The sequence below is a fragment of the Chiloscyllium punctatum genome, chromosome 42 (genome assembly GCF_047496795.1).
Source record: "Chiloscyllium punctatum isolate Juve2018m chromosome 42, sChiPun1.3, whole genome shotgun sequence".
Taxonomy (NCBI): domain Eukaryota; kingdom Metazoa; phylum Chordata; class Chondrichthyes; order Orectolobiformes; family Hemiscylliidae; genus Chiloscyllium; species Chiloscyllium punctatum.
The window spans coordinates 10,748,620-11,325,335 of NC_092780.1; the positions used below are offsets into that span (position 1 = coordinate 10,748,620).

Sequence of the window (576,716 nt, forward strand, 5' to 3'; positions counted from 1 at the left end):
CAGTATTAGGCAAGAGCTTTCAAAAGTTGATTGGGGATGGATATTGTTGGAAAAGGCTGGAATGTCGGAAGCCTTCAGAGATGAGATATAGAGAGTCCAAAGACAGTATGTTCTTGTTTGGGTGAAAGGCAAGGCTGGTAGGTGTAGGGAACCCTGGATGAGTGGAGAAATTGAGGTTTTGGTCAAGAAAAAGAAGGTAGCATATACCAGCTATAGAGAGCAGGGTTCGAGTGAATCCCTAGAAGAGTATAAAGGCAGTAGAAGTGTGGCTTAAGTGGGAAATCGGGAGGGCAAAAAGGGGACATGAGCTAGGTTTGGCAAATAGGGTTAGGGAGAATCCAAAAGGATTCTACAAATACATTAAGGACAAAAGAGTAAATGGGGAGAGAATAGGGCCCCTTAAAGATCAGCAAGGTGGCCTACATGTGGAACCGCAGAATTTGGGGGAGATACTAAATGAGTTATATTGCCTCGGTGTTTACTGTGAAGAAGGACATGGAAGATAGAGAACTTGAGGAAATAAGTAGTGATATCTTGAAAAATGTCCACATTACAGAGGAGGAGGTGCTGGAATCGGTAAAACACACAAGTGGATACATCAGGTGTACCTAAGAACTCTGTGGGAAGCTAGGGAAGTGATTGCTAGGCCCCTTTCTGAGACATTTGCATCATCAGGTGAGGTGTTGGAAGACTGGAGATTGGTTAATGTGGTGCCATTATTTAAAAAAGATGGTAAGGAAAATCCAGGGAACTATAGACCAGTGAGCCTGACAGTAGTGGACAGGTTGTTGGAGCTAGTCAGGATTTAAATGTATTTGGAAAGGCAAGGACTGATTAGGGATAGTCAACATGGCTTTGTGCTTGGGAAATCATTTCTCACTAATTTGATTGAGTTTTTTGAAGAAGTAATGAAGAGGATTGATGAGGGCAGAGCGGTGGACATGATCTACATGGACTTCAATAAGGCGTTCAACAAGGTTCCTCATGGGAGACTGGTTAGCAAGGTTAGATCTCATGGAATAAAGGGAGAACCAGCCATTTGGATACAGAACTCGCTCCAAAGTAGAAGACAGAGGGTGGTGGTGGAGGGTTGCTTTTTAGATTGGAGGCCTATGACCAGTGGAGAGCCACAAGGATCGGTGCTCGGTCCAATGCTTTTTGTCATTTATGTAAATGATTTGGATGTGAACATATGAAGTATATTTAGTAAGTTTTCAGCCGACACCAAAATTAGAGGTGTAGTGGACAGCAAAGAAGGTTACCTCAGAGTACAAAGGGAACTCAATCAGATGGGCCAATAGGCCAAGGAGTGGGAGATGGAGTTTAATTTAGATAAATCTAAGGTGCTGCATTTTGAAAAGGCAAATCAGAGCAGGACTTATACACTTGAGTGGTAAGGTTCTGGGGAGTGTTGCTGAACAAAGAGACCTTGCAGTGCAGGTTCATCGTTCCTTGAAAGTGGAGTCTCAGATAGACAGGATAGTGAAGAAGGTGTTTGGTACGCTTGTCTTTATTGGTCAGTGCGTTGAGCATAGGAGTTGTAGCAGTACAGGATATTGGTTAGGTCACATTTGGAATACTGCATTCAGTCTGGTCTATGGGATGGAGGTTGTGAAACTTGAAAGGGTTCAGAACAGTTTTACTAGGATGGTGCCAGGGTTGGAGGGTTTGAGATACAGGAAGAAGTTGAATAGACTTGGGGTATTTTCCCTGGAGCGTTGGAGGCTGAGGGGCGACCTTATAGAAGATTAGACAACCATGAGGGGCATGGACAGGGTGAATAGCCAAGGTCTTGTTCCCAGGGTAGTCAAGTCCAAAACTGGAGGGCATCAGTTTAAGGAGGGAAGGGAAAGATTTAATGGGGACCCAAAGGGCAACCTTTTCATGCAGAGTTTGGTGCGTATGTGGAATGAGCAGCCAGAGGAAGTGGTGGAGGCTGGTACAATTGCAACATTTAAAAGACTTCTGTGTGGGTTGATGAATAAGAAGGGTTTAGAGGGATATGGGCCAAATACTGACATATGGGACTAGACTAATTTAGGATATCTGGTCAGCATGCATGAGTTGGACCGAAGGGTCTGTTTCCATGCTGTATATCTCTATGACTTTACTCGGAAATGCCTCCAATGCCAGGATATCTCTCCTTAGATAAGGGGAGCAATGTATTCACAGCATTCCAGCTATGGTCTAAGCAGTCCTTGTATAGTTTTAATAAATCCCCCCATTTTTATAGCCAGCCCCTTTGAAATAAACATTAACATTCCATTTGTCTTCTCTACTATGTTCTGAACTTGATGATTTTTGTTTTATTCACTCGTGGAATGTGGACATTGCTGAGTTAGCCAGAATTTATTGCCCATTTCTAGTTATCTTTGAGAAGATGGTGAACCACTGCAGTCTAATTACACAAGGACCCTCAAATCCCTCTATGCTGCAGCTTTCTGCAGTCTTTCCTCATTCAAATAATATTCAGCTCCTCTATTCTTCCTACCAAAATGCAGATCATCATGTTGTATTCCATCTGTCAGGTTTTTGCCCTCTCAATTAATCTTTTTATTTCCGTCTTTAGACTCATTGTGTCATCCTCAGCACTTGCCTTCCCACCTGTCTTTACGTTATCCATAAACGTGGCAATTGTGAATTTGCTTCCATCCCCAAGTCAATAATTGTGGTTCTGGCATTCCATTAGTTACATGTTGTCATCCACAAATGTCCCATTTATCTCAACTCCTTAACTTCTATTAGTAAGTCAATTCTCTATCCATGCTAATAAACTATTCCTGACACCATGGACTTCTAAGTAGCCTTAAATAAGAATACATTTTGGAAATCCAAATATGTTACATTTTCTAGTTCCCCTATATCTATTCTGCTTGTTACCTCCTCAAAGGACTCTAATAAAAGCTTCTCTCTCTAATCTATCCTACACTGAAATCTTGCAATGTTAAGTGTTTTAGATTGAGTCAGTGATGGAGGCAATACCTTAACGTTACCTTTGTATTTAAATAATTATTCCTGTTTGCATTTAGAAAAATGGTTTACAATGCTGTGTGAGCTTGAATCTTCTGTAAATATCAGCACATTTGCAAGAATCATTTACAAGTTATGAAAAATCCTGGAAATTACTGATATAATCTAAGGACTCAATCTAAATTGTACATACCTCAGGGACACAATACAACAATTGATACATCCCAGAGAGCCTCAGGGATCCATTACAGCAATTCTCACTACAGTCCCAATATGCATCCATCAGGGCCAATACAATTATTGATTTATCCTGGGGAGTCATTTCAAATATTGCTGCACTCCCAGTGGGCATCTTCAAATGCATTGCTCCACTAGTTTTGTTGCTGGACAAATAATCCAGAGACCGTGAGTTAGGTAGCAAAAACAAGAAGGCAGGTTATTATCAGAATGGCTATAAATTGAGAGAGGTAAATTTGCAATCAGACCTGGCTATTACTGTACACCAGTCACAGAAGGTAAGCAGCAGGTACAGCAGGTAGTGAAGGAGGCAAATGATATGTTAGTCTCCATAACAAGAGGATTCAAGTACAGAACCAGAGATGTCTTGCTGCAATTGTGCAGGGCCTTTGTAAGATTGTGCCAAGAGCATTGCATGCAGCTTTGGTGTCCTTATCTGAGAAAGGATGCCCTTGCTATAGAGGGAGTACAGTGAAAGTTTACCAGACTGATTCCTGGAATAGCACCACTCACATGCGAGTAGAAGTTGTTTCAGTTAGGATTATATTCTTTGGAGTTCAGAAGAATGAGGGGGATCTCATAAAAACAGATCTCAGAGTAGGCATGGTGGCTCAGTGGTTAGCACTGCTGTCTCAGCGCCAGGGACCCAGGTCCGATTCCACCTTCGGGTGACTATCTGTGTGGAATTTGCACATTCTCTACTTGTCTGTGCGATTTTCCTCTGAGTGGTCCGGTTTCCTCCCACCATCCAAAGATGTGCAGGTCAGGTGAATTTGCCATGCCAAATTGCCCATTGCATCCAGAGACATGCAAGCTAAGGGGTTAGCCACAGGAGACGTGCAAGCTAAGGGGTTAGCCACAGACTAGAAGGATGGGGGTTGGGGGTAAGTCTGGATGGGAGACTCTTTGGAGTGTCGGTGTGGACTTGATGGGCTCCCACAATGTAGGGATTCTATGAAATGTATGAAATGCTACAGGACTACATAGGGCAAATACAGGAGGGATGTTCCCAATGACTGAAGAGTCTAGAGCCAAGGGTCACAGTCTCAGGATATGGGGTAAACCATTTAGGACTGAGATTAGGCAAAATTTCTTCAACGAGAGAGTGGTGAGCCTGAGAAATTCTTTACCACAGAAAGCAGTCCAGGCAAAATCATTATATGATTTCAAAAAGGAGTTGGGTTTAGCACTTGGGGCCAAAAGGATCAAAGGATAAGGGAGTTAAAGTAGGAACAGGCTCTTGAGTTGGATGATCAGCCATGATCTTACTGAATGGCAGAGCAGGACTAAAAGGGCCAAATGGCCTATCTCTGATCCTATTTTAGAACAGAATACAATCCATATATTTCTATCTCTGCAGGGATTCCTCAGGGAAAGGTTAGGGCTAGGATCAGCAGTTTCCTCTCTGTTGACAAGACCAAATGCAGACTGGGTAACCATTTCCCACAATACCTCCATTCTGTAGGCTAGAAACACATTGAGCTTCCAATCGCTTGCCATTTCAATGCACTATGTTATTCTCCTGCTAATACTTCCAGCCTCATGCAGCAAAGGCCAACTTCAAGCTGAGGAACAGCATGTCATTTTCCACTTGGGCATTTTACAGCCTTTAGCGCTCAACATTGAGCTCTGTCTTCCTTTTCAACTATTGCCCTCCTGCCAGTGTCCTGTTTGCATGAGTTCTCTCTCAGGAGAGCTGACCTACTTTCTGCCAATAACATTTCTCATGAATGCCTACATCGAGAGTCGTAGAGTCAGAGAGACATACAGCATGGAAAGAGACCCTTGAGTTCAACTTGTCAATGCTGACCAGATATCACAACCTAATCTAGTCCCATTTGCCAGCTCTTGACCCATATGCCTCTAAAACCCTTCCTGTTCATATACCCATCCAGATGCCTTTTAAATGTTGTAATTGTATCAGCCTCTGCCACTTCCTCCCACAGCTCATTCTGTACACACACCATACTCTGTATGGAAAAAGTTGACCCTTAGGTTTCTTTTATATCTTTTCCCTCTATGCCCTTGAGTTCTGGACTCCCCCACCCCAGGCAAAAGATCTTGTTTATTTATTATATCCATGTGCCTCTTGATTTTATGAACCTCTATAAAGTACCCCTCAGCCTCCGACACTCCAGGGAAAACAGCCCCAGCCTACTCAACCTCTACCTATAGCTCAAATCCTCCAACCCTGGCAACATCCTTGTAAATCTTTTCTGAACTCTTTCAAGTTTCACAACATCCTTCTGATAGGAAGGAGACCAGAATTGCATGCAATATTCCAAAAGTATCCTAACCAATGTCCTATACAGTCGCAACAGGACATTTCTTTACTTCATCTGTATCAGTCCAGTGCTCTCATGAACACTCCCTTTGCCTTTTGATCTGGGCACCTTTTCCATCTGCTCCACTTGCTCCTACTTCCCACTTTCAACCATCATTTTCCAGCCCCTTTCAGTTCTGAACAGGAGTCATAGTCAACTCGAAATATTAACACTGTTTCTGTCTCCACAAACATTGCCAGACCTGCTGAGTTTCTCCAACATTTTGTTTCATTTTAAATTGAGGCTCTCAGATGGACCCAAAAATTTCCATGGCACTTTCCTGAAGAAAGCAGGTTGGGTTCTTCCTGGTCAATATTTACCCCTCAACAAACAGATCTTCGGATCACTATTGCCTTGACTATGAAAACTTACTATATGGTTCTCATTTTTCCTAAGGTTTAAAAGGATATGGGCTAAATATTGGCAAGTCGGGCTAATTAATTTAGGATATCTGTTCGGCATGGACCAGTTAGACCGAAGGGTCTGTTTCCATGTTGTACACCTCTATGACACTGTGACTACCTTGCCAAAAGTGAGGACTGCAGATGCTGGAAACCAGAGTTTAGATCAGAGTGGTGCTGGAAAAGCACAGCAGGTCAGGCAGCATCTGAGGAGCAGGAAAATTGACGTTTCAGGCAAAAGCCCTTCACCAGGAATAGGCTCAGGGTGGACACATAAATGGGTGGGGGGGAGGGGAGAGCTGGGGAGAAGAGTTGGTAGCGAGTCTGTTTCAGTACATGGTTGAAGAGCTTCAGGGCAGAGGAGATGACCTAGGGATTGCAGTGAGACAGAGACTCACTGAGATCCTTGTGGAGAGAGGAGGAGAACTTCAAGGTAGGCATCCTTGCAAGAGGCTTCACAGTAAGGTGAAAATCAACTAGGCAAAAGTGAGGACTGCAGACATTGGAAACCAGAGTTTAGATTAAAGTGGTGCAAGAAAAGCACAGCAGATTAGGCAGCATTCAAGGAGCAGGAAAATCGACGTTTTGGGCAAAAGCCCTTCATCAGGAATGGAGGCAGGAAGCCTCCAGGGTGGAGAAATAAATGGGCGGGGTGGGGGCAAGAGCTCCCCCCACCCCCACCCCCATTTATCTCTCCACCCTGGAGGCTTCCTGCCTCTCTTCCTGATGAAGACTTTTACCTGAAACGTCGATTTTCCTGCTCCTCGGATGCTGTCCGGCCTGCTGTGCTTTTCCAGCACCACTGTGACTACCTTCACCAACGACTTAATTGGGAAGTTCTGGGCGTGTGAAGTGTGCTGTTTGCAAGTCTGCTCTGAGAGAAAGTCACTAACCTGAAATATGAGCTCAGTTTCTCTGAATGCTGCTAAGGATTCCTAGCATTTAATGTTTTCATTTCTGGCCTTGCTTTCACTATTTTGGCTGCCGTCTGGAAGTATCCAATATCTTTATAGTATTCACAGTGCTATTGGTTGCTACAGGAGAAGAAGCAAGGCCTTTAAGTGCTACAGTAATGGCAAAAAGAAGTGTGTAACTGAAAATGAGAATTTCAGTTGTAACTGGTTGAGATATTCTCTACAGTATTGGGACGGCATTCACCTTTGCTCATCACTCTACAGTGCCGTACTTATGCTGGTGTTTTTACTGTAAACATAGTCTCGAGCCACCATGTTTCCAAAACAGTGTGTGTGACGTGGAAACAAGGCACTGTATAGGCATAGGGACTATAAGCAATGTTTCTTATTATAGCCAACAGGAAATCACAACAGATAGCATTACTGAAAGGGCCAGCAAGCTACCAACAGGGCAACTGAGTCAGCTGTGCAAAGATCAACAATCCCTTGGGTAGAAACTTTGAGCTCCAGCTGAATTTTGCTCAGTACACCAATAACTCATTATTTAACACAAGGTGGTAGATTTTAAAAGCAGAAAATGCTGAAAATACTCAATGGGACAGGCAGCGGTTGTCGAGAGCAACAAACAAGAATGAACATTTCTGGTCAGCAACATTGCATCAGAAATCTCAAAGAGTTGAAGATCCTTAGTATTGTCTTTAGTGCATGTCCTCTGTTTACTTTCAAGAGTGGCACCTTTCTTGCAAAGTGTATTAAAGGACTTGTAGCAACCCAGTCTGTAGCTTCCACATTGCTCCACCATTATACCTATGTGCAGTCTGGTGGAGTTTCCTTGGAGGGAGGGGCGATATTTGGAGCAAATTGAAAACCAGGGTGAGAATTTCCAAATCAAGGCATTGCTGCACCAAGAGGAAATGTAGATCAGCAAGCACCGAGCTAATCTACTTGGGACAAGGTGAAAGTTAGGATATGTGGAGCAATGCAAATTGGATAAGCTCAAATTTATAGAATCACACAATGCAAAAGAAGCCCTTCAGCCCATCAAGTCTGCACCAACACATGAGATAAATTTAACCTCAACCTAATCCCATTTACCAGCATTTGGTCCATAACCTTGAATGTTAGGACTTTTAAAGGTACTTTATAAAGGATACGCCTTGGTCGAAATGTGGGAGGCTGACAAGGAAAACACTGGATTCTCAACGTCAGAAGAGTAAAGCGATTCGGAAGAAGTGTCATTGGACTCGAAATGTTAACTCTGTTTTTCTCTCTCTCCACAGATGCTGCCAGACCTGCTGAGTTTCTCCAGCAATTTCTGTTTTCGTTTCAGATAAAGAAATGGGACTGAGTTATCAAGATCGCAAGAGCTGGATTACACATTCACTACAGTTTGGGCAATTTGTTCTAGCCTCAAAATTGAAGTAAATCTGCTTTCACCAGGTACTCAGTGTATGAGATGTCTATAGCTGCCACCTGGTTCTGCCAGGACCACCTTTGGGTAGACATGCTGTACCAACCCATCTTCTAATATTAGTTCATAGGCCTTGCTCATATTTAATGGTGCAGAATTAACCACTAATCACTTTTGGCAGAAGCGACATGTACTTGAGTAACAACAGGTGGATTAGTAAGGTAGCATGTAACATCACCTTAAGAATGAATAACTATATGAACACTAGGAAAGAGCAAATTTTATCTCCTAAGAGGTCTATGCTACATGGCTATTCACTGCAGCATACAGACCAACAACTGACTATCGCCTTGTAGAGACAGTCATTTAAATATCAGTTACCAAAGCTTCCAAGTTGATCGTTTCAGGCCAACTATCTCAGAATAAAATCCCTACAGTGTGGAAACAGGCCAGTTGGCCCAGCAAGTCCACACCAACCCTTCAAAGAGTAACCCACCCCACTACGCTGCACTTGCCCCGACCAATGCATCTAACCTACACATCTCTGAACACTACGGGCAATTTAGCATGGCCAATTCACCTAACCTGCACATCGTTGGACTGTGGGAGGAAATCAGAGCACCTGGAGAAAACCCAGGTAGACACAGGGAGAATGTGCAAACTCCACACAGACTATCACTCGAGGCTAGAATTATACCCAGGTCCTGGTACAGTGAGGCAGCAGTGCTAATGGCTGAACCACTGTGCCTTATACAACAGCAATAACAGGAAGACAGGGGGTCACTTAGCTCAATTGACTGGGTGGTTGGTTTGCAATGTAATGTAATGTTTGCAATGTACCAGTGTGAGTTCAATTCTTGTACTGGTTGAGGTTACAATGGAGGTCCCTCCTTATAATTCTCTCCCCTCACCTCAGGTATGGTGACCCTCAGGTAAAGCACACCATGAGTCATCTCTCTAATGAGACAGTGGTCCTCTGGGACTATGGTGACTTAACTATAATGGAAGGTTATAATACAATGAAGAATTCTGCCCCAGCAACAACGAGAGTCACAACTTTCAAATGGATGGATCCTGATGGAAGAGGGAATTAAACTGATAAAGTGGGATAGAATAAAAATGAAAAAAAGAATAATTTCACTACAAGTGTTTAAAATAGAACAAAGGGAATATAAAAGTTTGGAATCCCGGTGGGAGTTAATTAAAGCAGTGCTGTACAGTTGATTTCTTTCCTCAAAGGTTTAAAGTCAATAACCTGCAGCTATTTCTACTTGTCAGAGAAAGCAACATAAAAATATAATTATTTTGTGTGTGTTTCACAGGTTGGGAATGAATATGAATCCCAGAGGAATCCTCAAGGAAAATGAGAATTATTATTCCTCATTAGGAAGAGATTTCTCAAACCCATTGGTGGTGATTGGCTTGAGCATTTGAAAAGTATATGTACCCAGAATGAGTTTAATCTTTTAAGTCTGTTTAATTAAATCCAGTTGTTAAGGTGAACACTGGGACTACATTTGTCTTTCCATCTTCATGTGAAGGCACACAGGGGCATCCACTGTAACTGTGGCAACAGCAAAGGATGATGATTTTACCCTGAAGTTCTTTCCTCGAACATCTTGACGTTAATCTGTTCAAAAGGGAGAGAAGATGGAGAAGAAGGGGACAAATGGCAATTAGAGACAAAGTGATATAGAGGCAGAGACAGAGTGTGTGTCTGTATGAGAGACAGAGAGAGAGAGAGAGAGAGAAAGCTATGTTAAAACTCGTGTGGTCCCACATTCAATCCCTTTCCTGTTGAATTCGGGTTGGGAAGCTACAACGGGCCCTGGTTAGAGAGCGGCGGATAATCAGCCAGGTTTTCAGCATCAGATTTCTGTAAGATTTCTGTTTCAGATCCTCATCCAGGGATTTGTGCGGGAAAGCCCCCCTCCCGGCAAGAATGGAACAAGTGTGGTGTCTCCTGTGGTTGAATGCCAACCGAGATCATTCCTGCGAAATGATCACTTGAAGGAAGATTTCTAGTCTCGATGTCGCAGGCAGCAGTACAGGCTTTTTAAAATTATTCATTCGCAGGGTGAGGGTGTCACAGGCTGGACGAGCAGTAATAGAGTCATAGAGATGTACAGCACGAAACAGACCCTTTGGTCCAACTCATCCATGCTGACCAGATATCCCAACCTTCTCTAGTCCCACCTTCCAGCACCCGGTCCATATCCCTCCAAGCCCTTCCTATTCATATACCCACCCAGATGCCTTTTAAATGTTGCAATTGTACCAGCCTCTATCACTTCTTCAGGCAGCTCATTCATACACGCACCACCCTCTGCACGAAAAAGTTGCCCCTTAGGTCTCTTTCATTTCTTTCCCCTCTTAACCTAAACCTATGCCCTCTAGTTCTGGACTGCCCCACTCCGGGGAAAAGACCTTGTCTATTTATCCTATCCATGCACCTCCTGATATTATAAACCTCTATAACGTCACCCCTCAGCATCTGAAGCTCCAAGGAAAACAGCCCCAGCCTATTCAGCCTCTCCCTATCGCTCAAATCCTCCAACTCTGGCAACATCCTTGTAAATCTTTTCTGAACCCTTTCAAGTTTCACAACATCCTTCTGATAAGAAGGAGACCAGAATTGCACACAATATTCCAAAAGTGGCCTAACCAATGTCCTGTACAGCCACAACCTGACCTCCCAAATTCTATACTCAAAACCTGCCCAATAAAGGAAAGCATATCAAATGCCTTCTTCACTATCCTATCTACCTGCGACTCCAATTTCCAGGAACTATGAACCTGCACTCCAAGGTCTCTTTGTTCAGCAACACTCCCTAGGACCTTACCATTAAGTGTATAAGTCCTGCTCTGATTTGCTTTCCCAAAATGCAGCACCTCACATTTATCTAAATTAAACTCCATCTGCCATTTCTCAGCCCATTGGCCCATCTGATCAAGATCCTATTGTGATCTAATGCAACCTTCTTCACTGTCCACTACACCTCTAGTTTTGGTCAATGCCCATGCTTAATTCCCCTTGAGACAGTGGGGGTGGTGAGCTGCTTTCTTTAACAAGTCAGTGTCTTTAGATGTGTTGGGGGGTGGTGACGGAAAGCAGGAAGGTAGGGTGGAAGTGAGGGACCAAAGCAATTGAAAAGATAAAAAGTTAGTAGCAAGTTAAAAGATTCAACAAAAAAATCGCCCTTGCTACTCCAAGGAGCAGCTGTTATAAGTGGCACCAATAAATGTAAGGGGGAGCCCGATGCACAAATGAATGAGAAACAAGTGGGAACATATAATGAGGGTTAGATGGAGAGAGGTTCAAGATTGGATCAGAGCTCCCAGTACTGAATGATTAAAGCAAATGGCCTTGATGTTCTGAATGCAATACCTCCCTGGTCGTCCACCTCAAAACTCAACGTTCTGAGATCCATGAAAGTTAGGAATTGAAAATGAAAAATACCTCAGCCATGATACTGCAGAGATGTACCACTTTACACAACATCAGGGCAGCCTGAGGTCCTGCAACAGCGAAGAGACTTGCACAGCAAGATCCCACAAACTGGATGCGATGCGTGACCAGGATCATCTATTTTCAATAGCATTGATTGAGTGCTAGTTACTGGCCAGGACACCAGGAGGTCACTCTGTTGTTCTGTAAATGTTTGCTGAGGGATCCTTGTCATCTACCCGGTTTCATGTCTCATCCAAAAGACGTTAGCTCTGACATAGAAGCACTTTCTCAGGAAATTTGGGATCCCTTGCCCGGGAGGTGGTGCTCAGTGATAAAAAAAAATTGGATCTTGGAGTGAGACAGGGGAAATAAGGGTCATTTGATCTACTGAGGGAGCTACCCACACCCTGCTCAATCCCCACAGCCATATAATGTTTTCTCACCCTTTCAACGATTTATGCAAATCCCTTTGAAAGTTAATCTTTTTTAGTCACTCATGAGATGTCAGCGTCACTGGCTAGGCCAGCATTTATTTCCCATTCCTGGTTGTCCCCGAGAAGGTGGTGGTGGAGAGCTGCCTCTTTGAACCGCTGAGTCCGTGTGCTGTGGGTTGACCGACAATGTTTTAAGGGAGAGAATTCCAGGTTGTGACCCAGCACCACTGAAGAAACGGAGATATATTTCCAAGTCAGGATGGTGAGTGTCTTGGAGAGGAAATTGCAAATGGTAGCACTCCTATGTATCGGTTGCCCTTGGCTTTCTAGTTGGAAGTGGTTGTAAGTTTGGAAGGTACTGAGTAAGGATCTTTGGTGATTTATTATTGGATTTGCCTCTACCAGCCTTTCAGAGAGGGCATCACGGGTTTCACAATTCGCAGGATAAAGATGGTTTTCAGTATCTCATCTTCCGCACTTTTGCACATGATCTTAAACCTGAGTCCTCCAGTTAGAGACATTCCTGCCACTGGAAATATTTCCTCCTTATTTATTATGTCAAAACCCTTCATGGTCTTGAACACCAAATCTTCCCTGCTGCTCCAGGGAGAACAAACCCAGCTTCCCCAGTGTCCTTATAAAAGTGAAGTCCTTCATCTCAGAATTATGGAATCGCCGAAGTGTTATAGCACGGAAGGGAACCATTCGGCCCTGATGCTTGCACTGGCTCAGTAAATGAGGATCATTACCTAGTACCTATTTCCTGACATTTCCACAAACCCTTGCACCTTATTCCTATCCAGATAATCATCCAATTCCCTTCTGGAATGCTTCAACTGAACCTGCCTCCACAGCACTTCCAGGCAGTACATTCCATACTGAACTCATTCTGAGGCTAAATGTTTATTTCTCATGCTTTGTTTGCAAATCACGATAAACCTATGCCCCCCTGTTCTTTATCCTTTCATAAGTCAGAGCAGTTTCATCCTGCCTACTCTATCCAGCCCACTCATGCTTTTGAAAAACTCTATCAGATCTCCTCTGAGCATTCATCTCTCCAAGGAGAACAGGCCTAATTTCTTCAATGTATCCTCAGATCTGAAGTTTCTCAATCCTAAAACCATTGCTCCTGCGCTCTCAACAATGCATTTGTAACTTTCCTACAATATGCAACCTAGAACTGCACACAATACTCCAGCTGCTGCCGAATAAACGTATTAGACAAATTCAAAATCCTCTCCTTACTCCATACCTGGATTAATAAAGCAGATACTGTATGCTTTACTTTCTGCTCTCACTGCTTATCCTGACACTTTGAATGATCAGTGTCCATATGCACCCAGTTCCCTCTGCTCGTACACCCCCTTCAGAACTCATGCTCTATTTTTTATTGTCTTTCAATGTCCTTTCAAACAAAACATATCACATTACACTTCTCCCACCTACCACCCATCCATCCATTCCACCAACTTGTCAATGTCCTTTTGGAGCTGCACATTGTCCTACTCACAGCTCACAATTCTACCAGGTTTTGTGCCTTCTGCAAACCTGCCTCTTGCATTTTATTATTAAAGTATCAGGAAAAGCAAGGGTTCCAATATTGACCTCTGGGGAAGTCCTCTACAAACTTTCCTCCAGCCCAAAAAATATCCATTGCCCATTATTCTCTGTTCCCTATCACTCAGCCAATTTTACATCCTCTTGTACATTTCTGGTAAATCTCTTTTGTCCCCTCTCCAAGTCCTTGACATCCTTTCTAAAGTGCGGTGCCTGGAATTGGACACAATATTCCAGGATGTTGGAGCTGTTGCCCAGTGTCTGAGGTTAAGAGTTCCAGCTGTAACTGGATGAGATTGTATCCACTGTATTCGGGAGGAACTTACCGTTGAATCTCACTCTGTTACACTTACTGGTATTTGTAATGTAAACACAGTCTCAAGCCACCATGTTTCCAAAACAGTGTGTGTAACGTGGAGACAGAGGAAAAGAGTGTAAGCAATGGCTCTTATCACAATGAAAGGAAACTCATAACAGACAGCACTATTGAAAAGTCTCAGCCAATGGGATAGCATGTGTCACCGGCACTGAAATCAGAAAACCTGCAGATGCAAATATTGATTTTATGATACAGAATGGATTGCATCCTGAATGCATATGGTACTAGATAAGTCTTGGCTCCATCTAGTTTGCCCTGCAGACTGGACAAGTTAACAGAGAAACTGCAAATGTACCTGCAACCCTTTGATAATTTGGATTTGTAACGCTGATGCCAGTGACTGCATCTTGTCCAGTGTGATCAAAACATAGGGTGTTATTATGTAGAAGGAGGTCATTTGGCACATTGGTTCTCTATAGAGCAATTCAGCCAGTGTCCCATACCCGTGCTGTAACTCCATAGCCCTGCTGTAACCCAATTGCCCTGCTGTAACCTCATAGCCCTGCTGTAACTCCATAGATTAGAGTGGTGCTGGAAAAGCACAGCAGTTCAGGCAGCTTCCAAGGAGCAGGAGAATCGACGTTTCGGGCAAAAGCCCTTCATCAGTAATAGCCCCATTGCCCTGCTGTATCCCCATTGCCCTGTTGTACCCCATAGCCTTGCTGTATCTCAATTGCCCTACTGTAACCCCATTGCCCTGCTGTAACCCCATTGCCCTGTTGTAACCCCATAGCCCTGCTGTATCCCCATTGCCCTGTTGTACCCCATAGCCTTGCTGTATCTCAATTGCCCTACTGTAACCCCATTGCCCTGCTGTAACCCCATTGCCCTGTTGTAACCCCATAGCTCTGCTGTATCCCCATTGCCCTGCTGTATCCCCATTGCCCTGCTGTACCCCCATAGCCCTGCTGTATCCCCATTGCCCTGCTGTATCCCCATTGCCCTGCTGTAACCCCATAGCTCTGCTGTATCCCCATTGCCCTGCTGTATCCCCATTGCCCTGCTGTAACCCCATAGCTCTGCTGTATCCCCATTGCCCTGCTGTACCCCCATAGCTCTGCTGTATCCCCATTGCCCTGCTGTATCCCCATTGCCCTGCTGTAACCCCATAGCTCTGCTGTATCCCCATTGCCCTGCTGTATCCCCATTGCCCTGCTGTAATCCCATAGCTCTGCTGTATCCCCATTGCCCTGCTGTATCCCCATTGCCCTGCTGTATCCCCATAGCTCTGCTGTATCCCCATTGCCCTGCTGTAACCCCATAGCCCTGCTGTATCCCCATTGCCCTGCTGTATCCCCATTGTCCTGCTGTAACCCCATAGCCCTGCTGTACCCCCATTGCCCTGCTGTAACCCCATAGCCCTGCTGTACCCCCATTGCCCTGTTGTAACCCCATTGCCCTGTTATAACCCACAGCCCTGCTGTAATCCCATAGCCCTGCTATAACCCTATAGCCCTGCTGTAATCCCATTGCCCTGTAATTTAGTTCACTCAAGTTACCATCAAATTTCCTATTGGAATCACTAATTGCCTGCACTGCCACCACTCTCATGTACTCCGAGTTCCAGGTCCTTGCCACATACTCTGTAAAAACATTACTTCTCTCATCCCTCCTGTATCTCGTGTACAAGATCTAAAGAAGATTTAGAGAAGACGTTTAACTGCTAGAGAAGTAGAATTAGACAAACTAATGGGGCCAAAGGTGGATAAGTCCCCTGGCCCTGTTGGCTTGCATTTGATGATCCTAAAAGAGGTCGCTGCAGAGATAGTTATAATTTCCAAAAATCCTTGGATTCTGGAGAAGCACAGGAGGATTGTAGATTTGTTAGCAAAGTCAAAGAGAAGTTTAGACAGGCACATGAACAGACAGGGAATAGAAGGATACATATCACGTTGAAGCAGATGGGATTAGTTGAAATGGCAGCATGATTGGCACAGCCATGCTGGGATGAAGGACCTGCTCATGTGCTGTACTGCTCTATGTTCTTTGATCCCTCTGAGATCAGCATAAAAAGATCTCATGACACTATTTTGAAGACTCGCAGCAAAGTTCTGCTTGGAGTCCAGGTCAATATTTATCACTCACCAAAACAAACCAACTCATGAATGTCACTTTGATGCTTGTAATAACTTGCTCTAAGTGAATTGGCTATTATATTTCCCACATTGCAAACAAAACCCCATAATATTTTAAAACTACTTTTTTTGGCTGGATCTCCTAAGGTCAAGAAAGGTGTTATAGGAATGCCACATCTTCCTTTACCTTCACAAAGTCGCATTTTACAAATTAATACTGAATGACCAGATGTATATTCCCTCAATGGTTTGGTGATTAAACTTTGCAAAGTTCATTTGTTGGAATAGCATCCTGGGGCTTTGTTCTCAAGAAGTGTAGTCATCCCCGATGAACCTCCCTACTCTTATCATCACTTGAAGCCTTGTGAGGCACTTTCTCCCAGCCTCGGACGAGATCCTTCCTGAAAGCTAGTGAGAATTTCAAACGTGGAATTATGGGCATGATTTTCACAGCTCAGCAACTCCAATAAAAAATGCCAGGAACAATACCAATGACCCTATTGGCCTTCATTGATCTGATCAAGGCTTTTGACTCAAGCATTCGGGAAGACCTTGTTCAAGGTTGGCTGTCCAGTGAAATTCATCAACATTCTCTGTCCCTTCCATGATAAGATTAGATTAGATTAGATTAGATTAGATTACTTACAGTGTGGAAACAGGCCCTTCGGCCCAACAAGTCCACACCGCCCCGCCGAAGCGTAACCCACCCATACCCCTACATCTACATTTACCCCTTACCTAACACTATGGGCAATTTAGCATGGCCAATTCACCTGGCCTGCACATCTTTGGACTGTGGGAGGAAACCGGAGCACCCGGAGGAAACCCATGCAGACACGGGGAGAACGTGCAAACTCCACACAGTCAGTCGCCTGAGGCGGGAATTGAACCCGGGTCTCAGGCGCTGTGAGGCAGCAGTGCTAACCACTGTGCCACCGTGATGTAGATGACAGTCCTCACTAATGGTAATATGACAGACCTTTGTGGTCAAGACTAGGGGCAAGTCATCATATCCACCGTTTTCTCCATCTTCATCTTGTCAAGACCAAGCTTCCCATTGGTGTGGACGTTCTCAGCAGAATGGACAGGACCTCACGCTCAACCCATTGAAAGCCAAGGCGAATATGACTCTGACCTTGCTTGTGGATCTTCAGTACACAATTGACCATGTCAGCTCTGCTCTCAAATAATCAACATGCCTTACGTAAAGGTCTACATGGAAGCATACCAAAGAATTGGTCTCAGCCTCAGCCTCAAGAAGACCCAAATCCTTCATCAAACTGTCCCAGGTCAGGTTCCGGTCTATCCTTCCAGTAAGGTTAATGGAGAAACCCTCCTAAATGTGGAACATCTTCACTACCTGGGTAGCTATCTTACATCTAGGGCTGACATTGTTCTGGAGATTCAACATCGCATCCAATCTGCAAGCACCAAGGTCCTTGTGTTATCCTCTGAACCCATTTTTATGACTCCAAAACTTGGACTACATGTAGATGCTGCCTCAGAACCACCAATAACATTGTTTGAGGTGAATTCTCTGCATCATCTGGGCGTACTTACATCAGTGCCCTTGAAGCAGCTAACAGCACCAGCACTGAGACCACCTTCATCCGAAACCAACTTCAATGAGACAGTTCCATGCTTAGCATGCCTGAGTCCTGACCACCAAAGCAAATTTTTGCACAACTCAAGAATGGAGGACAAAGGAAGCATTTCAAAGACTACATGAAGGTGTCCTTCAAGAAATGTAACAAAGACGTGAATGTGTGGAAGATCCTCATTCAAAAAAAAACTGACTTGGAGCAACCTTTTGTATGAAGTGTCACAATTCTTTGAGAGCACCTGTCAGCAGGAGGAAGTACATAAAAGGAAGTGGAGAAAGCAATGCCAACAATCTCAAGGCCAAGAACCAATCCTACACCTGGAAATACCCGCCACATGTGTGGTCAGGGATGAGGCTCCAGGATCAGACTCATCAGCCACACAAGCATCCACAGAATCTGTCACCGAGGGACAATCACATTCGTTAGTTAGTGATTAGTAGACAACAGAGTTATTGGTGATTATGCTGTTGTGATGAAGCATGCAGTTCAAAGTCTCTGATACATATTCTCATCCATATTATAAACTACCCTTTGATAAATGTGCTGGATTCCTACTCCTGGTCTGTGCTCAATGGCCCCCAACACAAAATGTCCATATTGGATGAAAATTGGGTTCACCTTCAATGGTGTCAGTAGCCAACTGGCCTGAGAAGAGTCAGTGCCCAGACACATACTGGCTAAATGGACAATTAGGTTACCACTGGACAACAAGAGTCAATACCTTCAGGTAAAGGATATCTCTTATAGCCTACACACTTAAACATCCAGCTGAAGGAGCTTTCTTGTCTCTTGTGATACTTTCTACATGAAGCTGTATCACATGGTAATTCCCAGTTTAGAGAAAAAGCTCTTTGATATTTAGAACCTGATACCTATTATTTGGATGTAAATACCTGTTATGTTTACCCTTGAGCACAATCATGCAGAACATACTGATTCCACTGGATAGATCCTTTGTACAATAGATCATTGTAGCAGACGCCAGAGTAAGTCATTTTTAAAGGGATGACCATTCACAGAATTAACCCTTCCATGTATGTCAGCATATGGCAAAAGCATTTCTTCAAATCAGAAGACTGATGTTCTGTGTACTTTATTCAACAAGAATGAGATGTAGTAGCAGCGTCAATTCACAAATAATAATAAATGGTCACTATTCTGCATGCACTACTCGTTATAACTTCTCTCTCCAATATTTCTACCCCTCTTGAAGATTCAGAGTCATCCTGCGATCAGAGGTTGTCTGACTTTCCAAGTGACCATTCCCTGCTCATGAACATTCTAGACCACTAGACCAATGGTCTGATGTTGTGTTCACCTCACTCCCACCCTCCTGTGCTCACCCATCTTCCTTATCAAGCATCAATCTATTAGTGCATTCCAGCACAGTTGGGTGGTTATTGGTGGGGACCAATGACAGTACTACATTCAAGAAGTGTCATGAAAGTTTGATTCTGGGAAAACAGCTACCCCATCGGGTATCTGTGGGTATCAACTCCAAACTCTACTTTGACCTGCACATTTGTCAAACCAACCTGTCAGAAGAAGCAGATTCCTGAGCAAGGAAAACTACCAAGCAGGCAAACCCAAGTCATATGCCAGAGGTTGTACAATGTACATATCAGCAGGGATAAAAAAGCAGCCAGTTTCATTAGTTATGTCACCACTGAGTGACAGTAATGGACTCTGGAACAGTGGTATCATGTAAGATTTCCATTCTGGTGAACTGGGTTCATTTACCAGATAGTGCAGGCTATTGAGTATATTTAAGATTTGGAGATGCTGGTGTTGGGCTGGGGTGTACAAAGTTAAAAATCACACAGCACCAGATTATAGTCCAACAGGTTTATTTGGAAACACTAGCTTTCAGAGCGCTGCTCCTCCAACAGGTCGTTGTGGAGTATAAGATCATAAGACGTAGAAACAGCTGGCTCCTTGAACCACTGCAGTCTACATGCTGGAGGTAGACCCACAGTGGGGAAATGGCAAGGAATTTGCAACAAATATCTTTTTCAAAACTAAATCCTGAAGTGTATGTGGTATTCACTGGCCATTTTCTGGAAACAAAGTAGTCCAGCTGGAGTCAGAGACATGACAGCCGGGTGTAAGAGTCTTGGAGTGGGTGCAAAGGAGATTTCCTCAAATCCCAAGGACAAGGGACTTATGTGGATGGATGAGAGAAGTTGGAAGTATTTTTCTTGCAGCAGAGAGGGCATAAAGAATTTGCATTGACGTTCTGAGGGAGAGGAGCAACAACAGGAGCAAGCAGGGCAGAAGATTAAAAGTTTGATCGCGGAGAGGAGGAAGGGCAGGTGGAAATCTTTACAAAGGGAATCTCAGAGATTAGGTCTTGGCTGCCATTGGTGGAACAATTGAAACCAGGGACGAATGAGAACCCAGAATTTGAGAAGCACATTCCTGGGAGAACTGTGGGCTTGAAGGAGGGACAAAGCCACAGGGATCTGAAAACAAGGATGACAATTTCCAAACTGACGTGTTGCTCAGCCAGGAGACAGAAGAGATAGCCAAAACAGAACAACCTTGAGTATCCGAATGAGACAGGCAGGGAGTATTTTATTTAGTTAATTGATTGTTCGGATCATAAACAAGCAGTAATTAATGAGTGCTGGTTATCCGAACATGCCTCAGTTATCTGGCAATGCATACCACAATGCAGTTTAACTGATAACAGGATACTGAGTTGCCTAATGCCATTTTTACGGGACCTTGAGATCTTGTTCAGATAACCTGAAATTCAGATAATTGATGTTTGGATAATCAAGGTTTCTCTGCACTAGTTTTTGTCAAGTTGGAGCACTTGGCTAAGACCAGGTTCCACAGGACCCTGGACCTTGCTGATACCTCACTCAAACGAATCACCAAATATGTCCAGCAGAGTTCCAGCATTTTATTCCATCGAGTAAAGCATCAAGACAAAGACCACTCGCATGACAGCATAGATTGAATTTTTCAGTGGGATAATGATCAGGAACTTGATTGTTTGCTAACTTTCCAGATAATTGCTATCCTGAAACCAGACAATTTCTAACACAGGCTGGGAATCAAATTTGGATCTTCAGCACTGTGTGGCTCATTGCATATTGTGCTCTTTACCTACTGTGGGAACAAAGTGAGCACTAGGGCCCATTACAACTTGCAACTGTACAGATCATTAACACGGCCAAACACCCCAGGCATCTTCACAGTAGCATTATCAAACAAACTGCAATCACAAGCCACAAAACAAGATGTAAAGTCAGATTTCCCAAATGAGAATATAGAAGGCATGGCTAGTAAGTTTGTGGATGACACCGAAACTAGTGCCATAGCAGACAGTGAAGAAGGTTTTCTAACATTACAAAGGGATCTTGATCAAATTGGTCAATGGCTGCAAAACACCAGACGAAGTTCAATCTGTATAAATGCAAGGTATTGCATTTTGGTACAACAAACAAGGGCAGGGCTTATCCAGTTAATGTCAGGGCCTTGGGTCGTGTTCTAGAATGGAGGGACCTAGGGGTGCAGGTACATAATTCCTTTTCTTTGAAGTTTGAGTCACATATAGACAGGGTGGTTAAGAAGGTGTTCAGCATGCTTGCCTTCATTGCTCAGACCTTTGGCTATAGGAGCTGGGATGTCATGTTGAGGTTGTACAGGACTTCTGGAGTACTGTGTCCAGTTCTGGTCACCCAGTTATAGGAAGGATATTATCAAGCTGGAGATGATTCAGAAGTGATTCACCAGGATGTTGCCAGGTATGGAAAGTTTGAGTTGTAAAGAGAGGCTGGATGGGGTGGGACTTTTTTCACTGGAGCATAGGAAGTTGAAAGGTGGCCTGATAAAGGTTTATAAAATAATGAGAGATATAGATAGGATTAATGGAAGTTGTCTTTTTCCTAGGCTGGAGGATTTCAAGTCTAGGGCGCACATTTTTAAGGTGAAAGGAGAGAGATTTTAAAAAGAAATGGAAGGGAAATTATTTATACAGGGTTGGTTCACATGTGGGAATGAACTTTCTGGGGAAGTGGTGGGTGTGGATACAGTTAAAATGTTTAAACGATAATTTGGATAAGTACATGAATAGGAAAGGTTTGGAGGCATATGGGCAGGCAGGTGGGGCTAGTTCAGTTTGGGATTATGGTCAGCATGGACAGATTAGACTAAAGGATCAGTTTCCATGCTGTATGACACTATGACTCTATAAAAGCATGGTTTAATCACCTGGGTCATAGTCTAAGAATATGGGCTATTTAGGACTGAGATATTGAGAAATTTCTTCATCCAGAGAATGGTGAGCTTGTGGAATTCTCCGCTACAGAAAGCGATTGAGGTTAAAGTACTGAATGTGTTCAAGAAGGGGTCAATGGGTATGAGGGAGAAAGCAGGAACAGGGAACTGAGTTGGATGATCAGGCATGATTATGTTGAAGGCTGGAGTGGGCTTGAAGGGCTGAATGGCCTACTTCTGCTTGTATTTTCTGGGTTTAACATCCCAGTCCAAAGAAGACTCTTCTGACAATGTAGCACTCCCTCGGTGCTGCACAGGAGTATTGGTTTACATACTCTGGACCTAGGCAGGATCCTAAAGATTTTCTGATGCAGTTTCTGAAGTGTAATTACCAGCAGACAATGGTAAGAGGACAGCGTCCGGGAATATTTATACAAGTAAAGGATCCATTAAAAATGATGAGCTGGAAGAAATACAGATCCAAAAGAGTAGAAGATCTATTGACTCAAAATGAGTGATTAAATATTTTAAGAACTCGACATTCTTTCTGCTCCAATTATTTTACCAACTTAGTTTAAACTGTTCAGCTTCCCTGTGGAAACAGCAGGCAGTGCATCAACTAAAATGTTTCTCTGCAAATATTGCCAACAATAACCTGCAAACCGAAGAAATAAAGTGGGACAAAATGAAGAGAAAATCAAAAATTAGGTTCAATCCAAAACCAAAAGTACTCTTCTTTGCAAAATGCAGCACTGAAACTTTCTTGTTTCTGGGGATTTGAGTCAAGCTGTTGCAGCAACATTTTGGGCTGAGGCCAGGCTTTCCCTGGGCGTGGACTGATCATTTACCTGAAATACTGTTTTATTGCAGTGCCCCAGGGGACTGCTTCTCTTCTATTTGCATGTAAATTGTTGTGTAGAACTTTCCACCCACTCTCCTCCCACTGCACCTGTTGAAAGGCACAGCTTGCAGAATATAAGGACAAGGGTGCGGGTGCTCAGGTTCCAGCTCCTTCAGACGCCCAGCAAGCCTCTGTTTGCCCTTGAAACTTTTCCACCCTGGAAATACATAGAAACACCATGTTGTATTGGCACAACCAGACTGAGCATTACTGGCCAGCTCAAACAGAGCATTACCACCAGTATGTCACCACCAATGGAGGACGGTGAGTAAAAACATCATTTATCCACAGACGGCTATGTTGAGTATCTTTGCTTTTTAAATTAAACTGTGTGCTTTGATTGTTCCTTCAAATAATGCAGCTTTATTTCAAGAAAAAGTTTATAACAATGCACTTTATTGCTTCGTAGTTGCATGGTCAGCATGGACAGATTAGACTAAAGGATCAGTTTCCATGCTGTATGACACTATGACTCTATAAAAGCATGGTTTAATCACCTGGGTCATAGTCTAAGAATATGGGCTATTTAGGACTGAGATATTGAGAAATTTCTTCATCCAGAGAATGGTGAGCTTGTGGAATTCTCCGCTACAGAAAGCGATTGAGGTTAAAGTACTGAATGCGTTCAAGAAGGGGTCAATGGGTATGAGGGAGAAAGCAGGAACAGGGAACTGAGTTGGATGATCAGGCATGATTATGTTGAAGGCTGGAGTGGGCTTGAGTCGGATGTCTGTGGGTTCAGGTCTCACTAAGAGCCAATATCTGGAGTGTGAGTGCTGAGGGAGAGTTGCAGTGTCAAAAGGTGCAATCTTTTGGATGAGGCATCACACTAAGTCTCCATCTGTCCTAAAACAGAAAGTGCTGGAGAAGCTCAGCAGGTCTGGCAGCACCTGTGGAGAGGGAAAGAGAGTTAAACATTTCATGACTTGTATGACTCTTCTTCAGAATTCATCTGTCCCCTCAGACAAATGTAACAGGTCACATGGCATCATTTTGAAGAAGAGCAGGGACATTATCCTCAGCATTCTGGTCAATGTTTATCTTTAAATCAGTACCACAGAAACAGGTTCTCTAGTCTGGTCATTATCACATTGCTGTTTGTGGGACTTGAGAGTGTGCAATACAGATAAGTTACTGGATTAGTGGTGCTGGAAGAGCACAGCAGTTCAGGCAGCATCCAACGAGCAGCGAAATCGACGTTTCGGGCAAAAGCCCTTCATCGGGCTTTTGCCCGAAACATCGATTTCGCTGCTCGTTGGATGCTGCCTGAACTGCTGTGCTCTTCCAGCACCACTAATCCAGTATTTGGTTTCCAGCATCTGCAGTTATTGTTTTTACCTCCAATACAGATAGATTGTCATTATTTCATTACATTTTGATACCTGTGCTTCAAAAATACTTCACTGGAAGTAATGCACGTGGAACATCCAGTAATCATGAAAAGAGCTATATAAATTCAAGCTTTCATAATGATTACCACAATAGATTTGTTTAAGTGCTATTTACATGCAAATTAAAGTCAAGGTTGATATTTTGGTCTTGGGTCAGGAAGATTGCTGGTTTAATTCCCTCTATGGAAGTTGAGCACATCACTTGAACTGATACTGCAGTGCAGCAGTGAGTGAGTGAGTGATTGCTGCAGGTGGGGAGTCATGGTTAAATAATTTATTAAACCTAGACTCTATCATTTGTCGTCATAGCTCACATGAAACCTAAAGATCTAGTTTGGCCCTAAGCACTGTGAGCAGCTCTGAATCCTGATTTTAGGAAGGATACATTGGTCTTTGAGGGATTTATGAATGATCACTGTGCCCCAAAGTTATGAGAAGAATTTAAACAAGCCAAGATCACACTCTCTGGAATTTAGAAGTTTAAGGAGTAAGACACTTTTAGAAATTCCAGATTTTAAATGCATTGCTACAAGTGACTACATTCAATGTGTAGTTGAAATTGCAATGTAAAAGACAATCTATAAGCTCATACAAACAACAATAAAATAAATCGTGAGATACCCGGTGCCTCATCTGAAAGAAGTCACCACCAAAAGTGTAGGGTCCCTCAATGCCACGCTGGAATATTGGCCCAAACGATTGGTTCAGCCCCAAAACTTAAGAACTCAATGATTTCAATGCATTATGGACAGATACATTTATTTTAATCTATTTTAGTTCTGGATCGTCTTAATCACAAACTTTAAAAGCTTTAGTAATTCTACAAAAGATAACATTAAAATATGTTGACTGAAAGAAAGTTCTCTTGGCAATTTCTCTAAAGAGCATTAAGATTTGAGATGCCTGGGTGCTTGAGCAATCGTTTGGAAACTGATTGAATTATTTTCCTTTGAAATTCTCCCTCTACATTTTGGTTTGAGCGAATGTCTCTCATCGTCTCCTGAAAGTATTATTACTTACCAGTGTAAGGTTCTGCATGAGTTCCCTGTTACCTCATCTCAAGTCACATGCTTCTCATGTGATCCTAGACAATGACCACTAGGTGGGCTATTCTGCTGTGGCTGCAGCACAGCAAATTCTCAATTTGGTGTGTTCCCACGCAACTGGGTGTCAGCATTCCACTGTGGCAGACATTTTCTCTTGTCCTGTGGACACTGAGCTGAAGTGTGATACTTCCAGGATCACCCTGGGAGAAACAAGAGATTGAACATTAAAACTACCCACTCCGTGACTCAGCAACATGGAATCGGCTACACAGGAGGCCATTCAGCCTGTCATACCAGTACTGGCTCTTTGAAAGAGCTCTCCAATCAGATTTGCTCCCGCATCCCTTCCCCGGAAATGCCTGAATTTGTTTTGTGTTTAAACATTACCTTACTCACTTTTGGTAGTTCTAAGTGAATCTGCTTCCATTGCCTTTTCAGACATGGTTCACCAGTCTGTCAATGAAGCTAAAAACCTTGCAGCGTTGTTCTGCTAATTTAAGGAAATATATGCTGCTTCAATCTAGGCTGAGACTCCACCATATCACTGAGAAATCCCTCACTGCCATTTTTCACATAGGACAATAGAGTCGTAGAGTTGTACAGCATGGAAACAGACCCTTTGCTCCAACTCGTCCATGCCGACTAGATATCCTAACCTAATCCAGTCCCATTTGCCAGAATTTGGTCCATATCCCACTAAAGCATTCCTATTCATGTATCCATCCAAATAACTTTTAGACCTTGTAATTTTACCAGCCTCCACCACTTCCTCTGGCAGTTCATTCCATACATGCACCAGCCTCTGCATGAAAACATTGCTCCTCTGATCCCTTTTAAATCCTTCCCCTTTCAGCTTAAACCTATGCCCTCAAGTTTTTGACTCCCTCACCTTGGCTATTCACTCTAACCAGGTCCCTTACAATTTTATAAATTTCTATAAGGTCACCCCTTAGCCACTGATGCTCCAGGGAAAATAGCCTCACCTATTCAGCCTCTCCCTCCAGTCCTGGTAACATCCTTGTAAATCTTTTCTGAACCCTCTCAAGTTTCACAACATTTTTCCCATTGAAGGGCAACCAGAATTGTATGCAACATTCCAAAAGTGGCCTCACTAATGACCTGTACGGCCGCAACGTGAATTTCCAACTCCTTTACTCATTGTTCTGACCAATGAAGGCAAGCGTGCCAAATGCCTTCTTCACCATCCTGTCTACCTGAGATACCACTTTCAAGGAACTATGTACCTACACCCCGAGATCTCTTTGTTCAGCAACACTCCCCAGGGTCCGACCATTAAGTGTATTAGTCCTGCCGTGGTTTGCCTTATCAAAATGCAGCACCTCACATTTATCTAAATTAAACTCCATCTTCCACTCCTCGGCCCATTGGCCCATCTGATCAAGATCCCGTTGTATTCTGAGGTAACATTCTTCGCTGTTCACTGCACCACCTATTTCAGTATCATCTGCAAACTTATTAACCATATCTCTTATATTCACATCCAAATCTTCATACAAAGGATGAAAAGCTGTGGACCCAGTACCGATCCTTGTGGCACACCTCTGGCCACAGGCTTCTAGTCCGAAAAGCAACCCACCACCACCACCCTCTGTCTGTTTACCTTCAAGCCAATTTTATATCTACTTGGCTAGCTCCCCCAGATCCCATGTGATCTATTTTTGAAAACCAGTCTACCATGCAGAACCTTACCAAATGCTTTGCTGAAGTCCATATAGCCAACATCCACTACTCTGCCTTCATCGATCTTCTTTGTCACCTCTTCAAAAAACTCAATGAAGTTAGTGAGACATGATTTCTCATACACAAAGTCATGTTGACCATCCCAAATCCATCCTTGCCTTTCCAAACGCATGTAAGTCCTGTCCCTCAGAAACACCTCCAACAACGTACCCACCAATGACATAAGGCTCACTGGTCTATACTTCCTTGGCTTTTCCTTCCACAGCCTTTCATAAATAATGGCATTTCATTAACCAACCATCTATAAAGTGAAGAACTTTTCCCTCACACACTAAATGGAAGATGTCATGGCATTAATTTGAAGAAGAACAGGATATTTCTTCCCAATATTAGTTATTCTTTCACCAACACCGCTAAGATCAGATCATTCTTGTATTATCGTGTATGAGACTTTACAACTGCATATGGCTTTCAAACTCCCTCCTTGTTCTTGGCTGGGATTAAGAATAACTCTGGTTTGATAGATTTGGAGATTGCTGTTAAGTCCAATGCGCAATCTACAAATTCTGCGACATATGGACCAGGTGACATAAGAACATAAAAACATAAGGACTAGGAGCAGGCATAGGCCATTCAGCCCCTTGAATCTGGTCTGCCATTTTGTATCATCATGGCTGATCTCACCTCAGACTCAACTTCACTTTCCTGCCCACTCCCTATAATCCATCAAACCTATCTATCTCTTCCTTAAATCAATTTACTGTCCTGGCCTTCGACACAATCTGGGGTCATTAATTTCCCAGATTCCTGACTCTTTGAGAGTTGTAATTGCTCAACACCTTTGTTTTAGATCTGCTATCCCTTACCCTAAAACTCAGGCGACTGACTGTGTGGAGTTTGCACATTCTCCCCGTGTCTGCGTGGGTTTCCTCCGGGTGCTCTGGTTTCCTCCCACAGTCCAAAGATGTGCAGGTTAGGTGAATTGGCCATGCTAAATTGCCCGTAGTATTAGGTGAAGGGGTAAATGTAGGGGTATGGGTGGGTTGCACTTCGGCGGGTCGGTGTGGACTTGTTGGGCCGAAGGGCCTGTTTCCACACTGTAGATAATCTAATCTATGACCTTGATGGGTTGGGCAGGTGAGCTGTTTGGGGGTGCTGTGTGCTCCTTCAGGCACATCATCTTCACGTCTTGAGTCTCGCTGATGAAGTTCCAAAGGGTGTTCAGTGCTCCATTGAATGAGCCAGTCTGCTGTGTCTCCCAGGAGCCAGCAAGGATTTCTTCAGGAGATCTCTGAAGCATTTCCCTCTGCTCTCCCCTGCTGGGAGCGAGTTCTGATCAGAGCAACTCCTTTGGGAAACTGGCATCGAGTGCAGGTTTCTGGTTTCCCTGCTATAGGAAAGATGTTGAGAAACATGAAAGAGTTCCGAAAAGCTTTACAAAGATGTTGCCAGGGTTGGAGGGTTTGAGCTATACAGAGAGGTTGAATAGGCTGAGGCTGTTTTCCCTGGAGCATTGGAAGCTGAGGAGTGACATTATAAAGGTTTATAAAATCATGAGGGTCTTGGATAGAGTGAATAGCCAATGTCTTTTCCCCAGGATAGGAAAGTCCAAACCTAGAGGGCATAGGGTTTAGGTGAGAGGAGAAAGATTTAAAAGGGACCTAAGGGGCAACTTTTTCACGCAGAGGGTGGTACATATGGAATGAGCTGCCAGAGGATGTGGTGGAGCTCTGGTACAATCACAGAATTTAAAAGGCATCTGGACAGGTATATGAATAGGAAGGGTTTAGAGGGATATGGGTTAAATGCCGGAAAATCAGACTAGATCAGTTTACGAAATCTGGTCAGCCTGGACAAGTTGGACCAAAGGGTTTGCTGTATGATTCTGCAACTTTATGCCTCAACAGCTCTAAAACTCCTTGGGACATCCTAAGAGTGTGAAAGGTGTTATAGAGGTGGAAATTCTTTATTTCTTCCAACCTCAAGAGAAAATTTGCACCACAGAGATAGAGTCGATAAGGAACAGGTCTCAATGTTACGCTGGATGTTAACAAAATAGCAAAGGTTTGACTCCATTCAGTGAAGTGACAGGAGGTTCTTCTTTCAGTGACATGCTGCCGTTACCTCTCTTCAAGCATGAAGACTCTGCTCTTTCTTCAGACCATGACGCTAGTGCCATCACCTTCCAGTACGTCCTGGGTGCAGCCACATCACCTGCTGTGAAACTGCACGAGGAGACACTCACTTACCTTAACCAAGGTATGGGGAGCAAAACAGGTGAATCAGACAGGAAGGGGAAATAGATCTGAGCTCAAGCTTCTAAATAATCATTCCTTACCTCCCCTTCACTAAAGGAATCCTCTCCCAACTAACCTATCTAAAAGTCTGCTATAATGTTCATGTAATATGAACTTTCACTAATTTGAATCCATGTCACTTTGACTCACCATTTAGCCTGAAGTCATACTCTGGATTAGATTTGTTAATCAATTATTATCTTGCATTTCACATCTCTGAGGTCCTCCCTCAATCACCTCCTTTCTAAAGCAAAAAGCTCCTAGTTTTTCAACCCTTCCTCTTCAGTCAGACTTTGTTTCGATGAAAGGCCTGCAACGTGATGTTACTGCTGTGTGCAAACTGGAGTTGCCATTTTTTTCCAGTTGCTGAGTAGAGTCTAAAAGGCACAGAAAGTGGTCATACAACCCACAAATCCATGCCATCAAGAGAGAGGGAGAGAGAGAGAGAGAGAGAGAGAGAGAGAGAGAACTACTTAATCCCCTGCTCTAATCCCAACACCCTGTAGGTTTATTTCTCTCAAATACTCTCCCAATTTCCTTTGGAAATCATTGATTTTTGTCGATCCCGTCACCCTCATGGAAGTGAGTTAGAGGTCATTACCACTCAGTGAATTAATACATCCTTTCTCATGATTCACACATGCATTCTTCCATTAATCATAACATAATCCTTTTTTCTTCCTGTTTAACTTTATCTCCTCACCCTCTGAGATTACAGTAGTTGCCTTGTTAGCAACATCATACAACTGTGTACAGGTGACAACTCTGAGTGTTGCCAAGTTATTTGCTTTTGGGAAAGTGTTATATATAATCTCAACCCTGGTGTCCTTTCTCACCCACTTTAATTGGTGTCTTTGGATTAATCAACAGCAATTTACAAATCTATATAGCACTTAGAATTTATTAAAACATCCCAAGGGGCTATAGGGAAGCATAAGTAAATAAAACCTGGCACCAAGTGTCATACAAGGGGATTAGGATAGACCAGTGAGCAAAAACCTGGTCAAAGAGGAGGGTTTTGAAAAGTGTTTGAAAGGAGGAGAGAGAAGCAGAGAGGTGTAGAGTTTTAGGAAGAGAATTTCAGAGCTTAGGACTTGAGCACGCAAGGAGCAGAGAGGTCTCAGAGGGTTGACTATCTGGATGGGAGGCACCAAGGCCATGGAGTGGGAACTCTGGTTAACTTCCTTCTTTGGATGTTGCATACTTTGCCAATTTCCACTAGCACTGTCCCATTTGAGAACAAGCCAGGCCATGCCAAGCAGAAATAATTCTTTTACACCTTAGATATCTGAAGATGTCAGGAGAGCAATAGACCAACCTGAAGATGTGTGAATGGTTTCCATGGTTATATGTGTGTTGTTTCTTGTTCAGGTCAATCATATGAGATCCGTATGATATGCAATCAAAATATGAGGGGACTCTTGGAACTGAATGGGAAGATGCTGAAGGTAAGTCCTCTAGAGTGAGAAGGGGTAACTATGGGAGAGGAGTGAAAAGAACAGGCAGCTCAAACATGGGTCAGAAAGTCTCACACCAACATTGAGAAACGGCTTCAATCAATGTTAAAACAGGTTCTGCATCTGCTTACACATCTGACCTCTACAGTATATAAACAGAAAGTGCTAGAGAAACGCAGCAGGTCTGGCAGCATCTGTGGAGAAAGAAACAAAGTTAATGTTTCAAGTCGAGTGTGACCCTTCTTCAGAGCCTGAAGACAGTTCTGACAGTCGGATCCAACTTGAAATATTAACTTTCCTTCTCTCTCCAAGGATGCTGCAAGACCTGTAGATTAGATTAGATTAGATTAGATTAGATTAGATTACTTACAGTGTGGAAACAGGCCCTTCGGCCCAACAAGTCCACACAGCCCCGCCGAAGCGCAACCCACCCATACCCCTACATCTACCCCTTACCTAACACTACGGGCAATTTAGCATGGCCAATTCACCTGACCTGCACATCTTAGAGTTTTGTTAGCATCTTGTTTTCGATTTAAGATCTGCAGCATCCACACTGTCATATTCCTAAACAAAAATAGAAATTGCTGGAAAAGCTCAGCAGGTCTGGCAGCATCTGTGAAGAAACACCAGAGTTAATGTTTTGGGTCTGGTGACCTTTCCTCAGAGGAGAGACCTGAGACATTAACTCTGATTTCTCTCCACAGATGCCGCCAGACCTGTTGAGCATTTCCAGCGATTTCTGTTTTGGTTTCTGATTTACTGCATCTGCAGTTCTTTTGGTTTCTGTTGTCCTTCTACTTCTACGTGGTATGCAACATCATAGAACCTACTCAACACAAAAGCAAAATACTGCGGATGTTGAAAATCTGAAATAAAATTGGAAACTGTTGGCAGCATCTGTGGAGAAAGAGGGAAAGAAACAGCAGGGGATGAGCTTGGAAACTGTAGGGATAATATCACCTGTGGCTGTCAATGCACCAACAATGATGGTGTTACAACTTGTGGTGTCTGATTTGCCCAGATAGCAAGATGCAACACCAAGACCGATAGGGGAACAAATTATCAGGACACTGCATAGGAGCATAGGTAGGGAATTCTGGAGTTTAAGGCCTAGGCAATCAAAGGCATGGAAACAAAAGGGGGAGTGGAGGAAACTGAATTAGACAAGAATCAAGGGTGGCACGGTGGCACAGTGGTTAGCACTGCTGCCTCACAGCGCCAGAGACCCGGGTTCAATTCCTGCCTCAGGCGACTCTCTGTGTGGAGTTTGCACGTTCTCCCCGTGTCTGCGTGGGTTTCCTCCGGCTGCTCCGGTTTCCTCCCACAGTCCAAAGATGTGCCGGTCAGGTGAATTGGCCATGCTAAGTTGCCCCTAGTGTTAGGTAAGGGGTAGATGTAGGGGTATGGGTGGGTTGTGCTTTGGCGGGGCGGTGTGGACTTGTTGGGCCGAAGGGCCTGTTTCCACACTGTAAGTAATCTAAATCCAAACTCAGAATGGTTCTTATAGAGTTGGTGGGTGTGGATATGGTGGTACATCAAGTCGTTTGAATGGGAAAAAATGTATTCCCTAAATTGTTTTTAATTCTGACTCCCTCTCTACAGCTAACTTTGCCTTTTATGTTTTACTGTAATTCCTGAAGGGTTTATGCCTGAAGCATCAATTCTCCTGAAAGATTGATTCTCCTGCTCCTCGGATGTTGCCTGACCTGCTGTGCTTTTCCAGCACCAAATTCTCGACTCTGCTCTCCAGCATCTGCAGTTCCTCACTTTCTCCCTTTTATGTTTTTGCAGAGTATAGTAAGGGTGGTCTTTCACGACAGGCGCTTACAGTACAGTGAACACCAACAGTTCCAGGGCTGGAAGTGGAGCAGACCCGGAGACCGACTACTCGATATCGGTACGTCACACACACACTGTCAGCATTGTGGACTGTGAGCAGAGACTTCACTCAGACATATTGCCATGAAAGAGCTTCGGGTGCTGGGTGACCCTGGTGGACCCTGGTGGATAGCAAAGAAAACTGCAGAGCACTAATACACAGTTAATTACACACTCCCAGGAGGGCTGCAAATTTTAAGAAGGGACAAAGGACTTCCACATTTCATCTTTCAGAAGACCTAAATGGATGCTCCATAGTTGCCTTAGTTACAAAATACTTGGTGTGCCCAAACTGCTAATACCCAGGTTGGGTTCCTGGTCTATGCTGGACTAATCTGAATCAGATGGTCGGATTTTACAGCAGTGGTTTACTGGGGATTGCTCATAGTTTTAAAAGGGCTTTCAGCAACTCCTTACAACAACAAATTACATTTCTCTAGCGCTTTTATCACAGCCAAATGACTCACATTTCTTCATAGGAGTGAAATCAGACAATAAACAGTTGACATTGGTCTAAAGGATATATCAGGGCAAGTGACCAGGAAGTTTGGTGACAAGTTTAGATTTAAATAAGATTTTTAATGATAGAGAGAGAGAGAGATTTAGAAATGGAATAAAACAAAGAACTGTGGGTGTGGGAAATCTGAAACAAACAAAACCAGGAAATGCTGGAGAAACTTGCAGATTTGGCAGCATCTGAGGAGAGAAAGCAGAATTGATGTTTCAAGTCCAGTGACCAGTCCTGAAGAAGGGTCACTGGAGCCAAAACATTAAATCTGCTTTCTCTCCACAGATGCGGCCAGACCCACTGAGTTTCTCCAGTAATTTCTGTTTTAGTAATGAAGTTTCCTTATTCAGGGACAACATGAACAGTGGCAAATGCGTGAAAACATAGTGATTGATAATAAAGACAAAACAAATAACGAATAGAAGGTTCCCCCTCAGAGAGACACAAGAATCCCCCAGGCTGCAGACAGAGACTATAAAGATGGTTAATGAACAATTCTGATAATTGGTACATTATTAAATTCTTTGTGAGAACATAAGGAGAACTTTCTGGATTTGCAGCTAATGTGGAACACTGCCTGTTTGAGAGCACATACTGAGAATTTGGAATGACGATCACTTGGCTTCATTACAATTTCCCAACATGGAAATCGGGACAAATCTGCAGAGTGTATATTTGTAAGGTTTGATGCTCTAACTTGTCAACTGTTGATTAATGAGTTGGCTGCACAGGAGCAAGGCAGACCTGTGCTCACCTTATGTCTTGTTTTTATGGCATACATTGAGACTGGTTCCCTTGACATCTGATAACATCAGAGTGTTACGTTGTTCATCATACAAGAAGGCACTAACGAAACTGAGAAAATAGAAAGCAGCTTTTGTTACCTCAGTCATTCTAGACAGGATGAAACAACTGAATAGCTCATGTTTATCTTCATTTTCCAGGTTTATGGAGTCATAGAGTCACACAGCATGGAATAGATCCTTCAGTCCAACTCATCCACGCTGACCAGATATCCCAATCTGACCTGATCCCATTTGCCAGCATTTGGCCCATATGCCTCTTAATACTTCCATTCATATACCCACCAGGATACCTTTTAAACATTATAATTGTACCAACCTCCATCACTTCCTCTGGCAACTCGTTCAATACACGCAGCACCCTCCATATGACAAACTTACCTCTCAGATCCCTTTTATATCTTGCACCTTCAACCTATGCCCCCTAGTTTTGGACTCCACCACCCCAGGGAAAAACACTTTTTCTATTTACCCTATCCATGCCCCTCATGATTTTGTAAACCTCTATAAGGTCACCCCTCAGCCTCCGACACTTCAGGGAAAACAGCCCCAGCCTGTTCAGCCTCTCCCTGTAGCTCAAATCCTCCAACCCTGACAACATCCTTGTAAATCTTTTCTGAACCCTCTCAAGTTTACCAACATCTTTCCTGTGGAAGGGGAACAAGAATTGAACGCAGTATCCTAAAAGTGGCCTCACCAATGCCCCGTACAGCTGCGACATGCCAGCTATATTGGCATAAAATGGATTCTGTGGTCGTGCCATTGCTGTCATTCTTAAAAAAAAATCTTGTATTTCCCTAGCACCCTACATGATTGCTGAATGAACCAAACCACTATACAGCCAATCAAAACAATTCTAAAGTGTAGTCACTGTTGTCTCTCATCACACAGCGGTAAGTCCTTGTTGCTGTTTGTGGGATCTTGCAACATAAAAAAAAGTGAATTCACTGTTGGAATGTGGAAACTACAGCAGTTAATATGTATGTAACAAAGAGATAAAGGTAAAGTCATCACCACCCTATGATCTGCTCTCTCATTAGAGAGATGACCGGTGGTGGTTTAACCTGAGGGTCAGCATGCCTCAGGTGAGGGGGGGACGTTGAGAAGGATATGAACCTTAGACAGTGTGGGAATTGAACCCACACTGCTGGCATTACTTTGTATCACAAACCAGTTGCCCAGCCACTCAATCTCCACACTGGCTAAGGTTACAATAAAGAGCTATCCTTCTCAATCTCTCTCCTCACCTGAGAGGTGGTGACCTTCAGATTAAAGGCGTTTGTCTCTAATGACAGAGAAGCCCTTTGGTCTGCTAAGTCTATGCTGACTTTGGATTATTTTACAAAACAAGATCCCACAAATAGCATTAAGGACAACCAGCTGTGCAATAAGAGACAGATACATTTATTTTACTGATATTGAAGGAGTACTCCAACTGGTTATGTAAAAAAACCTGTAACTCCCATCAGCCAGTTTTATACAACTTTTTAGATTATGCCAGGATGCATTACAATTGAAAACATAATTTTCCTGCAGAGTGACTTGTATACTTAAAATCAACAGAATTTAAAGTAAAGGTTGTTCTTTTGATGCAAACCCAACTCTCCATCTTTGCTTGAATTGGCAAATATCTCATTGACAGAGGCAGTATGATTAAAATATTAATATGTACATAATGCTGCAAGCAACTGTGTAATTCCCAACTGCCACTTGCTATGATGGCATACTGCAAATAATGAAAAGTGCTAGGAAAAGGTACAGAAACACAGAACGGTTCAGCACGGAGGGAGGTTGTTCAGCTCATTAAGTCTATACCCGCTCTTTCAGATAACTATCCATTAAGATCCATTCCCCACCTCCTGCCCTATTTCCCCTCGAGGTATTCTCCTTCATTATTTATCCTATTCTCTGTGAAAGCTACTGATGAATCTATGTTGATCACTCTATCAGGCAGTAAAGCCCAACTCCAAAACACCCATAATAGACTTTTTTTATTGTTCTACAGAAGACATTGCTCATCCTTCACATTAAAATTGCTTGCACATCTTTGAAGAAAAGCAGAAATATCTCTCACACTTGAGAATATTCTAGTTCTCACCAAATTTCTCTCACCATTGCCTGTACAGCAGAATACAATAAAAGACAGATATATATATCCATCAACATGAAGACTGTCCTTTTCGAAGAGTTTGGCAGAAGGAACTGGCCAAGCTGTCATGAACAGTCATTCCAATAAAAAACTAATTATGCTATTGTGCCTTTTCTGTCTCCCTGCTCAAAACATGAATAACCCTGGATAGGTGTTCAGATGGTACAAAGCAGCCTAGCATTGTGCTCGCTTGCTGTCTCCCAAATTGGCAGCAGTTATAGCTGGCCCTCTCTATGCTTTACAAGAAAAGCAATTTCCTTTGATTTAGAGCGGACTGTTGGAGCTGGGATACAGTAGCTCAGTGTCGCAGAGAAATAAAAGGTTTTTGCTCAGTCAGAGAAACAGCCTGCTTCTATTAACAATCAGCAAGGCATTGCAAGAAGCATTCGAGATTCAGAATAATGCCCTACATTGGTACGTTAGCAAGTTTCCTGATGCCATTGATTGGCAAATGCTTTGCAACTGCTCACATTTGACAATTTCCTTGGTGCTGTCAGGGTGGGAGGGGGGGGGGGGGGGGGGTGCTTCTATTTCCTTTGCCACAGTTGAATCAAAACGTAGAGACAGAGGCCTGTAGCACATTGCCTATTGTCCTTCAGCCAGCAGTGAGTCTTTGGCCTGAAGCATTCAGACTTAGTCGAACTAATCCATTATTTGCCATGGTTTTCTTTCACACTGTGACATTTTCTCTCTCTCTCTTTTCTAAATGATTTTGTCACTTCAGATATTCCTCTGTCAGTTGGAATTGTCGACCCGCGAGTAAACCCCACGCTGCTGAATGCTGCGGAGTTTTTCTGGGACCCAAAGAAACAAACCTCTGTCTCCATTCAGGTTTGTGTCTTCCTCACTCTTGTTCAATCCTCCTTCCTTTCCCTTTCTCTCATGCCTACTCTCTTTGCTTCTCCTCTAATTTTCTCGTCTACTCAATTTTCTGTCACCTTCCCCCACAGTTATCCTTCTAAAATACTTGTACCCAAGTCTCTCACTGTCCTTTGCCCCATATTCCCTCCCCATGTGTCCTTGAGCCATATGAAGAGGGTAGGGTCCCACTCCTAGATTTTATACTACCTGATCCACCTTCATGATGAGATAGTCCTCGTTATGTCTCATGGTTAGGTTTTCCTTTCCTCTCTGGTATAATGTCTCTGCTCTAATGACTCGGCAAAATCTGATGGCCCACCATAGTACAACACTGGATTTCAACCTGTTATAGTACTGAGTTGTAGCGCTAGCCTCAAGAAAAACAACATTCATCGCTTTTTCCTCTTTACAGTCTTCTTGTCAATTTGACAGAATAAAATATTCCACAAACTTTATCACTGACTGAGCCAGCAAGGCTGAACACCACATTGTTCACAATGAAGGGGCACATAGTGGGCAGGATGGTGGAATGATGTGATAGTGTCACTGGACCAGCTATCTTGAGGTGTGTACCAATGCTTTGGGGGTGAGGGTTCAAGTCCCACACTCATGGAATGTATATCAATTAATAAAGTCTGAAACTGACAATGACAATTGTTGTTTCAAAATCCCATCTAGCTTACTTATGCTGTTTGCAGAAGTAAGTTGGTCATCTTTACCTGGTCTAATGGGTGACAAGAAAAGAAGGGGTAATCTTTAATGCAATTTATCTTGATAACTCATACTTATTTTAAAAATAAGGTTAAAAAACTTTTTTTGCTGCAGTCAGTGCCTTAATAACTTCAATTTCAGGAGTGGAATATTCCTCACTTTTAGTCAGGAGTGAACTGCAGAATCTTGACCAAGAGTGGCATAGACACAGGTTGTGATGCCTTCTGTGTTGCACCAACTCCAATATTTACCTATTCTCTCAATTGGCCCACATCACATGCCAATGTCCTCGTCAGTTAAGGTTGAGTGGAGTTCCATTTAAATCCCTTCGAGACTCATAGATGTTTAGTCACACTCCAGCACCAAGAAATAAAAAAACTTAATTCCATAGACTAAGGAATATCAGTCAGATCTGGAATCACATTACTAACTCTCCCCTTCGTTTTCAGGTTCACTGCATCAGCACAGAATTCACCCCCAGGAAAAATGGCGGCGAGAAAGGGGTCCCCTTCAGAATTCAGATTGACACCTTCAAGCTAAGTGAGAACAGAGACTACACCGAGCACCTGCACTCAGCGAGTTGTCAGGTTAAAGTGTTTAAGGTACAAACCTTTCCACTGCAGTTTGAAACAGAAAGTTGGTTATAACTCATTCATCATTGTCAAAAACCAACCCAGAGCTGCAGCAGAGCTCTGTATTTCACAATGTGGCACGTGATTTTGCTACATTGTGTGAGCAACCTGACCATGTAGTTAGACAAAGAATTTAAAGAACAATTATTATGAATTTATATTTCTTACATCGTCTCCTTTTGGATTAATCAGATCCACTGAATTCCATCACAAATATCTTTTGCTTTTGCCTAGTTTTCTTTCTATCCATTGTTCAAAGTATTGAGCTGATTTGGACTCTATGGCCCTTAGAATGATTGTGGTTTAGTGGTAATGTCCCTACTCTAGAGAGCTAGGGCTGTGGGAGGTCACAGGTTCATAATCTCACTATGTAGAGCTTGAATTTATTAAATAAAGTGGTATCAGTGATGGTGACCATGACAACTATCACTGATTATACTTTGAATATCCATCAGGTTCATTGTTGCTTTTTAAGGAAGGAAATCTGCCATCCTCACCCAGGCTGTCTCTTGGGGGCTACAGCAATGCAGGGCCTTGGACAGGGATGGACAGTAGGACCCAATAACATAGAGCAGGGGCTGCTATTCTCAGGTCAGGGCCAGAATGGCCCAGGGAATGGCATCTGTCACTGACCCAGCAGCAACCCAGTGACTCCTAGCTGCCCTATGAATGGACAGCAAGCTACTCAGTTCAAGGGTAACAAGGCAACAATTCCCAACATCTCAGGAACGAATAAAAGAAAAAAACTTAAGACAATCTGAGAAGCAAAATACTACAAGTCGTTTTGCTATAGCGCACAAATAGCTATACCGCTGTAATGCGATTGTCGAATTGGGGACATTTTGTGCAGTGCAAACTGTTAAAGCGTGTATTGGATTTGGCGTGATTCTGGCCCCATTAATTTAAACGATGCTGCTATTAGATGATTTCCTTATAACCCAGAACTGTGCGAGAACAGTGGCTCGGTGGCTAGCACTGCTGCCTCACAGCACCAGCGTCCCAAGTTCGACTCCAGCCTCAGGTGTGGCTTTGTACATTCTCCCCGTGTCTGCCTGGGTTTCCTCCCAGAGTTCAAAGATGTGCAGGTCAGGTGAATTGGCCATATTAAATTTCCTGTAGTGTTAGTTGCATTAGTCAGAGGGAAATGGGTCTAGGTGGGTTACTCTTCGGAAGGTCGATGTGGACTTGCTGGGCCGAAAGGCCTGTTTGCACACTGTAGGGAATCTAATCTAAACCGAGCTACAGTGGAATCGACTGTATTTGACTGCAGGACAAAGATGCAGATTAGCCAGAATGCCTACGCCTCACTGCTGACCCCTCGTGTATGATTCTGTTATTTCCTAATCAATCTGAATCAGATTAAAAATCACACCTCACCAGGACAACCACCTCTTGGGCTATAACCTGGTGTTGTGTGATTTTTAATGTTTAACTCCAACACCAGCATCTCCAAATCATGACTAACCTGAATCAGAAATGTTATTACACACCTCTGGAGCAGGTGGTTCTTGAACCCAGTCTTCAGGCCCTAAGGTAGGGACATTACCAGTGCACCTCAGGAGCCCTTTAGTGTATGGTTATTGGGTATGGCTGTGATGTGCCTATAGGCCTTCACCACTCCCAGCCTTACACATGAAGGGCTGAAGAATAAAGAGCTACTGATACTGAAAACATTCAGGAGAGGAAAATCAAGACTTTTTTTTGAGAAGCACTTGCACTGACAGTGAAACGTGCTCCAAGTCAAGGACTCCTTTAGCTTGAACATTGAATACTTGGGTGCGAGACCAAATGGGCCACATTTTCCTGTTGTTGAGCAGAAGCAGTCAGTTCCAGATTCCTCATTTATTGAAAGACCTGTATTTCAATAAAGTTGAAGAAGTACATGTTCTGAAGTGGGTTTACCGTTGTAAAGCTGGAAATACGGCAGCCAATTTGCACATAGCAAGCTTCAATAACCAGCAATGCAAGAATAACGAGATAATCTGTTGAACTCCAGCCCAAAGGTGCTGACAGGAAACTAAAAACTGATAAGGAGAAGATAGAGAAACGGTCTCCACAGGAGAGGTCCAAGTACCAGCCAGCGTACGAAACCACGGTGCTGACTGAGGTGAGGCATTAGCCCTTATTAGCTGTATGGGTTGTAAAGATTTAATCCTGACATATTCTTCATAGATTATTCCTTCATTGTTTCAATTAGTGTTCTCCCTGGCCTGACACCCCACCCTGTACAAATGTTAGCCCAGATGGAAGCCCAGGGTATAGCCCAGCATCTCCAATTCCATTCAACATCCCAGAAGGGTAAGTTGCTGCTTATTCTGAATTTGTTGTTGACACAAACTGTGATTCAACTTGTGCAAATATACGGGGTGAAGTTAGAAGGCCATCATGTAGGCCATCAAAACCCATTGCTGGAGGTGCACAAAACAATGATGGGTTTTGATCGAAACTGGGGAGGTGGGGGGGAGGTGAAAGTTAACAGAGGATTCAGAATTGAGTTGACTAGCAAAACAATTAGAGAGCAGAGTAGATCTTCCCATCATGAGCTACTCAAGTCACTGCCAAGAAAGATGATAGAACCAAATGCAATAGTAACATTCACAAAGAAGTTGGATAGCTATTTAAAGGGATAATAATCACAGGGATAAGGGAAAAGAGAAGGGGAGTAGGATTAATTGGATAGTTTCAACAAAGGACTGACACAGGTATGATGGGCAGAATGGCCTTCCCAGTGCTAGGCCATTGTATGTTTCTTAAAAAAGCAAAGTATTCCATTGTAGACTCCATGAATAATCACTGAATCCACTGAGGAAAGTTTGTCACATGTCTCCAGTGATTACTCAGTACGGTGGCTCAGTGGTTAACACTGCTGCCTTGGGATCGGGTTCGAGTCCATTCTCAGATGACTGTCTATGTGGAGTTTGCATGTTCTCCCCGTGTGTGTTCTAGTTTCCTCCCACAGTCCAAAGCTGTGCAGGTTAGGTGGATTAACCATGCTAAATTGCCCATAGTGTCCAGGGATGTGCAGGCTAGGTGGGTTAGCCATGGGAAAGAGCTGAGGGAAGGATGGGGGTGGATCTGGGAGGGATGCTCTTTGGAGGGTCAGTATGGGCTGCATGGCCTGCCCCCACACTACAGGGGATTCTATGATTCGAAATTCTTATTGCCAAAATCTAACAAAGGAAGAATAAACCCACTGAATTATGAGGAATGCAGAAAGTTTTGACAAAAAAATTCCTGATTTCAAAGTGAATTTGACACTTGGAGATTGAACATGTCATTCAAGTCTTGAGGCTGTTTGGGTGAACTTGGATGGCCCATAGAGACAAAAAGACCAGATATAGATTTGATGTTCATGGTTCCACTAAATGGCATGAATCCTAACTGGCTGAGCAGAGGTTCTTTGCACTTAATCATCAAAGAGGGAATGGCAATTTTTAAGACCATAGGACCATAAGACATAGGAGCGGAAGTAAGGCCATTCGGCCCATCAAGTCCACTCCACCATTCAATCATGGCTGATGGGCATTTCAACTCCACTTACCCACATTCTCCCCATAAGCCCTTAATTCCTTGTGACATCAAGAATTTATCAATTTCTGCCTTGAAGACATTTAGCGTCCCAGCCTCCACTGCACTCTGCGGCAATGAATTCCACAGGCCCACCACTCTCTGGCTGAAGAAATGTCTCCGCATTTCAGTTCTGAATTTACACACTCTAATTCTAAGGCTGTGTCCACAAGTCCTAGACTCCTCGCCTAACGGAAACACTTTCCTAGCGTCCACCCTCTCCAAGCCATGTATTATCTTCTAAGTTTCTATTACATCTCCCCTTAATCCTCTAAACTCCAATGAATACAATCCCAGGATCCTCAGCCGTTCCTCATATGTTAGACCTACCATTCCAGGGATTATCCGTGTGAATCTCCGCTGGACACGCTCCAGTGCCAGTATGTCCTTCCTGAGGTGTGGGGGACCAAAACACACATTCTGTTCCCGTTCCAAACAGGACAAACTAAGACATAAGAAATGCAAATGTAAATCTTGCTAACTTGTTTGGGCTTTATAGATTGCATTGCCCAAGGTTGAGGATTTTTTGTGGATTATTGGCTAGCACATTTGATTATCCTGTGTTGAATGGATAGGGTGAAATTTGAAATATGTGATGATTTTTGCTTAGCTTCCTTTTGCTGAAATAAATAGGTTCGAATACAAGAACAACCAGGACATTTAAAAAAAAATTGCTCTTGTGTTGTGGTCATTCTTGGCAAGGGGGTAACATTTATTGCCAGACTTCATCTGCTCTGGAGATGAAGAGGGTGGTCTGCCCATCTTGAACTGGGATGATGTAGGTGCAGCCACAGTGCTCTTGGGGAGGGAAGTTTCAGGAACTTGGTGTTGAGATACTGAAGGAACTGTGATATTTTTCCAAGTCTGGATATTGACAGACTTGGAGGGGATTTGGAATTTTGGGAGATGTGGGGAGGATGGTTCCTATTTTGGGGCAATCTAGAATTTGTGCTTGCTGTTTAAAAAATCAGGGGTTGTCCATTTTAAACAGAGATTAGAAACATAGAACTATAGAAGATAGGAGCAGGAGGACTCCATTCAGCTCTTCGAGGCTGCTGTGCCATTCATCATGAGATTGGCTGATCGTCCAACTCAATAGCTCAATCCTACCTTCTCCCAATAATCTTTGATCGCCTTTGCCCCAAGTTCTTTATCTAGCTGCCTCTTAAATACATTCAATGTTTTGGCATCAACTACTTTCTGTGGTAATGAATTCCACAGGCTCACCACTCTTTGGATGAAGAAATGTCTCCTCATCTCCATCCTACATGGTCCACCCAGAATCCTCAAACTTTGACCCCTGGTTCGGCGGTTCAAAAAGGCAGCTCAGCATCACATTCTCAAGGGCAACTGGGGACGGGCATTAAATGCCAGCCAGCAATACCCACATTCCACAAGAGAATAAATATAATGCCAGCTGCCTATGTTTTTCTAGTTGGGTAGAGGTCAAGGGATTGGGGGAAGAATGATGACCGTAGACATGTGTGTCTGACTTTGCACATGGAGTAGAGTGATGTCTGATAGAAACATTGCTTATTGCAGGAGCTGTTCATCTCCAAACCATCAGGTGGATGGATCAGTACAGAGCACGATGGAGGTCAGTATTCTCTCTTTCTCCTACATTGAGCATTTCTTAAAGAAACCAGAGCTGCAGAATCTGATAGAACATTAGTTAGTGTATGACTGACATCTGAATAAATCCATCTGTGTAATGTCTGAATGGAAGGAAAATCTAAATGACTCATCATCATGTGGCATTAGGGAAAAACAATGTCCAAGGCGGTATATTTTGTCTCATAGGTATCAATTTTTATGATGATGATGATGTTGACAGGTTTGCCCATGCCCAGTGGCCTGCAATAATCTTTGATTTGACACCTGATCAAATGCTTTCTAGAAATCTAAGCACAATGCATGTACTAGATCTCCCTTACCGACAGCACCCGCTACATCCTACAAGAACTCCGGTGAATAGACAAATTGTGATCTTTCGCAAAACCACACTGACATTGACCAATTACTTTGAACTTCTCGAAATATCATGCTACAATTTATTTAATAAAAAGCCTCTAATATTTTCTCTGTGACAAGATATGAAGCCTGTAGTTTTCTGCTTTCTGCCCTCCTTTTTGAATAAAGGAGTCCCGTTCACCATCTTCCAACCTACTGGGACTGTCTCCAAGTCAAGGGAGTGTTTGAAACTTCAGACCAATGCATCAACTATCTCACTTGGCACTTCTTTTAAGATCCAAGGATGAAATCCTCAGGACCTGGACACTTGTCAGCGCACAGCTCCTACACAGTACCAATTCTCCAGTGATTGTGATTTTCCTGAGTTCCTCCCTCGTTTACATTTGCTCATTTATTGCTGCCTCTGGGATGTTACCTGTATCCTTCATATTGCAGACTAATGCGAAATACTTATTTGATTCATCTGCAATTTCCTTATTTTCCATTATTAATTCTTCATTCTGGCTTTCTACAGCACTAGCTCTCACTTTATTAAGTGTTTTGTTCTTTAATTATTTACAGAAACTCTTACTATCTGTTTTTATATTTCTGGCTAGCTTTCTCTCATACTCTAATTTGTCCCACCTTATTTTTTGGTCATTTTTTGTTGTTTCTTGTATTCTGTCCAATTTTCTGACCTGACACTTGTCTTAGTACAATAATAGCCCTTTTCTTTAATTTGACACTATTTTTAACACGTGGAATTACCAATGGATGATAGGTGCAATATTGGAATTTTGTTCACTTGTTCAGATGTGCACACTCCCTCAAATGACTTTACTATATCTACACATTCTAAAAGATGAAACAAATTTAGCTTGAGTTTTTCATCTTTTAGAATGATAATTTTAATTTCGGTTTCTTCATATGTAAATCCCAGAACTTTTTAAAAGTTACATTCTCAAGATAGCTTTTAACAATAGGTGCCATCTCAGCTCAGATAATGCATTGATGGTATGAAGTCCCAATGTTAGGTCAGACTGATTCTATTTCTAAAGTGTGATTTACAGAATCTTACATGGATTTATACAGTTTTTGAGCAAAATAAAATGTAATTCTGCAAGTACAAATTCACCCCATAAACTTGTGTGTGTGTGTAGGAGAGACCAGGTGAGTGTGTGCATGTAGGTGTGAGTGTCTGTGAGAGAGAGTGTGTCTGTGTGTGAGTGTAATAGGGCATTAGTCTGTGAGAGGGAGCACGTGTATGTGTGAGTATATAAGAGAGAGCTTTTGTATTTTCTTAAGCTCACCTACCCTCTGAAGAGTAACCCACCCATAGCCAATACCCTCTGACTAATGCACCTAAAACTATATGAGAGAGGGTCTGTGTTTGTGTGTGTTTTTATACACGTGCGTGTGCTTGTGTGCGTCAGACCTTCAGGTGACTATCCTCCAAGGCAGACTTTGGGATAGGCAACAACGCAGAGTGGCTGAGCAGAGGCTGATAGCCAAGTTCAATAGTCATGGGGATGGCCTCAACTGGGACCTTGGGTTCATGTCACCATACAGGTGACCACACACACACACACACACACTCACACACACAGACACATAGACACACACACACACACGCACACACACTCATGCAGACCCTCTCTCATACACAAACTCTCTCTCATATGCTCACACATACACCCCCACACACACACACACCTACATGCACACACTCACTCAGTCTCTCTGGCACACATATGTATATAAGCTTGTGGGGTGAATTTGTACTTGCAAAGTTACATTTTATTTTGCTCAAAAACTGCATAAATCCATGTAAAATTCTGTAAATCACACTTTAGAAATAGAATCAGTCTGACCTAACATTGGGACTTCACACCTTCATTGCATTATCTGAGCTGAGATGGCACCTATTGTTAAAAGTTATCTTGAGAATGTAACTTAAAAAAAATTATGAGATTTACATATGAAGCAACCAAAACTAACATGATCATTCTAAAAGATGAAAAACTCAAGCTAAATTTCTTAAATAATAAAATTCCATGACACTGCAATCCTGTTCCTATAGATTCTATGTTGTATGATTCTGCTCCACAACCACCTGATGAAGAAGCAGAGCTCCGAAAGCTAGTGCTTCCAAATAAACCTGTTGGACGATAACCTGGCATTGTGTGATTTTTAACATGGATCATGTAGGCAACTATATGTTCCCATATTTAAAAATTAATAATGAAGCAACTCCACTTTAACCATCCATCTGGCAGCTTACTTGCTCATTTGTCTATCTTCAGATTACCAAAATATTGAGTTCACAAACATGGTTACATTGTGACCCCTAATCTTCAATGCACAGAAGTGAATTCAGATACTGAACTGTGGTGGGACCAGAAAGGAATGGTTGAATTGTGTGTAATTCAGGGGATGCCTTCAGGGAGTAAACCCCTGAAATAGTTCCAAGAGTGAAATAACTCCATGAAGTGGTATCCCGTCACCATGTCACCTCTGTATTTACAGATAGTGCACAGTTCATGACACTGACCCAGCTAGCGCAGAGTGAGCGGTATCCCTGACACTCCTGTTTATTTTTTTTCTCTTCTTTTTTTTCTGATATCCCTTTACCAAGTCACCCTGTATTTAAACATGGACAGTCCTGGACACTGATGCAGCACCCTCAGAGCCAGCTCTCAGAGGGAACGGAACCCCTAACACTCCTGTTTCTTTTATTTCCCCCCACACTACCATCTAACTGAGGTAGTGCTTATTTTTTCCCCAGCACCCATGGTGTGTGTGTGTGCATGTGTGAGACACAGTGAAAGACACAAAGTGTACGAATCTTTATTCAATTTCCACCACCAGGAAGATAGGAAAAACACCCGAGTGGCCAGTGACAAGCACTGCCCTTCACATCAAAGGGCAATGCTGTGTGATCAAAACAGTGAAGGGAGGGGTAAGGACTAAATCAAAATAGAGTTGGAGGGGGAAATAATGCACTCCACTCCCTGCGGCGCCCACCTCTCCCTGAACAACTCCAGGGTGTCGGTGGATACTGCGTGCTCCTTCTCCAAGGACACCCGGGCTCTAACGTAACCCCGGAAGAGGGGCAGGCAGTCGGCCCTCACAACCCCCTCCACAGCCCGCTGCCTGGACCTGTTTATGGCCAGTTTGGCCAGGCCCAGGAGCAGACCCACGAGGAGGTCTTCAGACCTGCCCTCCCTCCTCTGTACCGAGTGGACACTCCTGTTTGTTTTTTTTTTTTTTTTTTTTTTTTATTTAACCCCCACACTACCGCCTAAGTGCGGTAGTGCTTATTTTTATTCCCCAGCACCCATGGTGTGTGTGTGCAGGTGTGAGACACAGTGAAAAGACACAAAGTGCACGAATCTTTATTCAATTCCACCACCAGGAAGATAGGAAAGACACCCGAGTGGCCAGTGACAAGCACTGCCCTTCAAACCACAGGGCAATGCTGTGTGATCAAAACAGTGAAGGGGAGGGTAGGGATCAAATCAAAATAGAGTTGGAGGGAGAAATGATGCACTCCACTCCCTGCGGCGCCCACCTCTCCCTGAACGACTCCAGGGTGTCGGTGGACACCGCGTGCTCCTTCTCCAAGGACACCCGGGCTCTAACGTAACCCCGGAAGAGGGGCAGGCAGTCGGCCCTAACGACCCCCTCCACGGCCCGCTGCCTGGACCTGTTGATGGCCAGTTTGGCCAGGCCCAGGAGCAGACCCACGAGGAGGTCTTCAGACCTGCCCTCCCTCCTCTGTACCGAGTGGACACTCCTGTTTGTATCTGTCAGCCAGAGCTCTCTGATTGGACCAGGTTAACAGCTGCAACCAGGGATCCACCTGGCTAATGTCATTCCTAGTCATTACAAAGACTATCGCTGGATAACTTTAGCATCAACATCATTAACAAAGTGGAGAGTGTGTGTATGATCAAAATTCCCGTTAACTGAAGCAAGCTGTGGTAATTTTACAGCAGCTGCAAATATGAAGTAATCTTGATTTGTCAGTGAATTTCTCTCTGTCTTGCAGCATCTGTCACCAACATTAACAATTCAGGAAACGCAACAGTGGCTTCATTTACATCGATTCACACCCTTTTGTAAACTCTTTGCAAATTTCTCAGGTAAGAGTCCTGTTCACTGATGGCCCAAAGAGAATGGATATAGTGACAAAGAAAGATGGACAGTCTATGGCAATGATTGAGATCAGGCAAGAAAATGCGGAATACCCTGGAGAGGATCATTAGTTTGAGAGCTTTATTGCCATCAATGGTGGCTGCAATGCATCAATAAATTAAGAAGTGTCTGCAATAACTTTATTGTGTTGGGGAATCACTTCCTAGCAGTTGTTAAAATGCAATGATTACAACAAAGAGTTCAAATTACTATTCAAAAAATGAATGTTTTGCAGTTGGCCCTCTGTATCAGATTGCAGTATTGTCTCTGAGTTACACAATTTCAACTTCACCAGATTCTTTTAGCAGTCAGTTTTTGCCTTGTCTGCTGTCTATTGGAAATTTTTTCCAATCAGCTGATTTGCAATAGTTTTTCCACAAGACTTTAGGTCATCTATATCTTAGCTCATGAGGAAATAGTTACCTTTATCAGGGAGGAATTCTCTTCTATATGTACCAGAAGTATGTCTATATATAATATCTAATATATAATGTCTATATATAATATCTAAGTGTCGTGGACTTATACTTACTTCAGGGCTTTGACTAGACAGTCCTCTTTGTCCAGAAATTTCATGAAATGCTAAAAACAGTGAGTAGTTTACTTCCCTACTCCCCACCATCTGTCTGATATTGTCTGTCTGTCCACCATCTACAAGGCATAAGTCAGGAGGAAGATAGAATATTCCCCACTTGCCTGGATAATGCAGCTCCAACAACACTCAAGAAGCTTGACACCATCCAGGATACAGAGGCCTGTTTGGTTGGTACCACATCCATGAACATTCTGTCCCTCCGTACCGACACAGAGTGTGTACCGCGACCATCTCGAAGGTAAAAGGGCAGCAGATACATGGGAACACCACCACCTCCAAACCACTCTCCATCCTGACTTGGAAATATATCCTCGTTCCTTCAGGGTCCGTGGATGAAAATCCCAGAACTCCTTCCCTAACAGCATTGTGGGTTTACCTGCAGCATGTGGACTGCAGTGATTTAAAGAGGATGTTCACCACCTCCTTCATAAGGGGCCCTGCCAGTGACACCCATGTGCTGTGTGAACATAAAAGAAAGCCCCACTCCTCAGATCTTCCTATAATGTGCCAAAACAGCCCAGGTTGAGCATCACTTATCACTTATCTTCAGGAATGACCTCCACTTCTTCATCATTGAGTTTAACCATGGGTTGTATCACACATGATGGAGCCTTCACTTAGTTCTAAAGGTTGGGGTAAAAGTCCTTTATTTTAAAATTAGAAGCCCATTCTATTCCTTCTGTATGCTGACTGCCAGGCAGATGACACAATTTGATTGATTTATTGTTGTCACGTGTAACGAGATACATTGCAAAATGTTGTTTTCCATGCCATACAGGCAGATTGTACCTTACAAACTGCACCAGGGTAGCAGTGTTACAGAATACAGTGTTACAGCCACAGACAAGGTGCAGAGAGACAGACCAACAGTAACATTTGAGAGGTCTGTTCATGAGTATGATAACAGCAGTGAAAAAGCTGTTCTTGAAACTGCTGGTATGTGCTTTCAAATGTTTGTATCTTCTGCCCAATGGAAGAGGGTGGAAGAGAGTATAACTGCGGTGGGAGGGGTCTTTGATGATGTTGGATGCTTTCCTGAGGCAGTGGGAAGTACAAATGGAGTTAATAGACAGAAGGCTGGTTGTGTGCAATGGACTGGGTTGTGTTCACAGCTCTCTGTAATTTATTGTGGTCTTGAGCAGAGCAGTTGCCACACCAAGCTGTGGTGCATTCAGATAGGATGCTTTCTATGTACATCTCTAAAAAAATGGTCAGGGTTCAAATGGAAAATGCTGAATTTCCTGAGGAAGTAGAGGCATTTTTGTGCTTTCTTGATGATAACATTGACATGGGTGGACCAGGACAGATTATTGGTGATCGTTACTTCCACCAACTTGACGCTTTCGACCGTTTGTACCTCAGCATCATTGATATGGACAAGGGTGTACCCTGCACTTCCTGAAGTCAATGACCAGCTCCTTCGTATTGCTGATGTTGAGGGGGAGATTGTAACCTTTACAACATGGCTGTCATGCTCAAACTCTTTCCTGTATTAGAGTCATAGAGTCACAGTGATGTACAGCATGGAAACAGACCCTTCGATCCAACCCGTCCATGCCGACCAGATATCCCAACCCAATCTAGTCCCACCTGTTAGCACTTGGCCCATATCTCTCCAAACCCTTCCTATTCATATACCCATCCAAATGCCTCTTAAATGTTGCAATTGTACCAGCCTCCAGCACTTCCTCTGGCAGCTCATTCCATACATGTACCACCCTCTGTGTGAAAAAGTTGCCCATTAGGTCTCTTTTATATCTTTCCCCACTCACCCTAAACCTATGCGCTCTAGTTCTGGACTCCCCGACCCCAGGGAAAAGACTTTGTCTTTTTATCCTATCCTTGCCCCTCATAATTTTGTAAACCTCTATAAGGTCACCCCTCAGCCTCCGACGCTCCAGGGAAAACAGCCCCAGCCTCTTCAGCCTCTCCCTGTAGCTCAGATCCTCCTATCCTGGCAACATCCTTGTAAATCTTTTCTGAACCCTTTCAAGTTTCACAACATCTTTCCGATAGGAAGGAGACCAGAATTGCACACAATATTCCAACAGCGGCCTAATCAATGTCCTGTACAGCCGCAACATGACACGTCTTGACGTTGTTTGAGATCCAACCTACACAGTCATGACTGTAACAATGTATAGATTTAAAAACCAACAGAGAGAGAGAGAGAGAGAGAGAGAGAGAGAGAGAGAGAGAGAGAGAGAGAGAGAGAGAGAGAGAGAGAGAGAGAGTGTGTGTGTGTGTGTAGGTATGTATATATATAAAAGAGAAACCTCTGAGCTGCTTTTGAACACGTGTGAGGTTTACTTTCCAGAGCCTGACTTGCCTTTTAGGTTTATTTTGATGCTTTTTACCTGCTGCAGTAGATTATAATCCGCAGCAGGTGAGTATGAGGAGGCCTGGGGTCACAGGCTTTGGGGCATGGTGCTGGGGGCGGGAAAGGAGTGCTTAAGTAATGATGGGCTGCCCATCAAAATGTGCGACACACTCAGATGACCAGCTTCATCAGTTTTACAAATTTGTAGTCTGAATGAATCGTTCAGGATTTTAACATTTCCACAAGGTGGATAATGAAGCTTAAGAGTACACTCCTGTCCTTAGCAATGTACATTACAACATTAAAGACATCTGGATGGGTACATGAATAGGAAGGGTCTCAACCAATATGGGCCAAATCCTGGCAAATGGGACTAGGTTGGTTTAGGATATTTGGTCAGTATGCATGAGTTGGAGCCTCGTGTTTGTTCCTGCGCTGAACAACTCTGTGACTTGATGTGTCCATACTCTGCTTCCTTCCAGTGTTGAATTTTGTTATTGCACAGGCAGCATAGAAAGTTGGAGCACTTAGCTGAGATATGTTAATAAAGTGACAGAGTCAGAGTCCTGCAAACATTTCAGTGAGTTACTGTTCATTTTATTCTTGCTTCCAGCTAAGATTTAATTGACAGGAGGGGTAACTATAAGATACACTTTAGTGAAGGCCAATGGCTCTGTGCAAATCTTACGGTACATTGCTGAAGGCAGCAAAGGCAAGGCATGTCAAATTGTCACTCTCTGTCGGTGGAGCAACCCACTACAAATCAGCCAACGTATCCACTAACCTGCATTGCAGTCACAACATCCGCCTGACAAAAGGGAATGAGAGAGGAGGAGAGAATGGGAACTGGGAGGTGAAAACAGCAAGAGGATGACAGGTGTGGAAATTTGAAATGAGAGGCAGGAAACAGGAAGGCAAAAACGAGAAAGAGGGAAAATACCGAAGTTCTTGAGAGGTTCTGACAAAGACGGCGGGTCAACTGAACAGAGACTGGAAGGGTGTGATGGTGAGGGGATTGAGACGAGACATCAAAGGGTATGTGTCAATCTGATTGATTAATGGAAATCGCAACACAAGGAGCTTGCAAGACACCAGTCGGTTAAAGAAAGTTATTCAACTAAATGACAGGATATTATTGACTGTATCGGAACATGAGCAAGTGTTCTTATAAATCTCTATAAGGTTACCCCTCAACCTCTGATGTTCCAGGGAAAAAAAAGTGTTAACAGCCTCTCCCTGTAGCTCAAACCCTCTAATCCTGGCAACATCCTTGTAAATCTTTTCTGCACTCTTTAAAGTTTAAACAGCATCTTTTCTATAGCAGGGTGACCAGAATTGAAGGCAGTATTCCAAAAGTGGCCTCACCAATGTCCTGTACAGCCACAACATGACCTCCCAACTCCGATACTCAGTTTTCTGACCAATGAAGACAAGTATGCTAATAGACGTTTATAAAATCAGGAGAACCATAGATAGGGTGAATATCAAGGTCTTTTCCCCTGGGTAGTGGAGTTAAAAACTAGAGGGCATAGGTTTAGGATGAGAGGAGAAAGGGCGACTTTTCCCACAGAGGGTGGTGCGTGTTTGGAATGAGCTGCCAGAGGAAATGGTGGAGGCTGATATAATTACAGCATTTAAAAAGCATGAATAGGAAAGGTTTCGTGGGATATGGGCCGAATGCTGGCAAATAGGACTAGATTAGATTAGGATATCTGGTCCGTGAGGCTGAGTTGGACTGAGGGGTCTATCTCCATGCTGTATAACTCTATGACTTGTCCAGGGTGTCTGATTAGCTATTTGTCAATAATCTCTTTCTTCTCTCGGCTTCCCAGATAGAAATAGTTTAAGAGACCTGCATTGTGTTAATAATTAGGATGAAAATAACTCTCTGGTACAATAATGGAAAGCAATTGTCTTAAAAGCAGCCATAGAAATGGAGTAAGTGTGGAATTCTACCTGGAATCAGGTAAGGTAGTGATGGTGAAGGAGCTGTAAGAGTGGACTTATTGAACGGAGGGAAGGACAGATTGTTGTTGGTCTTGCAATGCAGGAAAAACTCTGAAGGGTTGAAATCTAAGTGGCATCCAGGAGACCATATTACTGGAATGCAAGATGACTGGACTTTGTGTCTACTGAATATGCGAGGATGTTAGAATTAGAATTAAATTTTATTGTGATGTGTATAAAGGTGACTAGGTACAAAATCTTAATTATAAAGTAGAATAATAAAGAAATAAGTTAAACATTCAACATGATAGTTCTTCTTTAGCTATATACCTGCACACTGTGTTTTCGAGAAGATTTATCAGTAACATGGACAATCCTGGGCACTGAGTGGAGGTATTTCTAACATAAGAGTCCTCTTGATCGTTCAAAAGGAGGGGACAAGAAAAGTGCAGGACACCAAAACTCCTAAAGAAACATACTCAACAGAACGACATGAGCAGAATGCTCATCAAAGGCAAGGATCAGGGAGGGGCACTGTCCAGGTTAGTTCACTCCTGGTTTGAAATACCACTGAAGAGTGATTGAACACGTTCGAGTTGTGAGACAGGTTGATCCATTTCAACAACTTGAAATACTGGTTCGGAAGGAAAAGACAGCTTGGAATTTTGGGAATTGTTCACACCCACAAAATACCTGCACCATCCTCTGACCCCAGAACCGACCAACAGGTGAGGGCAAAAGAAAACACAGATCATGTCAGAAAATTGCGGTGACAGCAATATAGCCCAGAACAATTACAACAACCACGGGCAGAAGACTCCAGCTTGCCAGCAGTGTGGTATTAATAACAGTCTGCCAGAAAAGAATGAGAGAAAGGGAGATAATGAGGACAAGCTGAAAAATAAGAGCAAATGCAAGTGAAATAGGGATAGAATTGCCAGCACTCCAGGAGCTCTGGAGTATTCACAAATTAATGTTAATCTTCTGGACATGGCAGCGAGCAACTCAAGAGTGAAATGTGGGACTTCATTTCATTTTCTTTGAAAAAAAAATAGTTATAAGAATTTTGGAGACAACACAAAGGTCTATTTGGGCTGAGGGAAGTGTTGAAGCCTCCAGTAATACATCGGATGAGAATTGACATCAATAACTAGAGTACACTAAATTATCAGAACACAGGGAACAAGAACTGTACAGATGGAATAAAATATAAGGAAGAACAAATAATTATTTGGTAATGTGGAACTTGAGTATCGCTGAAAAAATGACACATTTTGTCAAAGATTTTCATCTTGCGCTCATGAGGACACCTTGCAAGAATACCACTCTTTCACCTTGACAACATAAGAGTCAGCCATATGCAGGTTCATATCCCAGGTTGATAATCTGGAGGCTGGAAGAACACAGCAAGCCAGGCAGCATCAGGAGGTGGAGAAATCAACATTACGGGTGTAACCCTTCTTCAGGGAGAGTTGCAGATAAAGGGGGTGGCGGGGTCAGGATGGTGAAGTAGGGACAGGTGAAGACAGGCAGAGGGTACGACCTGGTTGGTCAATGGGAGGAATGAATCCAGTTGGTGGCAGGGAGGAGGTCGTGCTGGGAGGGGAGTTGGGGGAAGGGATGTTATTTGAAATTGGAGAACTCTGTTCTCCAGGCTGAAGGCGGCACAGGCGGAAGACGAGGTGTTGTTCCTCCAATTTGCAGTTTGGTTCATTCTGGCAATGGCAGAGGCCAAGGATAGTCATGTAGGAAAGGGAGTGGGAAGGGGAAAATAAAATGGGCGGTGACTAGGAGGTCTGGTCAGCTCCTGTGGGCCCAGCTGAGATGCTCGGCAAACCATTCCCTAAATATATGTTTCTTCTCCCTGATGTGGAGAAGACCACATTGGGAGCACTTGATGCAGGAAACAGTTTGGAAGAGAGGTGGGTTAACCTGTGTCTCACCTGGAAGGACTGTCTGTTGACCTTGGATTCTAGCATCTGCAGTTTGTTTGTCTCTAACCAAGTTCATATCCCAGAGCAATGCCTTGGTCAATCAGATTTAACCTGCCTGGTTTAATATTTTAATGAAGCCTGGCTGTTAACTGTCAATCATTAACTCGTTACATCTCCATGGTAATGCCTTTACCAATCAATCCAAGTTCACTTGGACACCATTCTCCTCTCTTCCAGTATAAACACTGTTTTCCCTTTACGTTGGCATTCTTGTGAAGTGTTCTGATGTGGGAAAGATGAAAAGCTTCGAAAAAATGTCTTTCTTTTTCAGCAACAAGGAGGAAGAACTTGGGAGAGAGGGAAAAGTCTGTGAAACAAGATAAAAATAGCAATAAAGAAAGAATACATTATGGCGAGAGCTTGGGGGCCAGAGAGATAAGGGCATCGCATTCAATTTGGAGTTTGATCCGAAATGGACAAAGTGTGATATCTCTGAACTACATTGTCCTGTTTGGGTACATACAGAGTAAAGCTGCTAAACAAGTTTCTTACCATCTACCAATGTCCACAAAAAGGATGACTACACCTGGTCCATCTTCCTTCCCACCTATCAGCTCCACCCTCCCCTCCGACCTATCACCATCATCCCCCCAACTTGCATCTACCTATCATCTTTCCAGCTATCTTGCCCTCAGCCCCTCCCCCAACCTTCTATTTATCTCTCAGCCCCCTTTGCTCCCCTCCACATTCCTGATGAAGGGCTTATGCCCGAAAGGTCGACTCTCATGCTGCTAGGATGCTGCCTGACAGGCTGTGCTTTTCCAGCAACACACTCTTCGACTCTGATCTCCAGAATCTGAAGCCCTCATTTTCTCCTCATCTTAAGGAGCATCTACCTGGCTAATATTGACCAATTACAATAGATTAGTCAATGAAGAATGCACAAGAAAGACTGAGGATTCAAATATCATCTTGATTTAAAAAGGACAAGAACATTTGAGATTTGATATACTGGAAACATTTTTTTGTATCTGAGACAAGTTAAACTTGATTTCTGTTCAGGAGATTACTTTAAAATAACCTATCTCAGTGGACTGGGAAAGGTTGGTGAGTTGATTTATTTGATAAATTGACCTCTCCCTGCTTTTGATCCATTATTCAATGCTCAATTACCTGGCCACCACTCAGCCCACCCCAAGTTGGTATCATTTTATATGGCTCCCTTTAACTGTTACCAGATTGTTTTGTAATTGTTCCATGTTCAACCCTTAGGGGCCGATCTACTTAAACTCTCACGCGACGACATCATTCAAATTTGCGGGCCAGCAGATGGAATCAGACTCTTTAACACACTGCGATTGAGGTAAAGCTGTCAGCGTCTGCCACAATGTCTGAACAAATTAATGATTCCTCCGCTCTGTTTTGACAGCTGGCCACACAGCACCTAAGGCACTCAGTGAAGTCTTCAGGTTTCTAAAAGGGGGAGATGCAGAGAAGATATGTCCATTTGTGGAGGAGATCGAGAACTGGTTTATAAATCAGAGATATTAACCAGAAAAGGCAATAGGGTATTTGTGAGAGACTCCTCCACCCAGAGAAGGGAAATGTTTTAATTTGTGGATTAAACATAGATATCTAACATAAGAGCAGGAGTAGGCCAATCAGTCCGCTCCACCTGTCATTATGATCATTGCTGATCGTCCAACTCACTAAAGAGATATAGTTAGTAAGTTTGCAGATGACACCAAAATTGGAAGCGTAGTGGACAGTGAAGAAGGTTACCTCACATTACAACAGGATCTTGATCAGCTGGGCCAACGGGCTGAGGAATGGCAGATGGAGTTTAATTCAGATGAATGCGAGGTGCTGCATTTTTGGAAAGCAAATCTTAGCAGGACTTATATACTTAATGGTCAGGTCCTTGGGAGTGTTGCTGAACAAAGACACCTTGGAGTGCAGGTTCATTGCTCCTTGAAAGTGGAGTCGCAGGTTGTAGGATAGTAAAGGCAGCGTTTGGTATGCTTTCCTTTATTGGTCAGAGTATTGAGTACAGGAGTTGGGAGGTCATGTTGCGGCTGTACATGATATTGGTTAGGCCACTGTTGGAATATTGCATGCAATTCTGGTTTCCTTCCTATCAGAAGTATGTTGTGAAATTTGAAAGGGTTCAGAAAGATTTACAAGGATGTCGCCAGGGTTGGAGGATTTGAGCTAGAGGGAAAGGCTGAATAGACTGGAGCTGTTCTCCCTGGAGTGTCAGAGGCTGAGGGGTGATCTTATAGAGGTTTACAAAATTATGAGGGGCATAGATAGTGTAAATAGACAATGCCTTTCCCCTGGGGTGGGGTAGTTCAGAATTAGAGGGCATAGATTTAAGATGAGGGGGAAAATTTAAAAGAGACCTAAGGGGCAACTTTTTCCATGCAGAGGGTGGGGCGTGTGTGGAATGAGCTGCCAGAGGAAGTGGTGGAGACTGGTACAATTACAGCATTTAAAAGACATCTGGATGGGTATATGAATAAGAAGGTTTTCGAGGGATATGGGCCAAGTGCTGGAAAATGGGACTAGATTAGGTCAGGATATCTGGTCAGCATGGACGAGTTGGACCGAAGGGTCTGTTTCCGTGCTGTTCTCTATCACTGGACAGGCTAGATGCAGGAAGAATATTCCTGTTGTTGGGGAAGTTCAGAACTAGAGGTCACCATCTAATAATAAGGGGTAAGCCATTCTGGACTGACATGAGGAAGAATTTCTTCACTGAGTTGTGAACCTGTGGAAATTTCTCCCACAGAAAGCTGTTGGGGCCAGTTCATTTACATTTATTCAAGAGGGAACTAGACATGGCTAAAGGGATCAAGGGGTACGGAGAGAAAGCCAGAATGGAAAACTGAAATGGCATGATCAGCTGTGATCATATTGAATGGTGGTGCAGTATCGAAGGGTCAAATAGCCTACCTCTGCAGCTATTTCCTATATTTCTATGTTTACAAGGATATGGGCCAGACATAGGCAGATGGGATTAGGTTGATTTGGGAAATCCAAGTGGAATGGACAAGTTGGACTAAAAGGACTAGTTTCTATGCTGTATAGTTCATTGTGCCCTAGTTCTGGACTCCCCTGACAATGGGAACATCCAGGCAGCATCAGGAGGTGGAGAAGTCAATGTTTCAGGTGTTCAGTCCCGAAGGAAGGTTATACCTGAAACGTCAACTTCTCCACTTCCTGATATTGCCTGGCTGGCTGTGTTCTTCCACCCTCCTGCTTGTCCACCTTGGATTCCAGCATCTGCAGTTTTTTTTAAATCTGTAATCAGGAATACCCTTCCTGCATCAAACCTGTCCAAGTGGATTTTACAGGTTTCTATGAGAATCCTCCCCTCATTCTTCTGACTTCAGGGAATATAATCCTAATCAATTCAACCTCTTTGAGGTGGAGAGCATGGATACGTTTGAACAGCCGAGGAGATGTTAGAGAGTGAAAAGATTTGGAAAGTTATGTTAATTAGGTTAGATGAAGAAAGCTGGCAAGGAGTATAAACACTTATTTAGACCATTTGGACTGAACAACTTGTTTTCGCTTTGTAACTTCAATATAATTAAAAGATAGCGAGAATCAAAAGGGTCATTACTCCCAGTGATCAGTGACATCAAGCTCCATTGTTTAAATCTTTGTGGTCTGCAGATGTAATCTCTTGGTCAATGGATCCATAATCCATGCATAAAACCTACCTATAATGTATTCCCCTGTCTTAAAAATGACATTAGCCAGTACAAAATTATGAAGTTAATATCAGTGTTAAAATAGAAGAGGAGAGAAATGTGATGTTAACTTTTTGTCAATAACATCACCAGCTGTTATTGCTTGGTTTCACTGAATTAAGATTTCCAGTAAAAGTTTAAGGTCTGTGACTTTTTATTAATATACTGGAGAAAAATTGTCAAGGCAGGCTTTGGTCATGGTCACCTGGATATTCGCGAGAAAAATGTCCCGCATCAAACATTGTGACTAAAGATCTTTGCATTTGTCCAGTCTGTGGTCCAGTGTCATGACAAACCTGTTCAGTATTTAGGTAAAGAGTGTCCTCTAGAGGCAATGGAACTTCATTACTGCTATCTTTCCACGATATGAAATAGAGGTCTCTATTGTTCAGACCGGACTACAGAAACCAGTTTCCCTTTCTAGCGTGCGAGTGACTTTGTTTTAAATGGTTCAAAGATAAAGCTGCAAATGCAGCACTGCATCTCTGTCTTTTAAAAATCACTTAAAATTTGCTGGTAGAAGCAAATACAAAAGCAACGTTTAAAGAGCCATTTACATGAACAGACATGGAACAGAGGGATATGGACCATGTCCAGGCAGATGGGATTAGTTTAGAATGGCAGCATGGTCAGGACAGACAGGGTGGGCTGAAGGGGCTGTTCTTGAGCTGCACTATGTTTGTTGTCCAAATCTAATTTGAAGAAAGGTGTAATGGAAGTTGAGAGACTGAGGAGAGTTTTGGGATTACCAAGGGATAGTGCAGGAAAGTGGAATTAAGGAAGGTGCCAGTCATGATCCCATTGAATGATGAAGATGGCTCTTGGGGCATAGGAAATAGGAGCAGGACTATGCCATTCTCCCCATTGAGCCTATTCCAACGTTCAGACTGATCATGGCTGAGCATCTTGCCTTTCAACAACAAAACAAAGTGGTAGGGGAGCTCAGTGGTTAGCACTGCCACCTCACAGCGCCAGGGATCCAGGTTCAATCCTAGCCTCAGGCAACAGTATGTGTAGTTTGCACATTCTCCCAGTGTCTGCACGGATTGCCTCTGGGTGCTCAAGCTTCTTCCAAAGATATGCAGGTTAAGTGGATTGCCCACGCAGAATTACCCATAGCATCCTCCAATGTGCAGGTTGGGTAATTCTGCATGACCAATCCACCCATAGTACCCAGCAACTTACAGTTTAGGTGGATAGCCACTCAGATTTGCCCATAGTATTCAGCGATGTGCAGGTTAGGTGGATTGACCATGCAGAATTACCCATAGTATCCAGCAACTTACAGGTTAGGTGGATTAATCATGGGAAATGCAGGGAGTGGCGGGAGGGGGGGCGGGGGAAAGAGTTGTGGCTCTGGGTTAAATGGCCTTCAGAGTGTCAGTGTGGATTTAGAGTCATACAGATGTACAGCATGGAAACGCTTCGGTCCAACCCGAGCATGCTGACAAGATAGTCAATCTAGTCCCACCTGCCAGCACCCGGCCCATATCCCTCCAAACCTTTCCTATTCATATACCCATCCAAATGCCTCTTAAATGTTGCAATTGTACAGCCGCATCATGACCTCCCAACTCCTGTACTCCATACTCTTGACCAATAAAGGAAAGCATACCAAACGTCTTCTTCACTATCCTATCTACCTGCGACTCCACTTTCAAGGAGCTATGAACCTACACTCCAAGGTCTCTTCATTCAGCAGCACTCCCTAGGACCTTACCATTAAGTATATAAATCCTGCTAAGATTTGCTTTCCGAAAATGCAGCACCTCGCATTCATCTGAATTCAACTCCATCTGCCACTTCTCAGCCCATTGGCCCATCTGGTTCAGATTCTGTTGTAATCTGAGGTAACCCTCTTCGCTGTCCACTACACCTCCAATTTTGGTGTCATCTGCAAACTTACTAACTGTGCCTCTTATGCTTTTATCCAAATCATTTATGTAAATGACAAAAGGTAGAGGGCCCAGCACCGATCCTTGTGGCACTCCACTGGTCACAGGCCTCCAGTCTGAAAAACAACCCTCCACCACCACCCTCTGTCTTCTACCTTTGAACCAGTTCTGTATCCAAATGGCTAGTTCTCCCTGTATTCTATGAGATCTAACCTTGCTAATCAGCCTCCCATGGGGAATCTTGTCAAACACCTTACTGAAGTCCATATAGATTCCATCTACTGCTCTGCCCTCATCAATCTTTTGTTACTTCTTCAAAAAACTCAATCAAGTTTGTGAGACATGATTTCCCATGTACAAAGCCATGTTGACTATCCCGAATCAGTCCTTGCCTTTCCAAATACATGTACATCCTGTCTCTCAGGATTCCCTCCAACAAGTTGCCCACCACCGAGGTCAGGCTCACTGGTCTATAGTTCCCTGGCTTGTCTTTACCACCCTTCTTAAACAGTGGCACCACATTTGCCAACCTCCAGTCTCGTGGCACCTCACCTGTGACTATCGATGATACAAATATCTCAGCAAGAGGCCCAGCAATCACTTCTCTAGCTTCCCACAGAGTTCTCAGGTACACCGGATCAGGTCCTGGGGATTTATCCACTTTTAACCATTTCAAGACATCCAGCACTTCCTCCTCTGTAATCTGGACATTTTGCAAGATGTCACCATCTATTTCCCTACAGTCTATATCTTCCATATCCTTTTCCACAGTAAATACTGATGCAAAATATTCATTTAGTATCTCCCCCATTTTCTGTGGCTCCACACAAAGGCCGCCTTGTTGATCTTTGAAGGGTCCGATTCTCTCCCTAGTTACCCTTTTGTCCTTAATATATTTGTAAAAACCCTTTTGATTCTCATTAATTCTGTTTGCTAAAGCTATCTCATGTCCCCGTTTTGCCTTCCTGATTTCCTGTTAAGTATACTCCTACTTCCTTTATAATCTAAGGATTCACTCGATCTATCCTGTCTATACCTGACATATGCTTCCTTCTTTTTCTTAACCAAACCCTCAATTTCTTTAGTCACCCAGTATTCCCTGTACCTATCTGGCTTCCCTTTCACCCTGACAGGAATATACTTTCTCTGGATTCTTGTTTTCTCATTTCTGAAGGCTTCCCATTTTCCAGCCATCCCTTTACCTGCGAACATCTGCCTCCAATCAGCTTTTGAAAGTTCTTGCCTAATACCATCAAAATTGGCCTTTCTCCAATTTAGAACTACAACTTTTAGATCTGCTGTATCCTTTTCCATGATGATTTTAAAACGAATAGAATTATGGTCTCTGGCCCCAAAATGCTCCCCCACTGACACCTCAGTCACCTGCCCTGCCTTATTTCCCAAGAGTAGGTCAAGTCTTGCACGTTCTCTAGTAGGTACATCCACATACTGAATCAGAAAATGGTCTTGTACACACTTAAGGGGTTTAGATGGAGAGGTGTTTCTTCACACTATGGCAGTCCCAGTCAATGTTTGGAAAGTTAAAATCCCCCACCATAACTACCCTATTATTCTTACAGATAGCTGAGATCTCCTTACAAGTTTGTTTCTCAATTTCCCTCTGACTATTGGGGGGGGGGGGGGTCTACAGTACAATCCCAATAAGGTGATCATCCCTTTTTTATTTCACAGTTCCACCCAAATAACCTCCCTGGATGTATTTCTGGGAATACCCTCCCTCAGCACAGCTGTAATGCTATCCCTTATCAAAATGCCACTCTCCCTCCTCTCTTGCCTCCCTTTCTATCCTTCCTGTAGCACGTGTGTCTTGGAACATTAAGCTGCCAGTCTTGCCCATCCCTGAGCCATGTTTCTGTAATTGCTATGATATCCCAGTCCCATGTTCCTAACTATGCCCTGAGTTCATCTGCCTTCCCGGTTAGGCCCCTTGCATTGAAATAAATGCAATTTAATTTATTAGTCCTACCTTGTCCCTGCCTGTCCTGACTGTTTGACTCACTTCTGTTCTCAGCTGTATCCATCTCAGATCGATCTCTTTCAGGGCGGCACAGTGGTTAGCACTGCTGCCTCACAGCACCAGAGACCCAGGTTCAATTCCCGCCTCAGGCGACTGACTGTGTGGAGTTTGCACATTCTCCCAGTGTCTGCGTGGGTTTCCCCTGGGTGCTCTGGTTTCCTCCCACCATCCAGGTGAATTGGCCATGCTAAATTGCTCATAGTGTTAGGTGCAGGGGTAAATGTAGGGCAATGGGTCTGGGTGGGTTGTGCTTTGGCGGGTCGGTGTGGACTTGTTGGGGCGAAGGGCCTGTTTCCACACTAAGTAATCTAATCTTTCCTATCTCCCTAGGTCCCACCCTGCCCTCACTAGCTCGTAGCACTGGGAGTAATCCAGATGTTACTACCCTTGAGGATCTCCTTTTTAAGTTTCTGCCTAACTCTCTGTAATCTCACCTTAAGAGTCTCAACCTTTTCCCTTCCAATGTCATTGGAACCAATGTGGACAATGACCTCCTGCTGGCCCCTCTGCCCTGTGAGAACATTCTGCACCCTCAGACATCCTTGATCCTGGCACCAGGGAAACAACACACCATTCTGCTTTTTCTCTGCTGGCCACAGAAATGTCTGTCTGTACTTCCGACTACAGAATCCCCTAACACAATTGATCTCTTGGAAGCCGGCGTACCCCTCGTTGCATTAGAGCCAGTCTCAATACCAGAAACTTGGCTGTTTGTGCTACATTCCCCCGAGAATCCATCACCCCCTACATTTTCCAAAACAGCATACCTGTTTGAAATGGGTATATCCACAAAAGACCCCTGCCCTCGGTGCCAATCTCTCTCACCTTTCCTGGAGTTAACTCATTTATGTGACTGTATCTGAGCCTTTTCCCCCCTTCCTAGAACTGCCATCCATCACATACTGTTGGTTTTGCAAATTCCTCATCGCTTCTATCTGTCTCTCCAACTGATCCACCTCGATCTGATAAGATTCGCATCCAACAGCATTTATGGCAGATATAATCCGCAGTAACCCTTAAACTCTCTCTAAACTATCACATCTGACAAGAAGCACGTATCACTGTACTAAAGGCCATTTTTGCTCCTTCACAATCTACAGAAAATAACACCATCTTATTCCTCTACAAAACACTGCCCCAAGTTAAAATATAAGCCATATCTATTAAGTTTAATCAAGAGACTTATCTCCAAAAACATATAATCAAGAAAGAATCCACTCTACTCACTACTGCAGCCTTTCTATTGGGCAGACTTAAAACAATTAACTTATCTGATTCTGTGCTGTGAACTTAGCCCAACAGTTCCTCCAAGATTAGTTGTGAATTTCATTGTTTAATTTTCCCAGATGCACTCCGATGTCCAGCGATATACGAATACAAACAGCAAAGATGGTAACTGTGCAGGTTCTCTCTCTCTCTCTCTCCTGCACTGACCTCACCATGTGCTTCCTTTGTCTGCCCTTCTCCCTTTTAAACTGCTGTTGTTTTGACTTTTTTTCCCCCAAAGTTCCAAAACAATGCAACAGCATATAAAACAGTAATTGCTGCTCCTGGAATTCAAGGAAATCACCTCTAACACCTTGATGGGTAAAATGAACTGCTTCCAAATTCTAGGGATTCTATGATCTACAGCTATTCCATTTTTCCACATTATTCTCAGATCTGGTCCGCTCTTGATCCTGGTCATTACATTGGGAAGCAAACAGTATTTTTCTTACCCCACACTATTTAAGATCGAAAAGAGAGAATTGAAGTGAATAGCAACAAATTATGGTGAATTGAGACCTGTTGCAGATGAAATGACCTTGGATAATGGTACGTGTGGTGAATGAACACTGCCCTCCCCACCACAAGGGACAGCAACAACTTTTTTCATATTATTTCTAATTTAGTAAAACACCCCTGAGCAATTTACAGGAACCTGAGTTGACAAGTTTTAACACTGAGATCTTGATGTATAAAAGGAGATATTTGGACATTTTGAGAAGGATCTTTTAAGAGGTTAAAGAGTTCGAAAGACAAGTAAAAGAAAAGATTGATTTGCCTTTATTTCAACATTTTCATGACCTTGGGTATGCCAAAGCATTTTAAAGACACTGAAAAACAATTGCAATTTGGTCACCATTGCAAAACAAAAAACACAGCTAATTTCTACAACAGCAACATCATAACAACCAGATAATCTGTTCATATAGGGATCAGCATTGACCAGGCACCTGGGAGAGAAATGCTGTTCTCTTCTCTGAACAGTGCCATTGAAATCTTTGCTTGTACCTGAGAAGACAAATGGTTCTCAGGTTAATGTCTCCAATAACACAGCACGGCGCTCTCTCGGCCCTGACCCTCCGACACTGGAACAGTCCCTTCACACCGACTCTGACAGCGTGGCGCTCCCTCACTGCTGCTCTGCAGCTTAGATTCTGTATTCCTATCTCTGGAATGGAATTTAAGCACAACATTGACAGCATGGAGACAAGAGGAGGAAGGTATGATGAGGCTTTTTTTGTATTAAAATGCCAAAAGCAGCAGAAGCTTGGATTAGAAAGCATCCCCCTGACGGTACCGTCTCTGTCCACAGGTCCATTCGGCCGCGCCTCACCATTTACATGTGTCAGGAGCCCACACAGGGAAAGGAGAAGGAAGATTGCCAGGACTCCCCCAATGCTGCCATGTGTGGTAAGTAGCCACATCAGGGTCAGGAGCACAGCCAGGGTGACCGAGAGGGTCAGTGAGAAACTGGTCAGCTGTCAGAGAGGAGGGATGATCATGGGCCTTCATCCCCTTCTCCAAGGGATGCTCCCTCTCCAGGGTTGCCCAGGAAGCTTCAGGAATTAACATGTCATATCCTGGGTATTTGAGTAACCTAGGAGAAGGCATCCCCCTTACCTTGTAGTTTTTCAAGTGACGTTCAATATGGTTTAGGGTTCAAACGAGGCAACGGCTTTCATCTATGTTCAGGGATACAGCTCAAAGAATGACTATTCAACAAAAGGTGGTTTCTTTATGTACTTATACAATTTACAGTTGTATTTTTACTAAGATATACAATTGGTCACTTGACTATAAAACAGCACAGGACAATCGATTCTCAGTTGGCAGCTGAATTGTTCCCAAATTGGGATAAAGGAATTCCAATGCAAAGCTTATCAGCTCCTGCTGTCCAGTGACCATGAAAGTCCATTGAAGATGTAAACAGTTTCCCATTTGCAGCAATGATCTCTCTGAAGCATTAATGGGTTTCTACTTTACACACATTACCCTGACTGTCTCATTTGTGTAGATAAATGGCTCAGGTCTCTTCATAAGAAGCCTCATCCTCAGTATTTTCCTCCCTAGTTTACAAGGAAATCTACTTGGAAGATCTAACCAAAGCTGAACTAACCAACAAGTTGGCAGCTCTCTTCAGCATCTCACCGAGCCAGATCCTTCAGATCTACAGACAGGGAGCAGCTGGGATCCATATCCTGGTTGGGGATCAGGTGAGTTATTGAGCCCATAATCAAGGGGGGCCAGAGGCTTCTGCACAGCTGGAGTTTCAGGACACACACTGTGAGACTTTTTGGCTTAACCAGAATGCAGAGGAAAAGTGCTGTTCTAATATTTTATAAATCTGTCTTCCAGATGATTCGGAATCTTCCAGATGAATCCAGTTTTATAATTAACTCACTGAAAGGTAAATGAATTGTATCTGCACTTTGGATCATGAGCTCTCATTAATAAAGGATACACAGGCAGGGTAGGGCTCTTGTGGTCCAATGGTAGTACCCTATCTCTGAGCTAGGAGGCCCAGGGTCAACTTCTACCTGTTCCAGAGGTGTGTCAAAATTTGTCTAAAACAGGTTGATATTAAACTACATAAAAAGGATTGAGGGTCTCATGATGCAGTGACAGTGTCCTTACCTCTCGGCAAAAAGATCGGGCCAAGTTGGTTAAAAGTATCCTGGAAGAGCCAAGCTGGGTCTCACACATTTTTGCAAGACAAGGAATCACTTCACACACAAAGTGTCACCATTAACCTCTCTATTCCCAGTGCAGTGAGGAAGAAACTGGAGGTAGTGGTGGCGGTGGTGGTGTTGGTGGGGTGGGGATAGGAGAGGAGGGGTGTTGTCCCTTAGCCCTAAGAACTAGATCTAACTCCTTCTTGAAGACATTAATATCTTGGCCTCAACCACTTTGTGGCAGAGAATTCAACAAGCTCCCCAACTCAGTAAAGACACTTCTCCTCATCTCAGCACTAAGTGGCCTATCCCATATCCATAGACTGTGGCCCCTGGTTCTGGAATCCCCAGTCAGCAGGAACTTTCTTCCTGTGTTTATGCTGTCCATTCCTGTTCCAAATTTATCGGTTTCTATGACATCCACAGCCACCTATTCTTCTAAACTCCATGATCTTACTCTTCGTTTAAGAGATTAGACCACTAATAATTTTGGGAATTGGTATTTTCAAATATTTTGATTAAACTCTCCAAAGTTTGTTATTAGATTATATTGATTTGTAATTGATTGTAAGTGGAGCATACAACATAATCCAATGGGCAGTTGGACATTTGTCCTTCTGTGATTTTGCTGTGGTGTTACAGATCTGTGTTCTTCCCTTGCAGTGGATAGCTTAGGTGGCTACTACATGATTTTAAAATAGGAAACAGGGAGCTGTTGCATCTGAAAAAGAATGAAAATCGGTGAAGTTGTGAACTTTCATCTTTCACTCCGAGAGCAGCAGGAGCACAGATCAACCTAAATTATTGCACAAACAGCAACTGATACCACAGAGCGGTACTTCCACCACTGTCACATCATTGAGCTGGACAGCAAGATTCATCTGATGCTTGCTTTGGGAGCATAAGATGATGCATAAGATATCAAATTCTTCCAACATCTGCTTGGGTGAATCATTGACTATAAGACAGACGAAACAAAACAAACACGGAAAACAGTCAGTGAAACGATATTCCTACGACAGGTTTTGGCTCTGAGCTGCACTGTGTTTCATTTCTAAACAATCCTGTGGAGGTGTGGGGGGGTGGGGGTAGGGGAGGAAAGAAAGGGGCGTGTTATGATACCTCTTCTCGTTTCCAACAACTTGACTCGAGATGCGTCGGTCTCTGACATCCTTTGGGCTCACCATGAACTTGCAACAAGATTTCCAGCTGAACACTGCAACCCAACTCAAACAATCCGCCAACTGTTCCCCAAGAGGGACGTGAATCAGGCAAGTTCATTAACAATAGTAGACTATTGGAAAAAAAAGCTGTTGGAATTTTACATAAAAACAGCAACTAAGGAGGACACATTTTAAAGTCAATCTACAGTGACTGCCACCAGCATCCTCCAGTAGATGTTATTAACATTCAAAAACCATGTAATAACCCATTCACTCTCCATTGGTAACGTCAACATAATGCCTTATAGTAATACATTTAATCATTGTAAAAATGTAAACATTTCAAAAGATATGAAACCCTTTTTATACACAAAAAGTTGTGACAAAGATAAATAAGAAATTAACACCATTTCAGCTCAGTCTATTCTTGCTAACATCAATTTCTTGGGTTTTCAGCAGATTGTTGTAACTTTCAGTGTTGAAACACAATCGAATGCTCCTCCATAGCTCAGTCAGTTTTTTTTGCTTTCCCAAACTGTCTCCCTCATTCCTCCCTACTTCTTATTAAATCATACTCATGATTGCCATAACCCTATCTGGAATCACATCCAAGTGGACTTCTAGCTCATAGTAAATACCAGGAGATAACTGAACATGGATGGCATCCAGCTGTTCTCACTCATCTGTCCATATCTGATCTTTCTAGATTGTTCGTTTAGCAGGCAGATATATTTAAGTGCCATCACTATGAATAGATAATCCTGCACATACTCCAAGTCAAAGCTGGGATCATCTGGACAATGGGGCTTAGTCCTACAACTTACTACGTACTCTGGTCTCTCCAGCCACCTCAATTACTACTCCCAAAATTGATTGTTTCTCTTTGCTTCTGTCTTGGACACTCAGTACTGAACACAGCAACCCCTCCTTCACACAGGGTAGCAGCACGGAGAAGATTGTCCATAAACTTTTATAAATCAGAGCAGACTGATAAACTTAAGTCACGATTCCACACAAAATCTCCAAGTTATGCAACAATCTTTTAGTTTTATTAAAATGTAGACTAAAGTTGAAATGCAGAGACTAAGAAAATAAAGAATTAAGATTCAACAATTTAAAACAAATAACGAAATTGACTTTTTTAATGCTAGAACAGTAACATATTTGACAACTTCAGTCTGGCATCCAGAATTACTATGTAGAAAATGTAGGTAATCAACTGCATCCCCACACCCCACAATGTACATCAAATAACAGTCCAATGGATTTCTCTAACTCGACATCTCACAAAACTTCACAAGGGATTACAGTTCTTTAAGCTTGTTGATCTGGCCTTGAAACTCTTTCAAGAGATGCTCTGACAGACCAACTCAACAACCGCTCTCATTCTGGTTGTTCATACTCTTTCAGCCCAAGCTCCCCCAGACTCCAAAACTGCATTCCAGCCCACATTCACAATCATAACTCCAACTTTTCATCCACAGCTATCTTCCAGAGCCTTCACACAGGAGCTGTGTAACTTCCAGGTCTCCCTGGCATAATGGCCTGCAAATCAAGCCCCACCATTTCTAGAGTGGCACAGAAGTCGAAGGTTGTATAAAAGGCTGGGCAAAAGTCTCCAATTTACTTTTCTTTTTAAAGAGAGGTTGACAGAAAGCAAGAACCGAGTTTCTGTACTTTGACAATCATTACTATTAAATATACATTTGATGATGTGGAGGTGCCAGTGTCAAACTGGGGTAGACAAGGTCAGAAGTCATCATAAACAGGATTATTTCAAATCACAAGCTTTTAGAACGTTGTTACGTAACCTGACAAAGGGGCAACACTCCAAAAACTTGCGATTTCAAAAAACAACCCGTTGGACTATAACCTGGTGTCGTCTGACTTCTTACTATTTACCTTTTCAAAGTATCTATGTATGAACCACCAACACTATTAATTAAAACTATAACTGCCTTCTAAAATTCCCCCGACACACACATACTTATATATATAAATATGCGCAGACAAAAAAAAAGTGTTACGGTGTGGAGGGAAAAACTGGGGAAGCAGTTTAACAGTTCGAGTCCACCGAGGGGATCCTATGGCCAGTCAGAGCTTGCGATTCATCAACTTCATCCACAGATACTTTAACTTGCTTGTAGAAAGCACAGAGCAACTGTTTTACAACTTAAAGTCTTTAATTAAGTGGTTAAAAATTGCAGCTGACAGCAACTGGTGAGGAAAAACCAACAGCCATCCTTCGGGCTTTGGAATTTTTTCTTTAAAAACTGGAAGAGGCAGACACCACTTTCATTTCCAGAGATTCCAAGGCTCCTGCTATCTTGTTCACACAGAAAGGCTGGCTTCCCGGTTGCTGAACAATCACATCGTTGTTGGCAGGCAGAAGGCCTTTGTCATCAAGACCTGGTCATCACTCTGCAGACCAATCATTACTTGTTGCCGGCCAAACTTCATTTTATGGACACCCCTGGTGCCAGTTCACCTGCAATTAAATCTCCTCCACTGGTTGGCAAACAACAGGGTAAACAGTACTTACAATAAGTGCTGATAGCTTGCCTTTAAAACGTGCAGAAATCCCTTCCACAATCCTTGGTTCTTTTCCAATTTTCAGTCCATAGTCAAATTACAGAACAACAACAAGATACACGCTTTATAAGCTCAGTTGACTTTTCAGTAGTGCAGCTTATTTCAGCCTTGTGCTTGCTTCTTTCTCTCCCAGGACTTCCCTGAGCCCCAGCTAGACAGAGCTATTGAGCTGCTCTCAACTTGTACACAAACTCAGTTAGCTCAGATCCCTTTCTTGTACAAAGTTAAAAATCACAACACCAAGTTATAGTCTAAACAGGCTTATTTGGAAGCACTTGCGTTTGGAGCACTGCTCCTTCATCAGCTGGTCATGGAGTCTACTCCACAACCACCTGATGAAGGAGCAGTGCTCGGAAAGCTAGTGCTTCCATATAAGCTTGTAGGACTATAACCTGGTGTGTGATTTTTAAACCTTGTACACCCCAGTCTAACACCAGCATCTCCAAACCCTTTCTTATAGTATAGCTAAATATCAGCACTTATAATATGGAAATTCTCTTTCTGGCTCAATTCATTCAGTCCCTGTCTCTCGCATGTCGAATTACTCTTCCCCAGCCCTGAACTGCGCTGAATACCTGGTGAAAAACCCCATCCCTATCAAAGGGCAGAATTGAATGTTATCACTTAGCAATTCCAGAACAGTGTGTGTTCTGAATGTTACATTTTACAGAAAGTGCTGACTTGCTCAGTGCAAAAGAAATAGATATAACCAGAAGATTTCTTTTCACAAAATGCGTGCACTGCTTCTGAAGCTTAAAATATTTTTGAATGAACAGTAAAAGATGCTCAATTTCAATTGCCATCTTGCACTCAACACAAAAAACTGAACTAATAACAAAAGGTTTCAGGAAAACTTCAGTAGGTCAGGCAGCATCATAGGGGAGAAACAAAGTTAAAAAAGGTGTTTAACCCAAAATGTTATCAGACCTGAACAGAAACAAAACATTCAAGTTTTTAAACCTGTGGAAGTTGGAGATGGGAAGCAGCAGCTTTGTGGGATAGGATAGAGGCCAGGGCAGTTAAATAACAAAATTTTGTGAATAGCTATAGTACAAAACAAAGGGAAGAGCCCAACAGCACATGAATGGACTGCATAAAAACTTAATGACTATAACAAGGAATAAAGAATGATTCAAGACAAGGCCAGCACAGAGAAAATTAAGATGAAAGCTTCTTGCATGGAAGACTGTGTACTAGGGACGACTGAGGAGCGTACTAGAATGTCACAGCCAGTAACAGTCCCTCTCCAAGAGGAAGAGTGTTTAATGTTGGCAATGGGGATAAGCTGCTGGAGGTGCAACACCTGTCTTTTCACTTCTCCCACCTGTCTCACTGGCCAATGCCCTAAAACTCTCCTCCTGAGTGAAACAGCTATTTCTTTGTACATTTTTCAAATTAGTTCACCGTAGTCTCCTTGGAATGACAGACTGAGCAATAGCTTTGCAGAATTTCTCAACTCTGTCTGCTCTCTCTTGACCCCGACCTTCCAATTGTTTGCTATTTTCATTGCACGCCTTGTGCTGAGCTTTCTGATCATGACTTCCCAGTGTGCTCCAGTGAAGCTCAAGATTAACATGAGGAACAGCAGTGCATCTTTCAAATCACCCCTTCACAGTTTTCTGGACTCCATATTGAGCTCAACAATTTTACATCATTACCTCAGATTACATGTTATGCTGTGTCCTTGGTTTTGTTGGGTTGGTCTTTTTCTTGTTTTTTTTAATCCCCTCATGTTTGATATTTAGCCATTCTCCCTTCAGTTTTGTTTGAACTAGTACAATGAATCTTTGCCTGTTGCATCCTGAAATTGTTTATTATTTAATCTTCCCTATCCTCTGCTCCATGCATTTGTCTCTCCTGCCCTTCACACTGTTGATAATCTTTCATCTGAACTATAGACCATCTCAACCTGAAAACAAAAAGATGCTGGGAATCAGAGTAGGTCAGGCAGAATCCTTCTCTCCATGGATGCTGTCTGACTCGCTGTGACCTCCAGCATTTTTGTTTTCAGTAGACTCCAGCATCTGCAGTAATTTGCTCTGACAAAAGGTTATTTACTGTTTCTCTCCATTGATGCTTCCAGAGCTGCTGAGCTCTTCCAGCTTTGATTTTATTTCCATTTCAGAGATTTCCAGGGTCCATTATATTTTGAAGCTGTTTTACCCACGGTCTCCGAATCAATTGCCTATTCAGGTCATTCTGCTTTAATGAGTGTCATTAATGCAAATTCACTATAACACAAATCAGGGCCACCGTTTCTATACCGCGAACTTTTAAAGTCTGTATCGGTTATAATAAATTCTGGCATCTTAGTTTAAATGGCGCTGCTATTACTGATTTTCTGCTAACATGGGATTGCACAAGAACAGAACTACCGCGTTATAGCATAACCGACTGTACATGAAAGAAGATCTACCTTTCACAATTATTTTGTTTAAACACATTTTAATTTTTAACTTGAGATGTTATCTCTCCACATTCCTTCCTCCCCACCCCCGGTTTTAAACATCTTGTTATGCTACCATTCTTTATTTCAATGTTTTGCTGCTCCTAGGCACGCTCCTAGCTTTCAACAAATGCAGCCTGTTGTTTTATCAGTTGCCAGATCAAATAGGAACACTTCAGGAAACTGAAATTGCCAAATCGCAATTTCATACCCCAGCTCAAACTTTATTGTTCCCATAAATCAAACAATACAAACAAAGTGAAGTAAGTGTCACAAAATGTACAGCACAAGATTCAAGCAATGGTCTATCGTGTAAACGCATTAACTTTCACTCCTAGCAACGCCCCAGTGACTATTTAGAAATATGACTACAGCTCATTGATGGAAATATGGTTATGCTTTTGGAGGTAATTCCAGAGTTAAGCTGAAGGCGCAGCTGACAATGGTGGGTGCACAATAGGCCAGAATTTGAAAGGCAGTGAAATCTTTAAAAAAAACTGCAGGGTGATAGACATTAGGGGAGGAGGGGGCAAGGCCATGGAAAGATGAGATTTTGAAATTGAATAAGTTGCTGGTCCATGTAGATCAGCGAGCATGCGAGTGATGGATGATTGGGACTTGGTGCAAGCTAGGAGGTTGACAGCAGAGTTTGGATGATGCTAGCAGAGATTTGCAGGGCATCAACTATAAACTAATCAAGACATCAGGAGGCATTTATTATTTCCAGACTCATTGCCATCTGATAAATGATTGTAGAGTCATAGAGATGCACAGCATGGAAACAGACCCTTCGGTCCAACACATCCATGCCGACCAGATATCCCAACCCAATCTAGTCCCACCTGTCAGCACCCGGCCCATATCCCTCCAAAACCTTCCTATTCATATAACCATCCAAATGCCTCTTAAATGTTGCAACTGTACCAGTTTCCACCACATCCTCTGGCAGCTCATTCCATACACGTACCACCCTCTGCGTGATGAAACATGTTACACGAATTCTTCAATGTAATTCTAAAGAATGTAAAAGGAATTCCTTGCAAAGTACTTCTCTTTAAGAAGAGAAAGGCTACAGGTCAACATAATAATGGAAACCATTAATCTTCAAAATATCCTGAGCTTTATTTGCCTTAGGAGTGGGACAGCAAACTCCCTGGTGCCTTCACTTTCCAAAATAGAAGGCTTGCTTTATTCTATTTCTGTTGCGTCTCAGGTAAGTTTGCAACAAGCCTATAGGTGCATTTTGTGCAACAGCACTATCCCTGAGGAACTCCAGCTAATGGGCCAGTGACTGTTGGAGGTAAAAGGTTAATCCTTGAGAAATCAAAAATCAATTGTCAGTTTGGGTTCAGATGTAACGTTAATCCCAGGATCCATCTGCTACCGCAGGAGATGATAAAGATCCCATGGTGTTATACAAAAAAGATAGGAGATACTTGTTTCACTAATCATTTTTCAACCAACATTAATCACTGAAGCAGACCATTTATTTATCGCACCTCTGTTTGTATGGAATTTTCTGTTTGCAAATTGCCTGCTGTACTTCCTACAAGAGTAAATACACTTCAAACAAAAGCATTTAATTGTTGATGAAGTGCTTTGGGACATTTCCAAGTGTAAGAGGCACTACATAATTGCAAGTTTTTTTCCTTTGCTATAATCGGGCTTTGAATGTGGTTTAACAGTATGTTGCTTTATTAACAAAACTCCCCCAGTCCCAACAAACACTATATGTTAGAATTTGATATATGTGAGCAGCATGGTAGCTCAGTGGTTAGCACAGCTGCCTCACAGGGCTAGGGACTCTGATTCAATTCCAGCTTCGGGCAACTGCCTGTGGAGCTTGCATATTCTCCTTATGGCTGTGTGAACCTACTCCGGGTGCTCCATGTTCTCTCCCTCCTCTTCCCCCGCCCCATCCTCCAAACAGACCAAAGTTGGTGTGGTTGGGAGGATTGGCCATGGAAAATGCAGAGATGAGGGTCTGGGCGGGATGCTCTCCAGAGGTTTGATGTGGACTCTATGGGCTGAATGGTCTGCTTCCACACTAAAAGGGATTCAAATCATTCAATATAAACAGAGTCATAAGTATGGAAACAGAGCCTTCGGTCGAACCCACAAATGCCAACCAGGTTTCTTTGGACTAATCCCATTTGGCCCATGTTTCTCTAAATCTTTCTTATTCACTTACCTGTCCAAAATGTATATTAAATATTGTAATTGTACCTACCTCTACCATTTCCTCTGGCAGTTCTTTGCCTATGTGCAGCACTCTGAAGTTGCCTCTTCATCCCCTTTTAAATCTTTCCCTTCTTGCCTTAAACCTATGCCCTCTAGTTTTGGACTCAATGCATGTTGCCTTTTCTTGACTAACCAGCATTTGTCCAAATGACAAATTTACATATGGAACTACAAACAGAATTTAACATTAAAGGGACAGTTAGAAAGTAGTTTTATTCCTTTCAATAAAACAATTAAAGGCAACACAAAGTTGACAAAAAAGTAGACATGGAGGTGTCTAGGAAGGGACATTAGGTTACTGGGACTGGAGAATTTGTAAATCAAAAATTAGTGAGGTTTAAGTTAATAAAATGGAGGGTCCCAATGATTAGCTTCTTTGTAGTGAAAAAAAGAAATCAAGATGGTGAATACCTGGATATTCATCTTTCAGAATTCTATATAATCTGCAGAATGAAAGATTGCATTTAACCTATCTATTTAAAAAGGGGGAAAACTGGGGAACTACAGACCTGTTAGCCATAACAGAATCTATCACAAAGGATGCGATAACAGGCTACTCAGAAAATAAAGTAAATAAATTTGAATCAGTGGAATAAATGAAAATTTATGATGGAAATATGTTCAATAAATTTTTAGAAAGTTTTTGTGATGGGCACTGGAAGCGTAAATAAGGGGAAGTCAGTGAATGTAATGTATTTGAATTTTCAGAAATCTTTCAATAAGGTTTATATAGGTTAGTAAACAAAACAAAACTACATGAGAGGTAATGCTCTGGTCTGATTGAGAATTGGTTAATGGTGGTGTGGTAACCCACAGACTAAACCACCACCAATCTTCTTTCACTAATGAGAACAGCCCTGTGGTGGGTAGGATTATAGCAACTTTACCTTATTGCATCGAACATTGGTGAGAGGACACCTTGAGTTGTGTGCACCATTTTGATCCCTAACATTAACAAAGGATGCACTTGGCACACAGAGGGTGCAGTGGAGATTCACCAGACTAATTCCTGGGCTAGTAGGACTGACCTATGAGGAGAGATGGAGGCTGGGGCTGTACTCTACGAGAACAAGAGGTGATCTTAATCATGTATACAAAAGTCTTAACAGCTGGACTGGACAAAGCAGAAGGGACACTTTCCCTGGCTGGGAGTCTGGAACTAGGAGACAGAATCTTAATAAAGAGAAAGCCATTTAAAATGAAATGAGGAGTAATGTCTTCACCTAGAAGTTAGTGAAAGTTTAGATTCTGTGGAAACTCAGTCATTGAGTAGGTTCAAGACAGACATCGAGAGATTTCTAGATATAACTGAAATAAAGCTATATGGAGATAGGTTGGGAAAGAGGAGTTAAGATAATGATCAAATCATGGTCTCAAATGATGGGAGCTGGCTTTGGCTAAATGGCCTACACATGTTCTTCTGCACATTGATGAACTTTAGCTGAACAGGCTTATGATATTTAAAATAGAATCACTCAAAAGTCCCTTCCTATACATAAATGTCAGGTCATTGAGCTCCTGCAAGACATCAGTGGATCATATTTTCCAGTTTTACCACCAGTTGCTTTGTTGTGCTCCATCACATCAAATAATATACAGTCTTCCATCATTCTTTCCCAATTTCAGAACAGCACCATTGCTTTATTTCCACAGCAACTACCGTTATATATCTATTGAGACACCAGCTGATTATAAGGTATTTGATCTGTGAGCACATGTCCTTTGGGACTAGGTGAAACAATCCAAATAAATTTCATCCTGTAAGACAGACAGTGATTTATATCCTATTAATCTGGACTGGGTTTGAATACAAGGTCCAGCAGCTAAAGGGCAATGTGCTAAACCAGTGGGGTACAGTAGCATAGTGGTTATAGAGTCAGAGTCCTACAGTTGGGAGACAGGCCCTTCAGCCCAAACTAGTCCATGCTGACCAAAACGGTCCATCCATACTAACCCCATTTCCCTGCACCCAGCCCATATCCTTCTAAAGCTTTCTTATACACCATTTGTCCAAATGCCTTTTAAAATATTGTTAACATATCCACCTCAACCACCCACTGATGAATTAGTGGAATGAATTATCACCCTCTGTGCAAAAAGATTGCCCTGAAGATTCCCTTTTATTCTTTCATCTCTTACCCTTAAGCTGATGCCCTCTGGATATCAATTCCTCACCCTTGGGGGGGGGGGGGGGGGGGGGGGGGGGGGGTGGAAGGAGGGAAAAAAAAAGAGAAATAGACTGCATTCACCCTTTCCATGCCGCTCATTATCTTACACCTAATATTTCTCTCACCTTCCCACCCACCCCCACCACCGAAGTCCTAGTTTGCCCCCAAGCTCTCCCAATAACTCAATAGACAACAAACAGAGAAACCTGGACTGATGTAATGGTGACATTCATTTAATTCCTACGCCAATAGCTGGTGAATTAAAATTCAATTTAAAAATCTGCAAATCCAAACAAAAATAAAAATGGCATTAGTAATGGAGACCATAAAACAACAGATTGATGTAAAAACCCATCTTGTCCATTGTTTGCATTAGGCTTTGCCTGGTCAAGATGGGACTGCAGACCCAAAACAAGTTGACTATCAACTTCCCTCTGAAATGGCTTAGTTAGGCATGCAGCTCTTTTCAAAAAGCAGCTTACCACCATCAGTTTCTTGAGGGGAATTACAAATGGTCAATAAAAATGTTAAGCTCACTAGCGATGTCTCCATTCACAAACAAGTTAAGAAAATAGCCTCCAAACCTTTGAAATGGAGAGAAGCATTTTCTATTTTAACACTTCACATCAAGGGCTCATTTGGTTGTAATGCCTCATAAACCTCTCAAATTTGTTAACCAACAAATTTTGAAAAGATTTATAGCTCAGGTTGTTGATATGGATGCAAGTTAGCTCGCTGAGCTGGAAGGCTTGTTTTCAGATGTTTTGTCACCATGACGAGGTGATATCATCAGTGAGAACCTTTGGTGAAGCCCTGGTAGAATGTCCCGCCTTTCTATTTATAGGTCTTGGTTTCTGAAGGTGGGTGATGTCATTTTGGGTTTTTTTTAAAAAGGAAAGGTGGATGGGGTCTAATTTGATGTGTTTCTTGATGGTTTTTGGGTTAGAATTACAGGCCTCTAGGAATTCTCGTGCATGCCTTTGTTTCACTTGACCTAGGATTTAGGTGTTGTCCTTCTTTTGTCTGTACTATGGAAGCTAGTGATAGTGGGTTGTGTCTTTTGGTGACTAGTTGGTATTCATGTATCCTGTTAGCAAGTTTTCTGCTAGTTTGTCCAATGTAGTGTTTATGATTCTTACATGGTATCTTGCAAATGATATTTTTGGGTTCATTAGCTGCTGTTTAAGTGTGTTGGTAGATTTATGGGCTACCATGATGCCACAAACCTACCAACACGCTTAAACAGCAACTAAGTGAACCTAAAGCATCCATTAGATACTACCAGCAAAACTAATGTCATTTATAAGATATCATGTAAGAACAGTTTAAAAAAAAACTACATTGGACAAAAACAGGAAACTTGCTACCAGGATACAAACACCAACTAGTCACCAAAAGACACGACCCACTGTCACTAGTTTCCATACGTACAGACAGAAGGACACCACTTTGACTGGGACAACACAAATCCTAGGTCAAGTGAAACAAAGGCACGCACAAGAATTCCTAGAGGCCTGCCATTTTAACCCAAAAACCATCAAGAAACATATCAAATTAGACCCTATCCACCTTTCCTTAGAAACAAACAGAAATGACATCACCCACCTTAAGAAACCAAGACCTATAAACAGAGACGGGACATACCACCAGCGTTTCACCAGAGACTCTCACTGATGTTACCTAGTCACGGTGACGAAACATCTGGAAACAAACCTTCCAGCTCAGCAAGCTAACTTACATCCACATTACTGTTAGTTATTCTTCAACAGCTTCGTGAAGAAATTGGAATATCAAACATTGGTTTATGCGTTAAACCCTGGAATAGAATTACTAAATTGTCAGCAATCACTTTCAACTTAAAATTGTTATACATTTTCAGAAACAAAAAAAGAGACAGAGTAAAGGAAATACTTCACTATTTAATACATTGGCATTATATTATGAACACTCAGTGTTTGAGAATATTAGCACAGATTACAATATAATTGGAATACAATATGTACAACACAGGTTTATATATAAGGGATTGAACAAGATTTCAACCTATTTACCAAACGTAACATTTAAATGTAACATGTTCTTTCAAAGCTGAAACACAAATCATCAGGTTATTTCTCAATAGTAAGGCCTGTATGGTCACTCGGCAGCAATGCAATGTCTAACCCACCTCAGTATTGAGAAATGAGACACAGCTGACAACCTTTATTCACACTCAGTGGTTAAAATTTGAAGAAAAAAAAAAGTGTTAAGACATTAAAAAGATTGACAAAAATGATTCAACTCAGATTTTCAGAAAATTACAGAGGGGAATGGTCAGATAGAAAGAAAAACAAACTTTTAAATCACAGGTATTTATGCATCCAATCAATGGATAGTCCCACCAGATGTGATGTACATAGGAACCACACAGAAGGAAAAAAAAATCATCATACATTAGTTTAGGAACAGGTAACAATTCCTGACATTATGCCAGGCAACCATACAGGCCTCACTGTAAACTGGCTCTAGACCAGGTTTGTTTTGAAACTCATTTAATTCTCATTTCAAGATGGAAAAAAAATGTAAAAAAACCCACAAAAATAGTTCTACATATTTGCACTCCAACCACTCCCTGTTATTAAAGTGTATCATCCCTTCCACAGGCAGTGGCACATTGACTAGAGTGTCTGTCAAATGTCACATTCTCAATAACTAAAAAGTCTTCAATCTCTCACATAATTTATAAAGAGAATAACCTTGATGATTAAGGCCGCACATCACGCTAATGAATTTTTAAATGTTTTTTTTTCTTTTTACAAAATATGGACATACTTAAAATGATTTTTCTTCAAGTAGCCTTTACCTTGCATAAATGAACTGCATTGTTTCATCAGACAATGGTAAAACAACATTTCAACTCCTTAGATTATGTTGTAGCTTTAAAAAGCTTTTTCTCCTGATCACGTTAACCCTTTCACCCACTCTCTACATCACATTAAAATGTTCTCATTGCAGCAAGGTCCTCTATTTATCTCTGAAGTTGAGCTTGTATCAGCAGTGAACCCTAGCATGCTTACATGAACACAAAAGGTTTACATATTATCGTCTTACGTTTGACTTCAGTTCTGTCCTCTTCCTTTCCTCACTTGAAGACAACTCACGTTTGGGTTGCAGCTTCTTTGAACAAGCGACTGTTTAAACACACAACTCTCTACAGGTTGTTATGATGAGCCTTCGTCTATTCTTTTTAACACTGGCCCTAAAGTTCAGTTATTGCAAGGCATTCAAATTCCCTGACTGGGCTCTTCACTCACCTGGCCCATAACATGGATTCCAAATGTAGCTCCAGTTGACCATCCAGTTGACACTGGACTTAATAGTTTCATTTATGCTGCTAAGTTTTCTTTCCCCATGGAGAGAATGGAAGGATTGGGGGAACAATCTAGACTTTATTCCAGAGAAACTAATGGAACTTGGAAGCTTCAAGCATCAGAACATAGGTGGGAATCATACTTTCCAATTACAGGCTGAAGTGCTGTTTCACGGGAGAAAGTTCAAAGCTTTAGCTGATGGTTCCAAACAACATTTCATGGCATTTTTTCCCATTTGATTCCAATTTTAATCCCCAACTCAAAATAGTCAATGTTTTGTCATCACTTTGTTCACTTCATTTCCCTCAACAAGTACACTAAAGCTTGAAGAATGCAGAACATCAAAACATTTTCCATTTAAGATTGAAAAATATCCTCATGAGTTGCACGTGCATGGCTGCAGCGAACACGCTGGGATTTCAAACACCACCACCACAGCTCTGGTGTCAAGCTAGCATAGAAAGTGGGTACGGTCACTTTTAAAATGGAAATAAATTATTCACTTTTCTGTAAGGTCACACTGCAAGGAAGGTCATCTCCCTATAGTACTTACTGGCACCTTTCCAGTAAGAAAAGTCCAACCTTAATGTTTACACAATGCTCCATTGTCAAATTAGTCTCAATTTCCAATATCTCTGGTAATTCTATTGCTCAGTTTAAAAAGGAAGCACCAAGTGGCACAGTAAAGCTTTGCAGCTATAACAGCAAAAGCCAAGGGCCACTGATCCATCCCTTTACTAGATTCAACTTTGGCTGGACAACTGAAGATAAAACATAAGGTCAACTGAGTTAATGACCAGGATTACCAAGTGAACTCAGCATCCATGGCTCGGCTTTGTGCAAATTCAGAGCTTAAGAAAATATTTACTCTCCAGAATGCAACAGCTCAGGCAAATCACAGATCAATTTGCTGAATATTTAACTTAATACCATGCCTTTACGAGATTAGGCAAACACTCAGCAAAAAAAAGAGTCAGCAACATTTCCATATTTTGTGCTCCAATAACAATCTTCAGAGAATTGTGAAATTAACACTGAACTGGACTGATTTTTGTTTTGAAGCTATAATCTCATGTTTTACATGGAATGCATCTCAGTGTTCACAGCAATTTTGCAAAGCAGTTTCATCTGATGAGATCATCCACTTATTTGATCTAAGAGGTGTAGAAAAGCCATTTAATAATACTACATCCTCCATTTGACTGCTGTGTTACTTCACCCCAAATCTTCTTTCTGGAATGACTTTTAAAAAAAATCAATTAGGTGAAATGAAGCAGCCTGAGTGCTTGGGTTTTTATTAGTCAACACTTCCACATTAGAGTGAGTTAACAAAGAAAGTTGAAGAATAGTCAGCTATTTCTAATAAAAGAGCTTCCAGTACCTTCAAGTTTAAAATTCTAAATATATCATACTCTCACCAGGCCACAGGAGACTCTGACATTGTTCTATTAAAATAGATGAATTATCACTAAATAAACCCCAATGAAGGTACATTATTCATTTGTATTCAAAATTGCACACCCTGGGGCTGGTGGACTGTACTGATGCGACACATCTTCCATTCACATGCTTTTGAAAATCTTGCACGTGTTCAGAATAGCACCACAGGTTCCACATCAACACTAAGCTGATACAGTGGAACTAACGAGGAGTGAGAACTCAGTCCCACTCGCAGTGACAGCACTGTTTCAAATTCCTGGCATTCAAAGATTTTGTTGCTGTTTATTTCATTTTTGAATTCATCCATATTATGTTACATTAGGGACCCCACCCATCGCCTGATACTCAGCAATATCCATTCCTGTATTCGTCAGCAATATTTCATCATAAGTAAGTTTACAATTTCTAGCCAAGCTCTGAGACTAAATATTCATGAGGTGGGGCTTTTACTGCAGCAGGTGATGGCCAAGGTCAATCTTTGCAGCACCTATCTTTCAAAGAAGTGACTGCTGCTTGCTAGATCTACATAGAGGTCTTGGCCTATTGCTCAAAAAGTTGACTCAGAGTGCTTCTGTGGAAGTTCTCTATCTTACCCAATGTCCCAACAGAGCAATAACCTGCTTGAGTACTAGCCAGTGCTCTTGAATTCTTGGGCCACAATACTTTTAATGATGAGCCAACTAGGAGTCAGCAAATGCCACATGTACCCACCTGACACAAGCCAAAATTGCAAGTGGAATAGCTGACCCTCCAATCATCCAAGCAGCTTTACCATTATGTTGCCATTTCAGTAAAATAGAGGGAAAAGCCACCAATTAGCTCAAATGCATCCATCCAGAAAAACAAATTAAATACTCTTCCCTGTTCCTGCTTGGGCATGTTTTGAAGACCAACTTTATTTTTAATGGAAGTTAAAATGGACTAGATTGAGATTCTGCAAGAATCTTAGAAGCACACTTTATAAAAGCATAAATATAAGTCACGTCAGTCTCTTGAACCAGTTTCACCATACCATCCCTCTACTTTAACCTCTGGGAGATCTGTATAGGTGGTAGGGCATCCAGAATAGTGAACAGTAAAACCATACGTGCAATGCTAAATATCATGTCAAAAAAAAGTAGGAAGTACCTAACAAAACTGATCTTGTTTGTGACAAAGGCTGTTGACCAAATTATATCAATTTGCCAAGTATTTGTTCCAGATGTTACCAAAGCAGAATACATTGGTAGCCTTGTCAACAGCTTTAGATGCCACTGGCAGCAGGTAGGAGTGCCACCAAGATGACTAGACAGCAAGAATAATCTACATAGAGGATTCAATAGCGTGAAATATCAATGCACTGATATAGACAGACAACCCACAGAGACACTGATCACAAGCTCAGGTTTTAAACTAAAAATACTGAACTGAAGGGTCAAGCATAAATTTGTATGTCTGAGAATTAAACCTTGCATTGTGCCCACATATCCTGATTCCAACAAGCAACAAAGTCAGAAGTACTGGAGTCTTACACTGGAAGGAGATGCAGCCACATTTCTCTTAATTAGCTACATGTCATCAACAAAAACCTCTTGAGGTTACCCTTATAGTAGGGGTGGTGAATTAACTGGATGGTGCAGCACTGATACCTAAGTTAGTGCAGGACATCCTGCACTGATATTTCAAATATATCCTTGTGGCATATTACGAATATGGCATGCAAGTCAGCTGTAAATATAAGCAGCTGTTGCTTAAGAAGGACTCTCAGTACAAAGACATTCCCATTAGGCAATATCTAGAACAACAAAAATACAAAAACTGACGGTTTCAGCAGTCTCAAAAGAAATACAGTTGCGCAGTGAAACTGCGAGTGAATTCAAACCAAGTCAAAACCACCAGAAACCGAGGTCATGCAGGGAAGCAAGCCACAGCCAGTACAAACTCAGCAAAATGTGCTCTATTACGAATTTGGCTCGCTCTTGGATGTGGTCGTAACTCTAGTGGAAAAACCAAGTGTGAACCCTAATCATAGGTTTAAGTGTAAACGTGTAAAAATTGACTTCTCACCAAAAGTTACAGCCACCAATCGTGAGCCCCCAAAAATAAATCTATGTTAAAAATAGGTGTGACCCAGAAGAAAAAAAAACATGATTAGTTATTTAGTAAAATGCATGGTGTTCAAAAAATATAAATAGCAAAGAGGGAAATAAATAAACTTAATGCACAAATCTTTAACTATCATCTTACCATTGTTTTTAACTTCCATACTGCTGTAGGGGTCATAATATACTGAGAAACTGGGGTCTAAAGTGAAGGAACACTAATTTTAGTTTTCAGTTCTGTGAAGATCTAATCTGACCTTTTTTTGAAAAGGTCAAAATGTACTTTGAACACTGAGTTCATGTCAGCCGTTTGAATTCATCATGATTTCGGCTGAATGACTAGCAAGTCACCTGGGGAAAAAAAGTATAATAGGAGGTGGTGAGGGGACAATTGAGGTGATGGAGAACAGAAGAGAAGCAGATTGAGGGGGAAGTGTGCCCTAACAGCAGAGATGCTGTTATTAACAGTCAGGGCTCAGGAGGAGAAGACAGTGAGAAGAAAGCGAGAAGAAAGCTCCAGAAGGAGAAAGTTTTGGGGGTGTGGGGGGGGCGGGGTGCAATCGATCAGTAGGAAGACATCCTAAACGCTACTGAAGACATGAGGTTTAGGAAAAGCACTTCTAGCGATGCATAGAATATTTGAAAGGAAAGCGACTATAGCCACACCAGCTGAGCAAAAATCTTTATGCAGGTGAACCTTTGCTGATATTCAAGAATCTGTTAAGTGTATTGCTTGGATGAATGAGATGAAATGTTTCTTTTCATTGAGATTGTTACTGTAGTTGTTTCTCATGTCATAGGGTTCTCTTTTGAGTAATAGACTGTTCTGTTCTTTTGTTGAACATACACTGGCAGCATCTTGCTAATATATTTAATGACTAATTACCATAGCAATCAAAAAGTAATAAATAAATCTTAGTCTACCAAGCCAGGATTGACTTAGGTTTTAAATTGTTCAGTACTACCATCAGTTAGGGTAGTAATAGTATAAATGCCAGGATGTATACCTCCTGCAATGATTGTTATTTACGCTGTTAATCGGTGTTCCCTGTATAATTGATTTGTAAAGGCCATATTTTGAGGGACTGGGCTGGTTGTCCAGCTAATGCTCTGAAAAAAAAAATGGCCACTGGGCTCAAAACATTAACTCTGACTTGTCTCCATAGACCTGCTAAGCTTCTCCAGCAATTTGTTTTTAATCACGTTCCACAGCCTTCTGTTCATCACTGTACAAACTTAAAACAGTGCTGAGACAAGCCACAATACAGCAACAGCTCCAGTCTTTATTTCTCCAAAATCTCGCCATGTGTACGTCCTACTTCCTCCATTGTAAAGGCAGCCCGAAAGTATCAATTACAAGTGATACAACTTACTCAAGGATGTGGGACGTGCTAAGGGCTGGGCTTTGAAATAAAGATGGAGCTATTTTCATATTTCTCGTTTATCTTAGTACTGCTTCATCAGCAAGTTTCTCCAGTGAACAGAAAAGGCCATGAAAATGTGAGATGGAAAAATCAATCCCAGTCCCTTCAAAACTACCTTTTAAAAATGAATTGCACAGGGAGCACCTGTAGAAAGTGTAAATCAAATAATCATTCCAGGATGTATGTATCTACTGAAATTTGGATCATTATAATCCCAACCAATGGCTCAGGAATGTGTAACTGATCTTGTTTCAAACATGCTCCAATATGCTCACTAAAAATGCAAAATACGATGCATGCCTTCACTTCCCTCAAATAAATGTGAAAAACTTTAAAATTACACTGTCCAATGAAGATGTTAAGAAGTTGCAGTTTATTTAATTGCAGCCCCAACATCATGAGATATGCTTTAATGCAAGTTTTGAATCCCATGAATATGGAAAAACAACTTACACGTGTTGGTGTGACACATCAAGGGCCGAAGGGCATGTACCATGCTGTACTGTTCTATGAGACAGCAACCATAAGCTTGGGAGTGTCAATGTGGAGTAATACAGTACAAGACAAATAGAATTTACCAGATAAATGCTACAATATTTGTTCCACATTCTTCAAATTACAGAACAGGTTGTCCTTTTTTTAATACTCAGAAATAAAGAGAACCATTTAGCTAGCAGCTGAGTCATATAAGTTTTTAACCTCTATTCTGTGTTGAATTTGCTGGTTTCAGTCAGGGGATGAATAAAATATAATCGTTTTCATGGCCGTGGTCACTGAAACAATTTCAACTCCGGTTCCTGATTTGCATTTCTACCCAAAGGCCCAGGCCACACTTCAAATTGAAAACAGACTTGTGCCCGAACTGAATCCATCTGCTACCAGCAAAAGTATATTCAAATAGCCCACCAAACCTACCAGTCAAGGTTCTCATTTTTTATGATAGCTGCTTGCTTGTGGTACATAAAACTGCCACGCACCAAGGAAGTTTTCAACATGGTCAGGTGGGGAGAGTCGAGGAAATAACCTTTTTTTTTAAAATATAAAGTTCAGAATATTAAAGGAACTATCTTGTACAGGGCGGAGGTGCAGAAAGAACTGTGCACGACTAAAGAAATCTGTAAGAGTTGCACTTCTGTAAGTGGCATCCAATAACCTTCCTTCCTCAGATGCAATAGCAGGACCGGCAATAAACTCAGTACAGACTTTCAGAGCCAAGGATTCAATTGTGCAATTCTCCCCATTTACAATGCAAAGTGACATGAGTGAGCAAAAGGGTTAGTACACAGTTTAAAACTTGGTTATGCCACACAGCATTCTCGTGCTGCCAACTTGAGTTTATATCATTCAGAAACAGGTTAAAAGATTTTTCCCCACCGCAATACATGAAAACCAATTTCTTTTTTAATCAGACATTGATTTAAAAAAAAATAAATTATCCATATTCTTGGGAAATCTGAATAGAATCATACAGTGACAGAACTAGTATATGGCTGCACTCACTAATATGGGAATCACCCACACTGCCTGGTAATCATGTGATCAGCCGTAGCCACAGTGATTGGACAGCCCTTTCTGTACAGTACCACAGTCCACCAGGATCACCACTGATGATGCATTCAATCGTCTCCATTCTAATGCTATTTAAATAGATTTGTAAAAAGTAAAGTCGATGTCATAGAACGATGCAGCACTTGCAGAAACGCTGGCGACCACCACTCACTGATGCAGGAGGGGTCACTGGGGCGAAGTAAGCATGGACTTTGATGTTTGGTAGGTGCGTCTGCAATTAATTAAAAAAAAGACAAGATGCAAGTTTGTGAACTGAACATATTCAAACTAAACAAATAGAACCACCTTATGATTAGCCATAAGTCTAAATATACATGTTGACTGGCTATAACGTGCATTTCATCAATGCAAATTTGCTTTACCGTGATTGATGAATTGAGGCAATGTTTCTTTAGCACAAACGTTTAAAGCATGGATTGGTTATAAAGCATTTCCAGCCCCATTGGTTTAAATGGTGCTGCTATTATGTAATTTTCTTATAGCAGGAGGTTGCATGAGAATGGAACTAAGGCGTTATAGCAGGACTGACTGTACTATCCATCGAAGGCCCAATGTCATCAGTTCATGTCTATATGCCAATGCATTGTTTGAGGACATTTATCAATTTCTGCTGTCAAAATCACTTGTCATGTTTTCACAGGAGAAGCCAGTGTGGAGGTGGAAAGGTTTTGATGGCACATTTTCACCCCAGGGGATATGACACAACCAAGTCAGAAGCTTGTCATTTCAAAGCCTATTCCAGAGTCTTGATGCCAAACTCCAGGTTCTGCTTCAGTGCAGTATGGAGGGAGTATTGCACAAACAGAATTGTTGTTATGATGCTTCATTTGAAAGACCAAACTCATTTCACTCTGTCAGGCAGATGCAAGAGATCTATTTCAAATTGAGAGGTCTACCCTAGTCTTGGGGTCAAATACTTCAATCAGATGATTAGAACAAATTATCTGGTCTTTAATTATATTATGATTTGTGGGACCTGTGCGCGCATATTGGCTGCATGTTGTGACTACATGTCAAAAATATTTAAATTAGCTATAAAACATCCTGGAGTCATGCAAGTTGTTGGAAAGCTCTAATCAGGAGGACTGCTGAAGCTCAATCATTCAGCATGGTCAACACAGTGATAGTTAAATTTATAGCTGCTAATGACATCGAAGGGAAAAATGACAGGTGGATGATCCACCACGATCTAGATATGGCAGAGCACTCTAATGGCTCTTCCTGCTTGTATGTTCCTATGAACTCTAGATCTTCCATTCAAGGAAGAACAAGTCAGCATCTTAAAATGGAAGTAGAAAAAGATATTTAAGCAAATCATCCATTCGTCATTCTGTAATTGCAGACCAGTACCACTAGATGATGCTATCCATCAGTGAGAACCATTTTGCTGGAGTATATTTTTGATCTACCAGCAAGGTAGATGAAGTGGCACAATATCTGTGGAGCGTAAAACAGAGTTAACGTAACACTGGACTCTAAACATAAACTCAGCTTTTCACTGCATGGATGCTATCAGGTCTGAGTTTCTCCAACATTCTATTTGTTTCAGATTTCCAGCATCCACAGCATTTTGCTTTTCTAATGATACTTGAATTGTTCAGATGCTATATTCCTTCTGAACTACTGCCCTTGAATTTAGGCCGATCCTATTCATGGCATAGGAGTTCACAAATATGAACAGAACTACACTGAGAAAAATGTTTGAGCGTGCAACTAGTACCACAATATCTGCAGGCTCTCAAAAGACCCCCATCAGCCAATGAAATCATAAGACAACAGACAGAAATTCCTGGAAAATCTCAACAGGTTGTCAACTCTGATTTCTGTTCACAATGCTAACACCTTGAGTTCAATGACCCTTCCTCAGAACAGATTAAAATCATTGATCTGATCTCTGGCCCGAAAGGAACTTCTGAAGTCAGTCATCCAAAGCTTACACATCAACTAGACTTCAGAGGTCACATATTCACAAACTGTTTGTGTGTTTATCAGAAAAACATGGCCTTCCTTCTAAAATTGAAATCTTTGGGCGGCACGGTGGCACAGTGGTTAGCACTGCTGCCTCACAGTGCCAGAGACCCGGGTTCAATTCCCACCTCAGGCGACTCTCTGTGTGGAGTTTACATGTTCTCCCCGTGTCTGCGTGGGTTTCCTCCGGGTGCTCCGGTTTCCTCCCACACTCCAAAGATGTGCAGGTCAGGTGAATTGGCCATGCTAAATTGCCCGTAGTGTTAGGTAAGGGGTAGATGTAGGGGTATGGGTGGGTTGCGCTTCGGCGGGGCGGTGTGGACTTGTTGGGCCGAAGGGCCTGTTTCCACACTGTAAGTAATCTAAAAATCTAAAATCTAAAAAAAAATCATAATAAACACCAAGCAAGGTGTACTCTTATAATGAAATGGGATATAATGGAAGATTGTGGACCATGTATTATACGCTAATAATGAAAACAAGTATATTTCAATCAGACAGGAGAAAATGACACTAACCCGAAGTCTCTTGATCCCAGCACGGGTAATTTGTTGGCAGTCATAGAGCTCTATTCTCTCCAGACTATGACAGTTCTTTAGATGTTCGAGTGATGCATCAGTGATCAGTGGGCAGTTATCTAATTCAATCACTTCTAATCGATCGTGAGCACAGGCCCCATTCCCAAGATGGCGAATTCCGTCGTCCGTGATCAATTCACAGTGCGATAAACTCTGCACAGGGGAAAGTGTGTCAGATATATTAGTTCAAAATTTGTGCAGTGCCTGCAACAGCAAAAAAAAACGTCTCAAATATTTAAAAAGAAGAATGAGATGTCATGCCAGGAAGGGACAGATTGGTTGAGGGGCTTGAATGCTTGGTTGAAAGAAGCTATGAAAATATTTAGGGTGAGGTGGTCAATCGGGATTAGCAAGGGCATTTTGGCACCCACTGTTGAGATGGCAGAAGGGAAGGATACAAATAAGGTTAGAGTCAGAGATTTGCAGCATTCAAGTGAAATAAGTGGGAGAGCGAGCGAGCCCCTGGCCACATGGCACTGGGAGGGGTGGAAAAGGGATTTAAATCCAGGAGTTGAAATAATTTAAAACAGAAGTTCTTAAAAGCATAGAAATGACAGTGGGGTAAAAATCTGTTACATTCAGGTGCAACTAGCCCACATTCCTATTTAAAAATGTTCCAGTCACTACGGTGAGGAGTTTATTTGTTTTTCTATCAAATGGAAGTTTCTTGCAAAGGATGCTTAGTCACACTCCAAGTATGTCGGAAACCTTTGCCTTCCGGCATTTGTTGGAAGAGAAGGAAGGGGAAAGCAGCACATCAAGCAGAGATGAAATCCTAAAAGTCAGTAGCATAGAAAATGTAAAGCCATTATCGCAGAAACAGCAGTAAAGTCATCTCATATAATTAGGAGGAAACATTTCACAATAACAGCAGCAAGCCATAAATCTCATTAGCAGAAATACGAGAACAGAACCGTTTAATGAAACACAAACAGTCAAGCAGACAGACAAAAAGAAGAGGCATATAAATCTACTGCTGAATTTTTATTATCTAACTTGGGTGTCTGCCACTGTCAACGTTTTACTTTAATATGGCCTAAGTAGGACCTCTTTAGGGCAAAATTGGACATGTCATGATACAAAGTCTCTCCCAGTGTCTGTGTGGGTTTCCTCTGGGTACTCCGGTTTCCTCCCACGGTCCAAAAAATGTGCAGGTTAGGTGAATTGGCCAGGCTAAATTGCCAGTTTATAGTGTTAGGTGAAGGGGTCTGAGTGGGTTGCTCTTCGGAGGGTCAGTGCGGACTGGTTAGTGTAGAAACAGGCCCTTCAGCCTAACTAAGTAATCTAAGTAATCTAATCTAAGTGGTAGATTGGAACAATCAATCACAAGAGGTGAATTTCATAAACCCAACAACTGAACCACATTAGGTTCCCATCAGTCTAGATCACTTAGTCTGAAACACCACTGCATACTGAAGACCATAAAACGTAGGAACAGGAGTAGGCCATTCAACTAGAGCTTACTCTGCCATTCAAATCAGATATTCCTCACATCCACTTTCCTGCATTTTCTGCTGTAACTCTCGATTCCACTACTCATCAAAAACACATCTCAGCCTTAAATATACACATGACTCTGACCCCACAGCTCTCTGTGGCAAGGAGTTCCAAAGACTCTCAATCGTCAAAGAAGAAATTCCTGATCATCTGTCTGAAATTGGCACCGTTTTATTTTGAGACAATGCCCTCTGGTCAGAGATTCTCCATGAGGGGCAAAATCCTCTCAGCATTTACCCCAACAAGCAACACAAGGCCAGTCTTGCTATTCGACTTAAATTATCAGTGCAAGTCATTGCCCAGTGACTGGAGTGGTCATTGCTGAAGGATCATCAGGAAATGTGCCATTCTTACCTTCTGAATTTTTAACAGCACTGACACATACTCGGTATGGGAGGAAGTTAGGGAGGAGAGCAGGGAGAGGAAAAGTCAAAGGAATGAAGAAGAACACAAAACAAAAGTGATGTAGAAATTAGCAATTTGCAAATTGAGAAGATTTTGCATTTTAATGCTGTGCAGGCTAAAATTTTGAGCACACAAATATTATAATCTCACATGAATCTTGAAGAAAGCACCTCATTATAATGAACATTAGGTACAGTTACTATGGTGGAACAGCAAAAAGTATCTTTACTGATCAACATAATCAAGCCTTTTCAAGATGATAAAAGAGTCTATTGATCAAGAGGAACTATTGAACCCTAATTTCTGTAACGGAAATTCAGAAGATGGTACATAAAAATTAGAGCTAGACTGTGCAGCAGTGATATCAAGAAGTACTTCTCCCCACAAAGGGCAATGGAAATCTCTGACTGTCTGAAAAAACATTTCAAGACTGGAGATCAATTGAAAATATTAAAATGAAGATTGATAATGCCCTTGCCTAACAAGAACCTAGGTGATTACGAAACCATGGCTTGTAGGTGCAGTTTACTCCAGATCAGCACAACCCAATTGCAATGATGAAAAAACACAAACTCAATAAACTTCAGTTTTTAGCTTTCTGTTTCTACTCACCAATACTTGAAGCCGTGGACAGTAGATGGAAAGCTGAATTAAAGTATTGTCTGTAATCTGTCAGAGAAACAGAAGTAAATTGAATTAGTGAACATTGGAAACTGAAATATACTATTTATGCTTTCCTAACACCATGGAGAAGGTAGTTTACCAGTACCTTTTCAAAGGCAAATACTGGGTTAGCCAGCAACACTACATCCATGAATGAAGTTTAAAAAAACAGTTGGAGTCCAATAGCTGCATTACCCTCTTTTTCTGATAGGGGTGTAACATTGCCTCTTTTGATAACAGATCGAAGAGATGGTGCCATTCTTAGATACTTTACAAAGATACCTGTTTAAGTAATAACAATATATGACTTTAAAACTGGAATTCTTCACTTCAGTTGTAAGAGAATCATTCAAAAGAACAAGAAATGAACAGCTAGCTTGTGCCAAGTTAGCAAGGTTTATGCAGGGAGGAAAGTAACAATTTTTTTTGGAGAGAATACACTTTAATCATTTGCTGGATGCAAGCTTTGGTAGAGGCCTAATAGTTACTATCCAATATTTGATGTAATGAATGGCTTTAGAGGGTAATTCAGAGGGGAACAAAGCAGTCAGGAATACGAGTTACATATAGGGAAGAGACAGATAGAACATAGCAGGCTTTCTTCCCCAAAGTGCACTATTAAATCAGTGGGTTTTCAAAGCAGTGACAATTTCATGGTGATTTCTACAAATACCAGATTTGTATTTGCAGACTTTTAAAAAAAAAACCCAACATTTTTGAATTGTCATGACTGAATTCATGCTTTCAGCATTAAGTGGAGATGCTGATGTTGGACTGGGGTGGATAAAGTCAGAAGTCACATGACACCAGGTTATAGTTCAACAGGTCTTGGAGCACTGCTTCTTTGTCAGGTGATGTGGAGGGAAGTACACAGGCCTGTGGACAACCACCTGATGTTTTGTGGTTTCTGACTGGAGTAGCATAACGACTACAATATTACCCCCTTGCATGGGTTCCTGCTTCCAGTTACTACTCAGTGAAGGCCCAATTTTGAGCTGCCAAATCCACCCTGACTCTATCCAACTTAGCATGGCAGGAGGGATTCTCTGCAGTATGGTCCAGCCATGATCCCCTGCACAGGTGCTGAACATTCCACCAGGACCTTATGCAATGACTGGTCATTAGATGCACATGACGTTTGAAACCCTGACTTTGGAAGAAGAATTGCTCTCTTTTGTAGCAAGAACAGTAAAAAGGTAATGCTGCTGGGAAAAAAAATCCTATTTGGTGCAAGTTACACATGACAAGCTTTGTTACCAGACAAATATGTTATGAGGAAAACATTAAATTATGATTGGTGCAAACAGAATTCCATATCGTTCAGAGTTTCCAGTTCAGTTACTTTACTTTTTTCAGGGATTGTTTAATCAGTCACGACTGAATTCTTACAAGAACAGATATATCGTGGATTATTTAATATTTGATGGGGAAAAGGTGACCTTACGTATTTCAAAAAATGTTGTAACAACTTAATTCTTGTTCCTATGACTAAGTACATCTGAAAATTACCATTTTCAATGCTAAAGTAAGGCTAGATTGAGGTCAATGTACATACTATGGTCCTAGAATTGTATGGCACCTAAGGCAAGTAAATACATTTTAAAAATATTCTTTCATGAGATAAGAGTGCAATTTGTTGCTCATTGCGAACTGCTCTAGAGGTTCTATAGCTTGTTCTATCTACTGTTGAACAGCAAGATGTTCAGTCATTAGAAATAAAAAGTTTAAGTTGTAGAATTTCTGATGTGAATCATAATGGGAACATAGGAGCAGTATTAGATCATTCAACCTATTGTTCTCAAAGGAAACTTTTGAAAGATTAAATAAAAATGCGATCTATTTCAATAAAAACCCCTTCAATCACAAACTACGAAAGATTATCCAAAACTAAAAAATAGCAAACTATGAAAAAGGTACTGAGCTTAACTCTTTGAGCAAAACTTGCATCTACTTAAATTTAATAACCTGCAGTGGGAGACATGTTGAACATCTGCACAGAAAACAGATAAATCTTTTTTGGGCGTCATTGGCCATTTGTCTTAATGTTTAGCCCTATCAATTGATTCTTAACTGTAAAGATCATACAGGTTTTATATTTCATTGCAATTACATTGCGATTTTAGATTAATGCACCAACTGAATTAACTTTCCTCTGCATTAGGATGTTCGGAGCTCCAGCCAGGGGTTTAAACAACTTATCTTTAGCTTAAAACACCAGCACAACACAGTGTTGTACTGTCAGTAATGGCATTCTTTAGAAGATCACCCAAAATTCTATGCATTTCAGTGATTCAAGTCAACGTTGATCATCTCATAGTCCTGGTCGACATGCCCCACCCAATCCTGCCCAGTCCAAACAAACAGATAAATTGGTCATTCATCTCTCCAGAATGTCACAAGCACAGAATGGCACCCTGGTTCCCAAATGAAGTTAATCAGAGTCATAGAGATGTACAGCATGGAAACAGACCCTTCGGTCCAACCCATCCATGCCAACCAGATATCCCAACGCAATCTAGTCCCACCTGCCAGCACCCGGCCCATATCCCTCCAAACCCTTCCTATTCATATACCCATCCAAATGCCTCTTAAATGTTGCAATTGTACCAGCATCCACCACGTCCTCTGGCAGCTCATTCCATACACGTACCACCCTCTGTGTGAAAACGTTGCTCCTTAGGTCTCTTTTATATCCTTCCCCTCTCACCCTAAACCTATGCCCTCTAGTTCTGGACTCCCCGATCCCAAGAAAAAGACTTTGTCTATTTACCCTATCCATGCCCCTCAAAATTGTGTAAACCTCCATTTGAACTATAGAGAGAGCCTATTCAGCCTCTCTCTATAGTTCAAATCCTCCAACCCTGGCAACATCCTTGTAAATCTTTTCTGAACCCTTTCAGAGGTGTTTTTGAATAGGATAATAAAATGCCAGAAAAATATAAGAATGCTTTTATTATAGATGCACAATGTGAAGTACTTTATTACTCATTTACTGTACTGACTAGCTAAGGACTATCTGCGAATGAAAGATACCAATTCTGAACTAAAGATGGTCATGTGCATTCTCATCAGCTGCTGCTCGAGAGTTTTAAAAGCATTGAAGCTCAAAGCTTCTTTTGTTTAGTCAGATGTAATCTTGATTGTAATACTTGTGATACAACTTGGAGAATACTTGATGCAACTGATAATAACTGGGTTTAGTTTCCACTTATGATTCTGTCGCTGAAGATAGATCAAGTGTCAGCTACAGCACCATGATTCCAATCAATTAAGCATTGTAGTAAGACTATTTGCTTGCAAGTATAGTGAATGGAAGCTGAACACCACACAATTATCAATTATAGAAACTGGAATGGAGGCAAAAGATAGGGAGAATACAATAACACAGTATGGTACAGCAGCAGGGTCCTGAATACAAAAACAACAACTGGGAACAAGAGATTGATGCTTGATTCCTCTTAGGAACCAAAAGAATGGAGATACAGACTTTCCCCTCCGGCAATAAACAGAGTTATCATTGGGCTTGCTGCAGTTAAAAATCAGCTTTGACTAAAAATAAAATCCGAGGACAGTGTCATTCAATGGCCTCTCCTAATCCCAAGAATTAAAATGAAGTGCATCAGATTCGTTGGTTTTCTTCTCATGCAATTAGGTGTGGTCAACATCCAGTACAGACTGGGACATTACACTAAACCATAATTTGTGCAGCTCTGAGATTGAGCTCAGATGTCAGAGAGTATTACTGTTGAACTGAAGATGATCTGCAGCAAAACTGCTGTCATGAGAAAAATCAATCACCATTCATTTCACAAAAGCAAGAGTTTGTAAAAACACTGGAAATTGAATCACCTGAACACACTCTTCCAGATCCATCTTCTCAAGTTCATGGCAATTCTGAAAATGGAAGCAGGTTGTGTTAAGGAAAATGCAATGACTCCCCTGCTCCCCAGTAAACAATCTTTATATGGTCATTTTCTGGGTCCGGATAGATTTTCTGTTTAAATGCCAAAGCAGCGTCAAAAGATTAAAAATTCAAATGAGGGCAAGAGAAATCTGATCTGCTAGGACAATTCAGATTACATATGAGTCAAGAAGTTTGACTTGTTTTGTGTTTATACTCTTCTTTGAGCAGGGTGATGTTTTGTCACAAATATTAGTCAGACCAACAAGCACAGTCACAGACTCATTCTGAGCAGCAGCTACTTTCTTGAAGCAAACACTTCAGCAAAACAAACAAACAAAAAAAAAAGCCTCTATGATGCTGAGGACTTAATCATTATTGTAGTGTATATTTTTAAGACACTAACCATTTACCGTCCAGGCACACAAGGCATTGCTTCAATGTGCAAGGCTACACTTGGGACATGTGCACTTACCCGAGCTAATGTCGTAAAGCCCACATCTGTTAACTGTGAACATCTAGCAATTTCTAATATCCTGAGAAACAAATAGAAAAATCAGTCAAAAAAAAAGGGGAAAAAAAATCACTAATTTGTCCTTTTTGATTAATGTCAAGCTTTAAATCATTAGATGTACAACTGGTGAAAGAAGGGAATTATTTATTTCAGAAAGTACTCTATTAGTGATAACTTCATAGATGTACCCTGAGCTTTTAGAAAAGAAAATTACATATATAGTTCTTTCCATAGCATGTCTTCAATCCAAGTCAATTTGGTTCAAAGTTCAGGTTAATGCTTTAACAAAATGACAACCTATCCCTTCCTTTTAGACTGCGAACAAAGAATGAAAGTATTAACTGCCAGAAATACACAAATTTACAAGTTTCCTTTTCTTTTGAAATTTAATAGGATTTGAAAGTAATATTTTAATGCACTGTAAATTGAAAAAACATAGGTCTAAAAAGGCAAATCTTTCAAGATCCAGTTTATTCTCATGAGTTCTGCTGACAAACTCAGTTGCTCCATTGAATGTTATCAATAGAAGACTAAAACAGTCACTCAAAAAGCAAAGCACAATGTTATGAGAATGTACATAAAGAGGAGCTTCTCTTATGACTGATGTAACAGTGAAATGACAATTATAATCTTACATTCAGGTGGTTATGCTACATGAATGCATCTGGATTGGCACTAAAACAGGTCATTACTCAGCTGCTTCTGCTCGTGTTGTTGTACCTACCTAAGTCGAATGCAATTCTGTCCCAGTGCATTCAAAATAGCATCAGTGATGTTACTGCAACCAGAGACACACAGTGATTGTAGTTTATGACATCCTCTGCAAATTGTAATCAGTCCCTCATCTGTGATTTGCTGCAAGATGACAGAAAAACAGAAATGATTTACAGGTTGTGGATGAGATGGTGAAGAGACACATTCTTTGAATCCCTTTGAATTCTCTGCCAAACAACTTGCCAAATCAGGTCAACATATACCAATTTGGGCTTGGCTTCTAATGACAGGTTCAATAACGACACCAGCAGATTATGGACAGCAAACCGACTGCTTGTCCTGTCTTTCAGGAAAGAGGGCATATTGTTGGAACAGGAAAAGCAACAAAAAGTGACCAGCTAAAAACAAAACAAAAGAGAAAGTCAGGCCAATAAGGGAGTGTTAAACCGTGGCTTCAGAGTTCAAAGGGTTCAAGTACTGGTGATTGAGAGAGAAGGGAAGGGGGTGGATGTCAAGATGAAACACAGGCAGACTTGTTGGGTCAAATAACATTTCTCCATGTCTATTAGTTCTGATCTGCCTCCCAGTATCAATGACCACAACATTAAGCAGTTTCTACAAATGACACCCAGCTGGAGGATTTCCTGCAAATAAACATTTGTATGAACTTTTATAAAAACATTAAGATGGGCCTCAGAAACATTGAGCAGTTTAAGAGCTTTAAGATTCCATTTTAAAAGGGGAAATGGCTCTCAAATGACTCAACTTACATGCTTCCTCTATGAGGAAATGCTATAAGGAGCAATTTCCCTAAAATTTACAGAGTAAGTAAAAGCAGCTCCGTGACTTATAATGTAACCAGAGTGGAAGAGGAGACATCAAAGATATTTTTTAAAACAACCTGTTCAGTGATATTACACACCTTTTGAGCCAATAGGACTTGAACTGGGCCTCCTGGCTCAGAAATAGGGACTTAACCACTGTACCACAACAGCCCTAAACAGATCCACTGCTAGAAATGATTGGAACAGGACTCAATCCGTCAATCTTCAGATAGCATCCAATCAACTCATGATATAACTGAATAGTGGCTAGTAACTCAGTATCAGGGCAGGGCAGTGTTTTTAAAACATAAGGCAAGGAGTAAATTAAAGAATCACAGCTCAGAAAGGTGGCCTAATTAAATAACATTTATTACAATGCAGAGGGAGAGAAGATACTTTCACCAACATGTTATTTCATTGAAGGTCTGCAAAGTTCACTGGCTTAACTATTTTGCCATTCATAGCAATATTACAAAAAGGTATTGACATCTCCAGGCACTCCATTTTTGTTTAAAAATACTTACCAGGTAATGACACATCAAGATGACTGGATTTAAATTTATAATGGTCTAGGTTCCCTCCCTGGACTGTGCCAAGAAGCACAATTAGTAGAGAACAACATCAGCTGCAAAGTAACATCAGATACTACTGTTTGCAATAATGAGATTAGGGAATAATGGAGTGTCATTAAGAGTTCTCACTCTTGTCCAGCATGCAGTGGAAAGCAGTGTGTTAATGCTAGCCAAATGATGCCTTTCACAGTTGAAAAGCCAACAGACCGTTAAAAAATCTCTACGGCAAAGAGCCATCACTGAACTCCGCTTTCTTAGTTAGGCAGCAACACACAAAAAAAAAGGGGAGGAAAATTTTTAAAATAGTCAAAAATGCCAAGGTACTGAGACTTAGTTACAGCTTAATTGTTCTTAACAGATTAAAATACAATATTTTTGTGTGATCAGGGTGTCAGTTTGAATATTCCTTTTGAAATGCTAATATCCAAGGTTGGAATTTTGATGCAAGCTGTGCAGAAATCAGAATAATTGACACAATACAATATTTTTGAGAAGTAGTGAAACACTACTTCTCAGTAATAGTCTTTGGAGATACTTTTTTGCGAAATATATTTTGTTCTCATTGAAAACACTGAACGTTAACAATGTTTAGTATTTTATCTTTAAATGCTTTAGAGAGTTGCTTTATTACATGTACTTACTGAGCAAGTCTGGAGGTTCAGCGTGACCAACTCAGGACAGTGAGCACCAATGTATTTCAGAGCTTCATCTTCTAGCTGTGTGTGTAGCAAGCAAGTATAACAAAAAATAGTAATTTAGCAGTTTAACCATTCTTGGTTAAAGAAAGTCTGTGCATTAACTACAATTCAATCAATCACAGAAACAAAACATTTAGCTACAGCTGCTAATTAAGTCATCGTTATATCCAACCTTCAGGAGGTGAAGAGAGGCAGTAAATAAATCCCATTATGACAGCTGTGACAATTTTTGAAAACTGGGATAACATTAAATCACTGAATTATGCTATTTGAGTTTAAGGTACCAGAGTGCCCAGTAGAGCTTGGACAATAACATTTCACATCGTCTCAATTAGTCTTTTAATAAAAAGTAATCCTATGCACAAGTCCAAATCTTGAAATTTCCCCACAAGAATGACTTCCACAAGTGACAGCACTGCAAATGACAACTTTATTCTTAAGTTGTAGCTTTACTATACAACTAGCAACAGCACTTTGTAACTGGACATTGTTGAGTATGTACATTTGCAATACAATTTAATGTTGGTGCAGATTCATGACTGATGCACTTTTAAATTAAATTTTAAATAAACTTTTGAAATTCAGGGCGAGAGACAGTAACAAAAAGGAATTTGTGATTGGCTGGTTTTGCTAGGGCAGACTTTCAGACTCTCAGGCAGGCAATTAAAAAAGACAAAAAGAGACAGTGACAGACAGAGAATAACACCAAGAAGAGTTATAGCTGCTGCAGTCAGATGAGACAGGGACTATTCTCTGCACATTTTGCCTGTTAACTGACATTCTAGGTATATGTTCTAGGAAGATAGAAAATTAGACAAGGAGTTGGTCATTTGGTTCATTGAACATGCTCAACTAGATCATACTGATTTACATAAATACCATTTTCTTGATTTGGAGATGCCGGTGTTGGACTGGGGTGTACAAAAGTTAAAAATCACAACACCAGGTTATAGTCCAACAGGTTTAATTGGAAGCACACTAGCTTTCGGAGCGACGCTCCTTCATCAGGTGATAGTGGAGGGCTCGATTGTAACACAGAATTTATAGCAAAAATTTGCAGTGTGATGTAACTGAAATTATACATTGAAAAATTGATTGTCTGTTAAGCCTTTCATCTGTTAGAATACAGTGATAGTTTCACTTCTTTCATGTGTAAATCACAAAACCCTTTTTTTTAAAGTTGCATTCAAGTGAAACTATCACTGTATTCTAACAGATGAAAGGCTTAACAGACAATCAATTTTTCAATGTATAATTTCAATTACATCACACTGCAAATTTTGCTATAAATTCTGTTACGATCGAGCCCTCCACTATCACCTGATGAAGGAGCGTCGCTCCGAAAGAGAGTGTGCTTCCAATTAAACCTGTTGGACTATAACCTGGTGTTGTGATTTTTAACCATTTTCCTGCACACTCAGCTCCCTCGACATTCTCTAATTGAGAAAATGGATCCCATGGAAATTTAAGGTCACAGGCAGATTCACCTTGTCGAGGCCAGGAGAAGTGAGGTCTTTTGACTACAAGTTGGTTTGGGAATTCAGAAGGGGCAGAGGGAAATTACCTTTAGTATACAACTCCAGTAAGTTGAGAGAAATGAGCCTTTGGAAGCTGGAAATAACTTTGGACTGTTCGCTGAAATGACTATAACTCTGCAGAGACTGCAGCATAATGTGTAAACATTGTTTTGAATTACTGGTTGCCATGAAACTATAAGAAATTACTTAATACACAACTAATACTCTATTATTTAGTCAATATTAATTTTAGTTTATTTGTAACAGTAAAGTCTTAAAACATCAAATGTCACATGATTGTTAAGTCAGAGTTTCCATTGATTGACTATTTTCATAACAAGGTGTTTTCAGTTATTCAAGAACACAATGTGTAAAGCATAAACCTGATCAGCTTCTGAACCGAAGCAGAGATATTTGGCTCAAGGGAGCACACTTCACCACAACACTATCCCCAGGCCAATGCTGAGTCTAGGTTAAGATTTTATTTACATTTAACTGCAACTGCACTGAAATGCAATATTGCTCCACAATATTTTTTTCTTACTGGAAATTACAATATATTAACAGCACAGAATCTGGCTATCCAGCTCCACAAATCCAAATAGCATTCGTCCTCCACAAAGACAAAAATTTCCTCCTATTTATCTTCATCTAATCCAATCAACACTTCTACTTTACTTCCTGTAATCTGTTTATCCAATAGATGGGGAGGTGGTGGCATAGTATTAATGCCATTGGAATGGCAATACAGAACCACAGATTAACGTCTTGGCAGATATGGTTCGATTCCCAGCAGTAAAAAAAAAGTGTGAAATCAATTTTAAGTAGTCTAGAATCAAAATCTGGCCCAATTCAACCACTGTCAATCATTATACAAGCCCGCCTGGTTCACTAATGTCCTTCAGGGAAGAAAAATACCATCTTTACCTGGGCTGGCCTACACGTGACTCCAGGCCCAGTGATGAGGGGGACTCTAATGCCCATCCCTAATTGTCCAGGGGGCAGTGAAGTTCCCAGATTTAGATTTATTAGTGATAAACACCACTAATCGTTCTGGTCCTCAACACGAGAGGAAACAAATCTTTTCTACCCTTGCAAATCCTTTCATAACCTTCAAATAAAAGCAAACTCTGGAAATATTCTAAAGAAAACATGCTTTCACTTCTGGGATCTAATGGAGAGAAGCAGATCTCAAATGTATTATCCCATTTGTCATAAAATACAATACAGGATTGAAACAGAAAGAATAGGCTATTAATGAAGGAGGGCAAGCCAAAAGAAGCACCAGGCAAATCCAAAAATCAGATGTCAGCCTGCTGAAGCTACAAAATAGGACTACTTGTATGTTAAACAGAAAAAGTAGCAAGAAAAGACACATGGCTAAGTGATCACACAACCTTGGGGCTCTAAGCTCAGAGTCTTGCCACATCTTTTCATGACTAGTAGTGGACAATTAAATACCTCGCTGGAGGAGAACCACTCGATAAAAGTTCCTCAAAGTAGTGGCTTAACTCAACTATCTTAAGCTGCTTCAAAGACCTTCCTACCATCCTAAAAAGGTAAGCGAGGAATGTTCGCCAATGACTGCACAATGTTGAACACCACTCACGACCTCTCAGAAAGTGAGGCTTTGCTTATCAAAATGCAGCAAGGACTGAGTAACATCCAGGTTTGGGCAGATGACTGGCAAATAATCAGGCAACAACCATTTCCAACAGAGAATCTAACTACAAGTTCCTGAAATCCAATTGCATCATCATCATCACTGATGTAATACCCCACTTCATTATTCTCACAATTACCATTTAATAAAAGTTGAACTCGACGAGCCATATAAATACTTTGGCTATAACACCACGTCAGGTGCTAGCAGTGCACTGAATAACTAATCTCCCGATTCCAGAATGCCTGTGCACCATCCACAAGGCCCAAACCAGCAGCGTGACGGAACAAACTCCAAATTGTCTGGATGAATGCAGCTTCAACATTCAAGAAGCTTGACACCTTTCATCACAAAGCAATCTGCTTGATTAGCACCACATCCATAAACATCAATTCCCTCCACCAAATAGCAGTAGCAGTGTGTACTAAGAGATGCACTGTAGACATTTAACAATGCACCTCCTAAACTTACAATCGCTATCATTTAGAAGGACAAGGGCACCAGCTATGTCGAAGACCACCTGCAAATTCCCTTCAAAGTACTCACCAACCTGACTTGGAAGTGTAGTGTCATTCCTTCAGTGTTACTGGGGTGAAAGACCTGAAACTCTCACACTAATAATATTGTGGCCTAACCACACAAACTGAACTCCAGCAGTTCAATGCAGTAGCTCACTACCACCGTCTCAGGAATAGACAATAAACACTGGCCTACAATTCCTACCCCCCATTAATGCATTAAAAAAAGCCCAAACTTTCAGGTCGGATCATTCAATTAGGCCCCAGTTGATCTGTATGTGCATTTACCCACTAATTCCATACATTTAATACTCAACTAAAAAATCTAATCGATTTCAGGTTTGAAACTTTCAATGAATCCAGCATCAACAGGTCTTTTGTTTTGGAGGGGGTGGGGTGGGGGTTGTGGAGTGAAATGTTCTAGAATTTTACTATCCTTGTGCAAAGAATTACTTCTCACTTCATGCGTTAGAGCAACCTTGCTTTCTTTGTAAAATTGTATCTGAAAAGATGAGAATTGCGCAAAGATTGCAAGGTGATTACTGAAACACTTTCAGGCAGTTTTGCAATTCTAAGACAATAATTACTGCTGAAATACTTCTGCAATACTCCAGTTCAATCTTTGTATCAATCATGTTGCTTTAGTTCAAAACAAACATGTGACCATAGGAGAGAAGCTAAAAAGCCTTTAGCATTTTAGTCCAGTGTAGTCAGCTGGACTATTTGTTTTTTTAAAAAAAACTTCACTGTTGTTCCAGCAACCGCACAATATAATCCATTTAAATGATGGATCATTACACAGACCTGTGTACATCCTTTAAGAAACAGAGCCTTCAATCCTCCGCAGCCTCTCACTAGTGCCTGTATCCCATCCTTCGTCACCTGGTCACACCAGGATATATTCAGCTGTTCTAGAAGTGGACATCCCTCACTGAAAACAAACAAACAAACCTCTTTAAGAATAACTGTAGACATGTGACAATGGTTAAAAAATTGCACTTTTAACTTTAAGCAATATGTAAAAGGATTGGTCCACTGATCCGGAGTTTGCAGCAAGAATGCTTAACTCATTGGCACAACGTAGTTCTCCCACCAATCCAATATTACATTGTCAATTATCTAACCGAAACTCGAGTGAAGCTCCTTCTAAAAGTGCAGGATCACTGAATAAATACTCAATGAGAAAATATCAGTAGAATTACTTTGCTTAAGCTAAAAATAAGAGCAAGTGAAACATTTTTATTTAAAATCAGATGAACATATGATATGAGTTTGCAATGTATTAACAGGTTGAACCACATCAAGATGATCAGTCACAAATGACAAGGTTCAAATTTAAATAGTTTATTAGTCAACCCCAAAGTGCACTTTTACACAATGCAGTGTATTCTTATTTAAAACTTTCCAACTTTGTTTGTTCTTTCTTCCACTATCCGAATGGAGCAATAATGCTGTATTAAGTGACTATTTAACAGTGGGGTGATAATTAACAAGATGCAAGCATGTTTTATCTTCTCTACTTATTTGAGAGTTATCCATTTATAAACAATCTTAGTTTTCATATGAATACTGATGATGCATACTCAGGACTTCCAGACTGTTGCTAAATTATCAGACCACTTATTCAGTACATCCAGTACTGGAGAACAGAAATGTCCTCCAATTAAGTGCTAGAATAACTGTAGACGTAGAATTTTGAATGTGGACTGAAATCAGTCTCTACCTACTGACTCCATCCCCTTCCCTGCCAATATAGAGACTAAATCATTCTGTTCAAAGTTGGTAGCACATTTAAGCCAGAGATAAGTTGCAAATTCATACTGGTGTGGCATTACTAAGACAGTCTACTTTCATTACCCCAACATGCCCCCAGTCTCTGCTCGATTGCTGAAATGCCCATTCATACCTTTGTTATCTATAGGCCTGACACTTCTAACACACAGCTGGCATTTAACATACTTAATTGATCTAGAGTAATATATAGATACAGCAGAAACAGAGCCTTTGGTCCAACTCATCCACCTGAGCAGATACCCAAGATAAACCTAGTCCCATCTGCCAGCCTTTGGCCCATATCCCTCTAAATGCTTCCTATTCATATACCCATCTAGATGCCTTTTACATGTTGTAATTGTACCAGCCTCCACCACTTCCTCTGGTAGCTCATTCCATACATGCACCACAATGTGTGAGAAAATGCTGCCCCTTAGGTCCCTTTTAAATCTTTCCCCTCTCATCTTAAAACTTTGTTCTCTAATTTTGGACCCCCCTCCCCCCCCCCACCCCACCCCAGGGAAAATACCTAGTCTATTTATCCTATTCATGTCCCTCATGATTTTAAAGGTCACCCTCTCTACCTCAGATGCTCCAGGGAAAATAGCCCCAGTCTACTCAGTCTCCCCCTGTAGTTCAAACCCTCCAACCCTGGCAACATTCATGTTTTTTTTTCTGAATTCTTTCAAGTTTCACAATATCCTTCCTATAGCATCTACTATTGGTGCCAATGATTTCAGTTGCCTGGTCTCCACACTTCGAATTCCCTCTCTACACTTTTGGTCTCACTTCTTTCCTTTAATAGATTTGTTCAAAAGCTAACTCTGATTATGACTTTGGTTCATCCAATCCAAAATATCATGTAGCTCAAAGTCCTATTTTGCTTCATAATACTCCCTTGAGGTACCTTGGGACAGTTCATTATGTGCTATATGAATATAAATGGTTAATGCTGTAGATTGAACCGGAGAAATTTCAGCTACTTGCCTGAGTAATCACTTTCAAAACTTCTTTTCTGCAATTTACACACCCCTCCCTCTCACACAATGCCACCATTAATTCACTGAGGAATTTCATCAGAGATCTCAATACATTAGAAAATAGAGTAGTACAACTTTAATTTCCCTTGTGGCCTAGACATGTAAATATTTCATTCCTATTATGGTCACAGTGCTTCAAAATCAACTTTCCTTTTAGAGCCACACAGACAGAACAATGCACTTTTGTCGTTAATCTACTGCAAATGATTCCCCAATGATATAAAAGATATTAAAGAGAATAAAGAACCTCCAGAGAGCATCATATTCAGAAATTGGAACCTTCCAATTATGGAAGGAATCAGAAGCTGCTATTTAATTGTAAATAAATTAAACCAGTGCACAAGATTAAAAGAGATCAAGGCTGTGGTTAATATCAGTTTAGTTGCCACTCCTATGGACTTTCAAGGTTGGTTTAAAATTTATGTTACAAATTCTAAAACCTCTTCTGATTACATTACATATTTGCAACATATTTCCTAGGTTCTGATATATTCCTAGAATTTGGGCATCACTAGCCAGGCCAGCAATTATTACATGCCCCTCACTGCCATGAAGCTGGTGATGAGCTATCTTATCAGGAACTGCTTATTCTATGACTTGACTCAACCGAGTAGCTGACTGGACCACTTACATAGGTCAAACCAGGTAAAAATGGTGGGTGGCCTTCCCCAATAGACATTGGTGAAACATTTGTTTCTTTTGATCAAATGGCAAGCCAATAGCTTGGTGGTCCCCTCAAACTGAATTCTCCACCTGGACTGGTGGAACTGGAGCTCAAATCCTTTGGTTATTAATTTAGTAACATAATTACTGCCTAGGATGCTGACAAGGATGCAGTTTTAGAACTGTGGCTTAGTAATCCTCCAAAATTATTGCTTCAGGCTCCTGGATGCAAATCTCAAGGTTATAATGCATGAAAACTACTACAGCTATATTCAGTTGCCCATCCTTCTTCAGATAGGTATTACCTTTAGAATTGCAGATGGAGCTTGTGCTGTACTGTAGCAGAAGTCACACACTTGCATACTTCCCTTCACATTTTCCATACTCTACTGCATTTCCCCAATTAGTGCTCTATTTCATGTCACCTTTGCAGATGATTAGTTACCAATCTGCACTGACAGTTATAGAGCGTTCAGTTGGTCATACTTACTATTCTCAACAATGAAATAAAAAAAAGACCCAAAAACAAGCGATAGACTATCCAATCACATCACCTGACATAAAATGGCACTGTATATCACTAATGTCAGTTGGAGAATTATTATGGAGTTCTGGAATTATAAAAGGATTGTGGGTATGTTCACCGAGTTGGGAAGTTGATTTACAGAAGTTTCGTCCCCCATCTTGGTGACACCTTCAGTGCTTTGGAGCTGGCTCTTCTTGGATTTATTTGGTTCAGTTTTTGTTGCTTCCAGTTGTTTATTGTAGTGACCGGTACATTGAGCCTAGGTCAGTGTGCTTGTTGATAGGACTGGCATGGCACTCAGCCATGGACTCTATGTTTAGCTTATCCTATGATTAAGTGATGACTGCAGATGCTGGAGATCAGAGCTTAAAAATGTGTTGCCCTTCTTCAGGAAGGCCTTATGCCCAAAACATCGATTCTCCTTCTCCTTGGATGCTGCCTAACCTGCTGCGCTTTTCCAGCAACACATTTTTAAGCTCTTTCCTAGGATTGTTGTGTTGTCCCAATCAAATTTGTTGTCCTTGCCATCTGTGTGTATGGCTACTAGGGACAGCTGGTTGTGGAGTGAAGTAGCTAGTTAGTGTTTGTGGATGCAGATTGCTAGCTGTCTGTCTGTTTGCCCTATCTAGGGTTTCCTGCAAACACGTTAGTTTTGCTCATGATGGGTATAGGGTCCTTTGTCCTGTAGAGTTGTTGGCTGAGCATACCTATAAGTTTATGGGCTGTCATGAATCCCAGTGGTTGGAGAAGTCTGGCTTTAAGTTCAGAGACTTTTTTTTAAAATGTAAAGGTAAACATCTCTGAACAGACATCTCCAACCACAGGGATTCAAGACAGTCCATAAACTGACAGGCATACTCAGACAACAACTCTCCAGGACAAAAGACCCTATACCCATCTGCAAGACTAATGTAATTTCCATGCAAAGACTGCATGAAACACTAGATAGGGCAACCAGGCAGGCAACTAGCAATCCACATCCATAAACACCAACTAGCCACTAAATGCCATGACCAACTGCCCCTTGTAGCCATACACACAGATGACAAGGACCACAAATTCGACTGGGACAACACAACGACCAAAGGACAAGCTAAAAACTTAGCACTGCCAAAGAATTTCTAGAAGCATGCACTCAGCCACAGACTCTAACAACAAGAACACTGATCTAGGCCCAAAGTACCGGTGACTACAACGAACAAACGGAAGCAGCAGAAACGGAATCAAACAAATTCCAGAAGAGAGACAGTACAGCAGCGCTTCACAGGAGGCTCCAAAGCACTGAAGATGTCACCTAGACAGGGGGTGCCACATCTGCAAATCAACCTTCCAGCCCTGCAAACATATCTACATCCTGCACCAGAATCACAAATCTTTACATAAACCTTGAATTACAAATAATTATATTGATCCAAACATGATTTACTTGGGATAACAGCTTTGCCTTTCTGCATTGAAGTCTTACTTTAGTATGCTTGCCTGAAGAGGCTATCAGAGTTTCCTTTTGTGCCTCTAACCTTCCTGTCCTCCCGAAAGAACAGCACATCCTTACAGTGGTATTGCCAAAACTTTAGACCTCAGTAGTGAGAAGGTTGACCTTCACAATCCCAATCGTCTGTCACTGTGCTCAGGTATTTCAAATTTCATGCAACATTGGGCTCTCTCAGAGCAGCTGTTGACCAAGTTCAAATCCAAAAGAAGAAATTTGGCTTTTATTTTATTTAAAGACAATTATGCAACCTCTCCTCTTGTTACTCATTTGACTTGTGCCAAATGATGGTTCAGCGCTTTGCAGAGGGAAGGACAATAAAATGCAAGAAAAAAAAGGGACCGTTAGCCAAGTGTTCAGATCTTAAAAATGTTGGCTCTGAATTGGGAGCCACTAAAATAATGAAATGTTGCTGCCTCCTCCTTTTCCATCCTCGGTTTGATGGCACATCATGACAAAGGCCACATTTTAAGGGGCAACGTTCCACCTCCGCAGAAAAGTCAGTGGGCGCAGCAGCTGTGATCCAAACAGCTATCCTGCTGCCATTTAAAATTAAGAACAATGCCAATAGGTTTAAGGCAAAACATCCATCCTACTTCAGGAGAAAATCCCACCATGTAGAGCGGACAACCTTTTAAACCAGCCGCTCCATATACTAACCGATGCCAGTGAAAATACTGGGACTATAGGTTGTCCCAACATGCCGAGAAGCCTGAGTAACTTCAAAAGTTAGGAGTCTTAGGAAGCCAGGCAAAGGAGCATGATGGGATTACCTTTTGGACTGAGAGTGTACAGGGAATAACCCCCCCCCCAAAAAAAAATCACTCTCCTTTCCCAGTATTAGCCCTCATGGCTAAAACAGAAATTGCTGGAGAAACTCAGCAGATCTGGCAGCATCTGTGGGAAGAAAGCAGAGTTAACATTGAGTCCAGTGACTTGAAGAGTCCACTGAGAGTAAAATACTGGTAGCGACAGGACAAGACCCATATGTGGCATTAATTGGCCACTTACATGCCTCAATAAGCCTAAGGGTGGGTGAGTGGACTGCACAGCATCTCTCCTACTCCTGCCCCAGAAAAGTTTCAGACAGATTGGGAAGGCCAGGTGGACTTTACATGCCCCACCAGCTTTAAGCATGCTGTACTGGAATGAACTTTCTGAAAGTAGCTCCCTCTTAGAAGGCATTTCAGCCACTGCAACCGAACACAATCCAATTATTATTGAAAGAGTCAATTGGTATTACACATTCAAATCTTGAAAATGTCTACCTTTTAAATTTACAATTTACCAAAATTCATTGCATATCACAGATGTAAAAATAGGTTCACAGATCAAACATTAAACACAAAGTACTTACAAACTGTACTAAAAGTTACTAAACACAAATTAGTAATTAATTGAAGTTCTGAATCACTCACTCACCTCAGCGCTTTCAAAGAAAGGTTTGTTATAGATGTGCATGAAGCTAGGTCGAGACTTCTTAGCTTGGAGCAGAATTTACTTAGACTAGTACAGGTTCTGTAAAGAAGCACAACCCATAAAATTTATCAAGAATCCAATCCCCATTCCACCACAATCTCATTATTTGAGAGCTTTCCTCCAATTATTTTGGCAAGGATTCACCCTCCTTTGTTCTCTCCACAGTTCCTGCCTAACACACTGACTATTTGCAGCATTGTCTCAGTTGTGGTAATGGCAAGAGCAGGCAGACAAAATCCTAACAATCATGGTTTTGCTTAACAGCAAGATTTACTTACATGAAAACCCAACTTGCTGAGATAAGTTAATTGCACTCACTTAAAACAAAGTTAAGTCATGGGAAAAAGAAACTAACCATTCAGCATTTTAATTTCCTGCACTATGGATCGAAGAATGCAGTTAGAGTAGAGAACCTGGGTGAGATGGGATATCGAAAATGGCAGAGAGAACAAAATCAATTTCAGCAACTATAATTAAAATTAATCTAAGCCTTGTACTATATCATGCGATTGCTGGTGTGCACACCGATTTATCTTTACAAGAGCAATGGACTCTATAATGGGATTGGAAAATTACAATGTGTCGCCTTTTTTTTGAGAGGGAGAGAGGGCGTGAGAGCGATCAAGAGAGAACATGAAAGGAGAGAAAGAAAAAAAGTGTTGCCATTATTGGGGGGGGGGGGGGGGAAGAGGAAAGAAGGAAAGAAAAGGGAGTGAGGGAAAAAAGAGAGGGGGGGGTGAAGAGAGAAAAAAAGGGGGGTGAGAAAAAGAGGGGGGAGGGAAAAAAAGAAGGGGGGGGAAAAGGAAGACAGAAGGGTGGGGGGGGGGGGTGGGAAAGGAAGAAAGAGTGGAAGAGAAAAGCCAAAGACATTGGATCGCTACAGACCTGAGTCTTGGAAAAGCAATGGGAGTTGGTCACTCAGAACAAAGCTGACTAGAGAGTTTTCTTCAACTTCTGAAGTCATGCCTGACCAATCCAGCAGATTTTCTTTTAAGAGAAGTCAGGAAGATAAACAGACTGTAGACCGTTGCACTGTAGAAAATTTACAGGACAGGCGACAGAGGTGGCTACTCAAGTCCTTAGTGACTGCATGAGCAGAATAACCCAGCTCTATTATTCTAACTCCACTTACTAGCACCTTTGCATAGCGATGCAGGATTACGCTGTTTCAGGGGCAGATCCAGATTCCTTTTAAAAGTGTGAAGGTTCCTGCCTCAACACCTCGTGACTGTCTGTAGACATTGTCTGGATGGAGTTTCAGTTGGCAAGATTTCTCATGACAGGGGAGATTAAAAATTAACAAATGTCATAAGGGTACCACAAACCTTGCTGTCACGCTCGATAATTGCTTCAGCGGTAGGAGTCAGGCTGATGATAAAGAGTACATAATGATTGATGTCTTCTAGTGTCTCTTATGGTTCCCCCAGAGATCCCTGCTCACACTTCAGCTTTTCATTTTAATTATGAAGGATATAAATGAAGGAATAGAGAATTGTATGTCCAAGTTCACTGACAACAGTAGGTAACTCAGTAGAGAGGGTAAATGGGAGCAGAAACTTGTTAAAGGGACATTGATAAATTAAGTATAGTACACGTGGAGTCTCACACTTTATAGGAGGAAAAACAGGTGTGAATATTTTCTAAGTGGCATAAAGCTAAGAATTCTAGAGAAGCAAAGAGGCTTTGTACCCATATGCATGGGTCACTTAAAAAGCTACTAGGTCAGGGACAAGCAAACAGGGGAAAAATAAGTTAATAAGAATACCAGCCTCTACCGCAAGGACTAAAATACAATGGAGGGGAACCTTTTGCAGCTGTACAGAACTGTAGTTCTACATTCATTCAAACCAACTTCCCAGCATCAAAATTCCTGTTCAACGAAAATATGTTAAAAGCAGTCGATTAATGCTGTGTAAACTATTCGCTACTAGAGAAACACTATCAATAGCAGAAGCACACATTCAGAACTTCCTTTTTCCCCCACTTCACAATACTGACTAAGATATAGTCCCACAAATGCACAGTTTGTGGGACATGTACCTCTGCATGTGTGAAATGGTTATTCAATCAAAGTAAAAAATTGCACAAGTTTTTTTTTCTTGAATGAACATAGCCCATCATTACACCCACTGAGAGCTATTACTGCCCAATTAATCCCTTTTCCTTGCCTTAGCAGGCATGGCAGCCTCTTGCACTCCAATACTTGTTTTCCTTTCAATACAAACCTGGATAAGGGGCAAAGGCTACAGCTAGCTCTCAGATGACTGCACTTAGCTTACTTACGCATCTGTGATTTTTGTGCATCCATTCAGGTTTAACTGTTCAATATTCCTGCAATTCTGAGCAAATGTCCTAGAGCAATAACAAGATACAAGACAGACAGCAATTATTACAAGAAAAAAAACTTTATGTGCACTGCAGCACTAGTCAAAATAAGAAGAAATAGAATATTCCACCAAGTGGTGCTGAATCAATATTCTTCATTCAAAACCACAAGACAATTTAAATTTGTAAAGCATCCTTAATTAGAAAAACCTTCTTGATTGCTTCACAGGAGTATCATCAAATTTAAAGTACATCAAATATATAGCACATTAATTGGCTCAAAGAGAGTAAATATTTCATGACAACACATGATTGAACTTCTATTCTCCCCCTGTTTACCTCAACAGGTAGTTTGTACCCATGAGGAAAACATCCCCAGGTAAAGATATCACTTCGATATTCCTAATTGATTGAAGTATTATGCTAAACAGACAGCAAGATTAAAAATAACTCACAGGGTAACGCTCAGCCCACAAACCAAAATCAAGTTACAAAAATTGTTCACATTAAAAAACCCGGGTTCAATTCCCACCTCAGGCGACTGACTGTGTGGAGTTTGCACGTTCTCCCCGTGTCTGCGTGGGTTTCCTCCGGGTGCTCCGGTTTCCTCCCACAGTCCAAAGATGTGCAGGTCAGGTGAATTGGCCATGCTAAATTGCCCGTAGTGTTAGGTAAGGGGTAGATGTAGGGGTATGGGTGGGTACGCTTCGGCGGGGCAGTGTGGACTTGTTGGGCCGAAGGGCCTGTTTCCACACTGTAAGTAATCTAATCTAATTTAATCTAATCCAAAGAATAGATCAAGTTATACACCACCAGCAGGCTGATTATTCAAGGTTTTACTTTTAAACATGGTCAGAGCAGAATGGGGACTGCAGTCTGACAAAGTCATAATTAGTTGTGGCTGGTTAGTTTTTATTTTCCCTAAAGTTAATCATTATTTTCCTAGATTAGCCATGAGCTATTAATATATCCATGTTCAAAGTTACTATTGCTGATATATAATCATAACAGCAACAAAGATAAAAAATTACATTATTGAGCCCGGACTTGCTTTTTATTTGTGGCAATATTTATATCATCTTTTGCCTGAATATTTGCTCTTTTTTTTTAAAAAAAAAGCAATGAAGGAGAATGATGACAGTTGTGGGGGGGGGGGGGGGGGAAATAAAAAGGTGTTTTCCTCAGCCAAAAATAACACCCCCCCCACAAGGAAGAACATTCTTATTCCAGCTACAGATATCCAAGTTCAACAATCACATCAAATCACAAAGATAATGTGCCATCAATCTAAAAAGAATCACACTGCACAAGATGGTTAATATTAATTACTTTCCTCCTCCAAGTCCCATGAACTTTTTATTATTCATTTGCCGAGTGTGGGTGTCATTGGCCAGGTCAGTATTATTGCCCATCCGTAACTGCCCAACAATAGTAGTTACAAAGCAACCAGATTGCTGTTGAGTTGGGAGCCATGATGAGGCCATATTGGGCAAGGATAGCAGGGGCCTTTGGCTAAAAATAAGTCATTAGAGAACCAGATCGAGTTTTCTGATAAGGGTCTGACAATTGCTGCTATAATCTGATGCAGGATTTGTATTGGATTTAAATTCGGCCATTCTCACATCATTGTTATGGCAGTTACTTCCAGATACAAAACAGCATGACAATCTCCCCCGCCCCTAACTCATGGACATTTTTTAGTGAATCATATCCCCCACCCACACCAATGAAGAGGTTTGTCCACAAACCGCTTTCGACGATGACCAAGAGCACAAGAAACCTGACAAGATATTTGAGGATTAGATTGTGTCACTAGGAGGATTAAGGATCAACCCCAAGCAAAGTTTGCCAGTCAATTCTAGGGGAGCATTCGACAGAAAATTCCAGAAGCAGTCAGATTACATAATTTTGAGTTGCATTTCTTGAGTAAAACAAAATTGAGAAGTGATCTGACTGGAGCATTTCAAATTTTAAAAAAAGTACTTGATAGGGTGATGTGGAGAAACTGTTTCCTCTGAAAGGGGAAATCAAGAGTAGAGAGTCAAGGTCTTAAAGTCAGAGCTGTGCCATTCAGGAGCTAAATTAGGGAATATGCCTTCATAAAAAAGGCTGGAAGAGTTCTGGGAAATGTATCCAGAAATTACTGTGGAATAGCGAGACAGTTTGAGGTTTCAGGATAGTGACAGAGATTGTTGCTTAACATTGATGTTAACAAATGGGAAGCAAAGCCATTATATCCAATTAAAAACTCTTGTGGCACAGTGGCAGTGATCCTATCCCTGGACTGGAACATTCATGTTCAAGTTCCACCTGCTCCAGAGGTGAATAACAACATCACTAAATAAGCTGATTAAAAAAAAGGTTTAAAAGTAGAAAAGGTTCTAGGAGTTGAAAGGCTTATTCCTGTTTCTAAACTTCCTGGCAGTTGATGGGCTCAGTTCAAACATGTCTTTCTACCTACATTTAGTCTGAACAGGTTTCAAAATTGTGGATGCTTTTCTAGGAAACATCAAGAACCATGATGTGCCTTGGAATTCTAGAAATGCCCAGTGTTATGCTTGGGTTCAAGCTGCAGTAAATAGCAAGGCTTCAACCCACAACAATCAAGCTAGCACTGAAGGCATATTACAATCCTCAAGAGTGCAGCATCACATTCCTCACAATAAACATGTAGCTAGAACACATGGGACATATGCCAATTAGGAGTGGTGCTTAACCCCATTCTACTTTTTTCCAGCATCTTAGCCTCACTTAAAGCCTTCCCCTACATCACCATTTGGGGAAACAGTCACATGCCAGTACTACTAATTCACCCATCACTAATAAATAGATATAATTCACAGTTTTACCTTAAAGAGTTGTCACCCACTCCAAGACATCCTCGCAGACTAAGCTTCCGCAAAAACCCACCACATCTTTTGGAAATATTCTCTACCACTCGGCCCTGTGTTATCAAAAAAAAATTTCAAAACCTGGAATGTTTCCTTACAATATGGAACTTTGACATTTATACAAAGTTGAGCTGAGAAGTTTAAAAGTGCAATTTCCAGTATTGCTTTCAAAATGCAATAGAAACCTGATTAAATATTTTAATTGAAAGGAATTTGACCTAATGTAAATGAGGGCTCAGAACAATAGAAAACAAAATACCACAAATGACAGGGGATGAACCAACATTCAAAAAGGTAAAAAGGACAGGTTAATATTTAAAAGAGGTCCTTGGAACTAGGTTTCCTGATATTCTCAAAAATTCTTGTCTCTCCACCAGAGATTTACAGACATGAAACCATAGCCACAAAACTGAAAAACAAAGCTTAAAGATGAATAAAGAATCAAACCACATTACCAACCTCTCATTTAGTAGGCTTTTTAAAAAAGGCATTGTTCATGTTCCTACACAAATTAGAGTTAGGAACAAAAACCTCCCATCAGACTTGTCTGATGATCTGACACACCCACCAATGTCTCTGTTGCAATCCTTTGCAAGGCTCACATAAGGAAAAGTCAAGCCAATTTAGGAATTTAATCTCCCAACATACTAATTTCCGAAAAATCCGTGATCAAGTAGGAAAATGTCCTAAAATACATCATTTCAATTAAATAGACTCTACAAACAGGATGTTCCAAGTCAGCACAATTATTGAAAAAAGTATTTCATACAATAAAAAGATTTGCTCAACAAAGGATGCTCACAGATTAAAATGATTAGACAGCCAATGGAATGACAGATATGCACACTGCTGCCAATTTAGGCACTGGAATTGCCTCAACAGTCAGAAATGCGGACCAACTGTAAATGTCTGGCAGTCTGGACTTTGGACTCCGTATTAAAAACGGAAAATGTTGGAATCGCACAACAGGTCTGTCAGCATCCGAAAACGAGAAAGATAAACAGAAAAGCCAGTCCCTTCAGGGTTGGGTGGGGCAGTTTGACTATTTCTTCTTCCTTTATCACCACTACTCAAACCTGTTCAGTCCCATAGAACAACTCACTTTCCATCCAATACTGAAGGTAAAGCAACATCAACTTCCATCCTAATGGGTTTGCATAAGTTCCAGAAAATTTTCCACTTTTCATCTTCAAATCAAATTAAAATGATCTCTGTGACTGAGTTAACAAAGACAGCCGTCAATTAAAATCTGCCATAGAGTTAACAAGAACAGGAACAGTCCTTTGGCCCACCCAGATTGCGCTAGCACATCTTTTTAAATTAAAAACCTTTCCTCTACACAACCCTTATCCCTCTACTCCCTGCCTATTCATGGATTTATCAAAATGCCTCTTAAACATCAGAATTGCACCCACCTCCATCACCTCCCCAGCACTTACCACTCTTAAAAACAAACTGCTTCTCACATCTCCTTTAAAAACTCACCTTGTTTTACGTTCAACTAAGTCCCCTAATAATTGACATCTCTCCTGAAAAAGACTTCAGCTATACATGCCTCACAATTTTGTAAACTTCTATCTGGTCACCCCTAATCCTCTGACAGTTGAGTGAAAATAAACCAAATTTGCCGATTCTGTCCTCAGCTTCTATCCTCCAAACAAGGCAACATCCTAGTAAGCTATTTCTGTACTCTCTCCAAAGCCTCCACATCCTTCTGGTAGTGTGGCAACCAGAATTGGACGCAGTATTCCAAAAGCAGCTGAACTAAAGTTTATGCAACTGCAACATAACTTGGCAATTTTTATACTTCATGCCCTAACTGATGAAGGCAAGCATGCCAAATCCGTTCTTGCCACCAATTCCATTTGCATTGCCAAATTCAGGGATCGGTGGGCCTGTATGCATAGACCCCTCGGTGTGATAATGCTCTGAAAGGTTTCTGCCATTTACACAATACTTCCTCCTGCATTAGATCTTCCAAAATGCATTAGTTCACATTTGTCCAGATTAAATGCTGTCTGCCATTTTTCCACTCAAGGCTCCAGCTTATTCTCTTTTATCCTGATGTATCTTCTGGCAATCTTCCTCATCACCCACACTTTGCATCGTCTGCAAACTTACTACATTCACTTCCAAACAACAAAGTTCCCAGCACTAATCACAGATCTCCAGTCAGAAAAAAAAACTCTTCCATTACTATTCTCTCCAGTCATAACTCAGTCTGCAAACCTGGTTCCTGAGCAGCCAAACTCATGTCCCTTTTGAATAGTGACATGACCTCAGGAGCTCTGTACCGACATTCAGCTCCAAGCTGCTACTTTTCACTCAAAGGGTTCACTCTTCTTCGCTCTGTTGTGGCTGCAGTCACTGCTCAGACGGACTCGAGCAGTAGTTGAATGGTAAACCACCGACTGACAGATTCAACTGGCTGGAATGGCGCCTGCAAGTGCTCTCTGCAGATGCTGCTGAGCAGGTAAATTTAATTACAGATACGAAAACAAAATCAAGGGCGGTGCATTATTACAGATAGATGTACTTTTCCAAATTTAAATACTTCATTTTTGCATCACCACTTAATCTGAACCACTGGTGACTTTCCCAGAGCATATCATTTCACACATTTTAGAAATCTGGGACAGAGGCTCATCTTTAGCAGTCATCACAGGAAATGCCCATGAAACACACTGCATAATATGCAGAACTTTGGAAATAACCATTAGGTACAGCTGCCCTTTGGCTTTTCTATATTATGTAATTGCACAATGGCACAGTTACACCAAGCCCTTCTTTTAAAAGAGCGCGCAATACTCAATTGCTAACTTTATTCCTTCATTTGTGGGATGTGGAATTCAGTAGCTAGGTCAGTATTTGTTGCCCATCTCAATTTAACTTGGTGAGTTGCCTGCTTGAAATACTGCAGTCCATTTATACACAGTCATAGAATTGTACAGCATGGAAACAGACTCTTCAGTCCAACGTGTCCATGCCGAGCAGATACTTTAAATTAATCCAGTCCCATTTGCCAGCATTTGGCCCATATCCCTCTAAACGCTTTCTACTCATACACCGGTCCAGATGCCCTTTATATTTTGTAATTGTACCAGACTCCACCACTTCCTCTGGCAGCTCATTCCATACACACACTACCATCTGTGTGAAAATGTTGCCCCTTTGGTCCCTTTTAAATCTTTCTCCTCTCACCTTAAATCTATGCCCCCCCACCCCCCCCCAACACCTAGTTTTGGACTCCTCCCCCCTCCCCCCTCCCCCCACCCCCCACCCCCACCGAGAGAGTTTGGCTATTCACCATTTCCATGCCTCCATAATTTTATAAACTTCTATAAAAGGTCACCCTTGATGTAGATTGTTCTTAACCACTTTGTGAATCTGAATTCCAGGACTTTGACTAAGTGATACAGAAGTAATGGTATTTTCCTTCCCCGCCCCAAATCAGTCTGCTGAATGGCTTTATGGGGAACTTTGAGGTAGTGGTGCTGCTGTCATGTCTTTCTAAAAGATAACAGTCAGGAGTTTGGAACTGTTCTGTCAAAGGAGCTTCAGTGAATTCTTGTCGTACATTTTGTAGATGATACATACCGTTGACATTGTGCAGAGGTAGAGTCATAGAAATGTACAGCATGGGAACAGACCCTTCGGTCCAACCCGTCCATGCCGACCAGATATCCCAACCCAATCTAGTCCCACCTGCCAGCACCCGGCTCATATCCCTCCAAACCCTTCCTATTCATATACCCATCCAAATGCCTCTTAAATGTTGCAATTGTACCAGCCTCCACCACTTCCTCTGGCAGCTCATTCCATACAGAATGTGATGCTAATCATGCTTTGTGCTGTACAGCAAACTGGACTGTTTTTGGAGCTGCATTTATCCAGATGAGTAGGGTGTATTTAAAAACCACACTTGACTTACACCATATAGATTGTGGACAAGCTTTGCGGAGTCACGTGTGAGCTACAGTGATGTGTCTCCCCGCTGCATTACATTTCTATTACTTAGTGGATGTGTTTTGATTATGTGGACTCTTTCATCAATAGGGACACTCCTGATCCCGTAGGTGCCAGTTAATACAAAGCTTGCTGCAAGGTTGCTAGTCTCTGACCTACTTTTGTAGCCACAGTATTCCTGATGAAGAGCTTATGCCTGAAACATCAACTCTCCTGCTCCTCGGATGCTGCCTGACCTATGCTTTTCCAGCACCACACCTTTTGACCGTTTTTGTAGGGCTAGGCCTGTCAGTTTCTGATTAATGTTAATTTCCAGAATGTTGATAGTGGGGCATTCAACTACAGTAAGCCCATTGATGACAAGAGGTGAGATTCTCTCTTGTTGGACATGGTTAGTCCCTTGCACTCAGATAGCCTAACGTTAATTGCTGTTCACCAGTCCAAACCTAGATACTGTCTGTAGGAAAGGTCATTGATAAGAGGAGTTGTGAATGGTTGGGCCTTGGACTCTATCCTGGAGAAGCAGGGCTTCTGCAATGCATAAATGTTCCTACCTCTAAACCAGGAGGTCTGGGTTCCAGTCTCATCTGCCCCCACTCTCCAACAATGACAGACATAAGTGCTAAAATGAAAATGAAACTTCACTCCCCCACCCCCCAACCTCCTCCATTTTTATCTTGCTTTCCATTTCACCATGTCAAGATTTCTATTGCAAAGTGTACAACCTGGATTGGCCTTTTTCTTTTCTCCTACATTTTATATCATCTAAGCATTTGCTGAGGTCAGGTACTGGGTGTTGTATCACACTGATCCTTCAATTCCTATTACCAATGTAATGTTGTCTTTCTGCAGAAGCAAATCTTGGACAATACGGTAGAACACCCAGAATCTAGAAGGTTCTCAGAATAATGTGCACACTTGGCTTGTGAAGGGATGGAAAATGTCGAGAGAGACATTTCAGTTTGATATTTACGTCATAACATTATTGCTGAGAGGCGGTGCAGACTACCAGCATTTTCTCACAGCCCAGAAGCAGGGCAAAAAAATGTAACTGGAAGAGGGTGTGTGAAACTGATCAACTGAAGTGCATGGTCTCAACAACAGGAAGGCAACATTTATTGACATTACACCCACTGCACCTCCCTAAAATGTTTTTTTACATGGAACAATTAATTGGCCAATAAGGAAGCCCCACATTAAGTTGCTGCCATTTAATTTGTAAAGTTGCTAGTGACAGCATTTCTCTTTTTAATAAGGCTGCCCGTAATTAAAACACATGCTGTATACAGATGGACTTCCAAGGTAAAATTCTGTCATCCGCTCATATCTTTATTTTTCTAATAGCTCCCCCCACCACTAAGATTTTGTACTGAAGAATCTATATCTAGGTACCCAAGATGGTGCTGTACATGGTCATTTGTACTCAACGGAATACAATGAAAAGTTTACTTGTGACAACAAGCTAATTCTGAATCCATCATCATTAAAAAGATTTCAGGAACAAAAACAAACTGGCTCCCTGACAGGAAAGGGGTAAAGTTTCTGTTCAGGCTCTCTCCATTTTAAAAAAAATGGGCATAGACATCCTCTGTTCTACTTGGTTTTCTGATAATTGAGCAGTGCCCGCAACCAATTACATTTAAAGCTTCCCACACTGCCTAGTCTGGAGCTCACTGACCTACTGTGACTACAATATTTTAACAGTCACATCCTTCTCTTATTTTAATTCTTATGCACCTCTCGTTTTCCCAGTACTCCTGAACTCTGGGACTGCAGTAGGTGATGTTGAACAGAAATCAGGCAGCCACACATTCTTGGAAAGCTGCCAGTAATTCACGACCACACACCTTCGAGGTGCAAAGGCCATCAAGCCTTTTTCCGCAAAAAGCAGTTGGAATTACTCATTTTATAAAAATGTTGAAACATACCGTGGGAAACATTTTATTGAAAGCTTGATGCTTCTGTTATTCCTGGATGCATGACAGAAAGGAATATACCACTACCTAATTAAATGGACGATGGAGAACACATTTATGGATCAGTGCTATCACTCCGTCCCTTACTATATTTTTTCTATTCTATTTGCTAAGTCTATTTAAAATGGTGCAAGGGGAAGAAGTGGAAAGAAATTATCAAAAATCTGAAAAAAAATGTTAAATTTTAAATGATTATTTAGTATGAGTCCAGAACAGCAACTTTTTTTGGGGAAGGCCCCAACTTGTTTGTGACAGTAGACCTTTGGAACTGCCATAGCAGGATGATAATTCTATCACTGGAGGGTAAAACCTTTTCTCTTTCCTCACTAAATTAATTTATATAAAGCAATTTCTTGAGTTTAAAGCAATTTACACCAATGAAGTAGCACAGAAAAATATTGCAACTACCATTAACCTTAGATATTAATCATTTACTACTATGCAAAGATCACAAACCATACAAGTCCTTGGTTGTAAATTACACAGAAATAACATGATTAGAACTTCTGATAGGGACACAAGAGTGTGACAGAGGCAGCTGCAGTGTTAACATATCTTTCACCAAGTCAGCTAATACCCATCTAAAAAAGGTAAAAGATGAGCTTGCCCTCATTGTGCTAGCTCCCATCTTTTAGAAATTTCTGAAGCATTACAAAACCAACAAATGATGTTTGTTCTGCAATCAACAGTTGGCTATCTAGTAAAAAAATGTTGCCACTTTACACACAGTAAACGTTCCATAAATGATTTGCTGAATTCACAATCTTTTTTGGCACTATTAATTCAAGAAGAAGAAAAAAAGAGTGAGAAACATTAGCCCGTTTCTGAATGATGCTACAGCACCTTTTGTACGAGACATTGGGAAAGGCCAACTAGCACTCAGTGTGTTGTACCACCACACCTGAAGGAAAGCAACTATTGCAAAGCCACACTGCTTCAAATCTTGAGAATGGGGCTTGAAACCACAATCCACCTCAAACAAGAGCACTACCAATTGAGCCGAGCTGACATTAAGGAAACTTTTCTCCTCCATGCATGTGAAACTGGGTCTTGTGGTATACCAAAATAAAACACCACGATTGTCTTCATCTAATCATTTGTGGAACATCATGGTGCGTAAAAGGCTACATTTTATGACTGTGCCAGTTGTGATTATAGCACAAACATAATTCATAGATTTTATAATGCTTCAGAGTTCCAAAACGATGAGTGCAAGCTCCTTTTATTGCATCCAAACAATTACGACCAAAGCACATCTCATTACTTCCCCATGAAATCGTACTGACAAAATATAAAATACACTGCCAGTTATTTATTTTTCTCTTGCAGTGTTTAGCATTTCCATCAGCAATTCATCGTAAAGGTCTTGAGCACAGTACCTCTATATCTCTTTGGAAGTCAAACAGATCGATTCTCTGCCAGTTACTACCATCCAGTGCCAGGACGTTCCAGTACTGTAAACACAGAAGAATGCAGAGAAATTGAGAAAATATAAATAAATTGACAAATGAAGAAAATAACAGATGGAAGGATGTGATTAACTGGAGGCCAAAAACTATTTTCATTTTGCAATTGAATGCAATTGGTTTTGTCCCCAAGTTAACAATCCTGTTAATAAGGGGTCTGCTATGACGTATGGTCCATTAGGGATGTTGAAACTTGCGGTGCTGGAAAAGCACAGCAGGTCGACCAGTATTTGAGGAGTGGGAGAGTTGATGTTTCAAACATAAGCCCTTCATCAGGAAGGGCTTATGACTGAAATGTCGCCTTTCCTGCTCCTTGGATGTTGCGTTTTTCCACAACCACTCTTTTTGATTGACTCTCCAGCATCTGCAGTTCTCACTTTCTCCATTAGCAATGTACCAATTTTCTAAAAAGAGGTGCACCAATAAAACTTGAATGACCTAGGACATTATCACAAATCAAGGACACTATCCTTTCTGTTTAACACTGAGGTCTCAGTCCAGCCAACCTGTTCAGTCAGGATACCTTGGAAGTACTGAACCCTATGCAATTGAACCAGATCTGTTCGATATATTTTATATAAGAGTTCCATTTTTCTTACCACTCTCCGGATGGCTTTATGCTCTGAACAATATAAAACAGCATCTCTTTCAGTTGGCAAGTGAGCTCAAAGTTCCAGATACCATGGGTATCATCCCAGAAAGTCTGACGTAAATCTCTAAATACAGAAAATTCCATGTTGTGCTCTCTCCACATTGTGCTCACGAGTAGTTATACAACACAAAATCCTGTGTTACAAGGGGAAAGAAGGTATGTGACAAGCACTAGCAACAGTTGGAGCCAGCTTTTCTTGATGCTAGCTCTTGGCTGAAGCATCCTTTATTCTATTATACATTTTTATAGAGAATATTATAGATGGACGGTGAAACAATCAGGTCAAAATTACTTCCACTATTTTTCAGTCTAGGGACTGGGGATTGTATTCATCATTTACAGCATAACATTAACTGTTCATCAGGCATTAAATTACTTGCTACGTGCTGAGTTTTATTAAAGCCTACGTTTATTCTATACAAATTTTCTACCAGTTGGTACTTCATTAAAGCTGGGATTGATTACCAGATTTTAGAAACAAATATGTCAACTCACATTTGATTCATAAAATTATATATCATTCTTATGTGGCTAAATGTCGAACTTTAAACAGAATAACCCACTTCTTGTCTCATTCGCAATGTCTCAAGTTTCCGCAGAGACCACGCCCTATGTGAACACAATAGCAGGAAGTTTCGACAGCAATTGCTGAAAGGCAAAAGTGGAGCATTGGTAGAAAGATGAAAGTATTCTTTCAAACAGTATCTATGCCCTGCTATAATTAAATTGTGTTTGCATTCTTGGCCACTCTCTTTCAAATCTGGTTCAATTCAGTTTGCACAGCTTTCATCATGGCACTTATATTCCACTTCTAAAGTGGAACAAGCAAAACTAATCAAGAACAAGGCAATACGGCAAGACCACTGTACCAGTGTCTTTTGAGGGGGTGGTTATGCACTCTTTGTAAAGATGGTCACTGTCTGATACTTGTGAAACTAATGCTTTTCGTCACTTCATGCTTGAATGGTTTCATGTTAATACTATATATGGGTACCGACTGCCAAATTATCCGAGGAATTGAGAGTTTAACTGAATACTATCCAACCACTCAAAATATTCCCACTTCAAACATTGCAGTGGAGGAAGATCATGAAAGAAACAGCTAAAGACAGATGGGTCTTGCAACAGTAGACTAGGATCAAGGAGTTTAATCTTGAACAACCATAACTATCTTTCATACAGCAGCTTTGAATCGAGCTAGAGGACAGCTGGTTTTCTGACCCACATTAGTGTCAGTTAGGATTTCTTAGTTCCACAAGTGGTGGAAAGCTGCCTTGATGGTCAAAGCACTCCTTCTCCTCTAACCAAAAGAATTCAATGGCTGTCCATATTTGGATCAAAGTTATGTCGAGATCTGGACTAAAGCATGCCTGACATCCCTCAAACAGGGAAGGTTAGTGGTGACCAACTGCTACCTGATAACCCTCAATTCCAACCACCACTTTGCTAATGAACAAGAATAAATAGATAGTACATTTGGTTGAGTTTGATATTTTGCATTTTTGTAGATTCTTTTCTCTTTCACGCCTTCATGGGATGTGGGTATGCTGACAAGGACAGCATTTCAAATCCAACTTTAAATAGATCTTGAATGGAGTGGTTGGCAAGGCCAGGACAGAGGGCACTTAAGGGTCAGCCACGTCGATGCAGATCTAGATTCCCATACAGGCCAGACCAGGCAAGGTCGACAGATTTACTTCCTTAAAACAAGCATCTGTAACCAGATGGATTTTTACAACAATGTCAGCTAACACGTTCACCATTAGTGGATTTTTTTAAAAAAAAACAATTCAATTCAACCAACTTCAAATTCTGCTGGCTGCCATGGTGAAGTTTGAACCCATGCCTGTGCAGCATTACCCATCCTCTGGGTTACTAGTCCAACAAAACTTTGTCATGCCACCAAAGAAATATTTTCACAAATTGACAAAATTATTTAAAATACCTTTGCCAACTGATGCAGCCCTGTTCTATTTATAACTACAGGTACTGGGAGCTTACAACACAACCAAACATGTCCTTGGATGTCACAATCAGACAAACCATGGAAAGGACAAGCTCGAGTAGATTTTCCAGATCGGATTTCTTTTAGAGAAAAAAGAAACCAAAAGTACAAACATCAGATTGCCATAACACGTTCTAAATTCTAATCCAAATGAACAATACTTCAGTATTGTTACATCCACAATTAGATGTAATGTCATGCAAGGTAAGGTAAGTATGTTATTGCTCAAAATGTGTAGCATGATTGGTGTGGATTTGATCAAACATAAACAGATTAGGAAAAGCCATTGTTCAGAATCCAGCACAAAAAGGTCTTTCAAATACTTTTTGGCTGCCAAATTGTGTCTCACTTCGCAGTTTGACAATCAAACATACAGGAAAGTTGGACAGCACATTTTTAAGGAAAAAACTCACTGACGTGAAAAGGCTCCTAGAATTTCTTCCCTAATCAATTAGTATCACATACACAAACTGGCTTCTCTCTTCGCTCTGCCACCTTTATCCACCTTTCCATCTCTTTCCGCCTTCCTCAGCCATATTTAACCTCCATCCTACTGGTTAACTTTTCACTTCCAGATGTACCACAGTCTGATCCACCATTCAAAGTCAACACACAAAGCAGCCCTCCTTCCAACCTAATTGTTTTCTCCCCCCCCCCCCTCCCCCAAGACTATTGGAATCACTGGGGTTTATGTACGCACAGACATAGACTGTTTCTGTATGCTCACTTCAATATCACGGACCAGATGAACAAAGTTAGGAAGGTAAAAGGTCTAATCAAAGCAGGTTATAGTCAACTCCCAGACTCTGGCCACATTTTCAAATGTTCCTTGGACTATTATAAGATTCATTCGCTGCAAAGTGTGAAATACTAAACTGCCCTCACACCTAAAGAACCTACAATATGGGGCGGCACGGTGGTACAGTGGTTAGCACCCGGGTTCAATTGCCGTCTCGGGCAACTGTCTGTGTGGAGTTTGCACATTCTCAGTGTCTGCGTGGGCTTCCTCCGGGTGCTCCGGTTTCCTCCCACAGTCCAAAGATGTGCAGGTTAGGTGAATTGGCCATGCTAATTGCCCATAGTGTCAGGTGAAGGGCTAAATGTAGGGGAATGGGTCCGGGTGGGTTGCTCTTTGGAGGGTCAGTGTGGACATCTTGGGCCGAAGGACCCATTTCCACACTAAATAATCCAAAACAAAAAAAGTTACCATAATTTCTACCAAGTCACTTAGACTACTCAGGTCCACTCCCAAAGCACAACCTTCCTCTTACTTGTGTGCCACAGCTCCTAGACACCCTGTAATTCCATCTAATGTCATGACCCAGATCCTGCCATTTTGTTACAATGTTCAGTAGTTTCTCAAAAGGCAAAAATCAAAACTTAATAAATTCGCAGAGAGCTGTCAAAAAGGTGAACATCAGAAGACAAAGGATTAAGGACAAAAGACCTTTTAGAGACAAGGATTAAGACAAACAGAATCATAGAAATCACTGAGAAATGTTTACAAGTTACATATAGAGAGAGCAAAAGAAAAAGGAGTGGAAAATAAACAAAAAGACAAGAGGACATTGAAGCATTCGAAATGGTATAGGGAGAGTTGTGCAAAGTAGTTACTGAAGAGATAATTGGTGTCCCAATGAACAATGCAATAGATCTGCCCCCACTTAGCTCAAAGATGAGAGGATCCACGATATTAAAAATTTTACATTCATCCATCCAGTTGCAAAATTCCCAAAAGATAGCATCTTTGAAGTCCAGCTGAGAATTAAACAGCAACAGCACTTTGACCACAATAGTAAATTTGGAAGAGGAAGGTGATGGAAAAGAAACGATCTGAAATGCTCAGGGATGTGGGTTGTACAGGCTATAACATTAACCTTTTACACCACAAGACATCTCATATGGGCCAAACCAAGAAACTTCATGATCTCATCACTTTGCAGCAATAAACATCCAGTAATTCCATTTTATCAATCACAGCCCATTTCACAATACAGTAGCAACTCAACAAATAGCCTTACTAGGAACATAATGATGTGAAATTTTCAGAGTAATAAGAATTTCTCAGACTATTTATTCTGTTAGTAATAAAAAGAGGGTTCCCTATTTGGTATCTTGTTCTCTGGTCATTAACCTGTGCAAGAAATGCCAAAAGTATTTGTCACAATGATTTCAGATTCACTCTCACTGGTGTTCAGATGAAAACATACCATAGATCTTTCTTTAAAATTTAATATCTCCTCTCAATTTTGATTTAAAAGATCCCTTTGATAATCATTATGTAGTTAAAGATCAGGCCAAGATAGTTCTTTCTGAATTAATTCCAATGATCTATGGTCTATGGAGTCTGTTCTGATTACACTGGATATGAGCTACTTATTCTGTATATAAATTTTGAGAACTAGGAAATATTATAGAAGGTTAAATGCCTATTCAGCAAGAAATAAATATTTTTACAATTTTACTCTTCAAAAGTTCATAATTAAAGGCACATTTTCCATACATGTGCCAGTTTTCCACATTATAAAAATTCCAACTTTTAATTTTTTGAAAAAAAAAAGAGGGTAGAAATTAAACAAAAAAACCTGCAATACTGAATGCAGTTGGATAAACAGAATCTCTTGGTACAAAATTGTAGAATAAGCTAGGGGAACACAAAGGAAGTGGAAAACCTAGCTAGAATCATTAAGCATACATTTAAAATTAGAAACAATGGAACAAGCAAAATGTTAAACTTCTGAATCATTTTCAATAGTTTTTACTTCACACAATCCCAAAAACCAAATCTACTGAATCCCAACACCAGAGAGACCCCAAGAGCTAACTGCTGATAGTAGCCTTGGACCATGAAACACAGGTTACTCTCACTGAGCTCAGAGGAGATGAAAACCAAGTAGCCTTTGGATGAAGTGGGCAATTACTGGTCACGTGGTTATCACTCCAGCCCCATTTTAAAAAGACCTTCCATGGCCTATTTTTGAAAATTTTTAATAGTGAAATAGTAAAATGAAATAGTAAAAATACAAAACGAAACAAGATAGAAGAGACATTTAACATCAACAACACCCTCACAGGTATAAAGTTCAATAAGAAGGAAGAAACAGACAACAAACTCACATTCCTAGACATCACAGTTGAAAGGATAACAGAGAACTACAAACCTGCGTATACAGAAAACCGACAAACACTGACCAAATACTTAACTACACCAGCAACCATCCCAACACACGCAAACGAAGCTGCATCAGAACACTATTCCAACGAGCCACCACACACTGCACCACAGACAAACTTCACAAAACAGAGGAGAACCACCTATACAACATAGTCAAGAAGAACGGATACTCAAAAACAAAATACAGTCCGCAGATTCCTCAAGAACAAACCATGACAAGCAGACCAAACAGCCAGAAACCCTAACCACCTTACCATACATCAAAGTAGTTTCAGAAATGACAGCCAGACTAAGACCCCCTCAGAATCCTAGTAGCACACAAACCCACCAACACACAAACAAAAACTAACAAACTTAAACAACCCAGTACAACCCATGGACAAAACCAACGTCGCCTATAAAATTCAACGACTGCCAGAAACACTACATAGGACAAACAGGGAGAAAAAGTTAGCCACCAGGATACACGAACACCAGCTAGCCACAAAAAGACATGACCCTCTCTCCTCGTAGCCCTACACACGGAGGGGAAAAAAAACACCATTTCGATTGGGACAACACATCTATCCTGGGACAGGCTAAGCAAAGACACGCCAGAGAATTCCTAGAGGCCTGGCACTCCAACCACAATGCCATAAACAAACACATGGATCTAGATACCATCTATCAACCCCTCAAAATGAACAGGAAATGACATCACCACAAATCCCAGGAACCCCATCCAGGACAAACATAAATAGAAAGCAGGAGACAACAGCTTCGCTTCACTTGGAGGTCACCACTGATGATGTTACCTAGCCAGGTAATGAAACGTCTGGATATCAAACCTACAGCTCAGCGAGCAAACCTACACCAGAAACCTCAACCTGAGCTACAAACCTTGCAGTTAAATGTGTAATTTTGTTATAGCATTATCATTCGATTTCAGTATAAGCTGAAAGGTAGGGGTTTCAAACAAAGACTTTACAATGTTATTATTGGGAGATAGTTATGATTACTGAGACAAGTTTACATAGGTTGTTCCATTTTAAGTACAGACATTGAATTCATGACAGAAAGGCTGATGCAAGAATGCCAAAAACAAATTTATGCACAGCAAGCTCATTCAGATGCATGACGTTAATACCATAGATCTACCCAATTCAAACTGAGGCAGAGGTACTATGCAGGTAAAATGTTATTCAAAATAATTAATAACTTTGCTATATTAAAGAATTTTCTGCTCAGAAATAGAAAGTTTTACAAATGGTCTCATCCTTCAAGAAACTTGCATAAAAAGACATTTTATTCTCCAAATCCCAAAGTGTTGATGATGATAATAACAGCCCATCTTAGCTTATTACTGCACAAGAGCTCAAATCGCTCAAACAAAACTGCCTTAAATAGATCTAGGAAATCTTTACTTATTTTTATATCTATATGCTTACCTTTCATCTTGGCTTTATTTGAAATAGATGGTATGGAAAGGTACTTCAAGAACACTATTGCTCTACATTCTTCTCCGTCACTCCTCTTCAAAACTAAAAATCCCTATGTTTCTCCAGTCTTGTTTCATAACTTAGACCACTGATAGGAGAACATAAGAACTAGGAGAAGGAGGAGGCCGGTCAGCCCTTCGAGCCTACTCTGCCACTCAATACGATCATGGCTAATCTTTTTATGGGCTCAACCCCACCTACCAACGTTTTCACCTTATCCCTTAATTAGTTTATTTATCAAAAAAGTATCGACCTTTAAAAGTAATTACTGAAGTAGCATCAAATACTTCCCTGGGCAAGCAATTCCACAGATTAACAACCCTCTAGGTGAAGAGATTCCTCCTCAGTTCAGTTCTAAACCTGCTTCCTCTAATCCGGAGGCCATGCCCTCTTGCCCTAGTCTCACCTACCAATGGAAACATCCTATCTATTTCTATTTTATCTGTCATTCTGTTTCCCTAATCCCATATCAGTCAAAGCAAACACTTACAGACACAGTGTGGCTTTACCTCCATCTTTATTCTGGGCTTTGTAGGGAGAGAAAATGATCGCCCATGTGCACAGAGATACAGGTTCTGTGTCTTTTCATGAACAGTAGATTCTTAAGGAGTTATATTGTCACTTACAGGAAGCAGCTTCCACATAAGGCAATATCGATATTGATTGGGTGACCATTACAATCAGCAAGCATCAACAGTAAAGATTAAGCCATCTGGCATTATACAATAGGTGTTCTTAAACTTGTTAACTGGCTTTACATAATGAATGCTTTTCACCTCATTAACGCACTACCCTTGCCTCCAGCACCTCATTATTTATTGCAAGTTCTTATCTAGTCAGAGTTATGCTAGCTGAGCCTTCGTTACACAACCTAAAACTTAACTTTTACCCTCCCAGCTCATACTTTATACACACTCTCATTTCCTCCTTTTATCATTTCATGATAACCACCTAAATGGTACTACTAGCTTTCACAAGACTCTTACAACTATATATGTTATTGACGCACAGCATACAATCTTTATTACAACAAAAGATATGAGTCTGTGTAGTAAATAGAATTTCTAGGATCTTCCCACTTGGGAAGAAGTTCACCAGTAAAATTCTTAAATTCAAAGTCCTTAGTGACCACTCCATCCCCTCCAAGTTGAGCGAAAATGAGCCAGTTATCCAAGATAGTCTTCAGTAAAGTCCAATCTGAAAACAAAATCCACTTCTGCATCACTCCACAGAGAAATCTGAAATCTTGGGTAAGTGCAGTTAAATACTTAAAGCTGATGAGACTTCAGTCCTTGCAGAGATGCTTCAGATGGACGATTCCTGCAGCAGCAGGCTAGGTGAACATAGCATTCTTTGCTCCTTCTGCTCCCACTGTGCTGTTAAATGTAACAAAGCTAAGGGGCTGTTGCGATGTTAGCTTGATCAATGAACCTATATATCCTTTAAATGGTCGAAAGAGAACATGGTTTAAATGCCCATAGGAAGGCCACTGACAAAAAGCACACAGACCTCCTTTTCACTGTTGTTAGCTTCTTCACTTTTCATGCTCATGACTGGGGACCTGATTGAATCCATTGGATCAGGTTGTGGAGAGGTGGGTGGTGGTCTGAAGGTGTGCTTCACTTGTGAATGGAGAAACTCTAGGGAGATGATGTTAGCTGCTGGAAGTATCTTTGCATTTCTTCTCCCATTCCTTCCTTGCCAAGGTGGTTATCAGTATGAAGACAGTCACACATTTAACAACACTAAATTGTGTCTGCCTATTTCAACATTCTTAGTCGTCATGAAGTCTGTTACTCTGTTCACTATTTATGACATTATCAAATTTTATACAATCCATTAACTTTAAATCGTACAGCCTAAACAATTCAGTCAATTATAAACAACAATCAATGGTCCTAAAAATCAAACTCTTGGGGGACCCCATTCAGGGTATTCAAAAATTTTCCTTTAACAAATTAATACTTGGCTAATGTGAAAGCTGTCAGGAAAAGTATTTCCAAAATCTAGAACAGCAGGAAAACAAAATATTTCCTGTGCTTTAGCAATTAAAGAGTCAGTTTCAGTTCAGATTTAAAATTTAAAATATTTGTGGGAAACAAATGCTGAATACATGTTCTCCAACTGAAACTTCCTAAATAAAACAGTCAGAATTGCAGTGGCAACTTAGGTAGAGATCAACATTCTTTGAATTTGCAATACGAAGGGGACCAATGAAGTCTGAACAATAATTGAACGAATTTAAACAGCCCAGCCTCAAGTTTTAATATTCTCTAGAAAATCTTAACAAAACATCAAACTAAAAATGCACTCTTTTGTGAACATCCTACATTAAAACTCAGTAGCAAAGATGTTTTAATACAATACACTTCTGGCTAAAGCATGACCACTAACCCAACTTTTTCTTAAAAAAAAATAGGCATTGTAGATTTTCAAACAAATCAGGTGCTCAAGGCAATCAATTTGCTTAAAGTTTACAAGGTTGATAATTTTAAAAAGGACATAATGTTGTACAATTTCAATGTAAATACAAAATCTGCCCTATTACATAGCACAAACACATTGAATTGAGTTCCTAATTCAAACAAGGCAAAACAGTTACTTAAAAGGATTTTCTGAACCAAAATATTTAAACATCAAACACTCTCAGCATGGTACAATTTAAATTGAAACTTCCTTTTTTGACCCAAGCTACAACCTTAATTTCAACATTTCATTTTTTTTTTGAGACACTCTGGTCCAAAATCTTCTCATTTTAATACAGGGAAAAACACGCACACTTGTGACCCCCCCATTCATTTCACCCGGTGATGATCTATAAAATAAAAAATATGAGTAGTCAAAAAAAAAAAGTGAGGTGGTGGCCCCAAAAGATCCACACCAGAGTCTGACAAAAATAAATCATGTCCGCAGACTCCAAATCAACCACTGCGGGACAGAAAAAAAAAACAAGCATTGGTCCAGATTCCCAAACTTTCACAAAACCCACAGCACCTGGCGCATACACACAAAAAGATCACTGAAACATCCGCGCCTCAGTCGAAACTGGACTAAGGAACACCACTCCACAACCAAATGAGGCTTCGAAGGAAAGACCAGCCGTACCCTCACGACGGAATCACACCCACACAAAAAAAAACTCGCAGCAGAGCACATGGAACTGCAGTCCAAGCCACTCTCTTTCCCAAGAGCAAAGACTCGTACAGCCTCAAATATCACAAGAGGACCTTAACCCCTTTCTCACAGGAGCTCAAACACTTTCTTTTAAGAACTTTATGTCCGGGACTCTATATACAGTTTCTCAAAATTATGAAGGGAATTGATATGTTTCTATAAATATCCTCCTTTCTAAATTCCAATGAATATAATCCCAATCTACTCAGCCTCACCTCACAAGCCAACCCCCTCAACTCCGGAATCAACTTAACGAACCTCCTCTGCACCCCCTCCAGTGCCAGTATATCCTTTCCAAAGTAAGGAGACCAAATCTGTACACAGTGCTTAAAGTGTGGCCTCACCAGCACCTTGTACAGCTGCAAGATTACCCCTCTGCTTTTAAACTCAACCCCTTTAGCAATGAAGGACAAAATTCCATTTGCCTTCCTAATTACTTATTGTACCTGCAAACCAACTTTCTGCAATTCATGCACAAGGAAACCCATGTCCTTCTCCAAATTAGCATGCTGCAAATTTTTACCATTCAATTAATAATCTATTTTGCTGTTCCTCCTACCAAAATGTATGACTCCACATTTACTTACCTTGCATTCCATCTGCCAGATCTTTACCCACTCATTCCATGTATCTATGTTCCTCTGCAAAGTTTTACACTCCTCTGCACACTTTGTTCTGCCACTCATTAGTGTAATCCGTAAATTTTGCCACCATACATGTGGTCCCCAACTCCAAATCATTGATATAAATTGTAAGTAATTGTGGTCCCAACACAGATCCAAGGCACACCACTAGTCACTGATTACCAACCAGAATAGCACACGTTTATCCCCATTCTTTGCTTTCTGTCAGTCAACCAATCCTTTAACCACACTGATACTCTACCCCTAGCGCCATGCATCTTATATAGCAGCCTCATGTGCAGCACCTTGTCAATCACATTTTGGAAATCTAGGTACACCACATCCACTGGATCCCCGTTGTCAGTCTTGTTTGAAATGTCTTCACAGAATTCCACAAGAGTTGTGAAGCATGACCTGCTCCTCATGAACCCATGCTGCGTCTGTATAATAGGACAATTTCTTTCGAGATCCCTGCTTTTTCTTCCTTGATAATAAACTCAAGCATTTTCTCCACTAGAGGTTAAGCTCACTGGTCTATAATTCCTCATCTTTTGTCTACTTCCCTTTTTAAACAGTTGCGTCACTTTTACTATTTTCCAATCTGCTAGGACTGCCCCAGAATCCAGCGAATTTTGGAAAATTACCGCCAGTCCACCTGCTATTTCTCCCGCCATCTCTTTTAATACACTGGGATGCATACCATCAGACCAGGAGACTTGTCTATCCTTAGCTCCATTAGCTTACCCAAGACTACCTCTTCCGTAATAACTTCCAGCTCCTCACCTACCTTTGTCTTTGCGTCACTTACTGGCACGTTACTACTTTCCTCCACTGTGAAGACCGATGCAAAGTACCTGTTCAATGCCTCAGCCATTTCATCATATCTATAACTGCCCCTTCTCATTCTCTAAAGGACCAACATTCACTTTAGCAACTTTTCTTTGAGCTATACAAAATGCTTAAAATGTCTTCTTAGTGCGTTGACAGTCAATATCGGAAAGTATTTACACACGTGTCTGCGTGGGTTTCCTCCGGGTGCTCCGGTTTCCTCCCACAGTCCAAAGATGTGCAGGTCAGGTGAATTGGCCATGCTAAATTGCCCGTAGTGTTAGGTAAGGGGTAGATGTAGGGGTATGGGTGGGTTGCGCTTCGGCGGGGCGGTGTGGACTTGTTGGGCCGAAGGGCCTGTTTCCACACTGTAAGTGATCTAATCTAATCTACAATGAAAAACTGCAGAAGCTAGAGATCTCAAGCAAAAGCTGAAATTGCTGGAGAAACTCAACAGGTTTGTTACTACCTGTGGGGGAGAAAGCAGAGTTAATGTTTCGAGTCCGGTCATTCTTGATCAGAACGAAATGCTCCATGGCTCTGAAGGGTCACCAGACTCTAAACTTTAACTCTGCTTCCCTCCCACCTTCAAAAAGACAACAGACCTGCTGGGTTTTACCAGCAATTTTGGTTTGTTTCAGGAAGTATTCAGCCAGCTTGATCAGTAGACTATGGATTACACAGATTTCATTGCTAGGACTCCAGTTTGTATTTTGCTTGCTTTGCTGCCCTCAGCAACAATTAGTCATAGGGAGCAACAAATTAATTAAAATCCTCTTTTCAACTTCCTCAACTTCATCTGACCCGATTCCCAAGTCACTCATTTTCCTCTTCTTGCATTCATAAACACTTGTCAGTATTAAAATTTCATACTCCATCCTGTCAGCCATATTATTTTGTAGTTTGAGCTGCTTGGTCAAACTCAAATGCCTTTTCTAGGTTGGCAGCATCTATTAATTTGACCAGCTTGTATGGAGCTTTTGAATCAAACTCAGGAACACAAATTAGAAACAGAGATCTCAACACGAAAAGTTCCACTGACTCAACATTTCATCATCCCTTATTAACCCCACTAAGTGAGATACTTGGCACCCTACAGATTACATGGAAATATGCAAGCTTTAGTATTTTCAAATGTTTCTTTCGGCTGATAGACTAGGAGAAGAAAGGTAGAGTACAAACATCACTTTGAGATAATACAACATAGAATCAGGATAAACATGAAGTGCCATCCAAAATAAAATAAAAAAAATACCAGAAATGATACAGGGAAAAGCAAAATTATTAATGAAATACAAAGAAATTGGTTGAAATGAAAGGTTTATAATGCAAAGAAAAATCAAAGGTTGTGTGGTGGGCACAGGGATACGACAGAGCACGGAAAGCTCATAGCATACAAACCATTGAAAGGTTTAGATGAGGAGAGTCTAAAACATTACCTAGAATCTGATAGTATTGGAAGTCATTCAGCCCACGTTTGCCCTCTGGAATAACTTTTCAATGTATTGCAATCCCCAGCTATTTTCCTACTGCAGCGCTAACATTTCCTGTTCTACTCAATCTGCTTCCATCCCTCTGAAGGAGGGTTACCCCCGAAACATCAAGTTCTGCACCTCCTGATACTTTCTTACTTGATGTGTTCTTTCAGTCTCCTGTCTGTCTACTCTCCATCACTCTTCCAGGCAGTGCATTTAAGATCAGAACAAATCACTCCATCAAAAGAAATGTTGTTAATCTCTTTTGTTCTTTGCCAGTTAGCTTGAATATGTATCCTTATCTTCTAATTTCTTCTCGTTTCTTCTAGTTCTTCTGTGTCCTTATCTTCCAGTTTTTTTCTAATTACTCGATCAAAAACCTTCTTTATTTTATTCAAATGTTCTTAAATATGCTCCAAAAGAATAACCACCTCAGCCTCTCATGCCTTTCAACTCAACTGAAGACCCCATCTATGGCACCACCCTAGTAATCTCCCATTCATCATTTCAAAGACCTTCATATTCTCCACAATTGGGTATCTGTGCATAAGCTCCTGAAGCATATGCACATCAAATGTTTGCTATGTTCAAGTTTTATGTCATTCGCAACTACTGAAATAATGGCCCCCTAAAACTGAAATCCAGGACATTGATATATCAAAGACAGACCCAAAAATCCTGAAAGATACAACTACCCCCAATACACACGATCAATTCAATTGTTTCCACATTGATAGTCTCCTTTTAATCACATGGACTTCAAAGTCGGCACAAAGTAAAATAGCAGAGGATACAAAGTTTTAAATCAGCAACTACAAACTAGCCTACCCAAAGAGAGGGACAAAAGTTAGAAATTCATCTGCAAAACAGGATAGAAAGAGCAACAATAGCAGTACAAGAGATATTTGAATGTCAATTTAAGAAATTTAAGCTGAGAGAAAGGGGTCAAATGATCTTCCATTCAAAACATAGCGGAGAAGAAGGTAACTTGAATTTATTTCCGATTTTATATCCAACACAAAAAAGACGTAAAGAAATTCAATGACATTGCAAAAACGTTCAGAGGAAAATGCCATGTTTCTCATTAAACCCACATCTGGCAAATTGCATCAATATACAAAATGTGTATAATTTTGCCATCAGACCTACTTCCAATTTAGTCAGTCAATCTCCTCCAACATGCAAACCACCAGTTGTTGATCTCTTAAATTACAAATTGAAATCTGTTACCAAGAACAATCAATCTACAAATTCCAAGTTATCAACTGAAGATCACAGTTTACATTATTTTTTACCCTGACAAGCCACATATTCTTGTTCTAACAGGATCAGAAGCAGAACGTATGCAAAATGCTTTTTTTAAAATATATTTTTTCTGGCCTTTCCTCATCTACTTTAGAAGCTTCTAATAGTAAGATGAAGTTTTGTACTAGTTTAATTTGGTAGGAGTCTAATAAATGCAGCCACCACCTTATTTTGAAGGTTGGGAGAAGAAAGAAAATTTAGCCAAGACTTCAGATCTCAAAGCAAAATTGAGAGAAACCTTAGTACAAACTCCAGTTTCAGAATAAGGTGTCACCCATTTAAACAGAATACAGTTCTAACATCACTGGCTTTCTTGTCCAAATTCTTCTCAAAGCACTGAGCATCTCAAGAATCTTGAAAATGCCAAGATGTTCAATATGTGGTCACCCCAATAATTTGCATACTTGGTCATACTTGAAGATTTGTCTAATACTTACAGTGCTGACAAATATTTCCTCAACAAAACTGAAGGTTTCAATGTAATTGCTTATCAGCTTTATTTCCCCTTATTTATAGTCAAAGGAGTTATCCTCTCTTAGAAGCAAGGTCATGACTACCAAACTAGTAAAGACCATGTTCTTGATGAAAAGTGAAAGTTGTCATAATCCCAAACTCCATAAACTGCTCTCCCATTAGAGAAAGAGTATTAACTGGTGTCAAATTTAATCGGTGGGTAACACCACCTTAGGTGAGGTATGAGGTTAAGGGAGGGCCTTCATGCCGACCTCACTAGCACAGGATTTTAAGCCCCCACAGTTTGCATCAATTAGATATCAAATTTGCTGTCCAGTCAACTGAGCTCACTGGCACCCATGCTCTCTATATCATGTCTCTTGCAAGTGAATATTTTACAACACTAAACATCATCGCCATTGACACAACATACCCAGTGTTTAGACAAACTACTTGAAGCAAAGTTAAAAATCACAACACCAGGTTATAGTCCAACAGGTTTAATTGGAAGCACACTAGCTTTCGAAGCAACGCTTCTTCATCACTCCGAAAGCTAGTGTGCTTCCAATTAAACCTGTTGGACTATAACCTGGTGTTGTGATTTTTAAACTTTGTACACCACAGTCCAACACCGGCACCTCCAAATCATGACTACTTGAAGCAAAACATTAGAGCAACTTGCTGTTCGGAAGAATGGGTAAAGTGATCTTAATGAGACATCATATTCTTGATAGTAGATGCTGAAAGAGGCTTTCCCCCATCGGGGCAGAGTTTCAGAATAAAAGGTGTCTCCCATTTAAAAGGAATGAGGTGTTTTGTTTCCTCCAAGGGTCAATAATCTTTGGAATTCTCTACCACAAAGACTAGTGGAAGCTGGGTCATTTAGTACACTCAAGGCTACGTTAGACACTGCTATTAACTAAAGTGTCAAGCAAGAAGGTGGAGTTGAGTGGACAATCTTGTTGAACGGCAGGGCAGCTTGACTATAAAGTGACAGGAGTGGAGTTCAATATCCCTGGATTATCTGAGTTAATGTCTACACTGATTCTTCAGATTTGAAAAAAAAAAATGAGCATCTAGTGAAGGAGCAAAAACAAAAAAGGACACTTAGTAGATTACTTACAGTGTGGAAACAGGCCCTTCGGCCCAACAAGTCCACACTGACCCTCCGAAGAGCAACCCTCCCAGACCCATTCCCCTGCATTTACCCCTTCACCTAATACTACGGGCAATTTACAGTGACCAATTCACCTAACCAGTACATCTTTGGACTGTGGGAGGAAACCCACGCAGACACGGAGAGAATGTGCAAGCTCCACACAGACAGTTGCCCGAGGTGGGAATTGAACCTGGGTCTCTGGCGCTGTGAGGTAGCAGTGCTAACCACCCTGCCACCGTGCTGCTTGTTAAAGTGTCATCATTGCTGTTAAGTTAACTCGAACTATGTCAAAAGAGTTAAGTTACAAAAGTAGTTAGTCTGGTTGAATTTTCTATCCCCCAGTTGTTTTTATGCTAAGACTACTTCTCCCTTCCAGAAAGCATCAACACCTTCCTAATGTACACCTTTAGAGAATCTTGACCCAGAGCAGGAACCCTTTCTGACTTTTTTCTTTTGGAGTCACCTGCATTGATTTAACACCAATCCAGAAGAAAAACAAATCAAATCACTTCAATCAGAGTCAAATGTATGGTGTTGGAAAAGCACAGCAGGTCAGCCAGTATCTGAGGAGCAAGAGCATTAATACTGCGAGCATAAGCTCTTCATCAGGAATGAGGCTTGTGGACTAAGGAGGCTGAGAGATAAATGGGAGGGGGTGTGGAAGGTAGCAGAGAATGCAATAGGCATATGAAGGTGGGGGAGAAGGTGCAATTTCCACTCCCACATGGTAGATGATGCCCTCCAGCACAACAACTCCTCCACTACCCGCACCTCCTCCCTTGAACCCCACCCATCCCATCACAACAGAACCCTCCCCTTCCACCCCAGCAACCGCATCATACCTCACATCACATCATCCTCCATCAACTAAAAACAGACCCCACCAGAGACACATTTCCCTCCCCTACCCCTATCAGCATTCACGAGAAACCACTCCCTCAGATTCCCTTGCCAGATCCACTCCGCACTCTCCCTCTCCACCACCCCCCCACCCCCCTTCCCCTGCCACCACAGGAAGTGCAAAACATGCGTCCACAACACTCCCCTCACCTCAGTCTAAGGCCCCAAAGGATCCTACCACATGCGACAAAAATTTACCTGTACCTCCACTAATGTCATCTACTGTATCCGTTGCACCAGATGTGATCGCGTCTACACTGGGGAGGCAGGACGGCTACTTGCAGATTGTTTCAGAGAACATTTCTGGGACACCCGCATCAACCAACTCCACCACCACATGGCTAAACACTGCAACTGCCCCCCCAAGGACATGCCGGTCCTGAATCTCCTCCACCACCGAACCCTAATCCCTTGAAACCTGGGGGAAGAATACCTCATCTTCCATCTTGGGACTCTGCAACCACAGGGGATTAAATGTGGATTTCACCACTTTTCTCATTTCCTCGCCACCCAACTTATCCCAGTCCCAAGCCTCCATCTCAGCACCGTCCTCTTGACCTATCCATCACCTTTACCATCTATCCGCTCCACCCTCCTCTCTGACCTCTTGCCTTCTTCCTCACCTTCATCTACCTATTGCATTGTCAGCCATCCTTGCCTCTCCTCCCCCGCGCCCCCCCCCCCCCGCCAACCCACTCCCCTCCCATTTACTGCTCAGCAACCCCCCAGCCCTCAAGCCTCATTTCTGAGGAAGGACTTATGCCCGAAACGTCAATTCTCCTGCTCCTCAGATGCTACCTGACCTGCTGTGCTTTTCCAGCACCACATTCTTGACAATGATCTCCAGAATCTGAAGTCCTCACTTTCTCCTAATCACTTCAATTAGCTGAGCCTTCGGTGACAGCCCAGATTAGTCCTTTTAAAGTGAGGAAGGTAAATTTAAAAAAAAACCTTACCCTGGAAACCTGAGCACAGCGACACAAGGTGACCACATCCAGAAATGAGAATATTCTGTAGATAAAGAAAAAACAAACAAAAAGTTTAAACATAGCCAAAGTAGAGACAGGTCTTCAGTACACCAACCATAAAATAGAGGCATTGCAACAGGTGTACAAGTAACTGGAGATATTATGCCTCTCAGAATCCCTTCTAGTGACTAATTTCAGATTATCACAAACTATTGTTGCCTATGGAATAGTTCCCTCTTTTTCTAGCACATCAGACAAACTGAGTATTACACAATTGTGTACCAATTGCTATTATAAAACCAGAGAGATTATTAGCTCCATTTGCCTTAGAAAAACAAAACCTTAATCTCACATCTGACCCTGTTATAGACGGTCATCAGGGTTTCGTTTTTTTTGGTTCTTAAGCCCTTTATAGTTTGGGCTTCAAATGGGGAGAAGTGTGCAGTTCAGGTTAACCTTCTGATATATAAAAAAAGGTGCAAATTGATGGATTATAAATTTGAAAAACTTTCTGATCCTGCAAATGGTGTTGAAATATCAATCATCATAATTGCTGGAAGAATGAGGTGCATTTCCACTTTAGGCATCAAACAAAGGCAAGCATTAAACTGGAATTATTCCAAAGGTAAACAAATCAATACAGTCAAATTCTAGCCCAGAAGAATCATTCATTGCCATGATACAGTCAAGTTTATCTGACCCAAGCTCAGCAGAAGGCCAATGGCCCCATTTAAACAGCACAACTAAAAAGGTTTCTAAGCTGAATCTACTGGCAGTTTAAGTGGATATTCATTGGTAGCAAAATTCATTCAAAATGCAAAAGGGTTAGCAATTGAAAATTGGCATGCAAACTAACAACACATTTACATGTCGATCCAACAGTTAAACATGCAGAGTTTTGACAAAATTTCACCAAGTTAATGTGATTTCAACAAAAAAAAAATCACCTTTATTTCGCATCATTAACATGGGAAGACTAAATTGATAACAAGACCAAAGAGATTGGACAGAGATTTGGTCAAACAGCTATTTTTGAAAAAGTGGCAGCTTGTTTTTTCTGGTGGTGGTGGCGGCGGCACGTGATAAACGACAAAAAGATAAGGCCAGCGAGAATGAAATTTAGCAAGGACTGGAGGTTGAAAGGCAACGATGGGGTGAGGTATGCGACAACGTATTAGAGGCCACAGCTAGAGAGATAAAGAATTCTCAGAGTGAAATACTCTGAGGCGACAATGAAATACAGGGATTCTAATGCAGGGATGGGAATTTTAAAATTGATCCTTTTGCAGACCAGAAGCCACTGTAGGTCAGCAAGTGTATTGTGATTAGTGACTGGGCCTGATGCACATTAAGAGTCAATCAACAAGGTTTTAGGGGAGCTCAAGTTGATGCTGATTGGAAAGGAGGATGCTGGCCAGGAAAACATTATAATTATCAAGACTGGAGGTAACAAAAGCACAGGTTAGGGGTTTAGTGCCAAATTAGCTAAGGAGGTGGGGTGTAAAAATGGCTGTATCATGAAGATAGAAGTACATAGTGAAGGGAGTGTTCTATAGGACAAATTTTACAAAACATCTGTTTCAGCTTGAAACAGTAACCAAGAAGGAAATGCTATTGGTAGCATGGGAATAGATTTGTGGGGCCCCAAGTCAATAACAGCTTTTGGATTTAACTGGAGGAAATGTCCACTCACCCAATACAGGATGTTGGTCAAGCAGCACGAAAACAGAGGCAATTGAGTTAGAGGGGAGATAGATGTTGGGGCCAATGTAGAAGTTGAATCCAAGACCGCTCAGTCACGATCATTCCATCAAGGACTATATTACTAAGGAACTGGAATTGGGATGCAAGAATATATCCAGTGCGGGAGACAAAAAGAAGCCACCGCAAGTGATCTCTCCAGGAGATGCAAACTGACTGCTAGGCGCTTCGATTTAAGACTTCAGATTTCTAGCATCTGCAGTACTTTGCTTTTACCTCAATATATTCAATGAGTCAGACTTGCATGGAGGATATACTTGACATTCAAGATGATTGAATTTTGACAGGCAAAGCATCACATGGATCGTTGTTTTTGTTTAAAGCAGCATGTAGTCACTGCCCAGATGTATTATGATCCTATATCAGTGTAGAATTCACTGATCTTTGGCTTTGATAAATGCTGAGCCTAACAGAAGATTATTAAAATTAGGGCAATTAAAATTTCTTGAAAATAGAGTCACAGGTAGATAATAATGATGAAGGCATTTGATAATGTTTGCCTTTATTGGTCTGTACATGGAGTATAGGTGTTGGGAGGTTATGTTGCGGCTTTGGATACTGTGTGCAATTCTGGTCTCCCTGCTATAGAAAGCAGGATGTTATGAAACTTGAAAGGGTTCAGAAAAGATTTACAAAAGGATGTTGCCAGGATTGGAGGGTTTGAGCTATATGGAACAGGCTGTGGTTACTTCTCTAGAGCATTAGAGGCTGCGGGGTGACCTTACAGAGGTTTATAAAATCATGAGGGGCTTGGATAGGATAAATAGACAAGGTGTTTTGTCTAGGGTGGAGGTGTCCAAATCTAGAGGGCATCAGTTTAAGATGAGAGAGGAGCAAGATTTAAAAAGGAACCTAAGGGGCAACTTTGACACAGAGGGTGGTGCGTATATGGAATGAGCTGCCAGAGGAAGTGGTGGAGACTGGTACAATTACAACATTTAAAAAAGGCATCGAGATGGGTATATGAATAGGAAGGGTTTACAGCAATATGGACCAAGTGCTGGCAAATCGACTGGATTTACCTAGGACATCTGGTCAGCATGGACATGTTGGACCAAAAGAGAGTCTGTTTCTGTGCTGTACATCTATGACACTAAGTGTCGAACCATTTTGTTTGATTAATCTGAATTAAGCATTCATTTAGATACTCACCACTCAAGGCCAAAATAGTTTCTTTGAAAAAAAAAAGGATATTTATTTCATTAAGAACACTAGGATGGTTTTGAAACAAAAAGGCATGCCTCAACACACTGCTATGCAGAAAGCTTTAAAGCATCTTCCAACATTGCTTTCGCCATTTCCCTAACCTTTAATAGGATCACACCAAATTTCACAAGTCACAATTGCCTCAACTTGGTTAAAAAGACAAATTATGTCTGAAAAATAAAATCTCATGGTGCCCCCTCCACAAAGCAAAATGACTGTTGAGATATTAAAAAATCCACTGTGTACAAATATAGCACAGCAGAAAGACTAAAAAAAAACACACACTATTATCATGCGCTCAATCATTGCTAAAAAGGAAAGCACCTGACTCAAAGGACCCATGACCCAGAATGCTACTGTTACTGTTAGTTCTTTAAAAAGGTATCACAAAGACAGAAAAGGTATTAAAATCCATGAAATCCTACATACTGCTGAAGGCAAAATGCTTAGCAACATTACCATATATACCCATGTAAAAGTTGAATTTTGTAGACCATTTAAAGATTCAATTTATAGGGTCGACTATTTCATGGGCACTAGTTTGGAGGGGGTGAAATTCATGCTGCAGTTTGAAATATAATATCATTAGCAGAAACTGATTTGCTCGCTCATCTAATCCCAGGGAAAGAAGAAGAAAAACACAAATGAATTACAGTAAATGTAATCACCGGATGAAAGCAAGAGAAACAAGAATGAATTACTGGTGGTAAAATTTTACTTATATGTAATGGTACGAAGATTTAACATGCCAAAAATTTAATTGAAATCCTGCAAAATCACACTGTTCAACATAGTCATGGCCTAGTATAATGGCACACTTAAAATGAAATATTTATTAAATTCTGAAGGAGTCAGCATTGTTACCTTTCCCGCCAAATTCTTCCATTTCCTTCCCATTTACTCTTGTTGAGGTTCATTACATCCAACATTAACAAATTTTTAAATATATGTAGCTAATATATCTCACTTTTATTCAGGTATTATGGCACAATTAACATGATTAACATTTTGACAATATTAACTTTGTTCACTACACATCCAAAAGTGCGATAAGTACCAATAGACTTCATACTGGTCTGAATGAATGAATGAACCAAAATGCCCTGTAGTACACAGAGCTAGGCGGGCAGGCGATGGACGAACGAATGAATTGTGATGCAATGAAATAAACAAAGAGCATTGAGTAGAGTTACTGGCATTAAATGAATGAATGCGATTTAGTAGTAAGTGGGTTAATAGGAACATGCAGTTTCCTTTGTAAGGTGGTTTATAATGAGAGATAATAGGGTCAACTTTTACATGAAATATGGAGAATACAAGAGCTTTTGGCCAAAAATAAGGGGTTGACTTTTATATGAGTATATATGGTATTTTATCTGAAAATATGGTATAGAAGTTCAGACAAACGAAGGTCAAGATAAAGCCCTAATGCTCATGAAATGTGTGTTTGCATTCATTTTCAATTGCATGCCCAAAACAGAGCTCAGAGGCCATCCTTGATCCATTGAACCTTGCCAAACCCACCCACAAAACCTAGAAAATGACATTCTCTCTCTGTCTGGCTATCACCTGTGGTCACCTTCAGGTCACAACCCATTGAGAGTTGTGACTTCGAGGTTTTTCCAGTACAATACTAAAAAGGAATAATGCATTGTTGGAAGCAATGTTTTTCAAATGTTTACAGATGTCCTGTATAAACCCTCAGGTGGATGGAAAAGGAGCTCAAGGCATTATTAAAATGAACAGGGGTACTACACTCAGTGCTATAACAGTATTAATCCCTCATGCAACTTCATTAAAAATTAAGATTCGTTGGTCATCTCCTCATTGCTGTGCTTGGGATCTTGCCAGTGATCCCACTTGCAATAGTGTCTCCAACCTTACAATCAGAATCACACTTCAGAAAGAATTTCATTTGTCATAAAACCATTTTATGACATCCAGAGATGATGAATACAAGACTTGCTCTTTTAAAAAAAATGGTTAAAATTGGTTGCTTGGGAAAAACCGTTCTTCCTCATCTACCGCTGGGAGTAAATGTCAACCCAGAAAATAAAATACTATTTGGTCATTCTTGTAGTCACACCTCCCAATACCGCCTTTGTTTCAGTGCCTAATCTTATCCATCATGAGAAGCCATGAGACTTTTTTTGCACTGAATCTACAAGTTCTTTTGATGTAGGACTACATTAGCAAATTTCAAATAAAGAACGTGAAATTTAAAACTATTGTCTTCCTGTCGCAAAAGGTGATCACAGCAAACACCTAAGCATCTTTTAAAAGACCAAACATAGCAATAATTTCACCTACACTTCAGCACACACAGGCAATGTGCTATCAGAAGCAATGGCCAACCACAGCAGGGCCTGCAGTAGCTTTTTTTGTTTGCAAAAAAAAAGGAAAATAGGGCTTTATGTCATCATGGAAGGAAACAGACATTCACTCAGTAAGTTTGCTAGACTTGAGGTCACTACTCAGAGTAGAAGTGCTTCAACATTTAAAAAAAAACTGGTAAATAGTATAAAAGGTTAACCCACAAATAGCTCCTAATTTCACAAGAACTTTAAAGTAAAGTCTTTATAGACATATGCGAAATTGAAGCCACTATTTAAAAATCACTCTGCACTGGTTTCACCATGGGAACAAACACCAAATACCGAGCATGAAGATCTAAAATATAATTACACTTAAAGGGGGAGAAAACCTAGCACCATGTATCCTCACTAACATGGTCACTTCAATCCTGGAAATAAACAAGACAGCCAATGGGATGCTATAATACGAGAGAAACTTAGACATAAAGTGAAGAATGGAATGCTTCAGTTATACAGGGGGTTGATGAGATCACATCACCAAGAGTGTTCAGTTTTGACCTCCTAACAGAAGGATGTAAATGCATTTAGGCAGTTCAGATGAGATGATCTTGATTGATGCTGGAAGGGAAGCTCGCCTTCAGGAAAGGTTGACCAGACAGAGCTTGTTTTCACTAGAATTCAGAAGAGGAAGAGGCGATTTGATTGAAGTGTTAACATCTTGAATCGTTTCAATAAGTTGGACGTGAGCACATTCGCCCAAAGTCTGCGTGGGTTTCCTCCCGCAATCCAAAGATGTGCAGGTCAGGTGAATTAGCCATGCTAAATTGCCCATAACGTTAGGTATATTAGTCAGGGGTAAATATAGGGTAGGGGAATGGGTCTGGGTGGGTTACTCTTCGGAGGGGCAATGTTGGAGTCGTTGGGCCAAAGGGCCTGTTTCCATATGATGTAAACTGAGATTTATGTATCTTTTTAATATCCCTTATTGTAAGTTTGGAGTTTTGGTTTTAGATTTTGTAACATGTAGGATGTGTGTGTCTAACGCTAGTTAACTTGTAACCATAGCGATTTCTTTTCCAACAGTCTTCGAGGCCTAGCTTTAGAATTAATGGACTTTTGTTTACTTTAGATGGTTTTGCAACCTTGGAAGGTAAACAATGGAGCCTCAGAATATGTTAAATTTCTGTGACATCGCCCCCCCCCCCCGCCAAAAGGAAAACACCCATAAACTCAGGAGGAGCAGATTTTTGTTGAGATGAGTTTTGCACAGTCACGTGAAGTCCTTGGATAAAGTTGACTAGTCCCATTCCAGAAGGTGGAATAAAATCCTGAAGTTACTTCAAGCTGAGCACATGTATAATAGATGCTAGCCGCAGTTTCAGAATATTAAAGCCAGAATCCTAAACCAATGAGGTGCCAGTGACAGGGACTGTGGTACAATTAGTGTAAAAGTGGTGTTTTTGTGTACAAGATGTGCCTTTTGAGTACTGTTCCAAGGGTGTGTTTTAGGTACTACACAAAAGTTGTTGTTTTCCTTTTAAAAACTTAAAAAAAAAAGGTGTTTTGGATTAGTGGGATTAAAATTGTTTTTAAGCAATACTTGAATTTCTGAATAATTTGGTTTATTCCATTTTGATCTTCCTTTCATTAAGAAGCTCCATTTTTATTGTTGCAGAATTTATTATAACATTGGGCACTTCTGTTTCCGTGAGGCACCACTTTGTTAAAATCAAAAATATGATCCATCGCTCCAAGTTTCAACCTGGAATTGGATTTGTCCTGCATTACCATCAGCTGGGATCATAAAGGGATATCTCCTCTTTTTCCATCAATCCAGAACTAGGGGACACCTTTTCAGAGTTCTGGTGAAGAATTGCCAGACTCTATACATTAGCTCTGCCTTCATGCTTTAGATGAAGCCGGAACCGCTAAGCTTCACCAATGTTTGGTTTATGTTGCAGGTGACTTTGTGTACTCCTTTTGAGGGCATGGCCCAAAAAAATCATTTTACTACATATGGTCTCATTACTGATTTGTTCACTGCAATAATTTTTTAAAGTTCATTTCATGGAATGAGGGTGCTGCCGGCTGGGTCAGCATTTAATAGCTATTCTTCACTGCCCTCCAGGTGGTGGTCAGTCGCTTCCTTGAGCTACAACAGTCTATGCCCCATAAGACAACCTACAAATGTTGTTGTTGTTGTTAGGGAGGGATTTCCATTCTTCCTTCTGAAGAAGTGTAAGGAATCTATGGTTATCATCCAAATGGCCCCCTCATTATCAGTAAGTTTCAGAAGGCTATTTGCGGATATGTTGCTCATACCCAAGCTTCGCCATTTTTGTATACTTTCCCTTCGGGTCACTGGATAGTGATCAGGAGTATAAACCACCTGCTAATTTCCAAACATAGGGAGGAAAATTGCTACACTTGAAAAATAGTCCTAAGTTGGGATCATTGGTCAGACCCAGGACAACGTACTTATCTTAGAGGAAGAAAGATAGTAGAAGCAAAGTATTACCTCATTGTGTAGAAAAACTACTCAAATGCTTAGTTAACGTCATTAACTTTGGAAAAAGAACATAAGAACTAGGAGTAGGCCATCTGGCCTTCGAGACTATCCGCCATTCAATAAGATCATGGCTCATCTTTTTGTGGCCTCACCTCTACCTACCCACCCTTGCACCATAATCCTTAATTCATTTGCTGTTCAAAAAAAATCTTAGCTTTAAAAACATTTGAAGAAACCTCACCTACTTCACTGGGCAGGGAATTCCATAGATTCACAACCCTCTGTGTGAAGCGGTTCCTTTTCAATTCAGTCCTAAATCTGCTCTTCCTCCTTCTGAGGCTATGCCCTCTTGTCCTCATTTCACCCACAAGAGGAAACATCCTCTCTATTTCTATCTTATCTATTCCCTTCATAATTTTATGTTTCTAAGATCAACCCCCCACCCCTTCTAAATTCCAATGAATATACTCCCAGTCTACTCAGTCTCTCCTCATAAGCAAACCCCTTCAACTCTGGAATCAACAGGCATGTTTAAAGTGACTACAAATGGATCTGAAAAGTTTATAGAAGTAGTAAAACTTGTTGTCTTTTCTGATCACTAATTCCTGCTGTTAAGCAACTAAATTAGATTATTGCAACTAATTCCAGTTGGAGTTAAATTTACACTTGACACAAATCAGAGTCCACATCATATACTCTACAAATTGTTTAAAAGGAGATGAAGGGATAAGTGCAATTAAATCACAGTAAACTCATCAGTTGTGTGATTGATTAAAGGTTTACTATTAGTTAGTCTGTTGAATAAGACCATAGAGATGTACTAGAAATTATTTAATTCAAATTTGTATAAATAAAGTAGAGATGGCTGGTCAGGTGATGCGCTGTAGCTGTACAACGTAGGAGCTGGCTGATTTTATTGTGAACGGCCGTGACCACATCTGCAGCAAGTGTTGGTTGCTGGAAGAACTCTGGATCAGAAATGATGATCTGGAATCTGAGCTTCAAACACTGTGGCACATCTGGGGGGGTAGAAGAGTTACCTGGACACTTTCAGGAGGCAGCCACATCCAGTAGGTTAAGTAATTCAAATTCAGTTAGTGATCAGGAACAACAGGGTGGGACTGCAAGTGAGGCAGGTAAGGGGATTCAGAGTTTCAGGAGTGGAGGAGCCTCCGCCCTTGACCTTGTCCAACAGGTATGAGATTTTTATTCCCTGTATGGATGAGGAAAAGGGCTGCAGACAGGATGAACCAGATGACCATGGCACCATGGTGCAGAAGGCCATTCAAGAGGAGAGAGCAAAAACGGAGTATGGAGGCAAGTAGAAAGATAAGCAGCAATGTGGGCAGGGTTTAAGCTCAAGGCAGACTAGGAATGAAACAAAAAGGAACAATAATTTAGGACATAGTACTAGAGATGATGGAAATCATGAGGATAAGAAAATTAGCATTAAAAAGGTACTTTACCTGAATGCTCATAGTACTCAAAACAAAGATGAATTAACAGCAGAAATCATCATGAATGATTATGATGTGGTAGGCATCACAGACATGATTGCAGAGGGTTCAGAATTGGCAGTTAAACATGCAAGGATTTACAACTTATCGAAAAGACAGGAGGTGGGCAGAGTTGCCTGGTTAGTTAAGAATGCAATTAAATCTATGGCACTGAATGACACATGATCAGATGATGGGGGAAATCTGTGTGGGTGGAGTTGAGAAACCACAAAGGAAAAAACCACAATGGGAGTTATGTACAGATCTCCCAGCAGTCAGGACCTGGAGTGCAAGATGTACCAGGAAATAGATAGGGTGGGTCAGAAGGGCAAGGTCACTGTGATCATGGGGGACTTCAATATGCAAATGGACTGGGTGAATAATTTTGCCAGTGGATCTAAAGAGAGGGAATTCATGGAATGCTTACAGGATGGCTTTTTGGAACAACTTGCGATGGAGCCCACAAGGGAGCAGGCTATTCTGAACTTAGTGCTATGTAATGACCCAGACTTTATAAAAGATCCTAAAGTGAGGGAACACTTAGGAGGTAGTGATCATAATATGGTAGAGTTCAGTCTGTAGCTTGAAAGAAAGATGGCAAAATCAGATGTAAATGGTGTTACAGTTAAATAAAAAGGTAATTACAGGGGCATGAGAGAGGAACTGACGAAAATTGACTAGAAACAGAGCCTAGTGGGGAAGACAGTAAAGCAACAATGGCAAGAGGTTTTGGGTGGAATTGAGCACACAATACTGGAGGTGCATCCTAAAGATATGGGCGGAGGTGGAAATTACACAGCCATGGCTGACAAAGGAAGTCAGGAAATGTAATGTAATGTATCAAAGAAAAAAAAAAGCACCTATAAAGTGACCAAGAGCACTGGGAAATCAGAAGATTGGGAAGACTACAAAAACAGAGGATAACAAAGAAATAAGGAAGGAGATGATCAAATATGAAGGTAAGCTAGCCAGTAATATTAGAAATTATAGTACTAGTTTCTTTCAATATACAAGAAACAAATGAGGGGCAAAAGTCAAAATTGGGCCGCTCCAAATTGAAGCAGGAAGACTAGTGATGAGATATAAGGAAATAGGTGAAAAACATAAGTATTTTGTGTCATTCTTCACAGTGGAAGACCAGAATTAAGGAGAGTTAGGGAGTAGAGGGGAGTATGGTAGCCATTACAAAAGAGAAGGTGCTACAAAAGCTAAAAAAAAAGGTTGAAAAACTGAGCTCTCCTGGACCCAATGCGCTACACCCTAGAGTTCTGAGGAAGCGGCTGAAGAAATAGCAGAGGCGTTGGCTGCAATCTTTCAAAAATCACTGGAGTCTGGCAAAGTCCCAGATGATTGGAAAATCATGTGTAACCCCTTTGCTCAAGAAAGGATCAAGACAAAAGATGGAAAATTATAGGCCAATTAGCCTTACCTCAGTTGTAGGTAAAATCTGGAATCTATGGTTAAGGATGAGATTTCTAAATTCTTGGAAGTGCAGGGTCAGATTAGAACAAGTCAGCATGGAGTTAGTCAGGGGAGATCATGCCTGACAAACCTGCTAGAATCCTTTGAAGAGGTAACAAGGAGGTTAGACCAGGGAAACCCAGTGGATGCTATCTACCGAGACTCCCAAAAGGCCTTTGAAGAGGTGCCTCATGGGAGGCTGCTGAGTAAGGAGAGGGCCCATGGTGTTTGAGGTGAGCTACTAGCATGGATTGAGGATTGACTGTCTGACAGAAGGCAGAAATTTGGGATAAAAGGTTATTTTTCAGAATGGCAGTTAGTGACAAGTGGTGACTGGCAGGGTTCAGTGTTGGAGCCGCAACTGTTCACTTTAATATATTAAATGATCTGGATGAAGAAACTGGAGGCATTCTGGCTAAGCTCGCCGATGATACGAAGTTAGGCAGACAGGCAGGTAGTTCGGAGGTGGTGGGGAGGGTGCAGCAAGATTTAGACAGTTAAGGAGAGTGGTCCAGGAAATGGCTGATGAAATTCAACATGAGCAAATGAGAGGTCTTGCACTTCGGAAAAAACAGGCATGGATTATTTTCTAAACGGTGAGAACATTCACAAAGCCAGAGTACAAAGGGATCTGGGAGTGCTAGTCCAGGATTTGCTAAATGTTTACTTGCAGGTTGAGTCCATGGTTAAGAAAGCAAATATAAATGTTGTCATTTATCTCAAGAGGGTTGGAATATAAAAGCAGCAATGTGCTACTGAGACTTTGTAAAGCTCTAGTTAGGCCCCGTTTAGAAACGGTGTCTAATGTTGGGCCCCACACCTCAGGAAGGACATACTGGCACTGGAGCGTGTCCAGCAGAGATTCACACAGATGATCCCTGGAATGGTACGGCCTATCGTATGATGAATGGCTGAGGATCCTGGAATTGTATTCATTAGAGTTTAGAAGGTTGAGGGGACATCTCGTAGAAATTTAGAAGATAATGCATGGCTTAGAAAGGGTGGACACTGGGAATTGGTTACCGTCAAGTGGGGAGACTAAGACCTGTGGGCACAGCCTTAGAATTAGAGGGAGTTAATTTAGAACTGGAATGAGGAGACATTTCTTCAGCCAGAGAGTGATGGTCCTGTGGAACTCACTGCCACAGAGCATAGTTGAGGCCGGGACATTAAAATGTATTCAAGGCAGAGATTGATAAATTCTTGATCTCGCAAGGAATTAAGGGCTATGGGGAGAGTGGGGGTAAGTGAAGTTGAAATGCCCATCAGCCACGACTGAATGGTGGAGTGCACTTGATGGGCCAAAATGGCCTTACTTCCACTCCTGTGTCTTATGCTCTTATTATTGAATCGAGTCTGACCATTATACATACTGTATATATTAGCCAAGCTGAAATATTGGTACAGAATAGAGGTAGTCAGTGTGCAAAGAGCATTGCCTTTCATAAAAAGGTATTCAAAAAATGACCGATTACTCAAATGAATGAGCATCTCATCTTATTGTATGAACTGGGAAATGCACCAGACAATACCCTGTCCACGCAACCCCCCAGAAACAGTTATTGTTTTATCTCTTTGCTGTCTGCAGTCTTCATCTGTGCCTACAACTTATTTTATTGGTGTACAGGGGTCATGGCCAGTTGATTAAGCCATCCACTAAATAGGAAAGTGTGTATGTCAGTTCGGAAATACAATGAAAAAATGTACTGTACTCTACAGGATCTCCCAGTGGCAAGACCCTGAAACTACTTCATGGCAGTTGGCACTGAAACAATGATTGGGAATGGGTGAAATAAAAATTAAAAAAAAAGGTAAGCTTTGTGCAAAGTGAAGAAAAAAAGTCATAACAATAAGCAAGATAAGCAAACAGGAAGTGCATTTTCTAAGACAGTTTTTATATGTTGCTATGTATTTACCAAAGTTCTCCTGTTTAACTTAGCACCAACATCTAATTCAGCATCAAATAATCTTGATGTTCGACTCAAGTTACATTGGTTTCCCAAATTTGTTACTTAATAGGCCTCTCTGCAACTAGATCACCAAGACCATTACCAATTGCAACATTCTAGGAACCACAGAGGACCGTGAGATAGCACTACACCATGTTACAAAGGCTTACTCAACTTTTGGATAAAGCAGTCTTCAATTTACATTAATTGCCATAGATTCCAAATATTTCAGCTGGTTAGGGTAACAAATAGCTCACCAAATAGAATGGGGTCTAAGAGTTGACACTAGTTTTTTGGCTTCAACACCCTTGGATTGGAAAGTTGAACAGTGTTAATGGATCTGCTGTGTATCACAAGCACGTTCACTTACACCTCATGTTTGCTCACCTTAGTGGTGCATTTAGTAGCTATGCCATGCTACTGATTGTAGTGAGGTGACACAGCTCTTAGCTTTTTCTGTTCCAATATCACAAGGATACAGTGAGCTGAATGTGCATTTTGCAATGTATAAAAAAAATGCCAGCATCTTCTTGACCCAGAACGTTCTACAAACTGATACAAGTTCTTTAGTAATAACCTGTATAAAGTGCATTGCAGCATTAAAGATGTCGTGATCCAAAAAGAGTGTATTTGTATTTACAACACAGAAAATTTATAGTAAACTTACACCTCCCAAGCTCAAATGCAGCATTAAAAGAGGCCCATCGGGATGAGTCGATAGATATCACTAATCTAGTGTAGTTAAAAAAAGGTATTATTTTTCCTCCACTTCTTCTCAATGTTCTCCTGATTATGTTGGAGGATGGACAATTTGCTTTAAGACACTCAATAGATTTCCAAAAGTGATGGTCCAGTGAGTAGGTCTCTCACAGGTCAGTCAACAGCACCGACAAATGTAAACAAAAAGATGATTCCTCAGCATCTTTAAGAGGTGCCACTATTTAATGTTAATTTTCCCAATGGCCACCTAAGTGTGCTTAGAGTTAGTTTTATCAAAAAAGGTATTAATTTGCATTACTTTAAGGTATTGCAAAGTACTTTACAGACAAATAATTATCAGGAAAAAAATGTTACTGTTGGAAATGTAGGCAACTGAACAGTCAATTGTGCACAGTAAGCTCCTGCACACAAAAAAAAAGTGACCAGATTTCTTTTCCCTCCCAAAAATGCTGCTCAAAATGAATAAATACTGGCCAGAACTTGAGAAAATTTCACTGGCTTGTCTTCAAATAATGCCTCAGCATCCTTATATCCAAATGGGGCAAACTGTGATCAGGTTTAACATTTCATCCAAAACACTTTGCTTGCTAGCTTGGGATGTAATGCAATGACAACCCCATGTTCAACAAACAAAAAATCATGCATGTGAAAAATTTTTTTTTGAGCTGTTTTAGAGACTCAGTGGACACTAACAGACAAGCACCATAAGTAATTTTGGAATCATGTCTGAGTCACAGATACAAAAAGGAGAGCCAACTCATACAGTGAGGAGTCTGAGATAACTAAACTTTCACAAAGCAATGCCAACAGGCAAGCAGATGAAAACCTGTATCAAGAATGGCAAGATGAAACAAAATTTGTCCCACTATTTTGTAGTTTGGTAAGTACTATTGTACTCTTGACAACTGTTAGCAAAGCAACAAAAGGCCAAGACCATTACAAAATTTTACCATTGTTGCTTACCTCATATCGTAATCACACTTATCCAGACTTCAGTTACAGAAAAGAAAATATCCTAAAACTCTTGCGGAGAATTAAATTAAAAGCAATTTCATCAGGTTTGTCTGTATTTGTTCACAATGCAAGGCTAACAAAGTGGTTCTTTCCCATCCCCACTCCAACACTGTACAAAACTGAATCAGTGTGACAATTTTTCCATCAACAGTAAAACCAGAGTGGGGAGAAAAATATTCTGTCGTAAGTATCCAAAACCAAGGTCTGACTACAAAGTAGGATCTGGTAAGTTGATTATGATGATCTACCCTTGTGTTGTGGAGAAAGAAAATAGTTTCACCTCCCCAGAAACAACCCCAAGGGGTGAAAATTCCTCCAAATTATTACAATGGTGCATCAAGTCCCTTCACCATTAAAGACCAGCATTTTTGTATTTGCTTAAACTCTGTCGGAAAACAGTGAGCCAACCGTGTGGGGGAAAAGAAAAAAAAAGTGTTAGAAGTTTCTCAGGCAACAATGCCTTCCCTTCTATTCACTTGAATGAGCTATAGAATCACGAAATGGTTACAGCAGATGGCCACCTGACTCTGACTCCTGGAGACCATGCTGACTATCTGCAAGTACATTTTCGATAATTTTCCTTCCTTGCACCATCCTTATAGTACTACGAATGTTCTCCCTTCAAAATGATTATCCAATCCCTTTTGAAAGCCACAATTGGACATGCTTTAACTAACTTGTTTTAATCAATGCATTAAGATCACAACCAGTTGCAACACACTTTTCCTCATCCCATCTTTGACAAAAGAAAATCTACTTCATTCTGTGTATAATTCTCTACTCTTCCAGCGACAAGAGTAGGTTTTGAGCAACTCTATCAAATCTCTTCTCAATTAATTTTGAATCTAAAAGGCTAATTACTGCTTTGGAAAACCTAAGGGAGGGCTAATTAGTGAAATGCTGTGGCAATGTTTTTAAAAATAAAAGAACTGTATAGATCAATGTGCATTTTATAAAATGCTGGCGCAATTTTCGTCAATACCTGGCAACTTCAATAAGCTGGGTAGTCAAGCCAAACCATTGGTCAATCAGAAAACATTGATTTCACATCAACAGTGATGGCAGACAGGTTCAGTGCCATGGTATACAAATGGAATTAATGACTATGCCAATTCTTCAATTCATTAAGGACAACGTTTTGCAGTACTGCTGACACAGGAAGCAGCTTTAAAGAGATCTCTTGCATCTTGAAGCACTCAGAAGTTTGAATGGCAGATGCTATAACCGTCAAGCCCTAGTCACCAACAGTCCCTGCCAACTGCAGTCCAATTAAAGTGGAGTTTGATAGGATAACAGAGCTTGTTAGCATTCAGTTGTTGGCATTATACAAGAGCATCCTTTTCTGACAAAAAGATGTCAGCATGAATCTCATTGTTAGTTTTGCGACCATTGCATCACAAGATTAAAAGACAGAAAAGATAGCTCAGATTAGCAAGAAATTGAGAAGCTGCACAATGAGATCAACCTGATGCTTATGCCTAACAGTTAAAATTAATTAATCCTGAATTAATTCTACCATAATACCTTGAAATTTCTCTATGGTAAAGGCCAGCAGATTTACTCCATCTTTGGCCACCTTAGCTGATCCAAATTACTTAAGGGATTTGGATATCTATTCAGATTCTCAAAAAGGTTTATGAAAAAAAGTGAAATTATCCTTACATTTGGGATTTATAAAACTAGATGAACAGCAGTTTACTGACTTGGCATATCTAAAACATGAAACAAATACTAAGGCAGTAAAAAGGTCTTAGCTCATGAATTTAGTCCAAAAAAAAATGGCAAAGTCCATACCCAGCAGCAAGCGATGCAAGGTATCAATCATAAAACATGAATTCTCAAGTACCATAAATACTCATGTAGAGTTTTGAATTCCATTCTTTTAGGCTGAAATTAGAAGGTTGATTTCTACGCAAGTTAAGGTTTGAGGGGATGAAATTCATGCTTGGCATTAGTCAAAAAAAAAAACAAGAGCCAGACCTCTACATAAAATAATAAACAAGGAAAAAGAATTATGGCCGCTATTGAATATTTATCTATGAAATAACTGTCTCCATTGTGCCTGCTACAGCAGAACAGCACTGTAAAACCATATTCCAGTTACCAGTACCATAAAGTGCATGTAAGTGCACACATACATACAAATGTTAACAGGCATACCAGCAGGTGGTCAGGCTATCTACTGGGGGTTATTTGTAAGACAGTTCATGAAATAAAAGCAGAGGAGCAGTTAAAAAAAAATGCTTGATCATACTTTATTTTAAAAACCACACAAAAATCTAAATATACAATAAACACATCACATAAAAAAAAATTGATATTCACAGCAAAAAACTCTTCTCACTGCAAATCAAATATTATGAGATAACTGCTTAAAACAAAAAAAAAGTTACCAGTACATACAAAAGTCCATTAGAATGCTTTAAAATCATTGCCCTCATCAGTTGCATTACTGTTTAATTCATTCCAGTCATCCAGGTCAAGCATATGGTCGTATGGATCATCTTCATGTGCACTCTCAAGGGGACAATCAATTGAGTTGTCATCATTTCCATCTGACCATGAAGTCAGCCTTTATACCATCTAAAGCATTAGAAATTCCACATTTTTTTTTGAAGGCTTTCACACAAACTTCAGTTTTCATCTCCTTCCAGAACAAGAATCCACTCACACATGGTTGCAAGTAATGGAGCATGCGTGTTGCCACCTTTGGTGAAGCTTTTTATCCCCTTCTTGCATCCAAGTGCCCCATTTCTTCTGTAATAAATCCTTAAAAAGGTTTATTCATGCTAACATCCAGTGGTTGCACCATGCTTGTAAGACCTCCAGGAATCACTGCAATGTCAGTATTGTTAGTTCAAGGTTTTCACTGATAACACTTTTCAAATCTGTGATATGAACATATCCCAAACCAGTAAGCTTTTTTCCTTTAAGTCCACCTGGTCGCATATTCCAGACCTCCCTAATCCAAGTCTTGTAGCCACCTTAGTTTATCCAGCGTTTTTCATGGACAAGGACAACAAAGCCATTTTGGAAATTTTTGTTTGGGCAGACTTTTCCGCTTAAAAAAAAATTACTATAGGCTTTAACTTTGTTCCATCTGCCATACAACCAAGTACCACACTGAATCGGGTCCTTTCACGGTCAGTAGTCTTAACCAAGTTTTTGCTCCAATCTTGTCCACGGTTCTGGTACCTGGCATAGTAAAGTTCATTGGTGTTTTGTCCATATTGCCGATACATGAGAGCCTGTAACCGTTTTTCTTCCAATTCTGATTACAAAGCAATGGAACTCTATTAACTTGTCACTAAGTTCTGCTGGTAGGCAGAAAAGCAAGTTTGTCCAACGTCTATGCACTAAATCATACCTTTCATAAACCTACTGCACCATCCAGTACTGGCTTTGAAATCACTGACTCCATCTTTTTTGGGCTTCATTTTTGGCGTATATTCTTATACGCCGTCGAGACACTATGGGTAATTCAGTGTCATCAGAATGGAAGCAGTCAACAATCTTTTCTTTGGGTGTGGCCACTTGTTCAGCTTTCCTTGGTTGGCATACTTCTGTTTTGGCACAGCCTTTAACTGCGTGGCTTTTTTCACCCCCCAATCTCGGACAAGTTATTTTAGAAACAGAACTCCTTTGCAGCTATGCTATTGTTATTCTTCTCTACAACTTCAGTAACTTTTATGTTTAAACCATGCTGCATACTTGTTCCTTCATGATGACATTTTGTCAGAAACATTTGGGGGACTTTTACGAGAAGTTCAAAGCACAACTGTATGTGACAACTATTGCTAAGAAACTGAGGTAACAGCGGGAAGACAAGGTCTAGGGCTGCCATAGGGTACCATAGATATTTGCATGCACAGTTCAAATGTATGTAACTATATACAATATATAGTTATCAACATTCAATTTAACAATTTGAAAATCGCATTGATTGTGCAAGTATATACTGGTGCACTTAATGTGAATGCACAGGTATTGAATCAAAAAAATGTGCCAATCATGCCCTTTTAGGCACATATATGGTCAGGAAGAGACCCTGAAAAGCTAGGTAAAAACAATGACTGCAGATGCTGGAAACCAGATTCTGGATTAGTGGTGCTGGAATAGCACATCAGTTCAGGCAGCATCCGAGGAGCAGTAAAAATCGACATTTCGGGTAAAAGCCCAGCACTACTAATCCAGAACCTGAAAAACTAGGGTCTGCTTAAACGAGGTATCTGAAAAATACCATATTTTTTGGCCAAAATAAGGTGTCGGCTTGTGTATAGGTTGACCTCATGTGCAAGTATATACAGTAGTTTAACATTGCAAAGGTCACCCAAAATCACAAATAAAATAACTTCTGAATCACAGTTCTGGCAAGGATTTATTTCTGAAATAGAAACTTAGCTTTTGTTTTCATTGCGTGATCAAATTGCTGATCCAATTTAAACTAGAGTCCTGCTTCAATCTGACTAAAATACCGAAAGAAATTTATTTTTAAAATGGCCTGTTAGAAAACAGTTACAGCACTATGTCAAAAGATGCTTTGTCAATTCATAGGAAAATAACAATGTTTCCAAAAGGCGGTGCTGGGCTTTGTAAGGGAATTTATGGAAAGATGACCAAAAGCTTGGCTTAAACAGATAGCATTGGAGGTGCTTTGTTTTGTAAAAAAAAACTGACAGAATTCCATGAAGTTGACTCAGATAATCCAAAGGCTCTGCTATCAGTTGGGGAAAGGGCAGGTGCAAGTATTCAGGCCATTGCTAAAAATCAGAAATATTTGGAGGGGTTTTAAAATTTAAAAACCGTTCACACCATTTTATGCACATCCTTAAAAAATTGTATTAACAATGAAGCTTTTAGTTGTAGTTCATTACTCCTTTTAAAGAACAAGTACTGCTATTTTATTCAAGCGATTTCTACCACACTTCAGTGTCTTTGAAAAGGGAAAATATTTCATCTCCACAATTACTTCTCACTCGTTAGAAGCCATTACAAACGTAAATAATGACCGGGATAAGGAATATCATCTGGGACACTGACAAAATATGAATGAGTGTTAGTAAGAGGCTGGGGGGGGGGGGGGGGGGGGGGGGGGGGGGGGGGGAGACTTTTGCACCAGAACTATTTCAGCTGTGCCAGTAGATATAATCCTGAATAATGACAATGTGCTCAGATCAGAGATCAAATGTAAGCAACAATTACATTTTTAAAAATTAAAGTTTCAAAACATTTCATCAATATACTGAGCATAAACTTTTCACGTACATAACTGAATGGACACCAGACAAACAGCAAAACTAAGGTTTTCACATGAAAATCAAAACACTCCTAAAACCTAATTACAATCAAGCTTTTGCCTGCACACTATTCTGCAACAAATTTTAAAAATTTGTTTGTGGATTTGGTTGGCGCTGGCAACCAAATTTATTGCCCATTCCTAACTGCCTACGGGGTAGTTAAGAATCATTCAAAATTGTTGAAAGTCTTGAGTCACATGCACGCCATAACAGATAAAAACAGCAGTTCCCCTCCGTAAAAATGGGTATTAGTGAACTGGAGTCAGTCATACAACACAAACAGACCCTTCAGTCTAATTCATCTGAGAGACATCCCAATCTGATCTAGTCTCATTTGCCAGCATTTGGCCCATACCCCTGTTAAACCCTTCCTATTCATATACCCATCCAGATGGCTTTTAAAGGTTGTAATTTTAAATGGGTTTTAATCCTGCTCACAAATTATCCTTATTTTCAGGGATCTGGCACTTCAAATTTAAAATAATTCTCATCCTCATGTTTAAATTATTAATGCCATGATCTTTTTCACCTGTCTACAGCTGCTCTGATCCTACAGTGATCCCCACCATGTATATTCCATTTCTTTAGTGCAGACTCAAAATGTCATTGTCTTTTTCTCGTATCTGAGACAGTGACCACAGCTGCCTGGGTTCCATGTGCCGAATTACCTCCTTTAACCTTGGTGTCTTCATACCTTTCTCTTGTTCTATGTTCTACAGCCCAGCTCTTTGACTAAGCTTTTGGTCACTGCATTATTGTTTCAAAATTTTTTTGAGCGTGTTTCTCACTAGAATCAAGGGATACATTCCCTACTTTAAAAAAAAATACAAATGCAAGTTGTTGACGACAGCAAACATCTCATATCAGGCAACCCTACACATTTGCTCATCAGTTCAACATGCCTTTACAAATACTTCAAATTTCAGAAGCAGTGAATGTTTGCCAACAACTGCAATAGTTACTAGGACACAACAAAACATAGAAAGGTATTAAGTTGGCATTGCTTGCAGTACAGTGCCAGACCTAGACTCATTACCTTCCCATCTAGAATTGCCAGCTCAGAGTGCTTTCGTGAACATTTCAGCCCATGACCTCTTAATCCACCACCCTGCCTCCAGCATTCATCAACATCATCCTGTTCACTTCACAATATAATGCATTTTCAATTCAATTCTGAAGTGAACAGATTTGAATCAGATTGGATACTTCTCAACTTCAGTCAAACTACTCAAGCCTCTCCTTTCCCTTTGTAAAACAAAAGGGAGTAAAGAGGAGTTCACACAAAACCTTAAAGAGCACCAAAATGTTTAATGTCCCAATGAACTTTCTACATGATTGCTCACATCAGATCACTAGATATCAATCCAGGAGTGTTGACCAGCACAGCCCTTATTTCTGATGGAAAAGTAGATTTATCTGCAAGTCAACAGGCTTTAAAAAAAATGCAATGACAAAAAGACTGGTTAAAGTCAGCGTTTCCATATAACCAACACCACAACGCAATATGCATAAAGAATATAAAAAAATATAAAAGGAGCCGGTGTAGGCTTGATTGAGCTTGATGTCATTTAGACTATCAGATACTGAACCCTCAAATGCTACTTCCTTGTAGCTCCCAAAACAGTGGTTTAACTATCCATTACAACAGTTTTAAAAAAAATCACAACACCACGTTATAGTCCGTTATTTGGCAGGACTAGCTTTCAGATCACTGCTCCTTCATCAGGTAGCTGTGGAAGAGGACCATCAGACACAGAAGAATTATAGCAAAAGATTACAAAATGTCATGCAACTGAAAATTATATATTGAACAATCCTAGATTGCAGTTAAGTCTTTCATCTCTTAGAATGGGTTGCAGATTTTGGTTCATTAATATGCAAATCCCAGAGCTTGTTGAAGTCACATTCAAGACAATTTAAGGTTTTATAAAATAAAAAAGGTGACATCTCAGCTCAGACAATGTATTAAAGTTGCCATGTTAGAGTCTGTGTATCCCCAAATCTTGAGTCAGACAGGTTCTATTTTCAAAAGTAGGAATTTATAAGATATTACATGGATTGACTGCCTGCAGATTGTGAGCTTTTTGAGCAAAATAGAATGCATCTGTAAATATAATGTTGCAAATGCAAATTCACCCCATAGACTTGGGTGTGCATGTGCCTGAGAGAGACAGCAAGTGTGTGCAAGAGTGCGTAAGTGCACTGAGTGTTTGCAGGTGAGTACATGCTTGGTAAGTGTGACAGATTATAAGGCTGTGAGACAGGGATTATAAGACTGTGAACTCAAGGTCCCAGTTGAGGCCGCCCTCAGAGGTTCTGAAACTGGTTCGGAACCCATAAGAATGGCCTCAACCAGGACCTTGGGTTCATGTCACACTACAGGTGACCCCACTACACTGTACCCTCTTTCACATGCACACGCAGACCCCCTCTCATACATATCTCCCACACTCTCATCTATGCAATCCCTGTCTCACAGCCTTATAATCTGTCACACTTACCAAGCATGTACTCACCTGCAAACACTCAGTGCACTTACGCACTCTTGCACACACTTGCTGTCTCTCTCAGGCACATGCACACACAAGTCTATGGGGTGAATTTGCATTTGCAACATTATATTTACAGATGCATTTTATTTTGCTCAAAAAGCTCACAATCTGCAGGCAGTCAATCCATGTAATATTTTATAAATTCCTACTTTTGAAAATAGAACCTGTCTGACTCAAGATTTGGGGATACACAGACTCTAACATGGCATCTTTAATACATTGTCTGAGCTGAGATGTCACTTTTTAAAAAAAATAAAACCTTAAGTGATCTTGAGAATGGGGACTTCAAAAGTAGTTCTGAAATTTACATAGTAATGAATCAAAACCTACAACCCATTCCAAGAGACTTAATCTAGGTTTGTTAAATATATAATTTCAGTTGCATGACAGTTGTAATCTTTTGCTATAAATACTGTTTATGATCTTGCTCCACAGCTACCTGATGGAGGAACAGCGTTCCGAAAGCTAGCGTCTCCAAATAAACCTGTTGGACGTTAACCTGGTGTTACGTGACTTTTAAACTTTGTCCACCCCCAGTCCAATGCTGGGTCCTCCACATCATATTACAACATAGTCAAAGACTCAGTTCTGAGATGGAGAACTCAGATTCTCAACACTCAATAATATTTCATGTTTTACTTGCATTAAATGAGTGATGCCTTTTTCTGAAACTGTGCCCTTTAGTTTTAGGTTCCTGGTGGGGCAACATATTCTCAGTATCTTTATGTAGTGTTTGGAATGCAATTTGGCTAAGTAGGTTACTTAGAGTACATGTTCCCTAATTTGGGGCTGTTAATCTGGTCCAGTGAGGGAGTCCTGGCTTACAGATATAAAACAGGAGTCTCAGGGATTCTGTTCACTCTTGGGACTAGCCCCGAGCTAGCTGGTCAGAGCCCACATTCTGTGCACATGTAAATAAAGAAAGAGTGACCTGGTGACGGGATACTGGCCTCTGTGGAATCATTTCACTATATTTGAAGAATTTCTTGAAGATATTATGTTTCAATTCGATCACTTCACAAATTCCAATAAATTTGATCTAAACTGCTTTACAATCTTTCCTCATAAGACAATCCTCTTTCAAAAATCAACTTACTGAACCTTCACTAAAAACTGCATCCAATGCAAGGATATCCCTACTTATGCAAAACAATGTGTGCAGTTCCCATGGTGTGCTTTCACCAGTACAGTGTACAGTCGTAGAAGGCCTTTCTACTCTTATAATCCATCCCCTGTTGGAAAAGGTGAACATTTAATTTGCCTTCCCAATTACTACATGCTAAATTTTTCTATTTTGCACGAGAACATTCCAATGCCTTTTGTACATCATTCTGCAGTTTTCTTCCAATTTATATTCTGCTGACCAAAATGCTAACCTCATCTTCAAGTTAGGGTCCACCTGCCAAATGTTTTACTCATTCACTTAGCCCATAATAATATATGTTCGGTCTTCATGCCTGATCAGAAGCAGCCCATTTCTAGTTGGGAAATCAACTTTTGAATGATATATAAAAACGCGAGCAAGATGGAATTAGGAATACAGGCTGGTTTTATTTTCCATTCCTTACTCCCCCTCAAAGATGTGCAATTTTGTTTATTCATTCTGAGTGCCGGTGACAAAACCAGCATTTGTTAAAGGTGGTGGTCAGTCACCTTCTGCGCAGTCTAGAGGTTTACTAACAATATCAAAAGGATAAATAAGAATAAACACTGACGTGGTTCTGAAATCACAATAGGCCAGATTGTGTGGAGATTTCCACCTCTTGGTAATATTAGTAAGGCAGACAGGTCAGATAGAAATCCAATAGTTGTGCATTCACCAATATAGATTCTAGCTTTTTATTCCAGATTTAAATTTAATTAACTGAATTTAAATTGCTTCACTGGAGTGGAGGGATTGAACTCATGTCTCTAGCTCACTAGTCTAGCTCTATGGATTAGGCCCATAATATAACCACTACACTGCTGCTCCCAACGTTTGCTCAGAATTTAACAGACCGAACAACTGAACAGCATTTGAAGGTAGGGAAATCATAAGCTTACTACACTATGATACAAGATTACAATTACACTGCTGCTTATGGCCCAACTTATTTATAAAACGGCATGTTTGTGATCAAAGCTATTGTGCTTACATTGTGTACGTTCCACAATGCCCACACTCCAATAGGTTTTAAGTTACAAAAAAACACTTCTTAGGACTTTTCCACTAACTAAAATGTTTAAAATTACATTGTTTCCTGCATATTTGAATAATCATCTGGTACTTAATTCAATTCTGTTTCCTGCCCAAATTATTTTTGGCAATTGGCAAAGTACAGGAGAAAAGAAAGCAAGAAAGGCATTTAGAAACAAAATTTCAAACAGATTGAACAGTGGCTCTTTAAATTCACAGTTTCTAAGCATGGCTTCCCCAGTACATAAACACAAAAGGAGTTTGCTACTACTGTTAATGTGGAACAAAAATCTGTTTTTTTTTAAAAAGACTTCAGAAATAAAGCTATCAAACCTATTCCTCATTTGCCACTCTCTGGTGATCAGAGCAAACCTCTTATTTTCCCATTTTCTAGACTAAGTTACCTTTCTAGCTGTACTGTCCTTGGGTCATTCAATCCTGGCTTCTTCCAAAAAAAAGATTTCCATAACTACTTTGCATATCAAGGTCCTCCGTTATTTAGTAGCCACTTTATAGGCAAACATAAATGGTCAACAGTGGGAAGAACAGGGACTGATTAATTGGTACGGAGTGGTGCTGAACAAAAATGTTGAGTGCTTCTCTGCTATTTTTTGAACCTGGACATGGAATCTTCAAAGTCACGTAAACCACTAGAAACAAAGGCGCAACCTCAACTTATTTTCAAGTTTAAGTCAAAGAACAAAACCTCAAGAAAATGTAGTTGTTTGCAATTGAGTGCCATTGCAAATTAGATTCTATTTTTATAGATCTTAAAGTATTTCAAACAAAATATGTACCATTCCAATAACTGCATCAACAGCACCAAGTCTTCAGGTTTATAAATTAAAAGGGTAAATGAAAGTAGTGTCAAACATTGCCATTTTGTGAATCTCAAATCAGTACTTTGGATGAAATCTTTGCTGAAGCAGCTTTTCATATCCCAAAATAACTTTTATGAACACTACATTGAATAAAAGGAACCAAAAAGTAAGTATTTTTAAAATGGTATTAAAAAGTGTAACATAAATAGCTTAAAAAAAATATAGGTGATTAATGTGATGAGCCAATAGTTTCAGCATTCAAGCACTAGCTATCTTAACAAAAGGCAAGTTTAATTCAATTTGGGTCTCAAAAGCAAGTCAGGATTTGCCCAACCTGACAGAGCAGATGGTCCCAAAATCTGACCATCAGGGAGAAAAATAATGGCATAGCATAACAGACCTAATCCTACATCGTGCAAACTTCATTATCCATGGTCAACCACACAGCAAAGTTAATGATAAATGAATTAAAATAAATTGCAGTGTAGAGAAGCAACTTTGTGGGTGACATTTTCTCAAAAATGAAACAGCTGGGCACCACCCTCAGGGCATTTCAGAATGATGGAAGAAATATTTTGAGCCACTTAGGAAACAAAAAAAAAAGGGCAAACAAGTCACATTGCAAGTTTACTAAAAGCAGCAGAGAAACCACATCAGGAAATGATTTTGCTGAGGACTGGCAAAATTCTGAAGGTATTTAAATATCTATTACAAATCGTTCAGAACTATTACATTGTGAAAAGAAAAAGCACAAAATACCTGCCAGGAAGTATGACTGGAACTCCAGACCTAAACCTGTGGTCTTTAGCAGCAATAAACATACATGCCAGAGTTTTGTTGTTTGCTGCTCATTTTAAACTTTAATAATTCCTACCTTCTGAAAGTAGCCTTCAATTTTAAGAAGAGTGATACCATGAAGAAACTTTCCAATAATCCTATCTGTAACTTGAAAAACACATTCTTCTGGAGGGGAGGAATTACAGAAAAGCCGAAAGGCTGAGTTCCATGAAAACTGCATACTCATGGTTCAAATGAGATGGTCTTAACGTAAAGATTGGTGATAATTTCTTCTGCTTTGAGTCATAGCTTAAGCTTTAAAGTTATGCTGCCAATGTGCACTTTGTGGAAACATGTTTATAGTATTTCAACACAACGAATTTGTACATGTGCCAAATTTGACCATTTAAAAATTTGTTTTACTTTTTATTCTATAATCTTGACAGCAAAAAAGGTTCCTTCACTGACGTTCAATTTATGTTATTCTTACCGGAGCAGTAGTTCCTTTGGGAGTTTCTTGTTTATCACAGCTTCATCGTTGTTCGAGAACATCTAGAAAACAGAAGGCTAGTGTTAGAATACGCCAGGAGCAAAACAAAATTCAAACAACAATAACAAGAATGGAAACAAATGTAGAGGCTCCATTCTCTACTCACTGCTGGGTGAGGTAGCAGCCATTGGGAATGGGGAGTATGGAATTGATAGCAACCATTTCAAACAAGGGCCAGTCAGCTGCCCCGCAGACATCAACAGCAGCCAAGCATTGAAACTATTATGTGAATGGCAAATTTGAATCATTACCTCATCAACCCCTGATCAAGATTAAGAGGAAAAAGTTCTGAAAAGAAAATTCAGCTGTTGCACAAAACAGAAAATATGTAGCTCAGCAATAGAGAAGCTTAGGAGTAATCCTGGCTTTCAGTTTCCCAGGTCTCATCTGGGCTATCTTGTTTGTCAGTTGAAAAGAAAATTACAAAGTACCGATCCTATCTCCTAATCCTCACTCCTTCAGAGAAGAAATTACATATTGGGATAGGCAATGTATGAAGCTAAAATGATTAATTTTTTGATACATATGTACCTACAGTTAAATGTGGTGCCAGAGAATAGTAGTTCACACTCTCCTCCCCTAGTTCTGTGCCGTGCCAATTATAACTGCCAACGTTGTGTAGGATACTCCAATTGAAAGCTAGATTTATAAAAAATACATGCTACATCTTCCTTGGTAGTTTTCCAAGTCTGCATGCATGGCAGAGAACAAAGACCTTCAGAACTCAAAAAGACGACTAGCTCAAATACTTTTTGTTAAACGTGAACTATGTTACAACTGAACAAGTACGAATCCCTTCATTGGTGATTTTGACTCGATTTGTTTGATCAACACAGTTAGCAGACAACTATCACTGAAATGATTAGTGGTGCTGGAAGAGCACAGCAGTTCAGGGAGCATCCAACTAGCTTCGAAATCGACGTTTCAGGCAAAAGCCCTTTATCAGGAATAAAGCTTTATTCCTGATGAAGGGCTTTGGCCCGAAACGTCGATTTCGAAGCTACTTGGATGCTGCCTGAACTGCTGTGCTCTTCCAGCACCACTAATCCAGAATCTGGTTTCCAGCATCTGCAGTCATTGTTTTTACCTCTATCACTGAAATGAGTTAGCAGGGAAGCCAATGCCATTCAAAAATATGTAATTGAAAATTATTTTGGTTGTTCAGTCAGCAATTTGGGAGCAAATATTAAAAAAAGTGTTGACAGCAGTAACTCATTTAAATTATTTATTTTTGTGTACTTACAGTTTAAAAAAATAAGCTAGCCCATTTCAATTTTTTCAGCGTTTTGAACTCAAAACTAACAGACTCAGCAGACCTCTGAAAGGTCATGCTGTATATATGGAATACAACTCCCAACACGCTTCTCAGTGCAAATTCCGATCTGACTCTCAAAGTTTGCTGTGAACCATAGGGGGGCCTCTACACTACACCATTATTTGTTTTGTGACAAGTCAAACAATCATGCAGAAAGATATTAAAAGGCTGTTGCAACAACATCTGCAATATGCAACAGTACAGTCCACCTTCAAGCCACAACACAATGACATCTGTAAAGTGATTAATGAATAATGCATATATTGAATGAACTCTTAAGTGCAAATGAAAACAAAGAATGCAGGGATCCAAACCAATGAAATGAATATCAGTTTTGGTCTCATGATATAGAAATTAAGTGCAGAACAGATCGACCCCAAGAAAATAAAAATAGCAAGGAGGAAGAGGAGTTTTAACAAAGTTACTTGGTCAATTCTTGCACCTGTCTGCACAAAAGGGCAGCAAACAGATTGCTAACATCTTATAATCACAAAGATTGAGTGATAAGGGGAGAAAATCCTTATCCATGATGCCTATGTTTCATGAATGAATTGTATTACACATGTATACCACCCTTTAAAATGAAAAAAATCTGGGTTACTTACCCAGTAAAACTTCATTTAGAAAAAAATGGCTCTAGGCATTTTATTTGGTAACAGAAAGTACTCTCTCGAATAGAGATTTTTGTTTTTTAAACTCCTTTTCCTAACTCCAAGTAGTTTTAGTTTTTTTTTCTACTTGTCTTGACTTTGAACAAAAACCCCTCACTAAATTTCATCTCTCCTCCCTCTGAATCTACCAGTGAAGGATTTTCTTTTACTTATGATCCAAAAATAGCAAGACTACTAAACTTCACATCAGTGAAAGTAGATACAATTATAAATTCTGTTGAGAGTACCCAACATCAGACTAACAACTGAATGATGTGCTGCAGTTTATAACAGATTAGCAGTGTTAATGTGTAACAAGTGCCTAAGTCCTACAAAGTCAGACATTAGATTTCAGTTCCTGGTTAACTTGAAAATTAGACAAATATCTCCAAACTAGACAATACACTTGTTTAGTTCCTCTTTATTACAGAGCAAAATGACAATTTAAGAATGAGATGCTTTACTTCTGGTCTCCATTTCAACATTCAAGAAACTCAGGGTTCACAAACCACTCCTAATGCCTTAGTTGCTAAAACTATTTTCCACAACTAGTCAGTAAAACAAACTTATAATGCTCTCAAAAGCTGAAGCAAAAGAAACAAAAGCAATTGCAGTTGTGACACTTCAAATACCTGATACGGCCATTATCTTATCAACCACAACAGGTGAGAACTACAATACGATGTCTGGCACACAGATTGCAAAACCCACTGAAAAAAGTTTCAGCTCACCTTAAGCAGGTTGTACAAAACATCTGAACTAGACTAGTAACAAACACTTGTTGTCAGCCACCAGATACAGTATTTCTGCTACTTGACTGAAAACAGTTCAGTTCACTAGCATGAGAATCAGTAACCAGAGGACAGATCTGAGACAGTTAAGGGAAATAAACTTCATCAAAGAAGAGGAGCAGTTTTTTTTCCCCTCTCTCATGAAAAAGGGTGATGGACCATATTCAAAACCAACATGTAGCAGAGAATTGACTTCAAATAAACCTGTTGGACTATAATCTGGTGTTGTGCGATTTCTGACTTTGTCCACCCCATTCCAACACCAGCACCTCCACAACATGCTTCCAAAAACAGCTTTGGAGATTGATTAAAAAAAAAAGGTGGTTGTGGGTACATCTGATTGAAATATAAAAATTGAGGGGACAAAAAGAGTGTATAGAAACTTGATTAGGCTGAGCTCACAACCAGGGGCTTCAATTTAAGGCAAGAGGAAACAGTTTTAAAAGGGGATTCAAGAGAAGCTCTCTCTATGGTCTCCACTGAAGGGTTAGTGGACACACCCAAAATGTCAAATTCTCCACCTCCTGACACTGCCTGGCTTGCTGTGTTCTTCCAGCCTCATGCCTGTCTATTTCAGATTCCAGCATCTGTAGTTTCTTTGTCTCTGAAAAATAGAGGAAGCAGCAGAAGTTCTCAAAGTACCTATCCAAATATTTTATATGTTAAAAAGCTTGCAAGTTAACAGCTGGAAACTGTGATTAAGATGGAAGGTTACCTGCAGGATTGCATTACATTACATTCAAGTTACAATGTTAACTTCAACAATTCTATGGTGGCACAGCAGCGATCCTTGAATCGTATATTTGTCTGCAGGTTTCCAGTCACCTCCAAAGGGAATCTGCATCCTTTTCGATCTTAGTGCTGAAACTTGAACTCAGAAGTTGTGTTGAATCATGTTCCTTCACGTTCAATGTGATTATGTCAGTTACATTAAAATTGTTTGGAAAAACAATGCAGTTGATTAAAAAAAAGTTGCTAAAGTTGATCTTTGCCCAAGCCAGCTCCACATTTCAGAATTTGTTAGCCATCCATACAAGATAAAGCATCAACTACAATTTTCCTCATCCATATGGCTCAAGTTTAGAGTGCTCCTTTATAAACGGATCCAAAATGTAAGAGCACCTGCTCTTTTCTTAAAATAATTAGTTTGTGATCCATGCATAAAACCAACATTTGTTGCCAATCCCCTTTACGTAGGTATCGGGGAGCCATCTCCTTGAACCTGAGCAGAGTATAAGGTAGGCACATCCACCATGCTAGGGTTTGAGAAGGTTTTCTAAGATTCTGACCCAGAGACACTAAAGAAACAGGAATATAATTCCAAGTAAGGATGGTGTCTAGCTTGGTGCAGAACTTGGTGAGAGAGTCTTTCCATGCATCTCTACCCTTCTGTTTGGAAATAGTCTTAGGAGTCTCTGCAATTTGGTGTACTTATTGCAGGTGGTGCACTTTGCTGTCACTATGCACTATTGATAGAGGAACCTGTTTAAGGCGTGATGTACTGAACAAACCTAGATTGCTGTTAAGTCTTAATCACTTAGAATGAATTGCAGATTTCAAATCATTGGAAATGTCACTTTTTTTAAAAAGTAAAACCTGAAGTTATTCAGGACTATTACTTTAAAGAAGCTTGGGGTTTACAAATTAACGTTACTCAGGAAGCATCTGCAAAGGTTCAGAATGACAGAAGTGTTTTGACATAAGAGGCCATTTGGTCCAAGGTGCCTGCATCAGCACATTAAAATGAACATTACCTCGTGAATGTAGATTTGCTCAGTGAGCTGGAAGGTTCATTTTCAGATGTTTTGTCACCATACTAGGTAACATCTGTGAGTACTGATGGCATGGCCTGCTTTTGATTTGTGTGTTAAGGTTTACTTGGATTGGTGATGTCATTTCCTGTGATGTCATCATTTCTTGTTCTTTTTCTCAGGGGCTGGTAAATGGGATCCAAGTCAATGTATTTGTTGATAAGAGTATCAGTTGGAATGCCATGCTTCGAGGAATTTTCTCGCATGTCTCTGTTTGGCTTGTCCTAGGATGGATGTGTTGTCCCAAAAGTGGTGTCCTTCCTCATCTGTTAGTAAAGATACTAGTGAGAGTGGGTCATGTCTTTTTGTGGCTAGTTGATGTTCATGTATTCTGTGGCTAGTTTTCTGCCTGTTTGTCTAATGTAGAGAGTTTGTTACAGTTCTTGCAAGGTATTTTGTAAATGACGTTAGTTTTGCTCATTGTCTGTCGTTTTAGTGTGTTGGTAGGTTTGTGAGCTACCATGATGCCATGGGTCTGAGTAGTCTGGCAGTCATTTCAGAGATATCTTTGATATAGGGGAGAGTGACGAGGGTTTCTGGATGTGTTTTGTCTGCTTGTTTGGGTTTGTTGCAGAAAGAAGAGAAAAAAAAAAATCAGCAGACTGTTCATTGGGTACCGTTTTTTTGAATACACTGTATAGGTGATTTTCCTTTACTCTTCGTAGTTCTTGTGCTGCAGTGTTTGGCAGCTCATTGAAATAATGTTCTAATGCAGCTTTGTTTGTGGATGTTGGGATAATTGCTTCTGTAGTTCAGTATTTGGTCTGTGTGGTTTTCCTGTAGATGCTGGTGTGAAGTTCCCCATTGACTTGGATCCCATTTACGACTGAGAAAAAGAACAGGAAAGGACATTACCAACCCAAGGAAAACTAAACAAGAGAAAAAGGAGGCCACACACCACCAGTGCTTTATCCGGAGGCTCACTGGTGTTATCTAGTACGGTGACAAAACATCTAAAAACAAGCCACCTACCTCAGCGAGCAAACCTACACCCAGAACCTCAACCTGAGCTACAAATCTTCTCAAAACATGCTAACATTATTACCAAGTGTCAATCTTCTGTGATGTTGCAGAAGTGGTATGTACCACCTCAAGGAGAGTTTGTGATAAAAATTCCACTGGTGATCCATTCAAAGTTGATGCTGGAATGCATGAGCAAACCTTATTGCTATATTTAGCATTTGAAAAATCCTCAAAGCAAAACTGACCAAATTTCCAAGTTGGAGGTCTCATTGTTGCTTTGTTGTGGCCAAAGAAATCAAATGAGAACTGATTTGTGTTGAGTGTGGCCAACTCAATGGGATGAGTAAATATTAATCCATCTGGTCCAAAGTCTCACTAACTATTTACATACAAGTTACTTTCACCAAATCATGAAATTTAGAGAAATCATGGAGAATTGCCTCCTTTTGACATTGTGATTGGGCAGCTATTGGCAAAAGTCAAAACAATTAAGCATACTTCACGGGTGACTAATCTCAGGAAAAGCAATGGAAACTGCTCCAGAACAAAAGGAGCCATGTCATCAAAAAAAAAGTCTGAATATCTGCCATGAGTTCAAGAGACTCCTGATTCAGCAAGTGCATTTGGCATATGGGCAAAGGGGTTTTACTTGTTCATTGAAGAATCAAACACTGGAAGAAAAATGGTCTAAATTATATTTTAAAAAGTGGACAGTTTGCCTAATGACAATTCTGTAACTAATAAATACTTTAGTTATAAAAATATACTTCCATTTAAAAATCTGGTATATTGCTCATTCATACCCACAATAAAACAATTTAAGTAATTAGCCTATCACTGCTCACTTACAGTTGCTAAGATCTGTATCCAATCAGATTTGTAGAAATAACAAAGTGACAGACATACTGATAAAAATCTGACCTAGAAATAAAACATCCTACAGACACAAAGTAACCAGTACCGTTTTGTTTTGTAAGTAACATCACTCACACACAAATAAAAAAATCAAGAACCCGCACAAACACCAAGGTTCATCGCACAATCTGTTACCCCTGGTGCTAAGGTGAAAAAATTGTTGGATAATATCAAGGTTAGGTTTTTAGAAACTCAGAAGGAAGACGGATGGTGAATAAATATGATAACAGTATAACTATAGACTTTTCCCAAATGCATAATCCATGATGGTTTCTTTTTCAAAGAAAATTTGAAAAGTTGTGTTTGGAATTAGATCAAGAAAACTCCTCTGGTCTTTGTATGAAGAAAGTGTTGCTGATTTGAGAAAACAAAACTGAAGACACAGGGAAATTATCAAATGTATGACAGGGTGGGCAGAAATTCAATTCAATCTAGATAAGTATGAGATAATGTATTTTGAAGAGAGCAGACCTGATAGGATGATGAGAAGCATAGAGGAAGAGGACTTTGAAAAGCATGACCATAACTCCCAGAGAACAAAAGATGGTTAAAGCAACATACAACATGTTTCCATATTTGCCACTGTATGGCATGCAAGAGCAGGTTGTTTATGCTAAAAAACTATGAACCATTTGTTAGGCCACAGCTAAAGAACATATACACTGTTAGGTCAGTGTACTCTCTGAAGGATCTGATTGGGAGACAGTAAGGACTGCAGATGCTGGAAGCCAGAGTCAATAGATGTGGAGCTGAAGCAGCACAATAGGTCAAACAGCATCCAAGGAGCAGGAAGGTCAATGTCTCAGGTTAAATCCTTCATCAGGACTGTGGGAGGAAGAGGGAACCCAGAAGCATATGGGGGTGGGTGCTGATTATGTGGTGATAGATGGATGCAGGCAAGGAGTTATTGTGATTGGTCAATTGGAAGGGTGGGAGTGGATAAGTGAGTAGGAAGATGGCCAGGTTACGACACTCAGGGAGGTGAGATGGGGTGGGGCTAGACATGGGAACAGGCAGGAGGAGGAGGGACTTTGAAGCCGGTGATGTCGATGTTGAGGCCATTGGACTGTAAGCTTCCCAGGTGAAATATAAGCTGTTGTTCAGGTTTCCTGCTCCTTGGATGCTGTCTGCCCCGTTGTGCTTTTCCATCTCCACAACAGATAATTAGAAAGGCAAATGGAATTTTGTCCTTCATTACTAAAAAGTTTAAAAGCAGGGAGGTTATGTTGCAGCTGTATAGGGTGCTGGTGAGAACACACCTGGATTGCTGTATGTAGTTTTGGTCTCCTTATTTTAAAAAAGGAAGTACTGGCACTGGAGAGGGTGCAGAGGAGGTTCACTAGGTTGATTCCGGAGTGGAGAGGGTTGGCTTATGAGGAGAGACTGAGTAGACTGGCATTATATCCATTGGAATTTAAAAGAATATGGGGGATTTTATAGGCAAAATTATGAAGGGAATAGATACGATAGATGTTAGCGGATGTTTCCATTGGCAAGTGAAACAAGGACAAGAGGGCACAGTCTCAAAAGGGGGAGCAAATTTAGGACTGAGTGAAGAAGGAACTTCTTCACTCAGAGGATTGAGAATCTATGGAATTTCCTGCCCAGTGAAGTAGTTGACGCTACTTCAGTAAATGTTTTTAAAGCGAAGATAGTTTTTTTCTGAACAATGAAGGAGTAAGGGTTACGGTGAGAGGGTGGATAAGTGAAGCTGAGTTCACAAAAAGATCAGCCATTATATTATTGAATGGCAGAGCAGGCTTGAAGGGCCAGATGGCCAATCCTGCTCCTAGTTCTTATGTTCCTCCAGTTTCCATTTGGCCTCACCGACAGTGGAGGCAGCCAAGGATGGACATGTCCTTCCGGGGGAATGGGAGGGGGAATTTTATTAGCAGGTACAGAGGAGACTTATAGGCTTGAGGGAAGACAAAAAAAAAAAAATGAATAGGCCAGTATTGTTTTCTTTACAACACAGGAGCTGGTGGGGAGATTCAATTGAGCAAAAATTAGACAGTGAATCGGAAGGACCTATTTCCCTTAGTAGAGAAGCTAATAACAAATTGGACTGAAGGCAAAATAAGAGTACAGTTAAATTTTTTACAAAAGATGGCAATGGCTGCAAAGGACAACAGAAACACATCACATTTATAAAAGACTAATGGAATAGTATAAAGATACATGGGCTTCAGATTTGTGCCAACCTATGGAACCACATCAAGGGCCGAAGGGCCTATACTGCGCTGTAATGTTCTAAGACTTGAAACACCATGGCCTACAAGGCTGCAGACCAAAAGCTGGAAATGGAAGTGAAATTAGACTGGATAGCTTTCCTTTTTTGATTGACAGACACAATTAGACCCAATAGTCTTGTTTTGTAGTGAATTTCTATTATTCTAAAAAAGGTGTGCAAATCTGTCCAGACAGCTATGGTTTTTATTTACAGGGGTAGAGAAAAAGGATGCAGCCAATCCACTGACACTTATTAGTCACCTGCAAGCTCATTGTATCTGCAGCTCTTCTCATTTTTCAGACAACAACACACAAGAGCTTGCAGCCTCACATTGCTGCCAAGCTATTTCATACCCAAGCCAGATCAAAAACAATTCAAAACAAAAGTTAGAGTTGCACCCTACCAATAGGATTGCCACATGAGACAGTGCTCATATTGGCTCCAGCATCTGGGTTAAAATGACTTTGAAAAGAACACCAAAACTTGAGACACACTATCTTCAAAACAGCTTACTGTTGTTAGACAAGCACTGTAATGCTACTGGTTTGTGTTTTCAGTGTATTTTTAGAAATTGTTAATAAAGTGGACCATTGGTATTAGCCTCAAGACTTTAGACACACTGGAATACTTTACACAGATGACAACAATGTCTGGTGTACAGTCCACATGAAATAACTTGGCAAAACTGTTAGATCATGTGGCTAGTTATTCAATCACTGACACACAACAATCCAAGTTTCGAAACATGCGGCATAGATCTATGATTTTTACGACAAGCATAAACTCCAGGGGTGAACTGGGAGCAAATCCATCAAAATTTTAAGACACAAAGTGGCCAATTGGCCCATTGTACCCATGTTGGCTGGTAAACAAGCCACTCAGAATAATCTGACTTTCCAGTAATTGATCCACACTACTGCCATTACAGGATTGGAAGTATATACCCAGACACCTTTAAAATGAGTTAAGTGTCCCTTTCAAAGCAGCAAGCGCCAGACACCATTCACCCATTGAGTCAAAAAACCTCATCTGCTCACTAAACCTTCTAGCAATCACTTTAAACCTTCATCTGTTTACTGCAGACGTAGTACTGTAAGTATTCACATCTACTCACTATATCTCAATTAAAAAACAAAAAGCACTCAGCACCCTCTGTTCCAAGGTGATCAATTCTAGCCTAACCAATCTTTACACGTAGTGGTATTTTTTCCAGCACTGGCACAATCCTTAAAATCTCTTCTGTACTCTCGTACAATTACATGCTTTCTGTAATAAAGGGACCAGAATGGCACACAATATTCTGTTGTGACCTAACAAATGATTGAAACAGATTCAGCATTACCTCCTTGCTCTTATAGAAGATAACTCAGCTAACAAAGAAATGGATTCTACGTGTCTTAACCATCTTATCTCCTGCCTTATCACCTTCAGGGATCTGCAGACGTTTACTCCAATGTCCCTCATATCCTCTAAATGTCTCACCATTTTCCCATGGTATTCCTTTGCCTGGTTCAACCTCCCCACACTGCTCTGTATTGAATTCCACTTAGCACTTTCCCATCTACCTGACCAGTCAATTAATATCTTCTTGCAGTGTATAGCAATCCCTCTTGCCACAAATAAGACAATTTCTGTAACTTCTTGATCATGTCCCCTACTTACAAGCAAATCATTAATACACACCACAAAAGGAAATGACCAGTACTAAATCTGGGTGGACCCCATTGGAATCTGTACTCTAGTTGCAATATCAACTTTGGCCTTTTGTTTAACACCCTAATCAACTCTGTATCCAATTGGTTTCATTGCCAGGATCCCCTGAGCTTTTTCTTAAAAAAATGTCAGTCTGCCATGTGGGGCATTGTCAAAAGCTTGTTAAAACCCAAAGTGCACTAGCCTAAAACACTACTTATTTCCTCAGGAGATTCAAGTTAATAAGACATGATTTTCGTTTTTGAGCAGATTTGTCACTCCGGTGGAGGTTCAGGTTTAAGTTTGCTCGCTGAGCTGGTAGGTTTGTGCTCAGACTGTCACCATGCCAGGTAACATCAGTGAGCCTTCATTGAAGTGCTGGTGTCCTGGCCCGCTTTCTATTTGTCTTGGTCTATTAAAGCCGATTTTATCATTTCCAGTTCTTTTCCCCCGAGGTTGGTAAATGGGGTCCAAATCGATGCGTTTATTGATGGAATTTTGGTTTGAATGCCAGGCCTTTATGAATTCCCATGAAGATCTCTGTTTAGCCTGTCAGAGGATGGAAGTGTTGTCCTTCTTAGTCGGTGTGTAAGGGTACAGAGTGATATGACCAGCCATCACTAGTATCCTTACACATAGATGAAGGAGGACACTTCGACTGGGAAAACATTTCCATCCTAGTACAGGCTAAACAGAAACATGCACAGGAATTCCTAGAGGCCTGGCATTCAAACCAGAATGCCATCAATAAACACACCAACTTGGACCCCATTTACAAACCTCTGAGAAAGTAGTACTAGAAACGATAACACCTGCCTTAACAGACCAAGACACAAATAGAAAGTGGGACACAACACCAGCACTACAGAGTCTCACTGATGTTACCTAGCATGGTGAAGAAATGTTAGAGAACAAACCTACCAGCTCAGGCAGCAAATTTACAACCTGAACATTTTCAGGTAAGAAATCCATGCTGGCTATCCTTGATTAATCTATGCACTTTCAAGTGACAGCTTATGCTGTGTCTGAGAAAGGATTCCAATCAGTTGCCTACTACCCAAACTCTGAGCTGGCATGGCTTGTCAAAATTATGTATTTCAAATTGTTGACCCACTCCCTGTAATAGGGGCAAACCACTTGGACTTCAGTCAAAATATAACCACAAAAGGACACCATGCATACATACTCAGATGTACAGCATGGAAACAGACCCTTCGGTCCAACCTGTCCATGCCAACCAGATATCCCAACCCAATCTAGTCCCACCAGCCAGCACCCGGCCCATATCACTCCAAAATCCTTCCTATTCATATACCCATCCACATGCTTTTTAAATGTTGCACTTGTACCAGCCTCCACTACTTCCTCTAGCACCTCATTCCATACACACACCACTGTGTGAAAACATTGCCCCTTAGGTCTCTTATATCTTTCCCTTCTCACCCTAAACCTATGCCCTCTGGTTCTGGACTCCCTGACCCCAGGAAAAAGACTTTGCCTATTTACCCTATCCATGTCCCTCATAACTTTGTAAGGTCACCCCATAGGCTCCTACGCTCCAGGGAAACAACCCCAGCTTCTCCCATAGCTCAAATCCTCCAAACCTGGCAACATCCTTGTAAATCTTTTCTGAATCCTTTCAAGTTTCATAACATCTTTCCGATAGGAAGGAGACCAGAATTGCACGCAATATTCCAACAGTGGCCTAACCAACGTCCTGTACAGCAGCAACATGACCTCCCAACTCCTGTACTCAATACTCTGACCAATAAAAAGAAAGCACACCAAACGCCTTCTTCACTATCCTATCCACCTGCGACTCCACTTTCAAGGAGCTATGAACCTGCACTCCAAGGTCTTTGTTCAGCAACACTCCCTAGGACCTTACCATTAAGTGTATAATACAGTTTGAAAAAACTAAGTGATCAGTTGCTGGCATGCGACGTGAGGAAAGCAGAAACCATGGCGATTTGTGTAAAGACTATACAAACTATTTAACAAGGCTGAAATCTAGTCTCCTGACAGGGTTTACCCCTTTCTTTGACTGGTTCTTTTCAGCTTGCAACTTGTTCCAAGCATTTTTTTTTTTTAAGAAGGGATGGAAATAGTGGATAGTCTGGATATCATTTCTCAATCTTCACTGGATGCAGAATTAGAGCAGTGTTAATCTTGCAACTTGCATTAAAAGCAAGTGGGGATAGACTTGCAAACCTTCAGAGACATCAATATCCATCTGCCAGGCAATAAGTTCTTCCCTACTAAATATTACACCATCTCTTCCACCTTGCCTATTCAAAGTTTTGCCACGTTTGATACAGCACGAATGTGGTTGCACAACAAAAGCCTTCAAAAATAAAAATGATGGTTATCCATGTGTCTTTACAAAGAACCTGGAGGTTCCTATCTAGACAAACTGACTAGCTCTATTTAGTCTACATTGATGGATCAGATTGCTGAACAAAGTGTACAGCAGACGCTGCTGTGTAAAACAACGAATTAAGTTCCAATCCCGATTGAATAGTAAAAGTTAAACTCTTTGTATGAGAGGAGTTGAGTCATTGAACATAACCACAGAATTCTTCACTTTGCCAGTATTCCAATGGTGATTTGTTTATGCTTTTGTCAATTACTGCTGTTCCTGTCATTTAAAATGCAAAAAATTACAGATAGAGGGATATGTTATTAACAGAAATCTTGCACAACATCGATGTATAATATATTCTGGTTCCAAGGTTCAGCTGTGTTTAACCTGGTCCCTTTTAGATCTTTAATTATTTTAAATCCAAGTCAGGTACGACTGCACAATGGCAAGTGCTGGTAAACTTACAGCTCCAGGTAAAAGCATGAAAACACTGCCATCTCCATTTTTAATACTTTCTAGCAATTTGAATTGTTGGCCAACATGCACAAAGTTGTGCAATAAACCCAAGGTTTAATATTCTGTACTAGAAGATTGGTTGTTGCCATCATGTTTGTGATGTTGGTTTATCAGTACAATGTTGTTATCTCCATATATCTCTGCATCAATACGTGCAAGACAGAGACTCATGCCATCTTGCTTTATCTTTGTATCTGTACTCCAACTAGAAGACCTCCAGACTCCATTCCAACAAATCTCTGGGCGCCTCCCCAACCTGTTTGAGGTCAGACAAAGTTCAGCTGTCCAGGTCACAGAAAGCCCCATTCCTCTATCACTGTGTTCACTGACTAATACTGGGTCTCAGATAATGAACATTCCAACTTCAAAATTCTCATCTTATCTCTACTTCAATCATCTCTTGCAGCCCCACTCTTGACTGTTCTAATTCTGCTCTCATACATTATAATTGCTCTATCAGTAGCTGCATTTTCCGTTTTCTAGGCCTTAGGCTTCAGAATGCCCTCCCTATACGCCATACTTCATTTAATAATGCTCCTATGAAGTGTCATGGAGTATTTGCATTTTGTTAAAAGGGTGGGATACAAATATAAAAAGTGATCTCCTTCCCATTGCAGAAACTACATAATCATCTGATGCACTGCTAGGACAAATAGACGGTCAATTAATGCACAAAAAAAAATTGTTATGCCAACTTGCAAGGGTGTAGGTTTATTCTTTAAAGCTACAAAGTCTAACGTTTAAGTAAAAAGGGGTTTTAAATTATTCAGAATTTACTGCTGGTTGGGCAGGAAACTATGGAAATTGGACTAGAGTCATACAGTAATAAGAGATGTACAGCATGGAAACACACCCTTCAGTCCACGCCGACCAAATATCCCAACCTAATCTTGTCCCCTTTGCATGAAAAGGTTGGCCCCTGGGTCCCTTTTATATGTCCTTTCTCACCTTAAACCTATGCCCTCTAGTTCTGGATTCTCCCACCTCAGATGAGACTTTGTCTATTCATCCTATCCATGCCCCTCGCGATTTTATAAACCTCTATAAGGTCACCCCTCAGCCTCTGTCATTCCAGGGAAAACAGCCCCAGCTTATTCAGCCTCCCCCTATAGCTCAAATCCTCCAACCCTGGCAACATCCTTGTAAATCTTTTCTGAACCCTTTCAAGTTTCACTGCACATAATATTCCAAAAGTGGCTTAACTAATGTCCTGTACAGCCACAAAATGACCTCCCAACTCCTATTCTCAATGCTCTGACCAAGAAAGAAAAGTATACCAAATGTCTGCTTCACTATCCTATCGAACTGCAACTCTATGTTCAAGGAGCTATGAACCTGTACTCAAAAGGTCTTTGTTCAGCCACACTCCTTAAGACCTTACTATTACATGCAGAAGTCCTGCCCAGATGTGCCTTTTCAAAATGCAGCACCTCGTATTTATCTAAATTGAACTGTGCTGTTCCTTTGCTGAATGATGTGCTTTCTCAATGTATTAACTCTCAAAAAATACCTGTAATATTATTCAAGGAGAGGTGCAGAAATAAGTGTTTTATACCGTCAACAATCATTTAAACGATTTTCTTTTATGGGAGCATTACAAAACTGCCAATTTACAATTTGTTAAAGCATATTTGCTCATGTACTCAACTTTAATGACTTACTGTTCTTAAACAATGCACAATACACTAAAAGATGTTCCAAGCAGAAGGCATGTAACAATTTAGGGAGGGGTGGGAGGCAAAACAATTTGATAGCAACAGCATTCCAGGGTTCTGGGAGCAGTGCAGTGTCAGCATAGAAGATAATGACACTGGTTAGTTCACAATGAGAGACTATGGAAGTGAATGCTGGGTCATGTTAATACTGAAAGGAAGTTTTTGATTTGGATTAACACATTATAGTGAGTATGGAAACATTTGGCAAGGGATTTACTGAGCATGGCAATCTCAGGAAGAGAATAATTAGAGGTGCAGCAGAAAAGTGTGGAAGTACTTCAAAGAGGGATTGTGGGGCTTTGGGTAAGGTTGCTAGCTTTTAAAAGCACTGCAAGGATGAGACTAAACTGTTAAAGGGGCCATTGAGTGTGTTATTGTTATGTTTACTGGGTGGACTCAGTTGGTATTTTTGAAAACAGTGAACAAAAGCAAATTCACCTTACCCTCAAAATAGCATAAGGTGGTTTCCCAGCACAGGGATGGACTGTTATCTTAATTAAGTGCTTATGGCACTAACAATATTGTCAAATACTATGTCAGTGATTAGAATACAAGCATGCTGTACACTTGACAGGCTTTCTGGCATTCGGCCAGGACCCATTCATAGGAACCCACCCAGCTCACAGAAAGGCCTGGGAGGCAACAAGTACAACTATGCTTTCAAGCTCTCTGCTTCCATCCCAGAACGGAATGATAACTTTGCATGGAAGTTCTTAGTTGAGGCAAAAGTGCCCAATTCTCTTAGACTTTGTGATTAGTACTGTAGAGAACAGCAAATCAAAAGTTGGAGGAATCGGTTGTCATTATTCAGAGGAAGAATGAACCAAATCGGAGGAAAGTATAATAAATAGGCTTAGATATAGGAAGTTTAAGGGTGACAGAAAGTAAATGTTACACTTACAGGAAGTGGTGCTATACACAAGAGAGAGACATATCTTCTGGTATGGTTTTCTTCGAACGTAGCTCAATCACAAAATACAAATCGCTTTCTGTGAAGTCAATTATATGTAACAGGTAATTAGGTACATATTGAAGAGGACAAGTGTTAAAAAGGATATGTAGAAAGAGCAGGGCAATGGAATTAGAATAGTTCCAATGTGGAGCCAATAACCACACCGATTCATGGTTTAATCACTCCTCTTCAGAATTGAAGCTTCATATTTCTGGGAGAAAAGTTCCAGAGTAGATTCCATTATAAATCTTGTATTATTCAAGACTGTACTGCTCAGGAGTTTACAAATTCTGAACAATGTTTCAGTTTTTAAAATAGGAGTCAGAAAAGACACCAAATCAGAAGCTCCAAGCCACAGCAGAGATAGTAAAATGCAAAAGCAGCAGCCCTGTGTAGTGAAATGAGAAAAAAAGTAACATTTTACTCCACATATGAAAGCTACATGTTACCAAAAGACAAGTAAAAACTAAGAATTGACGGGAGAAGACAAATATTGAAATGAGGTGGTCCAAGGAGCTGTGGCGAGTGGATCCCACATGGGGGCACCATCTTTTTACAATTTACATTAATAATTTGGATCAAGGGAACTAAAGCATGGTGGACAACGTAAAGATAGGTTGGAAAAAAGTGGGTCATATTGAGTCTGTAAAAGGAAATTTATAAGTCGAGTCAGCATGAATCTGGCAGATGGAATATAATATGGGAAAGTGAGAGGTTGTTGTTCATTTTGACAGGGAGAACAAAAAAGCAAAAAGGTTTTACTTATACAGAAAACAACTACAGAATTCTGAATTACAGAGTTTTCTAGGTGTTTAGTGTAAGAGTCTTGAAAGGATAACTGGAACAAGTTGGGCTCATTCCCACTGGAGTTCAGAAGTGTGAGGGAGGAGTTGATTGAAGTGTTAAGAACCTGAAAGGTCTTGGCAAGGTGGACAAGGGCGGGGAGGGGGGGGGGGGGGGGGGGGGACTGTTTCCTTCCTGAGCACATCCAACACTGGAAGGGGAGGGGGCAAGAGGGTACAGATTTAAAAATTTAGGGACAGATGAAATTTTGTTTTCCCTCTCAGAGGGTTGACAGACTTTGAATATGCTAGTTTTAGAAGGCCGTGGAAGTGCAATCATTAATGTTTTAAAGACAGATGGATAGATTGTTGTTAGGAAAGTGAACTCAAGGCTAACTTGCAACAAGACAGGATTGTAGAATGTGAAACTCAAACAGATCAGGCACAATGTTGCTGGGTTAAATGGGCTTATTCTGCTTTTACTCTGTTTACATTCAGTCTTCGGCTTCAAAACGCAGATAGCACAGCAGGTAGGCACCTGTAAATGGTTGTATACGTACATTTCAACGAGTGATTGTGCAAGTCCATACGGTGCCTGATAGAGAAACAACTGGGTCTCTAGTGTGTCCAGAGAGATGTCAGGGCTCAGATAAAATTGTAACAGTCTGAAGAAATGCTTTCTTTGGGCTTCCACATGCTAAGTATGGGGCCTCTTTGCTTTTCGTTTGTTTGGCCATGCACACGTGGTAACTAGAGACCAATTTACATGCAAGCTAAATATTTGGCTTTCTACACGGTCAGGCAACTTAGAAGGCACATTGATCTGGAATGTTGGTGGGATAGGTTGAGGTCAAAGTTCAGAAGAAGGAGGTCAGAAATCTACAAACGGTGATCATATGATTATTTAGCTCTGGTTCTGGCTGCCTCAGGCCGAAATGAAAATTCCAAGAGGGAACAGGGATTAGCAACATATATGAATAGAGGCCTAATGCTGTCCTTAGACACTGATAAAGGATGCCTCTTGTTTGGCCTTTGTCAAAATGGTATTCAATTCAGTCCATACCAGTATTCAGAATGCAATGGTGCTACCATTTTGAAACCAAGATGGCATCAGAAACTTAAAACTGAAAGTCATGGCACAAGGTTTTTAGCACTAAAAGAAAAAAAACTGTGCAGAAGTAAATAAAGTAACTAGCTTGCAAAATAAAACAAAAATATATCCACCTAGAAAACAGTAGAAGGACATTAAATTTTCCCTGATGACTTCCCTCCATGCAAGAACAGAAAATATATTCTAAATTAATTGGTGCTCCAAGTCTACTCCTCTTGACACAAAAGATATCTAAATTCAAACTAGTTACTACTACATTTTAAGAACTAAGCTTTTTTTTGCCACACGCTCAATTCAAGTTATTGGAGAACCACTTTTGAGGGAGACTAAATGCACAATAACACCATGTTAAAAAAAAAGTTTAAAAAAGTAACCAGAAGAGCTTTTTTCTAGCCATCTTCACCTGAAGGTCGAGTTGCTTCAGCATAGAAGCTAGCCATACTGCACTTTTCCATGTCCAGCAGTGAATTTTCAACAGTAAACTACAGAGTCAGAGAGACGTACGGCACAGAAACACATCCTTCAGTCCAAATCGTCCATGCTGCCCATTTATCCTAAATTAATCTAGTCCCATTTGCCAGCATTTGGCCCATACCCCTGTAAATGCTTCCTATTCATAAATCCATCCAGGTGCCTTTTAAATGTTGTAATTGTACCAGCCTCCACCACTTCCTTTGGCAACTCATTCCATACATGCACCACCCTCTGCATGTAAAACTTGCCTCCTTTAGTCCCTTTAAAATCTTTCCCCTCTCACCACAAAAGCTCAAGTCTGCTAGTTAGACTGCCACTCCCCCCCCCCCCCCCCGCCCAAACCCAGGGAAAAGACCCTGGATATTTACCTTATCCATGCCCTTCATGATCTTATCAAGACTCCAGTGACTTAATTATCCCCAGTTCTAACTATGTGGAGCAGAGTGTGCAGATATTGGACATTTTGCAATGGAGACACAAGGCTAAATCCTGTTAACTCTTCAGACTAACAAACTTCCAAAATCATAATATTAGACGGACAGTGAAACATAGCTTTGAATGTTTTAGCTGCATACCAAGTAACAAACGTAATGAAAACTATTTTTAAAAAATACTTTCAGGAGCTTAGATACAGCATCTCACCTACTGAACTTTTTCATTGCAGTGTGTGAAAGTTAAAGAGCCAGTGAGGGGTCCTAGTGAAGCACTGGTAGTGTCCTTGTCACAGGACTAACAGTCCTGGGTTCAATTCCCACCTGCACACCTCTGGAGCAATAATAATCTCTAAAAAAGGTTGCTTGGATAGTATCCAGAACAGTTAACCTCATGTTTAAAATTGGTGTAAAACGTGATAGGGGAGAAAGTTAAAAATCCAAATCAATATTGTACTTTCCTACTTTGCTGAAACATCAAAAAGCACTTTCCCAATGAATTAGTTCTTGAGGTTCAGTGCCTCTTAATACATTAGAAGATCAGTCATTCTGCAGGAGTGACATTGCATGAACAGCAACAAAAATTAGTTAATCTGTAAAACTAGGGTACACCAATACACGAGAAACATCCCGCTCTCATTTAAAATAACAAAGGATCTTTAACATGCACAGAATAGACCACATTAACATTCACTTGTAAGATTAATATCCATCAAAAGTTGGATCTTTTCACAAGGGTTATTTGTGAACTGATTACAGTGCACAAGTTACTTCTGACAGTCATTTATATTCTACAGAACAGTGATGCCAAGAGTACTTAAATTATTAATAATGGAGACAAAAAATCCACAGCATCAGGCCCATGTATTGACAAAGTTAGCGAAGCAAGGAATGCTGTAATCAACATGCCAAATTCCTACCTCCAGCTCTACCACAGATTATCAGTGTGATTGCTGTCTGCTGAGAATGGATCTATAAATAATCTCAATGAATGATGCCACAGGGTACACCTTCAGCCAATGTAATAAAGATCAACAGGTGCTCTCTAGAATATCTTAAGCGATGTTAGATGTTTGGGATCAGATTTAAAGATTTGCTTCATTCAGCTGTATCAAGAGGGACCCAATTCTTAATACAAACAATGGTTTACACAATCTGACCTTAACAGTACATTCAAATAAAGTGTACACCCTTGATAGATTTTCTTTGGTTTCATTGTTTTTGGTAAGTTATCTTGATTGCATTCATAACCAAATAACACAATTTCAAAAAGATCTTTCAAACAAAAAAAAGTAATGACAATTTAATTTCAGCAGTTGTGAAGCCCTTAAGAAAAATATACAGAGTAAGAGATGAACATTGAAACCTTGAAGTTCTGAGATCAGCCAAATTCCCAGTTTGTTTATATCAAGGGAAAAACGCTCTAAACAGAAGCATTTAACAGCAAAAACAAACCCAAAAACTGAAGCATAGCATTTGTAGCTATTAGATTTAAACTCTTATGGACTGAGATTTATCATTCACTTTAATATAATATTCAGAACAGCTAAGAGACAAACTGATTATTTATTTTAAAAACAATGCACAATGAATGGTCCCATATGGACAGATTGTCAAATAAACAACACATTTAGCCTCACTGACCTCTGTAGATAATTAATAAAAGAAATTTATTAAAAGTAGTTTTACCTATGCACTTTGGTCTCACAGCATGTCATTTCCTGCCTTTCTGAAAAGGCAAGGCAATGTGGTAGGCACCCATATGATCTCCAGAGACCAGTATGCCATCATTAGGAGTTAATGGTTAATCCAGATAAAGTAAACCAAATGCTCCATGTTCCAAAGATGTGCGCTTGGTCGAAAAGATACCCAGTCTGTTTAAAGGAAACTGCTTATGATTCATGAATACCAGATAAAGGCATGAGGAAAATCTTTGAGCCATAAGCTGTTACCTTGCTTGAAGAGCTTTTGTAACACCACACACGAAAAAATGCTATGCATTGAAAAGAAAACATTTTATCTTATCAGAGCCACAGTTTGGTATTGTTCCAAAGATAGTCTCTACTACTATTGTGCAGTCTAATGATACTGAAAAGTAATCTAGTTAGAGGGGTTAACAAAATGTTAGTCAGCAAGTCAACAGGGTCACAGTTAAGTGAATCTATCAGCTGCTCAACAGATGGGCAAAAAAAAGCGATCTGCCTCTTAGCCTCAAATGGAAACCCCCAGAGATTACTATGCAAAAGATGCCTGTCTCAACAGCTTGAAAAATGCTTACAAACACTACAAGACAAAAAAAAACTGACACAACCAGCCCACTACATCATTAACTATAAAGGTCGACTCCATAAATTGAAATCCAAAACAGTGATAGTCTACACTCAAAATTAAATTACATCATCTGTAAATACAATTAAAATAAATTCATTGTATCTGGTTAGTTCAACTTCAGAGGAAAAAAATTCTGTGCACTCTAAGCTTCATAGAACATTGCAAGTTTTACATTTCTAATACAGCTTGTATTTCTAGCACACCTTTAAATGTTCAGAAAAGGACTCAAAAGAGAACATAATCCAAGATAAAAGGGAAGAGAAATTTTTAGCAAGGGATGCTTAGAGCAGGACTTAGATAAAAATCAAGCAGTGATGGCTGAAAAGTGGAAGGTGCAATTAAAAGGGCCCAGCCAGAATGGGATTTCAGGGAAAGGTTACAAATTGGAGTAAGATACATCTGTGGTCCCTGGCTATCTGTGCTGTATATAAATAGTTACACTAAAACCAAGCAAATATGTTTTATCAGTTAAATCAGTGAAAACTATTCAGACAGAAAAAAGGTGACCAACACGAGATCCACTATTTATTAAGTGAGAGCGCCACGGTATTTTGAATACGTAGATGTGATGCATGGTAGGGACTGGAGATAAACAAGGCTCATCTTTAAATTGATCAACACTTGATGCACTGCAACTGAGTTGAATGCCTGTGGGCTTGCACAGGTATGGGGAAAACTGAAATAAAAGAAAGTTACTCTGGGTTTCTATTCCCAAGTTATTATCCAGTTACCACTGCTTGACATATACATGGATACTGGAATATGAATATAATGGGATGGGGAAGGCAGGAAGAAATGAAAGAGAGTCAGATGTGACACCCCAAGGACTCCAGTGGTTCATGGTAGCAGTGTACCAGCACCTTCATCTGGACAATTAGAGATAAGCAATAAATCCTTGCTTTGATAGTAATGCACACATCGCCAGAACATTTTTAAAACTGCATCATCTTCTGATCTCTCTGCCCATGAATTCTGTGTGCTTCCCGCTCACTACAGCTGACGAAGAGACTACTCTGAAAGCTTGCAATTTCAAATAAAATTACTATAACCTGGTGTTGTGCGATTTCTGAATTTGCCCACCCCAGGCCAAAACCAGCACCTCCACATCATAAAAAATGATCACAGATGATGTGCCAGATGTTTGCAGATGTGAACCCCTATCACACGGACTTCCTTTCAGGAAAAGGAAGAGGGACAAAGGAGGTTGAAGGAAAAAAAACATTCCTCTCCTCTGGCACCTGATTAGGATTTCAAGGAGTTATTGAGTTTGGAATAGAAGAGAGCTGATTTAACAGTTGGAGCAGAGACATTACTGGCTTGCTAATTACCTCCATTACATTTAATTAATTCATTCAGTTACCTCATGCTATCAAATTTGGTAATGACTTCATTTTCAGTATCTCCAATGTCATCAACAAACCCCTCTTCGTATTATCACAACATCTGAACTACAAGTTTCACTACTTTGTGAATTATGTTGGGCGTACAATCAGATTTCACATACCCTGTTGATATTGCCATTACTGGGGTGTTTTGTAATCAGAACCACTGCCATTTGGGAATTGTTGATACATCGCATTTTCCGCCTGCTCGCATTTGGGTTTGCGAGGTCTCCGAAGCAAAAAACAAGATGCTGGAAATACAGAGCCAAATTCCATCTAAACATGACACAAAAAGAATGCAAAGATCCTTGATAGGGGGTGGTGGGGTGGGAAAAAGAAAAAAGGTGTACTCTTCACCTGAAGCAGATGTTTAGCAAACAGATGTACATTTGATGTCAAGAATTGCTTTTTTCAGCCAAAAAAGTGATCAGATGGTTAAAAACAACTTGTTGATAATGATGTGAGCTTCACTGCTTCAGAGGACAGACAAACAAACAAACAATTTGAGATATGGATCTCCAAGCACTGGGCCTAGACATGTCAGTCAAACTGGTGGGCATACAAGTATAGACTCACTTGCTCATCCATCCAAAACAAGCAACTGTGGTCCATCCAACAGGCCTTTTACAGCAGATTTAATACTACCCCAGGGTTCATTCAGTGACCCTCTGAATAAATTCTTCCCAGCATGTGTTGTTCACTGGTTGCCCCCTTGTTATTAATCTCCTTTCAAGTAATGAGCCATGGCTTTCCTCCACACTCTAAAACCTCCACCATCCATACAACCCCCCAAGATTTGTGCTCCAACTCTGGCCTTTTGCACACCCCAACACAAAAATCACTCCACTAGGAATGGCTCAGTAACCATGGCTCAGCACTGCAAAATTCTCAATTCACTCTACCTTCTTTAGAACTCCCCTTAATACCTACATTTCATCAAGCTTTGAATCAAATATTCCCATATGTGACTAGTATAAAATTTTGTATGAGAACATTCTTGTGAAAATTCCTTTGGATAATTTATACAGTAAAGAAATGTTATATAAACGCAAGATAATCTTACAATTGCTTAAAACAACCCAAACTATTCATTTTCAACCTACTGTTGAAAGTATGATGCTGGGAAATCACAGCAGGCCAGGCTTCATTTCTCCAGTTTCCTCATTTCCCCTCCCCCACCTTGTCTCAGTCCCAACCCTCGAACTCAGCACCACCTTCCTAACCTGCAATCTTCTTCCTGACCTCTTCGCCCCCACCCCCACTCCAGCCTATCACCCTCCCCTTAACCTCCTTCCACCTATTGCATTTCCAACACCCCTCCCCCAAGTCCCTCCTCCCTACCTTTTTTATCTTCACCTGCTTGGCACACTCTCCTCATTCCTGAAGGGCTCATGCCCGAAACGCCAATTCTCCTGCTCCTTGGATGCTGCCTGACCCACTGTGCTTTTCCAGCAACACATTTTCAGCTATAATCTTTGACACACAAGTGAACATTTCTAAATATTAGAATGCTTTAACAGGGAAACAATAAAACATTATTGCACAACATGCACATCACTCACTTTCCCCACTGTCTTAATGCTTACAGTCTTAGTTCAATGAGAGAAAACTGAATCCTCCTACCACCTGTAAAGACATGTGACATGACAAGAATCTAAATCCAATGCACATTCACAAAAGATATCGGGCAGGTAAAGCCACACTTCAGCTCATGGAATGTTGAAGGGTAATTTACAGGAACCTCTAGTATGTAACTACATTCTGGATTTTTTTAAAAAACCCATATGCTTTTTAAAATCCAAAATTGACAAAACAAAAAAAGGTGCTGGAAAAAAAAAAACACAGATCAGGCAGTATCTGGGCAGCAAGAGAATCGATGTTTTAGGCTTAACCAGACGAAGGGTCAAGCCTAATCTGTCAACTCTCTTGCTCCTCAGAGGCTGCCTGGTCTGCTGTGCTGCGCTTTTTCTAGTGGAACACTTTGCGACTCAGACTTCTCTAACATCTGCAGTCCTCACTATCGCCTCTAAGATCTCTAACATCTCACTCCCTCTTTTCAAGGTTAAAAGTCAGTTTCTCTAACCTTGTCACCCTGTGCTCTGTGGTAGCAAACAAAAAAAAAAAAAATTGCGTTTCTGAATATTGCTCAAATACTGCCCTGGCATCATTGTAACAAGAACTAGACATCCTATTCAAACAGTGATTTGATATAACTATAAAATTTGAACCAAACCTCTGACATATGGTTCAGTATTCAGTTTGCTTCAGGAAATGTCGCTCTACAGTGCGATTACACGTGCAAAGTCTATTAGCACCTCCATATCTCTCATGCCACTAACCATTACCTATTTTGCCCTCAAAGCATAGAAAGCATTCACTTTTCTCTGCCAATATATAGTACCTTATATTTATGGCTGTTTAAAATGTTAAATGTGCCACTTATCTATTTTATATAGGCCCTCTTCTAGGTTTAATCAAAACAGTATAGCTGGAGACCTGGAACAAAACAAACAGCATCACGCCAAAAACACTCCATTCCACAATTGATGTATTGGCACCTTACATTAGTACAGCAATGTGCTACTCACTCATTTTAAAATTGCACTCACATGCAATAATATCTTATTACATTAACACTCAGGCTCTCACCCCAGCTCTCAAAACTACACTTCCAAAAAAAAAAGTGCTCAAGAACAATCCAAAAACATCAATAAAACTTGCGATTTCAGGTACAAACCAATTCATTAAATATTAAACCACTCTTACTGATGAGTATTGCATATGATTGCATTGAATTTTTGCCAATGTTTACTTACTGCCACTTATCAGTGCTTTTGCTATAAGTAACGAGCAGCAAATTAATTTCCTATGAATATTGACAAGCATATCTTTTAAAAGGTCTCCTGGAATACATTTGGGCTTATTTGAGCTCATGAGCAAGGTGATCAAATAACTTCCAAATGAACATCAAATGGTACATTGTCCACTGGGAGCCATTCCACAGCACTTGCTGTACAATACAAGCTAAATTCACAGTGCAGTTATTTTAGTAGAAAGCCTTCGTTAACTCCTCTCCCAGCACATTTACTAAGAAACCACAAGAAGCAGTGGCTTCAGCGTCTTCGTATAGATGCAGAGCAACAGACTGGATTTCATTTAAAATTCTTTATTTCTTCCTTATCACCAATTACTACATTTCTTAACCCCCATTAGATGCTCACGATTTGGAGGTGCCAGTTTTGGACTGGGGTGTGCAAAGTTAAAACATCAGGTTACAGTCCAACAGTAAGACACTTTAGCGGTCCAGGACATCCGGGTAACCATCCTCTAAGGCAGACTTCAGCACAGGCAACAACACAGAGTGGCCGAACAGAGATAGCCTAGTTCGGTACCCACTGGGATGGCCTCAACCGGAATCTTGGGTTCAAGTCACATTACAGGTGGCCACATTGCATCACACACCCCTACTGACCCATACACTCACACAGACCCTCTCTCATATGCGCGCACACACACTCCCACCTCACCACAACATACACATGCACACACAATGTTTGTGACGTGAATTTGTACTTGCAGAATTACATTCTATTTTGCTTAAAAACTGCATGAACCCGTGTAAAATTCCGTAAATCCCTTTTTCAGAAATAGAACCAGTCTGAACATTGGGGCACAGACAACCTCTAGGAGAAAGTGAGGACTGCAGATGCTGGAGATCAGAGCTGTGTTGCAGGAAAAGCACAGCAGGTCAGGCAGTATCCAAGGAGCAGGAGAATTGACGTTTCAGGCATGAGCCCTTCTTCAGGAAAGAGGGCTCATGCCCGAAACGCAATTCTCCTGCCCCTTGGATACTGCCTGACCTGCTGCGCTTTTCCAACAACACATTTTCAGCACAGACAACCTCCACAGGGCACCTCACGTTCAATGCATTATTGAGCTGACATGGCACCTATTGTTACAGTTCACTTGAGAATGTAACTTTAAAAAAAATCTGAGATTTAGATATGAACGAACTGAAACCAGCATGGTCATTCTAAAAGATGAGACTTAAACAACCCCAGTCTTTTTCAATACCGAATTTCAGTTACGTCACACTAAACATTTGCTATAAATTCTGTCTTACGATCTTATACTCCACAACCACCTGATGAAAGAGCAGGGCTCCAAAAAGCTAGTGTTTCCAAATAAACATGTTGGACTATAACCTGGTGTTGTGATTTTCAACCTATTAGGTGCAATATTGAGCAAACTGTCCTGATTTGTGCCATCCAGATTGCAAAGAAAGAAAAACTTGAGCCAGGACATACCTGACTCCTTACTAATGGATTATGGAATTCTCCATGAGGAGTAACACAGATGAGAGATGTAGGTCGCTCAAGCAATCGAGTAGTGCATCACTCCATGGTTAACATGATGCAAAGTCTCAATGAACAACAAAATTCATTTATGTGCATGTGCACATTTGTGTACTCAATATACCCTTATTGCTTATTTTATCAACAGTCCAACCAGGAATGAACTGTTTGAACTGCAACTTAAGTGAATATTAAGCAAAGGTGAACATTGGGGAAAGACGCAGATTGACAAGTGGCATAATGTTAAGCTCTTCAAGCAACAGATCACTCCCCCACCACAAATAGGAAGAGAGTAGATTGACATATGCTATTTTAAAAAACGAAGCAAGAGCTCCACAGATGGTTAGTTCAAAGTTTGTGCGAAGATTTGTAGCTCGGGTGCTCATTGTGGTTCTGTTCGTGAGCTGGGAATGTGTGTTGCAGACGTTTCGTCCGAGTAGGTGACATTCTCAGTGCTTGGGAGCCTCCTAGGAAGCACTTCGGTGATCAGAAATATTCACATAGACAAGGAAGAAACTATGGTCTCATTCAATGTAACGGCACTGTTCACCTCTAATCGACAAAACCCTAGCCAGAGAAACAATAGCCAACTGGACATACAGAACAGACAACTAGACGGGGAACCTAAACAAAGACTGCATACTCAAACTACTGGACTTGTGCCTCACAACACACTTCACATTCAACCAAATATATGAACAAATTAGCAGCACACCCATGGGCTCACCCATCTCTGGACTCATAGCAGAAGCTATAATGCAAAGATTAGAACAAACAGCCTTACCACAAATTCAACCCAAACTCTGGGTCAGATATGTGGATGACACCTTTGTAATCACTAAAGACACAAATAGAAAACACACACCAGATCATCAACGCCATATTCACAGGAATCTGATTCACTAGAGAGAGGAAGAAAAAAGTACAACCAACTCCCATTCCTAGACGCGATGGTGCAGAGAACACCAAACAGACAATTCACCACAAAGGTATACAGGAAAGCCACACACACAGACCAAGCCCTGAACTACGAAAGCAACCACCCCAACACACCCAAAAGCAGTTGCATCAAGACACTGTTCAAAAAAGGGCCACAACACACTGCAGTACACCAGAACTGCAAAAAAAGGGGAGGAAGAACACCCCTATAATGTATTCGCCAAAAACTGATACCCCCACAATTTCATCAACAGATGCCCAAGGGAAAGACAACAGAATGAGGACATGCTACAACACAAAAAGGACTAGCCACTTTACCATACATCAAGAACATTTCTGAACTGACAGCCAGACTACTACGACCACTAGGACTCCTAACAGCACACAAACCAACAGCCACTCTCAGACAACAACTCACCAGGACAAAAGGACCTGATACCTAGCATGAGCAAAATCAACAATGTACAAATTCCCATGCAAGGACTGCACAAAACACTACATAGGACAAACAGGAAGACAGCTAACGATCCACATCCATGAACACCAACTAGCCACGAAACGACACGACCAGCTATCCTTAGTAGCCACACACGCAGATGACAAGCAACGTGAGTTTGACTGGAACGACACTACTATTATAGGACAAGCCAAACAGAACAGCCAGGGAATTCCTAGAGGGATGGCACTCATCCACTGATTCAATCAACAAGCACATCGACCTTGACCCAACATACCGGCCACTGCAGCGGACAGCTGGAACCGACAATCGGAAGCGGCAGATTCAAACCACTAAATGCCAGAAGAAAGATCGCAGAAGTGCTTCACAAGAGGCTCCCAAGCACTGAGGATGTCACCTAGACAGGGGATGAAACATCTGCCACACAAATTCCCAGCTCGGCGAACCACAACAGATGGTTAATGAACTTGTTAATATTCATTTTAGAAAAATGAAAAAAAGTTCCTTAACAGTTAAAATAGCTTTCTATTAAAAAAGGACCATTATCTACCAAATCAAAACTTGTTAAAACTGTAATGAGTACACAAATATTGCTCTAAAATTTGTTAAATAATTACTTGGGAGATTTATGATCCTACTGAAAGGAAAATAACCCCAGGGAAATGATCTGAAATAAAAAAAACAGAAGACGTTGGAAATACATAGTGGGTCCTTCATATTTTACGCCTGGGTCATTAAAAGAACTCTGGATACATTAAATCTCTCTCATTTCCCTAGGAGGGGGTCAGCATTAAGCTTTCTCTGTTCCACTTGGACATTGACAGACAGTTGATGAGGGTTTTTGCCTGAAATGTCAACTCTCCTGCTCCTCGGATGCTGCCTGACCTGCTGCGCTTTTCTAGCGCCACACTTAACTCTAATCTCCAGCATCTGCATTCCTCACTTCTGCCATTTACAGACAGTTGTAGGCTTTTGTTTTGCAGTTTTTGGCCTTATTGGACACCCAATATTTCAGCATTATTAAGGCACATTAAGACTCAAGACAATGGCCAACTGAAAAGGACACATTTGCACAGCTAGGTTTTGAACATAGGGATCTGTGCTAAGAACCACAGAGCACAAGGTTTCCAAGTAGTGCTACATCAATATCATGCCAGCTTATTATCAATGGACTTGGTCAACTGGGCCAACAGGCTGAGAAATGGCAAGTGGAGTTTAATTTCGATAAATGCAAGGTGTTGTGTTTTGGTAAAGCAAACCAGGGTAGGACTTCCAGTCAATGGCAGGACCCTGAGGAGTGGTATGGAACAAAGATCTCGGGGTCCAGATTTATAGCTCCTTGAAAATGGAGTCACAGATAGATAGCATGATGGTGGCTTTCAGCATGCTAGCTTGCATCAGTCAAAGCATAGAGTATTGGAGATGGGATGCCTGGTAGCAGCTGTGCAAGACGATGGGGAGGCCACATTTTCCGTGGCGTGTGTAGTTCTGGTCACCCTACTATAGAAAAAAGGATATTATTAATCTAAAAAGAGTACAGAAAAGATTTACCCGGATGCTACCTAAACTGGAAGATTTGTGTTACAAAAAGAGGCTGGGACTTCTTTCCCCCTGGAGCATAGGAAACTGAGGGGCAATACCTTGTAGAGGTATTGATTTTATATAAGGTGGATAGCAGACAGTTTTCCACATGGTAGGGGAGTCTAAAATTTGAAGGCATAGATTTAAGGGGAAGAGGGAAGAAATACAAAATGGGTCAGGAGTAATGTTTTTCCCCCCCATACAGAGGGTGGTTAGTGTCTGGAATGGGCTGCCAAAGGTAGAGGTGGAAGCGAGTACAATTTCATCATTTAAGAAACATTTAGACAGGTACATGGATGGTATAGGTCTGGAAGGATATGGATCAAACGCAGGTAAATGGGACTAGTTTAAAATTGTGAAAAAAAGGATGGTATGGGTAAGTTGGACTGAAGTGCCCTTTTTCATCCTATAGATCTCTATGAATAGAAATAAAGTGATTAGCTGTCAATAGGAAAAAAAAAGGAAATAAAAACACAATGCAGGAAATGCAATGATTAAGATTGATGATCCATAAGACGTAGGAGAGAAGTGGGCCATTCAGCCCATCAAGTCCACTCTGCCATTCCATGAAATCATGGCTGATCTGATAACCCTCAGTTCCATTTCCCTTGCCTTTCTCCTTAACCCAAATTCTCTGATTAACAATCCAGTCCATCTCAGCCTTGAATATTCTTAACAATACTGTCTTAACAGGTAAATTGAGGACTTTAGATAGCTTGACAAAATGGTCTCATTTGTGATGACGCCAGGAATAGTGGGGTTTAATGTCTACTATGCAAGCGAGTGGTGACAACACAGAACTTCTGTGAAATAAAAAGATGCAAGGTAAAATGCTTATAAATCCAATGAGAGATCCTCCATCTGTGAAGTGAATTTTAAAAAAAGTGTGGACCACTGATCAAACTCACATAGGATATTGGGTTGCTTCGAGGAAGAATATAGGTCTTCAAAAATAAAAAGCCAATCCAAATTTTCCATACTAAGTTTATATCGATGGAAACATCCATTATTCCCAGCTAATTCTCCCTCATTCTCTTGTAACCCCACAAGGAGAATCTAGGTTTGAAACATTTATAGTTTACATTGACAATTTAGTGCTAATGCAAGTCCCAGACTTGGGGACATGGGATGCAGAAATTGCCTGCAAGCTTTGTAATGCAAATATAATCTCAACACTTGGCAGCTTTGAAACTGCACACGACATAATAGGGAGAATACCAGAGGAATTGACAGAGTTCTGGAGTCTATTTGGGAGGTCTAAAGCAACAGTGACAGTACTCAAACATTGTACCTTGTTTCCACAAGAAACTGTTCCAAAGTGATACTGCAGGCATTAGGTCCAAATAACCCATATCCTGTGCTTCCACAACCACTGCCATCACAAATCCTGCCCTCATATTATGCTAACAGATCATTCAGTTCTCCATTATGATTCAGATCTAAAAACTAGGTGGATAACAAGTGACAACAAGACTTCTGTAATAATTCACAGATCCAAAGCAATTTGTCAGTCCAAAAGATTGTTCCAGAATTTATAGCAATAGAGAACCCAAGGCCACAATAATTAAAAGTAATGATAATATACTCAAATCACTCCAAGGCAAATAGCCACAATTGGTGTACCTCACATCCCACTTCAGATGTTAGTGTATTACATACCAAAGTTTTTGGAGATCTGACCTGCAAACCTGAAATTACAGATACAAAAAAGTTTTATGACAGAATTAAACTGATTGGTTAAGGGCACCTGAAGTCTGGTCATTCATCTGTCATCTTGAAAAGGGTGCACATGCCCCATTGTCAGAACGATTAAATGATGCATCGTATGGTAGTAATCACTCCTGTTATTATAAACCAGTGCACCACGAAACAGTGGCTAACACCTTGGGAATCCGCTAGCACCGACAAATACTTTGAATGCAGAATGGCCATGATTTGTAATGTTGGTTATTGGTCCATCATACATTTAAACAATCTTGCGACTACAAGTAGTTCTTCTGTGACGCTATGGTTGCATTGTCGTGCAACCCCGCATTATAGAAAAACCACACTTTAGAAACAGCATTTAAAGTATTGGAGATGTAATCACATTAGAGCCAACACCCATTTTAAAAGTTGCACGTTAGCAAAGTGTCCCCAACTCAATTGCATTACAGCAAATTCATGCGCCATAGCAGAATGTCTTGTCCTTGTAATTAAGTGTCATTTCATACAGAGCACCATACCTAAAAGAACCATTGCATGATTTTTCACTATTTTAAAATCAACTAGTTCAGACAGGTTAGAGACTGGCCAGGTGGGATTTTTATACTTGTACAGTTAATCACTGTGTACTAATTTCTAAAGAGAGTTCAGGTAGCTCAGTTGACTGGCCAGCTACTTTGCTATGCAGAAAAACACTAATTTAAGAACATGGCAATTAGTGCCACTGTGTGTAAAGGAGCCTAATTCTGAGAGAGTCTTTCTGAAAATCCACAATTATCAAAAACTCTCAAAGGCAATTAATTCAATTTTACAACTTTAGCTTTGCAAACAGGACTAACTTTCCAGTGTTATGTTTTGATTCAGCCTAAGAGATCATGGAAACCCTACTTAAGTCCAACTTCCATTCTTCAATTTGAGCGAGGCAATCAAATGCAACATTTCCAAGTTTACTGATGACACTGAGCTATTTGCGGAGAAGGATGCAATAAAGAGCTTTCAGGACAATTCAGACGAGTTGAGTCAATGGGCAAATGCATGGCAGAGACAGTATGATGTGAATAAGGGGATAATCAGGAAGGTCAATGGACTGTTGGCCCTTATTTCGAAGATTAAAAAGTGCAGCGCTGGAAAAGCACAGGTCGGACAGCATCCGAGGAACAGGACAGTCAACATTTCATTAGGAATTTCTGATGAAGGGCTTATGCCTGAAACCCAGACTCTCCTGTTCCTCGGATATTGCCTGACCAGCTGTTCTTTTTCAGCACCACACTGTTAGAACTCTGATCTCCAGCATTTGCAGTCCTCACTTTCTCCTTATTTCAAGGGGCCTGGAGTAGGAGTAGGGAAACCTTACTGCAACTGTACAAGATGTTGGTGATACCACATCTGGACTACTGAGTGGTTTTGGTCCCTTTATTTAGAAGGAAATATATGGTTTCATCAGAAGCAGTTCAGAGAGGGTTTACTACAGTGATCCCTGGTATGGAGGAATTTCCTTACGAGTGAAGACACACAGGTCAAGAGACTTTATTCACAGAAGTACAGAAAAATGAGAGGTGATCTCATTGAAACGTGTACCAACATTATGGGACTTGACTGGATAAATGCGGAGAGGATGTTTGCTTGTATGAAAAAGTCCAGGACTTGATGGCACAGTCGCTGAATAAAGGGCTGCCAATTTAAGACTGACCAAAAAACAAAAGAGGAATTTCTTTTCTCAGAGGTTGGAGTGCCTTAGGAACTCCTTGCCACAGAGGGCTGTGGAGGCAGAGGTTTTCTTGTGCATATTTAAGGGGGAAGTTAGATTCTTGACCAGGTGGGGAAATCGCTGGTGACACAGGAAAGTGGATGCGAGGATTATCAGATTGCCCATGACCCTACCGAACAGCAGAGCAGGCTCGGGGTGGTGAAGGGGGCAAACAGCTTACTCCGGTTCCCACTTCTTCTGGGATGTGAAGTTATCTACTTCAGCTGGAAAACACACAGATTTGCAGAGTATTATTTAAATTGTGATAGATTGGAAAATGCCCGTGCATTAAAAAAAAATCGGAGTGTTCCTATACCCCAAAATCACTGAAAGCAAGCATTCAGGGAAGCAAGTGGATAGGAAACCAGATTGATTAGGTAGATAATTCATTCAAAAGCAAATGGCCTTCATTGTTAAAGAGGAGAGAGTACAGAAACGAGAAGTCTTACTAAAATCAGTGAGATTACACCTGGAGTATTATGCACAGTTTTGATCTTGTTGTCTAAGAAGAGGTGTAATTGGCTTAAATGGAGTACAGTGAAGGTTCACCAGAGATTCCAAAATGACTGACCAGCAATTCCAGTGGGGGTTGAATCAACTGGACGTGTAGTCACTGGAGTTTAGAAGAAACAAAAAAGTTCTGACGGGGCTGAACAGATTGGTTACAGGTACAATGTTTCTCCAAGCCAAGAGGTCTTAGTCTCAGGATACTTTGGTGGTGACTTTGGACAAAGATTGAAAAGAAAATGTCTTCACTGAGGATGGCGAGCCCGTGGAATTGTTTATTATGGAAGGCTATGGAGGGGAGTCAGAAATATATTTTAGAAAAGGGAGAGATAATTTATTTTTGTAGAAGCTAAAAAGGTGCCAAGGTGAACTTGGAAGAGAGCAGTATTATGGCATTGCAAGAGGGGACCAGCCACAACCATAACAAATAGAATGAGGAGCTTGATTGGCTAAATAGAAAATGGCAACAGGCATAGACCATGTTTCAAATTTTTAGATTTTTCTTTATGATTTAGCAGATTTAAGCCAGCGTATAAAAATTAAAGTAAGGCAAATCTCTAGGCAAAGCAGGTGATTAATCTCATTCAAGGTGCAAGGGCAGCATAGTGGCTCAGTGGTTAACACTAGTGTCTCATAGCACCAGCAACCTGGGTTCGAATCCAGCCTCAGACGACTGTGTGGAGTTTGCACATTCTACCCATGCCTGTGTGGGTTTCCTCCAGATGCTCCGGTTTCCTCCCAGTCCAAAGATGTGGAGGTTAGGTGAATTGGCCATGCTAAATTGTCTAAGCGTTCAGTGATGTGTATGTTAGGTGCATTAGTCAGGGGTAAATGTAAGGTTACTGTTTGGAGGGTCGGTGGTGGGCCTGTTTCCACACTGTAGAGATTCAATTCTATGAACCGATGACCACTCTGCTAAATCCCATTTAGACATGCAGAAAACTGACACGCGATTTCTGCCGAGATAAAAAAGGAGCCCTAAATATCACTACAAATGATGAGAACCAGCTCAGATGCCAACAGAACAAAAAAAAAGTGGAATCAATTAAAAAGCAGCTATTAAAGTGTCTGAGAGACCAATTCTCATTACGGGGCCACCACCAAAAGCAGTTCTGGCTTCAGCAGCAGCACTGCAATATTGAATCATTCTGGTGTTTAATGCCTCCAGCAGCACATACAAATAAATGTCACACAGAGACAGACACACAGCCAGCCAGTGCCAACCCACCAGTCACTCTGGAGGTGCAGTTACATCAGCAACAGGATAAACCACTAGCTCCAGCATTATGACCTGCCCGCTGTTTTTGGATAGGTCATGTGTACAGTAGCCCTTCTCATCTGTGCAGCCTTAATGACTTTAATCACCAAGTCATTAGGCAAGCTACATTATTGCATCTTAGCACAATAGGTCACTCACTTCCAGACTCAGTGGAGGGCTTCATTATTTTCTAACAGAAACAGCAATCAACAAACAACTGCTCAGAGGATACAGCAGCGAGGGAGAAAAAAAAATCATTAGTGGCCTACAGCTGCAGTCGACATCTCTTCCACATCAGCCAGCGGCAATGAGAGTGAAATACAGACAAGAGTGTGTAGTCGAATCTTTCCCAAACTCACTCAACAGGTCACCTTTACCTGCTTTCTCTCCCCATATTTGACAGGCAGACTACGGAATAAAACAAATACTCAACAATAATACAAGCAAGTTGATGAGGTGAGGGCTTCATTTGCAAGAATCAACCTCTTCACTTTCTGTTTAGAATCAAAACAGTCAGAGTATCTCCAAGGAACATCAATTTCAGTTGTCAAATCTGTAAACATTTTCAAAACCAGTTACTTTAAGTTTAATTCATTTAACATATAATACAGAAGCTCACTTCAACACAAAAAAAAGACATTTAGTGATTTCCAGTCTCAAAATAGCTTTTTAAAAAATAACTTTGAAATATAGTCACTGCTACAACGGAGGAATAACCAGCTGGTTCACAGTTAACAGCATGGGGGCTCAGAGGTTAGCTCCAGTTTCCTCCCACAGTCCAAAGATGTGCAGGTCAGGCAAATGGACCATGTTAAATTGCCCATAGTGTTAAGGTACATTAGTCAGAGGGAAATGGGTCTAGGTGGGTTACTCTTCAGAGGGTCGGTGTGGACTTGTTGGGCCGAAGGGCCCGTTTCCACATTGTAGGAAATCTAACCTTTATTAAATCCTCAAAGAGCTAAGATGGAGGAATTTAATCTGTTTCAGTGATGTTTTTTGAGGAATAAACTATAACCACGATACCAAGGAGACTTTGCGCTCTTCTCCAAACAGGTGAAGGGTTTGTTACATCCATTGGAAGGGAAAGCTAGGGCCTCAGTTCAACATCTCCTCAAAAGATGGCTCTTCAAACAATGCATCACTTTCTCTGCATTGTACTAGGAGTGTCAGCCTGGAACTTGGGCTCGAATATCTGTTGTGAAGTTTGAACCTACGTTCTCCTGACTCAGAGCAAACAGTGCAAGTACTGACACTATAATTACAGAAGATAGAGAAACAAAGCTGGGCATGGGTAAATTGATGTTAGCAGTGCCCAGAATGATGCATAAGGGCCAGACAGAATCTGACTACACACGTCATTTCAAAGTGTTATGACTGGGTTGGTATAAAATTGTGGCTGAACCAACTGATTCAATAGTTTTGTTGGGAAAATTAATCAGAGGGCAGCTTTTAAAAAAAAAGCACATTTTAATCCAAAAGACCTTGCCACTTAATTCTGCAAAACCAACAAACATGCAAATTGTTAAAACTCCAAGCAATTACCACTTCTAATTCTGTTACCTTGACCAGCCCTAACCTCTTCTTTCTCTCCTGTGCCTCAGCCCTTCACTGCCACTACCTTCAGTCTGATAACACTCAGATAGGAGATGTACTTTAAAAGGAAAACATGATTCAAATTTATTGAGTCAGCAAGAAGTGTGCATTGATTTAGATTTAACAGTATTGTGTATCTAGCTTATGCACATAATGGGCTTCCTTAGTAGATTTAGCATTTTGAAGGAATAACTTCAACAGTAGAGTATCCACTTACATAAATTCCCATTTTTATTTCTGTTGACTTAAGATTGAAAAAAAAAAGATGCCTGCTCTTACTACAGCTTGAAATGAAAGTCAACTTTGATTTATATATCACATATTTTGATCAATGTGATCAAAGTTATTGGCTAGAACGTTTCACAAGACAGGGGTTCACAATTTTTTTTAAATATCTGGAATTGACAAAACAACAGACCTCCCATGCTGTTTATGTCAGTCCAAAGTCAAACTGTTTCAGAATCAGCACATTAATAATTACTGTTGTGCACAGAAAATAAACACCAAAACCTACAGCATCTGTGTAAACCCAGGGCTAAAAGACAGGTTGAGGAAAATACCAGGCTACTACATCTGATCACTATTCAGATATGTGCTGAATAGCATGAAGCCACAAATGCTGATAAAGCTACTGATGAGTACATCTTGCTATTGGAGCCAACCCACAATGGGTCATTACATTGCGCAGTGGAAGGGATGGTGGAAGTCACATTACCTCAAGACAACATTCCCTCACAAAACTACCAACTGACTATCTGTAACTGAACTCCATCAGTAGCCTATAGCTCTCCTCCACAATACACAAAATCACCACAATAATTAATCGTGTAATGCCATGTCCGATGTAGTGGTGGGGAAAGTTGTTAAAATCCACAATTAAAGATTTGGTTAGTTTAAAACAAAAATCTCTGCAAAGGAACAGGATCAAGGCCAGAGAAATAGTTCTTGGTTCAATAAACTACTAATGCTTCAGACAAGTAATTTATATTTCTGAACAGCTAAAACCAGATCATTGCCTTATGCCCACTCTCCCAAGCACCTCATTTCTTGTTTCTACAAAAGATATCAACACTGCACAAAATCATCTGCAAACAGTTAACTCAGCACTACACCTTGTAAACAAATAGCTTGTTCTAGGAGAACAAGGTCCAACAAGGAACAATTGTACATCATGTTCCCAAAATAAAATACACAATGATTTGCAAGGACAAATACATTTCTGTACATGCAAACAAGCTCTCATTTGGGAGAAAAATTGAGACAAGATGTTATTATCAAGCAACATTTAAATCTGCCAGTCATGGCTTACAAGCCATTAAGGGGGAAATGTGATAGTGTGCAAATCAATGGCAGAAATTAGACAGTAAGGAAAATGAAAAAAGTACCACAACTATGCCTAACCTCTCCGATTATAAATGGAACAAGTATCACCAACAGAGGGCATGAGGATTAAACGGCTTCCCTCTTCCCCACAGCACACAAACAGCTCTCAAAATATGCCAAAAGGTAGAGATGTCACAGTAATGCAGCTCAGGGCAAGGCTCCAGGTACATGGTTTCAGGTGTTGTCCCAGCAGCTGCTGGAATTTAATTACAGCATTCTAGAACATAAAATTTTGTCTCAGACTTTTGACAATTGTGATGGGTTACTGTAAAAACTCAAGTGGTTCTACAATCTCCTTTAAGAAAGGAAACCTGTATCCTTACCATGATCTGTCCAGGTGTCATCCCAATCCACCTCCCACTACCACCACCCCCCCCCCCCCCCCGCCCCTCCAAAGCAAAAACACAGTAGTTTTACCTCCATCTTTATTCCAGGCCCTGAAGGGAAGAGAGAACAATTGTCTGTCACAGACACACAAGTTCACACTTCTCTGGAACAGCAATTTCTCAACAAGCTATATAGTCATTTTACTGGAAGGACCATCCAGATAAGGCAATATACATTAATTGGGTAACCACTTACATTCAACAAGGATCAACAGTAAAGATTAAACCATCTGCTGTTACAGAACAACTGGTTTCACATTATGAATACTTTTTACCCAGTTAAACTAGCTTACATACTGAACACTTCCAGTATTGTTAAATGGCTCTACATAATGACTGCTTTTCCACCTTGTTAACCCATCACCCTTGCCTCCAACACCCCATTGTTAACCATGTTCTTATCTAATCTGAGTCATGTTCAGCTGAAACTCTTGTTTCACAACACTCAATACTCTTCCCCTGCCTCCTTATACCCAATACACATTCTCACAGGACGTGACACCAGACTACAGGCAGTGTGGTTAGGTGTTAACTGACTACTTGCAGTGGCTTAGCAAGCCACTGGGCTCAGTGATTTGGGCCTTGCCAGCAGTGCCCATATCCAATGAAGGAATAGAGTGAAGACACTTTCACATGCCTAAGCAAATGTGATGTGGTTATGTCACCCTGGAAAGCAAGTCTGAAAAATATATTCTAAAAAGTTAAAATAACCCTTAAAATAAGTAAAACTTCATCACAGAATTAATTTTTAAATTTAGGAAATCAGTAAAGTTTTTTTTAAAAAATTCCCTTTGTGCAGCCTAGAATATTACCATTCACTTACAACCTAGGAGGTTTGAGCTGAAGCCTCAAAAACTAGAGCCCAAATGCGTATCATTGGCAGTCCCTTGCAGGTCAGGATGATCTGCCCCCACTCTCAGGGAGTGTCTGTAGGTGGCTGAACAAACTGATGCAGCTACCACAGACTGTTACACTTGGGGCAGATGGTGGTCACAGGAAGCGATGGTTGGAGGGTTGGTGTGACAGTGCGATCCTTCGCTGTTTGCACCTGGCTTCCATTTCTTTGCCCCCACTATGAGAAGTCTCGAGGTGCTCAACACCTTCCCAGATTCTCCTCCTCCTCCACTTTGGAAGGCCTTGGGCCAGAGACTCTTAGGTGTCTGTAGAAATGTTGCACTTCACCATGGAGATCTTATGCCCATTTACTACACTGCTCTTCACTTCAGAATTGGAAATGCTGGGAGTTCAGAGTTGGTCTCGTGATGCCACAATTAACCAAGAACTTCAACTTGTTCAGATGGACACAAATCTGCAAGGGTGCAGGACCTATTTCATGGTTTTGCCCAATGCTCATAGAAAAAAACAACAAGTTTTTCAAAGTTAATCAATAGCTTCATCAGCATTTATTGCACCTACATGGAAAATTATTCCAACTACTGCAACAGAGGAAACACAGCAGCCAGTTTTGCCAAGAGGAAGATCATATAAAATAGCACTGTGATAACAACCAGAGGCCAGTAACCTGTTTATCTAGCAAAAGGTGGTTGAGACACAAATATTAGTCAAGATACCACAGAAGTACCAAACACTTCTTTGGAATTGTGCCAGTGAATCTTTTGCATCCTCCAAAGCAGGCACTTCCAACTGTGCAGTGCTCCCTCAGTGCCAAATGTGAACTTGTACTCAAATTGCTCAAGTGCGTCTTGAATACATAACCATCCCATGTAAGAATGCACTGTCCAACCTCAAGGCTGCAATTTTAGACCAAATAAACTTTTCCATTCCTGCATTATCTAAATCAAAGCATCATGGCTGATTTGGATTGACTGACTACCCTAGGTAAATAGCAGAGGTATGTTAATTATAGCACAAGGGCAGTGCATGAGGCCAGCAGCCAAAGTCAAGACAACTCATTTCTACTTGATACTACATTATTAGTCCATTCCACTTAATGGTGTTGCATATCTGGAAATGTTTTAAACATTTGTTTTGTAGATGCCAATGGATAAATGGTAAATCAGAATATCACAATCTAGTATGTGCAGCTTGGGATACATGGAGATTATTTAAACTTGTACGTGGCCCTTAGGGATCTAAGATAAGCATCTAAGCTGCTCAAACCGATGCAAAGCTTGGACAGTCTTGCTTAATAAGATTCTCTATACACAGATTTGAAAATAAAACCCAGCTGGTGAAGAGTGGTGTGTTGGAGGGCTGGTGTGACAGTGCGATCCTTCGCTAACTAACTATGACCTCAAGAAACTCAAATTCCAATATTAAATCAAATTTAAATGTTAAATCAAATCTGAAAGTGAAAGCAAGCAAGCAGATGAACAGGGTTCTGTTGCAAGATGTTCAGTAATCTCCATAATTAAACATTTATTCAAATTGGGGCAATTCAAAAAAGGCCAAAATAAAACAAATTGGAAAGATGTTAGTAAACAACAGACAAATTGTAGAGGATGGGGTTTACTGGGGGTGGATATCACACATGAACCTACAAATCAGGAGCCGAAGTAAGACATTGGGGCCCTTCAAGCCTTCCCCATCGCTCAATAAGTTAAATGGCTAATCAACAACTTTTGATTCCTTTGCCTGTCCACCTCCATCACCTTGAGGCAGCAAGTTCCAAATTCTCATAACCCTCGTAGAGAAAAAACAACAACAAAATCTTACTTCTACCACAAACAGCATTCCCTAACTTTAAAAACAATACCACCTCGTTCTGCACTCAGCCACAAGATGAAACATCCTTTCCACATCCAGGATTGCATACACTTCAATCAACTCATCTTTTCATGTTCTAAACCCCAGTGAAAACTAGCCAAGTATATCCAATCTTTTCTCAGAAAGGATAAACTGCTCATTTGAGATACCAAACTCATGAACCCACGCTGAAATCGCCTCTAAAATGTATTTAGATGTTTCCTAAAAAAAAAGAGACAGCAAAACTTTACATGCTATTTGCGATGCGTTCACAACAATGTTCTGTTCAATTGAAGCATTACATCTTTATTACAAGAGAATTGAACACAAAAGTAAGGCCAGGATCCCAGAAGCCTCCCTGGTTGTGACTCATACACCAGAATTTCTAGACACTGGTACACCTCAAAATACCACAATCATTCTCCTTTAAAATCTGCTTTCCACTATCCAAAACGGACAAGACATTTTCCCAGTTTGCTTCCTTGTGCAAGAGTTCCACATTTTACAAGATCTGAACTTTGAAATTAAAACCAGGAGAATATGGTGCCAGACACCCAGTGGGAATTGAAATAGCACACAATCATCTAGTTGCAGAAGCAGTTATGGGGAGTGTGTTACTGATCATAACTAATGATATACAAAACACAAGCATTACTCTAACCTTTTTCTCCCTATGGAAATTACACTGCTGTCACTGATCATTGTCAAATGCTCCACTTGGAATAATACACCATTCCACAGGGACTGACATCCATAGACAAATATACCTTAGATCTCATTGTTACAGCAAGTCCACACCACCCAACGATGCTAACACACTCCACCCAAACTGTCTTTGACCACTCAAAAAAGAAACATGGACAAAAAAAAAGTTTAGCTTAATTTAAATCTGTTCAGCAACTAAATAAGCATTCATAAAAATGACTATTCCATTAGCTCACTTTATTCCCTATCCCCTTCCCCAGGGACTGACATTTTATATGGTGTGCGCTATGTAATCTGCGGCCAGCAGGGAGCTGTGAATAAGCATAAATTTTTTAAAAAGACCAATTAGCTGCTGCATGCACTAACATGTACCTCACTGCCACTGAGAGGTAGATACTTGGTTGGTTTCAGCAAAGTTAAAATAAAAGCTTTCCAAGTGATTTTTAAACTGCTCTTCCTTCAGACACTCTTGCAAGGCAGCTGGATAATCAATTATTCCAAGCTCACCCAACATCATGATGCCTAGATGAAAGGCAATTTACAAACATGAAGCAACAATTGCTTAAAGTATACTAAACACTCCCGAGATGAAATGCTTGAAACCTCTACTGCAAGTTAGAGAACCAAGATGAATGAGAAGGCAACAGAATGGAAGCTCATCCCTCAAAACGCCAACATTTCCCATTGAAGCATCCATTCCCTCAAAACATTCAGTGCCTACATACTGAGCTTTGTCCTTTCAAGCACAAGACCATAAAATATAGCAGAATTAGGCCATTTGGCCGACTGAGTCAGCACACCATTCGATCACAGACGATATTTTTCTCAGACCCATTCCCCAGTCTGTTCCCTGTAACCTTTAATCCCTTTGCTAATAAAGAACTTGTCTCGGTCTTAAGTACACTCCACAGCCCTCTGCAGCAATGAACACCGTGGATCAACTACTCTCCACCTGAGAACATTCCTCCTCATCTTAGTTTCTAGGAGAAAGTGAGGACTGCAGATGATGGAGAACAGAGTCGAGAGTGTGGTGCTGGAAAAGCACAGCAGGTCAGGCAGCATCCGACGAGCAGTTCAAGGGCTTATACCCGAAACATCGATTCTCCTGCCTCTCGGATGCTGCCTGACCTCCTGTATGTTTCTGGCACCACACTCTCGACTCATCTCAGTTTCAGAAGGGTCATTCCCTCAAGCCAAGGCTGTACTTGTTTTCGTTAGATGAGGACCCAACCGCTCCACGTCCACTCTATCCAGGTCTCTCAGATTTCTGCAACTTTCAATGATATGACCCCTCACCCTTCTGAAGTCTCAGTACAGACTCAGAGTGCTCAACTGTTCCTCAAATGAGGAGCTCTTCATTCCTGGGATCCTTCTTGATGAGTCTACAGGAGGTTCACAAAGGCCAGCACACATCTCCCTTCAATACAGGGCCCAAAACCATTCACAATAATATTCCAAATGCAGTCTGACCAGAGCCTTCCGCAGCCTCATCAGTACATCACTGCTCTGGTATATTAGCCCTCTCAAAAGGAACACCAACATTGCATTTGCTTTCCTAGTAAACCATAACAGAACACTGAACTAGGACTCCCAAGTCCCAGTGTACTTCAGATTTCCAAAGCTTTTTTACCCCCATTTAGAAAAATAGTCCACACCTCTATTCATTCTACCAAACCTCACCTTTGCCCATGTTATATTCAATCTTCCACCTTTGTACACTCTCCTAGTCAATCAATTTGTTCTTTTGGTATTAGAAATGATAATGCAGGACTTGAGTCAGTCACATGAAACCAGACAATTTTGGATAACATACAAACTTCAAATAGGCCTTTGGTACCCCAGGGATATAGTTCTATACTGCTGACATTGAGGGCTGGAGGTGATTTTGGATAACGTTGTTTCTTTGATTTGTAATGACAGCTTGCTCTGTCTCAAATATGCAGACTAAACTGTTGAGACATGGGTCTGATGGATCAATAGATAAAAGGACACTATTGGGGATAACAGGCACACAAAAGCACCCAATCAAGTTTGTAACTAGCTCATGTAAAGTTAGCTGACCTAAACCAGGCAACTGGTAAGGATTTTAGTGTCCCATGGCTGGACAGATGAAGAAAAGAAAAAAAAAAAAGAGAAAAACAGATCCAGCAAGGGTCTCATTCTTAACAAGAAGACCATACCCAAACCCTGTTGGAAATTACACATGGATGACCAAGTATAAGTTAAGACTGGACTGCAGTACCCTCTACTACTGATCGAAGCAATGATACTCTTCTATCTCCCTCATTGGAAATGGCTACTTTGGACTTCAAGTCCACCTTCACCCATATAATGCACCCCAAAAAGGCAAGAATTTTAAAATGGGGTGAATAAATACCTCTTTAAAATGTTTTAACCAGTAACAGCACTGCAAGGAAATGTATCATAACATGTAACACATTAGATGAGGATAGGTAGGTACAGCATCACTCCAGAATGACTTTTTAAAACCACATCTACTTGCCAGCAAGCTATTCCAGTGTCGGGGAAATCATTACAGATCAGCTTGCTGTTGCTTACACATATACCATTTATCACTGGATAGTGATTAATAGCAAGAACTATGATTATTTCCCCTCTTCCACCTCTACTGATGCTGGAGCCAAAGTTAGATGGCTCATCACAAACTGAGGATTGGGTCAAGATACATTACATGTTACCTTAATTCTGACAAAGGTCAAAATGACTCCTCTTAAGTTTTCCAAGTGGACACTCAAAATGAAGAAGTCACTCTGCTTTACTTTTTCTCCCATTCCTGTCAAAAAAAATCTTCATTCCTAAAACAGTACCATTCTCAGTCTGGGCAAGTGCTGTGTTCAAGACACTTTTGGAAGACTGGCAAGGATGGTAACATTGAAGCAAGAGCGAAAATAAACAAAGAAAATTTCTTTTGGCAGTATTACCTTACAATTACGCAAACCATACAAATATACACACACATACATATATATGTGTGTGTGTGTATGTATAAATAAAATTGCCATTAAGTCAAGCAGTTCTGCAGTCACATAGTTCAATATAATGTCCGATTATGGTTCATGGGCAACAACCACAAAGCAATTTTCGTTGGCCTTCAGCTAGTCCACAAAATGCACTCATCTAATATTGTTTCTTTGGTTCCCTCTTCTTTGAAATGTACTACTATTGCTTACCAGACAGTCTAATAACAAATAGTATTAAAAACAATGTAAATTCCTGGCATCACAAGAAAAGCTTTTTCCTGTATCACTGGTTCTTCCTGTCACATGTAAGAATATACTCAGACTCCCAGAGTAATGTCTACTCTACCTCTGCCAACAATATGACAGCATGTTTTGTGAACAAAGGGCATTCAATTCATCAAGTTCCTTTTTTGGACAAATTAACTCATCACATCGTTCAATCCTTTCTCATAGTAGAAAGGCAGATAATTTGTAACTATTTAAAAGGCATTAGGAATTTCATGCAGCATGTTGAACAACTTTACTGGTGTAGCCACCACTGCTAGCATGGCACAATTCAGGGAGAAATCAAATTTGTTGTCCCAAATTTTCTGGGGGGGGAGGGAGGGGAAAAAAAAGGAGAGAAGAGAGAAGAGAGATTGAACTTTTTTTTTGTTAATTTTTTGACAGTACTGGACTTGGTAATAACATAAATTTATCTCATTATACATTAGAATACAGCAACATGAACTAATAAACCCCTCTAGCTTTTCAAGACCATCACTACGGATTTCACATTGGATTTCTTTATTTTACTCTCGCTACTTTTTGGGAAGGCATGCATCTTCATAGTAAGTATACATACAATCAGGAAAAACTCAAAGTACTGAAAGTACAGAAGATGCAGAAAGTACTTACAACTGGATAGAATTGCCTATATGCACAGAGCTGACGATAGCAAATCTTGATATTCAGAATTAACCATAGCTATACACTATAACTAATGGAACCCAAGGAAACTACCCAGCTACAACTGCATCTCTACATGTTGAGATATTACAACTGTTACCTGCAATAAGCTCTGTTAAAAATATGTCTCCAACACAGTGCAAAGCAAATGTTTCCTCATCGCCATCCAAATTAAACTCAGTAAGTGCAGACAAAAATAAAAAAATAATGAAACATCATTGTGTGGAAGATACCACCCTTACAGTTCATATTCAATTATTCAGTTTTTCATCCTGTTCTATTTGAGCCATTTTGTTCTTTAGTAATCATTAAAAAAAAAGGTCTAAAACACAAATAGCAATTATAGTTTTCAAGAAGCGGTTTATGCAAAAAGGAAGTTTTTGAAATCATAATGCTAAACTCAGTACTTGGGTGCATTAAAAACACCAAAAACTAAAACAGTCTGGTGTTAATTTATTAAGCTATAAAAACTTTGTTGTTTTTTTTAGAAAATTAAATGCCAAATTCACAGCACAAGGACAGGAATGGTGTTTAAAATGCCCAAAACAATCATGCAAGAATGATACCTCCAAGCACAAAATGCTAAGTTATAAACATTTAAAGAAAATCACAAATTAAAAATCATTTTGAATACAGAATTCAAAACAATGATTCACATTTAGAAATCCAAAACAATAAAAAAAAACTGCTCACTTTGTCAAAAAGTCAGTTGAATGAAAAAGGTTCACTTGCAAAAAACAGAAAAGGCACATTTTGTAAAGATAAAGATCAGAAAAATGCCACTTTGTAAAAACAAAAATCAGGAAAATGAAAAATGCCCATTTTTATTACACAGATCAAGAAAAGTGAAAATGAACGTTTACTTCCATAAAGTTATATCAGAGATTAAAGGATTATTTTTTTTAAAAAAAGGCCCATCAAGAAAAATGAGCAGACGACAATAAATAGCACTGGCTTTTGAAAACATTTTCATCAGCTGTTGCACATCACACAAAGGATGAAACAGCCTCCTCCAAAAGAGGAATTATGAAAGGAAGTGAAAAGAAAAATCCTTTTGCGACATCTGAGGTTTGATTTATACGTTTTTACGAAAAAGAGAAGTGGGTGACGAGGAAGAGAGAAGCCAAGGTGTGTTTTGGACACAAGAGGAGGTGCGCTTTGGAAGTGGGACCACATTTGGGAAAGGGAGAGGAATGCGGTATCTCTGCCGAGGCCTGGCTCAGCGGGGAGACAGCAGTAAAGGGTGAGGGGGATAGGAGCTGGGGGGGGGGGGGGGTGAGGGTCTAAAGGGGGGAGTTGGGGGACGGCCTAGCGGAGGCAGAGGCACGGCTGAGGCCTCTACTCCTACCCTCCCTAGCAACCACCGACTGACTCACCTCGAACCTGCTCTTGGTGACTCCATTCATCCTGCCGCCGCCGCCGTCGCCGCTTCTCCCGCAGCCACCTTCCCCCCCCCACCCCCCCTCCCTCCCCCAACCACCACACACCGGAGGGAATTATCTCTCGGTCCCTGTGTCGGTCTTTCTCTCTCGTTGCCTTCCTCAACTTTTCAACAAAAACATTAAAACAAAAACAGACACGACACTCCACCCACCTGCCAACATCCTCGCACCTGATTGGACCGCAAGCCCGGGCCCCCGGCTAACCGGTTTATTTACAAATCCGCTCCCCAACCCCTGCTCCGTCCCATCCAACAGCTAGGCTCTCCTCCCCTGCTCTATAACCCGAGGCCGCCCGCCCGGACCCAGCCTTTACAGGAATAGATAGCGCTATAATATCCAAACGTCGCCTTTTAATTCCAGACTTCCGCCTCGGGGCATCAGCTGACCGGCGCTGGCCAATCGGCGTGTTGGGGGCGGGGCCAGACCTGTGGTAAGACCGGCCTCTGCGCTACGTCATCTTCGCGGGAGAATCAAGAATGAACCCCGCCCCTTTCCTAACTGAGCTCCACCCCAGCCCCATGAGCCCCGCCCCCTACCCATTGAGTCCCTCCCCTCAGTGACCCAATTCCGTTGAGCCTCACCCTTTATCCATTGAGCCCTTCCCCTTAGAGTCCCTGCTCCCGCTGAGCTCCGCCCCTTCACCGCTTAGCCCCGTCCCTTCACCACCTAGCCCCGCCCCTTCATCGCTTATCCCCGCCCCTTCATCGCTTATCCCCGCCCCTTCACCACCTAGCCCCGCCCCTTCATCGCTTATCCCCGCCCCTTCACCGCTTAGCCCCGTCCCTTCACCACCTAGCCCCGCCCCTTCATCGCTTATCCCCGCCCCTTCACCGCTTATCCCCGCCCCTTCACCACCTAGCCCCGCCCCTTCATCGCTTATCCCCGTCCCTTCACCGCTTAGCCCCGTCCCTTCACCGCTTAGCCCCGTCCCTTCACCGCTTAGCCCCGTCCCTTCACCGCTTATCCCCGCCCCTTCACCACCTAGCCCCGCCCCTTCACCACCTAGCCCCGTCCCTTCACCACCTAGCCCCGCCCCTTCATCGCTTATCCCCGCCCCTTCATCGCTTATCCCCGTCCCTTCACCACCTAGCCCCGCCCCTTCATCGCTTATCCCCGCCCCTTCACCACCTAGCCTCGCCCCTTCACCGCTTAGCCCCGTCCCTTCACCACCTAGCCTCGCCCCTTCACCGCTTAGCCCCGTCCCTTCACCACCTAGCCCCGCCCCTTCATCGCTTATCCCCGCCCCTTCACCACCTAGCCCCGCCCCTTCACCACCTAGCCCCGCCCCTTCACCGCTGAGCTTCCTCCCGTTCCCTTCAAGACAAAAGTGGGGACTGCAGATGCCGGAAATTACAGTCTTGACCTCCACCCTTCCCCTGACCCCGCCCATTTTCAAATTAGCTCCGCCCCTTTCCTTATTATGCACCGCCTCTTTTCACTCCCCGCCCCCTTAGCGGAATCCTCGCCCTGACCCCTGTGGGTTCCTGGATGCTCCACCCCTCGCAGGTGTGCCCCGCCCCTTCCTTGAAACACCGCCCACCCTTGTTGTGGCCCCGCCCCCTTCCAATGTTGCCTTTACAGGCGTTTGCTGCTGGTCACTGGTTGAGAGTGTGTTGCTGGAAAAGCACAGCAGGTCAGGCAGCATCCCAGCAGCAGGAGAATGAGTCTCATTCCTGAAGGAGCAGCGCTCCGAAAGCTAGTGCTTCCAATTAAACCTGTTGGACACTGAGGATGTCACCGAGACAGGGGGGACGAAACATCTGCAACACAAATTCCCAGCTCGGCAAACACAACCACAACAACGAGCACCCAAGCTACAAATCTTCGCACAAACTTATAACCTGCTGTTGTGTGATTTTAACTTTAATCCCAAAACGTGGACACTCCTGCTCCTCGGATGCTGCCTGACTGTGCTTTTCCAGACTCTGATCTCCAGTCCTCACTTTCTCCTTGCTGGTCAGTGGTGCCAGACGTACACGAGACATCAGCAGGAGAGCCCAGTTCCCCTTCCTTTAATTTCAAAAATAGTTATGATAATGGTTACAAATTACACTGGCAACCAGTTTAATTGCAACAAGCCGAAAGAACTGAAGATGCTGTAAATCAGTGTGCACCTAATTGCAGCAAGCCTTGAGGCCATGATAATCTCCCCATAACTTCCCTGGCATCGGGCAAGGCAAATGCTTAGGACAATAAAACAGAGGATCTCTAAACGTTAACTCTGTTTCTCTTTCTACAGTTTCTGCCACTCCTGCTGGGTTCCTTTATTTTCTTAAAGAATGGCATGCCAGAGATCTGAAACACATCAAAAATGAAATGCTCAAGAAACTCAGCAGCATGTGCGGAAAGAAAGCAGAGAGAACTTTTTGAATACAGTGATCCTACCTCAGAATTCAGTGTTCTGGATCCCTGAGTTTTGACTGCAAATCTTCTTCGTCCCGCTCAAGGAAGGCACTTGCATAAGAGGAGGACAAAGGAAACATTTCAAAGACTTGCTGAAGGCTTCTCTCAAGACATGTAACACAGATACCCAAGTATGTGAGTCCTTTGTTCAGAAGAAACTGACTTGGAGGAAACTTCTGTATGTAAAGACACAATTCTTTGAAAACACCCATCAGTAAAAGGAAGTACAGAAAAGGAACCAGAGAAAGGAATGCAAGCGATCTCAAGGCAACGGAAGACTTCCACTTCCTAGAAACACTTGCCAAAAGTGAAGTTGGAGATGTGGCTCAAGGATCAGGCTCATCAGCCACACAAGGATCCTGTGTCCAGTGCCATGGAATGTCTACGGTGGACAATCATACTTGTAAGCAAACTTATCCTGACAACATGGGTATCCGACTGGCCAGCATTTATTGCTGATCCCTAATTACCCCAAAAGAACTAGGAACTTATTGAGCCACTCAATAAGATTATGGGTGATCTCATTTCAGTCTTTACTCCACTTTATTTCCCACTCCCAGAACCCATCAACTCACTACTAATTAAATGACTGTCTATCTCCTCCTTAAATTTACTCAATGTCCCCTCCTCCTCTGCACTCTGGGGTGGTGAATTACACAGATTTGCAACCCTTTAAGACAAGTCATTCATCTTCATCCCTGTTTTAAATCAGCTACCCCATATCCTAAAACTATGACCTCTCAATCTAGATTGTCCCACATCTACTTTGTCAATTGCCTTTAGATCTCATATACCACAATTGCTTGCTAAGACTATGTCAGAGAGAAGTTAAAAGTCAACCTTATTGTTGTTGCCAGGCCAGTCAAGAATGGCATTTTAGAATGAAAAAAAGAACTGCAGATGCTGGAAATATGATGGGGATGTAGGGAGGCAATGGCCTATCATTAGACAGTTAATCCAGAGCCCCAAGTAATGTTCTGGGAACCTGGCTCTGAATCCTGCCATGACAGATGGTGGAATTTTAATTCAATAAAACTCTGGAAGTTAGAGTTTAATGATGACCATATGTCCATTGCTGATTATCAGGAAAAACCATCTGGTTCACTAATGTCCTTAAAGGAGCGAAATTGCCAGCCTTACCTGGTCTGGCCTACATTTAACTCTAAAGCCACAGAAATGTGGTTGACTCTTAATGGCCCTCTGGGTAATTAGAGATGGACAATTAATGCTGGCCTCGTGAATAGAGCATAGAAAAGTACAGCACAGAACAGACCCTTTGGCCTATGATTTCTAGTTTAAAGCTGAGATGAGGAGAAATTCATCTCTCAGGGTTGTAAGTGTTTAGAACTCCTTGCCACAGTGAGCTGTGTGTCAGAGTACTTGCATATATTTAAGGCTGAGAGAGATAGATAGGTTACAGGAATCAAGAATTATAGGGCAATAGCAGGAAAGTCAATGTGAGGAATGTGGGACTGGCCATGATCCTATTGAATGGCAGAGCAGGCTTGAGAGGTCAAATGATCTACTCCTGTTCCTATTTCTGATTGTCTAATGATCAACCACAACCTCATTGAATGGTAGAACCAATTCAATGGGCTGAATGGCCTCTCTCCTGCCACATTGGGGGGAGGGGGTGGGTGGGTGGGTTGGAGAGCTGGATGGACACCTGAGGGTGGGGAAGAGGGTTGTGCTATAAAAGTGCCATTTGGGGACAGAGGTAAGGCCATCAGAACTGAGTCAGAGGCCAGAGACGACCTTGCAGGCCTCCCTCTGCTCCTATGTCCTTAGGTCTTAAAAAATAATACTGATTACTAAGGATTATATCAACAACCAAGTCACTGAATACATTCAAGAAAGGAATAGATATATCTTTAGATTTTTAAAGACGTCAAGGGTATGGGGAAAATGACATTGAGATAGAAGATCTCCTATGATCATTTAACTGGCAGAGCTGAATGGCCTACTCCTGCTGCCCATATCTATGTTTCTAAGATTATTTGTCAGGCCCCTGGTCAGGCTGGCTAGAAGCTACATTGGCACTTCTCAGGAACCCAAGTCAGGGGACCACAAACTGCAAGGCTACCTCTGGCTTCTGATTCAATTCTGATGGTCCTCCTTCAGTCCCCAAATTACACTTACTCTCAAAGCACAACCCTCATCCCCACCCCCAGGCCTCCATCCAGCTCTCCAACGCATCCCCATGTGTCATTCTACTCCACCCAGCCCCTCAAACCCTCCATCCTACTGCAGTTCTCACAGGTCTCCAGCCTGTACCTCACTTCCCTGCTGCACCCATGGTCACAGGACTTTCCATCACCCCACACTCAACTTCACTACCATCCCCTTTAGCAAACTTTCATAGATCTCTAACTCACCACCAAAAGTCTCCCCTACGTCTCCACTCTCACAGTCTCTTCCCCCATTGCCCCACTCCCCACTCCAGTCCTCTGCTATCCAAATCTAACTCTTGAAAGTCTCAAATCTGCACCATGTTTTCCCTCAATGTGCATTCTCACCTCATGCTGTATAAATTATTGCTTCCTTTAGAATTTAAAGTTCTTGCATCTGTCCTCAGGAATGCAACATGAAAAGATTTGACAACATTGTCTTTTAGCAATACAAGGTAATTATTCCCATTTTTACTCTGCTCAATGATTGAACATGTTTCATTCATTCACAAGATGTGGCCAGGCTAGCATGTATTGCCCATCTCCAGTTGCTCCTGAAAAAGTCTTGAGTCATCTTTCTTGAACTGTTGCAATCCAGGAGATGTAGGTGCAATGCTATTGTGTGGCATGCTCCTAAATTTTGGCCCATTGACAATGAAGCATTGACAATAAACCCATGACTTGTAGATGGTGGCGTTCCCATAAATCTGCTGTCCTTGGGCTTTAGAATTTGGAGGTGATGTTGTAAAAGCCTTGGCAAGTTACTGCAGTGTGAGGTATGGATGATGTACAGTGCCGGTGAGCTATCGATGGGGGATAGGAAATGAATGGGATGTCAATGAAATGGACGGCTGTGTTGCAGTTGGCGTTGAGTTTAAGCGTGTTGGAGCTGCACTCATCCAGACAAGTAGGGCACATTCCATCACATTCCTGACTTGTGCCTTGCAGATAATGGATAAGCGTTCTGAAGTTCACCTCCTGAATAATTTGAAAGCTCAAGCGTGGAAGTAAATTGAATAGTTCTTTCAAAAAGCTGCCACAGGATTTAAAGGCTGAATGGTAATGCCTTTATATCTGTATGATTTTATTAACCAGCTATGTTCCAGGAAAATTCAACTCTCACTTCTTCAACTGGTCTCCCAGGTGCAGTACCACTTTAATTCAAGGCTCAGCAATTCTCTTCTTTTCTTTGAACAGAATATTTTTGGAAAACAAATTAATACAAATGCTAAATTTACTGATCAAAATATAAAATGCTAGAATTAGACAGGCCAGTAGCATCTGCAAAGAGAAAAGACAGGTTGTCTGTCAGCAGAGGTAACTGTCAAACTACAACATGAACCACAGCTAATCTTTAACCCTCCCACTACTGCTGTGTAGTGGAGCATTCCCACTGCTAACATATCTGAAGTCAGTGAATTCAACATAGAGCAATAATACATTACTCACAGCTACTTTCTATTATTATTTATGCTTCGCAGATGGTACATTTATCCACTAAGCCAGCAGAATCTGTTCAGGTCTATCCATCAGCATTTATTCCAAACTCAGTATGGTACAATTTTATTGAAGGGTCCGGACACAGGTTTCCTTTGCACTTAAGGAGGCAAACAAATCCCTGTCAAAAGAAACCCTATAACTGTGCAAACATTCCTGAACCATGCAATACCACAGTCGATATATTGCAATCTTCTTTGGATCATATGATTGCTAAAGGAAGGTACTTTTTTTTGCCAAATGAGTCATGTTGCAATTTCCTTGTTATGTTTAGGGGAGCAACTACTGTGATTGCTGCGTTAGCCTCAACTATCATGCTTTAAAAGTAAGTACTGCTACTGCCAAGAAAGGAAGAAAAATGTTCAGATACAGTTTTTGTAATGTCATTTCTAAGAGTGTTCTGGATGTAAGTTTGCTCGCTGAGCTGGAAGGTTAGTTTTCAGGTATTTTGTCACCATAATAGATAACATCATCAGTGAGCCTCCGGTGAAGCACTGGTGTTAGTAACACGCTTTCTATTTATGTGTTTAGGTGTCCTTGGGTTAGTGATAGCATTTCCTGTTGTGTTGTCATTTTCTGTTATTTTTCCATCAGAAGAGGAAATGGCATCATCATGGGAAATGACATCACCACTGGAAATGATGTCACCAACCCAAGGACACTTAAATACATAAATAGAAAGCAGGTCACTAACACCAGTGCTTCACTGGAGGCTCACTGATAATGTTATCTATAGGGTGACGAAACATCTGAAAACGAATCTTCCAGTTCAGCGAGCAAACTTGTATCCAAAATCTCAACTTCAGCTACAAATCTTCTCAAAACTCTCTAAGAGAGTGTGTCTTTGTCTTCCTGCCTTTGAGTCAGAAGATGTCAGAGTTTCTACCCTAGAGCATCCTGGTTATTGTAGTCTAGTTGATATCCAATGTCTCTCCATATTCTTGCCTCCCCCGGATCTGGATCTTCTTGTACAACTCTCTGAGTTTCTTTGGGTTTCTGAGAATTGCCCACAGTTCCATTACCTCAGCTTTGACACGCTTGCTTTCAGCAACTTAGCCTTTGACTCGGGAGTTCCATCTCTGAAGCTCAATGATTCAGCTTCTTTAAGACACTCCTTAAAACCCAACTCTTTTATCAATGTTCTGGTGTCTATGCTAATGACCCTTTCTTTAACTCTATTTCAATCGTCCAGCTTACACTGCTGTGAAGTGTCTTGACACACCTTTTTATGTTCAAATTGTCACCATTAAAATCGGTGCTCTTTAGTCCTGTTGTGCAATGTCATTCAACATTAAATACTCCTCTTCATTCTCAGCTTGTCTGCAGTCTTTGACTGAGCTGACCATACCTCCTCCACTAATGTTTCTTCAGTCGTTCAGCTAGGTGGGACTGGACATCCCTGCTTCCATTATTTTCCACTTAACTTCTTTTTCCATTTCCTCCAGTTACTTTGGTCATCTTCATGCTGAAGCCCTCTGTGATATAATGTTAACAGGAGCAATGTCAGATTAAATGAACACCGACAATGTCCAATTCACCATCACCTCTCTCAAATGCCCTCTAATGAAATATTGTGAAGACCAAAACATTGGTTCCTGTCACAAAAACAGCTTATAAACTCCACCCTGCTCCACAACACACCAGGTTGTTCTCAACATTGCTGTTATATTTGACACCAAGATAAACTTCTAAATGTATATCTGTACATTAGTAATACCCCCATCTCTGGGCCAAGAGGTAAGGGTTCACTGAGACCATATCTACAGCACACTGACCAGTGTATTTTTTAAATTCATTCATGGGACATGGGTGTTTATTGTCCATTCCGAATTCCCTGGGCATGTGGTGATGAGCTGCCTCCTTCAATCCTTGAGATGTACAGAGATCCACACTGCTGTAATGAAGGGACTTCTTGGATTTTGACCCAGTGACAGTGAAACAACGGTGATATGGTTCCAAGTCAAGATGATACATGGGTTGGAGAATAATTTGCAAGGGTGGTGTGCCTCTGCACTTGGTAGAGTTTGCAGGTTTGGAAGGTGCTCTCAGATGAGCTTTGGCGAGTTATTGCACCTTGAATATGGTACATATTGCTGCCACTATCTGTTTGTGCCCCCATCTTTAGTCCTTTCTTGTAACTTCAATATTGATGTGGCTAGTCCAGTGCACTTTCTAGCCAATGATATATGCCAGGATGTTAATAATGGGAGATTCAGTGATGGTAATACAGTTGAATGTCATGGGATTAGAATCCCTACAGCGTTCAGCCCAACAAGTCCACGGCACCTCTCCGAAGTGTTGGGGAAACTCAGCAGGTCTGACAGCATCCATGGAGAGAGAAACAGAGTTAATTTTTCAAGACTGATATGACTCTTCCTCAGAAAGATGTTTGATTAGATTAGATTTGTTTCTCTACAGTGTGGAAACAGACTCTTCAGCCCATCCAGTCCACACCGACCCTTCAAAGAATAACCCACCCAGACCCATTTCCCTCTGACTAATGCACCTAACACGATGGGCAATTTAGCATGGCCAATTCACCTAGCCTGCACATCTTGGACTGTGGGAGGAAACCAGAGCACGCGGAGAAAACCCACTCAGACAAGGGGAGAAGGTGCAAACTCCACAGAAACAGTCACCCGAGGCTGGAATCAAACCTGGGACCCTGGTGCTGTGAGGCAGCAGTGCTAACCGCTGAACCACCGTGCCGCTCCACAGCGTGTACCACTGCCATCTCTCTTGTTTTGTCACTCAGCAGCCAGTGTTACTGAGCTTACCAGCGAGGCCAACGAGGAGGCACGACACCAACTATGCACCAAAAATACGTCAAAATGTCATAGTTACCCCCGCCAAACTGAAACTTGAAAAGGTTCAGAAAAGATTTATACAGATGTTGCCAGAGTTGGAGGGTTTGAGCGATAGGGACAGGATGGATGAATAGGCTGGGGCTGTTTTCCCTAGAGGATAGGGGTGACCTTATAGAGGTTTATAAAATCATGAAGGGCATAGATAGGGTGAAGGATCAAGGTCTTTTTCACAGGGTAGAGGAATCCATAACTAGAAGGCATAGGTTTAAGGTATGAGGAGAAAGATTTAAAAGGGATCAAAGGTTTTTTCCCCTGGATAGGGGAGTGGAGAACTGGAGGGCATAGGTTTAAGATGAGAGGGGAAAAATACAAAAGGGACCGAAGTGACAATATTTTCACTCAGACGGTGGTACATGCATGGAAAGAGCTACCAGAGGAAATGGTGGAGGTTGGTACAATCACAACATTTCAAAGGCATCTGGATGGGTATATGCATAGGAAGGGTTTAGAGGGATATGGGCTGATAATTGTGACTAGATTGATTTAGAATATCTGGTCAGAATAGACATGTTGGACCGAAGGGTCTGTTTCAGTGCTGTACATCTCTATGACACTATGAATGGGTTGAATCTTGCCATGGCTGATGGTGGAATCTGGGGAAAAGAAATCTGGAATTAAGAGCCTAATGAAGACCATGAAACCGTTAACAGTTATTGGTAAAACCCATCTGGCTCATGAATATCCTCTAGGGAAGGAGATTTGCCATTCATACCTGCTCTAGTTTGGAGATGGTCATTGCCTAGCACTTGTGTGGCATGAATTTTATTTACCACACTATCAGCCCAAGCCTGAATGTGTCCAGGTCTTGCTATATAGGTTTTATATTTTGACACAAACTGAGGTGACATAAATAGTGTTGAACATTTTGCAATCATCAGTGAACATCCCACTTCTGGCCTTCTGATGGAGAGAAGGTAATCAGTGATGCAGCTAGTAGGGCTGAGAATACTAGCCTAAGGGACTTACAGGGGTGTACAGTCCATATCTCTGAACCAAATTCTTGCGTTCAAGTTCCCACCTGAACAGGTTGATGATACATACCACGAGGAACCTCTGCAGAGATATGCTGGAATTGAGATGATCGACTTCAAACAACCACAGCCATCTTCCTTTGTGCTAAATTTCACTCGAACCAGTGGAGAATTCTGCCCCCGCACCACTCCTCATATCCCCCTCAATATCCATCAACTCCAGTTTTGCTAACACTCTTGATGCAACATGTACTGTGATATAGTCTTGATGTCAAAGGCTGTCTGTCACTCTTACCTCACCTTTGGAATTCAATTCGTTTTTCCATGTTTGGACCAAGGACCTATGTATCCCTAGCAGAACATAAACTGAGCATTATTGAATAGGTGCATGTGCTGTTTGATAGCATGTGAGTTACTAGGTCCGTTCAAAATCTGTCCCATTTTGCACAGACACAGTGCACTTTACAATACTTCAATGTGAAGAAGGGACCTGAGCTCCACAAGGACTCTGAGGTGGTCACTGTTACCTATATTGTCATGAATGGATACATCTACAACAGGTAGATTGGCGAGGAGGATGTAAATACTGGATTAGTGGTGCTGGAAGAGCACAGCAGTTCAGGCAGCATCCAACGAGCAGCGAAGGGCTTTTGCCCGAAACGTTGATTTCGCTGCTCGTTGGATGCTGCCTGAACTGCTGTGCTCTTCCAGCACCACTAATCCAGTATTTGATTTTCAGCATCTGCAGTCATTGTTTTTACCTTGAGGAGGATGTAAAGTAGATTTTCCCTTTGTGTCGGTTCCCTCACCAGTCTTGCAGCTATGTCCTTTAGAACTTGGCCAGCTCAATCAATAGTATTGCTACTGATTGAACTCGCCAACTCAGAGTACATTCTCTATCCTTGCCACCCGAATTTAAACAGGGCGGCCCGGTGGCTCAGTGGTTAGCATTGCTGCCTCATAGCACCAGGGACCCAGGTTTGATTACAGCTTCAGGTGACTGTCTGTGTGGAGTTCGCATTTTCTCCCCCTGTCTGCGTGGGTTTCCTCCAGGTGCTCCGGTTTCCTTCCACAGTCCAAAGACTTGCAGGTTAGGTGAATTGGTGTATTAGTCGGAGGGAAATGGTTCTGGATGGGTTACTCTTTGGAGGGTCAGTGTGGACTTGTTGGGCCGAAGGGTCTGTTTCCACATTATAGGGAATCTAATCTAAACTCTTCCTCCCCAAATTGCAACTATGACTTTTGTTATTGTTGCCTGACAAAGTTCAAAGATAAATACCTAAGACTCCACTTATTAGTCACCCCTCTTCCCCATGTAAATGCTGTGATTTGGTGGAATCCTATGCAGGGAAGAGAATCTATTGTATCTATTGCAATGGCAAACAGTGCAAACTCAACTTCCTCTGTGCAATCACATTCCCCATTTGACATAATTTTTCCATGCATTTACAATTTCTACCAATTGAAAATCAGGAAGACTGGAGCAATTGTTTTTACTTGGTTGGCACTGACTTTACTGTTTTCTCGAACATAACACCATGATTTCATGGGGTCAACATTGAGGACTCCCACAGCAACTCCTTCCCGACTGTATTCCCCTGTAGCTCTGTTAGGAGTGTCCTACTGGTGGCAGAGAACATTGTGATGGTGATGTTATCAGAGACCTTGACAGTAAGGTATGATTCCATGAGTGTGATGATGCCAGGTTGCTGCTTGAATGGTCTGTGAGATAGTTGTTCTAATTTTGGCACAAGTCCTCAGATGTTAGGATTTTTAAAAAAAAGTAAATAGGTAAATCTGGAGTCTGAACTGACTAAAGTCTTCTCTCACCCACCCAAGTCAAGTGGCTTGGCAAAGAACAGATCAGACAAATGGGATGCGTTACATATATGGAATGCCATTGTTGTACATAAAGACAGTTCAAACAAGTTTCCAAAATCTGAATTCAGTTATACACATGCCAAACAAAGTCTACAAAATGCCAGCTGACAAGACTGTTTTTGTAGCTTTTTTTTCCCAGTGCCGAGGTTGATACCAGGTGTTCCAACTTTCTTTAGGCATTATAACTGTTTAATGCAACTGAGTGGCTAGGTTGGCCATTTCAGTGAGCAATTAAGAATTCTGGGTCTGGAGTCACACGTCAGCCTGACAAGACAAGGATGGCAGATTTTTTTTCCCTGAAAGAAATTTGTGAACCAGATGGGCTTTTACACCAAATAATAATGTTTGCCATTAGGCTAGCTTTTTATGCCAGATTTTATTGCATTCAACTTTCACCATCCACCAAGGTGGAGTTCAAACCCATGTCCCCAAAACATTAAAAACTGAAATGATTGTGGATGCTGTAGATCAGAAACAAAAACAGAATATGCTAGAAAATCTCAGCAAGTCTGGCAGCATCAGAAGAGAGAATTCAGAGTTAATGTTTCAGGTCCAATGACCCTTTCATAGAATTGTTCCAAACATTAACCAGGGGTTTTGGATTACAATTCCACTGATAGTTGCATTCTGCCACCAATTTGCCAAGGTCAATTACTGATAGAAAACAAATTTTGATCTGGCTGAGAATAGCCACATCTTGTGTTAGAATAAAACATTGCCAGTTTTAAAAATAAAATTCTGTTATTCAAGGGAACATCGCATAAAAATTTTGATTTGATTTCTGAGGGGTTATGAGAGCAGTGCAAAGAGGAAGTTCCAGACCACACAAGATGTTATCTCCATGTTCACAAACTAAATCTCATAAGTCTGATGATTCCAACTGTGTTTCAGGAAATCATGTGGGTCAGTAAGTTTAATATGCGTAGATTTCAGATAAACAAAAAAGGAAGTAAGAATTAGATGTGACTTTCAAGTTCATGAAAGGTAATCATCAAAACAATTTGCAGACTTGGAAAAAGGCGAAGCAGGCTCAAGCAACCTTTATATTCTCAGGAATGCACGTCTGTCTGACGCCCCCATTGAAGGTGGCAGGTTGGAAATAGAAAATAAAGTCACTGTAGTCCCATAGGGTTTTTCTCTCATTACAGAGAGCGCGAGAGAGAGAGAGAGAGCACGCGCAAGAGAGAGAGAGAGCATGCGAGAGAGAGAGAGAGAGAGAGAGAGAGAGAGAGAGAGAGAACGCAAGGGTGAGATGATAGTTGATGAGTTTAACCTGGGGGTCACCATGCCTCAAATGAGAGGTGATGTTGAGAAGGCGAGGTTGTCATGGTAACCTTAGGGTGATGAGTAGAAGGGGATGACCTTTTTCCTAATAAACTGTTTCAGAGATGTTATGACACACCCCTAGTGCAGGGGTGTGACTTGAACTCAGGCCTCCTGGGTCGGAGGTAGATACACTATCACTGCACCATGGGACATGGGAAAGATAGCAAAATAATTTTCAGCTTCCAGGACTTGACAGCGTGAAAGATATAGTCACTGTGATCAGATTTGGTTAGCCCAGAAATAAATAGATGTCTCCAACCAGCAAATTGGGATAACACAAGCTGTTGAATTCCTTCAGTTTCAAACTCTTGATGACCAGATGAGTACACTGACCATTCATCAGGGATCAGAACTAGGCAGATCCCAGACTTGGTGACATGTCAATATTGGCTCAGTAGTAGCATTCCTATGGCTTAAATAGAAGGTTGTAGGTTCAAGACCCACTACTGCAACCTGAATGTGTAACTCAGGCAAAACAAAACTCCCTCTGTGTTGGGGGAGAACTGCTCTGTCAGAGTTACTGCCTCTCAGATAAGAGATCAAACTTTTGCCCTGTCTCCCATCTTAGATTGATGGAGAAGATCCCACTGCATCTTCTGAAGAGCAGAGAAGGCTATTATTTACTCCCCCACTCGGCATTCTAATACAAATTATCTCTTTATTTGTCAGAGCTTGCTGTATATAAATTGGTTGCTGCTTTCTAACATTACCTGTCCTTTTTTTTTTTAAGATTAGATTACTTTACAGTGTGGAAACAGGCCCTTCGGTCCAACAAGTCCACACCGACCCGCCGAAGTGCAACCCACCCATACCCCTACATATACCCCTTACCTAACACTACGGGCAATTTAGCATGGCCAATTCACCCTAACCTGCACATCTTTGTGACTGTGGGAGGAAACCGGAGCACCCGGAGGAAACCCACGCGACACTGGGAGAACGTGCAAACTCCACACAGTCAGTCGCCTGAGTCGGGAATTGAACCCAGGTCTCTGGCGCTGTGAGGCAGCAGTGCTAACCACTGTGCCACCGTGCCACCCTTTTAGATTAGATTAGATTAGATTAGATTAGATTACTTTACAGTGTGGAAACAGGCCCTTCGGCCCAACAAGTCTACACCAACCCGCCGAAGCGCAACCCACCCATACCTCTTTAATTTAATTTGCTGGGGTACCCCAGAAGTTTAAAAGCACTTTACAAACACAAATTCTGCATTTTAGAATTAGCTGACATGACTGGCCACTATAATTCCTGAGACAAGTGAAAGAACTCAGTCATAATTTGACCACTATTCAATTAACTTTTTTACTAAAGTATAATGTTTGGGTAGTACAAGAATTTGGTAACTGTTATTCTTTCAAGCCTCCAAGACCCCATGATACACTGCATTTTTTTGTTCAATCATATTCTTCATTTAAGCTCTTGCTCTATTCTTTTCTAACAAGCTGAAAAATCATAAGACTGGAGCAACTGTTTTAGTCCTTTGCCACTGGCTTTACTGTTTTCTCTGACACTTGCTCCAGTCAGAAGACTCCCAGCTCCGAAACAGCAGGCGAGCCGCAGGTGGACACAGCAAGCATTTCCTGATACACTTAAGGAATCACTGGCCCATGACCAACCAAATGGAGGAGGAACATCCAGGGAAAAATCAGAAGCCAGATGAAAATAGTGAATGCAGCACGCTGCCACACCAATGCTCTGCCCACCCGTTCCTGTGACCATCTTCTGGTCCAAGTGCAACAGAGCCTGTAGAAACCACATCAGTCTGTACAGCCACCAAGACTCACCCGAACAGCACAAGAGAGTCATCCTCGTTTGCGATGAACCACCAATGATGATGATGATGATGATGATGATGATGATGATGATGACAGCTGAGATTCAGATCCTATTTGTCACCAAAATCCTTCAGTTCTTTATGGAGAACATGACCCTCTGGCTTATCACACAGTATCCAACATCTTCAGGCACCTTCAAATTTGATTCCAAAGTTCACGATGCCTTCACTTAAAATTCCAAACTTGGTTAAAAATGCACCCTCAATATTTAATCATCAACTTTTGATTTCATATGAACCTCCTCATGCCTTACCCCATCAGCACACCCTTTCTGTTTCATGTATTTCTGCAATTTCACAGTAAAAGGTAGATAGAAACTGGTAAGCAAGAAACAGTTCTATAAAAAAACAAATTGTGCCAAACCTTGCCTTTGAATGTAACACATCCAATAATTTAAAGTGTTACTTCATAGTATGAAAGTATATTCTTACGTGAAGAGTTTTGCACGGGATTGCCCATGTATACAAAGTGTCCAGAAACACCTGGTGTCCCTTCAAGGAGCTAAGTGCCAGATCCGTATTTATTGCAATATCAGTTAGTAAACAAGAAAATTCTCTTCACAATTTTAGCAATGATCAGGCAAGTACAGTACATTTCAAAACTGATGTGTCATGACTGCTACGATCAGGGCATTGATAACCTTTAAGAATTGATCCTCCAATCCTCTTGATTCTTGACAAAGAGATACCACTCAAGCCAAGATGATGGAATCTTAAAAATTACAGAATGTTGTATCCTTTTCAATAAAAATGTTTACACTATATACAGGAAGGTATCAAACAGGGAAGTGTACAGATATGTCCTTCTGCCCTTGTTTTTTTTAGAGTTATAGATTCATCGAGACATACAACACAGAAACAGACCCTTTGGTCCAACTCATCCATGCAGACCAGATATCCTGCATTAATCTAGTCCCATTTGCCAGCATTTGGCCCATATCCCTCCAAACCCTTCCTATTCATATACCTATCCAGATGTCTTTTAAATGTTGCAATTGTACCAGCCTCCACCACTTCCTCTGGCAGCTCATTCCATACACACACCAATCTATGCGTGAAAAAGATACATAAAGGCAAATACACCAAATACCTTCTTCAATATCCCATCTTCCTGCGACTCCACATTCAAGGAACTATGAACCTGCACCCCAAGGTCTCTCTGTTCCTCCTCAGGAATCTACCATTAAGTGCATAAGTGCTGTCCTGATTTGCCTTACCAAAACACAACTCACGTTTATCTAAATTAAACTCCAGTTGTGTAATTTGGTTATGTAGTGTATGGGGGACAATACCAGGTTATTTTAGGACTGTCATCATAACTAGTCATATGTGAACACATGCTTAATCTTGGTCCATTTAAGCTTGAAGTCTCATCTTCCTTTAATTTCTTTAAGTGCAAGCTATTATTGTTAAAAGATGCAGAAATTTGATTTTTATCAACAAATAGAATTGGATATAGATTTGTCACACAGGTAATTATAAGTCTAATGGTCATGCAGATTGGTGAGTGCCTTAGGTTTACAACACTTGCCATCACCCTCATTCAGTACAACAACAGTGGATTAGATTCCCTACAGTGTGGAAACAGGCCCTTTGGCCCAACAAGTCCACACCGATCCTCCAAAGAGCAACACACCCAGACCCATTCCCCTACATGTACCCCTGACTAATATACCTAACACTACGGGCAATTTAGCATGGCCAATTCACCTAACCTGCACATCTTTGGACTGTGGGAGGAAACGGGAGCACCGGGAGGAAACCCATGCAGACACGGGGAGAATGTGCAAACTCCACACAGACAGTTGCCAGAGATGGGAATTGAACCTGGGTTCCTGGCGCTGTGAGGCAGCAGTGCTAACCACCGAGCCGCCCTAAAGTGACTTTGGTCACTTACCAACGACAGCTCCAGATGAAAATTTCCACCATTTCTGTCTCCACAGGATACTCTAAGTCAAGTGGGAAGACTGATGAACAAACTCCAGTTTCTTTACTGAAGCCAATTCTTCCTGCTTTGCAACCACAGCCACATGAAATTAGCCCCACTGGTCTGAACACGGCATCCACATGCCAAATTACTAACTTCCAAACCACTGCCACATGGCAAAATTTAAAATCAACACCTACTATCAAGAAGGACAAAGACAGCATTTTAAATGACATTCTGAAGGTCTTCCTGAACAGGGCAAATTGACATTGGTGCATGAGTCACACAGAGAGATTCTATTCCCGATGAAGGACTTTTGCCCAAAACGTTGATTTTCCTGCTCCTCGGATGCTGCCTGAACTGCTGTGCTTTTCCAGCACCACTCTAATCCACCAACATCTTATCCATGCAGCCAACTGGTAGAAACTGAACTGCAGATTATTTTGCCAATAACAAAAGTTGACAAAGGAATATTCCGGTGGTTACAATGTAAATCTTGAATAATGCTACAAAACTTAAGAGGAATTCTTCTAAATTAAAAAGATGTTCCACAATATCATTAAGGATAAGCAATCAAATTGCACTTTTAGAATTTGCATCATTCAAAATTGCTAGTTTTCTTTGATTTCTTTACTTAGAGATGATTTCTCTTGTGATTCAAAATATTTTAATTATCGACCTTTCCCCCTAGAGATATTGAATCATGGAGCACTCAAACACCTGATCAGATCAGTTTTGTACATTAACAGGCATAATTTTCTCCCTTTATCCAGCCCTTGAAACAATCCATCAATTCTTGATCAATTTCTGTCAAGCAATCTGTGACACTAGATTGTATCCTTAGATACTCCATTGTTTGAAAGGCTCAGCATCGCTTAGGTATGATGGCACCAGGTTCAATGCTGAGCTTGACAATGTCAACAATGGATGGAACTGCTATCTTAATAATCCCAATTCCTGTTTTTTTCCCCCTCTGCATCCCTTAGTATGATAGTTATTTAGCAATTATCTCCTTTTTCCAACACCTCAGCTAATTTTGCATCCATGACCTTCTGCACCATTGCACAGTCAATACCATGTGAGAAAAAATATTGCCTCAATTCCCTTCTAATCAATTTAGCTTGAGATAAAAAGTTATGTCTTCTTGTTTAGAATTGCTGTTTGTAGGGCTGAGTACTGTCCTATACACCATATATCATTATTATAAAGACTGTATTTAAACACAGTTTGTCTCAAAAGATATATAATTCAAGTTGATCTATGGTAAGCCAAGAATTAAATGGCTGTCAACTCTTGCAGGCTATCACTTGTAATATTGTTTAATTAATATGATTGGATGGGTTTAACATGGATCAACCCAACAGGCCAACTATAGCATCATATATTAAGCTCTAGTCATGCCAAAGTAAATTCCAATACATTTCATACATTAGTTATATCTGTCCCAGTTAATCATGATCTGTAATTTGGCTTCTGAAGATTAAATGTGACTGGAGACACAGATTAGTCAGTCCTACGACACTTACACTGTAATGAACAAACATATTTAAATTCCTCTCATTTGGATGGATCATTACCAATTACCTCAACAAATGCTGCAGTCCCATAAATATTTTACAAGTTTATTTTTCAGGTCACTCATTGGAAACATGGTAAAAACGCACCCAGGAGTGGCACTGCTTATGAATGTTTTGACTGTATATCCAAGTATTTCCAGGATGCATCCCAGACAATATTCAAACATGTGAATCTTATGAAGTAAGAACTTGGATTGTTGTAAAGCCTTTTGTGTATTCAGGGGATGCTCCAAAGCAATTCACATTGAAATATTGTCCAGGGCACCAGAAAAATTCCCTTGGCACAACAATCCTGCCAATCAGAAAGGCTCCTGGTTCCGGTGTGCTATATAAGTGGATACTGCAATTAGCTCCAGCAATCCTCAGGTAGGAAGACGGACATAAGTTTGCACGAGCATTTTAATTTTTCAAATTCATTCACGGAATGAGGGCATCACTAGCTAGGTCATCATTTATTGCCCAGCCCTAATTACACAGTGGGCAGTTAAGAGTCAACCACATTGCTGTGGATCATGGGTCACGTGTAGGCCAGATCAGATCAGAATGACAATTTCCTTCCCTAAAGGACTTAAATGTACCAGATGCTTTTTTCCAGCAATTGACAGTGGATTCATGGTCATCAGACTCTCAATTTCAGATATTTAATGCATTCAGATTCCACCATCTGCCATGGCAGGATTCAAGCCTGGGCCCCCAGGATATTATGTGGGTTGCTGGATTAACAGTCCTGTGATAATGTCATTAGGCAATTGCCTCCCATGAATTGTACCATCACATTTTTAATGCCCACCAGAATAGGCAAACAGGACCTTGTATGAATTACGGTATATCTGACTGTATTAATTAGAAAATGAAGTGAAGTGGAAACCTGACTCAGCTACACATTCTCAGAATCAACTACCCATTCTACATACCATCAACTTACGATAGTTAAATCACACCTCTCATTCCATTCTCAGATTCCACTCCAAGTTACAGAATGATTTTAGCGGGACTGCAGTTAAACATTCTCATATTTAGTTTTCATGTTCTACTTCTGAAGTCAAGACTTTTACCGCTTTCTAACTTTCGCTCTTCCACAAGAACTGTTAACATCTTGCTTCAACACAGAATTGGAATCACATAACACAGGAGAAGGCCTTTTGGGTCATTGTGCCTCTGCAGACTCTTTAGGCAAGCTATCCAATGAATATCATGTGCTTCTCAGTGAGCGTTGATGCTTCACCGGTTCTCTGCTGATCCTTTCTTGCAGTGAAGCTCACATGCATTTGCAGTGTCAGGCACCAGATTACTACCAAGAAGCATGAACATTGTCTTACTTTTTGAAGAATGTTGAAGCTGACTGAAGCAGCCATGCCACTGCTCCAGAGGAGATCCTCTACCTCAATTTAACAAGGTTGCAGGCTCCAACACAGTATAAACTGTAGGGCTCCCTAAAGCCACCAGCCAGCTAGCTTTCCACAAGAAGAATTTAGCTCATCCAACTCCTCCATGGTTCTGTAAAATGTTTCCCTTTAGACCCTTACCCAATTCCCTTTTGAGAGCCACAATTCATCGACTAATAAACCCGTTCCCTTCGAATACTTTATTCTCCTACATTAGCATTAAGAGACAGTTTTGTCAACTCTCATTCTTGTTAAGAAAGCTAACATCTGAAAAGGCTCTCTTGACTCTTGCAAACCAACTTAGCAAGCTCCAAGGTCATTTTCAAAATCTGGTGGAAGTTTTTTTTGGTGTAGAGTGCCTCAGTAATTCTATTAAATTTCCTGAGTCTGTAGCAAAGCTGTCATTTTAAAAAAGTTATTTTGTTTTTGGTTTTTTTCAAGACAGCTCAAAGGCAGACATGCCAAAATGTCTACTTAAACAATGGGAATGTCCAGTTCTCCCAGTTCAGGTTTTTTCTAATTTGTTTTAGTTGCAACAGTGAGAAGCTGCTGCAGTGCAGAGAAAGGTTTCAAGCTTCAGCAGACGATTCTTGACTGGCTTTTCTCTCTAAGAAATCTCTCCTGCCTGTAAGAACCTGCATTTGAACTCACCTTTTGCCAAGGGGTGTGTTTATGGGATGTTACAGGAATTGGAACAGCCTCTTAGTTAAGCTGCTGCGTCGATCAGTTAAGTTTTCCAAAAGTCAAGTTATTCTAAATTCCATTTTTTAAATTCGTATTTCAACTGTTGTGTTTAAATAAAATGTTTCGCTTAAAGCCAGTGATTTAATTAGCTGCATCAAACCTGGAATATCCAATCACATCTGCCTTTAAAATAAGAAAAAGTTAGGATCCAGACTACCTTCTTAAAATATTTTGAGGGGATCTGGCCTGGTACATAACAAGAGAAACACTAAAACCAGGTCCTATAATTTGACCCAGTGATTCAGCCAGACCTAAAGATCTATGTCATTATTTTAATGACATTACCTTCTTTCAAATTAAAATGGGCTGACTGGCTATCCACTGCATTGCCTTTACAGAGACTTTGCTGTACACAAAATGGTTGCAAGTGCTTGCATAGCAATGACTGCACCTCAAAGTGATTTGTTACGTGTGAAGTGCTTTGGGTGTAACTCATTGCTTTACAAATTGATACCTTTTCTTTCCCACTGTTATTATACTGCAACTAAATTACTTCAGTGATAGGACAGGCCTCAGCATAAAAAGTGCCCAGGATTGGGAATGTGTGGGTTAGACAAGATGTAGTTTTCATACAAATTTGGATCATTCCACATGTGGTCCTTCCAACTCATCAACAGTAGACAACTGTAAGGTCAAATATAAATCTCACATTTCCATGGTAATCTTGTACAATATATCACTGACTATTAACACTGAATCAAGACAACACAAATGTATGTCACAAGTAATTAAAATTTTATTTACATTTTAGAATTTACAATTTTATAAAGGATGAATTAACAGAGAGATCTGGGTCATATGTACACAAGTCTTTGAAAGTGAAGGGTAGATGGAGAAGACTGCTAGGAAAAGCACATGGGGTCCTTTATGAATGAGGCAGAGCATACAAAAGCAAAGTTACACTGAAACCTTTAGAAAACACTGGCTCGTCTCAACTCAAATGCTGTGATCAACACCACAGATTATGAAGATGTCAAAGCCTTGGAAAGAGTGCAGAAGTTTACGAGAAAGAGATGAGGAACTTCAGTTATGTGGAGAGACTAAAGAAGCTGGGTCTGTTCTTAAGTTGAGAAGGTTAAGAAAAAAGCTAAATATCGCAGATGCTGACAATCTGAAATCAAACACGAAATGCTGGAAATACTCAGGTGGTCAGGTAACACGTGCCATGAGAAACAAAGTTGGCATTTCTGGTCAAGGTGACCTTGCATCTCTCACACAGATTAACAGATTTGAAAGAGGTGGTTCAAAACCATGGAAGCTTTTGCTAAAGTCATTAGGATAAACTATTCTTCGTGGCAGAAAGGTTAATAACTGAAGGACACACATTTAAGGTGATTTACAAGAGAATTAGGTGACACAGGGGCAGCTTCAAGAGGGAATTAGATAAATACTTGACAGAAAAATTATCAAGTCTCAGCAGAAAGAGCAAGAGAGTAGAATTAATTGAGTAGCTCCATCAAGCAGCTCATACCGGTGTGATGAACAGAAACACAAATCTTATCCCAAACTTTGAATAGAAACACCATCGACTGGGTTGTGTACTTCTGAGATTTTAAACACACTTCACCGATGGTCCTAAAAAGCCTCTGAATTCAATAGTCTGGGATGCATTTAAACCCAGGTATTAAAAGTGAAAGGATGTGATACGCCAAATCATCCCCAGCTTCTCTACAATTTGTTTTTAAGGAAACATCAAAATTACAATGTAGAAACAGTCAACACTGCAAAATACAGAGCAAATTCCTGCAAATGTAATGTTAACACATGTAAGTACTCCTGCTATTTTCCAAGTATTTATGAACAATAACACCTCTATTTTTTTCTGCAAAGTAACACCTATTTCAATGCAGACACCAGAAAAATATTTACATTTTGCAAGGTGTATGGCACAAACCTAGCTTTTATGTTAAATAGGAAGAAATCTGCAAATCAACTTACATGCAGCATGGAAAAGCAAAACAATTTTCAATGAAATATGAAGTGGTCACCCATTTTCTTTACCTACATCTGCTTTAGTCAAACACTGGGCATTTTCGTTGTCACACTGAGATCACTGTACAAAGAGAAATTACAAGGTCTTATGTCAAAATATATATAAAAATACTTTTTTTAAAAAGCAAATATTTGAAAGTTTCTGGAAATAATTTAAAAGAAAAAAGTCTCACATTTTGACTTTTATTTTTATATACACACACACCCAACCAACTACTTCAAGCAACCACTAGAAAACTTCAAAATGGCTACCTAAATGAGAAAGCAGGGAGAAATGTGATTTTATTTCTAAAATAGGAATTTTAAAATTGATTCATGGCAGCAGTTTTTTCCTACTGTTACCATCACTACCGACTCTTCTTAGGGTAGTTCCAGGGCACATTTGATGCCTCATCAAAGTGGTCATATTCCTTATTTAGGACTAGACTGGGTGCTCGGTCCGAGGTTTTGACTATGTTGGATATTACAGATGTTTTTGCACAGCATTTTTCACAGGCACCACTGAACAGTGATGAAAAATTAAAGCTGTTTTGCTCCTCTCTAAAGTCTGGAGGTACAAAGATACAGCCACTACTGGTTAAAACGCAGCAGAGACAAGGAATGAAACATGGGTGCTCAGGTCTGCACTGCTCACAAAGATGCAACTTTACTCTTCAGGCAACTGGGAACACCAACTAGTTAGGCACACAGAACATCATACTGGGAAAATGTAAATTGTATGTTCACTTAAATCAAAATTCTGACAATACATCCAGAAATACCCTTTTGCTTTTCCATTTGCCGGTTTTGACAAACATGGTTCAGATTTGAGGCACCATTCTCACTTAGGGTGACTGAAGATAATCCATATTTAATACTCAATAATTTTCACTTTTGGTTGCCGACTAACCAGTTGTGCACTTTCACTTTTCTTTCCCCACATGCTGTCCCAATATAAAATAAAAGAAAAAATTATTTCGAGGTGTGGGAAATTTTGACATTTTAAATTATAAATGAAACAGAATCGCGAAATGCCTTTTCAGGTGTTTAGATAAATACTTAAAAAATGAAAGACAAACCATGGAATAGGGAACAAATGAAACAAGAGATTAGAGCAGGTGGCACACCTGGAGAAAACGACTGGGGCAGATTTACGGGACTGTTTAGCCTGATTTTCTGCTGTAACGTTTTGCTTTTACAATTCTGTTTCATGCCTGAACTTAGCCACAGTGAATAAACACAGAGCAACTAAAAAAACCAAGGCACCTCTGCAAGCTTGCAAACCCATTGAACTGTGCACGAAATGCTATCTGACATACACTGGTGCTAAAAATCGTAGCTTTTATCTGTCTCAATACCAATAACCCAGTGCTGGAAAAGACAATATCAGTGAAAGCTCTTATAGTTGAAAACTGCAGTTTAATAAAAACTGTCATTCATCAATGACAGGACTTAATTTCATACTTTGCAAACATTTTTCAATCATGAATTAAATTATGTTTTCCTAATACTGTCAATGCAATTGTCAAATTTCATTAATATTTTAAAATTGTACCTGACGCTGTCTTCAGTTTTAAAGTCATCAAATCTTGTACCTTCATTAAAGAAACTGCCACAATCCACAGAATGAAACAGTCTTTAAAAGGTATTTCCCATACAAAATACAAATGCTTTAAGCAATGAAAAAGTGGGTGGATTCTCAGTCTTTGCTGAGCACACAAACCTCATCAGGGCTGTAACTGGGTTTGTTCCAACACTAATGGCCTAAGTAGGGAATCGTGGGCCTGGGTGTCAGTTACCATTCACCTTCTGCTTTCATCTGGAAACTGCAACTACACAGGATATTAAGCAAGGACAGGGCTAGGCTTTGGAACAATGCCCTTCAAAGAACCTGCTGGCATTCATTGTCATGACATATAGAATACAGCTACTTAGGTGCAACCTTTGTGGGTAGCTGGTGCTTGTATTACCCAAATACGAGTCAGTGCTTTGAGGACTGGAGGAATGGTGAGGGCTGATTACCAGTAAAGATATAAAAGTACAGACTGGACAAGAGATTTTGAGCTAAGGCCAATAGTAAGAGGAAAGGAAATACTTGAGGTTAGTCTTGCACTGGCAGAGACAAGAACTGCTCTAGGAGAATGGGGTGAATTTTAACTTTTGAGCCTGGATGGAAGACTGGCAATATGCATTGTCTGGTCATTAACGCACTGACAATTTATTTCCCTTCACTTCAGCTCACAAAAGGAATCAAGTGGGGCATAGAAGAAATATCCCATCAGTAATTGCAAGTCTTTCACCCATGCTCACAGCATAAAAAGCATCAATGTGAATATTATAACCTATTAGATTCTGGTGGCAGAGCTTTCACAGCTGTTCAGTACATTCAGCAGTCACCCTTGCACTATTGATAAACTGCCACTGATCATGCATTTGCTATCATCAAACAAAATCATTACCAATTGAACAAAATGCCAATGAGTCTTTATTTGGCAATTTCTTTGGTAAAACTGGAGGGCAAAAGGATAACACTCTTCCCATCATCTGAACCACTGGTGAGATCTGAACAATTCACTAATTACTCTAGACCCCAAGTTTAATTTTCAACATTTGCTTTGAAATGCACAGCAGTTTGTCCAGTTAGGCCATGATCTTAAATATTTGGCTTATAAGAAATATCTGTGGCATTTGCTAAAATCTGGTGTTAGAACAACAGTGAAACAAAGTTTCAGTTTTATATTAATACTGCCCAATGTTAATGCTTTATCATTGAAGCTAATGCGCAGGGTCAAGGCTGGGTTAAACACTAGCCTATGCTTGTCATGATCTGGTTGCATGGGTGATATAGATGCTTTAAAGATGCTTCACTATTCCACTGAAAGTACATCAATTTTTGGGGGGGGGGGGGGAGCGAGCAAGAACCTTCCCCAACAATAATGTGAAATCAGACAATATGCACTTACATTTTTCAATTAAGCACTGTTATGTTTTAGTTCTGATCTTTTTTGAACTGGAGAGCACAAAGAGGTATTACCATGAATTTTAGACAATGCATAGCAGACAGTATTCTATGTCATGTTTCTCTCCCTCCTTTTAAGAATAGTGCCTGCATATAATTAAGTATGGTCTCCTGGTGACAGCAACGAACCATCTATCATCAGGACAAAAGGGAGAACATTTATCTTTCACTGGTTATTCAATGGATACAAAGTTATGTCAAAGGTAATAGGTATCTGGGAAATCAGTTAAAATGTTTGGCTGGTTCAGTTTTCTGATAACTAGCAAAAGCTTTTGTTTCAACCTAATGGTGCATAGGCATGCAAACTCCTATACCGCCCAACTCACAACATTAAACTGGGAGGAAGTAGGAAACAGTTCCAAGACAAAAATCTCATACTGAATTTGACAGATGACCAAGAAATGACAAAACTTCTTTCAATTGAACTAAATCATCAGCTTCAAAGTGTTAATACAAACGATAGTATATATTCTTACTCTTCACCAAACTGAAAAAAAGGCTGCAGCACAGCCTGTGCATTCAAAGCAATGCAAAACCTTTGCCTTCAAAATAGATTACAAGAAGCTTTAGAAACTGTTTTAAAAAATGATTTGAATTAACACATGAAACAATTCTGAAGTTAAGAGATTAATAAATAGTTAAAAATAAAGTATGTTAAAAGCATCTTAGGTTTTTATATAAAAGAATCTGGGCCTTGCAAATAGTTAAATACAATCTTTGTACGTGGCATGGGAGACAAGGAGAAAGTATTTGCATGGTCATCTTAGTCATTTGAAAAATATGAGAGACTTAGCACACAAGGCCTCAGTCTCCTTTCAATTTTAAAGTATATTTCAGTCAGTAAAACAGCTGTAAAAATGTAGGAACCAAACACAAAGAGGAGATTAGGAGCAATTAGTGAAGAATTGCTAAGTTTTTTTGGGCCCAAACTTTTGTTTTGGGCCAGGAAGTCTCCATACAAAAACCCCAATATTTGGGTGGATTTTGCCCCCTTAAAAGACTGATAAGCAAGGGAAGACAAAATAATTTTCATGTAAGACTTAACAAAACCCAATCTCTCAAAAATATACAATATGTTACATTTCACATACACTGTTTGATAAATGGTTGCTGACATTAAAAAAATGACAAGCTTAACACCACTGAGGCATCTGCCAGATTCTCAGCAAGTTATTAGCTTAAAGTCAAGAATCTCATGTAATCAGCAATAAAATACTATTGTCACACAATAGACAGCCTTGCTTTAAAAACAATGCACTTCAATTCAGTTTCCAATCAGAGCCACATTCATAAGGTCATCATCATCTCCAAACAAGAATGCTGGGCTAGGGCGAGACGACCTTTCAGAGTTCAGGGATGTGCTCCCTGCCATATTTAAGGATTGGTCAGTTGAAATAGGAGACTTTGACCAACTTTCTGGCTTGATGCTGGAGTGAGATTTTTTCTTCTCCCTGTCTCTATCGCGGTCTCGGTCCCTGTCACGATCCTTATCCTTGCCTTTCTTCTTCTCCTTTTTGTGCTTTTTATGCTTTTCTAAGTTGTACTCGGGGAGCGGTCGGACATCGTCATCTGAACTCGGACTGTTCTGGTGGGACTTCTCAGCAAAGGATGATCCTGATTCGCTGCCACTATCTCCCCCTTGGGGGGTGTAAGCAGGAGATTTGCTGTAACTTGGTGAACAGCGTTCATGTTTCGGCGTTGAACCACTGAACAACGGTGAACCATAGTTTTTTGCACCAGATATCTGTGGTCTCAAACCATCACCACTACCGTCACTTGGCTTCTGCAAGGTAACTTTGGCCTTAATGCTTGGAGAACCACCATCATGCTTGCTAATGATAATTTTTGCCACACCAGTACCACCACCATTCTTGGAGTCAGATGATTTCTTTCCACCATCACCTGAACTGCCTGAGACAGACACTTTGGATTTTCCATCTTTGTCACTTTTCTCTCGCTTTCCCTGGTAATCTGCAGGGGACATATTGTGTTTGGATGGCATGCTATGAGTAGAAGACATTGTTGCCGTACTCACTTGACCATCTGCACAGTCTTCTGAACCCGAACCACCTATACCACCCACACCATGTTTCAACTTGTCAATCACTGCAGTCAAGGATGGCTTCTTGGTGCGACTTGGAGATTTTCCTTTAATTAAGTTTCCGTGAGCATTCTGAGATGAGGACATTGAGGAAGCTGAGGAAGAGGAGGAAGAGGAGGAGGAGGTTGGAGGCTTCTGGTTCAAAGAACTTGAGGATGCCATACCAGAAGACTGTTTCATACTTGAACTGGAACTAGAACCTGACATGTGAGAACTCCCTGAGACAGAACTTACTGGAGATTTTGCCTTTGTAGGCGGGGTCCCAGGGATGGGCTTCAATGGTGATGAAAGTTTGTCTGAGTTACCTGAAGGTCTCGAATGGGAAGGAGACACATTGGGCTTTCCTCCAGATGGATTAACCAAGGAGGATGACGACTTAACTTGCGGTTTCATTTTATTACTACCACTGTTGCTGGAACTCAAACTATTACTACTGCTTAACCCATGCTTGGTGACTGGAGAAGAGCTGGGTTTTCCCATGGACTGAGAAGAACTCTTAGACTGGCTTGAGCTGGTACTGCTTTGGCCTGGATAAAGACTGCTGCTCATTTTCGAGCTGGAAGAGCCTTCCGATTTGTTGCTTTTCACTTTGCTGGAGGAAGAGGAAGTTGAGGAATGCGAGTGGTGACTTTTACTGCTGGATGAAGAGCCTGACCCAAACTGACTATGTGAGGACGATTTGCCAACCATCTCTTTGCGAATCTGAATTGTAATTTTTGGAATTGGAGGGGTGGCCCCACTAGGTGGTGTCTGTGACCGGCTGGAGCTTCCAGGTGACTTAGAGCCAGTGGTGCTAGCTGGCGGAGTGAAAGGACGACTTGATACACTATGAGAGGGAGATTTACTTTCGGAGTCAGTTTTCTTGCGTTTTGGAGGCTTTTCTTTGCTTTTCCCTTCATTCGATGGTGTCCTGGTGCGTTTCCCAGGCTTTCCATCCGTACCCATCCCTGATAAACTGCTATTGCTGCTACCATTTCCCTCCTTAGAAGATCGCTGCTTTTGAGATTTATCCATTTTTCCTACCTCCACAGTGCTCAACAAAGGGCTCTGATTCCCACTGTGTTCCATCCCATCGGATGGCCCTAAAGACTTGCTGCCACTTGTAAACATACTGAAATCCACCATGTCCGTATGGCTACTTCCTTTGGAGCGATCTCCAGCATCACTACTCATTGCATGCACATTAATCGAGTCAAGTGCTTGTGACGGAAAGCTCTTTGTGTCCTCGCCATCTCCACCCTGGCTGCTCTCATCAAAGTAGCCACTCACAAAATTGTTCCCACTTTGATTATCTAATAAAAAATCTACTCCATCGGGAAAAAACTGATTTGAAGAGTCACTGGTTGGAGTAGCAGTAGCATCTGCTATTAAATCTGCAGGATCGGTGTACGTGTTCTCATTGCTTTCACCTTGAAAAACATCTGCATCAAATGTACTATTTACAGCAGAATGAGAAGAGCTCGAAGAATCACGGACTGGTGTCCCAATGGACTGGCAATTGTCCCCTGTGCTGGCCAGTTTCGCAGTCTGTTCTGCTATGTCAGACAGAATCTCAGTGACGTCTGCTCCAATGCTGTCTGTGCTGGGTAGGCGCACCATTCTCGGCATACTGGATTGCTGAGAATGCACAACCGTGGGAGGATAGGTAGTAGGTGGTGTGTTACATTGACTGGGGGCAGGGGTGATGTGCGGAGTGTCCAAAGAATCTCCCGCCAAGTTTACATCAAAGACACTGTTTGGAGCATCAAAGTCCATGGAGATGAGCTCTCTCTGAAAGTCCTCCTCGGTCTGTTGCTGCTTGGGCTTATCTGTCTGTGACCTTGTCCTCTTTTTTTTCTGTTTTGTGCTGCCTGAAGCCACATCAATTCTAGGAGAGCTTGATGAAGAATTCTGCCTCTCCAAAGGACTACTATTATACAGTGTAGAGAAATCCTGACTTGGGTTGTCCTTAAGTAAGTTCATGAGCATGGGGTGATTCTTGGTATTACTTGCAGGGGAAGATACTGGTGGTGGCGTATGGCCTGGTGGCGTAGGACTTGAACCAATGGATGAACCAACACTCCCTGTAATTTGCAGTAAACTAGTCAGAATGGGGTTCTGATTTACTTTAAAAGAATCCTCCACATGCCCTGACTCATGCCTTTCTTTCACTCCCATGTTTCCTAAATTGAAGATGTTGGTAATGGGCCCAGGAAAGGTGCTTGTTGGAGTCGTGGTGCCACTAGCTGGGTTGTTGCCCAGTTGTGTGCTGTAGCCAGGACTGGTGGCTGGTGGTGGATTCCTTTTCAGCATGTCCTCGACTGTCTCCGCAATGAGGGGTAAGGCCGGAGTGTCTGCTTGGATGGTCTCAGCCTTTCGACGGATTGCTCGCATCGTCACTGGGATGGACATACATCTGTAAAACACATGTGATTTCAGTAATATCACCCAAGTTTACTTCTATGAAACTGAACTGATCAGCTTGATCTCAAAGTGAAATCAGTAAAATGAAAAGCATCCTTGTGTGTAGCTTCTTTATTAGAAATGTTAACAAATATGAACAAATGAATGCCACATCCATTCTAAACTACACTTTTTAGATTAGATTAGATTACTTACAGTGTGGAAACAGGCCCTTCGGCCCAACAAGTCCACACCGCCCCGCCGAAGCGCAACCCACCCATACCCCTACATTTACCCCTTACCTAACACTACGGGCAATTTAGCATGGCCAATTCTCCTGACCTGCACATCTTTGGACTGTGGGAGGAAACCGGAGCACCCGGAGGAAACCCACGCAGACACAGGGAGAATGTGCAAACTCCACACAGACAGTCGCCTGAGGTGGGAATTGAACCCAGGTCTCTGGCGCTGTGAGGCGGCAGTGCTAACCACTGTGCCACCGTGCCGCCCTTAATATAACAAAGGAGAAAAACCTATTCAAGCCCATAAAAAAAAGGGGAGGTGTTGCAGCACTCAACTAATTCCAAGTTTTTTGTCTCCACTGCCATGTCAGTATGTTCCCACATGAATGAAAGCAATTCCACATATGACTCCATGTACAACAACAATCTGACAACAATCATTATGCTTTTCGCTTCTTTGTCCCACATTTGTAGCCTTAAAAGTAGCACTCTATATTGATCTCTTCTCAACCCTTAACATCCAAAAAGCTGCCATTTTTAAAAATTATAACTACTACAAGACCGACTAGAAATAAAAACGAAGCAATACAAGTTGAATGTCTCAAATCTGGCTATGCAAAAACTGGAGTGGCCTGTAAACCATACACTATAAGCTGCCACACATCAATCTTAATTAGGAAATGCATAAAATAATTTGACTAAATGATGTATTGGTCCATTTATCAGGTTCATCCACTGGCTTCTCCAAATGTTCTGAGTGACCCTCGACCCCACCTGATGCGCCTTATCATGTCAGTCCTTTGAATTCAGCACACCCTTAGCCTAACCTATTTTATTATTTTCTCCAAACTTTATTTCTTCACTATTGCACATTCCCTTTTTAAGCTTTCATATAATTTTATGTGTCTCCTACTAACTGAAGTAAGGTTCTAATTTTCTTCTCCCAAAAAGGCAAGGTTTTAAATCCAGCATGGACTCAGTTCTGAGGTTTCCAGTTTTGAGGCAATGTACCTGGAGCTTTTGTTTTATTGAAACAGGTTGCTACTTGTTTCTAGTGTTTTTCTCCATCCTTTGCAGAAGGTAATAATGTGACAGGACATTGTTAGATATTCACTGGCAACTCCACAAGCGGTCAGACCCCAACTGAGAGATTAATCAGTATGAACAGGTTACTCAGCTACGAATGGTGCCATAACCTGCCCTAAATCTTTTCTCACCTAAAGTCCAACACAGTGAACTTTTCCGCAGAAATAACAGGAAAGTGATTGGGGTTGAACATCTTGGCTAAATCTTCCTCTCGAAACCAGGATGCTAATTTAAAATCTAACCCGTGATCTTCTGTTCTCTAAGCGCGAGTATGAAACCAAGGAGTGACTCATCCAACTAGACTGCTGGAGAATGTGATCATCGAAACTCTGGTATTAACCTTAGAATGCTAATAAAGATGGAATTTGAGTAAATCGGTATCTGCAAATCAGTACATTCTGCCCTGAATCCTCCTTTTTCTGGAGTGCATTCAATATAGAGAAGACCCTTACCGCTGTACAACTCTGGTAATGAAGTCATCAGTACAGATGAGGGCATCAGAGAGTCCTTTATAGAGCTTACAGCTCACTTGTCTTGAGTCCAGTACATCCATCACAACTAGTAAAATAAACAGCAATGAAAACTAAAACCGAGGAGCTACACTAGGAAACACAACTAAGCACTGATTACTCTTTGAGGGTTTACATTGATTGTTTAGAACAGAAGTGATATTTAGAAATAATTGAACGAGATGTTGGGTGTTGCTGGAAAAAAAAGGAACAGCATTGAAGCTTTTCATTTTATACTCATTAGGACTGATGCAAAAATCCCAAAATTCAAAGGGAGTAACATTTTATGCTGCACCAAGAAATGGTTCTTTGTGGTTGCCAAACCAGCTGATTAGTCAAGGTATTGCCATGGATTTTGCGCCAGTGAGCTACTGGTCCTCACACATTGGTTGAATTCAACAAAGATACAATGCCTGCACATGTTCATTTTTTCCTGCAACTCGACTTGTCAATCAAACAATCAGCACTCTTTTCACAAGCAATCTCAGAAAGAAGTCACACTGTAAGTTATGATCTTGAATACAGTCCTGAAAATATGGTGGAAGCAGATTAACTAATAACATTCGGAAGGGGGCTTGATAAATGCTTGAGGGGGATAAATTTGCAAGGCCACAGGGAACAGCAGGAACAGAAATCAGTTGAATTCTATTTTAAAGAGCAGGCACAGGTACATCAGTTGCAAAGAACTCCAATGTGCCATCAGATTCCATGGACCTAAAGGGCTAGCCAGATGGTTACATTTTAAGTGCACCGGCCAGTGTGAACTGAACAGTAAGATCTCACGTTGAATAGTTAACCTGTGCTTAGTGGGCTCAGACATAATACCCACCATAGGTGAACAAAGGATTGCACCTTGGTTAGGCTTATACATGAAAGATGATTATTTGGACAAGATACTGGAGTATATTGCCTGTACAATCTGTAGCTCAGCACCAATTAGAGGCGACAAATTCAGAGAAAAAACACACTGGAGAAACTGAGTTCTCTTGTTGCTCTTGTCTCTGTTCATTTTATGATCAGTTACAAAAAGCGATGCTTCAGAACTCTGTTCAAGCATTGAAAACATTACATTCCAGGGCGTTACGTATGAACACAAACTACTCAAAAGATATGAATCAGTAAGGCAACATACCACAGACAAGGGAGTCATTGACTGGGTGCTGGAAAGACAGGCTGAAGCTGGTATCAGTCAGTGGACACACCTCAAATTGCAAACGTCCAGGTAAATCTGCAATTAAAGGTTTAACACAAAATGACAAGAAAACTGTACAGGAAAGGAATAAACTTCGCTCTAAGATGATACATTTTACAACTACTCTGTTTAATGATTGGAAGATAAGTGTTACCTTTCTTCACTGATTCAACAAGATATTTTCCTCTTTCTGTTGCTAACAAATTAACATGGGATGTATCACCCAGTTCATAGTCACCATTAGCTAATAGGAGTTTTTCGAATTATGGAATTCTTTGGGGATGAATACTGAAAGAAATGCTCCCCTATCTCCGTTCTATAAAATAAACCTTAAGCTTTCAAAACTTTCATAACTAACGTCTCTAATTCTAGTAACTTTATGACTTAAACATTCACTATATTGTGAATTGCATACAGTATTCCAACTATGCACTAAACAAATTCTTTCTTACTTATTTTGATATCAATCAGCTCCAAGCACAATGACTTCAGATCTCACCATGGCAAGTTACGAGATTGACTTCAACAAATTGAATAATTGTTAGCAAGTACCAGAACAATGATCGCGATAGCAGCCAGATTGTTATAAAAGCACAACTAGTTCACACATGTCCTTCAGCCTTTGCAAGTTGCTGGCTAATACCTGACTGCTGTCTCACAGGGTAATTGATTTTTAATTGAACCCTTTGGGTTGTATTAACAATTACCCAGCAATTCAGGAACAAGGTCAGCCATTTCTTCAGGGCAAACTGAGATGAACCACAATTGTGCCCACATTATGCCACCTACTGGTTGATAACAATTTAGAGAAGAAAAATCAAGAATTTGAACCTTTTGATAGATGCCATCTGGGCACAATGTTAGTATATATCCTTAACAATAAATTATACAACCTGGAAGGGTCTCTGGAAAGGTATACTGTCTGCAGCAAAAAAAGGGAACAGCGAGTGGAAAACCTGATTAAGCTGGATAAGTGAACTCATTTTTCTGGCAGGATCTCAGACTGACCTGAAGTGGCCTGGCTGGAAATGAGCCACATTTTTGTTAAAATATTAATGGACTGATTTCTGCCAGCTTATACAGAGTGGTCACTCACCTATTTGGAATGGGCCCAAGGAAACAGCACCATAGCAATGGCATTGTTAAATGGCTTTTCAATATTATATTCCATTTTGTGCTCAAATTGCTTTCTAGCATTAATCACTGAGGCATGAAAGAAAATTGATAATGACAAACCTCCTTAAAACACTTGGCATCTTGAATGCAGTATACTGGAAAACACTTTCCTTAAATTTATTAATCATTTGCAGATGTGAGCATCACTAGCTAAGCCAGCATTTGTTGCCAGTTAAGATTATTGACAACAGCAGAGCAAGGTGGCACAATGACGATACACTTGCAAGAACATAAGTGCTGCAGCGCCATGTCATAAAAAAGTTAAGGAATAGTACCTGTCTGTCACACATAGGACACTGGCCATACATTCACAGGGCAGGTCAACCTCAATCAGTCAACTATTTTGGCATTTTCAGCAAGCACTATATATTTAACTTCGTGAGGTGTCTTTTACAGATACTAAAAATGTGATTGGTTTAGAAATCAGCTAGCTCTGTTGGACGGATAGCTGGTTTGCAATGCAGAGTGATGCCAACAAACTGGGTTCAATTCGTGCACCCATTCAGGTTTTGGTGAATGGTTCTCCTTCTCAATCTCTCTCCTTGCTTGAGGCATGGTGACCCTCAGGTTAAACCACCATCAGGAATTTCTCCCCAATGAGACAGCAGCCCTCTGGTCTGGTAAGATCATGAAGGCTTTATGCTTACCTTTCACTAAAGATTATTACAGTTTAGTGAGATTAGTTGAAAGAACTGTATCCATCTAAAATATCATCCAAGATGCACAGAATAGCAGCTGGTTTTCTTAACATTGTCTAAGTTATTGTCAGTGTGCCCATTCCAGTGGCATCACTGACAAAAAACTTGGCTGTGATTCACTCCTTCTAAATCATGGAATCTCACCAAATCACACCAATATCAGTAACAATCTCACAGCAGTTAACTGTCCTGGGGAACACAGAACAATTTAAATTTACAGCCCTACACCTTCCTATGGAGTCCTTTGGATACTACAGATAAGGGAAACATCATAACTACCTGGTAATAGATGGATTTGACTAATCTTTCGATTAAAAATTGAATTCCATAACTTTTTTTTTTGAGACTCTCATACATTTAAAATCCTTCCTTCAATAAATTGCAGCCTGCTACAGAGGCAAGGAGTGATTTCTACAAATATGCAAGACTTACGCTAGGCTCTCCCTGTTCAGGAAAATTGGCATGCCACCAATTTAAAAGCTTCAATTTGCAAAGTTAGCATATGCCAAAGTGGCTATGGGCTATTTGCAAAACAGAAGAGAATCATGTTGGGGCAATGTTAACTTCATGTTATGCAATAATACTGTTCTGATTCCCTCTGACATTACAGGTTTTTTTAATTAATTCATGCGGCATGGACATCACTGGCAGGACAGAATGCTGCCCGATTTTGATGTCCTTGAGAAAGTGTTGGCGAGCTGCCTTCTTGAACCGCTGCAATCCACATACTGTAGGTTGACACACAATGCCCTTCAGGAGAGAATTCCAGTATTTTGCCCCAGCAATAATGAGGAACAGTGATGTGTTTCAGTCAGGATGGGGAGGGACTTGGAGGGGAACTTCAAGGTGATGGTGTTACCACATATCTACTGCTCTCGTCCGTTTGGTTGGAAATGATCGTGGATTTGGAAGGAGCTGTCTAAGAACCTTCAGCGAATTTCTGCAGTCCATGTTGTAGATAGCACACACTGCTGTTACGGAGCATTAGGGGTGAAGGGAGTGGAAGATTTTATTGGTGGCAATCAAGCTGGTTGCTTTGTCCTGGATGGTGTCGAGTTTACAGCCGCACACCACACCCATCCTGGCAAGTGGTGAGTACTCTATCACACTCCTGACTTGTACCTTGTATATGGTGGGCAGGTGTTAGGGAATCAGAAGGTGAATTACCCGCCACAGTATTTCTAGCTTCTGACCTGCTCTTATTTATGTGACTAGCCCAGTTGAGTTTCTGGCTAAGGTAATCCCCAATTGCTGATAGTAGGGGATTCAGTGATGGTAACACCGTTGAATGTAAAAGGGCATCGGTTAGATTGTCTCTTATTGGAGATGGTCAATGCATGACATTTGTGTGTGCTTGTTACTGAGAATGTTGGTAGCCTTACATCTGCTAAGATTTGCAGGAAAGCACTCTACCATGGAGGGGGGCCCATTTGCTCATAAGAATTGGGGACATCTGTTCTTAGTGTCAATGGATCGGTGTAAATGAGGTGATAACATTTGTTCACTTGTGGAATCTTTGGCAGTGCTTCCTTCTCACACTGGATGCGCACATATTTCACTGTGGACGGGTCAGTTAATTAAATTGCTGGGTTATATCAAAGACTCTTAACAAAACTCATACTCAATAGGAGAACAACCTGTAATTTAATAAGCAGAGTGGAATATGCACATAATTGAAGAATCCTGATACATTTTCATGCATACCACACTGAGCAGATTTGAATTTATGAAGCTCAGCTCCCTCATCTTGACTGTGCTGGGAAGTGAATGTCTCATTACCCTTACAGGCTAGGAAAACATGAAGGTTGAAAGTTGGAAGATGTTAGTGTGTGTGAGAGAGAGAAAACATGCTACGTAAATTTAATTCACAGACTGAAGAGTTCAAGGGACACAAAGAGAGAGAGAGACAGACAGATGGGATGGAAGCTGGTGGAAAGATTAACCCTTTAAGGCCTGATTTGAGTGTGCACTGGATTGTCATGATTGAATGTTTGTATGTTGTCCTCTGGAGCTCAAGATCCAGAAATGTTATGAAGTTAATTTGCATTCTGGGAATTTAAGATGATTTTAAAAGAAAAGCCATTTTGTAAGACAATGGTACTGGCCATGTTAGCTGAGCGAGATGATCCCATGACCTTTTCCACATAGTTTAAACTAGTCTCTCGTTATGATGCACTAGCCAAAGCAATTGACCATCTGGCCTGGCTTGATCCAGGATTCCCACTTTGATGTCCATGTAGCTTAATTAGTCAAGCATACACAGACCTGTCAATGAGTTTCATTTCCTCTACAAACTTTTGCCATTTTATTGCTGCTTATCAGATTAAGGACATGTGGCGTTTTTGTAATTTTAATACCAAATTCTGTATAAAGACAGCTTTTTTGCAACAATCAGGGGAGTAACCTGGTAAAGCACTTAGGGGTAAGAGCTGGCACCCCTACTCTGCTAATGATTTTAAAACCTTAGCTCAAGCCTGGCTTGTAGGTATCTATGTTATAGTGTAACATTGATGCCATTGGTAAATAAAGCTAACAATTTAAATTAAACTGTCCATAAGAGTTTTATATTCCAGACAACCACAGGGTACGATCTCCAGGACGAACCAGGAGAGGCTTACGGGTCGAGTTCATCAGTGATTCCCTGAGCCGTCTCAAATCAGTACTTTGGCAGTAGCCCAAGCTAGGATATTATCCGGATCTTGCTGCATTTGAACATGGCCAGATTCAGAATCTGAGCAGTTGAGAATGGAGCTGAACATTGTCAATGATTAGACAAACAGCCCCATTTCTGACCTTATGATGGAGAGGAGGTCATTGATGAAGCAACTGAAGATGGTTGGGCGAAGGACACTATCTTGAGGAACTCCTGCAGAGATGTCCTGGAGCCTAGATGATTCACTTCCAACAACCACAACCACCTTCCTAAATGCCAGATATGATTCCAACCAAGAGAGTTTGCCCCCGATACCAGTTTTGCTAGGGCTCCTTGATGCCACATTCAGTCAAATGTGGTCTTCTTGGCTGTCGCTCTCCCCTTACCTCTGGAATTCAGCTCTTTTGTCCATATTTGAACAAAGGCTGCAATGAGGTCAGGAGCTGAGTGACTCTGAGAGCACTCTTGATGACACCATCCATCACTTTACTGATGATTGACTGTAGACTGATGGGGCGGTAATTGGCTGTTGGATCTGCCCTGCTTCTTTTTATGTACAGGACATACCTGGGTGATTTTCCACATTGTCTGGTATCTGCCAGCATTGTGGCCGTACTGGTACAGCTTGGCTGGTGGAACACCAGGTTCTGGAGCACAAATTGCCAGTACTATTGCCGAATGTTGTCAGGGTCCATAGCCCTGCATTAACATGTGCCTAGATTGATGCCAGGTGACCTGTCGGGTTTCATTTCTTCTTTAAGACTTTGCAGTGACTGATACAACTGAGTGCTTGCTCGACCACTTCAAAGGACAGTTGAGAGTCAACCACATTGCTGTGGGTCTGAAGTCACACGTAGGCCAATCAGGCTAAGACTGCAGCAATTGACAATGGTTTCATGTTTCTCAGTAGATTCTTAATTCCAGATTTTTAAAAATTGAATTCAAATTTTGTTGCGGCAGGATTTGAATCCTGGTCCCCAGAACATTATCTGAGTTTCTGGATTAAAAGTTGAGTGATAATACGAAAGGGCCATCGCAGGTTACGACACAGAAACAGGTCATTTCGGTCCATCATGTCTGCACTGGCTCTTCAAACAAGCATCATTACCAATGTCCTGCCTCTTCCCACATCCTTGCACCTCATTTATATCCAAATAATCACCCAATGCCCTCCCAAACGTCGCAATTGAACCTGCATCACAACCATTTCCAGGTAGTGCCTTCCAAACCCTAACTGCTCAAAACATGAAAATTTTCTTTCTCACATCACCCTTACTTCACTTGCAAATCATGTTAAACCTACGCCCTCTTGATCGTTCTCATTTCACAAGCCGGAACAGTGTCTTCCTACCTACGCTATAAGGTACATTAAAGATTTTGAAAACCTTTACCAAATCTCCTCTCAGACGTCTTCTCTCCAAGGAGAACAGACCCAACTTTTTCAATTTATCCTCATTACTAAAGTTTCTCATTCCTGGAACCAATCTTGTAAATCCCTTTTACACTCTCTCCTGGACTAGAAGAATTTGAAATCATCCCAGCCAATGCACAAATACTGACAGCATTTGCATATTGCAGATGCATACTCTCAATAGAGATCCTGTTAAGGTTGACTGTTGTAATATAAGCTCTCTGTGCATATGCAGGCTTCAACACCCTTCATTGGCATGAGGAACATACATTCTGTTCATTGCACATCCTTAATTGTTATTGAAGTCCCTTTTTGAACTGGTGCAATCTTTGAGGTTTTAAGTAAACTCACAACATTTCCAGAAAGGGAGTTTCAGAATTTTGATCCAGCAATAGTAAAGAAAGACGAACATGCTAAGTCAGGATGGCTTCTGGCTTGGAAGGGGACTTGCAGATGATGGTGTTCCCATGTATCTAATGCCTTTGCCTGTCTAAGTGGCAGCAGTTGTGGATTTGAAAGTAGCACCATTAGCGTCGTTTTATTCAGGTATTGCAGCATATTTTTGAAGATGGTATTCATTGCTGCCACAGTGTGTCAGAAATGGAGGTATTGAATGTTATTGGTGGTGGACTGGGTGCCAATCAATTGGGCTAAATGGTGTCAAACTTTGAGTGTCATTGGTGGTGCACCCATCCAAGAAAGTAGAGAGTACTCCATTACACAGCCAACTTGTGCCTTACAAAGGCACTGGAGAGTCAGAAGATGATTTATGTGTAGTCAAGTACCAAGTTTCTGACCTGCTCTTGTAGCACCAGTATGTATACACATATTCAATTTATGGTCAGTGGCAACCCCCATAATGTTGACATAGTATCGGGAGATTTAACGATGGCCATGCCGTTGAATATCAAGGGGTGATATTGAGGTTCTATTACTGAGATTGTAATTGCTTGGCACTTGTGTGGCACAAATATTACATGGTCAAGGTGAAAGATAATATTCTAAGGAAACCAGAAGGCACCAGAGCCAGTCAGTGCACATGCATTATACCATAAACCATTCATACTCATGACCACAGTAACTAGCTCTCTAAGCTCCAAACCAGCATGAATCCAGTTGCAAGTTGATATCACCTTCTGGAAGGAGGTCGGCAACCAACCAACAACTCAGGCAACACATCGTTGAGAAAAACAAAGCTGATTCTGTATGTTTAAGTGAGATGGAGTGGGTGTGTGGAAAGGCGGGAATAAAAGTAAGCCACTAGTGTCTATATTACCCAACAGTACAACAGTGAGTACCACTGAACAAGGCTGGGTGGCTTAATCAGTTTGTTGCCTCTGGGTTTATTTTGATAATTTTTTCCCCACGAAGCCCTTCGTGAATGGACAGCAGATACTTATAAACTTTCATTAAAATTTCATTACACCCCCCCTGCACATCCTTTTAATTTTGCAGACATTTAAGGGTATGCTCAAATTACTTTGCCTTCACCTTCTCAGGGCCCTATTCTCTCCCTAGTTACCCTTTTGTCCTTAATATGTTTGTAAAAACCCTTTGGATTCTTCTTAATTCTATTTGCCAAAGCTATCTCATGTCCCCTTTTTGTCCTCCTGATTTCTCTCTTAAGTATACTCCTACTTCCTTTATACTCTAAGGATTCACTCAATCTATCCTGTCTATATCGGACATATGCTTCCTTCTTTTTCTTAACCAAACCCTCAATTTCTTTAGTCATCCAGCATTCCCTCTAGCTACCAGCCTTTCCTTTCACCCTGAAAGGAATATACTTTCTCTGGACTCTTGTTATCTCATTTCTGAAGGCTTCACATTTTCCAGCTGTCCCTTTACCTGCGTACATCTGCCCCCAATCAGCTTTCGAAAGTTCTTGCCTAAGACTGTCAAAATTGGCCTTTCTCCAATTTAGAACTTCAACTTTTAGATCTGGTCTATCCTTTTCCATCACGATTTTAAAACTAATAGAATTATGGTCGCTGGCCCCAAAGTGCTGCCCACTGACATCTCAGTCACCTGTCCTGCCTTATTTCCCAAGAGGTCGTCAGGTTTTGCACCTTCTCCAGTGGGTACATCCACATACTGAATCAGAAAATTGTCTTCTACTCACTTAAGGAATTCCTCTCCATCTAAACCTTTAACACTACGGCAGTCCCAGTCTATGTTTGGAAAGTTAAAATCCCCTACCATAACTACCCTATTATTCTTACAGATAGCTGGGATCTCCTTACAGGATCTGGACCAGATGGGCCAATGGACTGAGAAGTAGCAGATGGAGTTTAATTCAGGTAAATGTGAGGTGCTGCATTTTGGGAAAGCAAATCTTAGCAGGACTTATACACTTAATGGTAAGGTCCTAGGGAGTGTTGCTGAACAAAGAGACCTTGGAGTGCAGGTTCATAGCTCCTTGAAAGTGGAGTCGCAGGTAGATAGGATCGCGAAGGCGGAGTTTGGTATGCTTTCCTTTATTGGTCAGAGTATTGAGTACAGGAGTTGGGAGGTCATGTTGCGGCTGTACAGGACATTGGTTAGGCCACTGTTGGAATATTGCATACAATTCCGGTCTCCTTCCCATCGGAAAGATGTTGTGAAACTTAAAAGGGCTCAGAAAAACTTTACAAGGATGTTGTCAGGGTTGGAGGATTTGAGCTACAGGGAGAGGCTGAACAGGCTGGGGCTGTTTTCCCTGGAGTGTCGGAGGCTATGGGGTGACCGTATAGAGGTTTACAAAATTATGAGGGGCATGGATAGGATAAATAGACAAAGTATTTTCCCTGGGGTTGGGGAGTCCAGAACTAGAGGTCATAGGTTTAGGGTGAAAGGGGAAAGATATAAAAGAGATCTCAGGCGCAACGTTTTCACGCAGAGGGTGGTACATGTATGGAATAAGCTGCCAGAGGAAGTGGTGGAGGCTGGTACAATTGTAACATGTAATAGGCATTTGGATGGGTATATGAATAGGAAGGGTTTGGAGGGATATGGGCCGGGTGCTGGCAGGTGGGACTAGATTGGGTTGGGATATCTGGTCAACATGGATGGGTTGGACCGAAGGGTCTGTTTCCACGCTGTAAAGCTCTGTGACTCTGTGACTCTATGACACTCAGCATGACATTAAACAAAAACTGACTGTGATTAAATGGTAGGGGAAGCCCAAAATAAATGAGGGAGATTAATCATTGAGTGTTGCCAATGCTGAACAGAGAATTCATCAATGTCAAAACAAATCCTTTCAGCTGTCTTTTCAAGGACATAATAAGTCACAAGGAAGTTGCATGTTTGCTTTCTCGTAGAAACAATTTCAACAACTCATTATGAGATATAACAAGCTTCTGTTGCTCCACAAGGGAGTACAATCCGAGAATCTGAGCATATCCAACTCACAAACAGGTAAATGTAAAACCCCAGCATGCAAACCAAGTAGATTCTTGCAAAGAAAACCTCCTCATACCTTCCTTTAGCACAGTCCTTTTCACACAGCTCCCAATCAGTGTGTTGTAGGCCACTTGATGTCGGATAAGTTCCAGGATTTGTGGCACCTGGCCTGGATGTCTGAAAGGGATTTTATGAAGCAGTGTCCCCTGCAGGGACCTTCCATCGTGGATTGGGGCATCCTTGTTCAGAAAGTAGCAATGCTGCTGGCCTGGTAAAGACTGGCAAAACATCAAGGGTTTAGTTTAATTAAATATTACACGTACTTTTATGAAATAGAGGCTTACAGATAAGCTTCAAGTTAGCCTGCAGTTTACATTTATCATTGATGTTGTTGACAGGAGGATCTTTGTCAAACCCGCAAAGCTTACTTTTATTCCCCCGTCCACCCACCCACTCCATGTCACTTACACATACAGAATGGGCTTTGTTTTTAAGGTGACGAGGACTCATGGCAGAGGCAAGGAGTGATCTGGACACTTGTTTTTCTTTTGGCTGTTTCTTTTATTTCTGCTTTTAGCCCTGTCTTTTGTACACTAAATGGTGGCAGGCAATGACAACTTTGTACACTTTTCTTGGTACTCAAGTAGACATGACAATAAAATCTAAATCTAAAGAAATCAATCAAATGAATAAGTGAGAGATTGTATGTCTGCCATATGAATATTGACATAGTACAGGAATATTTACTTCAAGACATATAACCTCACTTTGCTCTCCATTTGCCATAAAAATGAGTCCTGCTACAGTTTTATTACATTTAAGAGACATCTTTCACAAGTCAATGATGATGGTGATAATGAACAGATTACTTAATTGCGAAAGAGATCACATGAAGTCCAATCCTGTCCTCAGCCAATGTCCACTTAAGTGCACTCTGCAAGAAATATGTATGAGTAGCAAATATGAATATTCTGCCTAATGTTTCCACACCTAGCCTAAGGGTAGTGAGGCGAACAGCACCCTATCTAAGGTCAGTGAACTCAGCATTCAAAACACAAGTCAGCTAATAACTAAAATCAATCATAATGTTTCAAAGGAATAGCATTATATGTTTATAAACTTCAATATTTCAATCACTCACAGCATAAAACCGCATGTTGTGTTTCAAAGTTGATGAGATGCCATCCTTCCCTGAGAGTACAAATTGCGTGATCAATTCATAGAGTGGAACTGGAGTGGCAGGAGGATCAAAGAGTGGGATACCTATCCAAATATACACAGATGATAAATGTCACGAATAGAAGGTGAAAAATCATTATGAGACACAAGTCAACTTTTAATTGTTCAGTTTAGACTATGCACTAGTCTGTTGCTTTCTGAGCTAAAAACATTGAAAATTGTATTTACTAAACACCCTTTTAAAACCAAGAAGCTAGTTACAGATTTAGCTCATGGTTTACAGGTTACTATAATCTGTAATACATTTCTGCCAATAAACTGCAACAAAAACGAGTACTTTATTCCATCACAGTGACTACTTTCACTACTAGGTGGCATCAGTGAGCTTTTTTAAAATTTCACAGGACATTACTAAAGGCCTAAGATCTCAAATTCTATTCTGAAAACTATTTAAACTCCGACCACCATTTACACTGAATTCAAAAATGCCCACTTTCTCTCAGAAATGTAAATCATAGAGGATGCGCTTGTGTAGGGGTCTGTGTGTGCGTATGATCGCATCTGTGTTGGTGAGACAAAGTGTGTGGGAGTTGAGCGATGAATCTGTGAGGTCATCTGCTCCCAATCCAATTTTGCATAATGTCACCAAATATAGATTAGGTGCAGGAATCCCAGATGATTTCATTTAAAAAAAATACTTAATCTATGAACACGAAGTTCAATTATTATTCCCAAACTGAGATCAAAAAACTCAGCACAGAACTGAGAGTCACCTAAGCAGTGCTTCGACAGTTCCTGAATATTCTAACTTTGAAATCCTGGTTGTTTTCAGAGAATGGTTGTTTGAAGGCTATCATTACATACAGGACACACATTCTGCCCTCGTCCTTAGCTTTGGAATTATTTCTCAAGGTCTCTCCTCCATTCAGAAGCTCCATAAAACCTACCCATTGTCAGTTGGCCTACTATCTCCTAATGTGGCGCAGTGTCACATTTTGACTGATAATATTTGTTGGGTGTTTTGTGATAGTTCCACGTGTGTGAAAGACACTGCAAGTTATTGTTGGAATAGAAAAGTTGCTGCAACATCAGAAAATCATAAATGATATGCACATCATGCACTGAGTTTATAACTAATCTATGAATTGATTAAACTAAGACACCACAATGAAACTCGAAAAACACGATACTGTGCTGGCTGTAGAATTCTGATCAATGATAGTAGGAAGTACTTCAACTTCACGGGCTCAATCCTGATAATCTCACCAAACAGGACCAAAACTCTAATGGCACGATTTCTCTCAGAAATGGTGTCCATAAACTAACCTAAAAAGTTCTGAAGTTTCTGAATGCAGAACGCTGATACAGGAATTGGCCTTGGAAATTTTAGGAAGAAGCAGGCTGGAAGGTCCACACTGTTTGCGTTTGTCACAGAAGAGAAGGAAGGAGTGCTAGAAGAGGAAAAATGAGGCAAGGTTACCACACAGCTATCCAACAGTCAGGACACGATAAAGCATTTTGGCATCTCTTCAGGGCGTAAGCCTCAATGCAAACTCTCTTTTTTTAAATGATGCCATAGCATTACACAGAATAAAATAAGGAGTTTTGGAAAAATGAATCTTATGACTGGGTTTTGTCATAGTTTGACTAGACATTAAATAAGGAATTTCCTCCACGTGTGACTAATGAGCTACTGATAGTTAAAAGAAAACAAGATCATAACTGATCAAAGCCTTGCCATAATTTTTTGATGCTAATTATTGATCATTAAAAAGTGTTTGGTTGTGGAAGACAGGACCCAATTTACTATTATTTGATGGCACTGTGGTTTCTTGTTGTCTAGAGGAATTAAGGGCTACGGGGAGAACGCTGGTAAGTGGAGCTGAAATGCGCATCAGCCATGATTGAATGGCGGAGTGGACTCGATGGGCCGAATGGCCTTACTTCCACTCCTATGTCTTATGGTCTTATGGAAACAGGCGAGTGCATTTTTTCAGCTGATATAAGCAAAGGCTAAAGGACTTGGCTATAGGCTTCTCCCTATATTTAGGAAATGGTAGACATACCATTTGGAGAGCCAATTAAAAAATTATTTCTGTCCTAAATTAAATAAAGCAGCATGCAAACCATTTGGAATAGAAACCATCCTACAATGCCAAAGCATATGACAGAAAATTATTCAAATATTAGCAATATAAACAGAGGGGGGGAAAAAATCATGGCTCATAAAAACGGCTTATAGATGGATTGTTACTGAGAAGCTGCAACATTACCAGCACGTGCAGACCACCTCCCCACCCCCACAACCCACCAAACATTGCTTGGGGAATAGCTAATGAAACACTTTTCCCGTAGCTGTGGCTACAATTACACTTCAAGTTTAGTATCAATCTGAATGGGTTTTATGTTTGTGCCAAAGTCAAAATACATTATATAAATTAGAGTTAAGGGCCCAACATCCAGCCAGTCCCATTCCCTCACTCTATCCATACAGCACTGCAAATTTATTTCTCTGAAGTTCCTATTCAATTTCCTTTAGAAACCAGTGATTATTATTTCTCCCAACCTCATAAGCAACATGCTCCAGAGCTTTATCACTTGCTGCATTTAAAAAAAAACGTTCTTCAGATCCCCTCTGTATCTGTATCTCATATCTAATGAAAATAGCTTTTCTTTACCTACCTTATCTAAATCTGTCATAATCCTGTACACTGCTTCCAAATCTCCCCATAACCTCCTTTACTCTAAGGAGAATCATCTAAGCTTCTCCAAACTAATCATGCAGCTAAAATCCCTCTCACATGATCATTCTCAAGAACCCTCACATCCTTCTCAAAGAGTTTTGTCCAGACCTGGATGTATTACTCTAACTGTGGCCAAATCAGAGCTTTTTAAAGGTTCAGAATAACTCCCTGCTTTTGTATTCAACAATTTTATTTCTGAAGCCCAAGATCTGAAATGCTCTGTTAATCACTCTCACAACATGGCCTAGCACAGGGGTGGGGAACTTGGCCTTAAGGCCACATGCGACCTTCTAGACCATTGTGTGCGGCCTTTTGAATGAATCCAAATTTTGCAGAACAAATCTTTCATTTTTTATTGATATGTTTTATTCGTCCATTATTATTTTTATTTTAATCTTAAAATGAATGTATTTAAAATACCAGAGAGTTAACTTTTTTTTGTTAGTCAGTACATAATAGTTTAGAATTTTACAAAATAATGTGAATTGTGAAGAATATATAATTGAAGTTTCTTGGATGTGGCCTTGTTAGATTACAACTAACATAATGTGGCCTTCCAACATGAAAAGGTTCCCCACCTCTGGCCTAGCATTTTCAAGGTGCTGGTTTGGCTTTGATTCCAGATTCAAGTTGCACCAACACAATGCAGTGCTGCTGCAAAGCCGAACAGTTTTGTACCAGTCTGTAATGGAGTAACCGCATCTTGGTAAGGTCAATTATTAGCCTATGTGAGGACCATTGTCAACCACTGCATTACTTTGTTAAGAAAGTATCTTTTAACACTATACTTAAGACAATTATTTCCAAACTGCAGTACTAAACAAGTAACAATTATTTTTAGCCAAAGATCCCCCATTCATCAGCAACAAGTTTTCTTACCCTTTGTTGTCTGTGGGATGAGAACCAGTGATCAGGGGGGCTATCGGCAGTTTACACATTGCCGTGGTGGGTCCCTCAATTGTTACAAACACATTCATACCCAAGGAACGGGGAACTGCACAGGAGGAATAAAAATGATTAGTTTTCAAACTACATCAAAACAAAGCATAAAAAAAACAAACTTTGTTAAATAAAAAAGACAGCATTACACAAAATTACAAATAGGTCTGATGGAGAATAGGAACAGTTGAGCTTCCAAGGTTGAGGCAGTTCATTCAACTCACCAAACTTATTTACCAGTGTAAAAGGATAAAGTTTCTTAAACTGTTTTCTGGAGTCTGCAGTTTCAGTCATACAGTATTGTATTTTCTCTTTATGATCTATCGTGTTATGACTGTCAACATGTTGCTTTTGATGAGTTTACAGGAATTAGGAAGTCTTACCAAAATTACATTGACAGATGACTGACTTAGACTCAAGAGTGTTGTGCTGGAAAAGCACAGCAGGTCAGGCAGCATCCGAGGAGCAGGAGAATCAATATTTCAGGCAAAAGCCCTTCATCAGAAATGTCATTCCTGATGAAGGGCTTTTGCCAAAACGTCAATTTTCCTGCTCCTCGGATGCTGCTTGACCTGCTGTGCTTTTCCATCACCACACTCTTGACCCTAATCTCCAGCATCTGCAGTACTCACTTTCACCTAGATAACCGACTTAGGACTGCCACAGAAAGTCAGCTAAACATGGGCTGAACTAAGTCAAGTAATAATGATATGAACAAAACGTCTTTCACCTTCAATACCCTCAGAAGCTGATAAATTCGATTCAAAATGATACCAGGGAAAACAATACACCTTTAGTTTTGCAGTTTCCCAGAACCTGGACATTTCTCATTATATTCTTAATATCACCCTCTAATGAGCTTCTGACAACAAATGGAATGCTGGCAACACACCGTTACTTTCATTAAGGTTCATAGGAGAACCAGTTCCCTCTTCAAACAGGTCATAAGGAGAGATGTAGTACTTTAAGTTCATCAAGTGTCCTGCAAAATCAAAGATACATAGACTTAAGACAAAGCCACCACTAAATAAAGCAACAGAAAAAAAACTAGAAGCATTAGACATAAAGATCAATTGCCAGCTGAAATGGAAAGACAGATTAATGCTTTGTGTAGAAAGCTTTATCAATTTTCATGAAGGATTTCATTAGAGTGTTAACCAATTCTCACTGTCTAAACTAACATAAAGATACTGTGTGAGATATTGCTGCTGCTACTTTGGCCAATCACTAGTTTTTTAGGGAAAGTGTACTGAGGGGTGGGCAGGACAGAGTACCACTGTTGTAGCCAGTGCATTAGGGCAGGAGGGCTGCATTTTCAGCAAGACTTATAGCAAACAGTGTATTTTACACAACTCTTAACTGCAACGAGGTACTTGTTCACAATACAGGTTGTGAAATAGCCACTGAAATCCATGTACACAGTAAATACACACCGCACATACAACAATGGCATTGAATTGTCCTTTATTATCAACATATAAAGGTGGCAATGGAAAAAAAACTTAAATTCATCTCCTCAACACCCCTATGATTGCTGGAAAGATTAAAGTTTGTAATTCGCACAATTTGTTACTTGAGCCACTTCCCTTTGAATGACACCCTGGGTTCTGTGTGTGATATGGTTTAATGGGTGGCACGGTGGCACAGTGGTTAGCACTGCTGCCTCACAGCGCCAGAGACCCGGGTTCAATTCCTGCCTCAGGCGACTGACTGTGTGGAGTTTGCACGTTCTCCCCATGTCTGCGTGGGTTTCCTCCGGGTGCTCTGGCTCCCTCCCACAGTCCAAAGATGTGCAGGTCAGGTGAATTGGCCATGCTAAATTGTCCATAGTGTTAGGTAAGGGGTAAATGTAGCGTTATGGGTGGGTTGTGCTTCAGCGGGTCAGTGTGGACTTGTTGGGCTGAAGGGCCTGTTTCCACACTGTAAAGTAATCTAATCTAATCTAATATAGCCAGACATAAACTAATTGCAGTTAGTAAGCTGCATTGTTAACTGTAAACAATTTATTAACAGAAAAAAATGCTTAAAATATGTTAATTTACAGATTCTGCCTCAAATATGTACATTATTCCATTCAAGAGGTGAGCATTTTTAACTACCTAAAGTGCTCCCCCTAGTGGTGGCATTGGCCCCAAACACAGCTGACAGTAAATGGAACAAACAGTCTGTATGAATTACAGCAAACAATAGCTATGACAGGAACTCCAGTAATTATCCCAATATAAATGGTGTTTTCTGCAGTAAAATGTTGTCAATTTATCTACTTACATACACAAATTGCATGTGCAAAATCAGTCCCACACACTTACATGTGCCTGACACAATGGTGTCCCAACCACATTCATCCTGACAAGATGTAATGGTGTTACTATATGTTATCCAGGTAAAGGTGAAAGTAACACTGGAAATATTGCTAACTGTTGTGAAACTACCTGGAGCTTCACAAACCTGTGCAGTCTAATTGTGTTGTTATTATTTCAGGGGTGCAACAATTAATATTGGTGCCCAGGCCAAGCTCATTGTCGAGACACTGTCTATAAAATGCAACGGTCAAACAATGAAAGAAACATACCACCGCTCCTTGGGGTAAGGTAACCAACACTTCCTTGAAGTATTGTATCAAGGTTACTTGCATTTGTTGCTAACCTGTAATAATATGAAGAATAAAAAAAAGTATTAATAAAAGCAATATTGTAAAATAGCATGTCTCTAATTAGTCATCTCACAATAATACTGAATTTCTAATACATCTAAATGGCCAACTCCCAATTGGTGCATGTGTAATTAAACGGATTTCTGTTTAGATGCCGACTGAGTAAGAAGCTAAATACGCTTGCCGCTTGTTTTATGAGGAAATTGACTACTAACATGTTGAATTGATGCACTGCAGCAGGCAAGAGATTTTAATCTGAAGGACATTATGAGTTTGCAGTGACCTATTCAACTGAGGACCTAGCTCCTGACTGTCTGAAAATTCATGCTTATGTCAAAAGCATAAATTCCTGTGAGGAAAACTAATTTAAACATAAAAAAAACCCAAAGAATGGGTTCATTTAGGTATGTGATAAAGAGGTCCTCAATAAATGAAATAAAACACGTTGAAATATTTCAGTTGCTAGACCACAACTAGATGCTGTGTGGTGATTAGTTGCTGCTACCAAACATATTTTTTGACAGGGCTGATGTCACCTTTAGTCTTGTTCCTTAATTCCAGTTCACCTCTAAGTGACTTTTAAAAAATTTACCCCACCCGTTGCAATATATTTTGTATCAAGTATCGAATATGGTATGCTGATCGCCACAAATTTGATTGGCAAAGTCCTAGTGGACAAACACAAGTCTGTAAATGTTGAACTGGGATGTTATAACGGGCTTCTGGAAATAGGCAGAGGTGAGAATGGAGAAATTAACCAGGTTCCCATTCCAATCCAGTGACCCCATTAGAAAATTAGATTAATTACAGTGTGGAAACAGGCCCTTCGGCCCAACAGGTCCACACCGCCCCGCCGAAGCGCAACCCACCCATACCCCTACCTTTACCCCTTACCTCACACTACGGGCAATTTAGCATGGCCAATTCACCTGACCTGCACATCTTTGGACTGTGGGAGGAAACCGGAGCACCCGGAGGAAACCCACGCAGACACGGGGAGAACGTGCAAACTCCACACAGTTAGTCGCCTGAGGCGGGAATTGAACCCGGATCTCTGGCGCTGTGAGGCAACAGTGCTAACCACTGTGCCACCGTGCCGCCCACTAATGCATGGGCATTTTCATTGGACTGGAGTGTGATGCCTCTTTGATAGGTTAGCCTGGCAAAGAATTGTGGTTAAGGAAACACAAGCCACCTGGTAATCTGTGGAATGATCCCTCAGCTCAGGTCATTAACCATCATGAAAGGAGGGAGAAAGCTTTACATTTGGGATGGGTTTCAAACATGAGCAAGAAATTTGAACTTTAACCACAACACAGCATAAGTCTCTGGAATCAGTTCATAACCTTTATAAGAGCCGTGTCTGAAAGGGAGCTCATTCATTTTTATTTTTTAACCTGATCAACTACACACACTTGACTCACAACCGAACATCACTAAGAACAAAAAGGAAACATCAATACAACATAAGCGTGAAATAGACAGACACTTAAGACTCTTCTAAAATTAGCTGAATCAAGAGACACTACTCATTTCACTTCATTTCAGCAGCAAGTCTAGAGGTTTGGGTGCCTGAGTTTGCACAAAATCAAACCCACATGTTTTTCAACACTTCTCATGGCAAGCCACTGGACTTGCAGAGTTATTTTCAGTGATCTTACCTCCTGTTTTAAGTTATTGTAATCCAACTTTGACACAAACCAATCTCAACAATGGAAAACCAAAAAATGTGCTCCATAAATAAGTTCACCTAGTATATCCATTGCTTCCTGTCCCACTGAACATATTTATTCCTATCTTGACTTGACTTTTCTTCCCCTTTTATAGTTTCTTCTGAAGGAAGATCAGGACTCTTCTGATGCCATATTGCACTTAAACAGTTTCCTGCTCCCAGATGCACTACCTTCCAAGGACTCTACACCTCCACCCCTCATTAGTCATTTTCTTCAATGAATGGAAACCCAACCAGTCTTCATCCACCACTTTCCTGTTCTATCTGGTGCACTTCACTTTTATGCTGGACAACTTCCATTGTTTTCCCCAATAAAAAAGAATTCTGATGAAAGGTCATCAACCTGAAAGGTTAACTGTGTCTCTGCAGAAATGCTGCCAGACCAGGTAGGTTTTTTCAGCCTTTTTTGGTTCTTACTTCTAATCTCAACAATTACTGCCCCAGACCAGAAGAGTGTAGATTTACCTGAACATATGTGCCATCTTAGAAAGATCAAGCTCCAGGGACTGTAGGGCCAGGTACATCTTAGTTTTCAATTTACTGCAAGAAACAAAAAGAAACTAAGAATCTAACATACCACCGATTATCCACTTTCTTGTAAATTCTGAAAAATCTCCAGTAAGTCAGGAGAATAACAATAAGAGCATGCTTATCAGGGAAGAACTACTTCTTTATTGCTATTGTTATGATCCTAGCTGATGTATTACCACATAGGTCAGACCTCAGACCGAACACGATTCTTGTTTTTTGTTTTGGCTTTACCCAAAAGTGGCCTCTCATTGAAACATAACACACAATTCTGCAAATTTTGCTTAAACAGTAAAATGGAAGTTTATTACAAAAGAAATGAAGATACAATAATTTAAACTTTCTACTTGTGAGTTCAAATACTTTTAACCAGAGTAAAAATATAACCCCATTAATCTCAAAACACATTTATAAACTGAAAAAGAAACAAGTTTTTGTACAGCACCAGAAACACACACACGATATCCCAAATATCACATATCATACTCACACAAGTGTTGCTCTATTTAACACCTTGGTAGGTTTAAGTCACTCACGATTCAACTTTTAAACTACCCTTTCCCTGCTTAATCTTCCTCAGATTTAAGTGACCTCTTCAGGGTTTAATCCCAACAGTCCTGGTCTAAGACTATCATCAGCTCTTTACTCTAAGATAAAGATAGTTCACTACATATCCTTTCCTATTCAAGAGCACTTGTCTGCCTAACTATCATACTCTAAAGGTTTCATAGGGCTGTCCCACTAACAGTGAAAAGTAAAAGTCTCTTTCTCTCAGTGTTTCCCTTAAGCTTAAAAAAAAGTTCCAGAACATATCAACAAACTTTGATGCCCTATTATTTACCATACTGGACTGCAAAATAATCTGAAATAAGTAACAATCTAAAATAAATACAAGTCCATTAGCAGTGTACAAAATCCATTAATTCTAAAGTTAGGGCTCAAAAACTGTTCTTAAAAGAAATCACTGCAGCTCTGAAATTGTGACAAGTTAATTAGTAACTTCAGACGTACAGAAAACTCAACAGTTATTAACTCAAAAACTAGTAATTCAAACTCACAACAAATAACATTTTAAAAATATACACATCAGTCCCACAGTTTACATCACACTATCTTTATTTATTCATACATTTTGTGCTGCTTTGAGGGTGTCCTTGCATTCCACACAGATGACCTAAAATAATTATTTTTCTCAATGAACATCACAGATTTGTTTTCGAACTAACAAAACATTTAGAAATAAACAGAATTTCATAAAAGAAGCTCTGTCAATACCATCTCAGATGTAACGTCAAGATCTAATTTCTTTATTAATTACTGGTTAATATCCAGATTACACATACTACATAAATATAGTAATTACTATCTGCTGCTACCCAGGACAATTGAAATATAAAACTGACAAATTGCAACCCATTTTTAAAAATCAAACTACAGCAAAGGTAAAGGTTAATAAATTACGATACACTCTCTTCCTATGTCTACAATATGGAGCAAGACTCACAGGATTCATCATCTATAATGGACCTCCAAATGGGTATAGTGATTTGTAAATGTTGGAGGTCTCAGTGCCACAGGGATCGGCACTGAGACCTCAAATGTTGACAAATTATATGAATGAATAAGATGAAGAGATAGTAGATACGGTTGTCAAATTTGATGATGACATAAGAGGTGTAAGATGACATAAGATGCTACAAAAATAAGGTAAGTGAATGAGCCAGATTGTGGCAAATGGAGTATAGTATATGAAAATGTGAAATTGTTCTTTTTGGTAAGAATAAAAAAAAGCAGTGCTATCTAAATTGTGAGGGATTGCAGAAATGTAATGCAGAGGGTTTCGAGCATCCTTGTGCATGAATCAGAAAAGGTTAGCATGCAGATACAGCAAGTAACTCTGAATGCTAATACAATGTATGACATTGCAAAACTGAATACAAAGCAGGGAGGTTATATTTCACCTCTACAGGATACTGCTGAGACTGCATTTGAAGTGCTGCATACAGCATTAAAGAAGGATGCAAATGCATTCGAAATAATTCAGCGAATGTTTACCAGGCAAATAACTGGAAATTAGAGAGTTATCTTATGAGGAAAAGTTGAACAGGCTAGACTCGCATCTGGAGTTTGGAAGAGTAAGAGGCAACATAATTGAAACATACATGATCTAGAACAGTCTTAAAGGGTAGATGTGGAGAGGATGCTTTCTCTTGGGTGGGTGGGGAAGGGGAGAGTCTAGAATTAGGTAACACAATTGAAAATGGTGTCACCAACTTAAAACAGAGATTAGGTAAAATGTCTCTCTCAGAGGTCATTGGAACTCTTCTCAAAAATGTGTTGGATGCCAAGTCCTTGAATATTTTTTAAGGCAAAGCTAGATTAATCTTGCTAAGGAAGGGGATGAAAGACTATCAAGGACAAGCGTGATTGCAGATTTCAGGTTCCAAGCTGATCAGACATGATCTTAATAAATAGTGAAGCAGGTTGAAGAGGCTGAATGGAACACTTCCGCTCTTAACATACAGCAATCAACCAAAGTCCAGGGGTTGAGGAAGGAGCAATGATTATTAATTTGGTAAAAGGCAAACCAAATTAGTTGACTAACGTGGTTATTGTATCATTACTCCTCATGCAGACACTTCAATCCAATTGTTTTGTAATGAACAGTTAAAATCTATAACTACATGATATTTATTTTAGTATTTTAGTTCTTGCATTCATGTGCATTATAAAAAAAAAATCGCATGCAACAGTTTAGTAATAAAGTTAAATGGTATTGATTTTATAACCCAGCCACTCCATTTTTGGTCACACAGATGCTTTCACTCCATTAACCTCAGGAGAAGAAAGTGAACTAACTCCAACTCGCTTTATTTGCATGGTAGCAAAATACCCCTTCTCCGTTAAAGTCTGAAGTTGAAAAAGTATCCAAGTGTATGGACTCACTTTCTGGAAGCCTACACAAGATGCCTTCATGCCACAGGAGGACAAACTAACAGAAGATGCAAGATGGGAGGACCTCACCATGTGCTCCATCTACCTGTCCCTGACAGTGTAAGAAACCCTCCTGTCTCATCCTAGCTGCTTACTCTATGATTAGCTTGATCATACCACTTGTGGCTGTATTATATCAATATAAGTAGTTATCCTAGCATTCTATGGTAGCTATACTGGCATGGGACCAACCCATGTGACTCTATAAACAAATAGAATGATATTGATAATCAAATCATTGGAAAGTCCCAAGGGGTGGAAAGAGATAAAACTCCTGATACTTACTTGTCCCCTGGGAGTTTATATAAATTGACGAGACCTTTAAGGTGATTTGAGAACTCCAAAAAATTCTTCTCTCTGCAACAAAATTAAACTGTTAGTTTTCATTAACAGGAAACAAAAAAGTTCATTAGAGCATGAGGAACTTACAGCTTCAAAGGTATGCTCATTCCCCTTTCTATAAATGCTTGGAGAGAATATTCAGGCAGAGATTAGTGGTGCTGCAATACACTGAGCAACAATGAATTGAGAATTCAATTGTGTTACTCTTCCGATCTGTTCAGACATAAGACTGGGTAAATCACCACAAATTTTAAAGGATGATTAATATATGGAGAGTGTTCTCCAACTGCAGCGTACCACCTAGTAATGGCCTCAAGAACAGGAAACCTCCACCTCCTCCTCTTCTCTCTCCCCTCCCTCCCTGGCAAACCTTTCTACTGTCCACACAATGTGACTCTTAACTGCCCTCTGAGATGGCCTAGTAAGCCACATAGTTCAAGAGAAATTAGGGATAGGTAACAAATACTGGTTTTGTTAGTGACAAAGTTTGCACATTCTCCCATATCTGCATGGGTTTCGTCTGGGTGGTCCAGTTTCCTCCCACAATCCAAAGATGTTCAGGTTAGGTAAGTTGGCCATGCTAAATTGCCCATAGTGTTCAGGGATGTGTAGGTTAGGTGCATTAGTCAGGGGAAATGGAGAGTAGGGGAATGGATCTGGGTGACTATTCTTCAGAGGGTTGGTGTGGACTTGTTGGGCCAAAGGGCCTGTTTTCACACTGTAGGGATTCTATGATCAACATCCAAGCTGAATTTAAAAAATGAAAGCTGGTAGCCCTTTAGTAGAAACAAAGCAATAACACAATCTCAAGCAAAACTGTTCTGCCCAACACCTTTAGTCTATTCTCAACTTTTATCTGCTGGGAGACACTGAATTACAAAATCATCACCATGAAATTTTTACTGCTACACATTCTAATTATGGACATGTTTTGAAAACATACATCGAATTCCAACAATATTATAGATTTTCTGCCTATTTCTATTTATCATTAACAGGAATTAGGGAGATGTTCTATTTCTATCCCAGTATCGCAATTGATTGTATGTTGAAGCGTTAATGCCGCCTGGAGGCAATATCTCACTATGTATCTCGCTCCATATATTTATCTTCCAGACTGGTTGACAGCTTGTTCTCCTGTTTTAAACACTTTATATTACTTAACAGTTTAATATATCTGTTCTACCACTTGTTTAAAAAAAAGGCTTACCTCAGATACTGCACCAGTTCCTGGCAGCTCTAGGGAAAAATATGTTTAAAAACATCATATAAACTTACATATTTAATAAAGGTCTGGCAGTGCAGAAATGAGTGGCATTTAATCAAATGAAACCATAAGATATTTTATTGTTCAATGAAGAATTCTTCCAATTATCAGTTATTAGGTAAAAATTCAACAATACTTATTTTAAAAATACTTATTTTGCAACGTCTAAATTGTTGGATTTTGTGTCAAAAATAAATTTAGCTCTCAGATATGACAGCTCATGCAGATATGGCTATTCACTATGCACTTTCAGTCCACTACTGAGGGCAAAGTGCAAAGTTGGAAGGGAGCCCTTTTGGTGGGGTCAAATCAAAGTTCCATTTGTGTCCTGTTAAGGTAGCTGAAAGTAATCCCATGATACTATTCTAAAAGTAGAGGTATTCTCCTGATGACCAACACATATTCTTTAATGATCACCACCAACACTAAATTTTATAGCGTTCTTTCTCGGAATTGTATCATGTACCTCAATACAACGAGTGACTACACTACAGAACTACTCTCCAGATGGGAAATATATTGGGATAGCCTACTGTTATTAAAAGTGCTCATAAAAAGAGTAATAGAGATGGACAGCATGGAAACAGACCCTTCGGTCCAACTCATCCATGCCGAGCAGGTATCCCAACCAAATCTAGTCCCTCTTGCCAGCACCCGGCCCATATCTCTCCAAACCCTTCCTATTCATATACCCACCCAAATGCCTTTTAAAAGTTGCAATTGTACCAGCCTCCATCACTTCCTCTGGCAGCTCATTCCACAGACACACCACCCTCTCCATGAAAAGATTGCCCCTTAGGTCTCTTCTAAATCTTTCCACCTCACCTGAAATTTTGGACTCTCCCATCCCAGGGAAAAGACCTTGTCTATTTATCCCATCCATACCCCTCATGATTTTACAAACCTCTATACGGTCACCCCTCAGCCTCCGACGCTCCAGGGAAAACAGCCCCAGCCAATTCAAATTCTCCCTACAGCTCAAATCCTCCAACCCTGGCAATATCCTTGTAAATATTTTCTGAACCCTTTCAAGTTTCACAACATCCTTCCGATAGGAAGGAGACCAGAACTGCATGCAATATTCCAACAGTGGCCTAACCAACGTCCTGTATAGCCGCAACGTGACTTCCTAACTCCTATATTCATGCTCTGACCAATAAAGGAAAGCATCCAAACACCTTCTTCACTATCCTATCTATCTGTGACTCTATTTTCAAGAAGCTGTGAACCTACACTCCAAGGTCTCTTTGTTCAGCAACAAACCCTAAGTCCTGCTAAGATTTGCTTTCCCAAAATGCCACACCTTGCATTTATCTAAATTAAACTCCATCTGCCACTTCTCGACTCATTGGCCCATCTGATCAAGATCCTGTTGTAATCTGAGGTAACCTTCTTCGCTGTCCACTACACCTCCAATTTTGGTGTCATCTGCAAACTTACTAATTGTACCTCTTATGCTCGCATCCAAATCATTTACAGAAATGCAACAAAGTTCTTCCTTTCTTTGATTTGGACTGGAGGATCAGTTCAATATTCCCAGCAGAAATGGCAACTTTCATCAGTGGCACTTTGATGGAGGAGCGTCACAAGAGTGGGGACTACTTTCATTCCTAAGGAAGCTGTGTGTAAAATGTGTGGAGCTTTGCACACACAGAGCTTTTCAATACAGGAGTCCACTTATTCTCATACATTTGTACCAGGTCTCTAAAAGATTAATCATATAGACCTTTACCTTTTACATTTTCCTTTCCAATACTTTCACTTTTTAAAAATTGAATGCAGTAACAACCGTGTAAAATAAAGTGTAACCTCTCTCTTCATTCAATTCATGGTTTTGAATTGATGCCTCTGGTTACTGATTTACCAGTGAAAATAATTATATTTTCAATCTACAAAAATCTGTGCAGATACCTTCTTCTAACCTCTTCAACATACCTTTTTATTCCACTGTCTCTTGTGCTTAGGTTCTCATTGAATACAGCAATGTCATGTGGCTCAACTTTGTTTAATTAGCAATCCCATATTCTAACTACCCACTGGAAACTAAATTCATTTCGATCTCCTTATTGGATTGATTACTGACTGTTGTATTTATAGTCAAAGGTTCCTATATTAATAGCTAATTAGATAAAATATAGAAAGCTAAAAATAATTGTAGGATGACAATCCCCACAAATATTCAGGAATCAAATGTAAACAAACACTGGAATTTGCTTGACAGATAGCTCCCTTCTACCTGAGGCTACACAGCATGCACATTAAGCAACAGTGGAGAATTTTAACCAAGACCAAAATCATTAAGTAGGCCAGCAGAGGAACACTTTCAAAAAACTTATAGCAAAATAACAAAATGCATACCACAGGATTTTCTCCATGGTGTGCCACCTTGACATCACACACTTGGCCTGTTGGATCCAACAGCACTTCCACATAGAACATGTCTGACGTAATGTAACACTCAGTACCAGAAGGGCTCAGATGTGAACCAAGGCTGGATGAGAGAAATGGACAAACTAGAATTAGTTCTTTAAAAATAATGTAATTGTTTATTAAACAGCCCAAATGATGGCAGCTCACTGAATTTGTGTGTCTTGGTGACTTACCCATTCTGTCTGGCAATAGACTCAAGGCGGTCTGTCATTGCAGGCAGGGACATGACTAAAATTAAAAGCATAAAGTAACAGTCAACATCAAAATCAAAGTTCAAAGAAACAAGACGAACATTTGATTTGGTAAAGTACCTTTCACATAAAGAGAGAAATTCAACTTGATTGAAGAAAATGTTTGAAGATACAGAAAGAGCTGTAAAGGTTTCCAAAGGGAGTTTCACAGAATAAGAACTCTCAGGGTGAAAGTTCCGCCACCAATGGCAAAGGCATGCCAAAGGGAGAAGAGGATGAATAGAAGGTGACTGTAAGAGGAATGCAAAGTATAACAGGGCAGGAAAAACCTGCAGAGGGAAGAAGGAGCAGAGTGCGCAACTGATTACAGACGTGGCATTTAAAATGAATGCATTGGGATCATGGATCCAGTGACAGTTAGTGAGTGGTAGGGCTGGTAGGCAACTGTGATAGCATATGGATAATATACATTCGGACAAGTTGTAATTTGTAGAAGAACAACATTAAAATGGCCACATCTGGAAGTGATAAAGGCATAATGATCAACATACAAGCTTGAGATCTAAAGACAAAATCTGGAACTATGTACAGAGAACATGGCTGAGCACATGAATACTAACACTTTTTATATATTAAATTGAAAATTATCTATGACTTAAAAAAATTGCTTCCCTCAGTGGTTGAGTGACTAAAGGCATTGCATACAGTATCATTTAGTGACTGAGCAGATACCCCAAGTTGGATCTCTGTTTTGTACTCATTCACAGATTTCAGTTAGAGCTGCATGACTGACTGAAGAGAAGACAAAAATGAGTTGGAGTTTCTGTGTCAACCGGTTTCTGAAGGCCTCTGCTGGAACGATGATCTGAAATTATGCATAACTGAACCCCAGTGGAAATTATAAGAACTGCATGCAACATTTTCTTAGGCCATGAAAGGCATTGCTCAGAGGTAATCATAGACCATGTACAATCTGCTTTGCTCTATAGGGAGACCATGATTGGACCAAATTGTCTATTTTTCATTATGTACAAGTACATTAAAGTGAAATCCTCTGCTGATCTCCACAGCCCAAAAAAACATTGCTCATTTAGCCATGTGAATCATCTAATAAAGAACTTCACAAACCTTTTAATGCTTTCTGCAGAGTCTCCAAACAGGCAAGAAGATGCTGGTGGCCTCCAGTGTTCATTATACTTCTTTTCTCCTTTACAAAAGAAGAGGCAAAACAACAATTACATCGTATTACAAACAGAAGATAGGCGATGATATGCTCTTTGGGAGATAATGTAGATTGTAATAACTAACACTACCCCCAAACCAAATTAGAATCAGTGCCCTGGAACACTCAGCTATTTGCTACCAAGTTATTAACCGTGTTAATAAATCAGTGGATGGAGAAGAGAGAACATTTGCTGAATTTGACACAGACGTTGCAGTGAACTGAACCAATACACTGTTGGTCAAATTTAGATGAACTTACTCAAACAATGGAACAAATGTTTTCTCTCACAATGGGAAGTTTATATTTTAACCTGAATCACCTTTGAGTTGGGATGTCTACACGTAAACACAAGTCTACTAAAAACGAAGGCATTTTTGGTGGCCATGATCCACAGCTTGGAACCATGTCAACTGCTTTGCAATCTTACCATGGCTTGCCGAACAAGTTTTGCCGTTTCTGTCCAGGGTCTGGTCTGACTGTACTTTGCATGCAGTTTCTCAAGCAAGGAGTTCATTCTACTCAGTTTCTCAGCTTCTGCAAAAGAACAGAGAAGAAAGTAAATAAAACAGTCTTGAGAGAATGTGTCCATTATTTTGCATAATGTTCCCCACAAACAGAGAAAGTTTAGAAAAACAAAGCTTGGTGAGCACTGAGTTCAAGTCTCTCCACTGTACAATTGAAAAAATAAATGTTGACCATGACACCAAAAAAAATTTATCTTCTCTTCTTTAAATCATATCATAAGGTTTTCTCATCAATCTAATCACAACCTTGGGTTGAACAACTCAAATGAAAGTCAACATCTCTTGTTATTGAATTGTGAGGTTTTGAGCTCAAGTCTTGAAGTTGGTTTGACTCCTTGACTTTTTGACAAAGGCAAATACGCTCCGGGTGAATTAAGCTGGAGGTTAGAGTTAAGCTACAGGAAGAGGCTGAATAGGCTGAGGCTATTTTTCTGTGCAGGTTGAGGGGTGACTTTATAGAGGTTTACAAAATCATGAGGGCCATGAATATAGTGAATAGATGAGGTATTTTCCCTGGGGTGGGGGAATCCAAAGCTAGAGTGCACAGGTTTAAGTTGGGGGGGTGGGGGGGTGGTGGTGGAGAGATTCAAGGTGGCGGCAACCCAGTAGGTCTGAGCTCTGCCCAGAACCCAGGCAAGGTGGGGTACCTACCTTCCCGTCACTTTTTAAACTGTTAAAAATAGCTTTTTCCCAACAGGTACAGTCATTTTGCACCAAACTTTAGCAGTTTGGTACATTCTAAAATGACTAACAGTCTAGGATCACGGAGTTTGTCAAACGCTGAGAGAAGATCGACGCTTCGATTGAAGAGACCCAGTCCAGGTGGGAGTCGATCTCTTGTGCTTGTGCAGCATGACTGAGAGATTGAGAAACTCAGGCAACGTGTTCGAGGGGTGGAGCAACGGGCCGCAGCCTCCGAGACCGCTGCTGAATCTTCCATGGGTCAGGTTTGGGATCTGGAATATTGAGTCCGGGCCTTAGAAGAGCATATCGACAAGTTGTCGGAAGAATATTCGGTCCCGAACGGAGGAGGAAGACCAGCTTGTTGTCTTTTTGGAGCAAAGGCTCCCACAGCTGTTGAAGCTGGAGTCTGAGCTGGGCTGGGTGCAGGTTGAGCAGGCCCACCAGGTAGCTGTGCGTAGGCCTGGGTCGATCCAGTGCGCCTGCCCAGTCCTAGTGCGACTCCAGCACTACAGGGATAAGCAAATGTCACTGGAGGCCTCCATAGTTTTGGGGAAGCATCCCCAAGCCATGGTACACAAGGGATCTAAAATAATGCTGTTCCCAGTTGTGGTACGCAATAGGAAGGCATTTGATGAGGTAAAGAAGCATCTGAGGGATTTAAATATTCAGTACTCCATGAGATACCTGACAATATTGCACTTCATTCATGGAGGGTCTGTGTATAACTTAGGATCGCCGGAAAAAGTAAAATAATTTTTGGATGCTCTCAAATAGACTGAGGACTTGAAGTATATGGACAATTACTTTATTTTATCCCCTTTTTCCTCCTCCTTCTCACTTTCTCTTTTCCATCCTTCCTTCCTTGGACGGGGTTCTTTCTCTTATCTCTTATTTATACCTGGTTTGGTTAATCTGGTTGTTCGGGGATGTTTTTGAGTTTTTCCTTAATATTTGCTGGGATTGTAATTTTATTTTATGTTGTTGTTTTGTTAAGAATGCCTAGGTAATAATATGGAGGGTGCAGGTTGGTTGGCCACTTTTAATTTCTGTATTATAAGATATTAGTATTTGTTTATCTTACTTTGCAATGTCTGAGCCAAGGGCATGGCTCTAGCCAGAAGGTGTTATGGTGGGATTATTGGATGGGAGGAGTGCCCCTGTGGACAAGGGGGAAAGTCTCCTCTTAATTGTGTCTTATGTTATTATTTTTTAGGAATAATTCTTAGTAGTTTTGATTTAGTTGTTTTAAAGGTTGTATTTTTAAATTTATGTAAATTGTTTACGGTCTCCACTCAATGCTTTTTGAGTGGGGTTCTTCCTCCTGGGGGTTCTCAGACTTTTTTGAACGATCGTGGTTAGTCATTCATTTAAATGGTGCACCTGGAATGTCAAGGGGAGCCACTCTCCAATTAAAAGGTAAAAGGTATTATCAAGTCTAAAAAAAAAGAGAGGGTTATGTAGCCCTTTTACAGGAGGCACATCTAGTTGATAAGGAGCATTTGAAGCTGCAGTGGGAGGATTTGGTCAGGTGTTCTTTCCATCTTTTAGTTCAAAAAGTAGGGGAGTTGCCATTCTTATCCGGAAGAATCTTCCCTACTGAATGCTAAGCGAGATAAAAGATGAGTCCAGATGGTTTATAATACTTAAAGCCCTAATATATGAAGAGCAGTATGAGCTTTCGAATGTATATTGCCCCCCGGCACATCATTTTAAATTCGTAACTGATGAGCTCTCCAAGTTGATGGCCCTCGGGGTGCATCACATAATTATAGGGGGAGATTTTAATTGTATTATCGATCCCCAGGAAGACAGGATACCTAGGAGCTCTTCGGGTATATCTCTGAGATCTAGGTAGTTGGCTGATCTGAATAGGGAATTGGGACTGGTAGATGTGTGGAGGTGTTTTCGCCTGAGAGTAGAGATTTTACTTTTTATTATAACCGACACAAGTGCCACACCAGAATTGATTGTTTTTTGTTTCATCAACCTTTCTGAATTCAATATTGTCTTGCAAAATAGGGAATATAACTATTTCCGACCACACAGTAGTGTATATGGAGGTCAAGACTAGTGATGACAAGATGGGTTCCCGGCATTGGTGTATGGACCCTTTCCTATTCAAGGATAGTAAGTTCATAAAATATTTCTCGCAGGAATTTCAAACTTTCTGGGACAAATCAACTCAGGTACAGCCAGTAACCCATCGGTGATGTGGGAGACTGTTAAGGCATATGCGCGCGGTTTGGTTATCTCATAATCTGAGACAAAAGGGAGAACAGCAGTGTCTGCTTGAGGCTCGCCTGAAGGCAACTGAGACAGCATATGTTGATAGGCCATCCATTACTAAATTACAGAAGATTACAGCCCTCAGGGGTACTTTGAATACCACACTTACTCAAACAGCAAAGAGGAAGATACCATTTGTGAAGCAGAGATTACTTGAGCATGGCGATAAGCCGGGCGGGTATCTAGCATACCCTGCCAGAAAGAAAAAGGCTCCCTAATCCATAATGTCTATTACAGAAGGTGCTGGTACTCTGACTTGTGATCCTAAAAAGATCAATGCAGCTTTTAGAAAGTTCTACTTCGAGTTGTATAACTCAGAGAGCTGTAAGGATAGAGCGAGGAAGATGGAGTTTTTTTTAAGAATCTGGCACTCTCCGGCTTAACCTCGGAGCAGGTGTCGCTCTTGAATGCCCCCCAGACAACTCAAGAAGTGCAGGAGGCAGTGAGGTAGCTCCAGAGTGGTAAAGCGCCCAGACCAGACAGATTTCAGGCTGAGTTCTATAAAGAGTTTATAGACGAATTGGCCGGACCACTTATAGATGTGTATAACTATTCATATAGTCAGGGTAGTCTCCCGGCCTCTCTGAGAGAAGCAAAATATCTCACTTATTCTTAAGAAAGGAAAAGCCCTAGATGACTGGAAAGGGTTTTACCATTTTTAATAAAAAAGGATCAGATGGGGGTTCCTAAGGGTCACAGATCTACTAATAATATCAGAAGAGTGTTAAACATAGTACAGGTCTGCCAGCATTTGACCAGGTGGAAGGGTCTTTTTCATACAATGGAATGGTTTGGCATTGGAGAGGTTTTTACCAAGTGGGTCACAGTATTATATAACGACCCGTAAGCAGCAGTGATTACCAACAGCATAAGGTCAGACAGCTTTAGTGTTGGCAGAGATTGTCATCAAGGATGCCCTCTCTTGCCACTACTATTTACACTAGTGATTGAACCGCTGGCGGAAGCTACCCAAACTGACCCTAATATAACGGCCCTGGAGGTAGGATCGGGTAAACATAAAATCACTCTTTATGCGGACGACATCCTTCTTTCCTTAAATGATCCATCGGCATCTGTGCGCCGCTTAATTCAAGTGGTTAATTTGGTTGGTATGTTCGCGGTTACAAAATTAACTTTACAAAATCAGAGGCCATGCGGATGGATCCCATTTCCCGTTTCGGTGGTCACTAGGTGGTTTTCTCTATATTGGTATTTTTATTATCCCGGTATTTGCTCAGCTATATAAAGCTAATTATACGCATTTATTAGAGAAAATAAGGCAGGACCCAAATGCTGGAAAAATTCCCGATATCCTGGCTAGGATGAATAGTCTCCCTTGCCTATTATACCCTATGAAAATGCTTCCTTTGATGTTGCCGAGACAGGCGCTGCGTAAGCTTTATGGTTGGCTCGGCTCTTTTATTTGGAATCATAGACGGCCCCTTATTAAATTAGATAAGTTGCAGCTCCCACAAGTAAGGGGACGTCTAGATTTTCCAGATTTCAGAACGTACCAACTGAGTTCCCTGTTATCATATGTGGCTGATTGTGGATCACAAGAGACCCAATCAATTTGGCTGGATACTGAGGCATGCCAAGCAAAATGCCTCCTCATCAATCTATTATTTATGGATTGTACTAAACACAATCGAAGCTTGGAGGATGAAGTGACAGGGTGAGGGCAATTTACAAAAACCTCCCCATTTACTCCTATAATGGGAACACTGGGATTTCAGCCAGGCTTGACAGATGCCGGGTTTAAAATCTGGGAGTCCAGAGGCAGCTCCTGCTTGGGAGATCTGTTCGATATGGAGGTCATGATGTCCGCCGAACAGTTGCGTCAGAAGTTCAGATTGTTTGGCAAGGACCTTTTTCGATATTTTCAAGTACGAGACTTCGTACAAAAAGACCATATTGATGACTAATCCAAGGTGCACCCTCGGTCATTATTCTCTACCACTGGCTAGTAATAAGATATCAAAGGACATGGAATGGTTATATAAAACCTGGACTCAAGAATTAGGGATGGAAATCTCCTTAGATATGTAGGAGGATATCTGAGAAAGTGCCAGGGAGATTTCTATCTGTAATAGGACACAAGCTGTTCAATTGAAGATACTGCATATGGCACCAGAACGGCTTGCAAAGTTCAAGGCGGGAGCATCCCCAATGTGCCCTAAATGTAAAATAGAAGTTGGTACTCTCACTCATTGTTTGTGGATATACTATAAGTTTTGTAGATATTGGGACAGTGTAGCGAATGCCTTGGCAAAGATTTTGGAACTGGAGATTGGGTTGGACCTTTTGGGCTTGCCAAATCTTCCTTCTCTAGATGCATACGGGAATAAACTGTTCACTATCCTCTCCTTCTATGTGAGGAAAGGCATTTGACTAAGTTGGATATCGGAATATCCCCCAGGACTTTCGTATTAGCATAGAATAGTTATGGAATATATTCCCTTGGACTTCCTTACGAATATGTTGCACCAAAAAATGGAATTATTTTATAGAACATGATGGTCATTTTTGAACTACACCGATGCAGGTCTATCAGCCACACTGTTTAATGCCTTTGTTTAGCCGCAAGGATGATGTTTGTTGGTTTGGGGGCTCCTGGAGGAAGAATACCGTATAAATATGGGTTTTGCTATGACTTGATATAATTTTATTTTGAATGCTTAGTTATTTATTTACCTTCTTTTATTTCTTTAGTTTGTTATTAGTTATGCACTATACTGTGTCTTTTTTACATATACAGTCTTCTTTCTTGTACCTTATTTTGTGTTTTGGTAGTTTGTAGAGTAGATTAGTAGTTAGTTTCCTTAATTTTATATTGATGCTGTTATTATACTGTAAAATGGTTGCACTATTTTGTATTAATTTTGTAAAAACAACTCAAACACCTTTTTCTTTCCAATAAAAATATTTACAAAAAAAAGGTGAGAGGGATTTAAAAGAGACCCAAAGGGCAACATTTTCACGGAGTGGATGCTGCATGTATGGAATGTGCTGCCAAAGGAAGTGGTGGAGGCTGGTACAATTACAGCATTTAAAAAACATCTGGATGGGTACATGAAAAGAAAGGTTTTAGAGGGATCTGGGCCAAATGCTGGCAAATGGGACTAGATTTATTTAGGATATCTTGTGGGCAAGGATATTTTGGACTGAAGATCGTGAACCCTTATGGTCATTTTGAAATTCTCATCCCTTTTACTCTCAACTCAAAACATCTTGAGTTTTATTTATCAGGTTCCATTCTTAAAGTTTAAAAATAATGTTCCATCACATTGTTGCTGCTTTTATTTCCTCATCAGGATCTGATTTGTGGAAATATCTCCCTGGGAGAAACAGCAACAAACAAATCCTCGTGCTGTTTTTGTTTTACGTGAGTAAACTGAAAATTCAGGAGGAAATGCTGCAGTGCACAGCTGCTAACAACTCATGAAGGGATTAAGGGATTTCAACAAAGAAGCTTCAGCCTTTTGGGATTTTCATCGGTGTTAAAATCTCATTCTCCAAGGAGAAGAATGATAACATTTAGAGTGTTCTATGATCCATGGTGTTGAATTGTAGTCACAATTAGTAACACTCCCCATAAATGCTGGAATAAATGGCATATCGACACAGTCCATCCTGCCCCTTTGTGAAAACTTGCTTGAGGAAGTTAGAACATCAGTTTCTGAAAAAACAATCTGGAATTATGCAGAGCAAATATTCATAATTTGATCCTTCTGATCTCAAATGAAATGTCAGCAAAGTAAATGAGTAGTCCACGGGCATGTTGATACGCACTATCAGGATTATAGTCAGGATGTAGATTATTAAAGATTTGATGAGTTCATTGAAAACTTTCAACTTGAAGTTGGCAGTGACTTGGGGTCTATAATTTGAACCCAAACTTGTTCAGTCGTAGCAACCTACTCGAGAAGTTTAATATTGAAAACATTTAATTATGATTATATTTTAGATGCATCTAACCAAGTGGATTTGATACATATAATGCTCACACTTACCTTAAGTTCTGACTATTTGGAGGTAACTTTGCAAACATAGACTTACAATTGTCAAATTATTCTCAGGGGAGGAAGTTTATACGCTGGCTGCTAAACCAGCGTAACTGGATTTCACCATAATATTTAATAACGAACAGCAGCTATTTCAAAACTGAAAGAACTGCAGGTGCTGTAAATCAGAAATAAAAACAGAAGTTGCTGGAAAAGCTAAGCAGGACTGGCAGCATCTGTGAAGAGAAACCAAAGTTTAACATTTTGGGTCCTTTAACCTTCCTCATCAGGGTTCTGCTGAGCATTTCCAGCAACTTCTGTTTTGTAGCAGCTAATTCAAAGTGTTTTTCTTATCATTTATTTGAAAGCACAACAACATTGTTACTTCCTTGGGAGATTAAAATAATTTGGCATGTCCACAAGAACTCTTACTAATTTTTATAGATGCTTCACAGAAAGGATCCTAACTGGATGTATCACAGCATTTTATGGTAACCCTGCTCTTCATGGATGGGTTGGACCGAAGGGTCTGTTTCCATGCTATACATCTCTATGACTCTAAGACTGCAAGAAACTACAGAGTCGTGAACACAGCCCAGTCCATCACATAAACCAGCCTTCTGTCCATTGACTCCCGCTGCCTTGAGAAAGCAACCACCATAATCAAAGTCTCTTCTTGCCCCAGTTATACTCTCTTCCACCCTCGTCCATTGGGCAGAAGATCTCAAAATTTGAGTACACATACGAACAGATTCAAGAACAGCTTCCTCCCTGCCGTTATCAAACATTTGAATGGACCTCTCAAATGTTAATTCTGCTCTCGTTGCACCATCTCCGTGGCCGTACCACTCTATTCTGCTATCTGATGCACTTTGTATGATATGATCTGCCTGTGTTGTATGCAAACCAGCAGTTCTCATTGTACTTCAGTACATGTAACAACAATAAATCAAATTCAAACTCTTTGGAAGATGATGCTGTATAATTAACTTGTACTCTTAACTGATGATAAAATTTATACCAGGATGGCAAAAGTGCTATTCTGCAACCAGATTCATGAAATAAGAACACTTCCCTTTCACTTCATCCCTTATCATCTTTCTGCATTAGCCAGGTTCTATAACTATGGGGAAGTTATTGTTTACAACATCCCACCACTAAGCAGCACTGTATTCTAAAACACACAGCTGACGTGCACTACAAAAGTGGCAATAAAACGTTTTCAAGTCAACAAAAAAATCCATCACTAAATAATGTCATTTGATTGTCGGCAACACCTTGCATTATAATTGAACAAAATAATTGGAATTTATACAATGGCACAAATCCTCAGAATATTACAAAGCACTTCACAATCAACAGGTTGCTTATGAAGTAAAATGTCTGGACTTCGCTCTCTAATTTTATACATAAACAACAATAAGACTATTAAGCAATTAATTAGTGGTGGTTGGATTGCAAATCCTGGCCATGATACCAGAAGAATATGCTTCTTCTTTGGTTAGACAGGGCCTTTTGCTAAGTTAAAACACACAAAACTCAATTGAAAAGAAAATTGGCACCACCAACTATGCAGCATTTGCTCATTAATACATTAAGAGATTACATGCTCAAGTCCTGAACTAGGGCTGAACCCTCTGACTTTCTGACAAAGACAAATGCATTAACCCAGTTGGTAAAATTAAATACGTTTGGTCTCTCTCAACTTTCGACAATTAGTAGTTTGGGGATGGAATTCTCTGCACAAACAACGGTATAGTGTACTTTTGATGCCAAGATCAATCCAAGGTCCCAATCTAAGATCATATAGCTCCAGACTGCTATCTGCCAGCAGTCATAGACATACCAGTTGTAAAACTGTAGTTCTAATTTAACAATATTGTAATCACATTACCTCCTTCCAACATGAAGAATTTGCTATTAAGAATACATTATCAGTATATTTTCACTTTAAACTCACAATGGAAATTGGCTGCTATTAAGACTGTTTTTCTTTAATCTTTTCCTAAAATTTTCTTCTAAAAGGCTTTGATTTGGTTGCCTCTCTGTGCCTTTTCCATTAACGGTATTCAATATGCATCTGGTCTCTCTGAGCCCAGAACAGACAGCAATTTAGTAGCTTTTTCTACCTCTTAGTAGCTGGTGAGATCCAAGAATAATCAATGATCACTTCTTTATGTAATGTATTCAAACAGAAACAACAATGGAGATAAACACACAACCCCACCAATTTCGAGGTCAAACAGCTAGCCATCTTTTTACTCCTTCAATAGTATACAGTGTCTCATTTTAATATTTCCCGATTAAAAACCTTTTAGTCTAGTAACAGCATAAATCTCCTCTGTATGATCTCACATAATTTTTGTAATGCAGTGAGGAGAGCTGAACATAGTATTGTAACCACAGTTCCAAAGGCAAGCCAGACTGTACCTCAAACGTGAACTCTTTTTACCTCTCTCCACAGACGCAGCCAGAACTGTGATGATTCTCCAGTTCTTGCTCTTTTTATTTCAGATTTCCAGCATCTACAGTAATTTGCTTTTATTTTGTACAAACATGCCATGACTTCTCAGCTCTTATATTTTTACTTAACTTGCCCCTACCTTCAGGGATCTGTAGATATACACTTCAAGATTCTTCTGTTATTTCTCAGAAACCTCTCATTTCAAGTTTACCCTCCCAATATGCATTACTCCGGCTTCTCTGAAATGACTCCTATTTGCCACTTTTCTGAAAAGATAGCTAATCTACGCATATTGTCATGCAGTCAACCTTCTTCGCTATCATACTACCTATGCAAGCATAAATCCTTGCTACATATCACAACAAGGAAACAATCTTGTACCGAGTCTTATAAAACCCAATAGAAACACACTTCCAATTACAAATTCACCAATTTCCTTTAGCAAAGAGATCATCAACAAAGTAAAAGAATTGGTGTAAGGATTAGAGAGGGGTTGAGAAGAAACCTTTACACGCTGAGAGTAGTGAGAGTCTACAACTCTGTGCCTGAAAAGATGTTACACAATAAAAACCTTATTATGTTTATAAAGTATTTGGATGTGTAGTTGAAGTGCAGTAACATTGAGGCTGTGGACCAAGAGCTAGAAAAAGGGGATTAGGTTAATTAGCTCTTTTTCAGTCAGAGATATGATGGGTTGAGAATCTCCTTATTTGCCACAAGGCTATGATTTTATGCCCTAATCAAAGCAATATGGAAGTGACTATTTCTGAATCTCCACAATACACATGACGGAGTTTCAGTTTCCATTTTCTATACGGCTTATCTGCAGCCTCATCTGGTTCCGTCATTTACTTGTTACATCCGTAAGTGTTATTAACGAAACAAACTAACTTGATTTATCTAGGAAGCAGCACAACTGTAAGTAACATCACTCACACTAGTCTGAAATGAACAGTGGCTCTCATTTACAAATAAAGCGCAATTACCCTCAATGATTTTTAAAGAGCCTCATGACAGAGGTGGTCACAGAGATGACTTGAAAACTTTTAGTCAAAGATTAAGTGGCAATGTTTCAATTATTACAGCCATCATGTAGATTTGAACTGTTGAAACATCAACAAATACAATTTTGATGGAAAAGACTGCATCCAGACAGACAGTATCATGTTACCTCCTTACTAGTGGTACAACTCAACCAACCCCAATTACGAATTGGAGATGCCGGTGTTGGACTGGGGTGTACAAAGTTAAAAAACACACAACACCAGGTTATAGTCCAACAAGACACAATTGTAAGACACAGAACTTATAGCAAAAGTTTTTTATAAATTCTGTGTCGTACAATTGTGTCCTCCACAACCACCCAATGAAGGAGCAGCACTCTGAAAGCTCGTGCTTCCAATTAAACCTGTTGGGCTATAACCTGGCATTGTGTGATTTTTAACTTAATCCCAATTACTTCTCCATTTATTGTTATTATCCAACAGGATCTCGGATGCTATTAACGGATCACCCATTCAGGTTTATAAACACAACTGTTTAAGTAGAATTTGAGCCTGCTGTCATACAAGGGAGTGGATGAAGAGGATAATAAAATCTCTCAGGCAAAAGGGAGTACTGCAGATGCTGGAAACCAGAGTCTACATTACAGTGGTGCTGGAAAAGCACAGCAGGTCAAGCAGCATCCAAAGAGCAGGAATATTCTTGGATGCTCCTGACCTGCTGTGCTTTTCCAGCAAAACTCTAATGTAATAAGATCTCCCACCAGGGCATGAGAGCTTCTGCAGGTGAAGGATTTTCATTATTTCATCTCATTTAGCGATCGCTTTCAGCATCAGGAGGTGGAGAAATCAATGTTTCAAGTGTAATCCTTCTGCAGCAAAGGGGCAGGCCATCAAGACCTCTGTTATGCTTCCAGTCCCCTACCCCTTGGGCCTGATGCCCACCATCAGGCTCCTACCCTTCTGGTCCACTGCCCAACCTCAGGCCCCTAACTCTCGGCTCAGACGCTCACTCTCAGGCCCCTACCCTTCGAATCAGATGTTCCAACCTCAGGCCCTTCTTAGTTCAAATCCCCACCCTCAGGCTCCTATTCCCCACCGCCGCCCCCTCCAGGGCCAATGCACACACTCAGGCCCTTACCCCCCGGGGACCGATGCCCACCCTCAGGCCTCGGATCACCCGGTCGGTCTCTGCTGCCCTTGCCCCCCCCCCCGGGGTAACCGGCCTTCATTTACCTGTCGCCTCTTCTTTGCTCCGCTCGGCGTGTGGCGGCTGGTGCTGGGGCTGCGGCCCGGCGGATGTGTCGGCAGAGCCGCCGTGGCTGTAAGACACCGAGACGGGATACCCCTGCAGCGCCGCCATCTTCCTGTTCCTCCCCTTCGCACGGCCCCGCCGCGCGGATTAACGTCGTCACTTCCGACGCAGCGATCTAGACGTCACAGAGCTGTCGCAGCGCCCCGCAGAGGCAGTCTGGGGGGATTACACGCAGACTGCAGTGTTGCCCCAAAATTGGATCAAATTGTGCAGAAGCTCCCTCTCTTGTTGAATTTATGGATCTTTCTTATTGCATTGTCCCTCACATGATTGTTTCCTTTCCTGATGAAGGATTTTCCTGTTCCTTGCATGCTGCCTGACCTGCTGTGCTTTTCCAGCACCACACACTAATGTAGACTCAGTTTCCTCATTGCGGCATAGCTCCTTGGGCATCAGCCACCCTTTGGTCAAGATGCCAGCAGAAGTATTGCTCGGTACTACATTAAACCAAGTTTACGGAAAGTGGCCCTTCAGCCCATCATCTCTGTGCCTGTCCATGTAGTTGGACCGTACCATATCACTGAGAACTTTGCAAAGAAAACATCTTTGACCACAAACCGTTCAGGCAGTGGTCAGCACTTGGCATCCTCGAGACCTTGCAGGAAAAAGAGAGGGTGGATCCTGTCAAGTGGTTCCCTGAGCAGATTGTCAAAGTCATTTGGAAGAATGCCTCATCGCCAGAACTTTCTATCAAGCACCAGGACATCGCTTTGCTGGTGGTGAGAAGGGCACTACCTGTGAGATACTTCACGCTCAGACTCTCTGCACCACCGCAACTGCAGTTCATGTGTTGTCAGTGCACCCATGATGACATTAGAGAGGGAATTCCAGAGGAGTTGCATGATGAATGAACTACAACAGATACATCTTTTTCATTCATTCATGGATGTGGGCGTTGCCAGTCACTAACTATCCTTAAGAAGATGGTTATGAGCTGCTGTCATGAAGGAAGTTAAAAATCACACAATACCCGGTTATAGTCCAACAAGCTTAGAGTCATAGAGATATATAGCACGGAAACAGACCCTTTGGTTCAACTCGTCCATGCCAACCAGATATACCAATCCAATCAGCTTGTCTTGAAGTACTGGCTTTCGGAGCACTGTTCCTTCATCTTGATAAAGGAACAGCACTCCAAAAGCTAGTACATCCAAATAAACCTGTTGGACTGTAATCTGGTGTTGTATGATTTTTAACTTCTTGAAGGAATGCAGTCTTTGGGATGTAGGGTCAGCCACAGTGTTATTAGAGAGAGAGAGAGGTCCAGCAACAGTGAAGGAATAGCATTTCGTTTCAAGTCAGGATATGGTATGGCTTGGAGAGGAACTTGAAGGTAGAGGATTTCCCATGCATCTATTGATTGATTCATTGATTTATGGTGAGTTATTCTGAAGTACAGTGACAAGCTTTGTTTATGAGCTTTTCTACCTGTAGATCATAGTGAGCAAGGATATTACAGATCATAGGGTATAAAATACTTAGATAGAGGCATACAGGTTATGTTGCACAGGCAACGCACTACGCAAGATCAACGTTAGTTAGCAAGATCAGCATTACCTGAAGTTACAGAGTCTATTCATAAGTCTAATAATGGCTGGGAAGAAACTGTTCCTGAACCTGCAGTTGGATGTGTTCAGGCTTCTGTATCTTCTGCCTGTTGGAAGAAGTTGTAGGAGAACATTATGGGGATGGGAGGGATCTTTGATGATGTTAGGAGAAAGTGAGGAATGCAGATGTTGGAGATCACAGTCACAAAGTGTGGTGCTGGAAAAGCACAGCCAGTCAGGCAGCATCTAAGGAGCAGGAGTTGACATTTCAAGCATAAACCTTCATCAGAAAAGCCAGTCCCTAGAATGAGGAGACTTTCTGGATCTCTTGTTTATAGCAATCAGTCGGGGCACCATGATCGGCCCAGGTTATAAGCCCCAATCATGGAGCTCATAGTCAATGACATCCACCTGGCCCTCATTCTAATCACTATGATCCTCAACTCCACTTTCCTGCCTTTTCCCCACAATTCTTGATTCCCTCACTGCTTAAGAACCTACCTCAGCCTTGAATGTACTTGATGGCCCAGCCTCAATAGCCCTCTCTGGTAAAGGATTCCACAGATTCACTCCCTTCTGAGTGAAGATACTCATTTCTGTGACCCCTTATTCTGGGATTATGCTCTCTGGTGCTAGACTCTCCCACAGGAGCAAAGCAGACCCTCCATGAAACAGATAATCCTGATCACGGTCTGTACAACTGGGAGATGGTGTGGCTGGTGTGGAAAACTTACCCTCTCCTGCTCTCTATGTAACAGTGCAAACTTCTTGTAGAAAATTCAGACAGGGAAAGAATGGTTTCAGCAGGAAAGTGAACTGTTAGTTGCATGTGACACTAACACAGTCCATTGTTCCCGCATCAATGTAGAATTCTAAACCAAATCATATCTTACATTTATTGATATTTAGAATCATGTTTCAAGGGTCAACCAAGGAAATTGTGAATGAGATTGACCCTGATGGCAGATGGATTCCTACATCAAGCTTGGCTCAATCTCACTGTAAACCACTTCATCTCCTCTTGACAAAAAAGGCATTCATTCCCTTTCGCTGTGACAAATTCATATCAATGCCCATCACTCTGACTGACATACTGCATGACAGCAAAAACTTAGATTTTGGTAATTTGTTCTTTTTATTTCAATTTGACTGTCTCAGCCTGGGGGAGGGGGGGGTGGTGGGGGAGGAGGTGGGGAGGTATTTGGATTCTACAACCTTGATCACATTGGACCAGGAGCTCTCTCTCTTTCTCACTCAGTTTCAGATGAGTCATTGAGCCAAAGTGGTAGTGTCACATATCTGAGCTATCACCCCCAGCTCACCATCTAATTTTCACTCCAGGCCCATAGCTGTCTGAGTCTCATGCATGACAGAAATTTCCAGAACTAGAAGTCAATGCCATGACTGGGGTACAGATGCAAATTGCTGTGAGTGAAACAGATGTGCAGCTTAGAGGGAACTTTAATCATCACGATGAGAAATAATAGCTCTTTTACTGAATTTCTTTTCTTTCTTTCTGAAGGATTTATCCAATTCCGTCAATGTAAATTAATGTGGCAGAATGGAACATCATCTCATTTTCCTGTAACGAAACAGAACTGTAGATGCTGGAGATCTGAAATAAGCAAAAACAGAAATTGCTAGAGAATCTCAGCAGGTCTAGCAGCATTTGTGAAGAGAAAACAGTTAATGTTTAAAGTCCAGTAATCCTTATTCAGTACTAAAAGCAACAAGGAAAAGGTAGTATTTATGCTGATGATGGGAAAGGGGGTGGGGGAGCGGTGGAAAGAAGTAGAGAAGCTAGTAAATGATAATGGAGATTGTATAGTTGACAACAAGTTGGCTGTGCTGAAAGCAACCCATTTTGTGACAGCACAGTGGCTCAGATGGGTCATCAATACTGCCTCACAGCACCAGGGACTAGGACTCGATTCTACCCTCGGGTCTGTGTGAACTTCCTCTGGGTGCTCCAGTTTCCTCTGTCAGTCCACAGATGTGTAGGATGGGTGGATTTGCTATGCTAAATTGTACATAGTATCCAGTGATGTGCAGGCTAGCCATGGGAAATGTAAGGATAGGGTCAGGCATATGGGTCTTTGTGAGATGCTGTTCGGAGAGGTGGAAATGATGGACTGCTTCCACAGTGTAAGAATTGTCTGATTCTACCTGGGGTTATGGGGTTAGGTTCACCTTCTGAAAGTTTTAACTAAATGTGGAGTCCTGAAAGCTGGAAGGTACGTAAGCAGAAGATAAGGTGGTGTTCCTCCAGCTTGCATTGAGCTTCGCTGGAGCATTGCAGTGGGTCAGAGGCAGAATTGTTAGGAATGGGAACCCAGTGGTTTGTTGAAATGGTAGGCAACAGGAAACTCAGGGTCATTTTTGCGAACAGGATGTAGGTGTTCTGCAAAGTGATCACCCAGTGTGTGTTTCATCTCCCCAGTGTCGAGAAGAGCACATTGTGAGCAGCAAATACAGGAGACTACATTGAGTGAAGTGTGTAGTGATTGTTACAAGGACAACCAGGTGGACCTCATAGAATATGAGTTCTCAGATTGGGGCTGTTAATCTAGTCCAGTCAGGGAGCCCTGGTTGACAGATGGAAACAGGAGTGTAAGATATCCTATCACTCTGACTCTGAGGAAGCTAAATCAGTGTAAAGGACTTTGTTCCTTCACTATAACCTTTGCCATTCACTTTATTTTCATTTCATGACCCTTTTGTTCCATAATCTCTGGTATCATCTAAACTTTCCCTGTGGCTGTACCTGCCACCCACTCCATCCCAACCTGCCCAACAGCATTAAGTACCTTATCTTCCCATTTTGCTTCAGATCCCAAGGAGAGTCAAATTGGATTCAAAGGTTTGACTCTCTTTCTGACTTCACAGACACTGCCAGACCTGCATTTTCAGTTTTTAATACAAATGCTTAAATTTGTTTGTTTATCCTTGCCATTGGAATCCTTAAGTGCCCATCAAAAATCCTTCCCAAAGTAGCTTCCAGTGTTTTAGGTAAGATGAGCTAAGTTTTACACTACTGTCTAAAGTCAAAATGCCTCTATCAAATCAATTCTTTCTATTTTATTCTCATTTTATATCAGCCTTCCTGAAATGGTGACACCATGATGGGGAATGTTTGATGGTGTTTCCCAGTTCCAGACCCAAGAGGCAATCTCTAGGGATGAGTGACAATGAGTGTTGGTTGAGAAGCCATAACCTTTGGTCCAATCCTGTCCATGCCCAGCGTCCATATAGACATAATACAGGGAGAGAAAGCGCGAAAGAGAGAGGGAGAGAAGTAATATTTATGATAGAATTATTTTGTTTTTATAGGATTGAAATCCTCAACCTTGACCAAATATGTTGATGGTTGTAGCTCTCCAATGGGTGAAGAAGGAGCTTGTGTTCCAGAAAGCAAATCAGGTACCATGTCTGTAATAGAAATGATAAAGCAAGCCATCTCTAAAAAGAAACTAGATGAAAATATCCAAGGCAGGTACATATTTCTCAACTAAACTGACTCACCAACCATGAAGAATGTATGTGGCACATGAAGACAAAGGCTATTTTGCCATATGAGCCAATATATTGTATCTCTGTAAGATACTGAGCATCAGATAGCTAATGACAGCTCTTACCAGAGTAATATTGTGGATAATATATCAAATTTTTCATTCATGCATTTGTCCTCATAAAGCAAAGTAACAGGTTTTATAATCATCAATGGAACAATATTTTATACTTGGTTTCTGTACTTAATGATGTGCCTTACTTTGTAGACTTTGTGTCTGTTATGATAAGCAATATTTTGAAAGATTGCTATCCCAAAATAAATGAATTTGTTGATTCAGTTTTGCATTTACTTCTCTGAATCTCCATATGAGGCAGTGTACTTAATACTGTGGTGACTATTCCATGATCTTGCACACTTTTTTAATGAAAAGGAAACACTGTTCATACTTGGTGTTAAAAACGCTGGACTTAGGATTAGGCAGGGAATTATGCAGTTGATATTACTGACATTGTTCATTTTATGTCAAAGTGAAAGGGGAAGTCCTTAATAAATTGATGTCCTTTTTCTCTTTATTCTCTTTCCAGGAAAATAGACAGAGGGCACAGCATTGTGAAACAACTGAAGGAAATTTTCAATTATGTCATCAAGGAAGTGATAGAGACCTAGGATCCATATTATCTCATGAAAACAAACAGGGAACGTTCAGGGATGAGTTTCCTATTTCAGATTATCAAGGGGAGTATTACTGTATCTGTAGTGATTTTAGTGAGGTAAGCCAGAATATGAGTTACCTGACTGGGGCTGTTAACCTGGTCCAATCGGAGAGCCCTGGCTGATGATATAAACAGGAGTGTCAGGGGTTCGGTTCACTCTGAGAGCTGGCTCTGAGGAAGCTGGATCAGTGTCAAGTACTCACCATGTGTAAATAAAGGGCGACTTGGTTTTGGGATGGAGTTATTCCAGTACCCTAGTGTAAATCTGTAGCCAATATGTGTGTGATATTAATTGCTGTGTAGATGGCTCACAATGAGATTGAGACATGAATTCGTAGTTAAATAAAAATCTAGTAACAGTAATAGTGGTAATGAAATTACTGAAATATTATGAAAAATCCATGTGGTACAGCAATACCATTCAGCGATAGTAATTGCTTTATTTATTTACAAGACGTCATTGACAAATCACATGATCATGTGTAACAGAGATTTGCTGCAGTTACATATCACAGGGATAGCTCTGACTTTGGCACATTCACTTATTACAAAGTAATAAGTTCCTCTTTCTTTCACTCAAGAAAGCCTTGCAGTTGACTCCTTAATTCTGAATGAGTGAACTGTATTCTAATGGAAATATAATGTAGTGATGTGCCAAAAAAAGGAATCCTCTGGGATGACGGCAACTCTCACTTTTTTTTAAAATGGTGAATCCAATTTATCATTTGATATGTTATTGATAAAATAGATAAATGTACACAAACAAATTTGATATGCAATAGAACTTGGTTTCCTCCACTCTGTTAATAATTATAAGCTTTATTTCAAATTTCACAGCCCCCTATCATTCCAATGAGCTTTGATAGTTAATTCTGCCTGTGTTACTTGTGATCTTACACCCTTAAGAGTCAAGCAACATGGTTTGTCATCTGTCTTACTTAACAGTGTGAAAGTGGCATTAGAAGATAGTTTGCAAGAATTCTAGAGTACTTACTTTCGCCATACCCCTCCAGACCCTTCCTATTCATATACCCATCCAAATGCCTTTTGAGTGTGATATCTTTGAATTCTTGATGAATTTGTCCAATTTGCTTGATCTTTTGAGACACTGAGAATGAAAAGCAAGGCTGCAGTGAGAGTCATTCAGCTGAACTGTTTCAAATCCATTACATCTCCTCTTTCCTTTGCCAAAAAGATTCAGATCATTTGTTTACTCCTGTGTTCTGGATTAACTATTTAAATCAAGTTGAATAATCTGAAGGGAAGACTTTCATCCTACTTTATGAACACTTCAGAAAGGTGTATATAAAACTGGATATACAGATCAAAGTGACTGGTCTCAGTCATTTTGATGACTTGCTAATTTCAGCTCAGCCTTTTATTGATTGTCTCATGAAGCATGGCTCAACCAGGTCAGCTGATCACAGTGGCTGTCGAAAGTCAGTGTTTTACCTTTTATTACAAACATTTCAGTCCACAATAGGCCCCAGGTATTAGATCCTGATGATGGATGTCAAACAATGATAGTCCATTTTTATTACTGTGATACTTTAACAGATTTTATGAACTTGAAAAGAAGTTGATAGAATTTACATAACACAACAGGAGAAGACATGACTTTTGGACTGCGAGAAGCAGTAGTCTATCTACAAATAAGGATAGCAAACGTACCATCAGGATGTGGAAGAGTTTCTTCTTTCAGAGAGTAATGAATCTGGGGAATTTGTTACAGAGGACTGTTGAGGTTTTTGTCGTTAAGTGTATTCAAACCTGAGGTGGTCACATTTTTAAACCTGAGGGGAATCAAGGATTATGGGGAAAAGGCAGGAAAGTGGAGTTGATGGTTTTCAGATCAGCCATGAATAGTGGACTAGACTTGATGGGCTGAATGGCCTATTCTTCTATGTTTTAACAAGGCTAGTAAAAACTGGTAAATCCCAGTTAGCCACCAGTCGATTCTCTCTTGTTTTTTGCAATAAGTACCAGTAGCTTTTCAATTCACTGCCACCAGGTGGAACACAGCTCTCCCTGGTAGCTTTCCTATCACTGGTAGTACTGGCTTCCACTGGTAGCTGGGCAGTAGATTTCTGATCTCAGAAGTTTGTATCATGATTTAAATTAAATTAGTTCACCAAATTGATTTTAAGCTTTTATAGCTTTCAATATTGATGTAAATTTTAAATTTTATTGGTGAATTAAATTAAATTTGAAACAGTATGTCAGATGTGAGCTTGAATATGACACAGACACTTATAGCTCTTTTTAAACTTTTATATTTTTGCTGCGAAGACCCCCAAAAGGAGAACAATGAAAATGTGAAAATTTGTGAGGGAGCAGTAATACTTATTAAATACATAAATTGTTGGAGCTTTATTTACAAATCGCATTGTGTCTGATGCACAAGGCTCCTTGTTTAAGTCTTGGATCCTGTCAGAGATTTTTTTTAGATTAGATTAGATGACTTACAGTGTGGAAACAGGCCCTTCGGCCCAACAAGTCCACACCGCCCCGCCGAAGCGCAACCCACCCATACCCCTACATCTACCCCTTACCTAACACTACGGGCAATTTAGCATGGCCAATTCACCTGACCTGCACATCTTTGGACTGCGGGAGGAAACTGGAGCACCCGGAGGAAACCCACGCAGACACGGGGAGAACGTGCAAACTCCACACAGTCAGTCGCCTGAGGTGGGAATTGAACCCGGGTCTCTGGCGCTGTGAGGCAGCAGTGCTAACCACTGTGCCACCGTGCCACCCACCTCCTTTGTGGCTTCCTTTCTGTACCTCCTTTGTGGCTTCCTTCCCACTTAGCTCCTGGATATAGAGTGTGGAGTGCAAAGCATGTGCTGTTGGTGTAAGACAAAGATTTGGCCACAAATGTGACCAGTCTTTATTCTCTGCACAAGTTGGAGACAAATTCAAGACAAACAGAGTTGGCATTTGACAACAGCTTGGATGCCTCTGACAGCATCCAGCCTTGCAATGTTTCCAATTCTCACAAACCATAGAGCTATGATTTGACAGAATGTCTGAAAAAAACTATTTCAGTCAATGCTTCACTCAGTATATTCAATGAAGGGAGTACTGAGCTTATGCGTGTTGTTTTCTGCATAACTCACTATCAATTGTGGAACCATATCAGCAAAGATTAAGTACAAATTCACACAAATGTATATGTGTCTATGTGCATGTGGGTTTATGTGTGTGTGTGTCTGGGTGGGGGGTTGTGAGTGTCTGTGAGAGAGTGTGTATGTGTGTGTGTGTGTGTGTAAAGGGGTCAAAGTCTGTGAGAGGGCGCATGTGTGAGTGTGGGAGTGTCTGTCTGTCTGTCTGAGGTGGGCCTCAACCAGGACCTTGGGCTCATGTCACACTACAGGTGACCACCATTGCGCTATACACACTCACAGACATAGACACTCCTACACACACACACACACACACACACAGAGGCAATCCTACACACACACACAAACACACACAAATACAGACACTCATATACACGGACACACACACAGTCACACTCACACATGCATCCTCTCACAGACTTAGACCCTTTTACACTCACACGCACACACATACACTCTCTCTCACAGACACTTACGACCCCTCCACCCCAAACACACACACGCACGCACAAACCCACATGCACACATACACATATACATTTGTAGGGTGAATTTGTTTTTGCAGAGTTACATTGTACTTTGCTCAAAAACTGCATGAATCCACGTAAGACTCTGTTTACTCGTTATTTAAATTAGAATCAGTCTAACCATTATGGCACAGACAACAGCACACAGGGGACTAACACCTTCAATACATTATCTGGGCTGACAGCAATTGTTACAGTTAATCTGAGAATGTAACTTTGAAAAAATGTTTTGTGATTTGCATATGAAAGAAGTGAAACTAACATGGTCTTTATAACAGATGAGAGATTTAACAAACAATCAAGGTGTTTTTCAATGTATAATTTCAGTTACATCACACTGTAAAATTTTCCTATAAATTCAGTGTCTTACAATTGTGTACTCCACAACCTGATGAAGGAGCAGCGCTCCGAAAGCTAGTGCTTCCAATTAAACCTGTTGGACTATAACCTGGTGTTGTGTGATTTTTAACCTTGAACACCCCAGTCCAACATTGGCATCTTCAAATTACAAAAAGTATATCTTTGTCAGCTCTCTGAGATAATGTAGTGTGCATGGTTTTATTTAATTCTGCTGTATCACCTGTTACTTTGCTTCAATAAAGTCCTTGTATCTCATAATCGTGAGAGGAGAAATAATTGCAGTTTTACGGAACCTTTCTCAAATTCAGGATCTATCAAAGTCTTGAAGTGAAATCATGTTTGTAAAGTTTAAAAAGAGGGCAGCTAATTCATACAGAGTAAGATCCAACATAGTAACATGAAAATACCAGAAAATCTGTAATTTCAGTGATGTTGGTTGAGAGATGAATATGACCATTTCTTGCCTTATTACATAACCAGAGGAAGCATGCAGCAACAACTTGCCTTTATAGATCCCCTAACATATGAAACTGTACCAATGGACATCACAGTCACATTCTCAGAGAAACACAGATATCTTAAGGAGATGGTACTATATGACCAAATGTATTGTGAAAGGGGTAGCTTTGAAGGGTGGGCCTTAATGAACACTGAGAGGTATGACCATTAAAGGAAGATACTCTCAAGGTTACAACTTGAGTTTTTTTGTAACTCCTTTTTATTTACTTGGTCATTATTTGCTTTACTTTCTTTGAACTTTATGTTTGCCTTTTGATTTAAGTTCAGCATTCCTTTTAACTCTTTATTCATCCATCATATTCCATTATTGGCTAGTTTGGTTTTGTATCTTTAGCAAAGCACATTTCTCCTGAATATTCCAGTTGAACTTTCTAATTGTTTCCCACTGGTCATGTTCATCTTTGCCAATGTTTGTTTCCAGATTGTAGAGTCATACACTCATACAGCAGGGAAACAGACCCTTCGGTCTAACTCATTCTCACCAACCAGACATCCCAATCTGACCTAGTCCCATTTGGAGTCAGAGAGATGTACAGCACAGAAACAGACCCTTTAGTCCCACTTGTATATGCTGACCAGATATCCTAAATTAATCTAGTCCCATTTGCCAGCACTTGGCCCATAACCCTCTAAACCCTTCCGATTCATGTTCTCATCTAGATCCCTTTTAAATGTTGTAATTGTACTAGCCTCCACCACTTCCTCTGGCACTCATTCCAAACATGTACCACTCTCTGTCTCTTAGGTCCCTTTTAAATCTTTCCCTTCTCACCCTAAATCTATGCCCTCTAGTTCTGGACTCCCCCACCCCAGGGAAAAGACTTTGTCTATTCACCGTATCCATGCCCCTCATATTTTATAAACTTCTTTCAGGCCATCCCTCACCCTCCGACGCTCCAGGGAAAACAGCCCTAGCCTATTCAGCCTCTCCCCATAGCTTAAATCCTCCAACCCTGGCAACATCCTTGGAAATATCAAGGGATTTGGGTGGCACAGTGGCTCAGTGGTTAGCACAGCGCCAGGGACCTGGGTTCCATTCCAACATTGGGCAACTGTCTGTGTGGAGTTTGCACATTCTCCCTGTGTCTGCATGAGTTTTCTCCCAGAGTTCAAAGATGTGCAGGTGAGGAGAATTGGCTATACTAAATTGCCCATAGTGTTAGGTACATAGTCAGGGGTAAATATGGGGAATCAGTCTGTGTGATTTACTCTTTGGAGGGTCGGTGTGGACTTGTTGGGCCAAAGGGCCTGTTTCCATACAGTAAGGAATCTAATCTGAAAAAAATCTTTTCTGAACCCTTTCAAATTTCACAACATCCTTCCTATATAGGAGGGAGATCAGAATTGCACACAATATTCCAAAAATGGCCTAACCGATGTCCTGTACAGACGTAACATGATCTCCCAACTCCTGTACTCAGTGCTCTGACCAATAAAGGAAAGCATACCACACAACTTCTTCACGATCCTATCCAACTGCAACTCCACTTTCAAGGAACTATGAATGTGTACTCCAAGGCCTCCTTCTCTAGCAACACTCCTCAGGACCCTCCCAGTAATTGTATAAGTCCTGGCCTGATTTACCTTTCCAAAATGCAGCAAAATTTCATCTGCTACCCCTTGGCCTATTGGCCCATTTGATCAAGATCCCGTTGTACCCTGAGGTAACTTTCTTCACTGTCCATTATACCACTAATTTTGGTGTCATCTGCAAACTTACAAACTATACCTTCATGTTCACATCCAAATCATTAATATAAATTATGAAAAGTAGTGGAACTAGCACCAATTCTTGTGGCACACCACTGGTCCCAGGCCTTCAGGCTGAAAAACAGCCCTCTGTCAGTGACCACCCTCTATCGTCGACCTTTGAGCTAGTTCTGTCTCCGAATGGCTAGTTCTCCCAGTATTCCATGTGATCTAACCTTGCTAACCAGCCTACCATGAGAAAACCTGTCGAACGTCTTACTGAAGGCCATGTAGATCACCACTACCTCTCTTCCCTCATCAATCTTCCTCATTACTTCTTCAAAAAACTCAATTATGTCAGTGAGACATGATTTCCCACACACAAAGCCATGTTGGCATTCCCTAATCAGTCCTGGCATTTCTAAATATATGTAAATCCTGTCGCTCATGTTTCCCTCCAACATCCTGCTCACCACCAGGCTTACCAGTCTCTGGCTTTTCCTTACCAGCTTTCTTAAATAGTTGCACCACATTAGACAACCGCCAATCTTCCAGCAACTCACTTGTGATTATTGATGATCCAATCATCTCAGCAAAAGGCCCATCAATCACTGTCTTGCTCCCACAGAGTTCTAGGCCCAGCATTTATAACATATCCTTCAAAACCCTTTCTACGCATATCCCCACCCAGATGCCTTTTAAATATTGTAATTGTACCTGCCACCACCACTTCATCTGGCAGCTCATTTCAAACATCTGTGTGAAAAAGCTGCCTCTCAGGTCACTTTTACATATTTCCCCTTTCACCTTAAACCTATGCCCTCTAGCTTTGGAGTCCTCTACCAAAAGGAAGCTTGGCTATTCACACACTATCTTTCACAGTTTAATTTTCATCCTCTGATAATTTCCCTTTCCAATTTATTGCTTTGGTCTTTGTCTTACCAACTCATTCTGAACCATCTTTTACACTTTGTTGTGCTGCAGTTGACATAATCATAATGTTACCTACACTTCATGTACCAGCTGTGGTTCAAGTTGCTGTCCTAGATTCTGGAATGATGTGTCTCTTGTTGGGTTTCTCACAAATCAAGTAAGAAATGAGTCTTGGAGAATTTGAAGGATCAAGGGAAACACTTCCCTTTTCACCAGCTGTTCTTTCCAGATTACTGTCTCTCATCTCATATCCATATTAAACCTTTCCTTCTCCATTCCCTCACATAAGTGGTTTGTCACATAAGTGTATAAACACTAAAGCTGCTTCATTATCCTTTATCCCAATCCAAGTGGCATCTGTGTCTATCTTAATGTTAGCCATGATGTGGAAGTGCTGATGTTGGGCTGGGGTGGACAAAGCCAGAAGTCACATGACATCAGATTGTAGATTAAAAAGGTTTATTTGAAATCATAAGCTTTCGGAGCACTGCTCATTCATTCCACTATTACATCTTTGGATTCTATCCTTAAAATAATCACACTCAAGAATACATTCTAATTCCTTTTCTGGGTATCCATCAATACATATATCTTTTATAGTCTTATCTTTCTGTTGTAAGTCCATTAGCCTTTCAGGATCAAACACTTCTGCCTGACACTCTACCTTCAATGGGCAGACTAATTCTGAATCCACACAGTCACATCACTGTGGGTCCTATGCATCTTAACCTTCTGGATGAACATACATGAGCATCTTTGTCGAAAGCCTGTTACAAAGTGGTGCTGAGCTGCCTTTTTGAAATACACAATGTACAGTCAATGTGCTGTAGTTACACCCACAATGCTGTTAAGAAGGGAGCTCTAGCTCTCTGTTGAATAAGAATGCTGACAATCTGCTCTGTGGTCTTCCTAATGGTACCTGAACTCTCATTGATCGCCCTTCACTCTTGTCCTGTCAGGTGGGTGTGAAGTGTGTCAAAAGCTATGTGTGTAGCGATAGCTCTTGTCTGCAGAACACTAGTCTCTGCCTATTTGTGGTCACCAGAATGTGACAGAATGGCAGACTGCCTCAAGAAATACTACGGTCTGGGTATGGACACGTAACCATTTGCATATTAATGGAGTGGAACTTTTTGTAGTTTTTCCACGTCTCTTTGCAATCAGTCACTCCACAGCCTCCACCACAAGCCTGCCTGCCACAGTCTGATCTTTTATTACCATTGTGTGATCTGCAAAGCCCCCATGATCTGATATCACAGTACACATTACCTATACCCATCCAATTCAGACCCCAAATTCCAAAACAACCTCTCTGCCCCTCTCTGCCTCCTCTCAGCTCCCCGGCATCTTTTCCCATTTGACAGTAAGTAGCCTCTCAATCTGGTCAGTTACCAGGCAAAAAACTTAGGAAGAAAACAGTCCCACACCTCAGGTCCTGTTACTGCTTCAAGAGCCGAATTCACTGTGTTGTGGGTAAACCATCACACATTACTCTTAATTTCAGATTTAAGAAATCTCACAAGCAATCACACAATACCAGGTTATTGTCCAACAGGTTTAATTGGAAGCCCTAGCTTTCGGAGCGCTCCTGGAGATACAGCACTCTGACAGCTAGTGCTTCTAATTAAACCTGTTGGACTATAACCTGGTGTTGTGTGATTTTTAACTTTGTACACCCCAGTCCAAACTCGGCATTTCCAAATCACAAACAATCAAGTTCTGAAATGATGATTTAAACTTTATTGCATGAAGCAACCAAAATAAGACCTTTTGAGCAAGCAAGTTAACCCTTACAACTCAACTTGGCAATGTTCCAATCAATGATTGGACTTGGCCACAATTCCACTTACAGCAGCGATTCTGATTTGATTTGATTTTTATTGTCATATGTACCTGAGTACAATGAAAAGTTGTGTTTTGTCAGTAGTACAGGCAGATCATAACAGACAAGGACATACGCATCAAGGAATACATGGTGATGGCTGTACAGGATGGGCATAAAAGCAAGAAGAGAACATCATTACTGATTTTTACAGAAATAAAATTGAGGTTTGAGAAAGTGGAATGATGGCTCAATGGTTAGCACTGCTGCCTCACTGCACAAGGGATCTGGGTTTGATTCCAGCCTCGGATGACTGTCTGTGTGAGGTTTGCATATTCTCCCCATATCTGCATGGGTTTCCTCCATGTGGTCCGGTTTCCTCCTATAGTTCAAAACTGTGCAAGTTAGGTGAATTGGCCATGTTAAATTAACCTTGGTGTCCAGGAATGTGCAGGCTAGGAGGATTAGCCATGGGAAATACAGGGTTACAAGGATAGGGTATGGGGGTGGGTCTGGCTGGGATGTGCTTTTGGAGAGTCGGTATGGACTCGATGGACCATTGGCCTGCTTCAACAAACAATCATGGTTTCTTTCAATGTATAATTTCAGTTACATCACACTGTAAACTTTTGCTGTAAATTCTGTGTCTTACAATTGTGTCCTCCACAACACCTGATGAAGAAGCAGCGCTCCAAAAACTAGTGCTTCCAATTAAACCTGTTGGACTATAACTGGGTGTTGTGTGATTTTTAACACTTTTCCTGTGATTAACTCTTTTATTTCTTCTGCAGCACAGTCAGTTGTCCTTGTGGCATAAGGCAGTCAGTTTATGCACAGCTTTTAAAGCAGTTTTATTCATGTAGCTTCCAGACATGGCTAATTCTTTCAGTTTCTGTCTAGGTTTGTCCTTGTCTTTAATAGTTTATTCCAGATAGAGTTATTGCTGCTTCTTTCCATGTGGAACAATTTATAGCTTGTTAACGTCTTACATTTTAAGATATATTTTAAAGATAAAATGTCTTTATATCGATGTGTTTGTATAGCCACAAACAAGGTTTGGTTCTGTCCAGTTGCATATCAAGGAAACAAATAACATTGGAGTTTGACTATCCAAACAAAGTAAAGGCATTTTTTTACTTGAAACAGGCACCAGGAGGGTCTGATGATTTAATGTATATCTGATCTATCTGCGCCAATGCATGCTGCCCTCGAAGTAATTGTGGGAGGGTTAAGACTGTCACGCATCTCTTTCTGGGATGTGTCTTTACAAAGGAAATCTGGAGAGTGACGGAGTGGTTTGTGTTGGGTTTGTCCCAAACAGTGTCAAGGTGCAGGACTCCATGCACCATGGTTTGTTCCCCAGGACACACACACTGAGAGAAACGTCGACTGCGTCTGGAGGACCATCAACTCAGTGAAAGATGCTCTTTGGTCTGCCCGAAACTTGGTAGTCTTCCAAAGCAAGGAGTTGACCTTGACTGGGTGTTGCAGACTGGCACATTCCAAGGTCCAGGAATTCGTACTGAAGGACACACTATAGCCTGGGGCAGCTGCTGCCAAGGCACAGTGGGGAAATACCACTCTCTGGGGTCTTCCTGCTGAAGTTAAATGGGGGTCCATTCCGTTATCTTTTGTTGATTCATTAAATCCATGAATAGTTATCAAATAAGTCGGTAACATCACAACTGAGATAGCTTTGAGACACAAACTGATTATTTCCTCTTCATGTTGTTGCAAGTAGAAACTGAGTTCCAGGCAGTTGTCAAAATTCAAAACAAGATTCATTACTAATGAACTACATTGAATTTGATGCAAACGACTTTCACATTTACTATGTGCCCTGAGAGAAAAACTCGTAAAAACACAGTAATTCCTGGAAATAAATGTACAGACTGTGCTGGAGCACAGTTCTAACATGTAAATTAAAAGTCAGACCAGTATGTATCATTCACACATTTGACTGTCTTTATCATTCTGGGCATCTGTCAGCATAAGTGTTGATGCCAACCCAAGTGCTGACTGTAGATGATAATGAACAAAACAAGAGCTCTGCAGGCTCCCAGGAAAAGATCTACCCTGGCCTGCAGGACCCACCTTCATTGAAGAGAACCAGCCCTATCTCTGGGGGGAAGGTGCTTCCAACAGCCCAGCTCAAAGATGTGGACTGCTGCAGGTAATATCATTTATTTTGTTTTATTCATTTGGGGCATGTGGCCATCGCTGACTGGCCGACAATGCCCTGAGAGAGGGAATTCCAGGGTTTTGACCCAGCGATAGTGAAGAAACGGTGATATATTTCCAAACCAAGATGGTGAGTGGCTTTGAGAGGAACTTGAAGGTGATGGTGTTCCCATGTCTCTGCTGCTCTTCGTGTTCTAGATGGATGTGATCATGGGTTTGAAGGTGCTGTCTGAGGATCTTTGGTGTATTTTTGCAGTGCATTGTATTGCTAGTTCACAATGCTGCTACTGATTGTCGGTGGTGGAGGAAATGGTTGCTTGTGGATGTGGTACCAATCAAGTGGCTGCTTGTCCTGGATGGTGTCAAGCTTCTTAAGTGTCATTGTGGCTGCACTCATCCAGGCAAGTGGGGAGTATTCCATCACACTCCTGCCTTGTGTCTTGTAGATGATGGACAGGCTTTGGGGATTCAGGAGGTCAGTTACTCACCACAGAATTCATAGCCTCTGACTTGTTCCTGCAGCCACTGTGCTTATGTGGTGAATCCAGTTCAGTTTCTGGTCAATGATAACCTCAAGACTGTTGATGGTGATGTATTCAGTGATAGTACCACCATTGAATGTCAAAGGGCAGTGGTTAGAGTCTCTCTTATCAGACAGATAGAGGTGGATAGAGAGTTGTAATATGGGAATTTGAGAAATGTTCACCATGTGTTTTTAATAGAAATATCTTGTTCATAAAATCAAGCAGAACTGCAAACCAAATTCTGTGTCCCTTTGAGGAGAGTGCTTGACTAACATGTTTAATTTACAAACTGGTTGAAATTTGCTAAGAACAATCTGAAAGAATGCTAGCCTGGTATAAATGGGCTGTGGAGTGGATTCCAGATGCAAGCAATCCCTTCAGATCTGTTCCTGTTGTTTTTGAGTTTAGTTAGTGCATTGTAACACATCCATACCATTAAAATTGTGTTTCAGAGATTTCAGATTAATCGTGCAGCATTCAGGGTCAAAAGGTGAATTAGTGAGGGAATTGAATACTAACAGTGGCACGGTGGCTCAGTGGTTAGCACTGCTGCCTCACAGCACCAGGATCCGAGGTTCGATTGCAGCCTCAGGTGACTGTCTGTGTGGAGTTTACGCATTCTCCCTGTGTCTGCGTGGGTTTCCTCCGGGTGCTCCGGTTTCCTCCCACAGTCCAAAGATATGCAGGTCAGGTGAATTGGCCATGCTAAATTGTCATAGTGTTAAGCGCATTAGTCAGAGGGAAATGGGTCTGGGTGGATTACTCTTTGGAGGGTCGGTGTGGAGTTGTTGGGCTCAAGAACCTGTTTCCACACTGTATGGAATCTAATCTAATCTAATCTACTCCAAAAAGGCTCAACAGTGTTATCCGAAAGATTGACGTTGTTGTGATTTCGTGACTGCAGTATCTTCAAGGGTGGACCAGGTCAGATTGTCAGTGATCATCACTCCCACCAACCTGATGCTTTTGACCATCTCCACCTCAACACTACAGGGACACACCCTCCACTCTGTTTCCTGAAGTCAATGACCAGCTCTTTCACTTTCCTGACATTGAGGGCGAGATTGTTGTCTTTAGACCATGCTGCTAAATACTCTGTATCTTTCATGTACTCTGCCTTGTTGTTGTTTGAGATTCAGTCTACAATGGTGTTTATGTCAGCGAACCTTTAGATGGAGTTTGAGCAGAATGTGCGTACACCATTGTGAGTGTATAGGTAGTATGGTAAGAGGCTGAGTATGCAGCTTTGTGGGCACCGGTGTTGAGGATTATTGTGGAGGATGTGTTGTCACCTATTCTTACTGGTTGTGGTCAATGGATCAGGAAGTTGAGGATCCAGTTACACAGGAAGGAGTGGAGACAATGTTTGGTGATGAGCTTGGTTGGAGTTATGATGTTAAGATTTGTTACCACTCTGCACAGATAAAGATGCTCTTAAATCTTTCTATTCTCATTGTTTTTCCAGTTGGAAAATGTCAAGGAAAGATGTTTCCAGCCACATCCAAGAAAATCGCTAATGCATCAAGCTGGAAGTATGCAGAACTCCGAGGAGGCCCTGGAGACCCATGCCTTTCAGTGAGTGTGAAGTAACTCAGAGGATCCTAGTGATAGAAAATGCTTCAATCACGCATGACACTGATTATAGAAATGAAGAAACAAAAACAGAATTATGAGTTCTGGAAATGAGAAATAAAAGCAGAAATTGCAAGACAAACTCAACAGGACTGGCAGCATCTGTGGAGAGAGATCAGAGTTAACATTTCGAGTCTAATGAGTTCTGAACAATGGTTAACCCTGCTTTCTCTCCACAGATGCTGCCAGTCCTCCAAAACTGCTGAGCTTCTTTTGCAATTTAGTTTTTGTTTCAGATTTCCAACATTCATAATTCTGTTTTGCATGGTTCGGACTTCCATAATTCTGACATATTGTCACTGCTGTCATATAGAAAGGATATTGTGCAATTTCTGTACATGTATGAACGTTACAAACATCTTGAATTGTAAGGTATAGGGTTAAACTTGTGCAGAATAGGGGAACAGATGTTGCTTCTTCAAAAGCTTGCATGATAAAATTAGGCTGCGCATGCAAATACTAAACAGTGAGAAGCAAAAACAGGTAGAATTATCTATGACTAATAGGGGAGAGCAACCGTGGAGCAGGATGTACCAGTAGCAGGAGAACAGTGTACCAGTCGCAGGAGGGATGTGGCCAACAGGCAGAATTTAGTTTGGCAGGATGATCGCATGAAGACAACAAACTATGCCAGGATAATCACATATAAGGAATAATATAAATAAGAGTAAGGGGCAACAGGCTTAGAGTAGTGGGATAAGTAAGTAGAGGCAGAGTGAAGCTAGAGCTTGTGATAGGCTATGTGCTACAGCAAAAGTAATCAATGGGGTGAAAGGGGAGGACCAAGAGACGCAGCTGAACTGCATAAGTCAGAATGTAACCCTCAGATCGGGGTGCCTACGTGTTAGACACCTGTCTTGCAAGTACGTTTCAATAAAATTTGCTGCTTCAGAATTTGACTCGGACTGAAATTTATTGATATGTGAGCTTTGTTTCTCACAGCATGCATCCATTTCTTCTTTTAAAGCAGGTGGGGACAAGGAGAAGGGAACCACATTGGAAATGGGACACTCACTGGAACATTTAAAGTAGTTTGTTTCTCAACTGGCAGCTTTCAGGAGTTGAGAAGGACTGGGTCAGGAGGTAAGAAGCACCAAGACAAGGAGAAATTTCTTCGTTCAAAGTGTTTTGAAATTTGGATTTCACCATCTCAGAAAGCTGTGAATGTGCCCGAATTTCAGGCTGAGATCCAATTTTTTGGGTCTCTCAGACAGAATTAAATGATTTGGGCAGTGGAAGAAAATGGAGCTGAGGCAAAAGTTTAGCCATAATAATATTAAATTTCAGAGTGGGCTGGAGAGGCCATGCTCTCTATACTGCTCCTGCACATTCAGGGGCTTAAATTCCCTGAAAATGAAGCTCTTCCCAATTTGAAAGTTAATGGGTGGAAATGAAATGCCAAATAATGTAATCAGGTCTGGAGGGAACAAAAGGCAGTTTATGCCAACATGAACATTTTCCATAATAAAAACAGAACATGCTGAAGAAACCCAACTAGATATACCATCACTGTGCTGTCTGACTTTTACAATTAGTTGAAACCTTTCCATCTGAAATAGATACATTCCCCCCCTTTCCCACATTGATGAAGCAGTCGAGGAGATTGCAGATGTGCGCATCATGGTCTAAAATGCACCAACATAGGATGTACTGGAATCAGAACTTTAATGTGCAATCAAATGTTCTACAACTGAGCTAAACTCTCCTCGTGAGTCTTTGTACTTTAACCAGTTGTGAACAAGTATCGGCTGGCAAAATGCTCTGAAATTTCTTCGAAGACGTTGGGTATGTGAATTGGAATGCAATTTCTTAACACAACGCAGCAGCATCTCTTCCAACAATTGTGATTTCCCAACTGATTTTTTTTCTCATGGTTCTGTTGGCCTGGGACCAGAAACTCAAGAAAAAGTTTCTCAGTCATACTGTTGTCACAACTTGTCTCAGAATATGCCTACAATGCAAAATTTTAGGTACATTTCCAGAGAAATCTTCAGTAAAATTGGCTAAACTATGTTTTGCATAATTGTGCATGTTCAATTTGCGTTAATATCTTATAAGAGCATAAGGAATAGAAGCAGGTGGAGGCCACCTAGCCCCTAGAGTCTGATCTGCCATTCAATAAGATCATGCCTGATCATACCATGCACTCAGCTCCACTTACCCGCCCACTCACCATAACCCCTGCTGTTCAAAAATATATCTATATTTGTCTTAAAATCATTCAATAAGGAATACCTCAACTGTTTCACTGGGCAGGGAATTCCACAATTTCACAAATTCTTTGGGTGAAGAAGTTCCTCCTCAACTCAGTCCTAAATCTGCTCCCCCTGATTTTGTGGCTATGCCCCCTAGTTCTAGTTTCACCAACCAGTGGAAACAACCTCCCTGTATCCATCTTGTCTATTCCCTTCATAATTTTATATGTTTCTATAAGACGCCCCTCATTCTTCTAAATTCCAATGAGTACAATCCCAGTCACTCAATCTCTCCTCATAAGCCAACCCTCTCAATTCCAGAATCAGCCTAGTGAACCTGCTCTTCACCCCCTCCAGTGCTAGTACATCCTTTCTCAAGTAAGGAGACCAAAACTGTACACAGTTCTTCAGCTGTGGCCTCATCAGCACCCTACACACCTGCAGCATAACCTCCCTGTTTTAAACTCCACCCCTCTAGCAATGAAGGACGATATTCCCATTGCTTTCAAAATAAATTACTGCACCTGCAAATCAATATTTTGAGATTTACACACAGGGACACCCAGGTCCCTTTGCACAACAGCATGCTGCAATATCTACCAGTTGTGACCACCCCGCACGCCTAACCTTGCAACGGCCACTAAATCATAGCCATTGGCTAGGACTTGTGGAGTCGACACACTTACCTTGTTTTCAATGCTATGAATATTCAGGTAAAATGCCCTTATGCTCATTTTTATTCCTTCTTTTTGAATCCTAACACCTCAACCAGAAGAACCTTTGACTTCAAACATTCTTTTTCTGTCACTATCTAGTTTCTATTTGTCTTAGTGCTACACTGCTCCCCTGTTTCTTGCTTTTTATTTACTATTTTGATTGTGTTTTTCCTTAAGCCCTCACCCACCCTGGCTAACTCAAAGCCTCCTCCCTAGGTTCCCATCCCCCGCCAAACTCTTTTAAAATCCACACAAAGTGCAAGCAAAACCACCCACGAGAATATTGGTCCCATCACTGTTTGGGTGAAGAGAGAAACAGAGCGTGATATAACTTCTTTTCATCTTCACTTTGAAGAGATGTCATACTGGATTTGAAATGTTTACTCTGTATCTCTCTCCACAGACACTGGTAGACCTGCTGAGACCCTCCAACGTTCTTTGTTTTATCTTTCAATTCACCGGCATCTACAGCATTTTGGTTTATTTCAACGTTTCACATGTTTTTCCAATTCAAAATAATCATCCACATCAGGAGTTTTACGAAAAAGGTTTCTGGAACATGTTCAAGGTAGAATTTACACCCCTGTACCTCAGTTGTTTGACTGATTGATGGTTTGATTTTTGTCACATGTACTGGTATGCAGTGAAAAGTGTTATTTTGTGTGCCATACAGGCAGATCGTACCATACAAAATGCATCAGGATGCCAGAACAGTGTGCAGAATGCAGTGTTAGAGCCATAGAGAAGGCACAAAGGGAGAGATCATGATCAACATTTGAGAGATCTGTTTAAAAGTCTGATAAGACCAGGTAAAAAAGCTGTTCTTGAATCTGTTCATTTGCACATTCAAACTTTTATATCTCTGCTTGTCGGAAGAGGCTTGGAAGAGAATATAACCGAGGTGGAAGGGGTCTTTCATTACAATTATGCTTTAATGAACCACTATAGTGCTTGTGGTGATAGTGTTCCCCGTTGTTATAGACACTTTAAACATCTGTTCAGAAATGCTATGATGCACCTCTGGAGCAGGTGGGGACTTGAACGTAGGCCTTCTGGTTCACAGTTTGGGACAATACCACTGTGCAACGTGATCTTTAAAGCTAACATTTATATCTGAAATGCCACTCTATGTTATTAAAATGCATCTTGATTAAGATGCAGGAATGAAGGCAGCACCTAGATTTGGAGTAGGAACTGCTTGGTGTGCAGTGAAATATTCTACAATTGAGATATACCAGCTGACTAGCATGCAAAGTTATCACCTTAACCATTTAACTACAACTAAAGACTGCCAAAATACTATTTTCTTAATTTCTTTTTCTCTTGTAACCACAAACACCAGAATGGCTTTTTCCACCATCATATCACCAAAGATATTTTGTATCGATTAATCATTACGAGTAATTCACCGCGTTTCCAGTCACTCAATCGTCTCGTAGTATTATCACTGAACTATTAATCCAGAGACGTAGGTCATGTTCTGAATTGAATCCTGTCACGGCAGATGGTGCAATTTGAATTCAGTAAAAATCTGGAATTAAGATGAGCTTTTCCTGACAATTGACAATGGACTCATGACCATCATTGTACATTTATTTACTAAAGTTCTTTAGGAAAGGAAACCGTTGTCCTACGCTTGCCTGGTCTAGATGTGATTCTCAGCAACGTAGTTGACTCTTAACTGTGGAATGGCCACAAATGTTGGCCCAGTCAGGGTTACCCTCACCCGTGAATGAATGCAAAAACAATTTACATGCAGGGATCATTAAGGGCAATACAATAATACCAAATATGAAGGAGGAGTAAGCAGAGGGTAACTCAAAATGGAGTTGGAGCTAAAATGCTATCATATCATGTATTTAATTCAAAGCAATTGCGTGTGTCAATTGGAATACAAGTTAGAACATACCTCACCATCACCACTTCCAAGAACTGACAGTTCTTGGCTGATTTTTTTTCTCATTGTTTTGGACTGGGAACAGAAACCCAAGGAAGACTATCAGATCACTTATTTAATTCGAAGTGATTGGGCATGTTGATTGAAATACAAGTTAAAACATACCTCATCACCACCTCTTCCAAGAATTGACAGTTCTTGGCTGATTCTTTTCTCATTGTTTTGGACTGGGAGTGGAAACTCAAGAAAAAGTGTTTTAATTATAATGTTTATTCATTAGTTTGGTATAAACTGAGCAACAGTGACCTATTTAAATATCTGCAAAGTAAGTATTTACAATTAGGTATAATTATATCTCAGGAGATTTTTAAAAAAACTTTTGCTGATTCAATTATCAAAACCTGCTTCCCCATTCTAAGTGATTTGAAGACTTAACAGCAATCCAGGTTTTTTCAATACATCACATCAGCGTATGACACTTCGATCTTTTACTATGAATTCTGTGTCCTATGATCCTGTCCCACTAGCTAACTAACAAAGAAGCAGTGCTCCAAAAGCTTGTACTTTCAAATAAACCTGTGGGACTATAATCTGTTGTTGTGTGACTTTTAATTTTGTCCACCCCAGTCCAACACCACATCAATAATTTAAGCCAGGACTAAAGACAGAGTAGTGCATACCACTGTGGTGCTTCTTTAAGAAATCATCACTGCTCTGAAGGATACACGCTTGATTTTTCCAATCTCTCTTCATAGCACAGTTCCACCATCCTGGGAACAAGTCCGGTGAACCATCACTGCTCACTGTCTCTGATAATAATATCTTTCCTGAGATAAAGCAATCAGAACTGCACACATGTGCAGTCTGACAGAGTTCTTAGACTATTGAGGCAAGACTTCACTACTCCTGTACTCAAATATTCCTGCAATAAAGCCTAACCTTCAGTGAGCCTTCCTTTTAGCTTTCTGAACCTGCATATTAGCCTTCAGTGACTTATTGACAAGGACAACACCTAGGCGCCTTTTTACATCTACACTTTCAAGCCACTCAGAAGGGAGGTGACAGACTGTTAGTCCAGAGACCCAAGAAATGTCTTGAGACCCAGGTTCAAATCCTCCCATAGGAGATGGTGGAATTTGAATGGAATTAAAATCTGGAATTAACAGTCTAATGATGACCACGAATCAGTTGTTGGAAAATCCCATTTGGTTCGTTAATGTCCTTTAGGGAAGGAAACCTACATGTAACTCCACACCTACATTAGGTGGGATTCTTAATTGCCTAGTGGGCAATAAATACTGGCCTGGCCAGTTATCACTGTCTCAAGAATGAATTTTTAAAACTCTTATTTTTTAAGAAATACGCTGTACATCTGTTCCACCAAACAGATAACCTCAGATTTTTCCACATTCTCTTCCATCCCCTACGCCATTTCTTACCCCAATTATATTTTCCTCTCACACATTCCCACTTATCTTTGTATCACCTGCAAATTTGGAAATATTGCATTGTCTCCCATCTCCAATCTTTGATGTATATTATGATTAGGTGGGGCTCAAGTATTTATCCTTGTGATATCCCACTAGACACAAACTGTCAATGGGAGAAGGACCTGGTTATGCCTAGACACTGGCTAACCAAGAGAAAACAATTAGCATTCCACACCAGTACATAACCTCCCATCCTGTGTGCTTTAATCTTCCTAATCCTATGTGGAGACTTTATTAAAAGTCTGAAAATCTATGTATACAATGTCCTTCAACTGTCCTTGATCAACTTAGTTTATAACATCTTCAAAAACTCCAACATGTTCATCAAACACTATTCTACATTCGCCAATGCATGCTGACTATGTCCAATCAGATCATTATCTACCAGGTGTCTACCACAGATTCCAGCATTGTCCCTGTAATTATTTGATGGCTAACAGGCTTTAGTTCACTGTTTTCATTCTTGCTCCTTTCTGAAATCGTAAGGTCACATTTGCTACCTTCCAATCCACAGAAATTATTTCAGAATCTATTGAATTTTAGAAGAAAATAGCCAATGCATTGAGCATCTCTATCACCACCTCCTTCAACACTCTGGGTGAAGATCATCAGATCATGCTTTAGCAAGTTGAGCCCCGTTAATCATCTTACAAATGATTGTTTATTTCAACTACTCATTCACCCTGACCATTTGGATTTCTACTTCTGGGAGATTTCTGGTATCGTCCTCTGTCAAACCAGACAGAAAGCAACCATTTGGTTTCTCTGCCATTTCTGTATTCTTCTGCATCTGCCTTTAATGGGCCTGTATTTGTTTTAGTTAAACCTTTCCTTTTTATGTACCTGTAGAAATGATTACGGTCTATTTTTATGTGTCTTGCTCGATTGCAATTGTTTTATTCCCCCCTTTTCTTTTCAGTTTCTTGGTCAATCATAGTTGTATCTATAAACCTCCCAAATCTCGGAATTACTGCTGTTTAGCAAGTTTAGAGGCATTCAGTCATAGAAATGTACAGCATGGAAACAGACCCTTCGGTCCAACCCATCCATGCCGACCAGATATCCCAACCCAATCTAGTCCCATCTGCCACCACCCAGCCCATATCCCTCCAAACCCTTCCTATTCATATACCCATTCAAATGCCTCTTAAATGTTGCAATTGTACCAGCCTCCACCACTTCCTCTTGCAGCTCATTCCAAACATGTACCACCCTCTGCATGAAAAAGTTGCCCCTTCGGTCTCTTTTATATCTTTCCCCTCTCACCCTAAACCTATGCCCACTAGTTCTGGACTCCCCAACCTCAGGGAAAAGACTTTGCCTATTTATCCTATCCATGCCCCTCATAATTTTGTAAACCTCTATAAGGTCACCCCTCAGCCTCCGACGCTCCAGGGAAAACAGCCCCAGCATGTTCAGCTTCTCCCTATTGCTCAAATCCTCCAACTCTGGCAACATCCTTGTAAATCTTTTCTGAACCCTTTCAGGTTTCACATCTTTCTGATAGGAGGGAGACCAGAATTGCACGCAATATTCCAACAATGGCCTAACCAATGTCCTGTACAGCCGCAACATGACCTCCCAACTCCTGTACTCAATACTTTGACCAATAAAGGAAAGCATACCAAACACCTTCTTCACTATCCTGTCTACCTGCGACTCCACTTTCAAGGAGCTATGAACCTGCACTCCAAGGTCTCTGTTCAGCAACACTCCCTAGGATCTTACCATTAAGTATATAAGTCCAGCTAAGATTTGCTTTCCCAAAATACAGCACTTCGCATTTATCTGAATTAAACTCCATCTGCCACTTCTCAGCCCATTGGCCCATCTGGTCAAGATCCTCTTGTAATCTGAGGTGACCCTCTTTGCTGTCCACTACACCTCCAATTTTGGTGTCATCTACAAACTTACTAACTGTACCCCTTATGCTTGCATCCAAATCATTTATGTAAATGGTAAAACATAGAGGACTCAGCACCAATCCTTGTAGCACTCCACTGGTCACAGGCCTCCAGTCTGAAAAACAACCCTCCACCACCACCCTCTGTCTTCTACCTTTGAGCCAGTTCTGTATGCAAATGGCTAGTTCTCCCTGTATTCCATGAGATCTAACCTTGCTAATCAGTCTCCCATGGGGAACCTTGTAGAATGCCTTACTGAAGTCCATATAGATTGCATCTACTGCTCTGCCCTCATCAATCCTCTTTGTTACTTCTTCAAAAAACTCAATCAAAATTTGCTTTTAATCTTTTGCAATCCTGCATTTCCTGTTTAGTCACTATTAACTGGCCTTTTTGGGTAATAAGGTAAAAACAATGACTGCAGATGCTGAAAACCAAATACTGGATTAGTGGTGCTGGAAGAGCACAGCAGTTCAGGCAGCATCCAACGAGCAGCGAAATCAACGTTTCGGGCAAAAGCCCTTCATCAGGAATAAAGGCAGTAAGCCTGAAGCATGGAGAGATAAGCTGAGATAAGCTGAGAGATAAGATTCCTGATGAAGGGCTTTTGCCCGAAATGTTGATTTCGCTGCTCGTTGGATGCTGCCTGAACTGCTGTGCTCTTCCAGCACCACTAATCCACTTTTTGGGTAATAGTCTGTTAAACATCAAAATGCAAGAGCGCCCAATTTGCTTTGCAGTTTTAAAATGAGAGGGAAAAGATTTAAAAAGGACCTGAGGGGCAAATCTTTTCACACAGAGTTCGGTGTGTGTAGTGAGTGAGCTGCAATAGGAAGTGGTAGAGGTGGATACATTGCAATATTTAAAAAAAACTTTGGAGCAGATTGATGAATAGAAAAGAGGTATTAGAGGGATATATGCCAAATGCAGGAAAATGGAGCTAGTCCAGTTTAGGATACCTGGTTGGCATGGACAAGTTGGACCAAAGGGTCTGTTTCCATGCTGTATGACTTTATGACTCTATAATTGCCTGTCTTATGTTCTGTATTCATTGACTTTAAATGCTTTATGACATTGAGTGGTTATGAAAGTCATGATATCAATGCAAAGTGTTTAACTTGTTTCAGTTGAAAAGATGAACTTGCATTAAAATAGCAGCCTTCACAACATTAAGAGATCTGAAAGTACCTTGAGGTTAATTCAGTGCTTTAAGCAATCAGATCATCAAATTTTGACATTTATATTCAGATTCTTGCCCTCGCCGACAGTTCTTTGTAAAGTAGGTGGGACGGGAAGTGAGTGACTAATTGGAGATGTGCCAGTTAAGGAAACCTATAAAGGAGTTCATTTATTGCCTGGCGTGTTGCAGAAGACAAGAAGAACTGGAGCAGCAGGTAAGGGTTTTGACAACACTGAGATTAAGAAAAATTTCTTCCCCCACAAGGTTGTGAGTCTTGTTGAGAAATACAAAGGTTAGTCTCTCAGAGAATCAAGCAATTTTGAGAGTGAGTAGAAGAATGATGCTGAGGTAAAAACTCAGACTCAATTGTATTGCATTTCAGTGTAGACCCAAAGGGTCACGTCATCTGTTCCTACTCTTCTAGAGATAGATGAAATTTCTAAATACCAGTGACAGAAAGGAATATGGGGATAGTGCAAGAAAAGGGCATTGAAGTAAAGGATCATGCCGGAAACATAGATTCTCCTGCTCTGCTGATGCTGCCTGAGCTGCTGTGCTTTTCCAGCACCACACTCTCAACTATGATCATCTGTGATTGTTTTAATTGACAGAGTAGGCTTGATAGGCTGAATGTGCATTCCTGCTCCTTTGGTCCATTGTAATTACATATGTGTCTGTGTTTTTATTTTAGAGCCAGTAGAAAAAGAGTGTTATTCTCAGATCCAACAAGGAAACCTTTCGTATGCCCTCCTCCCTGAATATCTGCAGTCTGTCCAAACTCCTCATCCCTGACCCAACATCAATCTGTCTATGATGCATTCTTCCTCACACCCTGTCCATTAATCTCACTGCTCCTCAGTGACTGCCTTTACCAAGTGTGTGTATATATGACTGTGTGTGTTTGTGTGTGTGTGTGTGTGTCTGTGTATGTATGTGTGTTTTGGGGGGGTTCCAGGGAAGGGAATGAGTATTTTGCACGCACGAAGTGAGGTATTTTCCCTGAAACTTATGTTGCTGCCCTCATCCCAATACCAAAGTTTATGTTGTCATCTTTTATTCTTTATTGTTTCCTTGGGATATGTGTGTCACTGACGAGGCTAGCATCGTCTTTGTTGACACAGTGTAGATTGCAGGAACTCGGCCAGAAATGTGTTCGAATAAAGAGGTCAGGAGGAAAGAAAGGGAGTGGCAAGGGTTTCAGCAGAAGAGCCGATATATGCAGAAAGAGGTGATATTACTGAGGTAACAATCAGCTGTCTGAGTGCTGATACTAATATTTAAGCTCAGTGTCAGATATCAATGTCAGAAGAATGCTCACTGGACCCGAAAAGTTAACTCTGCTGTTTCTCCACAGATGTTGCCAGACCTGCTGAGTTATCTGGCAATTTCTTTTTTTCTTTGTTTATGACCTTAAAGTTGTTGTGAACAGTAAGGTTCAAACTCTGAACCTTGCCCATACGGCTTTTGGGGGGATCAGTCTCATCACTTTAATAGCGTACTCAACAGAGCAGTGTGGAAGCAATAGCCTTGTGTTTTGAGCTTTATCATTGGTCTCTTAACCCAGACATTCATAATGTTCTGGGAAACCAATTCAATTCAAGAGGAAAATCTGGAATTAGGAGATTAAGGATTACCATGAAAGTATTGTGAGAAACAAAGCTCACTCACTTCAATAATTTCAGTCCGAGACAAGATCTAAATCAGTAGTGTCATTTATTTTACCCTTGCAACAGGGTGCAATGTCCACTGTCGACAAGGCAGGGACACACACACACACTGAATTCAATGAATACACGATATTTATGTAATTTGCTTCCTTTTTTTTCCGTTGCTCCTCCCCGTTTACGTCTTCCACTTCTCTAAGACCGGCACCCATTACTCCTGTTTATCTCTTGCCTTATCTGGCCTTGTCCGTGACAAAATGCTCATTTCTGGCCTCACAAGGCCGTTTGACCACATCCTGTTGTGGCCCATTGTTAGGTATTATCTACTCCCTCCATCTGTGCTTTCCCCAACCATACTGATCCTTATGACCTTCTAATTGGGGTTTGTTCCTGTGTTTCTGTAAAAGTGGAAACAGATGCTTATAACTACTGCTTGTACAAGCATATCTGGCTTAACCTACATCCTCACAGCACCTCATCTACCATTGTTTTGCAGTCACGTTTCATTCTTGCATATAATTTTAGCTAATACAAAAACAATTCTGTATTTCCTCCACATAGTTTGCATTCTTGTTGACTCAGCTCTTAGTTGAAACAATTACACACTGGTGTGAGTTCATTTACCATGCATAAGTAATTATAATTGCAGAAGTAACACTACTTTACTTATATCCCACAATTTCCCCTTTTTTAAATTTACCATTTGTTACCTTCTGCATTTTTCTTTTAAGCATCGCCCCCAACATTCGCAAGCATCATTCCGGAGATTTCATCCATCTTGGTCTCACTCATCCCCTCATTATTTAGTCGATAAAATTCCTCTGCCTGATTCCCTAATTCCCTGTTCATTAAGGCTGTCTCAATCAGTCTTTGGGTGAGCCCTCGTATACAGGGTATGATACAACAGCCAACGGCCACCAATACCCCGACTACTATCAGGGAAGTAAGGATGGAAACCACCCCCCCCTTCAATTTTCCAAACCATGATTCAAGCCATCCTGTGAGAGATGTGTCTACTCCTGAATTCCCAGCCAGTTCCTCTGCTAAGGTAGTCAATCCCCTTAAGGTCCGAGTAATTTAACCATCAGGCGCAGTGTTATTAGGAATCAAGGTACAACAGCTTCTTCCTAACATCACACACACACACACACCCTTTTTCCGTTAGAATTATATCAAGGGCCATTCTGTTTTCCCATGCCATCCTACTTGTCGCATCAAGCTGGTCTGATATTCCTTTAACCGCATCTCTTGTATAATTTATAAATCACTGTTGATTATAGAAAATGTAATTTATCCAATCTACATTTTTATTAATTGTTACCCACCAGAAGAGAGCTGACTCAAAGCCTGCTGCAATCTGGTTGCGAGCCTTGAACCCATCAGGTACCCCCCCCCAGGGACTCTTTTAGAATGGAGGGAACATCAGAGATAGGGAGGTACAATTCCTATCATTCCATGCAGTCTCATCCTGGTACAGGGCTATCATACATTTCATGCCCTTCCTGTCTCGCTTCCACCCGAGCGAAAAGGGAACCACCTGGGCCACTGGCCGACCGGAGGCACATGCATAGCAATTGCTTTTGTTCAGACTTTTTACAGTATACTTTACCCATTCAATCCAGGCATTTGCATCCCCATACCCAGTTTCTATTTTGATGGTCTGTTTCAAATCCTTTACCTCTATAATTTTTACGACTTTAGGATCATCGGGAGGGGTGAAAGGTTGTACCTTATTATCCAGTAGTTCTACCCGTTTTCCCTGTCCTACACTAATTCTAAAACAACAGCCCGAGAAATCCTTCCCATTTGCTTTCATTTCTATCCCAAATGTTTCATCTAATTGTATCTCATAGGTGCCCCACCAGAATTGCTTCGTGCCATGTGGTTTTCTTTATCGTTAGGTATATTGGGTTACACTTTTTATCAGGACAATCGCAAGCTGGTTGGAAGGGGGTCCGGTGTACTGTGACGAGACCATTATACCAAGTACCACCCCCAAGGCCATCCCCATAGGACTTAAGGTGTATCTCTGAGCTGTGGTAATGTCTCTGATTATCTACATCCCCACAATTTACTAAGCTGCAAGCATCAGTGTCTATTACTTGTGGATTATCAGACTCAGGAACCGTTAATTTGTGGGCGGCACGGTGGCACAGTGGTTAGCACTGCTGCCTCACAGCGCCGGAGACCCGGGTTCAATTCCCGCCTCAGGCGACTGACTGTGTGGAGTTTGCACGTTCTCCCCGTGGCTGCGTGGGTTTCCTCCGGGTGCTCCGGTTTCCTCCCACAGTCCAAAGATGTGCAGGTCAGGTGAATTGGCCATGCTAAATTGCCCGTAGTGTTAGGTAAGGGGTAGATGTAGGGGTATGGGTGGGTACGCTTCGGTGGGGCGGTGTGGACTTGTTGGGCCGAAGGGTCTGTTTCCACACTGTAAGTAATCTAATCTAATCTAATCTAATAATACATATGAAAGTGATATTTGACAAAATTCCAATACTATGAGGGCTAGCATCATAACTGTAAGCATTCCCAGTATTCTAAAAATCATGCTGAAGCACAAAAAGACTTAATATACAATCCTACAGAAATAATCCCGCGCTCGCGTCACCACTGTATAATCAGTTACTCAAAGTCTCTTTAGTCTGAGTTTCAGCGGGTCTTGCGTTGATTCGGCTGTCCAGACTTCTTCCTCAACTGGAGATTCCACTGGCCCTTTGATCCGAGTGTAGTGAGTCCAGCCTTTTTCTGCTGTCCTTATTGCCGTTTCGGTGGTCAAAAGAGCCTGACACGGCCCTTACCAGTCCGGTTGCAATTTAGTCCCTGTCCTTGATTTTACTAAGACCCAATCTCCCGGTCGAATCGGATGAACAGCGAATTCAAGGGGTGGAGTCTGTGCTAATAAAGCCTGTTTCCTGAGGAAAGACAAAGAGGAGGACCAGCCCAGTATATACTTCTTTAAAAACAAATCTTTAGTTTCTGGGATTGGCAGTGGCCAGAGATAGGAACTTCCCGAGGACCTGGGACAGTAAGTATTAGGGAATAAACCACCGCTTCCTGTGTATTCAGAACTGCTTCTTTCATTACCTCATCATCCAGTAATGTAGCTTTCCATTCTTTAATTAACAATGAATTAATGCAGTCATGTTTTAAATTAACCATGGATCAATATGACAGGTCACTGAGACTGCGTGAAGGGATCCTGCCAATTAATATTGATTCAGGCTAGCACAATCGATTTATTGTCAATATTAATTATTAATTATATATTATATAAATATAAAAATCATTATCTGTAATTCAGGGTGGAAATGCAACAAATGACCAAAACATTTTTAAAACTGTAATTGCGCAGTTCTGTTTGTTTACCAGTCACTTGTGCTTTCTCATTCTGTTTCTGTAATTGTTTTGCTCGAGCACATTCATTTTTAAGAACCTCAACCGATTTCATAGCACTATTTGCAGTTGCTTCAGTCCCAATTTGGTGGCAGTATTTTGTCATGAGCGCAAAACAGATTCTTTGTGCCGCTCATCACAAAACTGTCACTATAATCCAATTAACTGTTTCGTTCCCCTTGCCTTGGGCTTAAATTTTAAGGATGACCTTGCTGCCTCTATATCGACTAGGAAAACTACGTCCTCTTTATAAAGTCCCACCTTTAAATTTATCAAGGGTTCCTGGTGGGTCCCGGGGGCAGGAACTCCTGACACCCCTATTTTTCATCAAGGTTCATTATAAATGGTACTGCCTTTGCTTCCTTTTTCAAATCTGGGCACTCTCTCTTAAAGTGACCCATCCTTTCACAGCAATAACATCCCGCCTGTGGGGATTTCCACTTCGATCCTTGTTCCTGTCCACCAGACCCCTTACCATCTCCTCCCTGACCCTCCGGTTTCTTTCTCCTTTTAGTTTTATCCCTTTCTTCATTTTCTCATCAGCCGTGGACTATCATTATTTTTGCCTTTTGTTTCCACTTCTCATGTTACGTTGCCAGATCAATTGCTGACCCGATTTAACCAACTGAACAGCCTTAGGGCAACCTAATGGCCGTTCTTCATCACCCAATGTTTTATTTTGACCTTGAGAATTTTTTTTTTAGAAATATTGCAATATTTCTTGCTCCCCATAACTTCAAATACCAATTCGTCAATTCATGCTTGACTAACTTTAAAGCCTGTTCCTAACTTGTAAATATATTTATATATTTCCATTCATTTATTCATTATTCAATATTTAAAATGTAAAATGCATACAGTTCCCAACTTTGTAATCCACTATAATTACCCAGTTTTAGTCCCTTAATTTAAACTCAAATTAGTTTTCTTAAGTAGACCAGACCAATTATTGCTCAATTACAATGCTATAATTGGAGCTGCCTTAAAAGAATTTATCTATTCAAGTTAAAAAAAAGCTTCTAATGCATGAACAATGGCCAAATCCAAGGTCAGATATTAACCATAGGATTTTGTTTTTACTACAATCTAATGTTGAACTGAAACTTCAACTGTCCTCCATAAATCGCTTTTATGGAAAGATAAAAGAGATTAGTTAGAAACTGATAGTAAGGCAGTCATGACCTATAAAAAGAACAGGAGTTATCATTTTTTTATAATCACGATAGAATCCTTAACCTTAAAAGAAATCATGTTAAGTTTCTCTAATAAAAATCAGATTCAAAACAGTCCCGGATCTCAAGCTCCAGGGAACAAAGCACAAACATTCGATCACCAACAAACAAATGTGCATTCAAACCAAATCACAAAGGGTGAAACTTTCTACCAGCTGTACAGCTCTTTTCGTTCTCTCTCTCTCTCACACCATATCTCACAGACACTTTCTGAGCTTCCTGCAACAACACCTCTGGGTGCTCCTCGCTTCACCCCTCTATCTTTTGAATATTTGTCTGGATGTCTGGCCATGATTTAATTACAAAGTGTACCCTCAGTAGCCCTTCAGCCACTAGCCCTTCCGACTTGAAGCATAATCTGATTCCACCTGACTGTAAGGCTGTTTTTCATAGACATATAAATTCAAATATTTACAAACCCAGTCTTTGTCCGACTCATACTTTGGCAAGAGATGGTGGGATGAAGAATGGATTCCTTAGTCCATACAAAGCAACAATATTTAATCATCTTTTTCCCTTGTACAAGTATTATTTTGCCAATTCCACAACATCCTACCCAACGGACTTTCTGGAGGTATGTTATAAGGGACCTTGCCTCCACTTCCATTGCCTTTTTCTTCTTTTGTTCTCCCGGAGGCTTTTTCCTTACCCACGGCACCGCCCATATTGAGTTCCTTCGTTAGTCCCTTATGAACTACTAAAACTCAATCCTGGCCACCAAGGCAGTACTTAAAAGTCAATTTTCTTACCCTGGTCTGTGCACGGAGTTGCCTGGCCCCTTTTTGCCGTATTTTCTATTGACCTCCTTTCACTGTCTGATTCAGATGTCTCTCTTGTGGGATTCGTACCAGTCGCCCAAGGGAGCAGACCAAACCGGGACACGAGACCGCTCCTCAATTGGGAACGGAACGCGTCTTCCCAGTGTCCAGGGCCAGCCAATCCCCCCACTGATGGAAGAACATCCCGGATAATCCCCCAATTGTGAGAAACAAAGCTCACTCACTTCAATAATTTCAGTTCGAGACAAGATCTGAATCAGTAGTGTCATTTATTTTACCCCTGCAAGAGGGTGCGATGTCCACTGTCTACAAGGCAGGGACACACACACACTGAATTCAATGAATACACGATATTTATGTAATTTGCTTCCTTTTTTTATCCCATTGCTCCTCCCCATTTACATCTTCAACTTCTCTAAGACTGGCACCCATTACTCCTGTTTATCTATTCCCTCCATCTGTGCTTTCCCCAACCGTACTGATCCTTATGACCTACTAATTGGGGTTTGTTCCTGTGTTTCTGTAAAAGTGGAAACAGATGCTTATAACTACTGCTTGTGCAAGCATATCTGGCTTAACCTACATCCTCACAGCACCTTATCTATTTGTCTGTAACATCTACCATTGCTTTGCAGTCACGTTTCATTCTTGCATATAATTTTAGCTAATACAAAAACAATTATGTGTTTCCTCCACATAGTTTGCATTCTTGTTGACTCAGCTCTTAATTGAAACAATTACACACTGGTGTGAGTTCATTTACCCTGCATAAGTAATTATAATTGCAGAAGTAACACTACTGTACCTATATCCCACAGTATTGTGGATTGTTGGAAAAAGCCATCTGGCTCACCTTTGGGCATGGTAACTGCTGTCTTTACCTGGTCTAGCCTACATGTGACTCCAGACCCACTGCCTCTAGGCAATTAGGGATGGGCAATAAATTCTGCCCTAGTCAATGAAGCCCATACCTCATGAATGAATCCAAAAAAATAAGATGGGTCAATTCTCCCTCTCCAGTTCTCTCCACCTCTGCTTCGTTTAGTGTTTACTTCTCCTGCTGGGAGGGAAAGCAGAGAGGGGGATGAATGGCCTGAGTGGAGAGAAGGGATGGACAGTATTTGTAGAGGGTGATTGTGAGGGATGGGTGTGAGAGGGCAAGAGATTTAGGACAAGGTTGATATTGACTGCTCAGGCCAGACTGTGAGGCACCTGCAGAGGGGAGTCACAGGGTTGTGCAGAACGGAAACAAATACTTCGGGTCCAACCAGTCTGTACCGACCAGGTTTCCCAAACTAAACTAGTCCCATTTGCCTGTGTTTGGCCCATATCCCTCTCAACCTTTCCTATTCTTGTACATGCTCAAATGTCTTTTAAATATTGTACCTGCATCCACCACTTCCTCTGGTAGTTCATTTCAAAGATGCACCATCCTCTCTATGAAAAAGGTGTCCCTTAGGTCCCTTTTAAGTAATTCTCTTCTCACCTTAAACCCATGTCCTCCAGAGTTGAACTCCCCAACTCTGAGGAAAAGACCTTTGCTATAGCCTTTGTGATTTTATAAACATCTATACGGTCACCCCTCAGCCTCCTACACTCCAGTAAAAAAGTCCCAGCCTACCCAGCATCTCCTTAAGACTCAACCCTCCAGTCCCAGTAACATCGTCTTTTCCACACTTTGAGAGTGCTGTCCAAGTTGGAATGTGGGACATGACAACTGCCAATGTTATGTCACCCCCCTGAGACAAAACATAGAATTTGCTACAGAAACTCAGCAGCTCTGGCAGTGTCTGTGGAGAGAGAAACAGAGTTAACGTTTCAAGTCCACTGTGCCTTTTGTCACCGTGGGTGCCCTGTCCTCAGGTTGGAGGGACGTCACTCCTATTGCAACAAAGCAACCCTGAAACTGACCATCAGAAACTGGCCTTGAGCTCTGGCCCATACCACAGACCAGGGAGCCCACCACAACGGGCCATCACCCACCCCACAACACTCCCCCCATCCTGGGGCTGGGTGCAGACCTGACCCAGTGGGGGGATCCAACGTTCCTGGATTTCACCTCTGGATCCCAGTGATCTGGTCCTGCCCAGCCAGAACCCCAGATAGGAATCAATGAGATCCCCAAGGAAGCTCAACTGGGGGGAGATCAACCTGAGCCAAGAGCGTGGTGCTGGAAAAGCACAGCAGGTCAGGCAGCATCCGAGGAGCAGGAAAATGAGGCTCGTTCCTGATGAAGGGCTTATGCCCGAAACGTCGATTCTCCTCCTCGTCAGCTGCCTGAACCTGCTGTGCTTTTCCAGCACCACACTCTCGACTCTGACCTCCAGCATCTGCAGTCCTCACTTTCTCTAGATCAACCCAACTGCCCCCACCTCCACCCCACCTTCCCCTCAAGTCTGTAGGGTGCCTTTAAAGTTTGTGAAAGTTTGGTCGTTTGGAAAATCATGGAAAGTTTGGGAAGTTTGTGAAAGTTGTGAAGTTTGTGAAAGTTGATCCCAATCCCGATCCCGGAGCCACCCTGAGCTGCCTCCCAATGGAATTTCCTTTGGAGTCCCCGTGGGGGATGGATCCTGTCACTCACCAGGAGGGAGGGAGTGAAAAAGGATCTTCCCAGCTCCAGGCAACTGACAACTCACCCCTAGAAAAACTCCCCCTTTCCCCTCCAGTCCACGCTCCTGATTAAATCACTGAACATGAGGCTCTCCCTTCCATTGAGAACCTTCAAATAAGAGTGTGCATTGGAAATCAGAAACAAGCACAGAAAATGCAGATCGGGGAACAGCTGTGCAGGAAGAAATGTTTGAAGTCCGATGTATACATCCCTCCATTTACATGTTCCTTAAGCCAAATGGCCAAGCTGTTGGCTGTAACTCATCAATGTTTATTGTAATTGAGATTACAAAGATGCTTCATTTGTGAACTTGCCTGTTTCAAATGTTTTCACGTTATGTTGTGACACCTTCTGATCCCTCATTGCACAAAACCATCAGATGCAGGAGTGAAAGCTGGCCACTCAGCCCATCGACTCAACCTCTCACTTTCAATGAATCATGGCTGACCAGGTCATCTTTGAAATGACTGTTTTTTTGTGTAAATCTATAATAGTGAGTAGAGAGAGGTTTTTAAGATTCTATATTTTATTGAGATCTGTCTTTTGATTAAACTTTGAAACTGTAAAACAGAAATACTAAGTTATCCTGGAACAGGAGCAAAGATGGGCTTTAGTAGAGTGACGTGCCCTTCCTGTTGGTTGTCGGAGATGAGGGAGAATTTCCATGTCACTGATAATTGAGGCTGTTGGAAGTGTGGCTGTCAGTTGTATTGGATTGCATGAATTGGTTGGAGCAGCAGTTAGATGCAATGAGGAATTTACAGGACCTGGAGGTGTGTTGGAAGGGAGGAGAGAAACCGAAGATAGAGTCAGATATATGGGTTACCTCCAGGAAAGGTAGGAGAGGAAAGTAGGTAGTGCAGGATTCTCCTGTGGCTAGCCCCATCTGTTTTGGAAAATGTTATCGTTGATCGGTTCTCTGGCGAATGTAGCACTGACAGGCAACCTCCTGACTCGGAGATAATGAGGAAAGAGATGAGTCTGAGACTGGTGCAGTTGGAAAAGGAGCAAGTCAGGCCATCAAGGCAGACAGCAACAAAGCAGAGAGATGACTTAAACAACATTTTTTTCACTCCAAGAGGTCTAACATGTAAGGCAGATCACTTCAGGGCATGGTTGGGAACATGGGACTGGGATATCACTGCGATGACAGAGATGTGGCTCAGAAATGGACAGAACTGGCAGTTTAATGTTCCAGGACATAGAAGCTATGGGAAGATAGAAAAGGGGGCTTGAGAGGAGGGGAGTGGTGCTATTGATTAGGGATAATATTACATCTGTACTTAGGGAGGGTATTCCAGGAAGTAGGGCAAGTGAAGTTATTTGGGGGTAACTGAAAAATAAGAAAAAGATAATAATCTGATTAGGATTGTAGTATAGACCCTCAATGGGAATTTGTAAGGAGATCTCAGTTCTTGTAAGATTAATAGTGTAGTAATGGTAGGGGATTGTAACTTTCCAAACATAGATTGGGACTGCCTTTCTGTTAAGGGCATGGATGGAGAGGAATTTGTTAAATGTGTAAAGAAAATTTTCTGATTCAGGATGTGAATGTACCTACTAGAGAAGAAGGAAAACTTGACCTACTGTTGGGAAAGAAGTCTGGGCAGTTTACTGAGGTGTCAGTGAGGGAGCAACTTGGGACCAGTGATCATACTTTTATTAGTTTTAACATAGTTATAGAAAATGATAAATTGGATCTAAAAGTTAAAGGTTTAAATTGGAGGAAGGCCAATTTTGACGTTTTTGTGCAAGAACTTTAAAAATTGATTGGAGGCAGGTGTTTGCAGGTCAAGGAATGGCTAGAAAGTGGGAAGCCCTCAAAAATGAGATAATAAGAGTCCAGAGCCAGTATATTCCTGTTCAGGTGACAATCAAGGCAAGTAGGTGTAGGGAATGCTGGATGATGAGAGAAATTGAGGGTTTGATCAAGACAAAGAATGAAGTATACGTCAAATACAGACAGCAGGGTTCGAATGAGTCACTAGAAGAATATAAAGGCAGCAGAAGGTTATCTAAGAGGGAAATCAGGAGGACAAAAAGGGGACATGAGATAGCTTTAGCAAATCAGGTTAAGGAGAATCCAAAGGGATTGCACAAATACATTAGGGACAAAGAGTAACTCGGAAGAGAATAGGGCCTCTTAAAGATCAGTAAAGCAGTCTATGTGTGGAACCGCATGAGATGGGTGAAATACTAAATGAGTATTTTGCATCAATGTTTGCTGAGGAAAAAGATACGGAATATCAAGAACTTGTGAAATAAATAGCAACACCTTAAAAAATGTCCATATTACAGAGGAGGACATGCTGGACATCTTAACGCACATAAAGATGGATAAACCCCGGGACCTGATCAGGTGTTCCCTGGAACTTTGTGGGATGATGAGAAGCTGGGCCCCAAGCTCAGACATTTGTAACATCGATAGTGTTAGAAAGTGAAGGTTGACCCCCACTCTGAGAACTAAAACTGAAACACTCTAAGAGGAGCACTTCACCCCATAATCCGTAAAAGAAGTGTGAAAAGTGGTGTAATCTGCTTGTCACCAACTTCTAGTGGTTAAATAAAATAAATCCCTGACACTCACTTTAAAATCAACAAGTAACAATTTATTTATCTAACTCTAACAGTGACCAAATTAACTAAACTATTAACAAACCAAATAGATCCATTCTAATTGTTAACTATTCCAAATAAAGCAAGATTTTAATGGCATGCTGTTCCAATAAAGACAACTCCCACTCATATATAAAAAAAACCCATAATTTAGCTTCTTGACATTCCAGCAAAGTTGTGTGTCTTCCGGAATGTTCTGTGCCTTCTCCGTCGATTCTTCTGTCAGGAATGCCTTCTGTGTCATTGGTATCATTATTATTTTGATGGTGCTTTCTCCAAGATGTGGATGAGGCTGTGAGAGCCAACAATTCTCTCTCGAGAGCTGAGGGCTGTTAGCTCTGGCGGATGGCAGCTTGCTCTGAGGTCTTTGTTCAACTGCCCCTATCTTTTTTATCCTTGATAACATATCAATATCTCTTACGATAGGATTGGTCCGAGGTCATCAAAGCCATCAGATTTAAATCTAGTAGGTTTTTGGCATTTAATTACATTGTTCAAATTGATTGGCTAAATTCAAAGCCTGTTGTCTTGGTAAAAATAAGGGCTGCTTGGCCTGCTAATTGTACGGCCTCTCGATCTAAATGTTTCAGTTGAGGTGCTGGCTGTGTACTTGCAAACTTTCAATCTGCTGCTCACAAATATCCATTTTAAGTCTGTAAGTACCACAAAAAGCACAATCTTTTAAAGAGACCATGCAATGCAGCCCTCCCTCACCCTGAGTATTTTACAACTTTATGATTTTACAAACGCCAAATTCTAACTTCCTGCCTTCCAATCCACAATTACTCTACCCAATTTCACAACAGTAGCCACGGGTGAGGTGCCGGAAGACTGGTGGTTGGCTAACGTGCCACTAGTTAAGAAAGATTGTAAGGAAAAGCCATGGAACTGTAGACCAGTGAGTCTAACATCAGTGGTGGGCAAATTGTTGGAGGGAATCCTGAGGGACTGGATTTAAATGCATTCGGAAAGACAAAGACTGATTAGGGATAGTCAACATGGCTTTGTGCGTGGGCAATTGTGTCTCACTAATTTGAGTTTTCTGAAGAGGTAATAAAGGGGATTGATGTGCAGTGGACGTGATCTATATGGACTTCAGCAAGATGTTTGACAAGGCTCCCCATGGTAGATTGGTTAACAAGGTTAGATAATTAGGAATATAGGGAGAACTAGCCATATGGATACAGAACTGGCTTGAAGGTAGAAGACAGATGGTGGTGATAGAGGGTTGCTTTTCAGATTGGAGGTTGTAACCAGTGGTGTGTCTCAAGGATCGATGCTGGATCCACTGCTTTTTGTCATTTATATAAATGATTTGGATGTGAAAATAGGAGGCATAGTTAGTAAATTTGTAGATGACACCAAAAGTGGAGTTGTAGTGGGCAACGAAGAAGGTTATCTCAGAGTACAATGGGATTTTGATCAGATGGGGCAGATAGAGTTTAATTTAGATACATGTGAAGTGCTACATTTTGGAAAGGCAAATCAGACCAGGATTTATACACTTAATGGTAAGATCCTGGGGAATGTTGCTGAACAGAGAACTTGGAGTACAGGTTCAAAGCTACTAGAAAGTGGAGTCACAGGTAGGTGGGATAGTGAAGAAGGTGTTTGGTATGCTTTCCTTTATTGGCCAGTGCATTCAGTATAGGAGTTGGGAGGTCATGTAGTGAGTTTGGAGGTCATGTTGTGAGATTACAGGACATTGATTAGGCTACTTTTAGAATACTGTGTTCAAACCCGGTCTCTCTGCTATCAGAAGGATTTTGTGAAGCTTGAAAGAGTTCTGAAAAGATGTGCAAGGATGTTGGCAGGTTTGAATTATAGGGAGAGGCTGATTAGGCTTGGGTTATATTCCCTTGTGCATCGGAGGCTGAGGGGCGACCTTACATAAATCAGTGCAATGGGTTCTGACTAACCAGCTGAAAGCCAGTCCTTGAATGAGGAGACTCCCTGGATCTACTGTTTATAGCAGTCAGTGAGGGCTCCATGATTGGCCCAGGTTAATAGCCCCAGTCAAGGATCTCATAGTCAATGAGATCCACCTGGCTTTCATTCTAATCACTATGATCCTCAACTCCACTTTCCTGCCTTTTCCCCACAATTCTTGATTCCCTCACTGATTAAGAACCTACCTCAGCCTTGAATGTACTTGATGGCCCAGCCTCACTAGCCCTCTCTGGTAAAGGATTCCACAGATTCACTCCCTTCTGAGTGAAGATACTCATCCTCACCTGTTTTAAACACGTGACCCCTTATTCTGAGATTATGCTCTCTGGTGCTAGACTGTCCCACAGGAGGAAAGCAGACCCTCCATGAATCAGATAATCCTGATCCCGGTCTGTACGACTGGGAGATGGTGTGACTGGCGTGGAAACACTTACCCCCCTCCTGCTCGCTATATAACAGTACAAGCTTCTTGTATAAAACACAGACAGGGAAATAATGGTTTCAGCAGTAAGGTTAACTAACACTCGATCTATGATAAATGAACTTGCATGTTACTCAAATGAAGTCCATTGTTTCAGCTTTACTGTGGAATTCTAAATCATATTTTACATTTGTTGATATTTAGAATCATGTTTCAAGAAGTAACCAAGGAAATTGTGAATGAGATTGACCCTGATGGCAGATGGATTCCTACATCAAGCTTGGCTCAATCTTACTGTAAACCACTTCATCTCATCCTGAAAAAGAAGCCATTCATTCCCTTTTTTCAAGACAAATTCATCCCAATGCCTTTCACTCTGACTGACATACTGCAGAACAGCAAAAATTTAGATTTTGGTAACTTGTTCTTTTTATTTCAATTTGACTGTCTCAGCCTGGGTTCTCTCGCTGGTTGGGGGGGGGGGGGGGCAAGGGTGGGATAGTGGGGGTGGTGGGGGAGGTATTTGGATTCTACACCTTTATCACATTGGACCAGGAGCAATCTCTCTATCTCACTCAGTTTCAGATGAGTCATTGAGCCAATGTGGTAGTGTCACACCTCTGAGCTATCACCACCAGCTCTCCATCTAATTTTCATCCCAGGCCCATAGCTCTCTGAGTCCCATGCATGACAGAAATTTCCAGAACTAGAAGTCAATGCCATGACTGGGGTACAGATGCGAATTGCTGTGAGTGAAACAGATGTGCAGCTTAGAGGGAACTTTAATCATCACGATGGCAAGTAATAGCTCTTTTACTGAATCTCTTTTCATTCTTTCTGAAGGATTTATATAATTCTGTCAATGCAAATTAATGTGGCAGAATGGAACATCATCTCATTGTCCTGTGACACAACAAAGAACTGTACTTGCTGGAGATCTGAAACAAACAAAAAAAAATCACTGAATAAACTCAGCAAGTCTGGTAGTATTTGTGGAGAGAAAACAGTTAATGTCTTGAATCCAGTGACCCTTATTCAGAACTAAATGCAACAGGGATAAGGTAATATTTCTTCTGATGATGGGAAAGGTAGGATGGAAAGAAGCAGAGAAGCTGAAGAGGTGATAATGCTGTTTGAATGGTTGAAAATAGGCTGGCTGTGCTGAAAGCAACCCATTTCATAACTGCACCTGGGGTTGTGGGAGTCGGTAAAAAAACATGAAGAAGGATGTTCAGGTTCTGAAATTGATAAATAACTGTTGAGTCCTGAAAGCTGGAAGGTACATAAGCAGAAGATGAGGCGTTGTTCCTCCAGCTTGTGTTGAGCTTCACTGGAGCACTGCAGTGTGTCTGAGGCAGAAATGGTCAGAAAGGGAACCCAGTGATATGTTGATGTGATAGGCAACAGGAAGCTCAGAGCCATTTTTGCAAACAGAATGTAGGTGTTCGGCAAAGTGGTCACCCAGTGTGTGTTTCATCTCCCCAGTGTTGAGGAGAGTGCATTGTGAGCAGCGAATACAGTAGACTAGATTGAGTGAAGTGAGTAGTGATTGTTACAGTTCAGCCAAGTGGACCTCATAGAATGTGAGTTGCCTTATTGGGCGGTTAACCTGGCTCAATCAGGGAGTCCAGACTGACAGGTAAACACAGGTTCTGTTCACTCTAGGGTCTGAATCAGTGTCAAGGACTCTCCATGTGTGAATAAAGGGTGACTTGCTGATGGGATACCAGCCTCAGTGGAGTTATTTTGAAGTGAAGTTACATCACTGTTTCACCTGGAAGGTGTGCTTGGGGCCTTGGTTAGTGAGGAGGGAGGAAACAAACAGGCAGTTTACATGGGAGGGTGACGTGGGTGTGTGGATAGGTGTTGAGAATGGAGGAAGAGTAGACTGGGGTGACCTGGTGGAATGGCCCCAGCAGAATGTTGATAAGGGAGGAGAGGGGAATATGTGTCTGCTGGTGGCATCCTGCTGGAGGTGGTAGAAAAATGGCTTATGATTCTTTGGATGTGGAGGTTGGTAGGATGGAAACTGAGGGCAAGAGGGACCTTGTTATTGTTGTGGAAGGGAGGAGTAGGGGTCAGGTCAGATGTCCTGGAAATAGGTTCAACACCGCTAAGAGTCCTAGTCATTCTCAGCTGAGGGAAAAGGTGAACATTTCTGAGGCACCCCTGTAGAAGGTGGCATCATTAGAACAGATGCAATGGTGATGGAGGAACTGAGAGAATGGAATGGCATTCTTATAGGAAGCAGGGTGTGAGGATGTACAGCTAACTGTGAGATACCGTGGGTTTATATTGGATATTGGTGACCAGCCTATCCCCAGAAATGGAAACAGAAATGTCAAGGAAGCCAAGACAGGAGTCAGAGATTAATCAAGTGAAAATGAGGAAAGGATGAAAATTGAAAGCTGAATTGATAAAATTGATATCATCATGCATTCAACTAGTGTACACAAAACTGTCACTAATCTCATCTCATCTTGGGATCTCCCCCAAACACCCTTCCAACTCATTGTCCTCCAACCCCATTCAGCATATTTCTGTCATCTTCCCAAAATCAACAAACATAACTGCCCAGGCAGATCCATTGTTTCTGACCATTCCCACCCCATGGAATTTATTTATTCCTCCCTATACTTGAACTTTTTTTTTCCCCATGTCCAGTCCCTACCCATTTACATCTGACACTTCATGTCAGTTTCAAAGTTTCCAGTTTGTGGGCACTGACCATTTCCTCTTCGCCATTAATGTGCAATCCCTCTACATACAGCTCCCATCAGAACGGGCAGAGGGTTCTCCACTGCTTCCTGGAAAGAATGTCCTGAGCCTTCCCCATCCATCACCGCCCTCCTCTGCCTGGCCAAGCACGTCCTGACCTTGACATCTTCCTCTCACTTTCTTAAGGTCAGAGAGGTAGCCATAGGAACCCACATGGCTCTCAGTTTTACCTGTCTTTTGTGGGATATGGGGAACATTCCTATTTCTTGTCCTACTCGGGTCCCTCCCCACAACTCTTTCCCCAGTATATCAATGACATCATCAATGCTGCTTCTCTCTCATGCTTTTGCTTCTAGCTCAGAAGAAGGGTCACTGAACCTGAAACGTTAACTCTGCTTTCTCTCCACAGTTGCTGCCAGGACTGTTGAGTTTGTGCAGAAATTTCTGTTTCCTTAATTTCCTTTTTGGCATTTTATGGTGCTCTGCCTTCAACAATGAGTTCAAAAGCTTCATATCATCAAGCATGCCCCACCTTTCAATATGGTCATGGCAGATCAAACACTTCAATGACTTTCATCCGCTCCATCTCCATAACCCTGTACCCCTTTAGTAATTAGAATTACATCAACCTCTACCTTAAACATACAAAGACGGAGCCTCCAGAGGCATCTGCAAGAGAGAATTCCAAAGGTTCACTGAGTAAAAACAAGTTATCCATATCTCAGACATGGGTGGTATTCCATTTATTTTTAAATTCTGTCCATCAGTTCCAAACTTGACAAACAGGGGAAATATCTTACCTTCATCTACCCTATCTATCCTTTCAAATATTTTGAGACTTTATATTAGATCACCTCTCATTCTTCGAAACTCTGAAGAACACAGACCCAGTTGGCCAATCCCTCTTCATAGAACAGATCTAGCATCCTGGGAACAAGCCTGGTGAACTTTCATTGCATTCATTGTACGGTGATAATATTCTTTCTGAGATAAGGAGATGAAAACTTAACACAGTGCTCCAGGTGTGGTTGAAACAATTATACAATTGGAGCACCTGTGCTTAGGTCCCCCTTTCAAATCCTCTTGCAATCAAGGTAAAACTTCCTTTAACCTTAGTAATAGCAGGCTGGACCAGCAGGTTAGCTTTCAGTGAATTGTCAGCAAGGACACTTGGGTCCCTTTCCAACTGCTTACCATTTAGGAAGTGGATAACCTAACATTATACTGCATGTGGCACAATCTTATCGTTTCAGTAAACCTGTCCAAATCCTCCTGAAGCCATAACAACTTGCTGTTTTTCTGTTTTGTTTGTAATATATTGAAAAAACGTCAAGTTCATTCAGCACAATTTCCAATGAACTCTGCCCTGCACTTCGAGTCTCTATCTTGTTTCTAAGGTTTTGCTTGCGGTCAGAACTGACTTTTACGGTGCTATTAATAATCACTCTTGTCAGTGCTTTCTTCCTTCACTACAACCTTTGCAAACCTCTCTATGTTGTCATTTCATAACCCTTTTGATCCATAATCTCTGTCATCAACTAAAATTTCCCTTTAGCTGCACTCCGTCCCAACCTGCCCAACAGCACTATGTATGTTAGCTTCCCATCTCACATCAGATCCCAAGGAGCGTTGAACTGGATTCAAAGCCTTGACTTTGTTTCTGACTTCACAGACTCTGCCAGACCTACTGGGTATCTCTGGCATTTTCAGGTTTTAATACAAATACTTAAATTTGTTTGGTTATCCATGTCATTTGGAATCCTTAAACATCATGAAAAATGCCAATGACTTATTCAATATTTTGGGATTCTTTTTGACTTCAGGAGGTAGTATATCACACATAGGATAGTCTCAATCCCCTGTTAAGAAGCCTTCCAAATGTAGTTTCCAGTGTTTTGAGTCAGGTGAGCCAAGTTTTACACTGCTATCTAAAGTTAAAATGCCTCTATCAAATCAATTCCTTCTATTTTCTCCTCAATTTATCTCTGTCTTCTTGAAATTGTGACACCATGATAGGGAATGGTTGATGGGATTTCCCAGTATCAGACCCAAGAGGCAATCTCTAGGATGGGTGAGATTGAGTGTTGGTTGAAGAGCCGTTCTCATTGGTCCAATCCTCTCCATTAGAGAGGTGCTTCAAAAGCACAGCAGGGCAGGCAGCATCCAAAGAGCAGGAAAATTGACATTTCAGGCAAAAGCCCTTCATCAGGAATGAGGCTGGGAGCCTTGGGGAGGGATAAATGGGAGGGGGGGAGGTGGAGCTGAAGAGGAGGCAGCTGAAAGTGTGATAGGTGGATGGAGGTGGGGTTAAAGGTGATAGGTCAGAGAGGAGGGTGGAGCGGATAGGAGGAAGGAAGACTGACAGGTGAGACAGGTCATGAGGACGGTGCTGAGCTGGAAGGTTGGAACTGGGGTAAGGGGGTGGAAGGGGAAATGAGGAAACTGATGAAGTCCACACTGATGCTGTGGGGTTGAAGGGTCCTGTGGCGGAAGATGAGGCGTTCTTCCTGGATCTTCTCCATTGTCACTCCCTTACCACCTGACACCTGGAGGAAGAATGCCTCATCTTTCACCTCGGGACCCTTCAACCCCATGGCATCAATATGGACTTCATCAGTTTCCTCATTTCCCCTCGCCCTACCTTACCACAGTTCCAACCTTCTATCTCAGCACCATCCTCATGACCTGTCCCACCTGTCAATCTTCCTTCCCACCTATCTGCTCCACCCTCCTCTCCAACCTATCACCTTTGCCCCCACTTCCATCCACCTATTACACTCTCAGCTACCTTCTCCCCAGCCCCACCCCCTCCCATTTATCTCTCCACCCCCAAGACTCCCAGTCTCATTCCTGATGAAGGGCTTTTGCCTGAAACATTGATTTTCCTACTCCTCAGATGCTGCCTGACCTGCTATGCTTTTCCAGCTCCACTCTAATCTTGACTCTAATCTCCAGTACCCACTTTCACCCATGCCCAATGTCCATAATACCAAGGAGAGAAGGGAGAGAGAGATTGTGGAAGAGGGAGAGAGAAGTCATATTTGTAATAGATTTATTTTGTTATTGTAGGATTGGAATCCTCACCCGTGGCTGCATATGGTCAGGGCTCTGGCTCCTCAGTCAGTACAAGCGTTTGTGCACCAATTGGGGAAGCAGGAGCTGACATTTCAGGAAGCAAATCCGATGCCATGTCTGTGATAGAAATGATAAAGCGAGCCATTTCTAAAAAGAAACTGGATGAAAATATCCAAGACAGGTACTTTTTCTAAACTCAAACTGACCCACCAACCAGAAGGAATGCAAGTGGATAATGCTGACAAAGACTATTTTTGCTACATGAGGCAGTATATTGTATCTCTGTACTGTACTGAGAACCAGATAGCAATATCTAATGACAGCTCTTACCAGACTAATATTGTGGATAATATATCAAATTTTTCATCCAAAACTTTGTTATCATAAAGCAAAGTGACAGGTTTTATAATCATCAATGGAACAATACTTCATACTTGCTTTCTGCACTCAGTGATGTGCATAACCTTGTAAACTTTGTTTCTGTTATGATGAGCAATACTTTGCATGACTGCTAATCCAAAGCAAAATAATTTGATAATTCATTGTTGCATTTGCTTTTCTGAATCTCCATATAAATCAACGTACTCAACGCTGCTGTGACTATTCCATGATCTTGAACACTTTTATTTATGAAAAATAATATATACTTGATTTTATAACACGATTAGACAGGGAATTGTGCAGTTAATATCATTGACATTGTCCATTTTATGTCTCAGTGAAAAAGGAAATCCTGAATAAACTGATGTCTTTTTTCTCTTTCCAGGAAGATAGACAGAAAGAACAGCTTTGTGAAACAACTGAAGGATAATTTCATTTATGTCATCACAGAAGTGATAGAGACAAAGGATCCGTGTTATCTAGTGAAAACATTCAAGGCATCTTTAGGGATGAAATTCCTACTTAAGCTTATCAAGGGGAGTATAACTATATCTGTAGTGATTGTAATGAGGTCAACCAGAAAATGGGTTCCCTGATTAGGACTGTTAAAATAGTCCAATCAGAAAGCCCTGGCTGACAGATTTAAACAGGAGTGTCAGGGGTTCTGTTCACTCTGTGAGCTGGCACTGAGGAAGCTGGATCAGTGTCAAGAACTGTCCATGTGTAAATAAAGTGTGACTTGGTGATAGGATGGAGTTATTCCAATACTCTAGTGTTAAACTGTCACCAAAGTTGATAGATGAAGGATGGGCTGTAGATGCCATATACATGGACTTTAGTAAGGCATTTGATAAGGTTCTCATGGTAAACTAATAGAGAAAGTGAAGTCACATGGTGTGCAGGGTGTTCTAGCTAGGGGGGTAAAGAACTGGTTGAGCAACCGGAGACAGAGGAATAGTAGTTGAAGGGAGTGTCTCGAAATGGAGAAAGGTGACCAGTGGTGTTCCACAGGGATCAGTGCTGGGCTACTGTTGTTTATGATATACATAAATGATCTGGAAGAGGACACTGTTGGTATGATCAGCAAGTTTGCAGATGACATGAAGATTGGTGGAGTAGCAGAAAGCATAGGGGACTATCAAAGAATACAGGAGAATATAGATAGACTGGAGAGTTCGGCAGATAGAGTTCAATCCAGGCATATGTGAGGTGATGCATTTTGGCAAGTCTAATTCTCGAGTGAATTATACAGTAAACTGAACAACCTTAGGAAAAGTTGATGAGCAGAGAGATTTGGGAGTTCAGGTCCATTGTACCCTGAAGGTTGTTGCACAGGTGGATAGAGTGGTCAAGACAGCATACAGTATGCTCGCCTTCATCAGGCGGAGTATTGAGTATAAGAGCTGGCAGGTCATGTTAAAATTGTACACAACGTTGGTTCGGCCGCATTTAGAATACTGTGTACAGTTCTGGGCGCCACATTACCAAAAGGATGTGAACGCTTTGGAGAGGGTGCAGAGAAGATTTACGAGGACGTTGCCTGGTATGGAAGGTGCTCGCTATAAAGAGAAGTTGAGTAGGTTAGGTTTGTTTTCACTAGAAAAAAGGAGATTGAGGGGGGACCCGATTGAGGATTCCAAAATCATGAAGGGTGTAGACAAGGTAGATAGAGATGAGCTTTTTCCCAGGGTGAAATAATGAGAGGTCACGCATTCAAGGTGAGAAGTGAAAAGTTTATGGAGGATACAGGCGGCAGTACTTTACACAGAGGGTGGTAGGTGCCTGGAACGTGTTGCCAGCAGAGGTAGTAGAAGCAGACACGGTAGATTCACTTAAGGTGCATCTGGGTGAATGAGTAAGTGGGGAGCAGAGGGATACAGATGCTTAGGAATTGGGCAACAGTCGATTTGGATTGGCTCAGGCTTGGAGAGCCAAAGGGCTGGTTCCTGGGCTGTAAATTTTCTTTGTTCTTTGTTCTATGTGACTGATTAATTCCTGTGTAGATGGTTTACAATGAGAGAGGGACATGAATTCAAATCCCATTTTTGTAGCTGGAGAATTTAAATAGTCAGTCAAATAAAACTCTTGTACACTGTAACAGTAACAGTGGTAATGAAGTTACTGGAGTATTAGGAAAATCCATATGGAACAGTAATGTCTTTCACTGACATTAGTTGCTTTACTAATTTACAAGAAGTCATTGACAAATCACATGACCATGTGTAACAAAGGTTTGCTGCGGTCACATATCGCAGGGATAGCTCTGACATTGGCAGGTTCACTTCATGTTATGCTTAGACCGGAGAAGTTGCCATTTTTAAAGGGAGAAGACCCTGAGTAGCAGCTGCATGCAGATTCTCCGAAGGAGGAGCGGAACAGAGGCAGAGCAGTAGGCCATTCAGCCCATTGAACCTGTTCTGTATTCAGTTACATCATGACTGATCAACTACCTCAGTGTTGCTTTCCAGCATTATCTCCAAAATCTTTTGATGTCATTAGTCTAAAGAATTTTATTGATTCCTGTCTTGAATATGTCCACAGTCATGTCACAGCATTCCAGTGATTTACCACACCCTGAGTGTTTAAAAGGGTTAACTTTATATATTAAATATTATGTTTTTCTTCATTATATTAGATTACTGCAGAATGCAAAATGGAGGAGACAAAAAAAATATTATTTCCTGCTGGAACTCCTATTGCATACAAGGTCTTAGAACTAGCGATTGCTGGGGATGGCACTTTAGGTATGTAGATGGAGAAGAGAAACCTGAAAATGGACAGGAGACTGTCCTGGTAGCAACTTGCTTGTGTTACCTCATGTTAATATAACTTCCTTCAGCTGTTTGTCTCATCTCCATATATGCAATATTCTAGAGACTTTGTATTTTATAGAGATACCAGAATACAAACACTTTAGATGCTTGGCTGAAGTTCCTATTTGCTCACCCTTACATTTAGCATTGTCACCCAGCTCAAAATAAATTGGCAATCCCTCCACGAAGACAGCAGTGAGGTCAATCAATTCCAGACCAATTCAGACAAATAGCGTATATCAGGGACTGGCTACGCTGCAGCAAATACAGCAATCTATGTCTGCTTAAAGTCGTTCTCCTATCCACAATGTCCTGGTCAGAAATGATAGGGAAAACTTGTGATGATTGTGATGATCTCATGCATTAGTATCTCTGTAATTATTAAGGCCATTGTTTATTTCAGCTTTTCATATTTGACTACACACTGTTGGATGGCAAGGCAATAGCTGTAAAGGGTGTGGGGGGATTAGTAAATGACATGGTTAATGAGTTGAACAAGGAACCATTGATGATTCTTGTTGTTTTACAAAAGTCCTAGCATTGACGGCCAATTCCTTTTAGGAATTCAAATTTTTTTTTCTGGTTTTTCAGGATTCCAATGGAGGAAAACTAAACTTTGCTCTCTGCGACTTAGTAAGTCTGCGTTATATTTCATAATGCGTTTTTTCACTAATCCAAATAATCAGAATACCACCATCCTAATGATTTGAAGGTCAAAATCAGAATCAAATCATCTTTAATGTATAACATCGGGAGAATCCAGCTCCACCTGCACAGTTTCTTAGATTATCAACAGTAACTCAAATTACAACAGTGTGATTTTATAATTTAGTTCATCATCTTTGCTTTTAACATGCATAGTCATCTCTTAGAACAAAAATGGTATGTCCAATGTTCATTGGCATGGAACGTTCACAACAGTCCTTAAGAGTTAAGCCCATCACCTCCTGGAGAGACAAAGCAGCTTGAGGTAACCCCATGTAAATCATTGCTTATCTACCACGCACCAAAGGTCACCCTAATCTCTGGGGATAATCGGAGATCAAACACGCCCAAAAAATATATGCCTGAAATTCCCAGGAAGTTCAACGTTCCTTTGGGTAATTTCTCTGCATTCAGAACGCTCCGATAAAAGGTCCAATGTGGCGACCTGATTTATTTACTTGGATATTTCCTCAGAGGATGTTAAGAAGTTTTGGGTAATTGTAGCCTGATCTCACTGACTAAATCAACATTTCTAATTTTATGACAATTTCTCCTGAAATCTCAGTTATAATAACTTCTTGCTTTGTAGCATCCTTGTCTGCCCAGAAAGCTGAGATTGACAAATCACTTGCTGAACTAACCAAGCTGCCGAAAGACAAACGCCTGCTGTTCCACAACACATTCCTTGAGATTCTTGGCAGCAGTGATAATCTTCCAGATATTGAGACAATGGTTTGTACTTTCATCCTCTGAAATTTAAAAGTAGAGATATTGCTATCCAATGATATTTTGGTGTCAAACACTTGTTTCCTTTTGGAAGGATTGATTTCAATAGTGGGAAATAAAATACATTTATAGAAATAAGACCTGCTCAAGTGTAATTAAGCTGCTAACGTGTTGTCATAAAGTTTGAGATGGGCTAAGACATGAATATACCTCAATTCTTGCAAAACCATCTTCTAATGCCACTTTCACACTGTTAAGCAAGACAGATGACAAACCGTGTTGCTTGACTCTTAAGGGTGTAAGATCACATGTAACACAGCCAGAATTAACTATCAAAGCTCATTGGAATGATGGGGGCTGTAAAATTCGAAACGAAGCTCAAAATTGGCAACAGAGTAGAGGAAACAAAGTTCTATTGCATATCAAAAATATTTATTTATTTTATCTATAACATATCAAATGTTAAGTTGGATTCACCGTTAAATAAAAAAGTGAGAGTTGCCATTGTCCCAGAAGACTCCTCTTTTTGGCACATCCCTACATTAAAATATAGTTCACTCATTCAAAATTAAAGAATCAATTGCAAGGCTTTCTTGAGTAAACGAAGGAGGAACTTATTACTTTGTAACCTTGAGAAAGAAAGTATGCTACACATAGCATACCATATTTACACACTCACAGACACAAGTCATGCAGCCATAATTATGAAATCTATTAATTATAGTGTCATAGAGTCATAGACATGTACAGCATGGAAACAGACCATTCGGTCCAACTCATCTATGCAGACCAGATACCCCAACCCAACCTAGTCCCATTTTCCAGCACTTAGCCCATATCCCTCTAAACCCTTCGTGTTCATATACCCATCCAGATGCCTTTTAAATGTGATATCTTTGAATTCTTGACGAATTTGTCCAATTTGGTTGATCTTTTGAGACACTGAGAATGAAAAGCAAGGCTGCAGTGAGAGTCATTCAGCTGAACTGTTTCAAATCCATTACATCTCCTCTTTCCTTTGCCAAAAAAATTCAGATCATTTGTTTATTCCTTTGTTCTGGATTAATTTATTTTAAATCAACTTGAATAATCTGAAGGAAAGACTTTCATCCTATTTTGTGAACACTTTAAAAAGGTGTATAGAAAACTGGATATACAGATCGAAGTGACTGGTCTCAGTCATTTTGATGACTTGTTAATTTCAGTTCAGACTTTTATTGACTGTCTCATGAAGCATGGCTCAACCAGGTCAGCTGATAACAATGGCCATCCAAAGTCAGTGTTTTACCTTTTATAATAAACATTTCAGTTCACAATAGCTTCCAGTATTAGGTGCTGATGATGGCTGTTAAACAGTGACAGTCCATTTTTTGCCACTGTCATAACAATCCCATTGTCCCACTGGATACAAAAGTCAATCTAATTTTAACTTTCTACTCTTGCACATTCCCCCACATGTTTGAAGTTTGACCAAATGTGTGAAAGTCTCCAACCTGACCTTCAAATACTGGACCTGATGGAAGATAAGGATGCAGCATGTGTGGAGAAGCTGCTGGATCTATTGGGAATTCGGAAGGCTGATCCACCGGGACAGCCCCTCACCTTGACACCTGGTCAGAATGAAGTCATTAAGACTGTAGCCATTCTCATCCAGTCACTCAACGGTATGAAATAAAGTGTACTTTGTGAAACCTACAGTTCATTAATAAGTTAACTTCTACCTTCCGATGCCTAGGGCTAAACTCTGGAATTTTCTGCTTTAAACCTCTCTTCCTCTCTGTCATACTCTTGCCTCTTTTAATATATTACTTAAAACATCCTCTTTCATCATGATTACTTGTCTGATGTCAATTTGATTTTGCTACCGTCCCTATGAAGTGCCACAAATACATGCAGAGGTGAACATGGTATTATCAAATAACTGACATCAACACCAAAGGATCCAGTTGGTTGATTGCTAACATTGTCTGTGTACTGTATTGCTGTGCTCTGTGCTGTAACCCAATATATTTCTGGCTGTAAGCTGACCAGTATGACTGAAGAGCATTTAAAGAGAGATTCCTTGAAAAGTACCCTTACTGAACATTGAGAAGGAGATGCTTTGAATCACAGGGGGTCTGCAATCAGTCATGTTGAGTTTTCTGAAACAGAGGCACAAGGAACGGACTGGAGATTGGGAGGCTTGAACATTTTGAGTTCAGGACACTCTGTTACTGATCCAATTGCTTCAGTTTTCTTATGGTTGCTCTGGTACTGACTGGAAAAGCTATTTGACCAAAGGAAGGGTATGACAACAAACTGTTATAAAGTTGAATGCCTGTGGACTATGAGTGACAATTTACAATGCAAGTTTAGCTTTGCTGTGAAGGAATGCACTGACAATATTTGCAGTGACCTGATGCTGGAGTGAATGCAAATGAAACTCTCTGGAATGAGCAGCAGATCTTATGAGGAAAGGTTAAACAGAATAGAATTGTTTCCACTGGAAGGAATGCATTGACAATATTTGCAGCCTCACCCAGAGGCTCCCTGCCTTCATTCCTGATGAAGGGCTTTTGCCCGAAACATCAATTTTCCTGCTCCTCGGATGCTGTCTGACCTGCTGTGCTTTTCCAGCACATTCTAATCTAGACTCTGATTTCCAGCATCTGCAGTCCTCACTTTATGCTTAATATTTGCAGTAACCTGATGCTGAAGTGAATGCAAATGAAACTCCCTGAAATGAGCAGTATATCTCATGAGGAAAGATTAACAGGATAGAATTGTTTCCACTGGCGTGTAGAAAATTGATGGATGACATGACTGAACCTTGTAACTTCCTGAATGTCTTTACAAGATCTACAGCAAAGGTTGATTCCTCTTGCAGCTGAGTCCTTTCTAGAGGCACTGTTTAAAATGTGAGTTTGCCCACCTAGAAATTAAGGTTCTCTCAGAGGGCTGTGTGACTTTGGAATTCTCAGAAGATGGTAGAGTCAGGTTCACTGAATATTTGTGAAGCTGTTATAGACATTCTTGTCAGGCAGTCTTGTCAAGGATTAACGGGGTGGGTTGGAATGTGGAAGGCAAAATACAAACAGAGCAACCGTGATCTTATTTATTGGCAGAGCAGGGTAGAGAGGCTGAATGGCTTAATTCTGCTGCTAATTTGCATGTTCATAGGCAAAGAGGAGGTTGATGAGCATTGTTCAGTCTGACATTTCATGGAACATAAATCCAGGTCTGTGTTAAATCTGTCTTACAATATGTTCAGAGTTTGTTGGCACTTCTTGAAATATTTTCAATCTATGTGATCCAAATTTAAACAACTCCACCCCAATCTGCTCTGTAAACATCTAAAATCATTACTGTTGAGTGCCAACTATGTACATGTTTATGACCAGACCTATGAAGTGTCCTGTCTGGAACTGGACATTTAACCTTTCAACAAGGCAAGACCGAGGAATGGTTTTAGTTCACTGAAGCACAAACTGTACAAAATCCCAAGTATCAGACTAATGACAGATTTTCCTCAGCTGAATGAAGTTAGAGTTCTTATATTAAATATAAGAACTCTAACTTCAGCTTCTGTATCTTGATGACCTCATCCTCTCGTAATTTCCTCTAGCCTTGAAATCCTCCCAGCCATCTTTATTCCTCCAATTCTTCTTGTAGAACCACAATTTAGATCACTCTATCATTAGTGAGTGGTTTCCCAGTTGCCTCTAGGATTCATTCCCTACATTTCTCCACAATTCAACCTCTTTCTCCAGTGTCAACCTGTTACCTAAAACGTTTAGTCACCTGTCCTCCTAACTACTTGCCTGTGAAATTTATTTGATAAATTTCTGTGTAATGCTTTGGGCCATTTTACCATGTTTAAGTAGGGCTCTGACGTTGTTGTTGTTCAAGCGCAAACTCAATGGAGTTTCAACACAGAAAGGCCTGAATTATTCTCCTTCCTTTTCAGAACTGAATCCTGATATTCTACCTGATTTGGCTGCTAGTGTTAAGATGAAGATAATACCCACACTATTAAAACTGGTAAGAAATAAGTTCTGTCATTAATTTTGGTGAACGTGTGTAGAGTTTGTCAAGACACATTAACTGACATGATGCTGACCAGGATTTGAATCATATGATGGCTTCAGAAGACAGAGGTTCTTTAATGGAGCTAATTATAATGTAAGAAATGTTTTGAAATACAGAGGACATAAATTACTGTCACTCATGTTAATATATGAATCATCAAAGGACTTGTAGTAAATTCTTCTGTGTGATAACTTTAACAGATTTTACAAACTTCAGGAAGAATTTGATAGAATTTGCAAAATACAAAAGGAAAATGCATGATCTTTGGACTGTGAGAAGCAGTAGTCCATCTCCAAATCAGGGACAGCACGTATAACAGAGAATCAGGGTTATGAGGGAAAAGGCAGGAAAGTAGAGTTGAGGATTTTCAGATCAGCCATGACTGGTGGAGTAGACTTGATGGGCTGAATGGCCTACTTTACCTTCTATGTTTTAACAAGGCCAGTAAAAACTGGTAAATCCCAGTTGGCTACTCATCAATTCTCTCTTGGTTTTGGTATTAAGTACCAGTAGCATTTCAATTCACTGCCACCAGGTAGAACACAGCTCTCCCTGGTAGCTTTCCACTGATAGCTGGGCAGTAGATTGCTGATCTCAGAAGTTTGTATCATTCACAATTTAATGACTTAAATTAAATTGGTCCTCCAAACTGATTTTAAGTTTTCATAGCTATCAACATTGATGTAAATTTTAAATTTTATTGGTAACTTAAATTAAATTTGAAACAGTATGTCAGATGTGCGCTTGAATGGGACACACTCATAGCTCTTTTTAAACTTTTATACTTTTGCTGTGAAAAACCCCAAAAAGAGAACAATGAAAATGTGAAATTTAGTGAAAGAGCTGTAATCCTTATTGAATCGATAAATTGTTGGAGAGTTATTTACAAATCGTATTGTATCTGATGCGCATGGCTCCTTGTTTAAGTTTTGGATCCTGTCAGATATGTAGCTGTCATTTTCTGTAGCTCCTTTGTGGCTTCCTTCCCACTTAGCCCCTAGATGTGGAGTGTGGAGTGCAAAGCATGTGCTATTGATGTTAGACAAATGTGACCTGCCTATCTTCTCTGCACAAGATAGACACAAATCCAAGAGAAACAAAGTTGACATCAGTCAACAGCTTGGATACCTCTGACAGCACCCAGCTTTGCAGTGGTTCCAATTCTCACAACCATAGAGCTATGAAGGGAGTACTGAGCTTATGTGTGTTGTGTTTCTGTATGACTCTCTTTTGATTGTGGAGCCAAAGCAATGAAGAGTATTGAATCCCTTGGAAGGCTGGAAACATTCCTATATGCGCAGAAGTTTGTTCAGTATATTGAGTAGTTCCACAGCACAATAGTTATCCTACATGAAGAATGAGCACTGCAGATACTGGAAAATAGCTGTTACCTGTGGAATTGTCCTCTAGCCACACACATCACCTGCATGAGTGAAGGAATTTGAGGGGAAACACATGTGGAATGAGTGAACTCTTGATGTTGTTGACGAGACGGTCTCTTAAGTTACCTGTTCCTTGTTCAAATAAAATCAGCAACTTACACAGTATGTTTTACTCCAATTGTTTTTCCAGCTGGAAAAGATTGAGAAACAATATTTCAACCCATTTCCAATTCACTTGGTGGATGTAGCTGGAAATATGCAGAAACCTGAGGAGACTCTGGAGACCCTGGCCCTTCAGTTGACAGACAGTGAACTTCTAACAACTCAGAAGATTCTGAAAGAATTTGGAGTTGACCTAAAGAGAGCGAAGTCTACAATCACACACCATTGTGATAATAGGCATAACGCGATGCTGTTTCACATCTTCAGTAGTTTGTACATTCTCAGTGCTTGTGCTGAGTAAACATGATTCATGCAATGGTCCATGGCCCTGCTGATGTCAGCCTTGAATCTTCAGATATCTCTTTGCTGATGTGAGGCTGCATCTTGTCCTTATCTTTCCTCTTGTTGATGTTGTCCTTCAGTCTGATAATGATGGCAATATGCTCCTTTGGTCATTTTTTGGCTACTTGATGATCACCTTTGATGCAGAGTGTATCTTTTGTGCTTTGTGCTTACCTGTAGCATTGTAGAACTACAAAAAGTATATCTTTGTCAGCTCTCTAAGCTAATGTAGTGTGCATGGTTTTATTATATTCTGCAGTATCACCTGTTACTTTGGTTCAATGAAATCCTTGTATCTTACAATCGTGAAAGGAGAAATAATTGCAGTTCTACAGCACATTTCTCAACTTCGGGATCGTTCAAAAATTTTTAAAGCCAATGAATTCCTTTTGAAATGAAATCATACTTGTAAAGTTTAGAAAAATGGCAGCTGAATCATGCAGAGCAAGATCCCACATAGTAACATGAAACTACAAGAAAATCTGTAATTTCTGTAATGTTGATTGAGAGATGAATATCAGCCCAATGACCATTTCTTGCCTAATTACTTAATCAGTGGAAGCATACAACAACACTTGCCTTTATAGATCCCTTACCTTACAAAACTGTACTCATGGACATCACAGCTGCATATTCAGACAAGCACTGACACCAAATTTAAGGAGATATTATTTTATGACCAAAAGCATTGTGAAAGTGGTAGCATTGAAAGGTGGGCCTTTAGTGAACCGTGACAGGTATGACCATTAAAGGAAGCTACTGTCAAGATTACGGCCTGATTTTTTTTCTATGATACGGGAGTCACCCTGTATGTGAGTTAGGAGAAAGTGAGGACTGCAGATGCTGGAGATCAGAGCCGAAAAATGTGTTGCTGGAAAAGAGCAGCAGGTCAGACAGCATCCAAGGAGCAGGAGAATCGACGTTTCGGGCATAAGCCCTTCTTCAGGAATGAGGAGGGTGTGCCAAGCAGGCTAAGATAAAAGGTAGGGAGGAGGGACTTGGGGGAGGGGTGTTGGGAATGCGATAGGTGGAAGAAGGTTAAGGTGAGGGTGATAGACCGGAGAGGGGGTGAGGGCGGAGAGGTCGGGAAGAAGATTGCAGGTCAAGAAGGCAGTACTGAGTCTGAGGGTTGGGACTGAGATAAGGTGGGGGGAGGGGAAATGAGGAAGCTGGAGAAATCTGCATTCATCCCTTCTGGTTGGAGGGTTCCTAGGCGGAAGATAAGGCGCTCTTCCTCCAGGCGTCGTGTTGCCATGGTCTGGCGATGGAGGTGGCCAAGGACCTGCATGTCCTTGGCGGAATGGGAGGGGGAGTTAAAGTGTTCAGCCACGGGGCGGTTGGGTTGGTTGGTGCGGGTGTCCCAGAGTTGTTCTCTGAAATGTTCCACAAGTTTTTCTGCAACCGCAAGAAATGCAAAACTTGCGCTCACACCTCCCCCCTCACTTCCCTCCAAGGCCCCAAGGAATCCTTCTATATCCATTCCAAATTCACGTACACCTCCACACACATCATATACTGCATCCGCTGCACCCGGTGTGGCCTCCTCTACATTGGAGAGACAGGCCGCCTACTTGCGCCACCTCTGGGACACCCGCACCAACCAACCCAACCACCCCGTGGCGGAACACTTTAACTCCCCCTCCCACTCCGCCAAGGACATGCAGGTCCTTGGCCACCTCCATCGCCAGACCATGGCAACACGACGCCCAGAGGAAGAGCGCCTCATCTTCCGCCTAGGAACCCTCCAACTACAAGGGATGAATGCAGATTTCTCCAGCTTCCTCATTTCTCCTCCCCCCACCTTATCTCCGTCCCAACCCTCAGACTCAGCACCGCCTTCTTGACCTGCAATCTTCTTCCCGACCTCTCCTCCCCCACCTCCTCTTCGGCCTATCACCCTCACCTTAACCTCCTTCCACCTATCGCATTCCCAATGCCCCTCCCCCAAGTCCCTCCTCCCTATCTTTTATCTTAGCCTGCTTGACACACCTTCTTCACTCCTGAAGAAGGGCTTATGCATTGGGAGGTCAGGTTGCAGCTGTACAGGATATCGGTTAGGCCACTTTTGGTATATTGTGTGCAAATCTGGTCTTTCTCCCGTAGGAAGAATGTTGTAAAACTTGAAAGGGTTCAGAAAAGATTTCCAAGAATATTGGCAGGGTCTGAGGGTTTGTGCTATGGGGAGAGGCTGAACAGTGTGAAGCTGTTTTCCCAGGAGCATGGGAGGCTAAGGGGTGACCTTACAGAGGTTTATAAAATCATGAGGGGCATGGAGAGGGTAAATAGACAAGATCTTTTATCATGGGGTGGCGGAGTCCAGAACTAGAGGGCAAGTGGTTTCGTGTGAGAGGGGGAAGATTTAAAAGGCATTTGAGAGGCAATTTTTTTCATGCAGAGGGTGGTACGTGTATGGAATGAGCTGCTGGAGGAAGTGGAGGTGGCTGGTACAATTACAACATTTAAAAGGCATCTGGATGTGCATATGCTTAGGAAGGGTTCAGCGGAATATGGGCCAAGTGCTGGCAAATGGGACTAGATTAATTAAGGATAACTGCTCGGCATGGTCGAGTTGGACCAAAGGGTCTGTGTCTGTGCTATTGGACTCTATGACAGAAATAATGAAAGCTTCATATCCCGGGGATTCCACTTACTTTCGTGGAGATTTTCTATTCCTAAACTGTCCATGGTTCTTACCAGCACTAACTATGGTCCTGACTTTCCTCACCTCAATCATCTCGTCATCACCTTTTTTGCACTTTCAGTCATTATTCATCACCCTTGTCATTTGGTCACACCTCACCTCAGATAGAAAGTGATTTTTCTTTTAATTTGTGGCCAGGCTCTGTGTGTGTGTGTGTGTGTGTGTGTGTGTGTGTGTGTGTGTGTGTGGGTGGGGGGGTGGGGGGGGGTGGTGGGGGGGAAGGAGGGGAGGTGGGGAGGGCTGTGTGTGTGTGTGTGGGTGGGTGGGGTGGGGGTGGGGGTAGGGGGGAGGGGGGATGGGGAGGGCTGTGTGTGTGTGTGGAGCTGTGTGTGTGGAGCATTTTCTCTCAGAAACACTAACGAAAAATGACAGTCATATCTCCCTCTCATACACAAATTGCCACTAACTGAGCCAAAGTGTCAAACGCAATGTTCACTCAGACAGTGACAATGGAAGGGCAATTTTGCTTTGAGGTGTTTGCTGTCGTGAGAGTTTTTGTTTCACTCGGGTTTCCTCAAGGTTACTTCCGCCCAAGTGTGCTTCTTCTTACTCCGGAGCTTTTGCTCATTAGGAACATTTTGTTTCCTGTCTCTGCATGACATAATTGGAGACAAAGCTGAATTTGATCTCCGAGCCAGCACGACCATCCTCCTCCCCTTCCCCCCAGTTGAAGATACAACACCAAGTCCTGACACATACAATTCTAATCAACTTGCACAGATGAATTCTTAAATACCTCCAGGCCAAGTGAGACATGAGCCAGGACCTGTCACTTGTACCACATGACCACAAATACCTTGAAACCAATGATGTAATGTGAGCCCACTGGATGTGTTAATTGGAATCCAAGACAAAAAAAAGCTAATTCAAGAGAATCTTATTGTTTAGTGATAGATTCCCTATCTCTGGGCCAGAAGTTCTGGATTCAAATCCTTACCTGCTACAGAGTCATGAAGTCATAGAGATGTACAGCATGGAAACAGACCCTTCGGTCCAACCCATGCATGCCGACTAGATATCCCAACCCAATCTAGTCCCACCTGCCAGCACCCGGCCCATATCCCTCCAAACCCTTCCTATTCATATACAGTGTTTTTGATTTAATTTATTATTGTCACATGGACCTAGGTACAGACAGATCATACCATACAAAGTGCATTAATAGGATAATAGAATAGAGTGAAGAATATAATGTCATAGCTGCAGAGAAGGTGCACAAAGAGAGAGTGAAGAGTGTCGTGCTGGAAAAGCACAGCAGGTCAGGCAGCATCTGAGGAGCAGAAGAATTGACATTTCGGGCTAAAGCCCTTCATTCCTGATGAATCAGGATCTGCAGTCCTCACTTTCGCCTTGCACAAAGAGAGAGATCAACATTAATATTTCAAATTTAAGATGCCCACTGAGAAGTGTAAGAACAGCGGGGATGAGACTGGTCTTGAATTTGTTGCCACACCTGTTTAAGATTTTGTATCTTCTGCCTGATGGAAGAGGTTGGAAGAGATTATAACCTGGGTGGGGATGGGGGTGGGGAAATCTTTGAAGATGTTGGCTGCCTTTCTGAGGCAGTGAGAAGTGGAGATGGAGTCAATGGATGGAAGGTTGGCTTGTGTGATGGACTGGGCTGTGCTCATAACACTCTGTAGTTTCTTACCATCCTGGGCAAAGCAGTTACTGTACCAAGCCATGATGCATCTGGATAGAATGTTATATGTGATGTATCTATAAACATTGGTTAGAGCTTTTATGGATATAGCCTCCCGAGGAAGTAGAGGTGTTGTTGTGTTTTCTTGACCACAGCATCAACTTGGGTGGGCCAGGGCAGATTGTTAGTGAGCATCACTCTCAGGAATGTGACGCTGTCAACCATCTCCAACCTAATCCATTGATGTACACAGAGGTGTCCCCTCCACCTTGCCTCCCGAAGTCAATGACTAGATGTTTCATTGTGATGATGTTGAGGGACAGCTTGTTATTTTTACATCAAGCCATCAAGCACTCTTTGTCTTTCCTGTATTCTGTCTTGTCATTGTTTGAGATTCCAGATTAGTGGTGCTGGAAGAGCACAGCAGTTCAGGCAGCATCCAAGGAGCTTCGAAATCGACGTTTCGGGCAAGAGCCCTTCATCAGGAATAAAGGCAGTGAGCCTGAAGCGTGGAGAGATAAGCTAGAGGAGTGTGGGGGTGGGGAGAAAGTTTGAGATTCAGCCTACAATGGTGGTGTCCAAACAAATCCAATAGAAATCATTTGGGAGTTGGGTGAAAGTAATGGAATTATTACTGGTCTGATAATCCAGAGGCTCTGGGTCATGACAGGGGATCCAATTCCACATGGAAGGTGGTGGAATGTGAATTCAATATAAAGGGAGCTAATGTGCAGAGGTGGGTTATGACTCATCCAAATCAGCTGATTTTAAAAAAAAAAGTCACCAGCACCTCCTCAGAGAATTATGAATCCACAATCAGAAATCCATTCCAAATCTTCTGCAGAAGGGTCCATGGACTCAAAGCATTAACTCTGCTTCTCTCTCTACAGATGCTGCCAGACCTGTTGAGTTTCTCCAGAATTGTCTGTTTCATTCCTCAGGTCAGAGACCATGGACTGGTGGTGCATCTTTGCCTGCATTCTGAACCCTAACGTTGGCAGGGAATAAGTGAGGGTGTTGCATTGTAGAAACCCAGAAATGATGACATGCAGGACGTGTGAATATTTAATACTTAATCAGGACAGATTTCTGATGTATGAAGAGTGATTGGATCGATTGGACTGTATTCATGCCATTCAGAAGAAAAAGGGACAATCTCATAGAACCTATAAAATTCTCACAGAACAAGATGGGGTAAATGCAGAAAGGATGTGGCTTATAGCAGTGGAGTCCAGAACTAGGGTGACTGATCTGAGGATATTGGGTAGTCCCTTTAGCACTAAGAAAGATTAGATTCCTCCAGTGTGGAAACAGGCCCTTTGGCCCAACCAGTCCACACTGACCCTCCAAAGAGTAACCCACCCAGACCCATTTCCCCTCTGACTAATGCACTTAACACTATGGGCAATTTAGCATGGCCAATTCACCTGACCTGCAGGAGGAAACCCACACAGACACAGGGAGAATGTGCAAACACCCCACAGTCACCCAAGGCTGGAATTGAACCTGGGACCGTGAGGCAGCAGTGCTAACCACTGAGCCACCGTGCCTTTACTGAATTTCTTCATTCAGAGAGTGCTGAGCCTGTGCAATCCTCTATAGACAGGCAGAAGGCTGGAAGAACACAGCAAGCCAGGCAGCATCAGGAGGTGGAAGAAGTTGACATTTCAGTTGTAACCCTTCTTCAGGACTCTGTCACAGAAAGTGGTTGAAGGCAAAACATTTAATGTTTTCAAGAAGGAGATAGATACAGTTGTCATGTACAGCACTGGGTAGTGTTGCTGAATGAACAGACTTCAGCATTCAGGCACAGAATTCTTCAACATTTGTGTCATAGGGTGGTTAAGAAGTTGTTTGGCATGCTTGCCTTCATTGCTCAGACATTTGAGTATCGCAGTTGGGATGTCTTGTTGAGGTTGTACAGGACGTTGGAGAAGCCTCTTTTGGAGTACTGTGTCCAGTGCTGGTCACGCTGGTATAGGAAGGATATCATTAAGCTGGAGAGTGTTCAGAAAAGATTTACCAGGATGTTGCCAGGATGGCGGGTTTGAGTTATAAGGAGAGGATGGAGTCATAGAGATATACAGCATGGAAACAGACCCTTCGCTCCAACTTATCCATGCTGACAAGATATCCCAAGCTAATCTAGTCCCACTTGCCAGCACCCAGCCCATATCCCTCCAAACCCTTCCTATTCATATACCCATACAGGTGCCTTTTAAATGTTGCAATTGTACCAGCCTCCAGCACTTCGTCTGGCAGTTCTTTCCATACATGTACCATCCTCTGCGTGAAAAAGTTGTCCCTTGGGTCTCTTTTAAATCTTTCCCCTCTCACCCTAAACCTATGCCCTCTAGTTCTGGACTCCCCCACCCCAGGGAAAAACCTTTGTCTATTTATCCTATCCATGCCCCTCACTATTTTATAAACCTCAATAAGGCCACCCCTCAGCCTCCGACACTCCAGGGAAAACAGCCCCAACCTATTCAGCCTCTCCCTATAGCTCAAATCCTCCAACCCTGGCAACATCCTTGTAAATCTTTTCTGACCCCTTTCAAGTTTCACAACATCCTTCGATGGGAAGGAGATCCGAATTACACACAATATTCAAAAAGTGGCCTAAGCAATTCCTGTACAGCTGGTGTTAGGACTTTTCTCACTGGAGCATGGGAAATTGAGAGGTGACCTTAGAGAGGTTTATAAACTCATAAAGGGTATTGATAAGGTGAATGGCGGGTGTCTTTTTGTTTGGGTGAGGGAATTTAAGACTGGGGGCATAATCTTTCAGGCAAGAGGGGGAAGATTTAAAAAAGACTTGAAGGGCAACTTCAAGAGTGGCTGGTGTGTGAAATAAACTTCCAGAGGAAGTGGTCGATGCAGGTAAACACTGAGGATGTTGAAAAGGCATTTGGATAAATACATGAATAAGAAATGTCAGGCAGGATATGGGCCAAGTGCAGGTAGGTGGGACTAGTTTAATTTGGGATTATGGTCGGCATGGACTGGTTGGACCAAAGGGACTGTTTCTGTGCTGTAACACTCTTACAATATGGAAAGAAAGCAGGAATAGGGGACTGAGCTGGATCATACTGAGTGGCAGAGCAGGTTTAAAGGGCCCAATGGCCTGCTCCTGCTTATATTTCCTATATTTCCAAGAGATAAATTTAAAATTACTTCTGAACCTCTGCTACTTTAGACAATAGACAATAGACAATAGACAATAGATGCAGGAGTAGGCCATTCTGCCCTTCGAGCCTGCACTGCCATTCAATATGATCATGGCTGATCATTCCTAATTAGTATCCTGTTCCAGCCTTATCTCCATACCCCTTGACTCCACTATCTTTAAGAGCTCTATCTAATTCTTTCTTAAAAGAATCCAGAGACTGGGCCTCCACTGCCCTCTGGGGCAGAGCATTCCACACAGCCACCACTCTCTGGGTGAAGTAGTTTCTCCTCATCTCTGTCCTAAATGGTCTACCCCGTATTTTTAAGTTGTGTCCTCTGGTTCGGCACTCCCCCATCAGCGGAAATATGTTTCCTCCTGCCAGAGTGTCCAATCCTTTCATAATCCTATACGTTTCAATCAGATCCCCTCTCAGTCTTCTAAACTCAAGGGTATACAAGCCCAGTCGCTTCAGTCTTTCCGTGTAAGGCAATCCTGCCATTCCAGGAATTGACCTCGTGAACCTACGCTGCACTCCCTCAATAGCCAGAATGTCTTTCCTCAAATTTGGAGACCAGAACTGTACACAGTACTCCAGGTGTGGTCTCACCAGGGCCCTGTACAGCTGCAGAAGCACCTCTTTGCTTCTATACTCAATCCCTCTTGTTATGAAGGCCAGCATGCTATTAGCCTTCTTCACGACCTGCTGTACCTGCATGCTTGCCTTCATTGACTGGTGGACAAGAACACCCAGATCTCTCTGAACAGCCCCTTTACCTAATTTGATACCATTGAGGTAGTAATCTGCCTTCCTGTTCTTGCCACCAAAGTGGATAACCAGACATTTATCCACATTAAACTGCATCTGCCATGCATCTGCCCACTCACCTAACTTGTCCAGGTCACCCTGTAATCCCCTAACATCCTCATCACATTTCACCCTACCACCTAGCTTTGTGTCATCAGCAAATTTGCTAATGTTATTGCTGATACCATCTTCTATATCATTTACATATATTGTAAAAAGCTGCGGTCCCAGCACGGATCCCTGCGGTACCCCACTGGTCACTGCCTGCCATTTTGAAATGGAGCCGTTAATCACTACCCTTTGTTTCCTATTAGCCAACCAATTCTCTATCCAATCTAGTACTTTGCCCCCAATCCCGTGCGCCCTAATTTTACTCACTAACCTCTTGTGTGGGACTTTATCAAAAGCTTTCTGAAAGTCCAGGTACAGTACATCCACTGGATCTCCCTCGTCCATCTTCCGAGTTACATCCTCAAAAAATTCAAGAAGATTAGTCAAGCATGATTTCCCCTTCATAAATCCATGCTGACTCTGTCCTATCCTGTTACTATTATCCAGATGTGCCGTAATTTCATCCTTTATAATAGACTCCAGCATCTTTCCCACCACTGAGGTCAGACTAACTGGTCTATAATTTCCTGCTTTCTCCCGCCCACCCTTCTTAAAAAGTGGCACAACATTAGCCGCCCTCCAATCCTCAGGAACCAACCCCGATTCTATTGAACTCTGGAAAATAATCACCAGCGCATCCACGATTTCCCGAGCCACCTCCTTCAGTACCCTGGGATGCAGGCCATCAGGTCCCGGAGACTTATCAACCTTCAGACCTAACAGTCTCTCCAACACCAAATCCTGGCAAATAGAAATTCCCTTAAGTTCAGGTCCTTCAGCCACTGTTACCTCAGGGAGATTGCTTGTGTCTTCCCCAGTGAACACAGATCTGAAGTACCCATTTAATTCCTCTGCCATTTCTTCGTTCCCAGTAATATATTCCCCTGCTTCTGTCTTCAAGGGCCCAATTTTTGTCCTAACCATTTTTTTGCCTTGGACATACCTAAAAAAGCTTTTACTATCCTCCTTTATATTCTTGGCCAGTTTACCTTCGTACCTCATTTTTTCTGACTTTCTGACTGGACTGAACGTAGCAGAAAGCTCAGATGTTGCACTCCACTGAAAGTTTCACATTGATATCTAAACTCTTCAGAAAGGACATTGCAATGGCCAAAGATGAAAGAAAACAAAACTTCCCCCCCACCCATATGTTTAATGTAAACTTGCATGCAGAAGCGCGTTTCACAATATGTGTCGATGCCAAAACATTTTAATACAAAAGAAAACTGCGGATGTTGAAGATCTGAAACAAAAACAGAAATTGCTGGCAAAATCAGCAGGTCTGGCAGCATCTGTGCAGGTAAAGCAGAATCAACATTTTTTTAGATTAGATTACTTCCAGTGTGGAACAGGCCCTTCGGCCAAACAAGTCCACACCGATCCTCCGTAGAGCCACCCACCCAGACCTTACATTTACGGGCAATTGAGCGTGGCCAATTCACCTAACCTGTTCTGAAGGATAACCACTGGAGCCGAAACATTCATTCGACTTTCTCAGACTTGCTGAGCTTCAAGGCATTTTAAAGTTGCTCAGCCACTTTTGAGTTGTAGTCATATCTGTAATGTAGAGAAACGTCCACCCCATCTTTCACATTTCAGACAGGAATGGAACAACGTGTTGTATCTCAAGGCGGTGGGGGTTGAGGGGGTGGGACTCTCTGGGAGGAGGGTGGCTGAAAGAACCTTTAAATAGAGCCAGCGTGAGGCAGAGGGAGGGAGACAGAAGGACTGGACCCGAAGGTAAGACTCACTGCGGCTGCGGTTATGAGGAGGTGGATGTTCATCCAGGGAGCCCTCTCCCTTACCCCCATAACAGCCCATCACCCACCCAACAACACCCACCACCCTGGGGCTGCAGACTTTCCCCCAGTCTCCCTCCCCCACCCCCCGGGGGGAGGTACAGTCCCTCCTCTGAGTGGGGGGGTCACTTTCCCTGGATCTTGCCTCTGGATCCCAGGGATCTGGTCCCGCCCACCTGAATCTACCAGATCCCACCGAGACCCCCACCGCCGGGAGATCCACCCGAGCTCCCCTCCCCCGGCTCCAGTCAGGAAAGGCTCTTTAAAGTTTGTGAAAGTTGATCCCAATCCCGATCCCGGAGCCGCCCTGAGCTGCCTCCCGATGGAATTTCCTTTGGGGTCCCCGCGGGGGATGGATCCTGTCACTCACCGGGAGGGAGGGAGTGAAACAGAACCTTCCCAGCTCCAGGAAACTCCTCGCCCTCCCCCCCAGCCCCAGCTCCTGGTTAAATCACTGAACACGGGGCAATCTACCATTGTAGATATTGTTTTCTAATCAGTTTGTTCAGAGATGGAACATGTGCCGTTTGAACCGGGACCTCCAGCCTCAGTGGTGGGGACACTACCCCTACATCACAAGAGACCCCCCTCCATTGGTATGCAACCCCCACTCACACCACCCTCTTTCATCATTCTCCCTCCCCATCCCAGCTCTGTCCTCACAATCGATTCCCATTCATAGTGGGACTTGAGGAAAATCTACAAACACACTTTTTCTTTATGTTTTTACATGATTTACCCCAACTTCCCAGCACAAACCCCCGACTGCATACTGGATAAATCCGAAAGGGTGAGTGAGTGCCATGGTCCTGGGCTGTCTCACTGGGCAGTGGGGAGGGGTCACTGATGTGGAATAATTTTCCCTCTGCTTTTTTCTCACACCATATAGTAGCACCCTATTGTAGAACTTAAGGAATAAGAATTAATAAATTGGACATTAGATGTAATACTAATTGTTACAGTCAGTCAAATTTATCAGCATTCTTTGAAGAGGTAACCAGCAAGATACAGTGGGTGTAATATATTTGGATTTATACAATTCCACCTACCAAGCCTGGAAAATTCCTAATCTTTATTTAGACCCGCTATTTATTGCCCAAATGCAGTATACCTGAGAACTCTGTGGGAAGCTCGAGAGGTGATTGCTGGGCCTGTTGCTGAGATATTTGTATCATCGATAGTCACAGGTGAGGTGCTGAAAGACTGGAGGTTGGCAAACATGGTGCCACTGTTTAAGAAGGGTGGTAAAGACAAGCCAGTGAACTACAGACCGGTGAGCCTGACCTCGGTGGTGGGCAAGTTGTTGGAGGGAATCTTGAGCGACAGGATGTACATGTATTTGGAAAGGCAAGGACTGATTCGGGATAGTCAACATGGCTTTGTGCTTGGGAAATCATGTCTCACAAACTTGATTGAGTTTTTTGAAGAAGTAACAAAGAAGATTGATGAGGGCAGAGCAATAGATGTGATCTATATGGACTTCAGTAAGGTGTTCGACAAGGTTCCCCATGGGAGATTGATTAGCAAGGTTAGATCTCACGGAATACAGGGGGAACTAGCCATTTGGATACAGAACTGGCTCAAACGTAGAAGACAGAGGGTGGTGGAGGGTTGTTTTTCAGACTGGAGGCTCAGTGAACAAACCTACATCCAGAACCTCAACCTGAGCTATAAATCTTCTTAAAACTTGCCAAAAACAGACCATGCTGGTTGAACTCAGCAGGCCTGGCAGCTTCTGTGGAGAGAGAAGAAAAACTTCTGAACAACATTCATATCATCCTAAAAACATGAACCATATTTCTCTCTCCCGAGGTAGTGCCAGACTTGGTGAGTCTCTCGAGGATTTATGAAAAAATGGGGACATCTTGGTAAATTATAAAAGACACTGGCTGGTCCACATGTGGAATATTGTGATCAGTTTTTGTTCCCTTATCAAGATAAAATAACATTTCAGTCAATCCAGAGTATTGGGTATAGAGGGATTTTCTTATGCAGTGAGGTTGGACCTGTTCTCATTAGAACATAGAAGAATGAGAGGAGACATTATGGAAACACATATGATTTTTGATGGACTTGGCAGAGAAGACGTTGTTTTCTCTTGTAGGACAGTCAAGGGATCAAGGGCATAAACTCAGCATAAGGGATCATCCAGTTAAGATTGTGATGAAGGGAATGTTTTCTCTCACAACGTTGTGAATCTGTGAAATTCTTTACTGCAGAGGGATGTAGATGTTGCATTGTTAGATAGATTCAAGGCTGCAATAGACATATTTTTTGTTAATTTGAGGAAAATCAAGGGTTATCTGAAAATAGGAAAGTGCAGTTGAGGTTTATCAGTTCAGTTATGAAATCATTGAACAAATTTGAAGGACCAAATGGCTCTTATATCTAATGTTCTCATAATGATGTAATTCTAACCCAGTTTATTGTTTCAGTTTCAATGTATAATTATAAATTAATTCATATTTTATGTTTGTAGATTTGTACATCATGTTTCACAAGGCAACTCAGAAAATTGTGAATGAAATTGACCCTTATGGAAGCACACTGATTCCTGCCACAAGTCCCTATTTTTCTGATGACTTCAAGCCCCTGCACATCATCAAGAAAAAGAAGAGAACTTGGTTTTTCACAAAAGACAAATACATCCCGACATCCATCACACTGGCTGACATATTGAAGGATGGCAAAGATTTAGACATTGGTAATTGATTTGTTTTTTTGTAATATCTCTCTGCACAAAGTGAAACAGAGTCATCAGATAAATACTCAAGCAATATGAATTAAATCACACTGTTTATTAGGAACACAAATATACACACCCGACTCCTTGTACAGCATACTAGCAATAAAATGGGATGGTCAGGCTCTGATCTGAAGATCACTTCTATTGTGTAGGTTCCTGACCTAGGGTCACAAGCTGGACAGTGATTCCCAGTTTATTGGTTTCACAATGCCACTTCCTCCCTCTTTTATATATTTTCTAGTTACCATTTACTGGCAATTTAAGCTGCTGTTTTATATTCTTACTCCCCCTTCTTCATGCTGGTTAATTTGATCAAGCAAAGCTGTGTTTTTACATTGGTGCCTTGCTGTAATATTTTACTGTTTATTTCAGTTTTACTATCTCAGAGAACTCTAGCTGGTCCCCAGTAGAACGGTGTTGCAGAATGTTGAGTTCTCCATCATAAAGGGAGCTGGTGATGTCATTGGACCAGTAATCAACAACCCCAAGTTAATGTTCATAGAACGTGGTTCAAGTCTCACCACAGTGGATGGTGGAATTTAGAGTGATTGAGTCATGGAATTGTATAGCACAGAAACAAACCCTTTGGTCCAACTCATCCAAGCAAACCAGATATTTTGCATTAATATAGTCCCATTTGCCAGCATTTCGCCCATATCCCTCTAAACCCTTTCTATTCAGATAACCATCCAGATGCATTTTAAATGTTGCAATTGTACCAGCCTCTACCACTTCCTCCAACAGCTCATTCCATACATGCACCACCCTCTGTGTGAAAAGGTTGGCCATTAGGTCTCTTTTATATCTTTCCCCTCTCACATCCCACTTACACCCTCTATTTTTGGACTAGTTTATAATCTGTAATTAAAAAATAGTTAGTTTAGTGGCAACCACATGATCACCGAGAGTTGTAAAAATCTATTGAATTCACTCATGCCCTTTAAGCAAGAAAATCTGGGCTACATGTGTATCCAGATCCACAGCAATGTTTGTAACTCTTAACTGCCATCTGGGCAGTAAATGCTAGCCAAGCCAGTCATACCCACATTAACTCATTTTTTAAATGAACACATTGGAACCTTTAACATTCAATCTTGGATAAGCCATTAAACCAGTGATGCAGTATCACTTCTCGGAGTTGAATTGAATTGAATTAGCTTTATTGTTACATGTACCCAAATGAGTACAGTGAAAAGTCTATAAGTCACCACTTACAGTGCTATCTCAGTTACAAATGCGGTTCCATTGGTTAAAAATGGTAAGAAGGAAATACCCCAAAAATTCTAGGCTAGTTAGTCTTACTTCGGTAGTTGTCAAAGTGCTGAAATCAGTCCTGAGAGATTGGATAAACTGTCACTTAGAAAGATATGGACTAGTCAAGGGTAGTCAGCATGGCTTTGTTCAGGGGAGGCTGTGCCTTACAAATTTGATTGAACACTTTGAGGAAGTGAAAAGGAGTATTGTGGAGGCTACTGCAGTGGATGATAACTACTTGGACTTCAGTGAGACATTTGACAAGGTTCCACATGGCAGACTGGTCAAAAATGTCAGAGCCCATGGGATACAGGGCAATGTGTTGAATGGGATCTAAACTTGACTTGGAATAAAATAGAATATCCTTCATTGTCAGTGTTAGGTTCTTTTCCTGAGGTTTTACATACGAGATGCAATTTGCACACACCAACTTCTGCAAACAGTTTATTAAAGCTTGCACAAGTTAGGTGACCCCCTTTGACCCTCTTCGCAAGTGTGCAGAGTCAAGTCAAAGTGAGGCCCTGAACAAAGAAAATGCATTCCCTTTATACAGGTCAGCTGGTAATGCTGACAGGTATTATGGCCACTCCCCCACAGTCACATGCCACTCAAGACAACCCGCAGTCACTCCCTCGCAATCATGTTACCCCAGGTACAATGGGAGGATGAGATCATCATCAGAGATAATGCAAATGTAAATGCCCTAATGCCGGGGAATCATTATGGAAATAATTTCCTGACTCAGTTATTCCCCAAGACAATGAAGGTGCGACATACCTCGCTGCCGGGAATGGCTTATGAAAGCATTTCTGAATGGAAGAGATTGAGTGATAGTTTAATTTGACAACAGTAGGGGGAGTAGTAGCAGTTGACTGTCTAATTGGGTGATTGCCATTCGTGTATGAATGTCAGCCCCACCCACTCCCAGATTGTTCACTCAGTGCAGTTTAACCCTTTAATATTACATTAATGTCCAGAGAGATATTGCCATGTAATCCAAAATGATATAATTGGGTCGGTGGAGTGGGCAGAGAATGGCATTTGGAGTTCAGTTCTGGTAAGTGTGAGGTAATGCATTTACCAAGATCAAAACAGGAAAAGGGAATATGCAATAAATGGGAATATAGTGAGAGGGGTAGAGAAAGTGAAAGATCTTGACGTGCAAGTGCACAGCTCCCTAAATGTAGTGGGACAGGTGGATAAAGTTGTAAAGAAGGCATATGGAATACTGTTCTTTATTGGTAGAGTTATAGAATATAAAAGGAGGATATAATGATGAAACTGTATAAGACACTGGTGAGGCCACAACTGGAATATTGTGTGCAGTTCTAGTTGGCACATTACAGCAAGGATGTAATTGCACTGGAGAGAGTTCAGGGGAAAATTATTAGAATGTTGCCAGGGCTGTAGAATTGTAGCACCAGGGAGAAAAGTTGGGATTATTTTCCTTCGAACAGAGAAGGTTGAGGGGTGACATGATTGAGGCATATAAAATTGTGAGGGATCAAGGTTGATTAGACATGAGGAGCCTGTTTCTTTTTGTAGAGAGTTCAAAAACCAGGGGTCATTGATTAAGCAAAGTAGCAGAAGGTTGAGAGAGAAATATGAGAAAGAAACGTTTTTGCAGGGGCGGTGGATGCCTGGAATTCATTGCCTGAGTTAGTGATTGAGGCAGAGACCCTAAAAAGTCCCTGGATCTGCACCTTAAGTGCTGGACGCTGCAGAGTTATGGGCTATTTGCTGGAAGATGGGATAAGAAAGAGCATCTGGGGTCTTTGCGTCAGCATGGACAAGATGAGCCAAATAGCTCCTGTCTTCCTTTTTGTGGTTCTACAATTCTAACTATTCCATGATTCTATGAAGTACTCTTAGTATGGGCAGCATGATGGCTCAGTGGTTAGCACTGCTGCCTCATAGCACCAGGGACCTGAATTCAGTTCCAGTCTCAGGTAACTGTCTGTGTGGAGTTTGCATATTCTCCCTGTGTACGCGTGGGTTTCCTCCGGGTGCTCTGGTTTCCTCCCACAATCCAAACGACATGTAGGTTAGGTGAATTGGCTATGCTAAATTGTCCATAGTGTTCAGGGATGTGTCAGTAAGGTACATTAGTCAGAGGTAAATGGGTTTTGTGGGATATTCTTAAGAGGTTCGGTGTGGATTTGTTGGGCCGTAGGTCCTGTTTCCACACAGTAGGGATTCTATGATGATGGTTTCCTCAGATCTGTTTCTGTCTTGAGATGGATCTAAGTATGAAAAGAGTTCCTTTTAATTTCTCATAGCTGAGCATCCAAGGCAATGCCAATACTATTCAATGTGATCATTGCCAATAGAAGTTGCTGAACAAAGAGACCTTGGAGTGCAGGTTCATAGGTCCTTGAAAGTGAACTTGCGGGTAGATAGGTTAGTGAAGAAGACGTTTGGTATGCTTTCCTTTATTGATCAGACCATTGTGTGCAGGTGTTGGGAGTTCATGTTGCAGCTGTACAGGACATTGGTTAGGCCACTTTTGGAATATTATGTGCAATTCTGGTTTCCCTCCAATCGGAAGGATGTTGTGAAACTTGAAAGGGTTCAGAAAAGACTTACAAAGATGTTGCCAGGGTTGGGGGATTTGAGCTATAGCGAGACTCTGAATAGGCTGGGGCTGTTTTCCCTGGAGCGTTGAAGGCTAAGTGGTGACTTCACAGAGGTTTATAAAATCATGAGGGACTTGGATAGAATAGAGGGCATAGGTTTAGGGTGAAAGGGGCAAGATATAAAAGGGACCTAAGGGGCAACGTTTTCACGCAGAGGGTGGTGTGTGTATGAATGAGCTGCCAGAGGAAGCAGTGGAGCCTGGTACAATTACAACATTGAAAAGGCATCTAGATGGGTATATGAATAGGACGGGTTCAGAGGGATATGGGTCAGGTGCTGGCAAATGGGACTAGATTAGGTTGGGATATCTGGTTGGCATGGATGAGTTGGACCAAAGGGTCTGTATGTTTCTGCGCTGTATATTTCTATGACTCTCTGACTCTAAGTATTTTATCCCATGTTTAGTTTGTTTTTTTATACATTTCATGAGAGTTTACATGGATTTATTGAACATGCCTGGAGCATTTTGATCATAGACAACAGTGTCAAACACTCAATAAAATGCAGGTCAACCCTTCCACTACCATTTCTGTTGATTAAATGGAGCTAGAAGCCAAGTATTGGGTGGTGACTGAGATTTGCACAGCAGTCTAAGTCAAAATTCTTCTTCAAATTTGAAATAAGAGTGTGTATGTGTGTGTGTGAGAGAGAGAGATGGAATATTCAAACTTGATTATTTATTTTTTTCAAGGATCGCAAACCTCAAATTTTAGTGGCTATGCTGAGAGATCTAGCTTTTATAGTTCGGGAGAAGTAGATGCCAGTGTGTGTACTGTCGATGCAGGAGTGCATGCATCAGGTGGCGTGGCTGACATCATATCTACTGTGGAAATGAAGAAGCGAGTAATCTCTGAAATGATGCTGCTTGAGGCTACTAAGGACAGGTACTCTTTTTTTATTCCTGATGAAGGGCTTTTGCCCGAAACATCAATTTCGAAGCTACTTGGATGCTGCCTGAACTGCTGTGCTCTTCCAGCACTACTAATCCAGAACTTTTATATCAAATCCAAGTGAAGTAACTGGCACATGGAAACAAAGAGGATTTTGTAACAGGGAATTTTTCCAGTGTATCTCAACTCCAAACTCTGCTGGGTATCAGCGAGCAATTTGTAATGGCAGTCTTTTACAGACTCAAATAATGGACTTTATTTTGAATTTACCATCATCCTACATCCATTATCATCACCAATATCATCATTATTTTGTAAGTTTTGTGATCATTATTGGAATGAGATTCACTTTGTAAACTATGGTTCTGTTATGCTTTTATTGTACTAAGCTTAAATGTCTTAATTTGTTGACTTAGGGCAAAGCAGCCTTTCCTTTTCTGAATCTGTATAAGGGGTCAAACTGCAAAATTATTCTGAGCATTTCATATAGATATAAATTTTCCTGTTTTCTATGAAGTGTTCAGAGAAGATATTTTTGATCAACCTGTTTAGGCATGTTACAACTTACCTCGAGAACAGGTGGGGCTTGAACCCAAGCCTTTTAGCTCAGAGCTAGGGACATGATCATTGAGCCACACGAACCTAAATTTATATGTATGAGTTTGAAATTGCACAGCATTTCAACTTGGAATGGGGAATGGCAATGTTAACGAACTGTCATGGTTCATGGGTTTTCATAGTTAAAACAAGATCATCTCCTCTTGATGAATGAATCTGCTCTGACACATATTCTTCTTTGTTTTCCTTCTATCTTTTCAGGAAGATTAACAGAAGACACCATTTTGTGAAACATCTGCGTAACAATATTTTTCATATCATATTAGAGGTGGTGGAAACAGATAGACCATGTGACCTAAATAGCCTTTTCAAGGCACAAGCAGGAGTGGAAGTCCCAACTAAGATAATGAAGGCGAGTATGATTTAGCCTTATCACTTAGTCATAACTAACATGTTGCAGTGTTAGTTCATATGTGAATATAACGTGGTTGTGATTTTGAATTCATTATTGTTGAACATGAGGATAACGTGATCTGAAGCCATGACTACAAATCTTATCATTGCAGCTGAAGAATTTAACTTCTGTTCATTCAAAACTGAAGGAAAATAAGCTTGTGCCAGATTAGGTTGTCACTAGATTTCCATACAAATATATTCGATTCCCAAAGGTCTTTTAGGAACAATTACCCTGACCGATTTGGTTTATATGTGATTGTAGATCTACAGCAATATCATTGACTCTTAATTGTTCGCTGAGATGGCCTAACAAACCAGCCAGTGATTAGGGAAGGACAGTCAATGCTGATCTTGACAGTGACGCCCACCTCCTCTGAATGCATAATACAATCTGGCAAAACCCAAAACAAAAAGAGAATCAGGGCAAAAGTGAATTTCAACATTTCACTGCTCATTCAGTGACATTTTCGGACTGAGAAAAGGTACTGAAATAAAATCGCGAAAGAATAGACCAAGGCAGAGCAGTGAAGAATGTTTTCTCGGAGTCAGCAAGATGGCAGCGATTCTGTAGAACTGTCATGGACGGCTCTGCCTAACAGACAAGGCATACTGGTCTTTTTGTCATCCCTGGCCAACTTATGTGGAGGAGTTATTAGTTTAAAGCCTTATAGAACACATATTTGTTAATATTTGGGAGTGGGAGGGATGCCAAAAGGAAAAGGAGTGAGCAGACAGCACCAGGGAGGACACTCTCCTGCAGCACCAGTCACACCAGAGGTCACAGCATCAGCCTCTTCTTGAACCACCAGGGGACCTGATGGATTCATAGGAAGTGGCGGCGGTGATGGCAGGACTTACCGCAGAGGTTGGGACTGTGATTGAGGAGACCCATAAGGAGATCTGTGCCCAGATCCAACCCATTGCGTCCATGCTGCAGAAACCTGAACGGGAGCTCCAGGGCCTCAGGGAGTCGATGGAGGAGGTGGAGGGTCATACCACCGCCTTGGAAGCAGTGATCGAGTCCTTGTCCGGATGGATCCAGACCCTGGAGCAAGAGGTGCGGGCCTTATGAGACCAGGTCAACAACCTTGAAAACTGAGGTCAGAGGACGAAGCTGTGGACTGTTGGTGTCTGGAGGGTGAAGAAGGTGAGCAGCAGTCAGCTTCTTTGAACGCTGGCAGCCGCAGTTCCTGGGCCTTCAAATCGAGTCCGGCCAGCTGCACATTGACAAGGCCTATCAGGGGGTGGTGTGCAGGTCCGGGCCTGGTCTAAATGCACTTGCACACATACAGGGACAAGCAAAAAGTGATAAAAGCCTCCAGATCACTGGGGATAGATCCACAGGCACTGCTGCACAAGGGGCCAAAAATCATATTTTTCCAGGATTTCTCGGCAGCTATAATCCGAAAGAGGAAGTCCTTCGATGAAGTTAAAAGTGGCTGAGGAACCTGGGCATCTAATACTCCATGAGGTATCCCACAGTGCTCCATTTCAACCACAAGGACTCGGTTTATCTGTTTGACTCAGCAGATAGAGCCAAGAACTTTGTAGACACTTTAAAATAGACGGGCCGGTCTGAAGAATACGGTTGATGTTCGTCCTTTTTTCCTTTTTTCTCTGTGTTTTCCCTTCCCCCTTTTTTTTCTTTCTGTTTCTCTAATAATTAAAAAACAAAATCTTGGAATATATTTGGATGGGTATATGAATAGGAAGGGTTTGGAGGGATATAGGCTGGGTGCTGGCAGGTGGGACTAGATTGGGTTGGGATATCTCGTTGACATGGACAGGTTGGACTGAAGGGTCTGATCCGTGCTGTACATCTCTATGACTCTATGTTGTTCCTATTATATTTTTATAACTGGATGGGAAATTTCATGGCTGACCTTTGTTGTCTCCCTTTTTTGGTTCTCTTTCTCTTTTAGTCACAAGTAGGGTTGACATGGAGCAGGGGATGGGCGGAGTGCTTGTCCTGATTTTTTCTTTTTTTGTTGATTTAAGGATTATCTCCTTGTTTAGACTTTTTTGCCTAAAGCTGGAGCACAGACCTGGCTTGAAGGAGCTGTGAATAGGGGGATGGGTAGGGTGAGTGCCCCCTATGGGCAGGGGGGAGAGGCTCCCATTCAAGGTTTTACAGTTGGTTTTCTTTGTAGTTTTCTGGTAGCAATAGTCGTTTGTAGCTTGATAGAGTAGTCTTTGTATACACAATTCTGCGACTGCATGAGTCTTTACTTACTTGTGCTTGGTGCATTGAGAGCAGGGTTCTCCCTCCTGGGGGTTCAAGTGTCTTTGAAAAGGAATATGGCTAAGTGTCTTGTTAAATGGTGCACCTGGAACATCAAGGGAAGTCATTTGCCTATTAAAAGAAAAAAAAGTGCTTTCTAGCCTTAAGAGGGAAAGGGTTGACATCGCAGGAAACCCATATTGACGATGGGGAACACATGAAATTACAATAGGGGGGTTATGACCGGGTATTTTTTCATCCTTTACTACTACGAGTAGGGGAGTGGTGATACTTATCCAGAAAAATCTTCCATCCACATTATTAGAGCAGGTGAAAGGTGAGCAAGGACGGTTTGTGATACTTAAGGCCCTAGTACACGGGGAGGAATATGGCATTTTAAATGTCTACTGTCCTCCGGTGCATCCCCTCAAATTTTTGATTAATGCCTTCTCTAAGCTGAGTGCCCTTGGAACACGGCAGATTATTATGGGGAGGGGTGGATTTCAATTGTCTTTTGGATCCGACAGTGGACGGGATGCCTCATGGGCCCCCAATTATCTCTTCGCAGGCTGAGCAGTTGGCTGACTCATGCGTGGATTTGGCACAGATGAACATTTGGAGATGTTTTCACCCGACCGGCAGGGACTTTACCTTTTTTTCAAACCCACATAAAAGTCACATGAGGATTGGTCTTTTTCTGGCTCCCTTGGCCCTTCTGGATTTGATTATGGGTTGTAAAATGGGAACATAGCTATCTCTGATCACGCGGCGGTGTATTTGGGGGTTACGGCTACATTCACGGCACTGGCATCTGGATCCTTTTCTCCTCAAGGATTCCAAATTTATGGAATACTTTTTGAAGGAGTTTCAGAAGTTTTTTACTAGCAACTCAGGCACAGCCAGTAGTCTTATTTGGCGAGCCGGAAACAACAGAATGGGGGACAGCAGTGTCTACTTGAGATGTGTTGAAAGTCGCGGAGGCGGCATATTTTATGATGCCTTCAGTGACCAAGCTACAGCGTATCACTACCCTCCGGGCTCCCCTGAATTCATTATTTACATAAACCGCAAAGAAAGAACTTGCTTTTATGAGACAAAGGTTGTTCGAGGAGAAAGTGAGGACTGCAGATGCTGGAGATCAGTGTCGAGAGTGTAGCGCTGGAAAAGCACAGCAGGTCAGGCAGCACCTGAGGAGCAGGAGAATCGACGTTTCAGGCATAAGCTCTTCATCAAGAATCTGATCAGGAATCTAAAGGCTATTCGAGTACGGGGATAGGTCAGGGAAGTATTTAGCATATCTGACTAGGAAAAAGTGTGCTTCCCAATCCATTACCGTAATTAGAGACAGCAGCAGGGTCCTTACATATGATGCCAAAAGGATTAATGAGACTTTTCAGAGTTTTTACTCTGAATTGTATCGGTCTGCAGGTTGTGAGGACAGGTGAGCTAAAATGGAAGCCTTTTTTAAGAACCTGGACCTCCCAGAGGTAACCTTGGAACAGGCCTCTCTCCTTAATGCCCCCCTGACAATTTAGGAAATACAGGACGCAGCTAGGCAACTTCAGAGTGGGAAAGAGCCTGGCCCAGATAGTCTCCCAGGTGAGTTTTATAAGGAGTTTACAGAGATTCTGTCAGGGTCGATACTGGAAATGTACAATCGCTCCTATATGCATGAATGCTTATCACCATCTTTGAGAGAAGCTAATATTTCCCTCATTCTTAAGAAGGGGAATGTTCCTGAGGATTGTGCCTCATACATGCCCATCTCTCTATTAAATTCAGATTTTAAGATTCTATATAAGATTTTGGCATTGAGATTGGAGAAGGTGTTGCCCCATATTGTCAAAGTGGACCAGATAGATTTTATAAGGGGCTGTAGGTCTTCTAACAATATTAGAAGGTTGCTGAATATGATCAATTCAGGGGTTGGTGATTTCCTTAGATGCAGAGAAAGCCACATCTCTTTTATGTCTTAGAACAGTTTGGGTTGGGTGGGGCCTTTGCTAGGTGGGTGGAGGTTTATATCGTCACCCTCTGGCCGCAGTCTGGGAACTTTAGGATTGGCAGGGGTAGTCATCAAGGCTGCCTCCTTTCACCGGTGTTGTTTACGTTAGTGATAGAACCGCTGGCAGAGGCCATTCATCAGAACGTCCACAAAACCGCTCCGGAAGTGGGGTCAAGGGTACACAGGACTACACTGTATGCGGATGTTTACGCTCTATGTTTTTATCGGAACCGATTACCTCCATACCCCATCTGATGCAATGTATTAATTCATTTGGGGCTATTTCAGGATATAAGATTAACTTTGCAAAGTCGGAGGCTATGCCTTTAGAGGATCTTAAGGAAGTGTCAGAGGTTGAAGGTGGCCTTAGGTTCCACTTTGAGTGGTGATGGATGGGGTTCCGATACCTCTGTATTTTTGTTACCCCATGTTTGATTGGTTATTTCAGATTAACTTTGCTCACTTGCTCGACAATATTAGGTGGCATCTCCAGAGGCTCTTCCAATTTCATGGTTGGGCCAAACAGCCCTCATTAAGATGAATGGCCTTCCTCGTTTTCTTTATCCATGCGTATCCTCCCTATAATGTTTTCCAGGTCAACGTTACGGGTTGGTTCAGTTCTTTCATTTGGCATCGTGGGAGGCCGCTCATTAACCTTACTAAATTGTAGCTGCCTCAAGGATGGGGAGGAGTTGATTTCCCAGACATCAGGAGGTATCAGTTGAGTGCCCTGCCGTCCTTTGTGTGCGATTGGGCAGGTAACAATCCAGGCTCAATATGGCTGGATATCGAGGCCTCCCCAGCAAATTACCCCCTTATTAACCTGTTGATAGATCAGATGGGGACAGTTATTGACCACTGCCGGAATCCCATTGTTATTAGTATGGTCAAGGCATAGAGGGCAATGCGTCAGAGTGAGGGTTACTTATCCAAGACTTCTCCACTCACTCCCATAGATGGTATGCCGGGGTTCCGACCAGGGGTGATTGACTCAGAGTTCAAACTACGGGCAGCGAGAGGAGTTGCCAGTTTGGGAGACTTGTTTGAGGGGGAGGTCATGGTGTCTTTTGAGCACTTGAGCCACAAATTTGGGTTGGCCAGCAGAGACCTTTTCCGTTTTTTTCAGGTTAGGGATTTCACCCAGAAGAAGACTACGCTTCTCCCAGAAGAAGACTAAGCCTTATAAGCCCGATACAGAGAGGTTGTTGCTACATTCCACAAGCACCCTTTCAGTTAGTGCCCTCTATCACCTGTTGGGTGGCAGGGCCTGGCAGGATATTAACTGGTTATGTGGGGTCTGGGAGCAAGTGCTAGGAGTGAAGATCTCTTCTGAAATGTGGGAGGACATATGGGAGAATGTGTGAAAGATCTCAATCTGTAGAGGACATGTGCTATGCAGTTAAAAGTTCTGCACAAGGTTCATCTGGCACCAGACCATCTGGTGAAGTTTAAAAAACAGGCATCTTCAGTGTGCCCCAAATGTAAAATAAGTGTTGGTATTCTTACCCATTGCTTCCGGACATGTCACAAGCTCCGTCTTTATTGGACCGTTGTGGCGGGAGAGATAGAGAGGGTATTGAGGACCGAAGTTAAAAGTAGACCTGACATCTCTCCTCCTAGGTCGACTGAATTTATCATCTTCATGGCTCAGATGTAGGAACCCTACCACTGCATTACAAGAGCCCTCTTAAGATGGCAGTGGGATCAAGAAGCTATAAAGTAACACAACCTTAAAACTATCAATGTGTCAAACCTGATTGATGTCCCATTTGACATAACTTGCAAGAAATTGTGAGTACTTGTGGAAAGCTGGGTTAGAGAGAGCTTGGGCTATGAATGACAAGGAAAATTTACTCATCAGTTGTGCTAAACTGGCTGAAATTGAAGTTAACTAGAAAGAGGCTGACAATTTTCTGTTAACTTGTTCATTCCTGAGTGTCTGTAATTGGGTTTCTCGAAAGGAATGGCTTAAAATCTGTTAATTTTCGACCTAACAAAACTTTAACCATTGAGGTAAAAATTCTATCCTCTGTTCTTTGACGGTTTATGTCCATTATTATTATTTGTAAAAAGCAGTGCATCACTAAGATGACAGATTTTCTCTGATAGTTTTCCCAGTGATTGGTTCTGCCAGTTCTTTATCTGGCTGCTGTTCCTGCTGGAATGCTGCATTCCACACTGTAGCAACCATTCCCCTTGAAGTTTATTTCAGAAATCTCAGTTTCTCTAGCTTGCCAGGTAAATGAAGCCTCTTATTTCTGGTTACATTTCAGTAATTCTTTTCTAAACCCGATTGAATAATTTTGATTTTCCTGAGAACTCAGAATCATTGATTTGCAATATTAAGTATTATCATTTTCTTTCTTGGGCTAGGCTAAAGGAAGAGTTGATGTAGCTTTGAAGCAGAACTTATCGTTCCCTGCTGGAACTACCATTGCATTCAAAGTCTTAAAACTGTGGATAACAGAGGATGACACCCTGGGTATGTAAAATGCGAAAAAGGAAAATGGAAAGCTGACTGTAGACTTTTCTAATAGCAAATTGTTTTGTTAATGACTAATTAAACATTCTCCAGCCATTTGTCCCACCACGTTGGCTGTTTGCTCACTGAGCTGGTGGGTTTGCTTTCAGATGTTTCGTCACCATGCTAAGTAACATCATCAGTGAGCCTCCAGTGAAGTCTTGGTGTGCTGTCCAGCTTGCTATTTATGTGTCTTGGTTTGTTGTGGTGGGTGATATCATTTCCAATTCTGTTTCTGTGAGGTTGGTAAATGGTGTCCAAATCTATATGTTTGTTAATGGAGTTCCGGTTTGAATCTTAGGCTTTTAGGAATTCCTATTGTGTCTTTGTTTAGCCTGTCCCAGGATGGATGTATTGTCCCAGATGAACTGGTGTCCCTCTTCATTTGTGTGTATGGATACGAGTGATAGTTGGTCATGTCTTCTGGTGGCGAGTTGGTGCTCATGTATCCTGGTGGCTAGTTTCCTGCTGGTTTCTCCAATAAGGGGTGGCTCAGTGGTTAGCACTGCTGCCTCACAGTGTCAGGGACCCAGGTTCAATTCCCGCCTCGGGCAATTGTCTGTGTGGAGTTTGCGCATTTTTCCCCGTGTCTGTGTGGGTTTCCTCCGGGCGCTCCGGTTTCCTCTCACAGTCCAAAGGTGTGCAGGTTAGGTGAACTGGCCGTGCTAAATTGCCTGTAGTGTTAGGTGCATTAGTCAGGGGTGAATGTAGGGGAATGGGTCTGGGTGGGTTGCTCTTCGGAGGGTCGGTGTGGGCTTGTTGAGTCAAAGTTTCCACACTCTAGTGAATCTAATCTAATATGTTTGTTGCAGTCCTTAAAAGTAGACCTGACATCTCTCCTCCTAGCTCGACTGAATTTATCATCTTCATGGCTCAGATGTAGGAACCCAACCACTGCATTACAAGAGCCCTCTTAAGATGTTGCGTTTGGTCTGTTGGCTGTGGGTATGGGAGTCCTTTAAATTCATTAATTAGTTGTTTTAGTGTGGCAGTAGGTTTGTGGGCTAGCATGATTCCTAGGGGCTGGAGTTGTCTGGTGGTCATCTCTGAAATGTCTTTGATGTATGGTAGAGTGACTAGAGTCTCTGTGCACGTTGTGTCTTCCTGTTTTGGTCCATTGTGCAGGAATCGGCAGATAGCGCTTAGCAGGTAACAGTTGTTCCTGAATACTTCATGCAGGTGTTTCTTCTAGGCCTCTCGCAATTCTAGAGTGCTTTAGTGTGTTGTGGCTTGTTTAAATAGTGTCCTGATGCAGCTCCACTTGTGGGTGTTGGAATGGTTGCATCTGCATTTGAGTATCTGATCTGTGTATGTCTGGCTTTCCTGTAAATGCTGTTCTGCAGTTCTCCATTTTCGTTCTACCATGATGTGCTAGAAGGGGTGTTGGTTATTGTTCTGTTCCTTTTTGGTGAATTTTGTATCAGTGAGGATGTTGTTTATGTGTTTGTGGGTTTCTTCTAGTTTGACGCATTTTGTGATGACAAAGGTGTCATCCACATGGCGGACCCAAAACTTGGGCTGCATTGTGGGAACTGCTTCTGCTATATGTCCTGATATTGGTGATCACATGAGCACCACCTAGCTTTTCTAAAATTGATTCTCTCTCCCGCACTACATTTGGTGTTTGTCACTCATTTAAAGTAAGTTTTCTAACAGCTCCAGTAAGACAACGTTGAGATGATTTTTGGATCAATTCAGCCAAGCCAAGGAAATTGGGTATTCGTGCACCTCTTAATTCTACTAAAGTTAATTTCCTATTGACAAGCCAAGTAAAAGGTGATGTGGAATACCCTCCATTTGCTTGAATTGATACATCTCCAATGTTCCACACGAGTTTCAACACCCTCCAGTGGGATGCTGTCCATTTGACTGGGGTCTCGTCCATCACCTCATACATCTACCTCTTCCACCAATGGTGGACCCTGGCTTCTGTATACACTATCTGCAACTCATCCTGGTTTCATCAGCAACAACTCTTAACACTGCATCTTCTGCCAAGGACAAGGACAGCAGGAAAGAACATCACCTCCAAGTCACAGATTGTCTCAATTTGGATATATTCCAGCTGTCCTGCAATTTCTTATCTACCTTCATTGTGGAAGCACTTTCCACACAATGAAATGAAATATTTCAACAAGAAAACTCACCACTGATTTCTTAGGGTGTCTTGGGATGGGCAATAACTGCTAGGCTTACCAATAATAATGCTAAACAACCTGAGAATTACTTTTTAAATAAAATCAAGAAAAGATGGAGAACTAAAAAAGGCAGAATAATTGGCAATGATGCCCATGTTCTGCCAATCCTTCTGTAGATGATTAGTTACCAAAGTAACAAGTTCTTAAAATCTGAAACTTCTATTTCTTTGTTCTTTCAGATATATTTTGGGATCAGTTGCAGGCTTCCAGTTGTGGTAAATTTGTTTTCTATTTCTTAATGCTTCAGTTTTGTTATTGTAAATATGTCACATATCCAAACAATATCTTGATCTCAAGGAAGTGTTTGATAACAAATGAAAAAGATAATGGCCAGTGAAGGTACTGTAGTATCGACCGACTTCTCTGAACTTGCAGTGCAAGAACATCTTCATATTCACTTTATCAGAACGTAGCATTTTCAATCAAAAATATTAGCAATGTTATATAACTGGTTCACAATGTGGTTCAATGCCAGAGGTATTTATTTCAACACAAGAGTCCAAACAAGTAAGGGCATGGTTGGGAACATGGGATGGGGATATCATAGCAATTACAGAGGCATGGCTCAGGGATGAACAGGGGACAGATGCTTTCGGAGGATAGAAAAGGGGACAAGAGAGGAGGGGGAATTTGATTAGGGATAACATTATGGTTGCACTTAGGGAGGATATTCCTGGAAATATATCCAGGGATGTATTTGGATGGGACTGAGAAATAAGAAAGGGATGATCACTTTCTTGGGATTGTACAATACACCACTCCAGTAGCCAGCAGGAAATTGAGAAACAAATTTGTCAGGAGATCTCAGTTATCTGTAAGAATAATAGGGTGGTTATGATAGGGAATTTTAAGTTTCCAAACAAAGACTGGGACTGCCATAGTGTTAAGGTAAGCACAAACTTTCAAAAGTTGTTTAGGGCATGGATGTTCGCAGGTAAATGGATAGCTGTAAAATGGAAAGCCTTCAGGAATGAGATAACAAGAGTCCAGGGAGAGTATGTTCCTGTTAGGATGAAAGGCATAGGGAATGCTGGATGCCTAGTCAAATTGAGAGTTTGGTTAATGTTAAGAAGGAAATATATGTTAGCTATAGATAGCAGAGATTGAGTGAATCCCTTGAAGAGTATAAAGGCAGAAGGAGTTAAGCAGGAAATCAGGAGGGCAAAAAGTGGACATGAGATAGCTTTAGCAATTAGGGTTAAGGAGAATCTATAGGGATTCTACAAATACATTCAGGATTAAAGGGTAAGTAGGGAGAGAATAGGGCCCCTAAAAGATCAGTAAGGCCCCCTATGTGTGGTAAATGAGGATTTGCATCAGTGTTCACTGTGGAGAAGGATATGAAAGATAGAGAGTGTAGAGAAATAAATAGTGACATCTTGAAACATATCCATATTACAGAGGAAGAGGTGCTGGACACCTCAAAATGCACAAGGACACATAAATCCCCAGGACCTGATCAGGTGTAATCTAGAACTTTGTGGGAAGCTAGGGAAGTGATTGCTGGGCCCTTTGCTGAGGTATTTGTATCGTCAACACCCACAGGTGAGGTGCTGGAAGGTTGAAGCTTGGCTAACATGATGCCACTTTTTAAGAGCGGTGGTAAGGAAAAGCCGGGGAACTATAGACCAGTGAGTCTGATATCAGTCGTGGGCAAATTGTTGAAGGGAATCCTGAGGGACAGGATTCACATGTATTTGGAAAATCAAGGACTGATTAGAGATAGTCAGCATGGCTTTGTGCATGGAAAATCATGTCTAACTGACTTGATTGAGTTTTCTGAAGAGGTAACACAGAAGATTGATGAGGTCAGAACAGTGGATGTGATCTATATGGACTTCAGTAAAACATTTGACAAGGTTCTTCATGGTAAACTTGGTTAGCAAGGTAAGATCACATGAAATAGAGGGAGTACTAGCTATTTGGATACATAACTGGCTGGAAGGTAGAAGACTGAGGGTGGTGGTGGAGGGTTGCTTTTCAGACTGGAGGTCTGTTACCAGTGGTGTGTCACACAGATGGGTGCTGGGTCCACTGCTTTTTGTAATTTATATAAATGATTTGGATGTGAACATAGGAGGTATGGTGAGTAAGTTTTCAGATAACACCAAAATTGGAGGTGTAATGGATAGCGAAGAAGATTACCTCCATATACAATGGGATCTTAATCAGATGGGCTAGTGGGCCAAAGGTTGGCAGATTGAGTTTAATTTAGATAAATGTGAGGTGCTGCATTTTGGAAAGGCAAATCAGGGCAGGATTTATACACTTAATGGTAAGGTCCTGGGGAGTGTTGTTGAACAAAAAAACCTTGGGGTGCAGATTCGTAGTTCCTTGAAAGAGTACTTTCAGATAGATAGGATAGTGAAGAAGGCGTTTGGTATGCTTGCCTTTATTAGTCAATATATTGAGGATAGGAGTTGGAGGTCATGTTGCACCTGTACAGGACATTGGTTTGGCCACTATTTGAATATGGTGTGCAATTCTGGTCTCCCTGCTATAGGAAGGATACTATGAAACTTGAAAGCATTCAGAAAAGATTTACAAGGATATTGCCAGGGTTTAAAGTGTTTAAAGTGAGGCACAGGTTTAAAGTGAGAGGGGGAAAAAATTAAAAGAGACCTAAGGGCATCTTTTTCACACAGAGGATGGCACATAACTACAAACAGCTGCCAGAGGGAGTGGTGGAGGCTGGTACAATTACAACATTTAAAAAGCATCTGGATGGGTATATGAATAGGAAGAGTTTAGAGGGGTATGGACAAAATGCTGGCAATTTTTTGATTCATTTATGAATTTAAGATATCTGGACAGCATGAACAAGTTGGACCGAAGGGTCTGTTTCTGTACATCTATGACTCCATAACCCTATAATGCAATAGAAATGCTATGTCCAAAGCACACTGGGATGGAATTGCAATTGCTTCTATGGACTCACACTGAAAGTTCAAGAGATTCCCCCTCTCCCACCATGTAGATTCTTGTTTGTTGATCACATTTCAAGGATCACACTTCCAAACAATTCTCAGAAAGTTGCTCTGAAATCAACATGCTCCAATGTAATGTGAACACTTTTGTTCAGATAAATGATATGGGTAACCATTCGATATTTTAGATGAATCATAATCAAGGAAACATCCATCCAGGAGCAAAGCGTTACCCGTTATGTCAAGTCTTTGCTCTTTCAATCATGTTATTTGTTATTAAAAATCTCAGTCCATTAAAAATCTCAGGACTGGAGGCTAGCAAACGTGGTTCCCTTGTTCAAGAAGGGGAGTAGGGATAATCCTAGTAACTATAGGCCAGTGAGTCTCACTTCTGTTGTGGGCAAAGTCTTAGAGAGAATTGTAAGGGATAGGATTTATGCACATCTGGATAAGAATGATGTGATCAAGGATAGTCAGCATGGTTTTGTGAAGGGCAGGTCGTGCCTCACAAACCTTATTGAATTCTTTGAGAAGGTGACTAAGGAGGTAGATGAGGGGAAAGCGGTAGATGTGGTATATATGGATTTTAGTAAGGCGTTTGATAAGGTCCCCCATGGTAGGCTACTGCAGAAAATACAGAGATATGGCATTGAGGGAGAGTTGGAGGTTTGGATTAGGAATTGGCTCTCTGGAAGAAGACAGAGGGTAGTAGTTGATGGCAAAGGTTCATCTTGGAGTGCCGTCACTAGCGGTGTTCCGCAAGGATCTGTTTTGGGACCATTGCTGTTTGTCATTTTTATAAATGACCTGGAGGAAGGGTTAGAAGGTTGGGTGAGCAAGTTTGCGGATGATACGAAAGTCGGAGGAGTTGTAGACAGTGAGGAAGGATATGGCAGGTTACAGCGGGATATAGAGAAGCTGCAGAGCTGGGCAGAAAGGTGGCAAATGGAGTTCAATGTAGCTAAGTGTGAAGTGATTCACTTTGGTAAGAGTAATAAAAAGATGGATTACTGTGCTAATGGTAGACTACTTGGTAGTGTGGAAGAGCAGAGGGATCTTGGTGTCCATGTACACAGATCTCTGAAAGTTGCCACCCAGGTAAATAGTGCAGTGAAGAAGGCATATGGCGTACTGGCTTTTATTGGTAGAGGAATTGAGTTCCGGAGTCCTGAGGTCATGCTGCAGTTGTATAAGACTCTGGTGCGGCCGCATCTGGAATATTGTGTGCAGTTTTGGTCGCCATACTATAGGAAGGATGTGGAGGCACTGGAACGGGTGCAGAGGAAGTTTACCAGGATGTTGCCTGGTATGGTAGGAAAATCCTATGAGGAAAGGCTGAGGCACTTGGGGTTGTTTTCATTGGAGAAAAGAAGGTTTAGGGGTGATTTGATAGAGGTGTACAAGATGATTAGGGGGTTAGATAGGGTTGACAGTGAGAACCTTTTTCCACGTATGGAGTCAGCTATTACAAGGGGGCATAGCTTTAAATTAAGGGGGGGTAGATATAGGACTGATGTTAGGGGTAGGTTCTTCACTCAGCGAGTCGTAAGTTCATGGAATGCCCTGCCAGTAGCAGTAGTGGACTCTCCCTCTTTATGGGTATTTAAGCGGGCATTGGATAGGTATATGGAGGATAGTGGGTTAGTGTAGGTTAGGTGGGCTTTGATCGGCGCAACATCGAGGGCTGAAGGGCCTGTACTGCGCTGTATTCTTCTATGTTCTATGTTCTATGTTCTATTATTTATACTAACTGTTCAACCAAAAATCGCCTTTTCCCTTTGGGTAAAAAGGACAGGATCTCACTAGATTCTTATTCAGAATTTCATTAACAATTTGTCTTTTGAAATCTCAATTGTAATTTCTTTTCCCTTTTAGCAGCCTCGTGTTACCAGAAACCTGAGCTTCCCCTCACAGAACTGACCAAACTGTCAAAGGACGTGAGCCAACTATTCCTGAACACATTCCTTCAGCTTCTTGGCAACAACGATAACCTTCCTGTTCTTGAGACAATGGTTCGTACCTTCTCAATTGTAAATTTACTGATGGTGCTAGCAAACCACATTTCTGTGGGTTATCACTTCCCTTCTTTAGGTTGATCATGACAAGAGATTCGTTGTGGTAAATTGTGATCACCCAGTTTAGACAATTACACTCCATTTATTCAAAACTTACACCATTCACTCCTCATACCCAATTCTGGCCAAGACCTGAATTCTATTCCCAGGATCTCAGTTTCTGTCTGTGCCAGTGTTGATGAGCTGTGTACCTGCTAGTTACAGGTTCACTACTGTGTACATTTAATACCTAATAGAGTAATGCTTCCTCCACTCTATCCTCAGTTTTGTGTTTCAACCACAGTTTTGGAAGATTCTCCTATTGTCCCTACAAGATTTTCCATTCTCATCTATCACTCGGAACATTCTCAGGGCTCATTGCCTGAGATTAATGACAAATTCTGATCAATTCCAGCATGTGGGATTTATGTCAGTTGCCACTGTCAAATTAATTTTACACAGATACCTTTAACATTCTGACAAAGGAGGTAATTGTTCATTAGGGATGACAGCAGGAGGACTAAATTACAATAGTTCATCAAAACTGGGGAAGCTTGATTCTGCATCAGTCAAGATAGTATCTCATTAGAGAATGCAGGATGCCAGCATTTCAAGTCTGAATTTGAAAAGCATACCAATTCCTGACATACCGTCCCTTGTCACTGTGTACTATTTCTGATGTTACCTCGTCCATGTCTCAACATTTTCAGCTTGACCAGATATGTGAAGGTTTCCAGCCCGACCTCCAAGTCCTGGGGCTGATGGAAGACGAGAATAGAGCCTGTGTGGAGAAACTGTTGGATCTGTTGGGAATTCGGAAGGTTGATCCACCGGGACAGCCCCTCAGCTTGACACCCCATCAGAATGAAGTCATAAAGACTGTAAACATTTTCATTCAGTCACTCAATGGTATATTGCTTTGACATGTACTGCCTTATCTATTCAGCTGTCTCGGTCCTCTGGCATTCTCTCTCCAGACCTCTGCTCCTTCCTCTCTTTCTTTTAGACTTTGCTAGGAACTACCACTTTGACCAACTTTAGATGATCTCTCCCTCTTCTAATGTACATTATATAAATACACATTGTATTCACTAATCCTAACTAGCTGATAGTAACCATTTCATCTCTGGGCCATTCATCATTGTGATTGGAAATATATTACTCATTCCTTCACTGTCGCTGGGTCAAAATCATGGAGTTCCCTCCCTAAGGACATTGTGGGTCAACCTATAGCCAATGGACTGCAGCAAGTCAAGAAGGCAGCTCACCACAACCTTTTGAAGGGCTGATAAGGATGGACAATAAATTCTGGTTCAGCCAGAAACAGCCACGTTTCATGAATGACTAAAAGAAAAATTATTTGACCCAGTTGAGGGATTGTTAATGCTTCTGGACAATACTGCAATCTGTGCCATAACCTAACATTTCAAGCTAACCAGCATATATCATGAGTATTTAAATGGAGACTTGTAATTAAGTTCTCTTGTTGAAAGCTGAGAGGGATAGTGTTTGAATTCAATGTCAACCATTGACCATGTTGGTAATTCAGGGGAAGTAGAAGCATACAGACAGACTGCAGAATTCTGGTGTGAACATCAGTATGTTGATTTCTGTTTAAGAATCTATTCTCACTGGCCTAGTTGTTATTATTGAATGAATGATGCCATTATAACCTGGTTACAGCATTAAATATGTATGGACTCTCATTGTGCATTAATACTTTGCTTTGGCATGAAAGCATTGTTAGTTTGTACTGACAGTCTCAGACTGTCCCGTTTGACCTGTCTCTGGAGTGAACTGAGACAAGATGTGATGCAGGACGATGACTAACAATGATCAATTTGAAATGTCATGGAGCCTAAATCCAGGACATATCAAATCTGGTTTAACCTTAAGAATCCTAATAAACAGGAATTGAAGTAGGCCGTTCGGCCCCTCCACCCTGTCCCACCATTCAGTAGGATCATGGCTAAATTCTTCACATTTTCTTTCTTACTCTTTCCCCATAACCCTTGATTCCCCTCCTGATCAGGAATAGAAAATGGTTCAGAATATGCTGAACATTTTCTAATTATCTGGCCCCATTTTAAATAAGCAGAGAGCAGTAATCTTACCCCAACTTGATCCCTAAACTTTTAAATGCTTAATCATAGAAACAGAAAGAGAGACACATACATATATCCACATTTATGTGAAATTCTTCCTGAAATAGGACATTTAGCCAATTATACAGGAGCCTAGCAATGATATCAGTTAGCTAGCACACACAAAATGCAGCGACTACTATCAAACTGACCTTGAATGATACACAAACTCCCGCTCAGCTCTATGAAAACAAATAGGATTAAAACAGCATAAACTAACTGCAACTTAACCTCAAGTAAAACTCTTCCGCCTTTTCTATGGCTTGTGCTAATTTGCTGTTCATCCATCAATTCTCTGAAGTACTTTTGATCAATTTACTTTATTAAAGATCTTCAATGTGCAATGCAATGGATCCATCAGAGTAAGGTGCGCTGAATTATTCTGTTTCCTTTCAGAACTGAATCTTGACATTTTTACCCTACTGGCTACTAGTGTTGAGATGAAGATTATATCCAGACAACTAAAGACGGTAAGAAATACACTTTATTGTTTTGTCATCTCAGGTGAATTTGCGAGGAGGGAGCAGAGAAACACATACAAATTTAATTTCTGTTGGGTTGCCAGAGTCAGAAAGGTTTTGGGCACCCAAACATCAGGGATGGGGTTAATTACAAGGTCAAAAAGGAGTTTAGCGAAAAAGACACTTGCGGAACAAAGACAGATATTTAAGTTAAATACATCACACAATACCAGGTTATAGTCCAACAGGTTTATTTCAAAGTACTAACTTTGGGAGTGCTGCTCATTCATCAGGTAGCTGTGGAGCAGGGTCATCAGGCACAGAATTTAGAGCAAAAGATCACAGATATTTAAGAAAATTGTTTGTGACTCAGAGCAAAGAGATACCTTTCATGTGTGTGAAAGAGGGATTCTTGGAAGGGGAAATCAACCATGGTTAGCCTCGAAGGTTAAGGATAGAACCAAACTGAAAGAAAATGCTTATCGCCTGATGAACATTAGTGGAAAACTAAACAATTGGGAAACTTCAAAGCCAACAGAATATGACAAACCAAAACTTATAGGAGAAAAATAAAGTATGAGGGCAAACTAACAAGTAATAGAGAATCAGACAGTAAGAGCTTCTTGAAATCTGAAAAAAGGAGAAGTGGAGTCAGAGTGAACATAGGCCCCTTAGAGAGCGAATGGGGAAATAATAATGAGGAGGTAAGAAATGGCAGAGGAGTTGATAACTGCTCTATGTCAGTCTACATGGTAGACAACCTTAATAGCATTCCAAAGATAATAAATAATCAAAATTCCAAGGTGGATGGAAATAAACAATAATGAGAGAAACCTTTGGGAATAAACACCATTTTGTCCCCTCAACTTGATTGGACTCATTCTAGACTTTTAAAGGAAATAACTGCATAGATAGTGGATGCCAAGAAGGATTCCAAGAATCCTTCAGTTCAGGAAAAGTCCCAGATGATTGGAAAACTGGCAACGTAACACTTATTAAAAAAAGGGAGACAAAAAGCAGGTCACTAAAAGTGAGGAAATTTAACATCTGTCATTAGGAAATATTAGAGTACATTACAAAGAATGTAGTAAATGTGTTAGAGTCACTATGGATTCATGAAGGGCAAATTATGCCTGAAGGTCATAAGAAGAGATAACAGCAGGGTAGATAAAAGGAAACCAGTAGGTATAATATACTTGAAATTCCATAAGGTGTTCAATAAGGTACCAGTCATAAAGCTATTTAAGAAGATAAGAGCCCATGGTGTTAGGAGTAGTATATTAGCATGGCTAGAGAATTGGCTAACCAGTAGAAGACAGAGAGTTGGAGTAAAGGAAGCATTTTCAGAATAGCAATCTGTAACTAGTGGAGTGTCACTGGGATCCAGTGGTGGGCCACAATATTTACAATATATATTAATGACTTGGATGAGGAAAGTGAATATATTATAGCCAAGATTGAAGATGAGTCAAAAGTAGGTGGTAAGGCAAGTTGTGAGGATGGCACAGGAGTCTACAGAGGGATAGAGACAGATTGTGAGTGCGAAAGGACTTGGCACAGAAATATTCACCATGCTGTGCTATCCATTCCTTGTCCTTAGAGTCATACAGACCCTTTAGTCCAACCTGTCCATGCTGACCAGATAGCCTAAAGTAATCTTGCCCCAATTACCAGCAATTGGCCCATATCCCTCTCAACCCTTCCTATTCATTTACCCATCCAGATACCTTTCCAAATCTGTTATGTAGATGACAGAAAAACTGTGGACCCAGCTCCAATCTCCATAATACACTGCTGGTCACAGACCTCTAGTCCAAAAGCAACCCTTTACCATCATCCTCTGCCTTCTACCATCAGGCCAATTTTAAATCCAAATGGATAGTTTCATAGTAATAGAAGCAGGATTAGGCCATTTGGCCCGTTGAGCCTGCTCCGCTATTCATTAAGATTATGCTGATCTATCCATCATCTCAGCTCCTCCTACCTGCATTATCCCTATAACTCTTTATTCCCCTACCATGCAAAAATTCATCCAACTGTGTCTTGAATATATTTAATGAAGCTGCCTCTATTGCCTCCTTGGGCGGAGAATTCCATAGATTCACTACTTTCTGGGAAAAGCCGTTCCTCCTCAACTCTGTTCTAAATCTGCTTGCCCTAATCTTGAGGCTATATCCCCTAGCAAAAGTCTCGCCCACCAGCAGTAACAACTTGCCTGCCTCTACCTTATCTATCCCTTTCATAATTTTATATGTTTCTATAAGATCCCCTCTCATTCTTTTAAATTCTGGTGAGTACAGTCTCTGTATTCCATGTGATCAGATCTTGCTAATCAGTCTACCATGTGGAACTTTGCCAAACGCCTTACTGAAATCCATGTAGTCAACGTCCACAATTATGCCTTCATGAATCCTCTTTGTCATTTCTTCAAAAAGTTCAAACTAGTAAAACACGACTTCCCACGCACGACTTCCCATGTTGACTATCCCTAATCAGTCCTTGTCCTTCCATGTACATGTAAATCCTGCGCCTCAGAATCCCCTCTAACAACTTGCCCACCACTGATGTCAGGCTCACTGCTCTATAGATCCCTGGATTTTTCTTACCATCTTTCTTAAATAGTGCACCACATTAGCCAACCTCTCGTTTTCGGGTACCCCACCCATGGCTATTGATGGTACGATTATTTCAGCATGTGGCCTTGCAACCACTTCCCTAGCTTTCTACGAAGTTTGAGGGTATACCTGATCAGGTGCTGGAGATCCATCCACCTTTATGCATTTTAAGGATTCCTCTGTAATATTGGCACTTTTCAAGACATCATTATTTATTTCCCCATGTTCTCTATCTTCCATATCCTTCTCCACAGTAAACACTGAGGCACAATGCTTGTTTAGTATTTCCTCCGTCTCCTGCGGTTCCACACATAACCGGCCTTGCTAATCTTTAAGGGGCCCTAATCTCTCCCCAGTTACTGTTTTGTCCTTAATGTATTTGTAGAATGCCTTTGGATTCTCCTTTACCCTATTTTCCAAAGCTACCTCATGTCTCCTATTTGCCCTCCTGATTTCCCTCTTAAGTATACTCCTACTGCCCTTATATTCCTCGAAGGATTCATTCAATCCCTGCTGTCTATACCTGACATACGCTTCCTTCTTTTTCTTGACCAGAACCTCAACTTGTCATTTCATCCAGCATTCCTACCAGCCTTGCGCTTCACCCTAACAGGAACACACAATCTCTGGAGTTTCATCTTTGAAGGTTTCCTACTTTCAAGCCATCACTTTACCTGCGAATATCCACCCCAATCAACTTTTGGAAGTTAAATAGAATAAATTGGCACCCCTACAGTGTGGGAACAGGTCAATTGGCCCAACAAGTCCACACAAAGTCTCTGAAGAGCATCCCACCCAGACTCATCCCCTCACCCTATCCGTGTAACCCCTGTTTTTCCAATGGCTCATTTACATAACCCAGCTTTGGAATGTAGGAGTAAACCAGAACATCCAGAGAATGCAAACTCTACAAAGACAATCACCCAAGTGTGGAACTGAACCCTAGTCCCTAGCACTGTGAGGCAGCAGTGCTAACCTCTGAGTCATTGTGATGTCCCAAGTATTGTCAAAATTGGCCTTACTCCAATTCAGAACACTGAATTTTAGATCAGATCTAAACTTTTCCATAGCTATTTAAAAACTAATAGAGCTAAGTTCACTGGCCCCAAAGTGCTTCCGCACTGACACCTCAGTTACTTGCCCTGACTTATTTCCCAAGAGTAGGTTAAGGTTTGCACCTTCTCTGGTAGGTGTATCCACATACTGAATATGAACATTTTCTTGTACATACTTAACAAATTCCTCTCCATCTGATCCCTTAACACTATGGCAATCCTACTCTATGTTTGGAAAGTTAAAATCCCCTACCATAACCACACTGTTATTCTTACAGATAAGTAATTGCTCTGCACTTTATGCAGTGTACGACTGATTTGATCAGCACAAAATACTGTGACTTTTTTTTTACAGTTTGAAGACAGAATAAAAGAAGGCAGAAGACTAACTAAAATATTTTGTGTTAATTTGTTTTTCAGTTGGAAAAGATTGAAGAAAGATTTTTCATTTGTTTTGCACCTGAAATGCAAATTGATCCAGCTGAGGAGACTCTCGAGACTCTGGCCCTTCAGTTCACAGAGAGCGAGTTTGAAATAACTCAGGGGATCCTGGAAGAATTCGGATTTCACCTGAAGAGAGAAGACACTTCAATCTCATTTGAAATGCATCACATGAATAAAAATATGTTCTGTTCCATCTTTGCTGCTCTGAGTGTTCTCAAAGCTTTAGATGACCAAGTAAAGATGTAATGATTTACATTGGTCAGCTATATTCCTTGATGATTTACCCCCTTCTCCTTCCAGTTAGCTCCCTGCTAACCCAAGGCTGCACCCTGCCTCTATCCTTGAATAAAGATAAAATACTGCACGTGCTGAAATCAAAACACAACACATCATCAGTTGAGAGAGAAACAGTGTTAACGTTTCAAGTCCAGTGTGACTCTTCTTCAGAACATTCTCTTTTTTGTCTCTTTGGGAATTTGAAACATCATTATTGGTTGCAAAAGAAGCTTTTCATGTTTTGCGCTTGCTTATATTAGTGAAGAACTGTAAAGTACGTATTCCAGTCAGCACTCTGCGAGGGAAGCTGGATATGGTACTGCATCTTGTTGTACCACCTGAAATCTGTTTTAATAAAGTCTGGTGGAAAATTAATAATTTGTATTTACATTATGCGTTTGACAACGTTCGGACATTTCAAAGATCTGTGCAACTAATTAAATACTTGTGCATTGTCATCACCACTGTAATGTGGAGACATGGCTTCTCAGACAGCCAACTCGCACAAACAGTACATGATAATGACCAGACGGTGTGTCTTCTCATTGAGGAATAAATATTGGCCAATATTTGCTTCATGGCCTAATGGGAAGGTGCGCATAGCAACAAGAACTTGCCTTTATAACAACAACATTACATTCCAAGGCATTTTGCAAAACTATCATTCAAGCAAACACTAAGATGGATCATGTGGTAGGTTTAAAGAGGACCTTAAACAAGGAGAATTTAAGGCTAATTAAGGAACTGAATACCAGAGACTGTGGCCCAAGAAAATTATAGATGTAGATAACAACTGTAGGTTGAAGGAAGCAAAGGAGGAACAAGAGCCCAGAGCTGGAGTAGTACAAAGTTCTGAAAGATTTTAAAAACTCACAGAGATAGCAAAGAATGAGACCAAACAGTGATTTGAACAAAGGATCGAGAACTCTTGAATGGCCTCTGCTAATGTCCTGGCCACTTTGTTGGTTTCCTTGATAAATAGTATTTAACATGTGCATTCCTTAGCAGCTCAATCCTGTCCTGAATTTGAATTTCTTACTGGAGGCTTTTTAGCTTTCAAGATGATAGCAGAGTAAGAAGTTCCAGTCAGAGCTCCTCTGCCCATCAGTTCCTTTTCTTTCTCCTCTTTATTGTACTTTTTCTTCCCCTCCTCAACTTTTAACCACCCTGACCTGAAGAATTGAGTCGAGGGATACAAATCCCGGAGCAGGGAACAGAGCGAGTGTGGGCCAAGTCCCGGAGCGGGGAGCAGAGCGAGTCCTGGACAGAGGCCAGCCCTTGGAGGCAGCGTGCACCCATGTGAAAGCCAGTGAGTACAGACTCATGTTGGAAAGGACTAGGACTTAAGTACTTTGTAGTGAATTTTTAAACTCTATTCCCATGCTAACCAATTTTTTAAACTCTGTAACAATGTTTAAAGTAAGTCTACCTAGGTATAGTATCAAGGTAAAGTATCTGGGTACTCTGTAGCTCCCCTGGCCCGAAGAGGCGACATTCCACACTTTTCAATGCACTCAAACGAATGCCTGTGACAATAAAGGCTATTCTAATCTATTCTATTCTAAAGTGTCTGTAAAGTTCTTTGCTCATTTTACTTATGATTTTTGATGATTTAAGTCTGAACTTTGCATTTCAATTTGTTAAATTTCATCCTTTCATGCATACTTTGTTACTCTGTTTTGTCAGCATCTTTGTCATTGACAGTTTGATTTCTTGTAGTATTTGCTTTACCTTATTCAAGGTATTTCATTAGTATCATTCGTAGATAGTTTGCTCTTTTTTAAAGCAGAATAATTTATGCTGAACTGTACCTTTGCAAATAACTCATACTGCTGTCCAATCTTTTTATCAATTTCTTTTTCCTAATCTATCTGCCTTTCTTAGTTTGATGTTCAACTCCTGAATTTTTTTTTCCAGCCCCATTACATTTGGAATTTGTCTCACTTATACCCTTTACAAATTTTATGTGAAACTTTGTTATCTTATCACCTCTAATTCCTCATACTTACTTTAATTACCTGCCCTGGAGATTATTTTTCCTTTGTGTTTACCATGGAAAAAGACATGAAGACTTCGCAACTCAGTGAAGTTAGTGGTGACATCTTGGGGACAGTCAACTTGGGGAAGTGGTGTTGAATGTATTAAAATGTATGAAGGTGGATAAATCTCATGGTCCTGACCAGATATATCCAAGAACTCTGCAAGAGGCGAGAGAAGAAATTGCAGGAGTCCTGGCAGATATGTTTGCATAAACATTAGACAGGGATGAGGTCCTAGAAGACTAGAGAGTAGTAAATGTTGTGCCATTATTCAAGAAAGGCTGCAAAGAAAAACCTGGGAACTATAGACCAGTAAATCTAACATTTGTGGTTGGTAAGTTACTTGAGAAGATTCTGAGGAATAAGATATACATGTATTTGGAAAGACAGGGTTTGATTAGGAGTAGTCAGCATGACTGTGTATGGGAGATCATGTTTCACAAATTTGTTAGAATTTAATGATGAAGTGACCGGAAAGGTTGATGAGAGCAGGGTGGTGGATGTAGTCTATATTGATTTAAGTAAGACCTTTTGTAAGGTTCCAAATGGTAGGCTGCTTTAGAAGGTTCGATCGCATGGAATCCAGGGGGAGCTGACAAATTGGATACACAATTGGCTTGATGGTAGAAAGCAGAGGGTGATAGTGGAAGAATGCTTGTCAGACTGAAGGCCTGTATCTCAGGAGTTGGCACTGGGCCCTTTGCTGTTTGTTATCTTTATTAATGATTTGGATTGGAATGTACAAGGCATGATTAGTATTATGCACGTGACACTAAAATAGACAGTATCATGGACAGTGAGGAAGGTTATCAGAAGTTGCAGCAGGACCTTGATCAGCTGGGGAAGTGGGCTGAGAAATGGCAAATGGAACTTAATATAGATAAGTGTGAGGTCTTGCATTTTGGAAAGTAGGAGGAGTTTTAGGTGAATGGTAGTGCCTTAAGGACTGTAATGGAACAGAGAGACCTTGGAGTTCAGGTGCACAGTTCTCTGAAAGTGGAGTCCCAGGTAGATAGGACAGAAGGCTTTTAGCACAGTAGCCTTCATCAGTCAGGGCATTGAGTGTAGAACTTGTGAAGTTATGTTGCTGTTGTATAGGACATTGGTGAGGCTGCACTTGGATGTTGATATATATAAGTTTCTAGTTAAGAAAATAATCCTGTATCCACAACAAGAACAATATTTCGCTACCAGTTCTCGCTACTTTATTTTGGCAAGTTGAAATCTTTCATGATTATTGTTCTGTATGTTTTATTAAGTTATTAGATTTGGATGCATATTTTTACTCCAATTCCCTGAATAGTCTGGCAAATAAACATATTAGCATTAGGATCTCTTCTTGTCCTTTAGCTTAATCCATGGATTCTCTTTCTAGATTAGTGTTAGCTATCTCATTTTATTAATACTATTGCACTGTCTCTAACAATACTGCAAACACACCACCTTCTTTCTTCCCTATCTCTTTAAGTATTTAATTGTCATTGCTATTGTTTTATTTTTCTATTACCAATATTATTTCTGATTACTTCTCTCTTATGGTTTGCTTCATGATGGCATCTTAGAAGCAATGGCCATTTCCATCCAAACATCCAAATATACAGTGTAATGCAAGTACTTTAATATTTCCAGGTATAAACAGTTGTGTCAGGGGTTCTGTTCACTTTAGGAGCTGTCTCTGACCTATCTGAGTTACTGTCATCTACTATGCAAGTGTAAATAAAGGGTAACTTGGTGACAGGATAACGACCTTCGTGAAGTTATTTCAACTGGGACAGGTTTTTATTTAAAGTTTATCAATTATTTTCTGAATCAGCTATTTCACACAGTCGGAGTTTTTAAACAAAGCTGCAGAGCAATTTTGGAAGCATTTTAAGCACAAAAGTTGCACTGGCCCAACAGCAACCTGTTAAGTACAATCTGATATGTATAATGAATGGGAGCCTTAATATTAAAATGCCTTAGCATCATTGTTTATTTCAGCTTTGTCTATCTGACTATCCACTGTACAATGGCAAGGCAATAATGGTGGGTGGGTAATGGAACGGGATTGTAGGGTGTTGGATGATGGTGGTGAGGTGAGGGGAGGATTGGAGTGGACTGTGTGGGGAACGGGGATAGGGGGAGCGTGGATGGGGTGGGGGTGGAGGGACAGGGTGAGGTGGTGGGTGGGAATGATCAACATGATTAATGGATGATCAAGGAACCATTGCTTATTCTTGTTGTTTTATATCAGTCCTAATATTGAAAGCCAATTCCTGTTTAGGAATTCCAAACTTTTAGTTTTGTTTCTTCAGGATTTGAGTGGATGAAATGTGAACATCAATGTCTGCATCTTAGTAAATCTGCAGTACATTTCTTAATGCATTTTGTCACTAATCTAAATAAAGAACACCACCATCCCATTGTTGTGAAGGTAAAAATCAGGATCAAATTATCTTTAATGTATAACATCAGGAGAATCCAGCTTCACCTGCACAATTTCTCAGATTATTAACAGTAACTCAAATTAATTGAACATTATGATGTTATTATTTGGTCCATCAACTTGCCATTTTAACATGCATAGTCATCTCTTACAATAAGAATAGTATGTCCCATATTCATTAGCGTGGAGCCTCCACTGTCCACAAGATTTAAGCCCATTTTCTGCTGAAGAGACAAAGGAACTTGAGGTAATCCCAAGGAAATTCCTGCTTATCTACCACACACCAAAGGTCATCCTGCTCTCTGTATCTCTGGATAATCAAACATTGGACTTACCTGAAAAGATCTATCTGAACTACATGGGAAGTTTAACGTACCTTAGGGTAATTCCCCTGCATCCAAAAAGTATCCAATGGTGTGACCTGACTTATTTACCTGGATATTTGCCCAGAAGATATTTAGAGTTTTGGGTAATCAGAGTCAGATATCCTGAAATCTTAGTAAGAATAAATGTTTGCTTATTAGCATCATTGTCTGCCCAGAAATTGACAATTCACTTCCTGAACTAACCAAGCTGCCTAAAGACAAGTCCCTGCTGTTCCTCAACACTTTCCTTTAGGTTCTTGGCAGCAGTGATAATCTTCCACATTTTGAGACAATGGTTTGTACTTTCATCTTTGAAATTTAAAAGTAGAGATCTCGCTGGCCAATAACGTTTTTGTGTGAAGCGTTTCTTTTCTTTTGGAAGGATTGATTTCAAAATTGGGAAATATAAAAAAAAAATCCATTGGAATAAAATCTGCTCAACTGTAATCAGGCTGCTGACTTGCTGTCATAAAGCCTGAGATGGACTAAGTCACGAATACACCACAATTCTTGCAAACTATCATCCAATGCCACTTTCACGCTGTTAAGCTAGACAGATGACAAATCATGTTGTGTGATTCTTAAGAAAGTAAGTAACATGGGCAGAATTAAGTATGCCATACAAACGATCAAAACTTAGTGGAATGATACAAGGTCATGAAATTCAAAATGAATCACAAAATTGACAACAGTAGAGGAAATGCAATTCAATTGCATATCAAATTTATTTATGAAGATTTATTTATTATCTATTACATATCAAATTATAAATTGGCTTCACCATTAAAAAGTTACATCGTCCCAAACGACTCCTCTTTTCGACACATAGCTACATTTTATTCCCATGAAAATATTACTCACTACTTTAAACTGAAGGAGCCAATTGCAAGGTTTCCTTGAGTGAAAGGAGGAACGTCGGAAAGAAAGGATGCTACACAAAGCACACCACATACACATACACAAACACAGGTCATAGAGTCAGACAGCATGGAAACAGACCCTGCATTAATTTTTTAAAAAGGCAAGAGAGTGTCATTAAAAAAAAGGGTGGCACGGTGGCTCAGTGGTTAACAGTGCTGCCTCACAGTGCCAGGGACCCAGGTTCAATTCCCGCCTCGGGCAACAGTCTGCGTGGAGTTTGTATATTCTCCCCGTGTCCTTCGGGTGCTCTGGTTTCCTCCCACATTCTGAAGATGTGCAGGTTAGGCGAATTGGCCATGCTAAATTACCCATAGTGTTAGGTGGATTAGTCAGAGGTAAATATAGGGGGGTGGGTTTCTCTTCAGAGGGTCAGTATTTGAAGGTTGGGCCAAAGGGCCTGTTTCCACACTGTAGGTAATCAATTCCTTAGATTCTTGATTGAAATACTTGACCTGTTGATTTAACCTGACCCTATGTTTGTTTAATTGATGATTAATTACCATTAGTAGTGAAATCTACTGATACTTTTGAATTCTTTATGAAAAGATTTTTGTCCAATTTGCTTTATCACTGGGCATTGTCTTTTGAAATGCTGAGAATAAAAAGCAAGGCTGTGGTGAGAGTCATTCAGTTGTGCTGTTTGTTACAACACAGGGTAAACCCCCTCTGCTTAAAGGTATAGTACACCCACATCTTCATAACATGTTACAAATCCTTTACATCTCCTTTACCTTTGCCAAAAAGTTACCGTTCATTTGTTCATTCCTGTGTTCTGGATTAATTGTTTAAAGCAAGCTGAATAATGTGAAGGGAAGATTTTCATTCTATTTTTTGAACACTTAAGAAAGGTGTACATCAAGCTGCAGATACAGATCTAAGTGACTGGTCTCAGTCATTTTGGTGACTTGTTAAATTCAGCTCAGACTTTTATTGAATGTCTCATGAAGCATGGCTCAACCAGGTCAGCTAATAACAGTGGCCATCTGATGTCAGTGTTTTACCTTTTTATAATAAACATTTCAGTTCACAATAGTTTCCAGCATTAGATGCTGATGATGGATGTCAAATAGTGACAGTCCATTTTTTGCCACTGTCATAACAATCCCATTGTCCCACTGGATACAAAAGTCAATCTAATTTTAACTTTCTACTCTTGCACATTCCCCCACATGTTTGAAGTTTGACCAAATGTGTGAAAGTCTCCAACCTGACCTTCAAATACTGGACCTGATGGAAGATAAGGATGCAGCATGTGTGGAGAAGCTGCTGGATCTATTGGGAATTCGGAAGGCTGATCCACCGGGACAGCCCCTCACCTTGACACCTGGTCAGAATGAAGTCATTAAGACTGTAGCCATTCTCATCCAGTCACTCAACGGTGTAAAATAAAGTGTATTTTGTGAAACTTACAGTTCATTAATAAGTTAACTTCTACCTTTCGCTGCCTAGGGCTCACCTCTAGATCTTCACTCTTTAAACCCCCCTTCTCTATCACACTTGCCTCTTTTAACATATTCCTTAAAATTCCCTGTTTGATCATGATTGATGGTTTGGAGTTAATTTGTTTTTGATACCGTCCCTATGAAGTGCCACAAATGCATGCAGAGGTGAACATGATATTATCAAATAACTGACATTAACACAAAAAGATCCAGTTGGTTGATTGCTAACATTGTCTGTGTACTGTATTGCTGTGCTCTGTGATGTAACCCAATATATTTCTGGCTGTAAGCTGACCAGTATGACTGAAGAGCATTTAAAGAGAGATTCCTTGAAAAGTACCCTTACTGAAAGCTGAGAAGGAGATGCTTTGAATCATAGGGGGTCTGCAATCAGTCATGTTGAGTTTTCTGAATCAGAGGCACAAGGAACAGACTGGAGATTGGGAGGCTTGAACATTTTGAGTTCAGGACACTCTGTTACTGATCCAATTGCTTCAGTTTTCTTATGGTTGCTCTGGTACTGACTGGAAAAGCTATTTGACCAAAGGAAGGGTGTGATAACAAACTGTTATAAAGTTATAAGTTATAAAGCCTGTGGACTATGAGTGACAATTTACAATGCAAGTTTAGCTTTGCTGTGAAGGAATGCACTGACAATATTTGCAGTGACCTGATGCTGGAGTGAATGCAAATGAAACTCTCTGGAATGAGCAGTAGATCTTATGAGGAAAGGTTAAACAGAATAGAATTGTTTCCACTGGCGTGTCGAAAACTGATGGGGGAACTTGACTGAAACTTGAAATATCGTGACTGTCTTGACAAAATCCGCCTGGAAATGTTGATTCCTCTTGCAACTGAATTCTTTTTACAAGGCACTGTTTAAAATGTGAGTTTGCCCACCTAAAACAGAGATGAGGAAATTAAGGTTCTCTCAGAGGGCTGTGTGACTTTGGAATTCTCAGAAGATGGTGGAGACAGGTTCACTAAATATTTGTGAAGCTGTTATAGACATTCTTGCCAGGTAGTGATATCAAGGATTATTGGGGTGGATTGGAATGTGGAAGGCAAAACACAAACAGACCATTTATTATTAGCATTTATTTATTGGCAGAGCAGGGTAGAGAGGCTGAATGGTTTAATTCTGCTGCTAATTTGTATGTTCATAGGCAAAGAGGAGGATGATTCGCATTGCTCTGTCCAGGTCAATGTCAGATCTGTCTTACAATGTGTTTAGAGTTTGTTGGCACTTCTTGAAATATTTTCAATCTATCTGACCCAAATTTAAACAACTCCACCCAAGTCGGTGCTGTAAATATCTAAAATCTTTCCTGTTGAGTGAGGGCTGTGTACATGTTGATTTCCAGATATACAAAGAGTTGTTTCTGGAGCCTGATATTTAGCCTTCCAACAAGGCAAGACCAAGGAATGGTTTTAGTTCACTGGGGCACAAACTGCACCAAAAACCCCAGTGTCAGACTAACAACAGAATTTCCTCAGCTGAATGAAATCCAGTTGCATTCAATAATTTTAATTTAAATTTCTCTATCTTCATGACATCATCCTTCACAGTCACACATTCAGACAAGCACAGACATAAAACTTAAGGAGTTGCTACTATATGACCTAAGCATTGTGAAAGAGCTAGCTTTCAAAGGTGGGCCTTTAATGAACACTGAGAGGTATGACCATTAAAGGAAGTTACTCTCAAGATGACAGATTGATTGTTTTCTAATCCCTTTTTATCTGCTTTTGTCATTATTTGCTTTATTTTCTTGATGTTTGCCTTTTGATATAAGTTCAACATTCCTTTTAACTCTTTATTCATCCATATATTCCTTTATTGGCTAGTTTGGTTTTGTACCTTTAGCAAAACACAATTCTCCCGAAAGCTGCAGATGAACTTTCTAGTTGTTTCCCACTGGTCACGTTTACCTTTGTCAATGTTTTTTTTTCCAGATTATAGACTCATACCCTCATACAGCAGGGAAACAGACCCTTCAGTCTAATTCATCCTCATCAACCAGACATCTCAATCTGACCTAGTCCCATTCACCAACATTTGACCCATATCCCTCTAAACACTTCCTATTCACATCCCCATCCAGATGCCTTTTATATGTTGTAATTGTATTAGCATCCACCACTCTGTTTCGTAGTTCATTCTACATATGCACCACCCTCTGTGTGAAAAAGTTGTCCCTCCATTCCTTACCCCTCTCACCTGAAACCTATGCCCTCTAGTTCTGGAATCCCCTATGTTGGGGAAAAAACCTTGGCTATTGACCCTATTTTTCCCAGTTTAATCTTCTTCCCCCGATAATTTGACTTTCCAACCTATTACTTTGCTCTTTGAAAATGTTGGAAAAGAGAATGCTCTGAAGTAGAGTCAAACTGGACTTCAAATGTTAACTCTGTTTCTCTCTCAATGGATGATGTGTTGGGTTTTGATTTCAGCATGTGCAGTATTTTGCCTTCATTCAAGGATAGAAACAGGACACAGCATTGAGTTAGCAAGGAGATGACTGGAAGGGAAGGGATAAATCTTCAAGGAATATGGCTGACTGACGTAAATCATTACATGCTTATTTGGTCATCTAAAGCTTTGAGAACTTTCAGAGCAACAAAGATGGAACAGAACATATCTTCATTTCTGTGATTCATTTTGCATGGGATTGAAGCATTTTTCCCTCTCTTCAGGTGAAATCCAAATTCTATCAGGATCCTCTGAGTTATTTCAAACTCGCTCTCTGTGAACTAAAGGGCTAGGTTCTCCAGAATTTCCTCAGCTGGGTTGATTTTCCTTTAAAATGCGGAATATTCGAGATGGCGGCAATCTGAAAAGTCTGCTGTGTTGAGGGTCTGTGCCACACCCCAGACAAGGTGGGCTCCTAACCCCCCACCACCCCCACCCCAGCTACTCCTGAGGAAATCTTTCAGTACAAAGCAGGCAAAGCACCTAGACCCCTTGAAATTAGAATCTGGAGACTCTGGAATCGAAATGAAGATGTCTAAAGGAGAGGAAGCTAAGGGAGTGCAGCAGAGACAGTCCTCCCCTGCTGTGTCAGGTGCACCTGTAGCTGCTGCTTCAACTCCTGTGCCGGCACCTTTAAGCTCGGAGGAGCAGCAGTACCTACTCATGGAGTTTGCAAAACCCTGTGAAAGGAATTGAAACAGCGCTGGAACTGATTTCTGCCATGCTGACAAAGCATGAGCAGGAGATCCAGGCGCTGGATTGCCGCGTGGAAGCGGTTGAGCCAAGGACCGCAGCCTCTGAGACTGTGACGGAGAACTCCAAGGGGCGAGTCCAAACCTTGGCAGACCAGCTTCGGACCTTGCGGGAACAGGTCGACGACCTCGAAAATTGAGGTGGGAGGAAAAGCTTACGTGTAGTGGGTCTTCCGGAGTGTGAGGGGGGGCGAGAGCCTGGCTGTGTTCCCTGAGAGGTGCCTCCCCCAGAGTTGCTGGTGCTGGAGATCAAGTTGGACCGGGTGAGTCTGGAACGGGCTCGCCAGATTGCGATGCATAGGTTTGGGTTGGATCAGCACCCCTGCCCGGTCCTACTGCGACTCTAGCACTATAAAGAAAAGCAAATAATAGAAACATCCAGAAAGCTGGGAAGAGATCCACAGGCACTGGTTTATACAGTATCGAGGATAATGTTTTCTCAAGGCTTTTCTGGGGCCGTTATTAAGAAAAGGAAGACATCTGATGATGTTAAGAAAAAATTTAGAGACCTAAATATTCAATATTCTTTGAGGTACCTGGCAATGCTACATTTTAACTATGGGGGATCTGTCTATAACTTCAACTCAGCAGAAAAAGCAAAAGAATTTGTGAACTCGCTGAAATAATAGACTCGGACTGAGGGGGAAGAGGAGAAGCTGTGTACAGACACTGGCATAAGTTTTTTTAATCTTCACTTTCTTTGTTCTTTTACCTTTCGTGGTTTCGGGCCTTATAGGCTTGGTATTGCTTTAGTGTAAAATCTGGTTTGTTTCATATTATGTTCTGTTATTGTACTGCTCTGTTTTTCTGGTGGAGGGGTGGTTACTTCTTTGATGTAAACATGTATGGGGTTGAGATGTAGAGGAGGAGGGGTGGGTGTCCATTCTTAACTTGCAGGGGTGTAAATAACTTGTTTTTTTCTCTATTGCCTGGGTTTGGGGCCAGGAAGGTGCCAGGAAGGCTGAGAGGTTGGGAGCGACTGCCCCCTATGGGCAATGGGAGAGGTTGCTGGAGATTTGTGGTTTGTGTATTTATTTGTTCAAGTTAGGCGTAGTGGTTAGTTTCTTAGTTTTAGTAGTATTGTTAGGAATAGTTTTCAGATTTGATAAAGTCTGTGTTTTTTCCAATCATCGCACATTGAATGGGCTTCCTCCTCTCGGGGGAATGTGGGCTGCAGTGTGCAGCCATGGCTAGCAATCTGCTCAGGTGGGTCAACTGGAATATAAAGGGGAGCCATTTCTCCAATAAAAGGAAGAAGGTGCTCTGACATCTTAAGAAGGACGGGGTTGACATCACTCTGTTGCAAGAGACACATTTAACCGATAGGGAACATCTGAAGTTACAGTGGGGGGATACGATAGGGTATTCTTCCCTCCTTTAACTCCAAAAGCAGAGGAGTGGCTATACTGGTAGAAAGGAACCTCCTGTTTCAGGTGATAGATCAAATCAAGGATGAGTACAAACGGTTCATCGTTCTCAATGCCTTGGTACACGGAGAAGAGTGTGGCATCCTGAATGTTTAGATTAGATTCCCTACCACGTGGAAACAGGCCCTTCGGCCCAACAAGTCCACACGACCCTCTGAACAGCAATCCACCTAGACCCATTCCCCTACATTCATCCCTGACTAATGCACCTAACACTACGGGCAATTTAGCATGGCCAGTTCACCTAACCTGCACATCTTTGGTGCTGTGGGAGGAAACGGGAGCACCTGAAGGAAACCCACGCAGACACCGGGGCGAATGTTCAAACTTCACGTAGACAGTTGCCCGAGGCGGGAATTGAACCCAGGTCCCTGGCACTGTGAGGCAGCAGTGCTAGCCACCGTGCCACCCCTACTGTCCCCCTGCACATCCTCTCAAATGTTTAGTTGACGGAGTCTCTAAACTAATGGCTCTTGGTGTGTGCCGTACGATTATAGGAGGAGACTTTAATTGTCTCATGGACCCTGGGGTAGACACGATGCCAAGGGGTCTGTCAGGTACACCTCTGCAGCCTAGACAGTTAGTGGACTTGTGTGAGGAGCTGGGGCTAGTGGATGTGTAGAGGTGTCTCCACCCTAATGGGAGGGGTTTTACCTTTTACTCCAACCTGCACAAGTGGCTCATAAGAATTGATATGTTCTTTGTTCCGTCCGTTTGTTTGGATTTGGTTTGGCCTGCAGGATTGGGAACATAACTATTTCTGACCATGCAGCAGTGTACTTGGATGTTAAGACCAAGGGTAGTGGAATAGAAACATGGCGCTGGCGCATGGATCTATTTCTGTTGAGAGGTGGTAACTCTGTACAGTACAATACAAGGGATTTCAGGGCTTTTTGGGACGTCAATTGGGATACGGCCATTAATCCATTGGTGCTTGGGAGACCACCAAGGTGCATTTAAGGGGTCTGATTCATACTCAACAATGAAAAAGAGACAGAGCGGGGAGCAGCAACGGATGCTTGAGGCCTGGCTGAAGGCAGCTGAATTGGCTTATTATACCAGACCATCCGTGGTCAAAGTGCAATGGGTCATGGCTGTCCAGGCTGCTCTGGACTCAGTGCTCACACAAGCGGTGAAGAGAGGGGTCTCATTGGCAATGCAAAGGCTGTTTGAATATGGGGATAAGCCAGGTAGATACCTGGCCTACCTGGCTGGGAAAAAAAGTGCTCTGTAGTCCATTGTGTCAATTAGGGAGAGAACTGGCAACATCACACATGAGCTGTAAAAGATTAATGCCAGATTCCAGGAATTCTATGCAGAGTTATACCAGTTGGAGGGCTGTGGGGTTGGAGAAACGAGGATGGAATCCTTTTGTGAAAACCTGGACCTCCTCGGTATAAACGCAGACCAGGCCTCCCTTTTAAATGCACGTCTGACGGTGCAGGAGGTGGTAAGGCACCTCCAAGGTGGCAAAACACCCAGTCCAGACGGGTTCCTGAGTGGATTTTACAAGGAGTTTATACCCATGTTAGCTGAACCACTCCTGGAGATGTATCGTCATTCGTACAGCCAAGACTGTCTTCCACCCTCTCTTAGGGAGGCCAATATCTCCCTTATATTAAAGAAAGGGAAAGACCTCGAGGACTGCGCATCATTCAGACCCATCTCGTTACTGAATGTAGGCTTCAAAATTTTATCAAAGGTGCTGGCTCTGAGGTTGGAAAAGGTGTTGCCTGTTATTATAAAAGAGGATCAGATGAGTCTTATCGAGGGCCGCAGCTCCTCCACCAGCATCAGACGGGTATTGAACATAGTGTAAGCTTTTCAGCAGAGATTGATTCCCAGCTTGGACCACCAAGACGGGAATCGATCTCCGCTGAAAAGGAGAGGAGGCTTTTGATTTGGTGGAATGGTCATATCTCTTTGATGTTCCAGATCGTTTTAGTCGAGGAGAGGCCTCCGCCAAGTGGGTGGCAGTGTTACATAGAGACCCCAAGCCGGTGCTTATTAAGAATGGTGTGAAATCGAGTAATTTTAGTGATGGGAGAGGCAGCCGACAGGATGTCCTCTCTCGCCACTGTTATTTACCTTGGTAATTGAGCCGTTGGTGGAGGCCATCCGAAAGGAGCCTGGAATAATAGCACCAAAGGTGGGAATTGGGGAACACAAAATTACTCTTTACGCGAATGGTTTTGGCTTACCTGGAAAAGTCCATGCCCCAGCTAATGCAAACAATTAAATAATTCAACAGTTTTCCGGGACACAGGATAAATAGTGCAAAGTTGGAGGTCATGCCCGTGGGGGGATTAGTGGAAGTGTCTGAGCTGGAGGACAGTTTCCTTTTTGGTGATCACAGAAATGTTTTCTCTATCTGGGAATTTTTATTACACCTACCTTCCGTCAGCTATATGGAGCTAACTTTATTGAGAGATAAAGCAGGACTAGCAGCGGTGGGAGGAGCTACTATATCATGACTAGGCTGTATAGGCTTGATTGAAAAGCATGTTCTTTCTCAGTTATTATATCTAATGAGGATGCTCCCATTGCTATTACCCGAACAGGTGCTGCGGAGGTTTGCCAGTTGGCTTGGATCATTTATCTGGTGTCGTAGGTGCCCCCTAATTAAATTTACCAAGCTGTAACTTCCACAGGATATGGGGAGGGGTGGGTAGACCTCCTAGATCTGAAGAGATACCAGGCAGGTGCCTTGTTGTCATATGTGGATGACTGGGTGCGTAATGACTCAAGGTCAATATGACTTGATGTTCAGGCCTCGTAGGCGAGATGTCCCCTCATCAACTTACTGTTCATGGATTCACCCTGCTACAAGATTCGTGGATTCTGGGAAACCACTGTGAATGAGCACTGTGAGAGCCTGATTATCATAAATACGGTGAAAGCATGGAGGATAATGCAGCAGGGTGAGGGCAATTTGCTTAAGGCATCGCTATTCACTACATTAGCGGGAGCCCCAGGCTTTCGACCAGGGTCAATGGACTCCTGCTTTAGAGCATGGGAGGGTAAGGGAGTCTCCTATTTGGGAGATTTATTCGAGGGAGAGGTATTGATGCCTTTCAACCAATTAAGTCAGAAATATGGGATTCCTAATAGGGACCTTTTCCAATACTTCCAGGTTAGGGATTATATACAGGAGAAGACCATGCTTTCGGGTCAACCCTACAAGTCGGGTATAGAGAGAAGAGTGCTCCGATGTGGGGGTGCTCCCTCGGTTAGTACCATATACCATCTGCAGAGAGGGAGTGCCTTTGAGCATACGGAGAGACTCCATGGCATCTGGAATCAAGAGTTAGGGGAAGACATCTCATCGGAAACATGGGAGGATATATGGGGGAATGTAAAGAAAATTTCAATAACCAATAAAGCACACGCTATGTAATTGAAGATCCTTCACAGGGCCCATATGGCACCAGAGAGGTTAGTGAAGTTTAAGAAATGATCTTCTCCAAAATGTCCCAAATGTAAAATCAGCACAGGTAGCCTCACACATTACCTTTGGCCCTGCTACAAGATTTGTGGATTCAGGGGTACCACTGTGAATGAGCTGGAGAAGATCCTGGGAATTGAAGTTAAGGTGGATCTAGTATCCTTTCTATTGCGACTACCAAATTTGCCCTCTCTGGGTGAGCATGGGAAGAGGTTATTTAACATTCTCACACACTATGCAAGGAAGGACATCCTCATGAATCGGATATTAGAAAAACCTCCAGGTCTTGCAGGGTGGCGCAGACTTGTGATGGAGCACGTTCCCCAAGATTATCCGACAAGTATGGTGCGCCATGGAACAGAGCGATTTTATAAGACATGGCAGCCTTTTCTAAATTACATAGACACAGCCGTATCGGCAGTACTGATTAGGTTCTTTATATAGCCACAATGTCTGGGGATGCCAGGGGGAGGAGGCTGAATTAAAATGGGCATAATAATCGTTGCTCCCATGGACATATGCTTCAGTGGAGGTGCGACGAGTGGAGTAATGTAATGTCATTTAATTTTAGTGGATTGTAATTTAATTTAATACTATTTCATTTAACTTGAGTTTATTTTAACTTTGGTTAAGTAAATATGAAACAATTGTATCCTGAACAGTAATAGATTATTGTTAACATTACTGCAATATAATAATGTGTTATTATTTCTACTTTTCTGTATTTTTGTACTTCTATAACTTTTCAATTTTTTTGTAAAAGAGTAAATATTTTTCTATATATATAATATATATATAAAAATGCAGAATGTTTGAAAAATCTTTCCTTAATCCTTTCCAACTGAAAAACAAATTAGTACGAAATATTTCAGTGAGTCTCCTAGCTTCTTTTATTCTGTCTTCAACCTGATCCATTGAAAGAAGCTGTCACAGTATTTTGTACTTATTAGTCTGACCATACAGTGCATAAACTGCAGAGCAATTAATTATCTGTAAGAATAATAGGATGGTAATGATAGGAGATTTTAACTTTCTGAACATATACTGGGACTGCCGTAGTGTTAAGGGATGGGACGGAGAAGAATTTGTAAGTGTGTACAAGAAAATGTTTTTGTTCCGAACGTGGATATACCTACTAGCAAAGGAGCAAAACTTCACCTATTCCTGGGAAATAAGACAGGACAAGCAACTGAGGTGTCAGTCGGGAAGTCATTTGGGACCAGTGATCACAAATCTATTCGTTTTAAACAGTTTTAAAATTGTCTTTGTGATGGGAAAGAAAATGGGGGATGTGGAGGTAGCAATTTGTAAAGCTGTCAAATAATGGAATTGTGATCTACGATGGTGTAGAGTGGCATCAGCTAAAGTCCAAAAAGAGACAAGATCAGTCTGTTCGGGAGAGATATGCCAGCCTTACTGTATAGCATTAGAAAGTTGGTTAGCTCAGTTGGCAGAGTGACACCAAAAGCATGGACTCAATTCCCACATTAGCTGAGGTTAACATGAAGGATTCTCATTCTCAGCCTCTCCCCTGCCTTAAGGCATTGTGACCCTCAGATGAAACCACCACCAGTCATTTCTCTTGTTCATATGATTTGATAAGCCTATGGCAATTTTACCAGTATAGTTTTATTTTGATTTATTATTGTCAAATGTACGTTGGTAGAGTGAAAAGCTTTGTTTTGCATTGTTATGGACTAGGCCAGACCACTGAAAATATTCTTAAGCAGGCAGCCCAGACTGTAACTTTGCAATTTCTTTCAGTAAATGTACAGTGAAAATTACCCAGAATAGGTTAGCTAGGTTGGCTACTAGGTTTTAAAATAGACAAAAATGTATTCACAAAATTACGGAATCAAACACAAAGAACAGAATAAAGAATACCTGCAGAACTCAGATTATCCCAAACTACACTTAATTATGCTGTTCCGAATGTGCACAACAGTCCCAATAAACAAACCCCTTAAACGTAGTAGAAATAAAACAGAGGCTTACAGGTCAATGTTAGAAGGGCAGAAGAAGAGAGAGTTTAACAGCCTGTTTCCACACAGATCCTGCTGCACTGACTGAAAAAAAGGACTACAGCTTTTAGGACTGACCACTCCCCTTTCATTATACAGGTCACTTCTAAAAGGTCAAAGCTTTGGCCAAAAGCCACATCTGTTTACTTATAAACAAAAAGGCCTCCCAATACTCTTTTATCTCTGTACTAAACCAGTCAATTCAGAGCGTGAATGGTTTACAATCCCTCTGAAAAAAAAACAAGAAAACAGTACCCTTTAGAAATACAGACCAGCTTTGTGACACTATACACACGCAAACATGCACAACCACATGCAAACTCAGGCTGTGGCACACCCGCCTCCGAACACTCCTCATATCTCATTTGAGTCACGACAATGCGCCGGCAAGCACGTTTTCATGATCTGCCAAATGCACAATTGTCAAATTGAATGGCTACAACTCCATTTAAGCAATCTGGCATTTTTGCCTTTAAGTTTTTCCACAAATGTCAATAGGCTATGATCAGCGTATACGATTGTCTCAGATGCACTGCTGGTAATATAAACACTGAAATGTTGTAATGCCAACACCAAGCTCAAAGTCTCTTTCTCCACTGCTGAATATTTCAATTGATGAACATTCAACTTCCTGGAAAAATACCCAGTGGGTCTTTCTATTCCCTCGTCATCCTTCTGCAGGAGCACCGCACTGACACCCACATCACTGACACCAATAGCTACCTTGAAAGGCTTCATGTGATCAGGTGTGACTAATACTGGGGCAGTGGTTAACACAGTCTTCAGGCTGTCTAATGCCTTTTGACAGTCCACTGTCCACTGAAACGTCTTGCCCCTTTTTAACAATTCAGTGAGTGGAGCAGCCACACTGCTAAAATTTGGCACAAACATTTGACAACATCCACTCAATCCCAGGAGCTGTAATACTGCTATGTTCGTTGATGGTGTCGGAAATTCCCCAATTACTTTCATTTTCACATCCCGTGGGGCCATTTGTCCGTGTCCAATGACAAATGTGACTTGGCTTTGGCAAATTCACTTGTAGCTGGGTTTACCACCAAGCCTGCCTTCTGAAGTCGATCGAACAAGACCAATCAATGCTGTAAATGTCCCTTTCATGAGTGACTAAAAATCATCAGGTCATCAATATACACCACATGGTTAGGTAATCTGGCAACTACCTTATTAATTAGTCTCTGAAATGTGGCTGGAGCGTTTTTCTTACGAAATGGCATGACTTTGAACTGATATAGTCCATTTGGCATTATGAAAGCTGAAATTGCCTTTGCTCTCTCTGACAGAGGTGCTTGCCAGTAGCCTCTGAGCAAGTCCTACTTAGAAATATAAGTTGCTTGTCCCACCTTTTTGATGCAGTCCTCTAACCGCAGAACTGGATATGGCTCAGTCTTTGTAACTGCATTGATTTTGCGACAGTCTGCACATAACCGTGGGTACCATCTGGCTTTGGCATTATGACTATGGGTGAGATCCAGTCACTGTAACTTACTTTGATTATGCCATCTTGGAGCATGCACTCTATCTCCTTCTGAACCTGGGATAACTTTGGAGGGTTATGCCTATAAGGATGTTGCTTAATTGGAACAACGTCTCCTATATCTATATCACTCATAATTAGATTCGTACTTCCCAGTTTATTACTAGATATCCCCCCATGTGATAGTAATAACTCTTTTAGGTCATTTTGATTTTATTGTGAAAGGTAACTCAATAATTTACCTCAATTTTTGACCACTTCCTCATTGTCCAATTTGATTTGAGGAATGTCCAATTCAGAATCCTCTGAACTTGGTTCTTCATTCTGTGCTGTAATCATTAACACCTTCTTCTCTTGCTTTCATTCCCTATCAAAATACCTATTGAGCATAGTCACATGACACACTCTGTGAGACTTCTTCCTGTCTGGAGTCCTTCTCAAGTAGTTCACCTCACTCAATTTAGATTAGATTCCCTACAGTGTGGAAATAGACCCTTTGGCCCAACCAGTCCACACCGACCCTTCAAAGAGTAAACTACCCAGACCCATTTCCCTCCGACTAATGCACCCAGCACTATGGGCAATTTAACATGGCCTGCATGTCTTTGCAGAAGGAAACCAGAGCACCCAGAGGAAACCCATGTAGACATGGGGAGAATCTGCAAACTCCACACAGACAGTCGCCCAAAGCTGGAATTGAACCCGGGACCCTTGTGCTGTGAGGCAGCAGTGCTAACCACTGAGCCACCATATCACCTAAGGTTGGCTAAGCCTTGCTTTTAAAGGTTCACCTTTTACTGGAAGTAACACCAATACCTTATCCTCAATGGCAAAATTGCAAAATTTTGATTTCTTATCGACTTCCTGTTTCATTGCATGCTGCGATACTTTTAAATGCTGTAGTCAAATCCCCAGCTCTATTTAGTCGTTCCCTAAAATTTGACACATAGTCCAAAAGTGTGATTTCTGAATTCTGATTTCTTAATGACTAGGAGATGCCGATGATGGACTGGGATGTACAAAGTTAAAAACCACACAACAGCAGGTTATAGTCCAACAGTTTTAATTGGAAGCCCTAGCTTTCAGAGTGCTGTTCCTTCATCAGATGGTTGTGGAGTATAAGACTTAATAATTTCTCCTAAATGAATTTTAATGGTCATCTTACTTCATGCCCAAAACTTAATTTAAATGGACTGAATTTGGTCAATTCATTCGGTGCGTCTCTGATTGTAAAAAGCGCAAATAGAACTCCCTTGTCCCAATCATCTGGATAGACTTGACTGTTGCCCTCAATATGGTCTTTAATGTTTGATGCCATCTCTCTGTGATCCCTGCAATTCTGGATGATATGCAGCAGATTTGAATTGCTTTATTCCGAACCTCCTTAAATAGTTTGGATGTGAAGTTTGACCCTTGATCGGATTGTATCTCTATTGGTAGTCTGTATCAAGCAAAAAAGTTTGATTAATTCTTCTACAACCCTTTTAGCTGTGATATTACGTAATGGTACTGCCTTTGGAAATCTCGCCAATACATCCATTATTGTTAATAAGTACTTATTCGTACATTTTTGTTTGAGGTAGGGGACCTATGCAATCAATCAAGACTTTTGTGAAAGGTTCCTCAAATGCTGGAATAGATATTAGAAGTGCAGCTTTTATTACTGCCTGTGGTTTTCCGATTACTGACACATGTGACATATCTGGCAAAATTCAGCTACATCTTTAAGTAGTCCAGGCCAGTAAAAATGTCTTTGTATTTTAGCCTGTGTTTTCCTCGCTCCCAAATGACCTCTAAGTGGTAGCTCATGCACCACTCACAGCACCTCCTTTCTATTCCCTCCTGACAAAACAATCTGATGAATGTCTGGCATTCCTCATCTGCTTGACTGTGAGATTGTCTCCATTTCCTCATTCAGACATCATTTATTAAGTAATAACACACAGGGATGCCTTCACTCTCCTTCTTGGTATATGCCTTTTGATACAACTGTTTGAAATTTTCATCTCTCTGCTGCAACTCAATAAGCTTCGCAGAGTGAAAGATACTTGCATGTTTACCTATTTGATCTTGTTCTGTCCCACTTATCTGATCGAAGAAAGTCTACTAATACTTCAGCTTCCTTATCTGTACATTTTGATCTCTCCTGCTTCAGCTTGTGACTCTGTGACCTCATTACTACACAATCAGGGAAGATCCCAGGATAAATGTCCTGCATTTCTTCAGTAGCCTGTGTCTCCACTGGCTTTTCAACTCGGGTTGGCAGCACACCAGCCGGTGAATCAGCTATATCATTTGCAAGGACAAGTTGTATTCCTGGAGCTCAGAGTTTGTCTAATAATCCCACCACAAATTCTCCATTCTCTTCTAGACACACACTAACCTCACCTTACATAATCAAGCACTTTTTGACTCACCACGGATTCCCTTTACTAGCATCTTTTCTGGCAATAGTCTCTCAGGAGTACACAGTCGAGAGTGTGGTACTGGTAAAGCACAGCAGATCAGACAGCAGGAGAATCGATGATTTTCGCAAAAGCCCTTCATCAGGAATGAGGCTTGTGAGCCAGGGGGCTAAGAGATAATTGGGAGGGAAGTGGGGCTGGGGGTAAGGTAGCTGAGAGCATAATAGGTAGATATAGGTGGTAGTAATGGTGATAGGTTGTGTGGGACATAGGTAAATTAATGTTACTTCTGCAATTCTGCAATTCCATTTTACAAAGTAAAATGGACTCACGCCAGTGTGTAATTGTTTTAGCCACGAACTGAGTCAACAAGAATGGAAACGATGTGGAGGAAATATATAATTGTTTTTGTATTAGCTAAAACTGTATGTCAGAATGAGATGTGCCAGTAAAACAATGGTAGACATTACGGGCAAATAGATAAGATTGTGGGATATAGGTAAATTAATGTTACTTCTGCAATTCTGCACTTCCGTTTTACAAAGTAAAATGAACTTACACAAGTGTGTAATTGTTTTAGCCAAGAGCTGAGTCAACAAGAATGGAAACGATGTGGAGGAAATATATAATTGTTTTTGTATTAGCTAAAACTGTATGTCAGAAGGTAGACATTACGGGCAAATAGATAAGATGTTGTGAGGGGATGAAGTTAAGCTAGATACGCCTGTACAAACAGTAGGTATAAACATCTGCTTCCCACTTTTACAAAAACACAGGAACAAACCCCAATTAAAAGGGTCATAGGGATCAGAACAGCCTCGGGAAAGGCACAAGTGAAGGGGGTAGATAATGATGAAGAAAGAATATGCCTAACAATGACCTACAGCAGGATGAGGTCAAACGGCCTTGCGAGGCCAGAAATAAGCATTTTGTCACAGACAAGGCCGGATAAGGCAAGAGATAAACAGGGGTAATGGGGGCCGGTCTTAGGGAAGTGGAGGATGTAAACAGGGGAGGGAGCAGTGTAAAACAATAGAAATCAAATCATATAAATGTTGTGTATGAATTGAATTTGATGTGTATATCCTCTGCCTTATAGGCACTGGACATCTCACCCACTTGCAAGTGTAAAATAAAGGACACTGCTGATTCAGATTTTGTCTCGGACTGCAATTATTGAGGTGTGTCAGCTTTGTTTCTCACAATTGGGGGCTCGTCCGGGATTTTCTTTCATCACCGAGGGGAGTGGCTGGCCATTGAGGAGCGGTCTCGTGTCCTGGTTTGGTCTGCTCCCTTGGGCGACTGGTACAAATCCCACAAGAGAGACATCTGAATCAGACAGGGATAGGAGCTCGATAGAAAGTACGGCGACAAGGGGCCAGGCAACTCTGTGCACAGACCAAGGTAAGAAACCTGACTTTAAAGTATTGCCTTGGTGGCCGGGATTGAGTTTTAGTAGTTAATAAGGGACTAACGAAGGAACTCAATATGGGTTGTGCCGTGGGTAAGGAAAAAGCCTCCGGGAAAACAAAAGAAGGAAAAAGCAATGGAAATGGAGGCGGGGTCCCTTACAACATACCTCCAGAAAATCCTTTGGGCAGGATGTTGTGGAATTGGCAAAATAATACTTGTACAAGGGAAAAAGATGATTAAATATTGTTGCTTCGTATGGACTAAGGAATCCATTCTTCGTCCCGCCTCTTCTGGCCAAAAGGTCGGACAAAGACTGGGTTTGTAAATATCTGAATTTATTTGTCAATGAGTGTGACAGAGAGAGAGAATGAAAAGAGCTGTACAGCTGGTAGAAAGTTTAACCCTTTGTGATTTGGTTTGAATGCACATTTGTTTGTTGGTGATTGAATGTTTGTGTTTTATTCCCTGGAGCTTGAGTTCCGGGACTGTTTTGAATCTGATTTTTATTATGGAAACTTAACATGATTTCTTTAAAGGTTAAGGATTCTATAGAGATTATGAAAAAAAAAGAATGATAACTCCTGTTCTTCTTACAGGTCATGACTGCCTTACTATCAGTTTCTAACTAATCTCTTTTATTTTTACATAAAAGCGATTTATGGAGGACAGTTGAAGTTTCAGTTCAACATTAGATTGTAGTAAAAACAAGATCCTATGGTTAATATCTGTGACCTTGCATTCGGCCATTGTTCATGCATTAGACGGTTTTTTTTAACTTGAATAGGCAAATTCTTTTAAGGCAGCTCTGATTATTTCACGACCTATAGTATTGTAATTGCGCAATGATTAGTCAGGACTACTTAAGAAAACTAATTTTGGATTTAAATTAAGGGACTAAAACTGGGTGATTACAGTAGATTTCAAAATTGGGAACTGTATGCATTTTACATTTCAAATATTAAATACTGAATAAATGAACATAAATATATAAATATATATTTATATATATATTTACAAGTTTGGAATAGGCTTTAAAGTTAGTCAAGCATGAATTGATGAATTGGTGTTTGAAGTTATGGGGAGCTAGAAATATTGCAATATTTCTTTTAAAAAAAAGAAAAAGGGGAAGAACGTAATGTCTTATCACCTTCGGGAGGTACCAATAGGGGACAATGAGTTTGGGTTTGTAAGTGTCCCCCTCAGCAGTGGGGAGGTCAGAACATTTAAAAAAGAAATGAAGGTCCTGGTTGAGGATCCGGTGGGGTTGTCTGAACAAATTGATCAATTTTAGGGGCCCAGTCTGTATACCTGGGCTGAGTTAATGTCTATTTTAAATATACTATTTACTGGGGAAGAAAGGGGACTTATATGGGGAGCAGCCATTAAAATATGGGACAGGGAACACCCCATTGGAGATGGGGATGCTGGACAGGGAGAGGTGAAGTTTCCCCTCAGAGACCCCCAGTGGGAAGATCAAAACCCGGAGCATAGAGAAGAAATGAGGGAATTGAAAGACCTGATTCTAAAAGGAATAAGAGAGGCAGTTCCGAAGTCACAGAATTTGACTAAAGCCTTTGAAGTTAGACAGGAGAAAGATGAGACTCCTTCAGCTTTTTTTAATGCAGAGATTAAGAGACTCAATGCGGAAATATTCTGGAATGAACCCTGAGGACCCAGTGGCACAGGGTCTTTTGAAAGTACATTTTGTGACAAAGGAATGGCCAGACATACAGAGAAAGATAAAGAAGATAGAAGGGTGGAGTGAAAAGCCATTAGATGAATTGTTAAGAGAGGCACAGAAAGTGTTTGTAAAGAGAGAGGATGAGAGACAGAAACAGAAGGTGAAAATGATGGTAGCTGCGGTTGATGAGGTAGTTAAGAAAAGAATGGAACCAATAGTGACCAACCGGAGCGGTGGGTGGCAGCATGTCGGACAGAGAGGAAGGGGGAAAGGGAGAGAGAGAGGGAGAGGACAAGGGGGAGCGTTTGATAGAGGGTTCGAGCGACAGGGGCAGAGCTGGAGGTCTCCACAGGCAGGATGCTATTATTGCGGAAAGATAGGGCACTTTAAGCGGGAGTGTCCTGCTCTGAAAAGGGAAGAGAGGGCAATTCCGCTTATGAATTTTGATGAAGTATAGGGGTTTCAGGGGTTCCTGCCCCCGGGGACCCACCAGGAACCCTTGATAAACCTGAAGGTGGGACCCTGTAGGGAAGAGGTAGTCTTCCTAGTAGATACGGGGGCAGCACAGTCATCGCTGAATTTTAAACCAAAGAAAGTAGGAATGTCAACACGGTCAATTATTGTTTTGGGGGTAAAAGGGGAAGGGTTAATGTTCCAGTATTTGAACCTATGATGATAGAAGGTCCTAAGGATAGGGTCACAGGGGAATTGTTGTATATCCCTGATATAGGAAGTAACTTACTAGGGAGAGACTTAATTATCCTCTTAGAACTGGGGATTGGAATTCAGGAAAAAGAATTAGTTGTCCAAATGACAATGTTGACAGAGGATGTGGAGAGAGAGATAGACCCTGTTGTATGGGTAGGGAAGGGAATTGTGGAAAACTACAGATCCCTCCCCTTGAAGTAAATTTTTAAAAAAAGGAAAGGGGACGTTGTCTGTGAGTGACAATATCCCATTTCCATAGAAGGTAAACGAGGACTGCAGCCAGTAATTGAAGGATTGATAAGAGATGGACTGTTGGAGCCATGTATATCTCCTTATAATACCCCAATACTACCAGTGCGGAAATCCGATGGAACTTATCGATTGGTGCAGGATTTGAGAACAGTAAATCGAATAGTACAGATCAGGCACCCAGTGGTGCCAAACCCCTATACCTTATTAAGTGAGATCCCTCATGACCACAAATGGTTTAGTGTGATAGATTTAAAGGATGCCTTTTGGGCTTGTCCCTTGGCAGAGGAAGATAGGAATTTGTTTGCCTTTGAGTGGGAAGACCCTAAGACAAGACGGAAACAGCAACACCGGTGTACTGTGCTCCCCCAGGGGTTTATGTAATCCCCGAAAATATTTGGACAGATGTTAGAACAGACTTTGGAGAAATTTAGCAGCCCCAAGGGGACTACCATGTTGCAGTATGTAGACGACCTCTTAGTAACAGGAAAAAGAAGAGAAAGAGTGGTAGAAGCCACTAACAAATTATTGAATTTCCTGGGTCAGCAGGGACTGCGAGTATCTAAAAACAAACTTCAATATGTGGAGCAAGAAGTGAAATACTTGGGACATTTAGTTAGTGAGGGAAAGAGAAAGATAAGCCCGGAACGGATAGAGGGAATAGTGGGGATGCCACTGCCCAGCACTAAACGGGAGTTACACAAATTTTTGGGTCTAACGGGTTATTGCAGATTGTGGATTGATTCCTATGCACAGAAGACTAAGAAATTATATCTCAAACTATTAGGGGGGAACCAAAATGTCTAAGTTGGGATGATGAGGAAAAAGAACTAGTTGAGAAACTCAAAAGAGATCTGATCCATGCCCCCGTGTTAGCCTTACCTTCTCTAGATAAACCTTTCCACCTCTTTGCTACCGTGGATAAGGGAGTGGCTTTGGGAGTGTTGACCCAGAGGTGGGGAGGAATGAGACAACCAGTAGCATATCTTTCGAAGCTACTGGATCCAGTATCCCGGGGGTGGCCTGAGTGTGTGCAGACTGTGGCTGCCACTGCACTGTTGGTGGAGGAAAGCAGAAAGCTTACATTTGGGGGAGCCCTAATAGTAAGCACTCCACACCAGGTGAGAACAATCCTAAACCAAAAAGCTGGGCGATGGTTGACAGACTCGCGGATTCTGAAATATGAGGCAATATTAATAGAAAAGGATGATCTAGTGTTGGTCACTGACAATTGTTTAAATCCAGCTGCCTTTCTTTGGAAAGGGGAAGGAGACTCTCCTCAGAATCCAGGGCACGATTGCCTTGACATTATAGAATACCAAACTAAGGTCCGCATGGACCTGAGAGATGTTCCACTTCATGCAGGGGCTAGACTTTTTATACACGGATCATCCCAGGTGACTGAAGGGAAAAGACATAATGGGTATGCAGTCGTAGACGGGACAAACAGTAGTGTGGTGGAGGCAGGACGGTTGCCAAATGGGTGGTCAGCTCAGACTTGTGAACTCTATGCATTGGAAAGAGCCCTTAGGGCATTAGAGAATAAGGAGGGAACAGTATACACTGACTCTAAATATGCATTTGGTGTTGTGCACACTTGCGGTAAGATATGGCAGTAACGACAGCTGATCAATAGCCGAGGGAAAGAATTAGTACATGAAGAATTGATTAAACGAGTCTTGGAGTCCCTATTACTTACCCGAGAAATAGCAGTAGTTCATGTAAATGGTCATCAGAAAGGAAATGAACCAGAGGTTAGGGGAAATAGATTAGCTGATGAAGTGGCGAGGGAAGCCACCCTGAACCCACAAGAAGTGGTGATTCATTCCCTAATACCTACTGTCCCAGGTCTTCGGGAAGCTCCTATATTTACTGAAAGCGAAGAAAATGAGTTGAGAGATTTAGGGGCTGTAAAAACAGCAGACGGGCATTGGAGGTTACCTGATGGAAGGGAAATGTTAAACAAAATGATGATGCGAGAGATTATGGCTGTCCTACACCAAGGCAGCCATTGGGGAGTACAAGTAATGTGTGATTTGGTTCTTAGGGAATATGGATGTAAAGGAATATATACAATTGCTAAACAAATATGTGAGGGATGTATCATATGCAGAAAGGTAAATAAGGAAGTCTTGAGAAAACAGACCCCGGGAGGAAGAGACCCAGGATTGAGATCTTTCCAGAGTATACAAGTAGATTATACTGAACTCCCCAGGGTAGGCAGACTAAAATATATGTTGGTCATAGTAGATCATCTATCTGGTTGGGTTGAGGCATACCCCCTAGCTACCGCCACTGTGAGTGGAGTGTCTAAAACAATATTGGACCACATAATTCCCCGATATGGGCTCGTGAACCATATTGATTCCGACCAAGGAACTCACTTTACCTCTAAAGTGTTACAGGGGTAATGAAAGGGTTGGGAATTTCCTGGGAGTTCCATACTCCGTGGCACCCGCCATCATCAGGAAGGGTTGAGAGAATGAACCAAACACTCAAACGACAGCTCTCTAAATTGATAATAGGAACCAGACTCCCTTGGACCAAATGTTGACCTATAGCTCTCTTGCGAGTACGAACAGCCCCAAGGAAAGATTTGGGACTATCCCCCTATGAAATCTTATTTGGATTATCTTACTTGGGAACGAATGGAGAATTGCCAATTCCCGAAACTAAAGATTTGTTTTTAAAGAAGTACATACTGGGCTTGTCCTCCTCTTTGTTTTTCCTCAGGAAACAGGGTTTATTGGCACAGACTCCACCCCTTGAATTCACCGTTCATCCCATCCAGCCGGGCGATTGAATCTTAGTAAAATCATGGACAGAGACTAAATTGCAGCCGGACTGGGAAGGGCCGTACCAGGCTCTTTTGACCCCTGAAACAGCGATAAGGACAGCAGAGAAAGGCTGGACTCGCTACACTCGGATCAAAGGGCCAGTGGAATCTCCAGTGGAGGAAGAAGTATGGACAGCCTAGTCAATGCAAGATCCGCTGAAACTCAGACTAAAGAGACTTTGAGTAACTAATTATACAGTGGAGAGGCGAGCGCGGAATTATTTCTGTAGGATTGTATATTAAGTCTTTTTGTGCTTCAGCATGATGTTTAGAATACTGGGAATGCTGCTTAGAGTTATGAGACTAGCCCTCTTAGTATTGGGATTTCATCAAATATCATTTTCATATGTATTATTAACGGTTCCTGAATCTGATCATCCACAAGTAATAGACGCTGATGTATGCAGCTTAGTAAATTGTGGGGATGTAGATAATCAGAGACAGTACCGCAACTCTGAGATACATCTTAATTCCTTTGGGGATGGTACTTAGTATAATGGTCTCATCACAGTACACCGGGCCCCCTTCCGACCAGCTCGTGATTGTTCTGATAAAAAGTGTAACCCAATATACCTAATGATAAGGAAAACCACATGGCACGAAACAATCCTGTGGGGGGAGCACCTATGAGATACAATGAAATGAAATGTTTGGGATAGAAATGAAAGCAAATGGGAAGGATTTCTTGGGCTATTGTTTCCGAATTAGTGTAGGACAGGGAAAACGGGTAGAACTACTGGGTAATAAGACACATCTTTCACCCCTCCCGCTGATCCTAAAGTAGTAAAATTTATAGAGGTAAAGGACTTGAAACAGACCATTGAAATAGAAACTGGGTACGGGGATGCAAATGCCTGGGTTGAATGGGTAAAATATACTGTAAAAAGTCTGAACAAAAGCAATTGCTATGCATGTGCCTCCGGTCGGCCAGTGGCCCAGGTGGTTCCCTTTCCGCTCGGGTGGAAGCGAGGCAGGAAGGGCATGAAATGTATGATAGCCCTGTATCAGGATGAGACTGCGTGGAATGATAGGAACTGCACATTCCTATCTCTGATGTTCCCTCCCTTGGAGAAGAAAGATGCAAAAGGTCCCCCCCATATTTTCCGTCGCAGTTGGAAATCACACATCGTGTGTGGGTAGACGAGGTACAAGTCGGTCGAAAGATTTGGGGGAGCTGAAATTATGTACAGAGATTAAGAATGTAACCGAAATGGAGAAGGGAGGGAACTACTCAACACTAAAGGTTCCCCGAGCGGATCTGTGGTGGTACTGTGGAGGCAAAATATTGAGACCCACGCTACCTCCGGATTGGAGAGGGATATGTGCAATTGTACAATTGGCAATTCCATTTACCCTGGCATTTGAGAAGGAAAACATAGGAGGGAAAAAGGGAAGGGGTAAGAGATTACTGTTAGACACTTCTTTCGATGACAGGATTTATCTCGATTCGGTAGGAGTCCCTGGGGGGGTACCTGATGAATTCAAGGGTCGTAACCAGATTGCAGCAGTCTTTGTGTCAGCTCTCTTTTGGTGGGTAACAATTAATAACAATATAGATTGGATAAATTACATTTTCTATAATCAACCGTGATTTATAAATTATACAAGAGATGCGGTTAAAGGAATATCAGACCAGCATGATGCGACAAGTAGGATGGCATGGGAAAACAGAATGGCCCTTGATATGATTTTAGCAGAAAAAGGGTGTGTGTGTGTGTGTGTGTGTGTGTGATGTTAGGAGGAAGCTGTTGTACCTTTATTCCTAATAACACTGCACCTGATGGTTCAATCACTCGGGCCTTAAAGGGATTGACTACCTTAGCAGAGGAACTGGCTGAGAATTCAGGAGTAGATACATCTCTCACAGGATGGCTTGAGTCCTGGTTTGGAAGGTAGAAGGGGGTGGTGGTTTCTATCCTTACTTCCCTGATAGTAGTAGTCGGGAATTGGTGGCCATTGGCTGTTGTATCATACCCTGTATACGAGGGCTCACCCAAAGACTGATTGAAACAGCCTTAATGAAACAGGTGCCCCTAAAAGAAAAATGCAGAAGATAACAAATGGTAATTAAAGAAAAGGGGGAAATTGTGGGATATAGGTAAATTAATGTTACTTCTGCAATTCTGCAATTCAATTTTACAAAGTAAAATGGACTCACGCCAGTGTGTAATTGTTTTAGCCACGAGCTGAGTCAACAAGAATGGAAACGATGTGGAGGAAATATATAATTGTTTTTGTATTAGCTAAAACTGTATGTCAGAATGAAATGTGACTTCAAAACAATGGTAGACATTATGGGCAAGTAGATAAGATGTTGTGAGGGGATGAAGTTAAGCTAGATATGCCTGTACAAACAGTAGGTATAAACATCTGTTTCACACTTTTACACAGACAGAGGAACAAACCCCAATTAAAAGGGTCATAGGGATCAGAACGGCCTCGGGAAAGGCACAGATGAAGGGGGTAGATAATGATGAAGAAAGAATATGCCTAACAATGACCTACAGCAGGATGAGGTCAAACAGGCTTGTGAGACCAGGAATAAGCATTTTGTCACAGACAAGGCCGGATAAGGCAAGAGATAAACAGGGGTAATGGGGGCCGGTCTTAGGGAAGTGGAAGATGTAAGCGGGGGAGGAGCAATGTAAAACAAAAGACATCAAATCATATAAATGTTGTGTATGAATTGAACTTGGTGTGTGTATGTCCTCTATCTTATAGGCACTGGACATCTCACCCACTTGCAAGTGTAAAATAAAGGACACTGCTGATTCAAATTTTGTCTCGGACTGCAATTATTGAGGTGTGTGAGCTTTGTTTCTCACAGGTTGGAAAGAAAGGTGGAGCGGATAGGTGTGAAGGAAGATGAACAGGTAGGACTCCGACTCAGCACCACCCTCGTGACTTGTCATACGTGTCCAACTTCCAACCCACCTATCCGTTCCACCCTCCTCTCCCACCTATCACCATTACCCTCACCTCCATCTACCTTTCACACTCTCAGCTCCTTCTCCTCAGCCGCATGCCCCCTCCCACTTATCTCTCAGCCCCCGGCCCACAAGTCTCATTTCTGATGAAGAGTTTTTGCTCCTTGGATGCTGTCTGACCTGCTGCGCTTTTCTGACCCCACACTCTCGACTCTGATCTCCAGCATCTGCAGTCTTCACTTTCTCCTCAGGAGTACACATCTTCTCATCCTTCAGCATTACAGACTGAGAGCATTCTGTGTCTCTTAATATTGTAACCTCTTTACCTGCTACTCCAGGCCTTTGCAGGTATATTTTTTAAGCAGATCTGGCACTTCCTCCTTAACCTCTAATCATCTTGTACACTCTGAGGCAGTTGTCTAACATCCCCTGTGCTTTTTGTTACCAGTCCAACAAAACTTCCAGGCTTGTCGTGTTTTCCTACATCTGGCTGTCTCCTAGCCTGCCAGCACTGTGATTTTGTGTGGCCCACTTCATTACAATGAAAACACTAGAACTTTTTACCCTCTTTGTCCCCTTCAAGGGTTTCCTTTTTAACCTGTGGTAAGTCATTCTTATGATCTTCACTGAGATCTATCTTTCCCTTTACACGTGAGGATTTCTCTTTGCCCCAATTTTAATTCTTCATGGACTGAAATTGATTCTGGTAACCAAACCGAGTTTTATGGGCCAGCTCATAATCATCAGCCACTTCAACTGCTAACCTTGTTGTTTTAACTCTCTGTTCTTCCAACTGAGTTCACACTACTTCAGGCAATGTATTTTTGAATCCCTCCAAATGAATTACCTCTAGAAGGGTGTTGTAGATTTGCTCAATTTTTAAAGCTATTATCCATCTATCAAAATTACTCTGTTTGATCCTTTCAAACTCAATATAGGTTTGACCAGGGTCCCTCCTTAGATTCCTGAAAGGTTGTCTATAGGTTTCTGGGACAAGCTCATATGCACTGAAGAGGCTTTTTTCACTTCCTCATACTGTCCAGAAACCTCCTCTGATAGTGATGCAAAGACCTCACTGGCACTACATACAAGTTTTGTTAGGATCGACAAAACCCACATGGTCTTTGGCCACTGCATTTGTTTGGCCACTTTTTCAAATGAGATTAAAAAGGCTTCCACATCCTTCTCATCAAATTTAGGCAATGCTTGAACACACTTAAGCAGTTTCTCCCTAGGCTTTTGACTACCATGGATTTGGCCATGCCCACTCTCTTCCTCATTAGACTTACCTTCAGCCTTCATCTCCTTCCTTTTAAGCTTGACTTCCCTTTTCAAGTATCAGTTTCTGAAGTTCAAACTCTCTCTTTTTCTTTCTCTTCTGCTTCTAAACGTAATTCAAGCTGTTTCAATTCTACTGCCCTTTCCTTCTCTCTCGACTCTAACCCAAGCTGCTTCATTTGCAATTGAAGTCTTGTCATCTCTATAGATCGTGATGGTGTTTCCAGCAAATTTAAATGCTGAGCTACTGCTGTAGTTATCTTTCCTTTCCTCACAGAAGGAGGCAGCTCTAACCCCAGCTTGTCTGCTAATTCCAGCCACCTGGTCTTATTCATCTATTGCAAAACTACTAAGTTCACCTCATCCACCTCCAGAAAACAACGGTAACTTAAAGAACCATTGCTATTGCAAGCTTTGTTTACCCAACCAAACCAACATCCAAAATAAAGACACAAACACCTACCACTCGCTGTTCAAAATCCCACAAAGCGCCCCCAATTTGTTAAGGCCTAGGCCAAACCACTCAAAACAGTCTTACTCCAGTTGTAGGCCAGACCAGATAAGGATGGCCATTTTCTTCCCTAAAGGACATTAGTGAAGTAGATCGGATTTTTCCAAACAATCGACAATGGATTTGTGGTTATCATTAGACTCTAAATTACAGACCTTTATTTTACTGAATTCAAGTTCCACCGTCTATCATGGCATGATTTGAACCCGTGTCACCAAAATATGACCTGGGCCCCTGGATTAACAGTCTAGCAATAATAATATCACTAGGCCATCGCCTCCCATTAGATCTAATGCAAGCGGCTGGAGGCTTAATGGGAGATGTGATGACATATTTTCACTCAGAGGGTGGTACGAATCTGGAAGTCATTGCCTGTAAGAGTGGTAGAGGCAGAAACTTTCTATAAACATTGGGCGGCACGGTGGCACAGTGGTTAGCACTGCTGCCTCACAGCGCCAGAGACCCGGGTTCAATTCCCGCCTCAGGCGACTCTCTGTGTGGAGTTTGCACATTCTCCCCGTGTCTGCGTGGGTTTCCTCCGGGTGCTCCGGTTTCCTCCCACACTCCAAAGATGTGCAGGTCAGGTGAATTGGCCATACTAAATTGCCCATAGTGTTAGGTAAGGGGTAGATGTAGGGGTATGGGTGGGTTGCGCTTCGGCGGGGCGGTGTGGTCTTGTTGGGCCAAAGGGCCTGTTTCCACACTGTAAGTAATCTAATCTAAAAAAAGTACTTAAATGTGCAATAGTGATACAAGGCTATAGGTGGCTGTTTCTGACTGGTGCAAGCTTGATGGACTAAATGGTCTTTTTCTGTATTGTAGACACCTATGATATGATAAATATCACTGCAGGGTCTATAAATTCTCCAGGATTGAAGTAAGCACTGGGACATATAGGCGATAACGAAGTTCCATATAATGATTGCAAAGGGCGTAAGTGAGACAAAGTCAAAACATAATAGGGCATGTAAACAAACTAAATATCAGTGGCTGAACATCAAACAAAGAAAGATAGATAGATTAGAAGGAAGAAATTGATAAAATGATTGGACAGCAGTGAGTCATTTAAAAGGCACAGTTCTGCAGAAATATATTCTGCTTTAATAAAGAGCAAACTATCTACCAATGAAACACCTCAGATAGGGAAAACAATGAGAAATAATAAAACAAATAAAAAAGCCACAAATTAATCAAAAAGTCAATGCCAAAGAGGGTGATAAAACAGAGTAACAAAGTATTCATGAAAAGATTCAATTTAATAATTGGAAAAACAAAGAGAAAGTTCAAAATTAAATCATCAAAAATCATAAGCAGAATTAATGAAGAACTTTACAAATACTGAAGTAAGAAATTCAAATTCAGGTTAGAATCGGGTCTCTATGGAATGCACTTAGAGTCATAGTGCTATACAGCCCAGACACAGTATTGTTGATCCAACTTGTCCGTGCCGACCAGATATCCTAAATTAATCTAGTCCCATTTGCCAGCATTTGGCCCATATTCCACTAAACCCTTACTGTTCGTACACCCATCCAGATGACTTTTAAATATTTTAATTGCACCAGCCACCACCATGTGCTCTGGCAGAATGTTTCCATACACACACCACCGTCTGTGTGAGTAAGTTACCCCTTCGATCCCTTTTAAATCTTTCCACTCTCACCCTAAACCTATGCCCTCTAGTTTTGGACTCCCTATCCCAGGGAAAAGACCTTGTCTATTTACCCTACCCATGCCCCTCATGATTTTATAAACCTCTATAAGGTCACCGCTCAACCTCTGATGCTCCAGGGAAAACAGCCACTGTTTATTCAGCATCTCCTTATATGGCTCAAACCTTCCAACCCTGGCAACATCCTTGTAAATCTTTTCTGAATCTTCTCAAGTTTCACAACATCCTTCCTACAGCAGGCAGATCAGAATTGCATGCAGCCTAACCAATGTCTTATACAGCCACAACATGACTTTCCAACTCCTACGCTCAATGCACTGACCAATAAAGGAAAGCATACCAAACACCACCTTCACTATCCTGTCCACCTGCGACTCTACTTTCAAGGAACAATGAATCTGCACTTTACGGTCTCTTTGTTCAGCAACACTCCTCAAGACCTTACCATTAAATGTATAACTCCTGCCCTGATTTGCCTTTCCAAAATGTAGTACCTCGCATTTATCTAAATTAACCTCCATCTGCGACCCCATTGGTCCATCTGATCAAGATCCCATTGTAATCTGAGGTAACCTTCTTCGCTGTCCACTACACGTTCAATTTTGGTGTAATCTGCAAACTTAGTAGCTATACTTCCTACGTTCACATCCAAATCATTTATAAATATAACGAAAGACAGTGGACACAGCACCAAATTTTGCAGTACACCATTGGTCACAGGCTTCCAGTCTAAAAACCAACTCTCCACCACCACCCTCTGTCTTCCACCTTTGAGCCAGTTCTGTATCCAAATGGCTAGTTCTCCCTGTATTCCTTGAGATCTAACCTTGCTAACCAGTCTACTATGAGGAACCTTGTCAAATGCCTTACTCAAGTCCATGTAAATCACATCCACCACTCTGCCCTCATCAATCCTCTTCCGTACTTCTTCAAAAACTCAATCAAGTTTGTGAGACATGATTTCCCACCCACAATGTCATGTTGACTATCCCTAATCAGTCCTTGCCTTTCCAAATACATGTAAATTTTGTCCCTTAGGATTCCAACAATATGCCCACTACAGATGTCAGCTTCACTGGTCTATAGTTCCCTGGCTTGTCCTGACCACCTTTCTTAAACAGTGGCACCACGTTAGCCAACTTCCAGTCTTCTGGCACTTCACCCGTAGCTATCAATGATACAAATATCTCACAAGGGGACAGCAATCACTGAGCTTCCCATAGATTTCTCGATTACACCTGATCAGGTTCTTGGAATTTATGCACCCTTATACATTTTAAGATATCCAGCACCTCCTCTGCTGTAACATGGACCTTTTCCAAGATGTCACTATCTAGCTCCCCACATTCTCTACCTACCATATCCTTCTCTATAGTAAACACTGAAGCTAAATACTTGTTTATTATCTCCCCCATCTCCTGAGCTTCCACACATAGGCAGCCTTGCTGATCTTTAAGGGGCCCTATTCTCTCCCTAGTTACTCTTTTGTCTTTAATGTAGTTGTAGAAACCCTTTGGATTCTCCTTAACCCTATTTGTCAAAGCTATCTCATGTCCTCCTGATTTCCCTCTTATGAATACTCCTACTGCCTTATACTCTTCTAGGGGTCTACTAGATCCCTGCTGCCTGTACTTGACAAATGTTTCCTTCTTTCCTTTTTGACCAAGACCTCAATTTCTCTACTCATCCAGGATTCCCTACACCTCCCAGCTTTGCCCTTCACCCTAACAGGAAGGTACTGTCTCCAGACTCTCGAAACCAACAAGGTGGTCAGACAGAAAGGCCAGTTAAGAGTTTTTGATCCTTTGTTCAAATCACTGTATGGTCTCTTTCTTCACTATCTCTGTGGGTCTGCCAGCCCTTCAGATGTCTTAGAACTTTGTACTCCTCCAGCTCTGGGCTCTTGTTCCTCCTTTGCTTCCTTCAACCTACAGTTGTTATCTACATCTACAGTTTTCCCGACCACAGTCTCTGGTATTCAGTTAAGAGAAAGTGAGGACTGCAGATGCTGGAGATCAGAGTCGCGAGTGTGGTGCTGGAAAAGCGCAGCAGGCCAGGCAGCATCCGGGGAGCAGGAGAATCGACATTTTAGGCAAAAGCCCTTCATCAGGAAATTGCCAACCATTCGATCTATCTTAACATTTCTGCTCTTGGACCAATGTTTGCTGAACAATAGTTCTGGTATGCCTTGGTATATTTTGTTGCATATGGTGCCACACAAAGGCAAATTGTTGTTGCTATGTACACGTTGCCATTAAATCATGAAGGAAATATTAGCCATTAATTTTTTCCATAATGAGAAAGCACATGGTCTGGTCGTTATCATGTACCATTTGTGTGAGTTCAATCATAGAATCCCTACAATGTGGAAACAGGCCATTTGGCCCATCATGTACACACCAACTCTCTAAAGACTATCCCATCCAGACTCAGCCCAAGTATTTAATAAGTTTCACAGATCTTTGAAATGTGCTAATATTGTCAAAGACACTCTGTGAATATGAAGTATTTTGTTTCCAACAAGCTTTATTAAAACAGGTTTCAGGTGGTACAGCAAAGTGCAGTAACATTCCCAACTTCTATCGCAGAGTGCTGCTTGAAATATGTACTTTACAGTTCTTCACAGACATAAGCAAGCGCAAAATGTGAAAAGCTTCTTTTGCCATCAACAAATTCTTAAAGAGAGAGAAAAGAGAATGAACTGAAGAAAGGTCACACTGGACGTGAAACGTTAACTCTGTTTCTCTCGCAACAGATGATGTGTTGGATTTTGATTTCAGCATGTGCAGTATTTTACCTTCATTCAAGGATAGAAACAGGATGCAGCCTTGAGTTAGCAGGGAGATAACTGGAAGGAGAAGGGGTAAATCGTCAAGGAATATGGCTGACCAATGTAAATCATTACTTGTTTACTCGGTCATCTATGGCTTTAAGAACACTCAGAGCAGCAAAGATGGAACAGAACATATCTTCATTTCTGTCCTTCATTTCACATGAGATTGAAGTGTTTTCTCTCTTCAGGTGAAATCCAAATTCTTCCAGGATCCTCTGAGTTATTTCAAACTCGCTCTCTGTGAACTGAAGGGCCAGAGTCTCGAGAGTCTCCTCAACTGGGTTGTTTTGCACTTGAAATGTGGAACATTTGAAAAATCTTTCTTCAACCTTTTCCACCTGAAAATCAAATTTGAACAAAATCTTTTAGTTTGTCTTCTTTTATTCTGTCTTCAACCTGTTCCATTAAAAAGATTGTCACAGTATTTTGTACTGATCGTATCAATCATACAGTATATAAACTGCAGAGCAATTAACTAAAGACAAGGAATGGGTAACGCAGCATATAACTTTCCTTCTCCTTAGAAGCTTAAAGGGTTAACAGTGGGATGTTCCAATGATCTGTGCAATTAATCATATCCTTGTGAACTGCCATCCCTGCTGTGATAGTTTGCTCCTTCCCTGTTGTGCACTGTTGCAAGATAATTCTATAGGTGCCAGTAGCTTTTGAGTGTCTCCCTCAGAAGCAGATTTTTCATAATTTGGATGTTAGATTAGATTACTGACAGCGTGGAAACAGGCCCTTTGGCCCAACAAGTCCACACCGACCCTCCTAAGAGCAACCCACCCAGACCCATTTCCCCCTTCACCTAACAGTACAGGCAAATTAGCATGGCCAATCCACTTAACCTGCACATTTTTGGACTGTGGGAAGAAACCAGAGCACCCAGAGGAAACCCGCACAAACATAGGGAGAACGTGCAAACTCCACACAGACAGTTGCCTGAGGCAGGAATTGAACTCGAGTCTCTGGCACTGTGAGGCAGCAGTGCTAACCACTGTGCCACCTTATTGAGCTGGAAAGGGTTCAAAGAAGATATACAAGGATGCCACCGAGGCTGGAAGGTTTAAGTTATGAAGAAGAGGCGGGATAGGCTGAGACTTGATTGCCTAGAGCTAGCAGACTGACATTATAGAGGTTTATAAAATCATGAGGGGCATAGGTAAGGGGAATAGCCAAGGTCTTTTCCCCATGGCAGGGGAGTCCAAAATTAGAGGGCATCAGTTTAAGGTGAGAGGGGAAAGATTTAAAAGGGACTTGAGGGGCAACTTCTTCACTCAGAGGGTGTTGTGAAAATGGAACGAGCTGCCAAAGGAAGTGGTAGAGGCAGGTACAATTTCAACATTTAAAAGACATTTGGACAGGTACACAGATAAGAATAGTCTAGAGGGATATGGGCCAATCACAGTCAAATGGGACTAGTTCAGGAATCCTGGTCGGTATGAACGAGTTGGGCCAAAGGGTCAGTTTCTGTACTGTGTGACTCAATGAATCTAATTATCTGCGGAATTCGTGACTGAATCTATATCACAAAATGTCTAAATGCATGCACACATGTGCACGCACCTGCATTTACCATCCAAGAGGTTCCAGCAATTCAGAACAAGAATTCTGATTGATTGAATTTCATTCTCTCTTGCTTGGGACACACACAAACCAAGTCTGAATGTTGTATCACAGTTTTGGTGAGATGTGGACAGTTGCAGCCTTTGCACAGGACCTTATACTGGAGTAGAGCGGTGCTGGAAAAGCACAGCAGTTCAGGCAGCGTCTGAGGAGCAGGAAAATCCAGGACCTTATACTCAGAGTTGGGTGTTTCAGTTCCGTGAAGAATGGAGAATAACATGGTAAAGCAACAAGCATTGCTCAGACAAAACAAAAAGTGGGTCTGGAAACCAGAAACAAAACCAGGAATCCCTGGAAAAACTCAGCATGTTAGGCAGCATCTATGGAGAGAAAGTAAAATTGACATTTTGGATACAGTAGCCCTTCTTCAGAACTGACTGTAGCTAGGAAAAGTTGGTACATGATGAAGATGAGTGGGGAGTAAGGGAAGGTTACATGATATTTGGAAATAGAGTCCAGAGAGAGAGAAAAATACGGCAGAGAAAGGCATGTCGAAAGGTCAGCCTGGGAGAATGAATAGCTGCTAATGAGGACCATTAGGGCTGACGATGGGTTGTTGATGGGAGCAGCTCGTGTGATGACAGGGCCCGGACTGTGGGGTTTGGGGTGAGGGCATGCGAGAAGATGACAATCTCTAAAACTGGTGAACACGATACTGATTTCAGAAGGCTACAGGGTCCCCAAACAGAAAATGCCCAGATTGTACTGAGTTTCACTGGAGCAGTGCAGCAACACTGAGCCAGAGATGTTGGCCAGGGAACACTGTGTGTTGAAATAGCAGAACTACTCCTTCACAGAACATCTACATTCTGACTGTAGAAATTATCCTGAGCTTCGGGTTCCTTGCTAAGAGAAAAATATCCTCTTCATCTTTGTACAAAATGGGGGGCCATTCACTCTGAGCTAATACATTCTGGTACGAGATTCTCCCATGAGGGGAAACATCCTCTCTGCATTGACCGTGTCAAGTCTCCTAATATTCTTCTATGTTTTAATAAGGTCTCCTCTGATTCTTCTAAATTCCAATGAGTACAGGCCCAACCTACTCAGCATCTCCTTATTTAAAAAACCCTTTATTATCCAGTTTTTGAAGAAATAACAAAGAGGACTGATGATGGCAGAGTGGTGGACATGATCTATATGGACTTCAGTAAGGTGTTTGACAAGGTTGCCCATGGGACACTGGTCAGCAAGGTTAAATCTCCTGGAATACAGGGAGAACTAGCCATTTGGATACAAAACTGGCTCAAAGGAAGAAGACAGGGTGTTGGTGGAGGGTTGTTTTTCAGACTGGAGGCCTGTGACCTGTGGAGTGCCACAAGGATCGGTGCTGGGTCCACTACTTTTCGTCATTTATATAAATAATTTGGAACGTGACCATAAGAGGTATAGTTAGTAAGTTTGCACTTAATGTCAAAATTGGAGGTGTAGAGGACAGCGAAGATAGTTACCTCAAGTTACAACAGGGTCTTGATCTGATGGGAAAATGGGCTGAGAAGTGGCAGATGATGTTTAATTTAAATAAATATGAGGTGCTGCATTTTGAGAAAACAAATCAGAGCAGGACTTATACACTTAATAGTAAGGGCCTAGGGAGTGTTGCTGAACAAAGACACCTTGGAATGCAGGTTCATAGCTCCTTGAAAGTGGACTTGCAGGTAGATAGGATAGTGATAATGGTGTTTGGTATGCTTTCCTTTATTGGTCAGAGTATTGAGTACAGGAGTTGCAGCTGTACAGGACATTGGTTAGGCCACTTTTGGAATATTGCTTTGCAATTCTGGTCTCCCTACTATCAGAAAGATGATGTGAAACTTGAAATGGTTCAGAAAAGATTTACAAGGATGTTGCCAGGGTTGGAGGATTTGAGCTATACGGAGAGGTTAAATAGGCTGTTTGCCCTGGAGCGTTGGAGGCTGAGGGGTGACCTTACAGAGGTTTATAAAATCATGAGGGGTATGGATAGAATAAATAGACAAAGTATTTTCCCTGGGATGGGGGGCATAGGTTTAGGGTGATAGGGGAAAGATATAAAAAAGACCTAAGGGGCAATTTGGTAATGCAGAGGGTGGTACGTGTATGGGATGAGCTGCCAGAGGAAGAGTTAGAGGCTAGTATGATTGCAACATTTGAAAGGCATCCGGATGGTATATGAATAGGAAGGGTTTGGAGGGCTATGGCCAGGTGCTGGCAGGTGGGACTGGATTGGGTTGGGATATGTGGTCAGCATGACGAGTTGGACCGGAGGGTCTGTTTCTGTGCTGTACATCTCAATGACCCAGAATCAATCCAGTGAACCTTTTCTGGACTTTTCCAATGCCAGCATAACCTTCCTTAGATAAGGGAACCAAAGACATTCACAGTATTTCCGGTGTGGTCTGATTAGTACCTTGTATAGCTTTTGCAAAACCTTACTTTTATGCACTAGTCACTTTGAAATAAAGGCTAATGTTCCATTTCCTTCCCTGTTACCTGCTGAACATTATGCCAGCTTTTTGTAATTCATTCAAAAAGATACAGAAATCTCTCTTCCTGCAGTCTTTCCCCATTTATATAATATTCATCACTCTTCTTTTTGTCAAAGCGCATAACATTATTTTTTCACATTTTATTCAATATAAGTCTTTTCCCACTCACAATCTGTCTCTAGCCCTCTGTAGACTCCTGTTTCATCCTCACAACTTGCCTTACCATCTTTTTTCGAGTCATCTTCAATCTTGGCTACAGTACCTTCCCTTCCCAAGTCATTAATATATATTGTAAATAATTGTGGTCCTCCACTGGGTCCCAGTGACACTCCACTAGTTACAGATTGCTATCTGAAAATGCTTCCTTTACTCCAACTCTCTGTCTTCTACTGGTTAGCTAATTCTCTAGCCATGCTAATATACTACTCCTAATACCATGGGCTCTTATCTTATTAAATAGCTTTATGACTGGTACCTTATTGAACACTTTATGAAATTTCAAATATATTATACCAACTGGTTTCCTTTTATCTACCCTGCTGTTATCTCTTCATATGACCTTCGGGCATAATTTCCCCTTCATGAATCCATGCTGACTCTAATACATTTCATTACACCCTTTATAATAGGAATCTAACAGTTCTCAACAACAGATGTTAAATTTCCTCACTTTTAGTTACCTGCTTTTAGTCTCCCTTCTTTTTTTAATAGAAGTGTTACATTGCCAGTTTTCCAATCATCTGGGACCTGATCCAAAAGATTCTTGATTTGGAGATGCCAGTGTCGGACTGGTGTGTACAAAAATCACACAACACCAGGTTATAGAACTATGTGAGATTTTTAAAAAAGGGTTCTTGAAAGCTTCCTACCTGTGCATCCTCTACCTATGCAGTTATTTCCTTTAAAATCCTAAAATGAATCCAATCAAGCTGAGGAGAAATATTGTTGTTTATTCCGATTAGTTTCCTTAGCTATTCTTTATTACCATCCACCTTGACTTTGATGAATTGTTATTCTCAGAACGCTACATTGACTATGAAGTCTAATGTAGTGTATTTCATAACTCTTCTGCCATTTCTGAGCTCTTCACTATTATCATAGAATCTCTACAGTGGGGAAAAGGCCCTCTGGCCCAAGTCCACACTGACCCTCCAAAGAATATCCCACCGAAACCCTTTACCCTATGTTTACCCCTGACCAACACATCCCTAAACACCATTAACTATCTAGCATGGCGAATTCACCTAACCTGCACATCTTTGGATTGTGGGAAGAAACCGGAGCACCTGGAGGAAACCCACGCAGACACGGGGAAGAAAGTGCAAACGCCACGCAAGCAGTCACCTGAGGCTGGAATCGAACCCAGGTCCCTGGCACTGTGAGGCAGTAATGCTAACCACTGAGCCACCATGTCACCCCAGCCTTTGGCCAACTTCATTCTATGTGGGACCGATGTTCACTCTGACCCCATTTTTCCTTTTTATATATTTCAAGAAGCCCTGACTGTCTGATTCCATGTTACTTGATAGTTTGCCCTCTTCCTTTATTTTTTCACTGTTTGATTTTTGGTAGATCTTACCCTTCTGAGAATCCCTCTCCCTCACACATCAGAGGTATATCTGTGCTGTGAGTCACAAACTATTTTCTTAAATATCTGCCAGTGTTCCTCAACTGTATTTTTTGCTAAACTCCTTTTTGTCATTGTAACTAACCCCATTCCTGATGTTTGTGTAAGGAACATAGAACATTACAGCACAGTACAGGCCCTTCAGCCCTCGATGTTGCGCTGACCTGTGAAACCAATCTGAAGCCCATCTAACCTACACTTTTCCATTCTCGTTCATATGCCTACCCAATGACCATTTAAATGCCCTTAAAGTTGGTGAGTCCACGACTGTTGTAGGCAGTTGTTCTATGACCCTACCACTCTCTGAGTAAAGAAACTATCTCTGACATCTGTCCTATATCTATCACCCCTCAATTAAAAGCTATGTGCCCCCATGCTAGCCATCACCATCCGAGGACAAAGGCTCTCATTGTCCAAACTATCTAAGCCTCTGAGGATCTTATATGTGTTAATGAAGTCACCTCTCAACTTTCCTCTCTCTAAAAGAAACAGCCTCAAGTCCCTCAGCCTTTCCTTGTAAGACCTTCCCTCCATACCAGGCAACATCCCAGTAAATCTCCTCTGAACCCTTTCCAAACCTTTCACATCCTTCCTATAATGTGGTGTCCAGAATTGTACACAATACTCCAAGTGCAGCCGCACCAGAGTTTTGTACAGCTGCAGCTTGACCTCCTGGTTCCAAACTTCAATCCCTCTACCAATAAAAGCTAACACACCGTATGCCTTCTTAACAACCCTATCAACTTGGGTGGCAACTTTCCAGGATCTATGTATCCAGACACCAAGATCTCTCTGCTCATCTACACTACCAAGAATCTTAACATTAACCCAGTACTCTTTATTCTTGTTGCTCTTTCCAAAGTGAATCACCTCACACTTTTCTGCATTAAACTCCATTTGCCACCTCTCAGCCCAGCTCTGCAGCTTAACTATGTCCCTCTGTAACCTACAACATCCTTTGTCACTATCCACAACTCTACTGAACTTAGTATCATCCACATATTTACTAATCCATCCTTCTATGCCCTCATTCGGGTCGTTTATAAAAATGACAAACAACAGTAGCCCCAAAACAGGTCCTTGCAGTACACCACTAGTAACTGAACTCTAGGATGAAAATTTCTCATCAACCATCACCCTCTGTCTTCTATCAGCTATCCAATTTCTGATCCAAACCGCTAAATCACCCTCAAACCCATGCCTCCATATTTTGTGCAATTGCTTACCACTGGGAACCTTATCAAATGCTTCACTGAAATCCATGTACGCCACAACTGCTTTATCCACATCGATCTGTTTTGTCAGCTTCTTATGTAACTAAATAAGGTGTATGAGGTACAACCTACCCTTCACAAAACCATGTTGACTATCCCTAATCAACGTATTCCTTTCTAGATGATTATGCTACCTATGTCTTATAATCTTTTCCAATATTTTACCCACAACTGATGTAAGGTTCACTGGTCAATAATTACCAGGGCTTCCCAGAAAATCCAAGGATAAGTCCAATCCAGCCCAGGGAACTTATCTATTTTTACACTTTTCAGAAATGCTAACATCTCCTTCTTGTGAAGCTCAATCCCATCTGTTCTAGTAGCCTGTACCTCAGTATTCTCGACAACATTGTCTTTTTCTAGTGCGAGTACTGACAAAAAGTGTTCATTTAGCACTTCCCCTATCCTGTCTGACTCCACACACAACTTCCCACTACTATCCTTGATTGGTCCTAATCTTATGCTAGTCATTCTTTTGTTCCTGGTATACCTATAGAAACCCTTAGGGTTTCCTTGATCCTATCCGTCAACAACTTCTCATGTCCTCTCCTGGCTCTTCTCGCTCTCTCTTTAGGTCTTTCCTGGCTCACTTGTAACTCTCAAGAGCCCTAACTGAGCTATCACATCTCATCCTAACATAAGCCTTCTTCTTCCTCTTGACAAGAGATTCAACTTCCTTAGTAAACCATGGCTCCCGTGTTCAACAATTTCCTCCCTGTCTGACTGGAGTATAGTTGTCAAGGATCTGGAGTAGCTGTTCCTTGAATAAGCTCCACATTTTAGTTGTGCCCATCCCCTGCATTTCCTTCCCCATCCTATGCTCCTAAATCTTGCCTAATTTATTTGGGTCCCCAAAATGTTTCTGACCCTGGTGACCCTTCAGGAATCAAATCTGTCTGTGTCTCTCTGTTCTCTTATTGCACATTCACCTGAGATGAAATAACACAAAAGTGTATTCCTTACCAGCTTTAGTTGTCTGGGTATAATCTTCATCTCAACACTAGTAGCCAGTAGGGTTAAAGTGTCAGGATTCAGTTCTGAAAGGAACCAGAATAATTCAGAGCACTTTGCTATGATGGATCCATTGCATTGTACATTGAGGATTGAGCAATAACAACAAAAACATATACCTTTAAGAAAGTAAATTGATGCAAAGCACTTCAGAGAATTGATTGATGAACAGCAAATTGGTGCAAAGGATGGTGTGAAAAAGAGAATGAAATTGGGGAAATAATAATCACAAGTTTTGTGTGAGTTCAAGTTGCAGTTAGATTATGCTGTTTTAAGGCTATTGGTTTTCATTATATTGAGGAGAGTTTGTGTATAATTCAAGGTCAGTTTGATAGTAGTTGCTGCATTTTGTGTGTTCACTGGCTGAAACCATTGCTAGGCTCCTGTAAAATTGGCTAACTGTCCTATTTCAGGAAGAATTTTGCATAAATGTGGATTAACATGTGTGTGTGTGTCTCTTCCTCTTTCTGTCTTAACAATAAGAATTTAAAAATTTAAGGACAAAGTTGGGGTAAGATTACTGCTCTCTGATTATTGAAAATGGGGTCAGATCTCTTAAATACATTTAAGAACGTGCTAGTAAACGTTTAGCCTATTATAAATCATTTTATATTCTTGATCAGGAGGGGAATCATGGGTTATGGGAAAGAATAGGAAGTGAACATGAAGCAGGAAGTTCGGCCATGATGCTATTGAATGGTGGTGCAGGGTAATGGGGATGAATGGCCTGCTCCTGTTCCTCTTTATTAGGATTCTCATGGTTAAACCAGATTTGATACTTTCCTGGATTTAGACTCCATGACATTTCAAATTGATCATTGTTAGTCATCGTTTTGCAGAAGTCTTGTGTTTTTCTTTTAGTCATTCATGAAACGTGGCTGTCTCTGGCTGGGCCAGAATTTATTGTCCATCCCTATCTACCCTTGAGAAGGTGGTGGTGAGCTGCCTTCTTGAACCACTGCAGTCCGTATGCTATAGGTTGAGCCACAATGCGCTTAGGGAGGGAATTCCAGGATTTTGACCCAGCAACTGGCAACATATTTCCAGTCAGGATGATGAGTGGCTCGGAGAGGAAATGGTTACCATCAGCTATTTAGGACTAATGAAAACAATGTGCATTTATATAATGCACATTGGAAGAGGGAGATATCATCCAAAGCTTAGTCAAAGTGGTAGTTGCTAGCAAAGTCTAAAAGAAATAGAGGGAGGAGGAAAGGGCGAGAGAGGGAATGCCAGAGGACCGAGACAGCTGAATAGATAAGGCAGTACGTGTCAAAGCAATATACCATTGAGTGACTGAATGAAAATGTTTACAGTCTTTATGACTTCATTCTGATGGGGTGTCAAGCTGAGGGGCTGTCCCGGTGGATCAACCTTCCGAATTCCCAACAGATCCAACAGTTTCTCCACACAGGCTCTATTCTCTTCTTCCATCAGCCCCAGGACTTGGAGGTCGGGCTGGAAACCTTCACATATCTGGTCAAGCTGAAAATGTTGAGACATGGACGAGGTAACATCAGAAATAGTACACAGTGACAAGGGACGGTATGTCAGGAATTGGTATGCTTTCCAAATTCAGACTTGAAATGCTGGCAACCTGCATTCTCTAATGAGATACTGTATTGACTGATGCAGAATCAAGCTTCCCCAATCTTGCCAAACTAATGTGATTTAGTCCTACTGCTGTCATCCCTAATGAACAGTTATCTTCTTTGTCAGAATGTTAAAGGCATTTGTGTAAAATCAAAAATCACACAACACCAGGTTATGGTCCAACATGTTTATTTGGAAGCACTAGCTTTCAGAATACTGCTCCTTCATCAGGTAGTTGTGGACTATAACCTGGTGATTTTTAACTTTATCCACCCCAGTCCAACACCGGCTTCTCCACATCATGTGTAAAATCAATTTGACAGTGGCAACTGACAAAAATCCCACAGGCTAGAATTGTTCAGAGTTTGACATTAAACTTGCCTAATGAGCCCTGAGAATGTTAGTAGTGATAGATGAGAAAGGGAAATCTTGTAGAGACAATAGGAACATTCTTCCAAAAATGTAGCTGAAACACAAAATTGAGGATAAGGTAGAGGTAACATTACTCTATTAGATATCAAATTTACACAGCAGTGAACCTGTAAAGAGCAGTTACACAGCTCATCAGCACCTGCACAGACAGAAACTGAGATCCTTTGGCATTGCATCTGAACTCACAAACAGAAGAAAGGCCTGAAACAAATTACTGTCATCTGCTTTGCTTCAAAATCACACTGTAAGGAACTAAATGGGTCAAATGGGAGACAGGGGATGGTCATGAAAGCCAATTATGATTTCCGTGAAGGAATCTAATGGCTTTTTAAACACAAACCAGAGCTTTCTCAGTTTAGTGACCACTAGTAGTTTAGGAAGTTGCCAGGCATGGGAGCTGAATTCAGATCTTGGTCAGAGTTGGGTATTAGGAGTGAATGGTGTAGGTTTTGAATTAGTGAAATGCAATTGTCTAAGGTAGGTGATCGAGGAGTGACGATACCAACAACTTATTCTGGAATTCCCATGTAGATGCAATGGTCAAGAAGGCACTTCATCACCTTTACCCCCTCAGGTGCCTCAGAAAATATGGCATGACCATAAGCACCCTCACCCACTTTTACAGATGCACCATTGAAAGCATTCTGTCTTGGTGCATAATGGCCTGATACGGCAACTGCTCTGCCCAGGACCATACAAAACTACAGAAAGTCGTATGCACAGCCCAGACCATCATGGAAGCCAACCTTCCATCCATGGACTCCATTTGCATGGGTAATTGCTGCAGAAAGTCTGCCAATATCATCAAAGACCCTGTAGTACTTTCTTTTTCCATCAGGCAGAAGATGCAGAATCTTGAAAACACGCTCCAGTAAGTTCAAGAACCACTTCTTCCCTGCCAGTATTAGACTGATGAATGGACTCTCTAACTTCATTTGGAAGTAGTAAGAACTTGGCAATCCTGCTGCATGATGGGATACTTGACCAAGGGAAAAGGTATCTTGGCTCTCAGGTTCACAGCTTTAGTGAAAGAATACTGCTAGAGATAAAGACTGAGGTTGTGTAGTTATAATTTGACAAAATATAGGGAGTGTATCTTTGGCTCGTTATTTTCTCCGTCCTTGAGCAACATCAAACAGCAAACATGATAGCTGCAAAGTGCTTATCGTTATCTTGAATTATTGCAAAGTGTGGAATGTAAGCAAAGTTGTTTGTATCATTGTATATAGTATAGGCTGACTGTTCAGCTCGAGAGAGTGTTGAGACAGAGACAACTGTGGAGCCTCTCCGTAAATTCATAAAAAATAAAACTTCTTGAAGCAAGACTCAAAGTCTCAGACTAAGTAATTTTCTTGCCACTTCAAATAATGTTGGTCTTGCCTAGCGCATGTCCTGTGTGATATAACATGTCCAAGTTTTATTTTGTCCCTATGAGCTGTATGTCCTTGCTTACTATAATCTGCCTGCACTGCTTGTAAGCAAAACTTTTCACTGTACTTAGGTACACGTGACAGTAAATCACATCAAATCAAATCAATTTGCCACAGTGAATCTCTTGCCATGATCAACCCGAGGAAGGGAAATGATAACCCACAAAAATGTGGCTTGCCAGCACAGTCAGTAAATTTACAATTGAGAAGGTACGAACCATTGTCACAAGAACAGGAAGGTTATCACGGTTACCAAGAATCTGAAGGAATGTGTTGAGGAATAGCTGGCTCACGTCCTTCGACAGTTTGGTCAGTTCTGTGAGGGGAATCTCAGGTGTCTGGTATAACGATTCTAAAAGGAAAAATGAATTACTATTGACATTTCAAAAGACAAATTGTTCATAAAATCCAAATAATAATCCAGTGAGTTCGTGCCCTGTTTACCCAAAGTGCAAAGGTAATTTTTGGTTCTGCATGTATTATAAATAATGGATTGAGATTTTTAATAATAATAACATGATTGAAAGAGCAAGGATTAGACATAGTAAGTAATGCTCTGCTCCTGGATGGGTATTTACTCACTTTCTTTAATTCTGATTCCTTCTAAAATATAGAATGGCTGCACGCGTCATTCATCTGAGTGAAAGTGTTCACATTGCATGGGAGCATATTCATTTCAGAGCAACTTTCTGAGAATTGTTTGGAGAATTGTTTGGAAATGTGACCTTTAAAATGTGATAGGGAAATAAGAATCTACTTGGTGGGAGAGGGGGAATTCCCAGTGTGACTCATGGGGAAATTGGAGTCCCATAAAAGCAATGGAAGCTCCACCCAATGTGCATTGGACACAGCATTTTTATTGTATTATAGACTTAATTACTTACAGTAAAACATTTATATGGTGAAGCAAACTGCTAATATTTTTGATTAAAAATGCCACTTTCTGAAAAAGCAAACATGAAGATTGACTCTTGTTGCATTGCAAGGTAAAGGAAATCAGTAAATGCTACATTACCTTCACTGGCCACCATCTTTTTCATTTGTTATTGAACACTTCCTTGACATTGAGATATAGTTTGGATATGTGACATATTTACAATCACAAAACTGGAGCATTAAGAAATAGAAAATTAGTTTACCTAAGTGGCTTCTCAACCAATCATCCCAAACTATATCTGAAAGAACAAAGAAAAAGAAGTTTCAGATTTTTAAACCTCTTTAATTGGGTAACTGATGATATACAGATGGATTGGCAGAAAATAGGCACATGGCCAATTATTCTGTCTTCTTTAGTTCTCCACTTTTCTTGCTATCATGCACTGAACAGCCAGAAAAAAAAATAAAAGTGACAATTATCTTTACATACTCAGAAAACTAACCTATACATATTTTTCAAAAGTAATTCTCAGGCTGTATTGGTAAGCCTAGCATTTATTGCCCATCCCAAGACACCCTAAGAAATTGGTGGCAAGCTTTCTGGTTGAACTATTTCATTTTGTTGTCTGGAAGGTGCTCTCACATTGAAGGTGGATAAGGAGTTGTAGGACAGCTGGAATATATCCAAATTGAGACCGTCTGTGATTTGGAGGTGATGTTCCTTCCTGCTGTCCTTGTCCTTGGCAGATGATGTAGTGTTTAGAGTTGCTGCTGAAGAAACCAGGCTGAGTTGCAGATAGTGTGTACAGAAGCTGGGGTCCACAATTGGTGGAACAGGTAGATGTATAAAGTGATGGACGAGACCCCGGTTAAATGGACAACACCCCCATGGAGGGTGTTGAAGCTCATGTGGAACATTGGAGATGTATCAGTTCAGGCAAATGGAGGGTATTCCACATCACCTTTTACTTGGCTTGTCAATAGTAGATATGTTTGGTAGCGTATTAAAAGGTGTACAGAATACCTGAGTTGCTTGGTTTGTCTGAATTGATCTAAAATTCATCTCAAAGCTGACTTACTGGAGGTGTTAACAAACTTGTTTAAATGTGAAAAACTATGAAATGTAGTGAAGGAGGGAGAACCAATTTTAGAAAAGCTTCTAAATGTGGCTAGATATAAATCCCAAGTTGACATTGAATATTGAATACACATCGATGGGACAAGTAGCTGAAGAATGTTTAATTAGCCATTGACAAGGCAATTTTCTCTTTGAAAAGTCTACACTCAGCTCTCTGTTTTCCTTTCTTCCCTTTTACATACCCACTGTGTCATCCTCTGTTATCCTCAGTTTTGAGACTTTGAATGCAATGGTAGTTCCAGCGCGGAAGGATAAATTCTCCTTTGAACGTACATCAGCTCCTGCTTTAGCCTAACGCAAGAAGGAAAATGGTAATACTTAATATTGCAAAGCAATCATTGTGAGTTCCCAGGAAAATCAACATTATTAAGCAGGGTTTAGAAAAGACTTACTAAACTGTAACCAGGAATAAGAAGCTTCATTTATCTGACAAACTAGAGAAATGGGGAATGTTATAGTGAATCATTCTGAAATGAAACATAAAGGGGAATGGTTGCTACAATGTGGAATGCAGCATTCCAGCAGGAACAGCAGCCAGATAAAGAACTGTCAGAACCAATCACTGGGAAAAATATCAGAGAAAATCTGTCATCTCAGTGATGCACTGCTTTTCACAACTAACAATAATAATGGACATAAACTGTTAAAGAACAGATAAAAGTTTTACCTCGATGGTTAAAGTTGTGTTAGATCGAAAATTAACAAACTTTGAGCCATTTCTCAATTTCTTTGAGAAACCCATCTGACTTGCCTTATTCTTTCATAATTTTATTTTAGTACCTTTTCTCAGTCTGCAAATGTTACTCAATCAGGAGTGAAATGTTAAAATTTATTTTTGTCCTGATTCTGTTTTTTTCACTTTTGCCAGATTGTACTGTGCATCGGGAGAAGATGGGCGTCACCGACAAGATCAGCATTCACTGTCCTTCACGATTCACTGACTGGTTTGTTAGGCCATCTCAGAGGACAATTAAGAGTCAAGGACTCTTAATTGCTGTGGATCTACAGTCACATATAAACCAAATTGGTCAGGGACAGCAGGTATTTGTTCCTAAAAGACGTTTGGGAATCAAATGGATTTTTAAAAAAGTCTGGTAATTTCATGACCACAATTACTGTCATGAGTTTATTTTCCTTCAGTTTTTAATGAACACAAGTTAAACTCCTCAACAGCAATGATAAGACTTGAAGTCATGGCTTCAAATCACGTTATCCTAAAGTTTTCAAAGATAATGAATTCAAAATCTCAACCACATTATATTTACATATATATTAACATTGCAAACATGTTAGTTATGACTCAGTGATACAGCACAGTTATACTCCCCTTGATTATGTCAGTTGGGACTGCCACTCCTGCCTTTGCCTTGAAAAGGCTATTTAGATCACATGGTCTATCTGTTTCCACCACTTCTGATATGACATAAAAAATATCTCCAGGCAGGTTTTTCACAAAGATGTGTCCTCTGTCAATCTTCCTGAGAAAGATGGAAGGAAAACAACAAAGGGTTTATCTGTTCCAGAAAAAAATATGTTCATAAAGAAGGAGATGATATTACTTTAACTTTGAAAACCCACGGCCATGACAGTGAGATTCCCCTTCCAATTTGAAATGTAGTGCAATTTCAAACTCATGCATCTAAATTTGGATTCTTGTGGCACAGTGATCATGTCCCTAGCTCTGAGCTAAAGGGCCTGGGTTTAAGCACCACCTGCTCTTGAGGTACATTGCAACATGATTAAAAATATGGATTATGAACACTTTATGGAAAATACAAGAAACTTTGTGTCTACATGAAATGCTCAGAACAGTATTGCAGTATGGCCCCTGGTAGAGATTCAGAGAGGCAAAGGCTGCTTTGATCTAAACCAACAAATTAAGACATTTAAGATTATTATAACAATAGTCAGCATAAGAGAAACATAGTTCATAAAGTGAAACACATTCCAATAATAATTACAAAATACATGATAATGGATATAGGTTGATGGTAAATTCAAAACTAAATCCATATTTGAGTCTATAAAAGGCTGCTATTACACACTACTGTCTGACACCCAGCAGAGTTTGGAGTTGAGACAAACTGGAAAAATGTCCTATTACAAAACCCTCTTTGTTTCCATGTGCCAGTTACTTCACTTGGGTTTGAGATAAAAGTACCTGTCCTTAGTAGCCTCAAGCAGCATCTTTTCAGAGATTACTCGCTTCTTCATTTCCACAGTCGATATGATGTCAGCCACGCCACCTGATGCATGCACTCCTGCATCGACAGGACACACACTGGCATCCACGCCACCAGAAATGGACTTGCTAGCTCCATAGCTGCAAAACTTTGAGCTTTGCAATCCTAGAAAAAAAATCAAGCTTGAATATTCTGTCTCTCTCTCTCTCTCTCTCTTATTCCCCCGATATTGTGTGCTTATGGATGTTTAGATAATGATTATCTGGGAATGCTCTTTTGATGTTGACCGCACTCTCCCGCGTACTCCTAGCAAATGTCTAGGCTATCAACAGCAAAAATGGATGAACTCAGTTCCAGACTTACCAGCCAGAGGGAATTGAGGGACTGTTGTGTGCTCTACTTCATAGAGACTTTGCTCACCCCTGCCATTCCCGACTGCCCCCAACAAGCTGATGGGTTCTCCATTCATCGTATGGATTGTACAGGGTCTTTGGACAAGGCAAAGGGTGGTGGGGTATATTTCCTGATCAAAACTTGATGGTATGTGGACGTAACAACCCTGGCAAGTCATTGCACCCCAGACCGACAATACCTTACAGTAAAATGCTCTCTCTACTACCTATCCCAAGAGTTCATCTCCACCATCCTGACAGCAGTTTACATACCACTCTGTGTGGATGTGAAGAATGTCCTAGACATGATTTACACCATCGCAAACACTCCAGAGATGAAATTTCCCATGGCCCTATTCATTGTGGCCGGCAACTTTAACCAAGCCAACCTCAAGAAAGTGCTGCCAAATTACCACCAAACATCTCCTGCCCCACCAGAGGACCCAACATCCTGGATCACTGCTACACAACCATCAAAGATGGCTACCATCAAAGGTTCCACCCACGCTTTGGAAACTCAGATCATAGCTCTGTTTTCCTCCTCCCAACTTACAAGCAGAATCTGAAATGGGAGGAGCCTTCACAAAAGGAAGTACAATGCTGGTCCAAGGCTGTGGAAGACCATCTCCAGGACTGCTTGGAATCGGTGAACTGGACTGTGTTCAGGTACTCAGTGGAAAACCTAGACAAGTATGCTACTGCCCTCACAGACTTCATTAACAAATGTGCGGATGGCTGCATACCAAAGAAGACAATCCGAGTGTTCCCTAACCATAAACTTCGGATGAATGAAGAAATCCACTCCCAGTTGAAGACCAGGCATGCAGCATTCAAGTCAGATGATGCAGACCAATGCAGGAAATCCAGATATGACCGCTGCAAAGCCATCAGGGATGCCTGTACATCTCAATGACTCTAATAAGCTGAGTGGAATATGCACATAATAGAACAATCCCGATATATTTTCATGTATACCACACCGAGCAGATTTGAATTTATGAAGCTCAGTTCCCTCATTTGACTGTGCTGGAATGTGAATGGCTCATTACTAGGAAATGCTAGGAAAGGCTAGGAAAAACCTGGCATAGCACAGAAGTTGGAAGATGTTTGTGTGCGAGAGAGGGAGAAAACATTCTTCTGTAAATTACATTCACTGAATGAAGGGTTCAATGGACAGAGAGAGAGATCGACAGACAGACAGACAGGACAGAAGCGAATGGAAATGAACCCTTTATGGTCTGACTTGAGTGAACACTGGCTTGTCATGGATTGAATGTGTGTGTTGTTCCCTGGAGCTTGAGATCCGGGAATGTTATGAACTTAGTTGCATTTGGGAATCCAAGATGATTTTAAAAGAAAAAGCCATTTTGTAAGACAATGGTACTGGCCATGTTAGCTGAGCGAGATGATCCCATGACCTTTTCCACATAGTTTAAACTAGTCTCTCGTTATGATGCACTAGCCAAAGCAATTGACCATCTGGCCTGGCTTGATCCAGGATTCCCACTTTGATGTCCATGTAGCGTAATTAGTCAAGCATACACAGACCTGTCAATGAGTTTCGTTTCCTCTACAAACTTTTGCCACTTTATTGCTGCTTATCAGATTAAGGACATGTGGCGTTTTTGTAATTTTAATACCAAATTCTGTAAAAAGACAGCTTTTTTACAGCAACCAGGGGAGTAGCCTGACAAAGCACTTAGGGGTAAGAGCTGGCACCCCTACTCTGCTAATGATTTCAGAACCTTAGCTCACGCCTGGCTTGTAGGTATCTATGTTATAGTGTAACATTGATGCCATTGGTAAATAAAAGTAATAACTTAAATTAAACTGTATGTAAGAGTTTAACATTCCAGACGACCGCAGAGTATGATCTCCAGATGAACTAAGAGAGACTTACAGATCGAGTCCATCAGGGATTCTCTGAGCCATCTCGAATAGGTACTTTAACAAGATCATTGACTTTGGAAAGAAAGGAGGAGAACACGCCTCCAACTGCGACAACGGAACTGAAGTTGAGAGGATGAACAACATCATGAGAACCAACAATCTGTCCTGGATTCCCCACGTAGACGCAACGATCAAGAAGGCACAACAATGCCTCTTCTTCCTCAGGAGGCTAAGGAAATTTCACATTTCCGTAAGGACCCTCACCAATGTCTACAGATGCGCATTGAGAGCATACTGTGTGGGAACATAACAGCCTGATACGGCAACTGCCCTGCCCAGGACCGTGAGAAACTACAGAAGGTGGTGTGCACAGCCCATCACAGAAGCCAACCTCCCATCCATGGACTCCATTTACGCAGCTTGCTGTCGCGTAAAGACTGCCAGCATCATCAAACACACAGTACACCCAGGTATTGCTCTCCTCCAACCTCTTCCATCAGACAGAAGATACAGAAGCCTGAACACATGCATGAGCAGCTTCTTCCTGGCCATTATTAGACTGATGAATGGACTGCAGCCTCAAATAATGCTGATCTTGTGTAGTCCTGTCACCTGCATGCTTCTAAGTCTTTTGATGTATACATCCTTGACTACCATAACATGCTTGCAATGGTTGTAATCAAAGCTTTTCACTGTACTTCAGTACATGTGACAATAAATTAATCAATCAATTCTACATGGAGATGGCCCTGAGTGAAGGACTGAGAAGCCCCAACAACTGTCCTGCAGTATAGAATTAAACACCCTCTGGAGGACAGAGATTGATGGAACACATTTAATGGAAACAAATTTGATGAAGAATTTTGACTTCATACTGCTGTGTAAAAATCAGCTCACCACCCATTACCTGGTTTTTATCTCCATTTAATCAATAGAAATGGAACTGGAAGGGATGTTCTACACAGTGGTCTAAAATCAAAATGACTCTTGGCATGTTCAATAAACTTCTGTTGGCACTGTCACTGATCATATTGATTAGTAATGATATTGTCTTGGATGCTCAGTGATGAGAAATTAAAAGGAATTCTCTTCATAGTTAGATCCAGTCACATTTCACTGCAGCAGCAGATCGGAGGAAACACTGAGAGTGATGTCATAGAATCATGAAATGGTTAGAATCAGAAAAAGGAAGAAAGGAGCTATTTGGCCCATCTTGTTCGTGCCGACTCAAAGACACTCAGATGCCCTTTCTAATCCCATTGTCCTGCACACGGCCAATAGCAGATGCAGATCCAGGGACTTTTTGAAAGAATTTAGGGTCTCTGCCTCAACCTCCAACAGCGGATTCCAGATAACCATCATCCTCCAGAAATAAAAAATTCCTCACATTCCCCTCTAATCCTCTGCCACTTAGTTTGAATTGATAACTCCCGGTGTTTGAACTCTCTACTAAGGGAAACAGGTTCTTCCTGTCTACTCTATCTCTCTACCTATCGCATTTCCAATGCCCCTCCCCCAAGTCCCTCCTCCCTACCTTTTATCTTAGCCTGCTGGACACACTTTCCTCATTCCTGAAGAAGGGCTCATGCCCGAAACGTCGATTCTCCTGCTACTTGGATGCTGCCTGACCTGCTGTGCTTTTCCAGCAACACCTTTTCTACTCTATCTCTCCCCCGCACACTCTGTATACCTCAATCATGTCACCCCTCAACCTTCTCTGTTCCAAGGAAAACAATCCCAACCTCCCAAATCTCTCCTCATAGCGACAGTTCTCCAGCCCTGGCCACATTCTAATAAATGTTTGCTGCACTCTCTCCAGAGCAATTACATCCTTCCTGTAATGTGATAACCAGAACTGCACAATACTCCAGTTGTGGTCTCACTGGTGTCATATACTGATTCATCATTATATCCTTACTTTTGTATTGTATGTCTCTTCCAATAAAGGATAGCATTCCATATGCCTTCTTTACAATTTTATCCACCTGTCCTGCTACCTTTAGGGACCTGTACACTTGCACATCAAGATCTTTCACTTCCTCTACCCCTCTCACTATATTCCTGTTTATTGCATATTCCCTTTTACTGTTTTGATCTTAGTAAATGCATTACCAGAACTGAACTCCAAATGCCATTCTCTGCCCACTCCACTGATCCAACCATATCATTTTGGAGATTATCCTCTACACTCTCCACTGCATGGCAATTTTTTGTGCCATCTACAAATTTCCCAATTGTGCCCCCTACATTCAAGTCCAAATCATTAATGTATAAAACATACAGCAGGGGTCCCAACATCACTTGAAACACCTTTCCATTCCATTGACCGTTATCCTTTGTTTCCTGTCACTGGCAATTAAGGAATGTTCTGTTCTATTCGAAGCCGACTTTGGATCCAGTTCAGCACATTACTCTTTATCCCATGGGCTTTTACGTTTTTGACCAGTCTGCTATATGGGAGCTTGTCAAATGTCTCACTAAAGTCCAAGTATGTAATATCCACTGCACAACCTTCACTGATCATCCTTGTCACTTCCTCAAAGAGTTCAATCAAATTTGCAAGACATGACCTCCCCTTAACAAAGCCATGCCAACTACCCCTGACTAGTCCATATCTTTCTTAGTGACAGTTTATCCGATCTCTCAGGATTGATTTGAGCACTTTGACAACCACTGAAGTAAGACTAACAGACCAAGAATTATTTTTGGCATTTTCATCTTACCATTTTTAAACAATAGATCCAAATTTTGCATTCCTCCAGACCATTGGCTTTGTCTCATGAAGATTTGAAAATAATCCTCAGAGCATCTGCTATTTTCTCCCTGACCACTTTCAAGACCCAAGGGAACAATACATCTGATCCTGGCAACTTATCCATTTGCGAGGAATCCAGTGGTGGAGGTGGGCACAATTGCAACATCTAAAAGGCAATGGGATGGGTATATGAATAGGAAGGGTTTAGGGTGATATGAGCCAGATGCTGTCAAATGGGACTAGATCAGATTGGTCAGCATGGACAAGAAGGGTCTGCTCCTGTGCTGTATGACTATGACTTCCTTTCTCGTTATGATTATTTTGACCAATATTTCACACTGCTCCTCTTGCATTACTATATCCACATAATCCTTTTCCTTTGAATATTCAGAGAGGAAAAATAATTTAAAATTCTTCCAATATCTTCTGCATCTTCACACATTTCCTTCTTCATCCCTGATAGGTCCCACTTTTTCCTTAACTATCCTTTTGCTCTTTATCTACAGATAAAACATCTTCTGATTTTCCTTTACCTTGCTTTCTAGATATTTTCACTTTCTCTCTTTGATTTCCTTATTCTTTTTTTAATTTGATCCCTGTAGTTTCTATACTCCTCCAGGGTAAGTGAAGTGTTGTGTTGAGTTTGTGTGCACAGCAGGCCATTAGACCCTGTACCATTTTTCCCACTGTGGCTCGAAACCTCAACTTCTTCAGTTTTCTGTCTCAAGACATTGATAGTTTAACAGAGTTACATAAACTCTTTACAAAACAACATTTTTGAATTCACATCACTGGCTCATTTTTCTATCCCGTTTGTGTGTCTGTGTTATCAACAGTCCCCTAGTCAAGAGATTTGGTGAAAGAGCTACTTCGGGGCATCGTGATGATAACTTGGAGCAGTGATACAGCGACACTGGTTAAATGGCTTATCCCAAATTGAATGGTAAAGATGGAGAGCCTTGATTTCAATGTGTTCATTCGTAGAATGTGCCAATGTGTGCATCACTGGCTAGGTCAGCATTTAGTGCCCAGAAGGCAGTTAAGACTCACAAGAAACCTAATTCTAAATCTAAACGGCATGAGTGAATTAAATGAGCTTTTACAACAATCAATGGTTAGATGGTCGTCACTAAGCTAACTATGTTTTAATTCCAAATTTTAAATTGGTCTTACATTTGCCATGGCAGGATTGTGACTAAAAGGGTGGCATGGTGGCTCAGTGGTTAGCACTGCTGTTTCACAGCACCAGGGAGCTGGGTTCGGTTCCAGCCTCTGGCGACTGTCTGTGTGGTGAATGCACATTCTCCCCGTGTCTGCACGGGTTTCCTCCCATAGTCCAAAGACGTACAGGTTAGGTGTATTAGCCATGTTAAATTGTCCATAGGGTTAGGCGCATTAATCAGAGGGAAACGGGTCAGGGTGGCTCACTCTTTGGAGGATCAGTGTGGACTTGTTGGGCCAAATGGCATGTTTCCACACTGTAGGGAATCTAATCTAATAGCTCGTCCAAAATTAGAGGGCACAGGTGAGAGGGAAAGATTTAAAAGGGACCTAATGAAGAGCTTTTTTATGCAGAGAATGGCGCATGCATGGAATGAGCTGCCAGAGGAAGTGAAGGGGCTGGTATAATTACAACATTTAAAAGTGACAAGCTGGATGAGTACATGAATAGGAAGAGTATAGAGGGATATGGGCCAAATGCTGGCAAACTGGATTAATTTCAGATATCTGGTCCACATGGATGAGTGGTTTCGAAGGGTCTCTTTCTGTGCTATACAATTCTATAACCTTATCACTCTGAATTCCACAATTCACCATCCACCACGGTGAGACTTGAACCATGTTCTATGAACATTAACTTGGGGTTGTGGATTACTAGTCCAATGGCATCACGGGCTGCCCTTATGATGGAGAACCCAATGTTCTGCAACACCGTTCTACTGGGGATAAGCTAGTGTCCTCTGTGATAGTAAAACTGAAATAAACAGGAAAATATTACAGCAAGGCACCAAAGTGAAAACACAGCTTTGCTTGATCAAATTGACCAGCATGAAGAAGGGGTAGTAAGAGTATAAAACAACAGCTTAAACTGCCATGTAGATGGTAACTAGAAAACATATAAAAGAGGAAGGAGATAGCAATGTGAAAGCAATAAACTGGGATCCAGCTTGTGACTTTATGTCAGGAACCTCGAGAACAGAAGTGATCTTTGGATCAGAGCCTGACCATCCCTTTTTATGAGGTAAAAACAATGACTGCAGATGCTGAAAATCAATGTTGCTAGTGTTCTGTACAAGGAGTCAGGTGTGTGCATTTGTGATTCTAATCAACAGTGTGATTTTATTAGTATTGCTTCTGAGTATTTATCTGATTACTCTGTTTCACTTTGTGCAGAAAAATATTAGTAAAAAGCAAATCAGTTACCAATGTCTAAATCTTTGCCATCCTTTAATATTTCAGCCAGTGTGATGGATGTCGGGATGTATTTGGCTTTTTTGAAAAATAAAATTCCCTCCTTTTTCCTGATGATGTACAGGGGCTTGAAGTCATCGGAAAAATAGGGACTTACGGCAGGAATCAATGTGCCACCATAAGGGTCAATTTCTTTCACGATTTTCTGAGTTGCTTTGTGAAACATGATGTAAAAATCTACAAACATAAAATATGAATTAATTTATAATTATACATTGAAACTGAAACAATAAACTGGGTTAGAATGACATCGTTGTGAGAGCATTAGACATCAGTGCTGATGTTGGCCATTCGGTACATTGGGTTTGCTCCACAATTCAATGAAATCATGACTGATCCAATAAATCTCAAATGCACTTTACTGTTTTTTTTCCCAAAACCCTTGGTTCCCTTAAATGAATAAACATATTAATATTAGCTTATTAATTTAATATTAGCATCCCAACCTCTACATGGCTCTGCAGTAAAGAATTCCACAGATTCACAACCCTTTGAGGGATGAAATTCTCTTGATCGTGATTTTAACTGGATGACTCTTTATACCTTCTTGTCCTAGACTCTGCCACAAGGGAAAACCCCTGGTGGTCACCTTCCACCCTACAAACCTTTGCATAATCCAAATCATCCGCCGACATTTCTGCCACCTCCAAAAAGATCCCACCACCAGGGATATATATTCCCTCCCCACCCCTTTCCGCCTTCCGCAAAGACTGTTCCCTCCATGACTACCTGGTCAGGTCCACACCCCCCTACGACCCACCCTCCCATCCTGGCACTTTCCCCTGCCACCGCAGGAACTGTAAAACCTGTGCCCACATCTCCTCCCTCACCTCTATCCAAGGCCCTAAAGGAACCTTCCACATCCATCAAAGTTTTACCTGCACATCCACTAATATCATTTATTGTATCCATTGCTCCCGATGTGGTCTCCTCTACATTGGGGAGACTGGGCAACTCCTAGCAGAGCGCTTTAGGGAACATCTCCGAGACACCCGCACCAATCAACCAAACCGCCCCGTGGCCCAACATTTCAACTCGCCCTCCCACTCTGCCGAGGACATGGAGGTCCTGGGCCTCCTTCACCGCCACTCCCTCACCACCAGACGCCTGGAGGAAGAGCGCCTCATCTTCCGCCTCGGAACACTTCAACCCCAGGGCATCAATGTGGACTTCAACAGCTTCCTCATTTCCCCTTCCCCCACCTCATCCTAGTTTCAAACTTCCAGCTCAGAAGTGTCTCGTTGACTTGTCTGGACTTGTCCGACCTGCCTATCTCCTTTTCGACCTATCCACTCCACCCTCTCTTCCTTGACCTATCACCTTCATCTCCTCCCCCACTCACCCATTGTACTCTATGCTACTTTCTCCCTACCCCCACCCTCCTCTAGCTTATCTCTCCACGCTTCAGGCTCACTGCTTTTATTCCTGATGAAGGGCTTTTGCCCGAAACGTCGATTTCGCTGCTCCTTGGATGCTGCCTGAACTGCTGTGCTCTTCCAGCACCACTAATCCAGTATTTAGTTTTCAGCATCTGCAGTTATTGTTTTTACAAGGGAAAACAACCTTTCCACATCTACTTTGTCAAGTCATCTAAGTATCTTATATGTTTCAACAAGCAGAGACATTCGCAACATTTAAGGCGGACCTTGATAGACACATGAACGGGATGCAAACAGAGGGATAGAAACTGCACATGGGCAATATTTAGTGGGTTTAAATAAGGATTAAGAATTGCTGCAGGCCTGGTGGTGGTGGTGGTGGAGGGGGGGGGGGGGTGGGGGGGGGGGGGAGGGTCTCTTCCTATGCTGTATTGTAAAATTCAAATGTAATACATTCTCCTTTATCTATCCTGTTGATTACCTCTTCAAAGAATTTGGATAAATTTGATAGACTGTAACAGTTACTAATGCATACACAGAAAGCACAACAGTGATTTGGCTATTTGGCCCAACAATTCCACAATGACCCTCTGAAGAGTAACCCACCCAGACTCACTCCCCTACCCTAATGTTCTACATTTACCCTTAATTAATGCACTTAATCGACACATCCCTGAACACTATGGGCAACTTAGCAAGGTCAATGGTAGATTGCCTAGTGTTCAGTGATTTAACCAGGAGCTGGGGCTGGGGCTGGGGCTGGGGGGGGGGGGGGGGAAGGGGGAGTTTTTCTGGGGGGGGGGGGGTGGGGGGGGCGAGGAGTTTCCTGGAGCTGGGAAGGTCCTGTTTCACTCCCTCCCTCCCGGTGAGTGACAGGATCCATCCCCCGCGGGGACCCCAAAGGAAATTCCATCGGGAGGCAGCTCAGGGCGGCTCCGGGATCGGGATTGGGATCAACTTTCACAAACTTCACAATTTTCACAAACTTTAAAGAGCCTTTCCTGACTGGAGCCGGGGGAGGGGAGCTCGGGTGGATCTCCCGGCGGTGGGGGTCTCGGTGGGATCTGGTAGATTCAGGTGGGCGGGACCAGATCCCTGGGATCCAGAGGCAAGATCCAGGGAAAGTGACCCCCCCACTCAGAGGAGGGGCTGTACCTCCCCCCGGGGGGTGGGGGAGGGAGACTGGGGGAAAGTCTGCAGCCCCAGGGTGGTGGGTGTTGTTGGGTGGGTGATGGGCTGTTATGGGGGTAAGGGAGAGGGCTCCCTGGATGAACACCCACCTCCTCATAACCGCAGCCGCAGTGAGTCTTACCTTTGGGTCCAGTCCTTCTGTCTCCCTCTCTCTGCCTCACGCTGGCTCTATTTAAAGGTTCTTTCACCCACCCTCCTCCCAGAGAGTCCCACCCCCTCAACCCCCACCGCCTTGAGATACAAGACGTTGTTCCATTCCTGTCTGAAATGTGAAAGATGGGGTGGGCGTTTCTCTACATTACAAATGTGACTACAATTCAAAAATGCCTAAATAATGTTTCCTTTAATTTCAAAAATACACTTCATTAAAAAAAAATCTCCTTATTTCAATACATTATCACAAAAGCAATTGGGTTCTGTACTGTTGCATATCAAGTAAATAAACAAAACTTTGGACTTTGACTCTCTCCAAAAATCTAAAGATACAGTGCTAAGAGATACAATTTAAAAATCACACAATAACTGGTTATAGACCAAGAGATTTAATTGGAAGCAGTGTTTCCAAATCAACTTGTTGGACAATAACCTGGTATTGTGTGATTTTTATTAACTTTGTCCACCCCCGTCCAAGACCAGCTCCTCCACATCATAGATACATATGTTGGATAAAGTGGCTAAATAACTCTTAAAATGCCCTGGAGCTCAGCAAGTCTGGCAGCATCAGTAAAGAGAAAGCAGAAGTAGTTTTGTGTCCAGTGACCGTCCTTTAGAACATTGGACTCCAAACGTCAACTCTGCTTTCCCTCCACAGTTGCTGCCAGACCTGTTGTGTTTGTCCAGCAATTTCTGTTTGTTTTCACCATCTGCCGTTGTTTGTATTAAAATGCTTTGGCATCTCCAGATATTGGGAAATGCACTCCCTAAATGCAAATTTACATTTTTCACTTCAAACTTGTCAAGGAGGAGTTTGGTTTCCTTATTCGAGTGGATATTAGATTAGATTAGATTACTTACAGTGTGGAAACAGGCCCTTCGGAAGCGGCTTCCCCAATGTCCTGTGCAATCTTAACATGATGTCCCAACTTACTCAGAGATCTGAGCAATGATGGCACGTGTGCGAAATACCTTCTTAACCAAGTCTGCATGTGGCATAAATATCAAAGAATTATGTACCTGAACCCCTCGGTCTCTCATTTCAATTAAACTATCCAGGACTCTACATGACAACTATATCTGTCTCCTTCTTGAAAACCTTGAATGATCGGCTTCAACCACTTTCTATGCCAGAGGATTACACAGGCTCACCAATCTCTGGATGAAGAAATTCTCCTTTCTCAGTACTGAAGGGACTACCCAATATCCTTAGACAATTCACCCCAGTTCTAGACTCCCTGGTTAGTGGGCATGTCCTTTCTACATTTATCGCATCTCGTCCTGTGAGACTTTTATGGGGTTCTATGAGAACTTCCCTCTATCTTATAGACCTTATGAATAAAGTCCCAACTGATCCAGTCTCTCTTCATACATCAGGAATCAGTCCTGATTAAGTATTAAATATTCAATATTCACACGTCCTGCACATCATCATTTGTGGGTTTCTACAATGCAACACGCTCACTTTATTCCCTGCCAACGTTAGGGTACAGAATGCAGGCAAAGATGCACCACCAGTCCATGGTCTCTGACCTGAGGAATGAAACAAACACAGAGAATTCTGGAGAAACTCAATAGGTCTGGCAGCATCTGTGGAGGGAGAAGCAGAGTTAATGTTTTGAGTCCAGTGAACCTTTTACAGAAGACTGAGGAATGGATGCCTGAATTGGATTCATAATTTTTGGAGGAGAATGCTGGCGATTTTTTGCTTTTAAATCAGCTGATTTGGATGAGTCATAACCCACCTTCTGCACATTAGCTCCTTCTTTATTGAATTCACATTCCACCACCTTCCATGTGGAATTTGATCCCCTGTCATGACCCAGAGCCTCTGGATTATCAGACCAGTAATAATTCCATTGCCTTCACCCAACTCCCAAATTATTTCTATTGGACTTGTTTGGACACCACCATTGTAAGTTGAATCTCAATCAATGATGAGACAGAATACAGGAAAGACACAGAGTGCTTGGTGGCATAGAGTAAAGATAACAAGCTCTCCCTCAATGTCAACAAAACAAATCAGCTGGTCATTGACTTCAGGAAGCAAGGTGGAGGGGCACACCTCTGTCTACATCAATGGAGTTGAGGCGGAGATGGTTGAGAGTGTCACATTCCTGGGAGTGATGCTCACCGAAAATCTGTCCTGGCCCACCCAAGTTGATGCTGCGGTCAAGAAAACACGAAAATGCATCAACTTCCTCAAGAGGCGAAGGAAATTTGGTATCTTCATAAATACTCGAACCAATTTTTATAGATATACCATAGAAAGCATTCTATCCAGATGCCTCATGACTTGGTATAATAACTGCTTTACACAGGAATGTAAGAAACTACAGAGATTTGTGAACACAGCCCAGTCCACCACACAAGCCAGCCTTCCATCCACTGGCTCCATCCACACATCTTGCTGCCTCTACTTCCACCGTCTTCTAGGAGAAAGTGAGGACTGCAGATGCTGGAGATCAGAGCTGAAAGATGTGTTGCTGGAAAAGCGCAGCAGGTCAGGCAGCATCAAAGGAGCAGGAGAATCGACGTTTCGGGCATAAGCCCTTCTTCAGGAATGAGGAGGGTGTGCCAAGCAGGCTAAGATAAAAGGTATGGAAGAGGGACTTGGGGGAAGGGGCGTTGGGAATACGATAGGTGGAAGGAGGCTAAGGTGAGGGTGATAGGCCGGAGAGGGCGTGGGGGCGGAGAGGTCGGGAAGAAGATTGCAGGTCAAGAAGGCAGTGCTGAGTCTGAGGGTTGGGACTGAGAAAAGGTGGGGGGAGGGGAAATGAGGAAGCTGGAGAAATCTGCATTCATCCCTTGTGGTTGGAGGGTTCCTAGGCAGAAGATGAGGCGCTCTTCCTCCAGGCATTGTGTTGCCATGGTTTGGTGATGGAGGAGGCCAAGGACCTGCATGTCCTTGGCGGAGTGGAAGGGGGAGTTAAAGTGTTCAGCCATGGGGCGGTTGGGTTGGTTGGTGCGGGTGTCCAAGAGGTGTTCTCTGAAAGGTTGGTTGGTGCGGGTGTCCCAACCCATTGCCAGACCATGGCAACACGACGCCTGGAGGAAGAGCGCCTCATCTTCTTCCCAACCTCTCTGCCCCCACCTCCTCTCCGGCCTATCACCCTCACCTTAACCTCCTTCCACCTATTGTATTCCCAACGCCCCTCCCCCAAGTCCCTCCTCCCTACCTTTTATCTTAACCTGCTTGGCACACCTTCCTCATTCCTGAGGAAGGGCTTATGCCCGAAATGTCGATTCTCCTGCTCCTTTGATGCTGCCTGACTACTACTGTCTTCTGTCAGGCAGAAGATATGAAAACCAAAATACATGTACCAACAGATACAAGAACAGCTTCTTCTCCATTGTTATTAGACTTCAGAATGTACTTCTCAAATTTGAAATTTAATTTTGATGTTGTTCTTTGTGCACCGTCACTGCAGCTGTAATATTATATTGTTCACTCTACTCTATTACCCAAATGCGATTCATATAGTATGATCTGCCTGTACTGCACACAAAACAAAACTTTTCACTGTACATAGGTCCATGTGACAATAATAGATTCAATTCCTACAGTATGAAAACAGGCCCTTTGGCCCAACAAGTCCACATCGACCCTCCAAAGAGTAACCCACCCAGACCCATTCCCCAACACTATGTTTATCCCTGACTAATGCACCTAATACTATGGGCAATTTAGCATAGCCAATTCACCTGACCTACACATCTTTGGATTGTGGGAGGAAACCAGAGCACCCAGAGGAAACCCACGCAGACACAGGGAGAATGTGCAAACTCCACACGGACAGCTGCCCGGGTCCCTGGCACTGTGAGGCAGCAGTGCTAACCACTGAGCCACCATGCCGCCCCATAAATCAAATCAAAAACACACTTTTGTGCCAGGTAGGGATTTGAATCTGAATCTTCTGGCCCAGAGATAGGGGTATTATATTCTGCAAAATCCTTTGACAATCTTCCTCACTATCCACAACTCCACCAATTTTCATATAATCTGTAAAGGTACTTATCACACCTTCCCTTCACAACTACCCTCTGTCCTGTCTGATCAAGCCAAGTTTGCATCCAACTTACCAACTCATTGTAAATCCCATGTAATTTAATCTTCTGGACCACCCTACAATAGGGGACATTATCAAATGCTTTATAAACCCCATGTAAACTATATCCACTCCCCAACCTTCATCAATCACCTTCGTCACTTCCTCAAGAAGCTCAATCAAATTTGTGAGCCAAGTCCTCTCCCACATAAAACGTTGCTGACTATCCCTAATGAATTCATTCTTTTCCAAATGTAAATAAATCCTGTCTTGTGAATCTTCTCCAATAAGTTCCCTACCACTGATGTAAAATTCACCAGCCTACAATTTCCTGGAAGGTCCCCGTTGTCCTCCCTAAACAAAGGAACAACATTAGCTATTCTCCAGTCTTATGAGAATTCCCCTGTAGCTAAAGAAGATACAAAGGTCTTTGTCAAGGCCTCAGCTGTGTCCTCCCTTCCCTCTTTCAGTCGCCTGGGATATATCACATCAGGCCCTGGGGATGTATCAAACTTAATTTTCTGAAGACAGCTAATACTTACTCCTTCTTCAACATGGCCTGGAATATCAACATATCCCTCCCTAATCTCACCATCATCCATGTCCTTCTTCTTGGTGAGTACTGCTGCAAAGTTTTCATTACGGACCTCACCCACATCCTCTAGCTCCATGCATAAACTCCCTCTTTTGTCCTTGAAAGGTCCTATCCTTTCCCTAGCTGACTTCTTGCTCTTAATATACACATAAAATGTTTTGGAATTCTCCTTAATTCTCCTTATGAAAGATATTTCATGGTTGCCTTTAGATCTCCGAATTCCTTGTTTAATTCTTTCCCGCTTATTTTATATTCCTCAAGGGTCTTGTTTGATTTCAGTTTCCTAAACCTTACATATGCTTCCTTTTCCTTTTTGACTAAATTTCAATATCTCTTGTCATTCAGGGTTCCCGAATCTTGCCATTCTTATCTTTCATCCTCACAGGAACATGTTGGTGTCAAACTCTGATTAATTGGCCTTTAAAAGACTCCCACATGTCAAAATTGGATTCACCCTCAGCTGCCCTCAACATATTCTATTCTATTCGATTCTATTCTATCTAGTTTCTCTAGTTCCTGCTAATTGCTGTAATTTCCTAAATTTAGCACTTTCACCTGAAGACATGTCCTATATTTAACAATAACTATATTAAAAGATACAGAAGTAAGATCACTGTTTCCAAACTGCAGCCCCAGTGAAACTCCAATCACCCAGACAGGCTCGTTCCCAATATACAATCTAGCTTGAACCCTTCCCTTGTTGGAATATCTACATATTATTTCAAGAAGCTGTGCAGATGCACCTAACAAATCCTGACCCTTGTAAGCTCTGGCACTGAGGAAGTACCGTTCAATACTGGGAAGTTAAAATCTCCCACTGCAAAAAACATTGTTGCTGTTACATCTTTCCACAATCTGCTGACATTCTCTAGCTCATGCTGGTTATTGAGAGGTCTATAATGTTGCCCTATCATAGTGATTGTGCCTTTTGCAGTCCTGAGGTCTACATGCATAGCCTCAATGGATGAGCCCTTCAAGTTAAAGCAGCTGTGACATTCGCCTTAATCAGTAATGCGACTGCCTCACCATTTCTACATCCCTCTTTAACATGCCTGAAACATCTAATCCCTGGAATATTGAGCTTCCCCATCCTGTCCTTCTCTCAATCATGTTTCTATAATGGCTACAACATCATAGTTCCATGTAGTAATCCAGGCTCTAAACTCATCTGCCTTACCTGTTATGTTCCTTGCATTGAAATAAATGCACATCAGACCATCAGTCCTGCCATGTTCATGAGCCTGGCCCCACCTATTCTTCCCACTGGACTTACTCGATTAAAACTCTACCTTCTCCTCAATCATTCCACACGCTGACCTATTGCCCTGCTTCCCCGCCACACAAGTGTAAACCCTCCTGAGTGACCTTAAAAGTTGCATTCAATTCCCTCAGCACCTCTCCTTTTCACTCCAAGTGCAGCACAATTACAGCTGAATGTTAGAATTCACTACTTAAGTTCAAAAAGGGGCCAATGCAGAAGATTAAGAGGCTATTGATTCAAATCCTGGTGGTTCCTTGCAACATAACTCAAGATTGTTGAAACCCTATAGTGTGGAAGCAGGTCAATTGGCCCATTAAGTCTACACCAACCTTTCCAAAGAGGAGCATCCTACCCAGAACCCCCTATTCCTGTAATTCCTTTGCCTAATTAACCTAGCTTGCACATCTTCAGACTGTGGGAGTAAATCAGAACACTCAGAGGAAATCCCCATAGATATAGGGGGAATGTGTAAACTCAACACAAACAGTCACCCAAGGTTGGAATCAAGCTCAGGTCTGTGGCACTGTGAGGCAGCAGTGCTGACCGCTGAGCCACCATGCCAAGAAGTGTGCAACTGGGCAGAACACGAACAAATGTTGGAGATCACAGTGGGTCAGGCAGCATCTATGGAGAGAGCAAGCTAATGTTTTGAGTCTAAATGACCCTTCATCAGAGCTGAAATCAAGCGTGGAGGGGGCAGCATTTATGCAGTAGTAGGGGGGAGGAGGTCATTGGAGTGATGGGGGATAAAGGACGTTGATAGTTCAGATTAAGTGATCAGAATGTGAGCCCAGCAGAACAATGGTGCGTCTAACTGCCAGATTGGAAACAGCAGACAGTATCACTGGAGTGGAGGGAGAGGAGAAAGGGTGACAGAGAATGTAACAGGCAAAGCTAAAAGAAAGGGAAGGATTGATTAGATTTCCTACAATATGGAAAAAGGCCCTTCAGCCCAACAACCCTCCAAAGAGCAACCTGTCCACCTACATTTATCCCTGACACGATGGCCAATTCACCTACCCTGCACACCTTTGGATTGTGGGAGGAAACTGGAGCATGCCCACACAGACACAGTGAGAAGGTGCAAACTCTACACAGACAGTCACCCGAGGTGGGAATTGAACCCAGGGCCCTAGCACTATGAGGCAGCAGTGCTGCCCACTGAGCCACAGTGCCACTCTAGTTTGAAGCTTTTGAACTCAATATTGAGCCCAAAAAGTTGTAAACAGCCTAGTTTGAAGGTCAGGTGTTGCTCCTCCAGTTTGCGCTGTGTTTCACTGTGATCTCCAGAATTTTTTGTTTTCATTTCAGATTCCAGCGTCTGCAGTACAGGGTAATTTGCTCCTGCTATGTGTGCAATTGGGATCTATTCCCCCAGATGGCAATGTTGACTTATCTTGGTGTTAGCTCAGTGTTAGCACATTTGATTACAGGTCAAGCAATTCTTCATTTAATTTTAGGTGCCCCTTTTTCAGATGTGTCTGAACCGAACATGTGTGCAGTTGGAACCTATTCCTCAACCTGATTAAATCAAGCAGGGGTGTTTCAGAGGCAAAGATTCTTCAGGAGTTGGGTCATTCTGGTGTGGTATTCAATTCCCTCAGCATCTCTTCTTTTACTCCCAAGTGTAGCATGAATATAGCTGATTGTCAGAAATACAACTGTCTTGTTGCATACTTGTTGCAATGCATCGTGTAAACTCAAAAGAGGCTGCCCCATCAGTTAAGGGGGTATAGCTCAGTGGAAACACATTTGACTGTGGGTCAGTAGGTCCCCTTTGCAAATCCTTGCGCCTATTCTCAAGTTTTGTCTTAAATCAAGATGTGTGCAATCAGTAACTGCTCCACTAAAAGCTTATACCAAGTTGGAGGTCTTCCAGGTGGCAGTACTTTCTTTGTATTGTTGCATTCTGGAATAGTATTCTTTCCCTCTATACCTCCTTTTACACCGAGTGCAGCACAACTACACCTGAATGTCAGAAACACAATTGCTGTAATACATCACTTAAGCTCAAAAGGGAACTGCACTGATTTGTGGTAGAGCATTTGACAACTAATCATAAGGTTCTTGGTTCTATTGCAGGCTTTTCTCTTTTAGATTGCAACTGGAATCTAATCCACCTCCAGTTTACATACGGCTGGCAATCTTTCAGATGACACAATTGAATCATTTTGGAGAGTTTTCAATTCTCTCAGAACCTCACCTTTTGACTCTGAGTGCAGCCCAGGGTTAAAGTTGAAATCTCAGAAACATCATTTTAACAGTGTAGATATGGTACTATGCACCAATTAAATTCAAAAGTGACAGTGGCAGAGCTGAGGGGATTGTAGCTCAATGGTAGAGCATCTGTCAACAGATTATGCAATCTCTGATCAAAATCTAGGTTCCCCAGTTCACCTTAACCCAACATGCATGCACCTGGAATCCACTCCACAGCCCATTTGCAGTAGGCTGATGATCTATTAGATTGTACTTTAGAAACTTCAACCAGTTTGTGGATTAAACAACACTTTACTCAAGCACTCTCCTCAAAGAGGCCCTGAATTTGGTTTGCAGTACAACTTGATTTTATAGACAAAATATTCCCTTAAAAACACCATGGGAACATTTCCCAAATTGCCATTTTACTTACACTCTATCCACCTCCATCTGTCTGAGGAAGGATATTACCTGCACCAATCCACATGTTTGAGCTGGGCTGTTGGAAGCACCTTCCTCTCTGTGACTTAGGGCTGCCTCTCTTCCATGAAGCTGGGTCTTGCAGACCAGAGCAGATCTTCTCATGGGCCTTCTTGGGTTGCTGCATGGTTTTCTGTCATGAGTCTTTGCCGAGTCATCACTCAGAGGGTGGCATCCAGGTGTGTGTTCTTATACCCCTCACACTTGACCTTCCAGAATGTTCAGTGGCCTTTGGCCAACAGGGTCATGAGCTTGGTTCAAATTATCTAACAGGATAACGTCAAAATCTTTCACTGTTGCCATGGTGAAAGGTGCAAAGTGAATACTCAGGCAGTCAAGATGCCAGAATATCTGACCGACACTTCTCCAGTACATAACACTCAGGCTGGTTGTAACTCTTTCTACTTGAACCTTTATGACCTCTTCGAACTTAGTTTCCACTGTTGGCTGTAGCCGATAGCTGCTGGTCACTGTTCAGTTTAATTTGGCCAATTCTCTGTCAGGCCTAATTTCTCTGGCTGTGGATATCCAATTTTGGGCCTGGGGTCACTTGACAGCATTCCCTCAGCACCAGTCCGTTCTGGTCCAGGTGCAGCACAATTGCAACTGAATGTCAGGAACGCAATAGTTATGCTACATACTTGTTGCAATGCATCGTTTAAGCTCAAAAGGGACAGCTTCCAGAGTGAGGAGGTACTGTTCAGTCATAGAGCATCCGTCTATAGATCAAGAGAACCCTGATTCAAGTTGCATTTTAATCCATGATATGTAGAACTGGAATCTACTGAACAACCAGTTTACATCAGGTTGATGGTCTAGCAGTAGACAGTACTCTCTCTAGCATTGGGTCATTTTGGAGTTGTATTCAATTTACTAGTTTCTCCAACAGCACCTCAACTACAACTAAGTGTCAGACATGGAATTGTTGCAATGTGCCACTTCAACTGAAAAGGGACCATGCCACGTGCGCAGCTGGTATACTGTGTAGTGGAGCTTTTGTCTACAGTTCAAGAAAGCTCTGGTTCAAATTCTGTGCTCTTCTTGAATTTGTGTCTTCAACAGTTTAGAACTGGAATTTACTCGACCAGCAGTTGACTGCAGGGTTTTTCCAATAATAGTGTTGGGTTGTTTTGAGATCAGAAGTCAGCTGACACCAGGTTATAGTCCGACAGGTTTATTTGAAGACACAAGCTTTCGGAGCATTGCCTCTTCATCAGGTGAAGTGAAAGGGAAGCACACGGGCACAGAACTTATAGGCAGAGAGATCAATGGAATGCATTGCAGTGGAGGTGGTAGTAACTGGTACAATATTTGTAGTTAAGTACAACATTTGTACAACAGTTAAGAGACATTTAGACAGACACATGAACTGGCAAGGAATGGAAGACAGGCAGATGGGATTAAGTTAGAATGGTATGACAAAGAGGACCTATACTGCAGAAACTAGAAATCTGAAATGAAAACAAAGAGCTAGAGAAACGGAAAACTCAGTTTTAAGAAGCCACGCCAGAGTGCAATGATAGTGTCATGGTGGGTTAAAGACCCTGTTCCTGTGCTATGTTCTAACCCAATACTGTCATCTGAACAGCCTCCAGCTTGAAATAAACTGGTTATAGTCGATTCCAGCTACACACACCATGGGGTAAGATACAACTTGAAAGGGGGCATCTAGATTTGAACGCAGGCACTGCATAACCTTCCAGTTAAATGCTCTACCAGTGAGCTATACCCCAGCTTCCACTCATTAAGTCGGACTGCGGATGCTGACGATCTGAAACAAAGATGTCATATTGCTGGGGAAACTCAGCAGGTCTGGGCAACATCTGTGGAGAGAAACCATTCTGAGGAAGGGTCACTTGAACAAAAATATTATCTCTGCTTTCTCTGTTCAGATGCTGTCAGACCTGCTGAGTTTTTCTGTTGGTCACCCACACCCCCCCCTCCCGACTCATTTGAGCTGAAGTGATGCATTTCCACTAACGTACACAGTTACAATTGACAATCGACTGTAATAGTGCTGCACTCTGATTACAAAGAGATGCTGAGGGGATAGAATCCAACTCCAAAATGACTCCGTACTGGAGAGAATACTGCCATCAGGAAAACCATCGGCCTGTTTAAAACAGGTTGAAGAACAGTTTCCAATGCTAAAATCTTGAATCAAACTGCAACTTAAGAATTAACATTTCATGTCCAACAGGATATTTTCTAATCAACCTATTCAGAGATTAGATTAGACTAGATGAGATTAGATTCCCTAGAGTGTGGAAACAGGCCATTTAGTGCAACAACTCCATAACGACCCTCCGAAGAGTAACCCATTCAGACCCATTTCCCTCTGATGTTATGATAAACCTCTGGACCAGGTGTGGCCTGAACACGGGCCTCCTAGCTCAGAGGCAGGGACACTACCATTGCACTCTGGCATGGCTTCTTAAAGCTGAGTTCTCCGTTTCTCCAGCTCTTTGTTTTTATTTCAGATTTCTAGTTTCCACAGTATAGGTCCTCTTTTCTTTGTCATTGATATAAATGATTTGGATGAGAGTATAGAAGGTGTTAGATCTCACAGTGTTGAATGAGAATCCAAGTGAATAAATTGCATCTTTTGACTTAGGTTTTACTTATTCAGCTAACTTTAATCAACCATAGACAATTCCAAGAGGTAAAGGTTTACCAAGCTTTAAAAAACAATTTTTAAAATCAATATTCCGTCGCAAATTTTTGCCTTATACAACCACTGATAGTTCCTTTAAAGGACATTATATTAACCAAATATGTTCCACACTGATACAGGCAGTCACCATGCTTTCAAATCATCATATATTCCCAAAATACAAACTAAATTCAAAGCATTTGTAGATCTCAACCTCCAGGGAATAAAAACACAAACATTACTCAAGACAACATTTAACAATCAATGAACAAAGATGCATTCATTCCAGACCACAAAGAGTTATCATTTAATTTAGGGGACATAGTACCAAAAGCTGTTCTCTCTCTCTTTCTCTCTCCCACTCATTTATGAACATTTTCTAACTTGCTTCCTATCTTAGTTTTTAGAATTTTGTTTATTCCTTGCTGGTAAAGAGAACGAGACGTACAATAGTTCCACTATCCAGACCCAGCAGTTATATAACACACAGTCACAATCAGGGAGTTTACCTCCACAAATCTCAGCAGTGCTATATAACTGCAACCAAAGACCTTCTCTCTGACTTCTACATGAGCTCAAAGTGCTAATTGAAAGTTCATTTTTTAAGGCTCAATCTTCTTTATTTCTCATTTCTTTTTACCACTGTCTTTGTGAGCAAGATGGCTTTGTATGGTTCCAATTAGCTTTTAACATTTGGTCAAGTGACTTCTTATTTCTGTCTGCTAAAAATCAGGCAATGGATCCCTCAGGCATATGCTAGTAATATCATTTATAAGCATAAGTGGTGGCAGTGCCTCCATCATCACTTGCCTTTCAGGGGAACCAGCCTTAGTTCGGTCCCTTCTTCAGAGTTACCAGAGGGGTCTGAATCTGTGTCTAAACTGGCCTCCCTCCTTCGTGCGCTCCGTTGGTCCTTGGCCAATTGATCAGTTTTATTTCCCCTTGGTGTCTGGCTGTTTTTCCAGTTCTTTACACCGTTGTTTCTTAAGTTCCTTATTTTCAGACTCCAACTTTTATAGGTGGTAGGATGGGTCTGTCGTCTACGGAGGGCTCTGGGTTCCTTCAGCGATCCTGTTCGACAATGCCAAATTGTTAGATTCATAGTTTCCAATGAGAGTCCAGGTCTGGTGGTAGGTTCAGGCGACCTTTATTGTGATTTACGCAGTAGTTATAGCATAGCAAAAAGGTGCTTAAAATGTTTCTAAGTAGCTGATTGGATGCAGCATAAGCTCAAAGCGCAACCCCCCCACTTTGTTTACTATTGGTAACCCCTCTATAGGTCACTCCTCTATGAGGTTTATAAAATCATGAGGGGCATGGAGAGGATCAATAGACAAGGTCTTTTCCCTGGTGTGAGGGAGTACAGAACTAGAGGACTTAGGTTCAGGGTGAGAGGGGAAAGATATAGAAGAGACCTAAGGGGCAACTGTTTCATGCAGAGGGTGGGGGGGGGATGGTGTTTGGAATGAGCTGCCAGAGGAAGTGGTGGAGGTTGATACAATTACAGTATTTAAAAAGCACCTGGATGAGATATATGAATAGGAAGGGTTTAGAAGGATATGGGCCAAGTGCTGGCAAATGGGACGAGATTAGGTTAGGATATCTGGTCAGCATGGACGAGTTGGGTGGAAGGATGTGTTTCCAAGCTGTACATCTCTATGACCACACAGTCAGCAGCACTGAGTTGTTCCTTTGTAACTGGACTGTTTTGTCCTTAACCTGAAGGAAGTCCTGCCACACTCAGCAATTTCAATGTGTACACTGTATTCAAGTTAGTTCCTTTCCAAGCATTTACCAGCTACACCATGTTAACTAGGAGAAAGTGAGGACTGTAGATGCTAGAGATCAGAATTGAAAAGTTAACTGCCAATTAATTGGATACTTGCCAATCATTGAAGGACCTTTTAAATTTCTTATTAACCTCATTGCAGGAAACATAAGAAAAACTGATTTTTTTCCTAATTGTTATAATATCAGTTACAACAATGTGGATACACCTAATTTCAGAATTCTTTAGTTAACAAGTTGTGAACAGATTGATTAAATAATTCAAAGGTGAGTGTGAAACGTTCTTATCTATGCCTTATGCGTCTAACTGCAGCTAATCTTGAGTTTACAAAGCTATTATTCCTCTATTTGTGCCCTAAACTCTCTCACTACTTTCAGCCATCTTCTGCTACAGTAGCCATGGGCAGCCATCATCCATTTTGTGCTGCTCAGTGATAGGCAGCCCTAACAGAAAGCATGGTTAGTAAATTTGTAGATGGCACCAAAATTGGTAGCACAATAGACAATGAAGAAGGTTTTCTAAGATTACAAAGGGCTCTTGATCAAATGGGTAAATGGGCTGAAAAATGCCAGATGGAACTCAACCTGGATAAAAGTGAGGTATTATATTTTGGTACAACCAACAAGAGTATACAATTAATGGTAGGACCTTGGATTGTGTTCTAGAACAGAAATATCTAGCAGATTAGGTGTATAATTATGTGTCTCACAAAGACAGATTGATTAAAAAAAGCATTTATCAGGCTTGCCTTCATTGCTCAGTCCTTTGAGTATAGGAATTGGGAAGTCATGTTGAGGTTGTACAGGACATTGGTGAAATCTCTTCTGGAATACCAATTCTTGTTGCCCAGTTGTTGTCAGGATATTATTAAGCTGGAGAAGGTTCAGAAGAGATTTATCAGGATGTTGCTGGGTATGGATGGTTTGAGTTATAAAGAAAGGCCGGATAGTCTGGGACATTTTTCACTAGAGCATAGGAAGTTGAAAGACGACTTTACAAAGGTTTATAAAATCATGAGGCGTACAGATAGGGTTAATGGTAGCTGTCTTTTCCCAAGGTTGGTTAGGGGGCACATTTTTAAGGTGAGAGGAGAAAGATTTAAAACATGACATGGGGGCAATTTCTTTACACAGAGGGTGGTTCACATGTGGAATGAACTTCCTGAAGAAGCAGTAGATGTGGACACAATTACAACATTTGGATAGAGCAGTATGGTGGCTCAGTGGTTAGCACTGCAGTCTCATAGTACCAAGAACCCAGGTGTGGAGTTTGCACATTTCTCTCCATGTCTACGCAGGTTTCCTCCCACAATCCAAAGATGTGTAGGTCAGGTGGATTGGTGATGTTAAATTGCCTGTAGTGTTAGGAGGATTGGTCAGAGGGAAATGGGTCTGGGTGGGTTACTTTTCCAAGGGTCAGTGAGGATTGGTTGGGCCAAAGGGCCTGTTTCCACGCTGTAGGGAATCTGATCTAATAGATACATGAATAGGAAGGGTTTGGAGAGATATGGGGCAGGAGCAGGGAGGTAGGACTAGTTTAGTTTGAGATTATTGCCAGCATGGACTGGTTTGAATAAAGGGGCTGTACTGTGCTGTATGATGATGAAATAACTGCATAGAAGCTGGTATCCTGTTACCAAGTCACCTGTTATTACCTGGTGTACAGCACACTGATTCTGCACTGGCTGGCCACAGCCAATCTCTGAACCGAGCAGATTCTGAATTCCCTGTTTATATTTTTTAAACATTATTTTAATTCAGATACCATAGAGATACTTGGGATTACAATTCCAGCATCATGATTTGAACATCATTACCACATTTTGTACATGGTTTTATCATAAACATGTAATTAGGCATTTTTTTTCAGAAAATAAATTTAATTCCCTGTTCATTTTTTCCTTCTTTTCTTTCTTCATCGTCAACAGAGGAGATGCTAACGTCCAGGTTATATATTTTTTAAAACCCTCACACCACCACCTAACTGCGGTAGTGCTTTTTTTTTCCCCCAGCACCCAAGTTGTGTGTGTGCACAGGTGTGAGATACAGAGAGACACGGGGGAATTTATGGGCCTTCCCCTCCCAGCCTGCCTTGGTGGTCATGGGGCCTGAGGTCCCCCCCCCCCCCCAGCCTTTCCCAGAACACTATTGGCTGGGGGAAGGCAGGGGCATGGCCAGGGTGGAGAGGGTCAGCTGTATCACATCCTGCCCCGCCCCTGGTTTATCAGGGTGATGGTGGGTGGGGCAGGGGCCCAAGACACAGCTGCTGCAGGTGAGGCAGCAGTAGCTTCCCGCAGGTTAGTGCCAGGGCCAGGACTCAGTGTTGTAGCGCCAGGAGCAGGCATCAAAGCCCCAGGGGTTTATGTGATGGGGCGGGGGTTGGGTGTAGGGTCAGTGGGTGGGGCAGGATTCCTGTGCCAGGGCGACACTGGCACGGCCACGGGGGCATTGTCGTGCCATGGTGGAGCAGGTCGTGGGCTAGTTGTCGGGGAAGGGGATAGGGTGGTCTCCCCGTGGGCGGGCCTGGTGTGTTGCGTCTTCTGACCGGTCGGACGCTCATCCCCCTCCCTGCCAGAGGTTGAAGCATTGGAAGCCTCTAGCTTAGCCCCCGCTACTGGGTCTTGTGGTGTTGACTTCGGGGAAGTGGGTGCGGCGGCACCACCCTCAGCTGTTGGCGTGGGCTGGGCAGCCATCTGGGTGGGGCAGTTCTTTCTAATGTGCCCCACCTCGTGGCACAGGTGGCACCGCACGCCATCTGCCATCCAGAAGACGCGGTAGGCTGCGCCATCGTGGAGGAGGGTGAAAGAGCCCTTGATGACCTCCTCCCGGGCCGGGCAAATGAACACCTGGCGTTGGAAGGAGTATACGTGCCGGAGAGCGGGTCCTAAAGACCGAGCAGGAGCAGTTGGACACCCGACCGGATCTCTCCCAAGATGGTGACGTGGGGAAGAAGGAGCTCACTGGAAATGAAGGGCGGGACGTTGGAGATCACGACCCTCTGGGCCGTAACCTCCAAAGGGTCGATGGGCAGATGTATCTCGCACACAGTGAGCCCCCTCTCCACAGCCATGTGGACCGCCTGCTCGGTCTTCAGGAAAAAGACGGCCTTCCCGTACATCCTGGCTACGGTGACTATGGCCAGTGGGCCGACCACACTAGCCATGGCCTTATTGCAGGCCTCGATGGTCATGTTGGGGTGGGGATAGGCCTTTACCCCCAGGCGTTTAGTCAGGTGCTTGAAGGGGGTTGCGGTTGCAGCCGGGGTTGGAGCAGCCAAGCCTAAGGCATCTGCTACCTCGGCGTAGGTGCGGCTGGGCTCTGCGATCTTCGGGTTCGTCATACTGTGCTGCTGAATGTTGGTTGGCCCCAGGAACCAGCTGCGTGGTTAAGTCCAGGTGAGGTCTCGGGCAGTGGCAGCTGGTGGAGGCAGGCCTCAGGTCACAGCAGTGGAGGTCTTGGGAGGGTCCCAAAGCAAGTCCCAGTTAGGTCTCAGGTCGCAGCAGTGGTGGAGGTCCTGGGGAGGGGCCCAACGTGAGTCCCAGGCAGCGGTGGTGGAGGCAGGCCTCAGGCAAGTCCCTAGGTAGGCCCTTGGTCGCAGCGGTGGGGGCAGGCCTTAGTCCCGGGCAGCAGCGGTGGAGGTGGGCCTCAGGTCACAGCACGGTGGAGGTCCTGGGGAGGGGCCCAAGGCGAGTCCCAGGCAGCGGTGGTGGAGGCAGGCCTCAGGCAAGTCCCGGATAGGCCCTTGGTCGCAAAGGTGGGGGCAGACCTGTTGGGGAGGGTCCCCCAGGCAAGTCCCAGGCAGCAGTGGAGGTGGGCCTTCAGCAGCACTAGCAGTGGTGGAGGTCCTGTGAGAGGCCCAAGGCGAGTCCCAGGCAGCAGCTGTGAGGCAGGCCCCAAGCAGTACCAGTTGAGTCAGGTCCGGGTGGGGTCCCAGAGACCAGCAGTGGGAGTGGGCCCCAGGTCAGCAGCAACACTCCCTTGCCCTGGATGAGGCCCAGGCTGCAGCTCCAAAAGCAGGCCCAGGACTCAAAGCTCTCACCTCCTTCTGCCTCCTCCTCCTTTTTCTTCTCCCTCTTCTTCTCCTCCTTCTTCTTCTCTCTTTTTCCTCCTCCTCCTCCTTCTTCTTCTTTCTTCTTCTCCTCCTCCTTCTTCTTTCTTCCATCCCAGAGCTCTCTGGATGTGGGGCAGCTGGTCCAGGGACACTCCCCTTCCTTTCAGACACCTTCAAGGAGGAGAGTCTTTGCACGCGCACACACACACTGATTCAGCTCCCTCAAGAGGCAGCTCTCGGAGTAAGCAGGGTGCCAGACATTGTTTCACATCTGCACACACGCGCACACACACACACACACAAGGTGCATGAATCTTTATTCAAATTTCCAACACCAGAAAGAAACGAAATACCCGAGTGGCCAAATTCCCTGTTTTTTTTAATGAAACAAATTACAAAACAGTTTACAAAGAAAAAAGTTAACATTTACAGCTGTACACAAGAGACAGCAATGTTACAAGGGAGAGGAGCAGCAAAGCTAGGCCCCAAACCCCTACTGTTGAACCATTTTACAGGGAGATGAGGACAAACCTCAAATCCCAGTTCCACATATGACCAGACAATGACAATGACATTTGTACCTTAGACAATCCTGTTACATACAAAAGTGCAGACAATACAGACCCAACAAGCCCCCGCCCCTCCCACCTTCCGACCACTCTAAGGCAGCCCGCCCCTACCCACCTTCCGGTTCTCGGTCCACCCCATGCCCCTTCCAGTTCTCGGTTCGCCCTGACACACCTTTCGATCACCTCTAGGACAGTCCGCCCCGGTACCCGCCCAGGGTGACAGCAGTCAGGACGAAAATCCCTGTTTGTTTTTTTCTTCCTTTTTTAGTGCTTATTTTTCCTCCGCACCCATATTGTGTGTGTGCAGGTGTGGGACACAGTGAAAGACCCAAAGTGTACAAATCTTTATTTAATTTCTACCATCAGGACGAAAAAAAACAAATTCCCTGTTTGTTTTTTTTTGACAAGCACTGCCCTTAAATTCCCTGTTTGTTTTTTTTTTCTTTTTTTATGCTGTGTGAGCAAAACAGTGAAGGGGAGGGTAGGGACTAAATCAAAATAGAGTTGGAGGGAGAAATGATGCACTCCACTCACCTGGTTTTATTTTTTTTTAAAGGGAACAAACCCCTCACTACAAAATCACCCATGATCACAAACAACTCAACCATCCACACACACCCCCAACCAGCTCTTTTTTTTTAATTTAACCCCCACACTACCGCCTAAGTGCGGTAGTGCTTATTTTTATTCCCCAGCACCCATGGTGTGTGTGCGTGTGTGTAGATGTGCGACACAGTGAAAGACACAAAGTGCACAAATCTTTATTCAATTTCCACCACCAGGAAGATATGAAAAACACCCGAGTGGCCAGTGACAAGCACTGCCCTTCAAACCACAGGGCAATGCTGTGTGAGCAAAACAGTGAAGGGGAGGGTAGGGACTAAATCAAAATAGAGTTGGAGGGAGAAATGACGCACTCCACTCCCTGCGGCGCCCACCTCTCCCTGAACGACTCCAGGGTGTCGGTGGACACCGCGTGCTCCTTCTCCAAGGACACCCGGGCTCTAACGTAACCCCGGAAGAGGGGCAGGCAGTCGGCCCTAACGACCCCCTCCACGGCCCGCTGCCTGGACCTGTTGATGGCCAGTTTGGCCAGGCCCAGGAGCAGACCCACGAGGAGGTCCTCGGACCTGCCCTCCCTCCTCCGTACCGGGTGCCCGAAGATCAGGAGCGTGGGACTGAAGTGCAGCCAGAAACAGAGGAGAAGGTTTTTAAGAAAATCAAAAAGGGAGTGCAGACGCCCACACCCAATGTATACATGGTCCACGGACTCCACAGCGCCACAGAACAAGCAGTTGGGCTGGGAGTCCGTGAACCACCGCAATCTGCGGTTGCAGGGGACTGCTGCGTGCAGCACCCTCCACCCCAGATCCCCGAGCGAAAGGGGGAGGACTCCCGCGTAGAGAGCCCTCCACTGGGGATCCCCACCGCCCGGTGGCAAATGGGCACGCCAAGGCGTGTCCGGACGGTGGATGAGGGAGAAGAGGTGGACGGTGTGCAGCAGCAGTCGATACAGGGCCTTCCTTTTTATATCCCTGAAAGGGACAAAATTAAAATTCCGGAGGCGGCTCAGGTTGTGGGGCACAGGCTCCCGCGGGAAGTACGGGACCTTGGGGCCAATGTGAAATTCCGTCCGGGCCGGGGTGAGCGCGGACGGGATCCCACCGCACACCTGAGCGTCCTCCAACCGGTGCACTACGTCGTGTCCGAGCACCGCCGTTTTAAGGCGTCGGATGGCGGTGGCCACGTACCGGACGTCTACCGCTGCCCTGCTCGCTATGTCCTGCGGCAGCGTCCAGCCCAGGCCCCCGGCACCCAGCACGTCCCCGACCCTGGTCGCCCTCGCCGCCACGGCCCTCCCCTCCGACAGCCACTCGAACCCGCGAGTACGGAGGTGCGGATTCCTGAGCAACGGCTCCCTGACGACAGCCGCTACTCCAGCCGGAGGGTAGGCGCGACGCGATTCGACCATGTTCCAGACAGTGATCAGGTCCTGGTAAAAGACAGGCAGCACCTTGAGGGCGACCTCCAAACCGTCACGGTCGACGAACAGGAGCTGCGTGTCGTAGTTGAGGTTACGCACCTGGCGGAAAAAATACATCGCCAGGGCGCACCACCTAGGAGGAGGCTCGACGTAAAGGTATCGCCGCAAGGTCTGAAGGCGGAACGTCGCGACCTGGGTGCGGACGCACACCAGCGACTGACCGCCCTCCTCGATAGGGAGACTCAGAACCTGCGCGGCGACCCAGTGCATCTTTTTGTCCCAGAAGAAGTCGACCAACGTTCTCTGGATGTCAGCGACAAAGCCAGGAGGAGGGACCAAAGTGACCAGCCGGTACCACAGCATGGCGGCCACCAGCTGGTTTATGACCAGCACTCGACTCCTGTAAGATAGCACTCGGAGCAGTCCTGTCCAGCGGCCTAGGCGAGCCGAGACTTTGGCCTCCAGCTCCTGCCAGTTGGCCGGCCAGGATTCCTCAGCCGGGCTGAGGTAGACCCCCAGGTAGAGGAGATGGGTGGTACTCCAGCTGAACCCCCGTAACTCCTCCGGCAGAGAGTCCACCCGCCACGGGCCGACCAGTAGTCCGGAACACTTGGCCCAGTTGATCCTGGCGGAAGACGCCGCAGAGTACACGGCCTGGCACTCGCGCATCCTCCCCAGGTCAGCCGGGTCGGTGAAAGTGAGGAGCACGTCGTCGGCGTAGGCCGAAAGGACCACCCCCGTGCCCGCGCCGCGCAGAACCAGCCCCGACAACCTCCTCCGCAAGAGGCGCAGGAAAGGCTCCACGCACAGGGAATACAGCTGGCCGGACAGGGGGCAGCCTTGACGCACTCCTCTCCCGAAGCGAAGGGGCGCCGTCAGGGACCCGTTAACTTTAACCAGACACTCTGCGGCGGCGTACAAAAGTCGGATCCGGGCGACGAACCGCGTCCCGAACCCGAACGCCCGCAGAGTCCCGAGCAGGTACTCGTGATCGACCCTGTCGAACGCCTTCTCCTGGTCGAGGGACAGGAAGGCGCTCGGCAGACCAGCCCGTCGACAGAAATGGATCAGGTCCCGGACCAGGTGGACGTTGTCGTGTATCCTCCGGCCCGGGACCGTGTAGGACTGGTCCGGGTGAATCATGTGGGCCAGCACGGAAGCCAGGCGAGAAGACAACACCCTGGCGAAGATTTTGTAGTCCGTGCTGAGGAGGGAGACCGGACGCCAGTTCTTTAAGGAACGAAGGTCCCCCTTCTTTGGCAGCAGGACGATGACCGCCCTGCGCCAAGAAAGGGGCAGCTGTCCGGCATTTAGACACTCCCCCAGGACCTGTGCGTAGTCGTTCCCCAGGACGTCCCAGAACGCCCTGAAGAACTCCACAGTCAGCCCGTCCAGCCCCGGGGTTTTGCCCCTCGAGAGCCGGTCGAGGGCGCCGGTCAGCTCCTCTAAGGTGACGGGAGCGTCGAGCCTTCCGGCGTCCTCCGGGCTGAGCTGCGGCAGGTCCTCCCACAGAACTCTGCGAGCGTCCTCGCTGGACGGATCCGGAGAGAACAGAGCCGTGTAATAGTTTCGGACGTGGGCCCTGACGCCCTCCGGATCCGAGACGAGGGACCCGTCGTCGGCCAGCAGCACAAGGAGCTGCTGACGGGTGCCGCGCCTTTTTTCCAGCGAGTAGAAGAAGGGGGAGCCGCGGTCCAGGTCCTGAAGGAGCTGGATCCGCGACCTCACGTACGCGCCCCGAGCCCCGACGAGCTGCAGGTCCCGGAGCGCGGCCTTCTTCTCTTCGTACACCCCGCGCAGGGCCGGGTCCGCGTCGGGCTGACCGAGGCGTGACTCCAGGTCGAGCATCTCCCTCTCCAACTCCACGATCCTGGATTTCCGCCTCTTGGTCGACCCCCTCGCGTACTCCTGACAGAAGACGCGGACGTGAGCCTTGCCCACGTCCCACCATAGCCTCAGGGAGGGGAAGCTTCCCCGCTTCCTTCTCCAGCCGGCCCAGAAACGACAAAACGAGTCCCGGAACCGCTCGTCCTCCAGCAGCAGGTTGTTAAAGTGCCAGTACGCGGAGCCGAGCCTGGCGCCGAACGGAAGGAGTTCCGCCCACACCAGGTGATGGTCCGTGCACGACACCTGCCGCGTGGAGGCCTTCGGAAAACAGGAGGCGTACGCCCGCGAAACGTACAGGCGGTCGATTCTGGACGCTCCGACCCCAGGCCTCACGAAGGTGAAGGCGATGGAGTCGGGATGGAGAGTCCGCCAGACGTCCACCAGGTCGAAGGACTTGACCAAGTCCCCCAACCTCTTCCCCGACGCGCAGCCAGTGCGGGTACCGCCGTGGTCCCTGCCCTCGAGGACGCAGTTGAAATCTCCCCCGAGGACGACGCACTGGTTCTCGTCGATGGAAGCCAGATGAGCGGACAGTTCTTGAAAGAAGCTCGCTTGCCTCGGCCCGGCCAGGGGAGCGTATACGTTCACCAAGTGAAGCACCGCGCCCCCCAGCCGAACCGTCAGGTGAAGCAAACGGCCTGGCACCGGCTCCCTGACCCCCAAGATCTCGGGCTGAAAATGCGGGGCCAACAGGATAGCCACCCCGCCAGATCTGCCGGTGAGGTGACTCATGTAGACCCCCCCTCGCCACTCCAGGAGCCAGGTGGCTTCGTCTCCCGGGGTAGTGTGGGTTTCTTGCAGGAAGCACACCGCATACCTCCCGTCCCGAAGGACCGAGAGGGTCTGGAATCTGCGCTGTGACTCCCTGCTGCCGTTGATGTTGAGGCTGGCTATAGTAGTCTCCATGTCGGAAGCATTGTGCTACCACCACCAGTACAGTTAAAAAACAAGTACAATTACTGGGAGGACGAGGGAGGGGCACAGGAGTCCCTCGCCCTCACCAGGAGTGCCCCCAGGAAGTTCCTGACTCGCTTTCGCTCGTTGACGTCGAGCCCAGGCGCCTGGCGAGCAGCGTGGGCCGACCAATAAACTGTCTCAAAAGAGCTCCAGCGGTCGAGCGCCAGTTGGGCTCTATCCCGGCGACCTCGAGTTTCCTCGACAAATTCCCGGAGTTCCTCGAGGGGGATGAGGGGGAGATCGGCGGGGGGCACCTGGGACTCAAAAACGTCACTGCAGACGGAGTCCGCGTCGTCCCTGGTGTCCGCCACCGATCCCGAACCCTCCTCCGGGAGGTCGCCCTCGGTCGCCGACCCCTCCCCCACCGAGAGGATGGGGGCTGGTCCGGCGCCGCCAACAGGCCTCGAACCCCCGGCGACCCCACCCCCAGGGTCACCGGCGGTACCTTCCTCGGCGCACCCCGTCCCGGAACGCCCCGAGTTCAGGTCGTCGGGCGGCGGAGGCTCGGGGCCCCGCTCTCCTCCCGACACCGGAACGCCTGGCTCCTCGGGGAAAAGGTCATCCCCCAGGCCAAGGCTCCCGGAAAAACAGTCTGGGAGGGAGGAGCGGGGATAACACCTACCTCCCCTCCGCCGCTCGGCGACCCAGTAAAGGGTCCTTTGTCGACGCCCGCACCGCGGCCCTCGTCGTCGTTGTTGGGCAGGTCGGGCTGCGGTGCGGGATCGTTGGGGGGTCCCGTGGGCCCGTCCCCTGGAGAGGGGCAGCGCCGCCGGCGCGCTGCAGGACTGTCTCTCCCCTCCAAGGGCCAGCCCCTCTTCCCCAGAGAGACAGGGGGGGATTTATGGGCCTTATCCTCCCCGCCCGCCTTGGTGGTCATGGGGCCTGAGGCCCCTCCCCCCAGCCTTTCCCGGAATACGATTGGCTGGGGGAAGGCAGGGGGCGTGGCCAGGGTGGGGAGGGTCAGCCGTGTCACTTCCTGCCCCGCCCCTGGTTTATCAGGTGATAGCGGGCGGGGCAGGGGCCCAGTTCCCTCTCCGGGGCCTGGAGACACGGTGGCTGCGGGAGGTCGGGCAGCGGTGGTCCCCCCGAGGTTAGTGCCAGGGTGTGGCTGGGTGGGGTGGGGCTCGGGCTCGGGCTCCCCCGGGCCAGGTGTTGCAGTGCCCGGGGCGGGCGTCGCATCCCTAGGGGTTTCTCCATCGGGGTGGGGGGTAGATGAGGGGTCCGGGGGTTTGGGGGTCAGGGTTCCCGCGCCGGGGCGACGCTGGCACGGCCGCAGGGGCATCGTCGTGCCGGGGCGGGGCAGGTCGTGGGCTGGGTGTCGGGGATGGGGATAGGGTGGTCTCCCCGTGGGCGGGCCTGACGCGTCGCGCCTTCCTGAGCGCCTTCCGGCCGGCTGGACGCTCACCCCCCTCCCTGCCGGAGGCTGGGGGATTGGAAGCCTCCGGCTCAGGCCCCGGTGCCGGGGCCTGTGGTGTTGACTTTTGGGGAGGGGGGGTGGGCACGGCGGCACCACCGGCAGCCGTTGGTGAGGGCTGGGCGGCCTTTTGGGTGGGGCAGTTTCTCCTGATGTGCCCCACCTCGCGGCACAGGTGGCACCGCACGCCGTCCGCCGTCCAGAAGGCGCGGTAGGCCACGCCCTCGTGGAGGAGGGTAAACGAGCCCTCCGTGACCTCCTCCCGGGTCAGGCAAATAAACACCTGGCGACGGAAGGAGTAGATGTGCCGGAGGGCGGGGTCCTTCAGACCGAGCAGGAGCGGCTGGATCCCTGACCGGATCTCCCCCAAGGTGGTGAGGTGGGGGAGAAGGAGCTCGCTGGCAATAAAGGGCGGGACGTTGGAGATCACGACCCTCTGGGCCGTGACCTCCAGAGGGTCCACGGGCAAATGTGTCCCGCCCACAGCGAGCTCCCTCTCCACGGCCAGGTGGACCGCCTGCTCGGTCCTCAGGAAAAATACGGCCTTCCCGTACATCCGGGCCGCAGCGACTATGGCCAGTGGGCCGACCACACTAGCCATGGCCTTGCTGCAGGCCTCGATGGTCATATTGGGGTGGGGATAGGCCTTGACCCCCAGGCGTTTCGTGAGGTGCCTGAAGGGGGTGTGGTTTGCAGCCGGGGCTGGGCCAGCCGAGCCTAAGGCAGCGGCTACCCCGGCGTAGGTGCGGCTGGGCCCCGCGACCTTCGGGCTCGCCATCCTCTGCTGCCGGTGGTGGAGTCGGGCCTCTGGCAGCGGCAGTGGTGGAGGTCGCAGGGAGAGTCCCAAGCAGCGACGGTGGAGACCCGCCTCAGGCGACAACAGCGGTGGAGGCAGGCCTCAGGCGAGTCCCAGGTAGGCCCTCGGTCGCAGCGGTGTGGGGCAGACCTGTTGGGGAGGGTCCCCAAGGCAAGTGCCAGGCAGCCCCAAAATTGAGTCCCAGGCAGCAGATGTAGAAGCAGGCCTCAGGCAACAGCAGTGGTGGAAAGTAGGCCTCCGGCAAGTCCTGGGCAGTTCCTCGGTTGCAGCTGTGGTGGGGGACAGGCCTGTTGGGGAAGGCCCCCAAGGCAAGTCCCAGGCAGCCCCAAAACCGAGCCCAAGGCAGCAGTGGTGGAGGTAGGCCTCAGGCAACAGCAGCAGTGGTGGTGGTGGTGGAGGTCCTGGGGAGGAGCCCCAAGGCGAGTCCCAGGCAGCGAAGGCAGAGGCAGGCCTCAGGCAGCAGCAGCAGAGGCAGGCCCCAAGCAGCAACAGGAACAGTCCTTGCACGTGTGCGCACACAGAGAGTCACAGTCCCACACTGATCCGATATCTCCACACAATGGGGGGGAAAAACACCCGAGTGACCAGTGACAAGCACTGCCCTTAAATTCCTTGTTTGTTTTGTTTTGACAAGCACTGCCCTTAAATTCCCTGTTTGTTTTTTTTTATGCAGATTAGATTAGATTACTTACAGTGTGGAAACAGGCCCTTCGGCCCAGCAAGTCCACACCGCCCCGCCGAAGCGCAACCCACCCATACCCCTACATCTACCCCTTACCTAACACTACGGGCAATTTAGCATGGCCGATTCACCTGACCTGCACATCTTTGGACTGTGGGAGGAAACCGGAGCACCCGGAGGAAACCCACGCAGACACGGGGTGAATGTGCAAACTCCACACAGTCAGTCGCCTGAGGCGGGAATTGAACCCGGGTCTCTGGCGCTGTGAGGTAGCAGTGCTAACCACTGTGCCACCGAGCCGCGAAATTCCCTGTTTGTTTTTTTTTTTTTTTTTGACACAGTGAAAAGACACAAAGTGCACGAATCTTTATTCAATTTCCACCACCAGGAAGATAGGAAAAACACCCGAGTGGCCAGTGACAAGCACTGCCCTTCAAACCACAGGGCAATGCTGTGTGATCAAAACAGTGAAGGGGAGGGTAGGGATCAAATCAAAATAGAGTTGGAGGGGGAAATGATGCACTCCACTCCCTGCGGCGCCCACCTCTCCCTGAACGACTCCAGGGTGTCGGTGGACACCGCGTGCTCCTTCTCCAAGGACACCCGGGCTCTAACGTAACCCCGGAAGAGGGGCAGGCAGTCGGCCCTAACGACCCCCTCCACGGCCCGCTGCCTGGACCTGTTGATGGCCAGTTTGGCCAGGCCCAGGAGCAGACCCACGAGGAGGTCCTCGGACCTGCCCTCCCTCCTCCGTACCGGGTGCCCGAAGATCAGGAGCGTGGGACTGAAGTGCAGCCAGAAACAGAGGAGAAGGTTTTTGAGGAAATCAAAAAGGGAGTGCAAACGCCCACACCCAATATATACATGGTCCACGGACTCCACAGCGCCACAGAACAAGCAGTTGGGCTGGGAGTCCGTGAACCACCGCAACCTGCGGTTGCAGGGGACTGCTGCGTGCAGCACCCTCTACCCCAGATCCCCGAGCGAAAGGGGGAGGACTCCCGCGTAGAGAGCCCTCCACTGGGGATCCCCACCGCCCGGTGGCAAATGGGCACGCCAAGGCGTGTCCGGACGGTGGATGAGGGAGAAGAGGTGGACGGTGTGCAGCAGCAGTCGATACAGGGCCTTCCTTTTTATATCCTTAAAAGAAACAAAATTAAAATTCCGGAGGCGGCTCAGGTTGTGGGGCACAGGCTCCCGCGGGAAGTACGGGACCTTGGGGCCAATGTGAAATTCCGTCCGGGCCGGGGTGAGCGCGGACGGGATCCCACCGCACACCTGAGCGTCCTCCAACCGGTGCACTACGTCGGGTCCGAGCACCGCCGTTTTAAGGCGTCGGATGGCGGTGGCCACGTACCGGACGTCTACCGCTGCCCTGCTCGCTATGTCCTGCGGCAGCGTCCAGCCCAGGCCCCCGGCACCCAGCACGTCCCCGACCCTGGTCGCCCTCGCCGCCACCGCCCTCCCCTCCGACAGCCACTCGAACCCGCGAGTACGGAGGTGCGGATTCCTGAGCAACGGCTCCCTGACGACAGCCGCTACTCCAGCCGGAGGGTAGGCGCGACGCGATTCGACCATGTTCCAGACAGTGATCAGGTCCTGGTAAAAGACAGGCAGTGTCTTGAGGGCGACCTCCAAACCGTCACGGTCGACGAACAGGAGCTGCGTGTCGTAGTTGAGGTTACGCACCTGGCGGAAAAAATACATCGCCAGGGCGCACCACCTAGGAGGAGGCTCGACGTAAAGGTATCGCCGCAAGGTCTGAAGGCGGAACGTCGCGACCTGGGTGCGGACGCACACCAGCGACTGACCGCCCTCCTCGATAGGGAGACTCAGAACCTGCGCGGCGACCCAGTGCATCTTTTTGTCCCAGAAGAAGTCGACCAACGTTCTCTGGATGTCAGCGACAAAGCCAGGAGGAGGGACCAAAGTGACCAGCCGGTACCACAGCATGGCGGCCACCAGCTGGTTTATGACCAGCACTCGACTCCTGTAAGATAGCACTCGGAGCAGTCCTGTCCAGCGGCCTAGGCGAGCCGAGACTTTGGCCTCCAGCTCCTGCCAATTGGCCGGCCAGGATTCCTCAGCCGGGCTGAGGTAGACCCCCAGGTAGAGGAGATGGGTGGTACTCCAGCTGAACCCCCGTAACTCCTCCGGCAGAGAGTCCACCCGCCACGGGCCGACCAGTAGTCCGGAACACTTGGCCCAGTTGATCCTGGCGGAAGACGCCGCAGAGTACACGGCCTGGCACTCGCGCATCCTCCCCAGGTCAGCCGGGTCGGTGAAAGTGAGGAGCACGTCGTCGGCGTAGGCCGAGAGGACCACCCCCGTGCCCGCGCCGCGCAGAACCAGCCCCGACAACCTCCTCCGCAAGAGGCGCAGGAAAGGCTCCACGCACAGGGAATACAGCTGGCCGGACAGGGGGCAGCCTTGACGCACTCCTCTCCCGAAGCGAAGGGGCGCCGTCAGGGACCCGTTAACTTTAACCAGACACTCTGCGGCGGCGTACAAAAGTCGGATCCGGGCAACGAACCGCGTCCCGAACCCGAACGCCCGCAGAGTCCCGAGCAGGTACTCGTGATCGACCCTGTCGAACGCCTTCTCCTGGTCGAGAGACAGGAAGGCGCTCGGCAGACCAGCCCGTCGACAGAAATGGATCAGGTCCCGGACCAGGTGGACGTTGTCGTGTATCCTCCGGCCCGGGACCGTGTAGGACTGGTCCGGGTGAATCATGTGGGCCAGCACGGAAGCCAGGCGAGAAGACAACACCCTGGCGAAAATTTTGTAATCCGTGCTGAGGAGGGAGACCGGACGCCAGTTCTTCAAGGAACGAAGGTCCCCCTTCTTCGGCAGCAGGACGATGACCGCCCTGCGCCAAGAAAGGGGCAGCTGTCCGGCATTTAGACACTCCCCCAGGACCTGTGCGTAGTCGTTCCCCAGGACGTCCCAGAACGCCCTGAAGAACTCCACAGTCAGCCCGTCCAGCCCCGGGGTTTTGCCCCTCGAGAGCCGGTCGAGGGCGCCGGTCAGCTCCTCTAAAGTGACGGGAGCGTCGAGCCTTCCGGCGTCCTCCGGGCTGAGCTGCGGCAGGTCCTCCCACAGAACTCTGCGAGCGTCCTCGCTGGACGGATCCGGAGAGAACAGAGCCGTGTAATAGTTCCGGACGTGGGCCCTGACTCCCTCCGGATCCGAGACGAGGGACCCGTCGTCGGCCAGCAGCACAAGGAGCTGCTGACGGGTGCCGCGGTCCAGGTCCTGCAGGAGCTGGATCCGCGACCTCACGTACGCGCCCCGAGCCCCGACGAGCTGCAGGTCCCGGAGCGCGGCCTTCTTCTCTTCGTACACCCCGCGCAGGGCCGGGTCCGCGTCGGGCTGACCGAGGCGTGACTCCAGGTCGAGCATCTCCCTCTCCAACTCCGCGATCCTGGATTTCCGCCTCTTGGTCGACCCCCTCGCGTACTCCTGACAGAAGACGCGGACGTGAGCCTTGGCCACGTCCCACCATAGCCTCAGGGAGGGGAAGCTTCCCCACTTCCTTCTCCAGCCGGCCCAGAAACGACGAAACGAGTCCCGGAACCGCTCGTCCTCCAGCAGCAGGTTGTTAAAGTGCCAGTACGCGGAGCCGAGCCTGGCGCCGAACGGAAGGAGTTCCGCCCACACCAGGTGATGGTCCGTGCACGACACCTGCCGCGTGGAGGCCTTCGGAAAACAGGAGGCGTACGCCCGCGAAACGTACAGGCGGTCGATTCTGGACGCTCCGACCCCAGGCCTCACGAAGGTGAAGGCGATGGAGTCGGGATGGAGAGTCCGCCAGACGTCCACCAGGTCGAAGGACTTGACCAAGTCCCCCAACCTCTTCCCCGACGCGCAGCCAGTGCGGGTACCGCCGTGGTCCCTGCCCTCGAGGACGCAGTTGAAATCTCCCCCGAGGACGACGCACTGGTTCTCGTCGATGGAAGCCAGATGAGCGGACAGTTCTTGAAAGAAGCTCGCTTGCCTCGGCCCGGCCAGGGGAGCGTATACGTTCACCAAGTGAAGCACCGCGCCCCCCAGCCGAACCGTCAGGTGAAGCAAACGGCCTGGCACCGGCTCCCTGACCCCCAAGATCTCGGGCTGAAAATGCGGGGCCAACAGGATAGCCACCCCGCCAGATCTGCGGGTGAGGTGACTCATGTAGACCCCCCCTCGCCACTCCAGGAGCCAGGTGGCTTCGTCTCCCGGGGTAGTGTGGGTTTCTTGCAGGAAGCACACCGCATACCTCCCGTCCCGAAGGACCGAGAGGGTCTGGAATCTGCGCTGTGACTCCCTGCTGCCGTTGATGTTGAGGCTGGCTATAGTAGTCTCCATGTCGGAAGCATTGTGCTACCACCACCAGTACAGTTAAAAAAAAACAAGTACAATTACTGGGAGGACGAGGGAGGGGCACAGGAGTCCCTCGCCCTCACCAGGAGTGCCCCCAGGAAGTTCCTGACTCGCTTTCGCTCGTTGACGTCGAGCCCAGGCGCCTGGCGAGCAGCGTGGGCCGACCAATAAACTTTCTCAAAAGAGCTCCAGCGGTCGAGCGCCAGTTGGGCTCTATCCCGGCGACCTCGAGTTTCCTCGACAAATTCCCGGAGTTCCTCGAGGGGGATGAGGGGGAGATCGGCGGGGGGCACCTGGGACTCAAAAACGTCACTGCAGACGGAGTCCGCGTCGTCCCCGGTGTCCGCCACCGATCCCGAACCCTCCTCCGGGAGGTCGCCCACCCCTCCCCCACCGAGAGGATGGGGGCTGGTCCGGCGCCGCCAACCGGCCTCGAACCCCCGGCGACCCCACCCCCAGGGTCACCGGCGGTACCTTCCTCGGCGCACCCCGTCCCGGAACGCCCCGAGTTCGGGTCGTCGGGCGGCGGAGGCTCGGGGCCCCGCTCTCCTCCCGACACCGGGACGCCTGGCTCCTCGGGGAAAAGGTCATCCCCCAGGAAAAGAACGTCCCCCAGGGCCAAGGCTCCCGGAAAAACAGTCTGGGAGGGAGGAGCGGGGATAACACCTACCTCCCCTCCGCCGCTCGGCGACCCAGTAAAGGGTCCCTTGTCGTCGCCCGCACCGCGGCCCTCGTGGTTGTCAAAGTCCCCCCCAGGGGCCAGTGGAGTCGAAGCAGCAGGAAGCCCTGCCGTAGCCCCTGGGGGTTTGGGCAGGTCAGGCCGCGGTGCGGGATCGTTGTTGGGACCTGTGGGCCCATCCCCTGGAGAGGGGCAGCGCCGCCGGCGCGCTGCAGGACTGTCTCTCCCCTCCAAGGGCCAGCCCCTCTTCCCCAGAGAGACAGGGGGGGATTTATGGGCCTTCCCCTCCCCGCCCGCCTTGGTGGTCATGGGGCCTGAGGCCCCTCCCCCCAGCCTTTCCCGGAATACGATTGGCTGGGGGAAGGCAGGGGGCGTGGCCAGGGTGGGGAGGGTCAGCCGTGTCACTTCCTGCCCCGCCCCTGGTTTATCAGGTGATAGCGGGCGGGGCAGGGGCCCAGTTCCCTCTCCGGGGCCTGGAGACACGGTGGCTGCGGGAGATTGGGCAGCAGTGGTCCCCCCCAGGTTAGTGCCAGGGTGTGGCTGGGCGGGGCAGGGCTCGGGCTCGGGGTCCCCGGGGCCTGGTGTTGCAGGGCCTGGGGCAGGCGTCGCAGCCCCAGGGGTTTCTCCATCGGGGCAGGGGATAGACGTGGGGTCAGGGTCGGGTACGGGTCCGGGGGTTTGGGGGTCAGGGTTCCCGCGCCGGGGCGACGCTGGCACGGCCGCAGGGGCATCGTCGTGCCGGGGCGGGGCAGGTCGTGGGCTGGGTGTCGGGGATGGGGATAGGGTGGTCTCCCCGTGGGCGGGCCTGACGCGTCGCGCCTTCCTGAGCGCCTTCCGGCCGGCTGGACGCTCACCCCCCTCCCTGCCGGAGGCTGGAGGATCGGAAGCCTCCGGCTCAGGCTCCGGTGCCGGGGCCTGTGGTGTTGACTTTGGGGGAGGGGGAGTGGGCGCGGCGGCACCACCGTCAGCCGTTGGCGAGGGCTGGGCGGCCTTCTGGGTGGGGCAGTTCCTTCTAATGTGCCCCACCTCGCGGCACAGGTGGCACCGCACGCCGTCCGCCGTCCAGAAGGCGCGGTAGGCCGCGCCCTCGTGGAGGAGGGTAAAGGAGCCCTCCGTGACCTCCTCCCGGGCCAGGCAAATAAACACCTGGCGACGGAAGGAGTAGACGTGACGGAGGGCAGGGTCCTTCAGACCGAGCAGGAGCGGCTGGATCCCTGACCGGATCTCCCCCAAGGTGGTGAGGTGGGGGAGAAGGAGCTCGCTGGCAATAAAGGGCGGGACGTTGGAGATCACGACCCTCTGGGCCGTGACCTCCAGAGGGTCGACGGGCAAATGCGTCCCGCCCACAGCGAGCCCCCTCTCCACGGCCAGGTGGACCGCCTGCTCGGTCTTTAGGAAAAATACGGCCTTCCCGTACATCCGGGCCGCAGCGACTATGGCCAGTGGGCCGACCACACTAGCCATAGCCTTGCTGCAGGCCTCGATGCTCATATTGGGGTGGGGATAGGCCTTGACCCCCAGGCGTTTGGTCAGGTGCCTGAAGGGGGTGTGGTTTGCAGCCGGGGCTGGGCCAGCCGAGCCTAAGGCAGCGGCTACCCCGGCGTAGGTGCGGCTGGGCCCCGCGACCTTCGGGCTCGCCATCCTCTGCTGCCGGTGGTGGAGTCGGGACTCTGGCAGCGGCAGTGGTGGAGGTCGCAGGGAGGGTCCCAGGCAGCGACGGTGGAGACCTGCCTCAGGCGACAACAGCGGTGGAGGCAGGCCTCAGGCGAGTCCCAGGTAGGCCCTCGGTCGCAGCGGTGTGGGGCAGACCTGTTGGGGAGGGTCCCCAAGGCAAGTCCCAGGCAGCCCCAAAATCGAGTCCCAGGCAGCAGATGTAGAGGCAGGCCTCAGGCAACAGCAGTGGTGGAAAGTAGGCCTCCGGCAAGTCCTGGGCAGTTCCTCCAGTCACAGCAGTGGGGGGCAGGCCTGTTGGGGAGGGTCCCCAAGGAAAGTCCCAGGCAGCCCCAAAACCGAGCCCAAGGCAGCAGTGGTGGAGGTAGGCCTCAGGCAACAGCAGCAGCGGTGGTGGTGGAGGTCCTGGGGAGGGGCCCCAAGGCGAGTCCCAGGCAGCAAAGGCGGAGGCAGGCCCCGGGCAGCAGCAGTAGAGGCAGGCCTCTCCTCAGGCCACAGCAGCAGCAGTGGTGGTGGTGGAGGTCCTGGGGAGGGGCCCCAAGGCGAGTCCCAGGCAGCAAAGGCGGAGGCAGGCCCCGGGCAGCAGCAGTAGAGGCAGGCCTCTCCTCAGGCCACAGCAGCAGTGGTAGTGGTGGTGGAAGTCCTGGGGAGGGGCCCCAAGGCGAGTCCCAGGCAGCGAAGGCAGAGGCAGGCCTCAGGCAGCAGCAGCAGAGGCAGGCCTCTCCAAAGTCCCAGGCAGCAGCAGGGAGGCAGGCCCCAAGCAGCAACAGGAACAGTCCTTGCACGTGTGCGCACACAGAGAGTCACAGTCCCACACTGATCCGATATCTCCACACAATGGGGGGGAAAAACACCCGAGTGACCAGTGACAAGCACTGCCCTTAAATTCCTTGTTTGTTTTGTTTTGACAAGCACTGCCCTTAAATTCCCTGTTTGTTTTTTTTTATGCAGATTAGATTAGATTACTTACAGTGTGGAAACAGGCCCTTCGGCCCAGCAAGTCCACACCGCCCCGCCGAAGCGCAACCCACCCATACCCCTACATCTACCCCTTACCTAACACTACGGGCAATTTAGCATGGCCGATTCACCTGACCTGCACATCTTTGGACTGTGGGAGGAAACCGGAGCACCCGGAGGAAACCCACGCAGACACGGGGTGAATGTGCAAACTCCACACAGTCAGTCGCCTGAGGCGGGAATTGAACCCGGGTCTCTGGCGCTGTGAGGTAGCAGTGCTAACCACTGTGCCACCGAGCCGCGAAATTCCCTGTTTGTCTTGGTCAGCTAGGAGTTCCTGATTGGTCTATGTTAACAACAGAATCAAGGATCTCATATTCAACAAGACCCATCTGGTTCCAATCACTACAGATACAAATAATGAAAGGTCCATATCCCAGTGTTTCCACTTGCTTTCGTTGGTTGTTTTCCCACTCCCTGGAGAGATTCTGTTCCTGGATGGTCCATGGCTCCTACCAGCGTTTCTAATTGCGCTCTGACCTTCCCCACCTCAATTGTCTCCTCGTTAACTTTTGGCACTGTCATTATTCATCACCTTTGACATTTGGTCACCCCTCATCTCATCTCAGCCGGATAGCGATATTTTTCTGTAATCTGCTGCTAGGTTTGACTAATTTGCGCGTGTGTTTGTAGCATTTTCTGTCAGAAACACTAGTGTAAGATGAAAATCAAACCTCCTTCTTATTTACAGATTGCCATGAACTGAGCTGAAGTGTCAAATGCAATGTTCTCTCAGACAGCATCCAGGGAAGGGGCAGTTTTGCTTTGAGATGCTTCCTGTTGTGAAAGTTTTTGTTTCACTCAAGTTTCCTCAAGGCTGCTTCCACCCAAGTGTGTTTCTTCTTCTTTTGGAACTTTTTCTTGTTAAGACTACGCTGTCTTCAAAGTACCCAGTTTCAGCATTACACAACTCCCAGGCAAGGCTGAATATCATCTCCGAGTGACCTCCCGCCGCCCCCCCCCCCACCCCCACAACCCCAGTTGAAGATACAGCACCAAGTCCTTCATATATAATTTTAATCAGCTTGCTAAGATGATTTCTCAAATAACGCCATGCCAAGTGGACCGGTCACTTGTACTACATGACCACAAATATCATGCCTTGAAACAAATGATGTAATGTGAGCCCACTGGGTGTGTGAACTGGAATCTAAGACTAAAAGAAAGCTATTTCAAGAGAGTCCTGTTGTTTATTGATATTGTCCCTGTCTCTGGGGCAGAAGGTCCGGATACAAATCCCTACCTGCCACAGAGGTGTGTTTGGATTTGATTTATTATTGTCACATGGACCTAGGTACAATTGAAACTTCTGTTTTGTGTGCAGTACAGGCAGATCATACCATATAAAGTGCATTAATAGGATAATAGAACAGAGCAAGAGATACAATGTTACAGCTGCAGTGACGGTGCACCAAGACCGAGATCAACATTAAATATCAAATTTGAGAAGTCTATTCTGAATTCTAATCACAGCGAGGAAAGAGCTGTTCTTCTATCTGTTGGTGCATGTATGTAAGTTTTCATATCTTTTGACACCTCCAGCCTGACAGATTATTCATTACATGCTGGTTAACGTCTTTAAAAAGTCATTCCTTTTCCTGAAAAAATTGGTATTGATGCAAAAAAAAGAACTGTTTGTGAAGGAAGATCATGCAAAAAGCTATTTGAAGGGCGGAGGCAACATCAGCTCAAGTCAGACCTGTGCAAAACCTAAACAATGTAGTAGGGCTTTGTGAGTGAATCTAAATATTTTAGACTCTGCATATGGGTGTCAATGGGAAGGTTAGCATTTATTCCCCGTCCCTAGTTACCATTGAGAAGGCAACGATAAAATCTACCAGAGTTGCTGCAGTCTAAAGTGAATACGCTGTTAGGCAAGGAATTCCAGGATTTTGACCTAACCTGGTGGCTCAGTGGTTAGCATTGTTACCTCCCAGCACCAGGGTCCCAGGTTCGATTCCAGCCTCAGGTGACTGTCTGTGTGGAGTTTGCACATTCTCCCCGTGTCTACGTGGATTTGCTCCAGTTTCCTCCCACAGTCCAAAGATGTGCAGGTCAGGTGAATCGGCCATGGTAAGTTGCTCATAGTGTTAGGTGCATTAGTCAGAGGGAAATGGGTCTGGGTGGGTTACCGTTCGGAGGGTCAGTGTGGACTTGTTGGGCTGAATTGCCTGTTTCCACACTGTAGGGAATCTAATCTTCTGCCCAACAGAACATGGTGGAAGAAAAGGTGACGAGATGTGTGGATGGAGCCATTGGATGGAAGGCAGGCTTGTGTGATGGACTGAGCTGTGTTCATGAATCTCTGTAGTTTCTTACAGTCCTGTGTAAAGCAGTTATCATACCAAGCCGTGAAGCATCAGGATAGAACGCTTTCTATGGTGCATCTATAAAAATCTTTACACTATGCCACCAAACAGTCTGTGTCTTTCCTGTATTCTGTCTTGTCATTGTTTGAGATTCAGCTTACAATGGTGATGTCCAAACAAGTCCAATAGAAATAATTTGGGAGTTGGGTGAAGGTAATGGAATTATTACTGGTCTGATAATCCAGAGGCTCTGGGTCATGACAGGGGATCAAATTCCAAGGTGGTGGAATGTGAATTCAATAAAGAGGGAGCTCATGTGCAGAAGGTGGGTTATGACTCATCCAAATCAGCTGATTTTTTTTAATAATAATCACCAGCATTCTCCTCCAAAAATTATGAATTCAATTCAGACATCCATTCCTCAATCTTCTGTAAAAGGTTCACTGGACTCAAAACATTAACTCTGCATCTCTCTCTACAGATGCTGCCAGATCTGTTGAGTTGCTCCAGAATTCTGTGTTTGTTTCATTTCTCAGGTCAGGGACCATGGACTGGTGGTGCATCTTTGCCTGCATTCTGAACCCTAACGTTGGCAGGGAATAAGTGAGGGTGTTGCATTGTAGAAACCCAGAAATGATGACATGCAGGACGTGTGAATATTTAATACTTAATCAGGACTGATTTCTGATGTATAAAGAGAGGCTGGTTGGGAATGTTTAGAAGAAGGATGATCCCGTAGAAACCTATAAAATTCTCACAGGACATGATGGAGTAAATGCAGAAAGGATGTAGTCTGTAGCTGTGGAGTCCAGAATTATGCTAAGGATATTGGGTAGTCCATTTAGTACTGAGAAAGGAGAATTCTTTCCTCCAGAGAGTGGTGAAGCCAAAATGGTAATATTTTCAAGAAGGAGATAGATATGTTTATCATGTAGAGTCCTGGATAGTTTGGTTGAACAGAGACCTAGGGGTTTGTGTACATAGGTTTTTGAAGTTTGTGCCACATGCACACAGGGTGATTAAGAAGATGCTTAGCACAGTTGCCATCATTGCTCAGATCTCTGAGTATAACAGTTGGGACATCATGTTGAAGTTGTGCAGGTCATAGTGAGCCCTCTTCTATAATACTGTGTCCAGTTCTGTTCACCCTGGTAAAGGGAGGATGCCATTAAGCTGGAGGGGGTTCAGAAACGATTTACCAAAATGTTGACAGGAATGGAGGGTTTGAGTTTTAAGGAGACAATGGAGAGTCATAGAGTCATAGAGATGTACAGCATAGAAACAAACCCTTTGGTCCAATCCATTCATGCCGACCAGATATCCCAACCCAATCTAGTCCCACCTGCCAGCACCCAGTGCATATCCCTCCAAACCCTTCCTAATTATATACCCATCCAAATGTCTCTTAAATGTTGCAATTGTACCAGCCTCCATCACATCCTCTGGCAGCTCATTCCATACACATACCACCCTCTGCGTGAAAAAGTTGCCCCTTAAGTCTCTTTTATATCTTTCCCCTCTCACCCTAAACCTATACCCTCCAGTTCTGGACTCCCCGACCCCACGGAAAAGACTTTGTTTATTTACCCAATCCATGCTCCTCATAATTTTGTAAACCTCTATAAGGTCACCCCTCAGCCTCCGACGCTCCAGGGAAAACAGCCCCAGCCTGTTCAGCCTCTCCCTGTAGCTCAGATGCTCCAACCCCGGCAACATCCTTGTAAATCTTTTCTGAACCCCTTCAAGTTTCACGACATCTTTCTGATAGGAAGGAGACCAGAATTGCTCACAATATTCCAACAGTGGCCTAACCAATGTCCTGTACAGCCGCAACATGGCCTCCCAACTCCTGTACTCAATACTCTGACCAATAAAGGAAAGCATACCAAACGCCACCTTCACTATCCTATCTACCTACGATTCTACTTTCAAGGAGCGATGAACATGCACTTCAAGGTCTCTTTGTTCAGCAACACTCCTGAGGACCTGACCATTAAGTGTATATGTCCTGCTAAGATTTGCTTTCCCAAAATGCAGCAACTCGCATTTATCTGAATTAAACTCCATCTGCCACCTCTCAGCCCATTGGCCCATTTGGTCCATTTGGTCCAGATCCTGTTGTAATCTGAGGTAACCCTTTATGCTGTCCACGACACCTCCAATTTTGGTGTCATCTGCAAACTTACTAACTGTACCTCTTATGCTCGCATCCAAATCATTTCTGTAAATGACAAAAGGATTGTTACAAAATTTTAAAGACATTTGGATAAGTACAGGAATAAGAAATGTGTGGAAGGGCATGAGCCAAATGCAGGCAGTTGGGACTAGTTTAGTTTTGGATTGTGGTCAGCGTGAACTGGAGGATCTGCTTTTTGGTGTATAGCTCTTTCGCCCTATGACTGATATGGGAAGAAATCAGGAACAGGACACTAATCTGCGTGATCAGGCATAATCATATTGAATAGCAGAACAAGCTTCAAAGGCCAAATGGCCTGCCCTGATATTCTATATTACCAGGAGATAAATTTGAAATTACTTCTGAACTCTGCTATTTTCAGACTGGACTGAATGCAGCAGAAATCCTAAATGTTGCCCTGCACTGAAAGTTTCACATTGGTGTCTAAACACTGTAGGAAGGACATAGTCAAAGGAGTAAGTAAACAAAACTCAGCCACCAACCCTGCTCCCGGACACGTTTGAAGTGAAAAGGGAAATTTGCATTTAAATTGTTTCACAGTATCAGGAGATACCAAAGCATAAAGCATTCTAATACAAAAAAAACTGCAGAAGCTGAAACAAAAACAGAAATTGCTGGAAAAACTCAGCAGGCCTGGCAGCAACTGTGGAGGGAAAGTAGAGTTGACGTTTGGAGTCCAGTGTTTTGAAGGAGGGTCTTTGGACTCAAAACTACTTCGACTTACTCTTCACGAATGCTGCCAGACTTGCTGAGCTCCAGGACATTTAAAAGGCGTTTAGCCACTCTATTCAACATTGCATGTGTCAAAGAGGTCTTGGGATTTTCGGTGAGAGTCAAAGTTAAAGTGTATTTTTGAAATTAAAGAAAACATTATTTAGGCATTTTTGAGTTGTAGTCATATCTGTAACGTAGAGAAACGTCCACCCCATCTTTCACATTTCAGACAGGAATGGAACAACGTCTTGTTTCTCAAGGCGGTGGGGGTTGAGGGGGTGGGACTCTCTGGGAGGAGGGTGGCTGAAAGAACCTTTAAATAGAGCCAGCGAGAGGCAGAGGGAGGGAGACAGAAGGACTGGACCCAAAGGTAAGACTCACTGTGGCTGCGGTTATGAGGAGGTGGGTGTTCATCCAGGGAGCGCTCTCCCTTACCCCCATAACAGCCCATCACCCACCCAACAACACCCACCACCCTGGGGCTGCAGACTTTCCCCCAGTCTCCCTCCCCCACCCCCCGGGGGGAGGTACAGTCCCTCCTCTGAGTGGGGGGGGTCACTTTCCCTGGATCTTGCCTCTGGATCCCAGGTCCCGCCCACCTGAATCTACCAGATCCCACCGCGACCCCCACCGCCGGGAGATCCACCCGAGCTCCCCTCCCCCGGCTCCAGTCAGGAAAGGCTCTTTAAAGTTTGTGAAAATTGTGAAGTTTGTGAAAGTTGATCCCGATCCCGATCCCGGAGCCGCCCTGAGCTGCCTCCCGATGGAATTTCCTTTGGGGTCCCCGCGGGGGATGGATCCTGTCACTCACCGGGAGGGAGGGAGTGAAACAGGACCTTCCCAGCTCCAGGAAACTCCCATGTTTTGAAGTAGTTTTGAGTCCAAAGACCCTCCTTCAAAACACTGGACTCCAAACGTCAACTCTACTTTCCCTCCACAGTTGCTGCCAGGCCTGCTGAGTTTTTCCAGCAATTTCTGTTTTTGTTTCAGCTTCTGCAGTTTTTTTTGTATTAGAATGCTTTATGCTTTGGCATCTCATGTAATGTAGTGCACAAAATCCCATGCAAGGACTGCAGAAAGCACTACATCGGACAAACAGGAAGACAGTTAACGATCCGTATACACGAATACCAACTAGCCACGAAACGACACGACCAGCTATCCTTAGTAGCCACACACACAGATGACGAGCAACATGAATTCGATTGGGACAACACTACCATTGTAGGGCAAGCCAAACAGAGAACAGCCAGGGAATTCCTAGAGGCATGGCACTCATCCACAGACTCTATCAACAAACACATCGACCTGGACCCAATATACCGGCCACTACAGTGGACAGCTCGAACTGACAACCGGAAGCGGCAGAGACAGGCCACTATAAATGCCGGAGGAAACAGCACAGAAGCGCTTCACAGGAGGCTCCCAAGCACTGAGGATGTCACCTAGACAGGGGACGAAACGTTTGCAAGACAAATTCCCAGCTCGGCGAACAGAACCACAACACCCTATTATGTAAATATGTGTGAAAGGGGAGGGCTGGTTGTGCCTGTCCTCCCCTACTGGTGGATGCCGTGATAGCAGGAACCAGATGGGCAGAAGGGCCAGAACAGCTCACTCTTGCATTTGGGCTGGCGGCTCAGGATCCGCAGCTCCCCGAGGCTGGAGGCGAACTGACATTCCCCTCCCACCCTCCACCCACCGTACCGACACAAAAGGGGGTGAGGGGTGTATGTTATGGGAGCGTGGCTGACAGGCAGGGGGTTTACTGGGGGGTGATGGAGGGGGATGTTTTTACTTGGTGGGCTGGTGAGGGAGGATATGTTTTTACTTGTGGGGCTGGTTGGGGAATCGGTAGGTGATGCTCAGCAGAGATGGGACTCTGTCAGGGACACTACCCACAGCACCGCACTCAAGGCCTTTGGGAAGAAACAAGGCAAGACAGGACTGGTTTGAAGTGAGCTCAAGTATGCTCATGGCTGTCATCATGGTAAAGCGTGTTGCACTGCTAGAGCACAATGCAACCCTACCCAGGCAACACTGCAAGCGCTAAGGATATCAAGAGGCAAGGGCCAGAGTACTGTCAGGTGCTGCACAAATTGTTACTGGCGACAAGTATGTGAAAGCATTGAGTCATCATTTGACACAAACAACATCCATGGAGTGTACAAGGGGATCAGGAAAACCATTGGTCCAACCGAGAGCAAGTCAGCCCCACCGAAAACCATAACAGGCGAGACCATCAAAGACAAAGGCAAACAGATGGAGAGATGGCTGGAGTATTACTCCAAACTCTACTCCAGAGAAAAAAGCATCTTGGACAGCGTGCTGGATGCAGTGGAATGCCTGCCAGTCATGGAGGAACTGGATGCATTGGTGATTGCCGAAGAGCTGAGTAAAGCAAATCAACAACCTGCCTACTGGGTTTGAATGGTATTCCATCAGAGGCCATCAAGTGCGCAAAGGGCATACTGCTAAACCACCTGTATGAACGTCAGTGCCAGTGCTGGTAAGCGGGAACAGTGCCGCAAGACATGAGAGACTGCAACTTTGTCACCCTAGATAAAATCAAAGGGGGACAGAAGTGACCGTAACAACTGCAGGGGAATCTCTTTGCTGAGCATCATTGGTAAGGTTTTCAGCCACGTGGTCCAGAGCAGACTGTAGAAAATTGCCGCAAGGGTATATCCTGAGTTTCAGTGTGGTTTCAGGTCAGAATGCTCCACAATCAACATGATCTTCTCCCTTCGACAGCTACAATGAAATGCACAGAGCAACGACTCTATGTCACTTTAGGATGTAGGTTTGCTCGCTGAGCTATAGGTTTGATATCCAGACGTTTCATTACCTGGCTAGGTAACATCATCAGTGGCGACCTCCAAGTGAAGCGAAGCTGTTGTCTCCTGCTTTCTATTTATATGTTTGTCCTGGATGGGGTTCCTGGGGTTTGTGGTGATGTCATTTCCTGTCCTGTTATGAGGGAGAGAGGGTCGTGTCTTTTTGTGCCTAGCTGGTGTTTGTGTATCCTGGTGGCTAACTTTCTTCCTGTTTATCCTACGTAGTGTTTGTGGCAGTCTTTGCATGGAATTTTGTAGATGACGTTTATTACACAATTCCAGACAATTAAACAAGACGGAGTTCCAGAAAAAGGGACCAACACCTCACGATTCTACGGACTACCAAAAATCCATAAACCAGGAGCCCCCCTCAGACCATAGTCTCATTACCTGGAACACCCAACTTACAGACTGGCCAAAGAACTACATGCAAGACTAAAGTACCTCGTAGAAGAGTCGCAGCACTCCATCCACTCCACCCAGGAATTCCTAAAAATCATCAAAAACACCAAAATAGAGGAAGATGAAACAATGATCTCATTCGACGTAACACCACTGTTCACCTCCATCAACATCGACCTGGCAAAGGAAACACTTACCACACTTTTAGAAGAGACCATCACACACACCCCAACCACCATCATTACCAATGAAAACATTACGAAGCCAGTGGACCTGTGCCTCACCACCGACTTCACCTTCAACAACATAATCTACAAACAAACCAATGGCACACCCATGGGATCTCTGCTGTCAGAATTCATAGCAGAAGCGGTAATGCAAAGACTAGAACAAACAGCCCTACCAACCATCAAACCAAAAATCTGGGTTCGCTACATAGATGATACCTTTGTCATTACAAAACGAAACAAGATAGAAGAGACATTTAACATCATCAACAACATCCTCATAGGCATAAAGTTCACCAAGGAGGAAGAAACAGACAACAAACTCGCATTCCTGAACGTCACAGTCAAAAGAAAGGATAACAGAGAACTACAAACCTGCGTATACAGAAAACCGACAAACACTGACCAAATACTTAACTACACCAGCAACCATCCCAACACACACAAACAAAGCTGCATCAGAACACTATTCCAACGAGCCACCACACACTGCACCACAGACAAACTTCGCAAAACAGAGGAGAACCACCTATACAACGTATTCAAGAAGAACGAATACTCAAAAAATACAGTCCGCAGATTCCTCAAGAACAAACCACGACAAATAGACCAAACACAGCCAGAAACCCTAACCACCTTACCATACCATATGTCAGGGAAGTTTCAGAAATGACAGCCAGCCTACTAAGACCCCTTGGAATCCTAGTAGCACACAAACCCACCAACACTCTCAAACAAAAACTAACAAACTTAAAAGACCCAGTATAAACCATGGACAAAACCAACATCATCTACAAAATTCCATGCAAGGACTGCCACAAACACTACGTAGGACAAACAGGAAGAAAGTTAGCCACCAGGATACACGAACACCAGCAAGGCACAAAAAGACACGACCCTCTCTCCTCGTAGCCCTACACATGGATGAAAAAAAAACACCATTTCGATGGGACAACACATCTATCCTGGGACAGGCTAAGCAAAGACATGCCAGAGAATTCCTAGAGGTCTGGCACTCCAACCATAACGCCATAAACAAACACATAGATCTAGATACCATCTATCAACCCCTCAGAAAACAAACAGGAAATGACATCACCAAAAACCCCAGGAACCCCATCCAGGAGAAAGATATAAATAGAAAGCAGGAGACAACAGCTTTGCTTCAATTGGAGGTCGCCACTGATGATGTTACCTAGCCAGGTAATGAAATGTCTGGATATCAAACCTACAGCTCAGCGAGCAAAACTACACCGTAAACCTAAACCTGAGCTACACACCTTCACAAACCTTGCACTCCATGTCACCTTCATTGACCTCACGAAGGCTTTCAACATTGTGAGCAGAGACGGTCCGTTCAAAATCCTCGCCAGGATTGGTTGTCCCCCAAGGCACCTCAGGATAGTTCAGTCATTGCTCATAGACATGAAGGGTGTTGTTCAGTTTGATGGCTCTTCTTCGGAGCAGTGTGAAACAGGGCTGTGTGCTTGCCCCCACCTTATTCAGTAACTTCTTCGCAGTCATGTTGAAGCACGCCTTTGGAACATCAACTGATGGTGTCTACCTCCACACCACATTGGACGAGAGGCTGTTCAATCTGTCCTGGCTAAGAGTGAAAGTCAAGGTTTGTGAAGTATTTATCAGAAGCATGTTGTTTGCAGACAGCATTGGCAACACACTTGCTACAGCAACTGCAACACTGGGTGGCACAGTGGCTCAGTGGTTAGCACTGCAGCCTCACAGCGCCAGGGACCCGGTTTGATTCCAGTCTTGGACAGACTGTCTGTGTGGAGTTTGCACATTCTCCATGTGTCTGTATGGGTTTCCTCTGGGTGCTCCAGTTTCCTCCAAAGGTGTGCAGGTTTGGTGAATTGGCTGTGCTAAATTGTCCATAGAATTAGGTGCATTAATCAGAGGGAGATAGTTCTGGGTGGGCTGTTCTTCAGAGGGTCAGTGTGGATTTGTTGGGCCGAAGGGCCTGTTTCCACACTGTAGGGAATTTAATCTAATCTAATCTAAACCTCATGGACAGTGTCTCAAGAGCCTGCCAGGACTTCAGCTTAACCATCAGCTTGAAGAAAACTGTGTTGGGTCAAGGCGTTGAGCATCCCCCTGCCATTACCATCAACAACTACAAGCTGGATGTAGTCCATGAGTTTACATACCTTTACTCCATCATCATGGACAATCTCTCCCAAAACTCTGAGATCAATAGATGGATCAGACGAGCAGCTTCATCATTAGCTAGGCTGACAAAAAGAGTCTGGGAAAACAGAAAGCTAATGACGCACACCAAGGTTGCAGTCTACAGGGCTTGTGTTCTCAACATGCTGCTTTACGGCAGCAAGACCTGGAGCCTCTACTCCAGACAAAAGCGACATTGCAACGCCTTCCACCTTCATAGCCTGAGACGCATCTTGGACATCAAGTGGACTGACCAGGTCACCACCAATGTGGTCTTGGCCCGCCAGATTCTTCATCCTGCTCCAACAACACCGTCTCCGCTGGCTGGGCCTGGCCCACACCCAGACACCCAGCCTCTTCATCCTGCTCCAACAACACTGTCTCCACTGGCTGGGCCAAGTCCACTACATGTCTGACAGGAGAAACCCAAAAGACGTGCTGTATAGGGAACTGGCCTCGGAGAGTATAAGGATGGTCTTATCTTTGTTTCAAAGATGTCTGCAAGAGGGACATGCAGTCACTGGGCATGAATGTCGAGAGGCGGGAAGATATTGCAAGCGATTGCTCTCGCTGGAGGCTGGTATTACCTAGAGGTCTAAAAAGAGGAGAGGAGAAGCTGAGGCTTGCTGCTGAAGAAGGGCTTATGCCTGAAACGTCGATTCTCCTGCTCCTTTGATGCTGCCTGACCTACTGCGCTTTTCCAGCAACACATTTTTCAGCTCTGACCTCCAGCATCTGCAGTCCTCACTTTCTCCCACTTGCTGCTGAAGACAAGCTCACCCACTGATCAAACAGCACCAAGATAACACCGGAGGACAGCGCCGTCAAGTGTAGTCACTGCAGCCAAGACTGCCAATCTCGTGTGGGCCTCTGCAGCCACAGCAGATGCTGCTCTACCAACAAAGATTCAACCAAGACTTCCCAGGCACAGATCCATGCTCTCACAAGACAAACAGTTGCCACTCATGATTGTATAAGTTAAGGAATAAGAATTAATAGATTAGGCAGTGGCTCAGTGGTTAGCACTGCTGCCTCACAGCACCAGAGTACCTGGGTTCAATTCCACCCTTGGACAACTGACCGTGTGGAGTTTGCACATTCTCCCTGTCTGTGCGGGTTTCCTCCGGGTGCTCCGGTTTCCTCCCACAATCCAAAGATGTGCAGGTTAGGTGAATCGGCCATGCTAAATTGCCCATGCTGTTCAGGCATGTGTCGGTTAGGTGCATGAGTCAGGGGTAAATGTAGGTGAATGGGTCTAGGTGGGACACTGTTTGGAGGATTGGTATGTACTTGTTGGGCCAAATGGCCTGTTTCCACACTGTTGTGATTTCTGTGAATGTAATTGTTACAGTCTGACACACTTATCAGAATTTTTTAAAGGAGAGTCAATGGATGTAAAAATTTTTGATTTTACAATACAGCACAGTAACAGTCCCTTCGCTCTCTCCCGCACCTCTTTCCCCCACTCCCCCCACCCCCACCCCCACCCCCCCCCCCCCCCCCCCAAAGCTTGCACCAATTCCTATTCCCTATTTAGACTCACTACTTATTGCCCATATGTGGTTTCTATCTGTCTGTTCACCTCCCATTTATGTATCTATTGAGGTACACCATAAATATTGCATAGGTCCGTGCTTATTGAAACATATAAGATTCTTAGGGAACTTGACAGAGTAAATGTTTTCCCTTGTAGGAGAGTCCAGGACAAGAAGGTATAAGGGATCATCATGAAGAGAATTTCTTCTCTCAAAGAGTTGTGAATCTGTGGAGTTCTTTACTGCAGAGACATGTAGGGGTTGGGATGCTAATATTAAATTAATAAGTTAATATTAATATTTTTATTAATTTAAGGGAAGCAAGGGTTTTAGGGAAAAACAGTAAAGTGCATTTGAGATTTATTGGATCAGTCATGATTGCATTGAACTGTGGAGCAAACTCAATGTACCGAATGGCCAACATCAGCACTGATATCTAATGCTATCACAACGATGTCATTCTAACCCAGTTTATTGTTTCAGTTTCAATGTATAATTATAAATCAATTCATATTTTATGTTTGTAGATCTTTACATCATGTTTCACAAAGCAACTCAGAAAATCGTGAAAGAAATTGACCCTTATGGTAGCACATTGATTCCTGCCATAAGTCCCTATTTTTCCAACGACTTCAAGCCCCTGTACATCATCAAGAGAAAGAAAAGAACTTTATTTTTCACAAAAGATAAATACATCCCAACCTCCATCACACTGGCTGACATATTGAAGGATGGCAAAGACTTAGACATTGGTAACCGATTTGCTTTTGACTCGTATTTCTCTGCGCAAAGTTAAATCAGATAGATACTCAAAAGAAATATGAATTAAATCTCACTATTTATTAGGTTCTTAAATTGACATGCCTGACTCCTTGTACAGAATACTAGCAGTAAAAAGGGATGGTCAGGCTCTGATCTGAAGATCACTTCTGTTCTCTAGGTTCCTGACTTACAGTCACAAGCTGGATAGTAGTTCCCGGTTTACTGGTTTCACAATGCTATTTCCTCCCTCTTTTATATGTTTTCTAGTTACCATCTATATAAGCTGCTGTTTTATATTCTTACTACCCCTTCCGTATTCTGGTTAATTTGCTCAAGCAAAGCTGTGTTTTCACATTGGTGCCTTACTGTAATATTTTACTGTTTATTTCAGTTTTACTATCTCAGAGAACTCTAGCTTGTCCCTAGTAGAACTGTGTTGCAGAATGTTGGGCTCTCCATCATAAAGGGAGCTGGTGATGTCATTGGACCAGTAATCAACAACCCCAAGTTAATATTCACAGAACATGCTTCAAATCTCATCACGGTGGATGGTAAATGGTGGAATTTAGAGTGATAGAGTCATAGAATTGTATAGTACGGAAAGAGACCCTTCAGTTCCACTCATCCATGCAGACCAGATCTCCGAAATTAATCCAGCCCCACTTGCCAGCACGTGGCCCATATCCCTCTAAACCCTTTCTATTCATGTGTCCATCCAGATGACTTTTAAATGTAGTAAATGTACCAGCCTCCTCCACCTCCTCTGGTAACTCATTCCATGTACACACCACCCTCTGCGTGAAAAAGTTGCCCCTTACATCCTCTTAAATCTTTCTCCTCTCAACTTAAATTAATACCCCTCTAGTTTTGGTTTAAAATTTGGAATTAAAACATAGTTAACTTAGTGATGACCATGTAACCATTGATTGTTGTAAAAGCCCATTCAATTCACTTATGCCCTTTAGAATTAGAGTTAGATTTCTCGTGATTCTTAACTACCTTCTGGGCACTAAACGCTAACCTAGCCAGTGATGCCCACATTAGCACATTCTACAAATGAACACATTGGGATCAAGGTTCTCTATCTTTACCATTCAATTTGGGATAAGCCATTTAACCAGTGCGGTATCACTGTTCCGAGTTATCATCATGATGCTGTGAAATAGCTCTTTTACCAAAACTCCTGACGAGGGGACTGTTGAAAGCACAGACACACAAATGTGAGAAAAATGAGCCAGTGATGTGAATTCAAGAATTTTGTTTTGTGAAGAATTTATATCACTCCATCAAACTATCAATGTCTTGAGACAGAAGACTGAAGAAGTTGAGGTGTAGGGCCACAGCAGGAAAGATGGAACAGGGTCTAATGGCCTTCTGTGCACACAAACTCAACACAACACTTCACTTACTCTGGAAGAGTATAGAAAGTACAGGGATCAAGTTAGAAAAGAAATAAGGAAATCAAAGAGAGGAAGTGAAAATATATTACAAAGCAAGATAAAGGAAAATCAAAAGATGTTTTATCAGTAGATAAAAAGCAAAAGAATAGTTAAGGAAAAAAATGAGACCTATCAGGGATGAAGAAGGAAACGTATGAAAATGTAGAAGATATGGGAATAATTTTAGATTACGTTTTCTCAAAGGAAAAGGATGATGTGGATACAGTAATGCAAGAGGAGCAGTGTGAAATATTGGACAAAATAATCACAACGAGAGAGGAAGTCATAGAGTCATACAGCACAGAAACAGGCCCTTCTTCTCCATGCCGACTAGACATTCCAATCTGATCTAGTCCCACTTGACAGCATCTGGCTCATATCCCTCTAAACCCTTCCTATTCATATACCCATCCAGATGCCTTTTAGATGTTGCACTTGTACCCACCTCCATCACTGGATTCCTCACAAGTGGAATAGTTGCCAGGATCACATGGATTGTTCCCATGGATATTGAAGGTGGTCGGGGAGGGAATAGCAGATGCTCTGAGGATTATTTTCAAATCTTCACTAGACACAGCTAAAGGTCTAGAGGAATGCAAACTTGGATCTATTGTATAAAAATGGTGAAGCAACAATGCCAGTCCATGGCTTTGTTAAGGGGAGGTCATGCCTTACAAATTTGATTGAATTCTTTGAGGAAGTGACACGGGATGATCATTGAGGGTTGTGCAGTGAATGTTATCAATTGGACTTTAGTGAGATATTTGACAAGGCCCCATATAGCAGACCAGTCCAAAAAATGTAAAAGCCCATTGGATATAGGGTAATGCGTTGAATTGGATCCAAAGTCGGTTTAGAATAGAATAGAATATTCCTTAATTGCCAGTGACAGGAAATAAAGCATAATGGCCAATGGAATGAAAAGCTGTTTCAAGTAGTGTTGGGACCCCTGCTGTATGTTTTATACATTAATGACTTGGACTTGAACGTAGAGAATTGGGAAATTTGTAGATGGCACAAAAAATTGCTATGTAGTGGACAGTGTAGAGGATAATCTCCAAAATGATATAGTTGGATGGGTGGAATGGGTAGAGAATGGCATTTGGAGTTCAGTTCTGGTAAGTGTGAGGTAATGCATTTACCAAGATCAAAACACTAAAAGGGAATACACAATACAGAGGAACCTCGATTATTCGAACAAGATAGGAGGGCACTATTTCATTCGGATAATTGATTATTCGGTTAGTTGATTTCCTCTGGATCTCAGATTCTGCTCCCCGTTCAGGAGACTAGGCAGCAGCACACTGCGCACAAGCCCCTGCCCACCACAAACCCCCAATCCCATCTGCTCCCACCCCAACCCCCCCAAACTTCGTCAGCTCTCACCCCACCCTCCAAACTTGTCCGCCCACATTCCGCCCAGCCCCCAATGCCATCCACCCACGGTCCCAACCATGTTCAACCCTATCCGCCCCCAACCCTGCCCCCCCATCCACCCCCACCCACTGTCCAACCCCCATCCGCACCCCCCACCCCAGCCAACACCACCCCCCCCCACCCCACCCCAAACTGGGGCAGCCAGACTGGACATCAACAATCAGACTGCTGTTGCCTTTGTGGGGTAAGTCTCCAAATAGTGCATGCGTGCACACACACACATTTTGACAGGTTCCACCTTTGCCCTGTACACGACAATGTTGGAGAGATTATCTGCCGAAGGGGGGTTCAGGATACACCTCTGTGTAGAACTCCAGGGAGAGTGTGGGTGAAGAGTGAGAGAGAGGGCAGGAGGTCAGTAATTTGGAGACGGTGCCTGGACTGTCCAGGACTGTTCTCGGCAGCATTTCAGTGAGTCGAGTTCATTTTTAATCTTTGTACCTGTAAACAAAAGATATGATCAGGGTTGAAACAGCTCTTTGACGTAATGTTTCTATTGGGACCTCAGGATCTCCTTCAGATAATCCGATATTTGGATAATCGAGGTTCCTCTGTAAACGGGAATATAGTGAGATGGGTCGATAAAATGAGAGATCTTGACATGCAAGTGCACGGCTCCCTAAAGGTAGCAGGACAGGTGGATAAAGTTGTAAAGAATGCATATGGAATACTATCCCTTATTGGAAGAGGCATACAATACAAAAGTAACGATATAATGATGAATCAGTATATGACACCAGTGAGACCACAACTGGAATATAATGCAGTTCTGGTTATCACATTACAGGAAGGATGTAATTGCTCTGGAGAGAGTGAAGCAAATGGATGGCACGGTGGCTCAGTGGTTAGCACTGCTGCCGCACAGCATCAGGGTCCTTGGTTTGATTCCCGCCTGTCTGTGTGGAGTTTGTACATTCTCCCTGTGTCTGTATGGGTTTCCTCCGGGTGCTCCAGTTTCCTCCCACAATCCAAAGATGTGCAGGTCAGGTGAATTGGCCATGCTAAATTGCCCACAGTGTTAGGTACGTTAGTCAGTGGTAAATATAGAGGAGGGGAGTGGGCTTCTCTTTGGAGGGGCGGTGCGGACTTGTTGGGCCGAAGGGGGCTGTTTCCACACTGTAGAGAATCTAATCTAATCTAAACATTTGTTAGAATGTGGCCAGGGCTAGAGAACTGTCGCTATGAGGAGAGTTTTGGGAGGTTGGGATTGTTTTCCTCGGAGCTGAAAAATGTGTTGCTGGAAAAGCGCAGCATCAAAGGAGCAGGAGAATCGACGATTCGGGCATAACCCTTCTTCACCCACTTTCTCCTAGTTGATTGTTTTCCTCGGAGCAGAGGAGGCTGAGGGGTGACATGATTGAGGTATACAGAGTGTGCGGGGGAGAGATAAAGTAGACAGGAAGAACCTGTTTCCCTTGGTAGAGAGTTCAAAAACCAGGGGTTATCAATTCAAACTAAGTGGCAGAGGATTAGAGGGGAATGTGAGGAATTTGTTTTTGCTGAGGATGATGGGTGTCTGGAATTCACTTTTGAAGGTTGAGGCAGAGATCCTAAATTCTTTCAAAAAGTCCGTGGACCTGTATCTGTTATTGGCCGTGTGCAGGACAATGGGATTAGAAAGGGCATCTGGGTGTCTTTGAGTCGGCACGAACAAGATGGGCCAAATAGCTCCTTTCTTCCTTTTTCTGATTCTAACCATTTCATGATTCTATGACATCACTCTCAGTGTTTCCTCCGATCTGCTGCTGTAGTGTAATGTGACTGGATCTAACTATGAAGAGAATTCCTTTTAATTTCTCATCACTGAGCATCCAAGACAATATCATTACTAATCAATATGATCAGTGACTGTGCCAATAGAAGTACTTATCCCATATTTAGTTTGTTTTGTTATTCATTAGAGTTTACATGGATTTATTGAACATGCCAAAAGTCATTTTGATTTTAGACAACAGAGTAGAACACACAATAAAATGCATGTCATCTCTTCCAGTTCCATTTCTGTTCATTAAATGGAGATAAAAACCAGGTAATGGGTGGTGAGCTGATTTTTACACAGCAGTTTGAAGTCAAAATTCTTCATCAAATTTGTTTCCATTAAATGTGCACCATCTGTCTCTGTCCTCCTGAGAGTGTTTAACTCTGTGCTGTGGGACAGTTGCTGGGGTTCCTCAATCCTTCACTCAGGGCCACCTCCATGTAGAATTGATTGATTAACTTATTGTCGCATGTACTGAAGTACAGTGAAAAACTTTGTTTACAAGCAGAATAAGAAGGTCAGAGCAAGCAAAGATGTACAGATGAAATGATGTAGACAGAGGCATACAGGTTACATTGCACAGGGCATGCATGAGACAAGATCCTGGGAGTCAACCCAATGAAAGCGATTGGCCCGGACAGTGTCCCCAGCGGAGCACTCAGATCCTGTGTGGACCAACTGGTGAAGGTATTCACCGACATCTTCAACCTCTCCCTCCTACATATGCATCACTGTGATGACATATTGATTAGATTAGATTACTTACAGTGTGGAAACAGGCCCTTCGGCCCAACAAGTCTACACCGCCCCGCCAAAGCGCAACCCACCCATACCCCTACATCTACCCCTTACCTAACACTACGGGCAATTTAGCATGGCCAATTCACCTGACCTGCACATCTTTGGACTGTGGGAGGAAACCGGAGCACCCGGAGGAAACCCACGCAGACACAGGGAGAACGTGCAAACTCCACACAGTCAGTCACCTGAGGCGGGAATTGAACCCAGGTCTCTGGCGCTGTGAGGCAGCAGTGCTAACCACTGTGCCACCGTGCCGACCAAAGGGGAAGGCGTGTCTGGGGGCTGGCGGGGCAGGCATCGCCTCGCCTCGCCTCGCCTCGCCACTGGCATTCTGCTCACACTGAGCACAGAAAGCATTGAGCACGTCAGGGAGGGAATAATCTTTGTCCACTGTCATGCTCTGCTCCATTTTGTATCCCGTGATGTTGTTTAGGCCTTGCCACAGGTCTGTTTGGTAGGTCTGGATCTCCACCTTGGTTTGGGGCTGATTCTTGGCATCTCTGATGGCTTTGCAGAGGTCATATCTGGATTTCCTATTTTGGTCTGGATCATCTGACTTGAATGCTGCATGCCTGGTCTTCAACTGGGAGTAGAGTTCAATCAGGAGTGAAGTTGCGAGCCACAATGAATAGGGCCTTGGAAAATTTCATCTCTGGAGTGTTTGTGATGGTGTAAATCATGTCTAGGACATTCTTCGCATCCACATAGGGTGGCATGTAAGCTGCTGTCAGGATGGTGGAGGTGAACTCTTGCGGTAGGTAGTAGGGACAGCATTTTACTGTAAAGTATTGTTGGTCCAGGGAGCAATGGCTTGCCAGGGTTGTTACATCCGCATACCATCAAGTATTGATCAGGAAACATACCCCACCACCTTTTGCCTTGTCCAAAGACCCTGTACAATCCATGTGATGTATGGAGAACCCATCAACTTGGGAATGGCAGGGGTGAGCCAACTCTCCATGAAGCAGAGCACACGACAGTCTCTCAATTCCCTCTGGCAGGTATGTCTGGATCTGAGTTCATCCATTTTGTTGTTGATAGCCTAGACATTTGCTCAGAGTATGCGGGAGAGTGGGGTCAATATCAAAGAGACATTCCCAGATAACCATTATGTGAACATCCATAAGTGCACAATATCGGGGGAATGAGATAGAGAAAGAGAGAGATACAGAGAGACAGAATATTCAAGCTTGTTTTTTTTTCTAGGATTGCAAAGCTCAAAGTTTTGCAACTATGGAGCTAGCATGTCCATTTCTGGAGGTGTGGATGCCAGTGTGTGTATTGTCGATGCAGGAGTGCATGCATCAGGTGGTGTGGCTGACATCATATCTACTGTGGAAATGAAGAAGCGAGTAATCTCTGAAATGATGCTGCTTGAGGCTACTAAGGACAGGTACTTTTATCTCAAACCCAAGTGAAGTAACTGGCACATGGAGACAAAGAGGGTTTTGTAATGGGGAATTTTTCCAGTTTGTCTCAACTTCAAACTCTGCTGGGTATCAGAGAGCAATGTGCAATGACAGCCTTTTACAGACTCAAATAATGGATTCAGTTTTGAATTTGCCATCAATCTACATTCATTAATTTCACCAATATCAGGAAGTCTTGTAATCGTCGTTGGAATGTGTTTCACTTTGTAAACTATGTTTCTGTTATGCTGACTATTATTGTAATAATCTTAAACTTTAACCTTAACCTTAATTTGTTGATTTATATCAAAGTAGCCTTTGCGTTTCTGAATCTTTATAAGGGGCCATACTGCAATAAGGGGCCTATGGAGTATTATCGTTCATTAGCAGAGGGATTGAATTCAAGAGTCGTGAGGTGATGTTGCAGCTGTACAGGACTTTGGTTAGGCCACATTTGGAGTACTGTGTGCAGTTCTGGTCGCCTCACTTTAGGAAAGATGTGGAAGCTTTGGAGAGGGTGCAGAGAAGATTTACCAGGATGTTGCCTGGAATGGAGAGTAGGTCGTACGATGATAGGTTGAGAGTTCTCGGCCTTTTCTCGTTGGAACGGCGAAGGATGAGGGGTGACTTGATAGAGGTTTATAAGATGATCAGAGGAATAGATAGAGTAGACAGTCAGAAACTTTTTCCCCGGGTACAACAGAGTGTTACAAGGGGACATAAATTTAAGGTGAAGGGTGGAAGGTATAGGGGAGATGTCAGGGGTGGGTTCTTCACCCAGAGAGTGGTGGGGGCATGGAATGCGCTGCCCGTGGGAGTGGTAGAGTCAGATTCATTGGCGACCTTTAAGCGGCATTTGGATAGGTACATGGATGGGTGCTTAATCTAGGATAGAAGTTCGGCACAACATCGTGGGCCGAAGGGCCTGTTCTGTGCTGTATTGTTCTATGTTCTATGTTCTATTGTTCTGGGCATTTCATATAGATACAAATTTTCCTGTTATTTTCCATAAAGTGTTCATAGTAGATATTTTTAATCAACCTGTTTCAGCATGTTGCAACATATCTGGCAATGTTAACATAACTGTCATGGTTTTCATGGGTTTTCTAAGGTTAAGTAAAATCATCTCCTTTATGAATGTATCTTTTCTGAAGTATATATATCCTCCTTTGTTTTCCTTCTATCTTTTCAGGAAGATTGACAGAGGACACCATTTTGTGAAACAACTGCGTAACAATATTTTCTATATCATATTAGAGGTGGTGGAAACAGATAGACCATGTGACCTAAATAGCCTTTTCAAGGCACAAGCAGGAGTGGAAGTCCCAACTAAGATAATGAAGGTGAATATGATTTAACCTTATCACTTAGTCATAACTAACATGTTTGCAATGTTAGTTCATATGTGAACATAATGTGGTTGTGATTTTGAATTCATTATTGTTGAACATTAGGATAACGTGATCTGAAGCTATGACGACAAATCTTATCATTGCAGCTGAGGAATTTAACTTCTGTTCATTCAAAACTGAACGAAAATAAGCTTGTGCCAGATTAGGTTGTCACTGGATTTCTATAAAAATGTGTTCGATTCCCAAAGGTTTTTTAGGAACAATTACCTGCTGTACCTGGCTGATTTGACTTGTGTATGACTGTAGAATATTAAACATAGAACATTACAGCGCAGTACAGGTCCTTTGGCCCTCGATGTTGCACTGACTTGTGGAACCATTCTGAAGCCCATCCAACCTATGCTATTCCATTCTCATCCATATGTCTATCTAATGACCATTTAAGTGCCCTTTAAAGTTGGTCAGTCTATGACTGTTGCAAGCAGGCCATTATATGCCCCCTACAACACTGAGTAAAGAAACTAACTCTGACATCCATCCTGTTCATCACTACCTTGTATGGCAACTGTACCATTCAAGATCGGAGACGGTTACAGACAGTGGTGAACTCGGCCTGGACAATCACAAAGCCAAACTCTCATCTATAGAATCCATCTACCAGTCCCACTGCCAAGGAAAGGCCGCCAGCATTCTCAAAGATCCATACCACCCTGGCAATGTTTTTCTACAACTTACACCATTGGGGAGAAGGTACAGCAGCCTGAACACATGCACCAGCCAGTTTTGTAACAGTTTCTACCCTACTGTTGTTAGAATATTGAATGGACTCACAAACTCTTAACATTTACCTGTACCTGTGTTTTTGTTTTTGCCACTGTTAACCTATTATTTACTTATCTATGCTACTTAAATCTGTGATCTGCCTTAATTGCTCGCAAGACAAAGCTTTCCACTGTGCCTCAGTACGCATGACAATAAATTCAATTCCATTCAATTTAATTCAATTCCTATATGTATCACCTCACAATTTAAAGGTATGTCCCCTCGTGTTAGCCATCACCATCTGAGGAAAAATGCTCTTATTGTCCACCCTATCTAACCCTCTTATTATCTTATATGTCTCAATTAAGTCACCCCTCAATTTTCTTCTCTCTAATGAAAACAGCCTCAATTCCTCAGCCTTTCCTCATAAGACCTTTCCTCCATACCAGGCAACATCCCAGTAAATCTCCTGGGAACTCTTTCCAAAACCACTACATCCCTTCTATAATGCAGTGAGCAGCATTGTACACAATACTCCAAATGCAGCCACACCAGAGTTTTGTATGGCTGCAGCATGACCTCACGGTTCTGAAATTCAATCCCTTCTACCAATAAAAGATAGCACACCTTATGCCTTCTTAACAACCCTATCAACCTGGGTGGCAACTTTGAGGGATCTATGTACATGGATACTGAGATCGCTCTGTTCATCTACACTACCAAGAATCTTAGCTGAAAATGTGTTGCTGGAAAAGGAACAGGAGAATCGATCTTTCGGGCATAAGCCCTTCTTCAGGAATCTTACCCATGATTTGGAGATGCCAGTGTTGGACTGGGGTGTACAAAGTTAAAAATCATACAACACCAGGTTATAGTCCAACAGGTTTAATTGGAAGCACACTAGCTTTCGGAGCGACGCTCCTTCTTCAGGTGATGGTGGAGGGCTCGATCGTAACACAGAATTTATAGCAAAAATTTGCAGTGTGATGTAACTGAAATTATACATTGAAAAATTGATTGTCTGTTAAGCCTTTCATCTGTTAGAATACAGTGATAGTTTCACTTCTTTCATGTGTAAATCACAAAACCTTTTTTTAAAAGTTGCATTCTCGGGTTAGCTGTTAACAATGGTGATAGCTAGACAATATGTTGAAGGTAAAAACAATAACTGCAGATGCTGGAAACCAGATTCTGGATTAGTGGTGCTGGAAGAGCACAGCAGTTCAGGCAGCATCCAAGGAGCAGCGAAATCGACGTTTCGGGCAAAAGCCCTTCATCTTTTATTCCTGATGAAGGGCTTTTGCCCGAAACGTCAATTTCGCTGCTCCTTGGATGCTGCCTGAACTGCTGTGCTCTTCCAGCACCACCAATCCAGAATATGTTGAAGGTTTAGATTAGATTAGATTACTTACAGTGTGGAAACAGGCCCTTCGGCCCAACAAGTCCACACCGCCCCGCCGAAGCGTAACCCACCCATACCCCTACATCTACAGCTACCCCTTACCTAACACTACGGGCAATTTAGCACGGCCAATTCACCTGACCTGCACATCTTTGGACTGTGGGAGGAAACCGGAGCACCCGGAGGAAACCCACGCAGACACAGGGAGAACGTGCAAACTCCACACAGTCAGTCGCCTGAGGTGTTCCCTGTGTTCTCTGTTTGTGATCTGATGTTTTGATTGATTCTAATCTAAAAAGTGAGATAACAGAGTTTTACATAAATTCATGCAGTTTTTGAGCTCAGAGTTCGACATGAATGTATGCAGTTTTTGAGCAAAGTGCAATGTAACTCTGCAAGTACAAATTCACCCCATAAAATATATGTGTGCATGTGGGTCTTTGTCTGTGTGTGTGTGTGTGTGTGTGTGTGTGTGTGTGTGTGTAGTGAGTGCAGAGTGTCTTTAGTCTGTGAGGGGGTGCATGTGTGAATGCGGGAGTGTGTGTGTCTGTAAGAGTGTGTGTGGGTGTCTGTGTGCGCGTCTGTGTGTACCTGTATCCGTGTGTATATGAGAGTGTGTGTGTGTGTAGGAATATCTGTGTGTGTGTGTAGTGCAATGGTGATCACCTGTAATGTGACATGAACCCAAGGTCCCGGTTGAGGCCCTCCCTATGGGTACCGAACTTAGCTATCAGCCTCTGCTCGGCCACTTTCCTCTGCTGCCTGTCCCGACGTCCACCTTGGAAGATGGTCACCCGAAGGTCCGAGGCTGAATGTCCTTGACCACTGAAATGTTCCCCAACTGGGAAGGAACCCTCCTGTCTGTTGATTGTTGTGCGGTGCCCATTCATCCGTTGTCGTAGCCTTTGCTCGGTTTCCCCAATGTACTATGCACCAGGGCATCCTTGCCTGCAACGTATAAGATAGACAACGTTGGCTGAGTCACATGAGTACCTGCCATGTACAAGGTGGGAGGTGTTCCCACACGTAACGGTGGTATCTATGTCCACAATCTGACACGTCTTGCAGCGTCCACCGTGACAGGGTTGTATGGAGTTGTCCTGAGAGCCGGGCAGTTTGCTACGAACAATGATGTGTTTGAGGTTTGGTGGTTGTTTAAAGGCAAGTAGTGGTGGCCACTGCATGGGTTTCCTCCGGGTGCTCCGGTTTCCTCCCACAGTCCAAATATGTGCAGTTTTCCGTTAACTTGTTCATTCCTGAACGTCAATAATTGGGTTTCTCGAGAGAAATGGCTCAAAGTTTGTTAATTTTCGATCTAACACAACTTTAACCATCGAGTTAAGTCTTTTTTGCTCTGTTCTTTGACGGTTTATGTCCATTATTATTGTTAGTTGTGAAAAGCAGTGCATCACTAAGATGACAGATTTTCTCTGATATTTTTCCCAGTGATTGGTTCTGCCAGTTCTTTATCTGGCTGCTGTTCCTGCTAGAATGCTGCATTCCACACTGTAGCAAACATTCCCTTTTATGTTTAATTTCAGAATGATTCACTATAACATTCCCCATTTCTCTAGTTTGCCAGATAAATGAAGCTTCTTATTCCTGGTTACATTTTAGTAAGTCTTTTCTAAACCCTGTCTAATAATGTTGATTTTCCTGGGAACTCACAATGATTGCTTTGCAATATTAAGTATTACCATTTTCCTTCTTGCGTTAGGCTAAAGGAAAAGTTGATGCATTTTTGAAACAGAATTTATCCTTCCACGCTGGAACTACCATTGCATTCAAAGTCTCAAAACTGAGGATAACAGAGGATGACACAGTGGGTATGTAAAAGGGAAGAAAGGAAAACAGAGAGCTGGGTATAGACTTTTCCAAGAGAAAATTGCCTTATCAATGGCTAATTAAACATTCTTCAGCTATTTGTCCCATCGATGTGTATTCAATATTGTATAAACATGTCAACTTGGGGATTATATCTAGCCACATTTAGAAGCTTTTCTGAAATTGGTTCTCCCTCCATCACTACATTTTGTGTTTGTCACTCTTTTAAAATAAGTCTTCTAAAACCTCCAGTAAGACAACATTGAGATGAATGTTAGATTCAGACAAGCCAAACAATTGGGTTATTCTGTGCACCTCTTCATTCTACTAAAGTTTATCAACTATTGACAAGACAAGTAAAAGGTGATATGGAATACCCTCTACTTGTCTAACTTGGTGCACCTCCAATGTTCCACATGAGCTTCAACACCCTCCAAGAGGGACTGGGATTAGATTAGATTACTTACAGTGTGGAAACAGGCCCTTCGGCCCAACAAGTCCACACCGACCCTCCGAAGCACAACCCACCCAGACCCATTCCCCTACATTTACCTCTTCACCTAACACTACGGGCAATTTAGCATGGCCAATTCACCTAACCTGCACATTTTTGGATTGTGGGAAGAAACCGGAGCACCCGGAGGAAACCCACGCAGACACGGGGAGAATGTGCAAACTCCATACAGACAGTCGCCAGAGGCGGGAATCGAACCCGGGTCTCTGGCGCTGTGAGGCAGTAGTGCTAACTACTGTGCCACCGTGCCACCCGTAATGGATCTTGTCCATCACCTCATACATGCACTTCTTCCACCAATTGTGGACCCCAGCTCCTGTATACGCTACCTGAAACTCCTCCTGGTTTCTTCAGCAGCAACTCTAAACACTACACCATCTGCCAAGGACAAGGACAGCAGGAAGGAACGTCACCTCCAAGTCACATACGGTCTTGATTTGGATATATTGCAACTGTCCTGCAACTCCTTATCCACCTTCATTGTGAGAGCACCTTCCAGACAACAAAATGAAATAGTTCAACAAGAAAGCTCACCACTGATTTCTTTGGGTGTCATGAGATGGGCAATAAATGCTAGGCTTACCAATACAGCCTGACAAGTACTTCTCAAAGAAATGTATAAGTTAGTATTGTGAGTATGTAAAGATAATTGTCACTTTTATTTTCTTTTCTGGCCGTCCAGTGTAGAATAACAAGGAAAGTGGAGAACTAAATTGGCCATGTGCCTATTTTCTGCCAATCCTTCTGTAAATCACCAGTTACTCAATTAACAAGTTTTAAAAATCCGAAACTTGTTTTTCTTTGTTCTTTCAGGTTTAGTTCCCACACATGCGCCTTTGAGATGCTTGTTAGGTAAGCTTGTTTTCTATTTCTTAATGCTTCTGTTTTGTGATTGTAAATACGTCACATATCAAAACAATATCTTGACGTCAAGGAATTGTTCAATAACAAATGAAAAAGATGGTGACCAGTGAAGGTAATGTAGTATTTACTGATTTCCTTTAACTTGTAATACAATCTTCATGTTCGCTTTTTCAGAAAGTGGCATTTTTAACCAAAAATATTAGCAGTGTTATTATATAATTTTGCTTCACCATATAAATGTTTTACCATAAATAATTAACTCTATAATACAATAAAAATGCTGTGTCCAATGCACATTGGATGGAGTTTCCATTGCTTCTATGGGACTCCAGTTTCCCCTGGAGTCACACTGGGAGTTCATGCAATTTCTCCTCTCCCACCAAGTAGATTCTTGTTTGCCTATCACATTTTAACAATTCTCCAAACAATTCTGAGAAAGTTGCTCTGAAATCGATATGCTCCCATGCAATGTGAACACTTTCACTCAGATGAATGATGTATGCAGCCATTCTATATTTTAGGATGAATCAGAATTAAGGAAAGTGAGTAAATACCCATCCAGGAGCAGAGAATTACTCATTACATCTAATCTTTGCACTTTCAATCATGTTATTATTATTATTCAAAGTATCAATTCGTAACTTGTGATACCTGCAAAACCAAAAATTACTTTTTTCCTTTGGGTGAATAGGACAGGATGTCACTGGAGTATTATTTGGATTTTATGAACAATTTGTCTTTTGAAATATCAATCGTAATTTCTTTTCCCTTTTAGCAGCCTCATGTTACCGGAAACCTAAGATTCCCCTCACAGAACTGACCAAACTGTCGAAGGACGTGAGCCAACTATTCCTCAACACATTCCTTCAGCTTCTTGGCAACAACGATAACCTTCCTGTTCTTGAGACAATGGTTTGTACCTTCTCAATTGTAAATTTACTGATGGTGCTGGCAAACCACATTTCTGTGGGTTATCACTTCCCCTCTTTAGGTTGATCATGACAAGAGATTCCTTGCGGTAAATTGTGATCACCCAGTTTAGACAATTACACTCCATTTATTCAAAACTTACACCATTCACTCCTCATACCCAATTCTGGCCAATTCTATTCCCATTCCTGAGGTAAAAACAATGACTGCAGATGCTGGAAAGCAAATACTGGATTAGTGGTGCTGGAAGAGCACAGCAGTTCAGGCAGCATCCAACGAGCTGCGAAATCGACGTTTCGGGCAACGTCGATTTCGCTGCTCGTTGGATGCTACCTGAACTGCTGTGCTCTTCCAGCACCACTAATCCACTATTCCCATTCCTGTCAACTTCCTAAACTACTTGTGGTCACTAAGCTGAGAAAGCTCTGATTTGTGTTTAAAAAGCCATTAGGTTCCTTCATGGAAATAGTAATTGGCTTTTGTGACCATCCCCTGTCTCCCATTTGACCCATTTAATTCCTTACAGTGTAATTTTGAAGCAAAGCAGATGACAGTAATTTATTTCTGGGCTTTTCTTCTTGTGAGTTCAGATGCAATACCAAAGGAACTCAGTTTCTGTCTGTGCCAGTGTTGATGAGCTGTGTACCTGCTAGTTACAGGTTCACTACTGTGTACATTTAATACCTAATAGAGTAATGCTTCCTCCACTCTATCCTCAGTTTTGTGTTTCAACCACAGTTTTGGAAGATTCTCCTATTGTCCCTATAAGATTTTCCATTCTCATCTATCACTCGGAACATTCTCAGGGCTCATTGCCTGAGATTAATGACAAATTCTGATCAATTCCAGCAAGTGGAATTTATGTCAGTTGCCACTGTCAAATTAATTTTACACAGATACCTTTAACATTCTGACAAAGGAGGTAATTGTTCATTAGGGATGACAGCAGTAGGACTAAATTACAATAGTTCATCAAAACTGGGGAAGCTTGATTCTGCATCAGTCAAGATAGTATCTCATTAGAGAATGCAGGATGCCAGCATTTCAAGTCTGAATTTGGAAAGCATACCAATTCCTGACATACCGTCCCTTGTCACTGTGTACTATTTCTGATGTTACCTCGTCCATGTCTCAACATTTTCAGCTTGACCAGATATGTGAAGGTTTCCAGCCCGACCTCCAAGTCCTGGGGCTGATGGAAGACGAGAATAGAGCCTGTGTGGAGAAACTGTTGGATCTGTTGGGAATTCGGAAGGTTGATCCACCGGGACAGCCCCTCAGCTTGACACCCCATCAGAATGAAGTCATAAAGACTGTAAACATTTTCATTCAGTCACTCAATGGTATATTGCTTTGACATGTACTGCCTTATCTATTCAGCTGTCTCGGTCCTCTGGCATTCCCTCTCTAGACCTCTGCTCCTTCCTCTCTCTCTTTTAGACTTTGCTAGGAACTACCACTTTGACCAACTTTAGATGATCTCTCCCTCTTCTAATGTACATTATATAAATGCACATTGTATTCACTAATCCTAAATAGCTGATAGTAACCATTTCATCTCTGGGCCATTCATCATTGTGATTGGAAATATATTACTCATTCCTTCACTGTCGCTGGGTCAAAATCATGGAATTCCCTCCCTAAGGGCATTGTGGGTCAACCTATAGCATATGGACTGCAGCAAGTCAAGAAGGCAGCTCACCAACACCTTTTGAAAGGCTGATAAGGATGGACAATAAATTCTGGTTCAGCCAGAAACAGCCACGTTTCATGAATGACTAAAAGAAAAATTATTTGATCCAGTTGAGGGATTGTTAATGCTTCTGGACAATACTGCAATCTGTGCCATAACCTAACATTTCAAGCTAACCAGCATATATCATGAGTATTTAAATGGAGACTTGTAATTAAGTTCTCTTGTTGAAAGCTGAGAGGGATAGTGTTTGAATTCAATGTCAACCATTGACCATGTTGGTAATTCAGGGGAAGTAGAAGCATACAGACAGACTGCAGAATTCTGGTGTGAACATCAGTATGTTGAATTCTGTTTACGAATCTATTCTCACTGGCCTAGTTGTTATTATTGAATGAATGATGCCATTATAACCTGGTTACAGCATTAAATATGTATGGACTCTCATTGTGCATTAATACTTTGCTTTGGCATGAAAGCATTGTTAGTTTGTACTGACAGTCTCAGACTGTCCAGTTTGACCTGTCTCTGGAGTGAACTGAGACAAGATGTGATGCAGGACGATGACTAACAATGATCAATTTGAAATGTCATGGAGCCTAAATCCAGGACATATCAAATCTGGTTTAACCTTAAGAATCCTAATAAACAGGAATTGAAGTAGGCCGTTCGGCCCCTCCACCCTCCCCCACCATTCAGTAGGATCATGGCTAAACTCTTTCTAACTCTTTCCCCATAGCTCTTGATTCCCCTCTGATCAGGAATAGAAAATGGTTTAGAATATGCTGAGTACTTCTTTAAACTTTTTCTAATTATCTGACCCCATTTTAAATAAGCATAGAGCAGTAATCTTACCCCAACTTGATCCCTAAACTTTTGAATGCTTAATCTTAGAAACAGAAAGAGCAACACATACATATATCCACATTTATGTGAAATTCTTCCTGAAATAGGACATTTAGCCAATTATACAGGAGCCTAGCAATGATATCAGTTAGCTAGCACACACAAAATGCAGCGACTACTATCAAACTGACCTTGAATGATACACAAACTCCCGCTCAGCTCTATGAAAACAAATAGGATTAAAACAGCATAAACTAACTGCAACTTAACCTCAAGTAAAACTCTTCTGCCTTTTCTATGGCTTGTGCCTATTTGCTGTTCATCCATCAATTCTCTGAAGTACTTTTGATCAATTTACTTTATTAAAGATCTTCAATGTGCAATGCAATGGATCCATCAGAGTAAGGTGCTCTGAATTATTCTGTTTCCTTTCAGAACTGAATCCTGACACTTTACCCCTACTGGCTACTTGTGTTGAGATGAACATTACATCCAGACAACTAAAGCTGGTAAGAAATACACTTTTGTGTTATCTCATCTCAGGTGAATATGCAAGGAGAGAACTGAGAGACACAGATGAATTTGATTTCTGCAAGTTCACCAAGGCCAGAAATGTTTTAGGGACCCAAACATCAGGGATGGAGTTAATTAGAAGATCTAAAAAGGAGTTAAGCAAAAAAGACAGTTGAGGAACAATAGCAGATGTTAAAGAAAATAGTTCACAACTCATAACAAAGACATACTTTTGATATTTGAGGAATGGTAAGATCAACCAAAAATCAAAAGGGGGAAAGTATGAGGCAAACTATCAAGTAATATAGAATGAGATAGCAAGAGCTTCTGGAAATATATAAAAAGGAAAAATGGTGTCAGAGTGAACATATCACCTGAGAGAATGAAGTTGAGGAAATAATAATAGAAGAGTTGTTAATATACTAAATCAGACTTCGGAGTCAATGCAGCATTCCAAGAATAATAATTCATCAAAGGCCAAGGTGGATGAAAATAAGAATAACTAGGGAACCTATTGGGAATAAACACCAAAATGTCTCCTCAGCTTGATTGGATTCAGTCTAGGATTTTAAAGAAAAAACCGCATAGATAGTGGATGCACTGATTGTAAGCTTTCAAGAATCCTTTGGCTCAGGAAAAGTCCCAGATGATTGGAAAACTGGCAATGTAACACTCTTATTTAAAAAAAAGAAGGGAGACAAAAGGCAGGTAACTATAAATGAGGGAGTTTAACATCTGTCATTGGGAAATGTTAGAGTCTATTACAAAGGATGTAATAAAAGTCAGCATGGATTCATGAAGGGAAAGTTATGCCTGAAGATCATATGAGATAACAAGCAGGGTAGATAAAAGGAAACCAGTAGGTATAATATATCTGAAATTCCATAAGGTGTTCAATAAGATACCAGTCATAAAGCTGCTTAATAAGACAAGAGCCCATGGTGTTAGTGGTAGTATATTAGCATGGATAGAGAATTGGCTAACTAATAGAAGGCAGAGAGTTGGAGTAAAGGAAGGATTTTCAGGAAGGCTGTAACAAGTGGAGTGTCGCTAGGACCAGTGGTGGACTACAGTTATTGACAATATATATTAATGACTTGGAAAAGGAAAGGGAAAGTACTATAGCCAAGATTGAAGATGACTCAATAATAGGTTGTAAGGCAAGTTGTGAGGATGACAGAGGAGTCTACAGAAGGATAGAGACAGATAGAGCAGGCAAAGACTTATATGGAATAAAATGTGCAAAAATTAGGTCATGCACTTTGACAGGAAGAGTTATGAATGTTATAGAAATGGGGAAAGACTGCATGAAGAGAGATTTCTGTATCTTTTTGAATGAATTACAAAAAGCTAGCCTAAAGTTCAGCAGTTAACAGGGAAGGAAATGGACCATTAGCCTTTATTTCAAAGTGACTAGTGCATAAAAGTAAGGTTTTGCAAAAGCTACACAAGGTACTAATCAGACCACAGCAGAAGTACTGTGAATATGTTTGGTTCCCTTATCTAAGGAAGGAGATGCTGGCATTGGAAAAGGCCAGAAAAGGTTCACTTGATTCATTCTGGGTAACAAAGTACTTTTTTAATGAGGAGATGCTGAGTAGGTTGGGCCTGTACTCATTAGAATTTAGAAGTATCAGAGGACATCTTATTAAAACATATAAAACTATTATCTGGATTAGTGGTGCTGGAAGAGCACAGGAGTTCAGGCAGCATCCAAGGAGCAGCGAAATCGACGTTTAGGGCAAAAGCCCTCTTTATTCCTGATGAAGGGCTTTTGCCTGAAACGTCGATTTCGCTGCTCCTTGGATGTTCCCTGAACTGCTGTGCTCTTCCAGCACCACTAATCCAGAATCTGGTTTCCAGCATCTGCAGTCATTATTTTTACCATATAAAATTATTCGGCAGCTTGACAAGGTAGATGCAGAGAGGTTGTTTCCCCTCATAGATGGATATCGGACCAGAATGCATTAGTTTAGAGTGAGGAGTTCTCCTTTAGTACAAAAATGAAGAGGATATTTTTCTCTTGGTACGTAGCAAGGAACCAGAAGCTCAGGATCATTTCTGCAGTCAGAATGTAGATGTTCTGTGAAGGAGTAGTTCTGCTATTTCAACACACCACTGTGTCCCCTGGCCAACATCTCTGGCTCAGTGTTGCTGCACTGCTCCAGTGAAACTCAGTACAATCTGGGCATTTTCTGCTTGGGGACCCTGTAGCCTTCTCGAATCAGTATCGTGTTCACCAGTTTTAGAGATTGTCACCTTCTCGCATGCCCTCACCCCAAACCCCACAGTCCGGGCCCTGTCATCACACGAGCTGCTCCCACCAACAACCCATCATCAGCCCTAATGGTCCTCATTAACAGCTATTCATTCTCCCAGGCTGACCTTTCGACATGCCTTTCTCTGCCCAAGTATTTTTTTCTCTGTCTGGGCTCCATTTCCAAATATCATGTACACCTTCCAGTACCCCACAACCCATCCCACCCCATTTTCATGATATACGAACCTTTTCCTAGCTACAATCAGTTCTGAAGAAGGGGAATTGTATCCAAAATGTCAATTTTACTTTGCCTCCACAGATGCTGCCTTACATGCTGAGTTTTTCCAGGAATTCCTGGTTTTGTTTCTGGTTTCCAGACCCACTTTTTGTTTTGTCTGAGCAATGCTTGTTGCTCTACCATGTTATTCTCCATTCTTCACGGAACTGAAACACCCAACTCTGAGTATAAGGTCCTGGACTTTCCTGCTCCTCAGACGCTGCCTGAACTGTTGTGCTTTTCCAGCACCGCTCTACTCCAGTATAAGGTCCTGTGCAAAGGCTGCAACTGTCCACATCTCACCAAAACTGCGATACAACATTCAGACTTGGTTTGTGTGTGTCCCAAGCAAGAGAGAATGAAATTCAATCAATCAGAATTCTTGTTCTGAATTGCTGGAACCTCCCGGATGGTAAATGCAGGTGCGTGCACATGTGTGCATGTGTTTGGACATTTTGTGATATAGATTCAGTCACGAATTCCACAGATAATTAGATTCATTGAGTCACACAGTACGGAAACTGACCCTTTGGCCCAACTCGTTCATACTGACCAGGATTCCTGAACGAGTCCCATCTGACTGTGATTGGCCCATATCCTTCTAGACCTTTCTTATCTATGATTTGGAGACACTGGTGTTGGACTGGGGTGTACAAAGTTAAAAATCACACAACACCAGGTTATAGTCCAACAGGTTTTATTGGAAGCACATTTACACATGAAAGAAGTGAAACTGTCATGGTATTCTAACAGATGAAAGGCCTAACAGACAATCAATTATTCAATGTATAATTTCAGTTACATCACACTGTAAATTTTTGCTATAAATTCTATGTGTTAGGATTGAGCCCTCCACTACCACCTGATGAAGGAGCGTCGCTCCGAAAGCTAGTGTGCTTCCAATTAAACCTGTTGGACTATAACCTGGTGTTGTATGATTTTTAACTTTCTTATCTATGTACCTGTCCAAATGTCTTTTAAATTTTGAAATTGTACCTGCCTCTACCACTTCCTTTGGCAGCTCGTTCCATTTTCACAACACCCTCTGTGGGAAGAAGTTGCCCCTCAAGTCCCTTTTAAATCTTTCCCTCTCACCTTAAACCGATGCCCTCTAGTTTTGGACTCCCCTGCCATGGGGAAAAGTCCTTGGCTATTCCCCTTATCTGTGCCCCTCAAGACTTTATAAACCTCTATAATGTCAGCCTGCAAGCTCCAGGGAATAAAGTCTCAGTCAATCCAGCTTCTCCTTTATAACTCAAACCTTCCAGACTTGGTGAAATCCTTGTATATCTTCTTTGCACCCTTTCAAGCTCAATAACATCCAAATTATGAAGAATCTGCTTTTAAGGGAGACACTCAAAACCTATTGGCACCTACAGGATTATCTTGCAACAGTGCACAACAGGGAAGGAGCAAACTATCACAGCAGGGATGCCAATTCACAAGGATTTGATTAATTGCACAGATCATTGGAAGATCCCACTGTTAATCCTTTAAGCTTCTAAGGAGAAGGAAAGTTATATGCCGTGTTACCCATTCCTTGTCTTTAGTTAATTGCTGTGCAGTTTATATACTGTATGATTGATATGATCAAAATACTGTGACAGTCTTTTTTAATGGAACAGGTTGAAGACAGAATAAAAGAAGATAAACTAAAATATTTTGTGTTAAATTGTTTTTCAGTTGGAAAAGATTGAAGAAAGATTTTTCATTTGTTTCGCACCTGAAATGCAAATTGATCCAGCTGAGGATACTCTCGAGACCCTGACCCTTCAGTTCACAGAGAGCGAGTTTGAAATAACTCAGGGGATCCTGGAAGAATTCGGATTTCACCTGAAGAGAGAAGACACTTCAATCTCATTTGAAATGCATCACATGAATAAAAATATGTTCTGTTCCATCTTTGCTGCTCTGAGTGTTCTCAAAGCTTTAGATGACCAAGTAAAGATATAATGATTTACATTGGTCAGCCATATTCCTTGATGATTTACCCCCTTCTCCTTCCAGTTATCTCCCTGCTAACCCAAGGCTGCATCCTGTTTCTATCCTTGAATAAAGGACAAATATGGTGCATGCTGAAATCAGAACCCAACACATCATCTGTTGCAAGACAAACAGAGTTAACGTTTCATGTCCAGTGTGACCTTTCTTCAGAACATTCTCTTTTCTCTCTCTCTTTAAGAATTTGTTGATGGCAAAAGAAGCTTTTCACATTCTGTGCTTGCTTATGTCTGTGAAGAACTGTAAAGTACATATTTCAAACAGCACTCTGTGATGGAAGTTGGGAATGTTACTGCACTTTGCTGTACCACCTGAAACCTGTTTTAATAAAGCTTGTTGGAAACAACATAATTTATATTCACAGTGTCTTTGACAATATTAGAACATTTCGAAGACCTATGAAACTTATTAACTACTTGTGCATCGTTACCACTATTCTAATGTAGGGACATAGCTTCTCAGACAGCCAACTCTAAGACAGCAGTATGGTGGCTTAGTGGTCAGCACTGCTACCTCACAGCATTAGGGACCCGGGTTCAAATCCAGCCTTGAGTGACTGTCTGTGTGGGGTTTGCACATTCTCCCCTGTCTACGTTGATTTCCTCTGAATGCTAAAATGTGCAGATTAAGTGGATTGGCATGCTAAATTGTCCATAGGGTCCAGGGATGTGTGGATTAGATGTGGGAAATGCAGGGTTACAGGGATAGTAGGGGGCTGAATCTGGATGGGATGCTCGTCAGGGAGTTGGTGTGTACATGATGGGCCAAATGGCCTGTTTCCACACTATAGGTATTCTATGATTGAATTCACACAAATGGTACATGATAACCACCAGACCATAAAGGAAATAAATATTGGCAAATGTTTCTTTCATGGTTAATGGGAAGGTGTACATGGCAACAACAATTTGCCTTTATGTGGCACCAAATGTAACAAAACATACCAAGGCATAACTATGTAAGTTAGCTCACTGAGCTGGAAGGTTTGTTTTCAGACATTTCGTCACCATCACTACATAACATCATCAGTGAGAATCTCCAGTGAAGCGCTGGTGGTATGTCCCGCCTCTCTATTTATAGGTCTTGGTTTCTTAAGGTGGGTGATATCATTTCCAGTTCTTTTGTTCAAGGGAAGGTAGATGGGGTCTAAATCAATGTGCTTATTGATGGAGTTCCAGTTGGAATATTATGCCTCTGAGAATTTTTGTGCATGTCTTGTTTCACTGTTCTAGGATGTGCTTGTTGACCCAGTCAAAATGGTGTCCTTCTTTGTCTGTATGTATGGAAACTAGTGTTAGTGGGGTGTGTCTTTTGGTGGCTAGTTGGTGTTCGTGTATACTGGTGGCAAGTTTCCTGCTTGTTTGTCCGATGTAGTGTTTTTTTGGGGTTCTTGCATGATATCTTGTAAAAGACATTAGTTTTGCTGGTAGTACCTAATGGATCCTTTAGGTTCATTAGTCGCTGTTTAAGTGTGTTGATAGGTTTGTGGGCTACCATGATGCCAAGGGGTCTGAGTAGTCTGGAAGTCAAATTTCTGATATGTCTTTGATGTAAAGTAATGTGGCTATAGTTTTTGGTTGTGTTGTGTCTGCGTGTTTGGGTTTGTTCTGAGGAATTGGCAAATTATGTTTATTCAGTACCCGTTTTTCTTGAAAACGTTGTATTGATATTTTTCTTCTGCTTTTAGTTCTTGGGTGCTGCAGTGTGATGTAGCTCGTTGAAATAATGTCTTGATGCGGCTCCATTTGGGGGGGCTTGGGATGATTGCTTCTGAAGTTAATTATTTGGTCTCTGTTTGTTGTTTTTCTGTGGACGCTGGTTTGAAGCTCTCCATTAACTGTACGTTCAACTGTCACATCTAGGAATGGGAATCTGCTGTCATTCTCCTCTTTTGTGAATTTTATGCCTGTCAGGATATTGTTGATGGTGTTGTATGTTTCCTCTAATTTGTTACATTTGTGACCCGAAGTTTGGATTGGATAAATGGGAGGACAACTTGTTCAAGTGTCTGCATTACTGCTTCAGCTATGGGCCCTGATGTTAGTGATCCCATGAGTGTTACATTGGCTTGTTTGTAGGTTTTGTTATTGAATGTGAAGTGAGTGGTGAGGCACAGATCCACTAGCTTGAGGATGTTGCCTTTGCTGATAAAGTTGGTGCTGTCTGGTGTTTGTGATCCTGGTTTTCCTAGTAGTGGTGCCAGTGTTTCTTTGGTCAGGTCGAAGTTAATTGATGTGAAACGGGCTGTAGCATCAAAGGAGACCATTATTTCATCCTCTTCTATCTTGGTGTCTTTGATGGTGTTCAGGAATTCTTGGGTGGAGTGAATGGAATGGCGTGAATCTTCAGTTAGGTGTTTTAGTTTTTGGTAGAGTTCCTTGGCTAATCTGTTATGTTGGTGTACCAGGTTGTGAGACTATGGGTCTGAAAGGTGCCCCAGGTTTCTGTATTTTTATTAATCCATAGAAGTGTGGTGTGTTGGATCCATCTGGTTTCATATTTTGGAAACCTGTCCTATTTAATTCTCCTGATTTTTTAAGTGCTGTTAGAAAGGACGAGATTCTGTTTAGGTCGGGTCTATCGCCACCTGCTGGTATGTGTCAGTATCTGACAGTGGAGCATTTGCCTTTTTGAGATAGTCTGATTTGTTTAAAATAATGGTCATGTGTCCCTTGTCTGCAGGAATTATTACAATGTTTTTGTCTTTTTTAAGTCTTTCTAAGGCTTTATATTCTTGAGCATTAAGTGTGTTTCCTTCCTTTTTTCAGCCTAATGTAGGTGCAGTAGCTTGTCTTATGGTCTGCTATGTTTCCTCTGACAGACTGTTATTCTTTAATGTGGATTCAAATGCTGTGAGATAATCCTTTTTTACTTGCATCTTTGTAATTGTAGTTTAACCTTCTGACTAGGACTGCTTTTTCTATATTGGTAAGTGGACAGTCTGAAAGATTTTTTTTATCCAAGCATCAATGTTGTATGAAATGTATTTTTGTGTGAGTTTATCTAACTTATCTTGACGTACCATCAACGCTGCACTGGAGACTCTCACGGATAATGTTACCTAGTCATGGTGATGAAACATCTGAAAGCAAACCTTCCAGCTCAGCGAGCTAACTTACAGATTTATCATCAATCTGAGCTACAAATCTTCTCAAAAATCACTAATACCAAGGCATACCAGAACTATAATTCAGCAAACATTGGTCCAAGGGCAGAAATGTTAAGACAGGTAGGTTTAAATAGGACTTTAAATAGTGAGAAGGAGACAAGGCTGATGAGGGAGTGCAACACCAGAGGCTGAGGTCCAGGAAACTGAAGGTGTTGACAATAATTACAGGTTGAAGGAAGCTAAGGAGGAATAAGATCCCTGAGCTGGAGGAGTACAAAGTTCTGAAGGTCTGGCAGACTCACAGAGAGAGTGAAGAAAGTGACCGTACAGTGATTTGAACAAAGGATCAAGAACTCTTAAATGGCCTTCACTCATGTACTGACTACCTTGATGGTTTCAAGAGTCCAGAGACAGTACATTTCTGTAAGGGTAAAGGGCAAAGTTGGTCAGTGTAGGGAATCCTGGATGAGTAGAGAAATTGAGGTTTTGGTCAAAAAAGAAAGAAGGAAGCATTTGTCAAGTACAGGCAGCAGGGATCTAGTGGATCCCTAGAAGAGTATAAGGCAGTAGGAGTATTCATGAGAGGGAAATCAGGAGGGCATGAGATAGCTTTGACAAATACGGTTAAGGAGAATCCAAAGAGTTTCTACAAATATATTAAGGACAAAAGAGTAACTAGAGAGACAATATGGCATCTTAAAGATCAGCAAGGCTGCTTTTGTAAAAGCTCAGGAAGAGGGGAGATAATAAACAAGTATTTTGCCTCAGTATTTACTATGGAGAAGGATATGGAATGTAGAGAATGTGGGGGACTAAATAATGACATCTTGAAAAAGGTCCATGTTACAGAGGAGGAGGTGCTGCATATCTTAAAATGTATAAAGGTGGAAAAATCCCCAGGACCTGATCAGGTGTAATTGAGAACTCTGTGGGAAGCTAGGGAAGTGATTGCTGGGCCCCTTGCTGAGATATTTGTATCATTGATAGCTATGGAGGTTAGGGATAGAAGTTTGATTACTCTAGGTCAAGTCAGCATAAAGAGGGAGGAAGTGTTGGGTATTTTAAAAGAAATTAAGGTGGACATTCCCCAGTCTGGATGGGATCTATCCCATGTTTCTGAGAGGTGTAAGAGAGGAAATAGCTGGGGGTTTAACAGATATCTTTGCAGCATCCTTGAACACGGGTGAGGTCCTGGAGGATGGGAGAATTGTTAATGTTGTCCCCTTGTTTAAGAAGCGTAGCAGGGATAAGCCAGGTAATTCTAGAGTAGAGTTGCAGGTAGATAGGATCGTGAAGAAGGCGTTTGGTATGCATTCTTTTATTGGTCAGAGCATTGAATATGGGAGTTGGGTGGTCATGTTGCGGCTGTACAGGACATTGGTTAGGCCACTTTTGGAAGTTTGCATGCAATCTGGTCTTCCTATTGGAAGGATGTTGTGAAATTTGAAAGGGTTCAGAAAAGATTTACAAGGATGTTACCAGGGTTGGAGGATTTGAGCTATAGGGAGAGGCTGAATAGGCAGGGGCTGTTTTCCCCGGAGTGTCGGAGGCTGAAGGGTGACCTTATAGAAGTTTATAAAATCATGAGGGGAATGGATAGGATAAATAGACAAAGTCTTTTCCCTGGGGTGGGGGAGTCCAGAATTAGAGGGCATAGGTTTAGAGTGCGAGGGGAAAGATATAAAAGAGACTTAAGGGGCAACTTTTTCATGCAGAGGGTGGTACATGTATGGAATGAGCTACCAGAGGAAGTGGTGGAGGCTGGTACAATTGCAACATTTAAAAGGCATCTGGATCGGTATGTGAATAGAAAGGGTTTAGAGGGATATGGGCCAAGTGCTGCCAAATTGGATTAGATTAAGTTGTGATATTTGGTCGGCATGGATGAGTTGGATCAAAGGGTCTGTTTCTATGCTGTACATCTCCATGACTCTATAGAGCGGTAAGTCTGACATCAGTGGTAGGGAAGCTGTTGGAGAATATACTGTGGGATAGGATCTATTTAATCTGGAAGAAAATGTGCTTATCAGTGAGAGACAACATGGTTTCGTGCAGGGAAGGTCATGTCATGCCAATTTAATAGAATTGTTTGAGCAAGTGACAAAGTTGATTGATGATGGAAGGGGTGTGGATGTTATATATGTGGACTTCAGACTAGTAGAATGCCACAAGGATCGGTGCTGAGTCCACTACTTTTCATCATTTATATAAATGATTTGGATGTGAGCATAAGAGGTATGGATAGTAAGTTTGCAGATGACACCAAAATTGGAGGTGTAGTTGTCAGTGAAGAAGGTTACCTCAGAGTACAATAGGATCTTGATCAGATGGGCCAATGAGCCAAGGAATGGCAGATAAATGTGAGGTGCTGCATTTTGGAAGGCAAACCAGGGCAGGAGATATACATGGAATGGTGAGGTCCTAGGGAGTGTTGCTGAACAAAGAGACCTTGGAGTGCAGGTTCATAGCTCCTTGAAAGTGGAGTCGGAGGTGGCTAGGATAGTGAAGAACAAGTCTGGTATGCTTGCCTTTATTGGTCAATGCATTGAGTATCGGAGTTAGGAGGTCATGTTGCTGCTGTGGACACTGGTTAGGCCATGTTTGGAATACTGCTGCAATTCTGGTCCTTCTGCTAGAGGAAGGATGTTATGAAACTTGAAAGGCTTCAGAAAAGATTTGCAAGCAGGTTGCCAGGGTGGGAGGGTTTGTGCTATTGGGAGAGGCTGAATAGGCTGGGGTTGTTTTCCCTGGAGCATCAGAGGCTGAGGGGTGATCTTATAAAGGTTTATAAAATCAAGAGTGATACGCATAGGGTGAATACACAAGGTCTTTTTCTTGGGGTGGGGGATTCCAAAACTTGACAGCATAGGTTTAAAGTGAGATGGGGAAGATTTAAAAGGGACCTAAGGGGTAGCTTTGTCACATAGAGGGTGGTGCATATGGGGAAAAAACTGCCAGAGGAAGTGATGGAGGTTGGTACAATTACAATATTTAAAAGGATTCAGAATGGGTGTAGAAATGGGAGGCTTTAGAGCAATATGGGCCAAATGCTGGCAAATGGGACTAGATAAATTTAGGATATCTGGTTAGCACGGACAAGTTAGACCAACAATGTCTAGGCTGTATAGCACTATGACTCTAAGTACATTCCATAGAGGCCCGATTCTATCCTGAATTTGAATTTCTTACTTCAGTATTTGTAAAGTTCTTCTTTAATTCTGCTTATGATTTCTGATGATTTAATTTTGAACTTTCTCTTTATTTTCCCAACTATTAAATTGAATCTTTTCATGGATACTTTGTTACTCTGTTTTATCACCCTCTTTGACGTTGACATTTTGATTAGTTTGTGGCTTTTTTATTTGTTTTATTATTTCTCATTGTTTTCCCTATCTGAGGTGTTTCATTGGTAGATAGTTTGCTCTTTATTAAAGCAGAATATATTTCTGTAGAACTGTGCCTTTTAAATGACTCACTGCTGTCCAATCATTTTATCAATTTCTTCCTTCTAATCTATCAACCTTTCTTTGTTTACATTTAATTTGTTTACATGCCCTATTATGATTTGACTTTGTCTCACTTACGCCCTTTGCAATCATTACATGAATCTTTGTTATCTTATCACATGTATGTCCCAGTGCTTACTTTAGTTATCCACCCTGGAGAATTTATAGACCCAGCAGTGATATTTATTATATCATAGAGGTCTACAATACAGAAAAAGACCATTAAGTCCCTCAAGTTTGCACCAATCAGAAACAGCCACCTAACCATTATACTACCCAGCACTTGGCCTACAGCCTTGTATCACTAATGCACATTTAAGTACTTCCTCAATGTTAATAGGATGTTTCTGCCTCAACCACTCTTACAGGCAATGACTTCCAGATTCATACCACCCTCTGAGTGAACATATTTCTTCGCATCTCTCATTAAGCCTTCAGCCGCTTACATTAGATCTAGTGATATTACTGCTAGACTGTTACCCAGGGATACACGTAATATTCTGGTGACCCAGGTTCAAATGCCATGGTGGATTGTGGAACTTGAATTCAGCAAAACGAGGTCTGTAATTAAGAGTCAAATGATAACCACAAATCCATTGTCAATTGTTTGGAAAAGCCCATCTGATTCACTAATGTCCTTTAGGGAAAGAAATGGCTATCCTGGTGCCTACTTTAGTTACCTGCCCTGGAGAATTTATAGACCTGTCAGTGATATTTATAGAATCATAGAGGTCTACAGTATAGAAAAAGACGATTTAGTCCATCAAGTCTGTACCAGTCAGAAACAGCCACCTAACTATTGCATTTCCCAACATTTCGCTTATAGCTTTGTATTGCAAATGCACATTGAAATATTTACTAAATATTATGAGAGCTTCTGCTTCTATCACTCTTACAGGCAGTGACTTCCATAATCATAACGCCCTCTGGGTGAAAAAATGTCTTCACATCCCCACTAAGCCTCTAGCTCCTTCCCTTAAATCTAACGGAGAGGCAATGGTCTAGTGATATTATCGCTCGACTGTTAATTCAGGGACACAGGTAACATTCTGGGGACCCGGCTCAAACCATGCCATAGCTGATGGTGGAACTTGAATTCAGTTAAAAAACATCTGTAATTAAAAGTCTAATGATAACCATTGTCGATTATTTGGAAAAACCCATTTGGTTCACTAAAGTCCTTCGGGGAAAGAAACTCTCATCCTTACCTGGTCTGGCCTACATGTGAGTCCAGACCATTACAATGTGGACTCTTAACACTACCTGGGATGGGCAATAAATGCTGGCCTAGCCAGCGGCCCTCTCATCCCACAAATGATTTTAAAAAGTGCTCACTGGTCGTTGATCCCTCCACTGAGGGGAAAAGTTACTCCCTACCCAGTCCATGCCCCTCATAATGTTATACACCTCAGTCATGACCCTTTCAGTTTCCTATGTTCTAAGGAAAACAACCCCACCGTCTAGCCAATCTCTTTTCATAGCTAAAACTCTCTAATTCAGGCTTGCATCCTCTCCAGGGCAATGTGGGAATTGAGTCCATGCTTTTGGTGTCACTCTGCCAATTGAACTAACAAACTCTCTAATGCTATGCCATAAGGCTGGCATATCTCTCTTGTACAGACTGATCTTGTCTCTTTTTGGACTTTAGCTGATGTCACTGTTACACCATCATAGATCACAATCTCATTATTTGACAGCTTCTCCAAATTGCTGCCTTCACATCCCCCATTTTCTTTCCCCATCACAAAAACAATTTTAAAACTAATTTTAAAACTATTTAAAACTAATAGACTTATGATCATTGGTCCCAAAGTACTCCCCGACTGATACCTCAGTCACTTGTCCTGCCTTATTTCCCAGGAATAGGTGAAGTTTTGCTCCTTTGCTAGTAGGTATAGCCACGTTCTGAACAAAAACATTTTCTGTACACACTTAACAAATTCTTCTCCATCCCATCCCTTAACACTATGACAGTCCCAGTCTATGCTCAGAAAGTTAAAATCCCCTACCATTACCATCCTATTATTCTTACAGATAATTAATTGACTAAAAATGAGGTGACACAGTGGTTCAGCGGTTAGTACTGCTGCCTCACATCGCCAAGGACCTGGGTTCAATTCCAGCCTCAGGTGACTGTTAGTGTGGAGTATGTACATTCTCCCCGTGACTGCGTGGGTTTGCTCTGGTTTCCTCCCACAATACAAAGATGTGCAGGTTAGGTGAATTGGCTGTGCTTAAATTGCCCATAGCGTTCAGGGATGTGTAGGTTAGATGCATTAGTCAGGAGTAGATATAGGAAAATAATGTATGTGAATGGGTTGCTCTTCAGATGGACTTGTTGGGCTGAAGGGCCTGTTTCTACACTGTAGTTCTAATTGTTCTGCAGTTTACGCACTTTATGGTTGATCTAATCAGTACAAAATAGCATGATAGCCTCTTTCAATGCAACAGGTGGAAGATAGAATAAAAGAAGACAGATGACTAACCACAAGATTTTGTGCTAATTTGTTTTTCAGTTGGAAAAGATTGAGGAAAGAGTTTTCAAACGTTCCGTTTTTGAAAGTAAAATCAATCCGGCTGACGAGACTCTTGAGACCCTGGCCCTTCAGTTCACAGAGAGCGAGTTTGAAATATCTCAGAGGACCCTGAAAGAATGTGGATTGCACCTAAAGACAGAAAATGCTTCAATCTCATGTGAAATGAATCACAAAAATGAAGATATGTTCTGTTCCATCTTTACTGCTCTGAGTGTTCTCAAAGCTTAGATGACCAAAGATGTAATGGTTTACATCAGTCAGCCATATTCCTTGAAGATTTACCCTTCTCTTTCCAGTTATCTCCCTGCTAACTCATGGCTGCGTCCTGTTTCTATCCTTCGATAAAGACAAAACACTGCACATGCTGAAATCAAAACCCAACATGTCATCTGTTGAGAGAGAAATAGAGTTAACATTCCAGTGTGACCTTTCTTCAGAACATTCTCTTTTCTCTCTCTTTGGGAGTTTGAAGCATCACTGTTATTTGCAAAACAAGCTTTTCATGTTTTGTGCTTGCTTATACCAGTGAAGAACTGCAAGGTACATATTTCAGTCAGCGCTCTGCAAGGGAGGCTGGATATTTTATTGTATCTTGTTGTATCACCTGAAACCTGTTTTAATAAAGCCTGGTGGAAAAGAAATAATTTACATTCACATTGTGCCTTTGATATCATTGGGACATTTCAAATATCCGTGCAACTAATTAAATACTTGTGCATTGTCATCACTGCTGTAATGTAGGGGCATGGATTCTAAGACAGCTAACTCACACAAACTGTACATGATGACCAGACGGTGTGTCGTCTCATTGAGGAATAAATTTTGGCTAATATTTGCTTCATGGTTTAATGGGAATGGGTATATGACAACAATGATTTAACTTGATGTGGCACCGTATATAACAAAACATACCAAGGCATTTCACAGAACTATAATTCAGCAAACATCGGTCCAAGAACAGAAATGTTAATATAGCTCAAATTATAGGTTAAAAGAGGGCCTTAAATTGGGAGAAGGAGACAAGGCTGATTAGGGAACTGACTGCCAGAGACTGTGGCCCAGAAAACTATACACACGCAATTGTATAGAATGCAAAGGAAGAACAACAGGCTAAGGAGGAGTACAAAGTTCTGAAAGCTTTGAAGGACTGACAGACTAACATAGATAGTGAAGAAAAATACCATTCAGTGATTTGAACAAAAGATCAAGAACTCTTAAATGGCCTTTGCTAATGTCTTGATCACCTTGTTCGCTTTGAGTGTCTGGAGACAGTATGATCCTGATAGGGTGAAGGGTAAGGCTTGTAGATGTAGGGAATGCTGGATGATGAGAGAAATTGAAGTTCTTGTCAAGAAAAATAAGGAAGAATATATCAGATATAGATAGCAAGGATCGAGTGAATCCCTAGAAGAGTATAAAGGCAGTGGGTGTATACTTAAGAGGGAAATCAGGAGGGCAAAAAGGAATCATGAGATAGCTTTGACAAATATGGTAAAGGAAAATTCAAAGGGTTTCTATAAATACGTTAAGGATAAAAGAGTAACTCAGAAGAGAATAAGGCTCCTTAAAAATTAGCAAGGCCACCAGTGTGTGGAACCACAGGAATTGGGGAGGTACTAAAGGAGTATGTTGCATCAGTGTTCAATGTAGGGAAGGATATGGAAGGTAGAAAACATGGAGTAATAAATAGTGACTTCTTGAAAAATGTCCGTATTACAGAGGAGGAGGTGCTGGACGTCATAAAATGCATAAGGGTGGATACATTCTGGGACCAGAACAGATGTACCTAAGAACTCTGTGAGAAGCTAGGAAGTAATTGCTGAGCCCCATGCTGAGATATTTGTATCATTGATAATCATGGGTGAGATGCCGGAAGACTGGAGGTTAGTGTAATGTGGTGCCACTATTTCAGAAAGATGTGAGAAAAAGCCAGGGAATGACAGACCAGTGTAAGTATATGGCTTCGTCCACACGGCATTCAGAAGCCTTTGATGATGTATCTGTTTCACGCGCAAGAGGAGGTCACGTGGTGCTCTGTTTCGCGGGCAGAAGGAGGTCACATGGGGTTAGATATCCAGGAATGCGAGGGGGCAGAGAGTGGAGTCAGATCAACAGCCAATCAGAAGACAATCCCACCTCAGTGATTGCATGACGTTCTGTACTACATAAAAGACTGGGTCAGGGATAGGAATGCGAAGGACTTCGTGAACTGACACACTTTGGTGTTTGTCAGGGACGGAAAGTCCTAGACCCTGAGCTCTGTATACTTTGTCCACTTACTGCTAAAATAAACTAAGAGTTTGAGACCGAATATCTTCTCCTATTGCTTCATTGAAAAGAACACGCAGGACTCGGCTCAAACATAGAGGAAAGTAAGCTGGTAGATTGAGCCAAAGTCCAACACCAGTCAGCCTGACATCAGTAGTGGGCAGGTTATTGGTGAGCATCCTGAGGGACAGGACTGATTAGCGACAGTCAAGATGGCTTTGCATCTGGGAAATCATGTCTCACTAAGTTAATTGAGTTTTTTGAAGAAGTAATGAAGAGGATTGATGAGGACAGACCAGTGCAAGTGATCTGTACAATTTCAGTAAGGCATTTGACAAGGTTCTTCATGGGAGACTGGTTCGCAAGATTAGGTCACATGGAATACAGTGAGTACTAGCAATTTGGATCCTGAACTGGCTCGAAAGATAGAAGACAGAGGGTAGTGATGGAGGGTTGCTTTTCAGGCTGGAGGCCTGTGACCAGTGGAGTGCCACAAGGTTTGGTACTGGGTCCACTGCTTTTCATTATTTATATAAGTGATTTGGATGTGAGCATAAAGGGTAGAGTGAGTAAGTTTGCAGATTGGAGGTGTAGTGGACAGCAAGGAAGGTTACCTCAGAGTACAACAGAATCTTGATCAGATGGGCCAATGGGCTGAGGAGTGGCAGATGGAGTTTAATTTAGATAAATGTGAGGTGCTGCATTTTGCAAAGGCAAACCAGGGCAGGACTTATAAACTTAAAGGTGAGGCCATGGGGAGTGTTGCTGAACAAAGAGACCTTGGAGTACAGGTTCATTGTTCCTAGAAAGTGGAGTTGCAAGTGGACAGAATAGTAAAGAAGGTGTTTGGTATGCTTGCCTTTATTGGTCAATGCATTGAGTTGGGAGGTCATGCTGCGGTTGTACAGGACACTGGTTGGGCCATTTTTGGAATTCTGCATGCAATTCTTCTGTCCTGTTGTAGGAAGGATATATAAAATTTGAAAGGGTTCAGAAAAGAGTTACAAGGATATTGTCAGGGTTGGAGGTTTTGAGGTATAGGGAGAGGCTGAGTGGGTTTGGGTTGTTTTCACTGGAACATTGAAGGCTGAGGGGTGACCTCATAGAAATTTATAAAATCATGAGTGATATGCATAGACTGAATAGACAAGATCTTTTCTCTGGGGTGGTGGAGTCCAAAACTAGAGGGCATAGGTTTAGGGTGAGAGGGGAAAGATTTAAAAGAGACCTAATGGGAAACTTTTTCATGCAGAGGGTGGGGCATGTATGGAATGAGGTGCCAGAGAAATTGGTGGAGTCTGGTACAATTACAATACTTAAAAGGCATCTGGATGGGTTTATGAATAGGAAGGGTTTAGACGGCCAAATGCTGGCAAATGAGACTAGATTTATGTAGGATAAGAATAGAATAGAATCCCTAAAGTGTGGAAACAGGCCATTTGCCCCAACAAGTCCACACCAACCCTCCAAAGTGTAACCTACCCAGACTCACTCCCCTAACCTAGCCTACACATCTCTGAACACTGTGGGAAATTTAGCAAGGCCAATTCACCTAACCTGCACATCTTTGGATTGTGGGAGGAAACCAGAGCATCCAGAAGAAATCTATGCGGACATGGAGAGAATGTGCAAACTCCACACAGACAGTGCCCAAGGGTGGAATCAAACTCAGGTCCCTGGCGCTGTGAGGCAGCAGTGCTAACCACTGAGCCACCATGCCACCCTGAGCCACCATGCTACCCTAACTGGTGGGTGTGGATGAGTTAGACCAATTGGTGTGTTTCCATGCTGCGCAGCACTATGTAAGTGTTTGGTATGTAAGGGCATCCCTTAGAGGCCTGATCTTATCCTGAATTTGAATTTCTGTCTTAAGTATTTGCAAAGTTTTTAGCTAATACTGTTTACAATTTTTGATTATTTAATGTTGGACTTTGTCTTTGTTTTTCTAATTGTTACATTTAATCTTTTCATGGACACTTTGTTACTCTGTTTTGTCACTCTGTTTGTCATTAACTTTTTGATTAGTTTGTGCCATTTTTATTTGTTTTCTTATTTCTCATTGCTTTATCTTATCTAAGGTGTTTCATTGGGAGATAGTTGGCTTTTGTTTAAAGCAGAATATATTTCTGCTGTACTGCACCTTTTTAAATAACTCCCACAGCTGTCTAATCTTTTAATCAATTTCCTTCTTCTAATCTATCTACTTTTCTTTGTTTGATGTTCAGCCGCTGACAGTTTATTTCCTTCCAATCCCATTACTTTGTCCCATCTACGTCCTTTGCAATCTTTATTTGAAACTTTGTTATCTTATCACCTCTATCCTGGTGCCTACTTTAGTTACCTGCCCTGGAGAATTTATAGACCTGTCAGTGATATTTAGAGAATCATAGAGGTCTACAGTATAGAAAAAGACGATTTAATCCATCAAGTCTGTACCAGTCAGAAACAGCCACCTAACTATTGCATTTCCCAACATTTCGCTTATAGCTTTGTATTGCAAATGCACATTGAAATATTTACTAAATATTATGAGAGTTTCTGCCTCTATCACTCTTACAGGCAGTGACTTCCATAATCATACCACCCTCTGGGTGAAAAAATGTCTTCACATCCCCACTAAGCCTCTAGCTCCTTCCCTTGAATCTAACGAGGAGGCGATGGTCTGGTGATATTATCGCTAGACTGTTAATTCAGGGACACAGGTAACATTCTGGGGACCCGGCTCAAACGATGCCATAGCAGATGGTGGAACATGAATTCAGTTAAAAACAAATCTGTAATTAAAAGTCTAATGATAACCATTGTCAATTATTTGGAAAAACCCATCTGGTTCACTAAAGTCCTTCAAGGAAAGAAACTCCCTTCCTTATCTGGTCTGGCCTACATGCGAGTCCAGACCACTACAATGTCGTGACTCTTAACAGTACCTGGGATGGTCAATAAATGCTAGCCTAGCCAGTGGCAGTCTCATTCCGCAAATGATTAAAACAAAGTGCTCCCTGGCCGTTGATCCCTCCACTGAAGGGAAAATTTACTCCCTACCCAGTCTATGCCCCTCATAATGTTATACACCTCAATCATGACTCCCTCAGTTTCCTCTGCTCCAAGGAAAGCAACCCCCCATTCTATCCAATCTCTTTTTATAGATAAAACTCTCTCGTTCGGGGAACTTCGGGGTATGTCTGCCTTGTACCCTGTACGATGCAATCATCCCTCTGGTAATGTAAATTCCTGAACTGCTTCCAATACTCTAGTTGGCAAATCAACTCTCTTATACAATTCCAGCACAATTTTCATTACTATTTCTCTAGTTTAGTTTCTTAAACTAGATATAAATTACTTATATGTATAGATTTGAAGTTAAGAAATGAATTCTGTATTCACAATAAGGACAATATTGTGTCATTTCACTACCTCTGCTTGGTGCTCAATTTTGGCAAGTTAAAATCTCTCATGATTATTGTTCTGTATCTTTTATTAAGTTAATGGATTTGAATGCATGTTTTTACTGCAGTTCCCTGATATTAGTAAGTGGTCTGGCAAATAAACACATGAACATTAGGGATCTCTTCTTGTCCTTTAGCTTAATCCATGGATTCTCTTTCTAGATTAATGTTAGGTATCTCTCTTTTTCCTAATACCATCCTGCTATTTCTAACTAACACTGTAAAATCACCACCTTCCTTCTTCCCTATCCCTTTAATACTTTTCTTTTGTGCTTTGTTTCTATTTTAGATCCTATTTTACTGTCTCTGGCTAACTTGTGACCTGTCTCTATCTAAGTGTAACTTTTGAGGGTTCACGCAAATGTCCTTCCATTTACACTTTGAAAGCTTAAACACACATACCAACAGATTTTGAAGTGCTTCTTCCCCGTTGTTATTAGACTTCTGAATGGATCTCTCAAATCTTAAGTTCAATGTTGATTTTGCTGTTTGTGCACCTTCATTGCAGCCATAACATTGTGTTCCTCACTCTGTTCTATTAGTTATGCCCTGGTATGACAAGATCTACCTGTACTGCACACAAAGCAAAACTTTTCACTGTACCTAGGTATGATAGTAATAAATCAAATCAAAACCATAAAGGTAAAGTCACTATAGTCTTACCAGAAGTGAGAGAGATAGAGTCATAGAGTCATAGAGATGTACAGCACGGAAACAGACCCTTTGGTCCAACTCATCCATGCCGACTAGATATTCCAACTTAATCTAGTCCCACCTGCCAGCACCCGGCCCATATCCCTCTAAACCCTTCCCATTCATATACCCATCCAGATGCCTTTTAAATATTGCAATTGTGCTAGCCTCCACCACTTCTGCTGGGAGCTCATTCCATACACGCATCACGCTCTGTGTGAAAAAGTTGCCCCTTAGGTCTCCTTTATATCTTCCCCTCTCACTCTAAACCTATGCCCTCTAGTTCTGGACTCCGCCACCTTTGTCTATTTATCCTATCCATGTCCCTCATACTTTTATAAACCTCTATGAGTCACCTGTCAGTCTTCGACACTCCAGGGAAACAGCCCCAGCCTATTCAATCTCTCCCTGTAGCTCAGATCCTCCAACCCTGGCAACATCCTTGTAAATCTTTTCTGAACCCCTTCAAGTTTCATAACATCTTTCCTATAGGAAGGAGACCAGAATTGCACGCAATATTCCAAAACTGGCCGAACCAATGTCCTGTACAGCTGCAACATGACCTCCCAACTCCTGTACTCAATGCTCTGACCAAAAAAGGAAAGCATACCAAACACCTTCTTCACTATCCTATCTACCTACGATTCTACTTTCAAGGAGCGATGAACATGCACTCCAAGGTCTCTTTCTTCAGCAAGACTCCCCAGGACCTTGCCATTAAATGTATAAGTCCTGCTAAGACTTGCTTTCCCAAAATGCAGCACCTTGCATTTATCTAAATTAAGCTCCATCTGCCATTCCTCAGCCCATTGGCCTATTTGATCAAGATCCTGTTGTAATCTGAGGTGATTTGCTTTGCTGTCCACTACACCTCCAATTTTGGTGTCATCTGTAAACTGACTAACTATACCTCCTATGTTCACATCCAAATCATTTATATAAATGACGAAAAGTAGTGGACCCAGCATCAATTCTTGTGGCACTCCACAGGTCACAGGCCTCCAGTCTGAAATCAACCCTCCACCACCAACCTCTGTCTTCTACCTTTGAACCAGTTCTGCATCCAAATGGATACTTCTCCCTGTATTCCATGAGATCTAGCCTTGTCAACCAGTCTTCCATGGGGAGCCTTACTGAAGTCCATATAGATCATGTTCGCCACTCTGCCCTCATCAATCCTCTTTGTTACTTTTCCAAAAACTCAATCAAGTTTGTGAGACATGATTTCCCATATACAAAGCCTTGTTAGCTATCCCTAATCAGTCCTTGCCTTTCGAAATATGTGTAAATCTTGTCCCTTAGGATTCACTCCAACAACTTGTCCACTACCGAAGTCAGGCTCACCAGCCTATAGTTCCCTGGCTTGTCCTTACCACCTTTCTTAAATAATGGTACCACATTAGCCAACCTCCAGTCTTCTGGCACCCAGATGACTGGTGGTGTTTTAACCTTAGGGTCACCATGCCTCATGGAAGGGGAGAGGTTGAGAAGAAGAAGGGGAATTGAGTCCATTCTTTTGGTGTCACTGCCAACTAAGCTAACAAAGTCCCAAATGCTATACCCAAGGCTGGCACACCTTTCTCTTGTATAGACTAATCCTTGTCTATTTTTGGACTTCAGCTGACGCCACTGTGACATCATCATGTATCACAATCTCTTGCACATGGATCAATCCCAACTAAACAAGTATATCTGAAGCTTGATTGAAGCATTTAGAATTTAGAATTGGCTTTATTGTCACTTGCACACAAATGAGTGCTGTGAAGAGTTTGCTATGTTTCCACTTTGCTGCCATCTTAGGTACAGGATACCTGCCATAGGTACAGATACTTAAAGGCTTGTTACAGAATTGAAAGGGTAAAAGAAAGTCTAGAAAAGGAATACAAAAGTTTTTTAAAAGTACTTGAATTTCTCAAAGTCCAATATAAGAATAAAAAGCTTTTTAAAACATTAATCAAATTACAGTCCTTTTTACTAAGTTCCAGCCAACACCAAGTGCCCAGACCATGCCAGGCTTCAGAACTCAGTTGAGGGATAAATATTGACCAGGTCCAAGGGTGAAATTACAAAAGGGAATAACATGTAGTGAATGTGCAGACAATTTACAATCAGGATCATGTAGACTCGCCCTCAAACTTGACTTCTCTTCATGATGATGTTATATACACAATCGCCATTTACATCTGAGCATCCAAACGCATAGTGTAATGCAAGTTTTCTAACATTTCCTTACAATGTAAGTTAAATTATTACAATTTTTAAAAACTGATTAATGTCACTGGCTATTCCAATATTTATTGCCAATCCGTCATTGGTCAGGGGAGAAGCAACTATATTGCTGTAGATCTGGAGACACTAGACCAGATAGGAAATTAGTGAATCAGATTGGCTTTTCCCAATGACTGACAACATTTTATGATCCTCATTAGACTCTTAAATCCAGATTTTCATTGAGTTCAAATTCCATCAGTTGCCATGGCAGGATTTGAACCCAGTGCCCAAAGCATCAAAATGGGCCTCTATAATAGAGCCAAGCATTAATACTACAAAGTTCACAATTATCAATAATATTATTCATAAATAACTGAGAACAACATTTGCTCCAAACACTGACGCAGTGATTAAAATGAAGTGGGACTCATAGAATATAAGCTGCCTGACTGGGGCTGTTAAACTGGTCAAATCAGGGAGCCCTGGCTGACAGATATGGTCAGGACAGTCAGGGGTTCTGTTCACCCTAGGAGCCAGCTCTGTGCTTGTATAACTAAAGGTGACTTGGTGAGGGGATGCCAACTTTTATGAACTAGGACAGGATTTATTTAAATGTTATCGATTATTTTCTGAATCAGACATTTCACACAGTCTTTAGCAGTTCTTACACAAGGCTGTAGAGCTGAGGGACCTATTTATTTTATTCATTTGTAGGATGTAGATGTTGCTGGCTGGGCCAGCATTTATTTCCCATTCTTGGTTACACTTCAGAAGATGATTGTGAGCTGCCTTCTTGAACTATTGCTGTCCGTGTGCTGCGGGTAGACCATAATGCCATTAGGATAGAAATTCCAGAATTTTGACACAGTGGCAGTGAAGGAACAGCAAATATATTTCCAAATCAACATGGTGTGTGGCTTGGAGGTGAACTTGAGGGTTGTGGTGTTCCCATGTATCTGCTGCTCTTGTCCTTCTAAGTGGAAGCACTTTTGCATTTGTATGGTGCCCCCTGAGGATGTTTGGTGAATTTCTGCAGTGCATCTTGTAAATAGTAGACACTGCTGCTACTGAGCGTTCAGGTGGAGGGAGTGGATGTGTTTTGTGGTGCTAATCAAGCAGGCTGCTTTGCCCTGGATAGTGTCAAGTTCCTTGAGTGCTGTTGAAGATAGTGCTTTATAGATGGTGGACAGGTTTTGGGGAATCAGGAAGTGAGTTACGTGCCACAGTATTCCTAGCCTCTGAGATGCTCTTGCAGCCGTTGTATTTATGTGGCAGGTCCAGTTCAGTTTCTGGTCAATGGTAAACCCCAGGATGTTGATGGGGAGGATTCAGTGATAACAACACCACTGAATGTCAAAGAGTAGTGTCCAGATTGTCTCCTACGGAGTTTTAATTGCCTGAAATTTGTGACATGAATGCTACTCTCCACTTGTCAGCCCAAGCCTAAATATTGCCCAGATTTTGTTACGTTTGAACATGGATTGCTCTACTATCTGAGAAATCATGAATTGTGCTGAACATCGCGCACTCTTCAATGAACATTCCCACGTCTGACATTATGATGGTGGGAAGGTTATTGATAAAGCAGCTGAAGATGGTTGGGTCTAGGACACAACCCTGAGGAAATCCTGCCGAGATGTCCTGGAGCTGAAATGACTGACCTACAAAAATCACAACCGTCTTTCTATTTGCCAGATATAAATCCAACCAGCAGAGAGTTTGCCCCCTGATACCATTGATTCCGGTTTTGCTAGGATTCCTTGATGCCACACTTGGTTGAATGCAGCCTTGATATCAAGGTCTGTCACTCTAACCTCTCCTCTGGAATTCAGCTCTTTTGTCCCTGTTTGAACTAAGGCTGTAATGCAGTCAGGAGCTGAGTGGCCATGGCAGAACCCAAACTGGGCATCACTGAGCAGGTCCTTGCTGATTAGCTGCTGCTTGATAACGCTGTTAATGACACCTTCTACCACTTTACTGTTGATTCAGAGTACGCTGAAGGGGCGGTAATTGGCTGGGATGGATTTGTCCTGTTTGTTTTTGTGTACAAGATTTACCTGGGGAATTTTACACATTTGTTGGATAGATATTGTAACTGTATTGGAACAGCTTGGCTTGGGGACCGGCAAGTTCTGAAGCACAAATCTTCAGTACTATTGTTGGAATGTTGTCAGGGCCTTTTACGTATTCAGTGCTGCCAACCATTTCTTGAGATGACTTGACGTGAATCAAATTTGTTGAAGACTGCTATCCATAGCTGAGATGGATCATCCACTTGGCACTTCTACCTGAAGATTGCTGTGAAAGCTTCAGCCTTTACATTTGATATGCTGAGCTCTTCCATCGTTGATGTTAGGGATATTGTCATAGTCTCCGTCTCCAGTGACCTGCTTAATTGCCCACCACCATCCTTGACTGGATGTGACAGGACTGCCAAGTTTAGATCTGAGCCACTGATTATGGGATCACTTGGCTCTACCTACTACTTGCTTCTTTGGTATGCAAGATGTCCCGTTTGGTACCTTCATCCAGTTGTCACCTCATTATTACATATGCCTCGTGCTGCCCCTTGCATGCCCTCTTGCACTCTCCATTGAACTAGGGTTGACGTCCTGGCTTGATGATAATGGTTGAGTTGGGGATATGCTGGGCCATGCGGTTGCAGGTTGTGCCAGAGTATGGATCTGCTGCTGTTGATGGTCCTCAGTGCCTCGTGGATGGTGCGTAATCCACTTTAACATCTGAAAGATTAAGACATCCTCCTCAACTTCTCCATACAATTAATTCCCAGTGGTATTGACTCTATTAATGTCCAACCATGATCTTTGGAATATCTGAGAGATTTAAAATCTTGAAATGATGAATACATTGTTTCAATATATTGTGGTTTAAAATTCCATGAAGGGCTGGAGTGCACATGCAAGCAGTGGATAACAAGGTCAATAGTGCTGAAATGGCTGGAGAAACTCAATAGGTCTGTCAGCATCGGTGAAGAGAAAACTCCAGCATCTATTGATCTTTGTTTTAATTTAAGGTCAATAGGCCATTCAATCTATTAGGCAGAAGTGAGGACTGCAGATGCTGGAAACCAGAGTCTCGATTCGAGTGGTGCTGGAAAAGCACAGCAGGTCAGGCAGCATCCGAGGAGCAGGAAAATCAAAAGCCCTTCATCAGATTCATTCTATTGACAGTTTTGTTCATAAAACTTGGCATTATTTGATCTTTGATTCCTCAAGCGCTCGGGAAATGTTATCGAGGTCACAGAATGCTGGAGAAGTTCAGAAGGTCTGACACAATCTGTAGAGACTAAATAGAGCTAATGCTTCAATTGGGTATGACTCTTCCACAGAACTGAAAGTTCACAGATGCTGCCAGACCCGTTGAATTTCTCCAACCTTGGCTGTGCTTGCTTCAGTTTTCCTGCATTCACAGTACTTTGCTTGTGTAACATTATCAAAGCGGCTGAGCTCAAAGAGAGCAGCAGCTCTTTCAGGCTGAGTGTTTGATTTGAACGTGTTCAATGGAGGGTTGCCAAGCTTGACTGAGTGCATTGGCTTTATTTGTTACAAGTCGTCACCTTGTTAATTGGTAACTGTAAGAATGATAAACAACAGCCTGCGTCTGAAAAAAGAACTCATTGTCATGTGTTTTCAGAGAAAGAAAAACATCCCACCAGCAGAGGGAGCAGTTTGCTGAATTAAAATTTCCATGGTGGAATCTGACATCTGAACTCACATTCTTTCGATTATTTGTGGATGCCATAGAGTCGTAGAGCACAAAAACAGGCCCTTTGGTCCACCATGTCTAAGCTGACCAACAAACACCCAATCATAATAATCTTGGATATCTGTGTTTGGTCCATTTTACTTATTTGTTCACGGGATGAGGGTGTTGCTGGCTAGGCCAGCATAAACTCAGACCTGCTGAATTTCTCCAGCATTCTCTGACTTTGATAATGTTTCCCATCCCTCATTACTCAGTGGGCAGTTAAGAGCCAACCACACTGCTGGTTGAGTCTTGAGTCACATGTCGGTCAGACCAGAGTCATATGCAAACCAAATAGGTTTGTCCAAAAATCAATTCAAGGGTCATCATTTGACTATTTCCAGATTTTTAATGAATCCAAATTCCACTATTGCTGTGGCAGGATTCAAATCCACATTCCCAGAATATTATATGGCTCTCTGGACTAAACGTTCAACAATAATACCACTCGGCTCCCATAGCTTTCTATGCCCTGGCATTTGAAGTGCCTTTCAGTTACTTGTTCATTCAGGCAATCACCATACCACTTTAAACAAAAGGGTCTTTTTGAGAGTGCTTCTGTGCATGAGAATGCCAGCAAAGTTTTCTGCTGTCTTTTTGTTCTGATGCTTCTTTAAAATTACTTCATTTGAATCCTTAATATTTTTCAGTTAATTGTCCTGAAACTATATTATATAGTTTTGGGGTGACATGGTGGCTCAGTGGTTAGCACTGTTGCCTTACAGCATCAGGGACCCCGGGTTCAATTCCCGCCTCAGGCGACTGTCTGTGTGGAGTTTGCACATTCTCCCCGTGTCTGCATGGGTTTCCTCCGGGTGCTCCGGTTTCCTCCCATAATCCAAAGATGTGTAGGTTAGATGAATTAGCCATGCTAAATTGCCCATAGTGTTCAGGGATGTATAGGTCAAGGGTAAATGTAGGGGAATGGGTTTGGGTGGGATACTCTTCGGAAGGTTGGTGTGGACTTGTTGGGCCGAATGTCTTGCTTCCACATAGTAGGAATTCTAATTCTAATTCAATCCTTCCCTCAATTCCTGCCTTTGGCTGCTTTAGGCTGTTGCTCAGAAATGCATCTGTTTCTCGTTCTGAATTTCTTTTAAATCTTGCCTTAAAACCCACACTTCTTTCTTTTGAGTTGATTGAATTTATTATTGTTACATTTACCTAGGTGCAGTGAAAAGTTTTGTTTGGCGTGCAGTACAGGCAGATCAGTGAGTGCAAATGTTACAGCTGCACAGACAGCAAGGTCAACATGTAATTTTAAAATTTGAGAGGTTCATTCAGAAGTTTGATAACACCTGGGAAGAAGCTGGTCTTGAATCTGTTGGTAATTCATTGTCCTTTGTCTTTAGATCACAAAATAAGTCAGTATTTCTTTGTCCTTACATCACATGGACCACAGCAGTTCAAGAAAGCATCTCAATCTCTCAAGAACAATCAACAATGGCAACAAACACTCATCTTGTCAGATCTAAGGAAGGATAAATAACATCTAAGGTTCCCTAGAACTGAAGAAGGGTCTGGAAGAAGGGTCACTGGACCTGAAACATTAACTCTGATTTGTCTCCAGAGATGCCGCCTGACTTGCTGCGCTTTTCCAGCAATTTCTGTTCCTTCTGTTTGTATTTCACCCAGTAAATAAAATGACAACCTGTTTGTGGGACAGTGTAGAAAGTAAAGCATAGAACAGGCTTGAGGAACTAAACAGTTTCTTCTTGTTCTTGCGTTTCAAGGTATGATGACTAGAGTTGGAAGCAACTTTGCTCCAAGGAGAACTAGGAAAATTTTTGTCTCTTCTGTAAACAGGGAAAGCATACTCAAATTGTACCATCTTCACGTAGCCAGTAGAATAATGGCCTGCCACAATCCTAGATAGTTTTTAGAGTCAAAGAGACATACAGCACAGAACCAGACCCTTTGGTCCAACCCGTCCATGCCAACAGGATATCCCAACACAATCTAGTCCCACCTCCAGCACCCAGCCCATATTCCTCCAAACCCTTCCTATTCATATACCCATCCAGATGCCTTTTAAATGTTGCAGTTGTACTAGCCTCCACCACATCCTCTGGCAGCACATTCCATACATGTACTACTCTCTGCATGAAAAAGTTGCCCCTTAGGTCTCTTATATATCTTTCCCCTGTCACCCTAAACTATGCCTTCTAGTTCTGGATTTCCCTACCCCCAGGGAAGAGACTTTGTCTGTTTATCCTATCCATGCCCGTCATAATGTTATAAACCTCTATAAGGTCACCCCTCAGCCTCCGACGCTCCAGGGAAAACAGCCCCAGCCTGTTCAGCATCTCCCTGTAGCTCAGATCCTCCAACTCTGGCAACATTCTTGTAAATCTTTTCTGAACCCTTTCCAGTTTCACAACATCTTTCCGATAGGAAGGAGACCAGAATTGCAAGCAATATTCCAACAGTGGCCTAACCACTGTCCTGTACAGCCGTAACATGACCTCCCAATTCCTGTACTCAATACTCTGACCAATAAAGGAAAGTATACCAAACGCCTTCTTCACTATCCTATCTACCTGCGATTCTACTTTCAAGGAGCTATGTACCTGCACTCCAAGGTCTCTTTGTTCAGCAACATTCCCTAGGACCTTACTATTAAGCGTATAAGTCCAACTAAGGTTTGCTTTCCCAAAATGCAGCACCTCATATTTATCTAAATTAAACTCCATCTGCCACTTCTCAGCCCATTAGCCCATCTGATCAAGATCCCATTTTAACCTGAGGTAACCTTCTTCGCTGTCCACTACACCTCCAGTTTTGATGTGATCTGCAAACTTACTAACTATACCCCTTATGCTCGCATCTAAATCATTTATGTAAATGATGAAAAGTTCTGGCCCCAGCATCGATCCTTGTGGCACTCCACTGGTCACAGGCCTCCAGTCTGAAAAATAACACTCCACCACTACCCTCTGATTTCTACCTTTGAGCCAGTTCTGTATCCAAATGGTGCACTCTCCCTGTATTCCGTGAGATCTAACCTTGCTAACCAGTCTCCCATAGGGAATCTTGTTGAACACCTAACTGAAGTCCATATAGATCATATCTACCGCTCTGCCCTCATCAATTCTCTTTGTTACTTCTTCAAAAAACTCAATCAAGTTTGTGAGACATGATTTCCCACGCACAAAGCCATGTTGACTATTCCTAATCATTCCTTGCCTTTCCAAATACATGTCCATCCTGTCCCTCAGGATTCCCTCCAACAACTTGCCCACCACTGACATCACTGGTCTATAGTTCCCTGGCTTGTCTTTACCACCTTTCTTAAACAGTGGCACCACGTTAGCCAACCTACAGTCTTCTGGCACCTCTCCTGTGACTATCGATGATACAAATATCTCAGCAAGAGGCATGGTAATCACTTCCCTAGCTTCCCACAGAGTTCTGAGGCATATCTGATCAGGTCCTGGGGATTTAACCACACTTATGCATTTCAAGACATCCAGCACTTCCTCCTCTGTAATATGGACATTTATCCAGATATCACCATCTGTTTCCCTACAAATAGTATTTTCCATATCCTTCTCCACATTAAATACTGATGCAAAATATTCATTTTGTATCTTCCCCAACTCCTGCAGCTCCACACAAAGGCCACCTTGCTGATCTTTGAGGGACCCTATTCTCTCCCTAGTTACCCTTTTGTCCTTAATGTATTTGTAAAAACCCTTTGGGTTCTCCTTAACTGTATTTGCCAAAGCTATCTCATATCCCCTTTTTGCCCTCTGATTTCCCTCTTCAGTATACTCCTACTGCCTTTATACTCTTTAAGGATTCACTCGATCTATCCTGTCTATACCAGACATATGCTTCCTTCATTTTCTTAACCAAATCCTCAAGTTCTTTAGTCATCCAGCATTCCCTATACCTCCTAGCCTTTCCTTTCACCCTAACAGGAACATACTTTCTCTGGACTCTCGTTATCTTATTTCTGAAGGCTTCCCATTTTCCAACCATCCCTTTACCTGCGAACATCTGCCCCCAATCAGCTTTTGAAAGTTCTTGCCCAATACCATCAAAATTGGCCTTTCTCCAATTTAGAATGCCAGCCTTTAGATCTGATCTATCTTTTTCCATCACTATTTTAAAACTAATGGAATTATGGTCGCTGTGCTCTCCCACTGACACCTCAGTCACCTGCCCTGCCTTATTTCCCAAGAGTAGGTCAAGTTTTGCACTTTCTCTAGTAGGTCCATCCACATACTGAATCAGAAAGTTTTCTAGTACACACTTAACAAATTTCTCTCCATTTAAACCCTTTATGCTACGGCACTCTCTGTTTATTTTTGGAAAGTTTAAAATCCCCTACAATAACCATCTTATCATTCTTACAGATCTCCTTACAAATTTGTTTCTCAATTTCCCCCTGACTATTAGGGGTTCTATAATACAATCCCTTTCTTATTTTCTCAGTTCCACCCAAATAACCTCCCTGGATGTATTTCTGGGAACATTCTCCCTCAGTACAGCTGGAATGTTATCCTTTATCAAAAACACCACTCCCATTCTTCTCTTGCCTCCCTTTCTATCCTTCCTGTAGCATTTGTATCCTGGAACATTAAGCTCGTCCTGTCCATCCCTGAGCCATGTTTCTGTAATTGCTATGAGATCCCAGTCCCATGTTCCTAACCATGCCCTGAGTACATCTGCCTTCCCTGTTTTAAACAACCTTTTCAGAGATATTATTACACACCATGGGAGCAGATGGGATTTGAACCAAGTCCTTCTGGCTCAGAGCTAGGGACACTACTACTGCACCACAAGAGCCTCTAAACATTGTTGTTTGTGCCCTTTTCTTCTATTTATTTGGACTGCCTTAACACATGATAACTACTGAAAATCCAAAAACCTGCTGAACATCACAAGAGAATTCATTTTTCACTTCTGTAACAAAGGGCTGACCCAGATCTGTTGGGCCAAATGGCCTTTTTATGCACCATTGGAAGATTACCCTGTGCCTCTGTAGGCAGTGTTTTTAATTCTCTTGCTCAATAGTTCGTCCAGGTTATTTTCAGAACGTTGCTGCTTTCTCAGTCATTGGAGATTCGAGCCTGACTCAGGGAGAAACCTCTTAAGTCAGTGCACACTGGAGGTTTCTTATTCCTTTAGATCTCATTGGGACAGTCTGTGGCTTTTCCGGACTCCTCTTTATTTTCCGGTCTCTCATCCCTTCAGAACCACCCCCACCCAACAGCAACACGCCTCCCCCAAACCCTATCAGGCTCTGCCCTCTGAACTATATGGGCTGAGTTGATGACATGTTTCACATGTGTCGCCAACTTCAAGATGTAAATAAGGCCCAGTAAGTTATAATAGACTCTGCCTCCCTGAACCGACAGCCCACCCATCCCACTGACTTCCCACCCAGGAGTTCAAACTCCCCCATTTATAATGTCTCCGGTCCTTCGTGTTCGACTTAACACAAAGAATAACATCTGTTTTGAATAATTGTGACTTGCACTGAACAAAACCAGACAGAAATTCCTATTTTTGTCACCGCTCCACTCATGTTAAACCACCAAAAGTGAGCTCAGATGTACATAATTCCTACTTCAGTTCAGAATTCAGAAAACCTGATCTCTATGCAACTCTGTAATCCTTTCCCTAAACTGTAATCATTCTTAAAATGGAAGTCATTAAACGGGACATGCTTCAGTCTAATTTGATCGCAAACTATGGTTTATTCCTCAGCTCTGCAATCTTTTGATGCAAGAAAAAAAGACCAAGAAGACATCTTAAAGAAAAAATGATGGGAAAGTCATTCAAACTGATAATAAAGAGAGGACTGGGTCTAAGTTTTACTTTTTTGACTTTCGCTTCAAGTTCAGAGATAGGAGAAGTCGTTGTCTACATGAACAGCTCTCACTACCAATTCCTTTGGACAATGTGGAGGTCTTCCAGACATCAGGAACATCAAGGGAAAACTAAGCTGTGCTTTTCAGACTGACAGACTGCCAGAAGATGTGGGCACAGCCACAGAAATCCATTTAACATAGATGACTAGACACAGACCACAACTAGACCCCTGGGAAATTGGATGCTTCCCACCAGACCACTGTGTATCTAAAGGAAGACGCCTATGCTTGTTGCTGTGTCACCCAACAACAACAACTTGCTTTTTTATAGTGCCACTAATGAAATAAATCATCAAAGCCTGTTCACAGGTGGGTTGTCAAAATGAACTTTGACTGATCGTCGGCAAGCTATTTGGAAGATAAATGGTGTATTGACCTTTGATGCAAGAGGATTGGAGTACAGGAGAAAAGGTATTTTACTGCAGCTTTCAAGAGCTGGTGAGACTACACCTGACGTATTGTCTTCAGTTTGGTCTCCCTACCTCAGAGAGGTTACACTTAAAGGAAGCGCAGTGAAGGTTCACCAGGCTGATTCCTGGGAAAGCTGGATTAGTCACTGAATGGAAGAGGAAATTGGAATGTAAAAAGGGGGCAGTCACATTGTTAGAAGTGCGTTAAAGGCCTCCAAACAGTAAGTGGCTATTTGAAGAGCAAATATGTAGACAATTCACTGAGGTGTGTAAAAGTAACAATAGACGAAGTATATGAGGCAACTTTAACTTCCCCAACATTAATTGGAATAATTACAGTATAAAAGGTTTAGACGGGGCATTAATGTATTCAAGAGAGCTTTCTCTATTAACATGTGGAAAGTCCTACAATGGATGTCCAGTGCTGGAACTAACTCTGGGGAGCAAAGACAGACAGTCTGAGGTGACAGTGGGAGAATGTTTTAGTGACAGCAAGCACAACAACATACAGTTTAAGTTTGTGATGGAGAAGGAAAACAAAGGTCTGCAAAACAAAAGGCCTTTGCATTGGGTGAAGGCAGATTTTATTAGTATAAGGCATACTTTGGCCAAAATAGACTGGGAACAGCAACTGGAAAGTAATGAGAGAATAGTGGGAGGTGTTTCAAAACGAATAAAGAGAGTACAAGCCCAATAATGCTCCCTTTATAGCGTCATAGAGATGTACAGAGTGGAAACAGACCCTTCGGTCCAACTCATCCATGCCGACCAGATATCCTAAATTAATATCCTAGTCCCATTTGCTAGTACTTTGGCCCATATTCCTTGAAACCCTCCTAATCATATATACATCTAGATGCCTTTTAAATGTTGTAATTGTACCAGCCTCCATCACTTCCTCTGTCAGTTCATTCCATACATGTACCATCTTTTGTGAGTAAAGGTTCCTTCAGTCCCTTTCATATCTTTCCCCTCTTACCCTAAACCTATGCTCTCTAGTTCTGGACACCCCCAACCCAGGGAATAGACCTTGTCTATTTCCCTATCCATATCCCTCATAATTTTATAAATCTCTATAAGATCAACCCTCAGCCTCAGAGGCTCCAGGGAAAACAGCCCCAGCCCATTCAACCTCTTCTACAGCTCAAACCCTCCAGCCCTGGCAACATCCTGGTAATTCCTTTCTGAACCCTTTCAAAAACTGAACATAATTCCTATACTAGGAAGACCAGAATTGCACACAATATTACAAAAGTGGCCTAACCAATGTCCTGTACATGACCTCCCAACACTTATACTCAAAGCTCTGACAAGAGCATTCAGGTGAAATGTCGGAGCTAAAATCCCAGAGAACCCTGGATGTCTAGGAATATTGGTGGTCTACAAATCCCTGAAGGAAGCAGGGCAGGTTAGTAAGTAGGCATATAGGATACTTATCAGTTGAGGCATGGATTATAAGAATAAGGAGGTTATGTTGGAGTGGTACAAAAGTTTGGTTCGCTGGAGTACCATGTGCAGGGTCTGGGCTCCACATTATAGAAACAATGTGATTGCATTGGGGGATACAGAGGAGATTCACCAGGATGTTGCCTGGAATGAAGCATTTTAGCCTTTGAATAGAAACTGGATAAGCTCGTATTATTTTCTTTCAAGGTTGTGGGGGGGTGGTGGGGGGGGGGGGGGAGGAACGCGAAGAAGGTGCATAAAATTATGGTGAAAGCAGCTGTTCACCTTAGTCAAAGGGTCAATAACAAGCGGACATAATTTTACAGTGAAAGCCAGGAGGCTGAGAGAGGATCTGAGGAAATATTTGTACACCCAGAGAGTTGTAGGAACTTGGAATGCACTGCATGGGAGGGTAGCTAAATCTTTACAAAGTATGTGGATGAGCACTTGAAATGTCATAATGTTCAGGGTCACTGCTGAGCTACCGTGCCACACACACCACACCCCTCACCTCCGTCCAAGGCCCCAAAGGAGCCTTCCACATCCATTAAAGTTTTACTTGCACTTCCACACATGTCATTTACTGTAACTGTTGCTCCCGATGTGGTCTCCGTTACACTGGGGAGACAGGACGCCTACTTGCAGAGCGCTTCAGAGAACATCTCCGGGACAACCACACCAACCAACCCCACCACTCTGTGGCCAAACACTTCAACTCCACCAGAGATATATTTCCCTCCCCACCCCTATCCACTTTCCATAAAGATCATTCCCTCTGCAACTCTCTTGTCAGGTTCACACCCTCCACCAACCCACCCTCCCCTCTTGGCACCTTCCTCTGCCACTGCAGGAATTGCAAAACCTGTGCCCACACCTCCCCCCCTCACCTCTGTCCAAGGCCCCAAAGGAGCCTTCCACATCCATCAGAGTTTTACCTGCACTTCTACATGTCACTTACTGTATCTGTTTCTCCCGATGCAGTCTCCTCTACACTGGGGAGACAGGATGTCTACTTGCAGAGTGCTTCAGAGAATATCTCTAGGACACCCACACCAACCAAACTGCACCATGGTGGAACACTTCAACTCCCCCTCCCACTCCACCGAGGTCATGCAAGCCCTGGGCCTCCTCCATTGCCACACCCTCACCACCTGACGCCTGGAGGAAGAATGCTTCATCTTCCGCCTTGGGGCCCTCCAACTACATGGGATCAATGTTGATTTCACTAGTTTCCCCATTTCCCCTCCCCCCACCTTATCCAAGATCCAACCTTCCAAATCGGCACCTCCCTTATGACCTGTCCTACCTGTTCATCTTCCTTCCCATCTATCCGCTCCACACTCCCCTCCAGCCAATTACCATTACCCTCACCTCCATCTATCTATTGTACCCTAAGCTACCTTCCTCCCAGCCCCAACTCCCTCCCATTTATCTCTCCACCCCCTCGGCTCAATCCTGATGAAGGGCCTTTGCCCGAAACATCAATTCTCCTGCTCCTCGGATGCTGCCTGGCCTGCTGTGCTTTTCCAGCACCACTCTGATCTCCAGCATCTGCAGTCCTCACTTTCTCCTGGACGGAGCAGAGTGTTCAATGGATACTGTTCCAGAAACTTGTCCCTTGCTTCTTGGTGAAAAGGCTCTGAATAAAGATCGATTGTGCTGCTAACACACAGAACTCAAGACTCATCTTTGACATCTCTCTCTTATAGCGAGTCTGACATTGGGCTGGAAGATTAACTGTATTGGAACAGCAAACTCAATGGGCGGAATTGCCTGTCCTTGCTTCTATGTTCAATACTGGGCCAGTATTTTACTTGATCAGATCAATGCCATGAACATGTCATTATTTAGCATTTTAGGCTTGGGGGTTCTTGCCGTGCTGCGAAAGTGTCCCTAAGCAAGAAGGCCTAGGTTCAAGTCTCACCGACATACAAAGGGATGCTATAAGTTGATTAGAAAATCATAGAATCATAGAATCCCTACAGTGTGGAAACAGGCCATTTGGCTCCACAGGTCTACACCAACCCTCTGAAGAATAACCCACCCAGACACATTCCCCTTCCCTATACTCTACATTTCCCTTGACTAATGCACCAAACCGACACATCCCTGAACACTATGGGCAATTTGGTACGCCCAATTCACATCGTTGGACTGTGGGAGGAAACTGGAGCACCCAGAGGAAATTCATGCAGACACCAGGAGATCGTGCAAACTCCACACAGGCAGTCACCTGAGGCTGGAATCAAACCCAGGTCCCTGGCGCTGTGAGGTAACAGTGCTAACCACTGAATCACTGTGCCAACCAAAATATTTATTTAAAAATCACACAACACCAGGTTATAGTCCAACAGGTTCTTTTGAAAGTACAAGCTTTCAGAGTGCTACTCCTTCACCAGGTAGCTGGTGGGGCAAGATCATAGGACACAGAATTTATAGGAAAGGATCAAAGTTTTTCCACGGGTACAACAGAGTGTTACAAGGGGACATAAATTTAAGGTGAAGGGTGGAAGGTATAGGGGAGATGTCAGGGGTGGGTTCTTCACCCAGAGAGTGGTGGGGGCATGGAATGCGCTGCCCGTGGGAGTGGTAGAGTCAGATTCATTGGCGACCTTTAAGCGGCATTTGGATAGGTACATGGATGGGTGCTTAATCTAGGATAGAAGTTCGGCACAACATCGTGGGCCGAAGGGCCTGTTCTGTGCTGTATTGTTCTATGTTCTATGTTCTATGTTCTAAAGTGCCATACAACTGATGCAAAGTACTGAACAAACCCTAGATTGCTGTTAAGTCTTTAATCACTTAGAATGGGAATGCAAGTTTTGAGTGATTAATATGTAAATTCCAGAACTACTTTCAAGTCACATTCCCAAGATAACTTGAGAATTTATAAAAAAAAGTGACATCTCCACTGAGACAATGCATTAAAGGTGAGATGTTAGAGTCTGTCTGCATCACAATCTTGAGTCACACTGGTTCTATTTCCAAAGTCGGAATTTATAAAATGTCACATGGACTGACTGCCTACAGATAGTGTGCTTTTTGAACAAAATAGAATATATCTGCAAATGCAAATTCACCCCAAAGACTTATATGTGTGTGTGTGTGGGGGGGGGGGGGGGGGGGGGGAGAGAGAGAGAGAGTGTGTTTATGTGTGTGCTTCATAGCCTGTATGCATGAGTGTGATGGAGTATGTGCCTGTGAGAGGGTGTGCACATGAATGTGTGTGGGCATGTGTATGCGTGCGTGTCTGAGAGAGCATGTACATGAGACAGGGTCTGTCTGCATGAATGTGAGTGTGTAAGAGTGTGTGTGTATGTGTGCTTGTGTGTGAGTGTATAGTGTAGTGAGATCACCTATAGAGTGACATGAACCAAAGATCCCAGTCACACTCCATCACACTCACACTCACACTCTATCTAGCATGCACACACACACACTCACTCTCTCCCTCTCCCCACACATTCACACACATTTGCATTTGCAACTTTGTATTTGCAGATACATTCTATTTTGTTCAAAAAACACACAATCTTTAGGCAGTCAGTCCACGTAACATTTCATAAACCCCTACTTTGGAAATAGAACCAGTTCAACTCAAGGTTGGGATGCAGACATACTCTAGCCTCACACCTTTAATGCATTGTCTGAGCTGAGACATCACTTTCTTTATATAAAACCTTGAGCTATCTTGGGACTGTGACTTGAAAGAAGTTGTGGGATTTGCATATTAATCACTTGAAACCTGCAACCCATTCTGAGTGATTAAAGACTTAACAGCAGTCTAGGCTTGTTCAATACATCACATCAGTTGTTTGACACTTTGATCTTTTACTCTAAATTCTATGGCCAATGATCCTGCCCCACTAGCTACCTGATGAAGAAACAGCACTCCAAAATCTTGTACTTTCAAATAAACCTGTTAGACTATAACCTATGCCTGTCTACATGTCCTATGACCATAGAGGGTGCTGTTTCACACTCAATGATCAGCTCTGTATTATTCCCCAGAAAAAGGATCCTTTTGTCAGATTGATCAGCTGATTAAAACCACATGACCATGCTCTCAGCATGGCTCAATATTGACTAATTGAAATTCCACAAGAAACCTCACAGTCAATGGTAAATCTATCTTGTGCCTAATCTTTCCCAGAGCACAAGACTCAAATCCAACTAACCAGTAGATTTGTCACCTAGAACTGACCTGATATTAATGTGGCAAGGTTTTAACTCTCTTTCAGCCAAAGACTCCCCAGAAATATTGAAAGGAAAAATGAAAGGTGAGATTGCCCCAAATCAACTTTCTGCTAGGTCGGTTGAACTTGACCGGGCAGTATTTGGTGATTAGGTATAAACCCACAGATTTTTTTGTCTCAGCCAATGCAGAACCAGGTTGTTGTGGTAAAGTGGTAGTGTTCCTACCTCTCAATGAGCTGTATGAAACCAAGTCAAACTTGACCTACTCTTGGGAAATAAAGCAGGGCAGGTGACTGAGGTGTCAGTGGAGGAGCACTTTGGGGCCAGCGACCATAATTCTATTTGTTTTAAAATAGTGATGGAAAAGGATAGATCTAAAAGTTGAAGTTCTAAATTTGAGAAAGGCCAATTTTGATGGTATTGGGCAAGAACTTTCGAAAGCTGATTGGAGGCAGATGTTCGCCGGTAAAGGGATGGCTGGAAAATGGGAAGCCTTCAGAAATGAGATAACAAGAATCCAGAGAAAGTATATCCCTGTCAGGGTGAAAGGGAAGGCTGGTAAATATAGGGAATGATGGATGACCAAAGACATTGAGGGTTCGGTTAAGAAAAAGAAGGAAGCATATGTCAGGTATAGACAGGATAGATTGAATGAATCCTTAGAAGAGTACAAAGAAAGTAGGAGTATACTTAAGAGGGAAATCAGGAGGGTAAAACAGGGACATGAGATAGCTTTGACAAATAGAATAAAGGAGAATCCAAAGGGTTTTTACAAATATATTAAGGACAAAAGGGTAACTAGGGAGAGAATACGGCCCCTCAAAGATCAGCAAGACGACCTTTGTGTGGAGCCACAGAAACTGGGGGGGATACTAAATGAATATTTTGCATCAGTATTTACTGTGGAAAAGGATATGAAAGATATAGACTGTAGGGAAATAGATGGTGACATCTTGCAAAATGTCCAGATTACAGAGGAGGAAGTGATGGATGTCTTGAAACGGTTAAAAGTGGATAAATCCCCAGGACCTAATCAGGTGTACCCGAGTACGCTGTGGGAAGCTAGAGAAGTGATTGCTGGGTCTCTTGCTGATTTATTTGTATCATCGATAGTCACAGGTGAGGTGCCAGAAGACTGGAGGTTGGCAAACATGGTGTTACTGTTTAAGAAGGGTGGTAAAGGCAAGCCAGGGAACTATAGACCGGTGAGCCTGACCTCGTTGGTGGGTTTGTTGTTGGAGGGAATCCTGAGGGACAGGATGTACATGTATTTGGAAAGGCAAGGTCTGATTTGGGATAGTCAACATGGCTTTGTGTGTGGGAAATCATGTCTCACAAACTTGATTGAGTTTTTTGAAGAAGTAACAAAGAAGATTGATGAGGGCAGAGCAGTTTCCACTGATGGGTGACTGCTGAACCAGAGGACACAGCTTAAAAATACAGGGTAGACCATTTAGGACAGAGATGAGGAGAAACTTCTTCACCCAGAGAGTGGTGGCTGTATGGAATGCTCTGTCCCAGAGGGCAATGGAGGCTCAGTCTCTGGATTCATTTAAGAAAGAGTTGGATAGAGCTCTCAAGGATAGTGGAATCAAGGGTTATGGAGATAAGGCAGGAACAGGATACTGATTAAGGATGATCAGCCATGATCATATTGAATGGTGGTGCAGGCTCGAAGGGCAGAATGGCCTACTCCTGCACCTATTGTCTATTGTCTATTGTCTAGATGTGATCTATATGGACTTCAGTAAGGCGTTTGACAAGTTTTCCCATTAGAGACTGATTAGCAAGGTTAGATCTCATGGAATACAGGGAGAACTAGCCATTTGGATACAGAACTGGCTCAAAAATAGAAGACAGAGGGTGGTGGTGGAGGGTTATTTTTCAGACTGGAGGCCTGTGACCAGTAGAGTGCCACAAGGATTGGTGCTGGGCCCTCTTTTTGTCATTTACATAAATGATTTGGATATGAGCACATTTAGTAAGTTTGCAAATGACACCAAAATTGGAAGAGTAGTGGACAGCGAAGAGGGTTACCTCAGATTACAACAGGATCTGGACCAGATGGGCCAATGGGCTGAGAAGTGGCAGATGGAGTTTGATTCAGATAAATGTGAGGTGCTGCATTTTGGGAAAGCAAATCTTAGCAGGACTTATACACTTAATGGTAAGGTCCTAGGGAGTGTTGCTGAACAAAGAGACCTTAGAATGCAGGTTCATAGCTCCTTGAAAATGGAGTTGCAGGTAGATAGGATAGTGAAGAAGGCATTTGGTATGCTTTCCTTTGTTGGTCAGAATATTGAGTCCAGGAATTGGGAGTTCATTTTGTGGCTGTACAGGACATTGGTTAGGCCACTGTTGGAATATTGTGTGCAATTCTGGTCTCCTTCCTATCAGAAAGATGTTGTGAAACTTGAAAGGGTTCAAAAAAGATTTACAAGGTTGTTGCCAGGGTTGGAGGATCTGAGCTACAGGGAGAGGCTGAACAGGCTGGGGCTGTATTCCCTGGAGGGTCGAAGGCTGAAGGGTGACCTTATAGAGGTTTACAAAATTATGGGGGGCGTGGATAGGATAAATAGACAAAGTCTTTTCCCTGGGGTCGGGGAGTCCAGAACTAGAGGTCATAGGTTTAGGGTGAGAGGGGAAAGATATAAAAGAGACCTAAGGGGCAAATGTTTCACACAGAGGGTGGTACGTGTATGGAATGAGCTACCAGAGGATGTGGTGGAGGCTGGTACAATTGCAACATTTAAGAGTCATTTGGATGGGTATATGAATAGGAAGGGTTTGGAGGGATATGGGCTGGGTGCTGGCAGGTGGGATTGGATTGGGTTGGGATATCTGGTCGGCATGGACGAGTTGGACCGAAGGGTCTGTTTCGATGTTGTACATCTCTATGACTCTATGATTCTATGTCTGAACAGATTGGTTAAGAAAGTATCTGCACAACATGAAGAGCATGTGCTACCAATGTACAGCAAAAGAGGGCACTCCTGTACCATTCACAACTCACCAATAACTGTGTCAGTGTACGACCGCAGATTATAATGTAGACCATTTATTCTGTTTCAATGTTCCAGACATTGGGCTGTCAAAGCCTTACTTATTTGGTGGGAAATTCAGTCATTTACATTTTGGACGTTGTTGAATATCTGTCTCTAACATGTCCATCCTGCCACCAGTGGCACCAGGAGACCATTCATCTCCAATTAGAAGTAGCTTCAACTTAACATTTTGTACAAAAGATGAATATCTCTGAGAACGCAAAACTCCCTCAGTGCTGCATTGAAGTTTCTGCCGAGATTGTGTTCTCAAATCCTGGAGACCCATATCAAAGTCGATAGTGTTACAATTGAACTATGACTATAAGATCAAAAAAAAGACTTGAGAAGAAACAGGGCAGGAGTAGGACCTTCAGCACCTTGAGACAGCTCTATCATTCAATAGGATCGTGGCTGACCTGACAATTTCTTGCCATTTTCCCTTAACCCTAATTCCCCTACTGATCAATAATCTATTTATTTCAGCCTTAAACATACACAACCTTCTACCATCACAGGTCTCTGTGGCAAGGAGTTCTACAGATTTCCAGGAGATGAAATTCCACCTCATCTCAGTCTTAAGTTGTGTTCCTTTATTCTCTGCCCTGTAGTCCTAGTCTCTCCGATAAGGAAAGACATCCCCTCAGCATTTACGCTGTCAAGTCTTTTAAGAGTATATTTCTGAATGAGATCACATCTCATTGTTCGAAACTCCAGTGAGTAGAACATTAAATCTGTTTAACCTTTGCTCATAAGACAATACATCCATACTGGGGATCATTCTAGTGAACCTTCTCTGAACTGCCCCCAATGAAATAATATCATTCCTTCAATAAGGGGAGTAAATCTGTTAACTGTATTCCAGGTGTGGTCTCACCAGCACCTTGTACAGTTTCAGCAAGACTTCTGTTCCCTTGTATTTCACCCGTCTTATCTGAAGACCCAAGTTCCAATATTTCATCTGAGTATGGCATGGCAAACAGTCATGTATTCTTTCAGTACTCCCGCCTTTCTAGTTTATATGTGCAATCTTCTGTGCAAGGGTCAACAGGGCAGCGGAGCCAGGCTACTCAGCTGCATAAGAACACATACTAATAAAAACGAAGTACGGCAGATGCTGGAAATCTGAAATAAAGACGGAAAATGCTGGCGAAACTCAGGAGGTCATTCAGCATCTGTGGAGTCAGAAACAGAGTTAGTATTTTAAATCCAGTATGAATCTTCTTCAGAACTTGAAGGGAGCTGTAATTGTGGCAGTTCTTAGGTTGGTTCAGAAGAGAGAGAGAGAGGTGGAGCAAGTAAAAATGCCCAGAGACACAGCAAAGGGATTGCTAACTGTGGGAGAGGTGCTAGGGGGGAGGTGATGGCCTAGAGATATTGTCACTGGACTGTTAATCCAGAGACCCCGGTAACATTCCAGGGAACTGGGGCAAAAATCTACCATGCCAATACAAGTCTGGAATGAAGAGTCTAATGATAACCATGAATCAATTGGCGGTTATTGGAAAGATCCATCTGGTTCACTAAGATCCTTTAGGGAAGGAAACTGCCATCCTTACCAGGTCGCGCAGGAGGCTGGAAGAAGACAGCAAGCCAGGCAGCATCAGGAGGTAGAGAAGCCGATGTTTCGGGTGTAACCCTTCTTCAGGATGGGGGTGGATATAGGGGAAACTGCAGCTAAAGGGGGTGGCAGGGGCAGGGTGGTGAGGTGGGGATAGGTGAAGACAGGTGGAGGGTACGACCTGGTTGGTCAGTGGGAGGAATGAATCCAGTATGTGGCAGGGAGGAGTGGAAGGGAGCGGGAGGGGCTGGGAAGGGAGTTGGGGTATGGAAGGGAAGATTATTTGAAATTGGAGAACTCTATGTTGAGTCTTCCGGGCTGTAGGCTGCTCAGGCAGAAAACAAGGTGTTGTTCCTTCAGTTTGCAGTTTGGTTCATTGTGGCAATGGAGAAGGCCAAGGATGGTCATGTCGGAAAGGGAGCGGGAAGGGGAATTAAAATGGGTAGTGACTGGGAGGTCCAGTCGGCCCGTGTGCCCGACTGAGATGCTCAGTGAACTGTTCTCTAAGTTTACGTTTGGTAGACCATTTTGGGAGTAACTGATGCATTAAACTAGGTTGGCAGAGAGGCAGGTGAACCTCTGTCTCACCTGGAAGGGCTGTTTGGGGCCCTGGATAAACCAATTTTTAGGTTCAGGTAAGGTGTATGAACCACACGTCCAGTTCTATTGATTAAACCTGATTACATGCTGATTACATGTTAAGATATCCTATTGTATTAATTTTAAGAGTGATGCAACAGGTCTATTAATCAAACACAGTGCAGTATAAGTTCTTACAAGGTCTAGGGTTCAAGGAATGCATCTCATTTCAAATAACTAACCCCTCCCTCCAAGGTAAATCATGTTTAATTACTGATTAGAATTCTGAGAGCTTCCATATGAAATCAAAGTTTTCAAGCAGTTTAAATATTCCTTGACTAGGTCCCTTAAGGTGCTGTGGTAGTACTCTTACCTCTGAGCCAGGAGGCCTGGGTTCAAGACCCACCTGCTCCAGAGGTGTGCAATAATATCTCTGAACAGGTTGAATAGAAATTATCTACATACTCTCCGGAATGGTAACCTCATTCCATTTTCACTATTTTCTCAAATGGAACCTACATCAAGAGCACTAGAAAAAATCAGAGAAACTTTGTTGATGACCTTAATCCCAGTTGCTTGGAGACATCACAGTCAGGGAGGAAAAAAAAATAGTAATTTTTGGAAATGAACGCTGTAGGAATAAGGAGCAAGAATAGACCACTCAGCCCTTCAAACCTGATCCATATTTCAAAAAGACCATGGTTCATAGAGTCATAGAGATGTACAGCATGGAAACTGACCTTTCGGTCCAACCCGTCCATGCCGACCAGATATCCCAACCCAATCTAGTCCCACCTGCCAGCACCCGGCCCATATCCCTCCAAACCCTGCCTATTGATATACCCATCCAAATGCCTCTTAAATGTTGCAATTGTACCAGCCTCCACTACTTCCTCTGGAAACTCATTCCATACATGTACCACCCTCTGCGTGAAAAAGTTGCCTCTTAGGTCTCTTTTATATTATTCCCCTCTCACCCTAAACCTATGCCTTCTAGTTCTGGACTCCTCGACCCAGGGAAGAGATTTTGCCTATTTACTCTATCCATGCCCCTCATAATTTTGTAAACCTCATGATTGATCTGATTTTAACCTTAACTTGACATTCCTGCATATCCCCTGATAATCGTTAATTCGCTCGGTAATCAAGACTCTGCCTACCTCTGCTGTAAGCATATTTAAAGATTCTGCATCCACTGCCTTTTGAGAGGCAAAGACTCTCAACCTTCTGAGAGAAAAAAAATCTCCTCATCTCTGTTTTACAGAGGCACCCCACTACTTTAAGCATTGATGCCTAGTTGTAGACTCTCCCTCAAGAGGATTCATCAGATTGGCCAATGGGCCGAGAGTAGCAGATATAGTTTAATTTAGATAAATGTGAGGTGTTGCATTTTGCTAAGGCAAACTAGGGAAGGACTGATACGGTAAATGGTAGGATGCTGGGGAAGGTTGCCAGACAAAATGACCAAGGGGTGAAGTTGCATAGTTCCTTGAAAGTTGAGTCACAGGTAGACACGATGATGAAGAGGGCATTTGGTACACTTGTCTTCATTAGTAAGTGCACTTAGTATATGAGTTGAGATGGCAATTTGCAGCTGTACAGGACATTGGTGAGCCCTTTAGAATACTGCGTACTATTCTGGCCACCCTGATTTAGGAAGGATATTGTTAAACTTGAAAGGGTTCAGAAAAGATTTACAAGGATGTTGCCGGGTTTGGAGGGTTTGAGCTAAAGGGAGAGGCTGAACAGGCTGGGGCTGTTTTCCCCTAAAGCTTCAGCGGCTGAGGGATGACCTTATAGAGGTTTATAAAATCATGAGGGGCATGGATAGGGTAAATAGGCAAGGTCTTTTTCCTAAGATAAGGGAGCCCAAAACTAGAAGGCATAGGCTGAAGGTGAGAAAAGAAAGATTTTACAAATGACTCAAGGGGCAATTTTATCACGCAGCGGGTGGTGTATGTATGGGACTAACTGCCAAAGAAAGTGGTGGGGGTGGTACAACTACAACATTTAAAAGGCATCTGGAGGGGTATATGAATAGGAAGGGTTTAGAGGGATACGGGACAAATGCTTGCAAATGGGACTAGATTTATTTAGGATATCTGGTCAGCATGGACAAGTTGGGCCGAAGGGACTGTTTCCTTGATGTATGCCTTTATGACTCCAACATTTTGACATCCACCAGGTGAAGTCCCCTCAGGATCTTACAAGTTTCTATTAAGTCACCTTTGATTCTTTAAACTCCAGAGGATACAGGTCTTGCTGTCTAGCCTTTCCTCATTAGGCAATCTGTTCTTTCCAGATGTCAGTCTAGTGAATATGCTGGAGCTCGATTTTGAATTACATAAGGTGAGGTGGGCCAGAATGCATCATTCACAGGATTTACTGGTTTAATGACTCTCTTCTGCTTGTCTACCTAGAATTTCCTGGGATCGAGGAAGGGGCAGTGGAAAATGCAGGGATACTGCCAACTTCCGCAGTTGGGAATCCCCTTCCTGCAACAATCACCCAGACTAATACGAACTGTGATCTCACAGGCTGCTGTATGCAAATTGTGGTGGAGCAGGGAAAGAGCCTGGCTTGCTGAGGTGTTTTCCCTGTGGTGTGAGTCAGAATCAGAATCAGAATCCCTACAGTGTGGAAACAGGCCCTTTGGCCCAACAAATCCACACCGACCCTCCGAAGAGTAACCCACCCAGACCCATTCCTCTATCCAATATTTATCCCTGACTAATGCATCTAGCCTACACTACAAGCAATTTTATCATGACCAATCCACCTAACCTGCACATCTTTGGATTGTGGGAGGAAACCGGAGCACTCCGAAGAAACCCACGCAGACACGGGAAGAATGTGCAGGCTCCACACATAGTTGCCTGAGGCTGGGATTGAAAAAAGGCCCTTGCTGCTGTTCTAACCACTGAGCCACTGTGCCACCCGAGTTAGCCATGGCACAGTGATAGCACCCTCACCTCTGAGTCAGATGCTTTACATCAAAGACCCACCCTAGAGATTCGTGTAGAGAAACTCCATAATGAGCGAGCATTGCACTGTCGGAAATGGTATTGCTTGATAAGCTGCAAAAATAATGTCTGCTCACTAACTCATTTTGAAAAATCCCATGGCACAATTGGGAAAGGGGCTGTGGAGTACTCTCACACCAGATGCCATTACATCAGCACTGAAATTCACATATCACATTAATCATTTGTCTGACAGGTAGATCTTTGTGGTTTGACAGCAACATCCTGTTAGTGGCAATACAACACTCGTGTTGCTGCTACACAGTAGCAGAGTGAAACCAATTAAGTTTCAGTGCACTAGTTTTGAACAAGAGTGGTTGAAAGAAGCTTCGCTAATCCCTGGGAAACTCATGACCATGCAAGAAGTGACATCAAGTGTCAAAGGGATGGCAACATTCAGTGATCTCTGTGGCTGAGAACTTAAAATACTAACAACTAAGAACATAAGAACCTAAGAAATAGGAGCAGGATTAGGCCATCTGACTCTTCGAGTCTGCTGCACACCTCAGTAAAATCATGGCTAATCTTTTTGTGGACTCAGCTCCACTTCCTGGCACGCTCACCGTATATAGTACACCATATGACCCTTGAGAGAAAAAAATTCCTCTGCTTCTCCATCTTACATGAACAGCCCTTTATTTTGAAACTGTGCCTTGAGTTCAAAGTCTCCCCATGAGGCAAAACATTCACTCAGCATCTTTCCTGTCAAGCCCCCTCTCAGAATGTTCCACAGAGAGCCATTCATTTTGCTAAGCTCCAGCGATTATAGGCCCAAACAGCTCCACCTTTCTTCGTCAGACAACTCTCTCATTTCAGGAATCAACCTTGTCGACCTTTTATAAACTGCTTCCAATAGAATTATATTCTTCCTAAAATAAGGAAATTAGCACTGTAGACATACTGCAGGTACCACCCCTGATTTTTTTTGCTCTATCAGTGTTGCATTAAAAACAATACTCCATTTGCCTTCCTAACCATACAAGCATGCTAATCTTTGGCAATGCATGTCTTTCTCTTCTGCGACCTCTTTTGATTAAGTTATACTTGACTTTTCAATTCTTCCTGCAAAGTTGACAAACTCACATTTCTGACATTATACCTCACTTGCCAAATTACTGCTTGCACACCCAATCGAGATTAGATTCCCTACAGTGTGGAAACAGGACTTTTCAGCCTAACAAATCCACACCCATCCTCCAGACCCATTTCCCTCTGACTAATGCACCTAACACTATGGGCAATTTAGCATGGCCAATTCATCTAACCTGCACATCTTTGGACTGTGGGAGGAAACCCGTACAGACACGGGGTGAACATGCCAACCCCACACAGATAGTCACCCGAGGCTGGAATCAAACCTGGGTCCCTGGTGCTGTGAGGCAGCAGTGCTAACCACTGAGCCACCGTGCCGCCCCTATCTATCTTCTTTTGCAGACTCATTATGTCTTGTGCAAAACTTGTTTTCCTACTTAATTTTGTATTCATCAATCCCTTCATTCAAATCATTAATATCAAACATAAATAATTGCAGCCCTTCCTCAGTTACAGTTTGCCAATCTGAAAATGAGCTATTTATCCTAACTTTGTTTCCTATTAGCCATTGTTAACCATCTGTCCACCATATTCCTATTTGTACCTCAAGGATACTACCATAACTCCTCAGAGGCATAAGACAGGTGGGACAATAGGAAAGTTCCACTGTAAAAGATGTGCATTCATTAAAGCACTTGACTTTTTGACTCTCAACATCTTATTTTTAATAGCATTTTGTATTGCTATGAAAGCTTTATGAGTCAGAATCTTTCACATCAATTATACAGTACAGCCCACTCTGTGCATCTTCTCTGCAGCTGTAAGATTGTATTCCTTGCTCTATTCTATTACCCAACTGCACTTTGTAATGGCAGGATCTGCCTGTACTACACGCTAAACAAAGCTTTTCACTGTATCTAGGTACATAGAGTCATAGAGATGTACAGCATTGAAACAGACCCTTCGGTCCAACCCATCCATGCCGATCGGATATCCCCAACCCAATCTAGTCACACCTGCCAGCATCCGGCCCATATCCCTCCAAACCCTTCCAATTCATATGCCCATCCAAATGCCTCTTAAATGTTGCAATTGTACCAGCCTCCACCACTTCCTCTGGTAGCTCACTCCATACACATACCACACTCTGCATGAAACATTTGCCCCTTAGGTCTCTTTTATATCTTTCCCCTCTTACCTAAACCTATGACCTCTAGTTCCCCGACCCCAGGGAAAAGACTTTTCCTAATTATCCTATCCATGCCCCTCATAATTTTGTAAACCTCTATAAGGTCACCCTTCAGCCTTCGACCCCCCAGGGAATACAGCCCCAGCCTGTTCAACCTCTCCCTGTAGCTCAGATCCTCCAACCCTGGCAACATCCTTGTAAATCTTTTCTGAACCCTTTCAAGTTTCACAACAGCTTTCTGATAGGAAAGAGACCAGAATTGCACGCAATATTCCAAAAGTGGTCTAACCAATGACCTCCCAACTCCTGTACTCAATACTCTAACCAATAAAGGAAAGCATACCAAATGCCTTCTTCACTATCTTATCTACCTGCGACTCCACTTTTAAGGAGCTATGAACCTGCACTCCAAGGTCTCTTTGTTCAGCAACACTCCCTAGGACCTTACCATTAAGCGTATAAGTCCTGCTAAGATTTGCCCAAAATGCAGCACCTCACATTTATCTGAATCAAACTCCATCTACTACTTCTCAGCCCATTGGCCCATCTGGTCAAGATCCTGTTGTAATCTGAGGAAACCCTCTTCGCTGTCCACTACACCTCCAATTTTGGTGTCATCTGCAAACTTACTAACTGTACCTCTTATGCTCGCATCAAAATCATTTATGTAAAATGACAAAAAGTAGAGGGCCCAGCACCGATCCTTGTGGCACTCCACTGGTCACAGGCCTCCAGTCTGAAAAACAACCCTCCACCACCACCTTCTGTCTTCTACCTTTGAGCCAGTTCTGTATCCAAATGGCTAGTTCCCCCTGTATTCCATGAGATCTAACCTTGCTAATCAGTGTCCCATGGGGAACCTTGTTGAATGCCTTACTGAAGTCCATATAGATTGCATCCACTGCCCTGCCCTCATCAATCCTCTTTGTTACTTCTTTAAAAAACTCAATCAAGTTTATGAGACAGGATTTCCCAAGCACAAAGCCATGTTGACTATCCCTAATCAGTCCTTACCTTTCCAAATACATGTACATCCTGTCCCTCAAGATTCCCTCCAACAACTTGCCCACCACCGAGGTCAGGTTCACTGGTCTATAGTTCCCTGGTTTGTCTTTACCGCCCTTCTTAAACAGTGGCACCATGTTTGCCAACCTCCAGTCTTCAAGCACTTCACCTGTGACTATCGATGATCCAAATATCTCAGCAAGAGGCCCAGCAATCACTTCTCTAGCTTCCCACAGACTTCTAGGGTACACCTGATCAGGTCCTGGGGATTCATCCACTTTTACCCATTTCAAAACCTCCGGCACTTGTAATCTGGACATTTTGCAAGATGTCACCATCTATTTCCCTACAGTCTATATCTTCCATATCCTTTTCCACAGTAAATGCTGATGCAAAATATTAATTTAGTATCTCCCCCATATTCCGCGGCTCCACACAATGGCTGCCTTGCTGATCTTTGAGGGGCCCTATTCTCTCCCTAGTTACCCTTTTGTCCTTAATATATTTGTAAAAACCCTTTGGATTCTCCTTTATTCTATTTGCCAAAGCTATCTCATGTACCCGTTTTGCCCTCCTGATTTCCCTCTTCAGTATACTCCTACTTCCTTTACACTCTTCTAAGGATTCATTCAATCTATCCTGTCTATACCTGACATATGCTTCCTTCTTTTTCTTAACCGAACCCTCAATTTCTTTAGTCATCCAGCATTCCCTATACCTACCAGCCTTTCCTTTCACCCTGACAGGAATATATTTTCTCTGGATTCTTGTTTTCTCATTTCTGAAGGCTTCCCATTTTCCAGCCATCCCTTTACCGGCGAACATCTGCCTCCAATCAGCTTTCGAAAGTTCTTGCCTAATACGTCAAAATTGGCCTTTCTCCAATTTAGAACTTCAACTTTTAGAACTGGTCTATCCTTTTCCATCACTATTATAAAATGAATAGAATTATGGTCGCTGGCCCCAAAGTGCTCCCCCACTGACACCTCAGTCACCTGCCCTGCCTTATTTCCCAAGAGTAGGTCAAGTTTTGCACCTTCTCAAGTGGGTACATCCACATACTGAATCAGAAAATTGTCTTGTACACGCTTAACAAATTCCTCTCCATCTAAACCTTTAACACTATGGCAGTCCCAGTTGATGTTTGGAAAGTTAAAATCCCCTACCATAACTACCCTATTATTCTTAGAGATAGCTGAGATCTCCTTACAAGTTTGTTTCTCAATTTCCCTCTGACTATTGGGGGATCTATAATAAAATCCCAATAAGGTGATCATCCCTTTCTTATTTCTCAGTTCCACCCAAATAACCTCCCTGGATGTATTTCCGGGAATATCCTCCCTTAGCACAGCTGTAATGCTATCCCTTATCAAAAATGCCACTCCCCCTCCTCTCTTGCCTCCCTTTCTATCCTTCCTGTAGCATTTGTATCCTGGAATATTAAGCTGCCAGTCCTGCCCATCCCTGAGCCATGTTTCTGTAATTGCTATGATATCCCAGTGCCATGTTCCTAACCATGCCCTAAGTTCATCTGCCTTCCCTGTTAGGCCCCTTGCATTGAAATAAATGCAGTTTAATTTATTAGTCCTACCTTGTCCCTGCCTGTCCTAACTCTTTGACTCACTTCTGTTCTCAACTGTACCAGTCTCAGATTGATCTCTTTCCTCACTATCTCCCTGGGTCATGGCCCCCCACCTTACTAGTTTAAATCCTCCCGAGCAGTTCAAGAAAATTTCCCTGCCAGTATATTAGTCCCCTTCCAATTTAGGTGCAATCCGTCCTTCTTGTGCAAGTTATGTGACAGTAATAAATCAAAATCACTCCTTTTTGATTTGATTTATTGTTGTCATATGTACCTAAGTACAGTGAAAATTTTTGTTTTGTGAGTAGTACAGACAGATCATAACAAACTAGAGCATAAAAATTATTGGGTACTTAGACAGATCAAGGCACACAAAGTTACAACTGCACCGAAGAACCTGTGAGTTACTTATGAAATGCTCTCTGCTGTGATTTTCCTGATGGTTGATCAGGACTCACTCCTGCAGGAAAATCTTTCCCTCCATGGTAGAGGTAAACCAACATATGGCTGATAATTAGTACCATTGGAGAATTGAGAAAGACAGACCCTGCTTAAGGTACAAAGCATAGGTTCAATTCCCACATTGACTGAGGTTACCATGAAGGACTCTCCTTCCCAACCTTTCTCCTTGTCTGAGGTGTGGTGATCCTCAGGTTAAACATTACCAGTTACCTGTCTCTAATGAGACAGCGGTCCTATGGCACACTGGGACCATGGTTTCTTTACTATCATGGGCAGCACCACTGTCTAACATGGTTGGTTCATTCTCTGATATGCCTTAATTTCAGATATTTTGATGTCACATTACAAAAGACTGTGCAAGATTCTTGATGCCACGTTTCCGGAAGAGAACCCACTTGATTTACAAACTTGACAAATTCTAACACAGGATTCATTTATACGACTCCCTGGGGGGACATTAAGACTCCGCCCAAATTACTCTATGTAACTGGATCATGTACGGTTGCTTGACTTCCAGTTTTACTAGCCCCATTTTTTTCAATATGAGAAAAAACATTTTTCTCAGAATCAGACAAGGTCACTATCCTTCTGTACATTTAAGGAATATGCACTAACAGGCTTCTAATTACTTTTGATCAACTTGTTTGGATATACAGTGACACACCTTCAGGACAGGTGGGACTTGATTCGTGATCATCTACTGCAGAGGTGGGGACTCTATCACCGCAGCACATGATCTTCTTTAAAAAGCTATAGTCCAGATGGATTTGAGGTCCCTATGCATAAATTATGAAAAACTGTGTGAAGGAATTTAGTAAAAGCTACAAGTTGAGCAAGTAATACGGAAGGTAGATGGAATGTTGGCCTTTATTATAAAGGCTTATTGACTTGTCTATCCTTTTAGTGCATAGTTCCTTTATACAAAAAATGTATAACATTTTAAAGCCTTTCATGGAACAAAACTATGTTTTGGAGAGTTACCATTTCAACTTGGAAAGCAAGTGGGCTTTCTGTTTATTGCCTGCACTCAATCCTTAAATTTCACCCTTTGTACCAGCATTGGCCATAATGATGCATGTTCCATTTGGTTTTTTTCTAAACAAACATTTTTAGTTATACATTTCTAAGATAAAAACACATTCCACAAACTGCAATGCTCATGATACTTTCGTCAATACTTTTGTTAACTAATTATCCAGAAAAGAACTGAATATATCGACCTGAAATGTCACAGGTTCAACCTTCAGTTGTGCTAAATTTGCTGAGTTGGGCTCAACAATTAGTCTCATCTCCTTGGGCTAGTAAGGAATAAATGAATCTGTGTGTTTCTGTCTGTGCTTGTGTTCTTGTGTATACCTGTGTTTGTGTCTGTGTTTTTATGTTTTGAATGTCTGCATATGTGTCTGTGTCTGTATTTACATGGCTATATGTATCCTTGTTTGCATGTCTGTGTTGTGTGAACATCAGATGAAGCTGTGATTCTACCACTTGAACAAATAGCCTGCAAATTCTCATTCAAGCTCACTCTGGAAGAATATGCATTTGAGTGAGGTTCCAGACAGTAATGGGTGCCTTTGAAATTGCCTCCCAGGGAAAGAGGAAATGGTAAACTATTCTGCCTTTGAAAATTATCCTATAAACAGCTCTATATCAGAGATGGATTCATATTTGCAATTACTGAAACAATATGATGTGCAATGGGCGTGCCAACATCTTTTTTGGTGGAATCTCAATTGTCATCACCTTCATGACCAACTTGTCCTAGCAGTTTGAGATACAAAGATATTCTTGATGTTTTGTTTTATCATCCTAACAGCTGTCAACTGTTAATCTCCACAAATACATACAGCCACAGTTTGTTAGCAGGCCTTGATGTGTAACCTGTAGTATAGTTTCTGAATGAGAGACCTATCGGACTCAATGTTAACTTTGATTCTCTCTCACAGAACCTGGCATTCATGCTGAGTTTTCCCAGAACTTTCTGATTTTTTTTGTTAATGTTGGTGTAAATTTCCGTGCCTGTTTATATGAAATGTATTCTTTCCTAAAGTAGATTAAGTTTGCATTATTACCAAGACATTCACTTTGCCAATAGTAATAGGCCAACTGATAATGATCTTATGGGTCCAAAACAGTGGTGTTTCACATTATGGCTTTAAAGCCCTTTATCATGGACAGCAAAATATTGCATCCCATCTGCTATTATATAACATTCAAGCTTTCCTTGATTTACATTCACTTACAATGTGAAAAATTTACATTTACAATGTGAAAAATAATGGGAATACACAATGTAATTCCAAATATATTACACCCCTCAATCACACATTTCTGGAAAATTGATTCTTACATTTTGTTTCTAAGAGGAACAGAGGAACAGAGGAAACAAGCAAATAATTTACAAAGCTGATTTATTCAAATATGCAGGGCACAAATTCTAAGAAAGGATGTCATGAGAACTGCAGAATGAGTTCCTGCAATAACTTGGTTTCAAGTGGTTTCCATATTTCATAACCATGATAAAACAGGGAATTTTAGATCCATCAGTCTTATCACAAATCTAGGTGAAGGTTGTGTGTACAAAAACAACCTAGTAAGCAAGTCAAAATGACACTCAGTGGGAAAATCTCTGAAACTGCACACTTGGGCATCTGATACAGTTCCACATGAAACGCTTTTCATTAATATCAAAATGATGCAAACTCATCTAATATGTGGCAATAGTTAAGAGTTAAGGGTAAAATCTGGTCTGGCCAAGACATTTTGGGTAGCACCAGGTGGGAGGTTCCTGCGGGTCTTGTGTCGGGACCTCTACCCTCTCCAACTTTCAGAGATTCGGGAATGAATTTTCTTTGGATGATTGAGGTTCCACCGCAGGTTTTAAAGGTTTGAGGTGACTCCACATAGGCAATACCCACAAATGTACCTTCCTGCTTTAGCAAATTGAATGACTGCCATTGGGATTGACATCTCTTGGAGTCAGTGGCCAAGACCCGTTGACCCAATCAACCTTAGTAGTGCTACCTCTGATGGTGGGCATTGCTGAACTTGGCAAATATGGTCACGTCAAAGGCTGTGCACCCTCAAAGACAGGCAAATAGAGCCAGGGAATGATGGGGTCAGGCAGGCCCTGGCCATCTATTTTGGGGAAGCACTGCCTCATGGGAAGATAAATCATTATTGTGGTGAGGAGCAGAATTTAGACCCCAATCCCATTGTTACCCTATCTTCACAAATATGTTGCCTGTTTAAACAGGAAAAAGTCCTTAATTGGCCCCTTAAGTGTTTCAACAGAGCTCCCAGTGAGTACTTAGAATCATAGAGTCATGGAAATGTACAGCACAGAAAAAGACCCTTCAGTCCAACTCATCCATACTGACTAGATAGCCTAATGTAATCTAATTCCATTTGCCAGCATTTGGACAATACCCTTCTAGACCCTTCCTATTCATATACCCATCAAGACGCCTTTTAAATGTTGTAATTGTACCAGCCTCCGCCACTTCCTCTGGCAAATTATTCCATGCGCCCACCACCCTCTGTGTGAAAACGTTATCCCTTAGGTTCTTTTTAAAATTTCTCAGCCTCATGCTTTTTGTAAGCGCAGTGTGAAGATTGGACATCAACTGAGGCCTTCCCTGGCAAACCCCTCCCTCATTCCTCCAGGGTCAGGAAGTCTGTCAGGAAACCCGAAGGGTGATAGCAATAGAAACGGCAGCTAAACTAATGTAGGCTGATTATATGAAATAAGTTAAGGAAATAGGGGAGTGAGCAAAACATAGATGGGTGAAATTTAATGCTGACTAATATGAAGTATTGTTCACAGGAGGAACAATTGGATGACATGTACTTCAATGCATTCTGTAGAAAAAAACTGTAAAGGACGTTGAAGAACATGAATGCTCAATATATAGCTAAAGCAAACATAGCAAAAACAATTGGATGCAAATTACCAGAGGGTGTGATCACACTATTCAGTGGTGTGGTCAGACCTTGCACTGAGTAATGTTTTTATTTATGGATTACTAAGAAAGAAGAGAAACGTTAAAATTAAAATACCACATTAATTTGATTTGTGTGCCTGGGATAGGCAAGCATAGGTTCACAGAGGTGAAAGGTAAATTTAAGGTCTTAATGCAGACAGTGATCAATATTTGCACAGCAATAGCTAAATGAGAAATGGAGATAAAAGTCCTGGAGTCATTAAGGAGCTGTTTGAATGCAACAGCAGTGGGACTATAGTGCTGGATGGATGGATGATCTAGTTTGGGGCTGAATGGTATCTCTATCCTTGACTGATGCAGTGAATCTGTGACCATTGAGCAACTGGTGTACCTGACTGCCACATATAACCGGAGTACCTTTAGGAGTTATATGTCCCAGTAGAGAACCTTGTGTGCTGGTAATGTCACCCAGAAGATGCACTCTTTTATTACGCTATCCAAATTAGTTTTCATTCTGGGGAGGAATAACGGAAGCGGTTTGACATGGTTAATCTTTAAGAAAGGCTACAAGCTTATCTGGCTAATGGGGTTTCCCTGGTTGAAACATTCAGATGTAGAATCTGCTGAGGTTTGCTATCCATATGCATTTTGATCACAATCTGATACTGTGGCCCAGAATATGATTCACTCAGAAAGAGTACTTACATTAAACGATAGTTTACAGTTGCTTAAAGAGAATCAGAATATCATAGTCATATCGGCTAGACTCTAGTAGGTAATAGAACAATTATCAAATTAGCACTTGCAGTGCATAAAAACAGGGATGTTGACTCCACATTTAAACATTCGACAGGCGAGGAACCTTATCATTATACACAACAGACAGACCTCCACAAGGGTAAACACGACAACATCCTGTCTTTGGAAAAACAATGCATTTAAAATCAAATTATGTGGAGTAGACAGTGCAGCATATTTTGACTTTACATTCACTCACAGTGCCAAGTATCATTAGCTGGTCCTGAATGGCGCCAAGGTTAGCAAAAGCATTACACTTTCCATTAAGTATACTGTTATAATGATTTGAAATTTGGCACTCTTGTGTTTGTCCTGATGAGTGTAATATGAAAACCGTGAGTAACTTGTCACCTTTTTTCAGCGATAAGTGTATTGTCCTCAAGTCCTTCATTCTGACCCATTAGTAGTTTGACTCATGCCATAGCAACAACTGATAGGTTTCTGCCTCAGCTGTGCAAGCTATTGAATATGATCACACAAACACACACACACACTCACACATAAACACTCACACACACTCACACACATACACACATACACACACACACATACATACATACACACACACACAGACACACACACACAGCTCCAAATACTGGTAATCAGAAATCTATCCATCAATGGTCAATCAGATAATGGGGATGGGGTGGGTAAAAGGCACTGAAGTGTTCAATCAACTGTGATTGTATTGCATGACAGGATCATAATTGCTTCTTTAACAGAACATATTATAAAACTCACAGGTAATGGTTTCATCCCTCTTTTTCTCACACTGACTTGCATTCTATTTGTCTTCCAGGTCAGAAAGCATAGCCATCTCATAGAGTCATAGAGATGTACAGCGTGGAAACCGACCCTTCGGTCCAACCTGTCCATGCCGACCTGCTATCCCAACCCAGTCTAGTCCCACCTGCCAGCACCCAGTCCATATTCCTCCAAATCCTTCCTATTCACCCATCCAGATGCCTTTTAAATGTTGCAATTGCACTAGCCTCCACCACTTCCGCTGCCAGCTCATTCCATACATGTACTACCCTCTGAGTGAAAAAGTTACACCTTGGGTTTCATTTATATCTTTCCCCTCTCACCCTAAACCTATGCTGTCTAGTTCTGGGCTCCCCCACCCCAAGGAAAGGACTTTGTCTATTTGCCCTATCCATGCCCCTCATGATTTTATAAACCTCTATAAGGTCATCCCTCAGCCTCTGATGCTCCAGGGAAAACATTCCTAGTCTATTCAACCTATCCCTATAGCTCAAATCCTCCAACCCTGGCAGCATCCTTGTAAGTCTTTTCTGAACCCTTTCAAGTTTCACAACATCTTTCCGACAGGAAGGAGACCAGGATAGCAAGCAATATTCCAACAGTGGCCTAACTAATGTCCTGTACAGCCACAACATGACCCCCCAACTCCTGTACTCAATACTCTGACCAATAAAGGAAAGCATACCAAATGCCTTCTTCACTATCATTTCTACCTGTGACTCCATTCCATTGACACCATTTGGCAATTATGATGTGCAAGGGCAAATTACATTCTTTCCATAACGGGAAGGATAAACCAGCCTGTTAGGAGAGGTTTCTATGGTATTTCAGGAAAATGTACATTTTATCTGCAAAAATGGTAAGTCCTGGTCAGCCAAATGCTCACCAGAAATGAAGAATGAAATGATCTTCATGGCAGAGAAACATAACAATTGCTGAATGAAAAATGTCCAGGGTCCTTCTACCACATATTCTACCCTGTAGCTGCATGACACAATAATATTGGAGCTCTTGACTAAGCATGGTAATGAACAAGCTGGTCATCAACATCAGGAAATCGAATTGAAGACATACCCCCTACCTGTATCAATGGTCCTGAGGTGGGGATGGTTGAGGATATCAAGTTCCTATGAGTAAAGATTACCTACTATCTGTCATGGCCTATCCAGTTCAACGCTATAGTCAAAAAAGCATACCAATGCCTCTATTTCCTCAGAAGGCTAAGGAAATTCGGCATGTCCACAATGACTCTTACCAATATTTATAGATACATCATAGAACACATTCTATCCAGGTGCATCACAGATTGGTATGAAAACTGCTGTATCCAAGACAATAAGAAATTACAGAGAATTGTGATTACAGCCCAGTCAGCCTTTCATCCATTGACTCCTTCTGTACATCTCACTGCCTTGGGAAAGTAACCAACATAACCAAATACCCTTCCCACCCCAGTTATACTCTTTTCCATCCTCTTCCATCGGGTAGAAGATACAAAAGTTTGAAAACATGTACTGACAGATTCAAGAACAGCTTCTTCCCTGTTGTTATCAGACTTATGAACAGACCTCTGTTGATCTTTCTCTGCACCTTCTCTGTAGATGTAACACAGTATTGTGCATTCTATTCTATTACACTGATGTTCTTGCATAAGTTATGATTTGCCTAGATAGCACCCAAAACAGTAGTTTTCACTGATATCACCGTACATGTGACAATAATAAATCAAATCAAATCCTCCATTACTTGGTGTAGAACTTATCTAAATGGGAAGCTCTGATGCTGAAATCTTTGGAAACAATGGGTAGAATTGAACCCTGAGGTCTGGACTAATATTGGGTCCCAACTCCACTGGTGTAAGCTGGCCTTACTATTGAATTTCTTTAATTGAATTCAAATGTGACCATCTGCTATGGTGAAATGTGAATCTATATTCCCACGACATTCGTCTGGAGACTCTAGATTATTCACCCAGTGACATTACCAGTACCTCCCCACCTTGCCATTGAATCATAGGTAGCCAATATGTGGCTCCTTCTAGGAGAATCTTCAAATTAATTAGGATGTGTGGACAAGGTGGTTGAATGTTTAGGAACCCCCGGTCATGTCCTGCAGCAGATTATACTGCAGTTAGGTCTGGGACAGGTGTTGGTAAGTAGTCTTTTCATGTTAGGTCAAACATTACAGTTTTACTAACATTGTAAAGGGTCACTATGTACACGTCAAGACTTCATCTCTCCTACAAGACTGCAAGAGGGTATGATCTCCTGGTAGTCATATAAATTTATATTACTTCCCAATGTTGGTGTAAACTATCATATTCAAAAGAAACATGTACACTGCAGATATATGGGCACTGCTAAGGCAGGCAGGAGAAAGCAAAGGTGCCTCAATATCAGGGCATCCTCCAAGGACTTAGATAGATGTGAAAACTACTTGTGGCAGCAGTGGAATGCCCCCAGAGGATGTCTCCTTGAGTAGGGGAGGCACTGATGGACACCAAAGCCTCTCTGCTTTGAGGCTGCCTGATAGGCAGGGGGTCTGCTTTAACCTGCCTTCTGTGTGATTGCTTGGAGTTAGAAATGACATTGGATAGGGTGTCAATGCACACAGCTACAACTTTCCTCTTGACCTTGTCTCATTAGTTATTTCCACAGGATTGATAACATTCTTTAACAGATCTGAAATCACTAGCTTCTGCCAATAATACTATATTTACCAGATAGAGGTTTCAAATTACACACATAGATGTCGCAGAATATTATATTCTGGAAATAATCTGTACAATTTGAGTTTGAGCTGGTCCTACTTTCCAATATGAGGAGCTTGTTCCAAGTATAACCAATGGCTTAATCAAATAATGTTTCTGTATTTATGTTTAGATGTTATCCCTCAAATTAGTGAAATTAGTTTTTGTTTATATGGTTCATTTCATGTTTACTCATTTTGCAAATTATTCTTCATTAAAACTTAATTTTAATATCAGAAAACGAGTAACAGTTAGTCTATAATATCGTCTAGGCTAGACTACTCTTAATGGTATGACCATTAAATACATGTGACACTTTCGTATAGAATTATATTCTGCCTATTGGGTCTACACCGAACCTCCCACCCAGTTCCACCCCATCTATGTAACCCTGCATTTACCATGGCTTTACCATGGACACTATGTGCAATTTTCATGGCCAACTCACCTAATCTGGACATCTTTGGACTGTGGGAGGAAACTGGAGGAAATGTGGAAATACAGAAAGAACATGCAAACTCCCTACAGGCAATCACCAGAGGCTGGAATCGAACAAGGGTCCCTGTCAATGTGAGACAGCGGTACTAACCACTGAGCCACTGTGCAGCCCCAATATAGCATTGAACAAAATAGAAAATAAAGATTAATTTATATGGGTGTCTTGGATGTTTCAAATTGTTCTATAGCCAATAACATATTTTCAAAGCAGTGTCACTGTTATAACATTTGAAATGCAACAACTTATGAACAGAGATCTCCTATAAATAGCAAAGAGTGAATGGGCAAATTATCTATTTCACTGATGTTTTTTGAGTGATAATTATTGGCCAGGGCACTGTGGAGAACTTGCCTACTCTTCTTAAGTACTTCCATGCGCCTGAGAGCGCAGACTAAGACTCACTTTAACATCTCATCTAATGGGCGGCGCTCCTGGCACTAATACAAGTCCTCAGTAATACACTGAAGTAATTTAGAGTGGAACTTGAACTCATAACCAGCTCCGTCAGACATGAGAACACTGTCACTGCACAATAGCTGAAAAAGTGCCAGTTGGAATCCTGGTTTGTGCTGATTTAGCTCCTGTCAGCTGGGATGACTGTTCAGCTGCAACAGTTGGTCCCAGTGCCCTTAAGCCAGACAGGGAAAAGGTGAAGGTTCCCATTCCAAATCAAGATCCAAGGACAATCTACTTAAAGATATGAATGAATAGATGAACAGGAGCTTGGACACTGCAGTGATACCCAATACATCGGTCATTTACTCATGCTCAAGGTCACACATGAAGAGTGACCATTTGATTGAGGTGTCAATGAGCTACCAGCACCACGCTAGTCACAACTTATTATGTATCATCACTTACAGGAGAAATGGTTACTCGTAATGCCACAGTAAGATCAGTCAAGCAACAATATGACTGAGACAAGGTGATCTCATTGATGTCAGCAGCTTGGTCTTTGCTTCATTATGGAATGTGCTGCATCCACATGGCATACTATCCAGCAACTCAGCTTAAACATGACTGAACTCAGCCAGCACACAGCCCTGGGAATTAAATGATTTTTTTTTGGTATGGAGTCAAGTGCATGAATTATTGGACCACCCAGAATATCAAACATTGTATGTCTTCAGACCTGAATTGAGGGCATGTCTGCACAATAGCTTCATGCTTGGTTCTGCTAAAATGTGATTAACGCAATTCATTAGCAAGCTTTAATTGATATTAACGAGAAGATACAGCAGGCTGTGATTTACAGGTTCCATTCCAATGCAGGTCTCTGACAGTAAATACCAATGTCTGCAAATTGTATCTAAGCTCACCCTTAAATTATAGCTAAATTACACAAATCAAAAGTTGGGTTATATCTTGAAATTAATTTTTCATGCACAAAACTTAGGTGAATCACCACTGTGCCTTGGTGGGGTTCAACGGGTAGACTGAGATTTGAGTGTGAGTTGTACTGCCAACTACTGGTGGCCTGTCCCTTTACAGCTGGTACACAATTGACAAAGCTAGGCCATTGTAACTTGATAATACATTCAATGTCAATCAGAGGACCATTATAATTGCTTGTAAAATCCAAGCTGCAAATCAGTGAATGTTTTGCCTCTGTTACTAGATGTGTTCATCAAAATACCATAATTTGAGAAAGAGTTTCATATGCTGGACACAAGATGTTCATTTCTCCAGCAATGAATGTCCTGCTCAAGGCAAAAACTGCTTTATACCACAGTACATAAAATGTCAAGTAAGTGTATAACGTTAGGTGTCATTAGTTGGCTTTCTGGGGTCAACTAAAGGTTTGGCTGCAGACCACAACTATGACCTTTTTTTGTGTTTCACGTGAGGATAAGGGAGATTCAACGACCTATATTTTCATGCAGACAGAGCAGATCCACAGCTTGGAAAATTTGGCCAGATTCTGGACTTCTGCACTGAAGCCAACAGCCCCTGTGTCTATTTCTGTCTATCTTGAGCAGTGCTCCCATTATCACGACTCCTTCCCACCTTCTGAAGTGGGAGTGTGGACGTCCAGGGACATTTTGCTACTTCAGCCTTACAAAGCCAGAAATCGGGCTGATTGTGCTCTGGACCCAAGAACAAAGGTACAGGCACAAGGAAGAATTATGTCCATGGAAAGATAAAGCATTTTTACATTAGTCTACACTTACAAGAGAGAGAACAGAGTTGTTTCGTTGCCATATTGTTTTACCAAATCATAGGGGCTGCTCTCTCATTAGAGAGAAGCAACTGGTGGTGATTTAACCTGAGGACCACCAGAACACAGGTGAGGGAAGAGGTTGAGAAGGAGAGTGCTTCATGGTAACCTCAAACCAGTGATGGGAATTTAACCTATATTGTTGGCATCCCACTGCTCTGTAAATCAACAATCCAGCCAACTGAGCTAAACTAATCCCAAGAACAGAGTACAGGAGTTGAAAATGTAAATTACATTAATTTTGATTTAAAACAATGAGCTTTCCTCCATTAATATCCAGCTTTGAACATCTCAAATGATTTCAATTTTCCATAAAAGCACAGTGACTTGTATTTACATAAGTATTTATCACAGTAAAATCCCCCAAGTTCACAGCAAAGTTGGCAAACAAAATTTGGCACTGAGCTCCATAAGGAGACTTTAAGGTGGCCAAAATCTTCAAGTAATTTTAAAGTTCATCTTGAAGGAGGTGAGAGGAAGAGAAGCAGAAAGGTGGCAAGGAATTCCCAAACTTTCAGCCTGGGCCTGGCCTAAAGGTCTGGCCTTAAAAATTCAGGATGCTCAAGAAATCAGAATTGGAGGAGTGCTGAAATCTCTGAGTGTTGGCTATAGGGCTTAAGGAGGTTATTCCACTCATTGCTGGA

General features: G+C 42.2%; 8 protein-coding genes and 1 long non-coding RNA gene across 12 annotated transcripts; 6 read left to right on the plus strand and 3 right to left on the minus strand.

The window, feature by feature from the left end:
- The first annotated feature begins 22,965 nt into the window (after positions 1-22,965).
- Positions 22,966-67,534, plus strand: LOC140465719 (transcription factor CP2-like). 3 transcript variants are annotated; one of them, XM_072561376.1, is made up of 15 exons: positions 22,966-23,149; positions 29,131-29,300; positions 30,692-30,768; positions 32,572-32,677; positions 36,843-36,949; positions 38,140-38,292; positions 40,319-40,429; positions 40,520-40,620; positions 43,432-43,486; positions 47,891-47,984; positions 56,105-56,195; positions 65,102-65,199; positions 65,860-66,002; positions 66,145-66,196; positions 67,125-67,534. In XM_072561376.1, the coding sequence occupies exons 1-15, from the start codon at positions 23,064-23,066 to the stop codon at positions 67,160-67,162; spliced, it is 1,482 nt and encodes a 493-aa protein (XP_072417477.1). In that variant the 5' UTR covers positions 22,966-23,063; the 3' UTR covers positions 67,163-67,534. The 3 variants fall into 3 exon arrangements, with proteins under 3 accessions (XP_072417477.1, XP_072417478.1, XP_072417479.1); XM_072561377.1 differs by having other exon boundaries at positions 29,131-29,282; XM_072561378.1 differs by lacking the exon at positions 29,131-29,300.
- An 11,436-nt stretch (positions 67,535-78,970) lies between these two features.
- On the minus strand, positions 78,971-214,478 carry LOC140465720 (F-box/LRR-repeat protein 20). Of its 2 annotated transcripts, none has more exons than XM_072561379.1 (15): positions 214,410-214,478; positions 167,301-167,362; positions 140,745-140,799; positions 122,475-122,549; positions 115,112-115,206; positions 112,221-112,289; positions 109,881-109,976; positions 103,772-103,898; positions 99,213-99,287; positions 97,186-97,316; positions 96,423-96,483; positions 95,896-95,940; positions 91,996-92,052; positions 89,422-89,634; positions 78,971-87,146 (listed from the first exon to the last, which is right to left on the minus strand). In XM_072561379.1, exons 1-15 carry the CDS (start codon positions 214,437-214,439, stop codon positions 87,039-87,041), a joined length of 1,299 nt encoding a protein of 432 aa, XP_072417480.1. In that variant the 5' UTR covers positions 214,440-214,478; the 3' UTR covers positions 78,971-87,038. The 2 variants fall into 2 exon arrangements, with proteins under 2 accessions (XP_072417480.1, XP_072417481.1); XM_072561380.1 differs by lacking the exon at positions 214,410-214,478 and adding an exon at positions 183,222-183,309.
- Positions 214,176-231,963, plus strand: LOC140465721 (uncharacterized). The gene is made up of 3 exons (XR_011955153.1): positions 214,176-214,276; positions 216,715-217,281; positions 231,369-231,963. It is a non-coding gene; the product is annotated as an uncharacterized lncRNA (long non-coding RNA).
- A 3,809-nt stretch (positions 231,964-235,772) lies between these two features.
- On the minus strand, positions 235,773-287,456 carry med1 (mediator complex subunit 1). The gene is made up of 17 exons (XM_072561381.1): positions 287,306-287,456; positions 275,534-275,640; positions 275,010-275,088; positions 273,864-273,918; positions 273,619-273,751; positions 271,204-271,232; positions 269,937-270,008; positions 266,595-266,669; positions 264,317-264,390; positions 262,637-262,726; positions 261,685-261,799; positions 259,388-259,512; positions 258,024-258,145; positions 256,959-257,160; positions 247,501-247,596; positions 246,312-246,417; positions 235,773-244,544 (listed from the first exon to the last, which is right to left on the minus strand). Exons 1-17 carry the CDS (start codon positions 287,430-287,432, stop codon positions 241,313-241,315), a joined length of 4,839 nt encoding a protein of 1,612 aa, XP_072417482.1. The 5' UTR covers positions 287,433-287,456; the 3' UTR covers positions 235,773-241,312.
- A 28,597-nt stretch (positions 287,457-316,053) lies between these two features.
- LOC140465541 (pejvakin-like) lies at positions 316,054-337,288 on the plus strand. The gene is made up of 4 exons (XM_072561080.1): positions 316,054-316,066; positions 330,723-330,934; positions 336,306-336,492; positions 337,078-337,288. The coding sequence occupies exons 2-4, from the start codon at positions 330,727-330,729 to the stop codon at positions 337,286-337,288; spliced, it is 606 nt and encodes a 201-aa protein (XP_072417181.1). The 5' UTR covers positions 316,054-316,066; positions 330,723-330,726.
- Positions 337,289-339,331: 2,043 nt separating this feature from the next.
- LOC140465542 (uncharacterized) lies at positions 339,332-347,601 on the plus strand. Its single transcript, XM_072561081.1, has 6 exons — positions 339,332-339,436; positions 340,097-340,138; positions 340,800-340,942; positions 342,402-342,600; positions 344,883-344,956; positions 346,577-347,601. Exons 1-6 carry the CDS (start codon positions 339,346-339,348, stop codon positions 346,847-346,849), a joined length of 822 nt encoding a protein of 273 aa, XP_072417182.1. The 5' UTR covers positions 339,332-339,345; the 3' UTR covers positions 346,850-347,601.
- Positions 347,602-356,955: 9,354 nt separating this feature from the next.
- Positions 356,956-386,957, plus strand: LOC140465723 (gasdermin-A-like). Its single transcript, XM_072561382.1, has 10 exons — positions 356,956-357,058; positions 359,597-359,821; positions 364,446-364,638; positions 365,464-365,614; positions 372,258-372,366; positions 374,783-374,818; positions 379,406-379,542; positions 380,295-380,493; positions 382,125-382,198; positions 386,280-386,957. Exons 2-10 carry the CDS (start codon positions 359,608-359,610, stop codon positions 386,547-386,549), a joined length of 1,383 nt encoding a protein of 460 aa, XP_072417483.1. The 5' UTR covers positions 356,956-357,058; positions 359,597-359,607; the 3' UTR covers positions 386,550-386,957.
- A 36,625-nt stretch (positions 386,958-423,582) lies between these two features.
- LOC140465724 (gasdermin-A-like) lies at positions 423,583-449,795 on the minus strand. Its single transcript, XM_072561384.1, has 10 exons — positions 449,756-449,795; positions 447,017-447,241; positions 439,534-439,720; positions 438,699-438,850; positions 437,555-437,662; positions 436,498-436,533; positions 435,577-435,710; positions 433,190-433,388; positions 431,856-431,929; positions 423,583-424,235 (listed from the first exon to the last, which is right to left on the minus strand). Exons 2-10 carry the CDS (start codon positions 447,228-447,230, stop codon positions 423,966-423,968), a joined length of 1,374 nt encoding a protein of 457 aa, XP_072417485.1. The 5' UTR covers positions 447,231-447,241; positions 449,756-449,795; the 3' UTR covers positions 423,583-423,965.
- A 38,651-nt stretch (positions 449,796-488,446) lies between these two features.
- Positions 488,447-518,493, plus strand: LOC140465725 (gasdermin-A2-like). The gene is made up of 10 exons (XM_072561385.1): positions 488,447-488,495; positions 495,838-496,062; positions 502,715-502,901; positions 504,110-504,260; positions 508,151-508,259; positions 509,585-509,623; positions 510,411-510,547; positions 511,710-511,908; positions 513,540-513,613; positions 517,838-518,493. The coding sequence occupies exons 2-10, from the start codon at positions 495,849-495,851 to the stop codon at positions 518,105-518,107; spliced, it is 1,380 nt and encodes a 459-aa protein (XP_072417486.1). The 5' UTR covers positions 488,447-488,495; positions 495,838-495,848; the 3' UTR covers positions 518,108-518,493.
- The last annotated feature ends 58,223 nt before the right edge of the window (positions 518,494-576,716 follow it).

Excerpts from the sequence above, each read along its gene's own strand:
- LOC140465725 (XM_072561385.1), top strand. The coding sequence starts at position 495,849 with ATGTTTCACAAAGCAACTCAGAAAATCGTGAAAGAAATTGACCCTTAT. Across the intron at positions 502,902-504,109 it reads CTTGAGGCTACTAAGGACAG|GAAGATTGACAGAGGACACC; the intron begins GTACTTTTATCT and ends CTATCTTTTCAG. Across the intron at positions 509,624-510,410 it reads GCCTTTGAGATGCTTGTTAG|CAGCCTCATGTTACCGGAAA; the intron begins GTAAGCTTGTTT and ends TTTCCCTTTTAG.
- LOC140465724 (XM_072561384.1), bottom strand. The coding sequence starts at position 447,230 with ATGTTTCACAAAGCAACTCAGAAAATCGTGAAAGAAATTGACCCTTAT. Across the intron at positions 437,663-438,698 it reads CCCAACTGACATAATCAAGG|CTAAAGCAGGAGCTGATGTA; the intron begins GGAGTATAACTG and ends TCTTGCGTTAGG. Across the intron at positions 433,389-435,576 it reads TTCCTGTTCTTGTGACAATG|CTTGACCAGATATGTGAAGG; the intron begins GTTCGTACCTTC and ends CAACATTTTCAG.
- LOC140465723 (XM_072561382.1), top strand. The coding sequence starts at position 359,608 with ATGTTTCACAAGGCAACTCAGAAAATTGTGAATGAAATTGACCCTTAT. Across the intron at positions 374,819-379,405 it reads GTTGCAGGCTTCCAGTTGTG|CAGCCTCGTGTTACCAGAAA; the intron begins GTAAATTTGTTT and ends TTTCCCTTTTAG. Across the intron at positions 380,494-382,124 it reads TTTCATTCAGTCACTCAATG|AACTGAATCTTGACATTTTT; the intron begins GTATATTGCTTT and ends GTTTCCTTTCAG.
- LOC140465719 (XM_072561376.1), top strand. The coding sequence starts at position 23,064 with ATGTTGTATTGGCACAACCAGACTGAGCATTACTGGCCAGCTCAAACA. Across the intron at positions 29,301-30,691 it reads AGGTATGGGGAGCAAAACAG|GTCAATCATATGAGATCCGT; the intron begins GTGAATCAGACA and ends TTTCTTGTTCAG. Across the intron at positions 66,197-67,124 it reads TATAATTAACTCACTGAAAG|TGGATAGCTTAGGTGGCTAC; the intron begins GTAAATGAATTG and ends CTTCCCTTGCAG.
- LOC140465720 (XM_072561379.1), bottom strand. The coding sequence starts at position 214,439 with ATGAATGGAGTCACCAAGAGCAGGTTCGAG. Across the intron at positions 140,800-167,300 it reads CCAAAGGAACTACTGCTCCG|AATATTCTCATTTCTGGATG; the intron begins GTAAGAATAACA and ends CTTTATCTACAG. Across the intron at positions 96,484-97,185 it reads CAGAATTGCATTCGACTTAG|GATATTAGAAATTGCTAGAT; the intron begins GTAGGTACAACA and ends TTTGTTTCTCAG.
- LOC140465542 (XM_072561081.1), top strand. The coding sequence starts at position 339,346 with ATGGAGGAGACAAAAAAAATATTATTTCCTGCTGGAACTCCTATTGCA. Across the intron at positions 339,437-340,096 it reads TGCTGGGGATGGCACTTTAG|GATTCCAATGGAGGAAAACT; the intron begins GTATGTAGATGG and ends CTGGTTTTTCAG. Across the intron at positions 342,601-344,882 it reads TCTCATCCAGTCACTCAACG|AACTGAATCCTGATATTCTA; the intron begins GTATGAAATAAA and ends CTTCCTTTTCAG.
- LOC140465541 (XM_072561080.1), top strand. The coding sequence starts at position 330,727 with ATGTTTCAAGAAGTAACCAAGGAAATTGTGAATGAGATTGACCCTGAT. Across the intron at positions 330,935-336,305 it reads CAGCAAAAATTTAGATTTTG|GATTGGAATCCTCACCCGTG; the intron begins GTAACTTGTTCT and ends TTGTTATTGTAG. Across the intron at positions 336,493-337,077 it reads GATGAAAATATCCAAGACAG|GAAGATAGACAGAAAGAACA; the intron begins GTACTTTTTCTA and ends TTCTCTTTCCAG.
- med1 (XM_072561381.1), bottom strand. The coding sequence starts at position 287,432 with ATGGCGGCGCTGCAGGGGTATCCCGTCTCGGTGTCTTACAGCCACGGC. Across the intron at positions 271,233-273,618 it reads ACCATGGAGAAAATCCTGTG|AGCTGCCAGGAACTGGTGCA; the intron begins GTATGCATTTTG and ends ATTTTTCCCTAG. Across the intron at positions 257,161-258,023 it reads ACAACATGCGGTTTTATGCT|TCTTTACCAGGCCAGCAGCA; the intron begins GTGAGTGATTGA and ends ATGTTTTGCCAG.